Source organism: the organism of the source record quoted next, unplaced genomic scaffold (genome assembly GCF_019419815.1).
Source record: "Pyrus x bretschneideri cultivar Hongxiangsu unplaced genomic scaffold, Pyrus_bretschneideri_v1 Contig1, whole genome shotgun sequence".
NCBI classification, from domain to species: Eukaryota; Viridiplantae; Streptophyta; class Magnoliopsida; order Rosales; family Rosaceae; genus Pyrus; species Pyrus x bretschneideri.
Window position 1 is genome coordinate 7,920,713 of NW_025999390.1, and position 488,029 is coordinate 8,408,741.

General features: G+C 36.6%; 54 protein-coding genes, 2 long non-coding RNA genes and 1 pseudogene across 82 annotated transcripts in view; 26 read left to right on the forward strand and 31 right to left on the reverse strand.

Annotated features, from left to right (window-relative positions):
• The window catches only part of LOC103946754 (tetratricopeptide repeat protein 33), a 3,251-nt gene extending 2,852 nt beyond the window's left edge, over nt 1-399 (forward strand). Inside the window, exons 5-6 of one of the 2 annotated variants that reach the window (XR_667213.3) lie at nt 1-117; nt 221-399. The exon at nt 1-117 is cut by the window's left edge and continues 120 nt beyond it. Coding sequence is in view for 1 of the 2 variants with exons in the window: in XM_009357542.3 (XP_009355817.2) it covers nt 1-6 (6 nt within the window). In the remaining variant the exon portion in view is untranslated. The other variant, XM_009357542.3, reaches the window with a different exon arrangement.
• An 8,950-nt stretch (nt 400-9,349) lies between these two features.
• LOC103946755 (4-hydroxycoumarin synthase 2) lies at nt 9,350-11,314 on the reverse strand. Its single transcript, XM_009357543.2, has 2 exons — nt 11,063-11,314; nt 9,350-10,674 (listed from the first exon to the last, which is right to left on the reverse strand). Exons 1-2 carry the CDS (start codon nt 11,223-11,225, stop codon nt 9,671-9,673), a joined length of 1,167 nt encoding a protein of 388 aa, XP_009355818.1. The 5' UTR covers nt 11,226-11,314; the 3' UTR covers nt 9,350-9,670.
• A 7,462-nt stretch (nt 11,315-18,776) lies between these two features.
• LOC103946756 (3,5-dihydroxybiphenyl synthase) lies at nt 18,777-20,747 on the reverse strand. Its single transcript, XM_009357544.3, has 2 exons — nt 20,518-20,747; nt 18,777-20,123 (listed from the first exon to the last, which is right to left on the reverse strand). Exons 1-2 carry the CDS (start codon nt 20,684-20,686, stop codon nt 19,120-19,122), a joined length of 1,173 nt encoding a protein of 390 aa, XP_009355819.2. The 5' UTR covers nt 20,687-20,747; the 3' UTR covers nt 18,777-19,119.
• An 18,953-nt stretch (nt 20,748-39,700) lies between these two features.
• LOC103946757 (3,5-dihydroxybiphenyl synthase) lies at nt 39,701-41,595 on the reverse strand. The gene is made up of 2 exons (XM_009357545.3): nt 41,344-41,595; nt 39,701-40,936 (listed from the first exon to the last, which is right to left on the reverse strand). Exons 1-2 carry the CDS (start codon nt 41,510-41,512, stop codon nt 39,933-39,935), a joined length of 1,173 nt encoding a protein of 390 aa, XP_009355820.2. The 5' UTR covers nt 41,513-41,595; the 3' UTR covers nt 39,701-39,932.
• Nucleotides 41,596-47,250: 5,655 nt separating this feature from the next.
• LOC103946761 (4-hydroxycoumarin synthase 1) lies at nt 47,251-49,130 on the reverse strand. The gene is made up of 2 exons (XM_048583237.1): nt 48,884-49,130; nt 47,251-48,516 (listed from the first exon to the last, which is right to left on the reverse strand). The coding sequence occupies exons 1-2, from the start codon at nt 49,050-49,052 to the stop codon at nt 47,513-47,515; spliced, it is 1,173 nt and encodes a 390-aa protein (XP_048439194.1). The 5' UTR covers nt 49,053-49,130; the 3' UTR covers nt 47,251-47,512.
• Nucleotides 49,131-55,141: 6,011 nt separating this feature from the next.
• On the reverse strand, nt 55,142-57,145 carry LOC103946758 (4-hydroxycoumarin synthase 1-like). Its single transcript, XM_009357546.3, has 2 exons — nt 56,778-57,145; nt 55,142-56,410 (listed from the first exon to the last, which is right to left on the reverse strand). The coding sequence occupies exons 1-2, from the start codon at nt 56,944-56,946 to the stop codon at nt 55,407-55,409; spliced, it is 1,173 nt and encodes a 390-aa protein (XP_009355821.2). The 5' UTR covers nt 56,947-57,145; the 3' UTR covers nt 55,142-55,406.
• A 4,392-nt stretch (nt 57,146-61,537) lies between these two features.
• On the reverse strand, nt 61,538-66,724 carry LOC125476750 (annotated as a pseudogene).
• Nucleotides 66,725-94,312: 27,588 nt separating this feature from the next.
• LOC103945212 (3,5-dihydroxybiphenyl synthase-like) lies at nt 94,313-96,213 on the reverse strand. Its single transcript, XM_009355753.3, has 2 exons — nt 95,962-96,213; nt 94,313-95,553 (listed from the first exon to the last, which is right to left on the reverse strand). Exons 1-2 carry the CDS (start codon nt 96,128-96,130, stop codon nt 94,550-94,552), a joined length of 1,173 nt encoding a protein of 390 aa, XP_009354028.2. The 5' UTR covers nt 96,131-96,213; the 3' UTR covers nt 94,313-94,549.
• Nucleotides 96,214-102,995: 6,782 nt separating this feature from the next.
• LOC103946759 (4-hydroxycoumarin synthase 1) lies at nt 102,996-104,996 on the reverse strand. The gene is made up of 2 exons (XM_048583248.1): nt 104,629-104,996; nt 102,996-104,261 (listed from the first exon to the last, which is right to left on the reverse strand). The coding sequence occupies exons 1-2, from the start codon at nt 104,795-104,797 to the stop codon at nt 103,258-103,260; spliced, it is 1,173 nt and encodes a 390-aa protein (XP_048439205.1). The 5' UTR covers nt 104,798-104,996; the 3' UTR covers nt 102,996-103,257.
• A 5,826-nt stretch (nt 104,997-110,822) lies between these two features.
• On the reverse strand, nt 110,823-115,966 carry LOC103945210 (PHD finger protein EHD3). The gene is made up of 7 exons (XM_009355750.3): nt 115,806-115,966; nt 115,111-115,419; nt 114,140-114,358; nt 113,674-114,006; nt 112,794-112,883; nt 112,601-112,645; nt 110,823-112,117 (listed from the first exon to the last, which is right to left on the reverse strand). Exons 2-7 carry the CDS (start codon nt 115,354-115,356, stop codon nt 111,233-111,235), a joined length of 1,818 nt encoding a protein of 605 aa, XP_009354025.1. The 5' UTR covers nt 115,357-115,419; nt 115,806-115,966; the 3' UTR covers nt 110,823-111,232.
• A 995-nt stretch (nt 115,967-116,961) lies between these two features.
• On the forward strand, nt 116,962-118,563 carry LOC103945209 (BTB/POZ domain-containing protein At4g08455-like). Its single transcript, XM_009355749.3, has 2 exons — nt 116,962-117,300; nt 117,875-118,563. The coding sequence occupies exons 1-2, from the start codon at nt 117,055-117,057 to the stop codon at nt 118,340-118,342; spliced, it is 714 nt and encodes a 237-aa protein (XP_009354024.1). The 5' UTR covers nt 116,962-117,054; the 3' UTR covers nt 118,343-118,563.
• Nucleotides 118,564-118,768: 205 nt separating this feature from the next.
• LOC103945207 (BTB/POZ domain-containing protein At4g08455) lies at nt 118,769-121,592 on the forward strand. Its single transcript, XM_009355747.3, has 2 exons — nt 118,769-119,187; nt 120,735-121,592. Exons 1-2 carry the CDS (start codon nt 118,900-118,902, stop codon nt 121,248-121,250), a joined length of 804 nt encoding a protein of 267 aa, XP_009354022.1. The 5' UTR covers nt 118,769-118,899; the 3' UTR covers nt 121,251-121,592.
• Nucleotides 121,593-123,105: 1,513 nt separating this feature from the next.
• Nucleotides 123,106-127,650, reverse strand: LOC103946764 (probable methyltransferase PMT10). Its single transcript, XM_009357552.3, has 9 exons — nt 126,832-127,650; nt 126,018-126,167; nt 125,665-125,935; nt 125,296-125,406; nt 124,929-125,088; nt 124,133-124,390; nt 123,896-124,018; nt 123,583-123,660; nt 123,106-123,475 (listed from the first exon to the last, which is right to left on the reverse strand). The coding sequence occupies exons 1-9, from the start codon at nt 127,456-127,458 to the stop codon at nt 123,277-123,279; spliced, it is 1,977 nt and encodes a 658-aa protein (XP_009355827.2). The 5' UTR covers nt 127,459-127,650; the 3' UTR covers nt 123,106-123,276.
• A 5,834-nt stretch (nt 127,651-133,484) lies between these two features.
• Nucleotides 133,485-135,567, reverse strand: LOC103945205 (probable calcium-binding protein CML44). The gene has a single exon (XM_048583271.1). It carries the CDS (start codon nt 134,098-134,100, stop codon nt 133,588-133,590), a length of 513 nt encoding a protein of 170 aa, XP_048439228.1. The 5' UTR covers nt 134,101-135,567; the 3' UTR covers nt 133,485-133,587.
• Nucleotides 135,568-135,835: 268 nt separating this feature from the next.
• Nucleotides 135,836-143,977, reverse strand: LOC103945204 (UDP-sugar pyrophosphorylase). The gene is given in 18 exon segments (XM_048583274.1): nt 135,836-136,164; nt 136,658-136,897; nt 137,424-137,504; nt 137,690-137,749; nt 137,986-138,091; nt 138,902-138,978; nt 139,376-139,500; nt 140,072-140,189; nt 140,292-140,352; nt 140,779-140,843; nt 140,969-141,040; nt 141,119-141,150; nt 141,153-141,238; nt 141,620-141,735; nt 142,409-142,550; nt 142,774-142,889; nt 143,333-143,437; nt 143,535-143,977. Coding segments are annotated over 18 exon segments (1,842 nt in total). The 5' UTR covers nt 143,640-143,977; the 3' UTR covers nt 135,836-136,029.
• Nucleotides 143,978-145,793: 1,816 nt separating this feature from the next.
• Nucleotides 145,794-150,248, forward strand: LOC103945201 (germ cell nuclear acidic protein). Of its 3 annotated transcripts, XR_007258078.1 has the most exons (6): nt 145,794-145,951; nt 146,407-147,755; nt 147,960-148,191; nt 148,598-148,680; nt 149,106-149,279; nt 150,120-150,248. XR_007258078.1 is itself a non-coding variant. In XM_009355739.3 (5 exons), the coding sequence occupies exons 2-5, from the start codon at nt 146,493-146,495 to the stop codon at nt 149,223-149,225; spliced, it is 1,698 nt and encodes a 565-aa protein (XP_009354014.2). In that variant the 5' UTR covers nt 145,794-145,951; nt 146,407-146,492; the 3' UTR covers nt 149,226-149,513. The 3 variants fall into 3 exon arrangements, 2 of the variants coding, with proteins under 2 accessions (XP_009354014.2, XP_048439247.1); XM_009355739.3 differs by lacking the exon at nt 150,120-150,248 and having other exon boundaries at nt 149,106-149,513; XM_048583290.1 differs by lacking the exon at nt 150,120-150,248 and having other exon boundaries at nt 145,801-145,951; nt 146,414-147,755; nt 149,106-149,513.
• On the reverse strand, nt 149,462-150,710 carry LOC103945202 (NAD(P)H-quinone oxidoreductase subunit M, chloroplastic). The gene is made up of 2 exons (XM_009355742.3): nt 150,199-150,710; nt 149,462-149,719 (listed from the first exon to the last, which is right to left on the reverse strand). The coding sequence occupies exons 1-2, from the start codon at nt 150,622-150,624 to the stop codon at nt 149,531-149,533; spliced, it is 615 nt and encodes a 204-aa protein (XP_009354017.1). The 5' UTR covers nt 150,625-150,710; the 3' UTR covers nt 149,462-149,530.
• Nucleotides 150,711-151,068: 358 nt separating this feature from the next.
• On the reverse strand, nt 151,069-159,968 carry LOC103946826 (the record flags this gene model as incomplete). The annotated part of the gene is given in 12 exon segments (XM_009357618.2): nt 151,069-151,892; nt 152,503-152,606; nt 152,678-152,720; nt 152,831-153,101; nt 153,262-153,352; nt 153,965-154,039; nt 154,179-154,278; nt 154,420-154,570; nt 154,665-154,866; nt 155,202-155,791; nt 155,793-157,504; nt 157,506-159,968. Coding segments are annotated over 12 exon segments (6,222 nt in total), but the record flags the coding sequence as incomplete, so codon positions are not given.
• Nucleotides 159,969-162,993: 3,025 nt separating this feature from the next.
• On the reverse strand, nt 162,994-166,969 carry LOC103945200 (protein kinase STUNTED). The gene is made up of 10 exons (XM_009355738.3): nt 166,532-166,969; nt 166,327-166,424; nt 165,860-166,109; nt 165,043-165,765; nt 164,695-164,943; nt 164,410-164,573; nt 164,244-164,323; nt 163,928-164,075; nt 163,682-163,831; nt 162,994-163,573 (listed from the first exon to the last, which is right to left on the reverse strand). Exons 1-10 carry the CDS (start codon nt 166,704-166,706, stop codon nt 163,331-163,333), a joined length of 2,280 nt encoding a protein of 759 aa, XP_009354013.2. The 5' UTR covers nt 166,707-166,969; the 3' UTR covers nt 162,994-163,330.
• A 12,403-nt stretch (nt 166,970-179,372) lies between these two features.
• LOC103946771 (glutathione S-transferase TCHQD) lies at nt 179,373-180,577 on the forward strand. The gene is given in 3 exon segments (XM_009357561.3): nt 179,373-179,458; nt 179,461-179,608; nt 179,853-180,577. Coding segments are annotated over 3 exon segments (801 nt in total). The 5' UTR covers nt 179,373-179,400; the 3' UTR covers nt 180,448-180,577.
• A 666-nt stretch (nt 180,578-181,243) lies between these two features.
• LOC103946770 (histone-lysine N-methyltransferase ASHH2) lies at nt 181,244-193,010 on the reverse strand. Its single transcript, XM_009357558.3, is given in 23 exon segments — nt 181,244-182,669; nt 182,841-182,886; nt 183,221-183,300; nt 183,499-183,578; nt 183,702-183,784; nt 183,918-183,997; nt 184,282-184,320; nt 184,322-184,338; nt 184,426-184,468; nt 184,470-185,171; nt 185,934-185,990; nt 186,298-186,375; nt 186,516-186,608; nt 187,242-187,312; nt 187,315-187,357; nt 187,443-187,574; nt 188,030-188,106; nt 188,300-188,466; nt 188,884-189,091; nt 189,233-191,369; nt 191,371-192,325; nt 192,485-192,545; nt 192,694-193,010. Coding segments are annotated over 21 exon segments (6,402 nt in total). The 5' UTR covers nt 192,325; nt 192,485-192,545; nt 192,694-193,010; the 3' UTR covers nt 181,244-181,454.
• Nucleotides 193,011-193,811: 801 nt separating this feature from the next.
• Nucleotides 193,812-196,504, reverse strand: LOC103946827 (probable indole-3-pyruvate monooxygenase YUCCA10). The gene is made up of 4 exons (XM_009357619.2): nt 195,794-196,504; nt 195,446-195,679; nt 194,096-194,218; nt 193,812-193,985 (listed from the first exon to the last, which is right to left on the reverse strand). The coding sequence occupies exons 1-4, from the start codon at nt 196,502-196,504 to the stop codon at nt 193,812-193,814; spliced, it is 1,242 nt and encodes a 413-aa protein (XP_009355894.2).
• An 8,445-nt stretch (nt 196,505-204,949) lies between these two features.
• Nucleotides 204,950-208,260, reverse strand: LOC103946828 (2-oxoisovalerate dehydrogenase subunit alpha 2, mitochondrial). Of its 2 annotated transcripts, none has more exons than XM_048583340.1 (9): nt 207,909-208,260; nt 207,236-207,372; nt 206,931-207,113; nt 206,602-206,759; nt 206,387-206,486; nt 206,022-206,133; nt 205,786-205,925; nt 205,496-205,681; nt 204,950-205,358 (listed from the first exon to the last, which is right to left on the reverse strand). In XM_048583340.1, exons 1-9 carry the CDS (start codon nt 208,141-208,143, stop codon nt 205,191-205,193), a joined length of 1,419 nt encoding a protein of 472 aa, XP_048439297.1. In that variant the 5' UTR covers nt 208,144-208,260; the 3' UTR covers nt 204,950-205,190. The 2 variants fall into 2 exon arrangements, with proteins under 2 accessions (XP_048439297.1, XP_048439292.1); XM_048583335.1 differs by having other exon boundaries at nt 207,919-208,259.
• A 3,061-nt stretch (nt 208,261-211,321) lies between these two features.
• On the forward strand, nt 211,322-215,823 carry LOC103946772 (signal recognition particle receptor subunit beta). 2 transcript variants are annotated; one of them, XM_048583345.1, is made up of 8 exons: nt 211,322-211,549; nt 212,811-212,885; nt 213,260-213,531; nt 213,609-213,691; nt 214,123-214,209; nt 214,421-214,569; nt 214,791-214,922; nt 215,339-215,823. In XM_048583345.1, the coding sequence occupies exons 3-8, from the start codon at nt 213,372-213,374 to the stop codon at nt 215,526-215,528; spliced, it is 801 nt and encodes a 266-aa protein (XP_048439302.1). In that variant the 5' UTR covers nt 211,322-211,549; nt 212,811-212,885; nt 213,260-213,371; the 3' UTR covers nt 215,529-215,823. The 2 variants fall into 2 exon arrangements, with proteins under 2 accessions (XP_048439302.1, XP_048439307.1); XM_048583350.1 differs by lacking the exon at nt 212,811-212,885.
• Nucleotides 215,824-219,464: 3,641 nt separating this feature from the next.
• LOC103946773 (ABC transporter G family member 5) lies at nt 219,465-221,631 on the forward strand. The gene has a single exon (XM_009357564.3). It carries the CDS (start codon nt 219,565-219,567, stop codon nt 221,581-221,583), a length of 2,019 nt encoding a protein of 672 aa, XP_009355839.2. The 5' UTR covers nt 219,465-219,564; the 3' UTR covers nt 221,584-221,631.
• Nucleotides 221,632-222,118: 487 nt separating this feature from the next.
• On the reverse strand, nt 222,119-228,180 carry LOC103946774 (protein trichome birefringence-like 14). The gene is made up of 5 exons (XM_009357565.3): nt 227,864-228,180; nt 227,109-227,369; nt 225,244-225,441; nt 223,531-223,726; nt 222,119-223,266 (listed from the first exon to the last, which is right to left on the reverse strand). Exons 2-5 carry the CDS (start codon nt 227,263-227,265, stop codon nt 222,432-222,434), a joined length of 1,386 nt encoding a protein of 461 aa, XP_009355840.2. The 5' UTR covers nt 227,266-227,369; nt 227,864-228,180; the 3' UTR covers nt 222,119-222,431.
• Nucleotides 228,181-234,677: 6,497 nt separating this feature from the next.
• LOC125468154 (probable methyltransferase PMT26) lies at nt 234,678-239,648 on the forward strand. The gene is given in 10 exon segments (XM_048583360.1): nt 234,678-234,799; nt 235,015-235,380; nt 235,382-236,158; nt 236,244-236,393; nt 236,871-237,141; nt 237,587-237,697; nt 237,788-237,962; nt 238,321-238,593; nt 238,808-239,002; nt 239,112-239,648. Coding segments are annotated over 9 exon segments (2,463 nt in total). The 5' UTR covers nt 234,678-234,799; nt 235,015-235,098; the 3' UTR covers nt 239,341-239,648.
• A 767-nt stretch (nt 239,649-240,415) lies between these two features.
• LOC103946829 (nuclear transcription factor Y subunit B-7) lies at nt 240,416-241,665 on the forward strand. Its single transcript, XM_009357622.3, has one exon. The coding sequence runs from the start codon at nt 240,702-240,704 to the stop codon at nt 241,413-241,415; it is 714 nt and encodes a 237-aa protein (XP_009355897.2). The 5' UTR covers nt 240,416-240,701; the 3' UTR covers nt 241,416-241,665.
• A 1,393-nt stretch (nt 241,666-243,058) lies between these two features.
• Nucleotides 243,059-262,808, forward strand: LOC103946776 (DNA topoisomerase 3-alpha). 2 transcript variants are annotated; one of them, XM_009357568.3, is made up of 25 exons: nt 243,059-243,577; nt 243,882-244,060; nt 244,147-244,219; nt 244,472-244,594; nt 244,724-244,845; nt 244,923-244,995; nt 245,078-245,194; nt 245,796-245,879; nt 246,891-247,070; nt 247,193-247,321; nt 248,873-248,947; nt 249,769-249,858; nt 250,001-250,105; nt 252,203-252,237; nt 253,340-253,469; nt 254,558-254,610; nt 254,689-254,788; nt 255,577-255,615; nt 257,027-257,105; nt 259,031-259,102; nt 259,674-259,745; nt 260,822-260,986; nt 261,320-261,481; nt 261,984-262,104; nt 262,413-262,808. In XM_009357568.3, the coding sequence occupies exons 1-25, from the start codon at nt 243,275-243,277 to the stop codon at nt 262,648-262,650; spliced, it is 2,919 nt and encodes a 972-aa protein (XP_009355843.2). In that variant the 5' UTR covers nt 243,059-243,274; the 3' UTR covers nt 262,651-262,808. The 2 variants fall into 2 exon arrangements, with proteins under 2 accessions (XP_009355843.2, XP_048439328.1); XM_048583371.1 differs by lacking the exon at nt 248,873-248,947.
• Nucleotides 262,809-265,913: 3,105 nt separating this feature from the next.
• Nucleotides 265,914-269,793, forward strand: LOC103946777 (protein kinase STUNTED). Of its 2 annotated transcripts, XM_048583379.1 has the most exons (11): nt 265,916-266,056; nt 266,166-266,388; nt 266,506-266,588; nt 266,675-266,927; nt 267,075-267,761; nt 267,853-268,101; nt 268,201-268,364; nt 268,447-268,523; nt 268,596-268,743; nt 268,960-269,109; nt 269,222-269,793. In XM_048583379.1, exons 1-11 carry the CDS (start codon nt 265,931-265,933, stop codon nt 269,453-269,455), a joined length of 2,394 nt encoding a protein of 797 aa, XP_048439336.1. In that variant the 5' UTR covers nt 265,916-265,930; the 3' UTR covers nt 269,456-269,793. The 2 variants fall into 2 exon arrangements, with proteins under 2 accessions (XP_048439341.1, XP_048439336.1); XM_048583384.1 differs by lacking the exon at nt 267,853-268,101 and having other exon boundaries at nt 265,914-266,056.
• Nucleotides 269,794-270,565: 772 nt separating this feature from the next.
• Nucleotides 270,566-274,497, forward strand: LOC103946778 (F-box protein At5g39450). The gene is made up of 4 exons (XM_009357570.3): nt 270,566-270,868; nt 271,111-272,986; nt 273,098-273,167; nt 274,030-274,497. Exons 1-3 carry the CDS (start codon nt 270,838-270,840, stop codon nt 273,123-273,125), a joined length of 1,935 nt encoding a protein of 644 aa, XP_009355845.2. The 5' UTR covers nt 270,566-270,837; the 3' UTR covers nt 273,126-273,167; nt 274,030-274,497.
• Nucleotides 274,498-277,014: 2,517 nt separating this feature from the next.
• Nucleotides 277,015-281,018, forward strand: LOC103946782 (farnesylcysteine lyase). The gene is made up of 5 exons (XM_048583393.1): nt 277,015-277,569; nt 277,656-277,829; nt 279,434-279,793; nt 279,912-280,087; nt 280,559-281,018. The coding sequence occupies exons 1-5, from the start codon at nt 277,030-277,032 to the stop codon at nt 280,821-280,823; spliced, it is 1,515 nt and encodes a 504-aa protein (XP_048439350.1). The 5' UTR covers nt 277,015-277,029; the 3' UTR covers nt 280,824-281,018.
• Nucleotides 281,019-281,144: 126 nt separating this feature from the next.
• On the reverse strand, nt 281,145-283,813 carry LOC103946781 (vacuolar protein sorting-associated protein 20 homolog 2). Its single transcript, XM_009357575.3, has 6 exons — nt 283,561-283,813; nt 283,181-283,333; nt 282,910-283,062; nt 282,262-282,345; nt 281,593-281,734; nt 281,145-281,506 (listed from the first exon to the last, which is right to left on the reverse strand). Exons 1-6 carry the CDS (start codon nt 283,660-283,662, stop codon nt 281,481-281,483), a joined length of 660 nt encoding a protein of 219 aa, XP_009355850.1. The 5' UTR covers nt 283,663-283,813; the 3' UTR covers nt 281,145-281,480.
• A 1,676-nt stretch (nt 283,814-285,489) lies between these two features.
• On the forward strand, nt 285,490-287,317 carry LOC103946780 (RNA polymerase II transcriptional coactivator KIWI-like). The gene is made up of 4 exons (XM_009357574.3): nt 285,490-285,678; nt 285,820-285,925; nt 286,930-286,952; nt 287,044-287,317. The coding sequence occupies exons 1-4, from the start codon at nt 285,535-285,537 to the stop codon at nt 287,098-287,100; spliced, it is 330 nt and encodes a 109-aa protein (XP_009355849.2). The 5' UTR covers nt 285,490-285,534; the 3' UTR covers nt 287,101-287,317.
• A 312-nt stretch (nt 287,318-287,629) lies between these two features.
• LOC103946779 (protein CHROMATIN REMODELING 24) lies at nt 287,630-296,587 on the reverse strand. Its single transcript, XM_009357571.3, is given in 23 exon segments — nt 287,630-287,811; nt 288,030-288,162; nt 288,257-288,322; nt 288,465-288,490; nt 288,492-288,597; nt 288,825-288,919; nt 289,023-289,091; nt 289,613-289,724; nt 289,931-290,049; nt 290,134-290,214; nt 290,964-291,035; nt 291,145-291,357; nt 292,214-292,291; nt 292,389-292,526; nt 293,160-293,250; nt 293,327-293,382; nt 293,510-293,617; nt 294,268-294,393; nt 294,885-294,939; nt 295,029-295,159; nt 295,253-296,031; nt 296,155-296,259; nt 296,367-296,587. Coding segments are annotated over 23 exon segments (3,060 nt in total). The 5' UTR covers nt 296,494-296,587; the 3' UTR covers nt 287,630-287,637.
• Nucleotides 296,588-299,800: 3,213 nt separating this feature from the next.
• Nucleotides 299,801-300,807, reverse strand: LOC125476845. Its single transcript, XM_048583412.1, has 2 exons — nt 300,249-300,807; nt 299,801-300,139 (listed from the first exon to the last, which is right to left on the reverse strand). The coding sequence occupies exons 1-2, from the start codon at nt 300,298-300,300 to the stop codon at nt 299,805-299,807; spliced, it is 387 nt and encodes a 128-aa protein (XP_048439369.1). The 5' UTR covers nt 300,301-300,807; the 3' UTR covers nt 299,801-299,804.
• Nucleotides 300,808-301,494: 687 nt separating this feature from the next.
• Nucleotides 301,495-305,585, forward strand: LOC103946783. Of its 9 annotated transcripts, none has more exons than XR_007258089.1 (9): nt 301,495-301,817; nt 301,994-302,089; nt 302,218-302,490; nt 302,804-303,052; nt 303,129-303,227; nt 304,535-304,744; nt 304,823-304,932; nt 305,201-305,457; nt 305,534-305,585. It is a non-coding gene; the product is annotated as an uncharacterized LOC103946783 (long non-coding RNA). The 9 variants fall into 9 exon arrangements; XR_007258088.1 differs by having other exon boundaries at nt 302,239-302,490; XR_007258085.1 differs by having other exon boundaries at nt 301,496-301,891.
• LOC125476879 lies at nt 305,585-306,401 on the forward strand. The gene is made up of 2 exons (XR_007258092.1): nt 305,585-305,628; nt 306,059-306,401. It is a non-coding gene; the product is annotated as an uncharacterized LOC125476879 (long non-coding RNA).
• Nucleotides 306,402-306,425: 24 nt separating this feature from the next.
• Nucleotides 306,426-311,215, reverse strand: LOC103946830 (WAT1-related protein At2g39510-like). 2 transcript variants are annotated; one of them, XM_048583425.1, is made up of 8 exons: nt 310,924-311,215; nt 309,375-309,427; nt 307,727-307,975; nt 307,533-307,649; nt 307,204-307,433; nt 306,888-307,054; nt 306,650-306,801; nt 306,426-306,564 (listed from the first exon to the last, which is right to left on the reverse strand). In XM_048583425.1, the coding sequence occupies exons 2-6, from the start codon at nt 309,419-309,421 to the stop codon at nt 307,029-307,031; spliced, it is 669 nt and encodes a 222-aa protein (XP_048439382.1). In that variant the 5' UTR covers nt 309,422-309,427; nt 310,924-311,215; the 3' UTR covers nt 306,426-306,564; nt 306,650-306,801; nt 306,888-307,028. The 2 variants fall into 2 exon arrangements, with proteins under 2 accessions (XP_048439382.1, XP_048439387.1); XM_048583430.1 differs by lacking the exons at nt 309,375-309,427; nt 310,924-311,215 and adding an exon at nt 308,137-308,760.
• An 18,323-nt stretch (nt 311,216-329,538) lies between these two features.
• Nucleotides 329,539-339,803, forward strand: LOC103942235 (ultraviolet-B receptor UVR8). Its single transcript, XM_048583451.1, has 12 exons — nt 329,539-329,985; nt 330,177-330,363; nt 330,784-330,930; nt 331,167-331,248; nt 333,344-333,499; nt 335,738-335,911; nt 337,715-337,786; nt 337,970-338,041; nt 338,155-338,273; nt 338,673-338,758; nt 338,907-338,959; nt 339,425-339,803. The coding sequence occupies exons 1-12, from the start codon at nt 329,871-329,873 to the stop codon at nt 339,509-339,511; spliced, it is 1,350 nt and encodes a 449-aa protein (XP_048439408.1). The 5' UTR covers nt 329,539-329,870; the 3' UTR covers nt 339,512-339,803.
• A 1,695-nt stretch (nt 339,804-341,498) lies between these two features.
• LOC103946784 (auxilin-related protein 2) lies at nt 341,499-348,840 on the forward strand. The gene is made up of 8 exons (XM_009357577.3): nt 341,499-342,520; nt 343,773-345,471; nt 345,544-345,664; nt 345,769-345,869; nt 346,361-346,426; nt 347,278-347,367; nt 347,901-348,077; nt 348,272-348,840. The coding sequence occupies exons 1-8, from the start codon at nt 341,874-341,876 to the stop codon at nt 348,308-348,310; spliced, it is 2,940 nt and encodes a 979-aa protein (XP_009355852.2). The 5' UTR covers nt 341,499-341,873; the 3' UTR covers nt 348,311-348,840.
• An 851-nt stretch (nt 348,841-349,691) lies between these two features.
• On the reverse strand, nt 349,692-355,667 carry LOC103946785 (probable glucan 1,3-alpha-glucosidase). The gene is made up of 6 exons (XM_009357578.3): nt 354,042-355,667; nt 352,206-352,479; nt 351,994-352,129; nt 351,268-351,478; nt 350,953-351,159; nt 349,692-350,318 (listed from the first exon to the last, which is right to left on the reverse strand). Exons 1-6 carry the CDS (start codon nt 355,650-355,652, stop codon nt 349,950-349,952), a joined length of 2,808 nt encoding a protein of 935 aa, XP_009355853.2. The 5' UTR covers nt 355,653-355,667; the 3' UTR covers nt 349,692-349,949.
• A 14,113-nt stretch (nt 355,668-369,780) lies between these two features.
• LOC103946786 (X-linked retinitis pigmentosa GTPase regulator homolog) lies at nt 369,781-374,103 on the reverse strand. The gene is made up of 5 exons (XM_048592058.1): nt 373,670-374,103; nt 373,489-373,571; nt 372,984-373,139; nt 370,189-370,260; nt 369,781-370,074 (listed from the first exon to the last, which is right to left on the reverse strand). The coding sequence occupies exons 1-5, from the start codon at nt 373,851-373,853 to the stop codon at nt 369,931-369,933; spliced, it is 639 nt and encodes a 212-aa protein (XP_048448015.1). The 5' UTR covers nt 373,854-374,103; the 3' UTR covers nt 369,781-369,930.
• Nucleotides 374,104-380,640: 6,537 nt separating this feature from the next.
• On the forward strand, nt 380,641-388,809 carry LOC103946787 (lipase-like PAD4). Of its 3 annotated transcripts, none has more exons than XM_048583470.1 (5): nt 380,641-380,781; nt 380,907-381,255; nt 386,519-387,244; nt 387,329-388,078; nt 388,352-388,809. In XM_048583470.1, exons 1-5 carry the CDS (start codon nt 380,657-380,659, stop codon nt 388,358-388,360), a joined length of 1,959 nt encoding a protein of 652 aa, XP_048439427.1. In that variant the 5' UTR covers nt 380,641-380,656; the 3' UTR covers nt 388,361-388,809. The 3 variants fall into 3 exon arrangements, with proteins under 3 accessions (XP_048439427.1, XP_009355855.3, XP_009355854.3); XM_009357580.3 differs by having other exon boundaries at nt 388,392-388,809; XM_009357579.3 differs by lacking the exon at nt 388,352-388,809 and having other exon boundaries at nt 387,329-388,332.
• A 306-nt stretch (nt 388,810-389,115) lies between these two features.
• On the reverse strand, nt 389,116-399,046 carry GAL3 (beta-galactosidase 10). The gene is given in 18 exon segments (NM_001302281.1): nt 389,116-389,271; nt 389,754-390,087; nt 390,698-390,906; nt 391,022-391,132; nt 391,301-391,408; nt 392,091-392,200; nt 393,027-393,136; nt 393,254-393,462; nt 394,515-394,679; nt 395,082-395,288; nt 395,433-395,538; nt 395,775-395,863; nt 396,378-396,521; nt 397,494-397,586; nt 397,863-397,929; nt 398,096-398,208; nt 398,329-398,424; nt 398,767-399,046. Coding segments are annotated over 18 exon segments (2,556 nt in total). The 5' UTR covers nt 398,941-399,046; the 3' UTR covers nt 389,116-389,160.
• A 2,471-nt stretch (nt 399,047-401,517) lies between these two features.
• Nucleotides 401,518-410,483, reverse strand: LOC103946789 (beta-galactosidase 6). Its single transcript, XM_009357583.3, is given in 19 exon segments — nt 401,518-401,784; nt 401,885-402,030; nt 402,391-402,498; nt 402,740-402,847; nt 402,942-403,051; nt 403,286-403,377; nt 403,667-403,848; nt 404,599-404,618; nt 404,621-404,765; nt 405,306-405,424; nt 405,527-405,611; nt 406,595-406,700; nt 407,017-407,111; nt 407,231-407,374; nt 407,829-407,921; nt 408,220-408,286; nt 408,390-408,502; nt 408,777-408,872; nt 410,194-410,483. Coding segments are annotated over 19 exon segments (2,172 nt in total). The 5' UTR covers nt 410,377-410,483; the 3' UTR covers nt 401,518-401,624.
• Nucleotides 410,484-418,357: 7,874 nt separating this feature from the next.
• LOC103946790 (NAC domain-containing protein 2) lies at nt 418,358-420,377 on the forward strand. Its single transcript, XM_009357585.3, has 3 exons — nt 418,358-418,778; nt 418,948-419,231; nt 419,683-420,377. Exons 1-3 carry the CDS (start codon nt 418,592-418,594, stop codon nt 420,136-420,138), a joined length of 927 nt encoding a protein of 308 aa, XP_009355860.2. The 5' UTR covers nt 418,358-418,591; the 3' UTR covers nt 420,139-420,377.
• A 2,324-nt stretch (nt 420,378-422,701) lies between these two features.
• Nucleotides 422,702-425,465, forward strand: LOC103946791 (aspartic proteinase Asp1). Its single transcript, XM_009357586.3, has 8 exons — nt 422,702-423,131; nt 423,269-423,386; nt 423,583-423,806; nt 424,027-424,251; nt 424,371-424,509; nt 424,626-424,826; nt 424,935-425,007; nt 425,151-425,465. The coding sequence occupies exons 1-8, from the start codon at nt 422,935-422,937 to the stop codon at nt 425,264-425,266; spliced, it is 1,293 nt and encodes a 430-aa protein (XP_009355861.2). The 5' UTR covers nt 422,702-422,934; the 3' UTR covers nt 425,267-425,465.
• Nucleotides 425,466-428,543: 3,078 nt separating this feature from the next.
• On the reverse strand, nt 428,544-433,117 carry LOC103946793 (aldehyde dehydrogenase family 3 member H1). Its single transcript, XM_009357588.3, has 12 exons — nt 432,903-433,117; nt 432,675-432,815; nt 432,296-432,554; nt 431,430-431,498; nt 431,191-431,287; nt 430,839-431,045; nt 430,084-430,199; nt 429,886-429,990; nt 429,592-429,764; nt 429,371-429,461; nt 429,118-429,267; nt 428,544-428,902 (listed from the first exon to the last, which is right to left on the reverse strand). The coding sequence occupies exons 1-12, from the start codon at nt 432,938-432,940 to the stop codon at nt 428,666-428,668; spliced, it is 1,683 nt and encodes a 560-aa protein (XP_009355863.2). The 5' UTR covers nt 432,941-433,117; the 3' UTR covers nt 428,544-428,665.
• Nucleotides 433,118-438,960: 5,843 nt separating this feature from the next.
• Nucleotides 438,961-441,239, forward strand: LOC103946794. The gene is made up of 2 exons (XM_009357590.3): nt 438,961-439,897; nt 440,884-441,239. The coding sequence occupies exon 1, from the start codon at nt 439,014-439,016 to the stop codon at nt 439,884-439,886; it is 873 nt and encodes a 290-aa protein (XP_009355865.1). The 5' UTR covers nt 438,961-439,013; the 3' UTR covers nt 439,887-439,897; nt 440,884-441,239.
• A 675-nt stretch (nt 441,240-441,914) lies between these two features.
• Nucleotides 441,915-445,568, reverse strand: LOC103946835. 2 transcript variants are annotated; one of them, XM_048583498.1, is made up of 5 exons: nt 445,117-445,568; nt 444,512-445,019; nt 443,863-444,064; nt 442,701-443,201; nt 441,915-442,443 (listed from the first exon to the last, which is right to left on the reverse strand). In XM_048583498.1, the coding sequence occupies exons 1-5, from the start codon at nt 445,487-445,489 to the stop codon at nt 442,033-442,035; spliced, it is 1,995 nt and encodes a 664-aa protein (XP_048439455.1). In that variant the 5' UTR covers nt 445,490-445,568; the 3' UTR covers nt 441,915-442,032. The 2 variants fall into 2 exon arrangements, with proteins under 2 accessions (XP_048439455.1, XP_009355903.2); XM_009357628.3 differs by having other exon boundaries at nt 442,701-443,198; nt 445,117-445,565.
• Nucleotides 445,569-447,511: 1,943 nt separating this feature from the next.
• LOC125476892 lies at nt 447,512-452,270 on the forward strand. 3 transcript variants are annotated; one of them, XM_048583503.1, is made up of 4 exons: nt 447,512-447,843; nt 448,378-449,546; nt 451,577-451,651; nt 452,024-452,270. In XM_048583503.1, exons 2-4 carry the CDS (start codon nt 448,650-448,652, stop codon nt 452,138-452,140), a joined length of 1,089 nt encoding a protein of 362 aa, XP_048439460.1. In that variant the 5' UTR covers nt 447,512-447,843; nt 448,378-448,649; the 3' UTR covers nt 452,141-452,270. The 3 variants fall into 3 exon arrangements, with proteins under 3 accessions (XP_048439460.1, XP_048439464.1, XP_048439469.1); XM_048583507.1 differs by having other exon boundaries at nt 448,533-449,546; XM_048583512.1 differs by having other exon boundaries at nt 448,590-449,546.
• A 746-nt stretch (nt 452,271-453,016) lies between these two features.
• On the reverse strand, nt 453,017-454,284 carry LOC125476897. The gene is made up of 3 exons (XM_048583517.1): nt 453,709-454,284; nt 453,367-453,630; nt 453,017-453,243 (listed from the first exon to the last, which is right to left on the reverse strand). The coding sequence occupies exons 1-3, from the start codon at nt 454,165-454,167 to the stop codon at nt 453,052-453,054; spliced, it is 915 nt and encodes a 304-aa protein (XP_048439474.1). The 5' UTR covers nt 454,168-454,284; the 3' UTR covers nt 453,017-453,051.
• A 4,305-nt stretch (nt 454,285-458,589) lies between these two features.
• LOC103967939 (uncharacterized protein At1g10890) lies at nt 458,590-461,477 on the forward strand. Of its 2 annotated transcripts, XM_048583526.1 has the most exons (5): nt 458,590-458,749; nt 458,849-459,085; nt 459,303-459,522; nt 459,736-459,952; nt 460,566-461,477. In XM_048583526.1, the coding sequence occupies exons 1-5, from the start codon at nt 458,664-458,666 to the stop codon at nt 460,595-460,597; spliced, it is 792 nt and encodes a 263-aa protein (XP_048439483.1). In that variant the 5' UTR covers nt 458,590-458,663; the 3' UTR covers nt 460,598-461,477. The 2 variants fall into 2 exon arrangements, with proteins under 2 accessions (XP_048439483.1, XP_009379549.1); XM_009381274.3 differs by lacking the exon at nt 460,566-461,477 and having other exon boundaries at nt 459,736-460,105.
• A 1,659-nt stretch (nt 461,478-463,136) lies between these two features.
• LOC103967938 (cyclin-dependent kinase E-1) lies at nt 463,137-471,290 on the forward strand. Of its 2 annotated transcripts, XM_048583530.1 has the most exons (16): nt 463,138-463,477; nt 463,684-463,794; nt 463,903-464,006; nt 464,106-464,148; nt 464,268-464,366; nt 465,830-465,899; nt 466,136-466,230; nt 466,339-466,372; nt 466,453-466,537; nt 466,749-466,826; nt 468,123-468,170; nt 468,380-468,412; nt 468,646-468,751; nt 469,606-469,812; nt 469,909-470,032; nt 470,858-471,290. In XM_048583530.1, exons 1-15 carry the CDS (start codon nt 463,190-463,192, stop codon nt 469,975-469,977), a joined length of 1,470 nt encoding a protein of 489 aa, XP_048439487.1. In that variant the 5' UTR covers nt 463,138-463,189; the 3' UTR covers nt 469,978-470,032; nt 470,858-471,290. The 2 variants fall into 2 exon arrangements, with proteins under 2 accessions (XP_048439493.1, XP_048439487.1); XM_048583536.1 differs by lacking the exon at nt 463,684-463,794 and having other exon boundaries at nt 463,137-463,477; nt 463,843-464,006.
• Nucleotides 471,291-474,658: 3,368 nt separating this feature from the next.
• On the forward strand, nt 474,659-475,820 carry LOC103967944 (protein DOG1-like 4). The gene has a single exon (XM_009381278.2). It carries the CDS (start codon nt 474,721-474,723, stop codon nt 475,585-475,587), a length of 867 nt encoding a protein of 288 aa, XP_009379553.2. The 5' UTR covers nt 474,659-474,720; the 3' UTR covers nt 475,588-475,820.
• Nucleotides 475,821-477,504: 1,684 nt separating this feature from the next.
• On the reverse strand, nt 477,505-487,294 carry LOC103967937. Of its 4 annotated transcripts, none has more exons than XM_009381269.3 (12): nt 487,145-487,294; nt 486,433-486,662; nt 486,262-486,313; nt 484,218-484,732; nt 482,955-482,988; nt 481,787-482,487; nt 481,653-481,701; nt 481,471-481,581; nt 480,186-480,290; nt 479,962-480,053; nt 479,718-479,871; nt 477,505-478,002 (listed from the first exon to the last, which is right to left on the reverse strand). In XM_009381269.3, the coding sequence occupies exons 2-12, from the start codon at nt 486,561-486,563 to the stop codon at nt 477,736-477,738; spliced, it is 2,211 nt and encodes a 736-aa protein (XP_009379544.1). In that variant the 5' UTR covers nt 486,564-486,662; nt 487,145-487,294; the 3' UTR covers nt 477,505-477,735. The 4 variants fall into 4 exon arrangements, 2 of the variants coding, with proteins under 2 accessions (XP_009379544.1, XP_048439502.1); XM_048583545.1 differs by lacking the exon at nt 487,145-487,294 and adding an exon at nt 486,782-486,851; XR_670414.3 differs by having other exon boundaries at nt 477,864-478,002; nt 480,014-480,053.
• Between the last annotated feature and the right edge of the window lie 735 nt (nt 487,295-488,029).

The following is a 488,029-nucleotide window of genomic DNA, read 5'->3' on the forward strand; positions in this document are numbered from 1 at the left end:
GCATGAAACCTCCCGAGTCTGGAATGTGTATATAAAGAGGAAAAGTGAGACTTCAACTTCGTTTTGGTTCATGTGTGAATTTCTCCCCCTTCGTCTGCGTCTCTGGTTAGCAGGAATATATCCTTTATGCATTTTGTATCTTATGAAAGCGAATAGAAATAATTCTAAATTTTAGATTAATTACAAAATGTTAAACTATGTTGTTCTTAATAAACAACACAGCTCAGCATGTTTCAAAATTTTAAGAGAGGAAGCATTCACCAGTTGAAACAAAGTCATGACATGTTTCAATGTTTAGTTCCTGAGCCCGACCGTACTATTACCGGACTTTTGGAATTGGACTGTAATTGTTACTAGATTTGGTTAAACCGCCTCAATAAACTATTTTACTTCGGATTTTCTTTGGTTTTCGGTACCAAGACGAGGCTCCAGAGAGAGATGGTTGTGGTCGTAACATTACTGAATGGTGCCAACAAAGTGTGCGTTTGTGTGTATGTAGGTTGCGCATTTTTTAACTCGTAAATGAAATGATTGTGCTATGAGTGGGATATTAGTTCAGTTTAGTTTTTTCCTGTACGTCGAGTAAATACTGTGTGAAAATCACTTCTTTTTCTTGAAATGCTTGTCAATTCTTGCAAGTTGAAGCTTCCCACCGGCTTTGCTTCATCAGTTAAGTGAGCCTTTATGAATCCTAAGCGGGCTTGGAAGTTTAATCAACTTTTGCTAATCAAGCAAACCCATCAATAAACATTCAAAATTAGGAATCTATATTGCAAACAGCCGGTTAGACTCTCTTTCAACCTTGGGCTAAATGCCAAATTTCCCCACTATTCCCACCCCCCCCCCCCCCCCCCTTCCCCTCTCCCCCACCAAACCCAACCCAACCCAACCCAACCCAAATTTTTGGATTAAAAGCCAAATGCCAAATGAGGGCCAAATTCCCGCCAAGAAATAGCCCAGAAACGTGTGGACTTTTCCTTACCCAGCCCATTCTCGGCCTGGTCACTTGTGCCACTTGCCCCACGTGGGCGTTAGCCTTCAGCGCTCGACAAGGTGGGATCCACTGTTAGGGCCGCTGTTGGAAGCAATTATGAGCCCAATGGCTCTTTTGTTCATCGGACAGTTGGCATTATTGGACCGTTGGTTGATTCAATGGTCCAGATTCAAATTTTTTTTTTCTTTTAAAATGTTATTTTAAAGGGTTAATATTAGTTTACTAGTCTCAAGTTTCGTGGTTTTCAACATTTAGTACATGAAGTTTTTTTTGTCCCAGAGTCATACTTAAAGTGTTAATTTTGAGACAGTCTTATATATTCATTAGTTTGGCTGTTAAGTCTCCAGCTAACTGATGATGTGATGACTATGTGGACAATGACTGGGCACCACGTGTCATTAAGGGTCCACGTGGAAATTAAAATCATTTAATTAAATATTTAAAACTAAAAACATAAAATCATTTAATTAAATTTTTTTTTTGCATGGAGGACCCACCCTTGTATCCCTCGCCTTTTTTCTTCCTTGATCCCGTCTTCCCCCAACCCAGATTCCACCCTCCGGTCCTCTCTTTCACCCCCATCCGCACACTCCCCCGCCTCATCTGCTCCCTCGCAAAACCTGGAAAAACTAGCCAAAACCCGCCAGCGCCAAAACCACAACCCCGCCGAATGACGGCGTCGCCACCATCATCATCAGCACAGCAGATCGGAAAATTCAAATTTGAAAAGAAAAAGATGAACAAAATGAAAGTAGATCTGTAGACTTACCATTAATTACAAAGCAACGCATAAATTACAAGGTCGGATAGATGGTCCTCGTGGTGATAAGGTTATCGGAACATAACCCTCGTGGTAAAAAAATTAGGATTTAAACGTTGGTGTAGTCCGTTAGCAAATTTAGTCCACTAGTGATTTTTCTGTTAGTTGTTCGGTAAATGCGGGGTAAAAATGTACTTTTGACATGTTCTTCTTCCTTGTCTCCCTGCGTTTCCTCGTCGAGCTGGGTTTTGATTTTGTTGGGGGAGTAAGCGATGGTAAAGGAGGAACATCCAGCTGTGCTTTTTTGCAATGGCCACTTTGCCAGTGGATCATTGCGAATTTGGGCTTTTTAGGATTTTTAATCACAAAATTTTGAATCCCCAAAATTTGGCCCCCAAACCCCAAATCAAATCGCCGCCAAAATTTTAAGTAATACCAAAATCGCACATCGACTTGTGAAATCCGAAAGCAAAGAAGAAAATGCCGATCGTGTTCGTCGCAGTTCATCGCTCCCAATGCTCCACCATGCAGGTATGTACATGCGTGTGCATGTATATATGTATGTGTGTATGAACACTTGAATCTGAAACTTGATGATTTTGTTTGGCGATGAATTCCGATTAAATTTGCAGGTGAAGCAGAGGAACAAAAGCAACAAGTGGACATGCGTCATCTGCAATCAGAAGAAGTCCGTCCGCCAAGTGTTTGCTCAATGTCCCATGGCCAGAGACCTCTGCTTCTTCGTCCAATCCTCCAACATGTCTCGCCAGTTCGCCCAGCAAACCCATGATTAATAGCAACAGCGACAAGAACAAGATACTCTTATTTCTTCCGATTGCTCGTACAAGACCGAAAAGAGAAGATGAAACGACTGGACCCAGTACTTGGATCCTGAGGATAGTGATCCCTGCATATATATCCCTGCATTTAATAGACAATTAACAGAAAAATTGGTTTTGGACTAAATTTGCTAACGGATTATACCACGAGGTTTTAAATCTTAATTTTTCTTACCACAAGGGTTATCTTCTGATTGCCTCATTACTACGATGACCATTTATCCGATTAGGCCAAATTACAAACAACCATAATAATACAAGATCAGACAATTACATGTCGATAGAGACACACAGCAAATTGACAAACGCAAGTTGCACCCTTTCGAATCGTATCTAAAAAATATCTAAATCCACCCAAAAAATTTCTAAGCGCACGCACACGGATTATCAGTCTCCACCACCACACTGGCCACATCATCGTCCCCACTCCGAAACGCCAAGTAACCAATCGCCAGCCCCAAAACGATGGCCACGAATACTCCGCTGTTAAACATGATCGCTAGCATAATTATGTACCTGAGCATGGCGGCGAGCAGCTGGGTCCGAATCGGCTCGTCGTACTCCGATTTCGGGGAAGACGAGGAGGTTGCGCGCTTGATCCACACCCGCAGGTTCTCGAGGTACTGGTAGAAGGTCGGGGTTCAAGTTCACTGAAGTTTCGCTCGAACAGGTTTTGCGAGGGAGTAGGTGAGGCGGGGCAGTGTGCAGATGGGGATGAAAGAGAGGGGCCCGAGGGTGGAATCTATGTTGGGGGAAGACGGGATCGGGGAAGAAAAAAGGTGAGGGATGTAACGGTGGGTCTCCCATGCAAAATTTTTTTTTTTTTTTTTTTTATAGTTTTTAATATTTAATTAAATGATTTTAATTTCTACGTGGACTCTTAATGAAACGTGGCGCTCAATTATTGTCCATATAGACGTCACATCGTCAGTTAATTAGAAACTTAATAGCCAAACTAACGAATGTATGAAACTGTCCTAAAATTAACACTTTAGGTATGACTTTGTGTGACATCCCACATCGCCCAGGGGACTGATCCTTATATGTATATTCCATCTCTACCTAGCACGAGGCCTTTTGGGAGCTCACTGGCTTCGGGTTCCGTAGGAACTCCGAAGTTAAGTGAGAAGGGGGCTAGAGCAATCTCATGATGGGTGACCTACTGGGAAGTTGCTCGTGAGTTCCCAAAAACAAAACCGTGAGGGAATGGTAAACCCAAAGCGGACAATATCGTGCTACGGTGGTGGAGCAGGCCCGGGAAGTGTCCCGCCCCGGGTCGGGATGTGACATTGGTATCAGAGCCTATCCCTGGCCGGAAATGTGTCGACGAGGACGTCGGGCCCCTAAGGGGGGTGGATTGTGACATCCCACATCACCCAGGGGACTGATCCTTATATGTATATTCCATCTCTACCTAGCACGAGGCCTTTTGGGAGCTCACTGGCTTCGGGTTCCGTAGAAACTCCAAAGTTAAGCGAGAAGGGGGCTAGAGCAATCTCATGATGGGTGATCCACTGGGAAGTTGCTCGTGAGTTCCCAAAAACAAAACCGTGAGGGAATGGTAAGCCCAAAGCGGACAATATTGTGCTACGGTGGTGGAGCGGGCCCGGGAAGTGTCCTGCCCTGGGTCTGGATGTGACACTTGGCGACGAAAAAAACTTCATGTACTAAATGTTGAAAACCACGAAACTTGAGGGTAATAAATTGATATCTACCCTATTTTAAAATACATTGAATTCAACTGCTAAAATCGAATATAATCAAATCTAACGGTAAAAAAAAAGATCTAACTGCCCAAATTTAAATCCAATAGCTAAAATAATTAAAAAAAAAATTGAAGGCTTACTTTGTGGAAAGATTTAGTGATTTTTCAATATTTATCGAAATTTAAATATTTTTAGATTAAAATGTTCATAAAATTAATTTGCGATATTCTACATAATTTTTTTTAAAGTTAATTTAAGAGAAAAATTAGCCTAAGTTCATTCTTTAATAATTTAGACCAGAAAGGTTGGAACAGAAAAATTGTTTCTGGGCTAAAAGCTAAATTTTTCAGGCTAAAAAATTTAGCTTTTAGCCCAAGGGTTGGAGATGATCTTAGAACGTGTTTCGTAAACAAGTGAGAACTTATCTACAACTGCGGTGCCACTCTAAATCCATCGGTGCAATGAAGTTCATCTCATTATCTAGGCATCACATAGATGATTAGGTCAAAAACCAAACGGAAACCAACTGAAGAAGATATGAACAACTGCATTTTCATGTTTATAACACCAATATGTATATTTCTAATTAATTAGTATAAACGTGTGAGTTTGATTATACGTGTGTATTACAAATTACATTATTATATGTCTCAGCATAAATAAATAAGTTATTCAACAATTTCACACATCAAGAATCAAGAGAAATATTATATACAACCATAAACATAACTTAACTTGCAAATTAATTACAAGAGAAATGCTAAGGAGACTCTTAAAAGTGGAGATTCTCTGCCATCTTATTTTTTTAGTACAATATTTTATAATGTTGGCATGAGGATTAATGTTAAACTCTGAGATGATAGAGAGTCTATGAAAATTCCTACTTTGAAATAGTCTCCTTAGCATTTCTCTAATTACAAATATGCACACATGCCCACCGAAATTTATGAAAATTTAGTTTTAATCTACTAATTAGATTGGATCTATATGGACCTCTTCCATATATATAATAAGATAATGCTTAAGTACTCGCTAGTGAGTACTCTATTTACTACCCATCCAATATACCTCCTTATTGCTTATTTAGACAATCTCCAACAATGGGCTAAATGCCAAATTCACAACCCCCTACTTCCCCCCAAACCCACTCCAACCCAAACCAAATCTTTGGGCTCAAAGCCAAATGCCAAAGCTGGGCCAAATACACCCCCAAATTCCCCCCCCCCCATGCGAGTGGACTCGCGGGCAATTGGGCCAGTCTCGGCCTGGTCACTCTCCAACGCGCCCATGCGATGGGCTTGCAGACATTGCCTGACAGGGGTGGGCCCCTCTGTCATAGGCTGTCGGCCACCCAAAAAAAACCCCAACGGCTCTATTTTTAAACCAAGGGTTGAGATCTAAGGACCGTTGGTTGATCCAACGGTCCAGATTCAAATTTAATTTTTTTAGAATATGTTATTTTAAAATACATTGAATCCAATGACTGTCACATCTCGGCCCGGAGTGGATCACTTCCCGGGCCCGCTCCACCACCGTAGCACGATATTGCCTGCTTTGGGCTTAACATTCCCTCACGGTTTTGTTTTTTGGGAACTCACGAGCAACTTCCCAGTGGGTCACCCATCATGAGATTTCTCTAGGCCCCTTCTCGCTTAACTTTGGAGTTCCTACGGAACCCGAAGCCAATGAGCTCCCAAAAGGCCTCGTGCTAGGTAGAGATGAGAATATACATTTAAGGATCAGTCCCCTGGGCGATGTGAGATGTCACAATCCACCCCTCTTAGGGGCCCGACGTCCTCGTCGGCACACACGCGGCCAGGGTAAGTCTCTAATACCAAATTGTCACATCCTGGCCCGAGGCGGATCACTTCCCGGCCCCGGCTCCACCACCGTAACACGATATTGTCCGCTTTGGGTTTACCATTCCCTCACGGTTTTGTTTTTGGGAACTCACGAGCAACTTCCCAGTGGGTCACCCATCATGGGATTGCTCTAGCCCCCTTCTCGCTTAACTTCGGAGTTCCTACGGAACCCGAAGCCAGTGAGCTCCCAAAAGGCATCGTGCTAGGTAGAGATGGGAATATACATTTAAGGATCAGTCCCCTGGGCGATGTGGGATGTCACAATGGCTGAGATCGAATATAATCAAATCTAACCGTAAAAAAAAAAAGATCTAACGGCCCAAATTTAAATCCAACGGCTAAAATAATTAAAAAAAATTATTGAACTCAAAATTCATCCAAAAACTCTATAAATAACTATGAATTATCAGTATTAAGTTTATATAGTTTATTAATTATGTGGTTTAAGTAGTTTATGAATTATCGGTTGTATTAAGTTTATGTGGTTTATGTACTTTATTAAATTTATGTCTTGTTAATTATTGTTTTTATTAATCTAGATGCCTTCAATAATTATTATACTTATTATTCCACACTTTGATGTAGAAAATTTGGTGTTGAACGATTGGTGAATTGAAAGTTAGCCTAGGGTTGAAAGATTGATAAAAGTTGAAGGCTTGCTTTGTGGAAAATTTAGTGATTTTTCAATATTTACCGGGATTTAAATATTTTTAGATTAAAATTTTATAAAATTAATTTACGATAGTCTACATATTTTTTTTTAAAAAAAATTCAATTTAAGAAAAAAAAAGCCTAAGTTCATTCTTTAATAATTTCAGGTTAAAATTTTAGCCTAGAGTGGTTGGAGCAGAAAAATTATTTTTGAGCTAAAAGCTAAATTTTTCGGGCTAAAAAATTTGGCTTTTAGCCAAACCATTGAAGTTGGTCTTACAAGTTTACAACAACGGAGTTCAAACAAAACTTCTCATAAATTAACTAATATATATAAATATTATATACCTTGTTGCTGTCACTACAAGATGACAACGATGGAGTTCAAAAGTTTCTCACGAAATTAACTAATATATAATAACGTCGATCTCGTACGTTGCTGTGTTCATTACAAGATTACGACGACGGAGTTCAAACGTTGTTTCTCATGAATTAACTAACACACACACACACACACACACATATATATATATATATGCTGTTAAGAAGATTTTTTCAAACCCTGTAAATATTTTATTACGTTGTTTCAAACCCAGTAAATATTATATATATATGCTGTTAAGAAGATTGTATTTCCTTGATGGAATTGACGAGCAGCACCCACCAACCATGGCGTATTTCCCTTCGTCCTCCATGCTGATGTAATTTTGTTTAAGTTAATGAAGCTTTTCCGTTTGACAAAAACAATAAAAAAAGGTGGATTTTAAGGATCAACCTATGGAACTCTAGTCTATCTTGGCTCTTGAAATTCAAAGGGAACATGTTCGTCCCTGTAAATAATAAACAAGGCCAACTGGCAAGTTGTGATTTTGGTCTTTGTAGTTTTGGGAACTATGGTACTTGTTCAACTTCCGCAACTAATACTTTTTAGTTTACCAATTCCAGTTAGAAGATATTACATGCATAGTGTGCTAGTTTGGTAATATTTTTGGGTCAGTTGGATAACCTTATATATATATATATATATATTTATACTTTTACTATCTAGAAATGCATGAGAACCAAAAACAAAAATTGACAAAAAATTTCAGTTATTTTCACTTATTTTCATTTCATACTCATTCATTTCTCGCTCCATCTCTTTCAGCATTCTTTTGCCACTCCTTTTACCTCAAAGACAATAAAAACAAAAACTAAAAACAGACTAGTTATCAGAGCCACAATTTAAGTGGAAGAAGTGTATATGAAATGCAAACTAGAAACAATTTTAAGTAGGTTTTATGTTCTCAAGTTTTTGTTTCATTTGTGTCTACTTCCCCCCACATCCCTCCACCACCCTCCTTACATCGTTTAGTCACTCTTTATATATATTTTCTAGTTTCTTCAATGTGTTTCACCATAACACCAATCTAAACAAGCATCAGAACAGATGGTAGAGTAGATCGAATAACAAATGCAGACATAAAGTTGACAACAAATTTCATGCATAAGGGCCCGTAATACCATGTTTGAGCTTTTTAGTTTAAATTCTTTCGTCTGGGTTAAAACATAATATTAAGTTTTGAGTATAATCTAGAAATTTTATTACTTTAATGTTTTGTTTGCAATTAGAATTACTAGCAAGCCTACGGATTCAGGTAGTATATAAACCAGTTTATTCGGAGTTTGGGTTATCATCTTTCAGTTTATTCTATCATAAAGTTGGAGATTTTTCCATCCTCTAGTGGATTCTAATTTTCTAATCTTGAAGGTTATCATTTGTTTTAGAAACATTCTCTTAAATTTCTTACTTAATTACAAATGACCATCGGAAACATGTATTGAGAGTTAAAATCATACTTTCTGAATGTGTGAAACTCAATCGTTCACTCACATCTCTCGTGTACCCAATCACAAATAAAAAAAAAAAAAAAAAAGCGAAAAAACTGTGCATCATATGCATCAGATGCTCCCCTCACATAGAGAACTCCCAGTATATTAAAATGAGAGTTCATCTAAACTACAAAACCAAACCTCTTTATCTGCTAATAGAGTATTTCTTTACCGCCCAAAACAAAAAGCTCAAGCAAGAGGTTGATGTATTATCCTTTTTAGATGCCTTTTTTTATTTTTTTTATTTTTTTATCAATAAAGTATTTCTCTTATAAAAAATATTCGAGCCAGACTAGATCCCTTCTCAATGAGAAAATTTTCAGTGTTTTCAGAATATGAATTGATACACTACTTATCATGACATAATATGTACCAATCATATTTCAAGTACACTGGAGATTTTTTCGTTATTGGCCAAACAATCTAATCTATGTTTGACCCTCCCTTATTGAGACAATAAGCGCACCAGAAATAGATCGTAACCTTAACTTGTTTTCTGTTACTATAATACTCTAGGGACCAGCTGATAACTTTAATTGATATAGATTCCAATTTTCTCAGCTTAATAAGACAAACCCTTGCGACCTTATCAACCATTTTATTTCATAATAGTTTATTAATATGCTTCTTATGATCCCGGGTCTTGGAGCTTGCAACAAAACGGATACTTTAATATCTTTTGTTAATGTCTCAAAATCTTACAGTAATGCATGCATATTTGCATGTACTCCAAACCAAATACAACAGTCTTATTAATTATATGAAAAACAAAAGTCTATGGACTAGCCGTACATATCTGGGCCCTCTAATCCAAAGACTATTATTCTTATGTATATGTACTGAAATAATCACAATAACTGTGATCGTGAAATGCTTATTTGACTGGAAGAAAACTCGATCAGTTGCAGCAGGGGGTGTGTATACACCAGTCATGCACTCATCACATGAAATGCATAACCAATGTTTGAATCGTTTCATGCAGGTATTTAGCATCTAATGGATTCACTACGTAGCACGGCTGTCTCCACAGTGAGCCCCGGTCCGATTCCAATCACGACACCCCATTCCAAACCTTCACCAGTTGTGGTTTTGCCTTCCTCAATCGACTTATTTCTCATCTCATCCAAAATAAAGTGCACAGTTGGAGCTCCCATGTTGCCATACTCACTTAACACATGCCGTGTTGCCCTAAGCTTCCCTTCCTTCAAACCCAATTTCTCCTCCACTTGGTCTACAATGGCAGGTCCACCAGGGTGCACACTGAAAAACAAGGAGTTCCAATCCTTTTTCTTCCCATCTACCTTTTCAAAAGTTTTAGTCATAAAATCCACAACATTTCCACCAACGAATTTGGGGACATCTCCTGATAAATAATAATTAAACCCCATTTCACGAATGTTGGCCACCACACCATGCTCTGAGTTTGGTAGGATCGTTTGCCTACAAGCCACGATTTCAAACAATGGCCTCTCAATTTCAGGCTCTGGATTGGCCCCAACTATAACAGCAGATGCTCCGTCAGCAAAAAGAGCCTGACCCACCAATATGTCAAGGTGGGTATCAGTGAGTCCGTGGAAAAACACGGTCGTGATCTCGGCGCACACCACAAGGACTCGTGCGCCCTTATTGTTCTCTGCGAAGTCCTTGGCCATGCGGAGGACGGTTGCACCAGCATAGCAGCCAGCTTCATAGATCATGGTTCTGGTGACGGATGGATCAAGGCCGAGGAGCTTGATTAATTGGAAGTCACAACCTGGCATGTCAACGCAGGAAGCTGTGCAAAAGATAAGGTGGGTGATTTTTGAAATAGGCTGGCCCCACTCTTTGATGGCTTTCAATGATGCTTCTTGACCTAGCTTTGGGACCTCAATGTTACAAATGTCTTGGCGCACATCGAGTGATGGGGCTCCATAGGTGTATATGTTTGGGTTAGCTTTCAACATCTCTTCTGTTAGATGCAAGTAGCGCTTCTTTGTTCTTGATTTATCACCTATTAATTAGTAAATTAAGTTAGGATATGTTTTATATCCTTTTTTTATCGAATAATACAATGTAATCAGAAGAAAACCTACAACAAAAAAATGCACATATATATGTATATATGTTCCACATGTCCAAGATTACTATTTTCTTGTGCTAATAACAATATACTTTGAAATAAACACGCCCTGTGGCACCTTAGGTTTGGGATATGATCCATTTTAACCTCATGATATGATAGAGTTGGAGTTTACAACTCAAGATCAAAGTCAATTCATTGAGAGGTAAAAATCTTTCATATGATTTCATGCATAATATGTTTTATTAGTCATATAAATATAAGGTAACCTGGTGGATGCTCATTATATATGTGCACGAGTAGTAAAAATTACACTTACAAATGCGATCGAACTTCTCTCTTAAATCTGTTCTGTGCTCGTTTTTGGTGACTCGAAACAAGAAATCAGGATAATCCTTTTGGTGGTAGACATTGGGTGGATTTGCAGTGCCAATGGCTAGGATTTTGGCATGTTGAGGCTCATTCTTAACCAAAGGCGCCATTAAGCTAGTTAAAGAGCAGATATAAAGTAGGGATTTGTTGAAACTTGAAGAAAGGGGGAGTTGAAAGGTTGCGATAAAATGAATGGCACTACCCCATTCCTTATATAGCAATTAGAGAACCTGCTAACCTGTGGAATCTTCAAGGTTAGGATATTTTAAAATGCACACAAATACTATTCAATTCATTATTTCTCCTGGGAGGGTCCAACATGTCACAATTTGAAAGTTTCAAACTTTTGTATACACGTATGTAATTCAATATTTTTTTCTTTTAGTATATGTTGGCGTCTATTTATAATTAATTTTATAGTATTATAAAATATGTTTTGATTCTATCATATATATGTATGTGTTTGTATATGCGACAAAATAGTTGTACTCACATGTGATAGGGGTTGTGGGTTTTGGGGAGAGAGTGAAGTTAACATAGCGAAAATCTTGGAGGGTGTTGGTGGATATCTTTGGATTCAGACTCTCGGTGCTCCAGTGGAATCTTCAACGGATTTGAACGGAATATTTAATAGAGTTGATGAAAATGATTTGTTTTACTTTTTTACAAGTTCTATTGTCATTTCAAAACATCACTATCCACTCCTCCAGAGTGAAAAAAAAAAAAAATGAACAAGAGTTAGATGACTTTTTCTTATTACGACTAGCAACAATTCTTTTAAGTTATCATATGAATTATTTTGAGTGAGTGAGAAAATAAATTATGGTAAACAATAGGCCAAGGTTTTTTTTTTTGGGCAATAATAGGCCAAAGTTCAAAGGCTTTGCATTGTAATTAACAAAATGAATTACTTTCACACCAAAGGCTGCGGAACAAATATGAGACTTTGGAGAAATTTTGAGGAGTTCCCTGCACTTGTTTTAGGTGGTGTTTTCTACATGTGAGAATTTAACACCTAAATTTATTTAATTAAAAAAAAAATATTGAAGTATCAACTTTCTATTGGAGAGAACACCACATAACACAAGTGCCGGGAACTCTTAAGAATTTCTTGAGACTTTGAAAGGTTGATCAATGATAAGGAGAGCACTTTATTTTAACCACCGTATATTACATGATATGGCATATTATATGTAAATACTACTATAGTCTAGTGATATTCTTCTTCACTTGCAAGCAAGAGTTCCTAGGTTCGATTCTTGCCAAAAGCCAATTTGAGCCTTATTATTGTTAGTCCACTGTGAAGCTTAACTCATTCTCATATTCTCTTAGGGTAGATAATAACATTTGTTTAAAAATAAAATGTAACCTATTCTCATATTCTCTTAGTGTAGATAATAACGTTTGTTTAAAAATAAAATGTCACATCATTAAAATTAATGAGGCAATACTTTAATATGTATTTTTTTTTAAGTTAACATAGTTTATTCCAACAAGTCTTGCTTCTAGTTTCATCTCCAACCCCCGTTTGCCACCCACCCATCCCCATCGTAATCGATCTCCCGGGGACCACTTACTTTGGTGCCTTTCCGGATCATTTCCGTGGGGATCCTCCTGACCGATTAATCTCATCCGTTGATACTAATCCAATGGCCAAATGAGTTTCGCGCCTTTTCTCTTTTTCCGCTACCCTCTATTCCCCTTGTGCTCTTCTCCTTAACTCCTCTTTCTCCCTCAATTCGAAGCACCCACCCGGCGCCACCATGTTACGAACTGGATTTGAACCAGCATCCCAAACTTCCCTATAAAACTTCCATTTTTATTCTGATCGTGACTATGGTCTTCCACCGAGTGTTGGATCTTTCTACTAGCCCTTAAAGAAATAGTCATTTGAGTCAATTCTAAAGCTAATCTCCAATACATGTATAAATACTTCAAAATCTTTTCTCTGGACATCCACCCTCCCATTGCAGCTCCACATCTTACACGACCCTGCAACCCCCAACCTCCTCTACTGCAAATTGAATAAAGTCCGAATTCAAAGGACCTACAAAATTATCACTGAACATATTGCAAAAATTAAAGATTCAGAGATAAGAAATACAAAAGTTAACAAGGAATTTAATTGGGGTGGGCTGCGGCTGAAGAAGATTGAGAATATGCAGGTGTGGCGGTGGTGGGTGCTTCTAAGTGAGGAGAAAGAGGAAGAGTCGAGGGGAAGAGAGAGAGAACGAGGTGAAAATAATTTGGCCGTTGGATTTGTACCAATGGTTGATATCAATCGGTAGCCTGTAAGGGCTGACGCCTGCGATAGAGGGTAATAGGAAGGCAGCTGATGGGTTGGAACTTGGAACAAGGATTTTCTCCCTTTTTTTTCCTCTCCTTCCCTCTCCTCTTGTTTGAATGTTCATGATTTCATCTTGTAAAGAGAGAACAAAAAAAAAAAAAAGTAAAGAGAGAAGGAAGGGAAAAAAAAAAAACTATGAGAGAAGGGGAGGGAAAAAGAGAGGAACAAGTTCTCATTTGATGGATTGACCATGGTTGTTGGGAGACATCGTAAATGGCGGGAAGGTTGGTGCTAGGGTTTTCCATGCTTTGTTTAGAAATTGCGATTAAAAAATTAAAACAAATTTAATCACATAAAAATGACTTGCCATGCCACATAGATGATTTATAATTATGGTTTAAAAAGATGATAGTCCTGCTACTTTGCATTACGGTCTATATGTATTTCTCTTAACTTATAAATGAGAGGTCTTAGGTTCGATTCTTATCAAAGATGAATTTGAACCACATTATTACTAGCCTATTGTGAGACTTAGCCTACCGCCTTGCCCTTAATGTAGATAATATCTTTTGGTAAAAAAAAAAAAAAAAAAAATTTGTAGCCCTAGCATTTTTATCTTGAAAAAGGAACGCGGTCCTCTTTCAACTTGTAATGAAGCACATCTCTATTTGTTCTTATTTTTTCCTTTATGCAAACTTATTCAGGACAATAACTAATTGTGAGATGTTTTAGTATTAAATACTTAGAAGTATTGTAGCCAATTTCACACTTTCTCTCGTCTATTTCACTCCCAACGTTTCAACTACCTAATTTCGTACAAAAAAAAAAAAAATTTAAACTCAATATAGTGAAATAATTTCCTCCACCCACCCTTAAAGTGAATATATATCGTTGCATAAAAAAAATTGTATACTTTCTTCTATCCACCCCTTTAAGTAGATATGTCATTGCATCCAAAAAAATAATATAGTAAAATACTTGGCATTGTAATTAAATTTAAGATAAACGAGTACCTTCTTGATTTGTTTTTATTTATCTTATAAATAAATATGATAAGGTGACAAATACAAAATATAAAAACATGACAATACAATTACAATGTAATAAGGAAGTAGGAGGGCATCTTACTTATTCCATGTTAATGTAATATTTTAAGTTTAAACATACGATCTTGGAGAAGTTGAAGTTTTGGACTAAAACAGCAACCAATTGTCGATCCACATGAACACATTTTTCGCCTGGGGTACACATAAAAAATGAGTAGTCGTACTCCTAACCCTTCATAGGGTAAGCTGCATTGGTAAAGTGAAAGTTGTTGAAAAATGAGTTAATAATTATTAAACTAGGTTATTCTATTGTCAAAAGTGAATTTGAACCACATTATTGCTAGTCCTTGTGCGGTTTAGCTCACTTCTTCACCTCTTAATATAGATAATATTGTAAATTCAAAAAAAAAAAAACATAAATAATTTTAATTGGATAATAAATAATATTGACAAGTAAAAAATTGCATGTTAAACACATTAAGTATGGCTATGTGATGTCACTATTTCACTTGGTGTTATTATTTTGTTTAGTTCATAACATTTGGATTGGTGTTACTATTTTACTCAAATCATAACACGTAATTTTTTTTATCTTTAAGTTTAAAAGATATGTATATTAGTCATGAATATTGTTCATTCTTATTATGACATTTAAATTAATACGCCGCCTGATTTGACATTCCAATAACCATACAAATTTATCCACCAACTAAATATTAATCGCATGAAGCACCACGACACCACAAATTGCACTCCCGGCCTTACAATGTGTTTCCATATCCCGCCATCATATGTATAATATTACTTTTGACTCATTCAGCTACCGTTTGTACCACTACATGCATGCATATAAGATAACATCTCTTTTTATATCAGTATAGAATAACGTCGTTATGATAACGTAATGCATCTTACTAATGTTTTTTTTTTTTTTTTTTTGAGTACATTGATATTTTTACACTAAGGGGAGGGGGAGTTCAGCTAAGCCATGCAATGGGCAACCTAATTTGATATTGAATTCGCCATTCATGATATTCAAACCTAAGATCTCTTAGGTCCAAGTGAAGAGAAATACCATTAAATTGTAGTACTGAGTGACATCTTACTATTGTTTGTTAATTTTCTAATTTATATAAATATATAAGTGCTTGGCATTTTTGGAAGTTACCTTATTTTGAAATATATGACCATAATGAATATTAAAACCAATTGTAGTAGGTACAGTCCATATTGAAAACGGTAGGTTCAAGGTGCTGGCACTAAATTTCTCTCATCATATTGTTGTGGTCTTTAGTTTGAAATGTCTGATTTTGATTTTCTTTTTCAAAGGCCTTTCTCGGTGGCTTACTCTTTTTATTTTTTATTTTTTTATTTCTTCATTTCAGTCAAGCGGCGAAGCAATTTTTGGTTCTGATGCAAAAGTAGTGGCTGTACTAAAACTTCCAGCACGTTTTGAAATAATTAAACAAAGACTTTCATGTACATTTGACAAAAAAACATTCATATGTAATGTACACCAATTCTTCAAATTGTTAGCCAGATGAATGTACTGTGGACAACAACGGGCAAATATGGCTATCTCTCTTCTAGTCTGCTTAGTCAAAAGCATCATATTCTTTTCTTGTATGATACAAATTTAATAATTGATCAAACAAAACAAACAATTTGCTTCGCAAGTCATGACCACCAACCCCAATCTCATTGAAAGGCAGAGTCATGCATAAAGAAAAAATAAATAGAAGAGAACATATACGCAAAAGTTTAAGAAGAAAAATTGTTAAAATATTCCTTGTTAAATAGAGGCCCGGTCTTAGGATTTTTTTTTGACCTCGAGCAACACAAGAAAAAATTTACATATGTTGTGAAACTAATTAAAAAAGTGGGTGAGAGAGAGGGAATGATAGAAAGAGAGAATGTTTTATGTGTATGAGAATCGTATTCATCTCTTTGTTTTTTACCTTTATTTATATTAATCATGATGATTTTTCTTGCTTTGCAAATAATACAAATTTATGAGAATTTGATGTAAAAATCCTACTGAGATTCTACTTTACGTTTACACAATCACATTCCTAATTAATAATTATGTTCATAACACTCCCCCTTAAGTGTTTACAACTTAAAAAGTTTTAGTCAAGATGTCAACGTTTACATAGGGGGTGCATATCAAAAGAAAAGTCTCACAAAAATCTTGCTAGGTAATACAATGGTCTAGAGTTGAAAAAACCATTGTATTACATAGGGGGTGCATATCAAAAGAAAAGTCTCACAAAAATCTTGCTAGGTAATACAATGGTCTAGAGTTGAAAAAAATAAGTTAATGCAAGATGTCAACGTTTCACATCTTCAGGATGACCATTAACGCACACAACGGTATGGACAACCAAGTGTAAGTGCCTCATCAAAACCTCATCAGGTTAACAAATACCCAATGGAAAAAAGTGCTCTTAATTGTAGGAAAAGATTACATTAAGATCATGAGAGTATACTTCAGGATACTCTCATTGAGTTTGACAAAACTCCCTAAGATAACTACCAATGATGCGAATCTGAAAGTTTACACAATCTAATTTCGAGAGCAAATATCTAAAAAGTAGAATTTGGCAATGACTTCGTGAATAGGTCGGCAAGATTGTCTTGGCATCAGATCTACTTAACTTTGTTATTTAGATGTTGTTCCTGATGAGTGAAGAAAAAACTTCGGAGCAATATGCTTGGTATTGTCGTCTTTGATGTATCCTTTATGTAATTAGTTGATATATGCAGCGTTGTCTTCATAACTCGTTGTAGGATCATCAACAATGGAAGAAAAACCACATGAGGTTCTTATGTGGTTAGTCACGCCCCTCAACTAAAAGCATTCACGCGATGCTTTGTGCAGAGCATGAATCTCAATGTGATTTGAAGATGCAATAACTAACTCTTGTTCAGTTAATCTCCAAGATATTGTGGTATCTCCAATGGTAAAAACATAACCTGCTTGAGAATGTGTCTTATACGAGTCAGATAAATAACCAATGTCAGCATAGCCAACAAGGATGGCAAACATCATTTCAAGGATGAGGGAGGTTGGATGATCGGCGATGTGTGGGGATAGAATAAACACATATCCGTTGTACCCTTAAGGTAACACATAATGTATTTAACTCATGTCTAGTGTCTATGTATGGGTACATTGTTGTATCTTGTCAAAAGATTAACAACAAATGAGATGTTCGGTCTAATGCATTCAGTCAAGTACAATAAAGCATTGTTTGCACTTAGGTAAGGAAATTTAGCCCATGAGAGTACTTGAAGGCTTCACTTTAACTTCATTAATGCAGTGCAACACCTTTTGGTTGTAGCTCAATTAGTGGACCAATAAACCATTCGAATAATGCTTTATCTCCAAACCAAGAAAATATCGAGTTTACCTAAAATCTTTCATCTCAAATTTTGGCTTTAGGTGTGTGACAATTTTCTCAAATTCTTAAGGAGTCCCAATGAGATCCATATCATCGACATAGACTGCAACAACTGCAAATCCGAAATATGACTCCTTAATGAATACGCAAGAGCATAACTTGTTATTCACACATCCTGACTAATCAAAAACTCACCAAGACGGTTATACCACATCCTTTTGGATTGATTTAATCCGAAAAGCGAACGTCTCAATCTAATAGAGAGTGTTATGTGGTCAGAAACTATTTAAGCCAGTCAATACAAAGTCCTTGATTGTAAATTAAGGGTATAGATGGAAAGATAAATATAGTTTTTTAAACATTAATTATTTAATTAGCGGAGTCCACATGTTAAAATTTGAATTGGGAATATAAGTAGAGAATGGTAAATGGGGAATGTAGCTAGCATTCATCTTATGAATTTTTGTTTTTTGTTACAATAAGACTAAGGACCTGCAAATGGAAGGACCAACTATTAGATTGTAAAAAGTGATAGTGATACAAATATATTGAACTCCTAAATAATGACACTTCTACTGTGAAATGGAAAATTTAAGTGAGATTTATAACCTAGTGGGTTCTACATTTAGTAAAATAGCATGGCTCTTACAGTTATTGAACTCACATTAATAACTAATAGTGTTATAAGTATCAAACTCAAACTATCTGTTTTTTATAAACTAGTGTGAAAGACCTTAATAAGACAAACCCTCAGTTCAAACATTATTCTTACAATAATGTATGCATATTTCGCATGAAACTCGAAACAAATACAAAACCATCTCTTATTATTTACATGAAAGATAACTTATTTTGAGATTTAAAAAAAAAAAAAAAAAACCCCTAAGTCTATATGAGAAATGAGGTTCTCTGAAAAATAATCCATAAAGCAAAAAACCATCTCGTATTATTTGGGGTTAATATTACACTTTGGAAGGGACAAAACCCCCAAGCAAAGCTACAGACATACTATTGACAAAAAATAAAAATAAAATAAGCAACAGACATACAACATGGGAAAAAAAAGGAAATAACAAAGCCCTCCAACTTTTATTGTTATGCATATGAATTAATTTTTTATTTTCCAGATGCATATTAATTAATTAGTCCCAATATAGTCTAATCATCTGACAAGTAGGGGAGAAAACTCAGTCGGTGTATACACCCATTGTGTCATGCTCTCGCGCATACACAATTGGTGTATTCATAAATCGTTTCATGCAGGTTTTTAGCATGTAATAGATTCACTACGTAGTACAGCTGTCTCAACAGTGAGTCCTGGTCCGATTCCAATCACAACACCCCATTCCAAACCTTCACCAGTTGTGGATTTGCCTTCCTCAATCGACTTCTTTCTCATATCATCCAAAATAAAGTGCACAGATGGAGCTCCCATGTTACCATACTCACTCAACACATGCCTTGTTGCCCTAAGCTTCCCTTCCTTCAAACCCAATTGCTCCTCCACCTGGTCTACAATGGCCGGTCCACCAGGGTGCACACTGAAAAACAAGGAGTTCCAGTCCTTATTCTTTCCGTCAACTTTTTCAAAAGTTTTAGTCAGAAAATCCACAACATTTCCACCAACAAATTTGGGGACTTCTCCTGATAGATAATAAGTAAACCCCATTTCACGAATGTTGGCCACCACACCATGCTCTGAGTTAGGTATGATTGTCTGCCTGCATGCCACGATTTCAAACAGTGGCCTCTCAATTTTAGGCTCTGGATTGGCCCCAACTATCACAGCAGATGCTCCGTCAGCAAAAAGAGCTTGGCCCACCAGTATGTCCAAGTGGGTGTCAGTGAGTCCGTGGAAGAAAACGGTTGTGATCTCAGCGCACACCACAAGGACTCGTGCACCTTCGTTGTTCTCTGCGAAGTCCTTGGCTAGGCGGAGGACAGTTGCACCAGCATAGCAACCAGCTTCGTAGATCATGGTTCTAGTGACAGATGGGTTAAGGCCGAGGAGCTTGACCAATTGGAAGTCGGCACCTGGCATGTCAACACAGGAAGCTGTGCAAAAGATGAGGTGGGTGATCTTTGAGATAGGTTGGCCCCACTCTTTGATGGCTTTCAGTGCTGCTTGTTGCCCTAGCTTTGGGACCTCAGGGTTCAACATGTCTTGGCGCACATCGAGTGATGGGGCACCATAGGTATATATGCTTGGGTTAGCCTTTAGAATCTCCTCTGTTAGATGTAAGTAACGTTTTCTTGTTCTTGATTTCTCACCTGTTAATTAGTAAATAAGTTAGGATATATTTTATATCCTTATCCCTATGCATCAAATAATACAATGTCACTTGAAAAAAAAAAAACCTTATACATGGCATCGTATTATTGGATCAGAATGTCACAATTTCTTGTACAAAATACATATATATATATATATTTAGTTAAATATGTCTAGAATGACTATTTTCTTGTGATAATAACAATACATATTTTGAAATGAACAGGCACGTTGGGTTTGGGATGTGATTCACTCTAACCTCATAGTATGATAGAGTTAGAGTACTTACAACTCAAGATCAAAGTCAATTCATTGAGAGGTAAAATATCTTTCATATGATTTCATGCATGATATGTTTTATTAGTATGTATTACTTGTAAAAAAAATACTTACAAATGCGATCAAATTTCTCTCTTAAATCTGTCCTGTGCTCATTTTTGGTGACTCGAAACAAGAAATCAGGATAGTCTTTTTGGTAGTAGACGTTTGGTGGATTTGCAGTGCCAATGGCTAGGATTTTGGCATGTTGAGGCTCTCCATGATTCTTAACCAAGGGCGCCATTGGGCTAGTTGAAGAGCAGATATAGAGTAGGGATTTGCTGAAACTTGGAAGAGAGGGGGAGTCGAAAGGTTTCAATAAAATGAATGGCACTACCCCTTTCCTTTTATAGCAATCAGAGATGCTACTAACTTGTGGAATCTTCAAAGTTTAGGATATTTTAATGCACATATATTTTCACACCAAAGGCTGCGGAACATACATGAAATTTTGAAAGGTTGAATATATCTCCGCCAATTTTGTGCTAGATAAAATTTAAACTTTCTCAAAAGTGAGATTCTTCATATACTATATGTTATTTTATGTTTTTTGCATAATGTTTTATAGTGTGGCATGTGAATTAACATTCAATTTTAAGGTAATAGAGAGTTCATAAACAATCTCACCTTGAAAGAGTTTCATTTTGAAAGAGTCTCCTTATCATTTCGCTTTGCAATCTTTAAAGAGTACGGAGACCATTTTATTTTGATCACCTTTACATGATTTGGGAGATGACATGTAAATGCCACATCACTAAATTTAATGAGTTAACACTTTAGTTTATATTTTATTTTAATTAACATGATTTATTCTAAAAAATAATTTAGAGAGTCTTCTGCTTCTCATCCCCAACCCTTTAGCCACCAACCCCGATCCCACGAACCCAAGTACCAGGAAATGACATTGTGCCAAATCGAGGGATTGTAAGAGAGAGGGAGAGAGTCGTCGCCGGCAAGTGGTGACACCAGAGACAGAGGGGATGAGGAAGGCGGCTGATGGGTTGGTGTTGGCCAATGTGGTTGGGAGTACATCGTTGACCGCGGGAAGGTGGGTTGCTAGGGTTTTCTCCATGCTTTGTTTAGAAATTACAATTTAATTAAAAGATTAAAAAATTATATGTATATATATACACACACACAGAGAACAAACGATATTATCTACACTAAAAGAGTAAGAGCGTGGGTTAAATCTTATAATGGGCTAGCGAAATGTGGTTCAAACTAAAATAACTTGCCATGCCACATAATTATGGTCTAAAAAGATGGTATTCCTAGCATTTTCCATCTTGAAAAGAATGTAGTCCTCCATCAACTCATAATGAAGCACATCTCTATCTTTGAGCAAACTTATTCACGACAATAAGTAATTGCCTATTGATGATTGTACTAAATACTTATAAGTATTGTAGCCTCTCATCCTTTCTCTCCCCTATTTAACTCGCAACGTTTCAATTATCTAATTTCGTGCAAAAAAAAAAAAAAAAGTTTCAACTAAAATATAGTGAAATGCTTTCCTCCACCCACCCTTAAAGTAAACATATCATTGCATTTTTTTTTAAAAAAAGTAGTAAAATACTCTCTTCCATTCACCTCATAAGTAAATACATCGTTCCATCCAAAAAAATAATATAGTGAAATACATATTATTGTAATTGAATTTAAGATAAAAGAGTATCTTGTTGAATTGTATATGTTTATAAATAAATATGACAAATATATAAATATGATAATACAACTACAATGTACTAAGGAACTAGGAAGGCATCTTCTTACTTATTCCATTTTAATGTAATATTTTAATTTTAAACATACAATCTTAGAGAAGTTTAGGTTTTGGACTACAACAGCAACAAATTGTCGATCCACAATAACAATTTTTGGGTCTGGGATACATATAAAAAATGATTAGTGGTACTCCTAACCCTTCCCAGGGTAGCTGGATTGGTGAAGTGCATGTGGTTGGAAAAATGAGTTAAAAATTATTAAACTAGGTTAGTATTTTCTTCGGTGATGATAATCCTATGTACATATGGAAAATGAATAGTCGTACTCCTAACTCTTTCTAGGGTCAGCTGGATTGGTGAAGTGAAAACGGTTGGAAAATTGAGTTAAGAATGATTAAACGAGGTTAATGTTTTAATTCTATCGACAATGATAAAGCAATTAAACACACAAAATAGTTTTAATCGGATATTAAATTATATGGTACCCAAAATAACATTGACGAAGTAAAAAATAAGTACCAACATGTGACGTGACTATTTCACTTGATGTTATTATTTTGATCAATTCATAACTTGTAGATTGATGTTACTATTTTGCTTAAATCATCACACGCATTTTTTTTTAAAGCCTAGAAGTTGGATATATTAATCATGCCGTTTATTCTTACTATAACATGTAGGATTGATACACCGCTGATTTGTTATCTCAATAGCCACAAAAATTTCTCCGCCAACCAAATATTAAACACGTCAAGCAGTGGACAGTTTCTCTATACACACCACGACAGCACAAATTGCACTCTCCACCTCACAATATGATTTCATAGTCCGCTATCATATGTATCTTACTTTGACTTATTCATCCACCGTTTGTTTCACTACATGCATTGCATGCATATAAGATAACATCTCTTTTATGTCGGCATAAAATAACGTAGTTCTGATAACGTAAAGCATCTCACTAGGTTAATTTTATAATTTATATAAATAGTATACCTATCTAAGTGCTTGCCATTCTTGGAAGTTGCCATTTTTGAAAAACACGACAACAAAGAATATCAAAACCAATTGTAGGTACAGTGAATCCATATTGAAAATGGTAGAGTAAACGTGCTGCCACTATATTTCTCTTATCATATTGTTATGGTCTTTAGCTTAAAATGTCCCATTTTTATTTTCTTTTTCAACGGTCTTTCACGGTGGCTTACTCTTTTTTTTTTCTTTATTTCAGTCCATGTGAGACTTTAAAGAGTTTTCACGGTGGCTTACTGTTCTTCAGGTTCTTCAAAGTAGGTTTTAAGAATTATAATTTTTTTTAGTAGGGTACTAAACATGCTTTAAAAGTTTTACTAATCTTTTGTGTGAGTTTACAAATTAATTACTGTGCATTTTTGCTCACCACTTCAAGTGGTGGTAATGCTCATTACTCTATTTATCATTGTTGGATGAGTTTAAATTTTGAGAATTGTGTTAATTTATTCACTATACGGATCTCAAAATTTAAACTTTTCTAATGCTGGTAAATAAGGTGGTGAACAAAAATATTCCCCTTTTTTGTCACCACCCTAAAGTGGTGGTAATGCTCACCCCCTACTTATTACTATTAGATGAGTTTAAATTTTGAGATTTATGTCTATCTACTACACAAATCTTGATTTTTTTAGCACAACGATATATTTTACGCTAAAGGGAAGGGGAGTTCGGCTAAGCCACACAATGGGCAACCTAATATTGTATCAAATTCGTCATCCATGAGATCCGAACCTAAGACTTCTCAATTACAAGTGAAGAGGAATACACTAGTAGAAAAAACAGCTTGCGCGACGAAAAATATTTCGTCGCACAAGATGTACTTGCGCAACGGAAAAACAAATTTGTCATGCAAAAAAGAGAGGATAGGGAAAAAAAATTGTGCGACAAATATTTTTGTCGCGCAAAATTAGAAAGAAAACGTGAGGTAGTTTTTTTTGGCACGAAAAACTTGTCCGCCGAAAAGTGGGCCTTTGCGCGACCAATTATTCGTTGTGCAAGTTCCTGTCAATTTTGACCACAAAGGTCCAAATTTTCCTATAAATATGTGCTTCTGTTGCACTTTTTCTTCACAATTCTGTTCTTCTTTCGTGCTAGGATGGCGGATAAACGCAAGGATGAGAGTTTGTACGACGCCAACCCGCATGATTTAAGAGACCATTTTGAGTTTTCGCATGCGATTGTTGTAGCCATGCGGAATAATTATCCCACTGCTGAGTGACGTTCTTGGGAAGATGTGCCTAGGAATGTGAAGAAGGCTGTGATGGATGAACTATTAGTAAGTATATTGTTGATAGATCAATAATTAAGTTTGTGATATTTTTAGTTATATGTTGGAATTAATTACTTGCATATATGTGTAACAGTGTAAGTATACTCTTGATGATGATATGAATGAACAGTTGATGAAGTTGATGGACAATGCATTGGATGAATGTTACAATTGGTGGTGTTATGAAGTCTTGTAAAATGGACCAGGACCATACAAATAATAGTTTTAAATTTATGTTTTGTATGACAATTGACACACCCCGACCGAGATCAGGGCAAGCTGGCCGTCACGTGGAAGTGACGTAGCCATATGCACGGTGCGGAAGCTAATAAAATAGTAAAGTACATAGTACGAATGAATAAAAACTAGCATACAATAGGTAATAAAAACAAGTGCTAGCGTAAGTGAGACATAAGTTCAGAGCAATAAGCCTACAACAGTCTAAATGAAAAATGACGAGACAACAGTACACCCGAAGGTGGCCCTACGCAGGTGATCGTCTGTCAGAAATGCCGGGAAAGCCCTCTGGGAAACCACCGAACCTGCTAGACAACTAGAACCTGGAGGGGCGCAAAACAAAAGTGTGAGTGGGCAAAAACAAAGCTTTTCTAAAACCATTTTAACAAATAAGTTCTAACCCCTCGTTGTAAAACCTGTATACTTCCCAGAAAATAAACATATGTACATATATAGATATGCTAATCATGCTTAAGAATATGCCATGTCGGAACCTCAGAATGAAATGCAAGTGCTCAGGTATAAATCATATCAATAACATATAATCTAGCAACCGGAGTCACCCAACGTGACCTGTACGGCTACATCTAGAGCTCAAATCTCAATATCAATAACTAAACCTGCCCACGAGTCGGAACCACCTAAAGTGGTCTGTACGACAGGCCTGGGTGTAATACATATAAACGCTCTAGTGCTGCGATCACGTGAAGGCTATGCGAATGATTGCGGGTCACCTACGAGTCGGAACCACCTAAAGTGGTCTGTACGACAGGACTGTGCACCTAACTTGGATCCAACCTGAGCGTGTGGTGCGGGAGGTGAACAACACGTGAAGGACTGTGCCCTACTCTGGGCGGGAGCACTAACACCGGGGTGCAGGTTATGAGCTCTCTAAGCATCTCGAATCACTACTAAATGTAAACATAAATAACACTTACCTGGCACTTACCTGTGCGCCCGCAGCACCCAATATGCATATGTATATATATATATATATATATATATATACACCACTAATAATGCAACTAACGATGCATAAATAACGATAATCTAATGCATGGCATACGGCAAATGATAATTCAAATCAATTTCTGGGAAAATATAAGTATATAGGTATGTACGGAAAACCAAAAGCCCACTCACTGGTAAGTGGAAGAGTCGTAACCCCCCTGCCTCGAGCGACCACACTCGTCCTCTGGATATGTCTCACCTGAACATTCAACCTAACTCCGGCCAACTTCGAAACTAGTGTTCCCGACGTCCAAATCCTTCAAACGAACCACCCCGAGCCTCCTAGGGACCTCACCAAGCTACCTAAAAATGGTATAGTTGGACTCCTACAAGCCTCACGAGCTCGAATATGGTCTTAGTTTCTTCGATCTGTGGAGGTTTGATAGGTTTGTGGGCGTGTCCGTACGCTTTCAAAGGAAATGGAAGGAATGGGGACTCGGGACAGTGCAGGAAACGGGAGGAAAAAGGCTATGGGGTGTGGGAAGGTGTGTGTGGCTCCCTACATGCCAACCAAAATAAAAAACAACAAATAAACGTAAAGAAATCGAACTAGGGGCAATCTTGTCTTTTCACATGTACGTTATAATATTTCTAGGACGGGCCGTCACAACCTACCCACCTTATTAGAATTTCGTCCTAAAATTCAAAACAACCAAACAACAACCCCTAGCGATCAAAGAACAACCGAGGATACAAATCCCTCATCCGATCTTCCGTTTCCCACGTAGCTTCCTCCACGGAATGATTTCTCCACAAAACTTTCACCAACCCCACTGTCTTGTTTCTCAGAACTTTTTCCTTCCAATCTAGTATCGTCACTAGTTCCTCGTCATAAGTCAAATCTGGATTGATTTCCAAAGGTTGAGGAGGTATCACGTGAGACGGATCAGCAACATAATGTCGAAGCATGGACACGTGAAAAACGTTATGTACTCTAGCCAACTCCGGAGGCAACTCCAACCTGTAAGCTACCTCACCAACTAGTTCTGTGACCATGTATGGTCCAATGTACCTGGGACTCAACTTGCCTTTCTTTCCAAACCGCACAACACCTCTCCACGGTGAAAGCTTCAGAAATACCCAATCTCCGACCTCATACGCTATATCCGTAGCATGCCGATCTGCTAAACTCTTCTGCCTGTCCTGGGCTGCTTTCAGGTTAGACTTAATTACCTGAACATTCTGAGTAGTCTCCTCAACAATCTCCGGACCCACTAAGACTCTTTCTTCAACCTCTGAGCAACACAACGGCGTGCGACAAGCTCTACCATATAATGCCTCAAATGACGCCATGCCAATACTCGAATGAAAGCTGTTATTGTAGGCAAATTCCATCAAATCTAATCGCTGGTGCCAAGCATCACCAAACTGTAACACCGAAGTTCGCAACATATCCTCCAAAGTCTGAATAGTTCTCTTTGACTGTCCGTTTGTCTGAGGATGATACGTCGTACTATAAAGTAGCCTCGTACCCAAAGTTTCCTGAAATGCTACCCAAAACTTAGATGTAAATCGTGGATCACGATCCGAGACAACACTCATAGGGACCCCATGGTACTTCACAATCTTCGAGATGAACAACTCCGCTAATCGGCCCAAAGAATACTTCTCCCTCACTGGAATGAAATGTGCTGACTTGGTAAGCCGATCAACGATCACCCAAATGCCGTCAAAACCATTATGTGTACGCGGGAGCTTGTACACAAAATCCATGGTAATATTTTCCCATTTCCACTCTGGAACGGGAAGCAGCTGCAACAATCCAAACGACTTCTTCCTTTCCGCTTTAACCTGCTGACAAACAGCACACCTACTCATATACTCAGCTATCTCCCTATTCATACCCGGCCAATAATAAAATGGTCGAATGGTATGATACATTTTAGTAGCTCCTGGATGCATGGCATAAGCCGAGATATGTGCTTCATCGAGAATTTCTTTCTTTAAATCCAAATTATTAGGCACAAACATCCTACCCTCTTGCATTAGCATGCCATCCGAATCACGAACTCTGAGGTCTCTCTTCCTCCCTCGATCTCGAGCTTGAATTAATTCTTGAGTCTCCCTATTAGCTACCTGAGCTTCACGTACCTGATCAACTAAAATTGGCCTAACTTGAAAATTAGCAAGTAAAGCCATATCTCTCTCTTCTGCTTCTAACCTCACTCCCGTAGAATGCAAGTCCGCCAAAAGAGGAATACGACTCTCATACAACGCATTAATATGGCCCTGAGACTTCCTGCTAAGTGCATCAGCAACTACATTTGCACGACCAGGGTGATAATCAATCGTACAGTCATAATCGCTGAGCAACTCCATCCACCTTCGTTGACGAAGATTAAGTTCATTCTGAGTAAAAAGATATTGAAGACTCTTGTGATCTGTAAAGATCCTACATTTCTCTCCATAAAGGTAGTGTCTCCACAACTTCAACGCAAAGATAATAGCGGCCAACTCCAAATCATGTGTAGGGTAATTCAACTCATGAGGTTTCAACTGTCATGAAGCATAATCAATCACCCTACCATGCTGCATTAACACACATCCGAGACCATTCAAAGAAGCATCACTATAAACCTCGAAATCACCACTATCGTCCGGGAGTGCCAAAACAGGTGCATGAGTGAGACAATACTTCAACTGCTGGAAACTCCGCTCACACTTATCATCCCACTCAAATTTAACATCCTTCCTCGTTAACTTCGTCAGTGGTAAAGCAATCACAGAAAAATCCTTAACAAACCGTCGATAATACCCCTCTAAACCAAGGAAACTCCTCACCTCAGTGACGGTTCGCGGTTGCTCCCATTTCTCCACAGCTGCCACCTTCTGAGGGTCCACTAAAATACCTTGAGCAGAAATGACGTGCCCTAAAAACTCAACTTGGTCTAACCAAAACTGGCACTTGCTAAACTTAGCATACAATTGGTGTTCCCTCAACCTCTTCAACACCAAAGTAAGATGTCGAACATGCTTCGCTTTAGACTTAAAATACACTAGAATGTCGTCGATGAAAACAATAACAAACCTATCCAAATATGGCTGGAATACCCGGTTCATCAAATCTATAAAAGCAGCTGGTGCGTTCGTCAACCCAAATGGCATAACCAGAAACTCGTAATGACCATAATGAGTCCTGAACGCCGTCTTAGGAATGTCATCCCTACTAATCTTCTGCTGATAATATCCAGACCTCAAGTCAATCTTGGAGAATACACAAGCACCTCGAAGCTGATCAAATAAATAATTGATATGTGGCAACGGATAGCGGTTTTTAATCGTCACCCGATTCAATTGCCTGTAATCAATACATAGCCTCAAAGTTCCGTCTTTCTTTCTCACAAACAATATTGGAGCTCCCCACGGTGAAGTACTAGGCTGAATGAAACCCTTATGCACTAATTCCTGCAACTGAACTTTCAATTCCCTTAACTCAGCGGGTGCCATATGATAAGGAGTCAAGGAAATAGGATTAGTACCTGGAAGCAACTCAATGGTAAACTCCATGTCTCGATCTGGTGGTAGACCAGGTAAATCCTCAGGAAAAACATCGGGAAAGTGTTTGACTACTGTCACATCCTCAACTTTACTAGGAACGGCCTCATCCAACACCACATGAGCTAAGTACCCCTGACAACCTTTAGACAACAACCTTTTCGCTCGCACAGCCGAAATAACGCCATGTCTCACCCCACTCTGCTCACCCACAAAAGTAACCACAGGCAGTCTAGGACGATGAAACGTAACTATTTTCCCGTAATAATCAATATTGGCACGATAGAAATGCAACCAATCCGTGCCCAAAATCACATCAAAATCAACAATATCCAACAGGATAAGGTCAGCTGGCATGACAACATTCTCCACTATCACTGGACACCCTGGGTACACACGATCTACAATACATCTCTCCCCTCTAGGCATAGCGAACTCTAAATCATACCCTAGAGGTGTGGGGCGAGGTTGCGTCATTTGAGCAAATGTATGAGAAATCACAGAATGTGTAGCACCACAATCAATTAATACTCTAGCAAAATAACCAAGGATATTTAACGTACTCATGATCAAATCTGGATTGTTCTGAGCGTCCTATAGAGAAATATTATGAATACGCCCCTGGGTCTGCTGTCGTCCACCACGACCTCTGCTCGTCTGACCACCACGACTCTGAGTACCACGCCCCTAACTGGGCTGACCAGACTGCCTCGAAGACCTTGCACTGCTTGAAGCAATCTCTCCCTGCTGGAACTATCCTCTCTGAAACCACTGAGAACCGTCTGCTGAAACTGGAGGATACGGCATATAACCACCGGGGATACTGATACTGTCCCGGGGCATAAGGAATAGCATCACCCTGATAGTGATAGGCACCACCTCGACCTGCCTGCCCATAACTACCCAAACCCTGAATCTGCTGAATCGGCGCAGGTGGTGGCAAGAAAGTCTGCTACGGCTTCTGCTGCTGACTCTGGGGACAATTCGCAGCCCGATGTCCCATCTGCCCACAAGTAAAACAACCATTGCTGCCACGCCTACACTCACCAAAGTGTCGATTATTACACCTGCGGCAAAGTGGGGCCCTACCTCTGCCACTATCACCCTGTCTCTGGCCTCTAGCACCACCAGTAAACCTACCTCCACGTCCCTGACCAGTGGCGCTGAAACCACTACTAGAAGAGCTAGAACTAGTACCATCCCTCTTGAAATTCTGAGTCCGACGAGGCCCGAGCGACGCTTGACCTTTACCCTTATCATTTTTCTTCTGATTACCATCCTTCTCTTCCTCATCACTCTCGCTTGACATATTTTCTGAATCCTTAACCCTATGTAAAATCTCATAAAAGTCCTGGTAAGTATTACAATGAGTAGTGGTCGCCATCGAACGCTATTTCTTCTTAGTGCCTAAGCGAAAACGACGAAGCATCTCCGCCGGATTACCAGTAATCTCAGGATGATAACGAGACAAATCTGTGAACTTCCGATAGTACTCATTCGCTGTCAGCTTCCTCTGTCCCAACTCAGTAAATTCCTTCTTTTTACGATCAATGTACTCAGGGGGCACAAACTTTCTCTTGAACAAATCAATGAACACATCCCAATCAGTCTTCTCAGCTGGAGTCAAACGATGAAGTTCCTGCTCCCACCAGGCTGCAGACTCCGTACCCAGAAACCACGATGTCGTCTTAAGCCATCTCTCAACAGGAAGGTTCCCCTGATTGTGTAACACACGAAAAGTCTTCTCAATGTGTTCTAACCATCGCTCTGCACCCTCGTGACCCTCATTACCTTCAAACTTATCCAACTTCAAATTATACATAGTCTCCAGAGGAGTCCTTTGGGGAGGGCGGATCGCCGACTGAATAGCTGTGGCAATAGCTTCCCCCAGCTGAGCAATATTGGGGAAACTAGGCTCAGCAAAGCGACGTGGTTCCCGACGAGGCGGCATAGTTCTGACAGAAGACATCAAAACAATTAGAATACTCACAAAAATACAGGACTGCCAAACCTAGGCTCTGATACCAAACTGACACACCCCAACCGAGATCAGGGCATGCTGGCCGTTACATAGAAGTGACGTAGCCACGTGCACGGTGCGGAAGCTAATAAAATAGTAAAGTACATAGTACGAATGAATAAAAACTAGCATATAATAGGTAATAAAAACAAGTGCTAGCGTAAGTGAGACATAAGTTCAGAGCAATAAGCCTACAACAGTCCAAATGAAAAATGACGAGACAACAGTACACCCGAAGGTGGCTCTATGCAGGTGATCGTCTGTCAGAAATGCTGGGAAAGCCCTCTGGGAAACCACCGAACCTGCTAGACAACTAGAACTTGGAGGGGCGCAAAACAAAAGCGTGAATGGGCAAAAAAAAAGCTTTTCTAAAACCATTTTAACAAATAAGTTCTAACCCCTTGCCGTAAAACCTGTATACTTCCCAGAAAATAAACATATGTACATATATAGATATGCCAATCATGCTCAAGAATATGCCATGTCGGAACCTCAGAATGAAATGCAAGTGCTCAGGTATAAATCATATCAATAACATATAATCTAGCAGCCGGAGTCACCCAACGTGACCTGTACGGCTGCATCTAGAGCTCAAATCTCAATATCAATAACTAAACCTGCCCACGAGTCAGAACCACCTAAAGTGGTATGTACGACAGGCCTGGGTGTAATACATATAAACGCTCTAGTGCTGCGATCACATGAAGGCTGTGCGAATGATCGCGGGTCACCTACGAGTCGGAACCACCTAAAGTGGTATGTACGACAGGACTGTGCACCTAACTTGGATCCAACCTGAGCGTGTGGTGCGGGAGGTGAACAACACGTGAAGGACTGTGCCCTACTCTGGGCGGGAGCACTAACACTGGGGTGCAGGTTATGAGCTCTCTAAGCATCTCGAATCACTACTAAATGTAAACATAAATAACACTTACCTGACACTTACCTGTGCGCCCGCAGCACCCAATATGCATATGTGTGTGTATATATATATACCACTAATAATGCAACTAACGATGCATAAATAACGATAATCTAATGCATGGCATACGGCAAATGATAATTCAAATTAATTTCTGGGAAAATATAAGTACATAGGTATGTACGGAAAACCAAAAGCCCACTCACTGGTAAGTGGAAGGGTCGTAACCCCCCTGCCTCGAGTGACCACGCTCGTCCTCGGGATACGTCTCACCTGAACATTCAACCCAACTCTGGCCAACTTCGAAACTAGTGTTCCCGACGTCTAAATCCTTCAAACGAACCACCCCGAGCCTCCTACGGACCTCACCAAGCTACCTGAAAATGGTATAGTTGGACTCCTACAAGCCTCACAAGCTCGAATATGGCCTTAGTTTCTTCGATCTGTGGAGGTTTGATAGGTTTGTAGGTGTGTCCGTACGATTTCAAAGGAAATGGAAGGAATGGGGACTCGGGACAGTGCAGGAAACGGGAGGAAAAAGGTTGTGGGGTGTGGGAAGGTGTGTGTGGCTCCCCACATGCCAACCAAAATAAAAAACAACAAATAAACGTAAAGAAATCGAACTAGGGGCAATCTTGTCTTTTCACATGTACGTTATAATATTTCTGGGACGGGCCGTCACAACAATATTTAAATTTAAGGTTTTATTTATTTATTTATTTATAAGTTCTGTATTTGGTCTTAATTAGGTTTCAATTCCTTTTGGGTTTCTTCATTGAGACCTAATGTAAGCACCCTATCCTCAGTTTATATGTGTTTTCAATCTTCAATGAATATCGTACTTATGCTGAAAATAATTCTATAGATTAAGGCATTAATTATTTATAGAATAAATATTTAAAGTACTAATTATTTATAGAATAATATTTTAGGTATTAATTATTTATAGAATAATATTTCTATTTATTGAATAAATATTTAAGGTATTAAATATTTTCTGAATATTTGTTTGTAATTATAAAGTATATCTATGTTTACATAAACTTTATAATTACAATTATTTCATTCGTCGCACAATATATTGAGCGACGCTACGTTCGTTGCTTAAGACAACTTTGCGCGACGAGAACATTTGTTTGTCGTGCAAAGCACGGGCAGACTGCGTTCAAACCTTTCCATTTATTGCGCATTTATGACACATTTTGAACAATAAAATGTGAGATTTACGCAACAAATCCTTTTGTCTCACAAAGGTGTCCTAGTGCTATATAAATACAGTTTTAGATCCCGAGTTTTTAAATTTTTATTTTTTCAAAAAGAATGGCTGATTCTGGAGAAGGTTCTGGCAAAAAGAAACTTGTATTGCGATTAGAGAGCTATCTATTGAAGCAAGTCCTGTACTTTGAAGGCAAAAATATGGTTGAGGTGCACGCTGAATTTAAGTATGACATTGGGAATTTGGTACGGAGGGATTATTCTGCCGAGTTTGAGTCTTGGAAAAATGTCCTTGAGGAGTTGAAGAAGTCTATGCTGGGAGAGTTATCGGTATCTTTGTGGTAAATAATGAACAATTATTTTTGTTAAAACGTAATATTGTTTAAATTACCAATTTATTGTTATGGAATTAATGTAGGTTCATTGGGATGTTGATGAAACTGATGAGAAGTAAAGGATTTATGTGGATGGGCTTTCTAAGCAGAGTTTCTGGTAGTGGAAGTCTGATGAGTTATGGGTGAGGGAGGATTGAAGTTGATGATAGTTGTTTTTTTTATTTTTTTATTTTTTTTTTTAAAAAGAAGATTTTGTGGACTTTACATTTAATTTAATGAATAAATATATGTTATGTGGATGAGTATTAATATTTACATTAATTATAATTTCTATTTGGGATAGTAAATTGGTTTTGTTAATTAATTTAATGTTTAATTAGGTTTGAGTTTTTGATTTATAATAAAATAAAATTTTATACATACAAATAAAAAAGAAAAACATAAAAAAAAATTAAAAAATATGCATTGCGCGGCGATACATTCTTTTGTCGCACGAAATCTTTCGTCCAAAACATCACTTTTTTATCTGGATTCAGCCATGTGCAGAGGAAACTGTAAAAAAAATTGCAAATTGTGCCTCTGCACTCATCCCTCCAATTTTGCTCAATCCGGCATCCGTCATTTCCATTTTCTCTCAATTTCATCATCTAATACTCTCTCCATTTAAGGATTAAACAGTTATTATATATATATATATATATATATATATTGTTTATTGTTGTCATCGTTCTGAACCTATTATTAAACTGTTGTGATCATTCTGTTGGATACAAATATTGTTTATGTTATTTTCAGGTTTTTGGAAAATGTTTTAATTATAGGGAGGTTATGCCGAAATTTTAGTACGATTTCTTATTAGTTTAGGGTCAACGTTAATTTTATATTTCTTTGCAGCCAAGAAAAACACCTGGGGACCTTGTTGCCAGTTGAAGATGGTGAAAATCACCCAGGTGACCAACATACGTATCACTATCGGATACAACGAGCGGCATTGGGCTGCACCAACGGCAGAGCAACATAGCGCATTGGCCCACGACATTGGTCATGTCGTTCGGACCTATTGCCCTATGCAATGGAAGTCTTGGAAGGTGATGCCAGGCGAGGTGAGGAACAAGGTGCACGCACAGTTGTCGGTAAGTATCTTACCTTGTAATTGTTTTTCCTTTGAATTTTATATATTTATATTACTTAACGTATGTAATTAATTTGTTACATTGCAGATGACCTATAATTTCGAGGACATCAACGACGATATGTTGGCGTATGTCAACATACTCTTCTTTGAACGGTACAAGCAATGGAAGAGCAACATGCACCAATATTTTGAGACATTTGATGATCCCTAGGTCGCTCTTGAAAAGGGTTGCCCGAAGGAGTTTGAGGGTCGGGAGGATAATTGGGCGTGGCTCTGCAGTCATTTTCAGGAGCCCGACTATGTGGTATTTTTTTATATTAAGTTTAAAATTATTATACGTTTCTTACTAATATTTAAATTTGAACTAATACATTTATTTTTTGTATAATAGAAGAAGGCGAAAGCTAACAAGAGCAATAGGGACAAGAAGACTCTTCTCCACCTTTCCAGTTCGAGGCCCTTCTCTTATAGGATGGAGGTGCGGTGGCGGGTAATAATAAAGTTTTTCATATTCAATTTTTAATATGTCATTAATATTTTTTTTTTCATACTAACATTTTTCTTCTCTTGTTCTATTTAGGGGGGGGGGGGTTCAAAATTCCCAAAGATTGATGTCTTTAGTGACGTTTATGTTCGACCTGGGAATAAGTTAGCCGAGTCCCTTCATGTAAGTATTCTTCAATTTTAATTATTATCTTACGCATTCAAGTTTCATGGTTATTATATGAGTGTTATAATTAATATTTGATGTTATATTACATAGGTGACGATGATGGAGAAGAGGCAATTGGTTCTTTAGGAGTCCGCTTACCAGCTTCCTCTCAAGACTTTACTCAAGTTTGTGGATCCCCCAGAGGATGTGGGATTTTAGATCCTTGCGGAGATTTTGGATTAGGCTCTCGAGCATAGGCCGGGGACATATTGTAGGGGGATGAGGAATGCCCGGCAGCGAGAACTTAGAGTCCCTTTATCATCGCAGTCAAACATTCGAGTGACAGCTTTGACAGCAAAGGTGGCAGACCTTAGGACTGAGCTCGCCTCGTATAGGAGCCAGATGTAAAAGATTATATAGGCCCTCATTCAGTCCAGCATTTGTCTCCTGGATCTTCGTCACCCGTCAACCTTTGAGCCCTTCCAACTAGAGCATGGTCACACTTCTGCCCCTTCGACGTCTGAGCCCGTTGACAACCTCAAGACCTTCCAGTTGCCTCTGCAAGACAACCACATAGATTACATTGCATTATTTTCTTAGTTTTTTACTTCCTTACTTTTTAAACATTTTTCTTGTATATAGTACATACATTTGTATTGATTTAAATATATGAATTTTCTCTTCATTACATTTTTACTTAAAATTTAATTTTATTACCAAAAAAAAAATGCAATTTATTTTTATTATAAAATAAAAAAAATAGAACGTAAAATTAAATTTTAAAAAAAATATTTTTGCACGACGAAAGCCTTCGTCTTGCAAAACTCAAATGACAAACTAGGTTTGGTTGTGCAGTAATAAATTGTCGTCACGCAAAGTTTAGATAGACGAATAATATTCATCCCACGTATGTTTCCTGGTATTTTATGCGACGAAAACATTCGTTTCTAAAAATTTTGTGCAGCGAAGGGTAAATCGTCGTGCGGTGTTCCTACAACCAATGATGTTTTTCACGATCTTTGCGCGAAGGATTCTGCGTGACGACGTTTCTGTCTCGCTGAAGTTTGTGCGACAGAAATACACTTTGCGCGATCAACTTTGGTTCGTCACGCAAATCTTAGTAGTGATACTACCAGACTATAGTACTAAGTGGCAACAGATCTCGAAATTTAAATTCATAAAACAATAAACATTACCATCACTTAAGAGTGGGGAGCAAAAACATTCCCAAATTAATTAATAGTGAACAGTAATTTCACCCTATTATACCACTTTTTTTTTATCAAGTTTTTTTGCAAAAATATTCTCCATTAGGGTTTATTTATTATTATTTGTAACGATATTATCTATACTAAGAGGGAGTGAGCTAAGCCTCACAATGGGCTAGCAATAATGTAGTTCAAATTCACCTACTGTCTAGTGGTATTCCTCTTCATTTGTAAGTGAGAGGTCTTAGGTTCAATTCTAGCCAAAGGCGAGTTTGAACTACATCATTGTTAGCTTATTGTTAGGCTAAGTCCACCCTGTCCCCTTTAGACCTAACCAATTTTAGGTTTCAAACTTACTTCAACTTGCTCCAACCATTGGGACAAAATATGAGTTTTAACCCAAAACTTACTTCTGGGGCAAGTTTAGCCCTAGATTCCCCCCAGGTTAGTAGGGCTGGCCCACCATATATGTCTATCTTTTTTTAGTTTTATATTAATTAATTCATTAAATCCAACGACTAAAATCTAATATGATCAAATCTAATGGCAAAAAAAAAAAAAAAGATCTAACGTCCAAATTTAAATCCAACGGCTAAAGTAATTAAAAAAAATCTTTTGTGTTTCATATTTTTTCATAGTGTTTCCACGAGTTTCATGATGTCGGTTTAATTATTTTTTTAATATTTATCGGAATCTAAATATTTTTAGGTTAAAATGTTCATAAACTTAAATTAGGATAGTCTACATAATTTTTTTTTTTCAAAAAAAAAAAGTTACTTTAAGAAAAAAAAAAACTATCATAAATTTATTTTGGGTAAAGTACAAAAAACTACCTCAACTATTAGGGTCACGACAGTTTCATACCTCGTCTTTTAAAATTGACAATGTCATACCGCATCTTACGAATTTATGACAATGTCATACCTCTGTCAAAATTTCTGTTAAGTGCTGATGTGGCAAAAGACGGGGACCGCTCACTAATCCAGCTGGATTAAAAAATAATTAAATATATTTTTAATAATTAAATATTAAAAAAATTAAGAATAAAAAAACAAAAAAAAAATTCCTAAGGGTGCAACATCCCCTTTCCTTCACCCGCACCAATTTCAATATTTTTGTTCTTCTCTCTCCTCCTTCTTCTTCTTCATCATCTTCTTCTTTTCCTGGGTCGAAACTGGATTTGTCACTTTTTTTTTCTTTTTTTTTTTTCGTTATTCTTCTCTCTTCTTCTTCTTCTTCTTCTTCTTCTTCTTCTTCTTCTTCTTCTTCTTCTTCTTGGGCCGAAACTGGGTATGAATTTTTTTTCTTTTTGTTTTTTGTTTCTGGGTTGCAGGTAGAGGGAAAAAGGGACGAAGATGAAGATGGGGAGGAGACAAAGAGGGTTCTTCTTCTTCGGCCGAAACTGGGTTCGAAATTTCATTTATTTTTTTGTTTCTGAGTTGCAGGTAGAGGGAAAAGGGGAAGAAGATGAAGATGGGGGAGGAGAGATGAGTGCGCGATGGGTTGGGGGGGGATGAATTGGGTTGGGTTGGGTTTTTTTTTTTTTTTTTTTTTTTTTTGAACTTTTCTCCTTCTTCTTCTTCTTCTTCTTCTTCTTCTTCTTCTTCTGCAGAAGGGGGTGTTTTAATTTTTCTTCTTCTTCTTCCTTCTTCCTTCTTCTGGGTTGTAGTTTGGGTTTTCTTCTTCCTCTTCCTCATTCTCCTTCTTTTTCTTCTTCTTCTTCTTCTTCTTCTGGGTTTTTTTTTTCTTTTTTCTTCTGGGTTGCAGTTTCCATTTTTTTTTTCCTCCTCTTCTTCTTCCTCCTTCTCCTTTAGGGGGGGGGGACGGGTGGGGTTGGGCTTCATTATTATTATTATTTATTATTATTATTATTATTATTATTATTATTATTATTTGTGTTAAAGATTAAGCAGGAAGAAGATGAAGATGGGGAAGAGAAAGAGGGCGGGGGGAAGGGATGACTAAGATTTTTTTTTTTTTACTTTTTTTTATTATTTTAATATTTAAAAATATTAAATATTTTTTTTAGTTTTTAATAATTTTTTAATAGAAAGTGGGCTCCGAATCAAGCCACGTCAGTACTTAATAGAAAAATTAACAGAAAAACTGACGGAGGTCTGACATTGTCACAAATTCATAAGATGAGGTATGAAAGTGTTGTGATACCAATAGTTGAGGTAGTTTTTTGTACTTTACCCTTTATTTTTTAATAATCTCGGGCTGAAAATTTAACCTAGAAGGGTTGGAGGAGAAAAATAGTATCTGGGTTAAAACCTAAATTTTTTGGGTTAAAATTTTTAAATTTTAACTCAAGGTTTGGAGATGTTCTTAGTGTAGATAATATCGTTCATTCAAAAAAAATAATAAATAAAAACCTTAATTTTCTTTACATCATAACATATTTTTCTTGCGAATGCCTTATGACTAGGCTCTACCTAAGCAAATTACCTAATTGAGATTGTGTTTCATATTTAATATTTTTTGAGTTGATCCCTAAATTACACTAAATTATATCATTATAGCATTTATGTTGATATGGAAATTAAAATGTAAAGCTTTTTTATCTGCTTGTAACATGTATAGTGGCTTTGTAATTGTAACTAATGTCGGAATAAATTCAAAAAGTGTTTTGTGAGACCATAATTTTTTAGGGTTGAAGTAAGACTGATTGGAATACATACTTATATCTAAAAAATCTAGTCATGGACTCAACGGTTTTGGATTCTCACAGCTATTAAACTCACACGTATAACAATAGTGTTATAAGTATTAAACTCAGGTTGTTTAATTTTTATAAACTAGTGTGGAAGACCTTAATAAGACAAACTGTTGGTTGAAACATTGCCCTTACAATGATGTATGAATATTTCGCATGAAACTCAGTAATGACAAAACCATCTTTTATTATTTACATGAAAGATCAATTTTTTTAGAGACTTGGAAAAAAAAAAAAAAAAAACCAAAGTCTATATGAGAAATGAGGTTCTCTGGAGGATGATCCGTAAAACAAAAAAACCATCTCTTATTATTTGGGGTTAATAGTACACTTTGGATTATGAGGGACAAAACGCCCAGCGAAGAAACAGACATTTTTTTTTTTTTTTGAACAGACATAAACATAGACAGGAAAAGACAAAGCAACAGACTACATAGAAAAAAGAGGAACAAACAAAGCCCTCCAATTTATACTGTCTCGCATACACAGTGTATTCATACACCTTTCCCTGCAAGTATTTAGCATGTAATAGATTCACTACGCAGCACGGCTGTCTCAACAGTGAGTCCTGGTCCGATTCCAATCACGACACCCCATTCTAAACCTTCACCAGTTGTGGCTTTGCCTTCCCCAATCGACTTATTTCTCATCTCATCCAAAATAAAGTGCACCGATGGAGCTCCCATGTTGCCATACTCACTCAACACATGCCTTGTAGCCCTAAGCTTCCCTTCCTTCAAACCCAATTGCTCCTCCACCTGGTCTACAATGGCGGGCCCACCAGGGTGCACACTGAAAAACAAGGAATTCCAGTCCTTATTCTTTCCGTCAACCTTTTCAAAAGTTTTAGTTAGAAAATCCACAACACTTCCACCAACAAATTTGGGAACGTCTCCCGATAAATAATAATTAAACCCCATTTCACGAATGTTGGCCACCACGCCATGCTCTGAGTTAGGTATGATCGTCTGCCTGCATGCCACAATTTCAAACAGCGGCCTCTCAATTTTAGGCTTTGGATTAGCCCCAACTATCACAGCAGATGCTCCGTCAGCAAAAAGAGCCTGGCCCACCAGTATGTCAAGGTGGGTGTCAGTGAGTCCGTGGAAAAACACGGTTGTGATCTCAGCGCACACCACAAGGACGCGTGCACCCTCGTTGTTTTCTGCGAAGTCCTTGGCCAGGCGGAGGACAGTCGCACCAGCATAGCAACCAGCTTCGTAGATCATGGTTCTGGTGATAGATGGGTTAAGGCCGAGGAGCTTGACCAATTGGAAGTCGGCACCTGGCATGTCAACGCAAGAAGCTGTGCAAAAGATGAGGTGGGTGATCTTTGAGATGGGCTGGCCCCACTCTTTGATGGCTTTCAGAGCTGCTTGTTGCCCTAGCTTTGGGACCTCAGGGTTCAACATGTCTTGGCGCACATCGAGTGATGGGGCTCCATAGGTATATATGCTTGGGTTAGCATTTAGAATCTCTTCTGTTAGATACAAGTAACGCTTTCTTGTTCTTGATTTCTCACCTGTTAATTAGTAATTAAGTTAGGACATGTTTTATAACTTGTGCATCAACTAATACAATGTAATTTGAAGAAAAATTTACACATAACAATGTACTATTGGATCAAGATGCCATAATTTAATTAGTGTAACATGTCTAAAGTGATTATTTTCTTCTGTTAATAACAATGTATCTTTTGAAATGAACATGTCGTGTGGCACGTTGAGTTTGGGATGTGATTCATTTTACCTCATAATTTGGTACAGTTAGAGTTTGCAACTCAAGGTCAAAGTCAATTCATTGAAAGGTCAAAAATCTTTCCTATAATTTCTTGCATGATATGTTTTCTTCCTACATATAAATATAAGGTAATCTCATGCATGTGCAGTATAAATGTACACGAGTAGTGCTTGTAAAAATTATACTTACAAATGCGATCGAACTTCTCTCTTAAATCTGTTCTGTGCTCATTTTTGGTGACTCGAAATAAGAAATCAGGATAGTCTTTTTGGTAGTAGACGTTGGGTGGATTTGCAGTGCCAATGGCTAGGATTTTGGCATGTGGAGGCTCTACATGATTCTTAACCAAAGGCGCCATTAAGCAAGTTAAAGAGCAGATATAGAGTAGGGATTTGTTGAAACTTGAAAGAGAAGGGGAGTTGAAAGGTTGCGATAAAATGAATGGCACTGCCCCATTCCTTATATAGCAATCAGAGATCCTACTAACTTGTGGAATCTTCAATGTTAGGATATATCTTAATGCACACATAATATTCAACTCGTCATTTCTAATGGAGAGTCGGCTCTTAACCAGATTGAAAAAGTCAGCAAAGAGGCTTCCGGTGAGCAGCAGGCACTCCAAATTTTGAATCTTCAAGGTTCAGATATTTTCTCTTTCGACCCCAACGTACGTTTACAGTTTCCACTACCCAATTTCGTCCAAAAGAAAGTTTCAACTCAATATATAAAGTACATAAAATATATATGACAATATACGTGGAAGCCATCTTACGTACCAGCAAATGTTAATATATTATTTAAAGTTTTTATTAACATACTATGTTGGAAGTAGAAGTTGAAATTTTTGGCCACAAACAGTAACAAATTGTCCGTCCACATTAGGCTTCCTCTAACATCTCTTGGCCTGGGGAAGACAGAAAACATTCTCTGTTCTGTTATATACATGGAGGATCTAGTTCTACCCCAATCTGCTTACATAACAAGTTACTTTTTGTATCTCAGCTTGCTTTATTTACTCGGGACATAGCACGCACCTCACCTCACCCCAAAAGGTTACAAAATAAGTTAGGGAAAAAAAAAACCTAGCTACAACAGTTCTGGAATCAACTTCTTGATGTATTATTTTCTCTTTTGTCACAATTATTTCTCAATGGTATGCATAATTAGTGATACGTAAACTAAATGGATGGGCTTAAAAAAAAAATCTAACAATTATCAAAATCAAATTTAACAGCTAAAATACTCGTAATACTAAGATGCATAACATTGAAGACGGACCTCTTTTGTCATGTATTTTAGCTCATTTTCTGGAGGTGTACATACACGAATAGCCGTACTTGCAAACCTTCTCAAGGTCACCTTGAGTGGTGAAGTTAAGGTGGTTAGAAAAATGAGTTAGAATTAACATAGTTATTGCTTTTATTATATCACCACTTAGTATAACGGTATAGTAAGTGAAAACGAAAAATCGAACCAAACTATTATGATCTGTCAATTGTACGACTTAGTCCTCTCTCCTATCCTTTAGTGTAAATAATATCATATATATTGGACACTTTAGATACCCTTTGGAATTAGCGACCATGTGTTATGGTAGGTTTAAAAGTGCTGGCACTAAATATCTCTTATCATGATGTTACGGTTTCAATCTCAAAATTTTGTCCTGTCTTTCATCAAGGCCTACCACTTTCTTTTATTCTTTCTTTTTTCTTTCATTCCTTGTGATATTTTTAAGCAGAACTGCACAGATGGACCTTTTGATGGTTATATTTACATTGAGTTTTTGGATTGTGTTTTTTTTTTTGCTCATCCATTGTATTATGATAAATAATTCAATATTTTATAATTAAAAAATGCACGTTTTCAAGAAGAAAGACTTTTCATGTACATTTGACCAAAAGAATTGGAAACAAATTCCTTCATTAATTCTTCAAGTTATTATAAGCTAGAAAAATGTCCTACCGGGACAAGTAACGGTGGCTTACTCTCGGCCACCAGCAGACCTGCCTGCCCTTACTCTCTGCTTACTCCAAAACATCATACTTTTGTTTTAATTATATAATATTATGGCCGATAGTTGAATGTACTGCTGGGACAAGTGACGGTGGCTTACTCTCGGCCACCCGGGAGCCGTGCAGCCCTTGCCCTCTGATTAGTCCAAAACATCATACTTTTGTTTTATTTTTGATAATACGGTTGATATTTGATCCTACAAAACAAAAACAGGACATTGCCTCGCAAGTTCCTTCTCCATGACCAGTGCACCACCAACCGAAATCTCAATGAATCCGATTCATGTCAAGTTGTCTATTATGTTGATATACGTGTTGATTACAGGTCCAAAACACGTGAAAAAGTTAAAAAGGGAAATTGGTTCAAATATCCCTCGTAGAAAACAGGTCCGGTCGACGTTCCCGAGCCAAAAAAAAAAAAAAAAGCCTCGACTCTTGAGTCAAACATGCCGCGATTACAGATGTATTGGATACGCATGGATTTTTGGTCAAAATAATCCACTTGACTTCAGTAAAATGATGAAATTAAAATATGTAATTTAAGATCACTTTTATTTTATTTTTATAACAAGAGATATTCTCTATTCATCTATACTAATGTGAGAGGAAATTTAACATCGAGACACAGTGAGTTGAAGAATAAGACTTAAATCAATAGAGCATTATATAACAGGCACAACTCAAAACTAGTTGATAATGTATGTAGAGGGCCAAAATCTTAATTACTTTAAGTAAAACTATAGTTTCCTGGAGGTGGGTAAAATCTCTCCGTATATATTGCGAAAACATAATCCAAAATGTGAGGTTTTACTTTGAGATTTAGATGCATTCAATTTATTTCATCCATGATATGGATATATGGTAATTTAATGCAAGCATTAGAAAATAATAAACACACACCATTTTTCTCTTCATACGCACAATTTATTAACCTTATTTGTTTTTTTTGTTTAACTTATTCAATTTAATAGCAAAAAATAAATAAGAATATTGAGAGGCCAAAAATAGTGTTTAAATTGAGTTCTCTCTCTATGTGTATATATATACATACATCATTACATACGCATTATTGTAGAATTCCACTTAGATTGTGTTTGAACTTCTCTTTTAAATTTTTCATGTGTTTTGTTTTAGTGGCTACGTACGAAGAAGAAATCTTTCAATCTACTGTAAATTTCAAAAGAGGGTTTCTTTATTAGCACCTCAGATATATATTGTTAGATACATCCACATTAAAAGTTATTATTGAGTAACTTATATACGATAATATGCAATGACAATTTCGATCTCATAATTTTTTATTTCAAATAAGTAACAACCAGGATAACGTGAATATGAATATATTCCATTATTTCATGCCAAAACCTATTCCTCTTCATTAATTAACCTATCGAGACACTCTGTATCCTTCCCATTAGATGAACAACGTGGATTAGGCAATGTATACAGCTTCCCGAGTTCCTGTAAAACCATAATATTCCCTTAATGATCTCATCCATCCCGAATTTCGATATTCGAAAAAACTGCTAATCGTATTTTAACTGTGTAACCCACTCTGTTTCTCCCCTTGAATAACCTCTAAAACTATGCCATGTTTGAAAATTGGAGCTGAAGAAAGTGACAGGAAGTTTCAACTTGTAAGAAAAAATGTGCGCGCGCTAGAATGTAGGCGTAGTAGTAAACATACTTTTTCAAAATAAAAAAAAAGAACAAAAGTCGTAGGTATGAACCAAAAATTTGTAGCTTACTCATTAACAAAATTAAAATCGCTCTTTACAATAATAATTTTTGTAGTTTACTCATTTTAACTTATTCGTATATATAGTTTGTTGTATTTGTGTAGTTTCAGTCTGTTAGCACCACTGGTTTAATTTGTACAACTAACGTGATTTCTTGATCAAACATGCATGTATCTGAATTTTAAATTTATTATTATACACATTTTAATTCATTAATTTTATTTAACTTCTTCTAATTAGTGTACCTAAATGTCCATATCATAATATATTTGACTAAATTAGTGTACCGAAATATCCATACCTAAATATATTATAGTGAATTAGTGGCACATAAGAAAATATGTAAAATCATAAGTGTATCGAAAATTCCGTACCTAAATATATGATGTTAAAATAGTGTACTGAAATGTCGGTACCTAAATATATTATACTAAACTAGTGTACCGAAATGTCCATACCTAAACATATTATACTAATCTAGTGTACCGAAATGTTCGTACCTAGATATGTTGTAATAAATTAGTGGCACATAAGAAAATACGCAAAAACATAAATGTACCAAAAAATCTCTACGAAAATATTTTCTTATATAAGATACTTACCATAATGAGATTAAAATTTATAATATTTTCATAAAATTTAATTTATGAACACCATAAAATATAAATAAAAAAAGAGAGAAATTGAATACATATGCTTACATTAAATAGAGTTTAGGAACTAAAATCAATTTTTAATCTTATATAAGACATTTTTCTAAACTTCATCTTATTTAAGGATTAAAATCTAGTTTTTAATTTTTTTTTTTTTTTAACTATTTATATGTGCATGCATATAGTTCCAAGTAGTATCATAAATTAATGTGCATATTTTAAAATGTTCAATCTGCATCATTGGTGTACATTAGTATTTATGACAACAGAATATTAAAATCATGGTAAGTGGGCAGTCAGCCAGCCCTTGTAAGAGAACGAAAAACTAGAAAACAAAAAACCCTGTCCGCCGAAAAGAGACAGGAAAAACAGTTTTTTTTTTTTTTTTTTTTTTTTTTTAACAAAGGGAAAAGAGTTGAATACGAAACGGAAAAGGCACTTTATTAAGAATAGTGCTATAAATACGAAATTTGTAGAAATTTTTTTGAAAATTAAAGAACATAAAAATAGATGATTGGTTTATTGCTTAAACGTTGATAAACGTGCTTATTCCTATTAATGATACATCATTTAATTTGTAAATTTAATCTCCCTAGCTTTTCCCTTTCATTAATTGATAATAATAATCTAATACAAAGCACTGTTTAATTAAATAGTAAACTCTCACACAAACCCTAATAAGCAAAATATTAAAAATACCTTAAAATCTCAACACTCCTTATCAAACTTTCCACGGTATATGACTTGAGTTTGTCCACAAACATATGCGGATACAAATCTTGTCAACCAGCATACTGAGTAAATATGGCTAATACTTTCGGTGTCTTAGTCCTAACAACTGCAAGTTGTTTCTTATTATCGTTTAGCGTTATGATTTTTTTTTTCCTTTACTTTTCTTTTTCTCTCTCATCTCTTAGTTTATACCAATCACAAATAAAAAATTGTGCATTATATGCGTCAGTTTTTCCCCTCACATAGAGACCTCCCAATATATTAGAATGAGACTTCACCTAAACTACAAAAAACAAACCTAGTTATTTGCTAATAATGTATATTTTTTACCACCCGAAAACAAAAGGCTCAGGCAAGATTGATGTGATCCTTTTTCAGATGGTTTTCTTTAGGGTAAAGCTACGAAATCCACTAATTAAATAACATGTTATAAATTATATGATGTAGTTGTTTATAATTACATTATTACTGACATGTTGATTAATTATGCTTATTTCCTATTGTCATAAAATAACTACAAAATTTGTTTTTTTTTTTCAAAGTATTCCTCTACTTATACAATCATACCTTGAGTACCAATCCAAGTTTTGAGTATATTGAATATTTCTTCTTCTTAGCCAACCAAATATAATCCATGTTTGACCCTCCTTAATTAATTGAGTCAACAAATGCATCAGAATCAGATCGCAAACCTTTGTTTTCTGTTACAATAATAATCTTGGGACCAGCTAATTAATTAATTAATACAGAGTCCAGTTTTCTCAGCTTATTATTAAGACAAACCCTTGCGATTCTTCTCATGATCCCAGAGCTTAATTAGAGCTTGCAACAAAAAGCTGCTTTAATATTCTATTGTTTTTTTTTTTTTGTTTTTTTGGACGCGCGAAACTTTAATATTCTTTTGTTAATGTCTCAAAATCTTACAATAACGCATGCATAATTAGCAGGCACTCCAAACCAAATATAATGTGCACAATCTTATTAATTAAATGAAAAACCAAAGTCAATGGACTAGCCGTACATATGTGGATCCTCCGATCCAAAGACTTTTATTCTTATGTATGTGAAATGAAAAATAATCACAAAAACTGTGATCGTGAAATGATTATTTGACTAGGTAGAAAACTCAGCTGCAGCAGGGGTGTGTATACACCGGTTATCCAGTACTCGCTCACATCACGTGAAATGCATAACCAATGTATGAATCATTTTATGCAAGTATTTAGCATGTAATAGATTCACTACGCAGCACGGCTGTCTCGACTGTAAGTCCCGGTCCAATTCCAATTACGACACCCCATTCCAAACCTTCACCAGTTGTAGCTTTGCCTTCCTCAATCGACTTCTTTCTCATCTCATCCAAAATAAAGTGGACAGATGGAGCTCCCATGTTGCCATACTCACTCAACACATGCCTTGTTGCCCTAAGTTTCCCATCCTTCAAACCCAATTGCTCCTCCACCTGGTCTACAATAGCGGGCCCACCAGGGTGCACACTAAAAAACAAGGAGTTCCAATCCTTTTTCCTTCCGTCAACTTTTTCAAAAGTTTTAGTCAGAAAATCCACAACATTTCCACCAACAAATTTGGGGACTTCTCCTGATAAATAATAATTAAACCCCATTTCACGAATGTTGGCCACGACACCATGCTCTGAATTAGGTATGATCGTCTGTCTGCATGCCACGATTTCAAACAGTGGACTCTCAATTTCAGGCTCTGGATTGGCCCCAACAATCACAGCAGATGCTCCATCAGCAAAAAGTGCTTGGCCCACTAGTATGTCTAGGTGGGTGTCAGTGAGTCCGTGGAAAAACACGGTTGTGATCTCTGCGCACACCAAAAGGATGCGTGCACCCTCATTGTTCTCTGCAAAGTCCTTGGCCAGGCGGAGGACAGTTGCACCGGCATAGCAGCCAGCTTCGTAGATCATGGTTCTGGTGACGGATGGGTTAAGGCCGAGAAGCTTGACCAATTGGAAGTCGGCACCTGGCATGTCAACGCAAGAAGCTGTGCAAAAGATGAGGTGGGTGATCTTTGAGATAGGTTGGCCCCACTCTTTGATGGCTTTCAGTGCTGCTTGTTGCCCTAGCTTTGGGACCTCAGGGTTCAACATGTCTTGGCGCACATCAAGTGATGGGGCTCCATATGTATATATGCTTGGGTTAGCCTTTAGAATCTCTTCCGTTAGGTACAAGTAACGCTTCCTTGTTCTTGATTTCTCACCTGTTCAATAGTAAATTAAGATTTTTGTTCGGTTAGGTTCTATATCCTTAAACCACTAAAATAAGATTCTTGATCAAAATACAATGTCATTTGTAAGTTTCTCTCAGCATGATATAGTAGGAAAGTATCCTCATAACATAAATTAACATCATTTATTTCGACATGAACACGCCCGTTGGTATCGGGATGTTATTCAGTTTAACCTCATAACAAGAAAGAATCAGAGTATACAACCTAAGATCAATTGTTATTCCATAGAGAGGTCAAAAACCTTACATATTGTAAGATAATTTCATCCATGATATGTTTTTGTTACAATATAAAAATATGTGGTATCATGTATATCATGCATGTATTATACACTTACATATGCGATCGAATTTCTCTCTTAAATCCGTTCTGTGCTCATTTTTGGTGACTCGAAACAAGAAATTAGGATAGTCCTCTTGGTAGTAGACATTTGGTGGATTTGCAGTGCCAATGGCTAGGATTTTGGCATGTTGAGGCTCTACTTGATCCTTAACCAAAGGCGCCATTAAAGATATAGCGGATGGAATTGGGATTAGTTAAACCTTGGAAGAGAGGGGGAGTTCAAAGGTTGCAGTAAATTGAAAGCCACTACTCCGTTCCTTATATAGCAATCAGATCGTTAGTTGTGGAATCTTTCAATGTTAGTGGCTTCCATATTTTATGGGGATGGCTGCTCGTAAGGAAGGAAGATGATCCACAGGGGTTTTTTTGTGGAATATTAGAAGGATATTGGCTTCAATATTTTATGGGGATGGCTGCTGGAATTTAAGATGTTAAAGAGACTTTCTCAAAAGTGAGACTCTTCGTAGACTTTTTGACACTTCATATTTTTGACACAATGTTTTTATAATGTTTAATGCAATTTTTTAATCTATAAAGTTTTTTAACTTTAAATAATTAATTATAGGGGTAAATACGTTAGAGAGTAATATGAAAGTAAATTAGAACTTCAGGAAACATAAATTAAAAAATTTGAATAAATTTTGTGAAAAAATGATAAAGTATTGTCGAATAGTCATATGACTTTAGATGTGGGTGATTTTTTGTAGAGATGATATTTTAGGGAAGATATAAAAGATAAAGGGTTGAATTGTTAAAATAAATTACAAAGTAATCTTCCCAAAAACTTGTGTCATAATATGCATAAAAAATATGTCTGCGAAACACCCATAATATATATGGTAACAAAAGGACTTAAATCCAAAAGTGAGGGGAATCGAACGATAAAAAGGGTGAATTGATAGACGTAGAAAAATATGGTTACTCGAGTGCGTGCATGCACCTCGGACAATCTACCGTTTGAAAACATGACTTTAATTTGAGTCAAAGCGTGGGTGCCCGGCGCTTTAAGATAAGTAATGTACGCACATTTTTTCTTACTAGTTGAACTTCCGGTCACTTTCTTCTGCTAATAATAACTGTTTTTATTTTGTTATATTTTGGTAGTTTCGGTATGTTGGCATGTATCTGACTTTTTTGCCGTATATGAAAATGTGATGACCACGAAATATTAAAATCGTGGTAAGTGGGCAGCCAGCCAGTCCTGTGGACTTGTAAGAGTACGAAAAACCTAGAAAACAATAAAAACCCTGGCCGCCGAAAAAGAGAGGGAAAAGGAAAGGCATTTTTTTTTAAAGTTCTTTAGATATAAATCCTTGCAACTTTTATTTTTTGGACAAAAACTTACCTAGTTATAAACTTTCAAATAAAATTCAAATATAAAAATGACTGCTAAGTAGAAAAATAATTGACCTATTATTACAACTGGTAACTATTATTACCTAGTTATAAATTTCAAATAAAAGAAATGCTGAACGGAAAGGCTTTTTTTTTTTAGACTTCTTTAGATATAAACTCTTGCAACTTTTATTTTTTAGACAAAAACCTACCAAGTAGAAAAATAATTGACCTATTATTACAAGATATTTACAACTTGTACCACAATATTCAAAATAACTCAATAAATGTAATTACTCACCTTAATTACAATGAACAAATAGTTATTACACATATTATGTGACATCCCACATCGCCCAGGGGTGATCCTTATATGTATATCCCATCCCTACCTAGCACGAGGCCTTTTGGGAGCTCACTGGCTTCGGGTTCCATGGGAACTCCGAAGTTAAGCGAGGAGCGCGCGAGAGCATTCCCAAGATGGGTGACCCATCGGGAAGTTCTCGTGTGAGTTCCCAAAAACAAAACCGTGAGGGCGTGGTCGGGGTCCAAAGCGGACAATATCGTGCTACGGTGGTGGATCGGGCCCGGGAAGTGGTGCCCCCCGGGCCGGGATGTGACATTTGGTATCAGAGCCTAACCCTGGCCGCGTGTGTGCCAACGAGGACGTCGGGCCCCTAAGGGGGGTGGATTGTGACATCCCACATCCCCCAGGGGTGATCCTTATATGTATATCTCATCCCTACCTAGCACGAGGCCTTTTGGGAGCTCATTGGCTTCGTGTTCCATGGGAACTCTGAAGTTAAGCGAGTAGCGCGCGAGAGCATTCCCAGGATGGGTGACCTATCGGGAAGTTCTCGTGTGAGTTCCCAAAAACAAAACCGTGAGGGCGTGGTCGGGGCCCAAAGCGGACAATATCGTGCTAAGGTGGTGGATCGGGCCCGGGAAGTGGTGCCCCCCGGGCCGGGATGTGACATTAAATTTCATCCTCGAAATTTAAAATCATTAGTCGAATGTAGAATACTCAAAATTAAAGAGATATATGCATGTAAATACATATGTTATTCTAGAAACATATTGTGGATCGTTGGGAGTTACGGATTGGAAATCTGATATACGGATCTTCTGGGTCAAGTTATACAGGGTTGTAAACCCTACCATCGATCTTTGATCGACGGTTGACTTGTGGTCAATTGGTATCAAACTATTTTACAATGTCATTGAGGTTGTGTTTTATGTGAATTACGTATTCTACGGATAAGAGTTCTGAGATGTGATTTGATAATTGGCCACAGGGACCGATCATTCAGGACACCTCGATGCGTGTGCTAGAGAAGTATAGCGTGGACTCCAGGTGAATGGATCTTTTCCTTTTTATTGTGCATATTATTGAGAGTTATATCGACACTTTTAAATTGATTAGGTATATTACCTTCATATAATTATTGTGAATGCTTGAAGTACCTATATGAACTACGAATGGCTTGATCCCTATTTAGGGTACGTAGGCAGTCTAACGAGACGTTAGATGCAACCATAAAATATTTGAGAAATGTCACATCTAGGCCCAGGTGGGACCACTTCCCGGGCCCGCTCCACCACCGTAGCACGATATTGTCCGCTTTGGGCCCCGACCACGCCCTCACGGTTTTGTTTCTGGGAACTCACACGAGAACTTCCCAATGGGTCACCCATCCTGGGAGTGCTCTCGTGCGCTACTCGCTTAACTTCGGAGTTCCCATGGAACCCGAAGCCAGTGAGCTCCCAAAAGGCCTCGTGCTAGGTAGGGATGGGAATATACATATAAGGATCACTCCCCTGGGCGATGTGGGATGTCACAATCCACCCCCTTAGGGGCCCGACGTCCTCATCGGCACATTTCCGGCCAGGGATAGGCTCTAATACCAATGTCATATCTCGGCCCAGGTGGGACCACTTCCCGGGCCCGCTCCACCACCGTAGCACGATATTGTCCGCTTTGGGCCCCAACCACGCCCTCACGGTTTTGTTTCTGGGAACTCACACGAGAACTTCCCGATGGGTCACCCATCCTGGGAGTGCTCTCATGCGCTACTCGCTTAACTTCGGAGTTCCCATGGAACCCGAAGCCAGTGAGCTCCCAAAAGGCCTCGTGCTAGGTAGGGATGGGTATATACATATAAGGATCACTCCCCTGGGCGATGTGGGATGTCACATATTATTACCCAACATATATATATATATATATATATATATAGTACTACCATAAGCTCAATATATATATATATATATAAATTTATGATGAGCAACTAATATATATTTTGTAGGTAAATTAATGTTGAATCAAATAACATTCTTTTATTTAGTAGGTTATATATTTTCCATGTATTATTACATATATTTGGCACATTTTATTATTATAAGATATATGTACAAATAATATGTAAATTAATTTTGAATCAAATAAAATTTCTTTATTTTGTAAGTAAATTAATTTTGAATCAAATAACATTCTTCATTATGTCTACTTAAATGCTCCAATTTCTCATTAATGTTTCCTAGAAAAAAAAAATCAATACTCCAATTTCTCATTAATGTCTACTTAAAATATACAAACGTAGAACATAGGTTGTCAGATCCAAGTGTTTGTTTTTTTATTTTCTTACCAAGACTTCTATGTATTATGTAAGAAAAATTGTTAAAAAGACTTTCTCAAAATAGACTTTTTGCTACCTCGCACTCTGAAGTTAATTCCTTTTGAAGAGCATCTCCAAAACTATACAAAGCGCCAAACTATAAATAATTATACACTCAGTCTTTACAAGCAGATTAGCGGTGAATTTTTTATATCCAATAGTGTACCTAAACGTCTATATCATAATATATTTGACTAAATTAGTGTACCGAAATAGCCATACCTAAATATATTGTAGTAAATTAGTGGCACATAAGAAAATATGTAAAAGCATAATTGTACCGAAAATTCCGTACCTAAATATATGATATTAAACTAGTGTACTGAAATGTCGGTACCTAAATATATTATACTAAACTAGTATACCGAAATGTCCATACCTATACTAATCTAGTGTACCAAAATGTTTGTACTTAAATATATTGTAATAAATTAGTGGCACATAAGAAAATACGCAAAAACATAAGTGTACCGAAAAATCTCTACGAAAATATTTTTTTATATAAGATACTTACCATAATGAGATTAAAATTTATAATATTTTCATAAAATTTAATTTATGAACACCATAAAATATAAATAAAAAAGAGAGAAATTGAATACGTATGCTGACATTAAATAGAGTTTAGAAACTAAAATCAAATTTTAATCTTATATAATATATTTTTCTAAACTTCATCTTATTTAAGAATTAAAATCTAGTTTTTCATTATTTTTTTTTTACAATTTATATGTGCATATATATATAGTTCCAAGCAGTATCATAAATTAATGTGCATATTTTAAAATGTTCAATTTGCATTATTGGTGTACATTACTATTTATGACAACAGAATATTAAAATCATGGTTAAGAGAACGAAAAACTAGAAAACAAAAAACCCTGGCCGCCGAAAAGAGACAGGGAAAACATTTTTTTAATTTTTAATTTTTTTAATTTAATTTTTTTTACAAAGAGAAAAGAGTTGAATACTAAACGAAAAAGGCACTTCATTAAGAATAACGCTATAAAGATTAAATTTATAGAAAATATTTTGAAAACTAAAAGACATGGAAGTAAATGATTGGTTCATTACTTAAACGTTGATAAACGTGCTTAATCTTATTGGTGACACATCATTTAGTTTGTAAATTTAGTCTTCCTAGCATTACCCCTTCATTAATTGATAATAATAAACTAATACAAAGCATTGTTTAATTAAATAGTAAACTCTCAAACAAACCCTAATAAGCAAAATACTAAAAATACCTTAAAATCTCAACACTCCTTATCAAACTTTTGACGTTATATGACTTGAGTTTGTCCACAAACATATGCGGATACAAATCTTGTCAACCAGCATACTGAGTAAATATGGCCAATACTTTCGGTGTCTTAGTCCTAACAACTGCAAGTTGTTTCTTATTATCGTTTAGTGTTATGATTTTTTTTTTCTTTACTTTTCTTTTTCTCTCTCATCTCTTAGTTTATACCAATCACAAATAAAAAATATGCCACAAAAAATTGTGCATTATATGCATCAGTTTTGCCCCTTACATAGAGAACTCCCAATATATTAGAACGAGACTTCACCTAAACTACAAAAAAACAAACCAAGTTCTTTGCTAATAATGTATATTTTTTACCACCCGAAAAACAAAAGGCTCAGGCAAGATTGATGTGATCCTTTTGAGATGGTTTTCTTTAGGGTAAAGCTACGAGATCCACTATTTAAATAACATTTTATAAATTATATGATATAATTGTTGATGATTACATTATTACTTAAATATTGATTAGTTACGCTTAATTCCTATTGTCAAAAAATAACCATAAATTTGTTTTTTTTTTTCAAAGTATTCCTCTACTTATATTATCACACCTACCTTGAGTACCAATCCAAGTTTTGAGTATATTGAATATTTCTTCTTCTTAGCCAACCAAATATAATCCATGTTTGACCCTCCTTAATTAATTGAGTCAACAAATGCATCAGAACCAGATAGTAAACCTTTGTTTTCTGTTACTATAATAATCTTGGGACCAGCTAATTAATTAATTAATACAGAGTCCAGTTTTCTCAGCTTATTATTAAGACAAACCCTTGCGATTCTTCTCATGATCCCAGAGCTTAATTAGAGCTTGCAACAAAAAGCTGCTTTAATATTCTACTGTTTTTTTTTTTTTTGACGAAACTTTAATATTCTTTTGTTAATGTCTCAAAATCTTACAATAACGCATGCATAATTAGCAGGCACTCCAAACTAAATATAACGTGCACAATCTTATTAATTAAATGAAAAACCAAAGTCAAATGGACTAGCCGTACATATGTGGACCCTCCAATCCAAAGACTTTTATTCTTATATATGTGAAACGAAAAATAATCACAAAAACTGTGATCGTGAAATGATTATTTGACTAGGTAGAAAACTCAGCTGCAGCAGGGGTGTGTATACACCGGTTATCCAGTACTCGCTCGTATCACGTGAAATGCATAACCAATGTATGAATCATTTTATGCAAGTATTTAGCATGTAATAGATTCACTACGCAACACAGCTGTCTCGACTGTAAGTCCTGGTCCGATTCCAATTACGACACCCCATTCCAAACCTTCACCAGTTGTAGTTTTGCCTTCCTCAATCGACTTCTTTCTCATCTCATCCAAAATAAAATGGACAGATGGAGCTCCCATGTTGCCATACTCACTCAACACATGCCTTGTTGCCCTAAGTTTCCCTTCCTTCAAACCCAATTGCTCCTCCACCTGGTCTACAATAGCAGGCCCACCAGGGTGCACACTAAAAAACAAGGAGTTCCAATCCTTATTCTTTCCGTCAACTTTTTCGAAAGTTTTAGTCAGAATATCCACAACATTTCCACCAACAAATTTGGGGACTTCTCCTGATAAATAATAATTAAACCCCATTTCACGAATGTTGGCCACGACACCATGCTCTGAATTAGGTATGATCGTCTGTCTGCATGCCACGATTTCAAACAGTGGACTCTCAATTTCAGGCTCTGGATTGGCCCCAACAATCACAGCAGATGCTCCATCAGCAAAAAGTGCTTGGCCCACTAGTATGTCTAGGTGGGTGTCAGTGAGTCCGTGGAAAAACACGGTCGTGATCTCTGCGCACACCACAAGGACGCGTGCACCCTTATTGTTCTCTGCGAAGTCCTTGGCCAGGCGGAGGACAGTTGCACCAGCATAGCAACCAGCTTCGTAGATCATGGTTCTGGTGACGGATGGGTTAAGGCCGAGAAGCTTGACCAATTGGAAGTCGGCACCTGGCATGTCAACGCAAGAAGCTGTGCAAAAGATGAGGTGGGTGATCTTTGAGATAGGTTGGCCCCACTCTTTGATGGCTTTCAGTGCTGCTTGTTGCCCTAGCTTTGGGACCTCAGGGTTCAACATGTCTTGGCGCACATCAAGTGATGGAGCTCCATAGGTATATATGCTTGGGTTAGCCTTTAGAATCTCTTCTGTTAGGTACAAGTAACGTTTCCTTGTTCTTGATTTTTCACCTATTCAATAGTAAATTTAGATTTTTGTTAGATTAGGTTCTATATCCTTAAACCACTAAAATGAGATTCTTGATCAAAGTACAATGTTATTTGTAAGTTTCTCTCAGCATGACATAGTAGGAAAGTATCCTCATAATATAAATTAACATCATTTATTTTGACATGAACACACCCGTTGGTATCGGGATGTTATTCACTTTAACCTCATAACAAGATAGAATCAGAGTATACAACCTAAGATCAATTGGTATTCCATAGAGACGTCAAAAACCTTACAGATTGTAAGATAATTTCATCCATTATATGTTTTTGTTACAATATAAAAATATGTGGTATCATGGATATCATGCATGTATTGTACACTTACATATGCGATCGAACTTCTCTCTTAAATCCGTTCTGTGTTCGTTTTTGGTGACTCGAAACAAGAAATCAGGATAGTCCTCTTGGTAGTAGACATTTGGTGGATTTGCAGTGCCAATGGCTAGGATTTTGGCATGTTGAGGCTCTACTTGATCCTTAACCAAAGGCGCCATTAAAGATATAGCAGATGGAATTGGGATTTGTTAAACCTTGAAAGAGAGGGGGAGTTCAAAGGTTGCAGTAAAATGAAAGCCACTACTCCGATCTTATATAGCAATCAGATCGTTAGTTGTGGAATCTTTCAAGGTTAGTGGCTTCCATATTTTATGGGGATGGCTGCTTGTAAGGAAGGAAGACGATCCACAGGGGTTTTTTTTGTGGAATATTAGAAGGATAGTGGTTTCAATATTTTATGGGGATGGCTGCTGGAATTTAAGGGAGAGAAATGTTAATGAGACTTTCTCAAAAGCGAGACTCTTCGTGAACTTTTTGATACCTCATATTTTTGACATAATGTTTTTATAATGTTTAATGCAATTTTTTAATCTATAAAGTTTTTGAACTTTAAGTAATTAATTATAGGGGTAAATACGTTAGAGAGTAATATGAAAGTAAATTAGAACTTCAAGAAACATAAATTAAAAAATTTGAATAAATTTTGTGAAAAAATGATAAGGTATTGTCGAACGGTCATATGACTTTAGATGTGAGTGATTTTTTGTAGAGATGATATTTTAGGGAAGATATAAAAGATAAACGGTTGGATCATTAAAATAAATTACAAAGTAAGCCTCCCAAAAAACTTGTGTCAAAATATGCATAAAAAATATGTCTCCGAAAAACCCCATAATATATATGGTAACAAAAGGACTTAAATCCAAAAGTTAGGGGAATCAAACGATAAAAAGGGTGAAATGATAGACGTAGAAAAATATGGTTACTCGAGTGCCTGCATGCACCTTGGACAATCTACCGTTTGAAAACATGACTTCAATTTGTGTCAAAGCGTGGGTGCCCGGCGCTTTAAGATAAGTAATGTACACACTTTTTCTTACGAGTTGAAACTTCCAGTCACTTTCTTCTGCTAATAATAACTGTTTTTATTTTATTATATTTTGGTAGTTTCGGTCTGTTGGCATGTATCTGACTTTTTTGCCGTATATGAAAATGCGATGACCACGAAATATTAAAATCGTGGTAAGTGGGCAGCCAGCCAGTCCTGTGGACTTGTAAGAGTACGAAAAACCTAGAAAACAATAAAAACCCTTGCCTCCGAAAAAGAGAGGGAAAAGGAAAGGTTTTTTTTTTTAGAGTTCTTTATATATACACCTTTGCAATTTTTATTTTTTAGAGAAAAACCTACTTAGTAATAAACTTTCAAATAAAATCCAAATTTGAAAATGACTACCAAGTAGAAAAATAATTGACCTATTATTACAAGATATTTACAACTTGTACCACAATATTCAAAATAACTCAATAAATGTAATTACTCACCTTAATTACAATGAACAAATAGTTATTACACATACTATTACCCTAACATATATATACACGTTCGAATGTATAGTACTACCATAAGCTCAATATATATATATATATATATATATAAATTATGATGAGCAACTAATATATATTTTGTAGGTAAATTAATGTTGAATCAAATAACATTCTTTTATTTAGTAGGTAATATATTTTCCATGTATTATTACATATATTTGGCATAATTTATTATTATAAGATATATGTACAAATAATAGGTAAATTAATTTTGAATCAAATAAAATTTCTTTATTTTGTAAGTAAATTAATTTTGAATCAAATAACATTCTTCATTATGTAGGTATTTTATTCTGTATGTATCATATATTGGGCACATTTTATTATTATATGTATAAATAAATAATAGGTAAAGTAGTATTGAATTAAAAAAATATTATTTTCTATGTAGGTACATTACTTTGCATCTATAAAGTTTGCTTTATTATGTAGGTAAATTATTTTGCTTTTTTTAAGTATATGACAGTTTAAAATTTGAATAGTAGGTGCACTTAATCAAATAACATTTTTTTGTAGGTAAATTATTTCGCATGAATTTTTACGATATTAGACATGTTTTTTTTTGTTATATACATGTATGTTTGTGAAATAATTTACCTACATTTATTTGTAAAACATAATTTGATTGAGTAAATTGTATTATTACATATATTAGGCATGTTTTATTGTTATTATATATTAGGCAACAAATTTATTATTTTTTTATTTTTGTAAAATCATTAAATCTTCCTTACAATCCGTATAGAATTAATTGTGTGCATCAAACATTGAAATAGGGGTATTTTAGGCATCATCTTTTTTTTTAAACGTGTAAAGTCTAATATAATTAATGAATATGCTAATGTGGAATCTAATCAATGAGTTTTATTAGAGTAAAAAACTTATGTCGGGTTTTATATAGAGAAAATTCAACTTTAGAGGCTAAAGTCATATTTTCAATTTTTTTTTAATCGATAACAACAAACTAATATAAAGTACTGTTTAAATAAATAGTAAACTCCGAAGGAAACGCTAATAAGAAATACTAATAAATATTAAACTCCGTCAGGCAAGCAGACTAACGAACTGGACTGGACTAAATTGAAATTGGCAAATATTCAGATTTCAGAGTTAACATGGCCAATGCTTTTGATGGATTAACCTCATCAGCTGCAAATTGTTTCTTATTGTTGATGAGTGATTATGATTTTTCCTTTTCTTTTCTCGTTCTCTCTCTCCTCTTAGTTTATATCAATCTCAAATAAAAGATCTGCCACATAAATTGTGCGTTATATATGCATAGATTCCCCCCTTACATGAACTCCCAAGATATTAAAATGAGATTTCACATAAACTACAGAAACAAACCTCATTATTTGCTAATAAAGTATATTTTTCACCCCCGAAAACGAAATGCCTAAGCAAGATTGATGTCATCGTTTTCAGATGTTTTTTTAGGGTAAAGTTGTGGATATCAGCTATTTAAACAATATTTTGTAAATTATAAGACGTAATTGTTGATGATTAGATTATTACTTAAGTGTTGGTTAATCGTGTTTATTTTTTATTGGTGAAACATCACATGGTCTGTAAATTTAGTATCAATAGATGATCTACCTAGTATTATTCTTTTTTTTTTTTTTTGTTATCAATAAAGTATCTCTTAAAGCCAAACTAGACCCTTTCCTAGTGAGAAAATTTCAAAGATTTTTGGAACATGAATTGATACATTATGTAGTACGTGTTATAATATGTTGATAATAAGTCCTACATTGATGGGAGGAAGGACCTTGCATGAGCTTATAAGAGGTTGAGCTACTCCCTATATTGCCAATTGGTTTTATGGTGGAACCTCAACTTTCTTCATGGTATTAGAGCTAGTTGTCCCATGTGTGATGCCAAATGGCCACATGCGCTCCACATCACCCTGTTATGTTGTACACGTGTTAGACTTAAAAATTCATCACACGTAAGGGGTTTGTTGAGAATGAGTCCTACATTGATGGGTGGAAGGACCTTGTATAGGCTTATAAGAGATTAGCTACTCCCCATATTGTCAATTGATTTTATGGTGGAACCTCAACTTTCTTCATAATACAGTTGAAAGAGAGTTTTTTTTTTTTTTTTTCATCCTCTACTTATATCATCATACGTTGTATACCGGTCCATCATTTTGGTACACTGAAAAATCCCCTTCATAGCCTACCAATCTTTTCTATGTTTGACCCTCCCTCATTGAGGCAGTAGGCGCTTCAGAGTCATATTGTAAACCGTTGTTTTCTGTCACTATAATGCTCTGGGGACCAACTAATTATTTTAATTAGTATAGATTCCAGTTTTCTTAGCTTAATAAGACAAAGCCTTGGGACCTATCAACCATTTTACTCCATATTAGTGTGTTTATACCATACTTGACCAATCCCGAAATTACTAAGCACCGGTCAACAACATACCGTCAATGACCCACAAGACTTTTCCTCCAACTAGGAGGCTAATCACAACACGACATATGTCGATATCAGAAGCCAATCACAGTGCGACACGTGTCAATATCAGAGGCCAATCACAACACGACACATGTCAATGTCAGAACAAAGCTAGAAACTCTCTTCTATAAAAGGAGATCATTCTCCCCACAATAATCCCTAATGTCATTTGTACCAAACTATTCACTAGAACTCACTAAAAGAGAGCTTGAACCTATGTATTTGTGTAAACCCTTCACAACTAATGAGAACTCCTCTACTCCGTGGACGTAGCCAATCTAGGTGAACCACGTACATCTTGTGTTGATTGCTTCCCTGTCTCTATTCATTTACATACTTATCCACACTAATGACCAGAGCAACCTAACGAAGGTCATAAACTTAACACTTTCTGTTGTACCAAAGTCCCTACTGATTTTGTGCATCAACATAGTGCATTATTATTCTTCTCATGATTCGGGATCTTGGATCTTGTAACAAAGAAGATGCTTTAATTTCTTTTGTTAATGTCTCAAAATCTTACAATAATGCATGCATATTTGCGGCTACTCCAAACCAAATACAAAGTACACAATCTTATTAATTAAATGAAAAACTAAAGCCTATGGATCTAGCAGTACATTTGGACCCTCTAATCCAAAGAGACTTATTCTTATGTATGTGAACGGAACTAATCATAATAATTGTGATCGTGAAATGATTATCCGACCAGAAGGAAAACTTAGCTACAGCATGGGCGGGTATGTTGTATTCTCTCGCAACACGTGAGATGCATAACCAATGTACTCGTTGTTTCATGCAAGTTTTTCGCATGCAATAGATTCACTACGTAGCACGACTTTCTCAACAGTGAGTCCTAGTCTGATTTCAATCACGACACCCCATTCCAAACCTTCACCAGTTGTAGCTTTGCCTTCCTCGATCGATTTGTTTCTCATCTCATCCAAGATAAAGTGCACAGATGGAGCTCCCATGTTGCCATACTCACTCAACACATGCCTTGTTGCCCTAAGCTTCCCTTCCTTCAAACCCAATTGCTCCTCCACTTAATCTACAATGGCGGGCCCACCAGGGTGCACGCTATAAACAACAAGAAGTTCTAGTCCTTCTTCTTCCCATCAACCTTTTCAAAAGTTTTAGTTAGAAAATCCACAACATTTCCACCAACAAATTTAGGGACTTCTCCTGATAAATAATACTCAAATCCCATTTCACAAATGTGGGCCACCACACCATGCTCTAAGTTAGGTATGATCGTTTACCTGCATGCCACGATTTCAAACAGTGGCCTCTCAATTTCAGGCTCTGGATTAACCCCAACTATCACATCAGATGCTCCGTCAGCAAAAAAAACATGGCCCACCAGTTAGGCCTGGCAAACGGGTCGTGTCTGTCGTGTTCGTGTCGTTTTCATGTAACAACTGTTATCTTAACGGGTCGTGTCGTGTCACACCCGTTAAGAAAAAAAAATATTTTTTTAAAATTTGCACATACCACACATTGCGACATAAATATTACTTGAAAACATTAAAACATTTCTCGTTCAAGTACTATATCTACACTCGAAAATAAAAGCCTAATAAAAAAATAATACATACACTACTAATCTATTACAAATATTAAATGTGCAAGGATAAAGAGTTTTTGTTTTTAAGATTGTAAGTCTTTCTTAAAAGTTTACACCTCCATTTACAAAATCTTCAATTTACATCGAACATCATAAAATTGTATTGGAACTTTGGCTTGATCTATTGCCTTCAAGAGTTATGTTGAAGATGTTTTCAGTAAGATTTTCCACGTCAGAACTCTATTCCGCATAAACTAAGTATAGAAAAAGCAAACATTAAAAATCATTCAATTATGAAAAGTTAAACAAAATAATTATGAAAAGAAATAAAATAATAATACTATACCATATAAAAATATATTACCTCCTTTTCCAAATAGCCAATCTCGTGTGCACAACAAAGCTTCAACTGTTTCTGGTAATAATGAACTACGATACTGATCTAGTACTCTACCCCCAATACTAAATGCATATTCTGATGCAACAGTTGAAATGGGAATCGTTAACACATCTCGTGCTAACTGAGAAAGTATCGGATAATGAAAACGCTCCATTTTCCACCAAGAAAGAACATCTATGTCTACTTTTATATCTATTCTTTTATCCTCCAAATACTTCTGCAATTCATTTTTTTTAATCGAACTTGAACCATCATAATTATTATCAAAATCCTACATCATAAAAAAGCATGCATCATATAGGGTCAAGGAGTGTAGTTATAAAAAATCATCAAAATCGGAGTTAAAATAACCGTTAAATCGTGATTTTTCGTTTATAACCGTTGAAAAGCTTTGTCGCGTTACTTGATCTCTGAATGTTTTTTTTTTGTGATTTTTTGCTGATCTGATCTCCAAGCATATAAAAACAATTTTGACGGTTTGGATCGTTGAAATTAGTTTTGGAGAATTCGTAAAACGATAGATTGACTAACACTTAGAGTTTATTTATACTTTCATTAAGTATAACATAAGATTTTGTGGTATCCACTTGTGTAAATATTTTAAATTGAAGATCGAATTCATTCATTATATTCATATAGGGTCAAGGAGTGTAGTTATAAAAAATCATCAAAATCGGAGTTAAAATAACCGTTAAATCGTGATTTTTCGTTTATAACCGTTGAAAAGCTTTGTCCCTTTACTTGATCTCTGAATGTTTTTTTTTTTGTGATTTTTTGTTGATGTGATCTCCAAGCATATACAAACAATTTTGACGGTTTGGATCGTTGAAATTAGTTTTGGAGAATTCGTAAAACGATAAATTGACTAACACTTAGAGTTTATTTATACTTTCATTAAGTATAACATAAGATTTTGTGGTATCCACTTGTGTAAATATTTTAAATTGAAGATCGAATTCATTCATTGTATTCATATAGGGTTAAGGAGTGTAGTTATAAAAAATCATCAAAATCAAAGTTAAAATAACCGTTAAATCGTGATTTTTCATTTATAACCGTTGAAAAGTTTTGTCCTGTTACTTGATCTCTGAATGTTTTTTTTTTGTGATTTTTTGCTGATGTGATCTCCAAACATATACAAACAATTTTGATGGTTTGGATCGTTGAAATTAGTTTTGAAGAATTCGTAAAACGATAGATTGACTAACACTTAGAGTTTATTTATACTTTCATTAAGTATAACATAAGATTTTGTGGTATCCACTTGTGTAAATATTTTAAATTGAAGATCGAATTCATTCATTGTATTCATATAGGGTCAAGGAGTGTAGTTATAAAAAATCATCAAAATCAGAGTTAAAATAACCATTAAATCGTGATTTTTCGTTTATAACCGTTGAAAAGTTTTGTCCCGTTACTTGATCTCTGAATGTTTATTTTTTATGATTTTTTGTTGATGTGATCTCAAAGCATATACAAACAAGTTTGACGGTTGGGATCGTTGAAATTAGTTCTAGAGAATTCGTATGCCATCAATCAAGTTCCGTGTGTGTGTGTATATATATATGTATTTATTAAGTAGATTTAAATCTATTTATTTTGTACGTATAAATTATAATTGACTGGTACACGGAATAGTACATACATCACGTGTCACGTGTGTCATTATAAAAATAATGAGATATGTCATGACAGTCATGTGTGTGATAAAAAGTTAATAACTTAAAAAAAAAAAAAAATTTCTCTCCACTTCTATTAATTTTCATTTTTCCCTCTCTTTTTCGTTACCTTTTCAACTTTTTCTTATCATTTTCACTTTTCCCTCCAACATCTTTCCCTAATTCCCTCACTTTTTTGTTTTATTTTCAACTTTTCTTAACATTTTCATTTTTCCTCCATTTTTTTTTCAAAAAGGGCGGCAAGTTGGCAAATGGCAATGGCAAAAAATTGATTATTGAAATTTGAATGGAAACAAATCACATCTGACGCATCAAATTTCAATGGATGCAAAATCATGCAAATATGCAATGCATGATCATGCATATTAAATTATTAATTAATAATTATTATAGTTTTTTATAAAATTTAATATATATATATATATAATTATTATAGATAGACTTAATATTTTGGGGGTATAATTATTATAGTATATATAATTATTATAATTATTATAAATTTTATAGTTAATTTAATATATATATATATATATATATTTATTATAATTTTTAGGGATATAAAATTGTAAAATTAATGTATATAATTATTACAATATTTTTTAGGGTTATAAAATTATAAAAATAATATTCTGCTTATCGTGTATCGTGTTACCCACGTGTATACCCGAACCAACCCGTTATCTTAACAGGTGCTTATCGGGTTACCCGATAAGACCCGATTCGTTATCGTGTCGACCCAAACACCTGTTAATTTCGTGTCGTGTCGTGTCGGGTTATCGGGTCGTGTCAGAAATTGCCAGGCCTAGTATATATATATATATATATATATATATATATTTATTAAGTAGATTTAAATCTATTTATTTTGTACGTATAAATTATAATTGACTGGTACACGGAATAGTACATACATCACGTGTCACGTGTGTCATTATAAAAATAATGAGATATGTCATGACAGTCATGTGTGTGATAAAAAGTTAATAACTTAAAAAAAAAAGAATTTCTCACCACTTCTATTAATTTTCATTTTTCCCTCTCTTTTTCGTTACCTTTTCAACTTTTTCTTATCATTTTCACTTTTCCCTCCAACATCTTTCCCTAATTCCCTCACTTTTTTGTTTTTATTTTCAACTTTTCTTAACATTTTCATTTTTCCTTCATTTTTTTTTCAAAAAGGGCGGCAAGTTGGCAAATGGCAATGGCAAAAAATTGATTATTGAAATTTGAATGGAAACAAATCACATCTGACGCATCAAATTTCAATGGATGCAAAATCATGCAAATATGCAATGCATGATCATGCATATTAAATTATTAATTAATAATTATTATAGTTTTTATAAAATTTAATATATATATATATATATATAATTATTATAGATAGACTTAATATTTTGGGGGTATAATTATTATAGTATATATAATTATTATAATTATTATAAATTTTATAGTTAATTTAATATATATATATATATTTATTATAATTTTTAGGGATATAAAATTGTAAAATTAATGTATATAATTATTACAATATTTTTTAGGGTTATAAAATTATAAAAATAATATTCTGCTTATCGTGTATCGTGTTACCCACGTGTATACCCGAACCAACCCGTTATCTTAACAGGTGATTATCGGGTTACCCGATAAGACCCAATTTGCTATCGTGTCGACCCAAACACCTGTTAATTTCGTGTCGTGTCGTGTCGGGTTATCGGGTCGTGTCAGAAATTGCCAGGCCTACCACCAGTATGTCAAGGTGGGTGTCAGTGAGTCCGTGGAAAAAAATTGTCGTGATCTCAACACACACCACAAAGACACGTGCACCCTCGTTGTTCTCTGCGAAGTCCTTGGCTAGGCGGAGGATAGTCGCACCAGCATAGCAGCTAGCTTCATAGATCATGGTTCTGGTGACGGATTGGTTAAGGCCGAGGAGCTTGACCAATTGGAAGTCGGCACCTGGCATGTCAACGCAGGAAGCTGTGCAAAAGATGAGGTGGGTAATCTTTGAGATGGGTTGGCCCCACTCGTTGATGGCTTTCAGTGCTGCTTGTTGCCTTAGCTTTGGGACCTCAGGGTTCAACATGTCTTGGCGCACATCAAGTGATGGGGCTCCATAGGTATAATGCTTGGGGTTAGCCTATAAAATCTCTTCTGTTAGGTGCACGTAACGCTTCTTTGTTCTTGATTTCTCACCTGTTAATCAGTAAATTAAGACTTATGTTATGTTAAGTGATGCGAGAATTATACGCACACAAATTAAACCCTCTTTTTATCAATTGTAGTAAGTATGTAAGTAGGGATCGTTCTGGACCGGGGATTAGGAGGGATTGTTAATCATTTGGATTTGACTCAAAAACGTAAAAACAAGTTTAAAACACTATACTAGACTCAAAGAATGCAAAACTCAGAATAAGATAGATTAAGACTAAGACTAAACAAAATATGGGGGGGGGGGGATTGAGGTTTGGACGAATTTAAACTAAAATGGATAGATTGTAAAGAAAACAAATTGTAAATACGAATTTGACGGAAATGAATGGATGGGAAGCTAGCTAAGGGGTTCATCTCCACACATGTTATACTTGCATACAAAATGATTTTCGGTTGGTCTTTCGATGAATTATGAAGCTCAACACCCCGAGTTAATTAGGTCCGCTTAAATTAACTATCAAGTTTTCCTTAAGTTAATGAATTGGATGATTGCATACGACAACCCAAAGCATTCCCCACAAGTTCCCTACATGAATTGCATAATAGAGATACAAGCAAGAATCATTAAGTTCTTTGAAAACCATAAGTGTTGACAAGGCATTCGTTACTATGAATTGCATGAAACTTATGCCAAGAATTTACTTAACGCGGTTGTTTATAAGCAACCTCCACTACTTGTGAATATAAGTTCATAACTATTAGGTGAAACTTACTTATATTCTAGCGTCATATTCATGCATAAAAATTAAGCGTGCACTCTCAATAAACATACATAAATAGGTTATCAATCAAATAGTTAAACAAATTGAATCCACAACTTATGAAACGCAATTAGAAGTAATCAAATCATATTGCAAGCATAAACATGTATTTCGAATCCCCCCCTAGCCAAGGGGGGGTTTAGTTCCTCATACGTATAAGACAAAGAGAATTGAAATTAAACATTGTAATCGAGGAAAAGAAACACCTAAACATTCCAACAACTCAAACTTGAATTGTATGAACGTTTAGGCACTCTTCTCCTCCTCTTCGTTGTAGCATAAGGTCTAAGGATAATGTTTTGGAGGGATGGAAGTGTGGAATGGGTGGGGAGTTATGGAAATGGATGGAGATGGAGGAGAAAATGGTGCAGAAAATGGAGAGAACCCACGGCAAAGTGGAAGTGTTTGTGGAAGATGGTGTGTGTTTGTGTTGTGAATGGAGGCGTGGGAATTGAATGCTCAATGAATGAAGTGTGTGTGGTTTTTATAGGGAGAGAATGGATGGGAGAGCATGTGAATTGCAGCTAGGAATGATTAAAGGGGTGTTGCTAGGTTGGACATGCATGTGGAATTGCAAGGAGGAAAGCTGAAAATGCAAGGGAAGCTCACGACATGGACTTGTTTTGGGTGATGGGTGCATGTGTTGGCTGAATTCTTTGTTGGAAAAACATGTGAGGGACAACTAGGGTGAATGATGATGAATGCATGTGGAAGTGTGGCTGAATTGAAGGATACATGTGGCTGAAATGAAAGGGAAATGCAAAGGGAAAAGCTAGAATTGTAGTGAAGTGCACGGCAAGGTTGATTTCTTGATGGTTTTGGGGTTGTGATGCATGTAAATGCATGTGAATGGCAGCTAGGGTGTGTGATGATGAATGCATGTGGAATAAAGAGTGAATGGTGGCTGCAATAATGAAATGGAGTGGTTGGAAATGCAAGGGGAATGCATGTGGAATGACAACTAGGGTGTGTTGGTGTGTGTATGGGAATTTCTGGTTCTAAGGCTTTGTTTGATTGGGTTAGGCCCTTTGTTTTATGTCCTAAAGTGCATAAGTGGCCTTCAATTTCGTCCATCCTCTTGGCTCCATGGTTAAGCTATCCAATCCATGCCCAAAAATGCTCCAAATAGCCTCAAAATGCACTTTCTTGCTCCCTTTGCCATTAGGACCTAAAAACAAACGAAAATAGCTTAAACTACTAAAACAACTATGAATTAACAACATAAATGCACGAAAACAAGCTAAGTAAGTCGCCTAAATATGCTCCTATCATTAAGTTCTACATCCTTATGCATCTGAGGCAAACCATTAAAATGAGGTAACAGTCAAAATATAATGTTTTATTTGTTTCCGTTTATATAATGTTTAATGCAATTTTTTTTATCTGTAAACCTTTTTAATTTGAAGTAATTAATTATAGGAGTAAATATGTTATTAAAGGGTAATGTGAAAGTTCAGAAATTGTAAGTGTAATTTAATAAATCTGAAGGGATTTTGTGGGAAAAAAAAAATCAACTTTAAAGGGATATTAGTGATATTAATCTAATTGATATTTGATCAAACAGAACAAAACATTTGCCGTGCGGTAGCCTATGCATGAGCACCAAACAAAAACTCATTGAAAAGCAATTTCGTGCATAAAAAAAAATAATAATAATTTGAAACGAATCTGCAAAAGTTATTGGTAAATTGGATCAAAATATTTAAGAGAAAATTAAAAATTATCTTTTTTAATTATTTCTTCTTATTTCTTTTTCTTTTTGTTATTTTCCTGCTTCTTCTTCCTCCTTTAAACCTCATTCATATATTCTATTTTCAATTTTAATATTAATCTATATCACATATTCTTTTTTATAATCAACTAGTATTACATATTAGAGCAACTCCACCCCTAAAAAAATGTGCCAACATCCAGCCTATTTAATCCACTCAGTAAACAGTGATAGACCCCAATGAACAGTAATAGGCCAAATGCATCTCCACCCCTAAAAAATGGGCTGGCACAAAGTCTAAAAAATGCCCTGGCACCCAGCACATTAAAAATATTATTAATTTTTTTATCAATTTTAATTTAGGTAATTAATCTGGACCGTTGGATTTGAAAAATATTCAAATCCAATAGCCTATACCTTGACACATGGCCAACGGTCATAATTCTGACCGTTGTGCCTTTTTTTTTTTTTTTTTTTTAAATTTATGGCAAAAAAATATGAACCGTTGATCTCTGGATCAGACGATCCAGATCAATTTCAAATTCAAAACTTTTTGACCGTTGGGAATCTAACAGTCCAGAAATCTAGCTGTTGGAAATCCAACGGTCGAGGACTGGCCATATGGCCTCCCATCAGAAAGGTTTATTGCGCCTGTACAAGCAGGGCCGCCTCTGTTGTGTTGTCAGCGACATGTGCCCAGTTGCACGTGCTTCCTACGCACCTGATGCAAAAAAAATATTAAAGGCTATCTGACGTCACGTTGATGTCAGATATGCCGTCTCTTCCCTCTGTCAATTTTGGGCCAGCCTATGGCCTGGCTTGGGCTGGGTGCCAGCCTAAAGGGTTGGGGTGGAGCAAATAAACAAGATGCCGGTCCATTTTTTTGGACTGGGTGCCAACCTAAAGGCTCAGGTGGAGTTGCTCTTAATGTGTTTTGTTTGTAGGTATAATGTTTTTGTACTTTTTAGTTGGGTTTCATATTTCACCTATAGGTATATTATCCATTCATGTATTTGTTACTTGAAGTAGTTTGTATATTCTGCAGGTGGGTTTATGTTAGTATGTTTGTTTTTTGTTATAAGATATTAGATGGATTAAATAAACCAATTTTCAAATATTCAAAACTCAAAAATACAAACAAAAAGATGCATGAAATTAGAAGACTTTAATTATATAGCTAATGTTAAAAAAAATTATAAAATGAGTATAAAAAATAAAATAAAAAAAGATAATACTTAACCCAATAATATGTTGATTTTTTAGACCCATATATAAATATCCAAATAATTTAATCATTTGTTTTATTTGAAGTGTGCATATAGAATATAAAAAATAAAATAAAAAAAAAAAAGTGCTACGACTATTATGTTTTCATGTAATTATCAAGGGGGGAGAGTATCCATTCCGAATTCATTTTATGGGGATCCTGTGGATCTCCACATCTTAATCGTTTATCGTATATCGTGCGGTCAGATTTTGTTAGGTACTATTTGTGTTCAATTTTAAATAAAAAAGTCAAATTATTTATGATCGCATGATACACGATGAATGATTAAGATATAAAAATTCTTAAGATCTTCATAATTTAGATCCGGTTATGGTCCAAATCCTATCAAGGTAACATTTTGTCAGCTTAATAAGTTGAAAAGAGTATTATGTCATTTGCACGTATATCAGTAAGGAACCCCTTTGTCATCTCAAGAAATGCATTTAATAGTAGTTTCAGTAACCAAATATGAATTTGTACTTCACTAACCCACTTTCTCTGCCTTTTTTTCAACTCATCCCTATAACTTTCATTATCATATGCATATACAAGACCTGTAGAAGCAAAATGGTTTTCGCACACCATTTTTAATTACTTTTACAGTAGAATTTCAATAATTTAATATCCAATAAATTTATAACCTTGGCTAAATAATGGTTGATCAGTTCTGACTTGGGAATAACATGCTAAATTAATAATTCGCTAAATTTATAGTATAATGCACTATAAAAATTCATATAAGTCCCTCGTATACATAAATTAATAATTTCATTTTACTATGGGTTTGGCTTATTAAATAGAGTTTTTACGTGGTTAAATGTTAATAAAATAGAATAATGTATTACATTCAATAATGTACAGTCTATTTTTGAAAAGAAAAAGAAAATTCATGAATTTTAATTTGGTAAATAAATATGTAGAAATGTTAGTTTGTAAAACGAAAAACTAAATACAATGTATAATATTTAAGAAAATATGTGATACCTTGATAGATTAATAAGTTATGTAAGTGGCCCTTTCCCACAGTGATGGAAATGTATTGAGCCATTGCATGACGGTGTGGGTTCAAACCTCGTAGGTGGGTAATCTAATAAAATCTATTGTTTGACAAAAAAAAAAAAAAATATATATATATATAGATTAATAAGTTAGTAATTAATTAATTTATTTATTGATTATTTAACATTAGCTAAATTAATAAATTATCTTCAATCTCAAAGCTATTAATTTATAGAGGTTTTAACTGCTTATATAAACAATGATCAAAACAAAACAAAACAAATAAAAAAGAGAAAAACGAAGATTGAAAAGGAAATTTCACAATTTTTTAAAGTAAAAGAAACGTCCACGAAGCTTGGAATTGAACTCATGCTAGGACAACACTACACACTAGAATCATTAAAAAACAACTGCTGTCAAAGGTGGTGTCTTTCAATCGATGATGTTGGTTTTGTTGTTGTTGTTGTTGGGGTGGGTTGCCTCTTTTTGGGACTTCCTATTCGGTTCTTCTTTGTTGTAGTGTACTTTGGTTTTTTTTTGGATTGCTTTCTTGGCTTTTCTTATCTAATACAAGTTACTTTCTTTGACCAGAAAATAAAGAAACTTGCTTCCACAAATATATGTTCATCTGGCTTTGTTTGACCAAATTTCCCTTTACTTAAATGCACAACATCGATATTTCTATGTAGATATGTCCGTATTCTCTATTAGGGCAGGCCAAGGTCGATAGACTCGATGCATCAACATTTCCTTTACTTAAAAGCAGACATCAATTGTCCAGTTTTAAATCGAAATTGAACTGTTAGGATTCTAAACTTCTAATATCGATTAAAAGATTAACAGTTGGAATCGAAGTTTTTTTTTTTTTTTTTGGAGAGTTTCCTTTGCTCTTATTGATCTCTCAATATATATTTCTCTAATATTTATACATAAATAAAGACTAAACTAGAAGCTAAATAAGATTAGTGCTTATCACCTCATATTATTCTTGGGACATTATGGATATCCACATGTCCCCAACTCCTTGCTGTTTCTTTCTACCTCAATTCCACAAATATATGCAAATGTTCAAGTCTTTGCATCCATCCGATGGTCAGATTCGTCATCCGTACTACAATTTTGAATTTTCTCCCGTCGAATTGTTTTGTCTCTGTCTGTACAGTCTTGGGTACACGCAACTTCGCACGCACGTAGTTGCTTAAGGGATGATCTAATACCACTTGCATTTGGTCCAATGCAGGTGACATCAGGGACCGAGCTAGAACTTTCTTCTAGTGGGGGAAACCCGAAAATCAACAAAGAAAACCTTATTATAGTATGACTTATACCCAATATGACAATATGAATAATTTCAAATGATGATGTATCATAATTCCAATGTTACAAAAATTTCAGTGTAGTAGAAAGTGACAAAGTGATAAGAAATTAAAATATTAATACATGATTACACGGGAGAGGTTTTTCGGTTTGAATGATAGAATAAAAGCACTTTTGCTCATATAATATTTGATATGAAGTATATGCAGTATGAAAGTATGTTAAATATTAGATACATATATTTTCTTCGAAGATAGCGCGTGTGAATTATATAATTGTAGTATGCAACTTAACAAACGAATCACTTGAGTGGGGACATATGCCCCCAGTGAGCCTTCATTGGCTCTGTCCATGGGTGACATTGTACATCTCCTCACATTAATCAAATCCTAAATCCCTCCCTCCTACCGTCGGCAGAAGAATAATTTATATGAATCAGGACGTGATGTGGTGATGAATCAATTTCATGTTAGCTCTTTTTCGACAGAATTTGTAAGTGTATAAGTTGTGCAAGATGTATTTGAATTCTATATTAAAAATTGTTGAGAAGAATGATTCTTTAGAGAAAGGTGCTTGCAAATCCTATTTTCTAAACGACACTCACCTAATCTAAACGATGAAATAAAACTTAAATTTCAAATAAGCCGCCATATAAAAGGTAAGTGGTGTTATTACAAAATAGATGGAAGGTCTTACAGCACAACCCAAAAGGACAATTGGACTAATACTCCCGCTTTTTCAGTTCAATGTCTAAAGTTCTAGTAGGGCCAAAATTTAGAGAAACACAAATGAGTTCATTATAAACATGACATCTCAGCCTAATAATGTAATGTTATGAATTTTTTCTAAAAAAAAGTCTTAGTAATGGTGAATCTAGTCCACAAAAAACCTTTTCAACCTAAAAAAAAAAAAAAAGCAATGCTCCAATTTCTCATTAATATCTACTTAAAATATACAAACGTAGAACATAGGTTGTCAGATCCAAGTGTTTGTTTTTCTATTTTCTGACCAAAACTTCTATGTATTATGTAAGAAAAATGTTAAAAAGACTTTTTCAAAATAGAACTCTTTGTTACCTCGCACTATGAAGTTAATTCCTTTTGAAGAGCATCTCCAAAACTATACAAAGCGCCAAACTATAAATAATTATACACTCAGTCTTTACAAGCAGATTAGCAGTGAATTTTTTATATCCGAGAAAATGCAAAATGTTTAAAAATAAAAAAGTTTACTTTTTGGTTGGCCAAAAAGCTTTCTGTTCTGCAAGAAGTAAAATTCTTCGCCGCAAAATGTTAAAAAATGTGTGAATTTACATCCTACTTTCACATCGTAGGAGGTGGGCTTGCGAATTAAAGAGAGAAAAGTGAATGTAATTAATTCTAAGTTTAATCTTTTTCTTTATATAAATTAAGATGTAAATGGGAATGTACATCTCAAATTTATATTTTTTTAGGGGTGTTTTGATATAAGTGCCTCGTTTTTTAATTTTTTTTAGACTAAACATACACTCCTTTTGAAAATTTGATCAAACATTTTCCTAAAATTTTGGTTATTAATTTCAGTTTTTCACGTAAGTTCAATTTTGTTTAGAATTTTAGTTTTTCACGACTTCTCCTAGGCATTTCGTTTTCTTTTTTCTTTCTTTTCCTATTATCCCTATATTTATGCATTTATTATCCATTTCTATGCATTTTTTTATTGTTTATTATAATTATTACTTTTTTTTTGTGAATATAGTAGAATATTTATATAAAAAAATTGTCAAAATTTATTATTTAGAAGACCCAACACATAATAAAGATTTGTTTAATTATATAGCTACATACCTATAATATGGACACATTTAGTTTTATAGTGGATTTGATTTTTTGTATTTCTCGGTACATTTGAAATGGAAATGTACCAAAATGGTTATCTAATAGAGACATTTGGTTTTGTGGTAAATTTGGGATTTTTTGTTCATTTGGTCTTTTGGTACAACAGGAATCTAAACGTACCAAAAGGGTTACTTGACAATGGGCACATTTGGTTTTATGATACATTTGAAATTTTGGTACATTTGGTTTCTCTGTATATTTGAAATACCAAAAGGGTTACATAACAATCGGTACATTTGAATTTTTGGTGCATTTGATTTCTTAGTACATTTGAAATCTAAACATACCAAAAGTCGATACTTTTTTTCTCAAATGTACCATAAGTTTTAAGTATATTTTTTATATATCTATACATAAAAAAAATATGTATTGAAGACTTTTTATTGAGACAATTTTAATAGAAAGAGTTTTTTTAAATGAAGAATTAGTTAATTAATTTTTTATTTTATTTTATTAAAAAAATGTCATTTAATGCGTAGAAGGGGATTGACGAAATTAAATGTCATTAGTTGCTAAGCTTCCTTATGCCTCTATATAAATGCATTTAAATTAATGACATGGAAATTAAATAAATAAAAAATTATTGAGGTGGCAATTGATTGAAGCACCTCAATCAAATCTTTAAAGGGATGAATGTTTAATCTAACAACTATAAAAAAAATATGTAATTTTCCCTTTTTCAAAAAGATGCTCCAACTAATCCTATCCTTCTCACTAAATAGCCGGAGCATCTTTGATTAAAAAAAAAAAATTACGATGTAAGTTTTATGTAATTTTTAATGTGCTCGGGTTTCGGGCACATTGAAAAATCTTTCAAGACTTATGTCCACAATCCAGAATAATCTAACAGGATGATGACATATGTCTCATCAGATTAATCCAAATATTTCAAATGTCTCTCCACTTATATAATGACATATGATCTAGGTATTGTATTTCAAGCACATTGAAAAATATCTCCAAAAGCACCAACACCAATCCTTCCACTCCACTCTACCCATCTAAACGAAAGAACCAAATACAGTTTCTCCTTTCTGGGTTCTCTCTCTTTTGTACCACATTTGAATCTGAGCAACAGAGTTCGAAGGAACTTTGAAGTGAACTTCCAAAACTTTCGTAAGTGATATGTAAAAGCAATAGAGGCAGAGCATATTGAGGATCCTCAAATTGAAATACAAATATCAAATGAAAGGGTGGTATCAAAGTTCTGAAAGGTTATTTAATATTTCGTCTTAACGGGTGGAGTTGCTATAAGGGATAACATAAAACAAAAGTTCAGCTTGCAGTGCATTATTGGAAATATCAAACCTTAAACAAAAAGGAAAAAAAAAATGACCTCCAATGCATTATTGGAAGTAGCACGGCCTTTGCTAAAAGATAGAGCATGGACCAATAAAGTACAGATTTTTTTTTTTTTTCGTAACAAAAAGTTTAAGGGAGGGGAGCTATCCCATCCCAGCGTCAGGGCATATCATAGGCTTATTTGAGAACTTACAGAGAGGGTCTCAACCCTTTTTTTTTTTTTTTTAAAATTGCCACCATGAAAGATTGTTGGTAATAAGACTCGAACCTAGACCTTGGTTCAGCGTAGAGAACGATTCTTACCAACTTAACCAACCTCGTTGATAGAGGCTTTGAAATTATATAAAACAGTAACTCAAAAAACAAAAACAAAAATAAAAAAACGTCACAAGTTTATTTTATGATGAAGTACGCGTCCATGTCCACCGAACGGAATCTCAATGAAGAGCAGATTCGTGCATAAAGAAGCATTTGCAAAAATTAAATCAAGCATCATGTAACAAAATATAAGACGACAAGACAAGAAAGACCCGACAGGGAGCTTAAAATGTTCAAAAAAGTGTTCCATTAGTTATCGAAATTTGATCAGCTTTCATCGTCTTACAACATGAGCGCGGAGAATTACATTCTGATACCTTTCAAAAATAACTACTTACAAAAGTAGAAACCACCAGTATGTTCAATGGTGGCTGTTAAAATGGTCACTTTACCAATCTGCCGTCATGTTCGGTTGTGGAGATTTCGATGTCATCTCTATACGTTCTTTGGGTCGTACACCTGAAGAACTGTATCGAGATGCTGTCGAAATTCATCCACATCAAAATCTAATTTGATGTAGCCGTAAATTACGTGACATGACTATGCATTTCCAAATGGGATGGGGCCCTTACCGGAGGCATAAGGTGACATTATCATTTTGTATGAAGTTATTGTGACTGTTGTATTGTTATTGTGGTTCTAGGAATTATGGATAGGACGTGGATACAGAACCCGAATAGATGTGCGGACGAATACTTGGATGGAATCGAGGATTTTATTGACTTTGCACGTACATACAACCCAGGTGCAACTAGAATCCGGTGTCTTTGTAGGAGGTGCAACAACACGTTAAGGGAGATAATTGAAAATGTTCGATTTCATTTAGTAAGGAATTGAATGATTGAGACATATAATACTTGGAACCATCATGAGGAACAATTAGACAATGCTTCGTCTTCAAACACCACAAGAGTGGACAATGTCGAACCTATTGTGGATCCTAATGAACAAGTCATGGATATTATAAATGATGTTTTTTCATTTGCATCGACAAACACCAATCAGGAAGGGGAATATGACGTGCCTACACCAATGGACAGTGCAGAGTTCGAATAATATGAAAAACTATTAAAAAATACCAACCAAAAGTTACAGCCAAGGTGAGAGAGCTTTTCTGTTCTCATGGCCATTGTGGAACTAATGCACAGAAAAATAAAGTATCGTATGTCGAATCAGTGTTTCGATTACTTTTTGGGGATTTTCAAGAGATGTATTTTATTCTACAAAGAGAATAAAGCATCAAATAAATGCCCTACATGCAATGAGTCGAGGTTCAAAATGACATCTTAGAATAGAACGATTAAGATCCCACAAAAAGTCATGCATTATCTGCCCCTGAAACTTAGGTTGCAGCGATTGTATATGTCGACGCATACTGCCATAGACATGAGATGGCATAAGGAAAAACAGGTTGACGATGATGTGATGAGGCAGCTTACAGATGGGGAGGCATGGAAAGAGTTCGATCGAACCTTCCTTGAGTTTGTTGCTGATCCCCGAAATGTTACATTTGGACTTGCCACTGACAGATTCAATCCGTTCGGGGTTCTAAACTAACACCATAGCACTTGGCCGATTTTCGTATTCCTATATAATTTGCCGCCTTGCAAATGCATGAAAAAAGAATACATGATGATGACTCTTTTGATAACTAAGGATCCTGGCAGGTCAATCAATGTTTACTTAAGGTTGTTGGTTGATAAGCTGAAGGACTTATGGACAAACGGTGTGCGCACGTACGATAAGTCCACTGGGAAGATGTTCACTTTGCGAGTAGCATTTATGTGGACTGTGAATGATTTCCCCACATATGCAATGGTTTATGGGTGGAGCACTAAGGGTTATAAGGCATGCCCTATATGCAAGGATGTTGTAACATCTGGTTGGCAAGCCGGAAAAATTTGTTACCTTGGTCATTGGAAAAGGTTGCCATGGGACCACGAGTGGCAGGAAAAGGATAAAGAGTTCGACAGGAACACAAAGCATCGCCTCAAACCTAGAGAATAGTTCGGTGATCAAATTTTGGAACAACTTAACCGTTTGGTTTTTGCTCTGTTATGGAAAACAGTGAGTCGAACCAGACCTTCTACACATATGAACTGGACGCACAAGCCTATGTTTTTTGAGCTCCCGTATTGGTCGAAACTAAAATTGAGACACAACCTTGACGTTATGCATGTTGAGAAAAATGTCTTCGACACATTGATGGGCACCATTCTAGATATCGAAAACAAGACAAAGGACAAGATCAAAGATCATCTTGATTTGGAAAGAATGGGCATACAGAGGGGTTTATGGATGAATAGGGGCAGTGATAAAGCCATAAGGAATCTTGCGTTTTTTTCCATGAAACCGAATGACAAAAAAAAGTTTTTAAAGTTTCTATCGTCTGTAAAGTTTCTCGATAGGTATGCTTTTAATATCACACGTTGCGTGAATGTTGATGGGGGTAAATTTGCTAGACTAAAGATCCATAATTGCCATGTGTTTATGCAAAGCCTACTTGTTTTGGGTATTCGACACCTATTGTCGGAAGATGTAATGAAGCCAATCATGTTGTTGTCTAGATTTTTTTCCCAACTGACGATAAAAACGTTGAAAAAAACAGACATTAACCAGTTGCGCCATGACATTTTCCAAGTCCTATCCAAGTTTAAGATGATATTCCCTCCAGCTTTCTTCACAAGTATAATCCACATGATGGTTCACTTGCCTAAAGAGGCATTGCTTGCTGGTATTGTCAACTATCGTTGGGTGTATCCAATAAAAAGGTATATAATCCTCATAATTTGTTTATGCATCATTAGCCCACGCTTACTAATTTGTATCATATCGTTTTATTTTGGCAGGCTTCTCGGGGAGTTGAAAAAAAGTGTACGCAACAGGGCGAAGTCCAAATGATCAATTAAAAAGGCTTAGGTTCAATATAAGTCGCTTACTTTTTGTGGAATGTATTTAAAAGATGTGGAGACAGCTTTCAATCATCCTCAGTGCAATAATGACAAGGGTGTGAAAAAGGGGAAACTTTCTGTTTTTGGCCAAAGCGCACGGCCTGTTAGAGATCCTGTATAAGGAGAGTCGTTTTCCAGAAATGACATGGAGGTAGCGCAATGGTTTGTACTGAACAATTGTAATGAGGTAATGGCATACTTAGATGAGCATGAAAAGATGATGAAGCAAGAACATCCATCACATTTGTATGCCAAGAAACACTGAGAATTGTTTTCACAGTGGATTCTCGAATATGTAAGTTATAAGTGTTTTGTATTTGACATATATATTGTAGTATTTAATTTTCTTAAACTAAAATGTGTATGTTTTTGTATAATATTAGGTGAATAAATTGAAAGTATCGAATTCCTCCGCTTACAGTGAAGAGTTATATAACCTGGCATTCGGCCTAATTCGCGCTGAATTATTCTCGAGTTACCATGCTAACGGCATCAAGTTTTTAGGGACTGCACGAGATGAATATTTGTGTACACAAATTAGTGTTGTCCATGTCCTAGGTGGAGGCGAAAGTACAGACATTGATTTCTATGGCAAACTAACAACTGTTGTGCAATTGCTTTATAAAGACCGATACCAAGTGATCATGTTTAAGTGTCGATGGTTCGATACAAACCCAAACAGGCATAGAGGTGTTAAAATCGACCATGGCTTACTATCTGTGAACATTAACAGATCTTGGTATGATAACAACCATTACATTTTGACAAACAAGGAAAAACAGATTGTGTATCTAGATGACCCTAAAGTCGGGAGAGATTGGAAAGTTGTTCAGAAGATGGATCACATGAACGTGTATACTATACTAAAACAAGACCTAACTGACTACAACATTGACAACATCATTGACCAACGTTTGGAATCTTCAATGGAAAATGATGCGGAAACACTTCGAGATACAAATCTTATCCAATAACCGTTTCAGATACAAGAAGTGTCTTCAATCGAAATATTGATTCAATCAATTACAATTGACCTCGGTGATCTTCCGCGATACGATGTTGCAGTGGGCCCGAACGATGATGGTCACGTAGTTATGGAGGAGGAGGATTGGGAGACCGAAAGTGATGGTAGAGACGATAGCGACATTTATTATAGTTCAGATGATGAATAATGCAATTTATTTGCAACTTGCCATGTAAAACATAGTAAATGAAATTTTTTGTAATTTAATTATCTTATGTCATAAATAAATTGGTTTTACTTCAATAAATATAAAAAAATTTACCTGATTAAATTTTCAGCTCATTGCTCGACGAACAAACTATTATTCGTCGCACGAATGACATTTGGGCGACAATTAATTACTCTTCATCGCGCAATGAGATGAAAATTGGGCGTGCACAAAAATAATTTCATGAAAATTTGAATTTATTATGCAACGAATATCTTCTGGTCGTCGCGTAATAACCTCGGGATTAAACTGAAATCACAAACACTTTCCCATTTTCCCCTCAGCTCTCCTCTATGTAAACTCTCCATCCGACGGCCATCTCCCTCAGCTCTCCCTAGCACTATCTATTCCTCCTTCAGCAACCCTCTTTCTTCCTCCTCCAGCACCCCCTCTATTCTTCCACCAACAACCCTTTCTCTTCCTCCTTTGACAACCCTATCTTTTCCTCCTCTGACAACGCTCTCCCTTTGAGGTAAATTTCAATTTACTTAACTCTAGTCAAATTAGGAATTAGGGTTCTACAATTAGGGTTCTAATGTTTTGAATAATTGCTTTGATTTGATGACTACTTTGAATTAGGGTTCTAGAACTAGGGTTCTAATACGACCAGGAAGAATGGGTTTTAAATTTCACATCTATAACACACATACAAACACAAAGTGAAGTTTAAAACTCCAATATAGAAAGAAAAAAAAATAAAATCCTCAATTCGAGTCATAAAACCTTAACTTCTGGAAACCTTCAATTCAAAATTTGAAGCAATAACATAGAATTAAGGTTCTACAATTAGGGTTCTAATGTCTTGATGCTCGCTACTTCTACCTCAGGAAACCCTAACTTCAGGAAACCTTCAATTCAAAATCCTCAATTCGGGTGTCGCCCCTCTTAGAAGGTCAGCACCTTTAGCTCTCTCTCTCTCTCTCTCTCTCTATATATATATATATATATATGTGTGTGTGTGTGTGTGTGTGTGTGTGTGTGTGTTGTATATGACTAAACCTCTGTGTATAATTAAATGTATGTATGCCATGGCAGTTTTTTGTATATTTTTGTATATCTCTGTTGATTTCTTATATTGCATGGAATGCAAATTGCAATAATTGCTCTACAACTAGGGTTCTAATCTTATTTAGGGTGGTTTTTGGTTCGTGGGTTGGGAAATGGACAAAAGTATTTTTGCTAAGCATTGTTTATAGTTGATGAAGCTCACTGAAAAGATAGTAAGAAGTGGCACTGACTACAATTGTTAAGAAACAAAAGCTAACTTTAACAATTCTGAAGTTTCAGGTTTATGAATTCTAAGACAACTATTTCTCTGAAACTGAACCACAATCACAAATTACTGATTCATGGAATTCTTTATCTTATGAATTCTAGGACTCAAGTGAAATAACTTTCTTTTAACAAGGGAAAGGGGAATAAAATAGTAGATGGACAAATGTATTACTAAATCCCTCACACTAATATACCTACACTTTATAAGTGCTGATATTCACTTTTTTCACAAGAGATTACCATTGGAGAATATAGAAAACAGTAAACTACGGAGAACAAAAGTAATAGAGAATATTAAAGGAGCCAACATACTAAAGTAATGAGGACTGAACTGCTTCATCTATAGAAAAGCCTTTCGTCCACTTAATAAGCGTCCCTGAATTAATTGATGATTGTAGCACAAGGAATGAGAAGTTAAAACCTAGTTCTCCCTGCCTGCCATGAGGGGGTTGATGATCTTGGCCTTCTTTAGCAACAAACTTAGGAAGTTATGGCGCAATGTACTCAAAAAGTGCCTAAAATCACAATCATTCTTTAGATTTGAGAGGTGTTTTCACATAAAAACATTAATTTACATTGGCTTAGTTAGCAACAATCTACTTACGTCTGAAGTCCTAACCATAAGATTTTCAGGAATTAAGACTCAATAAATTCTTGACTAATAATTCCACAACCCTTTCCCACCAAATGCACCCTCAGCACACGAAAGTTTGTTCCTCCGAGATCCAATGCATAAAACAACCTTTTCTCATTCCTGAAATAGGAAATACATGCATATACATATTAAGAGGAGATGTCAAAATCTGATAGCAGAAAATTTCAATATAACACAAATGTCCAAGTACTATGAAACAAACACAATGCACATGTAGACATAAAAAATTTGGTGAAATAAATGTTAACCAATAATTAAAATTTCAACGTTCACGTATCATGTAACTCAACAAAAAATCGAACAAAATCAGAAAAGTCATCAAATAGGACATGTGTCAACACCTGGCAGAAATGATTTATTTCATCTGAATATTATATTCAAAATTAGGCCTTGAAAAATTCTATAAATGAAAGCCAATTTCATTCATTTCACTTCACCAATTCATATCACACCAAAACCTTAAAGCTTTGAAACTCTAAAGTTTTCAACAAAATCCCGAAGGATCAAGAAAGCCCTCTTCGTTATTCGTCAAATCCTTTTTCAAGATCAAGCCCTAACGACCCTTGAAGAAACTTTCCTTAACCTTCAAGATCAAGCCCCGACGGCCTTTGAAAAAAGTGTTCATCGTTCATCATCCGTTCATCCTAAGATCAAGTCCCAACGGCCCTTTGGATCAACAACATCAACAAATCCACACACCCGTTCTTCAATATCCAGCCCAAAAGACCTTGAAGATCTGTTTATCGTTCATCAAGATCAAGCCCTGAAGGCCCTTAAAGATCCGTTCATCCTTGTTCATCAAGATCAAGCCCAACCGCTTTTGAAGAAATCTACACAACTATTCATCAAGATCAAGCCCCAAAGGCCTTTGAAGATTCGTTTATCCTTGTTCATTCGAAGATTAAGCCCCGACGGCCCTTTAGATCAACAACATCAACAAATCTGCACCATTGCTCATCCCTAAACTAAGCCCCGGCGGTCTTTTGGATCAACAACTCATTCACAAATCTACACCTTACGAAGATAGAATCAGATGATCAAATTGTAAAAGAGATTGTAACCCTAAAATTAATACAAAATATATTTTGTACACACGTGTTCTTGTTTCAGAAATTTTCGTGTTTACAAATTTGGCACGCTCGGTGGGACAATCTCTACCTCTTATCTCTTTCTCTGTTAAGGAATCTGAACACACCTTAAAATCCATGGTATCAATAAAGGGACAAGCCATTCTAGCAACCACCAAGGGAAGGATCTTAAGCATTTTCGACGCGAACGGACAATCCATTGGTTCCACAACCGCTCCTCAACATGCCGCTTCAAAGTTGGTGCCACTAAGGGAGCAAGAGGAGCATTAAAGGCATGAGTATATCATCAACCTGACCTCGCTAGGGGCACCTAAGCATGCTGCTAAGGTGCACAAGATAACATCCCAAAACGGCAAACAGGGTTCTTTGTTAGCACCCTGGATATCTGAAGGAAAGTCACATCTATTAGTTGCACAAGTCATGACCATCGGCGTTACCTCTATTGAAGAACAACTAGCTCAAATAGGTGAAGCAATTGCAAAGCTCACAAAGACCGCAAAGGAGAAAGACTTGCAAATCACCACACTCATCAACCGATTGGAGGGGCAGCATGACAAAAAAGTTAACCGCGACCCAAAGGTTGATCCACTAAAGAGAGAAAACGACGAAGAAGAAGAACCTTTGGTAGAGAAAGTTGAGGAAAAGCCAGACCAAGCAACAACACTCATAAACTCTCTTTCCATACAGCATATCCAGGACATGATTGCCAACACCGTCAGAACACATGTGGGAGGCACTTCGCAAGATGCACTACTGTACTCAAAGCCATACACCAAAAGGATTGATAGCTTGCGAATGCCGACGGGGTACCAACCACCAAAGTTTATGCAGTTTGATGGAAAGGGAAACCCAAAGCAACACGTCGCCCATTTTGTTAAGACTTGCAACAACACGAGGACTAAAGGAGACTACCTCACAAAGTAGTTTGTCCGCTCTCTGAATGGGAATACGTTTGATTGGTACACAGACCTAGAGCCTAAGTCCATCAACAGCTGGGAGCAGTTAGAGCGGGAATTCCTTAACCGTTTTTATAACACCCGCCACACTGTAAGTATATTGAAGCTCACAAATACAAAGCAGTGGAAGGATGAGCCAGTCGTTGACTACATCAACTGATGGCGCACTCTAAGTCTCAATTGTAAAAACAGACTCTCGGAGACCTCTTCAATTGAGATGTGTATTCAATGCATGCAGTGGGGATCACACTACATCCTTCAAGGCATCAAACCACAGACCTTTGAGGAGTTAACCACCCGCGCCCATGACATGGAGTTAAGCATCACCCATTATGGGCAGAAATAATCGATCGCTGACTATAAGAACGACAAAGTTTTTGGGCTAAAGGTGGATAAGGCTGTTTGGAAACCCACCAAGGAAGCAATGATGGTTAACACAGCTCCCATCAAAATCTCTACATGAGGCAACACGATTCAAACCGAAGCTTTTCGTGATCAAGAGATGTGTAGATGCACTTTGAAGGAGCTTGAAGAGAAGACTTATCCATTCCCCGACTCTAATGTGGTCGCCATGTTGAAAGACTTGCTTGACAAAAAGGTGATTGACCTACCTGAGTGCAGACGACCGGAAAAGATGAATCGTACTGATAGTCCAAGATACTGTAAATTCCACTACTTCATCAGTCATCTGACGGAAAAGTGCTTCATGCTGAAAGATCTCATCATGAAGCTGGCTCAGAAAGGAATCATCGAGCTAGATCTTGATGATGTGGTAAAGTCAAACTATTCCACCATCACTTCTGGCTCTTTCGACTCAAAATCTTCACCTCAACCACTGTGGGCATGCTCCAAAACCATGTCAGTCAAGTCAAGTAAAGTTGAAGGATGAACTCATGTCACTCCAAAGAAAATGCACAAGAAGCTTACGTCTTGTCCATAAGTTCACCAATCGGAAAGGGGGTAAAGTAGCTCTCGTCAGCATCCAAAGCTACATGAAAGTCTTGAGGATGATGAAATTGCAACCCGAAGATCATCCGTTGCCATCACGATGCGCGATTTCTTCCCCAAAGACTTCTTCAATCATTAGGTCAAGACTCCTTGCTATAAAGATTGCAAAGAATGCCTTTCTAAGATAGTTTGACAATTTCACAAAACTCCTCGTTCGCACGAGCCTAAAAAGCGACAACTAAAGCTCCTTGTCTGCACTAGCATAAAAGGCGACAACAAACGCTCCTTGCCTACACGAGCTGAAACTGCAAACAGCACCAAATGCTCCTTGCCTGCACGAGTTGAAACTGCAAATGGCACCAAGACGCTCTTTGCCTACATGAGTTGAAACTGCAAACAACACCAAACGCTCCTTGCATGCATGAGCTGAAACTGCAAATGACACCAAATGCTTTTTGCCTGCACGAGCTGAAACTTCAAACAACACCAAACGCTCCTTACCAACACGAGCTAAAACTGCAAACGGCACCAAAATGCTCCTGGCCCGCAAGAGCATAAACTGCGTACGGCATAAAATAAATAAATACAATGTATTTGAACTACGTTATGACTTAATCTCTTCTTTGGAAGGGCATGTAGGTAGCTCGAGCATTCAATTTCAAATTTAGTCACATTAAAATAAAATAAAAATAAAGATTTTATTAAATGCTTGAATAATGAAAGTCAATTTTATTACAATTTCTTTATTAAAAAAAATTATTACAGTTTCTTCTTCTTCTTTAAAAAAAATATATATATATATATTTATATAAAATAAACAAAACAACAAACAAACAAAACAAAAACAAAAACAAAACAAAACAAAAAGAGCAGCAACAGCAGCAGAAGAAACTACAGACGAACAGGTTCGTCATCGAGCCCAAACCCATCAAGCAACAGTTCCCCATTCTCTCTTAAGCTGACTTTTATCAGTGGGCCGGTGTTGTTGCCGTTGAGATTATTGGTGGGCCTGATGTCCCATTCTACCCAGGAAAGTAAGAACCCCATCACAGCACCCTTACACTGAATCATCACTCGATCCCCTTCTCTGCTGTAGAAGCTCAAATCCATCAACCTCTTCCAGTACAGATCTTCGTCAACTCCAGACCAATGTGCAACCAGAACTTTAAATCGAACTGTCATCTGTTACGGAGAGACGACGAGTGTGCTGAAAAGCATGGGTTCTGTTTGGATTCGGATCGCGATTTGGACCACTCAAGCTTTTCTCATGGTAGCCTCGTCTGCCCCATTTATAACTCCACCTGGAAAGGTGTCCCTCTCCATGGCACCGCCACGTTTCTCACCATGTTCCTCATCACCGACGCCATTTGCTCCATTCGTATAATGTTTGGTTGGAATAAAGGGTAACAATTTCCTCTTTTCTTCGAGACCACCATCCGCTTCTCGCATTAGTTCCCAATTCGTCTCTAGAATGAGTGATCGATGCTGACGGCGTGAGATTGAAGCCATAGCTTTGATCTGCGTTTATGGTGATTGAATGCGTTGATCGTATGATGGATGATGATTGATAAGGCTGCACAGTTACTGCTCTTCCCGGACAAAGATTTAACGACGTCGTCGTTTCCTCCCGCGTCGTGGAGACCGCTAAATGAGTGAAACACCATTTCGTGAAGGGTTTGTTGCTTGTGGTGATGAAACACCATTATTGCGAGTTGAGTTGTGAGAAAAGAGAGAGAAAAGCTTAAAGCTTTTGGCTTTTCAATACAACCTCTTCACTCAAATTCAACTGCTCCTTGTTTATATGAAAGGTCCTCCTTTGATGCGGAATGAGGTTACGACAAGGTGAAGAAGATGAGCAGTGCAATCCCGAGTCCCCAACAGAGGTGGAGGCTTTTTCAGAGGTCATCTTTTACAATTTCGTCTCCCCCTTGCTGTGTTTTCTGCGCCACCAACTATTCTCACCGCTGCCAACAACCTCAAGCTCGTCACTCTGGCCACCATGATCAAAATTGGCAAAAAACTTTAGTGACCACTATCAAATGACTAGCCAGTCATGAAGCTCAATGCCTTGTAACAACCTCAAGCTTGTCATTATGGCCACCATGATCGAAATCAGTGAAGAGCTTCAGTGACTGCTGTCAAACGACTAGCCAGTCGTGAAGCTTGATGCCTTACACTCTGCCTCAAGCTCCAGCTGCTTCTGCACCTCCGCCATAGCTACTGCCTTTGAATGTGATTAACAAAACCAAAGTTTGTCAACTTGTATCTACTTGCCCATGTTGCTCTGTACTACCTCAAGCTGTCATGGCACTCCTCCTCGCCCAAGCTGCCATGCCCTCTGCAAGCTTCTCCTCTCCCTCTGCAGGTGGCTGCCTTTCATCCCATGCAGTGCGCGCGCGCACACACATATATATATATATATATATATATAAATCATAAAAAAAAATAAAAAAATAAAAAAACTATTGGTGCGGTGATTGTGCAAATAATGGTCTCCAGATAAGCAAATGAAAATGGTCCGCATGCGGAGAATACAGTACAGTGAGGAAGCCCATTGAGGAACAGCCATGCTCTTCAAGCCACTCACAATTGCATGCTACTATTGGAAAGTCAAAAAGAAAAAAAAAAGTGGGATGGTGGCGACAAAATCATTGAAAGATAGAAACAAAAAAAAAATGGGGAGGATGGTGCATTAGGCACCATCTAAAAAAAAAAAAAGGTTATGGGATGGTGCATGGCATCATTTTGAAAATAAAATTAGAATAAAAAAGAAAAAAGGAAGTATCACATCTTAGTGAAATATATGCTCTATGGTATTTAGCACAATATACTGAATGAAATAAAGCAGGTTTATTAATATCTCTAGAAATTACAAATATGTAAAAAATAAAAAATAAAAATAAAAATAAAGGAAAGAAAGGGAAGCCTTCACAAAGGTTGCTCACGTGCCGCCACACTACTTGGCGAAACTCCAGGAAGAAGAGGCACCAGAGGTTGATTATTCGGAGCCTCAATACTTGATCGAGCTCCAGATAACGAAGGCAAAAAGTGCCTCTGGAGTACAGCCACAAACCTCTGATGGTCACTTGAATCCGACATTCGGAGTCCTGCAGCTGATCAAGCTTCCTCTTCATGCTCGTCGAATAATTATTTGCAAGCATGTGCCAATCTTTATTCCCGCACTTAATCAAGAAGAGATCAACCTGCAAAAACAAGATTTGGTTCGTGTGGTATGGTTGCTCATATATTTTATGAAGTGCAACATAACCTAAACTGTCCTACACAAGTAGTCTTACCACGATGCTTTTATGGAGTTGGTGTTAGTGATATGCCACATAATTGGGCATGTTGAATGATATGTTTGTGTTTATGTTTCGAGGCCTACATAAGGCAGTTGCTACCCAAGTCAATTGGCTCTAAATATTGTATGTATTTTTGTTTTCTTGTTGTTTAATTGAATGGGGAAATGCATATAGGTAAGTGGATTGGTTTTGTGTTTCTCCTTTAATGAAATGCATATAGGTCTACATGGTTTTATGGTTTAATTGTTTGTTTTATGTTTAACGGTATATATATGTTTTAAATGTTTGATTTAGTTATGCATGGGGTTGGTATGAGTGATATGCCACATAATTTGGTATGTCATGGGAATTATGTATACTTACTAATTTTTTTTCTTCTAATTGTGTAGATGTCAAACCTTATTAGAAGTCGTAAGGTGGTAACGAATGCACCCTATTCGCCTCCCCTGGCTCATTCATCAACTGCCACTGCTCCTACACAAATGGACTACTTGCCGGTTGGTCTCGGGGTCTCCTAGGTGCCAGCGTCATCAGCATCATCAGTGGCACTACTTGTTAGCGCCAGGTGCGGTCACCGCCTCCCCCACACTCTCGACACATCACCATCATCCATTACTGTTGCCTCGGGGTCACAACAAGGTAAAGTTTAATAACATCCTGCACGTTGATAACCGTTTTTTTCCTATAGTGCCTTGGTGATTTCTCCATATAGACTGTTGTACGTGATATTGGATTGCCTAATGATGCTAGGAGGGTGGTCATTATTTCTTTGTAGAGAACGTGTCTCTAAAAATTTTTGTTCAATTTTCTACTTAATTCTGAGTTTTGCTAGTTTAATTTTGTTCAAAAATTTGAGCTCCGGTTGCTCTAAGTTCGATCTTTAGTTATTTAGGTAAGTAGAAAGAAAATGTGTAAAGCGGACATATCATTGTGCTTTCCAAATGCATATGCTTCCTTGAACTGAAACTAATTGTTGTTTACTTAGTTACCAATCCCATTTACATTGCATCACAAAGTAAAGTTTTAATTTTTTATTTGATTGAACTTGTTGATTAGTTTCTAGATTGAAAATTGATGATGTTGGTGCTGTGTATAACTTGTTTTTTGGTGTTTGTTGGAGTGTGGGACTTCCCCCCCCCCCCTTCTCTTAGCTTCATGTAGATAAATTTGTTACAGAAATTTCGGAGTTGCTCTTGTACGCTTATTCTTTTTTGTTTCCGTTTATCTTGAGCAAAAATAGTTCAAATTAGAGTTTTTTCAAAGGTACATTTATTATATATAATGCCCCATTGTTAGCAGTCATTCTAGCTTTTTAGATCCCTAAAATGCCAACTGTAGTTAAGATAAAGGCTAAAATAAGTTAATGGCTAAAATGGTATCCAAAAACGAATTCAAAATTCTCACATACTGTAAAAGTTCCAATGTATCTAGGAGAAATAAAACAAGCATAGATTATGTGCGGGACAAGGGCATGTTTTTGACTTTCTCCACATGTTTTAGGTAGCAAAACCAGCAAACTTAGATCCTAGCAAGCAATTTATTCTTTAAATAAATGGATAAATCATAAATCGCGGAGTAGGATTGCATTTACATTTTGTAATGGTGCATACAATGTTGGCAAAAGTACAAACCTTATAAGCAATACCAAGTATGAAATATGATAAGAATTTGGTTAACTTAGTTTTGTTATTTTAGGTTCAGTTTGTTAAGTTATGTCATTTAAGAATTAAATAGTTATTATATATATTGTTTACTATTGTCATCGTTCTGAACCTATTATTAAACAGTTGTGAACACTCTGTTGGATACAAATATTGTTTATGTTATTTTCAGGTTTTTGGGAAATGTTTTAATTATAGCGAGGTTATGCCGAAATTTTAGTACGATTTCTTATTAGTTTAGGGTCAACGTTAATTTTATATTTCTTTGCAGCCAAGAAAAACACCCGGGGACCTTGTCGCTAATTAAAGAGGGAGAAGATCACCCAGGTAACCAACGGACGTATCACTATCGAATACAACAAGCGGCGTCGGGCTGCACCAATGGTGGAGCAACATAATGCATTGACCCACGACATCGGTCATGTCGTTCAGACCTATTGCCCTATGCAATGGAAGTCTTGGAAGGTGATGCCAGACGAGGTGAGGAACAAGGTGCGCGCACAGTTGTCGATAAGTATCCTACCTTTGAATTGTTTTTCCTTCAAATTTTGTATATTTATATTACTTAATGTATGTAATTAATTTGTTGCATTGCAGACGAACTACAATTTTAAGGACATCAACGACGATATGCTGGCATATGTCAGCAGGCTCTTCTTTGAACAGTACAAGCAGTGGAAAAGTAACCTGTACCAATATTTTGAGACATTTGATAATCCGCAGGTCGCTCTTGAGGAAGGTTGCCCGAAGGAGTTTGAGGGTCGGGAGGATAATTGGGCATGGTTCTGCAGTCATTTTCAGGAGCCCGGCTATGTGGTATTTTTTTTTTTATATTAAGTTTAAAATTATTATACGTTTCTTACTAATGTTTATTGATTTTTTTATATTTCATTTAAATTTGAACTAATACGTTTATTTTTTGTCTAACAGAAGAAAGCGAAAGCCAACAAGAGCAATAGGGACAAGAAGACTCTTTTCCACCATTTCGGTTCAAGGCCCTTCTCATATAGGATGGAGGTGCGGCGATGGGTAATAATAAAGTTTTTCATATTCAATTTTTAATATTTCATTAATAATTTTTTTTTTCATACTAACATTTTTCTTCTCTTGTTCTATTTAAGGGGGGTTCAAAATTCCCAGATATTGATGTCTTTACCAACGTTTATGTTCGACCTAGGAATAAGGTGGTCGAGTTCCTTCATGTAAGTCTTCTTCAATTTTAATTATTATTTTACATTCAAGTTTCATGGTTATTATATGAATGTTATAATTAATATTTGATGTTATATTACATAGGTGACGATGATGGAGAAGAGGCAATTGGTTCTTCAGGAGTCCGCCTCAGCTTCCTCCCAAGACTCCACTCGAGTATGTGGATCCCCCAGAGGATGTGGGGTTTCATATCCTTACGGAGACCTTTGATCAAACGCTCAGGCGGAGGCCGGGGACATCTTGTAGAGGGATGGGGAATGCCTGGTGACGGGAACCTAGAGTCCATTCATCATCATAGTCAACAGTCGAGTGACAGCTTTGCCAGCAGAGGTAGCCGAACTTATGACTGAGCTCGTCTCGTATAGGAGCTAGATGTCACAGATTATACAGGCCCTCAGTTAGTCCAGCATTCATCTCCTGGATCTTCATCCCCCGTCTACCTCCAAGTCCTTCCAACCAGAGCATGGCCACACCTCCACTCCTTCGACATCTGAGCCTGTTAACAACCTTGAGACCTTCTAGCCACCTCTGCCAGACGACCACACAGATTACGCTACATTGTTTTCTTTGTTTTTTACTTACTTTTTAAACATTTTTCTTGTACATAGTACATACATTTATATTAATTTAAATATATTAATTTTCTCTTCATTACATTTTTTTTAATTGAAATTTAATTTTATTACTAAAAAAAAAAGCAATTTATTTTTATTACAAAATAAATAAATAAAACAGAATGTAAAATTAAATTTAAAAAAAAAAAATTATTTTGCACGACGAAAGCCTTCGTCTCGCAAAACTCAAGCGACAAACTAGGTTTCGTTGCGTAATAATAAATTGTCATCACGCAAAGTTTAGAGAGACGAATAATAGTCGTCTCACGTATGTATCCTAGTATTTTGTGTGATGAAAATATTCGTTCCTAAAAATTTTGTGCAACGAAGGGTAAACGGTCACGCAGTGTTCCTACAACCAATGATGTTTTTCGTCGTGCAAAGTCTTTCTTCATGATCTTTGCACGAAGGATTATGCGCGATGACGTTTTTGTCATGCTGAAGTTTGTGCGATAGAAATACACTTTGTGCGACCAACTTTGGTTCGTCGTGCAAATAGTAAAACATAGTAGCGATACTACTAAACTATAGTATTAAGTGGCAACAGATCTTGAAATTTAAATTCATATAACGATAAACATTACCATCACTTAAAAGTGGTGAGCAAAAACATTCCCAAATTAATTAATAGTTAACAGTAATTTCACCCTATTATACCACATTTTTTTATTTTTTATTTTTGCAAAAATATTCTCCATTAGGGATTATTTATTTATTTATTATTTTTTAACGATATTATCTATACTAAGAGGGAGTAAGCTAAACCTCACAATGAGCTAGCAATAATATAGTTCAAATTCACCTACTGTCTAGTGGTATTCCTTTTCATTTGTAAGTGAGAGGTCTTAGGTTCAATTCTTGTCAAAGGCAAGTTTGAACCACATCATTGATAACCTATTGTTAGGCTAAGTCCACCCCCTCCCCTTTAGACCTACTCCAATCCTTGGAATAAAATTTAAACTTACCCCAACTTGCTCCAACCATTTGGGCAAAATATGAGTTTTAACCCAAAACTCACTTCTGGGGCAAGTTTAGCCCAAGATTCCCCCCAGGTTAGTGGGGTTGGCCCATCATATATGTGTATTTTTTTTTTAGTTTTATATTTATTAATTCATTGAATCCAACAACTGAGATCTAATATGATCAAATCCAATGGCAAAAAAAAAAAAAAAAAAAAAAAAAGGTTCTATCGTCCAAATTTAAATCCAACGGCTAAAGTAATTAAAAAAAATCTTTTATGTGTTTCATATTTTTTCACAGTGTTCCACGAGTTTCATGATATCAGTTTAGTGATTTTTCAATATTTATTGGAATCTAAATATTTTTAGGTTAAAATGTTCATAAAATTAAATTAGGATAGTCTACATAATTTATTTTTTTTCAAAAAAAAAAAAGTTACTTTAAGAAAGAAAAACTATCCTAAATTTATTTTTTAATAATCTCGGGCTGAAAATTTAACCTAGAAGGGTTAGAGGAGAAAAATAGTATCTAGGTTAAAACCTAAATTTTTTGAGTTAAAAATTTTAAATTTTAACTCAAGGGTTGGAGATGGTCTTAGTGTAGATAATATCGTTCATTCAAAAAACTTCATTTTCTTTACATTGTAACATATTTTTCTTGCGAATGCCTTATGACTAGGCTCTACCTAAACAAATTCCCTAATTGAGATTGTGTTTCATATTTAATATTTTTCGAGTTGATCCCTAAATTATACCATTATAGCATTTATGTTGATATGAAAATTAAAATGTAGAGCTTTTTTATTTGCTTGTGACATGTATAGTGGCTTTGTAATTGTAACTAATGTCGGAATAAATTCAAAAAGTGTTTTGTGAGACCATAATTTTTTAGGGTTGAAGTAAGACTGATTGGGATACGTACTTATATCTAAAAAATCCGGTCATGGACTCAATGACTTTGGATTCTCACAGTTATTAAACTCACACTAGTATAACAACAGTGTTATAAGTATTAAACTCAGGTTGTTTAATTTTTATAAACTAGTGTGGAAGACCTTAATAAGACAAACTGTTGGTTGAAACATTGCCCTTACAATGATGTATGAATATTTCGCATGAAACTCGAAGTAATGACAAAACCATCTTTTATTATTTACATGAAAGATAAATTTTTTTAGAGATTTGAAAAAGAAAAAAAAAATACCAAAGTCTATATGAGAAATGAGGTTCTCTGGAGGATGATCCATAAAACAAAAAAAAAAAACCATCTCTTATTATTTGGGGTTAATACTACACTTTGGATTACGAGGGACAAAACGCCCAGCGAAGAAACAGACTTTTTTTTTTTTTTTTTTGAACAGACATAAACATAGACAGGAAAAGACAAAGCAACAGACTACATAGAAAAAAGAGGAACAAACAAAGCCCTCCAAATTATACTCTCTCGCATACAGTGTATTCATACACCGTTCCATGCAAGTATTTAGCATGTAATAGATTCACTACGCAACACAGCTGTCTCGACAGTGAGTCCTGGTCCGATTCCAATTACGACACCCCATTCTAAACCTTCACCAGTTGTGGCTTTGCCTTCCCCAATTGACTTATTTCTCATCTCATCCAAAATAAAGTGCACCGATGGAGCTCCCATGTTGCCGTACTCACTCAACACATGCCTTGTAGCCCTAAGCTTCCCTTCCTTCAAACCCAATTGCTCTTCCACCTGGTCTACAATGGCGGGCCCACCAGGGTGCACACTGAAAAATAAGGAATTCCAGTCCTTATTCTTTCCATCAACCTTTTCAAAAGTTTTAGTCAGAAAATCCACAACACTTCCACCAACAAATTTAGGGACGTCTCCCGATAAATAATAATTAAACCCCATTTCACGAATGTTAGCCACCACACCATGCTCTGAGTTAGGTATGATCGTCTGCCTGCAAGCCACAATTTCAAACAGTGGCCTCTCAATTTCAGGCTCTGGATTAGCCCCAACTATCACAGCAGATGCTCCATCAGCAAAAAGAGCCTGGCCTACCAGTATGTCAAGGTGGGTGTCAGTGAGTCCGTGGAAAAACACAGTCGTGATCTCAGCACACACCACAAGGACGCGTGCACCTTCATTGTTCTCTGCGAAGTCCTTGGCCAAGCGGAGGACAGTCGCACCAGCATAGCAACCAGCTTCGTAGATCATGGTTCTGGTGACAGATGGGTTAAGGCCGAGGAGCTTGACCAATTGGAAGTCGGCACCTGGCATGTCAACGCAAGAAGCTGTGCAAAAGATAAGGTGGGTGATCTTTGAGATGGGCTGGCCCCACTCTTTGATGGCTTTGAATGCTGCTTGTTGCCCTAGCTTTGGGACCTCAGGGTTCAACATGTCTTGGCGCACATTGAGTGATGGGGCTCCATAGGTATATATGCTTGGGTTAGCCTTTAGAATCTCTTCTGTTAGATACAAGTAACGCTTTCTTGTTCTTGATTTCTCACCTGTTAATTAGTAATTAAGTTAGGACATGTTTTATATCCTTGTGCATCAACTAATACAATGTCATTTGAAGAAAAACTTACACATAACAATGTATTATTGGATCAAGATGCCACAATTTAATTAATGTAACATGTCTAAAGTGACTATTGTCTTCTGTTAATAACAATGTATCTTTTGAAATGAACATGTCGTGTGGCACGTTGAGTTTGTGAAGTGATTCATTTTACCTCATAATTTGGTAGAGTTAGAGTTTGCAACTCAAGGTCAAAGTCAATTCATTGAGAGGTCAAAAATCTTTGGTATAATTTCTTGCATGATATGTTTTCTTCCTACATATAAATATAAGGTAATCTCATGCATGTGCAGTATAAATGTGCACGACTAGTGCTTGTAAAAATTATACTTACAAATACGATCGAACTTCTCTCTTAAATCTGTTCTGTGCTCATTGTTGGTGACTCGAAACAAGAAATCAGGATAGTCTTTTTGGTAGTAGACGTTGGGAGGATTTGCAGTGCCAATGGCTAGGATTTTGGCATGTGGAGGCTCTACATGATTCTTAACCAAAGGCGCCATGAAGCAAGTTAAAGAGCAGATATAGAGTAGGGATTTGTTGAAACTTGAAAGAGACGGGGAGTTGAAAGGTTGCGATAAAATGAATGGCACTACCCCATTCCTTATATAGCAATCAGAGATCCTACTAACTTGTGGAATCTTCAATGTTAGGATATATTTTAATGCACACATAATATTCAACTCGTCATTTCTAATGGACGGGATAGAAAAAGTCAGCAAAGAGGCTTCCGGTAAGCAGCAGGCACTCCAAATTTTGAATCTTCAAGGTTCGGATATTTTCTCTTTCGTCCTCAACGTACGTTTACAGTTTCCACTACCCAGTTTCGTCCAAAAGAAAGTTTCAACTCAATATATAAAGTACATAAAATATATATGACAATATACGAGGAAGCCATCTTACGCACCATCGCACATGTTAATATATTATTTAAAGTTTTTATTAACATACTATGTTGGAAGTGGAAGTTGAATTTTAGGCCACAAACAGTAACAAATTGTCCGTCCACATTAGGCTTCCTCTAACATCTCTTGGCCTGGGGAAAACAGAAAACATTCTCTGTTCTGTTATATACATGGATGATCTAGTTCTACCCCAATCTGCTTACATAACAAATTACTTTTTGTATCTCAGCTTGCTTGATTTACTCGGGACATAGCTCGCACCTCACCTCACCCCAAAAGGTTACAAAATAAGTTAGGGAAAAAAAAAAAAAAAACCTAGCTACAACAGTTCTGGAATCAACTTCTTGATGTATTATTTTCTCTTTTGTCACAATTATTTCTCAATGGTATGCATAATTAGTGATACATAAAATAAATGGATGGAATTAAAAAAAAAAATCTAACAGTTATCAAAATCAAATTTAACAGCTAAAATACTTGTAATACTAAGATGCATAACAATGAAGACGGACCTCTATTGTCATGTATTTTAGCTCATTTTCCGGAGGTGTACATGCACGAATAGTCGTACTTGCAAACCTTCTCAGGGTCACCTTGAGTGGTGAAGTTAAGGTGGTTAGAAAAATAAGTTAGAATTAACATAGTTATTGCTTTTATTATATCGTCACTTAGTATAACGGTCTAGTAAGTGAAAACGAAAAATCGAACCAAACTATTATGATCTGTCAATTGTACGACTTAGTCCTCTCTCCTATCTTTTAGTGTAAATAATATCATATATATTGGACATTTTAGGTCCCCTTTGGAATTAGAGGCCATGTGTTATGGTAGGTTTAGAAGTGCTGGCACTAAATATCTCTTATCATGATGTTACGGTTTCAATCTTGAAATTTTGTCCCGTGTAAATTTTTCTTTTTGAATGGTCTTTCATCAAGGCCTACTACTTTCTTTTATTCTTTCTTTTTTCTTTCATTCCTTGTGATATTTTTACGCAGAACTGCACAGATGGACCTTTTGATGGTTATATTTGCATTGAGTTTTTGGATTGTGATTTTTTTTTTTTTTTTTTTTTTTTTTTGGGTTCATCCATTGTATTATGATAAATAATTCAATATTTTATAATAAAAAATGCACGTTTTCAAGAAGAAGACTTTTCATGTACATTTGACCAAAAGAATTGGAAACAAGTTCCTCATTAATTCTTCAAGTTATTATAAACTAGAAAATGTACTACTGGGACAAGTAACGGTGGCTTACTCTCGGCCACCAGCAGACCTGCCCGCCCTTACTCTCTGCTTAGTCCAAAAAATCATACTTTTGTTTTAATTATATAATATTATGGCTGATAGTTGAATGTACTGATGGGACAAGTGACGTTGGCTTACTCTCGGCCGCCCGGGAGCCGTGCAACCCTTACCCTCTGCTTAGTCCAAAACATCATACTTTTGTTTTATTTTTTGATAATACGGTTGATATTTGATCCAACAAAACCAAAACAAGACATTGCCTCGCTAGTTCCTTCTCCATGACCAGTGCACCACCAACCGAAATCTCAATAAATCCGAAGGGCAGATTCATGTCAAGTTGTATATTATGTTAATATACATGTTGATTACAGGTCCAAAACACGTGAAAAAGTTAAAAAGGGAAATTGGTTCAAATATCCCTCGTAGAAAACAGGTCCGGTCGACGTTCCCGCGCAAAAAAAAAAAAAAAAAAAAAGAAGCCTCGACTCTTCAGTCAAACATGCCGCGATTACAGATGTATTAGATAGATTTTTGGTCAAAATAATCCACTTGACTTCAGTAAGATAATGGAATTAAAATATGTAATTTAAAATTAATTTTTTTTTTATTACAAGTGATATTCTCTATTAATCTATACTAAAACGAGAAGGAATTTGACATCGAGACACGTTGAGTTGAAGAATAAGACTCAAATCAATAAAGCATTATGCAACTGACACAACTCAAAACTAGTTGATAATGTATGTAGAGGGCCAAAATCTTAATTACTTTAAATAAAACTATATTTTCCGGGAGGTGGGTAAAATCTCTCCGTATATATTGCGAAAACATAATCCAAAATGTGAGGTTTTACTTTGAGATTTAGATGCATTCAATTTATTTCATCCATGATTTAATGCAAGCATTAGAAAATGATAAACACACATCATTTTTCTCTTCATACGCATAATTTATTAACCTTATTTGTTGTGTTTATTTAACTTATTCAATTTAATAGCAAAAAATAAATAAGAATATTGAGAGGCCAAAAATAGTGTTTAAATTGAGTTCTCTCTTTATGTGTGTGTGTGTGTGTGTGTGTGTGTGTATAAATTGAGTTCTCTCTTTATGTGTGTGTGTGTGTGTGTGTATACATACATCATTACATACACATTATTGTAGACAGGGTCGGTCCAGAGATTTTTGAGGCTCAGGGTGACGTAAAAAAATGTGCCCTCATTTCATATAAAAAAAATATTTGTTTTCATATGTAAAACATCGATAAAATTATATTTAGAAAAACACTTCAAACTCAATAATTTAGAAATATGGAATAATTAATTTATTTTGTATCAAGAGAAGGAAACTAAAAAACTTCAGGCTTTTAAGTAGATAGAATATGAGTTTTGTTTTCCATCTGAACTTTTAAAGTGTTTTTGTATAAATTGTGAGTTTTTTTTATTATTTACTAACCTCATCAATATAAGACTAAAAAAAGATTAATGCTTTTGAGTCTTTAAGGATATGTATAAGTAATGAATGAACACTAAATTAAACATTTTGATGACACGTAATATTATTTGCAAATTTGATCTAAAAATTTAGTCTACGCATTATTTTTTGCTGAAGATTAGACTTGAATTGGAACAGATATTTAAAAATAGCAACCCATGTAGCTACTAGCTAGTAAATAAATTAACAACCAAACAAAAATTTGTAAAAATTGAAAAAAATAAACATGCACATAGCATTTCAAATTTAGGACCTCTCGTTAATTTTAAACAACAAAAACCATTGCTTCTAATTAAACTTCTTGATCATTTAGCCAAATTTTATAAATTTATACTATTATGAAAAGAAATTTGTAAAAATTGAAATGTAAATAAGCACACATGGTATTTTGAACCTAAGACCTCTTCATTCATTTTAAACAACAAAACCACCATTTCTAGTTAAATTTCTTTGTCACTAAACCAAATTTTATAAATTTATACTCTTATAAAAACATATATAAATATAATACCCTAATAATTTTGATGCCCCCAATTTTTTTGGGCCCCAAACTGTCGCCATGCCCGCACATGGCTTGGGCCGGGCCTAATTGTAGAATTCCACTTAGATTGTATTTGAACTTCTCTTATAAATTTGTCATGTGTTCTGTTTTAGTGGCTACGAAGAAGAAAACTTTTAATCTACTGTAAATTTCAAAAGAGGGTTTCTTTATTTGCACCTCACATATATATTGTCGGATACATCCACATTAAAAGTAATTATTGAATAACTTATATACGATAATATGCCATGACAATTTCGATCTCATAAGCTTTTGTTTTAAATAAGTAACGACCAGAATAACGTGAATATGAATATATCTTAAACGAGAACATGTAAAGCAAAAGTATGATAGTATAAGTAACCATCATTCCTAAATCACATCCATCTAATTTGTAAGATTTTCGTAACGAAATCATCTTCACCCAAGAGCCTTACTTCCATTACTTCATGCCAAAACCTATTCCTCTTCATTAATTAGCCTATCGAGACACTCTGTATCCTTCCCATTAGATGAACAACATGGATTAGGCAATGTATACAGCTTCCTGAGTTCCTGTAAAACCATAATATTCCTTTAATAATCTCATCGATCCCGAATTTCGATATTCGAAAAAACTGCTAATCGTATTTTAACTATGTAACCCCCTCTGTTTCTCCCCTTGAATAACCTCTAAAACTACGCCATGTTTGAAAATTGGAGCTGTAGAAAGTGACTGGAAGTTTCAACTTGAAAGAAAAAATGTGTGTGCACTAGAATGTAGGCGTAGTAGTAAACATACTTTCTCAAAAAAAAAAAAAAAAACAACAAAAGTCGTAGGTATGAACCCAAAATTTGTAGCTTACTCATTAATAAAATTAAAATCTCTCTTTATATTAATAATTTTTGTAGTTTACTCATTTTAACTTATTCGTATATATAGTTTGTTGTATTTGTGTAGTTTCAGTCTGTTAGCACCACTGGTTTAATTTGTACAACTAACGCGATTTCTTGATCAAACACATGCATGTATCTGAATTTTAAATTTATTATTATACACATTTTAATTCATTAATTTTATTTAACTTCTTCTAATTAGTGTACCTAAATGTCCATATCATAATATATTTGACTAAATTAGTGTACCGAAATATCCATACCTAAATATATTATAGTGAATTAGTGGCACATAAGAAAGTGAATTAGTGGCACATAAGAAAGTATGTAAAATCATAAGTGTATCGAAAATTCCGTACCTAAATATATGATGTTAAAATAGTGTACTGAAATGTCGGTACCTAAATATATTATACTAAACTAGTGTACCGAAATGTCCATACCTAAACATATTATACTAATCTAGTGTACCGAAATGTTTGTACCTAGATATGTTGTAATAAATTAGTGGCACATAAGAAAATACGCAAAAACATAAATGTACCGAAAAATCTCTATGAAAATATTTTCTTATATAAGATACTTACCATAATGAGATTAAAATTTATAATATTTTCATAAAATTTAATTTATGAACACCATAAAATATAAATAAAAAAAGAGAGAAATTGAATACATATGCTTACATTAAATAGAGTTTAGGAACTAAAATCAATTTTTATTCTTATATAAGACATTTTTCTAAACTTCATCTTATTTAAGGATTAAAATCTAGTTTTTAATTTTTTTTTTTTTTTTTTTTTTACTATTTATATGTGCATGCATATAGTTCCAAGTAGTATCATAAATTAATGTGCATATTTTAAAATGTTCAATCTGCATCATTGGTGTACATTACTATTTATGACAACAGAATATTAAAATCATGGTAAGTGGCCAGCCAGCCAGCCCTTGTAAGAGAACGAAAAATAAGAAAACAAAAAACCCTGGCCGCCGAAAAGAGACAGGGAAAACAGGTTTTTTTTTTTTTTTTTTTTTAACAAAGGGAAAAGAGTTGAATACGAAACGGAAAAGGCACCTTATTAAGAATAATGCTATAACTACTAAATTTGTAAAAAGAATTCTGAAAATTAAAGAACATAAAAGTAGATGATTGGTTTATTACTTAGACGTTGATAAACGTGCTTATTCTTATTGATGAAACATCATTTAGTTTGTAAATTTAATCTCCCTAACTTTACCCTTTCATTAATTGATAATAATAATCTAATACAAAGCACTGTTTAATTAAATAGTAAACTCTCAAACAAACCCTAATAAGCAAAATATTAAAAATACCTTAAAATCTCAACACTCCTTATCAAACTTTCCACGGTATATGACTTGAGTTTGTCCACAAACATATGCGGATACAAATCTTGTCAACCAGCATACTGAGTAAATATGGCCAATACTTTCGGTGTCTTAGTCCTAACAACTGCAAGTTGTTTCTTATTATCGTTTAGTGTTATGATTTTTTTTCCTTTACTTTTCTTTTTCGCTCTCATCTCTTAGTTTATACCAATCACAAATAAAAAATATGTCACAAAAAATTGTGCATTATATGCGTCAGTTTTTCCCCTCACATAGAGACCTCCCAATATATTAGAATGAGACTTCACCTAAACTACAAAAAACAAACCTAGTTATTTGCTAATAATGTATATTTTTTACCACCCGAAAACAAAAGGCTCAGGCAAGATTTTAGGGTAAAGCTACGAAATCCACTATTTAAATAACATTTTATAAATTATATGATGTAGTTGTTTATAATTACATTATTACTGAAATGTTGATTAATTATGTTTATTTCCTATTGTCATAAAATAACTATAAAATTTGTTTTTTTTTTTCAAAGTATTCTTCTACTTATACAATCACACCATGAGTACCAATCCAAGTTTTGAGTATATTGAATATTTCTTCTTCTTAGCCAACCAAATATAATCCATGTTTGGCCCTCCTTAATTAATTGAGTCAACAAATGCATCAGAATCAGATAGCAAACCTTTGTTTTCTGTTACTATAATAATCTTGGGACCAGCTAATTAATTAATTAATACAGAGTCCAGTTTTCTCAGCTTATTATTAAGACAAACCCTTGCGATTCTTCTCATGATCCCAGAGCTTAATTAGAGCTTGCAACAAAAAGCTGCTTTAATATTCTATTGTTTTTTTTTTGTTTTTTTTGGACGAAACTTTAATATTCTTTTGTTAATGTCTCAAAATCTTACAATAACGCATGCATAATTAGCAGGCACTCCAAACGAAATATAATGTGCACAATCTTATTAATTAAATGAAAAACCAAAGTCAATGGACTAGCCGTACATATGTGGATCCTCCGATCCGAAGACTTTTATTCTTATGTATGTGAATGAAAAATAATCACAAAAACTGTGATCGTGAAATGATTATTTGACTAGGTAGAAAACTCAGCTGCAGCAGGGGTGTGTATACACCGGTTATCCAGTACTCGCTCACATCACGTGAAATGCATAACCAATGTATGAATCATTTTATGCAAGTATTTAGCATGTAATCGATTCACTACGCAGCACAGCTGTCTCGACTGTAAGTCCCGGTCCGATTCCAATTACGACACCCCATTCCAAACCTTCACCAGTTGTAGCTTTGCCTTCCTCAATCGACTTCTTTCTCATCTCATCCAAAATAAAGTGCACCGATGGAGCTCCCATGTTGCCATACTCACTCAACACATGCCTTGTTGCCCTAAGTTTCCCTTCCTTCAAACCCAATTGCTCCTCCACCTGGTCTACAATAGCGGGCCCACCAGGGTGCACACTAAAAAACAAGGAGTTCCAATCCTTATTCTTTCCGTCAACTTTTTCAAAAGTTTTAGTCAGAAAATCCACAACATTTCCACCAACAAATTTGGGGACTTCTCCTGACAAATAATAATTAAACCCCATTTCACGAATGTTGGCCACGACACCATGCTCTGAATTAGGTATGATCGTCTGTCTGCATGCCACGATTTCAAACAGTGGACTCTCAATTTCAGGCTCTGGATTGGCCCCAACAATCACAGCAGATGCTCCATCAGCAAAAAGTGCTTGGCCCACTAGTATGTCTAGGTGGGTGTCAGTGAGTCCGTGGAAAAACACAGTTGTGATCTCTGCGCACACCACAAGGATGCGTGCACCCTCATTGTTCTCTGCGAAGTCCTTGGCCAGGCGGAGGACAGTTGCACCGGCATAGCAGCCAGCTTCGTAGATCATGGTTCTGGTGACGGATGGGTTAAGGCCGAGAAGCTTGACCAATTGGAAGTCGGCACCTGGCATGTCAACGCAAGAAGCTGTGCAAAAGATGAGGTGGGTGATCTTTGAGATAGGTTGGCCCCACTCTTTGATGGCTTTTAGTGCTGCTTGTTGCCCTAACTTTGGGACCTCAGGGTTCAACATGTCTTGGCGCACATCAAGTGATGGGGCTCCATATGTATATATGCTTGGGTTAGCCCTTAGAATCTCTTCCGTTAGGTACAAGTAACGCTTCCTTGTTCTTGATTTCTCACCTGTTCAATAGTAAATTAAGATTTTTGTTAGGTTAGGTTCTATATCCTTAAACCACCTAAATAAGATTCTTGATCAAAATACAATGTCATTTGTAAGTTTCTCTCAGCATGATATAGTAGAAAAGTATCCTCATAACATAAATTAACATCATTTATTTTGACATGAACACGCCCGTTGGTATCGGGATGTTATTCACTTTAACCTCATAACAAGAAAGAATCAGAGTATACAACCTAAGATCAATTGGTATTCCATAGAGAGGTCAAAAACCTTACATATTGTAAGATAATTTCATCCATGATATGTTTTTGTTACAATATAAAAATATGTGGTATCATGTATATCATGCATGTATTATACACTTACATATGCGATCGAATTTCTCTCTTAAATCCGTTCTGTGCTCATTTTTGGTGACTCGAAACAAGAAATCAGGATAGTCCTCTTGGTAGTAGACATTTGGTGGATTTGCAGTGCCAATGGCTAGGATTTTGGCATGTTGAGGCTCTACTTGATCCTTAACCAAAGGCGCCATTAAAGATATAGCAAATGGAATTGGGATTAGTTAAACCTTGAAAGAGAGGGGGAGTTCAAAGGTTGCAGTAAATTGAAAGCCACTACTCCGTTCCTTATATAGCAATCAGATCGTTAGTTGTGGAATCTTTCAAGGTTAGTGGCTTCCATATTTTATGGGGATGGCTGCTTGTAAGGAAGGAAGATGATCCACAGGGGTTTTTTTTGTGGAATATTAGAAGGATATTGGCTTCAATATTTTATGGGGATGGCTGCTGGAATTTAAGATGTTAAGGAGACTTTCTCAAAAGTGAGACTCTTCGTGGACTTTTTGACACTTCATATTTTTGACACAATGTTTTTATAATGTTTAATGCAATTTTTTAATCTATAAGGTTTTTTAACTTTAATTAATTATAGGGGTAAATACGTTAGAGAGTAATATGAAAGTAAATTAGAACTTCAGGAAACATAAATTAAAAAATTTGAATAAATTTTGTGAAAAAATGATAAAGTATTGTCGAATAGTCATATGACTTTAGATGTGGATGATTTTTTGTAGAGATGATATTTTAGGGAAGATATAAAAGATAAACGGTTGGATCGTTAAAATAAATTACAAAGTAATCTTCCCAAAAACTTGTGTCAAAATATGCATAAAAAATATGTCTCCGAAACACCCATAATATATATGGTAACAAAAGGACTTAAATCCAAAAGTTAGGGGAATCGAACGATAAAAAGGGTGAAATGATAGAGGTAGACAAATATGGTTATTCGAGTGCGTGCATGCACCTTGGACAATCTACCGTTTGAAAACATGACTTCAATTTGAGTCAAAGCGTGGGTGCCCGGCGCTTTAAGATAAGTAATGTACGCACATTTTTTCTTACAAGTTGAAACTTCCGGCCACTTTCTTCTGCTAATAATAACTGTTTTTATTTTGTTATATTTTGGTAGTTTCGGTATGTTGGCATGTATCTGACTTTTTTGCCGTATATGAAAATGTGACGACCACGAAATATTAAAATCGTGGTAAGTGGGCAGCCAGCCAGTCCTGTGGACTTGTAAGAGTACGAAAAACCTAGAAAACAATCAAAACCCTGGCCGCCGAAAAAGAGAGGGAAAAGGAAAGGCATTTTTTTTTAAAGTTCTTTAGATATAAATCCTTGCAATTTTTATTTTTTGGACAAAAACTTACCTAGTTATAAATTTTCAAATAAAATCCAAATATAAAAATGACTGCTAAGTAGAAATGTGACAGCCCGTTCCGAAAATTTTAAAACATACGCGTGAAAAGACAATTTTGCCCCTAATGTGATTTTTTTTCATTGTGTGGTTGTTTTGAGTTGGTGTGACTGGTTGTGGACCACACACACTCCCATAATTTTCCTCACCCTTTCCCTCTATCCCTGCACCTGTCCCGTGCCATTTCCCTTCCCATTTCCCCCTCCATTGTACAGACACACACACAAACACACCAAATCTTCACAGATCAAAGAAACAAAGTACATATCCATGCTCGTGAGGTCCGTAGGAGTCCATCCATACCCATTTCAGGTAAGGTTACCTTCGTTTCACGTCGAACTCATGATGCCCGATTTTTGGCACTGTTCATGCACACGTAATTTCTTATGTTTTTGGGAATTTCAAGCTTGTAGGAAGCTTGATGAGGTCCCTAGGAGGATCGGGGTGGTGCGTTTAAAGGTTTTGGACGTCGGGATCGTGAGTTTCAAGGTTGGCCGGAGTTGGGGGTGTTTTCCCGGTGAGATTTCGTGGATTTTAGCACTTGAAAGTGGTATGAACTTGTTCCTCTCGTTGTAAGCTTCAATTTGGTACCAATTTTGTAAAATTTGGTTGAAAAACGAAGAAGATAGGACGATTTAAAGTTTTCCCGATTTTCCGACGCCGGCGACGACGCCGGAGCCTCGCCGGAGAAGACGACGGAATATTCCTAACGCCGTTGACGGATACCGTTAAAGATAATGGAATATTCCTGACAGCGTTAACTGATGCCGTTAGCATGCCTGCGCGTGGCCGGCGCGTGTGGCCGTGCCTTGGCCGGCGCATGCGGCGGTGAAAATTTTTTCTAAAAATATGGAGATATTCCTGAGGTTGAGTAGATCACATTGGTGTATTCATACACCCCATTTGAGCATTGTATGAGAAGTTATTTCATAAAGTTGGTTATATGCTTTAAAATTAACGTTTTTATAGTTGTTTCGCATATAGGTGAAACATATCCCGAGGACGATCGTGATCACTCGAGGCAAGGGGGTTAAGACCCTTCTACTTATCAGTGAGTGGGCTTTTGGTTTTCCGTATATACCTATATACTTATACTTTTCCCAGAAATTGGTTGGAAACATTTATTCGTTTATATGCCATGCTTTATATTGCCATTTGCTTATACATTATTAGTGCATATGTATATATATATATATATATATATATATATATGTATGTGAGTGCTGTGGACGCACAGGTAAGTGCCAGGTGAGTATGACTTATGTTATGTTTAGTAGTGTTTCGAGATGCTTAGATAGCTCATAACCTGCACCCCCGGTGTTAGTGCTCCCGCCCATAGTTGGGCACAGTCCTTCACGTGATGTTCACCTCCCGCACCACACGCTCATCTTGGATCCAAGTTAGGTGCACAGGCTTGTTGTACAGACCACTTTAGGTGGTTCCGACTCGTAGGTAACCCGCGATTATTCGCCCAGCCTTCACGTGATCGTAGCACTTGAGCGTATTTATATATTACACCCAGGCCTGTCGTACAGACCACTTTAGGTGGTTACGACTCGTGTGCAGGTCTAGCTAGTGAGATAGAGATTTGAGCTCTAGATTCAACCGTACAGGTCACGTTAGGTGACTCCGGTTGACAGATTATATGATATTGATATGACATTACCTGAGCACTTGCATTTCACTTTGAGGTTTTGGCATAGCATATTCCTAAGCATGACTTATATATATATATATATATATATATATATATATATATATATATATTCTATTTTCTGGGAAGTATACAGGTTTTACGGCGAGGGGTTAGAACTTATTTATTAAATTGGTTTTCGAAAAGCTTTGTTTTTGCCCACTCACGCTTTTGTTTTGCGCCCCTCCAGGTTCTAGTTGGCTAGCACGTTTTGTGACATCCCACATCGCCCAGGGGAGTGATCCTTAAATGTATATTCCCATCCCTACCTAGCACGAGGCCTTTTGGGAGCTCACTGGCTTCGGGTTCCATGGGAACTCCGAAGTTAAGCGAGTAGCGCACGAGAGCACTCTTAGGATGGGTGACCCATCGGGAAGTTCTTGTGTGAGTTCCCAGAAACAAAACCGTGAGGGCGTGGTCGGGGCCTAAAGCGGACAATATTGTGCTACGGTGGCGAAACGGACCCGGGAAGTGGTCCGCCCCAGGCCGGGATGTGACACGTTTGGTGGCTTCCCTAAGGATTTCCCCGGCATATCTGACAGACCACCACCAGTGTAGGACCACCTTCGGATGTGCTTTTATTGTGTCGTTTTCTCCTGGACTGCATTAGGCTTTCATGCTCTGAACTTAGTGTCGCACTTACGCTTGCACTTGTTTGTCATTACTTGTGTAAAGCTAGTTTTTATTTATTCGTACTATTTATATTACTATTTTATTAGTTTCCGCACTGTGCACATGGTTACGTCACTTCCACGTGACGGCCAGCACGCCCTGATCTTGATCGGGGCGTGTCGAGAAAAATAATTGACCTATTATTACAACTAGTAACTATTATTACCTAGTTATAAATTTCAAATAAAAGAAATGCTGAACGGAAAGGCTTTTTTTTTTTAGACTTCTTTAGATATAGACTCTTTCAACTTTTATTTTTTAGACAAAAACCTGCCAAGTAGAAAAACAATTGACCTATTATTACAAGATATTTACAACTTGTACCACAATATTCAAAATAACTCAATAAATGTAATTACTCACCTGAATTACAATGAACAAATAGTTATTACACATATTATTACCCCTAACATATATATATAGTACTACCATAAGCTCAATATATATATATATATATATATATATATATAAATTTATGATGAGCAACTAATATATATTTTGTAGGTAAATTAATGTTGAATCAAATAACATTCTTTTATTTAGTAGGTAATATATTTTCCATGTATTATTACATATATTTGGCACATTTTATTATTAAAAGATATATGTACAAATAATATGTAAATTAATTTTGAATCAAATAAAATTTATTTATTTTGTAAGTAAATTAATTTTGAATCAAATAACATTCTTCATTATGTCTACTTAAATGCTCCAATTTCTCATTAATGTCTACTTAAAATATACAAACGTAGAACATAGGTTGTCAGATCCAACTGTTTGTTTTTTTATTTTCTTACCAAGACTTCTATGTATTATGTAAGAAAAAATGTTAAAAAGACTTTCTCAAAATAGACTTTCTGCTACCTCGCACTCTGAAGTTAATTCCTTTTGAAGAGCATCTCCAAAACTATACAAAGCGCCAAACTATAAATAATTATACACTCAGTCTTTACAAGCAGATTAGCAGTGAATTTTTTATATCCAATAGAAAATGCAAAATGTTTAAAAATAAAAAAATTTGCTTTTTGGTTGGCCAAAAAGCTTTCTGTTCTGCAAGATGTAAAATTCTTCGCGGCAAAATGTAAATAAATATGTGAATTTACATCCTACTTTCACATCGTAGGAGGTGGGCTTGCGAATTAAAGAGAGAAAAGTGAATGTAATTCTGAGTTTAATTTTTTTTTTCTTTATATAAATTAAGATGTAAATGGGAATTTTCATCTCAAATTTATATATTTTTTTATTCAAAAAGATGCTCCAACTAACCCTATCCTTCTCACTAAATAGCCGGAGCATCTTTAATAAAAAAATTTAAAAAAAATTACAATGTAAGTTTTATGTAATTTTTAATGTGCTCGGGTTTCGGGCACATTGAAAAATCTTTCAAAACTTATGTCCACAACCCAGATTAATCTGATAGGATGATACGCTATGTGTTAGTATACAAATCGATTAAAGTTTTTTTTATTTCAAATGTCTCTCCACTTGTATAATGACATATGATGTATGTATTGTATTTCAAGAATATCTCCAAAAGCACCAACACCAATCCTTCCACCCCACTCTACCCATCCAAACGAAAGAACCAAATACAGTTTCTCCCTTCTGGGTTCTCTCTCTTTTGTGCCACATTTGAATCTGAGCAACAGAGTTTGAAGGAACTTTGAAGTGGACTTCCAAAACTTTCGCAAGTGATATGTAAAAGCAATAGAGGCAGAGCATATTGAGGGTCCTCAAATTGAAATACAAATTTAATCAAATGAAAGGGTGGTGTCAAAGTTCTGAAAGGTTATTTAATATTTCGTCTTAAAGGGTGGCGTTGCTATAAGGGATACATAAAACAAAAGTTCAGCTTGCAGTGCATTATTAGAAATATCGAACCTTAAACAAAAAGGAAAAAAAAAAAAAATCAACCTCCAATGCACTATTGGAAGTAGTATGACCTTTGCTAAAAGATAGAGCATGGATCAATAAAGTAGAGATTTTTTTTTTTTTTTTTTCTCGCAACAAAAAGTTGAAGGGAGGGGAGCTACCCCATCCTAGCGTCATAGCATACCATAGGCCTCTTTGAAAACTTACAGAAAAGGTCTCAGCCTATTTTTTTTTTTTTTTTAACAAATCGCCACCACAAGAGATTGTTGATAACGAAACTTGAACCTAAACCTTAGTTCAGCGTAGAGAACGATTCTTACTAACTTAACCAACCTCATTGATAGAGACTTTGAAATTATATAAAACAGTAACTCAAAAACAAAAATAGAAAAACATCACAAGTTTATTTTATGGACGAAGTACTCGTCCATGTCCACCAAACAGAATCTCAATGAAGAGCAGATTCGTGCATAAAGAAGCATTTGCAAAAGTTAAATCAAGCTTCATGTACCAAAATATAAGACCACAAGACAAGAAAGACCCGACAAGGAGCTTAAAATGTTCAAAAAAGTGTTCCATTAGTTATCGAAATTTGATCAGCTTTCATCGTCTTACAACATATGCGCGGAGAATTACATTCTGATACCTTTCAAAAATAACTACTTACAAAAGTAGAAACCACCAGTATGTTCAATGGTGGCTGTTAAAATGGTCACTTTACCAATCTGCCGTCCTGTTTTCTCAAACTGTGCACTTCTAGCAAGAACGAAACAACATTTACAGCCATTTCGGAATCCTTCCTTCGCTGAGTTAAGTATCCAAAAGTCAGCAGAATCTAACAGAGTTTACAACCTACCAAAATATCGCCTCCAACGCAGACTAACAGACTTGTTAGCCGTGAGATAGACCTACAAAAATCAAATCCGTTACTTAAAGACAACATGTCATTCCCTGAAAACCGTCTCATTCTTAATTACTCTTCATATCCTCTTCATTATCTAGAGTATGGACTGCACAGAGAAGGACCTCCATTCCCCCTCTACCTTGTTCTGATTCCCTGCCATCCCCTTTTTCATTCAACTTCTTTGAACCTTCACTTTTCGCTCTCTGTGTCTTTTCTTTCTTATCATAAGCCTTTCTTGCCTTGCGTATGGCCTTAATTCCGGTATCACATTTTTTGCAAAACCATTTTCCAGCTGGAATGGAAGTGCGTGGTGGTTCCATGCAATAGAGGTGGTACCCGTGATCACAACCGTCACAAAGCACAATCATATCATCATCTTTATCAATGAGACAATTTCTGCATAGGCAAGAATAGCAGTACCAACAGGGGCCGTACGATCTTAACTGGTTAGTTGTCAGACACCTCACATGGTAGTATTTTTTGGGGCAGTATGAATGACCACATGTCCTCAAACTATCATTGTTTTTTACCTCAAGTCCACAAGTTTTGCAAATTCTTTTGCTTTCTTCCGATAGCTGGATTCCATCATCTGCACTCCATTTTGAATTTTCACCTGTCTCATTGACTGTTTCTTCTTCTGTAGAAACACTTTCACCTCCAACTCCATCAACTACAGTCTTGCCCACATTCAACTTCTCACACACGACACAGTTCTCATGGGGTGATCCAATACCATTTGCAGTGCACCTAGTACAATACCAACTTGGAGGAATTTCTTTGACAGCAGGCTCAATGCAAGAGATATGGTACATCTCCTCACATGAATCACATACTAAACAATCCTTCCCATTTGCATGGCATCCGCAGCACCTGCAAGTGCATGCACTGTGCACACCACAATCCTCTGTTTGCTCCAGTTTAGCATGTGAGTCAGATCCCAAGTGGTAGAACTGTTTTAAAGTGGCAAACGTTAGTATACTACTAAAAACCAGCTGATCAATGCCTTGAAAATTTAAATAAAATTGTATGAATGATAACTGAGATGCATTTAGCCAGACATGAAGTAGATTGACAACGAAAACGACAAAAATTGTTTTCAGAATTCTTTAATTGTCAGGTGACTCCATTCTCATCACAATAATTAAACAAATCACTGTTTTCACATATCCCAAAAGACATGAAACTCTAAAAATGCTGAGAGGACAAAATCCTACAAGTGACAAGTATGCAAAAGGAAAATAGGCAATAGTTAGAAAAGTGAAAGTAACAACTACTTTAAAAGCGTAAACACATAAGAATATTAGGAGATTTCTGAAAGCGTTTCCTAAATTTATATTTCCAAGGCACCAAATGCACCATACAGTCTGGCAATTCATCAGATGTCTGTGATTCGGCAAACTCAATTCTATGTTAAAATTAGAAAACTCTTGTACCTCATTTTTTCCATATTTCAATGTATTGCGGACTGAACCTCCCACCTGAGATGACAGATAAAATAATTTGCGAGATCAAGCTTACAACACCACAGAGTGACCATACAATAAGTTATTTCTGGAAGTAATAGATTTCTTTAAACTAAATCTTCAGGTATTTGGACTAGACATCTCTTCAACTGAATCACCTAACCTGTTCATTGTAAGAAGCCCTAGACATGTCCGAGAGGTTTCTTGCAAGAGAAATCAAGTCGGTACCGATCATTTGAAGTTTTCTCCATACCTGTAAAATATTCAGGTTCGGAATATGTAATTGACACACCAAAAAAAGGCGGAATATGATGAGACAATTTAGACTTTAGGACATAATTAGTGAAACAGGTGGGAGACTTTCAAAGTGTATACCATTCACACATATACATCTCAAAAGAAAAGACAATTAGAATCATATGTCATGTATATCAAGCCTCAGAAAGATGGTCATTCAAAAGGAAAGCAACCAAAAATGTTCACATGTCTCCAGGTACCTATGCCTCACCATGACACATACATTAGCCAATAAAATTTAAGACCGCCAAAACATTGCAAAAAATTTAAAGCAGGGCTATAAAAATTACAAGCCATGAAGAACATTAGTACACTAAGACTTCAAACTAATATCCAAACCTCACTTGTATGCATAGTTTTCTGGTACTTTCTAACATTTACAGAATCTTTTTCACTCATAAATATGCCAAGTGATGGGATCAAAATTTTCATGTAGCAGATAGTTTCACTATCAAAATCACCTTTTAAAGAATTAGTCAAAGAGTGTTTTCACAAAGCAGGACTTTACCAACCAATACCTTCAACTTGAGCCAAATAATGAAGAGCATACTGAAAATACATCAATCATACGTTCATAATCATTCCCAAAATGGTAAACTTATAAAAGTATTACTTTTAAAGTTATCTGTTGTACACAAACATGCTTTGAATCATTAACCTCATATTATCACATTCACACCATGATATTAAGCAGAATATAAGAATGTATTATCATGACAGCTAAAACATAAGACCATCCAACTTACCTGTTGCATATCATTTGAGAAGAGCATTGGAGAATGCTCATAATCTCCCCTTTTCATCCTTGAGTTTATGAGACTAAAGTCGAAAACGCTGTCAGCCTTAATTCCTTGAAAATTTTGCAGCAGGACTTTACACAACGAGGTGAACGTTTCGGAAACTAAAACATTATAAAAAGCACGCTGACACATCGCTGTAACTGTATGATGGTTTGATTTATTTGAAAATCCATTCGATACAACACCAGCATTCATGCTGGCTGCCTTTTGAGATCCATTCAATATAGACTGTGTCAGAAAACAGCATCGGTGCCTATCCTCATTATAATCACCAGATTCCTGCAACACAATAAATATAACAGAATTTTAAAATCAAATTGTCTTGAAACTCAAAAGTATGAAAGCAATGGCCAATAGCCGATAAATCTGCTATTATATGTGGAACACATGGACTCTTGGTTGCTGCACAAACCTTAACTCGCGTTGTGTGATCAATCTCTCGAAAATGTGCAAGTGCTTCCCGGATGCACACTTGTACACCACCTTCACCATCGCCTAATGACCGATACATGTTCTCCAGCACAGCATCTGTACAGTACCTCTCTGAGCATGCATCTGAACTGTTCATTCGAACATGGACTTGCTCACAAGAGTTACTGTGTATATCTGTGCCCACTGGTTCCTTTAGAAGCTACAGAAATCAAACATGTTGAATGAGAAAAACAAGGACCAAATAGTCCCATTGGCTGGATTGAAGGAAATGTAACTGAAGACATTATATCTCTATGTGTGTACATAAAACTTTTTATTCGAGGACAACGTAGATTACATAACATTTGTAGCTCATTATAGCTAAATTAGCCATATTGTAAAGCACCACAATGAGGTATTCATGATCCAGGGAAGAATGCTCATACATTGCTCCCATTGTTTATCACAGTTTTCAAAGCTTCAAGTAAAATTAACCCATAATAAATCACAAAAATTCAACTTGCAATCGAGAAATTCGCTTTCACACTTACCCTGAAAAATAAACCTCTCTCATTTTCCTCCTATTAGCAGTGCCCCCTAAATAGCCTAATGAGTTCTCAAATGCATTAATGAGAAAAGTAATATGCGGTCCTCCCTAAGTCTTCATTGTTCTGAGTTAAAAACTAAACTTTAAAGTTTAAACTCATTGGGCGCTCAAAATTTATGAGCCTTGTTATAATTTTTACATAAGGATGTGATTCATAAGCTATTTTTTCTGTCTAAACTAAGTACAGCTTACCAGTGCTCAAGTCGAATTCCGTTAAAATTCAACACAAAAAAATTACAGGGGAGAAGGGAGATCAGCGAACATAATAGAATATTACAGTCCTGCTTTACAAATTGTCTAATTAATAAAGAATATTGTTTTTGTCAACATGAAATAATAGCGCAGAGCAATAGCTACAGGTATACCTGGTTTGCCAATTGACTCGATGATTCCACATCAGCTCCCCCATAATCCTGTGACTTGCTATCCCAACTGAACCTCGCCTGCCTCCGCCTCTTGTAAGTTCGAACACCCTCACTAGCGCCAGAGCTGCCTTTCGCAGCGTCAGTAGAATTCCCAAAACCAAATCCATTGGATTCACTCTTCAAGCATTCGACTTCCTTCTCGCATTCCATATTACCACCATTGCCTTTACCTTCTTCGACTCCCATTCCCAATCAAACCTACTTTTCTCACACTTCACAGTGCGAAAAATTGGGTTTCACAGCAGCAACCTAGGTTACAAATTCCAATGTTTTCAGCACTTGGAAAATTTCAGAAACCTAAAAAATGAAAATACCAGAAGACATACAAACCAAACCAGCCACAGTAAAATCCCCCATTGTTTGGTAGCCGAGAAAATACAAAACTTCAAAGTCTCTAGCTTTCATTCTCTTAAGAAATAAATCTAAAATTCAACTACGCTGAACCAACCCAAATCTTCGAATCCTTAGTAAAGCGCAATTTGTTGCTTACATCGAGCAAACTGAGAATTTAAAGTTCAAGACTTGGTTTTCCTTTTCCTTTCTGTTCACACATTTTCTCGGCCACAAAACAGAAATCAAAACTCACAAAAAATGGAAACAGCAAAGGAGAGAGAGTGAGAGAGAAGAAAGCTGACCTGAGGGAACAATTTGGAGCGCCCAAAAGAGAATCGAAACCCTAGAAATCTGAGGAGGAGCGGGATGTTATGACTTGTGGGAGACCTGGTACAGTAAGATGAGATTACTCTCTCTTATCTGGGAATTTTTAACACACTGACAACACACGGAAAGAGTTTGCGACTCGGACGGTAGAAAGAGGTTATTGAGTGTGGTTTTTTTTTTTTTTTTTTTTTCGGGTCAAAAAAGTTTATAGAGTTTTAAATAAAATCATATAAACGGTTAAAAGATCTCTAAATTGAATAGTTTTGTGCTTATAGAGTTTTTAGGTGATCATAAAGAAAATAAATAGTCTGATTATAATGTTCAGACAGTAAAAATTTGTTATTCGTAAGTCCCCTGTATGTGAGGAACACAAGCATTATCCTTACTTTTTTTCTTGCTCATTATATATTTATACTTTTAATCATTATTGGGTTTTTTTATGTCTGTTAAAACTTTACTTCGTCCTCTTCTTAAAACTTAATTTGGGCTACTTTATTCCGTAGAAGTCCATTTTCATCTAAATTTTGCTATATTTTGTGAGAATTAAATGTTTGACGTGGCATGAGTGAGGCTCACCTACATGTTAATATGTTTGTCACATTAGTGTTTCATCAACTTAAAATATTTTTATAAATTAAAAAAAAAACAAAAACAAAAAAAAAACCGAGAAAAGTGCATGACGGGTTTAATGAAAAATTAAAATGGATGTGTAAAATAATATTTCAAGGTGGCTATGGCAATTTCTTGTAGGTCAACGTTTGTTGGTTATTTACAACTTCTTGTTACATGTAACTTGTAAGATTGATCTATCAATAATTTGAAACTATTTATATAACTCGTAAAGTAATCAGGTCGTGGCACATTAGTTCAGAATAGATGAAAAAAAAAAAAACAATCGATTTAGATTTATTGATATTAAAATTTTCAAACATATACGTCATTAAAATTGGGATATCAATAAATCAAATTGTTTCGAAAACTCAATTCCTTAACTTTAATGACAAATTCGATACCAAATTAAGTTGCATATTATATGATTTAGCTGAACTTTCATTCCTCTTAATGAAAAATTATATCAATGTACTCAAAATAAAAAAGAAAAAAAGAATAATTATATAGATTATTTGACAATTATGGTTTGTAAGAGGTAAACTGGCGACAACATTAATCATTCGACTTCGCCACTCTCTCACTCACTTTCTTTAATTTCATCCGACGGAGACGATGAAATGCATATCGTGCCTGGAGGACTACGAATCCGACGACGCCGGCACCTGCAAGGAGTGCTACGAGGAGGCCAACGAGACCGAGGAGGAGCTCAAGCGCGAGATCGACGACCTCAAGGCCAAGGTCGCCTTCCTCCGCCTCACTCGCTCCCTCCCCGCCTCCTTCTCCGACGTCGTTTTGGTTGCCTCCGAGGATGCCTCCGCCGGCTCCGCCGTGCCTGTGCCGGCCCATAAGGCCGTTTTGGTCAGTCCTCATTCAGATTTACCTTGTTTTTGTTGTGAACTTGTTGGTAGCTGTGATTGTGGGTCTACGAGCTTGCGCACAAGTTGTTTGCTTTATTGCCTGAATGAAACGTAGGTACCGGGAAATGGTTAATTTGAGAAGAGAATTTAAATTCAAGTTCCTATTTACTAATTTCTTTTGGGAAAAGTAATCTCCTTTTCAACAATTCAATCATTTGGGTAAGTCTTGGGATTTTCATCAATTGGTAAATTTGGTTTTAACTATTTAGTTGCATTATATTATAGTCTGATTAGAAATATTGTTCTAATGACTCAGTTTGATTATATATAGGGTGTTATGAATCTATGACTCGGTTCATATATAATTCATTGAGAGGCATTAAACAAAACTTGTTTGATTATATATAGGGTGTTATGAATCTGTGAGCATTGTTATTCCATTTTTGTTTGATGTAGTTTATTGTTCATGTGGAAAGCTTTATGCTTTGAGTAGATCAAATGTTCGTGGGAAATATAGTTCTGTTTTAGCGTTTCCGTCTTTGAATTTCTTTCAAGCATTTGGTCGCTTTATCCAGGTGAGCCGTTCTCCGGTGTTCAAAGCCATGCTTGAGAATGAGATGGAAGAGAGCCTGAGTGGCACCATCAAGATCAGTGATGTGTCCTATGATGCCCTTCGTGCCTTCGTCAACTACCTCTACACAGCAGAGGTATGCCTTGACGAGGACATGGCGTGTAACCTCCTAGTACTGGCTGAAAAATACCAAGTGCAGCATCTCAAGGTCCATTGCGAGAAGTTCTTGGTGTCAAAACTGAACTGGGAAAATTCCGTTTTGAGCTACACCTTTGCGCACCAGCATAATGCGAAGCATATCATTGACTCGGCATTGACATTGATCACAGACAACATGGACAAGCTTACTACCCGGGAGGAGTACGTGGAGCTAGTGGAGAAAGATCCACGACTTGTAGTCGAAATCTATGAAGCTTATCTCTCCAAACAGGTGAATACAGCTGCCCAGAAGGATTCTTCCGTGAAGACATAGGTGCTCGTTGTCCCGACCTGAATCTAGGATTCTTTGTGAAGATATGATCATACGAGTTTCAAATTGGTCTTCTCTTTTTTTTTGTATAATTAAGTAGATGAACTAGCTAGTGAAGATACAAATATCAAGTGGTAAACTGTTTGTGGTAGCACATGGTGCATTTTAGCGTGGGTGGCATCACTTTACTTAATCTCCAAGGCCCATGGCATCTGCCTTTCTCGCTGTGTTTTCATTGGCTTCTCTCTCTTTTGAACTTTCTTTTTTCTGTTGGTGCAATGAGTCACATTCATTGGGTACGAATCCGGCATACGCAACACAATCGGTATTAATTATCAAACAAACCCTACCAAAAGAAATATTATTATACCGTAGTAACAATGACGCTTCCTCAATGCCATTAGCTAGGACGGGCCCACAACCTCATCCTTAAAACTTTCCACGAAGGTGCACAATAATTGAAGTGGCAAGACCAGTACTAGTAGAGAGTCTACGTTTCTCTTTTGGTCAATATAGTGGAGTTGAGGTTCACGTTCGTGTTTGATCACCCACTCGGAAGAATGCGAAGGCAACGATTCAATTGCAAATCTTGCGAAGGTGGTTTCGACGGATATGGCGGCGGCATGTACTGCAAGGGGTGCTACATGGAGGCCGACATGATCAAGGTGCAGTTGATGGGTGAGAACGAAGAGCTCAAGGATAAGATTGAATTTCTCAAGTTGTGCTCGCCGTCGCCGACCACTTCTACTACGTCACTGGCAGCTTCCTTCTCCGACGTCGTTCTGATTGCCTTGGACTCTGACAACTCCCCTTCTGAGCCGCCCGTTCAGGCTCATAAGGCCGTTCTGGTTAGTATCATTTTGCCAACCTTACGCTGCTTTACTGAATGAAGATGTAAGCATGTTTAGGGGACGTTTGCTGCTGCTTTTCTAGAAAGCACTTAGGCTCATAAGTGCTTTTAATAAAACCAGTGTTTCTCTTATAGCCTGTTTGGTATCTTATTTGAAAATTTTTATCATTTGTCAAAACATTTCTTAACAACATTTCTTGAAAACAATTTTATTTAAAACTTAAAAACTTGATTGGTTTACAATTTAAAATTTTTAAATCTTACGACTTAAACTAGACAAAAAGATTTAAAGAAAGGGAATCGCAGGAGAGGGAGAAAAAGAAGAAATGAGGAAAGAAAGTAAGAGATGATTGAAGGAAAGAGAAAGAAATGATACAATTAAACGAGATATAGAGGAAAAAGAGTGAGAGAAAGAATCGAAAGAATGAAGATAATTGAAAGAAAAACGAAAAAAGTAAAAAAAAAAAAAAAAAAAAAAAAAAAAAAAGGGGAAAGAGAAAGAAGAAAAGAGAGAGAGAGAGATTTGGAGTGAGAAGGGAGGAGGAGGAGAAAAGAAATGAGTGAGTTTAAGTTTAAAAACTCACTTTTTATGTTTTTAGAAAATATATATTTTTTAGCTAATCTTAAGTTCAGCTTTTGAATTAGTCTTAAATTCAGCTTTTGAAAATAGTCCTACCAAACAAGTTTTTAAAGCCTAAAACTTAAAAATTATTTTTAAATTTAAAAAGTTGGATTCAAGTAGAGTATCAAACAAACCCTTAAATTTTCAAGTGTTTTCTAGAAAAAGCAATTACTCGGACAAGTTGCTTTCCAAAGGGCATATTTGTCAATTTGCCCCTCAACTTGTATAGAGTTGTCAATTTTTTCTTTGAAATTTAATTTTAACCGATTAACCTCCTGAATTTTTATAATTAGTCAATTTTTCCTTTAAACTTTAATATTAGCCAGTAATCACCCCAGAACTTTTATAAACAGTCAATTTTATCCTTGATGCTAGATTTTAAAAAAAAATTCATCCAATTTTTCAATCTATTTTGATCACACAGACAACACTTGACAACTGTACGGGAGCAAAAAGAATGAAAAATTGAATGGATGAAAACATGATGAAATTTTTTAAAATCTAATGCTAGAAGAGAAATGGGCTATTTATAAGATTTTAGAGAGGTAATCAATTAAAGTTAAAATTCAGAGAGAAAATTAGGGGAAAATTGGTCAATTATAAAAGTTGAAGGCTGTAATAGGCTACAAGTTTAGGAAAAAGTTGGAACACTAGAGAGTTTTCATACCCAACGCGTTTAGGAGTGTTTTTATTGTCATAAAGCACTTTTAAGGCATTCTCAGCATGTTTAAGAATGCTAAAAGTGTTCTTACAATCAAAGATTCAAAAGCGCTTTTAACTAAGGTAAAAACATTTAGAAGCACTAGGAGGTGCTCTTAGGTGTAGAAATGGCTAAACAATTTCAGATTTAGCCGGTTTTTCGTGTGGATAATCTTTGAAAGAGAATTTAAAAACTGAACGGTTCTATTCGATCAACGAATCAGGTGAACCGCTCTCCGGTGTTCAGAGCCATGTTTGAGAATGAAGAGATGGAAGAAAGTCGGAGTGGTACCGTTAACATTGCCGATGTGCGCTACGATGCCCTACAAGCTTTTGTCAGCTACCTCTACACTGCTGAGACATGCCTTAACCAGAACTTGGCATGCGACCTCCTAATACTGGCTGAAAAATACCAAGTGCAGCATCTCAAGCACTACTGCCAGAAATTCTTGGTGTCCAAGCTCAACTGGGACAATGCGCTTACGACCTACACCTTCGCCTGGCGCCATAACGCGGAGGACGTCATGGACGCGGCCTTGGAAGTGATCACCGACAACATGGACAAGCTCACTGCCCGGTTGGAGTACGACGATTTGGTGAAGAATGATCCCCAACTCGTCATCAAAATCTACGAAACTTATCTCTCCAAACAGGTTAATACTGATAGGGAGGGAGATGGGGAGAGAGATTCTTCAAGTGGGGACGCGAGTGGCACGAAGGACTGGGAATGCGGGGAGTGAGGCTCGGGGTGGTGATCCCTGTTGATCGTGGAGGGAGGCGGACCGTTGTGCGGATTTCTGGTGGCCATCTGCAGCTTTAGGAGGTCTTTCTGTGTGGTTTGTTTGTGTGTGCTGGGCTCCAAGGTTGGGCTTCAGCCATTATCTTTATATGTTTGTGCCCCCTTTTTCTTTTTTTTTTCTTTTTTTTTTTGTGCTTAACTTGTTTAGGCCTTTGTTGTACTTGTGTTGATTGGTAATGAAATTTACCTTTTATCAGGAAAGGAAAAAAAAATAATAATGAAAAGAATTTGAAAACTTTGAGTTTTAATGATATGGATAAAATAAATAGTAAATTGAATAGTACCTAGATTGATTTCTTAGTGTAAAAATGTGGTTTTTCGTTAAAGTGAACAATACTGCAGCCTTTCGTTAAAACTCCCTTAAAAAAATAAAAAATAATAATAATAAAAAACTAGATGGCCATATTTTTTTTTTTTAAGATGACCGTAATTTCTCATTATTACTACAGTCTAATGATATTCTTCTTTACTTGTAAATGAGAGATCTTGTCAAAAATGAATTTGAACCACATTATTGCTAGCCAGATAGCCATAATTTGAAAAATCCATGATTAAAATTTGGATGTCAATAATGTTTCGAAAACTCAATTCCTAAGAGCACTTCCACCAGTGGTGGGATAGGCCAGCACACAGCCAAAAAAATGGCCCGACACTCTCTCCAACCCACGGGATTGCCTGACACCCAGCCCAAGCTGGTCTCCAGGCCAGCCCAAAATTGACAGACCTTGGGACCGGCCCGTATGACGCCGTGGTGATGTCAGGGATGGATGGAGCGGCGGAGGGAGAAGGAAAATGGCCTGAAAATGATGGCTTGAGTTCGATGGAAAATCTGAAAAAAAATGCACTGACAGCAAATTTGCATCAACACAAGGGTTTCCAACACGATTTATATGTTAGAAACCATAAGAATAGGATTGAGAACTTACCCAGGTGAAATGCAAGAGATTTCACCGAGATTGGATCTTGAACTCGTCGGAGTTGTTCGTTTTCCTTTGTCGGAATCACATGCAAGGAATTAAGCCCTCAAATTAACCACAAAAATTGCAACACAACAGGATTTAAAGCTTAAGAACACAATACAGTGATAGAAACATCACCTGGGTTCGAGATTGAGAGCTCAAGCTCTCAGCTTCAATGGTAGGATCTCGCACCATGCACCGATGCCGCATGCAAGGCCATGGTTGGGTTCCTTGAGCTCCAGGGATTACAAAAATAATATTTTGTGTTTGATTTGTTGAAGGTTTTGAAGAGGAATGAGAAGGAGAGCTCACGGGAATGAGCTGGAAAAGAGACAGAGAGAGAACCGGTTGGGGATTATGGGAAGAGTGCAGAGGGTTAGTAGAAAGATGACTTACCTTTTTTTTTTAATAATACAATTATTATTTTATTATTTTATAATAAATAATAATAATATTTTAATAAAATTGACTAGGCTATTTTTTTTAGGAGTGGAAATGCCCTTGGTTTATTACTGTTTATTGAAGTCTATCACTGTTTACTGAGTGGATAAATACGCTGAGTGCTGGCGCAAAGTCTTTATGGGTGAAGTTGCTCTAAACTTTGTAATCCGCAGCATTTCAATCCTTTTTACTGGGACGTTGATACTACTGCATCAGACTACACAGAAGCCTCCACTGATGACTATATCCGGGAACCACATTACCACACAGCCCCGCCCCTTCGCCGGCAGTAGATATTTTGCTGCCTAACTAGACGGCCGTAATACTTTACCGTAATCGAAACACTGAAGCTCATCTTCCTTTCTAGGTATATTTATGCAGGTCATGGGCAATAAATTAAAAAAAGGAAGCGAGATTGTTCGTTTGTTCTTGCTAATCTTACAAATTACACAGTATAAAACAATGGCAATAAGTTAGTTGCAGTGCTTTCTCTTCAATGGTGCGATTTCAGGTAGATTTCCACCCATTTACAGAAAAATACATCGACTTGTTTACACCCGAATCCGATCAAAAACGCTTGTCACCGATTAAGATCTTCCAGCTCGCATGGGGTCCTTCTCCGGTGTCATGTAGCGCAGGCACCCATCCAACGGCACTCGCGATTTCTTGAAGCTCAGCAATTACAGATACTGAGTCACGTATGTAAATACGTCCACCAGGCCTCAGCATTCGATCCATCTCGAGCATGATGGTTGAAATATTACACCTGTTCCCAACACAAGCAGGTTAATAGAAAATATATCTACTCTGCACTGCATGAAGGCGGACAAAGAAACAAATACAATAGGCTAAAACTAAAGCACAAAGTTATACCTCGTTTTCTCAATAGAGAAGAGACCGGCTGCATGTATCAAGTCGTATGTTCTCGGATAAGTATCAAACGGCTCGCACCTAAGAAACATAAATTTGAGCATCATGACCATGTCCGAAGGAATTAGTAAACAAATAAAGCATAACATCGTTTGCATAAATTAATATCACACTAACAGGTGACCCAAAAGGGGCGTTCACAGAAAATTGTGGCTAGTGTAGAGGCAACCACACCGTAAAACCAAGTTTTATGTGAAAATATGGTATAAAATCCAAGAAAAGAGTTAAAAACAGAAAGCAGGTGTGTTTCCCATACCAGTCATGCATAACTCCAATAAGTCCGCGGTCATATATGACTGGCAAAGTATTGAACCCAGAAACAGGAACAACGTTCATAACCCAGCAATCCATCTGGTGATCAATCAATCCTGCTGCAAACCTGCCAAGGCCAAAACAATTTTTACCGTTTCTCTCTGGATTCGAAAGACCACTGAAATAGAAAGCTTTAAGGTCTATGTAATGGAAAAAAAGAAACAATTATTTGAACGTATACCCTCCATATCCAGCCCTCATGTCCAATATGTTTCTAAAGTTTAACTCTCTCCAATGGAAAGCGCCAATATAACCAGATAATATTTCATGCCAGTACTTTGCCTCTGCCCTAAAGATTTCCTTTCTCGATATGTAGGCATCTAGCTTTATGCTCTGGAGCCTTTCTGGTGGATCTTGAAGGCGTGCAGGCCATGTGCTAACATTTGCTCCAAAACCATTCTCAGGTAATCGACTGATGCATGCCTTTAAACTAACATTCCTGCAAAAGGTATAACTAAGGGTTACTGTGGTTATAGAATACATATACTTTATTTATTACTCAGCAGCTAGGTAGGGCTCGTGATCTTTTTGTGAGATATCAAATTTGAATAGGACATAGAGTATACCCAATAATGAGACTAGAAGAACCACTAGTGCAAGGTTTTTGTTAAATTTATTAGCTATGTGTACATGGAAGGGGCCATTATATTCAAAGTGTTAACTTTAGATGAAAAACTCAAATTGAATTAGATTAATCACCATGTTTTCACATCTTTCCTTCCACAACCTTTATCATATATACCAAAAGCCTTTTGGTTCGAGCAAGTTTGATCAACACTCTCTCCTCAAGACACAAGATAAGGTTTGCACTGCCCCTCAGGAAATATGTTAGATTATCATTACCAAGTCTACAGGAGTCGGGATAAAGGTCCAACTGAACAACATACGCATTTTTGACAAAATGTATTGAACCAGGTATATGGATTGACATTTGAAGAATTCTACTAAACCAAAGTGAACCTTGAAGTAGGACTTACCAGACATTATCTGGATTGTCATTTGTATCACATAATGGAGGCTGCACACTGGCATCACGACTAAGATAACAGCTATTGTTCAAAGGCTTCCGCCATATAGCAACATATCCCTTCTTATTTACAAGCTCCCAACAAATGTGAGTAGTCAGGTTCTCCATTTCTGTTAATCGATAAAAACAAACATTAGTTTGAGAGCTCAAACAGAAAAAAACTTAATAATTCTACTTTCTTGTCAAATGGGAGAGAAGATGAACCAATGCAAATGAAAAAGAACGATATATAATAGAAAAATTCCGCTCAAGCTTTCAACGTGCATAGATACAGCAAGTAGGTATGAACCTAGAATATATATTACAAAATGAGCTACCTTTCCATTGTTCTTGTAGGGCATCTTCATGTTTATAAACGGGCTGTGCTGCCCAAACAAAGTATCCTCCTGCTCTTAGCAACCTGTCAGCCTCGAGAAGCAAAATTCCATCTTCATCACATAATCAAAAGAACAAAGGATTCTTTGAGTCAAATAGCTTTTGTGAACTAGTATCAAATGCATTACATATATATTCCATTCCAAATCAGATAGAAAAGCATAGAAACAACTAGCAAGTAGTGACTGATACGCAATTTAGAAAGACCCCTAAATCAATAAGACTGGATCATAATGAACCTTTAGCTTATGTTAAAGGTTTAAAGATCACGGATTATGCCATCAAATATCCATGAAAGAGAAAAGGATTACCATCTCGGGTCCAATTAATTCTACATCTTGAACAATGGATCAAGTCAAAAGCCTGGCTTGGATACAACAAGCGGTGAGTAGCAAATACTGCCACCATTGCAGGCACACCACGCTCTAGTGCAAACTGTATCTGATTCTCATGAACATCTTTTGGTGCTATTGACAGAGTGGTCACATTCCGCTGCATCAAAAAGGCACCAAAACTCGCTACTCCACAACCAATATCTAAGGCAACTCGAGTTTTGTGACCAAATGCAATGTCAGCAACCATCTGCGCATTCAATTAGAGAGGCAGCAATGAATATCATGTAAACAGATGCAAATACTAAATGAGAATTGTGCAAGAAACTAACATCTGAAATCTGATTCAAGTATTCATCTGCCCCATGAATGAACTGCGTTCCACCTCCTGGAAAAACGAATTTATCTTTTTCTACCCGTATCCAATTCTGACCACCTTTATCATCAACTAGTCGAGTATGGGGTACATTACTGAACCACACCTGTAATCATATCCTCATGTTAGCCAAAAAGAACACTCATTCTTAATCAAACCAGGTGAAAGAGTAATATGTTGCACATGAAGAGCTACAGAATGATGGAATTTTGTCTTCAGTTCTGGAGGAAGATGCAAGTCAATGCACCAATATTCAAGTCATTTCAATGCCAGAATTTATCATTCTCTACAAGGAATTACAAGTTCAGTTAATGTGTGCATATAAAGCTTAAAAAAAAAAAAAGAAAAAAAAAAAGAGATTACTTGGAATCAAAATCCAACGAAAAAAAAGAAAGAAATCAGAACTATTAGTTCATTACTACTGATTTGTTTCTAAAAGAGAAGCGAAAAGTGAACGGCAAATTGCTATCATCACTCCTCAAAGGCTTTCATCCAAATTTCCAGTGCGAATCCCAACAATCCATTTCATCTCATCCACATTTGTACATCATGAGTGCAAGAATTAAACCCTACTGAAATTTAGACTTACACTTCTTCCCCTTGTCGTTTACAATTGCAAATTAACAGTTGAAATCAATTGCCGTACTTTTCACTCACACAACCAAATTAAATGCAACAGCAACACTTAAACCCATTCAAATTTCAAACAAAGCAAGAAACATTACCAAAAACAGAAATCAAACTTTTGCGCACTTTGGAATCCAAATTACCTCATCTCGGCTCTGAGGCCACGGTATTCGAGTCTGATAGCCCTTCGGCCTCGGCACCACGCAATTCAACTCCTTGCCCTGCCCAGGACAATGCCTCTCGTACTTTTCCCCCCTCTCACTCGAATTCCACCTCTTAATCTCCTTCACATTGTCCAAACACGGTATATAATCCGTCATGCGCTCATTGCACAACTTATACTTCCCAACCCTAACCCTAACACCACCACCGTCCTCCAGTTTCTCCTCTCCTCCACTCACGTTCCTCAAATCCTCGATCAAACTCGGGTCGAACTCCCCGACCTTGAACTCCTCCGACATCGCGCCGTTCTCGTCGACTATCCCCATCCTCTCAACCTCCGGCGGCGGCGGAGGCGGCGGTGACGGCGGAGGAGGGGAAGGAGCTGCCGGAGGATTCGGAGGATGCGATTCCAGCGGAGGAGACGCAAGAGACGGAGTATGCGCTCCGGAAGACGCGGCGGTGGAGGAGAAGAAGGGGAGGGAAGGATAGGTAACAGAATAGTGGTTGGCGAGTAGGAAGAGCGAGACGGAGAGGAGGGCAACGGCTGTAATTTTGATGAATGTCGGGGTCTTTAGGATGTCGGTGGCGGTGGCCGCGAGGGCCTTCATGATCGGATATGAATTCGATTTTCTCGGGAAAATGATGGAAAGAGGAGGAAAATTTTGAAGGGAAAACAGAAGACGGACGTCAATGGAAATTTAATAATTAAATTAAATTAAAAATTAAATGGATAATGAAATGAATGCAGGTGGGTTTGCTTGTGAAGAAGTACAGTGAAGAGCTTCGCTTAAGACGTACTTAAACGTTGGGGAAAATTATTATTATTATTAAACTTTCATTATTTAATGATTCTATTTGTGGAAACTTTGGCGGTATCTGGTTGGTTACAGTTGTGAATCTGATTAGCGTACAGCTCATTCGGAGGGCTACTTGCTCGGTATACTTATACTGTCATCGAAGCGTCTCGTGTTAATAATTAAATTTGACGTGGATAAAAATGTACACACGCGTCTTTATATTATTAAGAAGATTGGAGCAATGACTTATAAAATTTTGTCTAGTTGGAGCTTTGAAGAATAAAATTCTGTGAGTATTAGTTTCCGAGTTTATTACAATACCGAGTAAATGTCTTTTTGACTAGGTCAGTTAAAAATTTTAACCAAAATAAAAGGTTTTAAATGAAAAAAAAAGAACGAAGCTTCATAAAGAGTTAATCATACTAGATCAAAGAATCAATGTGTTACCAAAAAAAAAGAAATCAATTAGTAGATCAAATTTCAACTACGTTTCTTCAATTATCTATGATATTATTAGAACGTGACACTCAATAATAGCATCCACACATCATATAATTTGTTTACACTGGGGTTTGTGCCACGTGGAATTCATGCAGTTGTCTCACTCATTGGATTATATTCCCATTGCTTTGTCTTTTGCGTTCTTTGACTGTTTTTTTTTTTTTTTTTTTTCTTTTTTTCTTTTAGTGGTGGTTGGATAATTGGATTGGTGGGGATTTAAAGGTTAATTTGTTTGTGTACTTTGTCTAACTGTTGCAATTAATTGGAAATCTAAATTATGTCTTTTTTCATAATGATGCCCCAATCTCATTCTTTTCCGTAGGTCGTAGCTATTAACTACTTATTCATTTCTCCGATGCTTAAAAAAGAAAATATTTATCAAAATTCACACAACTATTAATCCATTAGTTGCTTTAATTTTTTCTATCAAAGGTTGTTGTAAAATTTTGCTCAAAAAAACGTTGTTATAAATTTTTTGGAGCTTTAATAAAACACTTTCAGTATTATTTACTTTTAATAAAAAATCACATTTTTACCTTTTTCTGGTACTATTCACTACACCTTTATTTATCATTTTTCATTAAAACTAAAGTTTTTTTAGATTTTTTGCTAGTTTTTCTTAAATTTTTTTATAGTGGTTTTATTTTTATTTTTATTTTTTAAAGAAAAAGAAATGACCACATGCTCACCTGTGAGTTTCTTAAAATAAAAAATATTCGGATATTTTATACTTTAATATGTTCAAACAAATTCAAGTCAAGCCAAATTAATTTGCATCGCAATTAAACACTCAAAGAAAGCATCATTATGTATACTTTTTTTTGAGTACATCGATATTTTTACACTAAAAGGAGGGAGAGTTCGGCTAAACCACATAATAGGCAGTCTAACTTGATATTGAATTCGCCATTCACGAGATTCGAATCTAAAACCTCTCACTTCCAAGTGACGAGGAATATCTTTAGACTTGAGTACTGAGTGGCATCATCGTTATATACTTTAACTAAAGTAAAATATGTGGCCCTTTAAGAATCATTCTTTATCACATGCTAATTAGCTTATAATATGTGTGCAAAAACTTTTATTTTATAGTTTAAATGAGATATTTTAATATTTGTGTAAAGATGAATGACTCTATATATGTAAGGAGCCAAACAACACTCTTAGCTAGTTAGTACGATACGATTATTTTGTTTGCGAAACATAAGTAGTGAACATGTAAATACTTGCTAGTAAATTGACCATAGAGGACAGTCTCAGAAGAGTCCCCTAGGCTATGGCCCAGCTAAAAAGAGACCAATACTTCGGCCCATCTCATAAACCCAACGTCAAATTTTTGCCACAACCGGACCTCAATTCCATTGCCACGGGCATCACCACCATCTCCACGGCACAAAAGCAACCATCGAAGGGAAACACAGTTATACAATTATACAGTTCTTCAGGGCAAGTATTAAATAGTTTTACCAGTTGCCACCCAAATTACTTAGACAATATTTATTGGAATCATATGATAGTTTGTTTACGCAACACATCGTCTCTTTCAACGTTGTGTGGAGAGTTATAGTTTTAGTAATATAGAACTTACCTCCTCACATTCACGACAAAAATTGAACTCTTATTCTCTCATTTCCTAAAATATGAGAAGTGGCATACCTCAATATTCTTTCTCACACCTCATGTATCACGAACTTTGAGAGCATATTTATGTGATCGCGATTCATGCACACATTCTCCCCGGTTCTTATTTTATAAGACGGAATTTTTAATTTTTTCTACTTTAGGAAAAAATGAATCCTAACTTAAGTGCAAGATGGTAAACACATTGACTTGACTAATTGGCTCGGTCTTTCTCTAGTATATTTTCCTTTATAAATGCTTTGATTACAAGATGATCCCAATTACTGCCATTAAAGAACGTTAGAAATAATTGGTTGACTTGTGAAATAATTGGTTTACTTGTACGAGGTAAACAATCTTCTCATTGCCCTTTTTGAAATGTCCAAGTCTCCTCTTAAAACACAAACCCTTCCGTACGAGGCAAGCAAAGGGGCATGCACTTGTGGGGTTGCTTTCAAAAGATTATTCAAAAGAGTATTATGAATGCTAGGAATTTGAACAATTGTTTTTTTTTTTTTTTTGGTCAAAGATTTGATTAACAATAGTCGCAATTTCTAGGTCAATTATGCAACTTCCAAGAACCAATGCATGATGGTCGAGTTGGTTTTTGTACGAATGACGTAGCACTTTCTCAAAAAACTTAGGGTTACGTTTTGAACTTTGAGCAAATGAAATAATTAAACACCAAACAAGTCAATATAATATGTAATTAGTGAGCTTGGATTAATTTCCCTTAATATTGATCAGATAAAATTATTGTCATCATTAACTGCTATAGTTTTGATCAGAAAAATCGAACACATAACTATGAATTCATAGGTAAAAGCTTTAAAATAACTTGAGCTACAAATTCCTTGCCATTCTTATTATCTTAAGTGAACCCATAAAATATTAATAATACAATGTCGATAAGTGACCTAACCCATTTAATCATTTTAATATCTTAATAAAATTTGTTATCTATTAACACGATCAGGACACAATTTTATTCTGTATCTTATAATATACATGTCATAGTCCTATTGGCTATAGCTTGGTCGACATATCTACCTAAAATGATATGTTTCCTTAGTAAATCAGGCTGAAAAATGTATATTTGACGTGTTAATCATGTAACCCCAAACATTGATTAACGGATAAATTATTACATGCGCTAAGTCGTGCAATTGTTCAATAATCAAGTCCAATCATATATATGACTACCTTCGAGTTTAAACTACAAGATTAATATACATTTTAAGCTTATATACTTATATATTATATACAAATTTTTTAATAAAATATGGAGATACAGGGGACAGAGGGATCGTTCTATCAATAAATTCGTTTTTTTTACCGTTCTGAGTGGAAATAAAATAGTCTACTTTGTAATTGATGGCTAAACCCCAAGGTCTTCGTTCTTTCTTACTGCAAGATTAAGACTACTTTTATAGACGATGACCAAATTATTTATGTAGCTCGACTCACCTAATCTATTATCGTCTTTTATTGTGGTACATGAGTTTGCCACTATGCCAAAACTGACTTTTTAGTTTTTACAGATAAATTAGTTGTTTTCTTAAGTCCTCAACTTGTTATATTGGACCATACACGTGCAGTTGAATTTTAGTTGAAGTCAAAGTGGGAACTTCGTACTTCGTAGTAACCCGCCAAGGTCCAACCGTACAAGTCTTACCATGCAGAGTGAATGCATGGCAGTCTGTTTTTTCCACAAGGAACAGTTGTTGTTAACAGCATATAGCCGACTTTCTTGTTGTGAATTGTGATGGGGCTACATTCCTAGAAATATTATATGCAGTTGAAACTTGTGTATTTTTGTGTACTTTTAGTTAGGTGGAAAATATTGTTGATATATTTTATTTTTTAACGAATTATAGTATAAGTGAATGATATAAATAATATGATTGATATGTATCATTTTGAATGTATTTTAATAAAAAATAAATAAAGATGTATTATAATTTGAGCAAAATTGACAACAATATTTTAAGTATAACGAAAAATCTCTCCTAATTTTGAGGTAATCTGAAAAGATTTCAATGTATATTGATAGGTGGAATTGTCAAAGTACATTAGTCCTTTCATATACATCATTGAACTTTCTTAAAAGATCTTGCTTAAGACTATGGGAATTCTTGCTTTAGCTGTTGCGTTAATTTCTAAATATTAATTTGGTTGCTTGGTTTTCCTATGTATGCTCCCTTCCTAGTAGTTGTTAGTTGTTACGTTTAGATTAGGTGGGAAGATTGACGCGTAAAGGGCAATAAAAAGAAAAGAAATTTGATATGTTTCTTATATATATATGGCAGGTTCTTCTTCTAAAAATAATTTTTATGTACGATGAGCACACTGTATCGAAGTCTCACAAAATTGGCGGTTGGTTTATAAGATGCTTAAGAGCCTAGATTATTAAGTTTAATTGACAAAAGAAGTTAATAATGTATTAGCAGTCGTTCAGTCAAGTAATGAGAGGGCACCAATTAAGTGCCTTAGAATAATACAATTTTGGTGGATCCGGATTCGACTTGTTTTTGTAAACGACCCCGAGCCGGTTCATGTTTACATATTTTTATTAATGGAACCAGTTCCAATTACGAATCACACTAATCTGTTATCAATTATATGTCGTGTAACAAAATAACAATATAAAACAATCTCTATATGTTTTGTTAGAAAGAATTGCATCTATCTGTTATTAATTTTAATATATTAAAAAAAAAAAATTTTACTCGCGGACTTGCTCTCCCCTCACACAAACTGTTTATGAAACTTACTACATACACTGTTTATGAAATTTAATGGTACTATACTATTTATGATACTTAACAGTACGACACTGTTTATGAAACTTTCCACACTGTTTATGAAACTTAACAATACTACACTGTTTATGAAACCTAACAGTAGATGCTCTTCCCAGATTTTCAAGTTCTTTCACCAGAATGCAATAAAAATATTTAAAAATAAAAAATAAAAAAAACATGATAGAGATTAACTTCCACGCCATTAAAGTCATGCATGGCTAAAAAATGTGTGATGAGATGTTGTCAATGATGTTGCCCTACCCCTACCCCCAATCATCCCAACCCACACTTGACCGACTCCTTCTCAACCATACCGCCCCAAATGTGGTTCTAAATCAAACAGAACCCATTTCAATTTGAAATTTTAATTTTAGAGGTATAAAATATGCTTGGATTATGTCAAATAGTTATGCAACTGAAGGATTGATTGGGTGCTCTTTGCATGCACCTTTAGTTAGGTTTTTTTTGTTTTTTGTTTTCTTTTTCTCTTGTCTTTATCATTAAATAAAGTTATATGATGATTTTTTGTTAAAACTCAAAGTTTTGAAGTCATTTTCATTAATTTTCCTTATTTCAATATGTCCATGCAATTACTCTGGTACTAGGAGCCTTGCTAGGTACCATATATATGAGAACTTAGGGGTGACGTGCAGATTATATTGCATATTATTTTGATAAATGTAGATTATATTGTTTAGATGATTGAAATCACAAGCTGATGGATCCCATCCAACAACCAATGTATACTAGCACCAATTGCTAGAGGAAGAAGGATGATGCTGACCTATTAACCTATACCTTGCTCGAGAGAGTTTAACAAAACTCATCTTCAACCTATTGTGTTTCAAATTCAAACTCTTTCACTTCTCAAAATTTAACTTGCAATAAAGTAGTAATATCGCTTGGAAAAAGAAAAAAACAACCATTTGTCATTATAAAGAATTGCTGGGCAGGGGCTGCAAATACTTGCACTTTAAATTTCAAAAAAGTTGTAAATGGGGAGCATGGGAATTAATTAAGAAATAGTATTTTGGAACATCATGGTTTTGAATTCCTGAAAGTCGAGCAGGCCGTCCAAGTTGGTGTCGAACACGCGAATCATAGTTCTACAGTCCCGGCTGCTATTCTCCTCCAAAACCCCCAATCTCCTCAGCACGCTCTCAAGCTCCTCGCTAGAAATGAAGCCATCGCCGTTCAAGTCAAACACACCGAATGCCTTCGCAAGGTCCTTCTCATCTTCATCTTCATCTTCCTGGCCATCAACACCGACATCCTCACGAATGTCACCGCCTTCATTTTCGCCACTGGCGTCACCTTGCTGCATGGATATGGACTTGTAGAAGAACAAGAACTCGTTGATGTCAAGGCTCGGTTTTCCCACGAGGGACTCGAGCTCGTGCAAGCTGAATTGCACGCCGATTCTCTCGATGAGCCAATTGAGCTCCTCGAGACTCACTTGCCCGTCTCCATTCTTGTCGAGATTTTCGAAAATACGGTGCAAGTCGTTGGTGCTTAGAGGACACATCATGTAGATTGTTGTCAAGCAAAAAGACTAAAGAAATACAATACGAGTATTGAACTGAATGTTATGAAATATGAGAACCTCTTGGTAATGCCTATGTTTCAGGTCATTATATATATATATATAGGGTTGGAATATAGGAAGTTCTGTCTGTTGTACTTGACTTGTACGGCATGTAGAGCAACTTGGCACGAAGTTTCCTCATGAAAGCAACATGCATATATATATGGTACGCATATTCCATTACCTGTAGCTTGTCAACTATTCCAACAAGTGGAATTGTATTATGTATGAGTTCTTTTATTTAATCTTCAAAATTGGGCTTCAAGAGGATGTTAGTGCATTTAGGTTAAGATAATGCAAGTTACTTAATGGCATCAAATGCGCAAAAGGTCACTTGTTTGACATCAAGTTCAATGAGAAGTGAACTCGAGACATCCTCAATCAAATGAAGTTTATGCGTGATTACTCGTGTATATACACATTTGATTATTTGAACCAATTGGGATCCTATCCACATTTTTCTTACAAAGAAATGGGTGAAACTCATATCTACCATCTTTTTTATAAAACAAAACATTGGGACATAGAATTCAGGTTAAATCACATGATGAATAGATAATAATTAGGTATTAAACTCGTCGTCCATGAAAATCAATTCTCAAATCAACCATTAATTCATCTTTCAACATACCATTAGAGTCAAACCTACAAGTCAAGGAACATGTCCCAAATCATGGGTAGGGTTGTAGGGACCTTATTCATTTTGTTTTTGGTATGCAAATAGTGACCTTTTGTATTGTTTAATGTTTGTGTTATACTCGTGTATCAGGTTGCTTCACAATATATTATTTTCAAGATTTTTTTTTTCCGGTCAGAATTTGTTCTTTTATTTTTTGAAAATATTAAGGAGATTTTTCTGAAAAATGAGACTTGATGAAGAGGAGACACATGGTTTTTGTGGTAGTTAGAGGTGAGCTAATCCGATCAGGCCCGAACTAAAAACTTACTAAAATAAGTTTGGAAAAAAAAAAAAAAAAAAAAACCGACTTATGATTTAAGTAATTAAAAACATTTGTTGTAAACTCAAAGATTTAAGAGCAATTTCCTCTTTCTTAATATTGCTTGTATTTGTATAAAATGCAGAAAAAGGACGAATTTTACAGACAACACCAATATGGGGTTGGCAGAAAAACCTATGCAGAAAAAGGACGAATTTTACAGACAACACCAATATGGGGTTGGCAGAAAAACCTAACGAGGCATGACAATTGAGCTACAATCCATAACCGTCCAAAGAAATATTTGTTTAGAAAACAGAGGACTAAATGCCACCAATTGGTGAGCATTCTAGAAACTCCCAAAATCCACCATTCGTGCTCAATGCGGTTATCACATTGTTACATGATATTATCAATCATCATATTATACTACATATATTTATTTATTGTTATTATATTCTAAATTTATGACATATAAACCATACCACCCACACAATTATAAAATCTGAATCAATAACACAACAGGGCGGTGCGACTTTAGACTCAAATATATTTTCCCAAACAACCCAATTAAAAAGTTGGGTGACCATCAATTTTTCATTTCCATTTTTAATAACAAAGAGAATAAAAGAGGAGAGAAGACAAATTCTAGAACGGCACGAGGAGGTAGGTATGGAATTTAAAATTGGAAATCACGTAACAAACACAAAAACCTAATTCAGGTCTTGCCAAAAACCACATTTAAAAAGAAAATCAAATAATAATTTGAACCAAATTAAAAGAAAATACATTATTTGTGGCCCTAACACGAATAACATAAAGAGAGAAGCAAACGAAATAAAAAACAAAACAAAAGATAATCTAAAAACTTAGAAAATCCGTACCAAAGCTTTCACCTGAAAGACCCAACGAATTCAGCTTAGAAGACGTTTCTTCACTTCTTCTCCAGCTCTTCAATCTTGTTGATTCTGAAGCCCCTTGTTCTCAGTTCCTCCGGTACCGACGGATCTTTGTAATCGACGTGTTCGAGTACCCAACCCTTGTTTACGACCGAGCCCTCCACTTTTACCTGTCGAAAGGGTAAAACTGTTGTAACATAATACAGAATCACCCGCCCTTAAAGTATGCAACCTTCAACGTACTAAAACAACTTCCTTCTCTGTTAATTAAAATCCCCGTATTATGTTGAAAATGCTAATCCACCTATACGTACTGATGCCAAAAAGTGAAAATCCGCGAGATGACTAAGAATCGAAGGAAAGTCCGAGGATGTGAATAGGGGTCCATAGTGAGAGTTGTGCTTTAGACCATCACAAACTTGAGTTGCAGAAAACAATAAAATTTGCAGAGAGTAAATCTTATGATATGGGAAGTTTGGGAAACTAGCACGGACTAGGATATTTGCTAACAGTAATGATATTTTTGGCATGTTCGGATTAGATGAACTGGACGTGTTCATGATTTATCTATAGTTAGAACTTGCAAGTAATATGTATTCTGAAAAGAACTAAAGTTTGCCAATTTGCAACTCTCATATCAAAAATTATCCATTTTCGACATACCTCTGCGTCATCAACTGGGTCAATAACAAGAGCCCCATCCAAGGAGAGAGAATTGATGAAGACATTCCGGCCTTTGATAACCAATGTAGACCTCTGAGAAATTGAGCAGCTTCCACTGACTTTGCTTTTTATGTCTGTAAAAGTGATAGCCCATTTTGGCTTCCACGTGATACGAGGCCACACTTCTACTTCTTGGCCGCTGATCACCTGTTGTTCTGGATCAGCTACTTGGATTCCGGCCTGGGAAGCATAAAAGTAAAACACAAAAATTCAAACTGTGACAGAGGGAGAAGGATAGAGATAAGGGCAGCTCAACATCTCCAGACGGGGTTTTCAGAAATCACAAAACATCCCTAAACTTTCCCTAGGTCATCTTGCAGCGACTGAATAAAAAAGAAAAAATAACAAAAATTTCAGACGAATTGGTGATTTGAGAATTTATCTCATGGTTCAATTGGGGACGGTCCTCTGTTGTTGGGTTGTTGTGAAGGACAGGTTAAATGCCTAACTTCTGATTTGATAAATGTTTTATCTTCTAAGGTGATTATAATCATACACCGTGGATGATTATAAACAGCATATTGGGCCCTCGGATCCCTGGGGAAGAAGATCAAATTGATTCTTTTAAAAAATTAATGCACCATCCTCCGACTATTCCAGGCAATGTCAGGCATAATAATATTCAGAAACATGTGGGTGTGGTATAACAATAAAAGAAAGTTTAGCATCACGGTGTTGAATTAAAATACCATCTTAAAACAATTACCTTTCTGAGAATTAGGCTGTTTGCACGATAAACGAGCATTTCTCCAGAAGTTGCACTGTGATATGGATTTCCCTTTGGTACCTTCAGTTAAATTCCAGCATAAAATTAGTAAGAAAATCAAACCCGCAACCCCAAAGACCACAACCTGCTCTGATAAAAGGAGGATATAGCACCATACTTCAAATTTTTTATTAAATTTGGCTGATTTTGTCATATGACATAAATGAAACACTAGAAATAACTTAAAGGGCACTAATTATACGTACCTTAGCAGCATCCTCAGGGTTGTTCTTCACAGGTGCATAAGCAAGCCATGGTTCCATTACCTAAGCAGTAAGCAGTGACATGACAGCTTGTTATTTGACTCAATAACAGCAATACTTAAAAAAAATTGAAAATTTGTTACAATGCCACGGGGAGAAGCTATTCCCTTTTTCAGGCGAGAGAGAGGGCTGAAGCTATTCGTCTTAATAAAATAAAGGACCCATCTTGCACTAGGGAAAAAATGACCACGCATATAAAAAGGCTTAAAGGCATAATCTCAGGCCAAAAGGATAATTACCGTGAATCCCACCCTAGCAGATGGAGGCAAAGTTCTTGGATAGTCTTGCATCATACACTCTAAGCGAGTTGAGGACTTAAATGAAGTCTTACTAGCATCTTTATATCTACAGCAACAAGGGAAATACCAGATACGATATTAGTGGAAAACAATTCTCACTATTCTCTTGTACTAGCAATCTAGCAAGTACTTTTAGAGTAAGAGAAATGAAAAGTATATCACATATCTCAAGACGTAGATGGAAAAGGTATTTAGTTCTGGATTCTGGAGCAAAAGTTCCAAAGTGATGGAATTATAATGCTGAGTCTAACTTCTTATACAGCCCTATAATCCATAATCAAAAGGATCTCCTACTAAAAGTGCACATAAAACGTATAACTTTATTACCAAGGATAAATATCATCTCTTCTTGCATGGAAAATGAAGATTTGTTACTTAATCCAGGCTGTCCAAGGTGTGGGTTCCCCTTGAATTAGGGGCAGGCCACACACTACCCTGTGCAAAATTTATTATCCAGATTGTCATCCGCCTTCTCCACTGATACAGAAATGGAGATGAGCAAGATCCTAATAACTAGACATTCTATAGGCCAAGTAATTAAAGACCAAACAGTCCTTTTCGCACAAGTGGATAACAGTTTCCCACACATATCAAACTTCTAAGCTCTGACTTATTCGACTAAGCCAGGCAATCAATTTTCAAGGTGAAGTATAGCTACACTACATGCTCAGCAGAGCCACCCAGGCTAATATTTTAGACTACCATGCCCTAATGACTGAAAGAACTAAGAGAAAAGTTCAAGAAAGTTACGAGAAACTTATAATCTCTTGAAAACAAGATTTACGCACAAAAATAACAAACCACATACAGCTCCAGCAACAAAAAAAATTAGAAGTCTAATCAAGGGAAGATTTACTTTGGATTAACAAACTCCTTTATGGCACCACCTGTTTTTGTGAGCTCCTCAATGTACGAACCAAGTTCCAAAATTAACTGCAATGAATAAATAAGCACAGAAGTTTCATTTGTAAGACAAATTTGGTCAGTATCAGTCTTACTCCAATTGTGGTGATATAAAAAAATATGTTGAACTCAAGGAAACATCCATTAAAAACATTAGTTGATAATGACAACAATTTATCACATTAAAGTATATGGAAACTTCTATCCTTTATTAATTTATTGTTCATAATATCTTTTTCCCACTTCCCGTTTTACCAGTTCTTCATGCAATATATTCAACAGCAACACTATTTATGTTGAGCATTGAATTATGATACCTCTCTCTAAGCTAAAATCATGAACTTGATAAAACTACTGGTGGCTAGAAGGCATATTTATTTTTGGAAGGGGTCAAGGGGATGAATGAAAATCTGTGCCAGAAGATTACCTGGTTGATATTCCCTGGGAATGGAGAATAGCCGGTCTCATTATTGACATCACCATCAGGATATCCAGTTGCTCTAAGCAGAGGATCAAGCTGGTTGTACTCCACATTGATCACCATCGACCTCCCTGAAGCAAGTTTTGCAGTTGAAGACATTATGTGTCAGGTTTATAAAGAAACAAAGGACTGTGATATTAAAGTTTCAGAAAACATAACAGTGTAGATTAAAGATATCTAGAATGCCATACTGACATATCCACATCCGACAAATTCCTGCTACATGACATGTGATGTGAAAGACAAGTGACAAAAACCTTAATTTCTATTGTTTGGATATGGTAATGTCTCTATCATAAGAAGCAACAGGTGACCCAAGTCCTGATTTTCTATTTAGGTAGAACAAAACTAAGAAGTTTGTGTATCCAAAAAGAAAAGGGAATCCCACAGAAAAAAAGCAGCAACAATAGTTCATTCATCTTAAATATGGAAACAAGTTCATAAACCACTGGCTTAAATCCATAAGTAGGGAGTAAATTAAAAGTGAATTGGAATAGATTGACTCAGAATACAGTCAAAGTCACATGAAAAATCTTTCAGAGAATGACTGCCATCACAGGAGTTAAGCAATTCCAAACCTAAAAAGAGGTTATAATGATATATCTTATAGCATTTATAAGGACAAGGAACCGTGTTACATACCATCAGCATGAGTAAGTCGGGTAATTCCTCCAATCGCTTCTTTTGCTTTGCGCGGAACAGCTAGGGAATTAACATGGTATTCTCTGGTAGCACTGACACCCAAGGCCGCTGGGATTGCCTACAAAACAAGAGGCATAAGGAGATAGGCTTCTGACTGCACATCCGATAACAACCCCTCAAATTAGTAGAAAATGTAGACGAAACCCATAAAGCAACTAACATTGAATAGAAGTCCATTTGTATCTTGGAAGAACAAAACCCATCTCAAACCAGCATCATGCCTGTAAAATGATAAAACACAATTATATATCATGAAAGTGAAGATTGTCAAGGCATATATAGAAAGGTCATACATGCAGAACCTTTCTAGTTTCTAACAAGCAACTTCAGCCAAACTAAAGTTTGAAAAAGAAATGAATATTTTAGAAGTAATGTAGCATTATCTTTAATCATTATCTCATCAGGTGATCATCAGTCAGGGAATATTTAGCGGCTTAAAAGTACTAAAGAACAGAATGTTTGCAAGAGGCTCAACCACTCCCCAGCCATTCTTTGAGCACACATTGAAGATCAATTACCATATATGTCATACCTTACGAATCCAGTGGACCAATCAGCATTTACATTAAGTAAAACCATAGAGAGGAAGTTATACACACACAAACAGATTCCACAAATTAGGTAAATATTCAAGAGACATGACGTACCAAACTTTTAGAAGGCCACTTGAGTAGAGTAGCGAATGCACATCACCATGCCCATGAGGCTTGGTCTACCAAAAAGAGAAAGGAAAGAGAAACCAGACAAACTTAAAATTCATGGAAAAAGCGATTACAAAGTTTTTAGATCTTTATTCACCCAACATATGGTAATTAATTAAATATAAGTAATTGTTACCTGAATCCTGTACTTGTTACGTGGGTCAACTGCAAGCCTGGCATCATTATCATCTAAGCATGCAACTTTTTCCTGCAACATTCTAGATGAAATTCATACACCATCTTCAATGAGCTTTCTTCAGCAAAGCAGTAATGACCAGTTATGTACCTGCTTTAAAAGCTTGACTTGACTAGGTTCATTCCAAAATATGAATTTGACTCCAAAAGCTCTAGTGTACGAGAATGTGTGTCATCTGATGTCATTATAACAAAAGGAATTCGTGTTTGCCTTTTCACCTACAAATTTTGGAAGATATATTAGCTACGATTGAGAAGACGAAAAACTTAACGCAACAATTGCCTTCACAGTGAATTCTTAGACAAGGACCTAACGATAACTAACTGCCTTTCCTAATTAAAAGCCCAACCCCTCTGAACTCTATATCCTAAACCTTAACGCAAAGAGGGAAGGTTCAACTATAGAACCCTGTATCACTAGTCCAAGAATCCTGCTCTCAGCCTCTCATAAAAACTCTAGGTGGACATTGGATTTTGAAAAACTTGTATTTCATATTCAAAATATGCTAAAACATAGAAGAGGAAAAAGGACATCATAGCTTTTAAGGTAGCACTAGCATCCTACAAACTTTAACCACAAATCGTGTGATACTTAGCCAGTAACAAACCTGATGCAAGTTTAGAGCTAGCATCTTGAAGAGCCAGAATTGATTCAATATAATGCTGTAAAAAGCATGTTCCTGTGGTGGTCTCTCTGGGAAGAGCCACCTGCACAATGTAAAACAATAGGGTAAACAAGTTTAATCAATAGGGATTACACTATCATACACATCAATAATTTGAAGTTTTTTCGAATGAGCAAGAAGGTACGCTTTCACATTAAGGCACTTGCATGGATCCACCAAGTAAGAATAATTGCAGGATAATTTAGTAGATAAAATGCCTGATATAATCATAGAAAATGCTCTAGTGTGGCCATAGACCAACAATGGCTAATGTTATGGAAATATTTGGTTGAGAAATATGTCCCCAAGATTAACTTACCAAACCTCAAGAATCCCATTGCCAAAGATAGATGAGAAATATAACATTCAAGAACAGAATAAAATGCCTAGGCATCAATGAAAAGCTTAAAAGAGCACCAACGAGCATATGATTCAGATAGCTAATCTAACCATGTAAAAAAGGAGGGGCTGCTTGACTAAGAAGACATTTGGTTCAGGAGGAAGATACAGCATTTAAAAGATGCAAGTCAAGGAGAAGATACTTGAGGCTACAGAGGGGGGTAATGAAGACAGTAAGGAGAGAACAGGTAAAGCCGTCAGCAATTATTGGTTTAAAATTATGATAAGTTGTCTTGAATCTTGATAGATGATATGCACTTGAAAATTTTGAAATTCATAGAAAACTAAGTGACCATGAAGGGTAGTAAATTATAAACCTTAATTCCATTGTATCCCAAGCGTTCCCCAAGCCCACCAGCAACAAGAACAAATGCAGCTTTTCGAGCTTCTTTAACACCTGACTCCTCAAAACTGATAAAGCGATGATCGCCAAAATTCAAGGACTCACCTGTTGGAACCTGAAAAGTCATTTCTCAAGTATCACTGTTTCAAGCTTTATATCGGTGAAAATCATTAAATCATCAAATATTCTCTAAACAAAATTAATAGTACAGTGACATCAACTGAAGCCATATGGATGGATGGTTTTATACAAATTATCCAGAATTATAAACTTTATCCAATATAGTACATGTTAGTATGTTATCATATATTTTCTACACATTCACCAATATACACTTACGAAGGTGTGAAACCATCAAATGGATTCTTTCCAGCTTTCGATTCAGCTAGGAGTTCTCTAGCAGTTTTGATATATGATGCCAAACCCCCTGGATAACTTGAATTGAGCCGGCTCACCTGTAGCGAGTTTGCTGTCAGACAAAAAATAAAAAGGAAGGGAAAAAAGAAGGCTTTCCACATAGACCACCCTTCATAACATTACTTTAGAAAAGGATAAAAAACCAAAGGAATTTCGCAACTAATAATCATTTAGAACATGACAAGTGGCTAGCCGCGAGTTTAATTTCCCCAATTCAACTCTTAAAGCGTTTTTTTTTTTTCATAAAACTTATACTTGTCACGGTGTTTTTTCAAATTTACTGAAGAAATATTTCTCTAAGAACCCAATATCATAACAATATTATGCAGAAAATAATCCTTCAATGTTATTAAATTTCTCTTACGATATCTCTCACTCCAACTGATATTAAACAGTACCCAACTGTGACTTGGATCCAATCTCAGATCCGGGAAAGAAAAGAAAAAATCTTTAGCAAATTGATACCAAAAAACCACCAAACCTGATCGAAAAAAGCTTTCTTTTCCTCGTCGTCGACGCCAGGCTCCGCCCAATGCTCGAACAAATGACTCTGCCCCGTCTCCAACAGGATCTTCGCCAACTCAATCTGCAACTCCACCACCAGTTCCGATCAAACCCACATCACAAAATAAAATAAAATAAAGCCATCAAATTGTTCGCAGAAATCACAATTGCGTACTCACCTGTTCGGTGCTCAGAAGGTGGAGGTTCTTCTGCAGATTGGGCGCGGAACCGCCGATGTCGAGGCTGGCGAGCTTTTCGGTTGCGGAATCGAGCGCGGAGGCCATTGTTGGTAGAAGGTCGCTGTGTGTTCGACGAAAGTCCGCAGGGAGAGTGAGAGAGAGTGATGAACAGTGGGAGGAATATGGAGGGGAGGAAGGTGGTGGTTGCGTACAGAGAAACGGAGTCTGTGATATGAGTTAGGCGGTTAAATTGGTGATGCGGGTCGCGAAAAACGTTAGTTAATTTCGGGCCCGCCCACTGCTTGCGTGGCGTGTCTGGCTGTGTGTTTTGTGGACGCGCACGTCCGTTTCACGCCGTCGGTCTCGGCCGCCGGATTTGTTCGAAATTCGATGGTTTGTTTTGGAAAGCAAATTCTCGATGTGTCAGTACAAAAGTATAGTTAGTTGATAAAATCGTCTTACTTTCAAGCTTGCTCTTAAATTATTTTAGTTTGTTAGCCTGTTTGCAATCGGAGCATCAAACGATTTAAGCTTTTCACGATTAGAGATGTGCTAACGTACTTATTATCTAGATTACATAAGGTACTTTTAATCAAATGTAGGTGATTTGAATGGGTATGTACCAAAATTTCCTATGGTCGGAAACCAAACATTGAAGTTGACAATGACTTAGGTAAGTTGGTAACCTCGGACATGGAAACAACCACCATTTATTAAAGTTAAGTGGAAGGTTCAGCTCTCAACTCAACTTTGAAGATGGTTGATATTTGTCTCCATTACTTGCCAGTTGGTAATATTCTCCATCCATCCAATAAGCATATTCTAAAAGCATATCATCACCTAAGAATCTCTTCACTTCTCCATTAAATAAACTAAAATAAAAAAATTCATGAAAATCTTTTCAGCTCTCCTTGCATTGTTTCAACCGTTGTATTGTCTCCCGCTTGAAGTTGCGACAAAGAATAATTCATGGGTGTGTAATTCACAATTTATTTATTTTTTATCTCTCACACACCGTCTGTTAATTTATATGTTTGGTCTTCTTTAATTATATTCGGTCGACAATCAAGAATTAAAAGAAATTTGTGAAAGATAAAGAGAGGTGTGGATAATATTACTCTAATTCATTGGTTTTCAATCATCAGTTGTCTGTCTGAAATATGATAAGTGACGAATATCTATATACATAAATCTCCATGATTCTATGCTCACATAGGATAAAGAATTGTTCCACGCATATAATTGTACCTCTATATCTCATTCTCATCTTACATTTCTTTATTAACACAATTCTCCTCTAAATCGAGTTAAATATATGCTTTGATATCATGTTTTTTCGGTTTGATTGGTTCTATGTCCAGTTTGGACTCTTAACTCGTTTGATTTTTTGGTTGGTGTTGCCCCATCATTACTTGAGGCTTAAGCCTTAGAGTGCATGACGACATTGGTGCATATAGAAACTTTGAAAGTGAGAGCGAGGCTAAGAGTGACAATGAGGTTAAAATTTTAGTGCTAGAAAAAAATTAGTTTAATCATCAACTAGCATTTGCCTACACATTTTTTGTGTATGAACATATTTTTTTAGAAAATGAGAGAGAGAGAGAGAGAGGGATAGAGAGAGAGAGAATGTGGGGGAGTGGAAGGTTTTTGTTTTTGGTTGGTTGGTTGGTTTTTTATTTTTTATAATATAAGAGATATTTTAACATCACCTATAAGTGAGGCTTCAATAAAAAACAGTAAAATTTGGACCTGTAAAATTACAGTATTGGCATCATTTTTTTTTGTGTGATAAAAGATTAAGTTGTCTTTTTACCCTTTTTTGGTTGACAAAGAAGGTTTTATTAATTAATAGAGATATACGGTTGGCATCACATAATTCATTAAGTTTTGTATTCAATATTTGCTTCACTATGTACTTCTTCGTTTAGAGAAAGTGAATATACATTTTTCTGCTAAAAATTTGTAATTACTAGTGGAATTTAAAAAGAAAATAGGGATTCTTTAGTGAAAAACAAAAAGACATCATAAAATTGTGAGACATACATGTGTGTAATATTTTAGTAAGGACAAAGTGAAGGAATTAAATTTTATAAACTAAATTTGTAAATTAAATTTACAAATTAAATAATGTGACTATTAATTATTAAATTATGACTTAAACGTTAATTAAAATATTTATTTTTTATTAATGATATATTATTTGATTTGTAAATTTGGTAACCTAACGCATCTTTTTAGTAATAAAAAAAGTGCGCAGGGTCAGTGGAAGTGTTTTTGTTTGGTCAAGACTCAAGTGATCAGTCGAAGAGTCAGTCCCCAAAGCTCAGGACACAAGTCTTTGCATCTCTTTATGAGTTGTGTCGCCTCTTAGCCTTCTCTGTCTGTTCACTCTTCGGCTTTCAAATTTTTCCAACGAGGTAAGAACCAACACCCCAACGATTTTACGTTTTTATTGTTCTGCATTTTTTTTAAGGAATTATTCTGCCAATTTGAAAGTCTATTTTTATGTTTGTTTGAGTCTCACAGATGTTGGGTTTTCGTTAATTTTCTCAAAGAAAGTGTAAAAATTGGTTCTTGATTGGTTTTGCCTTTGTTTGGTTCCTGAGAAAACCCACGAAAATTCTGAAAGTCCTATACTTGCTTACCTAAGGTTTTTTGTTGGTGGTTTTTTGTTATTTTGTTCAAAGAAAGTAGGAATTGGGCTCTTTCAGTGTTTTTTCTTTTCCTGCATTTTCTCAGGAACCAAAAGGGGCTTCTCTCTTCCATTGACGTTAAAGAATTGTAGGTCACAGACTCACAATTCATGTTCTGGTTTCTGCTTGAATGATTTTGATTTTGTTTTGGTTTGTTCTTGTTTTTTCTGCGTTTTCAGAAAACAGAAGCTTGGTAATGCAGAAGTAGTGTGAGAGACAAAAGAGGGGTTTTTGTATTTGTGTGCTGGTAGCTGGTTGTTGCTAAATGGCGCCAACTACATTGATAAGAGAGCTCAACAGTTTAAAGAAGGATTTTGAGGATGGTATGGGTATGGGATCAGTTAGGCGGGGGAAGAGAGAGCGTGTGGCCGATAGGATATTTGAGCCCAATTCCTGCGGCAGTGCCACCAAGAAAAGAAGAAAGTGCAGTACTAAAGTTGAAGAACTGATACCGGATGAGGATTATGAGACATTCTTGAGTTCTTTAGCTGACCATGGCAGTGATGTTGATTATATTGACAATAGATGGGTGGATGATCGGAATGGTGGTGATGTCAATGTAAATGATAGGTCTGTGGATGATGGCGATCACAACGTTGAGGTTAGGCCTTTGGATGATGGTGTTGACGGTGGTGATGATGAGGATCCTGATTATAAGATACTCTTGGATAAATTGACGAAAGGTGGAAAGTCCTTCACAAACAATAGGTCTGTGGATGATGGTTATGATGATGATGATGATGATGATGATGTCCATGCAAACGGTAGGTATGCGGATGATGGTGGTGAAAACACTCAGTCTCTGGATGATAGTCTTGATGATGAGGATCCTCAGTATAAGATATTCTTGGAAAAGCTGAGGCAAGATGGAAAGTCTTATGTGTTGGAAGCTGTTGGAGATAATGGGAAATCAGAAGTGATCAAGTATGAACAAGAAAATGAGATACTTGACGGGCCCGATTTTGACACCCCTGAAACTTTGAAAAAATCTCAGGTGAAAGAGAAGCCTGATATTCAAAGCACTTTAAGGAGGAGTATGAAGAGAAAATGCACAAATTGCCTTAAAAATTCTGCTCTTCCTGTGAATAAAGAAGTGATTGCGAGCCCAAGAATTGTTAAGTATGATCTGAGGAAAGAAAACAGGGCAATTCTGGAAAACAGCTCAATGAAGAAGAAGAAGAAGAAGAATGTAAATGAGAAAGCTGCAAATGGTAGCACACGGGGGCGTCCTTTGAAAATACCCCCTGTGGAGGCTGTTCATTTTACCATGCAAGGATGTGCAAATGAGAAAGCTGCTAAAGGTAGCACAAAGGAGTGCCCTGTTAAAAGAACTCGTGTGGCGGATCTCCGGTTTGCCAAGCAAGGATGCAAGCGCGGATTAGAAGATGAGGACTACACAAAGCTTTTAAGTTGTCTACAGTTTGATGATGGTAAAATGGTGTATTCACCTCCAAATGGTAGACCGGTGATACTGGATGATGATGGAGAGAGTTCACCTCCAAATAGAAGTTTTACTTCATTTACAGCTGTATGTATCTTCCCCCGTTTCAGTTTTGGTTTGTTTTTTCTATTTTATGCTTTACATGCATACACATACACACGCACACAGAGACACATCACGGATGAGCATTTGTGCAAGTACATATACGTCTGTATATGAGTGATTTTATTGATTCGTAGTATCTGAAATTTGTCTTTTGCTGGTTGTTGTCAATGCTTTGCAAATTAATAGGTGGATGTAGACAGTGGGCGGTGCGTTAAAACTCGTGATGCAAGTCATTCGCAGTTTAGGAAGGGGCTTATGGATATTCTGACCAGGCCTTATGACTATGAAGAGTACAGAAGCCTCTTGAAAGAAGCGACTCACCGAAAGCCATTGGGGCACGACAGAAATCTGCGCAATAGAACAATAACCTGTCCAGTTGAGGGGAAACTCGCACCTTCATATCTAAAACAGCACATAGGTTGGTTTTCTTTATTATGCATGAGTAAAGGAGCATAGCATCAATTTACTGTTATTTGTCTTTCAACATTTTTTATTTCCTGTTTGTCTGAATTGAATTTTAAAACAAGATATACAACACTTAGAAGTTTTAAAGCTTAAATGCTCAATTTGTTGAATGAAAGTAGGTTGAGATAATGTTTTATTGAGATTTTGTGGCTGCCGGATTCTCTCATAATTAAGAAGGATTTTGTATGTGACACCACCTGTATTTGTGTTAGAACAGTTAGATGAACTGAAGCAAACATCGAGAATATAATTTGCTCCTTACCAAAAGTACAAGGATTTAGATCCTTTTCTTTATACTGTTTGTAACCTTTCAAGTTGATTGTATTTTATTTTAATTAATTTGTCTTCAAACCTTGCAGTTCTGAGAAGAAAGATTACGGCAGCTCGTGGTGACCGCCCTAGAGTTTTGAATCTCTTGCGGGGATTTTTCTACTGGCTGAAGGTTAGTTGTTTTTTGAGTTTTGTTGTATGTCTGTGCTTGATACTAGGGTTATCACTTATCTTATTGCTAGTTAACATTTAGTCGAGTGATATACTGATTTCATTTTTGTTGGGATTGATCAGTTTTCGATACCTATATTGAAATAGACTTCTGTTTTAAGACTGGAGGTATTTCATTTGGTATTATGTTCCCGCACATGGTAAAAGCACATGTTGACATGCCTTTGCATTGTTGTTTCTGTGTTGGTAAAATCACACGTTGCCATGCCTTTACATTGTTGTTTCTGTGATGGTGTATGACTTTTGCACGCGTTACTTTGCATGTGAGGGTCAGTGTTGCGTACATGTGCATCCCAGCTGATGGGTATTGGATTCACGTCTAGTAACGCTCTTCTAATTTGTGTAATTATTGTATATTTTTGCTAGAATGTGGCCCAAGATGAAAGCTTCTGTCCTTGGAATGACTCGTCTTGTTTGAAAGTGCTGCCACCATCTGATAAGAAGGCTGGACTTACAGAAAGGGGACTTGAAGGCAAACGTAAGTAAGAGTTCGTGCACCATCTTCAGATTCCGATGGAAACAAGTTTGACAAGTACATTGGTAAGATTTTAGTATGTAGATAATTAGGGTTTAAAATAGGCTCTGGTTCAGGAACCTTTCCCACTTTTGGAGTAGAAAATACTAACCATATGTTAAAATCGTATTCGACTCTGTCTCCCTCCCTCCCTCCCTCCCTCCCTCGCACCCCCCCATCCTCCTTCGCTCAGAGGTATGCAGGGGAAGAAATTAACATATCAGACTCTAATTAATATAAATATTCACCATCTTTTTACAGCCAGTGTGTTGAAATCTTATGACTGTTGTACATCTTGAGGTTGAATGTCATTGTTATTGAACATCATGCGAGGCTTGCCCATGCTGAAGTTGAGGACTCTGGCATCCATGTTGTACTTTATTTCCCCATCGTATAGCAGCTTCCTTATGTAGTGCTCGATGTCCGAACCGATCAGACGGAGAGTGTACTCTGTCAATGGAGCTCCCTGATTTTTCACATAGAAATGTTAATGTCTCAACAAGAAACAAGACATTGAAACCCTAGTTACAACTTCAAATGTAAGAAACGTGGTTTTTCTGTTAGGTTGAATTTAATGCAAAGGAAAGAGGGATACGGTCCAACCTAATGTTTGTGATCACATTTACAACCTGTAGCTATAAAAATTACAGAAATCTGCATTAGCTTGACATGCATTGTTGATCAATTTTTCTACGGTTTAAGGTTTTGTTGTTTACACGACTTGATATGTACATCATTAACATTATTTAAGCAATATTATACTAATAAAATTATGTGTTTCAAATTTTTGATGAATAATATAAGTTATTGTCGTGATATCGTTTTGTGGGTTGATTCACTTTTGCGTTAACACAAACACGATACAGGTATAAATGAGTAACCACACATACAATGAAAGAGCACCAAATGGTTTTTCAATGGACTCAAAATCAAAGCTTCTCTTACCTCATAGTGATCCACAAGCTCCTGGAAGTAAGAGTAGACCTTGTTGCAGGACTCAGAAGTCCACACAAACTCATTGGTGGGGTCCAGAATAATAGTAAGCTTATCCATCTGAGTCTGGTCGAAGGCGCAAGTCTCTGGGTCAATGTAAGCTGCGTAGATCCTGACGTGCCTCGTGGCACTACTCAGCCAATCCCCACCGTACTCCCTCCCCATGTTCTTGCTCTCCACATTCACCTGCTTCTCCACCGGCCTCAGTGGTGTGCCTCCCGTTCCCAGCACTTTCTCTGTCCTCACACTTTCTCTCTCCTCCTGCGACTCTTGGACTTCTGGCTGCTGAGCTGCTACGGAGAAATCCCTTCTCTTTTGGAGCTTTTTTTTGCCTCCAAAATAGCCCAAGAGTGGAAACTTTGCCATTGTTGCTGCCATGGCTGAATGCAAATAGGCTACAGGCCAAATTGTTCAATCTTTATATATGTGGTTTAAGTGAAGAAATGATGTTGCTTTTGGGTGCTCCAACTTTTGCGAAATTGTGGGAGGCCCCAACGAACATTGATCCACTTATTTGTGGGGATAAGATTTCTTGTTTTATACTTGGGAGCTTGAGTTGTGTGTGGTTAAAATAAACAGAAAATTAACAGCCATCAATTCGTAAGTTGTAGCTAAAATGTTGACTTGTTGTAACATAATTGCATATGATTTTATTGAGTTACATGAAAGATTTGACGTGTCGAAAAAGTGTCCGATAATTATTTTAAAATTACATCTAAAAAGTGTCCGATAACTATTTTAAAATTCCAATAACAGTTCCATCGGGCTAGAGCAGAGATCGAAAATAAATTCAGAAAACTCGGGTTGGAGGAAAACTTACACTGAAAACATGAATGCAATATTTTCTTATTAGAAACTTGATAGTGTTGCAAATGTACACTATACAATTTAGTAGGGAGGAAAAAGCTAAAAGAAAAAAGAAAAAAAAAATATCTCAATTCCCCGGCTAAGAAAAAAATAAAAACCTATAACAAGAGTGCAGGCCTCCGGTAAATCTGAGGACGATGGATTGGCTAGAAGAGCCCCGGGTTTCCGGTAAGAACAGCGGATTCTCCTGCACCTGCTCTTTTATTTCCAGTATAATACTCTCTGTATGTCTTCCTATGCGATGGCGGTCATACTCGCCATTGCAGAATCAAAGTTTGGGAAAACAAAATTTACTTACAACAGACTAATTACTGCATACCATAGCTAATTCCATGTTGTCCCCCCTTGAGCTGCGTCTGTCATGAAGCATTTGCCTTCAACCTTTCCAGTAAACGAATCGGTTTAATCAGTTCATCAAGATCATCTAATTCCAATTCCGACGAATCGCTGTCACAATATGCAGCTTGCTCCTGTATTGGATCATTAGTTTCTCCAACCTCCTCATCACTAACATCAATGCTAATGAAATCAGCGACTCCGTCAACAATTATGTCATCGCTGTTCTGTGCAGACTGCTTTCCAGACACTGTTCTCGGTTTGGAAACAGTTATATCCTTGGAAACAAAGTAACGGCCCCAAGCATTTCTGTGTTCTCTTGATCGTTTTCTTTTCTTTTCCTTTGCTCGGTTTCTGGGGTGGTGAAGCTTGCATTTAGGCCCTTGCGGACAGGTTCCGGTTGCTTCAAAGGACAGGCAAACATAGCTGTGCTTCTTCCGGCACTGTGAGGGAGATATATTTTCTATTTTACTTGCTCCGAAACTAGTGTATCTTTGTTTGCTCAGATAAGAGTTATCAAGCCTTACATATAAAATCTAGTATAACTGTATGACAAACAGAAATTCTATTTGCACCCAGATTATTACTCAACAGCCCGAACTATTTTCCACATTCCCCTAATTCAACAAATAATACTTTTACTCACCACACCCCCTTTCCATAAATATGTTAATTAAATCTTTTGTTCACTATGTTCTTGAGTGCAGGCAGATCTCAATAATAATATTATCAACGAAACTCTCTTTCTTGTTCGACATATTCAATGTCTACTTTATTGAAGGATAGGTTCAACTATAGTTAACTTTCTAGTCCCCTTTTCATCTCAACCATTCCCCTTCCCATAATACACCAAACCTGAGCAGTTTTTCATCTGGTATGTCCAAATTCATTGCCTACAAAATCAACATGCATGCCCACACACCACATACACAACTGAACTAAACAATTGGGCTCCGTACTAGCAAGTAAAACGAGTCCCAGACTTCCGGATTCAAACCAGCATAAAAAAAACACAAACACAAGCAAAAAAGCGTATATATGATAAGACAGTACCTCATTCCCGTCAGCACAATAGCCCTTAAGAAATCCTTCACAAGTAGATGCCTTTGGATTCACATTCACATGTCTGTAAGGGCAATTTTGATTGGAGCATAAACCTGCCAGGAAACATGTCAGAATTTTCTAATTCTATTAGTAGCTTCACTAGAACAATGTTACTAGAAAGCACCTTGCAAATAGTAAGAACAGTCCGGCATTCTTTCAGGAATGACCTGCATGAAGATAAAATATAAATAAAGAAATAAAAAGAAAAGGATAACATGTCCAAAAAGAAGTACAAAGTTCTGTTGTAGATCACATGAAGTCCTGTCACACAGTAAACCTGATGAGTCAATTTGCAATTGGGATTGGAACATAAACCCTTCAGAAACTTTGTGCAGACTGCAACTTTAGAGGAGTCATGGATATAGGGACATTTTCCATCATCCTTATTGCACTTCCCAAATCTTGTAAAAAACTGACAGTACTTCCGCTTTTTTGCCAGCCGCAGTCTGGCCGTGTGCAAACTCCATCGGACTCTTTCACTAGCCAATATGCGAGTTCTCTTCTTCGGATTTCTAATAAGCTGGTTACCATTGCCAATCCGCAAATATCTGCCAATATGGAAATGCATTTATATCCAAGAATTTTAAAACTTAAGAAGAATGCAACCATAATTTGGAGGTTCGTGTGTCAACACCATCAATTGGCATTCACATTTGCTTGTATTAATTTCAGGAATCTATCTTTAAGGCATAAACAACAGCAACTTACTCATCATTGCCAATCACCAATCTCTTTGGAACATAAGATCTCTTGGGATCCTTTTCAGGATTGAGCACACCAGAGCTTGACGATTCGTCATCTACACAGAACATGAATGAATACTGTACGATCAATTTGCTGATAAGATGTACCCCCACATATGCTAAAATATTTATAAAAAAAAATCCTCCAAAACTGAAAAACACTTCGTTAATCACCTTATAATACTTCTTTGGAATTGGAACATACGGCTATATGTGATTCAAACATGAATAGAAAAGACACTGTCCAGTGTGAGGGCAACTGTTCATTAACTATATAATTAATATGCTAAAAGAATGTCCAAAACGATATTGACAGAAATCAGCAATTCTGTTTCTATCGTATGGACCTTTCGTCCCCTTTGTTTACCAAAATACAAATCAGCAGTTCTGTAATTAGTCAGAAATCAGAGGCACATCCTGAGCCAAAGATAATGGTTCCAAATCACGAAGATATAAAAAAACTCTCTTCCCAATCACTCCAAAACTAGATATGACCATCTACTCATAAGAGAAAGAAAGGTTGAAACTTAAGAACATGTGGTGACCACATCCAATGGCCAGAAGAAATTGAAAATCAAGCTCCTAATGTATAAGTATTAAAAAAGTATACACTAAAGCTCATATTGAAAAGGACATTTGATATGTGGAGCAAATAAAAAGCAGCTCACCTGAAATCCTTTTTAGTGTTCGCCTTGAAGGATCCATTTTGTACCGGACAGAACCAATGCGAAATATACGTTTTCCTGCCATATCATCAGACACTTAATAATCAAGCAACACTACTATGTGGAAACATATTGAAGGTATACCACAAGCAAGAAATGTCATGCATCTGACACATCAGATGGCTCTACATTTTCACTACACTATCAACTGACTTACCTGACAAATTATTTCTAAACTTAGACCCCAAACTAATGCATGCAGCACCATTGTGTTCTCTTTTCTTCTTCTCCACTGCAGCAACAGCACGTGTAGCTTCCTAGACATTGTTAATAGAAACAATTGAGGTGGATAGGGGACAGAGCAGTTTCTGATTTGGAAACCATTACTTCACTTTAAATAAAAAAGGGATTATCTTTGAAGAAGAAATAATAGCCTGACTGGGTACCAGCCAACAAACCTCATTAGCTTCCTTTGATTGCCTTTCAAGGGATTTTGACCATTTTAAACTGGCCCCACCAACACTTAATACCTTGTACATTTTAAGCGAAAAGCCGTGGGTTGACTTAGTGTACAAAGTATCCCGCCTTCTTGACAACAGCAATTTCTTACTGAAAAATGAGATAATATTTGATTTTCTTAAGTAACATACACAAATGTGTTCAAATCTAATTGCATTTTCAAAACAAGAAAAGAATCAAATACCTGATTGTGGGTGCGGAACTATATTTGAAACTGGAAGCCTGACTTTGCATGAAAGTCCTCCAGTGTCTTGCTCTTTTCCATGGAAACAGGTAAGGCACTACCTTCTGATGGTTAAGTGAACCACCATCATTGTTTGATGACTGTGTAGCATGCGGTGTCCACACCAAAGAGTTTTTTCCAGTTTTACTTGTTTTTGCAACAGCTGTACGAGAAAACCAAGGTAATAAGATTCTAAAACAGTGAAGAGTTTCAACCAAAAAAGGGTCAAATCTGTACAATGATATCATCATTGAAATATGAAAAGAGCTTAAGTTGGAAAAGGTTACAGATCAGAGGTCCAATACGTCTAAAAGATGAAGAAAAGGACAACATCCAGGAAATAGAAGAACCCTGATGCTAACAGTTAGCAGTAATCAATAAATGGAACTGAACAAATCCACTTTTGCCTTGATCCAGAAAATGCATTTCAGAATTTAGGTGTAAGTGTAAAAAATACTGCTTAGAGACCACATAACAGAATAAGTTCTAACAGCATACCCTTGTGTGATCGTTTCTTGCCATATGTTCTTCTGGGGACAATCTTAGGAACCCTTTGCAGCTGTAAGTTTAAATTGTCATCAGGCATGATAGCATGACATTCCAAAGATGTCCTGATTAGCTGATTTTTGCGCCTCTTGTAGTAGCCATCAGAAGATGAGTGCTGGATCTTATCAGCACTGTGGACCGGAAGGTCACAAGGACTTGAAGTTGCAACCAACTGATTTAACGTGCACTTTCCATTTACAATCTTCTTGGTATTTGGAGGTGCCAAATTCTCATCATGCAGTACATTCTGGTTTTCCAAATTATTGAGCGAACCACTCTGATTTTCCTGAGTTTCAGAAATTGTCAGTGAGTCCTTGGCAAATGTTTGTGCATCTTTGGTGTCCAAAGAATTCATAGGATCTAACTTGGTTTCACCACTAAGAGGCTCAGACACCGGGGATGATGCACGAACCCCGAAAGAGATTGCAGGACAAGTAGATAATATGGGTGCAATAGGTAGTTGGGGTGTCGGCCTATCAAAAGGAGCATTCATTTCTCCAGTTCTCATGAGACTTGGAGGCATTTTCACATCAATCCTACTGTCAGATCCTGCATTCTTCTTCAAACCATCTATTCCATGAAGAGTTCAACTGATAAATAGCTGAACTAAACCCATGGGAGCTTTGCGGAGCAGCAACTGGAGGTTTTCTAACAAGGCTGTTACCTTTACGCACATACGAATTACTTTGAAATTTTCCATTCCTTTGTGGCAACTGCCTTTGGGGTGGAACAGTACTAGATAAAGGCATGCTTACAGGAAGAGGAGATGAAGATGAATTACCATTTCGATGCCAAGTCCGAGGCTTTGCAATATGAGTTGAAGAGGCAGTCTTCATTGAGGTAGAAGAGACCGAATATGAACGACCTGGCACAATCCCACGAGTAGCTTGACCCAGCTGGTTCTTCAAACCAGATTCCGTGCTTACGAGATTCGAACCATGAGTTGTCTTTTTGATATTTTGCAAAGGTAAAGCTACTGACTTCCCCATCACTGAATTGGTACCACCTGATGATGAATTTTTAGCCAATGCATTGGAACCACCTTCAACCACTGACTTCAAATCCAATTGCTGGTCAACCCCACCAGCTTTTTCATCAGAAATTTTGATAACTGATGGACTACAAGGTAGCATCTGCATGTAAAGGACATCAGTTGAAGTTTCTGGAGAACCCTTATCTGATACTGTATCATGCACAAACTCCGTTCCTTCATCATTAGAGTTAGTAGTAGATACTGCATTGTTATTGGCACATAACAACAGACAATTTGACTCAACGGGCAATTTCTCCTTCACAGAGACATAATTTGATTCCATGTCTGTGCAGGAAAATTTATTGCTTGAGTCTGGAGGCTGGACTTCTGAAGAAACGCTGCATAGAGCAGTCTCACCTTGCATCATAACTTGCTCATCTGTTGAAAATATACCAAAATTTTCTTCTAGGTTACTTTCTACGTCCATAATGTCAAGCTGATGGCTATTTACAACCAGAGCTTGAGTGCTAGCCTCTTTTTGTTCATTCCTCAATGGTGAGGGACAAAGGAATGATGTATCCGGAACTGATTCTTCATAAAGTGTACATGATTCAACACCTTGGTGCTCAAAGTTCATACCATCATTAGTAAGGGCATCCCTAGCTGCAGATACAGCTGCTAAATCATCCACAAATAATACAGTGCTTCCCTCTTGAGAAGGAATTAAATTAGCAGTAGCAGAGAGAAAACCTATGCTGGAAGCAGTAACTTCGTCTTCTTGTGTTGGATCATCATTAGTCCAAGGTGCTTCTGCATAAGATGTAGAGTTATCTGCAGGTCCGTCATTGGTTTGAGAGGTAGTCCCTACCAGATGAGAGGTGGATACTTTTCTCCTCTTTATATACTTCAGTGAAGTCTCATCAGGATCAGAGTTAACATCACTTCTAGCTGATAACTTAGCCTCAGAAATCCCATCTAGTGAGCTGTTCCCACGCAGAACACTGACCCCGTCATTATCAGGTTGAGAGCCCGTATCTAACTTTTCAACACCAGAAACAGCAACTTCTGCACAACTAGCATCCTTCAGGGATGAACTTACTGCCATATCCACAGAATTTTCATGGGCAGAAACATTTCTAGGCTCTACAATAGTGTTGGAAGCTCTTGAAGAGTCTAACAGAGTCCTAAATTTTCTCTTCTTTTTAATCTTGAATGTAACACTCTTACGATCTCCAGCTGAATTTGCAATCTTTGAAGATCCTTCGGTGTCCACAACTAACAAATGATCTGGAGGCACCATCTGCAGATGCTTGCGTGCCGACAAAATTGGCATTCCCACCATTAGGAACAATAATATTCTCATTACTAACTTTATCAGAGTTCCGTGCAGTACCTCTACCATCATCGGAGCAGACAGCAAAGGTCTTCCCCGAACTTGATAAACCAACAGTCATGCTGCTTTCTGCTGAAGATATAGCCTTTGGAAGTTCTTCCACAGAACCAATTTGTAGTGATGTTGGGAGCTGATGTGTACAAGGTTGCTCGCTGATGGCATCCACATTGCCAATGTCATGAACCATGACTTCTTGATAAGATACTTTTATACCACCGTCAATATCCAAGTTGGTTTCTGCACCATGGCCAGAGCCATTTACATTCATAATGTCTCCATGCGTCGTAGTTTTCTCTGAACTTAAAAGCCCAGAATTGGCATTGCCTTCTACAGACAATCTGGACTCTGATGACTCTGTTCGTATGACATTATCAAGCGATAAACTGTCTCCACTCTGACATATCTGTTTGCTGACATCTACAACGCAACCAGTTTCTGGACAAGTAGCTACCCTAAGTGAATCAGTTACATTGTTGGTAAAATTTGAACTCTTAAGCAAGCCCTGGACAGAAGCATCTACAGTTGGACAAGCCTGATCAATATTAATTTCTTCACAACTTGAAGAACCCAAATTACAAGTTGAAGTTTTCCCAGTACTCTTACTACAAGAGTTGGCATCAGTGCCATGTTCATCCGATACCATGCTCAGTGAAGAGGTTTCACCCTTTTCAGTCCCAAAGGCTGTAGATGGACTACAAATATAGCTATCTGCTGCCTGTGGTTCATCAATCTTCTTTTTTGGCTGTGGACGAGGGTTTACAACCTTTTTCACTACTTTCTTCACCACTTTTTTCTTCTTAGTAACCTTAAGAGAAGACATTTGAGCAGAACCAGCCTTTTTACCATCTCTTTGTAAAACCTTACCCTTTGTGTTACCCTCTGTAGCCCTTTCCACTTCACTCTTTCCAGAAGAATCACCGGTCGCATTAGAACCGGGCTGTTCGATATCACACCTATTCTCCATACCAGATATGTTCACTTCCTCTTCCAACTGTCGTGGGTCCTTGTCTGAACTGGATGTCTTATTTGCAACAACTATGGAGCTTCGCAAACGTACAGGTGCAGCATTCTCACTGTCTCTACTGAGTTTCAAATTTGACAAATCCCTGCTGTACACTGAATCTATCTTAGCATCCCTATTTCCAACTGCCTTCGCCACTAGTGAATTCGATTTAAAAGAAACATCAAGTTCCAAAGAATTCGCACCTCTCTCAACTTCACCCATCTCGCGACCCGAATACTCATAGTATCCTTTCCCCTTGTGGGAACTAGAGCCAGAATTATCAAAATAAGCAGAACCATTCCGGTGACTAGGTTTCGCCGTTTGAAGCCTGAGTAAAACACTCTTCTTTTGTATCTGCTTCCTCCTATTACTAGTACTACTCCCTCTTTCAGATTCTGAACCATAATAATCCCGCTTCGCCGAAACATTCCGGCCCCTGTTACCCTCATCGAACACGAATGGATCATATAACTCTCTAGTAGCTTCTCTATCATTACGAACCCATCTCTGATTATTCTCATGCACCTCATCTCTCCTACCACCACTCCTCAACTCATCATACCGGCCATCATAGCCACCCGAATTCGAATCTAAAAGACTCTTCAAATTCTGGCTTGACGCAAACCCCAATTCGCGATACTTTCCATCGGAACTGGGTTCTGCACGAGCACGGCGGCGACTGATATAATCGTCGTCCACGGGGGCCCGATGGTCCCGGAGCAGCTGTTCATTGTAGTCAGCCCTAAACCTAGCACTACCATTACCCTCTGATTCAACCCTAAATTGGGGTTTATGCAATTCACGATCGTAATCGTGAAAAGCCCTAGAAGAATCCCAAGAAACGGGATTGGATTCGACGTAAGGCGATTCAAATTGGAGCAATCGGTGGTGGCGAGGGCGCTCCGAATGGGCGACCGCGACCGAGGGGAGGAGACGGGGTAGTCGTGAAGGGGGAGGAAGGTTCTGGAGCGTTCGGTCTCGAAGGTGAGATGTGGCGGGGGAGGGGGCGGGGGCAGGGGCGGTGGGGGAAGAGAGTGATACGGCGACGTTTGGGGTGGTGGTGGAGGGGGCGGAGGTTGGAGGAATTGCTGTGGTGGTGGCGGTTGTTGTGAGTGGTGGTGGTGTGTGTAGTTGTGGTTGGTGTTGTGGTGGCGGTGAGGGTAGTTTGGCAAATTTGGATGGTTGTCGGAAGGGTAGGGATTGGAAGAAGGAGCGTACCTTGTGAGGTGGTGGGGATACTGCGGGGGATCCATCGACGGCGTATCTTTCGTTTCTTCGGTTTCTTCTCTGATCGTCTTCTTCTTGTTTCTTATGCGACTTTGTGCTTCGCGTTTCGTTTGAAAATCCAATTCAATCCAATCCAATCCAGTCAAATCGCGTTTTTCTTTATTTTTTTTATTTTTTGGTGGGCAGTTTCTTGCGTTCACACTTTGAAACCGATAGAGTGTGTTATATCTTTGACAGTTTCCAAAGCAACACGACACGTCACACCATTCAACCCAATCGAATTGGTTTTCTGCGCCACGTAAGCAAAACGTGGCTCCAATGCCTAGGGAAGTTTCATGAGGCAAAATAGTCTTTGTGTGGAATATAAGGCAATTTGGGATCCCCTAATCTAAACTCCTTTTTTTTTTTTTTTTTTTTTTTGTCAAACAATATATTTTGTTAAATTAGATGTCAATTTAGCCACTAACAGAATTCAAACTCACGTCATCATGCAAGAGCTTACTCTACTATAATCATGTTTGTCAACTAAAACTTTATAAAATTATTATTCTAACCCCTAATTAAAATTAAACAAAAGTATTTTAAAAGGATAAATTAGTAATTACATGCAACATAAATTTTGTTGTTTTTTAAGCCACCCGCACAACTATATAAAGCATAGCATGTCCTAATTCAAAATCTAAAAATTAAATAAACAAAAAAATTTTTAAAAAAAATGTCCACTTAAGAAAGCGCCTCATCATTGTCCTATTTTTCATGTTTAATTTTAAAAATTATTCACACTCCATAATAAAAGCAAAAAACTACACCATCGGCTAGTAATTTGGTAATAAAATATTTTTCTTAACACACGTTGGACCATATTTTAAGAGAAGTTCTAACGAAAAGTCTACGGTACTGTTCACTTTAACGAAAAACCACATTTTTACACTAAAAATTAATCCTGGTACTATTCACTTTACCCTTTATTTTGTCCTTATAGTTAAAACTCAAAATTTTCAAACCATTTTCATTAGTTTTCCTTATTTTAAGGGTAGTGTTATCTACGCATTTCATTTTCCTTTCTATTGATCCTTTCAATTCATTCGATTTGTAACTAAAATTTGAGAGAGCCGTGAGAATAGCATCGTTATTTTATAAAGGAAATTGTTATTAGCACTCCAAAAATTTCATTCTACACTCTAAACTTTCTATATTAGTAAAGAAAAATACATTTGTGAGGAGTGTAGAATAAGATTTTTAGAGCGCTAATAACACTTCCCTTTATAAAAATGAAAAAGTATTAGATATACCTTTACCTATTTTGCCTTGTCCATTAGACATCTTAATTAGGCAAATGGGAACCGGATCCTCTCCGAGCTTAGGAGCCTAAACCTCGTGAGCAAAGGATAATTTGATCAAACGGCTACAAACCTCTCTTTAAAAATTATAATAATTATAATAGTTGGATTAAATTTCAACGACTCATATGATTTGCTCTGGAAGCTCTGCCTTCTAAGCTCAGGAGAGCATCCAATTCCAGACAAAATGCCACATCTGCAAAGTACAATTTTGCCTCAACCAATTGCCTAATTCTTTAGAGATGCTCTGCAACCATGCGAACTCCATGATTTATAACCGTCAGATTAATCTCTCTACCCTACCCATGTTTAGAATTTGGAACGCTCCCCGTTATGGAGAGCAACCCTAAAACACTTCTTCCCCAGCTACTGAAAGAAAGGAGGGCTAGGAGTCACGAAAGAGTGGAAGTCAGGCTACCCACCTACCTCAAGCCGGAACCAATGACCGACGGCCAGGAGGCTTTCAGAATTAGGGTTTTTGGGAAAGAAGAGATGGGCACGGGCCTCTAGAGAGAGGGTATAAATTGCCACCAACCAGTACTTTCTATCAGTCGAAAGTTTTTCCTAGCTACCTGCCAAATCTTTTAGAGTACAGTAACTGTGAAATAACAAACATAAATACTGTAACACCGTCACGTTACATAACTTTTCACTCATCTTTTAACATATATTTTACTTATCATAAGATACTTGAAAGTCACATTTGATACCTATGATTTGCTTGAATTTTTTGTTGTCGCATTTGGTGCCTATAATTTGATTGGAATTTCTCAGCTAGCCAAATGGTTACTGAGGTGGTGGTGTGGTAAAACTATTTGCCAATGACATTTCTCTCTACTTTAGCTTAGGAATAGTACTCTCATCCAGCTACATTTGGTACTCACAACCCTAAAGGGTCAACCATGGTACATTCATCCTTTATTTCACCCGTAAAATCTTGCTGCGAAAGTTACGGATGCTGTGGAAATGACCAAAATGGGTTTTGAGGTGTCGGTGACTTGTTAATTTGGCCACCAGAATTTTGGTCCATAGAAGTGGCGGTGGTTCTTCTGTTGTAGCTTTTGAGGTGTTGGGAGACCCTCATGACTTTAGAGGCATGAAGAAAGATTTAGAGCCATGTGATTTGTGGTCCTGTGGAAAATAATCTAACAACACAGTATGGTCCACTAATTTTATTACAAGTTGGAGGGAGGATAATGACTTCCATTTGCATTTGCCCTTTTTTTTTTAAGAGAAGTGTTATTGGCACTTCAAAAATTTCATTATAAACTCCTCATAAATGTATTTTTCTTTCCAAATATAGAAAATTTGAAATATATAATGAGATTTTTGAAGTGCTAATAACAATTCTCTTTTTTAGATCTGAGCACATTGTGTACCGAGTACTCAAAACGAGAAAAACTAAAGTATCTTCCATTGCATTCCGCTTCTCTCTCTTTATCTTTTGGTGATGAAAGAAACAGAATAGAGAATCTGATTTATTATTAGTTGTATAAAATCATGTGTTTATCTTTCTCGGCAGGCGATGAGAAAGATGAAAACACAATCTTAAAGATCACTCGAGAAAGAGAAAAAGGGCATGCAACGGTTTCATTTTTCTCCTTTGGCCGTATGCTTAGACTTGTACATAGTGGAAATGAAAATCAACGTTATCTTTGAAGACAAGACATAAAGAAAATCTATGACAATCTTTCTCATCACATAATGACACATGATAACAGAAATGGAAAGATTTACGTAAAAAATAGGGTATGCAACAGTTTCATGTAAGTTTTCCTCGTATGGACTTAAGCTCACTCGGAGGAAAATGAAAATCAACCAGAATTACAACATATTCATCTTTGAACATTACAACAGTCCCAACTCTTGGTCTGATTGAGACCAACAAGTAAGCTGAAAAAAAACCAACCAGGAAAACCAGTCCAACAAATAAGGACTAGTTTACGACTGCTAGGGAAGGAGGAGGGCACAAACACAAACAACCTCTCATCCTAAACCCATCCATAACTATAACCCAAACACTCACACAACATGTCAAAGCCATTGTTTTCTTACCTTTCTTATTTTCACGGTGGGGATTAATATACAAATGAATCACACAAACGGGAAGGTGCAATTACTAGCATTGTTGTGCTTGTGAATTTGTTAGTCGAAGCTTGATGAGCGGCTCCACCGCCCCTTCAGGTAGTCCTCTAAGGAGACAGTTTGCTCAATGCTGCTCATGGAGAGTGAGTCATCCTCCACATCAAGCAGTGCAAGGTTAAGGTGAGACTGCAGATTTGAACGTGGACATGTTTCGTTTTCGAGCACTTCAGATTCCTCCATGGCATGAACTTGCAGCCTGGACCACTTAGTCACATCTGCATCGCCTTGAAGAAGCTTCACGATCTGTTCTCAAAAGGACAGATACAATCTTGTCAAATATTAATTCAGAGATTTTTGTTTCATGCTATAAACTGATGGGAGGATACTCAAGAGGGATCGGATCCAGCTTACAAAGCTCATCTGGGGCCTAGCTCGTGAAGCATGTCTGATACAAAGAGTGGCTGCTAAAACCATTCTCTCTATCTGGCCCTGGTCATAGTTATCGCCCAAACGCGGATCTAATAGTTGGGACACCTTCCCACTGTTTAGAATTGGCTTGGCCTGTACAAGACGTTTCAATAATTCAATTTCTTTCAAGAGACAAACATCAAGAGGTGCATGGAGTACTGCTAAACATTAGGGGAGAAGAGGACATACCCACATGACTAGGCTCTCATGGCCTTTTGGATGGTCACTGCTTATAGGCTTTCTTCCTGAAAGAAGCTCGAGGAGTACAACACCAAATGCATACACGTCAATTTTGTCGTTTACTTTGCCATACATGAAGTATTCAGGAGCCAAATAGCTGCAGAAAAATGCAATAGTGTTATTAATTAATCAACATCTCATATTTCCATGTTTTGCTTAAAAAAGAATTTCATTTTGGAAATTTTATTCATCTTTATAGAAAAATGGAAGTCTTGACTCTTTAGAAAGACAATGAAAGGTAAAGCAATGAGATTAAGTAACGAACCCAAAGGTGCCTGCAACATCAGTGCATGTTATATGTGAAGATGAGGTTGATGCCCATTTTGCTAGTCCAAAATCAGAGAGCTGAAAACCCATTTCAAGATACTATTAAAACTGACAATTCGATAAACAAATGCATCTTTAAAAGCAACAACCAACCAGATGTATACCTGCGGCTCAAAATCATCAGATAGTAGAATATTAGATGATTTGACATCCCTGTGGATTACAGGTTGTGCACTGCCGGTGTGCAGATAATCCAAGGCCTCAGCTACCCCCACGGCCACCTTAAATCTCTCGTTCCAACCAAATGCAAGGGGATCCTTCTTAGTTCCTGATTTGGAAAAAATAGAAAAAGTTGTAATCACGTTAGAATTCAAACAAAAATGCAGGGTAAGTAGACATTTATTGTTCTTCGTTGTAATGTTTAAAACCCAGAGAAATATAGTATATACCATGGAGATTCTCTTCAAGGCTTCCTCTTGACAAGAAATCATAAACCAAGAGGAGATTGTTATCCTCAAAACAAAACCCCAGAAGGGAAATAATGTTCTTGTGATTTAAGGTAGTAATGATCTCTATTTCCAAAACAAACTCCTTCAACACATCTTCAGATGGTTTTAAGATTTTAACAGCAAGTTCCTTGCCGTCTGGAAGGCAGCCTCTATAAACTTGACTGCTACCGCCTCTCCCAATGAAGTTTTCTGGGATTACAAAGGAAAATATATTTTTTGAAAAAAAAAATCAATACAAATCGGGAAATGAATAGGATGTCTCACATATGAACTTCGTGAACAACATACCGGCCAAGAAGTATGATGTAGCTGACTGAAGTTCCTGGTAGTTGAACAATCTGCAAGTAGCAGAGTACTTTTCATGCAGTCCCTCCAATTCTTTGGGCAGGCTTTTTGAATTGTAGTCCGGTGAAGGTGGGGTAGTCATTGCCTCACCACCCACTGCAACAATTGCGCCACTTTCACCATTCAAACAGGAAGGTTGATCTGAATCACAACTATTTTTCCCTTCATCGAAATTGCTGGCAGTTGAATGCTGTCTACTGGGCAACTGCATTGCCCACTGAACTACTGAGATCTTCCGGACCCAAGACCTCTCTGGAGATTGTCGGTCTGGTAATACAGCCCGTCGAAGCAGTGGCCAACCAGGTCTCACTTCCGGTAATTCTTTGATCAACGTAGAAATTGAGCTCGCTGCTAGTGCCTCTTCTTTCTGCACTGGCACTATAGCCATATATTTATTATCACCGTCATCCGAGGACTCTTCTGCAGATTGGTGACAAGAACTATCTACCGAGGGCCGGGAACAAACTGAGCATTTCTGTCTCTCAACACTCTCCGAGCATTCCAGAAAGACTTTAGCTAATCCCTGCTCCAAGTTTTGACAATTAACCTGACCGTATGTGTCCTTTAAGGTCACACTGTCACTGCCTTCATTTAGTACTTTGGAAGACTTATACACTGATCGGTGAAATGCGCTGAGCAAACTGTTCCGGCGATGCTCTTCACTTCCTGCAAACAAGTCCTCAACTCAGAATCCCACCTTAAACAATTTACAGACTCGAAAATCATCAAAAGCAACGTAAAATTAGAAAAATCTAAATACCTTGGGGGTCACAGTAAGTTGTTTGAGAGCCTTCTCGGTTAAACAAAACCTTCCCATTATTTACAGCAAGAACCCCACAATCCTTAGACAGTTTCTTGGCACAGTACTTGGCCACGGTGGTCGATGACCGGATTTTATGGTGGTTCTGGGCAGTTCCCACTATAACCTTACTTGCAGTATATGAATTCGCTTCCCGAACTAAAATTTTCTTGACTGATGTTCCTCTGCAGATTTTAAGCTTGAGATCCACCTGTAAAAGTTTTCATAAAAAATCTGAACATTTTTAACATTCTGCCAGGCAACTGAAAAAATGATTAAACTCTCCAATTGGTTTTAACTCAAATTTTCACTCAAAGGTCACAACATTTTTCATTTTCTCAGGAAACGAACAGAGGATATGACAAAATTATACAAAAGGACAACAAAATTCTAGCATAAAAACAACAAAAAAATAGCGAGAAATTAACCTGCTTCAAGTTGCAGAAACCATCATAGACTGCAAGAACAGAGTCAAACGCTTTGACAAGAGAAAGAAGCGACGACTTCCCATCTCGATCAACAATTTCTGCAATTACCCAATCCACCAAAACAAGTAAATTTCCACTCCAGCCCACCAAAACCCAAAATCCCAAACGAAAAAAAGCCTTAATCTTCCACCCAAGTTTCACTCACCATTTTTACCGAGCACATGGAGGGCAATCACGCGATCACCAGGCTGAGCAACCTTAACCAGAGCCCATGTCAGCAGCTCTCTACTCTTCGAGTCCAGCTTCACCCCCACCACAACCGAGCGGCCTCCGCAGCTGTCCGCCTCTGCATGTCCTCCGCCACAGCCGTCTTGCACCATTTTCAAGCAGTGCAATGTAGGGGAGTCCAAACGGGGTAGTTTTGGTATCTGGGTCAGCTTCTGGCAGCTCTGCTGTTCCGTTGCCGGTGCTCGAAATTCATGTCAAATAGGATTATAAAGGCTTACAAAGCAGAGAGAGATGGGTTGGTTTGCTTTGCTTTGGTTTTCCGTTTCAGGGTCGCAAACTCAAAAGCAGTCACAGAGCAGCGGAAGAAAAGGAAAGCGCAGCAAATTTAAGAGACGGGGGCGGACCTACTTTTACTGCTAATTCAACGCACTCTGATGGAGCTGTTTTAACCATGTGTTATTATTGTTTAATGGCTTTTTCAGCAAGAGACTACGGTTTTGGAGAGATTTTTCAGCAGCACTTAGCCATGAAATTGTACATTGCGTGTTATTATATAAGAAATTAAGTAATTATATTATAAATTAATAATTTAAAAATAAAATTTACCTATATAGAATGACACAGAATATACCATCCGAACACAATAAAAAACTCCACCCAAGATTTAGTTATAGATGGCATCGGTGGTCTGTGGGGTGGGGCCACCTTCAACTCACATGTATGGATGAACTTCGTTATAACTCTGTGACAAAAAAGTGGTCTAGTCTCTGGATGTGATATAAAATCTAAATTCGGTGAACATGGGAGGTAAATGGGCATAATAAATGTATATAGGATGCACATTATACTGTATGAGAATTTTTTTAGTATGATTGGAACACATTAACCGTACGTCATATGTAATCCTATGCAATTATAGGAATACTTAAAAAAACAAAATTTCCACCATTTATATGATTACGTATGAAATAACTCTCTGTATTTTAAATATATTAAAAAAATATCAAAGCATATGGGGTGTGTAACATTGGCGGGTACCACAAGTTCAAAGTTTTTGACTTATTTGTACAGTGAAGGTGATGGTATTGGATGCACTAAAATTTTGTTATTCACTTTTCAATATTCCTTTTGGTTCGATTTTGTATGACCGACGAATCTATCAACCTTTTCCTTTTGCCAAGTATGACTAATCAATTAGCTACTCTATCTTACGAAATACTAATTTACTTTTAAGGGTTTGTAATTCAAATGATTAAGAATATTTTCTTAATGCTCAAGTTAAGTATTTTGTTTTATTTGTAATCTTGATATCAAATTTATAAAATTAAAAAAACATATAATATTTTGAGGGTATTTTTGTATGACATTAAGATAAGCTTGTGATAAGAGAAGTTGACTCTATGCACGAAAAGTTTAAATTAGTATCAGTGCACATGGCATGAATGTTTTGGAAATATATACATACAGGAAACAGAGGTTATAGAAGTTAGATTTATATACATACGTTTATATTTATCAAAAGATTGCGAAAGTTAAACTGTTCATTGTTCAAAAGATATTGATGCTATAAAAGTTAGACTTATGTACATAGGTTCATAATTATCAAAAAATTGGCAATGTTTAACCACTCATTGTTCAAAAGATAGATATACTACGAACACTAAATTTAGATACATACGTCCATAGTTATCAGAAAGTATGCACGTACACCTCTCTAGTCAACGATGGCGTTTGTTCTAAGCTCCATGAAGAGATGGTAGATTATCCAAGTCGTAATTTTAATCAAGCATTCTTAGTTTCAGTAAGTCTACAACCATGGTCGTAATTAGCCTCAAACTAATAGTAATCAACAACCAAGACTAAACTTCTGACAAAAAAAAAAAACTAAGACTAATTTAAACCAAAATTAATATAACAACAATATAAAATAGCAATCAACAATATTAGTTGGTGTTTTATTAATTAGTTATCTTACTAAATCTCAAGCTCCCTAAACAAAGTGTCTATATGTTTCCTCGGGTAGGGGCATACATGAAATAACAGAAATTAAGCGGAGGCATTGAAACGAAATTATACTTTAGAAACAGTAAGCCAATTCATTTTGAGATCTAATTTAGATTGAATTGAAAAGCTTAGTTTGAAATTATGATGGCGTTGTTTGTATTAAAAAAATTTAGATTAATATTAATTTAATTTATATACAGATAGTGGCATTATTCTTCTGGTTTAATAAAACTAGTTTTCATAAACAAAGTGAACTAACACATTGTCTTCATATTTCTTTTTTTGTTTTCTTATTATAAAACCACTAACCTTTCGCTATACGCTTATGCGTGTGACAATTTGCTATTTTATATTTTATTTTTTATTTGTACTTTTTAGTATATTTTTTTTGTTTAAAATATTTTTTATATTTTATAGTTTAAAAAGTTAAAGAAACAAAAGAAGAAAAACTACCAACGTGGGTAGTTTGGTTTTGTTAGTTCGGAATTTTATTTAAAATAATTGTTTTATTTTAAAATCTTATTAAGGACAGTCAATTTCAAAATTACGAATTATTCACCTTTTTTGCCTTCTGGCTTCATACATCTATATTGTAAACAAAAAAAGCGATATGATATTTGCAAATATGATTTACAAAACTTCGTCAACTTACCCACAATAAGTTACAATAGGTCACAACTTAATATCGAATGGCCGGTTAACATACATCATTTTTTTCATCCATATAAGTCGAATTTCAAATTATTTTACTAAATAAAGAAACCATGCAATGCTAGACCAACTAGTAATAATTTATGTTTTTAAGTTCTCTTTACAAAATACGACGAAGTGTTCAATGAAATGTTCTAAACTTTTTTTTTTTTTTTGGACAAACTTTATCACAACCAATAACGACAAATTTTTGACTCCTCATTACTATTGAATAACATGTACATCACCGATCTAATTTAACAGAATTTTACAATTAAACCACGAGCATGCATGAATTATGTTGAACTAATTCCCACTCACACTTTTAGACAAATCATACATACTGTCCTTCTCCAGCTCAAACTTTCCTTTTTCATTTAACATCAATAATTTATGTGCCAATTTGTTTTCTGCAAATCACAATATCTAGAGTTAGGTTAAATACTTTCCTCTTTTCAATTTAGTATTGGTCGGTGCCGGAAATTAAATATGCCCGTGACAACTAAGAAATCACACTTGGCAGCGGTACTTAAAGTAAGTAGTAAGCCAAATGGAGCTGACCTAACACGTGAGCCAAAGGGTAGCTGCCACGTTTGCCCTATTTCCACCAATATAATATTGTATCCTTGTTTTCTTAATAATGTGATATCATTGTTTTCACAAGTGAGGGACCATCTCCATTTTTTTTTTGAAATTTTTTATTTTGATCCAGATTTAATCTTTACACCCAGTATTCCAATTATACCGTAAAGCAAACCAATGGAGGATGGGTCGCCGGAAATCGAAAAAAAAAAAAAAGATCCGAGAGGGCGGAGGAGAGCGGTAGAAAAAGGCCGGTGGAGATGGCCTTCGACAGCGTCTGAGAGGAAGTGTGCTCAGAGTTGGATTGAGTTCGTCGAAGAAGATAAAGGGCCTATGATCTTTCTACGATAAATGATTTCACATTCGTGGGGATAAAGGAAACGTCTCCTTCCTGGAAGGAAGTTTATCCATAAATAACTAGAATTAGGTTAAGGAGGAAAATGCAGTGACACACTGTTTAACAGCAGAGAAGGTGGAAAAAAAATTATTCTGCAGACGATACGTCCAAATATTAAGGAACAACAAGGACAAGTAGGTCTGTATTTTATCAAAATATAAGTAATTTAACTTTAATTAGATCCCAACTGTGTCCTCCACTAAAATCTGGGTCCTAATCGGAGGGGTCCAGATCCACACCTTCATCTGCATTGTAGTCTTTAGTGCTGGAATTATGTTTACGTTTGTGCTTCACTGCTTTTAGTCACTGTTTGTATTGTTATCATGTGTGAGTAAAGAAAAGATGGACTGGGGCTACATTTCTAACAATCATAGAAGGCAATGTGTTCCAGCAACTTCTTCTGTCGGTGGATTAGTGTTTGGTTTCTTTCACGTGATGAAATGACAAGCAATATCCCAATAACTTGTCCACGTGATCTTGGAAAAATTGAATATAATTGATTAAATCTCATGTACTATCGGCAATTACGTATAGGTCTTAAAAACATGTTTACTTACTAAAAATATGTATTATTCTCGCTCATATCATATATTTAAAAATTAAAATGTAAATAAAACAATAACGTGTCCCAGATTGATTTTGAGAAAGAAAAATAAGGCGTATATATTACAATAAAACCTAGCTACCTGCACCTCCACACCCACAATATACTTTTGAAACACTATTCGAGTCAAAACCCAACAACCTAAAATGTTTCTAAAATTATATTCAACAAATATAAATACCAACCAAAATTAAATATAAATATGTAACACCTGACCTGTATATAGATAAATTAAGTTCTTTTATAACTAATATATATTTAAGTTTTAATTCTATGCGCGCATGCAGCTAATAAATACTATTTTAACCTAAATACCGCAAGTTGTGGTGTATATAGATAATTAAGTTCGTTGAAAACATATATGATGATCTCATTTCATCATGAAATCCTACCATTTCTAATCACTGGGATTCGTTAAGATATGCTTCTGGAATAGTTTGATGGTAGGGATCACTTGCACCATATTTATTAAATATATATATATATGACGTTACTTGTATTCCAAAAAATAAAATGATGACATTTTTGAATAAGATATATAAACAAAAGAAACATGGACATATTTTGAATGGAATAATTAAGCATATTTTCATCATGGCTACTGGTCCAGCCAAAAGTGTGGGTGCATGTATGTGGAGAAATTTTTCAGAGTGACGAAAACATGGTCGGATATACCAAAATGTCATGAAATAAATGGTTGGAAATTTTTTTCAAGTATTTAACCACTTGTATTAAGACACTTGATGTACCAGATCGTGTTCCAACCACACTGAAAAATCTCTCATGTATGTGGAAATGTGGGAAGAAGTCTCCTTATGATGTGATAAAGTGTGTCATGTCAAACTCTAAATACTAACTTGGATTTATTTTGGTAAACTCAAATTAACACAGTTAAACAAAATGTGGGTCGACCCTAGCTAGAAAGAAGAAAATAAGTAATGGAAAGGTGAGAAACAATCATACTTGACACACCGATTCTTTTCTTAACTTTAATAGATGTGAGATCCTTAGTTGCATCATGTACAGTCTATTCTATTTGAAAGAATTGACAGAGACCAAAAAATAATTGATCTTAGTGTATATTATTATTAATTTAAAAATATAATATATGTAAGATCTTATAAGTGCAACCAAATCTCTATAATATATATATATATCACTGTTCTAAAAATCTCCGCCTAGGCCCTAGGTTGCTGGTTACCACCCCAATTAATGTCTAGGAGTTTAAAAATTAAGAAAGGGCACCTAAAGCTACTGAGGCGCCCGCCTAGCCCGCCAAGTCCCACCTAAGCACTCGCCTAGGTTGCAACTCACTTAGACAGAAAATAGATAACTTTCATTTTGCATTTTATTTTATTTTTCAATAAATTGTAATAGCTCGTAATATATATGTCATTTTATTTTGTAGTTTATGATCAAATTATATATATTTTAAGTATAAGTAGACACTTATTTACATAAAATATAATAGATTTAATTAAATCCGACTAGTCTACCTAAGCGCAGGCCTAAACCTCTAGGTGCTAGGCCCCAACCTACGGTCCAACTACCGCCTAGCATCTTATAGAACCTTGATATATATATATATATATATATGAGATTAGATAACCATATATTGACAAGTTGAAATTTAAAAAAAAAAAAAAGAGCAATATATATATATATATATATATATGAGATTAGATAACCATATATTGACAAGTTGAAATTAAAAAAAAAAAAAAAAGAGCAAAAATGTAAGGGGCCTAGCTACATTGAATAAGAATCTCACTTTCTTCTCTCTTTTTTTTATTTTTATTTTTTTTTTAAAAAAAATCTCACTTTCATATAAATATCGCTTTCCTAGGCTAAAACGAGAGGCAATGATGCTTGAAAACCCTACTGCCGCTAAGCCATCCCCCAACTTCTGCAAGTTGCAACATGCATGACACAGCCATACATACCAATACCATCACAAACCCTCATAACCGAACGAATATTTTTTTCTCACCGTTCTTAATTGTTGATAATCTTTATTACTTTATTATTATTATTATTAAATAAATTTAAATTTTAAAACATGTATGATAAATAGATACAAATTTTAAAATTAAAATTTATTTTTTAATAATAAATAAAATGACGAACATAGCATCCGGCAACTAACACATCTGTCACTATCTGTGAACGTTTTCCCATGTTAATACATTTTCACTCTCACGTTACCACCTGACTTGACCTTTCATGGCAATTGATCAGTTTAACTACGTACATTGTATTGCGTGTAGGACAGACCTATTATTTTACCTTTTCCCCCTCCAACAAGTCAATCTTGGGGTTTCTGAAAAATGTTTGACACCAAGAAAATGTAGTTGTTTTACTTGCTTTATGCCTTGAAAGATGGCCGTTGTTATAGAATCTAGACAATTTTGCTTGTTAAATACTCGTCACACTGCCCATAAAACCCGCAAAATGGATTTAAATTGGGGTTGTGCATGCTTACTTAACAAATACCGAATGACTATGAATTTTTAATCTCAGTTTCACAGAGAAGGACTTTTATACCATGTTTTTGTGTTAATAATATAATATTATGTTTTAACTTTTATTCACATGATTATGTAGTATTGATAGGGAGCAGATCCACTCCGAAGCCAGTTCCACCGGAGCCTCCATATCCTCGTCCTACCTCTTCTTTCTCTTCACTTTTTTAGCCCCCGAAGTTGGCGTTGTACTCCCCCAAAGTGGGCGTCGGCCAAAGTCGGCGTCGTGGCCTTCCCGGAGCTATTATCGGCAACGTCGTAGTAGTCGTCGTCGACTGTGTGGTTTTGAAGTTTTCCGATAACTAGCTCCAGGGAGGCCACGACCCCAACTTCAACTGACGCCTGCTCAGGGACCAAAAACCTACAAAGAAAGAAGAGGAAAGAGGAGGAACCGGAGGCTCTGGTGGAACCAGCTCCGGAGAGGATCCTCTTCTTTATTTATATACGACGCTGCAATAGTAATATATTGTGTCATGTAAATTGTTGTTCATTCTAATATCTAAAATGAGAGGTCTTAGATACGAATCTCGTGGATAACGAATTCAATACCAAATTAGGTTGCTCATGTGGCTTAGCTAAACTCTCCCTCTCCTAATGTAAAAATATCAATGTAAAAAAACAAAAAAAAAAGAAAAAAGAAAAAGAAAAAAAAAAGCAACAAAAAACTCAGATTTTACGATATAGTTTATGGTTCGGCGGTTACTTGAAATAATAATTGCTTAGAGTTGTGATGTTTCCATACCTTAATTAATTAATTGAGTTGAGTTTTACCAAAACGACACCTTAACCAAAGGATTGATAAAGCAATGCAAGCAATAGCGCAGCAACCAACTTATAATTTCCCGCCCTTGATACAATATTCGACCTAACCCTAAACTCAAACATTTTTTAACTACTTGAAAAGGAAATGTAATTTGAACCATTACAGGATGGTTCAATGATTGAAGCGAATTTTTAGCTTTTATTGACACGGCATATCTTGAGTTTGATTCCTGATACATGTGAGTCACACTATGGTGGTCAATGAGAGACTGAAATGTTTTTGTAATTTTTCTCACCTCCAAAAGAATGATTGTCGTGGCAAAATCACCAGTTAGTTCTTTTTTATGAAAAAAAGAAGAAGAAAGGAAACGTAACTTGTCAGTTGGTAGGCTTACTTTCAATGACAAATTGATTATATGAAGAATAAACTGAGTTTATTAAAGATATATACATGTATGTAACAATAGATACTCAAACTAACTTGTACTCCATCATAAGAACGATGAAATAAGATCCTTTACTCGTATTTTGGTCTATATACAGTGCTTGATGTCGATAATTACTTCATTTTTAGGTTTAGGGACGGCTCAATGCCTTGAGTTTAGGGTTAGGTATCTATGAATCTATGATTTATATTACAAAACAATAATGCAAAATTTTAAAACAACGTTGATTTTGAAAATGACATAGATTTAGACATAAGCACAAGATCAACACCGAATGGATGAGGACTTTGGCTCCCATTGAAAAGCAAAAGGTTAGGCACCCATGTAGAAGTGTTTCTAAAAGAACCCAAAATCACTTATGAATAGAAACACATATAGAACGGAGGTACTTCTCCATAAAATTACTTCAAGTGATGTTATTCATAAGAAAATAGTACGTATTTCTGCTTTCTACGTATGTCATTTCAAATAATTGCTTCTCTCCATAAGTGATTATAGCTCGTAATCACTTGTAATTAAACAAACTCTAATTAGTAAAAAGTAATATTCATACTAATTCTCCAAGCTCCAAACAATTAACCCATCAAGTCACGAAAAGACATGTCGCCCACAGTGGGATCACGTAAAGGAAGCCAGGCATGTTTGCTTGTCGTCTAGATTGTGATATAATGTAATGTAACCGGCATTTATTTGGAGTTAAGAATTTCATAGTACTTTCGATTGGAAATTTTGTAGAGTAGCCTTTTGTTTGTAGTGTTTTTGGTTTGGGTCTCAGTCATAGCCGCATGCACAAGTCTGTGGGTTTGAAGAGCAATTTATAAGTTTCAGTAATGCAACACATAGTTTTACGATATTGGTGTATTAATTCATGTGACAAATGATACATACAATTAATATTTAATGGGTTAAATTCTTTAATTAACGTGATGTGTACAAATTACTAGCTATGTCATATGGCCAGTCTTTAGAATATTGGTATTAGTGGAAGTATCGATAAGTAAATTTGTGGAAATGTCGATGGATATATAGATGTCAATTACCTTCTATGAAAATTTGTTGAAAAGACGTGGAAACTCAAAATGGAACTTTAGAGAATGTCAAACACTAGTTTAAACAAAATATAAGTTTTTATATTTAACTGGTCGTATGTCGGATAATATCGACTAAATATGTTCATTTTAGCTGAAATTTTAGAGTTTCTTCAATATGGATGAAGTCTAAACTTCACCTCCTTTCCATATCTTTATTTGATTTTTCCGATAAATCCAGGGAAATACCAGAGAAATTTCAAACGCTATATATGGTATATCAATAAGGTACAAAAAAATATAGCATATATTGTATTCTATTCCTATTGAACAAATGAAGATATATCTAAGATGTAGTTTCATTTAGATGTGGTTTCGTTTCATTTGGTTGGAAGAATATGACAAATGAAGATATATCTGAAGATATTGTTTCGTTTGGTTGGAAGAATGGATTTGGACATGGGATGGGAGGTGAGTGACGGTGACATTATAAATTTGGGACCAGAACTTAGTTAAGGGTCACTTAAATTTATATATCCTCTCAATTTATTGTCGGGCATCGACGAGTAGGCACATGATATCTCTCTTAGTCTTTCCCTTCACGTGAAAGGTTTTTAATTATTTATTTTTTTATTTTTTAACAAACGATATTATCTACACTAAGAAGAGGGGGTAGGCTAAGTCTCATAATGAGCTAGCAATAATGTAGTTCAAATTCGCCTTAAGCGAAAATCGAACCTAAGAACTTTCACTTGCAAGTGAAGAAAAATGCTACTCGACCGTAAGTTCTGCTTCACTTGTAAGTGATAGGTCTTAGGATTGATTCTCACCAAAAGAGAGTTTGAACCAGGTTACTATGGCTAGCCAATTGCAGGACTTAACACACTTTCTCACTCTCTTAGTGTAGATAATATCGTTTGTTAAAAAAAAAAAAATTAACTTAAGCGAGATATTAGTTGATAGAGCCAAGCTTTAATTTTGGGTAGAAACTTGAAGCCCAAAGAAGATTTGAACTAATATAGGCCATAAAATGCAAGATGGCATTGTGGGAAGTGCGAAAAAAGTTCTAAACTAATTAAGGGCCCAGGCGAGCTGAAATAATCTCGATGTGTACAAATTGGGCCCAAGAAAGAACGACACATGGCCCATGATTGAAGAGGCATGTTAGGCAGTCCGGCCCACAAAAAGCAGTAAAATAAAAAGGGAAAACAAATCTTCACCAATAAATAATGCTTTTACTAAATTGACACTAAACAAAAACTAAAGAGGCATTGCAGGACACTAAAACATGTTTTATTGTTTGTTTTAGTTTTAATTGAAGATTTGTTTCTATTTAGTTTACTAATTATTTTTCCGATATTAGGAGGATACTTGTTTTCGGACATCCCAAATTGGTTTCCTCTTAACCTCAAGGGGTATGTTATATTTAAAGTTTTAAACCCTCAGGCCTTTTAGGATCTTTATTTTTTTTCTTTTCAAAAAAAAAAAAAGAGATTAGGTGCAGGGCCCATTCCATATCGAACTTCAAACGATCCGAACCATCTATTTTATAAGTCTCGACTCATAGATCATTTTTGCAAAAATTCAATTCAATCCGAAATCATTTGCCTATTTAATTATCAAGATAAAAACTGCTTTGTTTTTTAGATAACAAAGTATTCATTAAGTTTTTTGAACCCAATTAGATATCATAAATATTTTTGATTTGGCTAATATTTTACAAGGATGGTTTATGAGGTGCAACTTGAAGCATAAATGGTTCAGATCGTTAAAGTTCGATATGGTGTGGACCCCACAACTAATTCCCATTTTTATAAAAAAAAAATAGAATCCTTTCCCTTAAAGCCTTATTTTAAACCCCAAGCCTACTTCTTTACGTCAACTTACAAAATTTTACTAACTTGATCGTCGAAGTATCTTTATTTGATAACCGATAACAAATCAATGCTCTTCACAGGGACAATCCCCAAATATCTGTTAAACTTTGCAGGTAAGTGTTGGTATCCACTACTTCAAAAAGGTGTTAAAGATGATAATATTAAATACACCTTGTGATGAGTTCGAGTGTTCCACACCTGAACTCTAATTTTGACTATTGGCATTGTGACTATTTAATTTATCATCACACTTTCATATTGTTTATAGAAAATTTTAAAATATTCTTTTATGATCATGATTATATATTTTTATATTCTGATACCTCATGTTTTAAGTGTGTTTTTTTTTTACGAAAGAAAAAAAATATATAAAAGTAGGATGACTCCCGCATGGAAAATAAGAGTGTAAGCGCCCGAAATGAGCAAGCCATTATGGCGCGACTAGAACTCTTGAAATAAAGTCTGTTTTTCCTCCATTGGACACTACCGTAATGTCCTGAGCAATGAGCTCCAAAGCACTCTCCGAGGGCATGGAATGTCTAATTTTTCGGTCAGAATCTCGACAGTAATGTCTAATTATGTTAAAAACATGAGGTATCAGAATATAAAAATATATAATCATGATCATAAAAGAATATTTTAAAATTTTCTATAAACAATATGAAAGTGTGATGATAAATTAAATAGTCACAATGCCAATAGTCAAAATTAGAGTTCAGGTGTGGAACACTCGAACTCATCACAAGGTGTATTTAATATTATCATCTTTAACACCTTTTTGAAGTAGTGGATACCAACACTTACCTGCAAAGTTTAACAAACATAATATTTTATAATAAAATATAAAAATTAACTTTAAACTATTAAGTGAAAAAAAATCGTTTAATAGGGTCGTAACATTCCTCGTTCAATAATAGAGAAAAGGAAAGGAGGTGCCGACCAAAAAGTTGGACAAGTTGACCGCGGGAAGTGTCGTGGTAAGTAATCTGGGAAATTGTGCAGGTGGACGCGTGTGCGGTACGTGAGAGCGAGCACACCAATCCTTCCTACTCGAGCGAGTAAGAATCCAAAAAGTTGCGTTCCACTTTCCAATTGGAACTTTTGGAAGCATGGATTATTATAGTACCTCACAGTTGCGAATGTTCCCCCATTCCAGCTTTTTATCCATCTGGAGAGAGGAGAGGTCAAGTTTCTCCTTCTGGTTCCTACAAACTTGTCAAATTCCCAACCCAAATAGTAATTTCTAATCAATCTTCTGCTTTTCTGGGTAAGTTCTGAATCACTACTTTTACTGTCGATTCATTGTTTTTGTTGCTAATCTTGTGATATTCTTGCTTGTTTTTGTTGACAATGTTTTTATTTTTTGGGTGCGGAAGTTGATTATGTTATGAATTTGACTGTGTTTTTATTTTTTTAATTAAGTTTTGAATTTCCAGTTGGTTTTTTGAGAATTTTCAATTTTCTGAAGTGTATAGTTTTTCCATTGAATGTGTTCCATTGGGGTTTTAGAAAGCTTCAACTTTGAATTTTGGGAAGTTTGAGCTTTTAATTCTCTAATTTTTGAGTTGCCATAGACAATCAGACATGGTCTGGTTAAAATCTGAATTGCTGGCTGTTGTTGCAATCGATATGTTTTTGTCTTTTGAATTGATTAAGGTGGTGTTTTTGATGTACTTTGATCCGTCGGGCTCAGTTCGTTAGTAGGGTTTGGAATCAAAGTTCGCATGTGAAATCCAAGCTTGGTTTTTTTGTTTGTAAAATTCAGTAGCCATTTGCAGAACTCGTTTACCAGTCTGATGAGAAAACAGGTGTAAAATATCATCTACTTATATGCACACTTTGTTTAAAGTTTCGCCTTTGATTGACATGTTAGTTGAATTTGCAGAGCCCAGCATTTGAAAGACGAAACAGAAGAGAGGCCCGGTTTCTCAACCATGCAGTTATATCACCATCCTTACTCATTGGATAGCCAAAGAGTGAGACTTGCTTTGGAGGAAAAGGCATTGATTACACATCATTCCATGTCAATCCCGTGACGGTCAAGAACATGGATGCCTCATTCTTCAGGAGGAATCCGAGTGCAAAACTCCCGGTTTTCCAGAACGGGCACCATATCATTTACAACACCATTGAGATCATTCAGTATGTTACACACTTCACTAACACAGTCTGATAATATTGTATTATATAAGTTATATGCTATCGATTTTAGAATTCACTTCAGATTTGTGTCGTAAAAGCGAAACATAATAATGAATGTTGAATAGCATACGAGTATGTTGGCCTTGACAGTTTTCTCTTTCAATTTTCAAGCAATGTGTTAGTGTTTCCAAAACATGTTGACTTTGAAACGAGGAAGATTTTAAACTGCTATTTGTGTATCCAGGTATGTGGAAAGAATTGCACTAGTCTCATCAGGGAAAGAGAACATCCCTTCAAGTGGCGGAGAAGTGACTGCATGGATGCACAGAATAAAACAATGGAACCCCAAGTTCTTTACGCTTTCTCACATCCCAAAGAAGCACCGCGATTATGTCTCTAAGTTCATAAGGCAGGTGATTATTGCTCGAATGGCGGAAGCTACTGATCTAGCTGCTGCTTATCACGCCAAGTTAGTCCAAGTGTACGAGACAGAAGACAAGTTAAAAGACCCTGCGGTTTTGAAACAGAGCAAGGAACAGTTAATAAGACTTCTTGATCAAGTCGAAAAAAAGCTGAATGAATCGGCTTATTTGGCCGGGGAAGAGTTTAGCATGGCGGATGTGATGCTCGTTCCTGTGCTGGCACGGCTAGTGATGTTGAATTTGAAGGAAGAGTATATAGATAGCCGGCCGAACACGGCTAAATACTGGATTATGGTGCAGCAGAGGCCTAGTTATAAGAAGGTGATTGGGAAGTACTTCAGTGGGTGGAGGAAGCACAAAACATTTATTAGAACTTGGTGTTTTGTTCACATCAGAACCATTCTAAGGAGATTTTGATGCTGTAAAAACCACGCAGTTGCATTACAAGCAAAATAAATGTTAATTCAAATGTATGTATATTTTCGGGTTGGAAGCCTGCTCGGAATAATTTATGTACATATACAAGCATAAAATTTTATTTGTGTTATTTATTGTGTGTTTAAAGTCCTCAGCTAGTTTGATGAATTTTTTATTTTTTTATTTTTTATATAACAGTAATGGGGATTAGAGTTGAGCAAAATAACACAATTAGTCAGCAATAATTTGATATCAAACATCCGTTAAAGTAACTTTGTCATTATCAATGGTTGAGCGAGCGTCACGCTGCGTGGCCCGACAGCGCAGCTGTGACATAAAATACTACTTAAGACTGATAAATACCACATTTGGAAAATGGAGAAAAACGTCGATCAATGATTCACCAGAGTTGCAGTATTTGCATTCATCAAGCAGTGAAGATTGATAAGTGATGAACAGCATGATTTGATTAGGAATACCGCCACCTCAAGAATTAATCATTCGATGTTCGACAAATAAAAGCTGAACACAATTCACCTAACCAGATAAATGAATCAAAAACTCAAAATTTTGACTCTACTCTATAAGTCCCCACAGAGACAGACTTGTAATAAGATCACAGCTCATGATTAGAGACAAACTTGATGGACAACATTAATAAAGTCTTCATAATCTTAAAACGTTATTCAGAAATCATATCAGTATTGTTCTGGTAACACCAGAAAACGCTAAGATCGAAAGCCATGAAGCTCAGCTTGGCGGCCTAAAACAACGAGGCCGAGTACAAAGAAAGCAATAAATCACAATGAGAATGTTACATAAATTAAAATTATCAGTATCTGTAAGAGCACATGACCATACGGGAGCAATTTTTCTCATTCGAAGACTTGAATATCGAATAAAATTTCAATTAAATAAACCCGAAAAGGGAAAGTAAAGAATTGTGGAAAACATTTGAGGTATAAAGCAAATAAGCTAAGCAGCCTCATCCTATGAAAGAATGTTGATCAATGGTGGTGTGAATGCAGACTGGCAGTATTTCCAGCTCTCTCAACCCTATGGCTTAAATCCTCTGCATAAAATGAACTTGTATGCTCATTTGCTACATTTCCTACGCCTATGCTGCTGTTCGCTCCACCCTGGGAGTTGTTTCCGTTGCACCCCCACCCGTTTCTGTCGCCGAAGGATGGGGGTCCAAATTTTGTATTAATATTATTATCATTATTATGATTCCAGTACTTCTGCTGCTTGAAGTATCTCCTTCCCAAATCATTCGAGAATTCTCTCGGCCGCTTAGATGCACATTGGTTGTTTACGCATGGAATGTTAAACTCTGCCTGATTGGCACCAGTTGTGCTAGGAATGCTATCATTAGAGTGAGAAATTGCAGGAACACACCTGTCATGTTGTCCTTCTGCAGGCTGACTAACTGCCATATGATTGATGGGATGAGAAGGTGAAGGGCCTTTCTTGTGACGGGGCACCGAGGGTAATGGTGGGAAAGGAAGAAAAGGTATCCCAGGAGCAAGATGGGGTGTCCCATATTGCTGCATGACACACAGTGGAATTCCGTACGAGATGGGTAAGCGAGAAACAAATTTCTCCTGTGGATGCCCTATCACTGGAGCAGCAGGACACTTCAAAGGACAAAATGATGACGAAGCAAAAGATGAAATTGCAGGGGCATCAAACCCAGGAGGAAGATCGTCGAGGTTCATCTCTGTTCCATCATTTTGCTGACAGTTGCCATGCACACTGCTGGAACAAGTTCCATCTTCTCCACTCACCCTCTGGATATGCAATGATATTTCACCTATCCCAGGCAATGGACTAGGTGCTAACTGTCTACGCAATCCAGACTCGCTCTTCTGTTCTTTGTTCTGAAGTAAACTTGAATCTGGGTCTGCTGGTTGATCCCATCGGCTTTTACGCTTGCGTACTTTTGTCTCACTGGTAGGGCAACCACCCGTACAAGGTGCAGAAGAGACCTCCTGGAAGCCAGTACTCACAGAAGTTGTTGAAACCATTGATTGTTTGGAACTATCTATAGCTTCAGTAGACCTTCCACCTTGATCACGCCAATCATCATGTGATGGGGAAAGTCTGTTGGAGTTTGAACCTCTGTTAAATTCCATCTTGCTATCAACCCTGTCTACGTAGCTATGTCTTCTGAAAGGTCTAGGAATCCACTTGTCTCGAAAATTCCGTGCTATTTGGTGGACCTGTAGAATCCTCAACTGATTCAGACTCAGAGGTTATATTCATTCGTCGATGTATCATGCACCAACATATGACAGAGAACATCAAATGAAGCCCGCCTAAGCAACTATTTCGATAAAGAGGATAACAAAATAGGTGATCAAGTAATCTACACAGATTTTTCAAAACTAGACCTGTCTGTCTTCGTGTTCTGTCAGTGACAGCATTGACTCCATAAAGCTGCAGAGAAACACAATTATCAGGAAATAAGCAAGATTTTTAAATTTGAGGACTGATATCAATTTGCAGGAAAAAAAATTGAACAGCTGGAAGTGTTCAACTGAGTGAAGGTCTTGGGACCAAATATATTCCCAAACATGTAATAATATCAGAATTGCTTCTCTACATAAACAGCAAAGCAACTAGAAAACCTTTTCGAAACGATGCCATCAGTTAAATCTAAAACCAACTTCCAGTGTCAAACTCAAACAGTGCACCCCAACAAAGGAGAAGAAAGGAGCAACGTGATTATAACAAATCAATAACCAAATTTAACGACGAAACAAATAATTACCTCTCCATTCCAGCGCAGGGAGGACCTCCAGTAATATGCTCTGATGTAAGTATCTGCCTCATAGCTAAATACTCTAGGACCTGCGAAAATAATATTAGTCAGCTGAATACCAAAATATTGACAAAGAAATGTTCTCTTTATCACATTTTTCTTGAATCCCTGAAGGCACTCTCTCTCTCACACACACACACACAGAGCTAATACTTGAAACACGGGCAATTTTACAGCTGGAGTTAAAAAACACAGTACATAACTAAAACAGTTTCCAGTGCACACACCTTCAGAAGCTTCCGAAGGATTGGTATCTTTTTGAAGTCTTCTCTGTATTTTTTCATTATGTTGTGTAGCATTCTCAAACCTAACCAAAAAAAAAAAATATTCAACTATTGGAAGCAAATGGGGGCGCAATAAATTAATTCATTTGATACCGACAAAAGGGGAAACAGTTAGCATGCTATGCGACAAAAAGGAGGGTACACACCATTTTTATTTATTACATCAATCAAAACCATCCGTGACTTTGTTTTCAAAAGCGCATCAAGGATCATAGAAAGATCTCGATTGCTGCAAAAAAGAAAAAAGACTTTAATGGAGAACTGTTATCTACAAACTTCACCTCAACAACAATAAATGAAGCTTGAAAAGTGGCTAACATTACAACAAAGGCAACAATATGAAGTAAAAAGTTTCAATATACCTCTGAATTACTTCACCACTGCCACTATCACCAGATACAGCAGTAAGGATAAGAAGCTTCAAGTAGCCCTTAGTGGAATCCTGTAAGAAAATAACATGCATATATAAACTACCAATATAAGAAAAATTATATAGTAGACAAAGGAGAAAAAGCTGTCAATGGTAAATGCTTCAAAATTGACATTGAAAAGAAAATGGGATGCAGCGTGTTCAGTAGCAGAGACAGAACAACACACATGATTTGAGTAATATAGCCAAACAATGAAAGGTGTATTATGATAAAATACAGGCCCATAAGAGAATGGAATAAATGTGATAAGGAATCCACAAAATGAAGCACATTAGCTTCCATTGCTACTACTTACTTTCCGTTTATTTATCCCTCCATCGCCATCCAACAGCTCAGTTAAGCTTCTCCTCAACTGCAACCATTTGCATCAAGCCTCAATCAATCAACGAATCCCTTAATTCTAACTCTAAGTAAAACAAGATGAAAAAAAATCCCTAACCTGAACCTTCTGTTAATCGTTTGGGCTTGATAGATAGCACAGTGAGATTTGGTGGCTGCCACTTGAATTTTGTTACCACTTGGGGTAATCTTCACTTTGCTTTTCTTCACAAAACTGGTTGATTTGGAAGTTTTCACATTAGAACCCACTTTGGAAGGAACCTGTCCAACTTCAATAGTACCAGACTTGGACTTCCTGTTACTGTCAGTGCCATCAGATAATGATTTGCCAAGCACTTTTATTGGAGTAGTCTCTAGTGCTTCAGAGGAGTTTGAGGATTTTTCTGTAGTCTCCTTTTCCCCCAAAATTTCCTGCTCAATAGCAGGTATGGGTACACTAGTTACATCTTCTCTTTGTTGGAAAGCTTCAACTGGTTGGACAGAAGATGGGTTCTGTCTTGAGTGATTCAATTCCAATGAATCGTGTATGTGAGAAACAAGTGAATCAGATTGATTCACGGACTCCTCTCTTTGTGTGGTAAACTCCAATTCCCCAATAGAAACTGTTGTATTATCAATTACTTTATTTGCAGGCAACGTATTGTCAGACCTATCTTCAGATACACCATCTTCTGGGATCATCACGGGCTCCATATATTCTTCATCTGAATCATCTTGAACAATGACTTCGGTATCAAGAGGATCACCACCTATGTAACCCCGACATTGAGATGAACCACAGTGACATTTTTTGGCAGCAGCTCCGAAAACCCTTACATAGTTGTAGTCAAATGTAACCTCTTCACCCTGAAATATAATAATATGGGCCAATATATACAGAACGACAATTATCAACACACAGCAATGAAAAAGAAAAAATATAGCTAAAAATAACAGCTTCAAAAGCAAATGCAGGGAAACAGGCTGCTAGACATAACTCAAAAATTCAAGGCTATTTTGTTTTCCCTTTGGATTATTTTAATTCTAGATCCTTTTTTTCACTTAAATTATATCTAGAGAACACTAGTAATGGGACACTTGCAAGTTCCAAGTCCATCGAAAAGGTGGATCAGTCTCCAACGGTAAAGGGATAACTACATGATTTGGCATATGGCCACCATAAAATATACTCTTTCCAGACAACTGGATTACACTCAGGACAAGCAATAAAACTGTCAATTGTGTAAGAGCCATTAATGGGTCGACAAGGGTGCTGAAATAATAAATTCTCCAAGAGGTGACCAGTAAAAACCTTTAACCTAAAATTACATACCAGTGTAGATCTGGATTACTTTCATGAATAGCATGTTTATGAGTAGAAATGATAGTAAAGTCCTTAAAATGTACAGCATATACACTACCCTGACCTAGGTCTTCTATGTAATACAGATCCAAAACAGAAATGTCAGGATATGCCTGTCCTATAGATGAATAAATCAGAAACTCAAAACTGATTTTTCCAGCTCATAAAGGGCCGTAAGCCATGTGACTTGCAGTTATGACTAATGGCGCAATTCAAGCATTCAAAACATTAAAGAGATGAAAGTAATTCTTGAAGGTGCAAGCTACCTTCTTTATATCTCTCAATGCAAATAGTCCTATACAAATCTCTCCATTCACCATCCACTGTTGACAACAGAAATAAAAAAAAAAGTTAAAGATTATGAAGAAACGAGTAAAAGTAAATCAAAAGCAAGCAGCTTCCCAAGGATTACACTTAAGCAGCCCGCACGTGAAGGAGGTTGTGTAATACATTACAAAAACAAGAAAACAAAAAATGAAAGCCAAATTTTAGATATAAGTGCCCATGTCAATAGGATAATCGAAGGGTGCTTCCAAATTTCATGTACAAACCCCTGCCCCTAAACTTTACAGTCCTTACAATAGCTTGTACATGCACAAAATGAATGTAATTGCAGAAAAGCGACTACACCTTTTCTGTGCGACAATTAGGATCACAACTATGGTTAATGAAACGCCCCAAATTTCCCTTTGCACATGCATCTATTACCTGAAATAAAAGAGCACTCATGAATATCAATATAAAATGCAACATTTTAGCAAGTTAAACTTCCACGCTGATTGCAAGTTTGCTGATAAAATATCAGAAGGAAAAGGTAAATGTGAGGATAAATCAGGAAAAACACAAACCTCACTGCCATTCAATGTCATGAAGTAGAAATGTCGGTGACCCTTCACAGCATACTCTTTTTGTCGTGCCTCGTAAGAATTTGTATCAAGCACCTGCTTGGACGATGTAGTCAGAGATCTTAGATACATATAAACATGCATAACACAAGCATGCCATATAAACATACATAAGACAAGCATGCAAACACACACAATCAAAGTTCAAACACTGAAACCAACAATTAGAGCAGAAAAATTAAAACCACCGTGGAATGTTTTAATGCTTTTGCCATAATCCAATTTCACTTTGTTTTTCTTTGCATTACAATTACATAAGCCCTCACAGGACTCCACCAATCCTCATAGATATGTATTAGAATTTCTTCTTATACATCACTTCAAGATCAGCACTCTGCTTAACTGAGGTAAAAAAAATAAGCTTTGTGCCTTATTTTGTCTTTTTTTTCTTTCTTCACATTATCTCATAACTTAGTGAGTTTTCTTATACTCTAGAATCCTGCACAAGCAATGCATCTATATACCACAGAAGAGTAATGGAGAAAAAAAAAAAAAAAACCTTGAGAGAGATTCAAGTGAGAAGCATACCAAAATGGGTAAAAACTTAAAACATAAACTTAGCTTTGATTACCAACCAAAGTACCTAAGATTTTAAATACCTACACAAGATTCACAATTGCATAAACTAACCAATACTGAAAAAAAAGAATATAAAGTTTGTTGATTTACCTCTCCAACATATTCAATAAGAAATTGCCCTTTACATATATCCTCAAGCAACCTGAGGCCAAAACCCTTCTTCCACTTCGAAACTTTTCTAGTTTGGCGTATCGGCGTTTTTGGAACTGTAAGCAAATATATTAACAAAAACATTCCATATATACAACAAGGCAACAACACAAATTTTTCTGTAAGAAAAATAAAAAATACCTGCTGATTTGAACAGAGGTCTCTACATGGACAGGCTCCTCGAACACATTCAATATTAAGAATTCGATTCAGGCAATCATCTCCACAACCCAACTGCCCATCTGAAGGCGGTTTGCAATGGCAAACCATTATCTGAAAATAGAGAAACATAAACAGATTAGGAAAACTATATACGCTGGTTTGAAAATCCATAACTCTTCTCAGATTTTTGCAGCAAACATTACTGATGAAGTCAAATTTATGACAACTAGCCTTGTAGACATCATGTACTTTTTCAGATAACTGATGAAAAGCTTTCAAAATATAGGGTATGTTCAGCGGAATTCAAGTATAATTAGGGGGCAGTGAGACCCAGGTCAATTTCATATGATAGTTTCTATTCAATCAAGGCTTTGACCAGCAATGTATATGATATTTATCCAAGTGTGAGCCATCCCATACAAAATGAGTCCACTTCTTTCTTAATGTCACAAGGGACATCAGAGGGTTACTCTTTTCCCCTCAAATCTACTCGAACTGACAGCACGACAACAGACATAAAACACAAAAATAATCAGGTTATGAAAAAAATTAAGTCGTGTATAAACCTCGTCAATATTCTGAGTTTTACGGCTACGGTGATGGAACTGATTAATTTTTATGCTTGCAACATTCTGTTGGGAAACTGCAAGGCATTGAAAGCAAAAAAAGCATCAGAACTATAACTCAAGTATATGTAAATTTTTTATGTGTGTGAGCGTGAACAAGCAAGTGTGTGTGTGTGTGTGAGTAAGAGAGAAAGAGAGAGAGAGAGAGAGAGAGAGCAAGAGAGTAAAAGCTGAACCCAATTTATTATATCATAAATAGACAGCACATACCCGTTGGACGCCGACATTCCAATTCTTTGTACTTTGATCGGGTGACAGATGCATCTTCATCACCTGAGGCATCTGATATATCCAACTCTGCATTAATCTCTGAATTTGACTTCTCTTGAGGGATTGAGCAATCAGCAAAGGCTTCATCCTTGTTATCTTTACAGATCCTTCAAATTGAAATCAAACATTAATAAAATGAGGATAATATTAGACTTAAAGTCCATGAAATAATCTTAAGAACAGGAATCCAATATAATATATTAGAGATTATAACTGTAATAGGAACAAACCACATATTTCTCTACACAACTTGTTAGTTGATAAAGTTTAATTACGTACAAGGCACAAAGTAAGGATAGAAAATAAATCGATAAGCATTGCAATCAACAAGAGATATCATAAAGTGTCAAATACCCCTTTTTATAAGCAGAGCCAAAGCCACTTAGCCTAATATATTAAACCACTGTTATAAATATAATGTCATCAGCTAAATTCTAATGATCCTACACAAACATTGGAAACTAATAACGAAATATGTATCCTTAAACGGCTTCTACATGATTAAATAAAAATGAATGGCTTACCATGTGCACTTTTGTTCGTCTATAATATCTGCAAGTTCAGCTGGTATATGCCTCCATTTATGACAATCATCACAGAGCACCCAAGCATTACGCGGTGGTAAATACTGCTTATCTATGTCAACAGGTACCATGTCCGACTTAGGAACGCCTACACATTCAGCATCATTAACAGAGTTGGTTTTTCTATTGTTGTCCACTACGTGATTGCCTACACCATACATGCATGTAAAATCAGCTCAAGCGTGAATATAATAAATATCAAAAATAAAAAAAAGTTGTATGATGAAGAGGATGACATATTAATATATAGAATAGGATAGACATAAACATTTTGTTAACAAACAAGTACCTGATTCTGGGAGATTTGCCACTGTGCATGAAACCTGATCACCATCAGCCTTTTCCATGACTTTCTTCTTGTTAGCAGACTTTTTCTGGTTTTCCGTCAGTCTATGAGCATTACCCTTCTTGCTCGCTGAGCCACAGGCTCTGGACCTGCCCTTGGGAGGCTTCAGTCCCTTAGATTTTGAGGATTGTGATTTTGATAATCCTAAGCCCACGTCAAGATTGTCTGCACCCACTTCCACCTTAAGAACATCTCCAGAAATTCCATGGTCAGTTTCTCCTGACAAGCGCAGTGCCTCCAAAGATGATTCCTTGTCACTTGATGAGTTGCTCAAAGCATTTGCACAGGTGGATGAAATGTGCATCTCACTAAAAGAAAAATCCAGACTTTGCCTGCATCCATCTCGTTCTGATTGCATTTCTTTATTCAAGCTTGCTGGACACAGTTTACCACCTTCCCAAACACAATTTTTTGCATGAGGGACTTTACGCTTCTCATTCCCTCTATTAGTGCTAATAAAGTCTCCAGAAGCAGCCAAAACCTTGTCAGAAGTTAAAACATCACCATGAGAATCTTCTTGCTGTCTTGCCTCAACATCTGCATCTGGAACGATATTGATAATTTCAGAATCAGGTGAAGTTCCAGGATCTGTAAAGCTAGTCCCAAATGATCCTCCTGAAGATACAGCAACTGTATGAGATGAAACCCCACGATAGTTATCAATCACATTGTCAGCTGAATTCTCTGTGAGAACAACACTCTCCAAGTCCTTATTAGCCAGATCAACATCCAGAACAGGAGCATTCAGATAAGTTCTAGCCTTCCCAACAGTCGCTTCTTTTCTCCAATTGCCCTCATTTCCATCCCCTTTTTCAACAGAATTTGCAGATGCAGAGGTATCAACAACCTCAGGTACTGTGATGTAGAGAGAACTATTACAAAATTCTTTCCCCACTCTAACCTTCAAACGAACATGGTTAGTTGAAGCATTGCCCTTGCCCCTTGACCTTTGTGAATTTCCACCAGCACCACTCTGATTCCGTTGTCCACTTCTTTGTCCACTCCTTCGTTTCTGCGATACTTGACTCTTACCTTGACTGAGCTCAAGCCTGTTACTCTCTTCAAAAGATTGTGTTACACTCCCTAATAATCCCCATATAGAAGAACGAGCTGGCTTGGAAAGGCAGCTTCTCTTCCTTCCAGCAGCCTTGAAGACAGTTTCAAGGCTTCCAAGTGGTTGCAACTCTTTAGATGTGCTTCTGCCTTTCCTTGGAGCCTTTTTCGTGTTAGTCTTGCGGCTTCGGCCACTCCTTCGAGAAGACAATGCTACAATGTCAGGAAATTTGGTTTTAGAAACACAATCAACTTTGACATTATCAATTCCTTCATGATATTTCTCCCCAGAACAGTCCAATGAAATGCTAGAATCAATATTACCAGGGGAATCATTATCTGGCACATCCACGCTCTCAGAAGAGCCATTTTTGACAATATCAAAACATTGAAACAGTTTCAAAGAAACGGACTTCTCATGAACATTGTTGGGGGATAGTCCACCAGAACCTTCCTTCAGATTGGAAACTTTTTCCTCCATTACTGATATCTGGGTGCCAATTTCAACCTTCGTGTCGGTTGTAGCATCACTTTTCTGTTCCAAAATGTCTGATACCCTTTCAGCAGACGCAAAATCAATAACCTTCTCGTTCCTCTGACCATTCTCTTGGGTGCAAACCCTCAGTGAATCTGACACATCTGAACCTTCAAAGGTCCTCTGGCAACCCTCTGGAGGCCATATTTGATTAATATTGCTTTTCATATCAACAACCATATCAGTACAGAGCCCATTGACGCTGTTATTGGCAACCCCAAAGGTTTGACATGACTGCATAGAAACAGAGTTCTCAATATTGCAGTTGGAAGCTATTTCGGAGGAACCTTCCTTAGAATAGTACACATTAACTTTCACAGGAGACATCTGGGTGAGAATGACAGCCTCTAAATCTGTCATAGAATGACTGTTTTTTTCCAGAATATCCATAGACCTCTCTACCAAGGAACCGTCAGCAATTTTATCACTACTTTGATCATTCTGTTGGGCACAACTACTCGGTAAATCAAGTATACGTAAATCTTCCAAGGCCTCTCTCCAAACCTTGCGAAGGAAATATTTGAGTGCATGTATCAACATTACTTTTCATCTCAACAACCTCTGCAGTCCCTTCAGGAGAGAGGCTGCTCGGACCATTAACACCATTATCATCCATCTGTTCATTCTTATTGTCACAATTAGTCACCAAACCACATGCGTATGATACTTCTGAATGCATCCCAACATCCCGTACAGGTGATGTCTTGCTGCACAAATCAGCTTCTATCCCACCAGAAACAACACTCTCCTCATATGCAGCTTCCAAAGAGGGACTACTGCAAGCTTCCATCTCTGCTAGTTCTGAAGGAATTTCACCACCCTGCAAAGGAGATACTGGTTCACGATTATCATTCTTTATCTCAAGAGAAATGTCACCTTTCTCTTCCGTAACTTCCATAACCTCTTTAGAATAAAGACCACTAACACTCTTATCATCTCTCTGCTCATCCTGTGGGACACCGTCTCCTGATGAACCAGTCTGACATATGACTTCCAAAGGGATTTCACAGTCCCCAACTGAAGCTGCAGATACATCCTCAAGTTCAGGCCCACCTTCCTTCAAGCATGTCCCATCAGTTTCCCTATTGGAACCATCAACATTACTCTGACTCTCAGTCGAGCAACACCTATTGAGCCTCCACTCTCTGCTCAACCTACTTCGCAGATCCAAATCATTGGCATTCTCACTCTCACCAACCAAACCATCTATATCAACCTTGCATGACTCTGTAACCTCACCAGAGCTCACAAAACCAGCATTATCATTCCTAGACAATCCCAGAGCCCCATCTGGCACACTGGCATGGTCAACATCAGAATCAAGTAAAGGCTCCGAGCAGGATGGCTGCTCAGAAACAGATTGCACCAAGATCTCCGAGCCCATCTGCTGCTCGGTGACAGGCTCAGGCAAAAGTCCCTCGACCAAAACCGAATTTCCACAAGCCATCCTATGTTAAGCAAATTTACCCATTAACTCAAACACTGCAGTAAGCACATATGATCAACAACAAAAAAAATTTAACCCCACCAAAAATTACTCCCGACCCAATACAATGCACTTCAAAATCAAACCCTAACTCTGCCTTCATTCCCAATTAAAAAATTACCTTCGCCAAAGCAGTCCGGACACAGAGAGAAAACCCTAAAATCGCATTCCCTTGACTTCCTCTGCTCAATTAAACCCCAAATCTCAAAATTGGCGAAGTAATGCAACACACTCAATACAAATGCTTAAACAAATCCACATATATACAAACACAAAAATTAACACACATTAATAAAAACAAATTACAGCAAAAAAAGGATAATCACAAACCTGTGCAGGAAGAAGAGACTGATACACGAAAGAGGCCTATTTTCTTCAATTACTGCAAAATTCGGATTTTCTTTTTTTTTTTTCTGAAATTTTTGTATCTTCGTTTTCGTTTGGGAGAGAAGAGAGAGAGGGGTCGGTTGGTGGTGGAGATACGGAGGAAGAAAACGGTTTACAGGGTAAAAAGGAAAACCAGATAAAACAGGAGAGGAGAGGGAGGCTCCGACCTGGAGGACGGCTTTTTATCAATTTTGATGGACGGTTTTGCCCCCTATACGGAAAATCCCTTCTCGTTTTATTGTTTTTCTTCTCCAAGGGTTTCCTTTTCCAATTGGTAAAGAATTTTTGGGATTGGAAAATGTATATATAGACGGAGAAGGAAAGAAGGCTTTTATAATATCCGAATTATTCTTCAATCATTATGATTTTACAGAATATATTTTAATACAACTAACACAATCCGACCTGAATATTTACGTGAACGTCGAAGTCAAAATGTGTTAAACGACACCCAAAGAGCGATGAAGATTTAATGTAAGAGTGAAGTGTAAAAACTAAAAAGTACGAATAAATTAAAGTAAGAGTATAAAAATAGAGTAAAGAGAAGAATATAAAATAAAGCAGTTAGAGTAGAGTGCGTAAAGAGTGTAGTAAATTATTAAATAAATGTATATAATGGAAACTAGAGATGTCCAATTGACGTTAAAGCATCAAGATTTATAGCGGAACAATACTACTGTAACAATCCGAAGATATTAATTACAATTTACTAAAAATAATTCCTACACTAATAAGAGAAGATTATACTACCAAGTCTCGACGTTTATCTTACTAAATCCTAGGGAAGCATAATACAAAATGTATGATTGTGCGAAAATAAAGATTTTAAGCCGTCTTGTCAACCTTTTTACAAAGTCTCAGTTATAACCCTACTTAAATTAAATTAAAGAAAAACAAAATTAATTAAAAAGGGAAAATGCATACATTTTTATCATTAAACAACTACAACATAAGCAAAGATTACCCAACGTTTCAACACAGCAGAGACCCTTCTGGCTTCTAGTACTTAAGCACTAAGAAAACTACAGACTCAAACATTTTACTAGGGATTTTAGCACACATTATTTCTGTGCCATTAGGCTATAGATATCCTCGGCCACAGCCGTTGAATCCTTGAAAATCCCAGGCAGTCCATTCCCTGCTAATCCAACACAGTAAACTCCCTTCTCGCCCTTCCAGTGGTTTGGATAATTTCCTTTAGGCTTTCCATCGTCATTAAGGAGGTACTTATAGTCCTACGTCCACAATTAGAAAATCTTCATGTTATATATATACACACGCACGTATGACTATCTAACTACGAATTAATGAAAAGTAATTAGCACTAATGTCGACTACTAATCACCTTGAGCCACTTATGTGCTACACTTTTATAACCAGTTGCCAACAGAATGGCATCAAAACTCTGTCGGGCCCCGTTGTTGAATTCAACAGAGTTGGAGTTTATCCTCACTATTCCTGGAAAAACCTGTCAAATATTAAGACCAAATTAGATTAGGGATTAATCGTAAGAACTAACTTGCCATGGTTAGTAACGCTTAGGTAACAGTAACACTGGTAAAGTAACGTAAACAAGTAAAAAGGCAAGAGCTAATTTGGATCGATAAAGCTATACATATAATATAGAATTTGTGGTGTAGTTTAGTTTTTATTTTCCGTTTTTAGGGTTTACAAATACAAAATTAAAAATTCCTTCAACCCTACTTTCATCTTAACTTGTCAACACATCCATAGGCGTGCATGTGTGCAGTTACAAGTAAAACTTAAATTTGTCTTTGAACAACAGTTATAAAAATTTAAATACACACTGTTTTAAAAATCTCTAGCTATAGCTGCCTAGATGCTAGGTGGCTCGCTATCATCCTCTAAGTTTTTGAAAATTAAGAAATGGCACCTAAACCTGTCTAAGCATTGGCATAGGCGTACCTAGCTTGCAATTCTCACTTAAACAAAAATAGAAAACTTATATTTTGCATTTTATTTTTTCAATAAAAATTGTAAGAAACTTGTTGAATATTTGGATACTTTATCATTTATATATTATATCCCAAATTCTCAGTACAATTATGTATTTTTTAAATATAAGTAGACATTTATTTATATGGTATATAATCAATTTAACTCAAATAAAATAAAATAAACCGCCTAGGCCCCCACCTAGACACTTAGGCGCTAGACCCCTGCATGCCGCCTGACTAGCACCTAGCACCTTATAGAGTCTTGTAAAATATAAGTGTGCATAAATGATTGTACCGAAATATATTCAATTGACTTGTTTGCATAGAAATGCATGTAGCTAAATGTTTGTCCTAAAATGTTTGTATCTAAATATTTGTACCAAAATATATTATAATGAATTAATGTACCTAAATGTTTGTACCGAAATGTCTTTACCAACTATATTATAATTGATTTGTGTACCTAAATGTTTGTACCGAAATATATTTTAATGAGTTAGTGTACCTAAAACTCTAAATATATTATAATGAATTAGTGCAAAACATAGAAAAAGAAAAATTATAAAAATTAAATAAATAAAATGACATGGAATATAAACTTTGGCATTTAAATAGAACCAAGCGTCTAAACTCACTTTTGAATCTTTACTAGGCATTAATCTAAACTTCTTCTTATTTAGAGATTGAAATATAGATTTCTATAATATAAAATAAAAATAAAACAAAAAACTGAAAACCTTGATCTGTTTGGATCGAATTTTGTTGATGGTTCCACGATCAATCACTGGAGTCTTTCCAGTAAGTGCTTTAAAGAGAAAAGGGCCTTGGTCGGGGTGATGAATGCCATAGCTGGACAAATCCTGATACCTAAACTTGGCAAGGAATAAGACAAACTTGTCCACTATTTTCACTGGCAAGTAATCCAAAAGAAGCATTCCTATAGCTACCATCTCTTTGCTGAGGACATGCATCTGCATGCAACATCACCCAACACATAATTACAATTATATATATATATATGTATATGTATGTATGTATGCATGTATGTATGCGGACACACACACAAGAGATATATGTGTTCTTACTTGGCTTCTAATAACAAGGGATGCATGCGCTCCATTGTCGGCAAGGTCGTTGCTGATTTCCATACCAGAGTTTCCACAGCCAATGACCAAAACTTGTTTGTCTTTAAAACTTTCCCCGTTCTTATAGTCACATGCATGAACAACTTTTCCTGTGAATGACTCAAGTCCAGGCAAGTCCGCCGGAATAATAGCCTGGCTATTTTCTCCTGTTGCGACAACCAAGAAATCTGAAGAGTAGTACTCGTACTGGTCCGGACCAGTCACTTTCACCTTCCATATCTCCTCATCTTCATCGTAAACAGCAGAATCCACATGACGACAGTAACGAGGGTTCACGTTAAACCGTGAGACATACTCATCTATGTAGGCGATGAAATCGTCTTTGGACATGAAGGTGGAAGTCCTGAAGGAGTGTGGCATGAGAGGCAAAGAGCAGTACCCCTTTGCTAAGTGAAGATTGAGACGATCGTAGGACCGTTTCTTCCAAAGGGAAGCGCAACAGTCTTCCCTTTCAAACACAAGGTTTGGTACTGAGTAGGAGTTGAGCAATGCGGACGTCGCAATGCCAGACGGACCAGCACCTACTATCACAACCGACACATGATGATGATCACTCACAATATCATTATTTTCACTACTATTAGAGTTACCGTTGGATGAGGCAGAGATGGGAGCAGTGTTTGGACCGTGAAGAGAAGAAGAAGACGACATTTTTGGCACAGCACGAGCTCGAGAAGGAGAAGAAAGACGCAACTAAGAGAAACCCAAGGGACCGAAATACAGCTGACAGTATGCCTGGAATAGGAAAATTTGGAGCGATTACATGCAATAGTGAAAGAATTAAGCTAAGTAATCAAATGAGGCAAGAGAGATCTTAGGAGTTTTGGCCTGAGAAATCATCTTCTCTGAAACTATCCAATATTGTATCCAGATCACTATCCAATATTGGAGTGAAGAACTGGACTCAACTGAGCGTACTATATAAGGACCAAGAAGCTGGCTAGGGTTCCGATATGAAGCTGAAATTAAGCAGATTAAATTATTAATATATTAAACAAATTAATGCCACCGTTACACCGTCCGCATGTTGAAGCAAGGTGTCTTCTCAACGCTCATGGTGACGAAATCTTCATTTGACTATTCACTGGTTACAAGGATTTGTTGCCAACGCTTAGATTAGATTGTTTATTTTATTTTCTTTCCATATATCTTATATTTGTTTCTTCAATTAATCAGTTTGCCAATTAGTTAATTGGTCGCATATTAAGGAAGGGATATTAGGGTTAATTAATTGGTTGCCTTACATAGATGTTTTGGCACACCTGAGATTTTACACTATGTACAAAAAAAAAAAAAAAAAAAGTTGTAATAACCGCGTATATATCGTGACCAATATTGCTGCCTATCAAATAGAGTTACTCACAGAAAAATCATGCTTACCAGTCAAACAGTGTCAACTTTGAGCCTAATATGTAGGAGAAAATTATAAAATAAGGAAGTATGAGAATATGTCTAGGTTTGGAGAAAAAAACTATACACCGTAACTATAAATGCATCGAAACTAAAAATACGAAATACATAATTTTAAATAGTAAAATCTAGGGACGGGATTTCACACTTTATCACCGCCATCCTCAAATGGTTGCCCGCCAAATCCCTTGTCCGTGCGTCTGCAAATCCTGGTGCTCACTAATTAAAACCCGAGTTTCTTTCAAGCCCATCTCAAGAAAAATCGATCCCTATTCTGATCTAACCTCAGAACGAGCACCAGCGTGATTCTGTCTTGTTGTTGCGACACCCTTTGTCGATGCCCACTTCGCCACTCCACCACCAAAGGTCCAAAACCAACAAAAAAAAAAAAAACAGAACCCCAACCGACGGCGCCACCACAACCAAACCCAACAAGAAAAATACAGAAGCCCAACCACCCCTTCAGATCACACCATGCGTGGAAATCCGCTCCCTCCTCTTGCAAAGATCGTTGTCGCCTTTCAAATCTTCAGGCTCGCCCTTCAAACCATAGTTTTACTCCTCCACTTTCTCTCTCCCGCACCCTACTTTTCACTTTTTAATTTTGATTCATTTCTTTTTTAAGCTGTCATATATTTAAACGCACATGGTGTGCGACTTTTATTTAGTATTATTTTAATGTTTGTGTCTTTTTTTCCAGGAAAGAATGTTACCGGAAAGTCTGGCCACGTGTGCGAATCATAAGTAGTTACATTTAAAGTTGAAATGGACGCCGACAAATTCCAACAATATCAGACAAGATACTTTTCTCTCGTGGAAACGGTTACCCTAGTGCCCTAGTGAGATGAATTGACTTCAAAGAGGACACAAAATGTATTCTAAACTACATATTAATAAAATTTTGTTTATCAACCAAAAACCGAGGAAATTACAATTATTCTCTTTTATACATAAATTAAATTACAAGTTTTTCTATTTTTTTTCCTTCCTCACACACATGTAACCATTTATATGATGATTCGTCCCTAATTTTCTATGTAATTTCCTTCCCCGAGTATGTGAATTGACATTTATGCCTTTGTTGGCAAGTGACGTGGACATATTTATTTGCTCTTAAATTATTATTCTCACTATCGTAATTAAATTGTACTCGTTGTTACGAGTGTACGTTAATTTTATCAGTGTTAGATTTTCTGTTTTGCTTTTACTTTATGAAATCTGAAAATCCTGTCCTTTCTTCTTTAAAACCGAACCCGTGCCATTTCCTTTCATCCACCAATCAATTTTCTTCCCACTTTCCTGCACCCAATCAAATCAATCACTCTCTCATCTCTCTCTTCCTCACTGAGCTCTCTCCTCTCTGTAGCAACAAAGGCCTTCATTAGTCTTCGCAGATCAAGCTCGCAAGCACCATAACCATACTTTTCTTGACTTCATGAGCACAACCATACCACTGGATCACGAGTTGATCGAGTTTTGGACGTCGAACTCGGAAGGTTCGAACTCAGTGAGTTTGAGTTCAACATTTTCAGACCGAGTCGAGGAGTTTTGAAGGTCGGAGAAGCTCTCTTACAACTCCCTGAGACTCCTATACTAGTTTTGGTGAGGAGTTGACGTCAAAAACACGAGGTTTCAAAGAGTTAAGTTTTGGTCGTACCTTTCGAGGCATTTTCAGGCCACCTCCGTCTACTTTTTGGACTCTAAAAAGGTATAACGATTTCTACTCTTCATAAGCTTCCTTTCCATATAAATTTTGTGAAAAATGGTGGAGAAATTAGCAAGTTATGAAGGTTTGAAATTTTACCCAGAAACCGACGAAAATTTCCAGAATCTGACGAGTTCAGACGACGGCGACCAGCGAAGACCATTGAAGAAGACGACGGAATATTCTAACGACGTCAAGTAACATCGTTAAACTCTATTAGTTATTTAACGGAATATTCCTGATGGACGTCAGGGATCTGCCTGCGCATGGTGGCGAGTATAGTTGTGTCTTAACCGACGTGTAAGGGTACGTCCGGCCTCCGATTTGCTTTCTGTAAATTTGTGTAGGTCCGTGACATCGAGTAGATCAATTTCATATATTTAAACCCTAGGTTTTAGCAAACTATGGGGGTTTCATTTAAGTTTCCATGTATGTGTTTTAATTAATTTAAAAATAGTTATTTCACATATAGGGGAAACGTATCCCGAGGACTTGAGGGGTCATGCAAGGCTCGGAGGCTACGATCCGACAACGTATTTGTGAGTGGGCAGATTGTTTTATACCTATATATAGTTATAGTTTCCATAAATGTGTATTTACTTCATTTTTACGCTTATATTGCCAAGTATCGTTATTGTGATATTAATTGTGATAAATGCTGCTGTATGGGTGGGATATTACTGTCATGACATTCATACATATTTGTACATGCTCATCTTGCTGCACCCCGGTGTTAGTACTCTGCCCAAGGCCAGGGCCAATCCTTCAAGTGTATGTTCACATCAACACCATTCGTTGGCCTTGGATCCAAGTTAGGTGTCAGTCCTGTCGTACAAATTGCATTAGGCAATTCCGACTCATATGTGATCGCGCCTCAACGCCAGTCATTACGTGGTCGTAGTACTAGAGCGTATTGATTACACTCAATCCTGTCGTGCATGTTGCATTATGAAACTCCGACTCGTCTGCTAGCATAGATATATGAGCAATTGATTATACTTGATTATCACATGATTATATTACTGTGGCATTTGATATATCATGACTTGGCATATGTCTAGTTATATTGCTGTTGTACTGTTGTTTACATACTTACATAGTATGTTTTAAGGAAACTATACTTGTTTTACAGCGAGGGGTTACTATATTCAAAAATAAAGGTTTTCTTACAAACATTGTTTTGTTGACCCACTCAAATTTGTTTTTCGCCTCTCCATGACCTAGATAGTTGTGCTCTTTGTAGCATTCGAGGAACCTCCAGCAGTTCTGACATTATCTCTATTTAGAAGTATAAACTTATCCACTGTTGTGTAATAAGTGTACTTTAGCTATTTTGACTACTTTACTGTAGTCGTACTGTCTATTATGCTCTGAATAATTGTAGTGGGTTCTTCCCACGACTGCGCACTCTTTCACTATTTAGTTTAAATTAGTTCTAGTTTGGTTTTAATTTATTCACTTTTTCACATCACTTACCCTTATGGTTACGTCACCTCACGATGACGGCCAGCATGCTTGGACAGTTGGACCTCCTAATTAAGGTCAGGGTGTGTCAATTTACTCCTCTACTTTCTTTCTTCTTACCTTTTCTTTTGTTAATTGTGATTCCAAATTCTTTTTAAACTGTCATACATTTAACACACACACACACATAGTGTGCGACCTTTATCTAGTATTTTTGTAATGTTTATGTGTTTTTTTGGGAAAGAAGGTTACCAGAAAGTCTGGCCACCTATACAAATTATAAGTAGTTATCAAACAAAGTTGTAATAGACGCTGACAAAATTCCCAACAATATCGGACAAGATATTTTTCTCTTGTGGAAACGAATTGGCTCCAGAGATGACACAAAATATAATCTACTACCTATTAATAAAACTCTCTTTGTCAACAAAATAAATTATAAAGAGGCAATTTGATATTCTATTACGAAATACACATTCTGCCTTTCTTGGAGTTTAAAACAGGTCACAATTAATATATTGATTAAAATTGCAACAGTTCTACTAAAGTTTTAGTGTAATTTAAGGTTTTATATGAGAAGTAAAATAAAAATCATTAGTGGGCCAACCTCCAGAAAAAGCTGAGAGCAAAAGTTGTCATAAGGGAGAGGGGGAAAGAGAAACCATTTGGTTTTTCTTCCTCCCAATCTCTCCACTCCCTCGTTTTTCTTTTTCTAGTTATTGCTGTCAATTCCAATTATGAAATACGCTCACGACGACGAGTTTACATAATTAGGATGAGTTGTACCACAAGAATATTAAACAAGGGTACATTGAGAATCCAGGGAAAAAACACCTTACAGTAAAATCTAGTCCAACAATTTTTAGTCCCAAAATAACTAAATATAACTTGCAGGGTACTAAACCTCCGTCTACTTTTTGGACTCTAAAAAAGTATAACGCGATTCTACTCTTCATAAGCTTCCTTTCCATATAAATTTTGTGAAAAATGGTGGAGAAATTATCAAGTTATGAAGGTTTGAAATTTTACCCAGAAACCGATGAAAATTTCCAAAATCCGGCGAGTTCAGACGACGGCGACCGGCGAAGACCATTGAAGAAGACGACGGAATATTCTAACGACGTCAAGTAACGTCGTTAAACTCTGTTAGTTATTTAACGGAATATTCCTGATGGACGTCAGGGATCTGCCTGCGCATGGTGGCGAGTATAGCTGTGTCTTAACCGACATGTAAGGGTACATCCGACCTCCGATTTGCTTTCTGTAAATTTATGTAGGTCCGTGACATCGAGTAGATCAATTTCATATATTTAAACCCTAGGTTTTAGCAAACTATGGGGGTTTTATTTAAGTTTCCATGTATGTATTTTAATTAATTTAAAAATAGTTATTTCACATATAGGGGAAACGTATCCCGAGGACTTGAGGGGTCATGCAAGGCTCGGAGGCTATGATCCGACAACGTATTTGTGAGTGGGCAGATTGTTTTTATACCTATATATAGTTATAGTTTCCATAAATGTGTATTTACTTCATTTTTACGCTTATATTGCCAAGTATCGTTATTGTGATATTAATTGTGATAAATGCTGCTATATGGGTGGGATATTACTGTCATGACATTCATACATATTTTGTACATGCTCATCTTGCTGCACCCCGGTGTTAGTACTCCGCCCAAGACCAGGGTCAGTCCTTCAAGTGTATGTTCACATCAACATCATTCGTTCGCCTTGGATCCAAGTTAGGTGCCAGTCCTGTCGTACAAATTGCATTAGGCAATTCCGACTCATATGTGACCGCACCTCAACGCCAGTCGTTACGTGGTTGTAGTACTAGAGCGTATTGATTACACTCAATCCTGTCGTGCATGTTGCATTATGAAACTCCGACTCGTTTGCTAGCATAGATAGATGAGCAATTGATTATACTTGATTATATTACTGTGGCATTTGATATATCATGACTTGGCATATGTCTAGTTATATTGTTGTTGTACTGTTGTTTACATACTTACGTAGTATGTTTTAAGGAAACTATACTTGTTTTACAGCGAGGGGTTACTATATTCAAAAATAAAGGTTTTCTTACAAACATTGTTTTGTTGACCCACTCAAATTTGTTTTTCGCCTCTCCATGACCTAGATAGTTGTGCTCTTTGTGGCATTCGAGGAACCTCCAGCAGTTCTGACATTATCTCTATTTAGAAGCATAAACTTATCCACTGTTGTGTAATAAGTGTACTTTAGCTATTTTGACTACTTTACTGTAGTCGTACTGTCTATTATGCTCTAAATAATTGTAGTGGGTTCTTCCCACGACTGCGCACTCTTTCACTATTTAGTTTAAATTAGTTCTAGTTTGGTTTTAATTTATTCACTTTTTCACATCACTTACCCTTATGGTTACGTCACCTCACGATGACGGCCAGCATGCTTGGACAGTTGGACCTCCTAATTAAGGTCGGGGTGTGTCAATTTACTCCTCTACTTTCTTTCTTCTAACCTTTTCTTTTGTTAATTTTGATTCCAATTTCTTTTTAAACTGTCATACATTTAACACACACACACACACACATGGTGTGCGACCTTTATCTAGTATTTTTGTAATGTTTATGTGTTTTTTTGGGAAAGAAGGTTACCAGAAAGTCTGGCCACCTATACAAATTATAAGTAGTTATCAAACAAAGTTGTAATAGACGCTGACAAAATTCCCAACAATATCGGACAAGATATTTTTCTCTTGTGGAAACGAATTGGCTCCAGAGATGACACAAAATATAATCTACTACCTATTAATAAAACTCTTTTGTCAACAAAATAAATTATAAAGAGGCAATTTGATATTCTATTACGAAATACACATTCTGCCTTTCTTGGAGTTTAAAAACAGGTCACAATTAATATATTGATTAAAATGCAACAGTTTTACTAAAGTTTTAGTGTAATTTAAGGTTTTATATGAGAAGTAAAATAAAAATCATTATTGGGCCAACCTCCAGAAAAAGCTGAGAGCAAAAGTTGTCATAAGGAGAGGGGGAAAGAGAAACACATTTGTTTTTCTTCCTCCCATCTCCTCCACTCCCTCGTTTTCTTTTTCTAGTCTATTGCTGTCACATTCCAATTATGAAATACGCTCAAGATCGACGAGTTACATAATTAGGATGTAGTTGTACAAGAAATATATAAACAATGGGTACATGAGATATCCAGGGAAAAACACCTTACAATAAAATCTAGTCCACAATTTATGTCCAAAATAACTAAATATAACTTGAAGGGTACTAACCTTACTCTCAATTACATTGTCCACCACAATTACATCACTTGAATCCCAACATCGTGAACAGATGTACTAGGTTTATGACAAAACCCGTAAGCAGTGAAACTCGTGCGGTAGACAAATAACACAAAACATTTGTGATTGTCAAACAATCTCATATTTCATGATTCACTATTATGATTCTCATCACACGTCATTAGAGATTTCAATCAATCATTACACAACCCATTATAGTGCTGGAATGACACACCTTCATAATACTCATGCGCTCATGTGGGAATGAGATCAATATTTATTTCATCATTGCATCTATTTTGCGTTAATTAGGAATGAGTCACATCCAAATCTGCTTCTTGCTTGGATAGCACTCTCGGAAACTCGATTGACCTACATAGGTGTTCAATCATCTCTTCTATGTATGTTTATTATATATTATGGGCTGGTTTGGTATTGCTGTGTTTTGAAAAAAAAACTACTTCTGCTGTGTTGTGAAAATAAACTCATTTTTGCTGCTTCACATTTTCAGCTTTTTTTTCACCAAAAATTGTGAAAATAAACTGTTTTTAAGTGTTTACCAAACACCTTTTTGAGCTCAACTTTTTTTATATCAATTTTTTATAAAAGCACTTCAGTACCAAACCAATACTATATTAGAGGTATTGTGTGTGTGTGTGTGTAATAACATTATCGGCATTCAATCATCTCTTCTAAATGGTAACTTATACCTTGGATTCAGTTAGTTTCATTCTGTATTTAGTTCTGGAAAGAAAAAGACGTTGCATGAAATTACTTTATTGATTGTATATTTGTCCAGACACTTCAATATTGCAGGAGTGAGCTTCTGAAATTATTCCTTATTTAGGAATCTTTCAGGACACCTCTATTTTTGTCCTTGTAATAGCAAAAGCTAATAATTCAAGAACAAGTTGTTATTTAATTAATTTCTTGTTTTTGAGACGCAGTCTTGGAGTTTCTATCTGGAAAATATTTTCTGCAATTCTGACACCGGTTTTTCAATGAAAAATTTCAGAAGCTGGGGGTGTGGTCGCAGTTGCTGCATGCAGGGAACCCATGGATTTCTCAAAAGGGAAATATCTTGATCTTGATTAAGATCCACCATGGATGAAGTTGTCTTCCTAACAAATGTTTTCGGAAGCAGCAACGTTCTGCGTTAGTATTTTGATACAGTGTCTTCTGTGTCTAGGATATTTGTTCTCTTCGGCCATTTTTGCATATATCGGTAACTATATCTTAGTTTTACAGTTTGCATTTTTAACAATTTAGTCTACAGTTTGTATTTTGAAAGTTACTTATCCAAACATACGGTAATGAACAAGTGATGAAGGACTTACTTATTTTAATTCTACTGTTTTGTGCAGATGCATAAGTTTTCTTCATCACTAATCTATCTTCTACCTTCAACTTAACGAAATTTCTTCCCATATTTCTTCACCGTGCCTTGAATCTAATCAGAAGTTAGAGAGGAAAGTTGGACGGGTAATCGCGGGGGTGTCTTTGAATTGTGTCTCTGAGCAGTTTCTCCTGCTCGCGGAGATCGGAAGAGGGAGAGTCATATACATCTGTGAAAATGTCAGCAATTGGAGGTTTGTCAACTTTTTCTGCTTCTTGGATTGCATGTAATATCTGCATTGCAACAAAACCGCATAAACAATTATTCAGAAAACACGATTCTCATATTTGGATCTTACACCTTCCATCTGTTCTGTTCAACAACATGTTCTGAAGCGTTTCTTCCAAAAAGAAGTAATAGTACGTCTTACCTGCTTTCTCGCACTGTTTCTGGCCTCTAACTCTTGCTTATCACTCCACCAACTATTGTTTTCCATCCACTTTCTAAATCGAGATACAGGGTCTCGTTCCATTTTCCACCATTCAATCTCTTCGACTGGACGATACTTCGTCGAATCATCTGAAGTGGAATGGTGTCCTACTCGATATGTTAATGCCTGTCAATGGAAAAGATCGAAACCAAACATCAAAAGTTGAAGAATATGAGTTTCAACAATGTGGCTCACAAGGCCAGGAAACCAAAAAAAATCCTTTTCTTTACCTCAATTAAGATTGGTCTCTGTTCTCTGATTGCCATGTCACGGGCAGCATGAACTGCACCGTACACAGCAAGTGCATCATTACCATCTACTCGGATGCTTCGAATTCCATAAGCCCGGCCTTTGACGACAACGCCATCACCTGCCCAAAGAAGAGGAATAAATTATTACTTTGCTTCTATGCATCAGCACTACGTTTGATAGAAATTGTAAAAATACAAGCAGAGAGATGGAATACTCCGAAACTGGTCTGATGTAGGTGTACTGATAGCCCATCCATTGTTCCGACAAAAGAATATAACCGGAGCCTCCTTAACAGCCGCAAAATTCAAAGCAGCATGGAAATCACCCTAACATAATTTGATTCATCAGAAAGGAACAACCAAAACCAATGCCCTCTAACTTATAGGGACGCCCCTCCACAAAAACAGTGAAATGCTGGGCGTCAATGGGATAAATGCAGAGGCTATAACAAGATTTTGAATCAACAGAAACATGAGGTACTTAATAATCTTGTTCGCCGCTTTTAATTATATTCGCCCAAGGCTATTAAAAACGTTGGAGGTGTGAGCACTTTTAGGATAAAATTCAGTGGTAGTTTACCTCGCTTGTGCCACCATCACCAACATACGCGACCACACATGCATCTTTCCTGTCCATCTTTAAAGAATATGCAGCACCAACAGCCTGTGGAAGTTGTGTGCTGCAAAGCAATATAAATTATTTGTGGTGTGACCTTAATCATTTTAGTGAAGCATTTGAAAATGGTGTACATATCAGCCAAAAATAATCTCCGACATAAAAAATTTATATCTTACGCCACGGTTGATGCTATAGTTACATAATTGAGCTTGTTAGATCCATAATGGATCGGCATCTGCCTGCCTTTCCCATAATCAGCTTTGTTACTGAAACACTGGTTTGCAAATTCTTGTAGAGTGAAACCGCGCCACAATAGCACTCCTGCCTCCCTGTACTGCATACATGTCAAAGAAAACTTCTCTCAGCACCTCTCATGATAAACTATTGAATCAACTGATGAGGAAAAAGGAACTGAAATCTTAATGAGTAGGAATGCAGGTGTGGCGTATTGAACTAGAAAGGATATTATAGAAAGTTCTTATATATGCGTATATGTGGTGGAAACCTGAGGAAAGACAATGTCGTCAATGGTGAGTGCTGCCGCAGATGCAATATTGGTGGCCTCTTCACCAACTGTGGTCAAATAGAACGAAATCCTTCCTTGCCTTTGTGCTTCATAGAAAATGGTGTCCATGGTCTGAAGAGTAACCATGTTGGTATACATTTTCACAGCAACTTCCTTATTGACCTGTTTAAATTGGTAATATATAAGTCGCAAGGTTACTTCCTACGGGTTATATTATATTCGTGTTCGTAGAAAAGAAAATGGAAACTCATTATTGGAAGCGAGACAGACGGAATTTGCAGTACCTCTACATAGTTGCTGGACAAAATTTGGCTCCCATTGTCGTCAAGGACGCGATAACAGCATTCCCGCTCCTCAGCAGTCTCGGATATGAACCTCATTTCAGGAGTGAACTTGACCTTTCCTTCGGGAACACTAAAGCCTGTAGTGAAGAAGCGATATTCTTCAGCGATTATATGTGTATATATGCAATGTGCAAGCTCACGGGGCCTCTCGGAAGCAAATTTATGAAATTACGCAAGAATGTCTCATCTTGTAATTCATCCAAGATATTAAACACCACCTCAATGGTGCCTTACTTGGTTCCTAAAGTGCAGTACTAAATCTCTCGGAAGTAATAACCGCAAGAGTGTTTTAGCAAGAAGGTAAAAGTGCAAACTCTTTCACGGCTGAACATAACAGATCACGTGGCCCATCGGAGTCATTCTTTTAGGTAATGATCCATCAATTCAATGTTGGATCACTCATCACGGAGCAAAATTTGACAAGAACATCTTTCGCTTCTAGTTTGCTATATTTTTGCTTCCGCTAAACTAGTCTAAATTCCGCCGCCTGACTCTGTCCTAAATCAGTGCTGCATCTCAACATAATCTAGTTCTTGTATAGAAAGAACAGGAAATGAATGCAAGCCAGACGCAATCAAACTGGAAATTGAAGAGTAAACTCATAATTTACAACAGTAAGCTACCTGATTGTGATTGCGATCAGTCGTATCCGAATCCGGCATCTTTTCCGCATTGACGGATTCAAAACGGCGAGAGCAGAAGTTACTGAAATCTCCGGCTGCCGGGATTCGGAAAATTTGAGGAAATGAAGCAGTAAGTGGAAGTGGAGATTTTGGAGTCCAAGAGGCGCGACCGAACGATGATGATTTGAAATGCTTGATAATGGTGCTACCTGATTTCCTCATCATCTTCTTCTTCTGAAAATGTCCAACTTCACAGGGAGAGAGGTAGGGTTTGTTTAGCTGTCAGTGCATGGACTGTCGTGGGAGAACCAGTGCTCCACTTTGTACTACATGGAATTGAAGATAAGAGTGCCAAATCAGTAGGACATATAAAACAGCCGTTTCGGAACCAAACTTGTTTGATTACTATGGACCCATTGCCCACTACCAAAAGGGATCGATACCCATCTTACAACTCAGATCCCACGTGTCTCTTCTTCGTGTTTAACAATAAATTATTATGCGACGTATCCCTTCTTTTCAATCCATCAAATCAAATAATTGCGTCATTGAAATTTGATTCAACGGTTATAAACAGAAATCCATTTTAAATGTTATAATAACTTTAGTTGTTAGATAAAATTTTAATAACACAAATTCATTGATTTGGTGAATTAGGAAAAAGAAATCCGAATATTATTATTTTCTATTATTAAGTGATACAGTAATACCACCTGACATTGCCGAGTGGTAGTATATCTCGACTCATAATTAGCCATCCGTACTGCTAATACAAATCGTCAACAAACTTAAAATTCTGCCGTTTAACAGCCAACACCACGTTAAAGGGTTTTCCTTTTGTTCGGGGGGTTAATTAATCTTTATGGCTACTCCGTCGCTGTCGCCGTCTCGAGATTTGACCACTTCCTTGCGGTCGCATGCTTTTGAATAAAATTGAAATTGCAGATGTTTGATAGAAATAAGAACTTTCTTTATTTTTGCCGTCGTAGATTATGATCAAGCATAAAATTGATGACTTATTTCTCAAAATTAAGAATTTCTTAAAGAGGATTGAAGAGGATTTGATAGTAACCGAAGCAATTGAAGAAATAGTCAAGAGTTGAGGCGCATCGAATCATCGATGGCTGTTTGTTTTCAATTCAAACAGTGGGCTGGCTTCCACCATCTTCTCCGATTAACTGGATTTGGGATTTATCCCATCTTCTTGATGTCTTTCATAATTATACACTTATAGAAAATATTATTGCAGAGAAATTGCAGATGCAAACGTAAGGCACTTGCTACCAGTCTCGCCACCGTCAGTTCGTTAGTCAAGCTTTTGGGTAGCGTCGGCAATATGGTGGTTAACCACCTTGTCTAGGGTCTGTTACTTCATAATTAACTGCAGAAGTTTGTGTATTAATGTCCACATGGCAAAATTTGAGTGGAGACTATAGTACCACTCAGCCATATGCCAGCTGGTGGTACCATATCATAGTATAATTTCTTGTGTTTAACAATGAAAAATAATAACCAATTATACTACGATTTTTTAGATTAATATAACTCTTTATTTTGGTTTTTAAAATTTAAAGTTAATGAAAATGATCCTGATTTGTTCATCATCAATAATTTGTTAAAAAATCTCTTTTAAAAAAAATAAAATGACATAAATACCTTTAGTTTTGTCAATAATTTTAGGCATTGAATAGATTAACATTGTTCTTTAATACTCTGGCTAAATTTCAAGGATGGAAGAAGGTTAGAACCTCAAATTTTTAGACAAAATTTGGGTTTCAATTCCAACCATTACAGTTGGTCTGAATAGTAGTTGTTGGGATAGGAGATCAGTACAAATCTAACTCGTGCGCATAAATATGATTATTATCTGCAACTTTAGAGCCAATTTTTCTTTTTCTTGGAGAATAGATTTGTCTTGTGATGAACTTAAAAAATCTGGAGTATCATGTGTTCTCCGTGAGCACCTGAGCATCAAGGTTTTAAAAACATTAGGCGCTAGTCAGAAGGCAGATTGGGGGGCAAGCACTTAGGCGGATTTATGTAAATTTATAGTATATCTTGTAAATAAGTGATTATTTACACTTAAAAAAAAATACTTGTATGAATAATAAAAGACTGATAAAATGCAAAAATAGAAGTATAAGAATACACAAAATATATACATCTAACAAGTTCAATATGTAAAAAATAGTAAGCACGTAATCATGATGAGGAGTATTCTTGGATGATAGACTAATTGTTCTTGTTCATGATCCTTGCATTGGATTGGTATCTAGTTTGTTCATGATCCATTTCCATAAGTATACCACCATGAAACTAAAAATGAAAAAAAAATACACAATTAATAATAATAATAATAATAAATCTAACCGCCTAGGACCACCTAGCTCCAGACCGATTTTTCAAAACGATTTGCACTAAATTGCGGCAAGCCTTCACCGCCTAGGCCAACTTTTTAGAACACTAGTGAGCACACTAGAAAGTCCATGCATTGGTTTCAATAGGGAGTATCTCCATTTTTTTCCTAAAATCAAATTGATTGATAAGAGAATTGTTTAAGACTATCTTCAATCCTTAGGTTAAAACCTACAATTTTAAGCCCATAAAATTTAGATTTTAACTAGAAACAACTTTTGTACTCCAACCTTTATGGGTTAAAATTTTAGCCCTAGATCATTAAATAATGAATTTAGGCTTTTTTTTAAGTAACCTTTTAAAAGAAAAAATTATGTAGATTATCATAATTTTTTATGAACTAAAAATATTTAGATTCTGATAAATATTGAAAAATCACTAACCGACACCATGAAACTTGTGAAACACTATGAAAGAATATGAAACACATAAAAGAATTTTTTTTTTAATTACTTTAGCTGTTGGATTTAAATTTGGACCCTTACATGTTTTTTTTACCGTTGGATTTCATCAAATTAGATTTTAACCGTTGGATTCAATAAATTTATAAATATAAAACTAAAAAATATATACATATATGGTGGACCAGCCCCACTAACCAAGGGAATCTTAGGCTAAATTTGGCCTAGAAATAAGTTTTGGATTTTAACTCATATTTGACCTAAAGGTTGGAGCAAATTAAGATAAGTTTAGAATCTAAAATTTGATTTTTACTCCATTTTAAAAGAAGCATTTTAAAAAAGACTTTTAAATAATTAAAAACGCTTTTTAAAATATTTTAAAATAATTGTACACATTTATACTAGGGTTGGGCAAACGGATCCTGGACCCACGGGTAGGGGCGGGTAAGGGCCGGGTCCAAAATTTCTAAACACAAAACGGGGCGGAGCGGTTCGGATATACCATATTAGCGGGGCGGGGCGGATCTTGAAATAGAAGTGGACGGGCCCCCGGCCCGGCCCTGTTTCTAGAACGAATAATAGAAGAAAATCAAGAAATTATTTCCTCCTGGTCCTCCCGACTCCTCTCATTTCACAGTTCACTCAGACCTCTCTCCTCCTAACTCTCTCCGATCGTCCTAGCTCCATACATCGCTACCCTCCGTCCGTTGCCATCATCATCAGGCTTCGATCTTCTTTTCCTGACTCACTCTCTGGAAATCAGTTTCTCTCCCTCCGACGAACAACGAAGTCGAACAACTCGTGTACCCAGCAAGGTAAATATTTTCTTCTGCTTCCTTTCATTTGCTGCGATTTTCACATGGACCTTGCTTGTTTTTTGGTTGTGATTTGATTGAAATGGTCATCTGGGTCTGTTTTTATTTGATTTTTGGAGCTGGGTTTTTGTTCTTTTGGGATTTAGTTTGGTTTCTCTTGTGAAATGTGTTGGGGGTGAGCTGGATTTGCGATGAGTGAGTTCTCTGGGGTGAAGGTTGATTGAATAGGGCAATGTTATTGGTGTGCTGGGTTTACATTTTTATTTTCAAAATGAAATTAGGGTTTTCTAGATTTAGGGGTTTTGTTGAGTTCTTAAATTAGGGTGCTCATAGTCCTCTGATTCCAGGTCCCAGACCATCATCGATTCACCATCGAGAACACTGCTACCAACATCATGCTAAAATTTAGGAAATTCTGAATTAGGGTATTTTTATTTATGTGAATTTTTGGTTTAGGAATTTAGGATTTTTTAATTAGATTTGTAGATGCTATTCTGGGTTCTCAAAGTGAGCAAGACCCCAATTGAAAATTCATGTGGGTTCTGTGACTGTGTGCTTTTCCCAGTCTGCGTTTTGACCCCAATTGAAAATTCATGCTAAAATTCGTTTTTTCTTGTCCATTTTTGTATGATTGTTAGGTTGATATGGATGGTTTTGGGATTTTTGGTTGATTGTTTGAAATATTGGAGTTTTGGGGATTTTTTGGTGTTGATTAGGGGTAGGGGTTTTTGATTGTTGATAGGGATTGTAAGTTTCGGGGTTTGGGAATTGTTTTTGAGGTTAGGATATGTTTTATTTCCCGAGAAAACTTGTGAAGAAGATGGAAGGAGTTCTAGTTTGGGATTTTTTTTTTTTTTTTTTTGTTCATTTTTATGGCCCTGCGTAAAGATTCACAGCCACTTGACTGAATTACTCCGCTGCTGTGCTCGTTGGGTTAGTGTTAAGGGATTGTGTTATGCATGCTGTGGTTGCTTTCCCACTACAATTACTGCCACCCAGTTGCCTACTTTTTATCTCTCATTTATCTTTACCTGGTAAGAATGTTACCATTCACTTATGCCCTTACATTTTGTTTTCATTCATCTTTCATATATATACATTTGAAACTCGCAGCATTAGGGTCTTTCGCCTTCGATACGTTTTATCAGTGTTATTTAATGATTATTTCTGTTAAGGGAAACATGGTATGTAATATAATTTGGTAAATTGGTATGTGCTAAAAAGGATGTGATTGAAGTGAACTTTTCTTGCACTTGTGAAGGTTCATGATAGGTACATTACGAGATTGCGGAAGAAATTACAGTTTGAGGAAAGAAAACAGGCTAATAAGAGACGGGTAGTTTCTTACTTTTCCCATTCTGCATTTTCAGTTGTTATTAATTGCTTTATTGGTTAAAAATTATGCAACCTGAAATGTAACCTGAAATGTAACTCGGTTTGTGATTCGGGATACTAGTTTAGGTTCGGTATCCCATACCGAACCAGCCCTAGGTATTCCTGTTTTCGTTCATCAATAAGAGATTCTGAATGCTTAAGACTTAAAGGTTACAAGTGACAAATGAATTTGAGATTCTTTAGTGTTTAGACTTGAATTTTTACAAGTGATGAATTTGAGATTCTTTTTAAGAGTCAAATGTCCCGCTCATATTGTTTCTTCCATAAGTTTTCTTGCTATAAGCTCCTAATACCCGTGTCTTGGTGTTCCCTTAGGGTACTTTCTCCCAAGCTGAGCTCCATTCCTTCTTTAGACATTCCCAAGGGCTGAAGAAGCCAAGAATCACTGCTACTGAAACTGAAAGTTTCCTAAAATCCCAAAAAAAGTATGGAAGGATTAGAACTATTGAAGGAACTGGCAGAACAATGGAAGAAACAGGCAGAGCAATGGTCATCTCACGCCCTTCAATACTTTCATCAGGTTCCGCCCGAGCAGATTTATGCTGCTATAGCGGTCTTGCTATTCACCTCATTCTTACTCTTGTTGGGTACGTACTCTTGTAATTTATTTATTTTCAAAAGAGTCCACAGTAATCTATATATTTTCTTTATCTCTGTGTTGTAGTAAGGTTGTTTAAACGCCCAAAAGCTAATACCATACTGCTGAGTGGGCTTAGTGGCAGTGGGAAGACTGTTCTTTTCTATCAAGTAAGCGCTGAGATTATTGGATTTTGTTCTTCTAAACATTATATGAATCACTGCTTTGTAGACTCAATAGTTGATCCAATTTTCTAAATCGTTCATTAGAGTGACTAATGTCATACTTAGTCTTTAATATGTAATGCAAACAAAATTTATCTAGACCATATGACTGGTTATTTGCTCTATGTCAATTAGAAACTTGATTGGGTTGGTCCTGTGCTGATGTTGTATCCCTATCTTTTTTCTGATATAATTTGGAAGTCTACGTCTGTTTGAGATAATTTGTTGTTTAATGCTTGGAAAGTAATATATATAGAAATTCTAAATGCCTTTTATTAATATGTCCATCTTTCCCTGTTTCAAGTTACTTTGGTGATCTATTTATGCCTTAGAAATGTTCATCTAACTTTTATGCCATGAGTTGATGCACATGCCAGCTTCGGGATGGCTCTTCACATCAAGGTACTGTCACTTCCATGGAACCGAATGATGGATATTTTGTGCTCCATTCGGAAAAATCAAAGGTATATTTCAGCCTCTTGTGCTCGTATGCAAATAACTATGTTCAAGCTATATTCCTTGTCTGTTTAAATGAGGGCAGAGTTTAACTTATCTGTTTGCTTTTGATATGTAGAAGACATTAGCTACATCATTTTCTTCCCTTTCTTTTGTACTGTTGTTCTGGTTGACTGTCAACTTGATCATGCTCACCCGTCTATTGGTTTTTAATGACAGGGTGGAAAGGCAAATCCTGTTCATCTTATCGATGTTCCTGGGCATTCTCGCCTTAGAGCCCAACTAGATGATTTTCTGCCTCAAGCAGCTGGGATAGTATTTGTGGTTGATGCTTTGGAGTTCTTACCTAATTGCCGTGCTGCTTCTGAGTGAGATTTCCTCTTTTCAGTAAAAAAGCTATAATATGATATTGAGCAATGGCTACTCTGTTTCTATGTGCTTACATCCATTCTAGAGTAATAAAAATGCTAGTAACAAATGGAGGACCCTGAATTTGGGATGTATGCATAATTGCATATAGATGGATGATTTGCATGCAACCTAAGGTTTTCACCTGTAAGGCTGACCCGTGGCACTTTATTTGCTAAAGGTACCTATATGATATTTTGACTAAGGCGACTGTGGTGAGGAAGAAAATTCCAGTTCTTATTCTCTGCAACAAGACAGACAAAGTAACAGCACATAGCAAGGAATTTATTCGGAAACAACTGGAGAAAGAAATGTAAGATTTGAACTCTTGTAATTATAGGTTTCTTTTCTCTGATTGATTATAATGTTTTACTCAAACTTTTCAATTCTGTATGGGACTAAATTAACTGGTAGTTATATGCACTCGTAAATCATTTCCTGCATCTTCATTTTTTTTATGAGAAATATCCACTGTCTTCATGGTTTCCAAGGAAGATAATTTCTTCTGATCAACATGTTTTGCTGTGATTTTCTAACTTTCATCCATGATGCATTCAAGACAAAATTTTCCATACAATTCTCTGTTGGTTTTGTTTTGTAAAGTGTTCATTCGCCGACAGGGCTCTATGATATGGTGATTTGCATTCATTATTCTGTTTCTGTTTCATAAATCTATTTCATTGTTCATTGTTCATTGTTCTGATACATTTGACATTTAACACCATACAGTGAGAAGTTACGGGCATCAAGAAGTGCAATATCAGCAGCTGATATTGCAAACGACTTTACCCTTGGAGTACCTGGCGAAGTATTTTCGTTCTCTCATTGCCAGAACAAAGTTACAGTTGCAGAAGCGTCTGGTCTAACGGGTGAAATATCTCAGGTGGAGCAGTTTGTGAGGGAGCATGTGAAATCTTAGGATGTGTCGTCTCCTCCATTTGATGAATTTGTGATACTTTTTCTTTGAGGTTGGGTTGAACATTGTCTATTGATGATTGAAAAAACTGACTAGATGTGCAAAATGGGTTCAACTTTTTTTCCAAGGGAAGTGAAGGGAGGATGGAAGGAATTCAACAGAAAGGAAGAGAGAGCAAGGAACAAATAGATTCATGAGACGTAATACCGACGACTGTTTATGGTTGATTTATTGTGCTTAAATTGATTGATTATGATGCACGGCTCAACTTGTGCTTAAATTGTTTCGTTGATTTTCATACTGTATTTGCACGTTGTCGAAATCAGCTCAGCTCGTCGGAAATCCAGCATAGTTTTGCCTTTGCTGTTGTTTCCGACTACCATTTCACGGTTTCGGATTTCAAAAGAGCCGTTGATATGTTATGCGTTCATTTTAAACCATACATGAGTGAGTATACTAGGGATCTTAGCTGGTGAACCACTTTGAAGAATGAACAGAAAGAACTCCTAAAGTGTCGATAAACTCTTACGGTATTTTCTCCGGTCCTTCAACTTCACCCCATGTTGCATGAGTGAAGTTTGCCTTATTTTCTATCGAATCCCTCACTCTTATGGAAAGGACCACTCGTGCAACGCCAAATCCCTCACCCTCCTGGAATTTAAATACCTCGTCCATCTAAGGAGTCCAATTCAGGAGTTGGATTTCTTATTTCGCGTGGGCACCGCCACTCTCTTGATTTCTTCAAAGTTAATAATCGCTTTACTACTCTGTAATCAAAATTTAACTCCTTGTCTCAATTTTTTTACTTAAACTCATCATAAAAGGTTTAGGGACGAAAACTAAACTCGGGTAAACTTTAGAAACATTTGTGACAATTTTTTTTTTAGTACAACGATATATTTTACACTAAGGGGAGGGAGAGTTTGGCTAACCACACAATGGGTAGCCTAATTTGGTATAGAGTTCGTCATCTACGAGATTCAAACTTGAAACTTTTTACTTACTAGTAAAGAGGAATACCACCCGCCGTTGTACAAAGTGACTTTCTCACAATTTAAGCTACAAACAAATAACTAAAAGAAAAAGGCAAAACGACCTATTTGTAAGTTGGTTTGAGGACTTGAGGAGAAGAAGTGGGTAAGAGGATGATGGATGGATGGGGCCAGTCAGTCACGGGCCTAGTTAAATTGCGTTTGCGTGTGTTTGTGTGTGTGTGTAGACATAGTCAACGGATGTAAAGTAAAAGGAGTGAATGAATCCGATTGGCCACTGGGCATTGGTGGGGCCCACGTCGCGGCAGCCGGTGGTGGGTTCGCTTCGGGATGGGGCCGTCCCTGACCACAGACCACCATGTAGTAATATAATATTATATATAGAATTCACGGGCGCTACAACCCTTCATGCTTGCATGCATGACATGTTGATTCTTTCTTGATCCAGACAAAAGCAAGTCTGTAACAGCAAGAAGTAGAATTAGATGAAACGAGAGCCACGAATTAAGAAACCTAATCATTCACAAGCTTGAATTAATTAAGATCCAACGCCAAGGAACATCATCTTACCTCTCTTTCTGTCTGTTTGTCCTGCTCTCTCGATCGTTCTCCTCCACAGAAAATATTCACCCGTCCCATGCCATCATTTTCATTTCTTTTCTTCTTCTTTTCCCCTTCAAATTTCAATGGACGGGGAAATGTGGAGGAAGGGCAACTTTCCACTTGCGCTATTGCATATGAAGAGGTATCAAATTAATTCATTGGGTTATTAACGAGTACTTATTACGATCTGTTTAATTTGATATCACCATAATATTTATGTGAGGTTGGTAGTGATGATGATGGTGCAATGTGAAATCAAACTAAATAAATTTTAACATGTACCCATTAACAACGTAATAGGTTGATTTGCTATCTTTATGCATATGTATATGTCTATTTTGTTGAAATGAAAACTCTTTAAATTCGTAGTATTTTGAAAGTAGACGAGAAGGACTTTTTGTTTTGTGAAAATTAGAAGAGGATTATCTCATTTGAAAATGATTGGAATGATCATAACGTTTCTTTTTAAGTAATTTATCTCCTACTTTCAAATTAATTACAAAATTTTCATTTCAAAACGAAGCCGTAGGGATAAATCCTACCAGTACATAGGGTATAACATGATTTCATCTCAGCCACAAATTGAAGGCCCAACGGGGCCCCTGGTTTATGCCCTTGCTCAAGTCCCTAGCTGAGCTAGGGGACCTGCACTCCTACTCCTACACATAATTCCAAATTGATGATGTGGGCACTTACTCTAATCTCCCTTACTTAATTACCTAATTAAACATGAATTTCATCAATTAGCAGCAGGGTTCTTAGAGTAACAAAACAAAACAAAAAACAGAATAGTAGATAGCAATCATCTTTAATTTTAACCACCTCGAAAGCCATTTTTGTTTTGTTTTAGTTAATTAATTAGCATTTCAAGTTTAAGAAAATTATTAACAATATTTCTCCAGAAATAAAGGCTTTGATAATTAGGTTCCAGCTGGATGTAAAGTGTTAACACAGCATTATCGCATGGTCCCAAGGATAAGCGATCGCTAGCATACAAATACGATGTCGTATAATGTAGAAACAAAACAAACTTTCATATATATATATATGATATACACACACTTGTATTGACAATTGTGGAAGAGCAAAAGTTGATTGTGTAAAAGAACAAAGTTTACACCGAGAAACTGAGAGATGCCACTTACCAAGGCCACGTGAACTTTCTGCAATTCTGCATATGCAACTTTCCAGGACAAAAATCAAAACAGAAACATAAAGCTTATGTTGGAGAGATTTTTCTCAATGCATGGAACACCGGCATATCTCATTTGTCATTATATAATTGGAACGACGTTCAAAAGAAAAATTTATCTCTATTTAAATAATGATATATAGTGTATTACTGTATTATCATATATTTCGAGCACTTTGAAAACCTCTCTTTATAATGAGCACATGTAAGTGAATCTTATAGAAATAACTTCTAAGATGTCCAATCAATTGAGGTTCAAATGAGATAAAGCTTATCTTAAGTTATATGATTATGATAACTCTCACACTAAATACGATCCATATTTTATTGAACCACAAGAATAAGTACATGAAGTTTCATAGTTTTGTGATATATACCTTGCCAATGACGTGTTTGCCCGCATATGTTTTTTCTACTCTCATATATACAATTAATAGGAATGTTAATAGTCTTTTTATTTTACCTTTTCGGCTTTATTTCTCATGTTCCAATATTGCATGATAATAAACTGTCTAATTTTTTTTATACATTGCCCTTGAAAGATAATCTCTACAAATATTAACTGATATTTGAAACTATTTAGTCATATAACAATATTTAGTAAATAAATAAATTATGTTTCTCACTTAAAATTACCGATAATCAAACGGTTCAATAATTTATATTTTGGTTGAATTTTTTAGAGTTGATATTTAAATTGTGATTTAAAAATTAGACAGCTCCAAGCTACAAAAATATTAAAAGAATAACTAAGAATGTCAAGTGAAAAGTTTGCTAGCATCCTATTTAATTAAGGGTAATGCTAAGGAGATTAAATTTGTAAACAAAATTTTGGAAAATAAATGACATGAAAGTTGATGATTGATTTATTACTTAAGCGTTGATAAATGTGCTCATTCCTATTGGTGACACATCATTTAATTTGCAAATTTATCTCCGAATTTAGTCTCCTTAGCATTATCCTCTAATTAATCACTTTGCAATACTCATATCCTATCCATGTATTTTACAGGTTAGAAGAGAAGATTAAAAAATTAGAGGAAAAATTAGAAAACATAAATTAGGAAAAAGAAACAACAAGGCAATGTAGTAGCTAGCTGGAACCCTTGTTTACCCAAAAAAAGAAAAAAAAAAGAAAAAAAAAAAAAAACTGGAACCTTATATTTAGCACTGAGCTGAGCTTTGCAGAGACAAACAGGAAGTAAAGAAAAAACAGAGAGGCAAACAAGAGAGAGAGCTCTTGAAATCTTCAATGAAGAAACAAGGCAGTGAGATTGAGGCAGTAGGCATCTCCTACAAGATTAATCACACACCCCACCGCAACTTCTTCAACATCTTCAGCCAAAACAAACAACCTGCTTCTGCTTCTGCTTGTGCTGCAAAAGTGGCTGTAGTAGCAGTTGAGGATGATAGAAGATCATCGAGAGGAAGAGCAGGAGGAGTTGGTGGGCAAGAAGTCCTCAAGGACGTCAACTTGCGAGCAAGGCCATGGGAGATCCTCGCCATTGTTGGTCCCAGTGGAGCTGGTAAATCTTCCCTCCTTGAGATTCTCGCCGGCAAACTCACCCCGCACGGCGGTTCTGTTTTCGTCAACCAAAAGCCTCTCCGCCAACCCTACTTCAACAAGGTCTCCGGCTACGTCACCCAAAAGGACACCTTGTTTCCTTTGCTTACAGTCGAAGAAACCCTAATGTTCAGCGCCAAGCTCAGGCTCAGGGTTTCTCCCCTTGAGCTCAGCTCCCGCGTCAAGGCCTTAATCAACGAGCTCGGCCTCGCCCATGTCGCCGCCGCCAGAGTCGGAGACGACAGAGTTCGGGGGATCTCCGGCGGAGAGAGGCGGCGTGTCTCCATCGGAGTCGACGTCATCCACGACCCCGAAGTGCTCATCCTCGACGAGCCCACTTCCGGGCTTGACAGCACCTCCGCCCTTCAGATCATTGACATGCTCAAGACCATGGCTGAGACCAGGGGCAGAACCGTCATTCTGAGCATTCATCAGCCGGGATTCAGAATTGTGAAGCTCTTCAACTCAATCCTTTTGCTGGCCAACGGCTCCGTCCTCCACCACGGCACCGTCGATCATCTCGGCCTCAACTTAAGGCTCATGGGGTTGGAGCTCCCTCTTCATGTCAACGTCGTCGAGTTTGCAATCGACTCCATCGAAACCATTCAACAACAACACCATTCCGCACCACACAATAATATTCTTGTTCTTGATCGTCAAAGTCGAACTGGTAAGCTGACTCTGCAGCAGCTGTTTCAACAATCGAAGACCAATAATAGTAATGCCGGTGGCGGAGGCGGAGGAGGAGTAGTGCCACTTGAAGTTGACGACGATAAAATCACCAGTAATGAAGTTTTTCCCGATTTGGATTTTACTAATTCGAGACTGCGAGAGACGATGATCCTGAGTCATAGGTTCTCGAAGAACATATTCCGAACAAAGGAGCTGTTCGCGTGCCGGACAATTCAGATGCTCGTCTCCGGACTAGTTCTAGGCTCCATCTTTTACGACCTCAAAGACGATCGCACCGGAGCCGAGGAAAGGGTAGGTCTATTCGCATTCATTTTAACGTTTTTGCTGTCGTGCACGACGGAAGCACTGCCGATATTTCTTCAAGAGAGGGAGATTCTGATGAAGGAGACTTGTTGCGGAAGCTACAGGGTCTCGTCTTACGCCATCGCCAACGGATTGGTTTACCTGCCCTTTCTACTAATCCTGGCCGTCCTTTTCACTCTGCCGCTGTACTGGCTGGTCGGACTCAACCCTAACTTCACGGCCTTCTTCCATTTCTTGTTGTTGATATGGTTGATACTATACACTGCGAATTCCGTGGTGGTGTGTTTCAGTGCACTCGTGCCTAATTTCATCGTGGGAAACTCGGTCATTGCCGGCGTCATGGGGTCTTTCTTTCTCTTCTCCGGTTACTTCATCTCCAAGCATGAGATTCCCGGGTACTGGATTTTCATGCACTACATATCGCTGTTCAAGTATCCATTCGAAGGGTTTCTGATAAACGAGTTCTCAGGGTCGGACAAGTGCTTGGAGTATTTCTTTGGGAGGTGTATGGTGACGGGAGAAGAAGTTCTCAGAGATGAAGGGTATGGGGAGGAGAGCCGGTGGAGGAATGTGGCGGTCATGGTCTGCTTCGTCTTGTTTTACAGGTTTATTTCTTATGTCATTCTTAGATGTAGATGTCGATGCTCCCAGTCCCAAAGGGGCTTCAAACCTACTCCTCCTCCTACGCTCACTGCACCTCCTTTTCTTTAACTAGTAATTGTATGATTATATATATATGATTGTATTATTTTGTGCTCACTCATCCATCTCTCTCTCTCTCTCTCTCACTCTCTCTCTCTCTCTCTCTCTCTCTCTCTCTAGATTTCTTTTTCTCTCTGATCACGAGTGTGATATGGATGATGGTTCACAATTCACATGTCCTTGGAATTTAGTAGTTTGAGATGAGATAGCATCCCAAGAAGAAAATATCGCTTCATAAGAAACAAAAATGAAGGAGCGACCTCAAGCTAACATGGCTCCTTGTTCTACAAGGATCAAGAGATGGACGTCTATCGTATACAATCTTACTTTAGCTTTGCAAAGAGACTGTTTCCACGACTCGAACCAGTAACGTTTTGCCCACAAAGGAGCAACAAAAATTAAGAAGCAAAATATGCATAACATCCTCTAACAATTGTAATAACATCCATTTGAAAAGTTGCCACTAAAATGCAACAAGGTGCCAATAGCATAAGCTGCATAGTCAACAAAATATGCACGACTAGTTCCAACTTGCTACGAATCGAAAAAAAAATCCTCATTATATTAGCAGCAACTCGTACTGTAATGGTACAATACACGGTACAACAGGCAGAGTCCGAGCGTACAATTCTTGCTCTCCCTCTGTATATTTTTCGTCATATGAATAACACCTATATGAACAACTAGAATTCGATTCAGCGGGAAATGGATTCGCAATTGGTGCTTCACCTTATATTCTATCAAACGCTGAAACTTACAAAACAAAGGAATTTCATACCAGATAAAACAATTGGCCTTCTTATCAGGCCATGAAGAATATCGGATTTGGTTATACGACGTGGCAAGGCCGCCGCCTCCTATATCTGCGCAACAAGGAGTTCATTCCATGCATCTGGAATTCCAGGTAAGCACCAGTGTAAGCAATCATTTGTGCCTGCATTTCCTTTTCCTCTAATGGTATAGTGGGATATGTGACCTTCGTCTCTCAATTGAGAAATGGCAGTTATATCCAGTAACTTTACTTTTGTACCTTTCAAAGCACCCTCGATCACTGAATCACTGGATCCTTCCTGGACTACTTCACTTCCTCCTACCAACGGAGTAGTATTGTCGCAGGTACCCCCAGTATTCCAGTCACCATTGAAGAAATGCCTCGGTGAAATAGTCCGAAAGAAAGCTTTTAGGCGGGGATGTGATGGTAGTTGTGAATCAACCCACCTGGCAATACTGTACACGGTAAAATTCTTAGCATTCCCAATTTCTGCACGCTTCTTGTCTTGATTGGGCTTTCCGTTTACATACATTACCCACCTGTTACCATTAATCTTTCCCCTATTCCAATGATGCCCTGTATTAAGAACCAGCACATCAAACCGGTGAAGGTATTGTCTCAAGAAAGCTGGGGGACGATCCAAATGCATGGCAATATCACTGGCTCGGTCTGAGATGTTAAGGGGCACCAGATCACACAGGCTTGCTGACCAATAATATAAGATAGTGGTATTGGTGTTAGAGAATCGATAAGCCCAGCCATCGGGACGAATGGCTCCCCGACGTTTGACAAGGCCATATTCCTTTCCGACATTCTCAACTTCGGGGCTTTCTTCTCCGCCAGTTGTCATACACATCAAAGACTGGAACTGCTGTCTACCCAATGAATCTCCTATGAAAGCAATCGTTTTGTCCTGCATCCTGAAGGGCACATTCACATTTAGAAGACAGACCACAGCATGATAAGCCATTTCTCTGTATTGCACCAAATCTCAAATTCGGGAGAACAATGGTCCATATTGTTGAAAGGATTTAGAAGTAAGATCGTATGAAATGATTCATTCACGACTCAGGGAATATTCTAGACTTCTAGTTGAAAATTTTAGGTGTGCTTGAAGTGGAAACCAAGGGAAATTATATGGTTTCAGTCCAAAATTCAAATAAGTTCAGACAGAAAAGAATTACCTTCTCAAGAATGCAGAGCGTTCAAAATCTGGTATTTCACAATTTGCTGGCTTCCATTGGTAACCCTCAAAAGAAAAATCTGTTCGTTGTGTCAATCTACACGCCCACATTTCTGATAACCACTGCTTACATTTAAACCCAGAATATAAGGGGTGCCTGCTGTCTGCAACCCATCTACCCTTGGCATAATCACACACTGCATAGGTGAAAACTCCACAAGCTTAGGAAACATTGAACCATGAAGCACGAGATGATAAATCTGAGAAATGGAAACCTTTCAACATAGCAGAGAAACAGCGTAAACAACAACTCTACAGATGGATAAGGACTTTCCGGTGAAAAAATACATGCATAATGTATTTATATTTATGTGAACTTCAACATAGTTTAATTGAACAACTCTGCCATTACTATTGTAGTGTATTATTCAACAGGAGTCAAAATTTACAAGAGTCAACGACTCAAGTGAAACAAAACGAGAGCAAACCACTGAAGTGATGAAAACAAGAGCAAACCACTCAAGTGATGCAAAACAAGAGTAAATGACTCAAGTGATGCATAGCAAGAGTAAATGACTCAAGTGACATAAAACTGAGAATTCTGATGTTCAAGAAAGTGCTAGGTTAAAATTTGGTTCAGAACACTTTCACCCAAGTGTTTCTTAGATCCTTCATATCAAACAAATTCTTCAATCTTCTCTTCAATAGAAACAATCCAATAAGCAACAGGTATTATGCAATTGATGGCTTGACACAACTTTATGTCGTTCTAAACCATAACATGATATGTTAAGAGTGAAATCATTTTTTCACTTGACCGTGAAATACATGGTACTGTCTTTTAACTATTTATTTGATTTTCGTTTTTCCTTTCTAAATTAGGGAATGCAGCAGATTTTGTCTCCATTCATAATATCTCCAAGACCTCCTTCCGCTGAAGTTGATTTGGTTAAAATTAAATGTAGCAGCCTTTTCCATACCATTGTAGAGAGAGAGAGAGAGAGAGAGAGACAGGTTTTAGGGCATCTTTTAATTATGCAGTACCAAACCTCAAATCAGATCTCATACTGTGGTAACATAGGGCCTCATCAGATTACCACTATAAAAGTAAAGCCAGTTTATATTTTGAAGAATTAGTTGCCACTAAGCCCAGAAAAGTTTGCTCTCAACTTTGTGCACAAAGAAAAAAGAATATGAAAGGAGAAATTACTATTTCACTTTTGGGGGATCATCAATCCATAAAACTGATTCACACACTGGTAAGGAATAGGGTTGGCATGTATCCATCCAGTAAGACAATCAAACAAGGCAAAGAATATATATCTTCAAGGAAATTAGCTGCAGCAGGACAAGGTATATAATAATATGTAAATGTTATGTGCCTAACCAGAATTAGGTTCAGCCTGACCGGTTTCCATAGACACCACTTAGAAATATAATTTTCAACAAACATCAACAAGAATACAATCATTCCATGTCAAATGAGCTATTGGCGTGAAATCATCATGGTAAACTGACCGCCAATCAATACTGTCTACAATTTTTTTTTAATAAGAAATACAATTCAGAGAGACAAATTTAATGTACTATTCTATTCTATGGGACCCCTCAATTGCATAGTAGTCCATGAGCAATAAAACAATAAGATAACCGTAATTACCTACAAAAGTTAACAATAATGAAGCTTACAGCCCTATGAGAAAGGAAGCTATACCTTTAGTTTGGAAAGATGTCGCATTCCCATTACTTTCTTGCATTCCAGGAGAGAATGCATACATAGAATCTATTGGGGCAGTGCCAAACTTTTCTACTACTTTTGTATCTTCTGCTGTATGCAAATGTAAATCCTTCCCTTTAATATTTCCATTTGTCTTCATAGGTTTGGAGGAATTATTTAAGTCTCCAAAAAAATCTGAATAAAAAATGAATAAAAAATCATCAGCTGGCAGACAAAGAAGCAGGTATAAGATGAGGTCAGTCCTTGCAGCATTGAAGACGACTAGTTCATTTCAAAAGACAGTAAAACAACAAGGGAAGAACATGAGTGGTCAAGAACAACACTATAAAAGAAAACACAAAAAAGTTACCAAAAAACTAAAAGTAGACACAGCCATCCAGACTAAAGAACTCCAGCCTGCCAGTCACGCCAATATACTAGAAAAGGAGATGTGCTTAAACTCCTTAGAAACAGAAGCCCAAAAGGCTGACCAAAACTGACCTCCTTTCAGCGCTGACTGAAGAGGCAGGCAAAACTAGTGATAAATAGCTGAAACAGCAGTCTTCAATCACTTAGCAGACATTTTAGCATTTACTAATGAGGTCAACTAGTGAGCCTTAGATCCTAATTACTTTGACAGATAAGAAAGTTAGCATTTACTATAGCTTTCAAGAGTCGTTTAGTAAACAAATAACCACGAATCATGTCATTCTCATATCTTCATTTGGCCTTTCCTTCAGCACTGACCAACTAGACAGGAAAAACATTATTTAATCTCACCCTAATTTGTGATATTTTCATGCAAGCAATAGTTATCTACATATCCCGCATAGCCACCAAAGTTCACCCATCATCCTATCCTAATTCTAACTTTTTTCTATAATAAACAAGCATTTTGACATTTATTTTATCCTTATGTCAATTTCACTTGTACAGAAAATAAGTTTCTAAAAACCTGTGAGTTTCTCCAAAGAATAGTCACTAGAGTACTATAACAATCATGTCATGTGCAGTCCAGCCATTCATTATTATCTATCACAGATGAATCATGGATGAAATAAAATAAAAACCGCACTCAGGTACTTCATGGCCATCACTTTTCTTGTGTAATTTTATTGTCATATGCAATAAAATATTGTTTCCTCCATAAAAGATGCTAGTATGGGGAGTTACAAGGATTATCAAAATTTAATAGGCAATATAAATAGGTAATGTTTTGGTACAGTTGCCTTCTCATTTCTTATAACTACTTTATAAGCTTTCTGCAGACAAGGAATCTTGTTTTCTTAGTGTTGTGGTATTATTAAAGGTGCGATCGCTGAAAATCATCACTAGATGATAGATCACATTAATTTTTCATTGCCTTCTCACATTATCTGGAAAGTACAGGATTTGAAAGACTGGACTAGGCAAGTAGATTCAATTCTTAAGAGCAGCTGTGCTGTACAAAAATGAAGTTATAAGTTTCTATGCTACTATAGTTTGGCAAATAGGCCGTGGCACATGGGACTCATGTTCAAATTAAAGAAGAGAACCCAAGTCCATGTTGCGAACAAAGTGTAGGCATAGCAGGCACAATACCAACAGTATTAACATAATACGGCAGGCAATCTTTGTCTCAAACATTAAACCAGATATTGGTCCAATTAAAAGATCAGGGTAATATACATCTTAAACTATTTACAAATCGCAAGAACATTGTTCACCATTTTCTCTAAGGCTAATCTCTAACGAATTTTCATGCACATTTTAACCCTTAATCGTCTCTTGTTATTTTGTTGCATAAATGTAGAAGAAAATATAAAAAGCTTGATTGGTAACAAAAAAGAGAAAAGATAACATGTATTGATGGGGAAACAAACCTATGGAAGGCATTGGAAATCGCTGGCGCGGCAATACTAGAGTATCAGCAAATGGATTTTTCTCCCACGCCCAAAGTAATATTGTTGTCAATACAAGGGCAGCCAGAGTGAAAGAGATTGGTTTCCCAATCAATTTGTAGTTATATCCCCCTTTCATCTCCCAAGCAAAAGGCAATTGCTCGAAGTTTTGATAGCGGAACGCGATCAGCAAAACTCCATCAACCTTAAGCGTCTGATTGTTTAATTACTGGAGAGTTTCAGCTGCACGCAATACAGAAAATGCAAAAAAATGAAATAAATAAATAATTGGAGGGAAGGGGAATTAAAGTCACAGGAAGAAATAAAACCCAGAAAAAGAATCAATTCACCAAGTTTTTTTTTATTAATTTTGGAGGGAATGAATTAACAATGTAATTAGCTAATTAGCATATATTTGGTAAAAAAATCCTGTATAAAACAGTCCAAAAAAAGAAAGATAGATGCAGATACAGAGAGGCACAGCATTCACACTATGAAACCCAAAGGTAACGGCAATAAACGAAATATGAGATGAACAGATGGAAAATTCAAACCCTAATTAGAGGAACGGAAGCCAAATCGAACCCTTAATTTCCCAGATTAAGGTAACGATCCACTGGCACAGGTAATTAACAGAAAACCAAAAACAAAAGGAATTGAACCTGATAGAGAAGTCCTGCAGTACTCGGTTTTAGAAAAATGGAAACAAAAAGAGAAGGAAATAGGTGAATCAGTACCTCCTCGTTGCGCTGGTTGAGGCCATTTTTGCAGGCAATGTGAGTCGGCGAAGCATCTCTACCGACTACCATTCAACAGAGATCGCCACCGCAGACCACCACCGACCTTTTCCTTCCGATTGAAAAGCTCGGCTGTCACTCTCTCATACTCTCACTCACCCTACCGTCAACGGAAATTCGAATTGTGGTTAGAGAGAGTGTGAATTAATTAATTGAGACAATTTGCAGGGAAGGGAAGATGTAAGAGCAAAGCAATCAAAGAGAGAGATGACCGAAAGAAAAGGAAAGGGGTCGCAGCACATAGATGGGCACATGGATCCTCTTCGGATCCATTCGTTCTAATTTATCATATTCGTGATCCGAATTATTAAAATTTAATCTAATAATTATAAATATAATATACTTTAAAAATTATAATAATTTTAATTGTTAAATTAAATTTCAATAACTTGAATTACAAGATTTGTTGAATTATGATCAAAAGATCCGGAGAGGATCCATGTCCCATGATGGAGACACTTCGGGATACTTTTTTAATAAATTGATACGGATTATTTGTCCATAATTCCAAATAGCAGCCACGTTAGGTGTAATGTAATAATACATATCCTTTAGTTACGCGTTAGGTTTGATTTTTCACGAGTGATATATTTTTATTCCAATCACTTATTTATTTTTCGTGTAATTGATAATTTAATGCTACAGATCTTTAAAGAAAAATCTCGCTATATTTGCTTGTTTGATTTTTGTTTGGCTATATAGTCATGGCGATGTTTGAACCAGGATTAATGGACATAATTATCCAATTTAAGTCAATGATAATACAAATAAATAAATAATTAGTTTTCGGTCCCTAATTTCTAATATTTATTGATTAAGACCTTATCTTTTTTTTTTTTTTTTCGTTTTTTTGAATTGGAAGCGACGTATTCATTAATCAAACTCATAAATAGTTACAAATATCTTGGAATAGAAGCTCCTGAATAAGAATAGGAGGCTCCTCAAACCAAACTAAATTATTGCTACTAGACAAAGCAAATTTCGCAAGCCGGTGTGCAACACCATTACATAAGCGAGAGACATGAATAAACCTCACCATAGGGAAGTGGAAGCCAGATGCAGTACATCGTCCGCTATCATACCAATCGCCGATGAGTCTGACTGAGTCTGACTAAGAGAATTTTGAAAAAGTCCCCAGTATTAATATATTAATGAATTACATGTAAGTTACATAATTTTTATAAAAAAATTAGTAATTGATTTAAAGTTTTAATACTCGCACTTTTTTACCATTTATTTGTGTATACGTCTAATTAATTTATAGTATATAAGTAAGTTTACGAGTATATATAACATAAAATCACATTAAACAATATAAAATAGTATGTATGTACTCCTCTTTTTTAGTACAGAGTGCTAAAAATCTAAGTCCAATTTACGCTCATGAAGTCTTGAAAATTTCACTTTCTTTTGTTACAAAAGTTTGGAAGAATTTTTTTTTTATGTCTAGAACAAGACTTGGTATACATGTTGTAATACAAATAGAGGGACATTGAAATTATTTCTTCTTATATCTTATAACATGTAACATACAGTAAAAACCTCTCTAAAGTAGCGCTCAGACTTGTGGCTAGGGGAAGGTTGAAATGCATCTGTAAGTTTTTCTGATCCCATAAATGGGTGGATAACCGTAGCTTGCTACCAGTTGTCCCTCTTTTTAAAAAAAAAAAATTATAAAAAATTCTGGTCTCAACTTGAGACTAGTAATACATAAGAATAAACTCTACATTGTGTACATCATAACTTTTCTTGGTCCCCTCTTAAAAAATACACCTCTAAATAGTAATAATTATCAATGAGTATAAAAATATATTACAAATAAAAGTTTAAGATGAACGGAAATATTTTTAGTTGTTTGAGACAATGCTTTAGTTTATAAAGCTATTTTCATGTCTTTAAACTTGCGGTACATATGTGTAAGAAATAAAATATTTAATACTTAAGGAAATGTATTTAAACAATACAACATTCATTAATAATAAAGGTGTTCATAAATAATATTTTTAACTACAACCATATTAAATAACAGCTCCCTAAAATAATAAAATTGTTTGGTCGCAATGACTATATAATAATGTTACTATATTGGCTTGTACGTCGGTCACAGATGAGAAATAGTATACAAAATCAAATACTATTTGTCGGTGCACGTAGCACGTCGTATTCTTCATTAGAACAATTTTTTTTTTTTTTACACCGACACATTAGGGGAATCCCACTCATCTCCTCCTCAGTCATCATTCATCGATTGGGAATTACAACTTTCAGACTTGGACAGTTGGACCAATCTGTCGTTTTAAATTGTTAGGAGAACTACCATATGTATCATTTTCTTAAGGTTTTTTTTATCATAAATAGTCTTTAAAATTGATCTTCACCATCAAGATAGTATCTAAAATTAAAAATCAATTAATGTAGTCCCTGAAAATAGATGTCGCAGATCAATGTGGTCCATCCGTCACAATTCTATTAAAATTCCGTTAAGTGCAGATGTGTCACATAAATGGATCCAATAAGATTTATATGGTTTTATCGCAAATGGTCATTGAAATTGAGTCACACCATTAAGATGGTATCTGAAATTGACCCACACCATTAATATGGTTCCTAAAATTGAAAATCAATTAATGTAGTTCTTGAAAATATGTGTTTCAAATCAATATAAATATTCCGCCATAATTTTGTAAAAAAAAAAAAATGTTATGTGCTTATGTGGGTTTAATAATTAATTTTAAAAAAAATTCTAAATACCTTTTTGCACAGTGAAATTTTTTTCTTCTTATAGTAGGGCATACTCTGAAAAAAGTTTTCTTCCATAAATTTTCAAAAGCACAAGGCTTAACCAAGGCCTAAAAAGAGGTGTGGAAATAATTTTCAACCAACAATGGACACACCTGGGTTATAATCTCATTATCTTAAGGCAAACCTCGTTGTTCTTTGCATCCACCAGTGAAGCGCCAGACAAGCTCTCCAAAAATGAAAAAATGACCAAATTGAAAATTTTCGTCCCTTTGACTAAGAACTTGTTTAATTTGTTTCCTTGTTGCTTTTTGTTTTCTTAATTAGTTTTGTTTACCCTAAAAAAAAAAAAACAATCCGTGAAATGTTCCAGAAAATAGACATCCGCAGCTTTCCAACCATATAAGGTTCATTCTCTAATTCATTCTGAGATGTCCGAAACTTGTTTCCAAAGTTAGCTAACGTGCACAGGCAGTTTTGACGAATTTGTTACTTAAAATCCCACTTGTAGTATTTTTCTTTTCTTTGCTTGACAAATCCTACAAAACACAAAAACAAAGTACATAACTCAAAACTATAAGGAACAAACTAAGAAAAGACAAGTGAATTTGATATAAAATATATATAAATATAAGCTTATCATTAACCAAGGCCTAAAAGGAGGTGTGGAAATAATTTTCAACCAACAATGGAAGCACCTGGGTTATAACCTCATTATCTCAAGGCAAACCTCGTCGTTCTTTGCATCCACCAATGAAGCGCCGAACAAGCTCTCCAAAATTAAAGTTGCGAGGACCTTAATCCCAAAATGTTAACAGTAATATCCCATAAGTCGTTGCAATGGGTCAAGCTGTCACCAAAGGTGATCTCGATTCAGGTTCAATTCGGTAAAGGGTGTCGAAGTATGTAAAGATAGATATATTGAGATTTTTTTTAGATAACCGAAAATGAATGAGGTATAGAAATATGGATTGGGATTTGAGGTGATTGCATGACTGGGTTTTTGGGTTGACAATTTTTTATTAACTATTCAATTATTAAGCCTATTTGTAATTTTTAAAATTTAATTAGACTTGTGTGACTCATTTATGTGTCACATTAGCACATAACATAATTTTTTGACAGAATGACTACATTGATTTAATACACTTACTTGAGGGACTACATTGATCAATTTTTAATTTCAAAGACTATTTTGATGTCGCATGTCAATTTTAAGAACCATTTGTGAGAAAAAATTATTTATGAGACCCATTTATGTGCCACATTAGTACTTAACAAATTTTTTAACATAATCGTGACATAATAACCATATTGATTTGCGACACATATTTTCAGGGACTACATTGATTGATTTTCAATTTCAGAGACCATCTTGATAGTAAGAGTCAATTTCGGGAATCATTTGTTATAAAAACATTTTTCTTAATATATATGCCATTATTTAAATTAAAAGGTGAGACTGGCTTCATAATAGACAAACCACAATAATTTGATTTGTAATTGTTTTTGCTGATAATCGAACTATGATCTCTTATAATGGGCTAGCCACAACCTAAAACCTATAAGTTACAAATGAAAAAAAAATTACTAAATCGTAGTACTAAGTGTGACAATACATCAGTTTTTATATTCGAACTATAAAGTGACAACTCTCAAAGCTTGTTAACCTTTGTTAAAATTGGTTTAATCATTAATCATAGGGGTGTGCTATCCACACACCCCATTTTACTTCTCACACACTTCTTGATAATTTATATCCGTTGATCTTCTTCAATTCATCCGATCCAATGCTCGAAAATTAAAAAAGTGTGTGAGAAGTAAAATGGCGTGTGTGGATATCACATCCCTAATCATATAGCTCAAATTTTTTATATTACGAAAACAGTAAATTGCACTAATAAAACAAATCATGACAACAATGCAAAGCAAACATAATTTGCAAATTTGAGTTTAACCAAGTTGTATAGAATAATGTGTTTTGTTTTATGTATTGTAGTTTAAATAAGGTTTAGATAAATTTAATATCTTTATTGTAAAATTCCACATTGCTCAGATGAGTGATCCTTATATGTATATTCTCATCTCTACCTAGCACGAGACATTTTGAGAGCTCACTGACTTCGGGTTCCATCGGAACTCCGAAGTTAAGCAAGTAGCGCGCGAGAGCAATCCTATGATGAGTGATCTAGTGGGAAGTTCTCGTGTGAGTTCCCAGAAACAAAACCATGTGGGCGTGATCATGGCCCAAAGCGGACAATATCGTGCTACGGTGGTGGAGCAGGCCAGGGATGTGGTGGACCCCGAGCGGGGATGTGACAATTTGGTATCAGAGTTTAAAGTAATCCCATGATGAGTGACCCACTGGGAAGTTCTCATGTAAATTCCCAGAAACAAAATCATGTGGGCGTGATTGGGGCCCAAAGCGGACAATATCGTGCTATGGTGGTGGAGCGGGCCCGGGATGTGGTGGACCTCAGGCGGGAATGTGACAAATTTGGTATAAGAGCCTAACCCTGATCGTGGTGTGCCGACGAGGATGTCGGACCCTTAAGGGGGGTGGATTGTAAGATCCCACATCGCACAGGGGAGTGATCCTTATATGTATATTCCCATCTCTACCTAGCACGATGTCTTTTGGGGGCTCACTGACTTTGGGTTCCATCGGAACTTCGAAGTTAAGCGAGTAGTGTGCGAGAGCAATCCCATGATGGGTGATCCACTAGGAAGTTCTTGTATGAGTTTACAAAAACAAAACCGTGAAGACATATGGTCGGAGCCCAAAGCAGACAATATCGTGCTACGGTGGTGGAGCGGCCCCGGGATGTGACATTTATACTCAAAATTCTGATTACGAGTCATTTTTTTTCGTGATTACGTAAGAGGAAATCAAATATTTTGGACTATCTTAAAATTATTAGTTAACAAACGCTGTCTCTCTCTAGAAATCTCTCCCTTGATCTTGGATTTTGGACTAACTCTGATGGCTTAGACTTTCATATTCATATATTCAGATCGCATTAAAAAAACAGTGTACGTTGATTATATGACAACCACTTTGGGTTTAGTTTAACGGTTTTCTACCCAATAAGCCACCAAGGTTCCATTTGCATCCTTTTCCTTGCATTGACCGCGATATTGATAATCCACCAAACCAATTGATATCTGTCATTAGTCCGTAATTTAAGCACTAAGTTGAGTAAACCCCAAGCCGCAATAAAATTTCAAATTTCAATTTAATAAATCATTTCAATTTGAAGTAAATTTGACAATTAAATTAAAAAAACTGTTATTGGCACTTCAAAAAAATCTTATTTGGCACTCATTGCAACTGTATTTTTCTTTCTATTATGAAAAATTTAGAGTGAAAAATGAAAAATTTTGAAATGTCAATAACAATTTCCTTAAATAATTGTCCATTTAAATTTATACATAGACATTTCATGATATTCTAAATTCCAAGGGGCAAAAGCCAAGAAAACCCAAACCGTCTACATCAAAAACCAAAAAGAAAAAAAATTATCTGACGTTGGCTTTGCCTTGGCTTTGAGATTGACGACAATTATCGAGTCTCGTAGCATGATCTTATAACTAAACAGGGCATTAAAATTTTGACAATCATTCATGATCTATTTTCTCTCTTTATTTTTATTTATTTATTAGTGTAAAATAGTCGCCACAAAACGATGTCATCGCCGTAATGATCGTCATATTTTTGCCGACGCACACTGTAAACAAATTTTGTTGAATCTAATTACTTTGTTTTGGCCCACCTTCTTTGTTTTGTTGCAGAGTACTAGAATTCTCTCCATTTTTCCAATAGAAAAACTAAAATAATCGGGCCAAAAATTGATAGAATTTAGAAAGATCTCTCTCTCTCTCTCTCCCTCGGGGTTGGAGTTCTTCCGCGTTCTCCACCCTCTCTCGCCTACAACTACCCCCTCCTCTTTACTCGTCACGCACTACTGCCAAAACCTTCAGCTTTTCTTTCCTCTTGGTTTCTTGTCTTTTCTTTTCCTTTCTTTTTCTTTCTTCTCTAATTGGAGGTGTTTGGAGATTGGAGAATGCTGGATAATCCTCAACAGCAACACAGAGATATCAGATCTGCCCAGGCAACCAAGCAAAGAAACAAACAAGGTACCTACTTACCTCCAATCCAAGATATTTGAAAATCGTCAGCTTAGATTTCAGCATTTCGGATCCGGGTTCGGATCTACTCTGTCATTGCTGGTTTGTTTGTCGTTCTCAACCGATATTAGGTTATTTTGGGTTATTGGGTCTTTTCCGTTTTTAGTAATCTGTTTCCCTTCCTTGTTTTCCATTTTTAGTTCGTTCCCTGTTAATTGTTACAGATCCTTTGCCGGATCTGTTGTTTCAGTTTTCAGGCGTGGATTATTTGAGAACAATCGGGTCTGTGATCTGCTCCGGGGTCGAACATGGCGACAGGGGGAAAATATACTAGAGTAGATAATAGGAGGCCGTCCTCCGGGAGTGGTTGCTGCTCCACCGTCACCGTTGTGGTGTTTGTGGCGTTGTGCTTGGTCGGGGTTTGGATGATGACCTCCTCCTCTGTAGTTCCCATTCAGAATGTGGATGTGCCCACGGAGGAGAATAAGAGTGAACTCAAGGAGCAGAGCAGCAATAACGTCGGCGTCAAGGAACAAGCGAGTGACACCAATGCCAGGCAATTTGAAGATAACCCGGGTGACTTACCCGACTGACGCAACCAAAGGAGACAGCAGCGATGGTGCTGCTCAGGGTGGAGACCAGCTACAAGGGAAGTCCGAAGAGAAGAGTGAGGAGAAGTTTGTGGAAAAGACTCAAGAGACACCTGAGGAGAAAACCCAAGACAAGATCGAGGAGAAAAGTGAGGAAAAGATTGAGGAGAAATCTGAAGATGGCGACTCTAAGGTGGAGAATGGAGAATTGAATTCCGAAAATGGAGAAAAAAAGAGCGATGGCGGTGAAAAGGACAAGTCTGATTCCGGTGATAACGAGAAACAATCGGATCATGACAGTGATAAAAAATTAGACAAGTCTGAAGAAACAAACGATACAGTTAAGGCGAATGGTGAGACAGAGGAGAAAGTGGAGGTAACTGATACCAAGGAGTCAAATGGGGAGAAAAAGGAAAATGAGCAGGCCAAAAACCAGAGTTCAAATGAGGTATTTCCTTCCGTTGCTCAGTCGGAGCTATTGAACGAGACTACAACTCAAAATAGTTCGTGGTCAACTCAGTCGGCAGAGTCAAAGAATGAGAAGGAAGCTCAGCGTGCTTCTGATCAGAAGACCAGTTACAACTGGAAAGTCTGCAATTCCACTGCCGGGCCGGATTTCATCCCCTGCCTTGACAATTTGCAAGCCATCAAGAGTCTTCGAAGTACCAAGCATTACGAGCACCGGGAGAGGCATTGTCCCGAGGAGGCCCCAACCTGCCTTGTTCCTCTTCCAGAAGGTTATAGACGCCCAATTGAGTGGCCAACAAGCAGGGAAAAGGTATATAACTTAAATCGATGTATAAATTCATTTCCACATTGTCTCTGTCCTTTCTGAGATAGATTGATAAGGTGCATTCTTGCAGGTATGGTACTACAATGTACCCCATACAAAGCTTGTTCAAATTAAGGGGCATCAGAATTGGGTCAAAGTTACCGGTGAATACCTTACTTTTCCCGGTGGTGGAACACAATTCAAGCATGGTGCTCTTCATTATATTGATTTCATACAACAGGTGAATACTTTTAAGCATTTGGTTTTTTCAAATACATTCCACTTCCACTTGTATTACTTTGCATGTTGGTTTGTTCTCTCCGTAAATATGTACATTTTTCTTCAGATGTCTCAGTGTGTGCATTCAATCCTTGTCTTCTCCCTCTCCCTAATATTTTTAATCAGCTCATGCTTTGGAGAATATGTCAGTCTTTCTGCATCTATATCTTATTAATACCTATGCATTTATGATGAAGTATATGGATTTCTGTGTTTCTTGTTACAGTATATATGATGCTACAGTTAGATATGCAGAGTTCTAAAGAATATCTTTTTGAGACCTAGGCAGGAATTTCATCTGCGGGGTGACATCTTGGCAACATATGAATTTCACGAGTTTTGGATGTGATTTACCAGTAGGAAAAAAAACTAGAAAAGACACATCTTTCGTGTTACTGCTCATCAAAATTACGCTAACTTGGGTTCTCTTCTCTTGCAGTCTGTTCCTGATATTGCCTGGGGAAAACGTTCACGTGTCATATTAGATGTTGGATGTGGAGTTGCAAGCTTTGGAGGCTTTCTTTTTGACAGAGATGTCCTTGCAATGTCATTGGCCCCAAAAGATGAGCATGAAGCTCAAGTACAGTTTGCACTTGAAAGAGGAATTCCTGCCATATCTGCTGTGATGGGCACAAAGAGACTTCCCTTCCCCGGCCAAGTTTTTGATGTTGTCCACTGTGCCCGCTGCAGGGTTCCTTGGCATATAGAAGGTAGTCCTTGTGAATTGATTTACAGTGTGATATGAGATCAAGCTGAGATTGTTGTTTAAAAATGCAGTTTCCTTATGTGTGAAATCAGGGGGTTGTTTGGCTGAGTTTTCGATAACTGTCACACCTAGTTTAGGGTTTAGGTTGATAACTGGAAAACAATAATTTTCAGTTTTCTATATTATAATATCTAAGTTGATAACTGGAAAGGGATTTTCAGTTTATGGTGCATTTTTTTTTCAAGCTTGTTTTCTTCTTTGAGCAGTTTTCAAATTGTGCTGCATATTTTGCACTCTTTCACGATTTTATTGATAGAATGCTGTTTCTGAATTGACACACCAAAGAAGTCCCTAGATCTTGAGCCAGTCTTTTCTGACAGAGTAAACATAGGAAACTTATTTGGTTATTTCTTTTCGTTTGGATATTCACCAATAAACATGATATGCAGGTGGTAAGCTTCTATTGGAGCTGAACCGAGTGTTGAGACCTGGTGGTTTCTTTGTATGGTCTGCTACTCCAGTGTATAAGAAGCTGGGTGAAGATGTTGAAATATGGAATGGTACATAATTTGAAACCATTTTGGAACTTTTGAATTGGAGTTGTTTGATTAATGCTAACAAGTCTAAAAATTTATGGGAATCACCTGCAGCCATGAAGGAACTAACCAAATCAATATGCTGGGAACTGGTGTCAATTAGTAAGGATACAGTAAATGGAGTTGGTATTGCTATATACAAAAAGCCTACTTCGAATGAGTGCTATGAGAAAAGATCACAGAACGAGCCTCCTATCTGTGCTAAGTCTGATGATCCAAATGCTGCCTGGTACACATTATATTCAGCTGAACCTTTTCATTCTCTTTTAGTTTAATGAATCTAGTGAAACAATTTTTCTCTCCAGACCTTTGATTTAGTTGCCTAAAGTATTTCTGGTTGAATTACCAAGTTTGTTTCTGGCTTAATGAGATTGCTGAACTTGGAGGAGAATGGACATTGTCTCTGTAGACTGTAGTTCTAAAACCATGTGAAAATAACATATTATGATGCATTTGGAAAAGCAAAACTAAACCCTCTTAGAAATGGCAATTGTGTTACTCTTGCCAAAATTTGTTTGATGCGAACCCAAAGATAAGTATAATCTAAGGTCAATAGCTACCCTAATCTTAATTTTTGTTGTGTACAGGAATGTGCCATTACAAGCATGCATCCACAAAGTGCCTGTAAATGCAACAAAACGTGGGTCTGAATGGCCTGAGCAATGGCCGGCGAGGTTGGACAAGGCACCTTACTGGTTGTTAAGGTCCCAAGTTGGTGTTTATGGAAAACCTGCTCCCGAGGATTTCACTTCAGACAATGAGCACTGGAAACGTGTGGTGACAAAGTCATATCTGAATGGAATGGGGATTAACTGGAAATCTGTTCGGAATGTTATGGACATGAGAGCTGTGTACGGAGGGTAAGAAAAATCGTTCCTTGATTGTCATGAATAGTGTGTTTTGATGTGTTTGTTTGATGCATGGAAAACCACCATCTTCGTTATAATTTGTGCTTTACTGTTTATCTTTATTATTGTTCTTGACCTTGCCAAAGAATGTGTACAAGTGAAATGTTGAGTTAGAGGCGGCTGCTTCTTAACTTCTTTTACCTGTGACTTCTGGTTGTGCTTGCAGATTTGCTGCCGCTTTGAAAGATTTGAAAATTTGGGTCATGAATGTGGTCTCAGTAGACTCTCCAGACACACTACCCATAATTTACGAGCGAGGTCTGTTTGGTATGTATCATGATTGGTGTGAGTCATTTAACACCTATCCAAGGTCTTATGATCTTCTCCATGCCGACCATCTGTTTTCCAAGCTTAAGAAGAGGTATGCATACTATTCCATTTCTCAGATTCTCCTTCCGCAGCAAAGCATTTGTTATTTCATTCACCAATTCATTTCGCTGTCTAACTTTGGAATGGCTTATGAACGACAGGTGCAATTTAGTGGCTGTAGTTGCGGAGGTTGATCGAATCCTTCGACCAGAGGGAAAGCTTATCGTGCGAGACGATGTTGAGACTATTTACGAGCTGGAGAACATGGCGAGGTCGATGCAGTGGGAGGTTAGCCTGACGTATTCAAAGGACAAGGAGGGATTGCTTTGTGTGCAGAAGTCCATGTGGCGGCCTGAAGAGTCGGAGTCACTCAAGTATGCAATTGCTTAAGCTTGGTGGTCGGAAGTGTGGTCGGAAGTGGCTGCTGGCGTTGCTGAGGATATAATAGTTACACATTCATTTTTTGTTTTGGTTGCTAATTGAAATTCATGGTTACTGTACTTTATGATGTATTGGCCTTTTGTTTCGTTTTAGTTAGGGCTTGTAGTCTGTTATTTTTTTTTTTTTTTTGTTTACAATATTTTGTTTTCGTTGTCGGGAGATCGGTGTTTGGAATTCCACTGTAATATTACCGTACTGGTTATTGACGGAAGAAAAACCAAACTATTGGTTGATATAATATCTGAGCATTTCGATTCTATGTATTGTGAAATGCTTTTGCTCTACTTAGAGGAGGGATTTTTCAGTGCCGGGAACACGGTCAGTAGATTGAGTATATTAATACAACTGGTTAAAAATTTAAATTTTTTTATAACCCATTGTGTTGCGACACTTGATGTACCGAGCGGCGTTTTCGACTTGTTGAAAAATTTCTATACCCAGGTGTACTCTCTGTGTCATTGTTATTTGGTGACTCGGGTGTAGAATTAGTAATTTATCCTCGGCATGTTTTCCCATAATTTGACTAGCTCAATCTATTTTATGAAAATAAAAAATGAAAATTTTAAGTTCGATTTTACTTTTCATTTTATTTATAAAAATAAATAAATGCAAGAGCATGACTTGCAAGGAGCTAGCATTTTAAGCTTGATGTCCAGCGTGATCGATGCCCGGGTGTCGGAAATTGAATTAGAGTCTTATTTGCAAGACAAAACTAGATGGTGGTCGAGTGTGAGGGTCATTTTATAGTGTTGAATAAAATCGGGAGTGAAACCTTCTAGCAATGGGAAATGCCTCGTAACATAAATATTTTTATGGTCACTGTTGCTAATGCCTCGTAGCATAAATGTTTTTATGGTCACCTGTTAACTAGTCACTCACCTGATGATCGAAAATTGTTTATAAGTTTTAATTTCGATCTCCGATATCAATTTCAATCAAATTCAAGGACGAATGATTACAAATCTTTAATCACCGAGTGACCAAGAGAACGAGGTTATGCCACGCAATTAGGGAGTGAAATTTATCGAGGGGAAAGGGTTGCTTAGATTAGGTGAAGACAGTTAATTAGCAGGTGTTGACTCCGGGGAGATAGAGCGAGTCCCTGGGATTTTTAATTGCTGAAAATCAACCAAAGCTAACACTCCCTCTTCACCTGCCTATTTTTCTGCTCTCTTTTTTCCTTTGTTTTGTTTCTCCTTTTTTCTTTCTATTTTTCTGCGCTCTTTTTTTCCTTTGTTTTGTTTTAGCCCATTCAAAAACCAAAATCCTCCAAAAGCTCTCTCTCTCTCTCTCACCGATCAATCAATAATATGCAAAGAGAAACGGATGATGAGCGGCTATATGTGCCAAGTGGAGGAGGAGGAAGCCCAGAAACCCCATGCAGTTTAAAGAGCAGTACTACTGCTACTGCATGTGCAAGTGCTAGTAACAACAACAACAACAATCACCATCACAACAACCACCACAACAAAGAACAAGATAGGTTCCTTCCCATCGCCAACGTCGGTCGCATTATGAAGAAAGTGATTCCGGGCAACGGAAAAATCTCGAAAGATGCAAAGGAAACTGTCCAAGAATGCGTCTCCGAGTTCATCAGCTTCGTTACAGGAGAAGCATCCGACAAATGCCAAAGAGAAAAGCGCAAGACCATCAACGGCGAGGACATTATTTGGGCTATCACAACGCTCGGGTTCGAGGATTATGTACATCCATTAAAATCGTACCTCCATAGATATAGAGATCTCGAAGGAGAAAAGCTAAACGTTCCAAAGCAACAAAGATCGGAGCAAAGGCTGCACCAGCAACAACAACAACCAGATCAACAGGATCATCACAACCAAACTTTACTACCTTACGATAATAATAGTAGTAGCAGTGTATATTCTTCGACGACGAATGTCTTGTCTCAGCCGTCATTCATGGCTGATCATCATCAGGCATTTTCTTTGCCTTTCTCCCCAAGTTCAATTCAAAAACAGTTTCAGCCACAACAGGATCAGATTGATTCAGTGGGGCATTGGTAAGAAGATAATCAATCGGGCCTTTTCTCTTCGTTGTTGCTTGAGTTTCCCCGGCCTGCCTACCCTCCTTATACATACACATATACATACATACATACATACATATATATATATATATATATATATCTACATCGTGCTAATCAATACAAATGTAATTTAATTAATGTTGTTGACAATATATATAAACACTTACGTATGAGCTCGACTCAACCTTGATTGTTTGGATCATAATGAAGTAAAAGCGTGTATTTAATTGGTAAGAGTTTATATCTTAGGGTTTTCTTGTAGATAGGATTTGGTTTCTGTCCTATGAGGATTAATTAGGGTTTGTTTGCACCATATTATATCAACCACAAAACCATCAAGTACCTGTCAATTATGAAGCACCATGAATGCACCGAAATGTCTCCTACTAAGGCATTTTTGCCGAAGCACATGAACCAACCCCGCAACAAGTGGGAGCCAGCCATAACACCAACAGTCATGTACCCTTTAACTGTCCCCATAACTAATCATAACGCGACAAGTGACAACACCATATTAGCTACATTCAAACCCATATTGGCAAAGTCAAAAAGTTCCTCCAACTTGCCTTTTTAAAACGGTAATCTCTACTTCCTTCTAAAGGTAATTGTTGTTACTATTCAACACTATATTTACCATTAAACTCGGCCACATGGTGTTTTAAACACATAATGCTAACTCAAGCATCGAAGGCTCTTAGGTTGGTACCACACTGATGCCCTTCGATACTTATTCTACCTTCCATGCAAGTTGCTTCTCCCTCCTACCCTTGACAAGTCGATTTTGTGCATCAACATAATTAGTTCTTTATAAGCATAACGTTTTGAAAAGTAAGTTTAATAACATGTATTCTTTTAGAAGTATGGTGTTTTTGACCAATACTGTAGTGTTCTTTATTTTTGTTTGATTGTTGGATTGTGTTTGTTTGAATTGCAAGTAAATGATTGAACTGATAATTACGATGTCTTCAATTTTGTTTTATCTTGGACCCATTTCTTTACATGTTTGTATTGCAATTAATCGATCTATTTGGTGCTAGTGATGTATGCAGTCCAAGTGTTTAAGTTTTGGTTCCTCGAAATTAATTTGCTTTTTCATTTTTTACTTGACTGATATCATTTATTTCATAGTGGCACTAAAATTCAATCTATGTGACCTAAACCATACGATGATTTACTATCATTTCATATTTCTAAATCGACTCAGCATTTGGTGTTGTCGACACAATATACTTGTTAGAAACAACTGTGCCCGGTTTAGTTCTTTGACCAAAGTTGATAGTTTTTATTACAGTTTATTCGTTGTGATTCAGTTTGGTTTTTCGGTTCACGAATTTTTATGCTCACTCCAAAATACAACTAGATAAAAGTCACACATTATGTTTGTGTTTAAATACATGCTAATTTAGAAAAGAAAACAAAATTAAAATTAAAAAAAAGAGAAAAACACGAAACGGGAGAGAAAAAATAGAAGAGTAAAACTATGGTTATATGTGAGTGACAAAGAAAAAGAGGCAAAAATTTGTGGCTGATGTCCTACAAATGGATCAAGATCTACGATTAAAGCCCATCCCAAAAATACAAAAGCAATAACCCGGCCATGTGCTTTGATCTTTAGAGTTAGAGGTCCTTTCTGTGTCCAGCGGTTAGGTTAGGCGGGTCGGGTCAGAATCAGAAATGAAAAGGCCCAAAATGAAGACAAAGGCGCCCTGCAAAATCTGTCCGAACAATTGGAGTTGGCGCAAGCGGGAAAATCTAGGAAGTAGAGTTCAATTCGAAGGCGAAATCAAATGGAGGAGGGGCGAGTAGAGTTTTGAGTCGTCGAGTGGAGTGGTGAAAATGTCAGGGAGTGGGGGTAGTATTAGGGTGCTGAACGTGGCGGAGAAGCCGTCGGTGGCCAAGTCGGTGGCGACATTACTGTCAGGGAACCAAGGACAAGGGCTGAGAGTGAGGGAAGGCCGATCCCGCTACAACAAAATCTACGAGTTCAACTACTCCATCAATGGCCGCCCCTGCCACATGCTCGTCACCTCCGTCACCGGCCACCTCATGGAGCTCGAATTTGAGGACCGCTTTCGAAAATGGCACGCCTGCGACCCCGCCCTTCTCTTTACCGCTCCCGTCCATAAAAAAGTCCCTGAGGTCAGCTCCTCTCTCTCTCTCTCTCTCTCTCTCTCTCCGTCAAGGATTCTGATATGTTAGGGCTATTTGATTTCTTTACCGTATTCTTACTGGTATGTTAGAGCAGGAGCAAGATTAGTATGTTAATCTGCAATTGAATATGCAGCAGTGTTGGCCTTTTATTTTTGTTTTTGTTTGTGTGGATTATGAATATAAATCATGTAAATAATGTAAATAATATACTGCAATTGAATATTACCGTATTCTTACTGGTATGTTGGCCTTTTATTTTTGTTTGTGTGGATTATGAATATAAATAATGTAGGACAAGTTGGATATCAAGAGGACGTTAGAGGAGGAAGCAAGGAGGTGCCAGTGGCTTGTCTTGTGGCTCGATTGTGATAGAGAAGGAGAAAACATTGCGTTTGAAGTGATAGAAGTATGCACGGCCGTGAATCGTCATCTTACCATAAGGAGGGCTCGTTTCTCAGCTTTGACTGAAAGGTTCTAGACCTAATTAAATTCCAAATTTTCATTCCTCTTGGTTTCAAGTAGTCGAACCACACTGTTTAATTTTATTGTCGTTTCAGGGATATCTATAATGCGGTTCAGAATCTTGTCAACGCAAACAAATTCTTTGCTGATGCAGTGGATGCTAGGCAAGTGAGTACCTTTCATTAGCCGACTCTCTTTTTGTTGGTGGTAACTTCCAAGTTAGTTTGTTAGGTTATATAAAACCCTATAGACTTTTGGGAACTACAAATTATGCTCTAGGACACCTACGTTTCTCACCACCCACTGTCAAGGGATCACTGTTAGTCATATCTTCATACTAACATTATTGGTCTATCATTCTTTGGTAACACTGTTTTCCTGTGTCAGATAAAGTTTAATCTTCTTTTCTTTTTTCTGCAGGAAATAGATCTTCGGATTGGTGCTTCGTTTACTAGGTTTCAGACTATGCTGCTGAGAGATGCATTTGTTATTGATTCCACTGCAAGTGACAGAAATCTTGTTCTAAGTTATGGTCCTTGCCAGGTATGTAATTGATTACAAGTTTACATCCATAACATATACTGATTTAAACGTCAGAATATTCAATCTGCCTCCCCTTTCAGTACAGTGCCCTACAATTATCTATGCTTTATAATTTCCCTTTGTTTGTAGTTCCCTACACTTGGATTTGTTGTGGAGAGATATTGGGAAATACAGTCGCACGAGCCAGAGGAGTTTTGGACCATAAACTGTTCACACAAATCAGATGAAGGCACTGCTACATTCCATTGGATGTAAATTGTGAAGACTTTGTGTTTCCTTTTCAGCTTCAGCAACCATTTGAAGTTTAATGATTTTAATACTTTTGCAGGCGTGGGCATTTATTCGACTATGCTTGTGCTGTTGTTATTTATGAAATGTGTGTTGAGGAACCTACTGCTACTGTAAGTCATGTTGAGTTTGTGTAACGTTGCTAATTTTTGTATAACCATTTGCACTCTCCGCTTTAAAATTTCCAAAACACAGGTGACAAAGGTTAGACAACAGGAGAAGCTGAAAAAGCCTCCAAATCCTCTGAATACAATTCAGCTTGAACAGCGTGCCTCAATATACTTTCGGATGAGTTCTGAACACACAATGAAGGTGAGCACGTGGGCCACAATGTTGTCTTGATGTATATCTGTTTCTGGGTTACAGGTAAATTGATAAAAAAATCAATGCCAAATGCTTCATAGTTCTCCTAAAGATTTGACTGTCCTTGTAATTGTATTGAAGCTACTAGGGAAAAAAACTAATAGACTTATCCATAGCATTGAACTTAAGTTACAGGCACTGCCATTCCTGGTTTTCTACTAAGGTTTGATTTGTGATTCAGATGTATAGTTTATGATTAGAATTTTCAATGGTTGTCTCATAATTTATAATTTTCTATGAATCTTCTAGTTGTGACTGAAGCTATTTAGGTCTTAGAGTTTGATGAAATGGGCTGGTTCCATTGTATGTCAGTAAATGTTTCAGATGGGTTATATGCCATTATAATATGTTCACTTTTCTTCTTCTCCAGAGGGGAGGATAAAAATAAATATAAAAGGAAAATGGGTATATATTTCTTGTGCAGTAAAGGGGCAACATCCATTTTCTTAAATTCTATTTCATATTCATTTAATATACATTTGACATGTTTTTGTGGCTGTGGATTTCATCACATTTTACCCCTGCACTCATTCACCCTTACTGATTGTAGGTGGCAGAAGAGCTGTACCAAGCTGGTTTCATCAGTTATCCTCGTACGGAGACTGATGGCTTCTCTGAAAGGACGGATTTGCATGTTAGTAACCTTTTCTTTTATTGAGAATCACAAACTATGTTACTGGTTCTGGCAGTAGTAACTGTTGAAAAGCATTGAGATTTTGTACAATTTAGGATTTTGATATAGGCAGGGTAAAAGAATTAGAAAATAACTAATTCAGGAATTGAGGTCAAGCAGATACAATGTGACTCTGCGAGAGCAATGAAGAATTTGGAACAAAGATGGTTAGAGAATAGAGAATGACAGAATTCACAATGAAACTAGTTCTCATGTAGGTGGATGCAATAATAAAATGTATGCGTATATTCGTGCATACGGCGTACGCACATAGAATCTGTTTATGGCATGAGATCTAATGTTCTCATAACGTGAGTAAGGAGATTGTGGACGCGCAAGAATGGCGCAGGGTATGGTTTCGTAGCTTAGGGTTTTATTATATTTATGGTTGACTTTATTTAAGTATTTTGATTCCATTTAAGATCAAAGTTTTTCGTCTCGATAGCATGACCAAGAAAGTCCACGCTATATGATCAAGTTACTCTTTTTTTCTCCCACTTGCCACTTTGTGAAAAAATTTAGTGTTGTTGTCCCTTCCTAAGCCTATCAAATTTTTCTGTCTCGAGTGCCTTCCTTCTTGAAAAGCAGATCTTCGAGACTAAATCTCAGTCGATCCCTCTCGATTATAGATGCATGGGCAACTCCCCCCTTTCCTCCTTTCAATCTAGTTTTTATGAACTCTGACTGGATGGGAGGTTGAACAATAAATTACCAAAATGAGTAGTACTTCTGGAAGTGTCATTTTAACTCGTGGAACATGAAATGATTTCTATTTTGAAGCCTTTAAAGTTCCCCTCTGTATGCTGTTTATCATACATTAGCATAATTTGTCATTTTTATTGTCTTTTCACTCTTCGGGTTTTTAGCCTCATAGAACGCTGTATTGTGTTCCTCTCTAGGTCCTTGCAGCTCTATTTTGGTAATATTTTATCACCTTTCGCTGCATGACTGATTAGGTGGATCGTAATGTAGGCAATTGTGGAAGAACAACAAAGGCATCCTGGATGGGGATCATATGCTCAACGATTGTTGGACCCAGCATCTGGGCTTTGGAAAAACCCTAGCAATGGTGGACATGATGACAAGGCCCATCCACCTATCCACCCCACTAAATTTTCTTCTGGAGAATCAGGATGGAGTCAAGATCACCATGTAAGTAGTCTAAGGCATGCACAGGTGATAATTTGTTCAGTGCATGTTCTTCAATTGCTCTTTTATTTGATCCAATCTGAGATATATACTTTATCTTGTATTATCTTTTTTTCTGTTTTCAGAGATTGTATGAGCTGGTTGTTCGCCATTTCCTGGCATGTGTCTCACAGCCAGCTGTAGGGGCAGAAACTACTGTTGAGATTGATATTGCTGGTGAATTGTTCTCTGCTTCAGGGAGAGTTATACTAGCAGTGAGTTTTCTGTTCCAGTGTTGATTTTTCTTTACTCTTTGGAGTCAAATTTTGGTCTTGGTGGTTAATATATGTTTTTTATATTTTTGCTTTTTGTTTTTGTTCAAATGTTGGAAACTCTGTAACCATTAAGCTGTGTGTTGTCTTTCACGAGAGAGGTGTTGTCAAGAGTCAAGACTAGGGTTGCCTTGAAAAAATTTGGGTGGGTTTTTTTTTTGGCCTACAATGGTCTTAGTGCCATTTCTTACTAGCTACTTACACTGGGAATTCTTTAGATGTGTACTTTCTTGTGTTTTGGCTGGCTGAAAATGGGTGATGGTAGGAGATCTGGTAGCGCATAAATATAAGAAATGATTAAAACTACTTACATCCCTCCAGTAGAGTTCCGGAAATCACTCGTAGTGTTCTTTGGAGTGAGTCCTAGACTTTTAAAGACTAGGAAAATATAGTTTGACTAGGACAATACATGAAAATCCTAGACTTTAATAGACTAAAGTTTGTTTCAAAACATGAATTATCAATTTTGTAGTCCTTTGGAGTGATCCAAAAATACTTGGTTATGTTTGTAAACCTGTTTATATAAATATATGTAGAAGTATTGATATCAGCGGAAGTATCTGCGGAAAATAGCAAAAGTTGGTTTCCTGACCAATTTCTTGAACCCCGTTTATAAAAGTTTGGCGAAACACTGTATGAGAGTGAGCAATATTTTCATGATCTGCATGTGTATGTAAATGTGTTTAATACGGTGGCCCCAGTGGTGGGAGGAGGAAGACTGGCATTGGAGGGTCACAGTGTCGTTGAAAAGAGATGTTTTATCTGGATTTCTGGGGAAAGGTTTAAAGTAGGGTACTGCCAGCATTTGGTAGGGTAAATCCTAAAAATGTATTAACTAAGGGGAATTGAAGTGGGGAAATTGCGAAACAATGAATGCTGATGTTCATTGTAGGAGCTTCATGTTCCCATGTTTCTCAAGCTGTACAAATACTTTCTACTCCGTGCAGTGGACCCTCTTGTATAGCTTTATGGGTGACTTAGGGTTTGAGTTTGAGCGTTTATTTCTTATTACTAGTATGTGATGTTTTGCTAACATAAATGAGATGGACCCCATGTCCAGGACCTTAGACCCTTTACCTCTAACTCAGTACCAAAATATGGGTCCCAACACTATGAATTTGGGACTTGGTTTGGGGAACCTGAAATCCATACCAAACCTCGGACCTGTAACCTTAGACTCCAGATCCATTTTCTGTTCTACTTTCTTCCTAGTAAGTCTCTTTCTTGGTCCTGCATCAGCTCTAGACTTAGAACTTGAACAGTATCCTTGGGCCTTGCAGTTTTATCTTTCCTTCAGTGGGTTTGATATGCTTTCAATGTGTTCATACATCTTGCATGCTTTTTGAATTGTCCCTAAGTGATGGTTTGGCACTACATAATCAATAGTTTTTATATGTTTGGAAAATAAGCAGTACTACATAATCAAGTCTTTATAAGTAAATAAGAATGAGTTTTTAAATTTTTTATTTGACTCAATTACTTTTTATTTTCCAGAAAAATTACTTAGATGTTTATCGATTTGAATCATGGGGAGGTTCGTTGCTACCAACATATGAATTTGGACAACAGGTGTGTTTATTAATCATTAAGCGATGCATCTAAATTTTCAATTGGTGTTCAGTTATTGTTTTATTTCATTCCTGTATATATGATCTCTCTGTCACCATTTCACCAGCCTTTTCTCATATCCTATCAGCGAGCTGAAAGCCATAATCTAGCATATGACTCTAAATATACATCCTACTTAATATGAAATGATTTCAAGAGAATATGTGTGGCCGAACTGTTAGATCAAGTGATAAAACATGACTGAGTTACCCAAATTATCATGTAAGTCATCAAGTTGCAGAGACTAGAAATTTGGCTAATGTTATTGGTGATTTATGATGTATGTTTGACCCTTAATTAGGTGAGCATTAACAAAATTGGCCATTGATATGGCTTTAAAATTTCAAGTTTATTTCTAGGATCGCTTATTAATTAAATGTTTTTTTGTTCTTAAAGATTGAGTATTATTTCGTTGAATCAATTTTGTACTTTGAATTCTTGTTTTTAAAAGTACTGTTGAAATTACATTTTTATTAAGAGCGATGATGGCATAACGGTTCAATGGGTGTGCAAAATTTGTGATTGAAACACAGATCATGTTTTTAATCCTTTTAAACACACACATACACACTGCAGGCAAAAGAAGGAAAAAAAAATGGGAAGACAAAGATTCTAACAAATTCGCAGTACAGATTTCTATGTTATTGAGCTTGTGGTTAACCCTCTGCTTTATGACTGGCCAACAGAAAAGAAAAAGAAATGAAACTGTGACTTATGTTGTAAATTGCATTGTAAACCGTAGGATCTGTTATACATTAAAACAATAATCATTTATCTTGCAGTTTGTCCCAACAACATTAACTCTTGATTCAGGAGTCACTAGGCCTCCACCACTTTTAAGTGAAGCTGATTTGCTGAGCTGTATGGACAAGGTATCGACTCTATGAATTTATCTCTTTAGTAATTTTCTTATGCAGCTATATTGATTTTTATTACTTTGTTCATGTGTGTACCTTGTATGTATTATTACATATTTTAAATATAGTTTTCTAACCTTTTTGTTTGATTTATTAGGAGGGCATTGGCACAGATGCAACGATGCATGATCACATAAAAAAGCTGCTGGATCGATTTTATGCAACCAAGGACTCAAGCATGCGTTTCTCACCGACCAATCTTGTAACTTTTCTCTGGCTATAACAATATGATATATTCTTTCTCCCTCATGTTTTATCTTTGTATGGTTTTCCTGAATATTGTTGTTGTTTTTTTTTATTTGGGAGGGAGGGGCTTGCCTACTGTTTGCTTCTTGTTGAGAGGGAAACAATTAGTTAATATTAGAAAAAAAGAAGTGGGGAACAAAATGAATTGGAAGGTTATTTGTAGTTCTCAAAAGGTCTTCTCAGTAAAATGTCGTGTTGCTCCCATCTAGGCATGATAGCAGAATTTTGGAGTTGGAATAGTCATGAGTTTTTTTTTTTTTTTTTTTTTGCACTACTTTCTCGTTTTTTGTTTATCTCACGAAATTTGAAAGGCTAAATGTTGGGCTTTTTGCTTGGACAACTGCTCATAGTAGGTGAATAAATATGACATGGTATAGAGGAGGAAACCCTGTTGGTATCATTCTCCTGAATGGTGTGTAATGTGCAAAAGTGATGCTGAATGCTTGAACTTCTTTTTATTAGAAGGAGAAATTTCTTTTTATTAGAAATTCTTTACAGTAGAGTGGACAAGTAATCCACCAGGAGCAGAAAGAAAAAGAACATTGGTACAGAAAGCTACATCGATATGAAGAAACCAAGACTAAGTTAAGACACCACAGCCTTCCTGTCTAGCATAATGCTCGACGAAAATATATTTCTAATAACAGTTACAGTATATACAGAAGCCCAGAGCACTGCCCAACACATGACCTTTTCCTGCATCTCCGTACGTCCTACCCCTCTTCAGAACCCCGTTGAACTTTGAACCACTTACTGATTGTTCTAAGCATATTAAGATTTGTCAGCAGACTCAGCACTTTATTAAGTCAAAACTGACCGAAGGGTTTATCAGCATTTCCTATTTTAAGTCTTAGGATCAACTGATAGATATCCTAACTAAGGCTACTGGTAGCATTATGTTCTGTTTTCTTTAGATAAGTTGGGCATTAAAGATATTACTATGCACCAAAGTTTTAGGGTGATTGCCTTGTACTTCTATAAGGCTAGGTGACTTTTGCAAATTATTAGGCTGATTATACTGAACTGTTTTATATACCCTTGCACGGTATGTATCCTTAAATTTAATGGAGAAGAATATGATTGAGTTAGTCCTAAAAATACTCTTCTCTACAGATCTACTATGCAACTTAAGCGTGTTATTGTATTTTCAGCATAATATAAAACCACAAAAAAAAAACACTAACTCTTAGGACACCTAAGATACCAAAGGTGTTTAAAACCTTACCCTAGGTTGTAGACGGACTCTTGGTATTAGCCTAGGTACCTGTAGAGGACACGTTTGGTGTAGATAGGTGATGCTTGTGTAGTGACTCCAGCCTTAAGCATTTAATCTCTATGAACTTCTCAGATAACCTCACACAACTTTCCTTGAAGTAGGCGTGCCAAAAAACCATACGAGTCGTAAAAATGCAAATACTGAATTTATTTATCTTTGTAATTAAGTCCTTTCTGCTTCCTATTTGGTCTTCTTGGGAGCCACCTCATCCACTTGTTTTCAACCTCTGTATCAGAGGCATTGTAAGATTCAAATCAGGTAGCTGACACAGAATGTGAGATAGATGTTCTGGAGAAACGACATGACTTGGGAGTTTTTACTATACCTATGGAGAAAATACTTCAGTAAATACAGTTGACGTCTAAAATTCCTGTTGCTAAGTTCACTGCCGCTTTTTCACCTGTTGCAAAGTTGAAGTTCATACAAAGCATCTTTATTTCACAACAATAGAAACCCATGTCACATTGCATGCACACATCATAAAATGAGTATTGACTTCTACATAGCCTCCTTATCCCCACTAGGTTAAAGATTGTACTTTTATATTTATAATATTTCAAAATCTTCTTCAGGTAGAACAATATTATGTAACATTATTTTCTTTAATAGAACTGTATAAAACAAAGATGTCTTATGTGATCTCTTCTTTGCTCTTTAAATGTTGTATAGGTGTACTTGATATTTGTAACAGAAAAATGGATGCCATTATACTATTTCTTTGTTGTATCCTAGTGGAAAGCTACTGGAGTTTGTATTGATAATTTGGCATAATTGCAGGGCGAAGCGTTGGTGATGGGATATGATGACATGGGGTAAGAAATTCAAATTCATCTTCATTTCTGAAAAATAATATTTGAGTCTTAAACTACTGTTAAGAATCAGCTGCATTTTTTTCTTTCTTGATACAAGCGATAGAGTGAGAGGGGGTAATCGAGCCTAGGACCTTTAGTGTAGGGGTAAATGCTCTTAACCATTTGAGCTACAAGCAAGCCCGTTGTGATTCAGTTTCTATTAAACTAGTTTGCTATGGAATCATAATTTCTTGTTGGGTGGCATGTTAATGTTTTAGTTTATCCACAGAAACTAACTAAAGGAATTATATGAAGATTGATTTTGAATTTTCTTATCATACCTGGAAATCTGTAAAACATGTTTTATGATCAATAAGAGATATTTTATAAATGAATGAACCATCGAATGCTAGTAAGAAGGGATATTGTATGGTTCGGCAGTGATCCATTTTAGATTCTGTTAGCAAATGCTGACTAGATTCCGGGGATATCAATAAAAAAGTAAAGGATTTATACATCATGAAAAATATGATAAAACATTGTGTACCGTTCAAAATGAAGACTGCCAAAAAAATTAAAAAGGACACAAGGTGTTGACCGTTGAGGTGTAAGTCATTTGGGACTTAAACTACTACAATTTAAAGTATATATGAAACTATTTCCGATAAAAGTCCTCTTCTCTTTTGGAATTTTTTATGAGAGTTGTATCATATAGATTGTGGATCTTTTGTTCACTTCACCTAGTCTTTGTACTGTGTTGTATGATTACTGCCAAGAGTTTTTTATTGCTCAGAAAATAAATATATCCAAGATCAGCAAGTCTGTTGAGTGAACTCTTGAGGTTACCTATATTCTATCTATGATAAAAAAACCTCATATTTGAAGTTTCAGTTTCTAGTTTACAATGTATGACATGTCATATGCTTACAAAGCTGTCCAATAGTTATTATTATATGGTTAGAAGTCTGAAGCTTCAAAGCTCCACATGAAGCTTACTTGCAGATATTTTTTGTTTCACATGATTTTTAATGACTTCATATCTAGAAAGAACAATATTTGTTAACTGATGTATGTCTTTTCAAATTCAAGGGGAATCAAATTTATGGGAATCTTTACTTACTAGGTATAAACTGTGGAAACCATACCTTAGAGCTGTTATGGAGCGTGACATGAAAGCTGTTAGTGAAGGTGCTAAGAGCAAAGCTGAAGTTTTGGAAACTTGCTTGCAGCAAATGAAAGCTTGCTTCCTAGATGTAAGTTTGTAGTTTGATTTTTTCAGTTACTATTTATAGCTTAATTTTCTTTTCTATTCTGATTCCAGTCTTATGCACATAGTCAACCATATCGTACTAATTAGAATTTAGAACATATATCACCTAAGATGAAACTGTCAGGCTACATTTTGTATGCGGGAAAGAGAACTTGAGAATGGAAAAGTGCTGACTTTCCCATGTTTGGTAAGTCCAACCTTGAGAAATGATTTCCTGGGTCATGGGAAAATAGGGGGGGAGGGGGGGGGGGGGGCGTGTTGTGGGTGGTGGTGGTGGAAGTGAATCCCTCCACCCCCTTGGTATTCACTTTCCTTCCCCATGGGAAACCAAAAAAATGTATTGATTGCCATATTTCCTATTTTTCTATGACAAATTTCTCCTCATTAAAATTGCCCTTTATATCCCAAAAAAAAAAAAATTTCTACCTTCTTTCCCATTGTTACCAAGCTTGGGAAAGAAATTTTGCATTTCCCTTCCTCTAGGAAAAGAAATGGGAAATAATTTCCCATGAATTCCATTCCGCATACCAAGGCAACCTTAGTGTCCACTGATATACTGGTAGTTTTGTTTTATGAAAATATCAGTGGAAATATGAACTATTAAATGAAATATCATGTAGTTGAAAAAATGACAAAAATTTTATTAAAACATATTGGAGATTTTATGAAAATTTGGGAAAGCTACAAACACATCAATTAGACATGTAACATAGATTGGCATATCCATTGAAATATACAATGCATAATTGCATATGATGAAAGCCGAGCATGGGACTCATACATAAGTGGTCTTGAAACTTTAATTTTGTAACGGGCAAGATATTTTCTTTTTCTTTTTCTTTTTCCACATGTATAAGCATTCTAAGTTCCTGTAAAAAAAAATTCTTCAAGCTGCTTCCTTACACTATGAAAATCAGTTTTTAATTGTGTAACATGGAATAATATCCATCCCAAAGACCTTTGGCTTTGAAAACAACTTGGCAGTTTTGGATCGAAGCCAAGAAAAAATAGAAATTTCATTATATTGTAGGATTTAAACCTTGACGATCACAAAATCTGGAAATTTTGCAGGCAAGGTTGAACAAAGTAAAACTCTTTGAAGCCATGTCAGTATTCTTTGAGAGGTAATTTTACTTTCCTCTTGTTTCTCCACTGTATATATTTTTCTATGATAGCAATGGCAGTCGTTCAACTTGATGCAGATCTAGCAGGCCTAGTGGGGATGATCAGCACGCATCTGGAGAGTTTGTTCGGCAATGTGGGCTGTGCCACGAAGCAGATATGGTACTTAGACAAAACCGGGTAATTATTCACTTGAGCCTCGTTATATTTATGCTTTGCAAAGTTTCTTGCCTAAAATTATTCACTTAAGCCTCATTATCTTAAGTGTGTAAGGCCTTCAAGAAAACATGAAGTTTTTGTTTAGTGAACATGTGTCTCTGGGAAGCAAGCTGGTTGCTTTGTTGATATGAAGTCATATAAGCAGGTTTCTTTGTAGTTGTCATCTTTAGTGCTCTCAAAAAGTATAGTTAGCCATAACAACCAGCATATAAAATATATATCATTAAAATTAGAGATTAAACTCAACAAACTCCTGTAGCAAGGAACCTTCAAAAAGAGAATAAAGCATGTTAACTTTAGAATGAAAAAGGTGTGATTAGTGAAATTAAAATGTTGTAAATTTCATTATATCGTTAAGCCATTATTTGATTCATTTTGATGTCTTTTCCTCTTAGAATATAGACCATTGATTAAGGGGATTTGAGTATGTGAGGAATCCTAATCCAAATAAGTGGAAACTTAATTGTTTTACTGAGCTTCCCTTTTTGGATGCTTGGTTTTATTATATTGCTTTCGAGTTCATGTAGTATGTAAATAGAGTATTGTTCAGATCTAAGTCTGTACATAGTTGTACTTTCTTGTAAATTATTTTTCAGGGGTCTGGCTTTTGTTCTCCAGTTTCCTTTATGGCTGACAGTTATAACTTTGTCATAAGTTTATGACTGTTTTATGGAAGTCTACAACCATTTGTACATTGTAATCATCTCCACCTTTTGTTCTTTTGTAATTGTTACATGTCTTTTGTACAGGATGGAAATTTCATGGTTGGATGCTTGGGTTATCCTCAGGTTGGTCCTTGTCTAAGATATACTTATTCTAGTCTAAATTGCATGTTTGTAAGAAGTTTTATCTGCATTACTTTTAACAATTTGTTAACAAGGAAGAAAATCTATTGGTTGTATCTAATATTGTTCTGACCTGACTGATTAGTATGCCTCCTCATGTCCCCTTTTGTTTCTCATTTGTTAGTGTATATTTTATATGGAGATCAAGATTAAGATTAAATCTTGATCAGAGGAAGAAGCAACATAACTGGCATCCCTCAAATTGTTCTCTTCATGGGGCATTATTGGGTAAACCTATCATGTGTTGCGTTAATTCTACTAGTAGGCTACAAGTTTCCATTTAGAATATTCACTTATATGAAGTTTCATTTATTATATTGGTATTAGTAGCCTTAATTTTTCTTTATGTTATTCGTAGTCTTTCTATGTTGGCCGTAATATCTAAAGACTAGAGAAGGATACCCATTGCTCTTTGCAGTCTAACTTAATGATTCAAACATTGTCTTGTGGGCTACTTATGCGTATAGTAGGGGACTTAGATGTCCGGAGAAATTTGAATGAAGCATTGGTGGAGGAGCTATCTGCTGTTAGAAAGTGTGCGCCTTTCTCAAAGTAAACCAGATTCTAGGAATGATTTTTAGATCCCCAAGGAGAATTTTCATGCAATCCCGTTCTCAGATTTCTTTGTGACAGGCTAGAAGTTCCTTCCTTTCAACCTTAAAGGGAAAATTTGGAATGGTAGTGGCTTGCTAATGGTGCATGGGAAAGTCAATATTTGTGATATGGTTCAAATGGGAGAAGCTATTTTTTTTTGTTTTTAGTTTTTCTTCCCAGTGGTGTTCTCTTTCTAAATGAGATAGGGAAAGTGTGAATCTCATGTTTCTTTGCTGTTCGTTTTAAGTCTATGGCGGAGGCAGTTGAGGAAGCAAGTTTGAGTCGTTTGTCCAAAATATTGTTGTTGACTGTTGGAAAGGCATTAGGTGGCTGGAAGGGGTAAGAAAGCTAAAGTGGTGTTTAGTAGATGGACTGGGAGCAAATCTTTCGGTTGTAGTGGTATTCAAGGAGATTACGTTGTATTCTATTTACTAGGCTGCGTGTTGATGGTTAGAGTTCTTTATTTCTTGGGTCTATGGTTTACTTGTATTTGTTTCCACGTTGTAGCTTATCCTTGATTATTTTTGTAGAATAGGAGTTTTTTAGACAAGAAAAGTGTGTGAGAGACCAAGCCATCAAGTCTCCTCTTACTGGTCTTCTTTTTTCTCTTTTTTATTTAGGGCTTCTTGAGTCTTTCTCAAGTTGGAACTGTTTATTTCTGTTGAAATATGATGTTTGAAATTTTATGAGACTATCATATTTCATTTACTTGGCATCATTTTGGTCAAATAGTTGTAACACCTATTTGCTACACATTTAGTGTAGGAATGCTGTCTGGCTCCCTGGATCTGTATCAGAAGCAGCTGTAACAACTAACGTTTGCAACTCATGCACTCCAGGTTTCTCTCTGTTATTTTTTTTCCTTAAGGCTGCCTAAATAAATGATACAAATGCAATTTAAGATGTCCTTAAATATGAGGATTCATATATACATATAGTATATAATAATATATCAGTCCCTTCCGTTGAGGGATCCATCAACAAAAGGGGGCTGCATATATGCATGTATGTAGAATCGATGGAAACTTCAAATATCATCTGGATGTTGAAGGGTAAAAGTCGTCAAGTTATTCCATCTACAACCTGAACTTTGTTTATGCCGTTGCATGTTTCGGTTTTTGTTTTTGCAAAATGAACCAATTTTTAATATTCGTATGATGAGGAAATTACTTAAAGAATCATCTCTTTCGTTACTATGATAGTTATGTGTTCCAAAGTGGGAGAAACCTGGTTCTAATCTCCGACTGATCTTTTCAAATGCATCAACTGAAAGGCGTGGTTCTGTCAAGGATTCCCCTTTTTACATGCATCCACTGTACCATACAGAACAAGGGGAGTTGTATTATGATGGAAGACATGCACACATATTTTAGGATCCATTTTATAAACATTTCAGGCCCATTCGATGCCATTTCATTTTCGTTTCAGTTTTTATATTTTGTTTGTGAGAGGGGAAATACATGGGGGAACAAAGGGATGAAGAAGAGCGGATGAAGGATGGTGGGAGGGATGTAGAAGAAATGTACAAAGAAAGAAGCTCAAAATGAAAATTCGAAACCAAAAAATTAGTTTAAGTTCTTTTTCACTTTCAATAGTATTCTTCTGTTCCTCATCCCCTCTCTTCCATCACCCACATCCCTTCTTTCCCCCATATACTTTTCTTCATATCTCAATCAAAACAGTGAAAACTCGAAACAAAAGACGAAATGGTTATCAATTGGACTTTTCGTTATTGGTTTTAAGTTTCTATATTTTTGTTTGGGATGGAGAGGAAATATGTGGGAGAAAGAAGCGATGAAGCAGGGTAGAGGGAGGGTGGTGGGGAGGATGGAGAAATGGAGGAGAATATATGAAACAAAAACTTGAAAGTGAACAACCAAAAGATGTTTTCAGTTTATATATATCTTCTTTCCACATCTACTTCAGCTCCCTTTCTGGATCATTCATTTTCTCTTATATTTCCCCTTCATAGGAAATAAAAACTAAAACAAAATGTTTACAAACATGGCATTAGCTTACCGAACCTAAAACAACAGACAAAGCATAAAATCCATTGAAAAAACTGAAAGCAACAGACAAACCAATCCAGAAAGCACTCAGTGCAGAACCCCTTTCCCTAACTCTAGAAAAATTCTTGAATTGTTGGAAGAGATTCCGAAAGAGAAGAAAAATGGTCTTACTCTATACCCAGTTGCTCCCAGCCCCTCACATTGTCACATATCCTTCTTTCAGTCCATTCAAATTCTCACATTGCTCCCAGCCCCCACAGAAAAACATGCCTCTGGCAAAATAAAGCCACACTCTGCTGACTTGGCGCAACACGGATTGGCCTCCTTGAACTTTAACATGAGGGAAAGGCAATCAGCAACTCAACCAAACCGTAAAACAGGTCTTTCCAGGCGACAATAATTCCGTCTCAAATGAAGCGGACATGCAATCATCCATACATGATACTTCTCAGCGTCTAAAATCAATGAGTACTAAAATTGTATGGGTCTAACTAGGGTATATTAACTGAGTACAAAAAACAAAAGGCGAGCCCATAAATACAATTAGTGGTGTTGCAGTACTGTATTATTTTTAACTTTGGTGCTCACATGCACCCACTCCTAAACTGTTCCCATTTTTTGTCACTGAAATTACGGAGGTCGTGTAATTCACCTTCTTTAAAGCATCATATGGTAGAGGTTGTCCACTAGTTCTGTGTGTTACTGCTCGTATTATTTTGGATCTGATTTTTTCAATATATTTATTTATTTTTCAGGTCCTGTTTACTTGATTCAATTTACATTTCGGCGGCTAGAAATACCACCAAACTATAGTGCCAACCATTTGGGTAAGTGCAGCATAAAGTAAGATTAGCTTGTTTAGGCACATACTATTTCCCAGCATCTTACAATCATCCCATTGTTTTATTTAATTGTCATATTTCACATTAACCCTACAAACTATGCTTTTACAATCACAGCAACTAACAAACATTGAGTTTTTCGGGGTGCTTGAGCATGTCTTCAATAGATTGTTCTCTAGCTTTTGAATGGAAGTCCTTTCCTTTTCCATTTTGCTCCTCGTCTTCATTAATCCATCAAATGATTCAGAGAATTCCATCATGCGTATGTTTGCATACTAAATATTAAGCCATTGCACCATACATTGTTGGTCTAGTATTGTTCATTGAATGAAGTTGGATTGGGGTGCTGAAAAAGGCCTCTTTACTGAGAGGATGGGCCTCAAATCTGACTTGGAGTCTATCTGAGTAGAGTAATCGGACATGATGATTCTTAAATTGTTTCTCAGTTCTATATTCATTTAAAACTTAACAGTCATTCTCTCTAGGCTTCTAGTGTCTGGAAGTTTATGATTCCCTAGTTGGTCTAACATGAAAATTCATGCATATGTGCAATCAGGTTGCATTGGCGGCTGTGATGAGACTCTTAGACAGTTAACAGAAATCTGTGGAACTGGTTCTCGGTTATCAGGTTTGTGTTGTGAGTAATTGTTTGAAATTAATTGAACCAATTTACCTTTTCAAATATAACCAATTTTTATATGAATTTTATTATTGAGTATTTAAGATTTGAGTTATCTTCATGAATTATATTAGTCTCATAATTTCATATTTTCTTTCACCCACCACTGTGACCTCCATGTACTATTTGAGGTTTGTGCATCATTATGCAAACAATTTATCATACCCTGAAAAGTGGGATACATTATGATCTTTGGATTTGTGGAATTCTTTTTATGTATTTTTATATGGTTATAAAAATATACTTGTAAGTTGTCCACTGAAGGTTTCAATTATTTTTTACTTGTAAAGTAATAACTTTTGAGTGCTCTTGAAAATTGTACTGTCTTTGTAAAACATGCTATAAAGCTTGTTTACGTTAATAATTCACCTTTCTTTCTGGTCATTATTAGTTGAAGACCAAATTGATCAAAGTTAACTAAGATGATAAATGACATAAGAAATGAAAAGCTGGAACAACTTTATAGAAAAAGTGCTCGGTGTATGTTTTTAATTAATTTTGTATGCGAATTACACAATCTTGGTGAAATATATTTGTCCCATACGATTCAAAATACTACACTTTTTGTGTGAAATTTTATCCAATACAATCAGAAGTTCGAATTCATATTAGAAAATGTTGTTGCTTTGAGTGCTGTTTATTACATTCCAACAAAACAGAATTTGCTCATTCGTATGGTAGCTAGCTTGGATTCCATGGTAAGATAAGGTCAGATGAACAAGATTAGTTCTTAGAATCATGAATGGGAAAATACATTTTAACCATAATAGTGGTGCATATCTAGACAATAGAAGCTGTGCTTTTAAAATTAAAAAAACATGTAATATATCTAATTGATATTTGTCCTATATTCATCATTGGACAGCATATAAATCTGTAAAAAATTGACCATTCAAGCTTTTTCTAGACAAAATTTGAGATTAATTGTAGAGTGTTGACTATTAGTCCAACTAAAGGTAACTTACATTCTTATGGTTATATGCGACGCCAAACAGTCAAACGCTGATGTTTCATATGTTTTTCAGCAAGAGGGCGTGGGCCAGTGACGTCCAACAATAATGTCCCACGAAGTAATACCAGGCAGGGTCCTTGCATATATTGTCATCAAGCAGGGCATTCTTCAGGCGATTGCCCTTCCCAATCTTCAGGTCCTCGAAGTGTGAGGCCTCAATCTATGAATGTTCAAAGTGGTATGACTGCTAAACTTCTGTATATTTTCTTAATGAGAAGCTATGGCCTGGATTAATTGCCGAGGCATGCACAATCATTTAGGATGAGAGCAGACTGATATAATGTTAGAAGTATTGTATTGTTAGTCGTATGGAAATGGAGTATGCTATCAAAATGAGAGTTTCATAAGGTTAGAGAGATGAATTTCGGATAGTTCTGTTTTAGAGAAATATAATCATGATCCTTTTAAGAACTATTAATTTAATGTTTATTAGAATTTCACTCTTGTCGTTATATGCAACGCCAAACAGTGGAACACCAATTTTTGACATTAAGTTTCATATGACATTCAGCAAGAGGGCGTGGACCAGCAATGTCCAACAATGTCCAACAAAGTAATACTAGGCAGGGTGCTTGCATATACTGTCATCAAATGGGTCATTCTTCCGGCGATTGCCCATCCCAATCTTCAGGTCCTCAAAGTGCAAGGCCTCGACCTATGAATGTACAAAGTGGTAAGACTGCTGACTTTTGGTTTGTATTTGTTTAATTTTTAATTAGAATATTGAATGGATTAATTCCCGATGCATGTACAATGAGGATGAGAGGAGACAATAATATACTGCTATTATCAGTGCTTCGGAACTAGATAGTGTATTAAAATAATCGTTATGGTGGTGATAAATACGAATTATCCCAAAAGCTTAAAGCTTAAGCCTCCAGGATATGATATATTCTAAACAGTAAACACCATGACCATACCCTAAAATGTAGATTTATCACCTATATGAGCATAGCATGTGAAGTTAAAAAATTTGTTTTTAAATTTGTGAGTTGTAAACATTCCAACAAAATATTTCATATTCTGGATTATTGGAACTTAATTAGTAAAGCATGTTGTCAGATGATTATCTTGTCAACAGTTTCTTACCTTTTGATCCCCCTTGGTTGTTCGTATACCATTTATGTTTGTGCCCCTTTTGGTCGAACTAATGTGCTTTTGTAATGTGTTTACAGGACAAGTATCGACCTCATGTTCTACATGTGGTGCCCCATGTGCTTTACGAACAGCTAATACAACAGCTAACAGAGGAAGAAAATTCTACTCTTGTCAATCGCAGGCGTGCAACTTTTTTGTGTACGTAAAGATAAAAAGTTGGTTTTCTTAATTAATTGCTTTTTGTTTAAGATGCCAAATGGGACCTTATGAATCTGTTACTTTCATTTCCTGCAAAGGTTTTTGCCCTTTTTTTCTTCAGTCTTTCTCATATAAGCATTCGATACTTCAGCCGTTGGATTGCATCTAAATTGAACAAAGTAATTTTATTGAATCTTTATTTTATCGTAACTGCAACACACATCTGGGGGTGTTTGTGTTTATACATGTCCGTACACGCGTTGTTACCTTATCTAATTCCCGGTCTATGCTTCTTTCTCCTTGTGCAGATGGGAGGATAGCCTTAACAATGATAATGGAGGAAGAGGTTTTCAGCGTGCAAATGTTAGTGCCTCAGCATCTAACCCGACTCGGAGTGGTGGCAACGGTAGAGGTGGCCGGGGTGCAGGAGATGCTGCTGGTGTGAGTTTTGTATCAGCGACTGGTGATCCCGTCTCTGGTAGAAGGTGTTTTGCTTGCGGAGATCCATCACACTTCGCAAATGTTTGCCCGAACCGTGGTAACTGATGCACCTCCACCTCGTAGATTACATCTCTAGTGACTACTTTTGCTTAAAGATTGATGTCACTGTTCAGCGTTGATATATCAGGTTAGGTTCCTAGTGTTCTACAGTGATGTTGATTTGAAAGGATAATTTTCTAATGAAAATCAAAGGATTATCTTCATTGCCTTCACGCCCATTATTTACATCATCCCAAATCAACAATGGCTTGCAATTACATACGTTTATCCATAAAATAAAACTTTAGTGCCGATAACAGCACCCAATGAATACGAATGGTTAAAATGACTGCTTATACTCGTCCAAAATTGTTCATATTATAAATCACTTTGTAAAATCATCTCTATAAAAAAAAAAAAAAATCATTTAAAATCAAGGTCGTTTAATCAATCAACTGTAAGAGTAGATAAATAGTTTCTCAAACTTTTACTAATTTTGATCATCTGTTTTTATACAGTTTGATGAATAAAATTTTATTCATTTTTTACGGAGATAAATTGTACGTGGTAATTTATATTATGAAACTGTTAATCTACATTTTTAATCCATCTTTTTGCGGTCTGCTCGAAATTTCAATTTGGTTTCATAGCTTTTTGGGATGGATTTCGTACGTGTAGTTTCATTACGTTACGAGCATTAGATGAACTTGTCAAATTCGTTGAAATTCCTCCAAATGTAGGTTGTCAAAAGGGAAGACGTACTGTTACCATACCACATGGTATTGGTAAGACAAAATTAATTTAACACGTGATATACCATCTCGTGTGCCAATCATATTGAAAAATTTCTCGATCTAAAGGGAGAATCTAATGGTATGCATTAATTAACTTGTCTCCATTACCAAACAACCAAATGTCCCACCACCAATACTACACATGTTTGCACACAGACACAGCTTAACCTAATTAAATCAAGGATCAGGATCCTCTCCTGACCTTAAAAAACTGAACCTGCTTAGAAGGCAATCACGACTGTTGAAATTTGATCCAACAGTTATAAATAAGAGATCTTCTAAAAGTTATAATAATTGTAACCGTTGGATCAAATTTCAAATATTACGATTGCTTGCTCAGCAAACTCAGTTTTTAAAAGGATTTTGATCCTTAAATCAAAACCTGTTCCTTGTTTTGTTGCCTTGTGATCTGTGGCGTCATTTGATTTTTTATTTGTTTATTTATTTATTTATGTTTTTATTTGTACTTTGAATAGTTTTAACTTTAATGTCCCATTGACTCGATTCTCGTTGTCACAACGATTGATGCTACTTTTTTTATTATTTTTTTGGAAACCGATTGACGCTACTTTTGTCTTGGCATTGTGAACGGTGAATGGTTGGCCGAATAATTGTAGGAAACCCTGCTTTGAATACATAGTTACTCAAATCCCGTGCTTGACAAAATCATGCTTTTTTTACCTACTTTAATGAAAGTGTAAAATATTTTTGGTATTGTTCTTTTTTAATGAAAATGATATTTTTACTGTAAAAAATTACTTATAGTACTATTTATGCATCGAAGTGTGTGAATATTCTTTTATTTTTTATTTTAAAAATAAAATAAGAGAGTAAAAAAATGAGAATCAACGTGGAAATCGGAAGAGAAAGGAAAAAGGTTTATTTTTTATTTTTTAATTAGAAATATGTTGGAATCACATATAAATGAGGTTTTAAAATAATAAAATTTCAGTTGTATGAAATTACATTACTGCTCATGTTTTATTTATGTTCATTTTTAATTAGAGAGTTATAATGATAATTTTATAAAATTTTGGTTGACATAAGGGTTATATTAATATGTAGTTTAGATATAGAACCCTTGTTTACCTTAGAGATACACAACGGGTTGGCTCGACCCAAACTTAAAACGATCACAATCAATTAAAAGTTAGTTTGTTGGTTTTATTATTATAGCACGTAATAGTGTTTTTATATTTATATGTATTTAATACAATTATCATCTAGCGACGAGCTATAATTTATGTGAAATATATGTAGTACAATCACCATTTCATCATTCTAATGGAGATAATGGAGATTGTATTAAATACATAAAATATGGTACCAAATGTAGAAATTCAAACCAAAAAATAAAATTAGACTATCTCTTGTTAATTTGGAGTAAATATGGATGTTAGCAACATATGTCGCATCCCAGTCCAGACCCCCACCACATCTCGAGTTCGACTCCAACGTAACACGATATTGTCTGCTTTGGGTCCCGACCATGCCCTTACGGTTTTGTTTCTGATAACTCAGACAAGAACTTCCCAGTGGGTCACCCATCCTAGGATTGCTCTTGCACGAACTCGCTTAACTTTAGAGTTCCTACGGAACCTGAAGTCAATGAGCTTCAAAAGGCATCGTGCTAGGTAGATATAATAATATACATATAAGACTTACAGGATCCATTTCTTTGTGCGATGTGAGATATTACAACATACATATAGGGCTTGTTTAGAAGTACACTTAAAATGACTGAAAATGCTTTTGATAAAATTGATTTTGACTTCCAAAAGTATTTAAGTGTTTTTTGAAAATAGCACCATTCTTAAAAAAATTACTTAAAAGTATCTTTCTATGATATATTTGAGATGTTTATTAAAAATTAATTGTAAAAATATTTTTACAAAATACGCTATTAATTATTTGAAAGTACTTCAACCAAACTTTAAATGTAAAAAGAATAGGATGTTATCTAAGGACGGAGATAATAAATTCTAGAAGACGAGATTCGTTTGTAGATAGCACATGGGTTTGTGCGCGCACATGATAATAGCTTGTGAGCATTCTACATTCTTTGGCCAAAACTTTTTCCTACATATAAACAATGGGCCTGGATTGTCTGCCCTCCTTATCCTATACCATTTCTATCATTTTTTATATTTTGTGATCACGGTTAAATCACATTAATATTTTATTTTGATTTTTTTATAAAAATAATAAGACAAAAAGTAATGAGAATATAAAATATTAACGTGGCTTAATCGTAACCATAGAAATAGTAGGGGATAGGAAAGGTATGGAATGAGGAGGGCAAACAATCCAGATCTATAAACAACACTAATTATACCTTATAATTAAAGTTTTCAATTAATATATATTATTTATTTCTTTTTTTATGATGGGATTCCAGCACTTGTACTATTTTAATTTATATTATATTCTTACCTTCTTTTTTTTTCAGAAGAAAGGAAGAAGGAGAAACTCTGTCCGAAAAAGAAAAAAGTAAAAAGAAAAAAAGAAATTATGTTCCCTTATTCCTGCGGTTAATTAATTGCAAGACCGAAATGGCCGGACACTCATATCGTGGGCATAAGATTTCCCACCCTGTCTCCGTCCCCACCGTTCTCCATTCTCCATTCTTCAACAACAACCGACCACGATTCGTTTTCTCAATTCGCAATTCGCAATTCGTAATTCCATCTGAATTTCCATTGGATTTTGGATTCGTTTCCTTCGCTGGAATCATCTTCCTACATACGCATCGGCATCCCAAGAATATAACTGATTTTTGTCTGACAGCTGGCAAGTGGGACACAATCGGCGTCGGAGGCAGATGAGATGAAGTTGTTGAGTGGAACAGACGGTGCAGGCTGTGGTGGTGGGGGGAAGACGGTGGTGGTGGGAGTGAAGTTAGACTCACACAGCAAGGAACTGCTGACGTGGGCACTCGTTAAAGTGGCGGAGACTGGTGACAATGTCGTTGCCATTCATGTTCTTGAGGACCACCTTCTCGCCACCTCTGGTCTGTGCTCTAATTCTCTCTCTGGATTTTGATTTTCTTTCGTGATTGGATTTGGGTTTTTTGGGTTTTTGTTGAATTTGGGTTTTGGGTTTTTGTTGAATTTGGTTTGTGTTGCAGAGGGGACTTCGTCATTGCTCTCACTCGTGAAGACATTCGACTCTGTGCTCTCTGCCTATGAAGGTTTCTGCAACTTGAAGCAGGTTCCCATTTCACACTGCGATTCTCTCTATCTTCTTATTCTAATTGTTTCGTTTGGAGGCTGAGACTGCACTTCAATTGTGAACAGGTTGATCTGAAGCTTAAGGTCTGTAGAGGCGATTCGGTCCGAAAGCTGCTCGTTCGGGAAGCAAAAGCATTTCATGCGGCTACTACCATTGTTGGAACATCTAAAACCCACCACAGAATTGGATCATCATCGACTTCCGTTGCCAAGTACTGTGCGAGAAAATTGTCTAAAAATTTCTCTGTTTTTGCTGTTGATAATGGAAAAATTGTGTTCAAGAGGGTCGGAACTGATAGGACTGCAGATCAATTTCAAGGTTTTTGTAACTTTCTTCTTCTGGATTTTGTTGATTTTAGTCTGATGCTGCCTAGAGGTTGTTTTTTTTGTTAATTGCGGTATAAATTTGGTTTTGATTCAAGTAATAGGCTTAACTATTTTGCTTATTTCCCATGTCGTTGAACAGGTAATGGTCAGAACCGGAGCTATGTTCATACTAGCTTGGTTGGTGAGTCGCTGAGCAAGGATGCAAAAGCACCTAATGATTCTGAACTAAATCAATGTCGACATTTCGTAAGAAAATCCTGTTCCAGGTGTGGAAAGAAAACCCTTCAGATAAATTGTGAGACTTGTGTTGGAGATCCAGTTTTGCTGGACAATTCTGGGACTAAATTGGCAGATGAGTTGCCAGCGGAAGGTGTTGAAGACAATTCATTGGCTTTGGTACCAATCCAAAGACTAGACATCGCTTCAAACTCTTTCAAGCTTCAAGATTCACAGTGTTTGAAACCTGGTTGGTCGCTTATACGTCAGGCCTTTTTGCCAAAGCGGCAACACGTGGAGAAATCTGGGAAAAAGACATCTGTTTTTCGATGGGTCCTGAGACCATTGAGCTGGCATACTTCATCTGTAATCTATCCTGATCAGAAACAGAATAATTCTTGCCATGGTGAAGATTCTTCTTCCGTGCTGGATGGAATAAGTGGAGCAATTGTGCCGTTTGAGCCGGATGCAATCTACTCTCCTCTATTCCCTAACCATGGCAATGACCCCCTTCCTGAAGAATTTGTGGATTCATGTAAGAAATTATCATCCAGTTGTAGATTGTTTAGCTACGAGGAGCTTTTGTCAGCAACATCCAACTTCATTCCTGGTTTGTTTCCTTTCCCTAATTTTATGTTCCTGGTTTTAAGTGTACTTCAAGCGGGATGTTATTCTCACAAATTTTAACTCGCATGTTTCAGAGAACATGGTTGGTAAAGGTGGCAGTAGTTATGTTTATAGAGGGTGTCCTTTAGATGGAAAGGAGTGGGCAGTGAAAATCCTGAAGCCATCTGGAGATATATTAAAAGAGTTTGTTCATGAGATTGAGATAATCAAATCTTTAAACCACAAGAACATAATCTCCCTAGTTGGATTTTGTTTCGAGGAGAACCATTTACTTTTAGTCTATGATTTTATTTCAAGAGGAAGCTTAGAAGAGAACCTCCATGGTAAATAATTGTTCAAGGTCTATCTCATTAGTATTGACAAATGTTTTGCTTCTCTGTTGTCAATTTTCTTAACTCATGAAGCACAATTTTCTGGTCAAGGTAATAAGAAGGATGCAAATGCATTTGGTTGGAAGCAGAGATATAATGTGGCGATAGGTGTCGCGGAGGCACTTGATTATCTACACAATGGTTGTGAAGAACCTGTAATTCACAGGGATGTGAAGTCTTCCAATATCCTTCTTTCTGATGATTTCGAGCCGCAGGTTCTGTGCTGTAACCTTAGTATTTCTTGTTTATCATTTGAAGCTTCCTCTGCTGATCAACTTTTATATATTGGTTCTTCAGCTCTCAGATTTTGGACTTGCTTGTTCGGCATCAGTGTCAACCGATATTAGCTGCACAGATGTGGCAGGAACATTTGGGTGAGTAGTGGTCTTTTAGTATATAGTTTCACCATTTGGTATTCTTGCTAACGCTCTTCTTTACTGTGACAGTTACTTGGCTCCAGAATACTTCATGCATGGCAAAGTGAGTGATAAAATTGATGTCTATGCATTTGGAGTCGTAGTCCTTGAGATTCTTTCTGGGAGAAAACCAATCTTCAGTAAGGACCCAAAGGGCCAGGAAAGTCTGGTGATGTGGGTAAGTCCTCACCTCTGTGCAAACTTGGGACATGGAAATATTTGTGTGCGTAATCTTCTAATATTTTAGTCGTTTCGGATATGTAATATTAAATGGAATGGTACATTTCCTTCAAGAAAGAAAGTGGATTTTCTGTTTCAGAGTCCAGCAAATGTTTCTTTACAATCAAGTGTGTTGTGGTTCTGTAAAATAAAACTTGAATGAATTTAATTCCAGGCAAAGCCAATTTTGAAGAGCGGGAACGTCGCACAACTGCTAGATCCAAGCCTGGGTATTGCCTATGATCATGATCAAATTGAGAGAATGATTTTGGCTGCTAACCTTTGTATTAGACATGCACCTGGCCTTCGGCCTAATATCAGCGTAGTAAGTCTTGTACTTTTTTCTTTCGTTTTCAACTTTGAATTTTACTTAATTATTTGGTTTTTAATTTATCTGCAAATTTATTTAATTGTTGGTGATTTGCATTTTTTGCCAGGTTTTGAAGCTTCTGCAAGGAGATGAAGAAGTGACAAGGTGGGCAAGACAAGTGAGTGTATCAGAAGATGAAGCCGTGGATGGAGAAGCACCTTCTTGTAGCATTCAATCCCATCTTAACCTTGCACTGCGAGATTTGGAAGATGATTCCGTTTCTGTTAGCAGTGGCGAGCAAAGCATCGCTTTAGAGGATTACTTGCAAGGCAGATGGAGCCGCTCATCAAGCTTTAACTAGTCACGTTTTTGGACACGCATTGTACCGTATCAGTAGGTTCTGTTGTAAATTCCTTTTGTGATTGTCCATCCAAAGTCAGTGCCTGCTGGTTGAGTCACTTGAACTAGGTCCTGGAAGAGAGGTTGTTTGCAAGATTCGAGTCCTGACTTCCTCCTTGACCTAGTAGTTGTTGTATGGCAGTCTGACCGCCCCTCGAGTCCTCTGAGTCTCTCTGTTATACTTGTCGAGGCGAATGACGAGAGAAAATATGGCAGGAGACTCAGAATAACGCATAATAACCGCAGTTTTCCATATGGTGTATATAAACTTTGGAACTTTATGAACTTTTCCTCACACTACTTGTAATAGTAATGCTCTGAACAATTAACATCCTTGAGGATTGTGGCCGGAAGGCCAAACGTACATGAATGCACCGAGTCTGATCAGACATTGGTGAATACTTGGGAAGAAATCAACCGCCATATCTACTACCCCGACCACCATGTCGACGACCATATCAGCTATGAAACGTGTAAGATGCATGTATCTTTAGAAAATTAAAGCTTTGGATCTTACTGTTGATACATTGAATAGACTTAAACTGACCGAAATTACAATAATTTTGTTTGACTCGATTTCAATGACAATGTTAGTTAAAACTAAATTATTAAATGCTAATTGATTTGGTTATATTTTTGAAATAAGATTCTCTCTCTTTATATTCTTATCTTTTTCCTCCCGTCCTCTTATATCTTGTTTTTTGTTTTATTATTTCTATAAAAAAATTAATATAAAATTTTAACTTCGTAACCGGCTAAGTATAAAGAAAAAGATAATAAGAGAAAGAAAAAAATTCATCCTTTCTGTATTTTTTGCTCGAACCGAATCAAAAGTAACCACGTCCACCCACGGTCCCACAGCAAGGGCGTGGGCATGGCCCATCTGCCCAACACGATGGTTGTAGGAATCAGACTGTTATTCCACACTGGGACACGGGAGGGGTCAATCAGTCAAGAATCATTGGAGTCTACTACCTACATCACCCCCGTCACCAGTCCTTGTGGAAATTGTGGAATATTATTTCTCTCTCTCTCTGTCTCTCTCTCTCTCTCTCTCTTCTCTCTGTCTGTCTCTCTCTTCTCTCTCTCATACGCGCACTGGTGTGGTGCGCGCATGGACTTTTGGGCTTTAGGCTTGAAGCTCGCTCACCACCATTCAAATTCAGTATTGGGTGGCTGACTCGATCGGCTTTGATTCCACGAGATATTTGACCTCATCCTATTCCGATTGTTCGATGCAGATTTGGAAGCTCTGAAAATTACCCCCATTTTTTTAATTTTGTTCCTTCCTAGTTCCTACTCTCTCTCTCTCTCTCTCTCTCTCAATTCAGAGATGGCGCTTCAATGAGTGAAGGCAAACCCACTTCAGCTTCAGGTCTGATCCGTGAACTTGTCTTCTTTTTTCTTCTTAATTGGTGAGAAAGGGAGTGTCTTGAAGGAATTTGTTACTGATTGTTTCACAATTTTGCTTCTTAGTTTTTTGAATTTTGTGAATCGTGAATTGCGCAGACTATGCATATATATATATGTGTGTGTGTGTGTGTGTAAATCATGTATGTTAGATGTAAAGATAGATTGATTGTAGCTGTGCCTGTGTGTTGAATTTGTTGTTGACAGTGAATGGTCCGTCGGTGACGGTCATGTCGTCGGAATCCTGTAGCTCCAGCTGGCTTCTGCGTCTGCCAGATGATGTGTTTTCCATTGTCATCTGCTCCCTTTCACCTCGGGACATTTGTAATCTCGGTCTTTGCTGCCGGAGTTTTTCTGAACTCGTTTACTCCGATAAGGTCTGGCTCACCCAATGCCAGATGCTTGGAATTGTACCTCTCCAAGACCTTCTTGTCTGGCGTCAAGCCGTCTCATCTTTCAAGGCGCTTTGCCGCTTTCTCTGTAGTGTTCAGCCTCTCATGGGAATTTGGGTTCACCAGAATCCAGAGCTTGGCAATGTAGTCTATGTCATGCCAGGTTTTGTTTCCGTTGTTGGCTGCCGCATTATACCTCAAGAACTCGGCCCGTTAGGCATTGAGGATGGCCCTCTTCTCTGGGCTCCTGTATTTGAAATTATTGGTGATTCTGATGGTTCCTCGTCCTTTTTTCTACATGGAAGGGACAAGGGACAGGACTATGTCTATCCTGGTTTTGTGAAACCTGTTGGCAGGTCATGCAATGTTCTGTTGCTTGAGATCGAGCCTAGACCCCATAAAAATGGGGTTGAATTGTTGCACGGCAAGAGTTTTGTTAATGACTCAGATAAGGAGCTGTCAAGGAAGATTTGTAGGTCGAATAGTGAACTTTCAAGGTCACAGAGGGTGTTTCAGCAGAGTGAGACTTCAGTGCCCTTCAGTCGTTTGGCTTTCAGTGACAGGAGAAAATTGCTTGAGGTTTTCATGAACCAAATCCGTCTAAAGGTTCCCGATGCAGCAATTGGGCCACTCTTTCCAAGGTTGAGGGGTAGTGGGGAGAACTCTCAGATTGGTACAGCGCTCTTATTGGAACGAAGATCATTGCTTTTTCAAATGCGTAAACTTGGTGGATATCAGATGGATTTGAAGGAAAGTAATCTGCTTCCTCCGAATCCCACTCAACTGCGGTTAAGTGAGATCAGATCTTGTCTTGATCAGTCAAGTGGTTCGCAAAGTTCTATCAATGAGGATGATGGCCACAGACAATGCAACAGGAGGAGAAGTCTTGGCAGGTACTTTAGGGATAGCATCAATCAGATGCTGGGAAAGTCAATCTCTGTCAATGGTAATTCAAAGAATAGTTCTTCCAGCAGTGAGAGTAAGTATGCATCCCTTCAGGATTTTCTGAAATCAGGTGATACAATAGAACTGACTTTACATGCTTCCACTGTGAAGTTATCTTCTTATCGAGCATGGCCAAACATGCATGAAAGTCGATTTGCCCTATACAAATTGCCTTTGCGGATCCCAACTGCTGAGCAAGAGTATGCTGGTTTATGGGGAGGCACTTTTGGGTGGCCTCCCGGGAGGCCGACCAAAGACAAGCCTGGAAAGGCTCTCTTCTTCCTTTTGCTTTCTTATGAAGAGTGCGAGGGGCAACAGTTTCTAATTGCAACCAAAATATTAGAGGGTACCCACTATGTTCTACACCCTAATGGCTCAGCCATGTTTATAGTAAATATCGATGAACCTTCATTGGATCCATTCCCTTGGGATACTGATGCTGATTCCCATCCCGTGAATGTTAATCATGCTTTTAAAGGTGAGGGTATTGCCAACGGGTATGGTTTTAGATACCCTGGCTCGAAACCCGGTTCCCTCTTTGTGTTTGAAGATGGTCAACTTGCCTTCATTTGGAAGGAGTCCAGGGCTGTCTTGACTTTGCAGAGGTTGGACTTGCAAGAGCTTTTGAAAAAAGGCGAAAGGGTGCCTGCACTACCTCCAATTGCTAACTTTTCATACTTAACCAAGTCTTACTCAAATGTGTTTGCTGAGTTCCCAAGCATCTCAACTTCGTGGGCGTCAACAAGGTATGCCTTGCCTCCTCTGGATGTGCTCATGATGCTTTTGTCTTCCCCATGCACCTAAATAATCAATTTCATCACCATGCTTATATAGTTTCTTGAACTCTATGCAAACAGGCAGGAGCCGTCTGACACCCCTAGGTGAACTCTGATCACTATAGATGAGGCTTTTGCGTAAGCAGGACGGGTAAGTAGTAAAAGCAAAAATATAAAAAACAATCTTTAAACTGACAATTGTATCTATTACTATATTACACCAGGATTTATTAGTCATCGCTAAGAAACCAAGACTACAAACTTGGGCTTTGTGTGTGTGTGTTTCCCTTTTTTTGGTACTTAAGGAGGAAACCATTTCAGATTTCAGATACAACATTTTTGTATTGAAGTTTTCAATTATGAGTTAACTTTCAATTTATTTATAGGTTTTTTTTTCACTTATACTGTATGAAGACTTGAATTGTGCATAACTGTTTTTGTTGTATAATTGTAAAAACACATTTTCAAGAAAGCATGTATTCCTCAACCTTAATTGTGTAAGGAAAAGAGGAGTATTTTCCAAGGGTGCTTACCTAGGAGTATAATACGGGTTAGAATTGTATAATAACAGAATGTCACTAGGTTCGGACCTTTTTTTCTTGGATTGTTGTGTGAATAGAAATTAGGGGAAAAAGGTTGAAAAGGTTTAGGTTGACTTTTGGAACCTTGTTGGTTTGGGAGCTTTGCCTTTGCTCTGTGGAACTTGTTCCTGCGGCTGCCTCATGTAAAAACTTAGCGTCTCTTCTCCTAGTTGGAGATGTTTGCATCCGTTTCTTTCTTTTGCCTTTTGCGTTTATAAATGCACCTTTTGACCAAAAAAAGAAACTGTCTCATGCATTAGGCTCCTGATGCGTGGCATAGTTATTTCGAAGCCTTAACAATCTTGTAATAGACCAATCTCTATCTGTCATGAAATGGTTTTCTATGACTTGAGACTAGGCAAAGTTTGTTTCATTGTAAAGTACTGATTTAATGTTCTTCTGAGGTGAGGGTTACGTGTTTCTTTTTGACAGGCGACGCATGATGTAGAGACTGAACAGATATTGTACCTGCATTGCTTGATTACTTGATACACACGCGAGGCTAAGAATTTCTCAGCTGCTAATAATGGCCGGAATATGCAAATTCGATGTCCTTAATTTCGTCTTCAAGTCTTTTCTCTTGGATGACATAGAGGTGATGTTTACTATTTTTCTTTTATGTTTAAAACAGTACATGTCTATGGACAATAGTTTGCCCATGTAAATGATTCTGCCACTATACCCCCTCCATCTTGCTTTTTACAACTTTGAAAGGAGCTTAAAGTTGATGGTGGGTACTGGGTAGGTAGGTAGGTACTTGTGTTTTCTACATATATGAATAACAATACAAGGGAAGGGGTGCAAGTGAGATTGAAAATTTCGTTTTCGACCGTAACGAATTGTATTAAATTTGTTTGTGTTGGATCAATTGTAAGGAGGTCGAAGGTTTGCTTTGCTTTACTTTTGTATGGTTAAATGCTAAATTACAAATTGAAAAGTTATGATTGAAAATTTTGAATGATTTTTTTAAATTCGGTGCATTCAATCAGAATTTTGAAGGAATTTTTAACGTTCTAAATGTATTCAATTAAAAACTGAAGTTTAAAGGATTTTAAATAGTTGGGAAATTCGAGGGAATTAAAGAGATTTCGTACTATATTGTAGCATTCTCAAATCTCATCTCTCCTCTTGAGAACTTGAGAGAATTCACTCAAAGTTTTGTGTAGAATCTCCAGAAATCTATTAAACTTCATAATTATATATATATATATATATATATATATATATTAAAATCTCTAAAAATCTTAGTTGAATACACTCTTTAGATAAGACGACAAACTATTCTCATTAGCCACGTCATGAAGTTAGTAAATTGAATACTTTCAACGAGTGCTCAAATACCATCCAACATATAAATACAAGTTTTCAAGAAGAGGACCCTCATTTCCTTTACCATGGCTCTGGTTTCATTTCGTTCACATTCCTTATGCCCCCCTTTTTCAACTCTTTTACGCTAGATATACAACCTAGTCTTTAAACTCGTCTTTAAATTCCTAATTAATACGTAGTGCAACACATGACACACCCCGATCGAAATCAAGGCGTACTGACCCTCACGTGAGGGTGACGTAGTCATGTGCACAGTATGGAAGCAAAAGATAATAATAAAAATACAAATAAATAAAAACCAAACTACTAAATAAACTAATTAAAGTAACACACTAGTGTGAGACTAAGTGGGATAAACATAATCAGAGCACAGAAAGCCTTAGTGCAGTCCAAAAGAAAGAATATTAATTACACAACACTCAAAGGTGATCCTACATTTGTGATGCTCTATCAGATCACCGTCAAGTCCTCGTGAACCACCAAAGCTGTGCTTCTAACTAGAACCTGGAGGGGCGCAAAATAGAAAGTGTGAGTGGGCAAAAACAAAGTTTTTCAAAATCATTTCATTACCAAAAGTTCTAACACCTCGCCGTAAACCTATATAGTTTCCCAGAAAATAGAATATACACATATATCAAAAACATGTTCAGAAATATGCTATGTCGAATGCCTCCACATAAAATGTAAGTAACTCAGGTAATGTCAATCAATGCAAGTAACATGTCAGCCGGAGTCACCTACCATGACTTGTACGGCTGAATCTAGAGCTCAAATCCCCAACTTACTAACTATACCTGCACATGAGTCGGAACCACCTAAAGTGGTCTGTACAACAGGACTGGGTGTAAATAAATATGCTCAAGTGCTATGATCACGTGAAGACTGTGCGAATAATTACGGGTCACCTACGAGTCGGAACCATCTAAAGTGGTTTATACGACAGGACTGTGCACCTAACTTGGATTCAAGATACTTGTGTTTTCTACATATATGAATAACAATACAAGGGAAGGGGTGCAGGTGAGATTGAAATTTTCGTTTTCGACCGTAACGAATTGTATTAAATTTGTTTGTGTTGGATCAATTGTAAGGAGGTCGAAGGTTTGCTTTGCTTTACTTTTGTATGGTTAAATGCTAAATTACAAATTGAAAACTTTATGATTGAAATTTTTGAATGATTTTTTAAAATTTAGGCGCATTCAATCAGAATTTTGAACGAATTTTTAACGTTCTAAATGTATTCAATTAGAAATTGAAGTTTAAAGGATTTTAAATAGTTGGGGAATTCGAGAGAATTAGAGAGATTTCGTACTATATTGTAGCATTCTTAAATCTCACATCTTCTCCTGAGAATTTGAGAGAATTTACTCAAAGTTTTGTATAAAATCCCTAGAAATCTATTAAACTTCATAATTTTTTTTATAAATATATTAAAATCTCTAAAAATCTCAATTGAATACACACTCTTTAAATAAGACGACAAACTATTCTCATTAGCCACATCATGAAGTTAGTAAATTGAATACTTTCAACGAGTACTCAAATATTATCCAACATATAAATACAAGTTTTCAAGAAGAGGACCCTCATTTCCTTTACCATGGCTCTAGTTTCATTTCGTTCGCATTCCTTTTGCCCCCCTTTTTCAACTCTTTTACGCTAGATATACAACTTAGTCTTAAAACTCGTCTTTAAATTCCTAATTAATACGTAGTGCAACACGAACGGCACTTGAAGCTTTTTCTCGAGGAAAATGATCATCTTCGGATCCTTTCGATCAAATACTCTCAATCTATCAATATACACCTTTGAAATTTAATCCAACGGCTATAAACAAAAGATCTTTTAAAACTTACAATAACTTTAACCAATGAATCAAATTTTAAGGATCCGAATTAGTGGATTGAGAGGATTTGGTGGATCCTCTTTCTCGGTCATGTCCCGTAGCATGCAAGTTGTGATATTTGACGCTTGGGTTAGATAGACCTTTTGGACTATGTTTTGTACTGTGGTTTTGTACAGTACAAATATGTAACTATTTAGTTATTAACTAGAGAAAGAAGAAGAAACTTTCATAAATCTCATCCTCCCGGACCCTCAGTCATGTCGTTGTCGTCGGCGTCAACTCCCACAACCACCTTCATTTTCTCACTCCTCCCTCTCTTCCTCCTCCTCCTCCTATCAGATGCAAATGCAAATGCTGTTGACTCGGCTTCTACTGTCTGCATCATCGGCAGCGGCATCGGTGGCTCCTCCGTGGCCCACTTCCTCCGCCGCTACTCCCCCCCTCATCTCAACTTCACGGTCCGGATCTTCGAGCGCAACCCCATCGTCGGTGGTCGCATGGCCACCGTCAACGTGTCCGGCCACATTTTCGAGGCTGGCGCTTCCATTCTCCACCCCAGGAACCTGCACGCTTTGAACTACTCCAAGCTCCTCAACCTCGCCGTCAATAGCCCCTCCTCCTCCGACGAATCCTCCTCTTCTGCTTTTGGAATTTGGGACGGCCATAAGTTTGTGTTCAAGACTCTGAGCTTCAAATCAGAGCTTCCCTTTGTCGATAAGATAGTTTCGCTTGCCAATTCACTCCTCATGCTCTTCAGATACGGCTACTCCCTTATCAGGATGGACAAATTTGTTGAGGTATAAAACTAAATAAATGGTTTATTTATTGAGTTTTAACTTAGGGTTTTGTTGTTGAATTTGGTGAATTTCTTTGTGTGGTGCAGACTGCTGTAAACAAGTTCTGCAAGTATTATGAAAGCTTTGAGACGAGACCCGTTTTCGAGACGGTGGATGAGATGCTCAAATGGGCTGGTTTGTACAATCTCACCACCACCACTTTGGCTGTCGAACTGGCCGATGCCAGACTGTCTCCCCTCTTGATACAAGAGCTTGTCACTGTAAGAACCAAAGTCCCCAGCTTTCTTTAATGGATTGCAATTATCAATAGTTTCACTTCTGTTAACTTCGGATTCTATGCTTTCAACTTAACATGATTGATAATTTGATTTTAATAAACATATTGGTACTTCTCCGCAAGTTCGTTGACTGTTTAGAATTTAAATTCATGTTACACAAGTGTATTGGAGCTTCTGTAGCTTGTAGATACTATAGTATAAAGAAGAAACGTCAGCCAAATATTTCATTTTTTCTCATATGCTTATTTCGAACATGGTTACTGGGGTGGGGTTTCTAAATCCAGAAGTGTTGTCTGTTTCATATAAACAAAACAAAACAAAAAATAGTAAATGGAAGAAACATCACCAAAATATTTCAGTTAAAAATTTCACTGCTTATAACTACATAAGAGTGGGGAAGAAATCTACTTCAATGTCAGCTTGCTTCTGCTAAGCATATCTTTTGTTTACAATAGTTAGTACGATATCTTGTGCAAAAAGTAAATAAAAAACTTTTTATTTGAGGTGTATGGTCGGCAAGTGGGAAAGAGGTCTCATCCTCACCCCTAAACAACTACCATTGAAGTGATCTACTTCAATGATAGCGAGCTTCTGTGATCTTGTCTTCTGTTTGTAATATATAGTATGATATCTTGTGCAAAAAGTAGATATAGGAAGGAGTAGAAAAGGTTCTTTCTTTTTTGGCGCCCCTGTTATCTTACGTCCATGCATAAAGTCTCATTAATATAAAGATTTTTCATGCCCTTAATTTGAATTGATTTCATTGGGCGCTCATTAATGCCCAGTTGAAGTATTATATAGGAATAGAGAGACCTGCGAGATCTTGTAATCGAAAAAAGAAGGTGCTACCAAGCTGTGCTGCATGTTTTCCACATTGTTATCAAATCTAGATATTAAAAACTTGCCAAAAGAGGATTTTTGTGCTCTGTTATGAGTGGTTTTAGATCCATGCATCTTCAAATTTCACAGAATCGGCACAAATTGTTTCAATGTTTTATTAAAACGTTGTCATCATGGATGGGATCATAACTTTGAAGCATACTCAGATTAGAACTGTAAATGTCATTTTGGTGGTTTATGATGATATCTTGTGGATTTTGGTGGGATAAAGTTTTGCAAGACAAGCAATTAAGAACAATGGATGTATAGCCTCAAGTTTCAAAAGTACTTTATTTGATTCTGATTTTTTCCCCCTCATTTGTGTATAATATACCGTATCCTGGATGAGGATTAGATAAACTGGATATAGGGCATGCCATTTATTTTCCCTAGTCTAAAATTGTTATTGTTGTTCTTATACGTTAGTTTTCTTAGCATATAGGGCTTCTCGTTTTTTTTCTTCTGGTTATCTTTATATCAGTGTATATGGAAACAAAAGCATGTGTCATGGGTGCCTGGAGAGGTTCTACTTCATTTCAACTTAAGGAAACTCTTGGTTTGTTGAAATTTTGGTATGCTGAACTATGGAGTTGGCTTATAAGTGCAGCAGTCTTCTGCTAAAAAACAACAAAATTAAATAAAGTGCAGCAGTCTTTTGAGTTTTTCAAAAGTCCCATTATAACTTAGCACTCTGCTGAATTCTTCAGGTCATCACAAGAATCAATTATGGCCAAAGTGTCAGTATGAGTGGACTTGCTGGTGCAGTTTCATTGGCTGGATCAGGCGGAGGATTGTGGGCCATCAAAGGAGGGAACTGGCAGATGGCTGCCGGACTGATTGATCGTTCTAATGTTGAATTGCACCTTCAAGAAGAGATAGAGTCCATTTCATCAAATGGAGAATATTATGAGCTTAATTCCACCCTGCGGAACAGTTATACATGTGACATAGCAGTGGTTGCTTCACCTCTAGATGAGTTGAGTCTCAAGTTTAATCCTCCAATCTCCATCCCTAAGAGAGAATTGCAACACACGCATGCAACTTTTGTTAGGGGCCTCTTAAATCCTGTAAGTAACCAGCATTGCTAAAAATCATGTGTGTATGCTTATTTTTTTCAGTTACGTATGATTTTGGGTTTAATCTTTATGCTATCCCTAATTATTATTCTTTGTTTTTTGGGGCAAGGTATATTTTGGCCTGAATTCTGTGGCAGAAATCCCGGAATTGGTTGGCACTATTGAGATTCCTGATCTTCCATTCTCAAGTATATCAGTTCTGAAGCAACATGATGAGAAAGATTTCACTTACAAGATATTCTCTCGTAAACCAATGGCAGATGCAATCCTAGATAGTATCTTCAGGTAACAGTCTAGTTTTCTAAATAGTGAGCACTCGTTTTCTGGATACAGCAAAAGAGAATAGGGTGCTTGACATACTGACATACATATTCCACCCTCAGAGTTTCCTCAGTTTTCCTCTTCTGTGATTGAACCAAGATTCAACTAGCAAATGGAATTAAAACTGATTAACCTTAGACGTGCCTTGTTTGTGTACTGCATTAAAATTGAGCCTAGGGTCAAGCAAACTCAAGGGTGTGTACTGCACTAAAATCTTTATGCTCGTCTAGTCTATTTGTTTTTAGAGTCAAGTAGTAATACGGGTAACATTTGTTCTGTATTTTTATCTTTTTGTTTTGCTTGGATACAAGCAGAATGTTTGAGTGACCTTTCTCTAACAACTGTCAAATTTTCCTTTGGAATCGTCATCTTGTTCATGAGGCCCTTGATCCTTTAAATAAATACTGATTATTGGTTTTCTTGTGCAACTACTAGCGTGAGGACGGAGACAATTCGAATAAATTGGGGTGCATACCCTCATTATACAGCTCCTGAAGTATTTGCACCGTTTATTTTGGATGGTCAGCATTTGTACTACGTGAATGCTTTGGAGAATGCAGCAAGTACAATGGAGACGAGTGCTGTTGCAGCTGAGAATGTTGCAAGACTCATCCTATCAAGATTTTCTAGCGTTGTACCTTTAAGTTTGCCAAGCTTGAGCTCCAAAGGCGATGGAGGGGATGTTCATGTAGATCTGTGAATTCTGTTTGTGATCTCCAGTCCAGTCCTTGGTTTCGGATGTAATTAAGATCGGGTGGCACTGTCATATGTGTAATAATATGTTAGGCCAAAATAAGCCTGTACCATAACTTGGAGCAAGTTTCAACTGAGTTTATGGAGACATGGGACATTGATCTGTAAATTTCGTTAATCAGAAAACTGAAGAATTGTCCAATTTTTTCTTGCTTTTTTGTTGGCAAAACTAATGTCTAATGTTGAAATTTGGATTGTTAGTTTAGGCAGGGATGTTGCTCTTTGGGTTGAACAGTTGGAATCTATTTCTTCAAAACACAAATAAGACTGAAATAATTTGCCATGGGCAGCACAATTAACAAACAAGTTTCATCCCAGAGTATTCACATTCTTGTTTCCCATTGTTTGTTCAATGAAGAAAGACCGACGTCGGTCAGGGGGAGGCAAAATATAATACACGTTGGACCAATGCTCTGTTTGGACTGGGTCCTGAAAAACACATATTTGTACAAACCAATTCGGGTAATCAAGAACGAGCACAATCAAAGTTATCCCAACTACATAATTTTTACTGGTACATGAATCGTTGCGGAAGGGAGGAGGATCGATTGACGTTTGAAAACAGTTTGACCAGACGGCAACCTAATTCAACTGTTCAATCCAATCAAGCCACCAACGGTTCCTCCATCACTGCATATCCCCAAAATATTGTCAGGCATTTGCAACTGAGTTAACGAGCAATTAGCAGTTAACGAGCAAGAGAGAGAGAGAGAGACCTTTTGTCTTGGTGGAAACTTCATCAGTCGTAACCACATCAGGTGCAACTGGTACTTTGGTTGGTACATCAGGAAGGTCCAACTTCTCATTTTCTTGAGGAAGCACTGAAGCAGGAGCTGTAGGCAGATCTTGAACGGTGATCTGACAAAGGAGCGGAGTTTCACTTTTAGATGAGATGAAATCATGTGATACCAGAATAGTAAAACTAACAAGACAAGAAACAATCAAAAGAACGTTCATGCTATGATTTGATATGCAGTTTGTTCATTAATGATTTAATTGGTAATACAAAATCTGCTTGATCCAATTTCAACATAAATGACGATCCGGTGAAAGACCTCAAATATATGGCATTGCATGAAAACTAGATGGGTAGTAACAATATTGGTAATCGGATAAATGAAGAGCACCTAAGAGAAAAGGACTTACTTTCACCATGTTAATAAGTATGAAAAAATGATTTTTACACAACAATCCTAGATACAACATGAGGATTTCTAATAATCTCAGAAAGCAGCAATGAATTGTATGTTAATTACTACATAAAGTATTGAAACAGGAACAGATTGGCTACATAAAAAAGACTTAGAAGGGAAAACATGACAAACAGGAAGCAAAATAATCGTTAGGGTTTTGTGGACCCATTATTAGAATAGAAATGTCATTACCTGAGCTTCCAAGTTCTCTAATTCTGCTAAAATATCCTCTTCATCTTCCGCTGATAATTTCTCGCCCAAGATTCCATTAATTTCCTAACAAAAAGAAAATCATGAGAGAAACGGCAGAATTTATTAAAAAGAAAAAACTGAGGAGAAGATGATAAGCAAAGAAGAAGACAAAGTTTAGATGTTAACTCAATTGTTTACAAAGACATGAAAAATATATGGGACAGAATACACGCAAATGATGTTAAAAAACAGAGGCATAATTTTTATGAGATCACAGCAGATATAGTATCAACAAGGGGGATGGGTGGGGGTTGAAAAGTAGACTTGTCAATAGGAAAAGAACATGTATAAACCTTACAAAACCGCCGATCTTTACAAACTCAACTTAGAGTAAACATTTTCTCGCTCTTGATTTATAATAAAAACAACAACAGAAATCCAAGATGAGGGAGGGGAAGGGGAAGAGGGAGAGCCTTGCACATAAGGAGCATCATAAATTTCAAAACTTGGTGGACAAATAAAAATCTTCCCAAATTGCCAAAATGCGTTTGATAGAGATCCTCATTCTAAGAATGCAACCCAAGGAAACTTTGGTGCAATACCAAATAAATAAAACCAAAAAAAATAAATACGAGAAGTGAAGCTCACATCTTGGTATGCTTTAGCTTCATCAGTATCATCCATTAGCTTTTGCACGTCCTCGAGATTGATCTCACTTTGTAACGCTTTAATCGCATTATTACCAGCCTTCAAACTCTCGAATACCGCTTTCTGCTTGCTTGTCAGTTCGATATCTTGCAACTGAACCAAAGTATTTAGTGTCAACATGTTGTTTGCTTTCTCTGAAGGTAGACCAGGTCTTAAAGGAAATCGAAAGAAAGAAAATGGACATGTAGGGTAGGGTTGTGCAATTACATACTTGTTGCTCAACATTAATAACCCAGGTATCAACTTGCTTCAACAATTCTTCCTGTGCCTTCTTCTTCTTTAACGCTAACAAAGCTCTTTCCTTTTTCTTGTCACGAATCAAATCCCTTGCGGCTTGCTTTTCGGCTTCGATTACAGCTTCGAGCTGGGCAAAGTGGGATACAAGTGAACTCGATCAATGGGCAAATATTAAAAATTCCAAAAGTATATGCAAATTCAAAACCCCATTAAAAAAAAAAAATGGGAATTCTTCAGTCGACAAAAAATGAATTAAATTCTTCGTTTTCTGTTACCCATTTGAGATGAGAAGGAGAATTTATTTCTATTTGACAGGATTATCCACATGTAGATATTAAGAATTAAGATTAAGACCTGTTGTTGGTACTGAGCAAGCTTGCGTCTCTGGGTCTTGAGAGAAAGAATCGCTCGATCAACCTCCGTGATCTTAGGCTTCTTCACGAACAAATTCCCCATCTATCAATCTTCTTCTAATCCGATAACTTCTTAAACCATTTCGTGTTCGTTGAGAATTAATTACAATTCACTCACAATTATCTTCCACGATGATTTGATTGGGTTTGCTTTGCTCCCTCCTAATTTCCCCACAGTAAATCTTCTTTCTCGCTCCGGAGTTCTCCGAGTGCTCGAGGGTTTTCGTAGGAAAGGCAGCTGTGATGTTCGACTCGTGACCGACCATACAGGAAAAAATTCTTTTTTTGGCCAATTACAAGCCGAAAGGTGAGCATCCTCCTGACCAAGCTAATTGGATTGTTGAAATTTTATTCAACAGTTACAAACGGAAGGTCTTTCTAAAGTTATAATAATTGTAACCGTTGAATAAAATTTCAACGATTCGATGGGCTTGATCAAGATGATCCCTATCCTTTGCTCAAGAGAGTATCATGATCCCAAAAGACGCACGACAAAACAAGTTGCGAATTCACATAACAGTCTGCCAGGTGGGCCAATATTATGCAACGGATATCAAATTTTTTAAACTAAATTATGTAGTGGTAGATGATTGGATTATTAATTAAGTATCGATTAACGTGTTTGTTTTTTATTAGTGACACATTATTTGTTTGCAATTTAGTTTAAAAATTTTGATCTTCTTTAATATTATTCTTCTATTTTTATATGTTTTAAGTTGGGCTCAAGTGTACACTTTTCTAATTTTATTTGGGCTGTTGTGCTGCGTTAAGGCCCAAGTAGGGTACTGGCAGGCCACGAGCCAAGAAGCGCACAAGCGAAAACCAACCCTAATTGGGCCTGGTTTGAACAAATCGGAGTGTTGACCCAGCATAATAAGGCCCAACATGTTTCGTTCGGCACACCCCAGCTGAAGCTGGCTGTACTTTTTTTATTGAAAAAAGGTGACATGTCATTGCACGAGGCATCTAAGGTCGGGAACGAAGCTCAGGGCTCATGGTATCATTACCATCCTCGATTGTCGTCAAGGGGGTATTATAAGAACTCTAAGCGGCACGGCAGATATAATCTCGACGTTTGCGAGTTGATTAGGGCCTTGTATGAACTACGTTCGTACCACGTTGTTTTTTGGAGTTATTTATTTTGATTATTTGGTTTTGACTTTTGAATTTGTCTTGTTTTTTTTCCATTTTTAACTGCGATAATCACACAATTTATACTGATTATAGATAGGGACTTACTTAACCCCTAAGTGATAATAGGATTAGGTCTCCTAAATCTTATTGAATTCTCTCCTTAATTTATACATTCACACTCATAGAATAGCTTTATTCGTAACACTTTGTAATCACAATTCCCTATATGGTCCTCTAATGTAGCATCAGCAAAAAATGAAAAATTGAGGGTGTTTCTCTAATCCTTTTAGCTTGATTTCTTAGTCACATATCGTATCACTAATAGTTTATAAAAGAGAAAATGCCTATCCTTTTATTGACAATGGACACAAGACAAAAAAAGAAAAAAACTAACGAAAAATCCTCAAAAACTTTGGTTTTAATCAAAATGACAAATAAAGGTGTAAATGAATAGTACCAGGAATGACTTTTTAGGAAAAAAATTTCTTTAACGTTAAAAGTGAACAATACAAAGAATATTTCGTTAAAACTCCAAAAAAAAAAAAAAAAAAGCTATGTAGACTATATGCTCCAAAATTCACAAGGGATTACAATGGAGTTTAAAAACTTAAGTTGTAGAGGTGGAGAAGACTGGGCTTTGGGCTTTGGGCTTTGGAGTGTTTGTTGGGAAAGGATGACGGCCCGGCCCATGTTATTCCTTCTATTCTTCCTCTCGTTGAAGTGACAAAGAAGAGTAGAAGAAAGAGTGGAAGTGGCGAGGGCGAAAGAAGCTAAAACAGCAATGAAGGGAATGTCGGGGAGAGGGAAGAGAAAAGATGAGGACGATCACGCCTCCGACGGGGACTCTGAAGGCCACCCGCCACCCAAGAAGGCCTCCAAGAAAAACTCTTCCGACGACTCCTCTGACGACATCACTGTCTGCGAGGTCACCACCCTCACCCTCTCTCTCTTGTTCTTCCTCTTTTCCATGCATTGGCGCAATTTGCCATTCTATCTTTGATTAGGGTTAGGGTTTATCAGTGTGACTGGTACTGCTGTCTAATTTTAGGGTTTTGGGGATTTGTAGATATCCAAGAATAGAAGGGTAAGCGTGAGGAACTGGAATGGCAAGGTTGTGGTCGACATTCGCGAGTTCTATGTCAAGGATGGCAAGCAAATGCCTGGAAAAAAAGGTAACCTTTACTTTCATTTCTTTTTACTGTCTAATTTGCTATATTGGGTTTTTTGCATTTCGATCATATTTGGAGAATTTATGATTTGTTCTTATGGTTTTGGGAGTCTGTGTCACATTTCAAGTGGAAAAACGAAGGTGGGCTCTATTTTAATCGTAAATCTAATCGATCTTAGTTAAGAGAAATTCGAATCAGGAACGGAGAAATATAGTTTTCTCCTGTGTGTTATATATCTTAGAAATATAGTTGCCTCCACTAGTGCTCATGGGGTTCCATATAGTACTGAGACCAGTCCAATAAAGCAAGAGTCAGGACAAAGTAGAGGAGGTTGGGAAACACATGAAGTGTGTTCTAGAACGTTCATTGAGAGCGAATCTACGAAATTGGAATCCTCAATCTAATGTTACCAGACACAACATCTTGTTTGAAGGGATTGGAGACTGCCACTTATTCTATGGAAGAGAGAAATCCTTTAACAAATTGGACTATGGGAGGTGGCAGATAGTGGGGTTGCCCGTTATGCACCCGAAGACAGATGCTGGTTTGACAAATTCAAAGATTCTTCTTGTAAGCGTAATTGTGAGTTGATTTAAGAGAGCCATATTTTGGAGAAGGAAACAAAAGTTATCTAGAAGGGCAAGGCAGGGAGGAAGGTCCAGTGACCCAGGGTGTCAAGATTTTCCTTTATGCCCAAGTTTTGGTATGAGGTGGGCTAGTGACAATGCTCTAGAAGGAATGGAAGGCCGACGGAAATGGTTTTCAGAATCGAGGGTTTACTAGAGCCCTGAAAATTCTAACCTGGCAATATCTTAAGTTGCCATCAGGTTTGTGTCCGTTGGGGACAAATAGAGAACTTAAATTCTGCTAAGGCACGACTTAATTAAAAATCAGAGCAATAACTATTAGTTTAATGATAAAGCAATATTTATTTTCTTTTAGCCTTAAGCATGCCTTCTGATGGATAAGCGGTGCGTAGTTTCTGACTTGGTCGCTCTTGTTTTCAGGAATCTCACTGACGATGGATCAGGTTGGTGCCTGTCTTGATTGTTTCATTATTTTTACATTTCAGTAGCTGGCTGCTGAGAGAATTCTCACCTAGTAGAGGTTTTCATGTGCAGTGGGATGTGCTACGGAATCACGTTGAAGAAATTGACAAGGCTGTTAACGAGACTTGATAGCTTAAAGCTTTGGTTTATGTTACTAGATTATGTTGTAGCTTGATTCGGACGGCCGAAATTTTGTTTTGGGTGTTGGAAAGTGAAATCAGGTGCCGGTGTTTTGTATTTACCTAGAAGTGATAACTGGAAATTTGGAACAGTGCATGTAATGTAATGACTTTAACCATCAACTATGGCAAGGAAAGGAATGGTTTATGGGGGCTTATGATCGATCTATAATTTATCTCATCTTAATTAAAGAGGAAAGTTGCTTCTGTTACATTTGTTTAAAAATAAAATGTCAAACAACTTATACCGAAATATAAAATTGTTTGTTAATCTATGTTTTTGCATAAGCATAGGAGACTTGTTGCAACCCAATACAAATAAGGACCAGTCAGTATCCAAGTATTAATGGAAAAATAAGAAGAGCAAGTAATTACAATGATAAAAGTTTCCCCGTTACAACGCTCAGATCTGTCAAATTATCTGATATCAGCGTCCCTTCGGAAACATCCGATAAAATTCGAACGACGTCGTATCTTACATCTTGTCTTATATCACCACTCTTTGGAACTCCCCAATTATATCATCATTCAGTTCCAAGTCGATGACATTTCTCTCATTTCCTTGCGCTTCCACTTTTCCAAGTCTATAAAGCTCCGCATTCAGTTCACCAATTTGCTTTTGTATTTTCTCCCCCTTATCTGGTAATCTTGAAACCATTGCCTGAATGCGTTGTTAATCACAATGGCAAATCAATTGGTAAGAATTGCGACTATCATGCACTACTGAAAAAAGAAAGAAATCTAAATTCAGAATTACACTCTTTAACTGATTTTACATCCCTTTCTATCTGATTATTTAGACTAAACTGAACAGATTCTGAACATCTTCACCGGAAACCGGGCATAAATTGCTAACCAAAGAAGACTGTGTAACAGTACCTTATTTGCAAGAGTTTGTGACAGCCTGTTGATTCTCTGTTTAATCTCTGATTCTGTCAATTTATCCGCGTCAATCGGTGAAGAAGGCTTCTTGTTTATGTTTACATCCTTTGGCTTGAAAGCATATTCAGCCCTGTCAATGATGCAAACCAGAAATTTCATCACATGAAAAATAACTTACCCTTTTTTCTCAAATTACATAAAAGCCATGATTCGTAGAGCTCTACCCATTCACAGTGCGTTCTTGTAAAGAACTTGAAAATGAACTTCCTGCAGTTGAAGATCCTCTGATTCTGTGCCCAGAATAGTAAAGTAAACCGGTGAAGATTTCAAAATTCAAAGAAACAGACATATAAAAAAGAAAAACCAATCTGTTGTTACGATCCATCAATCATTGAACCTAAATAAAAAGATAACGAAATAAATGGGTTTCACCTTTCAACTTCCTCTTCTACCCCTACAGGCGACAGGTAGAGGTGCTGTCTTGGAGAAGAGTAAACTGTGATGACTGACTCCTCCTATACCTTGAGTTTCCAAGAACTCGATATGGGACTTGAAGTACTTGTCCCTACAGTAAATAGTAGAATGACAAGTAAACGATGAATGTAGTTTCTACTTTCAAAGTCGCGTCCAAAAAGGAAATGCTTTTGAACACATTTGAGATACAAACATCCTTGCTAGTACTTGAAGGCTTACTGTTTAGTTATACTAACACTATAGCATCAGGTCACAGTCACAGAAATACAATTACAACTGTTATTATCAACACTACTGCATACAAGTAATATTCCGTACATTGTGTGCTGGCGATCGTGCTCCTCATAAAGTTGCTGCTGCGTAAGGGATACATCAAAACCTTCTTTTGGGAGACTGAAAAGTTCACGAAGATCCTAAAACAATAAAAGAACTTCAGTATAGAATGTCGCATTCTACTAAGGTTAAGAATCTGAAATTTCTCATTATAGCAACAATTACAACAACTTTAGAATTCACCTGCTGACTAAAGTACCGAATCTGTTCTTTATGCTCGGTTGCAGTTTTAAACAATCCGCCCTTGTATATCTAAACAAAATGTTAGAGAAATTAATATGAAGATGTTATACAACATTAATCAAATAATGAAGTAGAAGTGAACCACATGCAATAAATATCCCAACAGGCAGATAAAGGAAATGCTATCACACCACAGCAAATGAGGTCCTGATGACATCGTTGTGTCAAACACATAGGTACTTAATCATATAAATAACTATGCTTAATGTCCTGAAAAACCTACAGAAACCCTACTACAGGACCCAGTAACACTTATCTGAGCGTTGTCAAATAATGAAGTAGAAGTGAACCACATGCAATAAAAATATCCAAACAGGCAGGTAAAGGACATGCTATCACACCATAGCAAATGAGGTCCAATGACATTGTTGTGTCAAACGCATAGATATTATCATCATTTAAACAACTATGCTTAATGTCCTGCAAAATCTACCTAAGTGCTCATACAGGACCCAGTACACTTATCTAAGCATTGTTAAATCCTGCATTCATACTGTTGAATATAAATAGCTTGGAAAGCAATCTCTAACCTGTTTTCTGTATATCTTTTCTTCAACAGTCCCACAAGTCATTAATCTGTATACAATGACATCCTTATTTTGTCCAATTCGATATGCACGATCCACGCTTTGGTTATCTGTACTGCAAACATAAGAACCATAACAACAAATTAGGTACCACCGCTTACACAATTAACATCCTTGTTAAGTTAAAATAAAGATACAACTAAAAGAGTGCAAATAAATGCAAAGGATATATTGCTCACACATGAATCAAAACTTAGAGAAGAAAAAAAAAAAAGCATCTTTGTAGAAAACCATCAAGAAAAAAAGAGTATAAGAGAACACCTTGGGTTCCAAGCAGGATCAACCACTATCACACGATCTGCTCTTGTAAGCGTGAGGCCCAAACCACCTACTTGAGATGTCAGGAGAAATATGGGAGCTCCATTACCCTCTTGGAAATCCTACTCATAAAACCAACATGAATTCAGGAACAATTTGAATATTATCCTTACCACTTTTGCTGATTTAGATGATTTAACACTTACATTAACAACCGTCATTCTGTCAATAGCTTTTGTGGTTCCATCAATGCGTATGAACTTGTAACCATGGGATACTAGTGATTCCTGTAAACAAACAGTTATCCATGAATAATTAACTTCACTAATTTGAGTCTCAAAAAATATACTTTGAGATATATTTTTAAATAATCGAACTAGACTATTCATCCATTAAAATGCTTTTTAATTCAGGAAAGTATGCCCTCAATTTCATATTGCTTCTGCATCAAACTCCCTGCTTGTAAAAAATGTCATCAAGTCAAAATCACAGGCATGGAATTCTCCATGAGAAGCTTGGAACTGAAATTATCTTATCCAAGTCAAGAGAGGTTGAATATTTGACCATTCTTGAACATTTATATGCCACTGCATCACTAACAAGTAACCACACAGAAACCTAATGATTCCAAACCTTGAATATTTTCTCAAACAATTTCACCCTCTTCATGAAGTACTTCACAACAATTTAACTTGTTTAATAGTATAAGTTATGTACCAAGCATTTGCTTATAAATTTTTTTAAAAAAAAAGTAGTTGAAATTTAACATAGTGATAGCTGCTCGAATAAGTGTTTTCAAACAAATTCTTTTTTTCTATTAAAATTAACAACTTTTGGGAAGCTAAGCCCTATACGATTAAACTTGGTGAGCAACTAGTTGGCATCCAAAAAGTCATCCAGAATTGCACAAATTTCAAGAAATTAATCAGTTTTCTAGCAAGGAAAACATTGAAATGTCCCATGAAAGACCATGTAATTAAATACCCCAAAAATTCATATCATTAGTTTACTAGTAACATTATTTTAAATGGCTAACCTGAATAAGATTAAGCATCTTTCGAGTTTGAGAGAAGATAAGAACATTATGCCCCTGAGGAATTAAGTTTTCCTGTATAAAAGATCATTGAACACCATTCCATTTAAAATAATGTCAGCAAACACATGAAAACATTAAAAACATCAAATCTATAAAGACATCAGTCACATCACACAATTACCAGTAGAGACAATATAAAAGATATTTTGCATGACAGGTTGGCATGCTTTTCATCAAAGTCCTCCTCTCTCTCAGCAACATCGGCAATGTACATTGCCAATTTTTCTGCCATGCAAGTTTCATCTGGCTTTAACATTGAATCCATCTCTTCTAGTACATCTTCAGCTGCTCGCTTTGTCAATAGAAGTGGATGATCACATATTTTCTTCAGGATCTAGTTCATATCAAACAGTCCTTGACAATTAGTATGATCAAAAGAGAACTGACAACCTAAAGTATTATCTTCTTTAACTATGGCTAAAGACCATAACAGGTTTAAAACATGGAGAGCGACAACCATGTTTGTCCTGGACTCCTGATCCAAAATCATCAAAGGACGGACTGGCTTAAAAAAAAAACTAACATGAAGCAAAATTTGAATTTCTTCTACAAAGAAAGATACTTATTTTTCCAGTAGTTAATTATAGCTTACTTTCACATTTAAACCCTACCTTCACAAAAGTTTATTCATTGTGTATGTATTTTATTATACAAAAACCACAATCTATTTTCATCCCAACATATCCAACTACCCCAAGCAGAGTATACGAAACAACAGCATGAAACCTAGAAATGTGACCCCGCCTACCAAAATAGATAGATAAAGAAAAATTCTGACACTGTTAAAAAAAATTGAAAACAAGTTCTTGCACAATTCCTTTGCGGCACACCATTAAATTACTTAGTGTGATACAGTACTTTAACTTCAGATACACAAATCAAGCTCCAAAAAAGAAATTAAAGATAATTCAAACAATCATTATTAAATATTCATATTCTCTCAAAATAATTCAAAAAATCAATTAATAAATGCCAACAAAACCAATAAAACAGACCGATTCTTCTATTTTCATTAAACTATATGAAAAGCAATGGGGAATTTTTAAAGAAAGATACCATTCTAATAGTTTCAACTACACGGAAAAAACTCATAAAATAAATTTGTCATTTAACTGGATTTGGCTCTCCTCAGAACAAGTTACTTTAGGGATAAGCAGTAAAAAGAACTAGGAACTATAAACAATTTGTACCGTAAGTGCAGCCAACGGAGAGCCATCAAAAGCAGAAAGAACCAGCTCACTCTTTAGAAAAGCTTCATAAAGTTTCCGCTACACCACATAAATGATCAACTTGATAAACATTCAAATAATACCTGAATCTACTTTGAAGGATTAAAAGAATAGCATGGAGCATAGCAAATCAAACCTGACAGCCGGTTAATCTCAACCAAACAATGATTTCATTCTTTTTAGAAAGTTTGGCACTTGTTTGGTCACTGTCTTCATTAAATACCTCATTCTTTAAGCGACGCAGAAAAAAAGGTTTAATACGTTCTCTTAGTTCCTGTAGTAAAATGTACGGATATTTATTGTTAATGTCAGACATCATAGAAACATAGTTTGTAGCAATATATAACAAGTAATATTATCAGACAACTAAAATAGTCACGAATTTAGAATAAGTAAACAATCACGAGTAAAACTGCATTCAAAGGGTCAGCGTATAAAGACTTCCCATTTACAAACACAGAAAATCTTGTATGCTTGCAACGTCACCAATGAATACTGCCTATTTCTACAATGCATCGGTTACGGTCAATGAAAACATGATTAGATTTATAAATTTAAATTTAAACCATTGTTGGTAAAACATTAAGATTCAAACATTAGAATGTTTGATTCTATAATTTGTCTGCTAAACTAGCAGAAAAGGACACCCGAAATGTTCGACATAGGTTGTCATCAAACAATTAGAAACCTTTAAGAGTGAGACTGAGGCCAAAATAACACCGTATCATACACTGATTCCTATTGGTTCAGTGTCACTATAACTACATTCAATAACTTGATGCAGGAGATACAACATAGACAAACGACTGAAACAATTTGGTCCATAACATCGTAATATGGACACCAAAAAGAAATTACATGATATCAGGTCACACAAAGCATAAAAAAACATTTATGGTGTCACTACCTTCGCAACCGTTGAACCAATATGCTTTTCCCTATCCGAAGCATTTTTCTCATTTCCACGAAGAATGAGAGACTCAAACTGTTCCTTAAAACTGAAAAAAATTCAATAGTTTTATACGGAAACAGATAAATAACTCAAGGCAACCAGAATGTGGAGGAAATTATTACCATTTCTTATCACCCAGTAGCTCAGGGCAACAGAAGTTGAATAAGGCCCACAGCTCCTATTTTGAAAGTGAAAAGTACAAATTATGTCTAGGTTTTTGTTTAAAACATAAACAAAAACCAAAAAAAAAAAAAAAAAAAAAAAAAAAAAAGAAGAAGGAATAATATGGCACATCCGAATCTGACCTTCAGATTATTTTGCAATGGCGTGCCGCTAACAATAATGCGATGGGCACAAGGTATCTCAAGCAAACTTTTGGCTCTTTGTGTACTAGGGTTCTTTATGAGATGCCCCTGAGATGTAAATAGGTCCATCAAACTAAAAGTTATCATTATGCAAGGAAATAAAATTCTTACACAAATAAATTAGGTTGTCTCATGCACTTTTCAGATAAAGAAATCTGGTTTCCCTCACAGGCAACTTAGTACTTTACAAGTATAATTTGGTGTGTTGGATGCGTTTGAGTACAGGAGTGAACATTCAATTGATATAAGCAAGGAAATTGATTGGGTGAAACACCAGGGTATGAAATTCTTCAAATGTACAAACTAACACAAGGTCATTTTGTTAATAATTTCAAAGATATCTATATATCTGAAAGAACAATTGTTCTAAAGTATCAGTAAAAGCAATAAAATTTCTTGAAAGATGACACTTCTAGAAAAAAAAACGGAAATACTAAACAATCAATAATTCACCAATTAAATATGCATGTTTTATCAAAGTTCATCCCCGATCAATATGTGACGTATACAAGGAAACAAGCCTTCTCTTAGACGGGGGACCCTGCACTATGGTATGTGAGAGGCTGTTGAGTAATTGAGATGACTAATAAGCTTCTTTGGCATGATGATAATTAACAGAAACTATAATGTTCCCTTAGGAAAAAAAAAACAGTAGCAGTCAATCACTCAAAGAAAGTACCAACCATAAGCAATCTCACCTCATCAAGTATCATATAATCCCATATGATATCTTCCCTTCCATCATCATGAACATAGTCATCCCCTCTTAAAGATTTTGAGTTAACCCGCACAATATCATAAGTTGTGAGAAGAATGCCTTTGTCCTATGAGAAAAACAATGAAAAGTGATAACAGAATCATATGGAGTTTAAGCATAGTTCTTATTACAATAGAAAAAAAGTGCAGCCAAAGTCGTACTACAAGTTTACTCAAACTACATTAGTTAAATAACGTGGATCACATCATGATGCTTCATTCTGTGGTCATTAAAGATTTTAATGATTGCATCAGCTTCTCTCCATTCCTATATTCATGTTGAATTCAAAAGAAAAAATGGCATGTGCATAGTTAAACATGTTGTTTGCTAATAAATATATTGCATCTCGGATGAAGTTCATGAAATTTGTTTATGGTTTCTGAGTTTTTTTCTGTGTTTTGGCCCTTTTGGGTTGGTCTTCTTGACCAACCTCTTTGTTGTTTTTCTCTACTCTTAATTAATTCTTTATGAAAAAAGAAACAAAAATGTTGACTGTGACTTTGATTGGACAAAAAGACACATCAATCACCTGATGTATTTATATTGTAGAGGAATTACCTGAAGTACATACTGAAGCTCATATTTTCGTGCTTTAGCGCAAGTCCCATAGTATCTACATAGAAGCACAAGCAAATGATTACTATTTGGCTTTCTTACATACATGATAAATTAATCATATAAAACAAGACCAGCCAGCCTCACTCTCTTATCTTGTCAGTGAGACCCACAGATGATAATTCTTTAATCCAATGGGAAAGCAGTGTTTTAGGGGCCACAAGCATAACTCTTTTAGTCAACCGTGAATGAAATAATCCTGCTAAGAAGCTGCAAATCTGCAATAAGATAGAACCAGTACCTATAAATTATACAAAAGAAGAAAAAGGGCACCAAAATAACATATCTGTTAAAGTATCCTCTTTCTGTACCTGCATTGTTTTTCCCAAGCCCATGTCATCACCTAAGATTCCACCCTTTCCCTGACAATGCAAAGACCATAGCCACTTTAAGCCATCACGCTGATGGGGAAACAACATTGTCGCAATCTTCCCAGGCAACTTGTAAGTAGATGTGAGACCATTCAGAGTAATAGAACTATCAGTCGCCAGAGCACAATCATCAGTAGAATCATCGATCACAATACGCTCGTCAGATTCATAGCGCTCTTTAACATTACCACTCTGCCTCCCTGATTCTTTAACTATCTTATTGTCACTCAAAAAAACACACCCATCCTCATCACCAACCTCTCTTTTTCCCACTTTAGGAACAAGGGGACGGGCCACAGTTTTTGGTTTTTGATCCACCCATAAAGTTTCTCTTTTCTTTTGACCATCATGTTTCGTAGGCAGGCTGCCTCCTTGAGGTTCACTCGGCAAATAAGCATCTGCCTCCTTGCCTTTGGTTTTAGACACATTAGAACCTTCAACCATGTCCACTTTTCTGGCACCCCTCCTCTCAATTGACAGAAACTCAAGCCTCGAGCTCAAGTCATCAAGAATATCCCTAATCTCACTCCCACCAGCACTGGCACTAGTCCTACTCGGATTTCTTTTCGGCACTGCCGGTGATTCATAACCAGCAATGCCAAAAACGTTGGGCTCATCAAGCACTGGTTGTTTGTCAGCATGATCACTGTCGGCCCCATAAGAAACTTTACAGAGACGGCGTCTACCTTCAATCTTAACCTTTGAAGGTTTTTCTTCTTCTAAAATTGATTCCGTAAACGAACACAAAAACGCAATGTAAGAAAAAAAATAAAACAATTCGGGGTTTTGCAGTCACACAAGCATTTAATCAAACAGATAGTGGGCAAGAGAAGAGCGCTTACCAGGAGAAGAATCAAAATCAGCGAGTGAGAAATGAGGAAGGTTGTGAACCCATTGGCCTTCGATCGGTGGCTTCACCTCCTCCATTTCCACTTTATCGCCCTCTGCTGATTACCCAACAATAAAATAACAAAATAAAATTAACAAAAAATAAATATAATAAAGAAAAATTAAGGAGCGAAGAGGGTAAAGTGCTTAATAGGGTTAATAATACCGGCGGGTGTGGAAGAAGGATGGGCAGCAGCAGCAGCAGCAGCAGCAGGAGAGAGGAGGTCTTGAAGGAGGCGATAGTGGCTGTCGTTTAGACTCTCTGGTTTTTTGCCGCCTTTCCTCTCCGCCATTTCGAAAGTAAATAGGACAACTTTTTAAATTTTACTTTTCGTTTTTAAAGGCGGTCTTTCCATACATGGAGCTTTTCATTCCTGCCTTTGAGTGCCGCTTTGCACAATTTTTAATGTGGGATTCATCCATATTTTGTTTTTTACAAACATATCGTTAGTTTTTAACCCAAAAAAATAAAAATAAAAAAAAAAAAACCATATCGTTAGTTTTGCATTTACATGGTAAAACCTTAATAATTTAATGTTTAATAAATTAATAACCTTCATTAAATAACGTACTTAATTAATAATTTGCTAATTATAATATAATTCATTATACATTGAAACAATATCGTATAATTTTACTGTACATTTTATTTTAAAAAATATAATATAAATTTTACTTAATTAAATAAATACATCAATGAGTTCATAAAACAAAAATCTGAATACAATAACAAGCTACATTTACCAAAGTTTATGAAAAGACCCAATTTGTTGTTTGGTAAAAAAAAATCCTTTTATACGCTGTTGATCGAATAGAATCCAGATCCGCTTTGTGAGAGTTCCGGAGATTCGTGAGTCATATCTATTTATCGTATATCGTACGGTCAGAAATTATTTTAAATATGTTTATTTAAAATTAATTACAAAAAATACTTGACAAAAACTGACCGTACGATATACAATGAACATACGCGATTTACAAATCCCTATAATCCTCACCAAAAGAATCCGAAAAGGATCCTAGTGGGGTCGAATGAACATATATATTTAGGGAAAATTATCCTTGCCGGATCCTTTTCCTATAGATTCTAGGGATCCCATGATCGTGATTGTTCATCATATATCGTAAGGTCAGCTTTCATTAGGTACTATTTATATTTAATTTTAAATTTTGAAATGATTTCTGACCATACAATATACGATAAACGGTCACAATCATGAGATTCCTAGGATCCCTAGGAATAGAATCCAGCAATTTAGGAGAAATTTTCAAAAAGATTGGTTAAAAATTTGATTTTGAATTCCAATGCAAAAATGTTTCAAAATGAATATCAATCGAAAGAAATTTCAAGCCGGTTTCAGAGTTTTTTTTTTTTTTAAACGCTAAATTTTATTATATGAGATGTTAAATTAATATCAATGAGATTTAAACTTATGCAGTCATATGTAAATAGTTATTTGCTGAGCTGGTTTTAGAGTTAAGATGGCAGATTCTCTTGGGTCTTTTTAGCTTCTTCTTCTTCTTCTTTTTTTTTTTTTTTTTGAAAAATGGATGATAAATAAGATGGTAAGCATATACCATAGTTTATGATGATGAGCAAAAATGCTCCCATATGGGTTTAATCGTCTTGGAGAGATTTTTCGATATTCTCAAAATATAAGGTAGAATTGCGTCATTATATAAGGGGAGTTTTAACGAAACACTCCCGATACTGTTCATTTTAACGAAAAATGATATTTTTACTCTAAAAGTCACTTATAATACTATTCACTTACAATATTTTTTTGTCATTTTAATTAAAATTCAAAGTTTTCAAATTATTTTCATTAGTTTTCCTTTATATAAGTGGTGAGACTCTTCTAAAAGAGAGGAATAGAGAATGAAGTGGGTTCCACTTGTCACCTATAATTAATACCATTATATTTGCCAACTATTGCATGGCTGCAATTGCCTTAATTAATTTTGAATTCGGTTGCCATTTATTTGAATTTGCTTCTGCTAATTGAATTATTTTGAGGTGCTCCTGCTGATTAAATTGTGAGAGCTTTTTTAATGCAAGATAAAAACCAAGCCCACAATTCTTTTATTTATGACAAAATAATGCCCAGTAATGATTTAAAATGATTACGTCTAGCTACGTTTGAAACATTGGTTATAAAATTATCTCTCTTGGAGAGAAGCAAAATGTGAAATGTAAAAATCATATTGAAAATTGAATTACAATCGAAACACACATAACATCTCATTTGCATATTTGAGAGATGTGAATACTGAATGCGGATTATAATCAAATGGACGAGCATACATTTGAGATCTTATGTAACAGAAAAAAGAAAAAAAAGAAAAAAAAAAGATATTTAAGTAATAAAAGTTTCAACTAGAGAAAAAGAAATAAGATGAAGCCTCCTTTTCAATTATTTATTCATGCAAACACTTATTCATACAACTTTTTTTTCCCAATCACTTCTGCCAAATGTACATAAGATCCCATCGATCCTTAGACTCGTCGAAAGAAAACGCTCCGGTTTGTTTGATTCTCCACCAACACTTGTCTCCGCATCGCTCATCATCTCGTTGAGCTTTGTACACATCAAAGCTTCCATAGACATCTTGCCACCACATGTAGCAATAGAACAGTGTGTTTGGGAAGAGAGCATTGGACTTGAATTCCCAATGGAAGGAGTTCTCAAACGAGAGGTCGTGTTTGCCAAGATCATCGTCGTTGGATTTGCAATGAAGAGTCAGGACAATATTTGGTCCCAGATAATTAGTTATGTTCACGACTCGTTTTGGACGTCAAAACCCAAAGTATCAAAAGTTAAACTGCATTCTGATAACAACAAGAGCAATGATAAGATCACAAGCAATGCTACTGATGCTTTGGCCATTGCTTTTGGACGTGTGTACGTCCTAATGATTCACCCTTTATATATTTTATCAAGGAAACGCTAATTACCAAAAAGAATAACTTAAACAGAAATGAATTTGTCTAGAAAATCAAATGTATACATCATCGATTTTTCTCTAATTAACTGATAAATCCTAATTAATTGCAAAGATTAATTTCTTTCTCGTCCTGGTCCATTATCCAATTTCAAATGACTGGATAGAATAACAACAATAATTATTATTTATTACGCAATTAAGGACAACTTTACCAGGCTTAATATTTTCCACCAATTCAGGGTAATGTGCTATATGAAGCACAGAGGCCTCATAACCAAACATATTGAGCGGCATTGCCAAATGTGCCTCATGCTCCTCGTGGCCCAAAGTTTTCTTGGCCCACGCCCCCATATGGTCCTCATGGCCCAAACTCTGTTCCAGTTCTAGCCAATCACACTGGCGCAAACTTTGTTCAAGTTCCAGCCAATCACACGGCGGTCACGATTCTACGGTTGTGGTGTTTAATCTAGGGCTTACGCTACCGGATCAAATATGCTAACTACATATCCTTAAACTTTGCTATTCACTTTCATGAGTGCGTTTTTTTATTTTTTAAAGTATATAGATAATATTAGGAAGAGCGGGAGTTTGATTAAACCACACAATGAGCAACTCAATTTGATATCAAATTTGCCTTTGAACTTAAAACCTCACACTTTCAAGTTAAAAAGAATATCATCAGATCATAGTATATAAACACATTAGAACCTTCAACCATGTCCGCTTTTCTGGCACCCCTCCTCTCAATTGACAGAATCTCAAGCCTCGAGCTCAAGTCATCAAGAATATCCCTAATCTCATTCCCGCCAGCATTGGCACTAGTCCTACTTGGATTTCTTTTCGGCACTGTCGGTGATTCATAACCAGCAATGCCAAAAACGTTGGGCTCATCAAGCACTGGTTGTTTGTCAGCATGATCACTGTCGGCTCCATAAGAAACTTTACAGAGACGGCGTCTACCTTCAATCTTAACCTTTAAAGGTTTTTCCTCTTCTAAAATTGATTCCATAAATTTACGCAAAAACGCAATGTAAGTAAACAAATCAAACAATTCGGGGTTTTGCAGTCACACAAGCATTTAATCAAACAGAAGAGCCCTTACCAGGAGAAGAATCAACATCAGCGAGTGAGAAATGAGGAAGGTTGTGAACCATTGGCCTTCGATCGGTGGCTTCACCTCCTCCATTTCCACTTTATCTTCCTCTGCTGATTTACCCTCTAACGAAAAATAAATAAAGAAAAATTAAAGAGGGAAGAGAGTGAAGTGTTTATTAGGGTTAATAGTACCGGCGGGTGAGGAAGAAGGATTGGGTGGAGGAGGAGGAAGGAGGTCTTGAAGGAGGCGATAGTGGCTGTCGTTTAGACTCTGGCTTTTTGCTGCTTTTCCACTCCGCCATTTCCAAAGTAAATACGACAACTTTTTAATTTTATTTTTCGTTTTTAATGTTTGCGGTGTTTCCATGCCAGCCCAGGAGCTTGTCATTCCCGCTTTCGAGTGCTAACTTTCAAACTTTCAATTTTTTCTTTCTTTTAATATTCGATAAATTAGTAACTTTAGTTAAATAATACTAGCATATGGACACATACAAAGTATGTGTTTTATTTTTATTTTTGAACTAGAAGGAGACAGGAAAAGAGTGATAGAGAATGTGGTAATAGGAATTTTTTATTTTTTAATTTTTTTAATTAGAGATATGTTAGGATTACACGTAGATGAGGTTTTGAAAAAACAGCAAAATTTGGTGTATGAAATTACATTTCTGCACCATATTTCTTATTCATGTTCTGTTTTAATTAGATGGTTAAACTGGTAATTTCATAGAATTTTAATTGACAATTAGTCGATCACGATTTGAGGATAACGTTCCAAATTAGTAAGAGTGTTATTGAACGCACTGTATTGTCTTAATTTTTCACCTATATTATAATTTCACTCAAACCAATTATCATATAGAAATCCAAAGAAATTTTTTAATTTGATCTTTGATCTTATGTGTATTAGATGAAAATATTGATATGATATAGTTTATGATTTTTTTTTATTAATTTCATTAAGTGTTGGATAAATCATATATATATATATATATATATATGTCTCCATTAGTTTATATAATTTTATATTTTGAATAACGCAATTTTGCGTCATAGTTAAAATTCTAAATTCACATCAACGTCATACAATTAAATAAGTAAGATATATTTGTCTACCATATTAGCACACTAACATAAAATTTAACGAAAAGACAACAAAAAGGCCCAATTGATATGAAAATGATGAAAATTTTATTTCAAAACACCACTTTGATTGGAAGGCCATAATTTGAGGCCATAATATTCCGTGTAAGGGAAAATAAAGGGCACACTAATTGGCGGGAAATAGACGCTTCACACATTGCTCGCGAAACCCTTGGTGAACCCCGAAGGCAAAATCAAAGGAGACGAACAAGGGCACAGAAAAAAGGGCCAGCGCGGCCACACCCGGCGGCGAATCCAGACAAGCAGCAGGCCACATCCCCAGAAGAAGAATTCGTCGACGAGGAAGTCTTCGGTCTTCCTTGACGAAACCCTATTCGAGAACGAGGACGACCTCTTTCTCCGCGACATAGCGCAACGCCAGTCCCTTACGTCCCGGCTCTCTCCCATGCCTACACTTCCGCCTCCCGAAGCATCGGTGACATAGAGCAGCGCCAGTCCCTCGCATCCCGCCTCTCTCCCATGCCTACACTTCCGCCTCCCGAAGCATCGGTCTGTCAGCCTTTTCCAATTTTGCTCGATTCTCTATTTTTATTTTGGGTGTATTTATTTAAAATTGTTAAAATCTCTTTCTTTCCTGGTTGTGGGTTGTAGCTCTTCAGTAATTGGAGATTGATTATGTAATTGGAGAGAGCCATAGATGTTCCGGGTCCGCTTCCATTATCCAAATTATTGGGGTTACAAAGGAAGGTTAGCTTGTGCTCCTATTTCTTTTATGTTTATTATTCTGCTGTGAAAATGTTTGGTTGGTGACTGAGAAACCTGAATATAACTGTAATTTTGTAACACTAAAGCATCGGTGTTGTTGTTTCGTCAAGCATGTTGGTTATTTGTCTCAGAAATGCAACTTCTACCGAGTATTCTATGTTGCTGCACGGGAATAAATTATGCTACCAAACTAAACAAAGATAATGTCTTTCTTTGGTAATTCAATAGGGGAGGATGGGGGAGGTCAACAGGAACAGCAAGGTACAAAAATTCATTCGCCATAGTGAAATGGTGCAGAAGAGGAGTGTATTACCAGCAGCAAGATTCTGAACCTTCTCTCAAAATTGTTGTTGCTTTGCCAACAATGGTGGCCAGCTGCCGGGGTAAAATTTCAGTTTCATTAACATTCGATAACATGCAGGATCTGAATTACTTTCTTGAATGAAACACCTACATTGCATTTTATGGTTGATTATCACATAACTTCTTAGACGGCAAATGTTCTCCCCCTTCTTTCATGTCTTTCTTTGTGTACCATTGTACTGATCTAATTTACTCGTTGGAAGGACTATATTTGGAGAGCAGTCCTCATATTGTGTCTTGCACCTTGCATATCAATATGTACTGCAATGTTTCCAGCTGTGGCTTATGCCTAAAACTGTTTTATTACTCTTCTATGCTTCCCCAATCTGCCAGGCATTCTTGAAAAAGGCATACAAATCGATGGCCTTGGTATGAAGAAATTCATGACATATGATATGACAACAATGTTCCTTATGCTCTTCTTTCCATGATTGATTGCGTCATAGTTGGTGGAAATTGGATTGAGGTCCCTGCGGGACCCTGCTGGACAATATAAGACAACTAAGCCTTTGTCGTACTGCCACTAAGAGTTGCATTGCCTATATCCTTACGCATTCAAGGCACTATTTGGAGTTTGGCGAAGTATGTAATGAATGCCATTTACATTTTGAGCTATTTCCTACTTGATTTATCTGTCCTTGACTAACCATTTTCTTAGATATTCAGACTTTATCAGCCATACTCCAGAAGGGAAATTTTTTGAAGATGGCTCCATTTCGCATATTGAGCTTTGATATTGAGTGTGCTGGCTGTAAAGGTCATTTTCATGAGCCTATCCTGTTCTTTTCATTCCGAGTGTCTTAAATAAAATATTTAAGTGATGTGCACAAACTAGGATGACAAAAATGACAAGACAGTAGGTACCACATGGATGACAAATATGCACAAACTGGAATTTGTTGTTATGGTTCTTTATGTCTTAAATAAATAACATGGATGACAAAAATGACAAGACAGTAGAATTTTGAAACATGTCATATCATCTTCCAGCGTGGTCGGTTAGCATACTGCCAGACTGCAAGAATGTAGTGTTTAATACAGCAACGGTAACTATTAAGTTTCTGATGCCTGCATTCTATTAATGTCAGTTTTAAATGTTTGAATGTTTAGCTTATCTTGTATACAAAATGCACGTACCACGTATATCTCTATATATATATATATAGAGAGAGAGAGAGAGAGAGAGAGAGAGATAGAGAGAGAGACTATTTAGATCTTACAACATGCAGGATGCTGTTCAAACTACAAGTCAGATGATGCAGGCCACCTTAATTATTACATTTAGATCTTAGTGTTTATGCTGTCCTGTATGACGAACTTGGCATCCTAGTAAAATGATCCGAACTGTCTAATTTTTAAATCTCAATTCACGATTCATCCTTGTCAAGAAATCAGCCAACTATGGAGATACTGAATCATTTTATGACCATCATGATGACCCTTAAACAGAGGTTTAAAAAACAGACAGTTCGGATCATTCAACTATAATGCAGAGGTATTTCTGTGTTTTCCCTAAAATGGGGACCCCTCTTGAGATGCTCGCTTTATATGTATACATGTGTGTGCTCCCATTCATGAGGAAACAGTGAAACAATGAAACGGTGTGTGTGTGTCCACATGTGAGCGCATACAAAGAGAATATATAGAAAGGAAACAATAGAACAATGAAATAATATGCATATGGAAATGATATGAAAATGATATATTGTCGTTCTTGGGAGAGGCCCTGAACATTGCAAATTGTTCTCTAACTGGTCTGGTTTACATGATTGACTAGTAAGCTGGCAAAACTCTCTTGTACTAAGATCTACAATCTACATTACCTTATCAAGAAATATTCCATTGATTTATGAGTCCCCAACAAGTGATATGGGAATAATTGCTGATGAATTGGCGATGACATTGTACTAAGATCAACGATTGAAATATGCCCTTGATTTCTGTGCTCTTTGCAAGTGATTCACAAATAAATACTGATGCCATATGCCCCTGCTTGTCCTGAATTTTTTTTGTATCACTTTAGCTTTGAATTAGGGTTTACGTTCAACATTGATTTTCCAACAGGTTGGATCCCAAAGCTCTGCTGTTGAATGGTTACCTGAGAGTTTGTAGCAATCAGTGGGATCAGCAGATAAAAGCTTGAAGTTCTGAAATGGGATGTGTTTTTGGAGAAAGCTGGGATTTGAGGGTGAAGCTGACTTCGTAAAAAAGTGGCTTGGTAGATCACGTTAACACTACAAAATTTACCAGTGAATACCTTTTGTATACAACAAGGTTTGTCTCTGCTCGTTCCAAAAAAAAAAAATAACGGCATAGGATTCTTTATGTGACTCATAGGATTCTTTAATGCAGCTTATTGGTCGGTGAAAATGAAGAGTTCTTAAAGAAAGGAAGCTCAACAGTTCTTTTAATGGAATCAAAGGGTCATTCTCTGCATTCTTTTGTGAATCAAGAACTCCAAGGTTATTTTTCTTGTCTAAACTATTTATGGTCAGTATTCAAAATGCAAACTTCTATGGATTTACTTCTTTTTCTGTTTAAGTCATACCTGATCTGCAGGACTAGGTATTTTGAGGATACACTTATGTTTGTAAAGATAATTTGTGGTTGAATTGATACAGAAGTTTGTGACTTTTTCTTATTTCATGAAAATGTCTCATAAATTGAGACAGAAGTCGATGTTGAGAATATAATAATCTTACATAGGGTATTCTTGGCGTTTCATGTCAGTAAATAAGCTCTTGGTTCTCCACCTTTGGCAGTTGGCTCTGGGTTAGATGCCTATGGGTACTACTTTGGCGACAGCAGATGGGCTTGTGAAGCAAGGTGATGGAAGGGATATACCTTTTGTTTTGTTGAGAGCAGTATTTGCTGGAAGTCAAAGGTATGGAGCAGTATGGACAGGAGATAATTTAGCTGATTCGGATCACCTTAGGGTTCAGTTCCAATAGTTTTGACGCTTGGTCTTACTGGGATCTCATTGTCAGGTATCAAAAGCAATATATTCTTATTAACGCAAAGTGTCTTTTTCAACTGGTGCTCATGGCTGTAATGTTGTTACAGGTGCTGATGGTGGGTTCTTTGACAATCCAGAATGTGAGTTGTTAGTTCGTTATCGGAGCATGCTATCCATTTAGGCGAGCACCATGGTAATTTGGGTAGGAGTTGCTCCCTATGATGGTTTTGCACACATTTGTTTTGCACACATTTTAAACCTCTGGATGGTTCACCATCTGGAGATTGAAGATGCACTTGGACATTTGCGTATCCATTTCGTATAGGACCTAGAATCAATGTTTTGTATTGCCTAAGCATTTTGATGATGCGGTGGATAGATATATTTATTGGAATTTAAAATTTACTACCTATGCCAAATTGTTTACACGTTTAACGTTTTAACTGAAATATGATTGTAGATTGAAATACTTACACTTTAGACCAACACTTACATACCATTTAACTGTGAAGTTGGAACACTATTCTAGTTTCTTTTTCTAGTACCTTTTTGAAGTGAATTATTCTTTGTAGCATGAAAAGTGTATGTTGTAGTAGAGTGGATGGTTGTGAATTTTTTGTTGAAGTGTTAAGGTGATAGCACTTAATAGTTCACAAGCAGCCGAAGGTGAACTCTGTGTTGACGATGGTGGAAGGTTTGAATTTCAGGAAGGGGCATGCATCCATGATCGTTTTGTATTCTCAGATTGGAAGCTCACATCTCTTAATATGGCACCCGCTGCGCCTGGCCAAACCCAGTTTTCTTCTGAATGTGTTGTTGAGAGGATTATTTTGTTATATGTGTGTGTGTGTGTGTGTGTGTGTGTATTACATCGTGAATAACAAAATTCAATGGAAGTGAATCTTTCTCCGTACAGTCTTCTTTGAAGAGATGTGTTCAAATTATCTGAGTGTATAAACAAACGCCTATATTCCATTTGTGAAATTACACACCACCAATACTTTGTATCTATATATTTATATATTTACAGCATCTAAACTTTTATTTGAAGTCAAACTGCTACGCGTCGAGTGCTGGCTGCCTCCTGCCCCAGTGGAAAACGAGAAGGCCTATCACTATAACACCACCTCCAGCAATGCTGAAACATAAAACGAACTTTTAAGTTTTCACGATATGTTATGATTAAACAAAATTTTGTATAAAAAGATGTTTTTTTTTTTTACCTCCCACTGTCAAGTTCCTCCTTTAGTATTGTAAACCCTAATACCATTACAACAACGGTGGCTAGGGGACTAAAGGAGGTCAAAAAGACCGCGTCTCTCATCCGGATCACCCGGCTCTGTAGCCATGCCGTGAATGCAGAAATCACCACACCCTACACGAACAAGCCAAGAATTAGAATTATGTACATATTACACAGACAAAAGATCATTTCAAAATTCAAATTACAAAAAAGCTCACCGAGTATAGGTAGCATGCAAGCTTCACGTTCAAACCCAGCATCCATGCATACGTAGTCCTCCCAGTAAGCGCGACAGCCACTATAGTGTCCATCAGCGCTCCAATGGCGACAACGTAGCATTAAGCCAAACTAATGGGAAGTCAGCGTACTTCGTAGTAGTCTCTTGCTGAAATAACACAAAAACAAACGCAAATTGTAAGATAAAGATAAATGTCATTTTGAATGCAAATGTGTTTGTGTTTTCATTCGACTGCGCACAATGTGTTTGTGTGTTTTAAGTCAACCCAAAAACAAACAAAACGTAAGCACGCTTACCATCAACAAGTTGTAGCATACTGAAAGAATCACCTGAAATCCCGACTAACAGTGGACCTCTAACCCAATTATTAGATAGCTTGTAAGGGTGGCCACTGCTAGTGGAGGCGTACGCAATGGTAATGGTGGGGCCATCAATAAGACTCACAGCTACGGCTCCACCGATCACCATCAACACCCCCAGCAATTTTGCTTGACTAGGTCTCTCATGGATGTGGACCGTCTCCGACCTGTAACACAAAAAATGACAATCAAATTTAAATACTTTAATTTATTAACAAAAATTAAATGAGTTGTAAATGACAATTAGCCGATAGTTTAGGATATACCCGCGATACCACGAGACGATGAATGTCAAGGCCGGGCCAACTGCGATAATACAACTAGAGAAACTGGCCGGCGTGAACCGTAGTCCAGCAAACACAGCAAGTTGCCCCAAAAATGGCCTGTTAAATGAAAAATAATTAATCCTTGAAATATAAATTATTTGTTTTTCAATTTTTATTTAAGATAGGGTACTTACTCAAAAACAGCCAAGCAAATGATCCAAGCTAAAAGACAACCCTTGGGAACTGGAGGTCTTTGTCTGCTGTAGAGCGCCGCTATAAGTAGAGCACACAAAGCTACTATGTTTTTATAACATAAAAACACAGTGAACTTCATATTAGCTCTGAACGCGCTCTTGATCATGATAGAGTTGCACCCGATAAGCACTTGGATTGTAAACCCAAGAACATACGGGATAGCTCCCTTCACTCTTCCCACCGATGAACTATACCAAAAAAAAAAAAAAAAATTAGAATAATATTTAAATTTTAGAAGGAGTTATAATCACGTGGCAGAGAAACGAATCCAAGTTGATGAATTCTTGAACATTCTAGTTTAGAAGTAATATGTTGGAATTTTGAGAAGAAAATATTTTCTGACCTATACTTTTAAAAGTGCTGGTCTTTGTCTTCTGAACTCTCTTCCGCTCAAAAATGGAGGGTTCAGCAAGCCCTTTTCCAGAACACTTTGCACTCTTGGTGCTCATGTCACAAGCTTTTATTTTAGCTTGAACATATCTTGTTCTTCAGAGTCGGCTAGGGAGAAACAAAAACGTTTTTCTCCACTTTGATGCCTTTTTTCATGTTGCTTTCTTGCTGCCATCTTTTGGTTGAAGAATGAAAAGACACAACATGGTTTTCTTGACTGCAGATGTTGAGGGCAGTGAGCAATGACTTTCTGCTCTATTTTCACCAGCACCTTGCAAAGTTTCTCTCTAACAAACGCCGTTCTTCTAGAGGGAAACAAACACCTTCCTTGACTGCAGCCTTCCATCTTTTCTGCTCCTTTTTTTCTCGTTCTTCTTGTTGGATTCGGCAGAGGTTGAACACTTTGTGCTCCAAACTTGTTCCTCTCCAATCTTTTTCTTCTTCTCTTCTCTTTGAACCGAAGTTTTGATACCATATTGGAATTTTGAAGTGGAAAAGACGAAGAAAATATTTTGACAACTTTGGTAAAGGGGCTCTTCGGCTCTCCCTCAATCTTGTGTTGTATTTTCACATTAGAGAGACATTGTTCTCTCTCATTGCTCTCTCTCTCTCTCTGGGTTCACACGGTTAGCTTTTCGTTTATAGGAAAAGTCTACCCAGTTACTTCTCTCATACGCCACACATTTACATGGTGGAGAATGGAGATTAGCTCACTTGAAGTACATATTATGCACACAAGCACTTGACACTAACTGCATAACTAAACAATGCACAAGTTTGAAGATATTTCTTCCAACTCTTTTCACACTTCCACTAGCTTTGGATCCTATGGTCTCTTGTACACCAAGCATGTATTGGTGTAGTAATATTGATATCAAAACAAATTACCGTTAATATTTCAACATATAATATATATATACACGTTATGTAATGAATCAAGAAGTGAACAACTATTGGCATTCATACATAAGAATAATTGAAATATAACCATCGGCATTCCATTTATACGACGTCAATCTTTATTCTTACTTTCCTAAGATGGTTTCTACTTACTGCAGGTTTGCTTAAATAAGAACCAATGCGATATAGAATTAACATAAGAAAAATTAAATAAAGCTTGTGTGTGGGTGAAACAAAAAACACATGGACACATTAAAGTAAAAAAATGGATGGATGTGAGCGGAGGGACAAACTTACGTAAGGTGCGGGAACATCCAAAGCGGCAACTGCTGTAGAGTCAGCATCTCAAGCTGCAATTAACAAATAAATATTGAGTTTATACTTTATAACAAGATATCTTAAAAGTCTTACACATAACAAACAATGAAACAAGCAACAGAAATCGGTGGGGCATTACAGCTTTGGTGAAAAAGGGCATTAACCTCACCCCTCCCCTTTTGCCCTCCTTTTCAAAACAAACAAATACAATTGACAACAACTAGTTTACTTAATAAGGTTTGAGCTTAGTCATCCCCATTATTTCAGTGTTGGCACGACAAGTTCAGTTGGGGAGACAGGATCATTGATCGCAGAGAGTTGATCAGCCAAGCTTTTGACATGAGAGAGATATCGGGGATCGTCTTCGATCCTTTTTGAACGGAGAGAAGTTGGAATTTCAACTGTGCGGCATTAGCACCAAGTCGGTGAGGGTACCGCGAAGAATACTAACAACAAACTGATCAGTTTGAATTTTGAAACCATGTGAGGTAATCCGGATTAGGAACGGAAGCAGGAGGGAGGAAAATGGTTGGTGGGGTGGAACCGTGGAAGAGAGCAATCAATGATATATTTTTAACACTAGCACATGGCTGAAGATATGTTATGCCATGAATTCCATCTTGCTAACCTTAGGGTCATGGATAATTGCTTGAAGGTTACTAAGAATGTTGACCATGTGTTCAAACTCGCAGCTGATATGGGCAGAATGGGCTTCATTCAATCTAACCATTCCGTCATCTTTTATAACAATACCATGATTAGCTTCAACATGGTTGAAGCTTATCAGATCAATGATGTGAAGAGGCAACATGAAAAGAATATGTATAGTACCAGCGTAAAAATTATGAGTCTCTATTTTCCGGAAGTAGGCTTCCATACATGTCGACATACTTTGTATGTGGATATGTATAATGAACTCAGAGTCAAACACTAGCTAAATAGGAGCTTTGATACTGTATAAAACTTAGCCATTTCGAAGTACTGAAATACAAGCAAACAATAGGTTACTTTTAACTAGTTTACATGTAGCAAAGTTACAAAAGCCAATTTGCAGTAGTAATGAACAGCTTCTCTTCCAGATATAACTTCGTTCAACAAGGTTTACTGGGCACAACTTTCTTCCTTCTCTCTGCATTAGTTATCCTCCTACGGTATGTCCTACAAAGTTGTATAAGGGCAAGCCTATAGTTGCTCAAACAGCGATCAAAACCCTAACACAACCTGGGATATCACAATTCACTCTAAACAGTTACTAGAAACGGTGCCATGCCTTACAATAAGCACTAGATTCAAAGTTCAGGACAAGAACAGGACCTAAATAATCCGATAACCAAATGCATCATATATTCTTTGCAAACTGAAATCAATATCATTAATGTTTCACAAAATCTGAGGTGCACATCATACCAAAGATCACATTTTTTGGGATTAAAAAAGCACAAATCTTTCACAAAACCCAGTTGCACAAATCTTAACAAAACAACAAATCAAAGCTGATGACAAATATATATTGCAGAAATTACTGTACATATTTTGCGACAGAAGTGCCTGCTGGCTGGGTGCAGTCGGCGGCTACGGGAGAGGATGAGGATGAGGAGGAAGCTACGGGAAAAGAAAGGCAGCGGCAGAGAATGGATTAGGGTTTGTTTTATGATTTAGATGGTTAATTATTGAAAAAATGAGGGAAGAAGCGTAAACAGGGCAAGGGAAACTGAGTTGCTGGAATTGGCAAGCAGAGCATAAACAGGGCAAGGGAAGGAGCGGGAAAGTCCTACTTTTGTAAATATATTACTCCATAAAAAGTAAAAAAAAAAAAAAAAAAAAAAAAAAAAAAACTAGCGGGATTAATTTACTGCCATTAAATAATGACCGTTGATTTGTCATCTTATAAATGAATATTATTGATCACACATGGCTGTCATTGACTTTATGGCATCAAATTTCCAAAACCGTACTTCACATTTGTTTTTTTCTTTTCCAAATCCGTACATCACGTCAAGCAGAACGTTGCATATCCATGCTAGAAAATTTCTAATTTTCACTCTCACTGCATTATTATGATACGCTAAAAGCTATGTTGGTAATATTTTTACTTATTTTTTCTATTAGAATAATGCGTTTTAAAGCATCTCCAATTTACACTAAAAGTTTTATTTTGTATTTACTTTTCTATAAGAGCATTGTGTTGTGTGTTAAAACACCTCCAATTTAAACCCCAATTTTGAGTTGCAAAAGTTGTAAAACCCAGGACAAGGATCTTCTTCGGATCAACGTTGTGAGGATCCGATGATCAATTAATCATGTTCGTTTATCGTACATTATACGGTCAATTTTTGTTTGGTACTATTTATATTTAATTTTAAAATAGTTTACAACCGCACGATGTAATATATTTAGAATATTGTTTAGAATATTCTGAACTGATGATCAACGCCGAAAATTTGGAACTAGAATTCTATTTTATATTGTTGATGCCCTCTTTGTTTCGTCGGACCAAAATAAGAGAGAACAATAATGCTGTTGTAAATAAAAGTTTCATCTACTGTTTACTCATTTGTCATTCTTTTCGTTAAATTGTATTATTCTGAAGTAGTCATGGATAGGTCGATCCTACCAATAATTTCCCTCTAGAGTGTGTTATAAGGAGAGTATTCAGAAGCTCGCGAGGAGATGCACAGGAAGTTGGCTGCTAAGAGTAGGCATATGGTTACCATTGTGGATCCTCATATTAAGCGGGATGATTCCAACTTTTTGCACAAAAATGCCACAGAAAAGCGGTATTATGTTAGGATTCAATTTATGCGGCCTAGATAAATTGATCCTTAGGGTCCGGATTGGAAAGGATTATGACGGGTGGTGCTGACTTGGTTCACCATCTTATTTGGATATGATGAGGCCAGAGGTTAGGTCCAAAAGTTCACAATTGAGAATTATGTTGGTTCAACATATGACTAGGAAAATGTGGGAGATCAGAATGTCAAGACACGTTTATTAAGTTCAGTCACAATGAAAAAAAATTGTTGCAGTAGCATCATGAACAAATATATGATTACGCTAAGAAATCACTCACTTTTTGATTGTGTAAGGAATCAGTTTTCGTTGTCACGTCGACATTTTATGTCTTTCATATTCACTTGGACTCTCTCACTGCATTCTTGATCTCTAGTTCTTATATATTCTGTTTGTTGCAGCGTTAATATCTTTTGTGGAATTTCCTTGTGGTTAATATTTTCCAATCGAATGTACTATGTTCTCTTATAGACTAGCTAGTTTGATGATATATAATATTAGAATAGAAAAAAATTTAGTATTCAAATTATTCGAGCAAGTTTGATGAGATATAATGTTGCGACTTCTTTGGTTAGCCCCCTTTTTTTCGTTGATTTTAATATCTATCTGATTCTCGAGCGTTGTTTTATGTTTGTGTTTGGACCCAAAATTACATCATTGGCCCGTGAAATCAAAGCTGTTGAATGCGTATAGTTCCCAACCGTTGGACGAAAAAGTAAAGATATTTTTGTTATTATTAAAGAATAATATTATGGTTTTTATCATAATTATCTTTTAATAATAATTTATCTTGACATTTTCTTATGAAAGATGAAAATATATCTCCAAGCTGGAAATAGATGGTACAATTCAAATTGATATGGATGTTTGTCGTGGGGATGTGTGGTTTGGATCAGTTTTTGGTTGACAAATATGCATGCATACGATAAGGGTGGAGTAAAAATGGTGATGTGCTTGAAAGATAATTCTACACGTGGTGGTGATAGGATGGCAACAATTATCTTGTTGATTATGCTAAATGATTTAGCATATTGGTATAAGCTTTTGCATCGTTAGGCCAGCATGTGGTTGTTCAAGGAGCCTGATTCACTCAACATGATGTTTGGAATAATTTGCAATAAGAACTCTAAGTAGGCTTAGGCTTTTGAGAGTTTGAGTCTCGGTTGGTTTCTATGAAATCATCAAGGCCACGCCAAGCGGGATCGTGCATATTTGAGAGAATATTCCTATTATTTAGTAACTTACGATGGCAATCCTAGAGCTACTGGTTAATTATAAATACAGAGACAGTGGCAACATTCAAGACTCTCTCAAATTCAACACACAAACTGTCCTACGCAAACTCTTGTTCTATGCGAAATCTCTCAACAACGTTGAGATTTTTATTTTCTTTTTTCTCGCCAACACATCTTCAGTTTGGATAAATAACGCTGGAGTTGTAGAATCAGCAGATCAAGGAGCACACATTTAGTTTGAATAAACAGCACTACATCAAGACCGACTAATTATTTATCTAAGTCTCGGTCGACAAGGATTTTCAAGTTCTTGTTGGTAGAGGTCATCTCATTAGCATTCTTGGCGAAGTGAGGTGTTACAGGGTACTACGTTTGGCACATTGAAAGCCGAATTTGATATTGAACTTCACAGAACTAGCAGCCTTGTCTTCATGCTCCAGAACTTAAAGGCAGGATGTGTTCCTTCCTCGGCCGCAGTCGCAAGATCAAGAAGTCAGCAGCGCACCCAACGCCACATCAACATATTTTACTCTCTGACCAAGCTTGGCTGACGAGTTGGCACGCCCCGCACACAACCAAAAATGGTAAATCCAAACCTGTTAACGGAGTAGTTGAAAGATAGCAGCTGTCTTCAGTGTCTACGGCTCTGTTGTTAGCAGTTGGGAATTGAATCTTTGGGAACTGGGTTGTTTCTAACCTAACACCAAACTTTATAAATTCAAGTTTTCATAAACTGATTAAAATACTAAAAAGCACTAAAAATTAAAGAAAATAAGAACCATACACCATCACTCGATAGCTTAACACTTCTCTATAACTCAACACCAAACTTAACGCATTCAACTTTCCGTAACTAATTAAAATACTAAAAATTAAAGAAATAAAGATAACCATCGACTGCAACTACACAACCCCATCGCCGCTGACTGCAGCAACCACACAACCCTATTGCCGCCAACCATTGCAACCACACCAGTGACACCACCCCATAGGAGATGCCGCTCCTCACAGTCAGCGTAGCTTTCTTCCCTTTTATTTCTCTCTCGATAACTTAGCACTTCTCTATTAACTTAACCTTTTTATGTATGCTTAATCTCTACACCATGAATTTTATGATTTGTGGAGCAACTTCCTTGCGTTGGGGTTGAAATGAATTTATACATTATTTTTGAGAGCAACTTCGTGGATCATGGTTAAAGTTAAAGTTAACTTTTAAGTTCACTTTCAGATTCAAATAAGTGTTTTTTTTTTTTTTTTTTTTTGGTTCAAATGGTTCAAATAAATTGACGTTGTACTCGTTGTACATCGATGCGGGCAAATTATTGAATTGACCACAACTATGGTGAATCCGTAATATCAATGTTGAATTTAATAACATCAAATTCATTTGGGCTTAAAGCTTATTTCTAATAACTGATATAACATTATGTCAAGTGTCACTACAAGGAGGAATGGGTTAGTTGAGGATTGTAGACTGTAGTTAGTTAGAAGGGTATACTAGGAATTGTCATAAGTAATGAGCTGTTATAAATAGCATTGTGAAGAATCATTTAGTACGGTTTTTGTAATAGCATCTACTCTGAGAAATACATTCAGCTTCATTTCTCCCTCTCTCTCTCTAGATTCATACTTGAAGCATTTTCTTAGTTTCATTTCACAATGTTATGAATTTCAACGTCGACTAAATTCGATCTCGAATCTCGGCCTAAACCTCCAACCCAAATGATCACATACATCTGTAGGCGGGTACCGTATCTCTTTTATTATCTTGATTCAACTAACATTATAATCTTGGGTCAATCTGAGATCTTATGTGACGAAAAAAAAAAAAAAAAAAAAAAAAAAGAGAGAAGTAGTAAAAGTTTCAACTAGATAAATGGAAATAGGAGGAAGCCCCTTTTCAATTTATTCATCCAAAGTGTTGGAGCAATATTAGAAAATATGAAAAATAATAATATAATTCCAATGATAATAATCACAAAGAAATTCACAACATTAATTATGTATGAGATTAATATAAACAACTAAAGAAAAAGTTAGAATAACTGACAAACTTGGAGATTGAGGCTTGCATAAATGCAATGTCCTAAAGATAGAATTTCGCCCCTACTCTTGTGCTTGTAGTTCGGTAGGCGTCCATCTCCCAGGATTCAACAATCTATAATCCGAAGTCAAAGCACTTCAATCTTCGGACTCTGGCGAACTTTATATATTCCATACTCTCAAGACACGACTCGGAATTTGACTCACGAAACATGAGAGAAACAAAGTGGGGAAACCCTATTTCTCAAGAGTAAAAATTAACTCCAATTTTGTATATTTAATACCAATGGTTTCATGAGTTTATATAGAATCCAATGTCTACTTATTAAAGAGATGTAACATTTTATCTATAAGTATACATCACTTATTAAGAAATACACCTAAACAACATAACCTTTCCAAGAAATTGGTTAACAATATTTTTCATTCAATTATTAAAATTATATATTACAATATATAATTTCCAACACAAAGTCTTATTGTTTCAATCACTTCTGCCAAATGTACACAAGATCCCATCGATCCTTGGTCTCATCGTAAGAAAATGCTCCGGTTTGTTTAATTCTCCACCAACACTTCGATGCGCATCGATCATCATCTCGTTGAGCTTTGTACACCTCAAAGCTTCCGTAGACATCTTGCCACCACATGTAGCAATAGAATAGTGTGTTTGGGAAGAGAGCGACTTGAATTCCCAATGGAAGTTGCTCTGAAACGAGAGATCGTGTTTGCCAAGATCGTCGTCATTGGATTTGCAATGAAGGGTGAGGACGATCCCTGGTCCCAAATTATTAGTTATGTTCACGACTCGTGTTTCACCAGTGTCGATAGCTAAACTGCATTTTGATAGCAGCGAGAGCAGTGATAAGATCGTAATCAATGCTACTGATACTTTAGCCATTGCTTTTGGACGTATATATCCTGATGATTCATCCTTTATATATTCTATCAAGGAAACGTTAATTAGCAAAAAGAATAAATCATGCAGAAATGAATTTTTCTAGAAAATCAGATGTATACATCACGCATACTCTTTTTTTCTAATTTATTGAATCAATTGCAAGGGTTAGTTCCTTTCTCGTTGTAGTCCATGCTCGAATTTCAAATGACTAGATAGAATTATTATTTATTAACCGTAATTAAAATATTTACAAGATTGTCCATATCTATTATCAGTGAATTTTTCTTGAAAAGTAGATGTATACATATTTTTTTTTTCTTTCCAATTTATTGAATTAATTTCAAAGATTAATTCCTTTCTAGTTGTGGCACGTGCTGAATTTCAAATGGTTGGATAGAATAAACAACAATAATTATTATTTATTATTAGTGATTAAAATATTTACGAGATTGTCGATATTTAGGTTGAAATATCTAGAAAATCAAGAATCTATATGGAATTGGGGAGAGAAATGCAAACCTTACTACATACCAGTGAATATAGGAAAATCAATAAATATCAACAATATATATATATATATATACACACATCGATTCGCTAATTGCATATCTGAATGCGTATACCCTCTAATTCCAAATATCCATAATTTTCTTCAAAGCTAACCAATATCAATATCGATATATATATTTATATTCCATAAATTTGTATATCGATATTTCCAGTTATATCGATGTTATTACCTGAAAATGTATTACTACCTAAAACTTTACTATTCATTTTATGATTGTTATTTCCATCTATATTCTTAAAACTTTACTATTCATTTTCCCGATATCATTTGATATACTTGACCACTCTAGTCTTGTTCAAAGGACAAGTTCAAATTCAAGTTAAAAACCTAAGTCCTACTACTCAGCTACTTTTGAATCACGGTGTGCTATTCATGATTTACACGTTTTTAATGTAATTATATGCGTAAATTGACAAAAGGAAAGTCAAATATTTGAAGTAAATGAATAATTTTAGATCATGCTAGAAGAAACCCCTAATAAACCAATTAAAGCAACTGAATTCATATAATAAAATCGATCTCTATAGAATTTACATTAAGAATAGAGAAAATAATATTTAATAAACAATTGATTGAATCATATTATTACTAGCATATTGTGAAGCTAAATCCACCCTCTTCTCCCTTAGTGTAGATAATATCGTTTATTTAAAAAAAAATTATATATATATATATCATTTGACAATTAATTTAATCACATTATTATCTGTGTGCGAAATATCTTTTTTTATAACCGGCATTACACTGCTCTTAAGATGTTTTGAACATGTTTAAAAATAAAGAAAATAATATTTAATAAATAATAGATTGAATCACATTATTGTTAGTCTATTGTGAGGCTAAACCCACCCCCTTTCCCTTAGTATAGATAATATCGTTTATTAAAAAAAAAACAAACAATCATTTGACAACTTATTTAATCACATTGTTATCCACGCGCGAAGAACCTTTTTTATAACCGGCATTACACACCTCTTAAGATGTTTTGAACGTGTGTAAAAATAAAAAAAATTGAATCACATTATTACTAACCTATTGTGAGGTACAATTTAAAAAAAAAAACACAAAAAAGTAAATTATTAAAAAAATACTGTTGAAATAACAAAAATGCCCTTGCCTTATTTGATGCATTATTTTGGCATGCTTTTGAAGTTTTTTGTTTTAGGATCATTTTTGTCCAAATATTTTTGTTGAAGTATGATGACACAGTGTCACTATTCACTGTCGCCAAATCACTATTCACCTTTTCAATTCTCTTTATATATAATAGATAATATTCGAAAGATCACTTATAAATTTCCAATCCAAGAAAGATATCGTATTATGCATGATTCTTCACCTCACCTCAATCTTGATGTGGATGGTCTGCTATGCGTCTGCTGCCAAATCCCTTCGTTTAGTTTTGTTTCGTCTCACCTCTCGGATTTAAAGGTAAAAGCTTCGATCTTTTCATGCCAATTTTCGTTCTTCTTTGATTATCCTGTGTCTATTGCAACGTAGAAGTGGTTCTCAATTTCCACATATTAGCCTTTAGCTATGCTTAGTGGCATTGTGTATTTATTCTGGCTACGTCCCTGAATCATCCCATGGTGTATTTATTCTAGCTGACACCGGTTTGACGATCATGTCGTATTTATGCCTTGACAAAGGAAAACAATGTTTGAGTGGACGGGTCCAAGTTCAACCCCATCTGTTGCTTCGTTCTTTGCTTATTTTGTACTATCATTGTGGTGCCTGATGAGCTAAGAAACTTCAGCTCGGGCCTCACCATTTACTTGTGTCAGTCCGGTGAATTCTGCATCTCTTTGAGTAAATTTATTGCGGAAGTTTGTTCAGCAATTCCCTGATGAAAGTTGACCTGGTGAGGCTGGTCTGTTCAAACTTCAAACACAATTTCGCAGGGCCTTGCAAAGGGATGATTATCGAGTAAAGGCAGCTCATATGGAGCTTAATTATTATATATGCAGAGTATATGTGTTGACTTTAAGGTTTCAATATTTGTATTGATTCATCGTGCTGAGAACAAAACACACGACACAAATATATAGAGGAGTTTGAGTGAGTTGCAAACTACACTCAACACTCAAGACCCTAACCTAGGACTTCCTTGAATCACGCTGAGAAGCCGGCATAGGGAACATAACTAAGCTTCTTGGATTAAGGAGATGACAACCAGATAAGACCCTTATACAAGTTGAGAACAACAAGAAGAAAACAAACGGCTATTAACTAGGTAAAACACTACTAGGGTTGACACAAACCCTATTACACAGATAATACCGAGAAACCCTAATCCAGTGAGAGCCTAAATACCCAGAGGACTTTCAATAATATGTGTATTTATAAAGTTTCTACTCGGAATTCTTCCATTTTTTTAACACTAACAGAAGGGGCAGAGAGCAGAACGCACAGCAGACAATAAAAAACAACATAACATTACAAGTTAAAAACCTTGAGTCTACTACTCGGCTACTTTAGAAAATAAATGACCTTCTGATTAAGTGTTGAGTGATGGCTTTGCACATCTGTGATTTCTCTACCCTCCCAAACCCTCCAATGCCCTCTCAGAGCAGCTTCTTTGCTTCTTCAATCTCATCATCCTCTAAAACGCCATTTGAGCAGGAGTTTCTCGCCATTTTCTTAAATGCCTTTTTGCCCAACCTCCAAAACGCGATTTGAGTATCATATGCTATGCATGTTCCACAGTCTTGGCTCAAGCAATCTGGAAACGTAGTGTCAATGCAGGCTGGCTCTGCTGGCTTTTATAGGTAACAGAAACACGAGTTGCCCCTCGAACTCAAAAGCCTATATGATTAGGCTGGCAGACAATCGTTAACTTCCTTTGGTTGGGCAGGCTTTTTTCTGTTTTCTCTTTGCTGAAGTCTATCGCATTTCACTGTTTGCACACGAAGTCCCGAATTCGATCCCCCTTCCACACTTGCATGTATTAAAAAAAATTGTTAGCAGTAGATTTTCTAGTTAAACATATGGATTAATGCTACTATTGATTGTCATAAGATTCTCTAATTCTTCCACCCACCTAAATAAGAGCCATCTCTAAGACTTGGAATTTGAACCTAGAAGAGACGGAGCTGCGATCTGCCAACTCTTGATGGTTAATGAAGTAAACTGCTACCTGTCAAGAATAACAGAAAGACGACATGTTTCATCTCGATCACCAAGCCCTGTAGGCTTGCCGTCAATCCAGAAACTACCATACCATACAAGAACAATGACGAAAAATAGGATCATTTTCATATTACACAGTAAAAAAGATCACCTTAAAGTTCAACCTACTCCAAAACTTATTCGGTAGCATGTCAGCTTCACGTTCAAAGCCACCATCCATGCATAAGTTGTCATCCCCGTAAGCGCGACAGCCATTATAGTGTTCATTAGCGCTCCAAATGGGGACAACATATTGTTGAGAATCAATGTCATTTGTAGGTGAAGTAAGTGTGTGAGGTTGGTGAAGTAAGTGGAGGTTGTAGGTGAAGTAGGTGGATGTTGTAGGTGAAGTAAGTGTGTGATGTAGCTTTCATTTGGTTTGCTATAAATACCCAAGTCCCCAAGCATTGTATATCATCCAAGGAAAAACAAAGCCTAGAGCTAAATAAGAAAAGCTTTGCTAATTAGTTTGTTTTGTGAGTTTTCTTTAAGAGTGTGCTCTATTTTCTTCTTCTTGGGATCATTAGAGTTATCTTGGATACTCTTCTTATTCAACACATATGTATTCAAAACCAATGGGAAGTCACGGTACTCCTCAGTGGTCCCTTACTAACATCACACAAAAACAAAAGTAAGTTGTAAGATAATGACATAAAATCATTTTGAAATTTAATTGTCTAATGTGTTTGTGTTTTCATTCGGGTGTGCACCATGTGTTTGAGTCAAAAAAAAAAAATGCAAAAAGTCAGCACGCTTACCATTTATAAGTTGTAGTACACTGATAGGAACACTGAAAATTGGACTAACACTAGACCTCTCACCCAGTATTTGGAGTAGTTCAATGGGTCGCCATGGCTAGTAAAGGCATAGTGGGGCTATCAATCAGTATGACAACTACACCTTCACTGATCATCATCAACAACAAGCAGTTTTGCTTGGCTACACTTCTTACGAATATTGACATTCGCTGACATGTTAGACGAAAAAAGAGAAAAAACTAAGTTTAAATACTTTATTAAAAAATTTGAATAAGTTGTAAATTACACTCAGCAGATAGTTTGGACCATACCAGCCACACCGCGAGAAAAAGAATGTAAGGCTAGCTAGCTACTACGAGACAATTGGAGAAACTCGTCAGCGTCAACCATGGTCTCACAAATACAACCAGTTGCCCCAAAAATGACACATTCAACGAAATGAATTTAATTATTGAAATACAATTTCTTTATTCTTCAATTTTAATTTCAGTAGGATACTTAATCGAATATAACCAAACAGATTATCAAAGCTAAAAGATAACCCTTTGGAACGGGATGTCTTCGTTTGCTAGGGAGTGCGGCCATAAACAGAATAAAGAAAGCTATTTTGTTTTTATAACATAAAAACATAGTGAACTACATATCAACTCTGAACGCTTTCTTAATATTAATTGAGTTGTCCCCGATAAGCACTTGTATCATAGATCCAATTATCGAGGACAAATCTATTACTATCAAGAAGGTGTTCAAAGTTGACATGAAGTTCACTGGGTTTTTATGTTATAAAAAGAAAATAGCTTTCTTTGCTCTGCTTATAGCCGCACTCTCCAACAAATGAAAACCTCCTAAGGTCATTGTTTAGCTTCGATGATCTGTTTGGTCATACTCGAGTAAGTACCGTAATAAAATTAAAATTGAAGAACAAATAAGTTATATTTCAATAATTAATTAATTTTCATTGAACGTGCCATTTTCAGGGCAACTTGCTTTTTTGCACACCTACGGTTCACGCTGGCCAGTTTCTCTAGTTATCCCATCATAGCCGACTCAACCTTGACATTTGTTTTTCGTGGTGTGTCAGTTATGTTCCAAATTACTTGCTAAGTGTAATTTAAAACTCATTCTATTTTTTTTTTAATGAATTATTTAAACTTGATTCGTTTTTTCTCATTTTTCGTGTGACAGATAAGAGAAAGTCAATATTCGTCAGATGTGTTGCCAAGCAAAATTGCTCGGTGTGTTGATGGTGATCAATGGATGCATAGTTGTTAACCTAATTGGTGACCCCATTATCACCATTAGGCACACCTCTATTAGGCATGTCGACTCATTGAAGTATTCCAAAAATTGGGTGAGAGGCCCAGTGTTAGTCAAATTTTCACTGTTTCTATCCGTGTACTACAACTTATTCATGGTGAGTGAGTTGACTTTTTGTTTTGTTTTGGGTTGTCTCAAACAAATGGTACACGCTCGAATAAAAACACAAACACTTCGGACAATTAAATTTGAAAATGAAGTTTTATCTTTATCTTACAATTTTGGTTTTGTTTTTTGTGTGATTTTAACAAGTGACCACTAGGGAGTACCTTGACTTCCCTTTGGTTTGGCTGAATACATATGTTGTCTGTATTGGAGGATTGATAAACAGTATATTAGTCATCGCAAGTATGAGGTAGACGATGTATGATGCTAGGTTTGAACGTGAAGCTGGCATCCTACCTATATTCGGTGAGTTTTGGAGTACTTTGAGCTTTAGAGTGATCTTTTGACAGTGTAATATAGACATAATTCTAATTTTCCCATTTTTTCTAGAGGATATGGTAGTTTTTGAATGACAAAATAACTATAGAGTCTAGTGATCAAGATGAAAGGTGTCACCTTTCTATCCTTCTTAGCCTCCAGCCACCGTTATTGTCATGGTACTAGGGTTTACATACTAAAGCAGGATGTTGACAATAAGAGGTAAAAAGCTGCACAATTTCTTTCATAATATTTTGTTACTACTTTTAAAGTATTATAGAAACTTGAAGTTGTTTTATCTTTTAGCATGACGGGAGGTCTAACTGTAACGACGCATGACGACCATCCGTATCAAAAGTTGGCAAATCTAAGATTGCAGTTATGTCGCTTCCAACTTCAAATATATGTCTTAAAAGATGGTCTTATTTAGGTAAGGATGCAAGAATCAAAGAATTTTAAAACAATCAATAATAACATTAATATATATATATATATATATTTAATTATAAAATCATATATGATTTCACTTAAAATTAAAAGATGAGTTATGAATTTTGTGGAAAAAAAAAACTTTGACCAATAATTTTTTTTTTTATACTAGTAACAATTTTTTTGTTTTGCTTTTTAGTTAAAATAATCTATAAGATTTGCGTAATTTTTCACTTTGATCCCTGAGATTTAAAATCGATATATTTTGTCACTGAATTTATTCACCATCAATTACATTGGTCATAGAGTAAAACCTCTGTAAATAAGAAATAAAATGACAAAAACACCTTTAAATTTTGTATTTTGACTCATTATTTATTAGATCTAGAATATTTTTATCATTTTAGTTCTTATTTATTTTCACGGAATAGCCAAAACGATTAATAGTACAAATAAGATCATTTCTATCAATTTCAAATCTATTAAACAAAACTGAGGAATTATGTTTTGAAGTGGAAAAAGCAGATCAAATTCAGGATATCGTGGGGAAAACAGCCACAAGTATCTTGATTTTAGTAAAAGAAAAAAGAAAAGCTGAATTGGAAACTGAGTAAAATTAGGACAACTAAAGTAAAAAATATTAAAATTTTGACAGTCAAAAATTAAAATTGGAACCTGTTACTGGCAGCACAAGGACCGTGAATGTGAGCGAGATCAGAGGACAGGGAAGCAAAGTGATCACAAGATGTTCGCGTTTCGACCTACTCTACAGTTGGTTCCTCCTGATTCACATAATTGACAAAAACGCTTTGTTTTAAAATTCAAAATAATCAAGATTTTGTGTTCAACCAAAGCGTAAAGTGATAGATTTTACCTAAATCTCAGGGGCACCGGTTTCGGCTGGGAACCGGGTATCTTACAAGAGCGAGCCACTTATTTAACAATAAAGTTTTTGGTTTACGGGGATGGTGGTGGTTGTTCATGCACTCAAGATTTATTAACTATAAGAAAAGACTATGAGAGATTTTGATTTTGTTCTCTGATTTTTAAAGATGGATGATGAGTTATATAGAACAAAAAAATGGACGAGATTGCAGATAATGCCACATGGCACGTTTGATTGGTTAAAAATCTTATTGAAATCTATCATCAATAATTCTAAATAGATAATGATACGTAGCGCGACTAGATTCATTAAAAATCTTATCAGAAATTTATCATTAACGATTCAAAATAGTTAGTAACATGTGATGTGATGAAATTGGTTAAAAATTTATTCGAAAATCTATACACAACAATTGTACTTTCAGAAAATGATAAATGGCGTGACGATATCGATTAAAAATTATATTTGAAATTAAAAATAAAATTAATTTTTAGTATTTATAAAGTAAAAAATACTAATACTTTGATATAAATTTCCTGAACTATTTAATTTAGAGGTGGATGCACTTAAATAATTATTGTTCCTTTAAGGATATTGAGTTGCCTTTTGTCCAAATAGGTCTTACAACAGTGGAAGTGTTGTTATTAGAAAGAGTTGAAAACCTAAGAGCAAGTCCACCCTAACAAATAAGCTGGGCAATAGCCCATTTTTCCCTTTAGCCACCCAAAAATCCACTCCACCCTATCCAATTAGCTGGCCCAAAGTGGAGGCCAATTTTGAGCCCCGCCTATAATGGATTGACCTAGAAATCAGCCTACATGACGTTAGCCTGACTTCAACCATGTGAATTAAATTTTTTTTTTTTTTTTTTGCGATTGGCGAATGGTAAACACGCACTCGTGGGCGCGCGTTCCCGACAACACGCAAAGGGGGCCCTCGCTACAGGCGCACTAACGGGATGCGGGACTTGGGCTAGCGATGGCCGTTGAATTTTCAACGACTAGTTTTCTGGACTGCTAGATTTCCAATTGTAAACAAAATTTAAATTTAAAATCTAACGGCTAGTGATGTGGCAAATTTAGACTGTTCGATTTCCAAATCAAAGGTCCAGGTTTTTCGACCAAAAAAAAAAAGAGCAACATGTCAGAAATCTTATCGTTTGCCACGTGTCCAATTTTGGGTTGTTGGATTAATTAACAGTCCAGATTAATTAACTTAATAAAAATTATTAAAAATGGTTTAAAAATACAAAAAAAAAAACGAAAATCCTATCCAAAATAAAAAATAAAAATATTTTTTATTACTTTATAAAAATATAATATTTTAATACGAATTGACTAGGCAATTCAAGTAGGTACCTTTTAGTACGTGGGACGGGACAGAACGCACTGGGATGAGGCATTTCGTCCCACGTTTGGTGCGCCCAAAAACTGTGGAACGCGTTGTCCCACAGGACGAAATTTGGCTGAATTTTCATTCCGCCTCCCTTCCCTGTAATGACTTGTTCCACATCCGTGGAACACAAAATTAAAACTTTTTAGGACAAAAATGCCCCTTATCTTTTTTAATATTTACTATCCAAATCGTAAAACAAACCTTAACCATTCTCTGTCGCTGCCTTTCTTCTCGTAACCTTCCTCCTCATCCTCATCCTCTCCCATAGCCGCTGACTACACCCAGCTAGCACGCAGCAGCACGGAGCCACTATTGTTGTGCTGCAGATTGACCCAGGTATGCAATTGATAGCTTGTTAAATCTCAGTTTTTTACTTTAATCGATGAATCTTTTCTGATTCAATTTTTTTCGTGCTCGTTTTGTTTCTTTGTTTTGTGTTTTAGTGGAAAGTTTTATGGGTTTTAATTAATTAGGTATTGTCAATCTTCCAGCTGTCTCACATTTCGTATAATAGAAGAATCTCATTTCTAGCTAACAGTGAAGCTTGTGTTATATGTTAATCTATTTATTATCTATATATTGGTGCAAATAACTGAATTTGTTAACTTTCATGCCTACAAGTTAGCATGCTGATTCTTGTATTGGAATCCCAGACTTGAAGGAGATGGCAAACAACCAAGAATTCGATTGCCAGTCAAAGTCCATTTTGTTTCGTTGTTGTTTTCATCCTCACCATCGTTGCGAGAAATCACAGCTCTGTCTGTCAAGCCACAGTCGAACTCGAACGCTTCAATTGTAGCCCACATCAATACTAGCAAACCATTTTTTAGCAACTCCAACAAGTGTGTAGTGTTTGGGTTTAACTTCAGTAATGAAGGAGCCAAAGCTTCAAGCCCTTTTCAATGGTCACTATATGACGCCAGTGATAACATCAACATTAAGGGCTATAGAGTCCACATGAGCGTCGAATTACAGATTCTTTGCCTCTGCAAGCAGCCGTCAACGAATACAAACACCACCAAATGTAGACATGAGGTATTGAGATCTTTGATTTACAAGTTTAAAAATCGGAAGGCCATGTGGCATTGGTTTTTCCATAATTTCTTTGCATGTTATACTGATGGCAAGGTGATCATGAATGATGCTTATTTAAATGAGATAAATGGTTGGGTCAGCATGTATAAGGTTGACAAGTTTGTGATGGTTTTAAATGTGGACAAAGTGTTCGATGAAATAGCTAAGAGACAAAATGAGGTTGGCAAATTTGCGATGGTTGGTAGCTGATGAGTGAAGCAAAGAATACTTGTATAAATAATAAACACCTCTCTCTTTCTGTAATTCATTCATTGTTCAAGGAATACAATCTTTAGTCATTCACTTTCTCTTTCTAAATTCTCTGCCATTGTTTTTCGTTTTGGTTATTCTGCAATCTCCAAAAGCTAATCATGGTATTGTTATAAAAGATGACGGAATTCATGGCATAACATATCTTCAGTCATGTGCTAGTGTAAAAAATATGTCATAGATAAGCATATATGTGTTTAAATATGAAATTCAAAAAAAAAAAAATAAATAAATTGTCCCATCTCATCCCATGCATAAACATTGTACTAAACAATAGACGGAACATGAGTAAGTTAGTCATTTAATTCTTTGGTTCTGTTCTGTCCAGCGCATACCACACGCAGAACGGAACAATCGTCCCCGTTTTGTGTTGCACGTAACAAACATAACATGAAACCTCCGTTCCGTCCTGTCCTATCTCGTCCTGTACCATCCTATCCCGTTTCGTCCCGTCTACGTATCAAACGGTACCTTAAGAATGAAGATTGACTTGGACAAGTATTATTCATTATGGTCAATTACTATTTATTTGAGTGGGTTGAATTGACTCTTGATTATTTGACAAAAAAAAATTGACTCTTGACTAGGGGATTTTAAAGGGAAACATATCATCTCCAGATCTCTTCCTCCAAAGTCCATGAATCTAGTGATTCGAGTTATTGAAATTTGATCAAACGGTTAAAAACAGAGAAGTTAGTAAAAAAATTTAAAAATTATAATAATTTTTTACCATTTGATCAAATTTCAAGAATCGAGATTACTTGATCCGTGAGTTTTGAAAAAAGAGATTCGGAAATGATCTATTTCCAAAATCTTGCTAGAGCCACTCCTTTTCTCTGAAACTGTACCACACTCTATTAGAATGCGACAAAATATTTCTTCTTTATTTAGTCCAGATACGGACTGTTAAAATGTCAAAACTACCCCACCCATAGCCAACTTCTCTTAACAAGTACTGATGTCTTAGAAGGTAATCTCCATTTGCAATAACTACCAAGTAACTAAAAAGAAAAGAAAAATAATGAACATAAAAAAGAAATACAGAACGACGAGTAATTTTTCGGTGTACCCGGCACACCAAATTTTTTTGGTGTACCCTCACTCATAATGGTGAGGGTGCACCAAAAAAATTTGGTGCACCCTCACTTTTTGTACACCAAAAAAATTCTAATGAGTGAGGGTACACCAAAAAAATTTGGTGTACCCGGTACACCTAAAAATTTTCCCAGAACGACGACGGATAAATAGAACAATCATGAACAGATTTAAGACTTAAAATCTAACCACATAACAATGGTTAATTACAGTCAAACCGCTGATGATTCAATCGAAGTCATGGAATCAGATGGCCAAGAAGGGATCTAAGTATTGGATTAAAAATAGGGAAATGTTATTGGCACTTCAAAAATTTCATTCTACACTTCTTATAAGTGTATTTTTCTTTCTAAATATAAAAAGTTTTGAGTGTAGAATGAGAAATTTGAAATGTCAATAACAATTTTCTAAAAATATTGCTCTTTTTCTCTCAAACCCCTCTTAAATATACTCGTCTATTTTCGCAAATGGAGGGCGTATGCACTTGTAGTGGCCGCTTCTCACTATTCAATTTAATTATTAAAATTATTCAATTTAATTATTAAAATTGGTGTCTCATACTTTGGGAAATATTCTGGAGTTTAGATTTCATCAAATGGGCATGAGTTAGTTAGATTAGATGGTTTTATGAGAAAATAAGGAACCCCCATATAGTAGTCGGTAACTTAATACGAGGTTAAAAAAAATAAAGCATGTCACAACTTGCTTTAATTTGATTTAGTTTAAGTAATAAGTTAATAATTAACTTTTATGTCATTTAGTTCATAAAAAATTATCTATAAATTTAATCTCATATATATAGTTTTGGGTATTGCTTGGAAGATTAAAGTTGGAGACAAAACCTGTAAATTAATGATGTGCGCCATTAAAAATGAACACGTTTATTAATGTTTAAAATTCAATCATAATTTCTACATATTTACAAAATTTTACCAATAAATTTAATCTTTACAGCTTTACCTCTGTTTTTTTAACTCTTTCAAAATATCTGGTCAAAGAAGGTGGAGTTTTATTGATTGGCAATTTGTTGGGAAACCGGCAGTGGGAAAGCAATCAAGATATAAAAGGCTAAAGCTTTATGGAGTCAACACCTGTCTTGTAAAAGGTTAAATCTGCTTTCTCTACTTTTTTGGTCAGAAAAATCTGCTTTCTCTACTGAACTTACGTACAAAAATGACGAGGACGACATGCAAAAATACTGCAAATGATAATGCAAGTATTGTGTTGCAGCAAACAACCAGCTATATGCCCCGACGTATGGGATCGATCGATCGAGGATTGTTTGGTTTGAGTTTCTGAAGCTCCAACTACAATTCAATAGTCCAAAAAATATGTAGTGTTTGTTTGGCAGCCATGCCATTTCACTTATTTCTTTTTATTTTTTATTTAATCAGTCAAATCCGCTCCCCACAAGTAACAGATCTAAATGATTCGGTTTCAAGCATTAAATTTTACGTATTTCATGGTTATAGGTAACCGTCGTGTAAATTTTCGATTTGGGGTTTAATTATAGTTATTGGAGTGGAGTTGCCAACTTGTATCGCACGTCTAACGCCTCGTGATCATATGTGAAAGCGGATGAAGGAAGACGGTAAACGAGTGGACAGAGAGACAGACATGTGGTTGAGAAGGCAAATAGATGGGCCCCGCCGCAATGAATGCCGATGCATCCGTTCCGCACCATTATTTACGATTTCCTCCTCTTCTCTCCTCTTCTCCCCTTGCATTCTCCGTTTGGTTCAAAATTCAATCATCCCGTACAGGTTAGGAGGAGCAACTCAAAATAGTACTGCGTACTACTAGCCCCCGGATTAAGCTCGCTGATTGAAGGGCACATGTCCTATCCCTTCCACTGTAATTATTCAGTCGGGACTATTCTGGGTGGAGGACTAGTTAGTATTTACCACCCCACCATCCCACCACCTCCTTCTTTGCTTCACAGAGTTAATTAATTTTCACTTTTTTCTGGACAAGCAATTCATCATTCCTAACCACTCCACCCACCTCATTACAGTTAAACTCCCACAGGCCCAACTCTCTCTTTAGATTACATAATTACATAGATATTTATTATTTTGTGGGAATTTGGAAGTCCGTCGTCCGCCCGAGAGATTGCGAAAATGGCAGAGGAGGAGGTAGCGGGAGGGAGCGAAGTAGTAGTCTCTGCTCCTCCAACTCCAATTCGCCGCGTTCTTCTCATCTCCGCCGGTGCCAGTCACTCTGTTGCTCTTCTCTGTAAGATTTTATTACTAGTTGTTTGTTTGTTTCATAAATCCGAATTCTAATCCCCACCACCAAAAACCAATCCTTCTGGTTGATTTGATTGCTTAATTTATATCCTAGCTAATTGCCGTTACTTCTTAACTTGTTCGGTGTCATCCTCCTGCAAATCATGGACAAGTAATGGTTTTGTCGGTAATGTGCAGCTGAAAATGTGTTTTGCTCCTGGGGACGAGGAGAGGATGGGCAGTTAGGCCATGGTGATGCCGAGGACCGACTTTTACCTACGCATTTGAGCGCACTGGACGGCCATGAAATAGCGTCTGTTACTTGTGGAGCTGATCATACAATTGCTTACTCCAACTCTCGTTCGGAAGTTTATAGTTGGGGATGGTTTGTTCTATATCTTCCAAGTTTGTGTTTTTTTTTTCCAGTGCGTTCTTTTTGTGTTTGCCTGTTTTTAAAAACTTGGTATATAATATATTGCTCGCTATCTTCTGAAGATTACAATCATAACCGCAACGTTCTATAGGCGCCAGTGCTCATGCTTCCATTCCTGTTTGGTTTCACACTTTTATTTTATTGATGTCGTTATTATTGATGTAAATATAAGAATATATTGTGTTAAGGTTTGAATAATTCTCATAGAGCAGTGAGATATGTCATGCGTCAATGAGAAAGATTATCGTTGTTTGGTTGTATTTGTAATAAGGGCATCATTCAGTTGAGTTATGTTATTGTTCGGTTTTTGTTTCCTTGCATTCTTATAGCTTCATAAGAAGTTAAGAATGAAGTCTTTTTACTATTTTACAGGGGTGACTTTGGGAGATTGGGTCATGGTAATTCTAGTGACTTGTTTACACCTCAGCCAATAAAAGCATTACATGGTATTAAGATAAGGCAAATTGCTTGCGGGGATAGTCATTGTTTGGCAGTGACGATGGAAGGTGAGGTGCAAAGGTTAGTTGTGCTTTCTAAAACCCTTTCTCGCTCTCCACCCTCTCTCAATTCTATTTTTAAAATTGTAACTTGCTTTCTAAGTTACAATGTCGCGTACAATAGTTTTCTGTCATGGTATATCTCCTTTACGATATTCTTTTTTGTCCCGACGCCCTTGTCTTTCCCACACCTGTGATTCATGCGGGTTATACAAATATTGATCTAATGATTTGTTTTTGGTGCACATTTTGTTCAAGTTGGGGGCGGAATCAAAATGGTCAACTTGGTCTTGGTACCACAGAAGACTCTCTTGTGCCACAGAAAATTCAAGCGTTTCAGGTATTTTAGTTACATTGTTTCTGATTTCCTGTTAGGTCTTAATCTCTTACACTTAAAATTAAGTAAATTTAGGAGACACAGAACTTGGGCCCTTAGGTGTTCGTGTGCTTCAACTTTGAAGAAAGAATTGGGGTTCCCCTATTAGGGGTAACCCTTATTCTTAAGTTTTTTTTTTTTGGGAACTAGAGGTAGAAAAAGTGAGAAAAGATTGGATGGGTGGAAGGAAACTTTGATGTCAAGTAGGGGATATGATCTTAGAGAAAGGGCAGTGCTTTTGTACTCCTACTTTGTACTCTATTTCATGTCCTTGGTTCTGTTGAATTATCAAAGCATAAAATTAAGGAGGAGGATCGCTAGTTTACAAAATAGAAGTGTGAAAATCGCCACTTTAGATAAATTGATGAGAGAGTTCTTATGAGAAGGGAGGAGATACCGTCTAATTAATTGTGACGTTGGGCAGAAAACAAAGTAAAATGGTACATAGCTTTACTGAGCCAAGCGTGTGTGGAGATTCCACTGTTGACAGTGGGATATGTGATGCTTGATGGGTGACATTCAAAAGTGGAAGAGGCCTTTTTCTCGCTCTCCTAAATTCATGTCAGTAATGACACCAAAAAATTTGATTCGAGGACAACATTTTGTATGGTTAATATGCTTCTAATTTTTGTTTTCCCCTTTTTACTTTTTGCAACTTTACACAAAATTTAAACAACAAACTTTAGAAGTTATAGATTTAATGTCTCAGGGTCGTCATATTTTCTTCAGTCCAATCCTTCAAAAAAAGATGCTGCATTCATCCTGATAATGCTTACAATTCCACTTTCCATTCGGGCTAGAAATCAGTGTGACCCTATTTTTGAGCTTTATAAAACGGTTTAGAAGATTGGTGTGCTTGTAAAATGCAGATTTTTTCATAGCTTCGTCACTTAGAGGAGACTCAATAATTATTATTTTCTTTAAAACCCACCGTAAGCTTATTTTTCTAACAAAAGTAAAGCGGAGAGAATCAACAATATTTTTCTCCATTTTATTTTCTCTGTGTTGGTCGAATTTTTTATGCGGGCAGCAAACTGAGTAGTTCATGCAACTTACTCCAATTGCTGGAAGGATCATTTTTTCCAAGGCTTGAGTTTTCTAGACACTAATTTTTGTTTTCCCCTTTTTACTTCATTCAGCTTTCAAGATCTTTAATAACCAGATCCATCCAGCATGTTGCTTCATTATTTTCTTTGATGACTCCCTTTATAACACTAATATTGGAATTATGCTGATCAAGATATATCAAGCCTTTGGGCTGAAGATGCCAATTGATCTGATTTGACATTATCTTCTTGAGAGATATGCTGAATCTCTTTTCAAACTTTTGATTGGCATCCGTTTTCTCATCCCATGTCACGCATCCGTTATTTGTTAACTGACAATTAGTAGGCAATCACTTTAGACTTTCAATTTTTTCACTTTTAAATGTTAATCAAACCTCAGTCTGACCATCACTGCCTCATAGTCTGGAGTATTCTTAAAAGCCCAAATGTCTAGTCGGGTTGCATATCGTAGTTTTGTTACTTTCAGGTTTAGGATCAGTGTTCTTGCACATTTTACTCTTAGATTGGTGACTTGTCAATATTGAGCTCCCATTGCTTTACTTTTTATAGCACAAGTTGGAACCTTGGGTTAGGTACTGTTTGGATCCAAGTTCATTTTGCATAGAAATTGGTATTTTTTTATGGTTGTGGATGACATGGGTGTTGGGGTTTTTAAGAATGCAAATACTCTTCTGAGCGTGACATTTGACTAATTTTTGGATGTAAACAATAAAAAAAAAAATTTAAGACAAGGTGGAGAAGTAACTTTTGTAGGGGCAAGAATAAGATTTTCACTTTCTTATGTGATTCACTGTTAAATAAATTTAGGGATGTTCCTTTCTTTCTTGTAATCGTCCTTCAGTAATTGGGAGCTTTGATTGGATACCTCTGTCACCAATCTGTTGTAATTCAAGTTTATGTCATTTCGGTTTATTTTATCTTCCTGCAAATTACTGTTTTGGCCTACCTCCCTGAAATGGTTATCCAATGAGTTTTTTCATATCTTGTTGCAGGGGTTATCTGTCAAAATGGTTGCTGCTGGTGCTGAACATACTGCAGCTGTCACAGAAGATGGGTCGCTCTATGGATGGGGCTGGGGCCGATATGGAAACTTGGGCCTAGGCGATAGGAACGATCGCATGGTTCCGGAGAGGGTTTCTATGGTTAATGTAAGTCTTAAGATCTGGTGCTGTTTATTTTATTCTGATTTTGGCCATCATTTATGATATCAAGTAAATGTGATCTGAAACCGAATATTGTTAACAGAAGCGTAAACTTCCATCTACCCCTTGAACCCCAACATCTCTAAGTAGGGTTTATGCTGTCTAAAATTAAGCAAAAGTGAAGGGAAGAAAAAGATGGAATTTGGAGATTTTGGGGGTTGGGCAAGTTCGTGAATGGTCAAAATTTGCCTCAAAAGTGAGACGAGCGCCCATCATGTGATTATCTAACGGAATATTGGATTGCTTTGTTAGAAATCTGACGGTAAGCCCTGCGTTGGGGTATTTTAGTATAGTTTATGACCTTAAGGTACAAATAGAATTTGCACAATTTTGGGGACAATTTACCATCAGACAATGTAATAGCCCCCCCAACAATGCATATTGTGTTCATTAGATTGTTTTCCTTTCTTTCTGCATCTGTACTACGTTGAAATTACAGATGAGAATTGGATCTTTCAAAGTGGCGTTGTCTTGAAACTAAGTAATCGGGGAGGTTCATAAAGGATTAGAGATTAGGCTTTGGAAGAGAGATAATGTGGTGCTTCAGCATCCGTGCCAGGGCTCCATCTAATGGATGTGCTTTGTTGTCTAGTATTGTCAAAGCAGGCTCTGCTTTTATAGGCAACAGAAACACAAGTTGCCCCTTTAGCTGGAAAGCTATATGATTAGGGATGGTGTCAACGGGAAGTATTGTTCCAGACAGATTTCAACTGGAAATCGTGTTTTGGAAGGTGACAGCCTGCCCTTAGAATATACCTGATCACTGTACTCTATGGTTCCATCAATGTTTTAAAAAGAGAAGGCGAAGCCAAGGCAATCCATGGATAGCCTCGCCTCACGGTACTTGAAATTATTATAATACTTTAATATACATAAGTATATAAAAAATACAATAAACTAATAGAAACCAAGTTAGAAACATAAAATTAGCATGAATTCTCAATTTTTCATAAACCTCAATGGTGAGAAACCCTAACCTTAAATTTAAAACTAAACATTTGTTGTAAACTTGTGGGAAATTGACGGGTGAGATTGGAGATTAGCAGCGTCGGCTTGAGTCTGGGAATTTTGAAGTAAAGAAAGGTGGGAGAAGACAAAAGAGTTTCGAGTTTTATAAAAACCCTGCCCCAAAATAACGTCGTTTTGGGTTTGGGCTGTTTAAAAAAGAAGAATTAAAGCGCGTAGGTGGCGCCTCGGCAATGCCTCAGGCTCACCTCCCAAACCCTTAGGCTAGTCTATCTCACTCTCGCTTGGCAGAGGCATTTTCTTCATATCCCCGCCCAAAATAAATGCATAGGCTAGTCTCAATATAGTTTTTTTAAAACGTTGGGTTCCATATAGCATCCTTAAGTGAATGGCTTACCCAAGAATAGTTTACTGATATAACTATTATTATTAAGGGATCTGCTTATCAAAAAGAATAGAACCTTGAGGGTTTATGAGGTTTATTTTGAATTTATGCTACAATAGAGGAACCAAAAGATATGCTTGAGCCTATCACTTATATGAGGTGGCAGACTATTGGTGAAATCTATGTGAATTGAAAATATGAGAGAGGAGCTCAGTTTTTTGGTACAAAGTAAACAATTTAGACAGTTAATGGCCTCATTATAAAATGTTTGGGTTTTTGGTTTTTGGTTTTCCCTTTCTAATTTAACAAGGGGAAACATTCAGGAGAAAGGGAATCTGATGGTGGGGAAAATAGAAACGAGGGAGAATAGATGGAACTAAATTAAAAAAAAAAAAAAAAACTATTTAAATTGTGTATTAATCTCACGGCTGTTTAGGTCACAGACGTTTTATCTTTCCCATTCACATCCATCATCCTTATCTCTCTCCCCTCATTTTCTTCTCTATCTTTAAGCAAAACCAAAACGAAAATATTACCAAGTATACCCTAATAATTCATTTTTAGGTGTTATGGGATGTGATGATATATATCTGCACCCTCACAGGTTGTAGTTGGAGGCTTTTATTTAGTATTTTTTACAAAACTCTAATAACGCGACACGTGAAAACTCCTCTCATCAAACCATAGGGGTATATTTATGCTAGATTCTTATATTATAAGGTTGATATTTGCAAATGTCCTATTTTCATTCAAATCTACTTGGTTAAAATCCCTCTATTGCCTTTGCTTTCTCAATTGCTTAACAGATCAATTTGTGACTTCTAAAAATGCAGAGTGAGAAGATGGTTATGGTTGCGTGTGGGTGGAGGCACACGATATCTATTTCCTCATCGGGTCGATTGTACACATATGGTTGGAGCAAATATGGTCAGCTAGGGCATGGGGATTTTGAGGACCACCTTGTTCCTCACAAGCTAGAAGCCTTGAGTGACAAATTTATTTGTGAGGTGATCTCTTAGCTTTTAGACTCTGATATAATGCTTCATTGATTTGTATAAAGATATAAGCAACTTTGGTGCTAGTTTTGAGTTAAGTTTCCTGCCTTGTCTTTTGTTAATTTGGTATTATTGTTTTCTCATTCCTTTGTGGCATCTGCCGTTGTCACGTATGGTATCAGAGCTCTTATATCATGAGATCTTGAGCTTGAAATCTATCTTCTCTACACCTGTATTATTTGTTAAATTGCAACTACATGGGATTGATCTGTCTTTGTTGGCCCATTCCCTAACTGCTCAAGATTTTTAGGGTCCAAAGATTGTCTAATAGTCAATCTAACAAATCCGGTATTACTAAAAGCTATCCCGTAATACTTTAACGAAAAACAAAAAACCTACTGGAAGATGTGTCCAGATGATTTCCAGCTCATTCAGACGAGTCGAATTGTCTTGCGGACAATTTTTTTCAGACTGGTTGGCATGGACATGTACTAATTTGAGATGACATCTTTGCCCAATCACAGATTTAGAGACAACTCATTAGAAAGCAGGACAATTTTATCATATATGTTGATCTGTCACCATTCTAAAATCAATTTTGGCCGGTGTTGAATGATGCCCATGCCATAATTTTTAACAATTTCAGTTCTATATTATTTGATCACATTGGATGGAGCTTACTGAACAAATATAGAATGGAGAGTAGTGAAATGGTTTGGGCAGCGAGAGTTAGAATGGGTGAAAGTTAATTCTGCAGGATGCTGCTCTAAAATTAGACAATTCTTCAATATTCTAGTTTCTCCAGAAATAGATATTTAGTCCATTTCCCACAAGAAGATACGTTTGTTTTATGGTTTTTGAAGGTCCATAGGTCTATGAGCTACTGACGGGAAGTATAAACCATTCGGTCCATTTCCCACAAGAACATACTTTGCAGCTGGTTTAGCTGGCATCTTCATTAAAGATATTCCTTAATGAGACTTCTTGCTGGTTTGTATCACAATCTAGCAGTACATCGTGTTGTTTTCAGATCAAGAGATCTGAACCTGCCATTCAACATTATGAACCGTTTATAAGTTAGAAAGTTGAAACATTTCCAAGGTCCTTGTAGGGAATAGGCTATTGGGTGCATTGCCAAACATTATTCTCTTACTGATTGTTATCTTTTTGGTAGGGTCGAGCCTGTACACGAGTCAAAAACCCTTCTTGTTTTAGATTTATCACTAACTGATGAACTGGATAACATAAACCCATTACTGTGACATATATAGATGATTGAGGAGTTTCTATTCAATAATGTCAATACCTACCTTGGAGGTGGATAGATAGACACAAATACGATGATGGAACAATCAAATGTATGAGTAAGTTAATGATACAATCGAATACGCTCCACATTAACAGTAACCTCTTCTTTGGGGACCTGACCACTCCACAATAGTGCCCAACACATGCATCTCAAACTATATCTGTCCCTTGTGCATCTGCAGGGGATGAGGGTCACAATGTTTAGGTTCTACAACCATTGGCCACCTATTGTTCCTTGCTACCTAAAGAAAAACAAAGGCTAAAGCGGTATACTTTGTGTGTGTGTGTGTCTCTGTTTGCACATAATTCTGAATGTGGATTAATTTCATTGAACTTACTTCAGGAAATATATTTCCTCTGCTAGATTATGCACTGACTCATGCTAATAGACATATGAAGCATTGTTAAGAGTAATTGGCGTTGGATAGGAATTCACTTGGATATGATAGAAGCAACTGTTGATTTCAGTCCTTTGTGTTAAAACTTTTTTGGCTTGTATCTTACCAGACATCTGGCGGTTGGAGGCATACCATGGCACTCACATCTGACGGAATACTCTATGGCTGGGGTTGGAATAAGGTTTCTGGTTTCTGTTCCCTTAATTTCACTTATAAATAATTTTTCCTGGTTCATGAATAATTTTTCTTTTCCTTTCCCTTTGAAGCTTTTACTTTTCTGTCACTTCATCTTATTATCAAATAGCAAGTCAGTTCCCCATTTCCCTTCTGGTTCGTTACTTACCTTTTTCTATTTTGTGGACAGTTTGGACAAGTTGGAGCGGGTGACAACATTGATCACTGTTTTCCTGTGCAAGTTAAATTTCCTCATGAGCAGGTACCTTCTCATTTCTGTAATATTCTGTTCAGTGGAGATTATCTTCTTTCGACTTGTCATCTGGTAGAATTTTTTTGGTAATGAATCTAATGATCCATCTTGCATTGTGGCAGAAAGTAGTTCAAATATCTTGTGGATGGAGACACACACTTGCTGTTACTGAAAGACAAAATGTGTTCTCCTGGGGGAGAGGTACAAATGGACAGCTTGGGCATGGGGAATCTGTTGATCGGTAATTTTGATCTATTTATTTGAATTCCTATACCATATATCTGTTTAATATATGTTAGAATTTGGGACTTAAGCTCTTGGGAACATTAGTAAAGCAACAATACATGGTGCTTATAGATTTCTGAATCACCACATATAGCATCCAAAATTGGTTTACGAAATCATGAATATCTTGACCAAATTATACTCATTTAGCTTATTGATATTGTCGTTAATATAGGCCTGGTTATGCGCAGTTTTAGCTTAATTAAGGCTGTTAGCTATTTAGGGGAATTTATTTCTTGGAATCATATGTAACTGGTGCACTCTCAATAAGATTGCTCTGTGTGTCTATAAAAAGAAAAAAAAAATCATTTATGGAATCCCAAAACTGATGATGTACAAACATTTTGTACTGAAGGAATGTTCCAAAGATTATAGAGTCTTTGAGTGTTGATGGATCTACCGGGCAACAAATAGAATCTTCAAAAGTTGATCCATCTACAGGTGCGGATACTCCCTTCCTTGTGTGTCACATCCTCACTTGCAACCTCTCCTGTATAATATATTATGTATAAATATATTATGGTGACTTGAAGAGTTCGTTATTGATAGCTTTGGATTTTGTGTTTATTGTTCTGCTTCTTTTGAACAGGGAAAACTTGGGTATCACCATCGGAGAGATATGCAGTTGTTCCTGATGAAACTGTAAGTTCGCGTCTCATAAATGTTCAACATCCAAGTGGATTAGATAGATACATAGTTGTTGGCATATGGAGATTCAGATTACTTAGGCAATTAGGGAAAAAAACGTGTTTTCATCAGATTCTAATAGAATCAGATTCCTTAATCAACTGCGAAAGTTGGGCACTTGAAGACGATCAAATTATAGAGGTTCACCTCGTGGAAGTTTCTTAACTCAGAAACATATAGAAAATCAAGAAGGTTGCTTTTTGCTAACCAAAGCCAGAAAGCTAAGGATACGACCTGCAGCAGCTGAACCACTTTCCAACAAAACCGAAAATATCAAATTCTGTTAGTTTTCAATTTTGGAAATGTGCTTAAGAAGTATACTATTAGAACATTTGATAAAGGAGTTATAACATTTTATGTAATTGCAAAGATAGGTTAACAACAAAGAAGTAACTGACAATGGCGTGATTGTTTATGCAGGTTCGAGGGCAAGCATCTACTTCAGTCGGGGGGAATGGTAATGATGCAAGTGTTCCTGAAACCGACGTCAAACGCATACGGGTTTGACCGTCTTAGAGAACGTACGTGAGTCTGTGAAATGAATGAAGACACATGGATGACCTGCCCTACTGGCTTATAAATTCCCGAAATGCTGTAAGCGATCAAACCAGTCGACCGCATTAGTAACATGTACCCTCATCTCCTCTGGTTATAAATTACTGCACCTTTGGAAAGACAATGCATGTACTCCTCCTGTCTGATGTGTTATCTAGGCAGAATACCAAAATACCCTGGTGGGTTTAACAGTTTTTGTTTGAGAAGGGCATCGGCATCCTAATCTTATGGTCATTTTCTTCCACTCTCATATTGCTTTCCACTGTCGTATTGTTTGACGAGGGCATCGACATCCTAATCTTCGGCTGCTCTCACAAAGCGGTGGGATTAGTGAGGTCGGCTGGGGACGCCAAAATACAGGTGTGTTTTGTTGAGAGCACACGGTTGCCCGACTTTATATGCTATGCGTGTGGCTATTAAAATTTTCGTAAAGTGAAACTATAACACTATGTTTGGACGATGGAAATAAACTTAAAAAATTGAATAAAGTCAGAATTTATAAATTGACATGCACCAATTCTCTTATTTGGATTCATAAACATAGGAATTTAGAATGGAAAAAAAAACTTGGAATTTGGGACTCTAATTCTCAAGTTTAAATTTCATGTAAATATGTGTCATTATCCAATTTCTATGATTGAGAGCGTAAAAATAACAAATTCTTTATTCAATTTTATTGTTCTTTTAGATTAACCAAACAAGAAAATTCACAAATGCTAGAAAATAAAATCATGTCATTTCAATTTTTGTCATTTTAAAATTTCTTAGTAATCTTAAACTTCTTCATCTAAATATGGTGTAAATGGTTTGATCGTTGAACTTTTTCTTGGTGACAACGTTCAAATGGTTTTTGATTGTTGAAGACATTCTTCATATTTTTAGTTTTCAAATGATTTTTTATCGTTGAAGATATTTTTCATATTTTGAGTGACTGTTTTTGGTACATATTTGGTCAATAAATGTTTATTTTATTTGGAAGAAATATTTTAAAAAGAGACAGGTGGGGGAAAAAAAATGAGAAAGACTGATATGGTTCATTGGCTGTAAAGGAGAAAATGTTTATTTTATTATATTGCTCATAATTTTTATTTTCGCCATTTTTTTCTTTAATTTTGTTGATAGAGTTGGATGATTTTTTTCATCATCTTTTAGTTAACAAAGATGATTTTACTATTTTATTTTAATTTTGTTGAAACAAAGAAAATTCTATTAAATAGTTTAGATGAAAAATATAATAAAATCTATGTCACACGTCCATCTTCATAAACTTAACGTGAAATTGTAAACAAGAGCATATACCCATGTTGAGGAGTTCCAAAGTCCACAATATTAGATGCTAGTTCTAAAATATAATTCAACTAACTAGTATTCAATGATTCGACTTGATTCGGTCATGTTAATTTTAATTTTTGATTATTGTGTTATAAGTCAACATTTATTTTGATCATTCCCTTGTTAAAATATTAAAATATCCATGAAGTGAATAAATTAATAAAACTTTTAATTCAAGAAAAACTCGAAATTTATCTTAAAGTGATTTTCATGGTAAATCTCGCTTGTGAATAAATTAGGCTTAGCTACAAAAATAAAAACATAAAAATTAATAATTCGTTATGATTAAGGGATGTTGTTAGTATTATTCTTACCAAAGACAAAAAAATTCAGTACACAAACAGACCAAATACCATAGATTTCATTCCTTTAGAGGCATTCACCAACTCAGATATCTTTTTATTATAAGAAAACTAATGAAAAGAGTTGGAAAACTTTGAGTTTTAATAATAATGATAAAATAAAAGGTAAAGTAAATAGTACCAGAATTAACTTTTTAATGTTAAAATATAATTCCTTGTTAAAATGAACAGTATCAGAAGTTTTTTGTTAAAGTTCCTTATTATTATCTCACCAACTAGAAATAGCCACCCAAGTCGTCCTTATATCTCATCCTGTTAACACCATCTCCACCACCACCCAAGGCGGAGGAGGAAGGAAAGAAAAATTCAAATAAAGAAAGAGAAAGATTCAAAACTCAAAAAGAAAAAAGAAAAACAAATAAACATGTAAAAAATGCAGATCAGATACCTGTTCTACCCTCCTCCCTCACCTCATCTCTCTCTCAAAATTTTACACCCTCAGATCCCCAACACCCCCCTTCCTCTTCTGCAACGAGATCACCTCCTTTAACTTTTCATATAATTCCACATCTACCCTTTGAGAGAATTCAGAGATCGTTCCATTTGTTTTCGTACAGCCAAAAACCAATAATACAAGGGGGAGGAAGGAGAGAGAGGGAGACCCAGAAAGCCCAATCGCCATGAACGACTTCGAGGGTCTCTTGGCCTCCGATTTCGGCTTCAAGCCCTCCGGCAAATCGGCGCCAATGTCTGCTTCTTCTGCTAATTCTTCTTCAAAGCCCTCAAATTTTGATCTCGGATCTACTGGGACCTCCCGATCAGCTCGCGCCAGCAATTCCTTTAGTGGGTCAATCGCTGACGATCGCGATTCGATCTTCGGATCCTCTAAAGGTCAAGACTTTGGCGATATCTTAGGCGGGTCGGCGCGGTATTCCGGTAAATTGGAGAGCCGCGGCGAGGACGCGGCTTTCAACTTCGATTCAATGTTTGGTGGGTCTGCTGATTCGGTTCCAAAGTCATCGTCGACGAATTCGGGGCCCGTTTATGATAAACCCGTTTACGACGACGACATTTTCGTTGGCGTTCCGGGGCTGAAGAGCACGGCTGCAAAAGTTAAGTACGAGGACATTTTCTCGTCGGTGACGTCGCCGCCGTCCAAAGGGAGTAGTAGAACCAGTGGGTTTGATGACATTCTCGGCGGGTTTGGCAAGGCCGAGCCCCAATTGAAAAGCTCAGGCACCAGAGGATCGGATAAAGTGGAGAAGGGCCTGCCCGGCTTCGATGATTTGCTACCTGGGTTTGGAGGTGGTAATGCTCCTAGTGAAAGGTATTGGTGTTTGCCATCACTAATGTATATGTATGTGTTGTGCTTTTATGCTTAGGGAACACGTTATTTTCTTGTTTGATCAGGCATAAGTAGTTCAAATTAGATCAATTGTGTGAGACGATTTATGCATTGTCTAAAACTTTGGTAAATTGTCTATTGGATATGTACCCGAAAACTGGTTAAGCACAGAATATTGTATGATGAACAATTTGGATCGATTTGCATTACCCACATTAGGATCAACATGCACGTTGAGTTTGAAAGTTTGTACTCATATAATATGGACGGTGATTGATAAAATGCTAAATTTTCTGTATTAGGCTTGCACTGTATTTTGTGTCGAATGGGCATTCTTTTCCAAGTCCTGATGAATGATAGTGATAGATCAAGCTATGCTTCACTTTTAGTGGGTGACATTGGATTGGTTGAATGGAGATATGGACATTGGAAGATCATTTATGGTCTGATACTCATGCTGTACATTCATTTTTCATAAGCTAAGGTTTCAGATTTTGGTTCCGCAATGTTGTGTTTTGGTTGCCTTGAACTGTGTAGAGTGAAAATAAGGCACAAACTCAGCAGCATAAAGAGAAAAAGAAACTCTATAGATGAAAGTGCAATCCTATTTCTTTAAATTCATTGTCATATTGTACTATGAAGGGAAATGATGCATGATCCCCTTTGATTTACAAAAAAAATTGGGTATAGTTTTGTCAAACAAGAGATAAGGAGAAGGCTCAGTTATTTGTGACCCGTTATTCTTTTTCCCGTCACAACTGTGGCCAGTTATTTAAACAATAATCAACCTTATGAATTGATAAGATTAACAATCTGGAAAGACAAAATTTCCTTATATATGCGAATTGATTCATATAGTATTTGAGCTTATGCATATATTATTTCATAGGGAAGAGCACTGATTAACATTCAGTTAATTAAAAAAAAATTTAAATTAAAAGTTTCAGGCAAGCTTGACCTTATATTAGCATGAATGCATCATGCACTTTTTAACTGACTAATTTTGGGTAATTTCATGATCTTTCACTGTTGATTTTTTTCTTGGGTAGACGAGATGTATGCAGTTAAATTGATGTTGATTCATTTTTTACTTTCAGTGGTGTGATTTATATTTAAATTTATCAACCACTTTTAGCTGTGTTGCTTCCTGTGTTAATGCAATGGCATGTTCATGTTCATTTCAAGTAAAAATCTTGTTACATTTATGCATCTGTGCTGTCTTTTCTTGAATCAGGTCAACCTCAGAGGCCAGTTGGCCCCATGAAAGGACTGCCAATGATGTGTCTAAAACAAACTCCAATGTGATGGAAGATCCTTTTGTAGTAACAGGGCAGTATAGTGACCCCTTGGAAGAAATAAGTAGACTTTCGAAATCAGGAAGCTCGAAGGTTGATAGTCCATCTGTTGATACTGGGCGAGCATTTGACGATATTGATCCCTTTGATGGCCTTGGAAAGTCAGTCCCAACATCTTTATCGGGAAGAAATTACAGGGGACATGATAGTGTCAATTTAAGGGCAGATACAAGCACAAATAACAGCAGAACTTCAACTGGTAAAGAATCAACTGAGAAGCCTTCTGTGAGAAGTCCAGATAACCAGTCTCAAAAGAAGGCCCCTGTTGGAAATCATTGGGATTCTCATCAGACCTTGTTTGATATGCCTACAGTTTCAAGTGATTCTCACAGATCATCTGGTCAAAATATGCCTCCACCTTCCTATGTAAATGCTAGTCCTAAGGAAACAAATGTACAAGTGGATAGGTCTCCAAGATCTGAAGAAAACATGGATTCATTGGATAATGTATGGCTCACTGTATCAGAGATCCCTCTAATGACTCAGCCCACTAGTGCTCCACCACCGTCAAGACCTCCTCCTCCAAGACCAGTGCAAGTTTCAAAGGCAAGAATGGGTTCCCCTGCTTCCACAAATGCAAGAAAGAAGGCTACCGAATCTTCTACACAGTTCTTTCAGGTTCCAAAGTCAGCCCCTGCTGCAGCGAGAGGCTTGGGTGACTCTCCAATTGATGAACTTGAGGATTTTGCCAGGGGTAAGAACCAAACTAACTTTTCTGAACACGCTAATGGCCTTGCTGGTGAAGAATTGGAGATGAATTCAGTTGCTGCTGCCATGAAAGAGGCTATGGATAAAGCTGAGGCTAAATTCAGACATGCGAAGGAAGTGAGAGAGAGGGGAAGTACAAAGGCTGCTAGGAGTAAAGAAGCACAGATGGAAAGGGATGAGAAAGTTATGCAAGAAAAACAGGAGAGGTTTGACAGCGAACATCTGCAGAGGGAAGGTGAAGAGGAAGATATGGAACAGAGTAGAGTGGAGAAAGAGAAGGAAATTGAGAGGGCGTGGGAAGAGAAAGAGAGAGAACAAAGGAGGCTTGAAAAGGAAAGGGAGAGAACCAGAGAAATGGAGAGGGAAAGGGGTATGGCCAGACAAGCTGTGGAAAGGGCTACTAGGGAAGCACGAGAGAGAGCAGCTAATGAAGCTCGCATGAAAGCTGAAAGGGCTAAAGCAGAGAGAGCTGCTGTAGACAAGGCAACTGCTGAAGCTAGAGAACGGGCTGAAAGGGCTGCTGTTCAGAGAGCTCAAAGTGAAGCTCGAGAAAGAGCTGCAGCAGAGGCAAAGGAAAGAGCAGAAAAGGCTGCTGCAGAAGCCAGAGAAAGAGCAAATGCAGAAGCAAAGGAGAGGGAAGCAAAAGAAAGAGCTGCTGTAGCTAGGGCTGGAGCTGAAGCACGAACTAGAGCTGAACGTGCTGCAGTAGAAAGGGCTGCTGCAGAGGCTCGAGAAAGGGCTGCTGCAGAGGCTCGCGAAAGAGCTGCTGCTGCAGCAAGGGCGAACCAGCAAAGGAGTGATAATGATCTCGAGCACTTTTTCAGCATGGGGCGAGCTAGCAGTGCACCACGACCTAGGGCTAACTCATCGGTACAATATTGCAAAATTCTTTTTCATTTGCATTTGAAAATCATGTTTTGACTAGTGGCTGTATATTTTCAGGATCCATTTCAGAATAGGCAAGAACCTGAAGTGCCAAAGGCATCAACCACTACTTCCTCAAACATAAGGAAAGCAAATTCAACCACAAATATTGTTGATGATCTTTCAGCAATTTTTGGAGGTAATTTGGAACTCGTAGTTCAGTTCAGTTAGTTGATTGTAAATACTCTTGTGTTTCTTTGTAAAATGTTGCTTCTGCTTAACTTTCCTAATTTTTGTGAAAAGGTGCTCCATCTTCTGGAGGAGAGTTCCAGGAAGTTGAAGGAGAGACTGAAGAAAGGCGAAGAGCCAGGTTGGAACGACACCAAAGGACCCAGGAGCGTACGGTATGTGGTTTCTTCATTAGATTTAGATATTTTTTGTTCCCTTAAATAAATTTGGAAAAGATACATGTTCCTCCAGGCCCCTTATGTTGAGGTTAGCCTATCCGAAATATATTTCAGTGATTCAAACCATCTATTTCTTAGTTCATTATTTGAAGATCATCCTTGCAAAAACTTGAACACAGTGGAAACAAATAAGACATCCAATTGTAGACTTGTAGTGAAGAATAGAGGAACACGGTATTTTCAAGAAAATACTAAAATAACAAACATTTAACTGAGTGGTAAATAGTTTTGGATTTGGAGTGATTTTGCAAGGATGATCTTTGGGAAAAGACCTAAAAGCTTGACGGTTTGGATTGTTGAATATATTGTGAATGTCACTTTATGTTCCTCAGATCTGAACTAATTTATATAATGCACACACATGTCTCTGCTATGTTTAACTTTATTATCATTTTTGAGAAGTTTGGATTGTTGTCTTTGATTTTCAGTTGAAAGCACTTGCTGAAAAGAATGAGAGGGACCTTCAAGCCCAAAGAGACCAAGCGGAGAGAACTGTAATTCTATCTTCCATTTTTCCAATGTGTTCTATGTGTTGAATCTTTCTGTTAAATTGGATGTATAGACTAAGGTTTGCACGTAATATGGGTTTAGGCATGTTGTTATTGACCTAGAGTTGATCCAATCTAAGGTTGTGCTAGGTTGTCTTTCCTGTCTTTTACCTTCTAATACTGAGTTGAATGACCAAAAACAATGAACAAAAAGAAAAAAATTCAGTTATTCTCTTTAGTCTAGAATTCTGCAGTATTACTAAGATAATCTTCTTTGTCAATTTAGAAGCAATAATAAGACTAATATATTGTTAAAACTTCCAAACAAATCTTAAACAACTTTAATAAATAGGGATGATTGTGGTAAGAAGCATAAAGGGGAAAAGACTATTAACAAATCTTAAACCAACTCAGTTCTTCTCCTACATGCACATGCTCATAAACTATTACCGTCTTATATAAAGAACTATATTCACATGCGATTTGTGTACATATAATTATGTGTGTTAGTTTACCAACCAAAGATCTAAATATTTTGGCATTGTTTTCATAAGATGTCAACGTAAAGTTGTTCTCATTTTGTAGATATAGAACTCAATTTCTTGCTTCTAATTTTGTGTGCCACAAAGTTACATCTGTGATTAATATTGCCTAGGAAGCTAGTGTTATCACTTATAAGTGTGATTTTATAATTCTTGAATTGGCATAGTACTTTTGCTTGTCATCAATTTTTGTATGTATGTGTATGTTTACTTTTATTTGCACGCTGTTTATTTCTCTTCATCCCTTAGCTGTACTGAAGCTCATATGAAGTTGTAGAGTTGTCGCTGATGGTTTATTCTTGTATATGTCTTCAGAGGATTGCTGAAACACTAGATGTTGAGATCAAGCGTTGGGCTGCAGGGAAAGAGGGGAACTTGCGTGCTCTGCTATCGACCATGCAATATGTATGTTGGAATAATATTTTGCCATCCTTATGCTCCACATTATGACAATTCTTTTTTTTTTTTTTTTCTTTCTTTTAAACGTGTTGAGGTTTAGAGTGCATCGGGGTTTGGAGTTGTGAAATCATTCTTTATGGAACAATGGTTTCTGTGGTGGGTTATGACTTATGAGGAGGCTTGTAGGTTAATCGATGGCCAAATCGGTGAAGTCCTACTAGAGAGTGTTCAAGAGGTTTCGCAGCATGTGCTTGGAGGTTTGAGAGAACACTCATTAGATTTTTGTTTGTTTATTTGCATGTTGGTGTTCTTGTCTGCGTATGGCAGTTAGAGAGGGAGGCTTAGCAGAATGCCGAATCAGTTTTAAGTTTAATTGTCAATTTTAGTCCCATGAGCATGTATAAAACCTGGTTTTTTTTTTTTTTTTTTTAATTGTGCTAAATTACTTGATAGCGTTGGATGTACTTTGAATATTGAATAGTTCCACAGTTTGTAACTTGTGCTGCTTATACTGACTCGAATTATTGAATGACCATCAGGTGCTCTGGCCTGAGTGTGGTTGGCAGCCAGTTTCTTTAACGGATATGATTACTGCTGCCTCAGTTAAGAAAGTATATAGGAAGGCAACTTTGTGCATTCATCCTGATAAGGTACAACAGAAGGGTGCGAATCTTCAACAGAAGTATGTAGCCGAGAAAGTGTTCGATCTTCTTAAGGTATATGACGTTTCTATAAATGAAGCTGTATTCTAGAAAATCTGTTTGTCGTTCTCCCATCACAGTTGGTTTTATTTCTGATTCGGTTACTTGATTTAACATTAGTATTATTATACAAGCCTATTTTGGTGTGGCACTAGTATTATTGTACAAGCTTTCTGAAATTGCACGTCTGGAATTATGGCACCATGTAGGAAGCTTGGAACAAGTTCAATTCGGAGGAGCTTTTTTGAAATCTTCAAGTGATTCTTCTGCTTCGAGTTACGTAATTTGGCAACCAAATCATTTGTCACATGGGAAGAAGAATATCCGCTTATTTTCCAGAAGAAAGACTTATCATCGCTGGTGGTGGAATTTTGATTGAATTTGAAAATATATCGAGAGAGGCTTCCGTTGGCCGCCAAGATGCCTGGTCTGTATTCTCTTATATTTCCCTTTTCTTTATTCCCCTTGGCCTCTTGTAATTGTTTGTGTGGGTATTCAGGGGTTAAAGGGTTTTCGAAAGATCGGTTTCTGGGAAAGGCTGGTTGATGTACAATACCATATTGTGGTATTGCACTCATCTTTATTCAGGGGTTCGTTTGATATTTTTAGGTGGGTGGGTGGGTGGGGTGGGGGGTGAGAGATTTTGCCCTTTATATTTTTGTATTTGTTTGTGATATGGCACATTCTGTTGAATATATATATATACCATTATTTGTATTGACAACAAAGCTATTCGTATGTGAATGCATGATTGAGCTCTGAGTTTGATTTTTCGAAATAGCTTTCTTTCGGTATTAACAGATAATTCGGAAAAGCTCAAGTAGCAAAACTTGCTTTCCCTTGGGAATTTATTTGAGAAAAACTTGTGGTTAATTTACTTTTATCTAGGTTTTCATTCCAACCCTAGATAAAAAGGCGTTCATGTCCCTCAATATTTTCATCAAACCTAAATTTTCTAATTAGTTCATCAGGATGGCAGAAGAGCATCGAAGCCCTTCATCTGAGGCCTCCGACGTCTCAGCCGTCTCGGATGCTTGTACTCCACCACCGAAACAATATAGTCCTCATGATCACCTTGTTCAACCCTCCAAACTCGGTTTCATCATCGAACTCTAACTTAGAGCCATCTCTACTCACTCAGGGAGACGGGAGACGAGAGACGAGAACCCCGGGGGGGGTGGTGGTGGTGGTGGTGATGGCAAAAAAAATCCAAACCTAGGGCTTTCACATGCAAATTTTGCAAGGGAGACTCCTCTACTTCCCAAGCATTGAGATTTGAGAGGGCATTTGTGGGGGTGTTCTGGACATTACATCTCTCGGGGTTAGGGTGGAATCCGCGATTCACAAGCTTCTTTTCCTGGTCCCCCTCATCCTCCGGTGGAATATGCTCGCAGGAACCGGAACCAGCAGTGCAAATTTGGTGGTTCTAATTTCTAATCGACAGGTGAACCATTGGTGACCTGCCCCGCCAGAGCCTCCGAAATCCGATATTGATATTGGTGCTGCTGCCTGCTGGAATCAATTGGTCTCTTACGCTTTGAATTAGTTTTTCGCTTGTTGTTCTATTTTATTTGTGCAGTATAGTGTTGTATCAAGTTCGATTACTCGACACTCATCTGAAGACCGATGAGATGAAATTCATATCAATTCCAATTCCACTCTCGCCATTTAGGTCGAGTTATTAAGGTGTCCAATCACCACTTACGGAGGAACCACAACAAAAACTCACCTAAACGGAAGCGTACATCTGACGGATATAGTGTTTTCCTGCAGTATTACTAATCTAAGAAATATCCCTCCTTAACCCCAAAAAAAGGAAGAAAAAAACGTCCTACCAGACAGGTTTATCACTTCACCGCATGGGAATGCAAGGAAAATTTTAAATTTCTAAAACAGTTTTATCACCCAATCATCGGCGATGCGGACATTCGGCTTGCGGATGGTTGTTGCAGTTGGGCCTTTCTTTGAATGAAGGAGAAGCGGGCCCAGTTCAATTTCGGCCTTCTGGTTTGCGGGTTCAATTAGGGCACTTTTCTGCCCAGTGGAGAGTCCTTGCAGAATAATCCTCTCAATAACACATTCAGAAGAAAACTGGTTTTGGCCAGGGGCAGCGGGTGCCATATTAACAGATGTGAGCTTCCCATCTGAGAATACAAAACGACGATGGATGTAGGCCCCTTCCTGAAATCCAAAGCTTCTACCATCGTCGACATAAAGTTCACCTTCAGCTGCTTGTGAACTATTAAGTGCTATCACCTGCACCGTGTACAAAAAAATTACAACCATCCACTCTACTGCATTCGCTTTTCATGCTACAAAGAAAAGTTCACTTAAAAAGGTAATACAAAACCAAAAAGTACTACAGAAAGAGACTACAACAGTGTTCAACTTCACAGTTAAATGGTATGCAAGTGTTGATCTAAAGTGTGCGTATTTCAATCTACAATCGTATTTCAATTAAAACATGTAAACAAATTGGCACAGGCTGGAAATGTGTGCAAAAATGTGCATTTCTATTGACCATGACTAGGACCCATACATGAAATAACCCCCAATCTTAAAAGCCACACCCTCTAGATTTTCTTGCTAAATTGTTCATCACAGACGTATGGGTAGGAACTATTTCATCAACATGATGAAGTTCAACTATGTTCTCAACATGATGAAGTTTGCAGAAACACTAAAAAGTGAGGATCTTCTTTGATGTTTACCTAAGAGACCGGGATTCAAGCAAGGATAGGAAATAGACAACCATTGAGCCCTCAAATGGATTTACATCTTTCATTACTGGATATTTTTATATCAAAGATGCAGAAATCCTTGTTCTAACTTCATACAAAAGCTTATCTATTCTAATCAAATATCCTTAACTTTAAAGTCAAAAACATACCAGAGTGTATGGATCATTCACCATCTGTGTGGAACTTCGACGAAACCGGTCTTTCCTTGGTATGATGGTTCCAGCCCTTTGGAAAGCAGGAATACTTTCTTCATTAACGTCCAACTTATAGGTTTTACCACCCTTGTATGCGACTCCAGTTTTTGTGTCATACCATAATTCCTTCCCAGGCAAATACACTGAAGCATGTCTTGCATGCTAGTACAACAGAGTAAAATAATGCCAACAGTATCAAAAGTGGAGAACGCAAAAACAGATAGACGGGAAGAAAGCTAAATGAATGAGTAATATCAGCCTCTATACTACCTCTGTATAAATCCCTTGCACCAGAAGACTGCTTCCAATCATGAAAGCCTCATCATTGCTGAAAGTAGCTTCTTCAGAAGGGAACTCCATCCATAATGGACGAATAACTGGAACACCAGTTGTGTTTGCCTCTCTAAATAATGTGTAGAAATATGGAAGCAACATGTAACGAGTGTGTATGGCCTCCCTAATACGTTCAGTATTTTTTTCCCTGTAATCAAGGTAAAGACCATCGGGTGATTAAGTGATGACATGGTAATATCCTATACCGGCAATGTTCCTATCAAATTTTCAATCAGATAGAAACACGTTCAGTTTTTCATTGAGCAGGTTATGATTCCTGTGACATTTCAAGCAATAATAATATTATATTTCTAGAAATTAAAATGTTCACAAGGAACATGACCAAGCAAGCAATCTGATAATATAAAATGATGACAATCATGTCTACTCCAAAGTCCAAACTTTACGCTATGTTGTTTAATATCCCTCATGCAGCATCAACAGGTCATATTGCATAAGTATCATGGCACTGTTCATTTAAAGGCACTTAACCATCATAGAATTCTTGCCCACCAAAAGTACTACAAATATTCCATTTCATTTCTTTCAAAGAGAAATTAAATCACTATAAGTTGGCCTATGTCTGAATTAGATAGTACGATATTCACTTGATAGAGAACATTCAAAAATGGCAAAAATCATCTTATAGAGGGGAACTCCTACCCAAATAACCATGGTTCTCGCCTTTTGGTGTCATGATGGGCATGGGCTCTGAAAAATGGATAGTATGCTCCTAACTGATACCAACGAACTAACAACTCAGGTTCTGGATTGCCAAAGAAACCACCAACATCAGCACCTGTAACAACATTACAGCCATGAGCACCAGTTGAAAAAGAAACTGTGTGTTAATATGAAAATATTGCTTTTGATACCTGAGAATGAGATCCCTGTAAGACCAAGCGTCAAAACCATTGGAACTGAAACCCTAAGGTGATCCCAATCAGCTGAATTATCTCCTGTCCATATTGCTCCATGCCTTTGACTTCCAGCAAATACTGCTCTCGATAAAACAAAAGGTCTATCCCTTCCATCACCTCGCTTCACAAGCCCATCTGCTGTAGCCATGTGAAAGTAGTACCCATAGGCATTATGTAACTCTCGATGTTCTACACCTTCGACATGTAAAGCATCTCTAGGCATTGTAACCTGGTCATGGTCAACAATCATGAGATGGTTAGATGGTATACTAGAAATTAAAATTAATGAAAAACAGGGGCTAACCAAACAAGTCATAAACACTCAGTAATCACAATTTCCTATGGTCCTCTAATGCAGCATCAGCAAAAAATGAAAAATTGAGAGTGTTTCTCTAATCCTTTCAGGTTGATTTCATTCTTAGTCAGTCACATATTGTATCACTAATAGTTCATAAACGAGCTAAAGCCCATCCTTTTATTGACAATGAACCAAGACATAAAATAAGCAATACAGGACTATAAACTCCAAAATCCACAGTAAGTGATTCCCAGGGAGTTTAAGAACTTAAGTTGTACTGGCGTCTGACTCGGAAAAATTATTCAGCTGATTTCAAGCTTTAAAGACTGCATTTAGGCTAGTCTAACAAGGAGTTTAGTACGCTTGTTTGTTTTCAACCAATAGACCAAAGTTAATTCGACGAGTTAGACATACAGTTATCAGTTCCAAACCAGTCAAAGAAGCCACAAGTTAATCCTAAATCCATTGCAAATTTAGAAATCATAACTAATATAGAAGACAGTATTGGTAAGAAATCTTGAGTGTAATTCACCTAAATTAAGCATACATTTGAATAGAAGGTTTACAAGTAAAGAAAAGAAATCAAAGTTAAATTCATTTGTATGTTCCGGATTTTCAGTTTGTGCTACGACCAACTTAAAAATTCCATCTTCTCAGCACCTCAAATTTGACCAACTTCCCCCTATTATTCTCAAGCAGCAGTATTATTAAAGTATTTGCCTGCTCAAACTAGGCTAGTACAGGGATATGGTTGACTCATAACTATAGAACTTGATGCCTGTAAACCAAAATGCCCACCTCATCCTTGCTCGAATAATTTGAATACTAAAAAGTTTTCTATTCTAATATTATATTTCAATAAACCAGTCTATAAGGAAACATTGTACATTCGATGGGAAATATTAACCACAAAGAAATTCCACAAAAGATATCAATGCTGCAACAAACATAATATGTAAGAACTAGAGACCAAGAATGCAGTGAGAGATTCCAAGCGAATACAAAAGACACAAAATGTCGCTATGGCAATAAACCTGATTCCTTACACAATTCCACTTCCTTAATGTAATCATATATTTGTTCATGATGCTACTGCAACAATTTTTTTTTTTTTTTTTTTTTTTATTGTGACTGAACTTAATAAAGGTGCCTTATCATTCTGATCTTCCACATTTTCCTACTCATAGGTTAGAGATGATACATGTTTGTACAAACAAATGATGATTATCTGTACATAAAATCAACCTACTATACTTGGACAAAACTGAACTAATTCACTCATGAAAAAAATACGTAATAAGTAATTGGATGTGTCTTAACCACCTTTCCTCACTGAAATAATAATAAAATCGTAAATACAAAAGAAAAGTTCTTGGCTCAAATTTCTCCTTGAATAACAATAAAGAATATTAAATAATAAGGCATAAATATATAATTAAAAAGAAATCAAATCTCAATAAAAAGCATGGTACAGTGGCAATTAAGTAACTTACCTCGGGACCATTGAAGACAGAAGGCTCATTCATGTCATTCCAGATGTACAGTGAAGGAGTTGAGCCAACATAATTCTCAAAAGAGAGCTTTTCAGCCCACCAGGACCTGATCTCTGGCCTCAACATATCCAAATACGATGATGAACCAGACCAGCACCACCCATCATAATCCTTTCCAGTGGCATCCCTAACATAATACTGCTTTTCGGTGGCCTCTTTGTGCAAAAAGTAGGAATCATCCCGCTTAATATGAGGATCCACAATAGTAACCATGTGCCTACCCTTAGCAGCCAACTTCCTCTGCATCTCCTCTGGATGCGGAAAAAGCATTCTGTCCCATGTAAAATATCTCTTCCCATCTGTGTGCTCAATATCAAGCCACAAAACATCATACGGAATATCGTGTTCATCAAACTTAGAATCAACTTGCTCAACATCCTCCTCATCACGATAATTCCACCTACATTGGTGATAGGCCACAGCAAACAACTGTGGCATTGCAGGTGTTCCAGTTACACTCGTGTACTGGCGGACTACATCCTTAGGTCCAGGTCCTACGAAAAAGAAGGCATCGACGATACCCGCCTCACTCATCCAATGTGTATCGATCCTAGATTGTGACGTAGGGAGAGAAATGCCAGACTCTGCATCCCAGCCGGTTCCAAGAACATCAATCTGCATCTCAGCAGCATTCAACCAAAAGAAACCAGAAGTCCCGCGTGACTTGCCGTGGGAAATCATCAAGGGTATGGAACCATAAAGTCCAAATGGGGAATCATGAATGTACTCAAACACATCTAAGTTAAACAATCTATAGGGTTCAGATTCCTCAACCCCAGGACCTCTAGTGGGCTTCAGAGCTAAGCTTGTAGCACGCTCAGGAATCCCATACACATGGTCAGCATCGTAAAAGGACACATCGAAACTAATCGATTGCGGGCCGAAAGGCCTCGTATCTGTATGCCCTTTGAACCTCTCCTCCCAATCCTCACCATCCTTTTTCACCCTCAATTGCTCAAAATCAAATAAACCATGAGAATTCATAGAAACTACGCGATTACCTCCCCTTTTGCGCACGTACACCTCGAAGGGATCGTGCCGGAGCACCGCCTCGTAGCCATCCAACAAGTAGACGATCGATGAAGGACTTGCATCGCCGCCGATGGTCTCCGTTGAAAGCCTCTGCAACCACAGCTTCTTGCTCAAAAACTCCGGCATAACCACATCGGGAACCTCGAAACGCTTCTTGGGTGGATCGAGTTTGGGGTCCTCGTCGATCCTGAGCCGCAAGATCCCATCTTGGTAAACAGAAAGAGTGAGAATCAATTGCTTGATTTGGATTTGGTCTTGATCTTCCAGGGTTTTGTCGGAGGGGACAAGCCTGGCTGTGAGGTCACCGTCGGAGATAGATACGTCATGGGCGGCGAAGGAGGAGCTGGGTTTGCGGCCACGGGCTCGTTTGCAGAATGGGGTTTGGTTACAGTTCCTGAACTCATCTTTCTTCCAGGAGACGACGGAGCAGAGCTGACAACTGACAAGGAGCAGGAGGAAAACGAAGACCGTCGGATTTCGATTGGGGATTCTGATCTGCCTTTCCATTTCCATCTTCATGGATTCTCGCTGTTCATACCTCTCTCAGTCGGACTAGTAGCAAGGGAAATGAGCAAGAAGGACTTTTTCTCCTCTGATCTTCTCAGTTCTCAGTCAGTCTCTCACTGATGGTGTTTCGGGTATTGACCCGGGTGACCCAAGAACCAACTAATTGGGCCTCCATATACTTATGTTTCTTACTCTTTCAGCCCAATAACTTTTTTCACACAAATAACATTTTAGAAAGATAAATTTTGGACAAGAAGGTAATTCTCCCATTCGATTCTTTCTACGTTTGGTCAGTGTTCAGTGAACTCGCTTTCCAAAAGTGAGCACATATCTATCTCGTGTCCAACACATTATGACTCGTTATAAGTGTTTTTAAAATAATAAAAAAATGTTTCTAGAACAAATATTTGTTTGTTTGTCTTTTTAATATTCTTATTTTAGTTTTGTTATAGAATAGTGTTTTATATATTAAGTGTGATTGTATAAAGTAGACCGAAAGAATGCAAGGGATGCAAGTAATCTCTACCCTAAATTAGTATAAATAAAGGCATAAGACAAAAGAAAAAAACATATATAAAAAACACTGAACCCTTCTTCCTCTCAGTTGTTCCTTTTTTCACTCTCTATAATTATTTTACTACAAATTTCCAATTTAATCTATTGTTTGTTTAATTAAGTCTACAAACTGCAATAAATAATCGGTTAAATAGGTATTTAAGCAATCCTTGTGAAATCGACATCATATTTACATTTATCATAATTAATTTGTGTGCTTACACAATTTCTTTTAAATTAATTAATTATTTAGGGGTGCAAAATATATATGTAGACAGATATTACTAGTGTGAGGTGCGGTGCGTACACGGTGCAGAGTCCTTCTCTTATACTTGACTTGAAACCTCTTCAAGCAAACCCTAGACTTTTGAGACTTGACGAACGACTATAACAAATAATTGAACAAAAGGTTAATCAATCCTCAAAACTGATCATGTTTTGATTGGTGAGAGCCGTGGGACTCAAACTGATCAGTGGTTTAAGTTCAAATGGAGATCAATACCACCATACCCATCCACGACATAAGTACGACGGATCGACAACAGACAAAAATCCCATTTCTATACGAATCGTATACACTCATGCACATCATTTTCACATAACTACATGTATTTCAAGCATTTATTCAGAACAAACACAATAAGCCCTTAATTCCCAGCACTTTATGCGTTAAAGGTGGGTCTTGATTTTGGCATTGATGCGGTTTGGCTTCCCCTTACTGTTAGAACCCGACTCGCAGAATGTTATCCTCCTAATTAATCAGGATGATACATGCCTAGCGCCGAAAGGAAACTATGTTGACAAGGTTAGACAGCTAACTCTGGATTGTCATTTGGTTCTGCACGCAATCTCCAGGAATGCATATGGGGCTGAAAGAGGAATTGGCCATTTCTGGATTCAGTGGAATTGCTGGAATCGGCAACCTCAATTTCACCTTGCTTGCTTTTACAACATAAACAGAGCAAGGGAAGGAGCGAGAAACTCCTACTTTTACAGTTTGCACACCCTACATATTCACAACAAAATTCTAAAAATATTACTCTATGAAAAAAGCTAGCGGGATTAATTTACTGCCATTAACTAATGACGTTGATTTGTCATCTTATATATGAGTATTATTGATTACACATGGCTGTCAGTGACTTTGTGGCATCAAATTTCCAAATCCGTTACCTGTATACAAATATTTGTTTGTTTGAAAATGCTTTTAAAATAAAAGATAGTGTTTTTAGAACAAATATTTGTTTATTTGTCTTTTTAATATTCTTATTTTAGTTTTGTTATAAAATATTTTATATATTAAGTGTGTGTGATTGTATAAAGTAGAAGAATGAATGTAATAAGATTATTCTTGTATGATTGTATCACCTGAGCTAGCAATCCACATATAAACCAACATATCCCCTGATCATAGGCCAACAAAGAAACGCCACAAACCAACCTTAATCCAAAGGTTAGTCTTGTGCAGTTTATATATTCAGTATGAGTCAGCGAGTGGAACTCAATTTGCTTAGAGAATTGGTGTAAATGATTTGTATGAAATGCATATTGGGTTTCTGATTTTAGTTTCTTTAAATATTATAAATGTACAATGGGTTGACCCAACCAAAACATAAAATGAGCACGAAGATACTAGCAAAATGAGACAAATCAATGGGTTAGAGAATTTGTGTAAATAGTTAATATGAAATGCACATTGGGTTTCTAATTTTTTTTCTTTGAATATATACTTCTACATTCTAGATGTACAACGAATTGGCCCGACACAAACATAAAACAAGTACAATCTATTAAAAATACTACTCTAATTTGGAATTTCTTTCAAATGGAAACACACATAAAACTTAATAATGGGAGGTCAAAAGCTGCATCAATTTCTTACATAACATTTTGTTTACTTTTAACGTATCATAAAACTTAAAGTTTGGTTTATCTTTCAGCGATACGAGAGGCCTTATTACAGTGATTGGCCTTTTAGTGTTTCAGTTGGGCAAGCAGCAAATAGCAACCAAAGCGTAGCAGTTGACCTCAATAACCATCCACATCAATTTTTTGTCTTTAAAGATCGAAATGGGCTCATCTGATCCAAGTCATAATGTGTCTTAATATCATAAATTAGGATGGTCATCTAGTTCAAATTGAGTGTGGAATAAGTAAAACTTCAGCCATCAATTACAGGCTTGTCCAGAATTTGTCTACTTACATAAAATTCCATAACCTTTTTTTTTTCTTTTCAGAAAACGATGTAAACCAACATATCCACTGATCATACGCCAATAAAGACACGATATAAATCAACCTTAATCCAAAGGTTAATCTTGTGTGGTTTATATATTCAGTATGAGTAGGTGAGTAGAACTAAATTTGCTTAGAGAATTGGTGTCAATGATTTGTATGAAATGCATATTGGATTTTTTATTTTAGTTTATTTAAATACTATTAATTTACAATGGGTTGACCCGACTCAAACATAAAATGAGCACGAATGTACTAACAAAATGAGACAAATCAATGGGTTCGAGATTGGGGTAAATAGTTAATATGAAATGCAAATTGGGCTCCTAATTTTTGTTTCTTTAAATATATACTGCTAGATATACAACAGGTTAGCCCGACACGAACATAAAACGAGCACGATCTATTAAAAATACTACTCTTATTTGGGATTTCTTTCAAATAGAAACACAGATAAAACTTATTAGCTTTTGCCTTTCTCAGGTTGTGCTATCGTTGATTAAGAATTTGAGTTTTTGGTGACTACAAATTTCTTGTTCGTTTAATTTATACTAACAATACATAAATGAACACTTTGCTTTGAGCTTAGTAAATAGGTCAGACCAACTTTTTGACCACATTATGTGGAAGATGATGTATGTATTAACGCATAAGTAACATAGGTCATGATAACTACTCCTTGTCTGTTACATAATGTGGTATGGATATGTGGTGGTTTGTCTTGGGCCTTGTTTGGTATAGAGGATTGGATTACTCTCAAACTCTTATGACAACTTGAAGGTGGAAGTGAATGTTTCTTCATTTGCCACTTTTGATGTTCCCGCATCTTACGTAAGTTTCTCCACCTATAAAAATTCAATTCTTGGAGTTGGATTATGACTTCTAGAATTTACAATATTGTTCCAACTAAGGTTTATTTTTATTCTATTTTTTATTTTTTTTATCGATATAGCCCATTGTGCGGAAGAATGAAAGGAGTTGTACTATTCTTGGATTTTTTATCCAACTACTCATCAGGGACAACTCCATTATCATCAAGATGGCATTCAGAGCTAACATGAAGTTCACTGTGTTTTTATGCCATAAAAACATAGTGGCTTGTAGCCACACTCTACAGCAAATGAAGACCTCCCATTCCAAAGGGTTGGCTTTTAGCCTACATCATCTGTTTGGGCATTCTTAAGTAAGTACCCTATATCAAATTAAATTTGAAGAATAAAGAGGTTACATCTGAATAATTAATTATTTTTCATTAAACATGCCATTTTTGCGACAGCTTGTAGTTTTTGGGGGATTGCGTGAAACTACCAGCTATGTGCAACAATTCATTATATTTTTTAATAAAGCATTTAAACTTGTTTTTTTTTTTCTCATTTTTTTCGTATGATAAGTCAAAAAAAGTCAATATCCGTGAAAGGCCTAGCCAAGCAAAATTGCTTAGTGTGTTGATGGTGATCGCTGACGGCATAGTTGTCAGCCAGATTGATGGCCCCATTACCACCATTGTGCACTCCTGTACTAGCCATGCCGACTCGTTGAAGTACACCAAAAATTGGGTGAAAAGTCTAGTGCTAGTCGGAGCTACAGTGGTCCTATCGGTGTGCTACAACTTACAAATGGCAACCGCGTTGACTTTTTGTTTTCTTTTGGGTTGATTCAAACACTCATAAACACATGGTGCACATTCGAATGAAAACACAAACACATCTGCTAATTAGATTTCAAAATAACTTCTTGTCTTTATGTTTATTTTACATCTTGCTTTTCTTTTTGTGTGATTTTAGCAACGGACCACTAATGAGTACCCTGACTTTCCGTTGATTTGGATAATGCGTATGTTGTCCCCATTGAAACGCTAATGGACACCATAGTGGCCGTCGCGCTTACCGAGAGTACAACGTATGCATGGATACTGGGGTTGAACATGAAGTTGGCATGCTACCTGTATTCGGTGAGTTTTGGGGTAGTTTGAACTTTGAAGTGATCTTTTAATTGCGTAACATAGACACAATTATGATTTTTGCATTGTTCTTGTAGGGTCTGGAAGTTTCTGCATTGACAGCATGGCTACAGAGCCTAGTGATCAAGATGAGAGGTGCCTTCTTTCTGTCATTTTTTAGCCCCCTAGCCACGGTTATTTTAATGGTACAAGGGGCTATAGTACTGAATGAGGATATTGACACTGGGAGGTAAGAAACTGTACCATTTCTTACATATAATAATGTTAAAGTTTTGTTAACTCTTAATCTTGTATAAAAACTTAAAAGTTTGTTTTATGTTTCAACATTGTGGCAGGCTGCGTTATTATGATTGGCCTGCTTGTCTTTCAATGGGCCAAGTGGCGGCAGACGCGTAGTGAGTTGCCTCAATGACCATTCACCTCTCAACCAGCATAGCTCCAAAATCTCAAACTTTTTTCTTGTACTCGACTTTGAACTTGTTGTACCGAGGGAACATGTCTAGTGTTTGAATCATAGTGTCCATCTTTGTACATAGAGCGTTGGAAGGGTTTTTTGAAGATTTAAAAAACTTATACACACTTCCTAGGTCGGCCAATCTATGATCACTCAACTGCTATCATAAAATCGTTGCTACAAGTATCACCTTGCAGTTAATTGTATCTACCCTTAAAACTTTGTTCATGGCATAAAAAGTATTTTAATCTTGTACTATCGACTTCATACTCGAACTCACTTGAAGGCTACCCTGGCCTAGTCTCTTGTTGCAAAGAGACTTGTAAAAGATTAAACAGTGCATGGAAATAAAATAGTGAACACACACATGTTTTTGGTTTAATTTGGATGATTTCCATTGATCTCAGTATATGGCACTATTTATACAAGTTTACAGAGGCTATACAAGCTTTGACAATTTGCACAAGGAATCAATATTTACATAAAATCAGGGAGCTTAATAACGTAAATGAATGTGATCACGAAATCATCTTTCTGACAGGTTGGCTCGACCCAAACATAAAATGTACAACAAGTTGGCCCAACCCAATATAAAAGGTACAACAGGTTGGCCCGACTCAAACATAAAATGCATATTGGGTTTCTGATTTGCACAAATGTGCTAACAAAATGAGACAAATCAATGAGTTAGAGATTGGTGTAAAAAGTTAATATGAAATGCAAATTGGGTTCCTAACTTTTGTTTCTTTAAATATATACTTCTAGATATAAAACAGGTTAGCCCGACACAGACACAAAACAAGCACAATCTATTAAAAATACTACTCTAATTTGGGATTTCTTTCAAACAGAAACACACATAAAACTTATTAGCTTTTGCCTTTCTCAAGTGGTGCTGCCGTTGATTAAGAATTTAAGTTTTTGGTGACAACAAATGTCTTGTTCATTTCATTTAAACTAACAATACATAAATGAACACTTTGCTTTGAGTTTAGTAAATAGGCCCCACCAACTTTTTCACCACATTATGTGGAAGATGATGTATGTATTAACGCATAAGTAACATATTTCATGATAACTACTCTATGCCTGTTACATAATTTGGTATGGATATGTGGTGGTTTGTCTTAGGGCTCGTTTGGTACAGAGGATTCAATTACTCTCAAACTTTTACGGCAAGTTGAAGATGGAAGTGAATGTTTCTTCATTTGCCACTTTAGATGTTCCCGCATCTTACATAAGTTTCTCTGCCTATAAAAATTAAATTCTTGGAGTTGGATTATGACTTCTAGAATTTACAATAATGTTCTAACTAAATTTTTTTTTTTTTTTGTCGGTATAGTCTATTGTGCGAAAGAATGAAAGTAGTTGTACCGTTTATTCTTGGCTTTTTTTTTATCCAACTGCTCATCGGGGGCAACTCCATTATCATCAAGATGGCATTCAGAGCTGACATGAAGTTCACTGTGTTTTTATGATATAAAAACACAGTGGCTTTCTGTGCTTTGCTTGTAGCCGCACTCTACAGCAAACAAAGACCTCATATTCCAAAGGGTTGGCTTTTAGCCTACATCATCTGTTTGGGCATTCTTGAGTAAGTACCCTATATCAAATTAAATTTGAAGAATAAAGAGGTTACATCTGAATAATTAATTATTTTTCATTGAACATGTCATTTTTGGGAAAGCTTGCTAATTTTGCGAGACTGCGGTTCGCGTGAGCCAGTTTATTTAGTTGCATCATTGCAGCTGGCCCGGCCTTAACCTTTTTTCTCTCGTGGTGGTTCAAGTATGTCCAAACTACCAGCTATGTGCAATTTACAACTCATTATATATTTTTAATAAAGCATTTAAACTTTTTTTTTTTTTTTTTTGTGACAAGTCAGAAAAAGTCAATATTCGTGAGAAGCCTAGCCAAGCAAAACTGCTTAGTGTGTTGATGGTGATCACTGGTGGCATAGTTGTCAGCCAGATTTACAGCCCAATTATCACCATTGCGCACTCCTCTACTAACCATGGTGACTTGTTGAAGTACACCAAAAAATGGGTGAGAGGTCCAATGCTAGTCAAAGCTGCAGTGGTCCTATCAGTGTGCTACAACTTACAAATGGTAACCGCATGGGCTTTTTGTTTCTTTTGGGTTGATTCAAACACACACAAACACATGGTGCGCATTCGAATGAAAACACAAGCACATCTGCTAATTAGATTTCAAAATAACTTTTTGTCTTTATGTTTATTTTACATCTTGCTTTTCTTTTTGTGTGATTTTAGCAACGGACCACTAATAAGTACCTTGACTTTCCATTGATTTGGATGAATGCGTATGCTATCTCCATTTGAGCATTGATGGACACCATAATGGCTGTCGCGCTTACTGAGAGTGTTGGAAATGTGCCCTAAAACCAATCATATGATGATACTTTATGAACATTTCACATGTTAAACTAATCTAGTTTAATATTAAGGGCAAACATTATTGTTTGAGCCGTCTCATATAAATGTTATATGCTTAAACGATAAGTCCAAGGAATATGTGATTGGAAGAATGTGATCTAAAGAAGTTAGATTCATGAGACCATTCTTTCGTTGACACATCCTAAACGTTCCTGATCATAGGATTGTCAATTGGGCATTGACAGTCCGTTAAGATCAGTACGTGCTATGTCTTCTCTCAGGGAGAGTGACTAGTCTCGAGTCATTGGTGTGTGTGACATCAAGACAAGTACGTAGGTGCTCAATAGAGAATGAGTTCACTGAACACGATCAACGAAGAGTTCTCATATTCATGTCACATGAGAACTCATGGTTGGGATAATGCAAATTAGTCTTTTGACCTGAGGCATCACAGTTGTCTTGTGGTTAGGTCCTTAATCTTTGATTATGTCAAAGTCACTCCATCATGAGGGTGTCCATGGCATCGTTGGGGTTAAGCCACTTAGCCATGGAGGCAAGTGAATGCGTAACAAGGGATCTCTAACCTTCAAACTGTTTGAGGGAGAATACTCTATGATATGATTTTGAATCTTTGGCCAAAGTATGAATGAGATTTAGGAATGTGTTCCAAATCACGTTCAAGGTAATCATATAAGCACAAGACTCACATTGGATAGTAGACATGAATAAACTATCAATCCAAACAATGTGGTCGAGAGTATTGTATTAGAGAAAGACCGTATTGCATTTGTAATCCTAAAACTGAATAGGTTCTCCACCTCTTCTGATTAGCTTGGGTAACCATGACATGCTGCTAGGCGTCAACCATGGTTTGTGGAAGCCCTAAAAGTGTATTATCACTAACGGGAGAATTGAAAGTAAGTTTCAATTCACAATCGATTAGAAAGAGTTTTAATCGCCCACTGCCTCGCTAAAAGGAACCTAATGGATCGTTCACCGAGTAAGGTAGAGTTTGAAGAAACAACGGAGATGAGTAAGAATAATTAAATGGTTTAATTATTTATCTAAGGCTAGGATTAATTAATATGTTAATTAATCAAACGAATAAGTTCGTTAAAGACCTCGGGTTAGTTTTGGGCCGCAAGGCCCAATGGGATTTGAATGTCAAGCCCATTAACTCAAGTTGTATGACAACTTGAATAAACAAAGGGCTTGAAAGCCCAATAAACCCTATAGGCTTGCCATGTTAGAAGAATAGGGCTTTTGGTCCATTAGGTCACTTATTTGAAGGGACTATATAAAGGACTTTATAGCATAAAATTTACATATGGTAATTTTTGGGGAAAGGATGAGAACACAAGCTCTCATTTCTCTCTAAAATTTAGGCCACCTTGGAGGGATCATCTAGCAATCAAACTCCTCCAAGGTCACTCATTTCTTCTTCATTATGCCTTGGTGATGAATCATTAGAGGTTCTCAATTTTGGGAACTTGGAGAAACCTTTTCATCCATCCAAATCCATGGATCTAAGATGCAAGGAATGAAGGCCCTCTCTTTGGGTGATTAGCCTTTGCTTATACAAAGAGGAATCTACAAAGGTATTGATTTCTCAACTCACTTTGTTTTGAGTTGAGTCTTGGTTCACCTATCTACTAGGCTTTGAATTTCATGGGTAAATGTTTTGTTTTAAGTGCATACAAGCATGATTCCGCCTTTAATTGTTAATTGCATGCTATTGATGTTGCTTAAATGAACATGTTTTTCACAAATCTTCCTTCAGAGAGTACAACAGATGCATGGGTACTGGGGTTAAACGTGATGTTGGCATGCTACCTGTATTCGGTGAGTTTTGGGGTAGTTTGAACTTTGAAGTGATCTTTTAATTGCGTAACATAGACATAATTTTGATTTTTGCATTGTTCTTGTAGGGTCCAGTAGTCTCTGCATCGATGGCATGGCTACAGAGCCTAGTGATTAAGATGAGAGGTGTCATTTTTCTGTCATTTTTTAGCCCCCTAGCCATGGTTATTTTCATGGTACTAGGGGCTACAGTACTGAAGGAGAATGTTGACACTGGGAAGTAAGAAACTGCATCATTGCTTACATATAATAATGTTAAAGTTTTGTTAACTCTTAATCTTGTATAAAAACTTAAAGTTTATTTTATGTTTCAGCATTGTGGGAGGTTGCGTTATTGTGATTGGCCTCTTTGTCTTTCAATAGGACAAGTGGCAGCAGACGCGCATCGAGTTGCCTCAATGATCGTTCACTTCCTAACCAGCATAGCTCCAAAATCTCAAACTTCTTTCTTGTACTCAACGTTGAACTTGTTGTACCAAGGGAACATGTATATCGTTTGAATCATAGCGTCCATCTTTGTACATTAAGGCATTGGTAAGGTTTTCTAAAGATTTAAAAACTTATACACACTTCCTAGGACAGACATTGTATGATCACTTAACTACTATCAAAAAATCATTGCTACAAGTATCACCTTGCAATTGATTGTATCTACCCTTAACTTTGCTCATGGCAAAAAAAAGTATTTTATTCTTGTACTATCGACTTCATACCTGAACTTGTATACTTGAAGGCCACTCTGGCCTAGCCTCTTGTTGCAGAGAGACTTGTAAAAGATTAAACAGTGCAGGGAAATAAAATAGAGAACACACACACGTTTTTGGTTGATTTTGGATGATTTCAATTGATCTTAGTATATGACAATACTTTTTTAGGTTTGCAAAGGCTATACAAGCTTTGACAATTTGCACAAGGAATCAATATTTACATAAAATCAAGGAGCTTAATAACATAAACGAATGTGATCACAAAATCTTCTTTCCAACAGGTTGGCCTGACCCAAACATAAAATGTACAATGGGTTGGCTCGACCCAAACATAAAATGCATGTTGGGTTTCTAATTTTAGTTTACTTAAATATTATTAATGTACAATGGGTTGGCCTGACCCAAACATAAAATGAGCACAAATGTGCTAACAAAATGAGACAAATCAATGGGTTAGAGATTGGTGTAAAAAGTTAATATGAAATGCAAATTGGGTTCCTAATTTTTGTTTCTTTAAATATATACTTCTAGATATACAACAGGTTAGCCCGACACAAACACAAAACAAGCACAATCTATTAAAATTACTACTCTAATTTAGGATTTCTTTCAAATACAAACACACATAAAACTTATTAGCTTATGCCTTTCTCAGGTGGTGCTGCCGTTGATTAAGATTTTGAGTTTTTGGTGACAACAAATTTCTTGTTCATTTCATTTAAACTAACAATACATAAATGAACACTTTGCTTTGAGTTTAGTAAATAGGCCAGACCAACGTTTTCACCACATTATGTGGAAGATGATGTATGTATTAACGCATAAGTAACATATGTCATGATAACTACTCCCTGCCTGTTACATAATGTGGTCTGGATATGTGTTAGTTTGTCTTGGGGCTCGTTTGGTACAGAGGATTGAATTACTCTCAAACTTTTACGGCAAGTTGAAGATGGAAGTGAATGTTTCTTCATTTGCCACTTTGGATGTTCCTGCATCTTACGTAAGTTTCTATGCCTATAAAAATTCAATTCTTGGAGTTGGATTATGACTTCTAGAATTTACAATACAGTTCTAACTAAATTTTTTTTTTTTTTTTTTGTAGGTATAGTCCATTGTGCGGAAGAATGAAAGGAGATGTACCTTTTATTCTTGGCTTTTTGATCCAACTACTCATCGGGGGCAACTCCATTATCATCAAGATGGCATTCAAAGCTGACACGAAGTTCACCGTGTTTTTATAGCATAAAAAACACAGTGGCTTTCTGCACCTTGCTTGTAGCTGCACTCTATAGCAAACGAAGACCTCCCATTCCAAAGGGTTGGCTTTTAGCCTACATCACCTGTTTGGGCATTCTTGAGTAAGTACCCTATATCAAATTAAATTTGAAGAATAAAGAGGTTACATCTGAATAATTAATTATTTTTCATTGTAGGCCATTTTTGGGACAGCTAGCTGTTTTTGCAGTTTCACGGTTCACGCCGGCCAATTTCTCTAGTTGCATCATTGCAGCCGGCCTGGCCTTGACCTTCTTATACAAACTTTGACAATTTGCACAAGGAATTAATATTTACATAAAATCAAGGAGCTTAATTAACATAAATGAATGTGATCACAAAATCTTCTTTCCGATAGGTTGGCCCAACCCAAACATAAAATGTACAATGGGTTGGCCCGACCCAAACATAAAATGCATATTAGGTTTCCGATTTTAGTATATTTAAATATTATTAATGTACAATGAGTTGGCCAGACGCAAACGTAAAATGAGCACCAATGTACTAACAAAATGAGACAAATCAATGGGTTAGAGATTGGTGTAAATAGTTAATATGAAATGCAAATTGGGTTCCTAATTTTTGTTTCTTTAAATATATACTTCTAGATGTACAACAAGTTAGCCTGACACAAACATAAAACGAGCACAATCTATTAAATATACTACTCTAATTTGGGATTTCTTTCACATAGAAACACACATAAAACTTATTAGCTTTTGCCTTTCTCAGGTGGTGCTGCCGTTGATTAAGAATTTGAGTTTTTGGTGACTACATAGTTCTTGTTCATTTCATTTATACTAACAATACATAAATGAACACTTCGCTTTGAGTTCAGTAAATAGGCCAGACCAACTTTTTCACTAGATTATGTGGAAGATGACATATGTATTAACGCATAAGTAACACATGTCATGGTAACTACTCCCTGCATGTTACATAATGTGGTCTGGATATGTGGTGGTTTGTCTTAGAGCTCGTTTGGTACAGTGGATTGGATTACTCTCAAACTTTTATGGCAAGTTGAAGGGGGAAGTGAATGTTTGTTCATTTGCCACTTTGGATGTTCCCACATCTTACATAAGTTTCTCTGCTTATAAAAATTCAATTCTTGGAGTTGGATTATGACTTCTAGAATTTACAATACTATTCTAACTAAGGTTTTTTTTTTTGTTGGTATAGTCTATTGTGTGGAAGAATGAAATGAGTTATACCGTTTATTCTTGGCTTTTTGATCCAACTGCTCATCAGGGGTAACTCCATTATCATTAAGATGACATTCAGAGCTGACATGAAGCTCACTGTGTTTTTATACTATAAAAACACAGTGGCTTTCTACGCTTTGCTTGTAGCCGCACTTTACAACAAACAAAGACCTCCCATTCCAAAGGGTTGGCTTTTAGCCTACATCATCTATTTGGGCATTATTGAGTAAGTACCCTATATCAAATTAAATTTGAAGAATAAAGAGGTTACATCTGAATAATTAATTATTTTTCATTGAACATGCCATTTTTGGGATAGCTTGCTATTTTTGCGGAATTGCGATTCATGTCGACCTATTTCTCCAGTTGCATCAATGCAGCTGGCCTAACCTTGACCTTCTTTATACAAGCTTTGACAATTTGCACAAGAAATCAATATTTACATAAAATCAGGGAGCTTAATAACATAAATGAATGTGATCACGAAATCATCTTTCCGATAGGTTGGCCCGACCCAAACATAAAATTACAACGGGTTAGCCCGACCCAAACATAAAATGCATATTGGGTTTCTAATTTTAGTTTATTTAAATATTATTAATGTACAATGGGTTGGCCCGACGCAAACATAAAATGAGCACAAATGTACTATCAAAATGAGACAAATCAATGGGTTAGATATTGGTGTAAATAGTTAATATGAAATGCAATTTGGGTTCCTAAATTTTTGTTTCTTTAAATATATACTTCTAGATATACAACAGGTTAGCCCGACACAAACATAAAACGATCACAATCTATTAAAAATACTACTCTAATTTGGGATTTCTTTCAAATAGAAATACACATAAAACTTATTAGCTTTTGCCCTTCTCAGGTGGTGCTGCCGTTGATTAAGAATTTGAGTTTTTGGTGACTACATATTTCTTGTTCATTTCATCTATACAAAAAAATACATAAATGAACACCTTGCTTTGATTTCAGCATTGTGGGAGGCTGCGTTAGTGTGATTGGCCTGTTTGTCTTTCTATGGGCCAAGTGGCGGCAGACGCACAACGAGTTGCCTTAGTAACCATCCACCTCTCAACCAGCACAACTCCAAAAGCTCAAACTTCTTTCGTGTACTCGAATATGAACTTCTTGTACCGAGGGAACATGTCTAGCGTTTGAATCATAGTGTCCATCTTTGTATATTGAGGCATTGGAAGGGTTTTCTGAAGATTTAAAAACTTATACACACTTTGTAGGTCGGACAATGTGTGATCACTCAATTGCTATCATAAAATCATTGCTACAAGTATCACCTTGCAGTTAATTGTATCTACCCTTAAAACTTTGCTCATGGCATAAAAAGTATTTTAATCTTGTACTATCGACTTCATACTCAAACTCGTATACTTGAAGGCCACCCTGGCCTGGTCTCTGGTTGCAGAGAGACTTGTAAAAGGTTAAACAGTGCAGGGAAATAAAATAGAGAACACACATTTTTTGTTGAATTTGGATGATTTCCATTTATCTCAGTATATGGCACTATTTATACAGGTATACAAAGGCTATACAAGCTTTGACAATTTGCACAAGGAATCAATATTTACATAAAATCAGGGAGCTTAATAACTTAAATGAAGGTGATCACGAAATCATCTTTCCGACACATGATTTCGTGGCCTGATGAGCACGATTCTCTCCATCTTGTCTATCGCCTTGCCACTATTGGAGAACACATTTTGTCTTTCAGTAACAGCAAAAGTGTGTCTCCATCCACAAGATATTTGAACTACTTTCTGCCAATGCAAGATGGATCATTAGATTCATCATTACCAAAATAATTCTCCCAGATGACAAGTCAAAAGAAGATAATCTCCACCGAACTGAATATTACAGAAATGAGAATGTACCTGCTCATGGAGAAATTTAACTTGCACAGGAGAACAGGGATCGATGTTGTCACCCACTCCAACTTGTCCAAACTGTCCATGAAATAGAAAAACGTAAGTAACGAACCAGAAGGGAAATGAGGAATTGACTCGCTAATAGGATGGAAGTGACAGAAAAGTAAAAGCTTAGAAGGGAAAGGAAAAGAAAAATGATTCATGAACCAGGAAAAATTATTTATAAGTGAAAATAAGGGAACAGAAACCAGAAACCATATTCCAACCCCAGCCGTATAGTATTCTGTCAGATGTGAGTTTTTATATTCTGTCAGATGTGAGTTTCTATAAGTGAAATTAAGGACTGCAAATAAACAGTTGCATCTGTCATATCCAAGTGAATTTCTATCCAACGCCAATTACTCTAACAATGCTTCATATGTCAATTAGCATGAATCAGTGCATAATCTAGCAGATGAAATATATTTCCCGAAATAAGTTCAATGATCCACATTCAGAATTATGTGCAAACAGACACACACACACACACACACACACGCACAGACAGTGTACTGCTTTAGTCTTTGTTTTTTTCAGGTAGCAAGGAACAAGAGACAGATATAGTTTGAGATGCATGTGTTGGGCACTACTGTGGAGTGGTCAGGTCTCCAAACATCCTAAAAGAGAGGGTTACTGTCTGAATGTGGAGCGTATTCAGTTGTACATTAACTTATACAATTGACACCTCTTTACTAAATACCTATTTCTGAAGAAACTAGAATATTGAAGAATTGTCCAAGCCTACAGCACCATCCTGCAGATTTAACTTTCACCCATTCAACTCTTGCTGCCCAAACCATTTCATTACTCTCCATTCTATATTTGTCCGGTAAGCTCCATGCAGTATGATTAGATAACACATAATTGGAATTCGTTAAAAACAATGGCATGGACATCATTCAGCACCAGCCAAATTTTATTTTTTTCAATTATCTCAATATTTTCCAGGAAAAATATTCAAACATATAATTGCACATCCAATACAAATTTAGGAATACAATCAAAGAACGTGAACACCAAACTTTGTATGTGGTTTGACTACTTGCCTGCACCTATATCAACACTCAAAGTTTACTCTAAAGCACAACACTAAATCAAACTAAAGTTTTACCGTGCTAAAGCTGCAAACAGTGTAATTCATATAGATTTCAGCAGAGAGAAAACACAGAAATGCCCAAACAAAGGAAGTTCACCGATTGTCTTCCACCTCATATAAGTGATAGGCTCATGCATACCTTTTGGTCCCACTGTTGTAGCATAAATTCAAAATAAACCCTTAATGTTCTATACTTTATTATAAGCAGATCCCTTAAGAATAATAGTTATAATAAACTATTCTTGGGTAAGCCATTCACTTAAGGATGCTATATGGAACCCAACGTTTTAAAAAACTAGTATTAAGACTAGCCTGGTCGGGGATATGAAGAAAACGCCTCTGCCAAGCAAGAATGGGCTATAGACGAGCCTAGGCGTTGGGAAGCGAGCCTGAGGCGTTGTCCAGGCGTCACCTAGGTGCTTGAATTCTTTTGTTTTTTTTTTTAAACAGCCCAAACCCAAAACAACGTCGTTTTGGGCAGGGTTTTTATAAAACTCAAAACTCTTTTGTCTTCTCCCACCTTTCTTTACTTCAAAATTCCCAGTCTCAAGCCAACGCTGCCAATCTCCAATCTAACCTGTCAATTTCCCACAAGTTCCCAACAAACATATAATTTTAAATTTAAGGTTAGGGTTTCTCACCGTTGGGGTTTATGAAAAATTAAAAATTCATGCTAATTTTATGTTTCTAACTTAGTATCTATTAGTTTATTATATTTTTTTATATACAATTATATATTAAGTATTACAATAATTTTAGGTACCCTCACACCTCGAGACTATCCATGGAATGCCTTGGCTTCGCCTTCTCCTTTTAAAACATTGATGGAACCATAGAGTACAGTGATCAGGTATATTCTACGGCGGGCTGCCACCTTCCAAAACAAGATTTCCACTTGAAATCTGTCTGGGACAATACTCCCCATTGACATCATGCCTAATCATATAGCTTTCCAGCTAAAGGGGCAATTTGTGTTTCTGTTGCCTATAAAAAAAGAGCCTGCTTTGACAATCCTAGACAACAAAGCACATCCATTAGGTGGAGCCCTGGCACAGATGCTGAAGCACCATATTATCTCTCTTCCAAAGCCTAATGTCTAACCCTTTAGGAACCTCCCTGACTACTTTCAAGACAACGCCACTTTGAAAGATCCAATTCTCTTCTGTGATTTCAACTTAGTACAGAATTTACAGATGCAGAAAGAAAGGAAAACAATCTAATGAACACAATATGCATTGGTGCGGGATATTACATTGTCAGCTGGTAAATTGTCCCTAAATTATGCAAATTGTATTTGTACCTTAAGGTCATAAAATATGTTAAGATACCACAACGTAGGGCTTACCATCAGATTTCTAACAATGTTCCAGTATTCCGTTAGATACTGTCACATGATGGGCACGTGGCTCACTTTTGAGGCAAAATTTGACTATTTATTCACCAACTTGCCCAACCACCAAAATCTCCAAATTCCATCTTTTTCTTCCCGTCATTTTTGCCTAAGTTTAGACAGCTTAAGCCCTACTTCGAGATATTGGGGGTTCAAGGGGTAGATGGAAGTTTACCCTTCTGTTAACATTATGTGGTTTCAGATCACAGTTACTTAATATCATAAATGATGGCCCAAATCAGAATAAAATTAACAGCACCAGATCTCAAGACTTACATTAACCATAGAAACCCTCTCCAGAAGCATGCAATCGTTCCTATCACCAAGGCCCAAGTTTCCATATCGGCCCCAGCCCCATCCATAGAGGGACCCATCTTCTGTGACAGCTGCAGTATGTTCAGCACCAGCAGCAACCATTTTGACAGATACCCCCTGCAACAAGATATGAAAAAACTCATTGCATAACCATCTCAGGGAGGTAGGCAAAAACAGCAGTTCGTCGGAAAGATAAAAACAGTAGCGAACTATGTCCTAGGATAATGCGACAACTTATAAGACTCAGAAAAAGGCATATCTTAGTTCAGTTTAGTTTGGTAGCATATATGATTCCCGTGCAGCACATAGAATACTTGGGAAAAGTTGCATTTCTGAGAACAAATAACCAACATGATTGACCAAAACTACAACGCGGATGCTTTCGTAATACAAAATTCCAGATTTATTCAGGTTTTCAGTCAACAACCAAACATTGTCACAGCAAAAATTAGGAGCACAAGCTAACCTTCCTTTGTAACCCCAAAAATCCGGATAATGACAGCGACCCGGACCAATTAGGCAGAAATTCTCTATGGCTCTCTCCAATTGCTGAAAACTCACGACCAATAAAGAAAGAGATTTTAAAAATTAAAACAATAAATAAATAAAAATAGGGAATCGAGCAAAATTGGAAAAGACTGACAGACCGATGCTTCGGGAGGCGGAAGTGTAGGACATGGGAGAGTGGCGGGCCTCTGTCTCGAAAAGGGTTTCGTCGAGGAAGACGTCATCGCGGCCGAATTCTTCTTCTGCGGACGTGGCCCGCTGCTTGGCTGGGTTCGCGGCCGGTTGTGGCGGCGCTGGCTGTTTTCTGCTCATGCCTTTGTTCATCGCCTTCGATTTTGCTTTCGGGGTTCTCCAATTGTTTCGAGAGCAATGTGTGAACTCGCCCAATAAGACCCGTGTGATTATTTTCCCGCCAATTTTTGTGTGTTCCCCTTTATTTTCCCTTACACGGAATATTCCATAAAATTTAAAAGAGTTCCTCAAACTGGAAAACTGGAACCCTCCAATTGAAATGGTCTTTTAAAATAAAATACAAAAATCATCAATTTAATCTCTGAAAATGAACTTCCCATACCAATTTGGTCTTTCTGTTGTTTTTTCGTTAAATTTATGTCAGTGTGCTAATATGACAAACAAATATATTCCATTTATCAATCATATGTTACTAGTGGCGGATTTAAAATTTCAACTATGAAAAAAAAAATACATTATTCACTTAAATAGATGCAACAGATAAAATCGAAACTATTCAGAATTTAGAGCGAAACTATTTAGGATTAAATTGTTTGTTCTATTCAAACTAAAAAGTTATATAAACTAATGAAGATATATATATATATATATATTAACCAACACATAAATATAAAAAACACAAACTATCATAATAATCATATCAATATTTTCACTTTTCATGTAATAGATAGAAACTAGAAAGGTTGATTTCATTTCTCATCATCCATGGACCATGAACATGGAATAAACCCTTTGGTGTTGGGCTGATCAACCCTGAACTCTGGGATCGGCCCATTTGTTGATTTGGTCCTCACAACACACAAACAATTTGAAATCTAAAGTTAATTTCAAACTAAGTGCGTAATGTACGTACGAAATATAAACATCAAGGTGCTCTCAAGTCCACTAAGTATTGATCAAACGTAGAAGTGTACGAATAAACCTTACTTGATTGCAATTCATTTATATGTTTGCATTGCCACTCACTATTACGGCCTTCTGATATTTCTCTTCATTTAAAAGTGAGAGGTTTTAGGTTCAAATCTTGTGAATGACGAATTTGATATCAAATTAAGCTGCTCATTGTGTGGTTTAGCCGAACTCCTCCTCACCTTAGTGTAAAAATATCGATGTACTCAAAAAAACACTTTTCAAAATTTATACGTTTGCGTTATAGATGTAAAATAGTTTTTTTTTTCATCAAAGGCATCATTGGTTATCTCCTATTCATGGGCATCATGTTTTCCCTTGGTAGTGTTAGCAATAATATCATGTACATAAGTATGAAGAAATGTCAATAAAATAAAATAAAAGTCTTACTCGTTCATGAGTTTTTCACATTACGTTTAAGGGAATGTGAGTTTAGTAGGTGTCCGGTTTTAAAGGAATATGATTGGCATAGTATGATATATTTCATTGTTTCACATGTCACGAGAATTAAACTTATCCAAACGTTTGCTAAACTATTATTTTTGCCAATAAATTTAAGAAAAAATAATGAAAAATGCTTAAAAATTTTGATTTTTAATCAAAAGTACAAAAATGTGTTGTAAGTGAATAGTATCATGAGTGACTTTTTAGAGTAAATATGTCTTTTTCATTCAAAATGAACAGTTCCGAAAATATTTCGTTAAAACTCTCTTAAATTTATGCAATATAATCGAGATTTGCAAGAGGCAATAAGACCGGTTAATCAATAATGAACTAGCCCCAACACAGGTTAATCAATAATGAACTAGCCCAAATATGTAAACAGAAAGAGCTAATAACAAAGTAAATAACTTGAAAAATCAAATTCCACACAATTGCAATAGCAAGGAAATATGAGACAAGCACAATCAACAAAGACGACTCAGGGCTTGTTTGGTATTGTTATGCTTTGAAAAAAAATTGTTTTTGCTATGCTGTGAGAATAAACAGATGTGAAATAAAGCAGCAGAGTGTTTGGTAAACCTTTTTGTAAATGTGCCTTTGGAAGAAAAAAAAAAAAGCAGTATGATAGTGTTTGGTAAACTTTTATGTAAAACAGTTGTGACTGTGTAAAATGACCAAAAAGGGTATAATACTAGATGTGCCATTAATTTAATTTTCTTAATAAATAAATGTGAATTACTAAATATACTTTATTTTTAAAAGATAAATCTTTATAAACTTTATCTTAAATATTAATTAGTACGACAAAGTTATCCCTTTGTTTGTAGTTATTTCAACTTTTAAAATTTTAATTAGTTATGAAAATGTATTTGTTGATATGCCCAAAGTTATCCCTTTCTCAAACTCTTCTCTCTCAAGAACCCAAAATCAAGCAGCTTTTTTTTTTTTTTTTTTTTGAAGAAGAAGAAGAACTGGAAATAACAATAAACCAGGGCTGGAGCCAAACGAACAAGGAAGCCCACAGAAGGCAAGCAACAAAGAAAGCAGCAAACATAGGGCAGAGGAGGAGGGTACATATGACGCTACACTAGGTGCTAAAACGTCGCCGCCTCCACTGCCAAAACAAAAGTTAAGGTGGACAGGGTAACCCATCCTTGTTGAGAATACCAACCAACGAAAATAGAGGATGATGAACACAAGTTATATCGCACATCTCCGTATTACGTCTTGACGCCAACCGATGCGCCGCCATGTTGGCTGATCTTGGAACCCAAGACCAGCGGCAGTCCTAGAAGGAGTCCCTCAGCTGCAAAATTTTTGCTAGGATAGGGAAGGCCTCCCAACTGCCAGACGAAGAAACATTTACCAAGTTGGAGATATTCTCCTTGGAGTCAGACTCTACAATAATGATATCCAATCCCAAAGAGACAGCAAACTCACACCCAAACAAGATCGATGTAGCCTCCGCCGCTGTAACATTCGGAGCTTTAATCTGCACTCTTTTAGCAGCCACAAAATGTCCCTCATGATTCCTAACCACAATACCTGCAAAGCCATATTTAAAAGCCTCAACCCAGCTAGCATCGACATTCAACTTCGTGAAGGGAAGACAAGGGGGGGACCTACGAGCCGAAGAGACAAGAGCCGACTGAGTGTTCAGAGAACTACCCTCAGGAATTCTAAGGGCCTTCAGAAAGCCTTCAACAGAATTAAATATGGACAGAAGGATTTGTTGAGGTGAGATAATGTGGTGATTGAAAACATAGTTACACTTAGCCTTCCAGATGTGCCAGCATGTAAAGGCTACAAAGGACATAATCTGAAGAAAATCATCCTTAGAACCCAAGTTGGACCCAAGAAGAGAGGAAAGCCATGCAGCCAGAGTTGTAACGCTTGCCCGATTCACTCGATAGTTTAGAGGGCCGCCAAACCAGATAGGTTCAGCCCACGGGCATGAGAGAAGTAAGTGTTCCACAGATTCCACTTGAGCATGGCAAATCGGACATAAAGGGGAGGGGGAGCAATGACGCCTAAACAAATCCTCTATGGTAGCCAGAGCACAAGATAAAGCCCTCCACATAAAATTTCGAATCTTCCCGCAGAGGGCGAGGGGGGAGGAGGGGTGGTCCTCGATTTCCAAATAATCCTCCAAACACGGGTTGGAATCAAGGAAGAGGGGGAAGATACCCTACTAACCAGAGGCGTCGAAACCGCATGCTTCTAGTGGTAGCCAGAACGCACAGTATAAAGCCCATTCCTATTTTTGGCTTTGGTGGTCAAGAAAAAGGAAGTGCAGGCTTTAGGTTCTGGCGTTGGCTTCTTTGGCGAGCTTCAATCCCACTCCACCGTCTTTCCCATTCAACCACTTTTTACTCGACAAAAACTCCACATCTAATCCCTCTAGTTCCAATCCATAAACCTTTTTGCCCCATCATGTTAGATACCAAAAGATGCCTTTCTAAAACCCAAATCCAAATTCAGATGAACTCCAAATCTTCCGAACAAGAAGTTATGGGTTCATGCGTCGGATGATGGAGACAGATCCATCGGGTCTCGCAAGAGAAAGAAATCAATTTAAAGAAAAAAAGGGTTGGGTTCGAGGGACGATAGAGATCAGCGAAGCCGTTTCTGGTTTGGTGATTAGAGAAGGTGGCATAGTTGTTTCAATTTGACGCATGCTTCAAAAATGGTTTCTCAAAAAGATTGAATATTTTTCTTATTTGTGTATTTGGAAGATCTGGAAGGAGAATAGGGATGAATGTTGGTGCAGTGGTGTTGGTCGGTGTTGAGTGAGAATGGGCAGGACAGCTGCGGTCCTACTTTGATGCGAAGGGGTGAACGAGGGTGAGAGATTCCAGTTTGAGTACTAAGGACAGGGCCTGTCATTTTGTAAAAATGACGAGGGTTTTATTGGATTTTAGAAAATTTCATTAAAGATGCACTGTAGCTCCACGTGCTTTGAAAAAAAACCAATTTTCCAAAGCAGCATTGAGCTGCTTCGGCTTTTTTGATAATTTCAGTTGTCAATCACCACAGCTTCCAAAATAATCCTTTTTTTTTCAGTTTACCAAACACCTTAAACATAAAAACTTAAAAAATAAGCAGCTTTTTTTTTTTAAGCACCTCAACGCCAAACTAGGGCTCACAAACATAACTTATAAGAATTCTAATAGTAATTTAATATATGTATATAATCAAGTTGTGTTCAAATCTGAGAATAACTGTTATACCCTAGAAAATTTAAAATACATGAAAATGTAGAAAATTTACCGATAAGTGGAAAACGCTCATCGTTAATTAAACGTAATTTTACGAGGATGTATTTTATCCTCGTATATTTTATCATATTTCTTGACATATATGGATGAAGTTCGATCCTACAAGCGTCTAGGCAAAAACCGTTTGTGAAATGGAGTTACAACGAAGAAATTGGAGATGTTTTCGTTATTGGAAAAAATAAATAAATAAAAGAAATGGGGTTGGAAGCTGCCATGTGGCAGCAAGAGAGAGGGGAAATGAGGGATGCAGGAGAGAAAATGAGGAGGGAAGAGAACCAATGGGCATAGGAAGAAGGGGGAGAAAGCAAGGAGGTGAATGAGCACTGGATCCTTTTGGATCCGTACAACTCGACCCGATCCTGTTCCTTGACCCGGCTCTAACTCCTCCGTTCGACATCCATTCGAGGTGATTCCAGTGTCTATGGAAAGCTCTCATCGAGCCCAACATCCCTGTGGTGTTAGAACTCTAGGTTTCAAACCCAAATTCACAAATCGAAGCCACAAACCCACGGGTGCATTCGACGGCTTTAACCTTTTTTCGATGGCTCCGGTGAGCTTCATCGTCGATGACCACCACCAAAAGACTGCTCTCAACCCCAAGGGAAAGGTCCAAGCCTTGGATGAGGCGGCGGAGTTCGTTTTGGTGGCGAATCGACAACTACCCAAATTGAGGGTTCCGGCAGTTCGAGGGATTTTCTGGCCACTTCCCTGCCGAATTAGACTTCAGCCCAGGTATGAAAGTTGTTCCTCTCATTGAAATCTACAACCCTATAAAATTTGGTAATTTTTGGAGTTCATAGGAATTTGGGTTTTCCGTTCGCCGGAAACCGCCATGCGCAGCGGCACGTGGACAGTGAGCCGACGCTGCGTTTCTAACTAATTTCGATATTCTGAATCTATATTTGATATGCAATTGGTGTGAATTGCTTGTTTGAACTTAGTGATTGTTAGTCACTTGAATGATTTTGGAAATGAGTTAGATATTGAATTTGTGAATTACGAATGACTTGATCCCTTAGTAAGGTACATAGGCAGTCTAACGAGACGGTTAGATGCAACCATAAACTAACCTTAATTTAATATTGTGCTGGATTTCTTTTAAGGAAAGAAATTTATTACGATTAATAGCATAGAGATTAACCATGATTTTATTTTAGCCTATCACTGAATTTAGCTTCTCATTTAGAATTTTTTGGTTGTTACAATAACAATACCATCACCGCTCCATATCCGACTTAAGTGGTTTTAGTAAAATACCCAAACTCACCCAATAGCCTCCATAACCGCCCCCATTAAGGACAGATATCCGGGTACGCAAACTCATGGCATTTTGCAATCCCTACACCCATTATTAATACACCCTGTTGTGTTTGACCGTAGTGACGATGAGGTGGCCGCGTGCTCATCACTCAAGAGTCACTGTAGTACAATAACGCGTTACCCCACCCAGTCAAAACGCAACCTGCCCGGGCTTGCCTTGCCTATTGAAATGACCCAATTGAAAAATTAATTCAGCAAAAAAATGATCATGCGGTGTTAGAAATTGGCTACTCTACTCCAAGTCTCCAATGACTCCGTCAACACGAATAAAATAAGCATAACCAATTAAGTAAACTTAATTAATTAGTTGTTATTATAATATCGTTTGTGAGTGCTCACACTAGGCCGAACAAATTTTTTCACGATTGACCCGACATGAAAAATAACAGGTTTTGAGTCAATCCATTAACGATTCTGATCTTGTTGAGCCACCCATTAAGAATTCATTAACGAGTTGGATTATTATCGGATCACACGATAAGAACCCGAACATATCATTTTTCAAATCTAGACATTACACATAGTAATTTTTGCATGATCGGTTAACCCGACACGAAATGACACGACCCATTAATGAATTGAGTCATTATCGGATCATTCATTAGGAACTTGTTAAGATAACAAATTTGATACGACACAACCCATTAAAATAACGGGTATAACACGAAAACGACATAATCACGACAAACACAACATACCCACTCCACACCAACCCCCCACAAAATAATTGAGATTAGAGTAATTCCTTACCACTTTATATCCCATTGGTTAATTATAAAATTAAGCATCAATATTTGATATGTATATACTAATGAACAAGTATGGTTTGGTTAAGATATATAACCTGAGTTAGATATATGGTTTTTAAAAAACGACCCATATATAAGTAACAAAAAAAAAATATATATATATATATATATATGTATGTATGTATATATGTATTCAAATTCCATTCAAACTCTGGCCGGTCACTTTAAAGACCCCAAAAGAAGAAAAATAAGAAAAGAAGAACTTCTTGCTAGTCAGTCCATGGATGCCGAAGCTTCACCGTAAGTTACTCGATTGCTTTTTTTTCATCGATCACCTCTATTTTCCGAACTGTATGATGAATATATAATATACACGCAAATATATGTATCCATATATATATATAACAGTATAATTAATTGTGCAGGTTTGAGAGCAGTGAGACAGTTGCGAGTTTCTTGGCATCGACTCCCTTGCTGATTGAGTCATGGAGGCTATGCAGCGTAGCAAACACCACTCCCGGCGCTGCTTTCGTATCCCATCAAATCGGAGACGTCGGATATTTTGCTTTATCCGGAGAAGAAGATCAATGTTTGAGTTTCAGAAATTTGGTAGCGTTGGAGAACGCCGGCCACGGCCTTTTTCCACCATTATCCAACAACAACAATAATAATCATAATAATATTATTAATGGAGAGGAAGAGGCCGTCATGGTGCATGCAGGGCTGCTCAAGCTCTTCGTGTCTCTGCGCTGCTCCCAAACTTTCCAAGACCAGGTCAGATATATCATCCATTCATCCGTATATTCTTTTCCTTTTAATTATTTTACTCTTATTTATTTATTTTTGGTGTTGATGCTAAGGTAATGTGACTGAATCCTCTTGTTTTGTCATCTTACATATATGGATGACATTGTGTTGTTGCATGCATATCCCTACCTAGGGGTGGAATTTTTTGCCAAATTAAATTGATGTCTAAGAAATCATGAGTTTTAACCAAATTGAATAAGGGTCATTGGTTTAACCGCATGTGTTTATATATATATATATATATATAAACTACGTATTAATAGAATTCTCTCGCCAACCAAAAATAATAAAAATACTATTTAGTTTTCTATCACAACAAAAAAGTTACAGGCAGTAACGTAATTTCACAAAACAAAATTTTGTTGTTTTTTGTTTGATCCTCACATACAGATGATTTTAACATCTCTAATTTTTTTTAAAATAAACAATAAATAAATAAATAAAACTCTCTCCCTCCCTCACATTCTCTCTCACTCTTTTCCTCTTTCTCCTTCAATTTAAAAAACAAAAATAAAAAATTTCACACACATACTTGAAACTAGTGAAAAAGACTTCAAAATTTTAAATTTTAACTAAAAATCATCTATTAAATTTATTTAATAGTTTTAATAGTAAGGATATGAGAGAGAGAGAAAAAAAAAAAAAAAAAAACCCAAACTAAAAGCACGTGAGCACACCAACCCTTTTACTTCTCTCTCCCCGTCATCTCCAACATTTGCTGCACACCACTAGAGGAAATTGCAGCCAGCTTGAAAACGAACGCGAAAAGCATACAATGACTGGGCAAGTCAATCCTATGAAGTTTGCTGCTGAATCATGATCCATCTTTTTCTCCTTGTGTGGTTTCCACCATTTTGGAATATTATAATTTAGTTATGATCATTTTGCAAGTATATTGGAATCGACAAATGTCAGTTGTGATCATTTTGCAAGAAATTGATAATTTAGTTGTTCTTGTCTGTGTCTTGGAGGAGGGAAAAATGGGTGGAAAGGTTTGGGAATTCCAATAGTTAATGAAATTAAAAATAGTTGCTTATGAAAACGAACGAGCCAATATTTATAAAACTAGACCAAGAAAGAGATACTATTTATAAAACTGTATCGATTATTATATAGTATTTATGAAACTGGACAAGAACTAGACGCTATTTATAAAACATGAAATAACATGACCAAGAACTAGGCACTACATATGAAAGTGGACCAAGAACTAGGCATTATTTATGAAGCTCGACCAAGAACTAGGCACTATTTATGAACTATACCAATTTGTATACACTATTTATGAAATAGGACCCAATAACTAGGCATTATTTATGAAAGTGAACAAAAAACTAGATACTATTTATGAATCTGGACCAATAAATAGTGTAGTACCATTGAATTTGAATTTCATAAATAGTATAGTATTGTTCAGTTTCATAAATAGTGAAGTATTGTTAAGTTTCATAAACAATATAGTACTGTTCAGGCGCAGATCCCATGCGTCAATTTTCTTATATATTAAAATTGTGTCATTTTCATTAAAATTTAAGTTCTTTTGTTCTCTTTATTAAAATTTAAAGATTTTTCATTAAAATTTAAGTTTTTTTAATTAAATAAAGTTATAGCATGATTTTTGGTTAAAATAAATTTCACCAAACCCTTTTCAAGCTCCCGTATATATATGAGATTGAACAAGGTTTTGTTTTAACCAAATCAAATTAATTTGAGGCAACTGTGACTAGTTGTAAGAGTTTTTTAGCGTCATATTAAGCTACCAATTACTATATCTATATAATATAATGAAATTGAATAAGGGTCTTGGTTTAACCAAATTAAGTTAATTTCAAGCCAATTGTGACAAGTTGTAAAAGTTTTTTTAGCGTCTATTAAATTAGCACTACTGTACAGTAGTTCACTCTTTCCTCATTAAACCATCTGATCTAGTTAGATCATGCCAATTTGGCCCCTGCAAGTGCTTCTGGAAGCGTATAATATAATCAAACCGTTGACTTGGATTATGCAGATGACCTTGACTTAATCCCTAAAAAACGTTTTTTGACCAAGCCCTAAAGCCATCATAAGTGCATGTTAGGTAGCTTAAACCGAGTAAACGGTTTAGGTTAGTTTAAAGGAGTCTTAGATGCTAATTAATTTGTAGGGACAAAGAAGTGTTATTTGGGTGACAAATTAATAGAACGTTTGGGACTTGCAGATCAGTATGAAAGGGTGATTTCTAACTGTCGAAGACTTTGCTTTTTGCTTGGTCATGATCGAGTACAAAAGGGTTTGTATAGCTTTTGAGAAAACATTTCGGGAGTACAAAGGGGGTGTGAAAAGGAGGAAGTTAAGGAAAGGAAGCTATGATCATATTTGCAGTCATAGAAAGTGAAGAAACTTTAATTTCTCTTTCCCTCTGGATCTTTTGAAACAAATCAAGAACGCTGAATCCTTGATAAAATTTAAAAAATAGAAATCTAGACAATTTTAGAGCATCTATGTTGGTATAGGCAAATTAAGTAGACAAAATTGCACCATACGGACTTCTGTGACATGTTAACTACTCAATCTTCATACAAAAATTGATTGCTCCAATAGGCTAGGTAAACTAAATAAGCTTTAGAGTGAGTTCTTAATCCGTTGTTTTGTTGCTTTCGAGTCCAAACCTACGTTTGCTTAGTAAGTAAGATTGAGTTGTGCGAAAGGTTAGAAGCCAAAGCTTTCGGTAATAATAAATAGTATAACACACTTATTTCTTTATCTTACCCATAAGCTAAGGCATGTTCTTCATGTTACAACTGATAGAAAGCTGATGAATCATCCTGATAATTAGGATTACTTACGCAAAATTTGGTGGTTACTTGTCTACACCATTAGAACAAGATTTTACTTATATATAGCCCCTGCTCACCAATATTTAACAATTCTACCTTTACCAGTGCCCCACTCCAACCCACTGATGTCGATATAATTTTAGGCTTTTTCGCTATGGCCGTGAAGATATATTGATTATATTCCCTCTGCATGACAACCACTAGACAAGTTAAAAAATGAGGATCCTTTTCAGATTTTTTTTGTGTGGATGTTTTTTTTGGATTCTCTTTGTGAGGGTCTTAAGGATTTTCAAATCGTGTATGTTTATCGTACATCGTGCAGTTAGAAATTATTTTAAATATTTTTGTTTACAATTAAACATGAACAATACCTGACGAAAGCTAATCCCACGATGTACGATGAATGAACACGATGTGAGGATCCAAAGAGGATCCTCATTCAAGTTAAAATTCGATTCAGTTGTCTACATCAAAACTTCTCTTTTAATTAACACATTTTTCGAGTGTGAAAAGATAATTAAGTTCCAACTCGGTAATTAACATTTTGACTTTGGATGGTGTTTGGGATGCTAGATTTTTTAAATCAAATTTGCAAACTAAATGATATAGTTGTTGATGATTGAATTATTAGTTAAGCGTCGATTAACGTGCTTATTTCCTATTAATGACACAAATATTTGCAAATTTAATGTAAGATTTTGATCTACCTAGTATTACTCTTTCACTTTTTGTTTTGGTTATGAATTGAGAGGGTAATAAATGAAAAATCAGAGATCGAGGAGAGAAAATATGTAGAAATCACAACCCAAACAATTTAAGTTTAAAACAAAAATAAAATAGAAATTAGTGAAATGACATGGCTGCCAAACAAACAATATACATTTTTGGACTCTGAATTGCAGTTGGAGCTTCAGAAACTCAAACCAAACAGTCGTCGAACTTCTGGGCATACGGCTGGTTGTTTGTTGCAACACAACACTTGCATCATTATATTATAAGAAAACTAACGGAATGTTCAAAAAAACTTTTCTTTTAATGAAAATTCCTTGTTCAAGGTATAATAAATAGTATCAGAAAAATATATACATATAATTTTCCATTAAAAATGAACAGTACCAAAAGTATTTTGTTAAATCTTTTTATTATTATTTGCGTGTCGCCAGCGCATTTTTGTACGTAAGCTAAGTACCTTTGTCAGCACATTTAAACTTTTGCGCAAGAGACGTGTTGACTGCCTAAGGCTTACTGGCTTAGCTTTCGCATAATATATTGCTTTCCCACTTCCACGTCTCTTCCGTCAACAAATTGCCAATCAAACAAACTCCATCTTTCTTCAATTTGATGTTTAAGTTCTTTTTGTTCGCTTAAATTAGAATTTGAAGACTTTTGACAACAACAAAAAAATTAGAGTTTGAAGACTCACTTCTTAGCTCCCTCTCATGTTAACACATATAAATTTGGAAAAGTCTGAATTTCTCTTTAAAATCCGTAATCTAATACTAAAAATTCAAGAATAATATCAACTCTAGTTGATTTGAAATTTATTTCTTACTCTATTTTTAAGTTCTCCAGACTCCTTCATTTTCCTATTTTATTAAGCAAAAACGCCCTTAGTGTTGCTGTGATTCTACTGCTAATATTGGGGACAATAAGAGTTTGACCAACCAAATTCAATCTTTCTTTTGTAATTAAGGTAATGATTTGGAGTATGAAAGCATAGAAAAAACCTTAAGTGTGGTAGGCGTTATCGGGTAATCAACACTTAAGGATGTGCACACAACTAGATATCGTATGGCTTTCTTTTGTTTTTTAGTGTTTAAAACAATCAAATAAAATATTTTTTTTATTTTTTATTTTTTTGGGAATCATTTAAAGCTTGTAAAAAAAAAACATAGGAAAAAGATTACTTTAGTTCAATAAGTCAATGAACATTTCATGTCTTAGCTTAGTCCATCTAGTTATTAAGGCCTTTTCTAAAGAGCAAAGAGAACAAAAGCAAGAGCAGCTTTCCTCCTCGAGGGTAAGATTAGACCAAGTATTTTAAAATTAGTAGCAAAAACCCTTAAAATTACAAATTGTTAGTCCATTCCATTCGTCAAACTATTAAGTTAACTACTAATGTTTTATGGGCACTCAATATCTAAATCTTCATTTCTTTATATCCATAAATGTTCAACTTGCCAAGTGAGTTACAAAACGTTCTGCTTGTGCCAGATACCCTTAATAATAATACCTGCCAATTGATCTTTGGTCTTCACCAACGGAACGTCAAATGAATCAAATATTATCCATTCTATGTTAAATTTTAACTGCAAATTTGATTAGTAGGGTATATTGATTAATGTACCATATTGGTCCGCTCACTACAAGTTATAGAATCAAGTGACATACAAATGCTGCTGATGGTGGTGCAGATGTCGGCCCTAACAGAGAAAAGCAAGTCCATTGTGATCACAGGCCATTCTATAGGAGGAACAACTGCCTCACTCTGTGCTCTCTGGCTCCTTTCTTCCCTCCAATCTGTCTCTTCCACCCCTTCAGTCCTTTGCATTACCTTTGGATCACCATTGCTCGGCAATGCCTCCCTTTCGCGAGCAATCCTCCGAGAAAGATGGGGTGGCAATTTTTTCCACGTAGTTTCCAAGTACGACATCATGCCAAGACTACTCCTTGCTCCAATTGAATCATGCAGCGCTCAAGTACTGCATTTCTTACTACAATGCTTTCAGCACTTTCGAAATCTTGGTGTTCATGTTCAACTGCGCGACGAAGAGAAAGCTGCACTATCCAGCTTCGTGTCAGCTTATTTGCGTGCGTCATCATTGCAAGAAGGAGAAGAGAGAGAAAGCAGCAGCAACATGTCGTATTGTCCATTTGGGAGCTACTTGTTTTGCTCACAAGAGGGCGCTGTGTGTGTGGAGAATGCAGTGTCTGTGATGACAATGATGCATTTGATGTTTATGCCAGCTGAAGCTAATCCAATGTGCTGTATCCAGGATCATCTCAACTACGGAGATTATGTTGACAAGATTTCTTCACAGTTTCTGAAGACAAGCTTCATGCAGCAGGATGAGCTTCCAGAATCAAGCTACGAAGCAGGGGTTGCATTGGCATTACAGTCCTTAGGAATAAATAGCCACGTATGTGTGTTTCGTTTGGGAAATGAACCGAACCTTTTTTCATCCGTTCATCTCATGTGTATATGTTGAATTAATGAATTTCAGGAACCAGCTGCCGCACCTGCGAAAGAGTGCCTAAAGATAGCAAGGCGATTAGGACGTACCCCAAGTTTGAATTGTGCTAATTTAGCTGTTCGGCTCTCCAAGTACACGCCTCACAGAGCTGAAATCGAGTGGTACATGGCATCCTGCGACGAGTCTGGTGAGCAACTGGGGTACTATGACGCCTTCAAGCATAGGGGCTCCTCAAAAAAGGGTAACAGGGTCAACATGAACCGCCTCATGCTTGCTGCATTTTGGGATGGGGTGATAAAAATGATGGAGACAAATGAGCTGCCTCACGATTTTCACAGGCGAGCAAAATGGGTAAATGCATCCCAGTTTTACATGCTCCTCGTTGAGCCATTGGACATCGCAGAGTACTATAGAACTGGAATGCACCATGTCAAGGGTCATTACTTGGCGCATGGAAGAGAGAGGAGGTTTGAAATATTCGACAGATGGTGGAAGGAGAGAAGCATCAACGATCAGAAGCAAAGTAGAAGCAGAAGCAAGTTTGCAGGTTTGACTCAGGATTCGTGCTTCTGGGCAAAGGTGGAGGAAGCTAGGGAATGGCTTACTAATTTTAGAAGTGAGACTGATACAAGGAAGCTACATTCTCTGTGGGAAAGTATCAATAACTTCGACAGCTATGCAGCCGGTTTGGTCCAGAGAAAGGAGGTCTCTAAAGACGTTATGGCAAAGAACTCAAGCTACATGAAATGGCTGCAAGAGTTGGCAGATCTGAGATCGCAGGTACGTCACGTCCAGCTTCAAATTCCAAAGTCTTAGAGATGGGTCTTATTTACTTCCCTAGTTTGCATACTGGAAGGCTATGCAATGCATACGCATAGATGTTTAAACTTTAAAATTTTTACTTTAAGTCTTTAATTTTGTACTAGACTTTGTCAACTTCGTCTTAATTATGGCATAAATTTGTCTGATATGTATATACAATCTGTGCGCAAGTGTTCGTGTGCGCGCGCGTGTAAATTACCTTTCCGTTATCAGTTTCAATGTTTCTAACAGGTCCTTTGAACCATTTCCTTGCATCCAACATCCACCAAAGCATTATTAGCCCCAATCCCACACTCAAACCAGCAGGTGCATAGTCGAATGTATTCCAAATAACTGGGTAGAAGTCGGGAGGAGGAGAAGAAGGGAAGACCGAACAGATATTACAAATCCACAGGAAGGCAACCAAGCAAATTGGCCTTCTTGCTTTCTCCAAATAAAATCGTCCATTTTCAAGTTGCTTGCCAGCATTACCAATCTTGCAAAGATTGGAACTGCATATCCTCCTACCCATCTAATTCCATGTACATGTCGAAGTTTTGGCAGTGACGACTAGATTGACTCTCAAAATTGGAAGTCCGAGGAGAATGCAGATATTCAGTCTCTGTAGCTAAAAGTTGCAGTTTGGATGTTCACCGATTAGTCATACCGATTCAAACAGATGATATATTTGTTAAGAAGTTTTTCTTTTCCCTCGTGCTCAACCATTCAAATTCGGGCTATCGGCTATGAAGAGCCACACCAAACAGTTTTGCTTCCCCTGAAAGAACAAATCAAATCCACTTTACAAAAGTTGGTAGTACAATGAAACAGTCGAGCAATATCGTTCGATTCGTTCTCGTTTTCACTGTCAAGCAAACAAATCAATAAGCACACAGCAGATGCCTCTTTCAAATTCTCAATAAAATTGGATATATCGGTTGTGTTTCCTGCTACATTCTTGTATAGCAATTAGCAATGAAAATATAATAAAACTGTAATATGACAAAGTAGCAAGTTCTCTCCTCTTTCTTTCCAAAGTTGAAATATAAAAATTCAAAATTTCAGTTGCACTGTACTTCAACTGCAAGCTTCTTTGGTTCACTCAGACACGAACCCTTATTAAAATTTTCTCCTGTTAATTCTATGTCGCATCGGTTCTTATTCAAGCAGACCTGCAATAAGTAGAAAGCAGGTTAGGAAACTGTCTGTAAAGACTCAAGTCGTATAAATGCCGATAATTATATTACATGAGATTATGTAAGGTAATGGTTGATCCAGTAATGTTCAAAAGGAACTAAAAAAACCGAACAATTTATGGACAACGAAGAACACCTAAATTTAAGGTCCAAATGACTTGAATTGATTTAAAGAAATACGACTTTTGTGTACTAGGTAAGGTTAAAGTTGAAGAAACACTGTATCTAAAGCTGGTTGGGGTGGGCTAACTGTCAAAAACCTCTAAATTATATGCTATCAAAATGTAATCAAACTTGATGACAAGTTTTGAATTAAAGATGGTTTGTAAAAATGTTAGCGAGCGTGCTGACAAGCTTACTGGAATAGGAAATCCTCCCCAACAATGACAACAAATACTCAATTGGACACATCTATAATTCCAGTTGAACTCACATAAAGGGGAGTTGGATGTGCTTACCTTTTCGACCACAGAAATGGAGTTAGGGTCATGGCAGTTGCCCTGTGTATAGGACCCACAGGCGCCTGTAGGATTCCCGAAGCTGGCAAATTTTACACTTGAAATATGTGTATCCTCGGGGCAACCTAAATGGACGGTTGCAACGGTTTTGTTACTTCCACTTCCATCATTCCAAGATTCAAGGTCAATAGAGGGGTAATTCTCTGCTACAAGAGCGCACACACCAGTGATTTTCCGCCTTGAGAACTCAATTTTGGATGGATCTCCACCTTTCTCCTCGAATATCACCAGTACGTTTCCAGATTGCTTGAACCAAGACCGTGGAACATGGTACCTGGTCCAGAAACAGTAAGAGGTGAGTTTTTCATGGTGACAAACAATAGAGATGTCAGTTTGCATCATGCAGTTTCGTCTCATTAATTTTAGAAGAAAAGAACTGAGAACACCATGAAGATCGAAGTTCATTACTGTAAAATATTTCGTGAATTGAGCACATAAAAAAGTACAAACTTGTTGACAAGGGGAAACAAAGCATGATACTTGTATTTTGTGGGTTCGTATCCACACATCGAAGTGAAGTCTCTAAACCATAAACACCATAGTTATGTTTTTTTTGGAAAGAAAAATGGCATTGAAAATTTGCGAAAGGATTCCAAAGCCTATGTTCTGATACATACACATGTACGTATATACAATCTTGCTTATGTGTGTGTATTCATGCCTGTGCTTGATGGTCATCGTATCCTGGTAACATTAGTTCAAATACATAATTCTCGAGTTCTGAGCTTCTCCTTTTTCTCATTTTAAGATCTGATAAAGGTCACGGAACATTTATGTACATCTGTCTGGTGTAAAAATATTTTGGCAGCAATTGAAACAGATTCAAAAAATAATTGTCTTCCAAAAACAAAAGGTGTAATGATTTTTTTCCGATGTTATATTACCATCTTTGCGTTGGTTCTCCACACCCTGTATTGCATTTGTCTGGATCGAATTTGCCTCTGTAATTGCATTCTTTAACACATCCATGTAAAGGGCCCTTCCTAGGCCAGTATCTTCCAATCTCTTCTCCATTTAACCAAGCTAGACCTTTTCCCATGTGAATCATATCCAAACCAACGGGATCATCACCCGGTGGAGGGTCCACAATAACCTGCAATATTTCGAGTAATCAATTATTCTCCATTACCTCTAGTAAACAGCTGTGTTCAAACCAAGTAATTGGTTATTGTCATACATAAGAGATGTCGGGTAATCCAAGTGCTCACCTTATACCATGTCAAAGGCTGTTCCTTTGGAGGTTCTGAGGCTGAAATCCAATTTACATTACCGAAACCTTCTTCCTTGTAAAGACCTTGATGCTCCCCTTCCAATCCGATCTGGAAATGGAAGAAAGAAATTAAGGTGAGTCAGTTAAAAATTTAAAATGGGCTGCAACCACATTTTAGACCCTTGTAAGATATTAACAGGTTGCAGTTTATGCTGTGTTCGCTCCAATTAAAGCAGTAAAAAGACAATAACACAAGATATAAAAAGGGAGAAAATACCTTGTAGGTCCAATTATACGCTGACAAATCTATTGTCCCATTGTTGAATCCCTGAATCTTGACACTAGTTAGCCCTGCCCCGACCCATTCATAAAATGATCCTGCGTTCTAAAAGCATGGAGAAAAGATCAATAAGCTGTTGAAAATGTTGGAAACAAGGTACATAGATGGTTGGTAAGGAGCCAACTAGTTTCAACCAGTACACTCAATACGGAAACCTGTATTGATGTTCATTCGGTGAAAAAAGATCATATTATGGAGGCCCATCCATCAATGTGGTCCAATGTATGAAATGTCTTTTTTCCCTTTAGGTTTTCCATGTAAGATAGCAGTACATGAAAAAATCATTTATCCATGTGATTACCATCACGATCATATCAATGTTTATCAACACCATGTGTCTGTATATTTGACAACAATTAGACGAATAAATAGTTGCGGATTTTGTAGGGATGACTCTTGAAGAAAATCCTACAAAATGTTCTCCAATTTGAAAGATATTTTGTTAGATTGATTTTTGAAAGGGACCTAAAAAGGAGATGCCCTGGACTATTGAACCGCATTATAAGCGAGCTCCTCAAAGAGGACTCCTCGTCAGAAGCTCCAATTCAAAAATTATTAAGTTAACAAAATAACCGGAGTTGCAGTCATGTATTCAAATAATACACCTGTGTATACTCGTAGTTGTTTTCCGTGGTGCACCAGATGAAAGTGGTTTACACTACAGTCTCAACTGACAGTTAACATTGAATAAATCATGGAAATTAGACACGACAGAAGACAACTATACCTGCAGACCAACTGTCATGCTTAGTAGAGCAATATCATTCTTCCCCTCCTTAAGAGAGATGGGAGCTTTTAATTTGAAGGGGAAGTGCGTGCCATTTCCAGCTGCACTAGCTGAACATCAAGCATATAAGACATTTATTAGCAAGAGGTAGTCCAAAAAGGATTTAGAATTAAATGACTCCGGCTGTGGGATTTAGTAAATTAACACTGTCAACAAATAACAAAATTAACTAGAACGTCAACTAATCATGGAGGTAACCAGAACAATGCACCAGAATATGTAGAATACTGGATGGCAGTAATGTAGCACCCACAAATGAGATAGACATGCACCAAAAACTGCTTCATAAATCTAATCGCACAGATCTGTTTTCAACAGTCTATACTTTGTAAGCGTGTAGTTAAAGATGGAGCATCTAATTAAACATGAATTGGTAAATGGATGGAGATGCTTAGGGTTCTTTGAAATGCAATGGTTTTAATATCAGAGGTGGGAGTTTCATATTCCCACCATGAATATCCCACCCCACTCCCAAAATGTGATAGACTAGGCCAAACACGGGGCTCAGACATGTGGCCAAATGGGGCCTGACCTCTTAATAACCGTTTATAGTTGGAGCATCCAACCCAGAACCAACTGCCAAAGGCGGGAGACCCAGGAGCTTATTTACTGAAATGAAACACTTAGAATAACCTATGTAAGATTGTTATATCCTCAACAATAACTTCTGTCTCAATTTATGAGACGTCTGCATGAAATAAGAAAAAGTCACAAACTTCTGCCTCAATTCAGCCACAAATTATTTTTACAAGCATAAGCGTACCATCAAAATACCTAGTCCTGCAGATCAGGTATGACTTAAACAGAAAAAGAAGCAAGTCCATAGAAGCTTTCATTTTGAAATTGACCATAAGTCATTTAGACAAGAAAAATAACCTTGGAGCTCTTGATTCACAAAAGCATGGACAGCATGACCCTTTGATTCAATTAGAAGAACTGGCGAGCTTCCCTTCTTTAAGAACTCTTCATTTTCACCGACCAATATGCTGCCATTAAAAGAATCATATGAGTCAAAGAAATTACTTGATTCAGAAAATCCTAGAGAAAATGACTTTAGATGGTAAACTATGCCGTTATTTTTTTCCGAATGAGCAGAGACAAACCTTGTTGTATACCAAAGATAGTCCGTCGTAAATTTTGTTGTGTTAATGTGATCTACCAAGCCACTTTTTACAAAGTCCGCTTCACCCCAAATCCCAGCTTTCTCCACAAATATATCCCATTTCAGATCTTTCAAGCTTTTATCCGCTGATCCCACTGATAGCTGCAAACTCTCAGGTAACATTTCAACTACAGAGCTCTGGGATCCAACCTATTGGAAAATTTCAAGTTGAATTGTAAACCCTAATTCAAAGCTAAAGTGATAAAAAAAATTCAGGAAAGTTAGAGGGGCATATGTCATGACTATTTATTTGTGAATCACTTGTAAAGAGCGCAGAAATCAAGGGAATATTTCTTGATAAGGTAATGTAGATCGTTGGTCTAGTACAATATGTCATCACCATTCCATCAGCAGTTATTCGCATATCATTTCTCGAGGACTCATAAATCAATGGAAAATTTCTTGATAAGGTAGATATCAGTACAAGAGAGTTTTATTTCAAACTCTCTACCATCATTTATGCCATAAATTGTAGAGCATGCCAGCTTACTAGTCTATCATGTAAACAGTAAACCAGACCAGTTAGAGAACAATTTGCAATGTTTAGGGCCACTCCCAAGAACGACAATATATCATTTTCATATCATTTCCATCTGCATACTGTTTCATTGTTCTATTGTTTCCTTTCTATATATTCTCTATGTATGCGCTCGTGCGTGGACACACACATACTGCTTCATTGTTTCAGTGTTTCCTCTCCATGAATGGGAGCACACATATGTAGACATATAAAGCGAGCATCTAGGGAGGGGTCTCCATTTTCTAGAAAAGCAGAAATATCTTTGCATTATATTTGAATGATCTGAACTGTCTGTTTTTCAAATCTCTGTTTAAGGGTCATCATGATGGTAATAAAATGATTATATATCTTCATATTTGGTTGATTTCTTGACAAGGATGAACCTTGAATGGAGATTTAATAGTTAGACGGTTTGGATCATTTTACTAGGATGATAGGTTCGTGATACAGGACAGCATAAACACTAAGATCTAAATGTAAAAATTAAAGTGACCTGCCATTTAAACCACCTGACTTGAAGTTTGAACAACATCCTGTATGTCTAAGATCTAAATTGTATCTCTACATATAGAGATACATGTGATACATGCATGTATCATTGAATACAAGATGAGCTAAACATACAAACTTTTAAAACTAAGTTACCTTGATAGAATGCAGGCATCAGAAACTTAGAAGTTACCTTTGCTGTATTAAACACTACATTCTTGCAGTCTGGCAGTATGCTAACCGACCATGCTGGAAGATGATATGACATGTTTCGAAATTCTACCGTCTTGTCATTTTTGTCATCCATGTTTGCTATAAAGGCAGCACATGCTCCAGAAGAGTTGGTGAAGACATCAGCCTACAACATAGCATACTGTTCAGTAATGGTTCCCCACAGTCAAGCAGAAGCATAAACAGGCGGAACTAGAGATTAAAACTTCCAGTAAAAAATTATATGCAGCAATGAGATGGTACTGCATATATTTAGGTTTAACAGATCCACTTACAAGAACCATATAGCAATTCTTGCATATGTCAGTATCAGAATATCAAATTAATTCGAACATATCTTATGATCTTGAAGATGAAGTCGGTCAAATACTAAGCTTTAAACATGTTTTAGTGCCGAGGACAATAACCTGAATTACATACACCGAGCTTATAACTAGTTTTAACTTTCATTTGATAACTAAATTTATATACAAAAAAAAAATGATTAATATCTAGCAAAGATGTAGTCAAATACTACGATAAAATATACCTCTAGGGAAGGACCCAGTGATACATTAGTTGGCTGACTGTTGAGCATAATATGCTCACATAACTTGATGGCTCTGTGAAGTTGCTTAAGGTGCCCCCATTTTGGAAGCCTAGGTAATCCATATTCATCAATTGGTGCCTCATAATCATAACTTGTGGTAATGAATGGCCCACCTGAAGTTCGACCAAAATTTGTTCCTCCATGATACTAAACCACGAAAAGAAGAGAAATGATAAAGCCAAAATTAACACCATTGATAATTATGTCAAAAACCGTAATGCCAACAACAAGATGGTAATTAAGTACAAAACTGACATGGAATGTGATATTAGATGCAACAAAATGAAGTACCATATAGTAATTGTGTACGCTTCCGCCTTTTTGGAAAAAGCGAGCTACAGAAAAAGCAATATCTTCAGCTGGCCGGTGAGGATTCCAGCCCCCAAATGTTTTAAACCTGAAATGGATAGAGATTGATCCAAGCACATAAGATGAAATTTTGATTCCCAAAGAAAGAATATTAGAAGCATCATTGATTCATTGGCCTTTTGGGATGGGAGCTGACTTGTATTTGGTTTTCAAAGCGCCATAGTTTCATGAAGACAACTTATGATGAGGAAACCGTAACAGAAAAACTACGCAGTATAGTAATAGAAACACAAACAGAGAGACAGAGGTGAAATACTACATTACCAGCCAGGCCAATTCTCTGTCCAAATTTTAGGTTTGTTCTGATAGATAGGCGTAAACTGGTCACAGTAGAAGGAGTTACAAGTATTTATCTGGAAAAGAAACATGGGATTGGTAATCAGTTATAGTCTATAACAATGTAGACCGGTCACAAACAAGTAACCATTTAATTCTGCCTGGGATCATAATGGGTTTTATTTTGCGATACAAAACATGGCTAAGTAGATTTGCCAAATAAAACTTGTACATGTAATAGATAAGGTGAACAAATGAGCATTTTCAGGTTTTATATCGTTTTGACATAAAAAGAATACTTCATTTGAGAAATTGCAGTACAAAACTTTGATGAAAAATGTCAGAAATAGACCTTAAATCTCACAAACACATTTAAGGAAAACATCATTTGTTTGCACGTGCAGGACGTATACTGTCCCGATTCCATAAGTAAAAACAAAAACTTTTTAATCTCACAAAATCATTTTTACTTTATTTCAAACATAATACACAGAATGTGGATTCTGTTAATTGTATATTTACATTTGATAATTGTAAATAAACAGAAATTCTCTATGGTATGATAAGTAATAAACCGTTCAAGACCCTTACCACAGACTCTGGAGCATCAAATTGTTGGCACATTATCCAAGGGACACCTATATTCTGAGAAACAGCCATACTAGCAGCCCACATAGCATATTGTTTACCCCCTTCTCCATAATCCTTTTCATAGTATCCATATTCATTTTCTACCTGCAACCCACAATGCACCATTCTATGAATCTTAACATCTGCTCGACGACATACATAAATGAGATTTGAAGCAAATTCCCAACAAACAAGATGCAAAACTAAAGCTGGAGCAAAATCCCAAACCCTGCAATTGATTTACTTGATCAAAAAAATTAGTTGTAGGTTCTGAAAGACTAAAAATTCATGACTGAAACGAAGGTTAACAATGAATAGCTAACCAAATAGTGTAACTCTACGTAATCATACTCTACGGGGATTTCTCATATCAAATCTACTAGACACGAGAGATGTGTCTCGGAAAGCTACTTTCAAGCACCCATATCCTTTAACTCTGGGAAATTACTTTCAAATACTAGTATCCCTTAACATAAGACACAATCACATACACAAACAATAGTCAAGAACTTCAATCTGTTTGGGATAATGCATACCATACTAGTAAGAAAACCAAAAATGTAGTCATGTTCCCTCATCAATTCATGTTCCCTCATCCTCATATTATTTAATAAAATTATGTTTCCAATCACAGAAGTGAAATGTTGAAATCGAGAACCACTTCCAATCACACGATGTGATGATTCAGGGAACTAGAATGAATACACAATGTCACCAAGCTTAGTTAAAGGCTAATCTAGGAAAAAAAACAAATCAGAACAAATAAGATCGATATCACCAGGGTTTTGAAATTTGGACCTAGAGGACCCATTTTAATAGAAGGGAACAAAGTTCATGAAACATATATTTCTTTCCTCCTCCTTTCGACATCTCCGGTGCATTTTATAGAGTAGAAATGTAAGATTCTGGCATTGAAATATTTTCTCCACTGTTCTTATCTCTCAAGGAGGATAAATATACAGATATAAAGTATTGGTGCTGTGTAATTTCACAAAATCAGGACAGTTAATTGACTATCACCAGATGGTTCGGGAAGAAAAAAGCTTGACTAGCACTCTCAAAGTCAAAGATGCTTGCCTGGGCCAAGATAATAGGACCCCCTTGCGATGCAAAAAACTTCTCCTGTTTCATTAGGTCAACTATGAATGTTGTGAACTTCTGCATGTGATACTGAAACCCCAGCAAGTTTAAAAAAGAAAATGAATCAGTTAGAGACATGTAATTAATTAATTAATCAAGTAAGCGTAAACTGAAAAATAATGGCAACACAATGGCCTAGTCATCGAGGCGAACAAGAAAGTAATAACAAAATGAATTCACTATCAAAGTTTATCACAAGATGACATGGAAGTATGAATATTCTTTTCAACCAAAAGAGAATGAATATTCTTGGAACATCATCTGCAAAGATATGTAACCTAGGGTTTACCAATTTGACTCCCATACCTTAAAAGGCTTATTTTCAGTCCGAAACACAGTGCCAGGCACATAATGCAGCCAAACAGGTATCCCTCTGTATTTACAAACGTGTTTTAGGAGTTGTCAGACAATAATTCAAGTCAGTAAAAGAAAAAAAGAACAATCAACGACTACGATATTAAATGGAGATATGCAGCAAGAGCCAATATTAACCTAGCCTCCGGTAGAAACTATATTACAACGAAAATAGAATGGCATACCCAAAGAACCATTCTGCCGCAACAAATGGGCCAATTCGAAGAATCAAATGCATCCCAGCCTGCTCGACGATTTTGACAAACTTTACCAGATCATATCGTCCCCCAAAATAATACTGAAAATCCCAAATAGAAAAAGGAAAAAGTGCAAATCAGTTTACTGTATACACAATCATAAGTAGCACTTAAGCACAATGTCCACAATCAAAAAGCCATTGATTTGAAAGTGGACTCACATTGCCTGGAGATGGTTCATGGCCATTCCAAAACACATACGTCTCAATCACATCCACCCCACCTTCTTTCGCCGTTTGAACTAGCTTCGGCCACATCTGCAAACAGGCACACAAACCGCAATCATGATTTAAACCAAATAACAATGCAGCTAGTGTTAAAGTTTCAGAGAGACGGGCCACGGCCCACCACTATCGCATCAACAGATCGAAAGTAACCAACAACAAAAAATCACAAGCATCCAAAATTCTAAATCAAATAACCAAACAAAATTAAAACGATATGGCTCAAAGTCAGAGGTCTACAATCGAACACTAAACTGCCAAGTAAAATGCAAAAGCTACCAACTTTTCAGCGTGACTATGATTTGAAAGGAAAGAGTAAAGTGGGTTTTGAATTAAATTTGAGAAATGAGAAGTGAAGTGGATTGGTTTAGTTACCTCAGGGACGCTGCGAGGGTAGTGAATGGCAGCAGAGATGAGGAGCTTCCGCTGGCCATCAATGATCAGAGACCGGCTGTCGTAGCTCACATTGCGCGCCGCAGCCGTTGCCAATAGCGCGATTGCCCAACACGGTAACAGCAAAAGCAGCAGCAATGGCGGCAGCAGCTTCATCTTCTCCTTAGTTCTTGGTTCTTAGTTCTTGCTCAGCGCAACGCTAGCTTAATAATGATAGCTTGATACGAGCTCACTCATTGGCCTTTGGGAACATGGTTGGTTGGCAGAGAGAGAGAGAGAGAGAGAGAGAGAGAACAGAGCATGTGAACTTGTGTAATCTATTTATGGCGAATAGTTGAGGGTTTTCGAGCTCAGCAATCTGAGTGGGACAGAAACTGCCGAATACTGTCCAATGGGTAGTGAGAGAAAGAAGACAGGGGTTTGAACGTGACGGTACATTACGTGTTATTATATAAATAATAAGATATGTGTGCTAAAAAGTTAATAACTTAAAAAATAAAAATTTTCACCACTCTTATTAACGCACGTGATGGAGCATTTTTGGGGTTTTAGGTAAAGGAAGTCGGTGGATCTCACGACTTTCCCGTACAAGATTTTGCCTACAAAGATTTTCAAGCGATGTCGGAGTCATGAGTCATCCTATTCCTATCTCTCTCCTTAAGCATCGCATATGCCAATCATAGGAAATAATTTAATAGAATTTAATATTACAAGTTAAGACAGGTGTACACAGCTACACTTAAATAGTAAATACTTGGGTTTAATAGGAATTAATCTTACTAGATAAGACACGTGTACATGCTAAATACTTAAGTTTATATATGTTAAATACTTTGGTTTAATAGGAATTAATATTACAAGGTAAGACACGTGTATATGTTAAATAATTGGGTTTAATAGGAATTAATATTAATAAATAAGACACGTGTAGATGATAAATTCTTGGGTTTAATATGAATTAACCTTACAAGATAAGACATGCATACATGTTAAATACTTGGGTTTATTCAAAATTAATCTTACTAGGTAAAACACATGTAAACGATAAATACTGAGGTTTAATAGGAATTAATCTTACTATGTAAGTCTGGTAAGACATGTGTACACGATAAATACTTGGGTTTAATAGGAACTAATCTTACTAGGTAAGACACGTGTACATGTTAAATACTTGGGTTTAATAGGAATTAATCTTACTAAATAAGACACGTGTAGATGATAAATTCTTGGGTTACAAGGTAAGACATGCATACATGCTAAATACTTGGGTTTATTCAGAATTAATCTTACTAGGTAAAACACGTGTACACGATAAATACTGAGGTTTAATAGGAATTAATCTTACTTGGTAAGTCTAGTAAGACACTACACAATAAATACTTGGGTCTAATAGGAATTAATCTTGCTAGGTAAGACACGTGTACATGTTAAATACTTGGGTTTAATAGGAATTAATATTACAAGATAAGAAACGTATACAAGGTAAGAAATGTATACACATGTACATGTTTTCAAACGAGCGTTATTTTGTGTAATTAATCACTCGAAATCAAGTGGTATAAACACAAAATAAAACGTACAAAAATCTAATTACACGAATCAACGAAAATGAATAAATATTCTCAATGCATTTAATTAAGTAGGTGTTCATAACTTTAGTTAACGCAAAGGAACAAAATCCTACTTCTTTCTCAATTTCATTTTGCACTTGTCTAACTCACAGCGTCCCGTCAAACTCACTCTTTCTCATGCTTCCCAATCGTGTCCTCCAATCAACCTCCACCGATTCCACATCTGTCTCCAACTCGCACGTTAATTAATTTTTGATGTAATTTCTTTTCATAAGATTATCGGTTGATTCCTTTTTTCGAATCCGGATTCTCTTTGTGAGGGTGAATTCGTGTTCCTTCATCAGAAATCATTTTAAGTATTTTTATTTAAAATTAAATAGAAACACTATTTGACAAAAACTGATTTCATGATGTACGATAAACAGACACGATTCATAGATTCTCAAGATCCTCACCAAAAGGATCCTGATCTTGTTGGCTTATTTCTACCCTCTTCTGGTCAAACTGCAACTTTGTAATTTCAAAGGCAATTACCCGGAAATGGATCCGACGATCCAAGAGATTCAGAAATCATGTCTGTTCATTGTACATCGTACAGTTAGAAATTATTTAAAATTAAAAATTAAAAATTAAATTAAATAGTACCTAACAAAAACTGATCACACGATATACAATAAATAAACATAATTTCTGAATCTTTCTGATCCCCAAAAAAAAAATCTGATGAGAATCCTTTTTCCAATTGCCCAACCAAACTGTACGTTGGGCTACTAAAACCTCACTTCATAAAAGAAAGGAAAAAAAAAACGCGTTGAATTGAACAAGTCGGTCCATTTTTTTTGGTTTTTGTCAAAATACCCACCTTTAGGATTTCTTAAATCGTAACCGATAATTTTTGGGAAAAATTATATATCCTATCATATTCTCTGGTTAAAGGCGGTAAATCTTTAGTTTTATGATTTTTTAAACAATTTTATTTTGTATTCAAAATTTTAAATAGTATTATCAGCGTAAAATATTAGTGGAAACACGCTCACACTTAAATTTCTTAGAAACAAACTCAAAAGTTTAAAGTTCATTTTATCAAAATTGAAACTATGGATTCACTTTATTTATATGAGGCAAAAACTAAAGGTTGTACAGTGTGATTGACTGGAAGAAATACTTGTAAATATCCTTGGATGTTATAAAGAATACAGATTTGTATTGGATGGTTATACAATCACTATATTATATAGGTGTTAATGAAATAAATTAACGACCAACTACTTAGTAATTTTTGTAACGAAGCTCGTTGTGAGAAATAGGTTCATACATAGTGGAAAGTGAAATGGTGCTTAAGGAAGTGTGAAGAGGGTTTCCACCATATTCTTCAAGCAAAACTAAAAGGTTTCCAGAGTTTTTGAGGAATGATCGAGGAATATGGTACCTGTAAAACATAAAAAACCAAATAAAATAAAATTTGTAGCAACTATGTGAGTCAATATATGTAGTGATTTATATGAATTTGGTATTGAAAACTAACTTACATTGTTTGGGAAGGTTTTCCTTTAGAAGTAAGAAATGAAACCCAATAACGACCAATACTTTGGTCATTAACCCAAGCTTCACCCTTCCCCATTGAGCTTAGGTTTAAGATGACTGGATCATTTCCTACCGGCGGCTCGAAAACAATCTGCAATTCATAAAGACATAAATAATATGATTTCACATCTTTAACACAAAATGCTGAGTAGCCCTATGAAGATAATTCTTACAAAATTGTATTTCATTAGGGAAGTATTATTGGCACTTTAAAAATCTCATTCTACACTCCTCACAAGTGTATTTTTCTTTCCTAATATAAAAAGTTTGGAGTGTAGAATGAGATTTTTAGAATGCTAATAACAATTCCCTTTATTATATAGTTATTCATAATTTTAGAGTTCATAGGTACTTGTCCGAGTATTTGTACTTCTTCTCGTAAAACATTTGACGTTTCAAGTGTATTCATTTTATTTTTTTTATGTAGTTATTCATAATATTTTGCCCATACCTTGTACCAAGTAAGTGGTTGATTTGAAGAGCCTCCAACGTCACTCCATTCGACGTTGTCTATATTTTCTTCTTTGTATATTTGCATTTTCTCTCCAAGTAGTCCAACCTGTAAAGATCTCATTCAAATATATTAACAATTCATTTCTGTGGGTTATCCGTCAATAATTAAAAGTTTTTTTTTCATTTTTTCTATAAGAGACCAGCTAGTTTTGCTTCATCCTTTCGGGGTCTGGAAGACTAACGTGGGCATTTCAGTTTTTCTCTAACCACTATCGTGTGATTTACCAACGTTACAAATCTATAATTAAAAGTTTTGAATTATTGAATATTGGTAATTAAGGTTTTACCTGATATCCCCAATCGTAATTAGTAAAATTGTACAATTCTTTTTTACTGCATTGAATTTCCACTCTTCTTAAGCCAGCAAATCTTCTTTCTAGAAAAGCTCCTGAATCCTTTGCAATTGCAGAGAAGAAAAAAATTTGTTGAGTCGAGAGGAGAAACTGGATGACAAATAAATATATATAAATACAATTATCGTAGTCCTACCGGAAGTCCAACCATTACGCTTAGCAAAGAAATATTGTTTGTGCCGTTGTTTAAACCAATTGGTTTCTCCATGACGAATTGCTTCGTATCATGACTGCCATGGCCATTTCCTGTAAGAAACGAATCCAATTACATAAATTAAAACAAATAAATAATTCAATTGACTTGTTTTCAAATAATGATTGGGATGTTCTAATAAAAATATGCAGCATGAGAATTGCTAACGAGACTCTCAAAAAAATTAAGCTCTTCATGAACTCTTTGTACTAAAGTAATCATCTTTAAATCTAGACGACACAAAATTGTTTTGATATTTATATGTTTATATATTGTTATTGCGTTACCTATATACATGTTGTTTATGAAAGCATGTGTTACATGTCCGAGAGACTCTACAACAAGTACCGGTTCAGCGCAAGAAATGTTGTGTTGAAAACTGTTCAAAAAAAAAAAAAAAAAAAGATTAAAGGCTCCATTAGTTATTGAACCATGATTCGCTACTGATAAAAGAGCAGTAAGTACTACTGAAAAATTAATCATAAATGAATACGTATTTAAATAATTGAAATTGGAAATTGTGATTGGGCACTTGTCCATTTGTGATTGTATTTCAGCAACACTTACTATTATTCTTTTAGCAGCGAAGTATGGTTCTCAGTTATTTCTATAAATAAGAGGTTGTATACGTGGAAAAAGTAGTATTTGGTAAGAGATGAAGAATGTACCTCAAAGTATACCAAAGATAATCCGATACATCTTTTGTCACGTTCATATGCTCGAGTAATGTGTCTGATTGTAGTGAAGTATTTTCAAAGTTTGGGATGATATCTGTGAACTTTTGCCATTTGTCCATTGTATCAAATATTTTTGTTGATCTTATGATTCTTTTGTTTTGCTTTGTATTAACCTATTAATAATAAGTAAGAACAAAACAAACCATTACTTTTCCTTGTGTGCCAATGTTCTACCATTACATGACAAGAAACTAATTTAGAAAAAAAGGTAAGTACCAATATCTATCAAACATGTAAAGTTGATTTAAATTGGTCTCAACCTTCTAAGGGTTTTAAATAACTAACTGTTACATTTAGAAAACTTGATTATACGTTAGGTCTAATGTTAAGTGATTACACCAACAAGGTTTAGTGATGATGTGGTCTAATAATTGAGGGATATGGTTGAGTTTTCACTAACACGTTATCTATGGAACTTTGAATTTCCATATCGACCTCTTTTAACCAAGTGAATATAGTGTTTAAGTTCGCAAAATAGGTTGAACTTAAGGGTTTGGAGCTCCTCTATAGATGTGTATCACTGAAAATTCAAATTTGTCTACATCATCACTTAACAATGATGACATCATCAGTTAATGCTAGTGATCTAACAGCCAATTTTCATAACATTAATGAATGTTTTAAAAATTTAAAACAAATTTGCAATCATTCTAAATTATTTTAAAACAATACCTTAAAATTTGAGTGATTATCCATACTTAAACTAAAATAATGGACAATGATTTGGAAATGTAGGTGTTAAGAAAAATGGATAGCTTTTTTTCTTCATATATGACAAGATTAGATAACTTGCTTTGTTTTAAACCCAAAACGAAAAAAAAAAATATTAATCATTTAAAAAATTAAAAAATTAGATAACTTACCCTTGCAGTATTGAAAATTTCTTTTCACAGTCAGATAAAATGGCGACTGACTTTGGCATCAGCTCATGAGAAGCATTTCTGAACTGAACCGTAGCGTTACTTTTTTCATCGTTATTTATTAAAAATGCAACACATCTTCCTGCACTTTCTTCGCTAAAGACATAGGCCTAGACAAATAATATTCATTAATAATCAACTATGAATAATTGGTGTTTAATAAATCAGCTGAAGTAATAAAATGAAATAGGTACTCGTCGATTTTCTCCTGAACTTGTAAGGAGCTGTTAGTTTTCTTCTTAAATTTTAATTTTAGCCGATTACCGCTTGAACTTTTATAATTACCAATTTTTCTCTTGAATTTTAATTTTAACTAATTACCACCTAAATTTTATAATTGGCAAATTTTTCCCCGAACTTTAATTAATTCCCCCTTCTAAACCCCTAAAATTGAAACTAAAAAAAGGGTACGAGTGAATTAGCAAAAGAGGAGAAGAAGAAAAAAACAATATTTTGTCCATATTAGGGAATCATCTTTTTACAATTATAAAGTATAGCTTAGGGAAAATTTGGCTAATAATAAAAGTTCCGAGGTGTACTTAGTTAAAATTAAAGTTTCATAAAGAAAATTGACAGCTCTCAAGAAGGAGGAAAATCGACAAATACCTCAAAGGCTGTTTAATGAATCAGATAAATTTGTATTATCTTACCTCTTGAAGTTGACCTAAAGAAAAATTAGTTTGTGTTCCGTTTAGTAAAGTTGTAGAGCAACTTTTAATTGCAGCATGCAACTCCTTTAGGTGACCCCACTTGGGTTGCCTTAATAAACCTAATTTGAGAGAACAATTTATAATTAGCGGTTACTTAATTAACCATGAATTAAATCGAGGATTAACTACCTAATAAATAAATATGATGCAGAAGAACTCACCATATTCATCGAGAGGAGCTTGATCATAGTAACCTGTTATGACATATGCCGAGCCTGTTCTTCCGAAATTAGTTCCCCCGTGATACTAGGTTACGATAAGTGCAATACCAATTAATCAATTATTTGATTAATATATACTAAATGGGACCCACATAGTAGATAGGATCCTCCCCGGATCCTCTTTGTGAGGATCCCGGATCCCGGGGATCCTTTAATCTTATTCTTTCATCGCACATTTTGCGATCATAAATTATTTTAAATTATATTATTTAAAATTGAAAACAAACAGTACATGACAAAAATTAACCGCATGATGTACGATGAATGAATAGGATTAAAGAATTCCCATAATCCTCACAAAGAGGATCCGGCGAAGATCGTATCTCGTGTGTAAATATAAAAAACTTGAAAAAAAATTGTAATATGAAAGAGAAAGAATTTGAAGAGGAATGGAAGAGAGCGAGACAGAAAACGCGTGTTATTTTTATTTTTTAATTAGACTATTAGGAATATGCTTTGCTAACATATGGGTGAGGAAAGAAAAAAAAAGTTAAGTTTTATTTTTTCTACACAGAGTGTTTTATTAATAATAGTATAGATATTTACATATATATTGATATAGAGAATAATGTTAGAATACGAGCATAAGTTTAGATGTATTTCGCCTAGTTTATAAAGGATTACAACTGGGAATGAATCTTAAATTACTCGTTTATATTAAAATTAGGAGACAATGTAGGTTTCCAACAATGATTCTAATAGGAGAATGGTAGGAATTGTTTGTCTATATAAATATGACCTCTACTCTCACAGAAATAGACTCACTCATTATTGAACTACAACCGATTGTTAGTTGAGCATTAAGAATTTGATAAAGATAGGAGAAGGTCAGCTGTGAAGATCATGGCTTCTTCATCAAGTATTTCTTACAAATAACTCTAAATATATATGATTAGGTTTAAGAGAGGTTTCAAAGGAGAAAAATTAAAGTATTTATTCTAAAACAAAGATTTATAAAAGGTAAGGAATGTTTTTAAAGGAGCTATGTTTGTAGAAACTCAAACATACCATGTAATAGTTGATGTAGCTTCCATTTCTAGCTATAAAGAGAGCCACATGAAACGCAATGTCTTCAGCAGACCTTATGTACGGTTCTCCACCATACACTTGATAGCTTGAAAAATAAGATGAAACACAGAAAAATTCGTGAAGAAATGTATTAACCACAGAAAAAGAAAAAAAAAAAAGAATCTCGTGAAAGGAACCATAAGAACAATTCAAGACATCGTGATTTAAAAATCATGAACTTAAAACAAAAGATTATGATTTATGAATTTACTATTGATGACACAGATAGATTCTAAAGGGCACGTCCGAATATATAGACTACTATTGAATAAGATTATGTGAGTGCTAAATTTAAATGTGTCGTGGATTAAAATGTCATTAGACGAAAACATTATGTATATATATAAACTAGGAAAACATACAATGACGTCCAATTCTCTGTCCACATAGTGGGCTTATTGGGTGAGTTTGGTCCTCCAAAAGTTTGCCCACATTTCATGCCATTGCATGTATTAATCTGCATGCATGCCCGCATATTAGAGCGCATAATTAATTATAATATTAATACCATAGATAATTAAAATAACAAAACTAGTACGTTTTTGTCCTAATTAAAATGGATTAGTGAGTACTGACCACTGGATCAGGAGCATCGGTTTGCTTGCACATGACCCATGGTGCACCAGTCTGGAGGTCAACTGCCATTTTTGCAGCCCAACGAACGTAGGAGGGTCCTTTTTCATGGAATGCTGCCTCTATGTTTTGATATTCATTCTCAATCTGTTTTTAACACACACACACACACACATATAGGGATTACATGTGCAGTTACGTGTGGGTACCAATTGGCACTAAAATATTTTTCTAATACAACGATAAATTCACATTAAGGGGTATGAGAGAATAAATTAGTTGCAAACTCATTATTTTCGAGATTCAAATTTAAAACCTCGCACTTATAAGTTATAAGTGAAAATGAATATCACTTAACTGAATTTCTAAGTGGCAATTGATATTCCACTCAGTACTACGGTCTGCTGATGTTTCTCTTTACTTGGAAGTAAGAGGTCTTAGGTTCGAATATCGTGGATGGCGAATTCGATACCAAATTAGGTTGCCCATTGTGTGGCTTAGCCAAATTTCCCCTCCCATAAGCCATAGTGTAAAAATATATTGATGTACTAAAAAAAATGGCAATTGACACTGAATATTGAATTCAAATTACTGACGATACCTGCGACAGTATGATTGGGCCTCCTTGTGATGCATATAAACCCTCTGACTTCATCAAGTTCACTATTTTTGTAGTGAAGTTTTGCATATAAAACTACAAAGAAAAAATAAAATAAAATAAAAAATACAGCAGGCAAGCAACATGATCATAACGCTATATTACATAGTAGATAATGTTACGAGTGTTTTAACCATAAATTTTGATTTGCATAATTGATAAATATTTTATTTTCAATTTCAACCATCAGTTATCATATCACTTAATGCTATGCACAATTGAAGAAAATTGTGAACTTAGGTATCGAAGAGCTAGATAATATACAATTATACATGCATTGTGTACATGCATATGCATGGGTACGTGAGTGAGGAAGGGGACATCAAAGACATGCCTTGAATGGTTCGTTATCTGAGCGGTAAACTATGCCTGGGACGTCATGCAGCCAAAACGGAAGTCCCCTGCAAATATATATAAATTAAAGGATTTTAAAAAGTTAACCTAGAAATTAATTCCCTAATTGCAGCAAATTAATTAATATATAAAATATAAGGGTTAATTTACCCGTATGTCCATTCACTCTCAATGAAGGGTCCGATCCTGAGGCAAGCATAAAGCCCTTGTGCCTGGATTTCTTTTATAAATTTTACTAGATCATTTCTTCCACTGAAATCGTACTGCATATAATATGCCCATATTCAAAGTAAATATTAATCAACCAATATTATGCCAACGAGAGGAGAGATATTCATTTTTCAGTATATCGTGAATACGATTCGGTACATCAAGTGTTATAAGATAAATAGTTGGATACTTGAAAAATAAATTTCAATTACTTGTGTTGTGGCACTTATTGTGTCGAATCGTATTTTCGACATCCTGAAATATTTCTCTAACGAGAGAGAGAGAGAGAGAGAGAGAGAGAGAGAGAGAGATATCAAATTAACCAACCTGGCCCGGCTGGGGCTCGTGACGGTTCCAAAATACATAGGTTTGAATTACATCAAGTCCTCCTTCCTTGGCTTTCCCAATCAAAGATCCCCACATCTACAGTACATACCCAATAATTCATTTGAATTTGATAAACACACACGCACATGCATACAATTACATACGTTGAACTTTCTGAATTCTTCGATAAATTTTACTTTTGCTTTGTTCGCTTCTGTTTTGTTATTTTATTATTGAGTAATAAAATGAAGAATGTTACTTGATTAAAATTGTGTGTTTTGTAGATCACTCTATAAAAATAAACTTTGCAAAAAAAAAAAAAAATCAACCAAGTATCAGTGTTGTTATAATTTTATTGTTTAACTAAAGAACTTGGTTCATCCATTATTGGATAACAAGTACATGACTAAGCAAATTCGCATTTAACTAAATAAATGATTTGAATCATCAAGTAATATCATAGCATTTTTTTTTTTTATCATTTATCTTATATTTAATCAAAATCAACAACTACCTTGAGTCGTTAATCTTTCCACTCCTCCAAACCCAATGAATTTAATAGGCAATATCAATATACATAATCATTCTGCATGCATCCAGGGTTCACATTCTTTACAGTTACTGATCTCTAGCATCATACAAAATAGACATAAATTGCATATTTCCAAAATGCTATGTGAATAAAGTCAGAAAAGGTCGAATACCTCCTGCTACCCGTGACATATGTTTATAAACAGACATTTAGTGTTTGCAACCTAATATAAGTTGTTTCTAGTCCCACTCCTCCTTTGACTGATACTATAGACAGTTTGATAAAGTAACGTGATATATGCACATCACTTGTCACATGAGATGGTACACCAATGCGGTATCTCTAGCATTTTCCTTAAAACATATACTAATTTCTATATATATTTATGATTAATGTTTAGACGACCATTTAATTCTCAGTTTTCACTATTTGAAAAAATTAAAAATTGAAAACCAAAAACTACGTTCTTGAGTTTTTACAACTTGGCTTGAGTTTACATTTTCTAAAAAATTGAAAAATTGAAGTAGTTATTACCAAACAAGATTTCAGTTTTTAGTTTTTCAAAAACTAAAAATTAAAAGCCAAAAACTAAAAACGAAATTGTTATCAAACAACCCCTTAGTTGCCTTGAGCATATGTATGTATTTGACAGAAACTTTGACAGCTCGTGTGTGTGTATATATATATATATATATATATATATATATATTCTACATAAGAGAACTGTGGGTGGGGTATAAGAAGATATTATAAGAAACTCAATATGTTAACTGATTCTGTGTGATCATGAACTGCTTAATTTGTAGTGACTTCTAATTTCAAGTACTGATGAAATGAACGGCTTAAAATGTTGGGGGGTTGCATACATATACACAACATAATTACCTCAGGTGTACTCCGAGGATAGTGAATAGAACCTGAAAACAGAAGTCTTCTTTCCCCATCAATGATGAGCGATCTGCCGTCGTACGTGACATCTTCTCCGAGAACACAACCTTCTTGTGTTGTAACTACCACCACCGCTGCCACAACAAAAGCACGTCGCAGCTGCCACCACCACAGCTCCATTCTCTCTCTCTCTCTCTCTCTCTCTCTCTCTGTGGACTACTTATGCATAAGAAGGTGGGGATGGATGGACTTTAACGTAAACGAAATTAAGCTTTTAACATTCTTGTTACACTCACTCGCATATATATATAGAGCTAGCTAGGTTCAACTCCCCAATAAACAGATGACAGGGCATGCAGGTAGAATGAGTTAGGTTTAAAACATGCAGGGCACGTGACATGCACCAATTGGCTTTACACATAACACAGAGGCAAAATGGTAATTCAAGTACATGAGAAATGAGAAGAAGATGATGGGTCACGACTCACATGCACCGTCCGTGTATGCGTACGTCATAACGTGGCTGGGATGGCAAGGTTGATTAGGCCCCCAACCACTGCCACGCCTAAGCGTATGGACGCACAACAAGAGATAGCTTAAAGCATTAAAAAGCACTTTATTCCCCAATGAAAAGGCCAATGCACCAAACCTAGTGCTCAAACTATTGCCAAAGTTTTACCTTAATGTATGGAATGAGTTTACCGGAATATAGCGTTCTAATTCAATATCATAAGCATGTTTTAAAAAGCTTACACTATTTTTTTTTTATTAAACAGAACTTCACGATAGTAATGAATTCATTCTATATTAGTCAATCTTGATGTTTTGGGTCATGTTTTGCACCAGCCCATGTAAGACCGTAAAATTGAAGTTATAAACGGGCCGCAATATTTGGTAATGGACAGCCCAAGGATTAGAATGCATGGGCCCTTTTTTTCTTTTTCATACACACACTAGTGAGTCAGCAAAGTTGAAAAAATCAAGAGGCAAAATGTTTGGATTTAGGCCTAAACCGCTCAGGCCTAACCGGTTTGCAAAGTTGAGAAAATTAGAGAGTTTTAACGGAAACACTTATGGCACTGTTTATTTTTAACGAAAATATTATTTTTACTCTAAAAAGTCACTTCTTGTACTATTCACTTACAACGCCTTTTTGTCATTTTGATTAAAACTCAAAGTTTTCAATTCTTTTTCATTAGTTTTTCTTTTAGATTTTTTTCTGAAAATTATTTTTACTAAAAATCGAAAATAATATAACCATTGCACAAATGGTGATCAATTTAGTATTTCTTTGAAGGGGCATTAAGATATAGGTCCAAAAATTTGAGGCACTATTGATTTTAGTCTAATTTTTTAAAATTTCTGATTTAGGTCCACTTAACTATTTTTTAAGCCTATTTTACCCTTGTTTTCAAATTTTGAATATTTAAACATCTGCAATCTACTAAACATTTAAAAAAAAACGTTTCAATTCTTTACCTTTTAATAAAATAAAATATTTTTGTCATAGATTAAGTTGCAAAAATATACAACCTAATTAAAAGGTACTAATACATAAATGTACATATACATATAAGTAATGTCACATCCCGGCCCGGGGCAGATCACTCCCCTGGGCGATGTGGGATGTCACAATCCACCCCCCTTAAGGGCTCGAAGTCCTCGTCGGCACACCACGACCAGGGTTAGGCTTTGATACCAAATTGTCACATCCCGGCCCAGGGCGGACCGCTTCCCGGGCCTGATTCCACCGTAGCACGATATTGTCCGCTTTGGGCCCCAGCACACCCTCACGGTTTTGTTTCTGGGAACTCACACGAGAACTTCCCGATGGGTCACCCATCCTGGGATGTTCTCGCGCGCTACTCGCTTAACTTCGGAGTTCCCATGGAACCCAAAGCCAGTGAGCTCCCAAAAGGCCTTGTACTAGGTAGAGATAGGAATATACATTTAAGGATCACTCCCCTGGGTGATGTGGGATGTCACAAGTAAGATATCAAAAGAAGAAAATATATCTAATCAATAGGTATACACAATTTACCTACCTATAAGCAAGATAAATTACTATGTAATATAGGAAAACATATAGAAGCAATTTGTGATAGAGATAGATAATAAAAATAGAAAAATATAATATGCCTATAATAGAGGTAGGTTATATAACAAAATCTAGTGATACAGGTAGATTAATATCGGCCATGAAATCAATTAATTTGAGTAAAAATACAACTCAAATGAAGATCCAACTTTGACCACGAAATTAACTAATTTGAACATAACAAGCAATTTGATGAAAGAAGCCAACCAACCTCCATTCTTTGATCAAACATAATCAAATTTCATATACAGTGGAAGCCTAAGAAGAGAAGAGGAAAACTGAACCATGATAAAGAAGAAAAAGATTCGCAAGGCAAATGATAAATCCTAACTAAGAAAAAGGTTTTAGATAACAAACTAAAAAGAAAGAATAGATAAATGAAGAACAAATGAAGAGGTGTATCATCACTTGGAGATATATATGAAGTAATTTTATTCCAACAATTATAAAGAAGAAGAAGAAGATATAGTGGAAGCCTAAGAAGAGAAGAGGAAAACTGAACAATGATAAAGAAAAGAAGATTTGCAAGGCAAATGATAAATCCTAACTAAGAAAAAGGTTTTAGATAATAAACTAAAAAGAAAGAATAGATAAATGAAGAACAAATGAAGAGGCGTATCATCACTTGGAGATATATAGGAAGTAATTTTATTTCAACAATTATCCTATCATTAAGGGAATTTTATTCTTTAAACCTCAAATAGGTAAAACTTATCAAAAATACTAATCCTAAAATCAAGGGATAATATTGATCACTTATAAGTAATTTTAGGGGTAAATTGGTATGAAAATGACAAAAAAAAACTAACATAGAATATAATTGGACTCATCTAAAAAATAACTCACAGAATTGGATTCATAACAAGTTTCTCCTTCTTTGAAACACTGTATTTATTTTCTACACTACAATTGAATATCTTAATAGATTTGAATTTGTTTACTTTTTTATAAAAATAATTTATACATAATAAATTAAAATATAAATGATTTAAAATGTTAAAAAATTGAGATTCCATTGACATTTTCAATTTTAATTGGACGAGGATTTGTAGTAAACATTATCATTGCAATATTATTAATATGCACCTTGAAATTGGGATGGACCGGGAGCACGGGCCGTTTGACCGTACCCCAACAACTACCGTGAAGTATGACCATGACCTATGTCTCAACTAGATGCAATTCTACTACGGCTTGCCCAAAATTACCCTCCCCTACATATGAATAATTTTTCTTTTGATAAGACAATATGTATCGTAACTAAAGAGTAAGAGAATATATTCGAAATCGTCAATCATAAAATTTCAACCTACAACCTTTCATTTTTTTTTTCTAAGCAAACAATATTATATACACCAAGAGAGAGGAGGTGGTTCAGCCTCAAAATGAGTTTGCTATAATGTGATTCAAGTTCGCTTTTGGCGAGAATATAACCTAATACCTCTCACTTACAAGTGAAGAGGAATATCACTGGACCGTAGTACTAAGTAGCAAAACCTCTCAATTATAAGTAAAAAAGAATACTACTATAATGTATTACCAACTACCAAGTGACATAATTTTTTTTTGTTTTGAAACAATATATATTCTAAAAGATAAGGAAATAAATTAGTTACAAACACGTCATCTACGATGTTCTTCTTTATCCATTATGGTTATTTTTAAAAGGACGTTAGGGTCAAGATTGGCAGCCAATTTATGAAAAATGAAGAAGCTTCCGAGCAATTAACAAGGTGAGAAGCACTAGATGGAATACGACAAGAAAACATGGGTTCATTTCACTTGGACACAGCATTTGGTGGTCGTGATGGTGATGTTCTATTGTTTTGAAGCAACATTCACACACAATCACTAGAAACATATAGAGCTGATTGGAGTAGGGGTTACTGTTAGACACACACTGTATCAGTATGGAACACAAAACGGCGGCCATTTTATGTATTAAAATGCAACATTTTCATCATTCGGGGCCGCCTCATAAAACGATCACTGTAAATGGCAATTCGATCAAGTTGAAAGAATACAATAATAGAAGGCAGATGATTTTCACATACCGTTGTTTGTTTTTTATGATTTATTTGTATTTCTAACAATTAAATTGAAAAAAGTCAAATGAAAACAACAGTAATAATTAAATAAGATTGTGTTGAGAGGGTAAAAATGGTGTTTGCTTATCATTTCCGTATTAAAAATAAAATAGTGTTATTCAAAAACCTCTTTTTAATTTTTACATACTCTTCTCAATTTTCAGTTGTCAGATCGGATAAATTAAAGAATATTAATAGACAAAAATTAACAAGTGTGTGGTGGAGAGAAATAGGTTTATGAATAGCACTATCCTAATAATATTACGCTGGTCCTTAGCTGAATGACAAGTATACTCTATGGATTAAGGCTGTGTTTATGCACCTGTAATCGGAATGAAAATAAGGAATCCGATTTTAATTACGGATAACTCTTGTGTTTACTACAATTTAAAGGAATCAATAGTGTGTGGGATCCACACGAAAAATGGAATTCAATTCCTGAAATTGGAAGAATTGGACTCCCTCTATGGGTGAGGTATTTGGATTCCGGGATGGTGAAGGAATCGGGAATGCATTTCTTCTTTCCTATTATGCCCTCTTATCAAGAGGCTTTGCAAATGCTTCGACAGACGCTTCGACCGTCGACACAGCCGGCTCATCCTCGTGTGATGTTGGTTTGACGATTGGGACCTCGAAGTTCAGGGCCAAATTGCTCGTGCCGTTGGCGATGTTGATGCTTGTCTGATCCTTGGCTCCAATTGCTTTCCGAAATATTTTCTGCAGGGTGGGATTTGGGAGGATGCATAGGCTAGGTTCTTAAAATGTTAAATTTTTTTTTTTTCTGCAGGGTGGGAACTGGGAAGATGAATTTGACTAGGTTCTTAAAATAGTATTTTCTTATGCGGGATGGAAACTGGGAAGATGATATGGGAGAGTGGTGTTGGAGGATTAGGGTATGGTGGTGCTAAGGAAGTGAAGTGAATGAGGGCATTTTAAAATAACTAATGAAAAGATGATTAAAAATAAATATAGATGAAAAATAAAAATAAAGAACTAAAGGGCATTTTAGTAATGAAAATGTGATTAAAAATAACTAATGAAAATGTGATTAAAAATATTTGATTTGAGACAAGGACATTTTAGTAATCATACTGGTTTATATTCCGATTCTACTGAATTAGTAAACAGTTTTATGGAATTGTATTCCGATTTTGGACAGTTTTAGTAAACAACTTCAACCTGATTATGATTCCACCTCATTTCAATTCCTCCTCAATCAAATTCCTCTTCAATTCAATTCCTCTCAATTTGATTACGGATTAGTAGACGTGCTATAAGAGTTCAATAATACTACATGGATCGCCACTTAGTACTACTGGCTAATGGTATTCATCTTCACTTGTAAGCAAGAGGTTTTAGATTTGATTATCTCAAAAGACGAATTTAAATCATATTATTATGGATAGCCCATTGTGAGGCTTGACCCACCTCATCCTCATAGTGTAGATAATATTATTTGTTTAAAAATAAATACTACAAGGACCCACCTCCTCCTCCTTATAGTCTAAACTTTGAAAAATAATACAAAGATTCTCAAAAGTAAGAATTTTTATGAACGGTACATAACGAGATACAAACACAACATCAATTAAGCAGCAAAATTAATAATAAGTAATTAAAATTATAAAACGTGACTTATGTTTGAGGCAAAAGTTGATGAGAAGTAGATGGGGGGATTAAGGGTTTGGATTAGGTATATTCGAAAATTTGCTTGAGCACAACGTGGAAGAGACTACAAAAGTCATAGCCAGCTTGACAAGTAATGCAATCTGGTTTGACCCAACCCAACTTGTACCAGTTGAAAGAAAAGAACATGGTATAGTGATGTGATCCAGGAGGGTTTTATTGTCCATAAAAAGTATTTAATTAATTTACTTTTTGATGTTTGGGTCACAACTGGAGTCTGCTACAAGCTCCGAGCAGCTTCCAGCATGCTTCCATATGTGTACTTGTTGTTTATTCTTATCCATACATATGTCACGCACCGCGTCACGCATATTATGAAATGATGTAAGAGGATCCTTGTATCTTAACAGTCCATCTTATATCTTATATCGGACGATCAGTTTTTGTTAAATACTATTTTTATTTATTTTAAATAAAAAAATTAAATAATTTATAATCACACGATACATAATAAATAATTAAACTGTGAAAATCCCTAAGACCCTTGTAATTTAAATCATGATAGAATCCAAATTCTGATATGATATCAGATGCGATTCCTACCGATGAACCCGGACACCTTTTTTTTCTATTTAATTTACTATTTTGTGGACTAATGAATCCAGACAAAAGTCAATTCTTGCTCCCCAAGAAACCTGTTCACCAAAAAGAAATAAAGTTTCCTATTAAACTTTTTTTTTCTTTTTTTTTTTCGTTTTTTGGTCTTATCTTTTGACTCATTTTCACTTCTCAATAGTATGGGACTTTTTTTTTGGTGCTTCGAAGTATCGAGTGTGTTTGCACAGTTAAATTCTTATTTAAAAGTACAAAAGTTAAGATTTAAGATCTAATAATTGAAACATTCAAAGCACGGGATAACTTAGAGCATCCAAAACTATTTTTTGTTTTACATTAAACATTTCCCTATTATAAATATCATTGTATTAAAAAAAAAAATTATACAGTAGCGTTTGGCCCCTTTAACATTTGAACTTTTTACTGCATCATTAGAATTTTCGATCCAAAAATTTGAAATTTTTGAATACGAACATATTAAAAAAGATTAGAGTGCGTTTTAGGGTTTGAAATATTTGAATTTTGAAAAGATTAGATAGCATATTACGATAACTTCCATCAATGTGTCGGTTTTAACACCGTTGCCTATGAGAGGTAGTTTCCCACTGGTTTCCTTTCTTTAGTGGCTGAAATTCGATTTTTGTGGTGTTTGATTGAGGACGATGCAGTCCCCTTTTTATTTTGATTTTTTTGGGGCTTCGTTGGGTTTCATCTCTAGCATATGCAGGGGCTGGTCCGTGGTTGACGGTAAAGGAACCAGGCAATTAGGGTTTCTTTGTGTGTTTTTTTGTTTTGGGCTAAACTCTCGGGTTGAGCTCTTTTTCTTTTTGGCATCCATCTTTTGTTTTATATTTTATGTCTAATTAAGTCTCCGTTTGCATGCATATGTTGTGTTGGTAATAAAATTTAGGTTCTATACAAAAAAAGGGTTAATTAGAAAACATAAGTAAGGAGAAATAGTTAGCATGGACAGGTTGGACTTTCTAATTCTTTTTTATTTTATTTAATCTGCAATTAAGGATGGATGCGGCAAATCGAACGTTCAAAATTCAAAGAGAGGGAGAGAATTTTCCAATAATTTATTTTGTCAATTTGTCGATCCAGCACAGCAATGACGTTCATTCCCACCGGATCATTTTCCTAAAGATCGTAGGAATTTCGTGATCTTATCTGTTCATCTTATATTATGCGGTTAATTTTCATTAAATACTATTCATATTTAATTTTAAATTTTAAAATAATTTTTTACTACATGATGTATGATGAACAAATGAGATCACGGGATCATTAAGAGCATCCTTTTCCATTCCCATGCGACACGTGTGGGGGGCAAGCAACCTCACTGGACATCGTGTCTATCGACCCAACCCACACACTTGTTGTAATCCCCGGACAAAATAGTCCCTTCACACGTATGACGTGGCCAACACTCAGTGGTCGCACAACGAAAGCAAACACGATGGCGGAACACCGGATTCTTTCGCGGAGTGAGACCGACCGTCAACGATTCAGAAGAGGCAGAATTATAAAAAGGGCAAATATTTGGGGAAAATAAAAGAAAAAGGATTAAGAACGTCCAAAGTTGGTGACGAAAGCAGTGACAAAACAATCGAAAGTGGGCTCGTGCACACGTGTCACCTTCATTTTAAACCGTCGACTGGTGTAACGTGACCCATCTGGCTGCGGTCAGCCCAGCGCTCTATCTCTATCTCTTTGTCTCTCCTCTTTGTTTCTCTCTCTAGGACTGGGTGGCACTCTCTCGGACCACGTGTGAGAATTAAAAAGTGGAAACATGTGCTGTGCCGTCTCTGTTGGGCTGGTGGGTATATATAACGCCTCTTGGGTGTCTTAAGCTTCATTATTCTGGTTCGAAATCTGAGAAGAAGCAAATTAGCCGGAGCAAGAGCAAGAGGAAAGAGAAGAAGAAAGGAAAAGGGAAGGAGTAAAGCGAAACAGGTAAAAAGTAATCATGAGCAGAGGAGGAGACGAGCAGCAGCAGCAGCAGCAGCTGGAGTTACCGCCGGGGTTCAGATTTCACCCGACGGATGAGGAGCTGGTGAACCATTACTTGTGCAGGAAATGCGCTTCACAGCCTCTCGCTGTTCCAATCATCAGAGAAATTGATCTTTACAAATTCGATCCGTGGCAGCTCCCTGGTATGTCAATTTATTCCCAATTTCAATTAATCAATTTTGCTTTCTTCTTTCTCCCCCAACCCAACCCAAATTTCATTTCTGAAAATTATGGTCTGGGTCGAACTCAATTTTCTTGAATTTTTGGATTTTTTTGTCTAACTTTTTATTTTTATTTTGGTGTGGTATGCAGAAATGGCACTTTACGGAGAGAAGGAATGGTACTTCTTTTCGCCAAGGGACAGAAAATATCCAAACGGTTCAAGACCGAACCGGGCAGCCGGAACCGGGTACTGGAAGGCGACCGGGGCTGACAAGCACATTGGAAAGCCCAAGGCACTCGGGATTAAAAAGGCACTCGTTTTCTACGCTGGTAAAGCCCCCAAGGGAATCAAAACCAATTGGATCATGCACGAGTACCGCCTCGCCAATGTCGACCGGTCCGCCGCCACTGCCAAGAAAAATCAAAACTTGAGGGTACGTCCGTCTTTCCATTACCTTTTTTTCTCTTTTACCATTATACCCTTGGACCCTCACACGTCATTCAACCTGTATCAAATTTTGTAATTTGACTAAGATATATATATATATATATATATATATATGCATTTATTTAATGCATTCATTATTTCAACGGTCAGCTCAGCTGTGCAATCTGAAAGAAAGAATATCGTATCTAATTATATTTGACCATCGAAAGATGAATGTATTAAGTAAATTCATGCACATTACTCGGTCTCAAAAATTTTGATCATGTCATTGCATTTGCATCAATGCCTCTTTAAGAATGCGCGTTGTAACTTCTGGTTGATTAAATTAGAATATCGCTCTCGAAAAATAAATGAATCCGGCTTAAAATATTTTAATCTTAATTTTGTTTAATTACTCAGAGTGCTTATCTTTCTAAATTGATGTTTATGTAATGCAGCTTGATGATTGGGTACTATGCCGCATATACAACAAGAAGGGCAGCATAGAGAAATACAATGTTACAACCAAAATGACCAAATACCCAGAAATATCGGACGAGCAAAAACCTGACATGACTTTGATGCCCCCACCACCACAAGCGGCATCAAACACGCATCACATGATGGATTCGTCGATGGATTCAGTACCGAGGCTGCCACAGACGACGACGGACTACTCAAGCTGCTCGGAGCACGTGCTGTCACCGGAGGTCGCGTGGGAGAAGGAGGTCCAAAGTGAACTGAAATGGAACAATGAATTGGAGAATTCCTTTAATACCCTCGACAATCAGTTCCTGAATTACATGGATGGCTTCTCCGATATTATGGACCCTTTTGGGGGGCAATTGCAAATGGAGCAGCAGCCGCCCTACCAGTTGCAGGACATGTTCTCCTACCTCCACGCCCAATTGTAAGACAACTTACAAGGGCACAATTGGAAAATGGCAAGACGGACAGAAGGGGAAAAAAAAAAAAAAACAGAGGCCCATGATTATTTGATTTAGTACTAGTTAATATTCTTTTGAATTTGGTTACATGATCAATTTAATTTGGATGTCTGGAAAAAAGAAAAAAAGGGGTACGTTTAGATAATGTTAATATGTAATGAGATTCCTGTAGAAAATTTTCATAAGTTGTTCCAAGTTATGCACCACAGAGAATTGTTTTATATTTCTTTTAGAACGTACGATATAAATGAGAATTTTTTACTCGATAATCATTTTTTAAATAGAACGGCTTAAATCTAATTTAACAAATTTTAATGGTCAAAGAAAATCCTAATAACTCAAATTTATATCCAATGGTCAAAATAATGATATTAATTAATTCAAATCAGATCAAACATCAAAACTCCTTCGAAACACTCTTAGAAAATTATGGAGAACATCTACTCCAATATACTCCAAGAAAGAGGAGGTATTGTCAAGCTAAAGAAGGTGCAATGCATTTATTCTACAAAACTCGGTACTCGTATTCGGACATCGAATTCTATCGTCCATAGATCTCGAAAAGTGATTAGTGTCATTGATTATCGTTTTTAATTTTTTAATTTGTGTAACATGCTTTAAGTATCTTTGTGTAATCCTTTTGTTATCATGTAATGTTATTAGTTTTATGTAATGTCAAGGAATTGTTTGTGTTCACCATCACATTCATCTACGATATCCAACTCAAAAATATCTCAACAGTATTTTATTTGGAAATTTGAAATTTTTACGTCAAAATGTTCGTAAAAGTAAACAAGATAGGTTATACAAAATATAATTTCAAAATTATTAGCAAAAAAAATAAAAATCACAAAGTACAAAAGTTTAACAAATTATAAAGTTGGAGGTTGGAATTATACGTCCTTTGCCCCTTGGAGAAAAAAACTAACTAACCTCATATGTGTGGATGAATAGTCGAAAATAAGGGGCTCAATTTTGAGATTTCCCACTCTTAAGTTGAAGATAGCCTTAGAGCATGACGCATGACTTTTAGCCTAGGCTCGAAGAAGATCTAGCCCCAAGTTGTGAAGAAAAGCTTTCTAACACACTCCATCAACCCATGCTAGTTGGAGCCCGAGGCTCCTTGTGTGACCAAATGGGCCTCGGTTCTTGCCCAAGACTATATAAGAGGGCAGTTTAGGACAAAACTAGTAGTCAATGAAAATCAACCGCCTAACATTTTTTAGCATCTAGCCTATATCACTATTAGGGATGTACAACGATTATGGCGGGCGAGTAATCGCAGTTATTTACCCATAACAGTTTATGTTCATACCCGCATAACCGTTTACCCGTTAGGTAATTGCATAAACGGTTATGCCCATACCAATAACCGTTTAAAAACAGTTAACCATACTCATAATTGTGTACCTATTTAACCATAACCGTTTACCATTTACCCGTTTATCCTTTTTTTTTTAATTTTTTTATTTTTATCCATTTACCCCTTTTTTCACCGTCTACATGTTTTTTTTTATTTATTTTAAATCACTTGAAAATTATAAAAGAAAAATTTGTCATAATTTTCGTTTTATGACAATTAAACACCATTATAGGTACATTTTAGTATGCATTTCCTTATTTTAATCATTTAAGTCCTCATACAATTACAATAATTGAAATAATAGTTTATGAACGATATTTTTCTACCACACCCAAGCAAGTCTTTAATTATAATCCATATGATTACAAAGTAAAGCTTCTAAAAACAAAAACCAAATCAATTGAGTTAGAATCACCATTCATCAATATGCATAAACACAAGGTTTACATTCCATGATTTTTCACACACCCATATGCAGAGATGAGTGAGGGCGGCAATGACAGATAGATGAGCGGCGGAGATAAGAGAGAGGGCAGCGAGGAGGGAGATATGAGCGGGGGACGGGGAGTTTGAGATAGATTTTGTTAGATTAAATATTAAATTAATCACTGATGAGGTTTGAACCCACACCATTATTTGCAAGAGCTCAACACTTTTTCACCACTGTGATAAAGAGCCACTTGCGGTTGCCGGTCGAGTTAATTAGCCTAAAAATAACGAGCATTCTTGACAAGTGACTAATCATGATAATATAAGAGAGCAGAGAGAGACCGAATTAGCAAGAGCAGAACCAGCTTTATATTGTTTTGAAGAGGAATAATGTAAGTTATTTAATTCTTTTTGGACATCTAGGAACAAGAAACACATAAGAATTTTTTATTGAACCACGTCAAAAGTCATTGTATTAGTCGGTAGCCGAATACTATCGGGCAAGAAATTGCATCTGCCAAAGTAATAACTGTCAGGCGAGGAATTGCCAAAGGACATTTGATACTATCCTTGCGTTGTATGTTGTATGTTGCATGTTGTAACTTGTATTGGAAGTTTGGAAGTTCGGAAGCTTGTAAGAAATTGCCGTAAAACTGTGTTTTTTGGCGTATGAATATGGCGGTATCTTGTGATTAATTTTGTTCCTAAATCAAACCCGAAGGAATGCAAAACTACGCAGCAAGTGAAGAAAAGCATAAACCAACCTGGAGAGGAAGAGAAGAAGAAGAAATCGAAGCAAACAAGCAAAGCCATGAATCCACCTTAATGTCACGTTATCCTTTGAATAAATACCGTGTATTTCCTTCAGACATTTTATCAAACACCTGGGGCACTAGGCGACAAACTATCATTTTTTTAATTTCGTTTAGATATTTGTTCGTCCAATCATTGGGTAAAAAGCGGATTGGGAAATGGAGGGCAAGTCTGGGTCGTGGTTGCTGTTGACGATGGTGGTGATGGGTTGGTGTGTAACTTTGTCATCAGCTTCTTTCGGCGACCAGTACTATCGGGGCTCTAGGAAAACTGATGCGACGTCGTCTTTGGGGTTCAGTCGCGCAGCACCCTCCTCCATAGTATTTCCAGTTCATGGCAACGTTTATCCAACAGGGTACGCTCTTAAACTCTTTTAATTATATCATTCATTTACCTGCAAAAATAATAGTTTTCGATGCTTATAGCTCATTTGGTTAAGAGCATTTGCCCCGCAGCCGAGGTCCCAAAAATGGGTTTGTTTTGGTTTTGCAGGTCCTATAATGTGACCCTAAACATTGGACAGCCTCCAAAGCCCTACTTTCTGGATCCAGACACTGGTAGTGATCTCACATGGCTCCAATGTGATGCTCCTTGTGTCAGATGCACTCAGGTATAATTATCTTATAATTAATTTAATTATCATATGTTAATTAGTAATTTCATAAAAAAGTTGCAAACTTTTCTTGTTAGCATGCATAAGTTTGTTACTTGTTCTGTCTATGAATGTTAAACCGTGTTATCACTATAAACTGATCGTCATCGGAGAAGGGTCCTAAGAAATATTCATCTTCCGTCTCTGTTTGCAGGCTCCTCATCCATATTACCGTCCAAGCAATGACCTAGTGGCCTGTAAGGACCCCCTCTGTGAAGCCCTGCACTCGCCGGGTTCTCACAAATGCGATGCTCCGGAGCAATGTGACTACGAGGTTGAGTATGCTGATGGTGGTTCATCCCTTGGTGTGCTTGTGAGGGATTCCTTTTCCCTCAACTTTACAAGTGGACTCCAGCTACGACCTAAACTGGCCCTCGGGTTGGTAACTTTTCATTGTTCTTTTTTGTTTAAGGAAGCTACGAACTTAAACTAACAGAACCTTGTGTCCCACTAGGCACTTGAGGAAAACATAACCTAAAGTTTCAGAATTTGGTGTAAAGTAGAAACAAGCATTAGATTAGACTGAGTCGCCACAAATCTGTATTCGCTTATGTGCTCCATCTTGGCCGTTGAATCGTTTACTGTTCCTTGTCTACAGGTGTGGATATGATCAACTTCCTGGATCATCTTATCATCCCATTGATGGAGTCCTCGGCCTTGGCAGGGGAAAAACCAGCATCATATCACAACTTAGTAGTCAGGGTTTGGTGCGAAATGTCATTGGTCACTGTTTAAGTGGCCGAGGTGGGGGGTATTTTGTTTTCGGGGATGACATTTATGATTATTCACGCATAGTTTGGACACCAATGTCACTTGATTACTCGTAATGAACCCTTCTTGAACTCTGTTTTTCATCTGAATCTTTTTTGTTGATATATCCTTAGTAGTTCAATCATAACCGTATTTTCCTTCCCCATTTATTCTCCTTATGGTTTATCTCAGAAAACACTACTCGCCTGGCCCAGCGGAACTCATGGTTGACGGGAAATCTACCGGGTTTGGAAACCTACACATGGTTTTTGACAGTGGGAGTTCCTACACTTATCTCAGTTCTCAGGTTTATCAATTTTTGACTTCATGGGTAAGTTAGAGCTTTATCAAAAAGTAGCTGGCATTTGGATTACCCGGATTGGCAAAGATTTTTCCGACCATAATTTGACATGTTAATCCTTTTCCATTGCGCTTGTCTTATTGCAGTTGAAAAGAGAACTAACTGGAAAGCCTTTAAAAGAAGCTCCAGATGACGGAACTCTCCCGCTCTGTTGGAAAGGTCGCAAGCCATTTAAAAGCATACGAGATGTTAAGAAATACTTCAAGCCCTTAGCACTAAGGTTCGGCAGTGGTAGAAAAGACACAGCTCAGTATGAATTGCCCCCTGAAGCATACCTAATACTATCGGTGAGTGAATTTCGCCTTCCATGATCTCCGCATCCTTCTTCATTTTGCTTTCCGTTACAAGGAGAAGAAATTTGTGTTTGGAAACTAATGATATATATGTGCCGGCAGTCCAAGGGAAATGTTTGCTTGGGAATTCTAAATGGTACTGAAGTTGGACTGCAAGATAATAACATCATTGGAGGTAAGAGTTTCCATGTGTATGTCTTATGAAGCGTGACCTCTAATTTTAACGGCAAACACAACGCCCCTTTAATTTTTACGCGGGATTCAAACTCCCAACACAATATTGATCGTTTTCTTTCTGTTTTGGGTTATTTTTTACAGACATTTCAATGCAAGATAAGATGGTGATTTATGACAATGAGAAGCAGATGATTGGATGGGCTCCTGGAAACTGTGATCATCTACCCAAGCGTAGAAGTAGTTTCAGCTTCTGGTGATGCTTTCTCAGGCACCAGGGCAACAAATGTCGAGCACACGAGGATGCTGCCCGTTTCCCAGGCACCAGAGCATTCTCTTGCACAAAGAAATGTAACACATATATAGGGTTTAGGGTAAATAATTTATATGTATATACTACACATTCTGTATATTTCTCCCATTTCCTCATTTATATCTAAGTCGATGACATCTCTCTCATTTCCTTCCACTTCCCCTGTTCCAAGTACACCAATTTGCTTTTGTATTTTCTCCGCCTTGTCTGGTAATCTTGAAACCATTGCCTGCAGACATGGTTAATCACAACGGAAAATCTATTAATAATGAGAAATTTTATTTGAACCTATTTAACTTCTTTCTACACCAAACTTATTCTCTACACCCATATTATTTTTAATTAAAGAATTAATATCTCTATAAATCAAAATTTATTACCTAAACTACCCTCCCAAATCCAATTCAAACTATAAAGTCATCTTTACACCCATTTAAAAAATAAGTTCTCAAATTGAATAGTTTTGTTTTCAAAGAGACTCAAAAGTCAAAAAACATTATGGGCCATTTGTCCTCCTCCCACCGTGATCTGTTCAACTAACTAGTCCCAATTCCAATCCATGTCCAAATTCTTCAATTGTTTTCGTGGCAAGTGTCCATATATCTAACAAAGCCTTGAGTTGTAAACAACGATACTCTTTGTATATATACTAGTGACTAGTAAGGTTGTTGTTATTAACATTGGAGAAAAAATAGTTGTTTAAAACTAATATTCATCTTCACATGTTACAATTTTTGTAATATATACTCGTATTTTTTAATCAAAACCTTGAGTTTTGAACATACTTGAATCTTCTGAGGGTTAAAGTTTTTGTGAGCATATTCAAGTACAGTAGCTGTTATTTTGGGCCATAAATCAAATTGTTTTGTCTGCAATCTAATTGATGTGGAGATCTCCATTAAACAAAGGTCAAAAAACTTATATTCATAGAAAGGGTTTCATATATAGGAAAGAGATCCTCTTCGGATCTTTCCCTCCAAAGCCCAGGAATCAAGTGATCTGTGCCTTTAAAATTTGATCAAACGACTACAAACATAGAAGTTAGTATAAACTTTTAAAAGCTATAATAATTTTTGACCGTTGGATCAAATTTTAAAGGTTCGGATCACTTGATTCCTGGGTTTTGGAGAGAAAGATCCAGAGAGGATCTCTTTAGTCATATATATCCTAGAAATTTGGTGTGTGCAACAATTTTTTAATACTTTCACTTCGGCGGTGTAAAAAGTTTAAACTATGAGCAGCCTGGGATTGACAAAAAAAAATTGAAAATCAAATACTCATCTTCTAACTCTAAAAAAAATTGAAACCAAACGAACAAAAAATTTCCATAAGTCAAGTCATAACTTAGTTGGAGGATTGATCAAAACTTTCTCACCATCTATCAATAAAAAAAAAAAACTTGTTTTTTCTCTATAAGAGCTTGTAGAGTTTTAACCGGAATGTACATAGGATAAATAAGGAGTGATGGTAGGATTTATTATAGAGTGTGGGTTTATTGATAAATTTAAGTTTTATTATTAATTTCATATTGTATTTGATGGTAATTATGCAATAAGATAAAAAAGACAATTAATATTTAAAATTTAAGTTGAGTGTAGAAATAGATTACATGAGTTTAAATAAAATTTCTCATTAATAATTCGGACTATATCATGCACTACTGAAAAAGAAAGAAAACTATATTCAGAATGACACTCAACTGATTTTTACATCCCTTTCTATATGATTATTTAGACTAAATTGAATAGATTTTGAACATCTTCGCCGGAAACCTGGCCTAAATTGCTAACCAAAGAAGATAGTGTGTAAGAATACCTTATTTGCAAGAGTTTGCGACTGTATTTTGTAAACCGAAGGCGAGGAGAGGAGGAAAGTCTTAACTATTAAGGAAGGAGGAGAGGAGGAAAGGAGGAGGGATGAGGGAGGAGGAAGAGAAATTAAAATCCATGGGGTTTGGGAGCTGTTTGTGTTTAGGGGTTGCGTTTTCATTTGAAGGAAATCCAAATGTTCGGGTTGAGTTAACTCATTGTGCATCCATAACAAATAATATCTTTGTCTACGTTTTTCATTTGAAAAATAATAATACCAAATTAGAGATAATATTTTTTTAATTGATCGTGCTCATTTTATGTTCGGGCTTGGCCAATCCATTGTGCATCTATAAGTACATATTTAAAGAAACAGGGTTTAGGTCGTGTTCGTTTTATGTTTGGGTCGGACCAACTCATTGCGCATCTATGACATGTAGTACCAATGTCTCGTTTTCCATTTGAAAAAAAATAATGATACCAATTAGAGATTGTACTTTTAATTGATCGTGCTCATTTTATGTTCGGGCCGGGCCAACTGCATCTATAAATACATATTTGTAGAAACAGGGTTTAGGTTGTATTCGTTTATTGTTTGAGTAGGGCCAACTAATTGTGCATCTATAACAGATAGTACACTTGTATACATTTTCCATTTGAAAAAAGAATACCAAATTAGAGATAGTACTTTTAATTGATCGTGCTCGTTTTATGTTCGAGTCGGGCCAACCTGACCCTCAAAGCACAGATGAAAAATAGCAAAAAATGAGAATGGAAATAAGAATTTACGTATCATGTGGAAATATAAAAAGACACTAACACGAAAGTAAAGATAGAAGAATAATACCTGATACATATAAGTATATGAAGCAAATTCAATAAAATTATCCATATTTAAAAGAATATTTTCTAACAAAGAACATATATATTTTAAAATACGGATCTTTACCAGTCATAAGTTCAAATGTCGTGGATTGTAGTTGAATAAAGATTAGGACATCAAGATTATAACAGGGGAGATTGTGTGGACACTCAAGAGGGTGTCGATGTGAAACCGTAATTTGTCAAAAGTTCTGAATATTAACGTGCAGCTGTCTAAGAAGCAAAATTCTTGGCCAAAGAAACAAAAAAGAAATAGTCAGAGTTCATGCAAGAGTGTGTGCGTGCTCTCGAGTCGGTCATCCTCCAAAGCTTCACATCGGAGGATTTTTTCCCACAAAAGTTCTGGTGTCATGTTCTCTTTTAATTTCAGTTTAGCTGTGTTCTGCTTTCTATGATTTACACCAGCAGCAAGCTGCTGTTTCCTCCGGATCAATTGGTAAAATTTGGGTTTACAAACATTTCAAGTTACAAATTGGTCACGGCGTTTTGGATTTCGGTTTTGACTAGTGAAAACTGAAATGCGAAAGAGAGAACTGAAGAGCAATTAAAGATACATATTTTGCAATGCATTGCATGCAAAGTACAAGCAAAGGAAAAAGAACTAACGCTCTCTACTGAGGACAGTTCGTCCTCTCTACACCTGCCTAATTTGATCATCATTTAGACCATCCAATCAGAGATAAGATTATGGTTAATATGTCGCGATTAATCACGGCCTTGAATAATCTTTGCTTTTCCGGTGTGTAGGGTGGATACCTCAAATCGGAATCTCCACCGAAACCTCGATAAAGAACTGCTTTCTTGTGGCTAAAACCATCAAAGGAGAATTTTCCGTGGTATGAACCCATTCCACTCTCCCCAACTCCTCCAAATGGTAAACCGCTTATGCTAACCTGCGCGCGTATATAATGCAGTAATAATTTGTTACATAACATGTTGAGAATCAATTCAATTCTCTCCGACAGAAAATCAAGAGAATGATATAAATTCTACCATTGATTTTTATTTCAGGATGTTGATGATAAGGTCGTCATTTTGGTTTGTTAAGATGCAGAAATGTGAAGATGTATATATATGCATAGAAATTGAAGAGAACAAAGAATCTCACATGAAGGACGGTGTCATTGATGAGCATTCCTCCAGATGATACGTTATCCACGAAGCCCTTCTTCAGCTGCTCATTGTTTGTAAAGGCATATACTGCAAGAGGCTTTGGCTTTGAATTTATCACACTGAAACTGTCTTCAATCTTCTCAACCTATACGGAACATAATCATAAGATACGATAATGATTACAACGACTTGAGAACTACCCCAGATTCCAGGCTTTTGATGATATTGAAAGTAATTTGATTACTCACAGTGACGATCGGCATTAATGGCCCAAATATCTCCTCCTGCATAATTTGAGCGTCTTCTGGAACATCCAACAAGATAGTTGGAGCTATTTTTCTGCATTGGATCGGATGATGTATATGAGTAAATCGTTTTAGAAACATTGTACGCATATGCATTTTATTCAGACAGTGTTGTTGCTTTCCTTAAAAGATATACAATCACAAAAAGTCATCGTTGTACTTACAATTGCTTCTCATCCATTTGGCCACCGAGGACAATCTTATTAGAGACCTTATCCTCATCCAGCAGCTTCGCCAACCGTGTAAACTGGGTAGAGCTCACTATCCGTGATATATCCTTTGAGTTCATCGGATCTTTCCCAAAGAACTGCTCGAGACCATACTTTAGAGCTTCTATCTGTCAAGTAGACATGCTTTCAGAAAAATATCCTGAATTAAAAAAACATATATACTCAAGTATATATGCTATGCCAAACATATTTGTTCCAAAGTTTTTCAACAAGAGCATCCTATCGTACCAACTTCGGAGCAAAGTCTTTCGTAGTGATAATGTAATCAACACCGATGCAAGCTTGTCCATTGTTCAATGCCCATTTGCCTGCTATTATCCTCCTAACAGCCACCTTTAAATTTATAAACAGAAACAGTTAAACCAGCCACGCCAGAATATTTATTAGAAACATTGACCGATCGCTTTAAGAGAACCTAGCTATTACCTCTAAGTTAACATCTGAGTCGACAACAGCTGGGGACTTTCCACCGAGTTCCAGAATTACAGGTGTAAGGTGTTTTGCAGCAGCAGCCATCACAATGCGCCCTACTCTTGCACTACCTGTACGATGTGCAAATACTTGGTCAATTATGTTGCTATCTCCCTAGGAGTCAAAGAACGCACGAAGCAGAACAACTATGTAAGAAAAATGCGTAATATGTATACAAATGGAGTACCGTTCTCTTGATAAACTTACGTTTGTGTATCTGAACCACACATTTCCTTGAAGAAAGTTAGAATTAAACCGTAAAGACTAAATACTTAAATATGTATTGGAAAAAGAACTGATGCATCGTAGATTTCACTGATACACAATTAGGTATGAATTATGGACAAATTCATGTATGAATTACGAACACCTCCACCTCAATATAGAGAATACATCAGTTAGCAATGCAAAGGCTAATTGCACAGAAAATCATTTTTGTAAAAAAAAAAAAAAAGATTATGCAGAGTGTATAATCGTTGATTATATGCAGGGGAATGTCTTTACTTTGAGTAATGTTGTATATGTGTTGAGAATGAGTCCCACATTGATGAGAGGAGGGACCTTGCATGGGCTTATAAGAGGTTGGGCTACTCCCCATATTGCCAACTAGTTTTATGGTGGAACCCAAACGCGTACTACTAACGCATTCAAAAGAGGCTCTCATAGAAATCTGAGGAAGTTCATAATTAGAGAGAACAGTATAAATTAACCTGTATAGAGTATCTTATCCCACTTCTGCTCTAACAATGCAGTTGTTTCTGGAACAGCGCCCTCAACAACTTTTACAGCTGAGTTATCTAAGTACTCCTCTACTAAATTTGCAAGTAGTGAAGATGTAGCTGGAGCAATTTCTGAGGGTTTTAGCACAACCGCATTGCCGGCTGAAATAGCTCCAATGACTGGATCAAGAGATAACACTGGAATGTAAAACAGCACGTGTTACTAACAAATATATCAGTCATGGCATGGTTTAGTAGGAAAGCTTCAACAAGGTGAGACGTATGTAACTTATGTATCGCCTAACTAGTAAAGTGTGAACTGTGCAGCAATATATTAACGTACAGAAAGGGAAGTTCCATGTTGAGATGACCAACACAACTCCTAGAGGTTCTGACACAATTTCTGCTGATGATGGATATGTTGTGATTGGAGTGCTGACCTGAAACAAACATTGAAAGTTCCACGTTATATATACTATTAGCATTATAGTAAATATTGGAGGATATGGTGGTCAGGAACAAGAATGGACGACGGGAATTTTCATCCTTGTATCTGACCAAAAGGGTATTTACTCTAATCACCTTCTGTGGAACCATCCAATGCTTCAATTCTTTCAATGCCTCGTTACATGACGATTTTGCCTGAACAATCTGCAGTAATCAAAAGTTAATATTTATTTTTACAATGCCGAAGAACATACACAAGAACATGTTCCATATTAACAAAGCAAAACCATTAAAACTTGAGAATACAACAGAATATTCACTATGAGAAAAAAAGATATCAAGGGACTTTGCAAACAGATCGAATTCTGACCAAACAGCGTCAGAGTTTTAACCATTGCAATTTTCCCCGAAGGACTGCTTTCTGATCGATAACACTCCTTATGAAACACATGGTTGCTCGCCAGGAACCATATGTCTATGATGGTTAGTCTTAGTCCAGCATACTGTTCAATTTGCTCAATTTGCAACTCAATATCAAGAAAATGGCGAGCTGAACTGGGGGTACAGGCGGCTCAAGTGGACGGAGAGTATATTTTTTGTGATACCTATGTGACTCAAGCGTCAGATGCTGCAACTAGGAGAAGGAAATGGATACCAAAAGGTAGTAAAGAAAAACATGTCAAATAGAAGAAGAAAGTAAAACCTGCGTAGAACAAGTAAGCCCATGAATGCTACCTATCGAGTTAATAGTGACTATATTTCATGACAAGGTTGTCACTTGTCACTAGTGAAGCTCCGTGTACATTGCGCTCGCTCGTGTAGTTGGCATACAACTGAATTGGGGTATCACACTGCAAATACTATTTCAGTTTTTGTTTTGCAGGTTGACAATTGTAGCCATCTTCATGCACCATTGTATAATATGAACACGCACTGATAACATGCTAATTAAGACTCTTGTAGTTATGTAATCAGCGTAAACCGAAGGTAAAGAGGGAGACCTCGGATATAAATGCTTCGATTTCAGGCTTTGAAAGGTCCTTGTAAAGAGCTTCAGCGATCTCCTTCTCTTTTTCTTCAAGCATCTTTGCAATATTCTCCAACTGCGACCTTCTCCACTCATAGCTTTTCGTCCTTCCCGAATTAAAACTCTTTCGCAGCTCCTTAACTAGAAGACCGGCTTTTTCCGGATTGAATGTTTGCTTTGCTTCTTCAACCTCCGCAGTTACAGCCGACAGAGTTGCAGAACAAGGTTTAGTGCTAAAAACAGAACAAACAAGAATCAGATACTACACATACATACAATTTCGACGAAACTAATGAATGCATGTTCCCTTGATTTTTATGGAAGGAAAAAGGGAAAAAGAGAAGTCGACTTACGAGTAGGAAGAGCATCTAAGTTTGGAGGAAGAGAAATGCTTCTGGTTTTGATAGTTGCATCTTCTTCTCTGAGACGGGTGAGTGAAAGCTCTGCTGCTCCGAGTACCAGCCCCTATCCCAGCAGTACCCGCTAAACCCAAACTGGTTTGGTTCCATTCCATTATAATTAGTTAAATAAACAGAGTATATATGTTGACATAAAAAGAGTAGAAGAAGGGCAGGGAGTACCTGTAATTCTTAAAAAGATCAATGCAGAGGCCTTTCATGGTTGATCACAGAGAGAGAGAGAGAGAGAGAGAGAGAGAGAGAGAGAGATTGAAGGCACTTCTGCTAACTACTGCAGTCTGCAGATGGAAGTGTTGAAAGCATCCAGTTGCATTTACATTGGCATATAGAAATAGGAGGAGGACCGCTCCGGTGGTAGGTACCAAGTACAAGGGACCAGCCAGGTGGGTTTTGAAATAGAAACCTACGAGATTAAAACTAGAGATACTTTCTCTGCCGCTCATCTTAAAAGACAAGGCGATAAGGTTTAACAAACATTATTGGTGGGGTGCGACCTGTAGACTCACAGGCGCAATCCGGCTCCAAAATATGTATTTACTAACTTTCTGTTTGAACAAGAAAAATAAATTCGAAATTTAAATAAAAGTCAGCATTTATAAATTAATATATACCAATTATCTTGCTTTGGTTCATAAACATATAAATTTAAAATTTTTGTGTAAAATAAAACTCATAATTTAAGACCTCTAATTCTTAAATTAAATAGTTGTCATTTTTAAATTTTCATAAGTAAAACGTGGTAACCAAATTTCACAGGACCGAACCAAAGCGGACCTAGTTGAATGCGAGAGTACTCCTGGGCCTTTGCCAATACTTAACACTCACGTGGATTGAGTGTTAAATGCGAGATGGGATGTCTCCGTGTAAATCACGTCTAATAGAGGTGACAACTGCGATTGTGCGCACCACACTTCATGAGATGGACTCACGTAAATCGATACGACGGACCACTCCCACTTTTAGCATAGTTGGTGAGCTCGTCGGGCCAGGAAGACTTAGCAAGCCTAGAAGGGCTCGCATATGAGATCAACCCCGAAATGCCTGATAAGGTAATATTCAACAGGATCTTTAAGAGATAGTAGTTAATCATGGCTCATACATAGCCATGTCAGCGGTGCTGTTAAGAGTCACTCCTAAACATGACTCTTGATTGGTGCCTGTTTGTATCTGATGTTATATTATCGGCCAGTGGAATCGAAGCTATTGAATGAGTAGAGTTCTAAATCGTTGGATGAAAAGTTAAAATAATTTTAATATTGTTGAGAGATAATATTAAGGTTTTTAATCATATAATTATCTTTTCATAATGAATTATCTTGTCATTTTCTTGTACAAGATAAATGGAATTCATATTATATCTCCAATTTGAAAGCATAATTGGTTTGGGATGTTTGCAAGTGGCGCATGGCTGAGTCTCGGTTTTATCCTATGGGAATGATGTGACAAGTGATTTTTTTGTTTTGTTTTAGCAATCGAGATTATTTATACTAAAAAGGTGGGAGAATAGGCTATGTCTCATAATACATTAACAATAATATGGTTCAAATTTATTTTTTTAGCGAGAATTTAACATAAGATATTTCACTTATAAATGAAAAAAATATTACTAGATCGTAGTACTGAATGGCTGAATGTGACAAGTGATTGGATGGGATAATATCATGCAATTACCGCATGCATGGGGTAAAGCCTTAAGGGTGCGTTTGTTTGAGCTCCTTAACCCTCACTGGACTAGATTGGACTACACATTAGTGTAGTCCTGTGTTTGTTACTTACACAGACTAAGTTTAATGGGATAAAGCCGGACTCGCGTGGACTATATCCGTCACTAGGAGGTCTTAGCGAGACCCCCCAAATAACATGGGATTGCTAAGACCTCGTCTGCTCGCTTCGCCAACATCACCTACACCCACCAACCAAGAACTGCAGAGAACCTAGAATCCAGAATCAAGTCATCTCGTTTCGAATCGTGGAGAACCCAGAATTGCCAGTTCTTCGTCTGCTCGTTTCGAATCGCGGAGAACCCAAAGCCCAGAACCCAGATCTTTGTCTGATGAGCTTGGCTATTCCCTTCTCTCTCTAGAAATGGACGGTTTCTCTCTCTCCCTCACCATCAACACTACCCTTTTCTTTCTCACTCGCACTCATCTTCTTCCTTCACTTTCTTGCACAACCCAAAACTTCCCTCTAAGGCTCAAGAAATGGGTTGTTTTCAGTTCCAGGGAGGAGCCAAAGCTCGACCCTTTGGACCAAATGGAGCTCAAGTTCGTCGATTTGCAGATCCGATGATCGACGAAGCTTCTGCAAATTGAAAAAAAAATTTGGGGATTTTTCTGGGTTTGATTTGAGGAGAAAAGTAAATTAAAAGAAGATAAATATGGGTTTGAATTCAAGAGAAAGTAAATGAAAAGAAGAGAAGATATGGGTTTTATTTTTTCTGGTTTGAGTTTAGCAAATCTGGGCGTGAAGAACCAGAGCAAATGAACAAAGAAAAAGAGAGACAGGGTAGAGAGAGTCAAATAAAAATAGGTGTAATTTGTTTATTTTTTTAAGATAAAAAAATGTATTAATAATAGTAAAATATTTTAGTCTGTGATTTAGTCCGATAGTACACCAAACACTTCATTATTCTTATCCAGCTTAGTCCAAGCCAAGACAGTCTAGCTTAGTCCCGGAAGTTAGTCCAGTCCGAAATAGTCCGATGCAACAAACGCACCCTAAAGGTCATCAAAGAGGTTAGCATGGGATTGTGATCTAGTTTGGTTAGGAGTATTGGCATGTGGTGGTAAAGATAGGCTTTAGCTTGGGAAAAGCAAGTCCGAAAGATTGAAACGCAAAAAAAAAAAAAAAAAAACCATCACTTAATTAAATTACTACATAAATAAATATATATAGCCCGAAAGATATAGCTCTTCATTGAGAGAGATTTTTTTATAAAGCCTCAAAAATTCCTCAAAACTCTAAAATGGGTTATATCTACCATTTTTTTCAGTCTCATATAGAACTCCTCCCTGAAAATGCTTTAATAGAGGTAACAACTTCTAGTGTGCACACCACACCTCATGTGATGGACTCAAGTAAGGGTCTGTTTGGGATTGAGGTGATTAAAAAAAAAGCTACTATGAAAAAAAGCTATGAAAATTTTTGGTGTTTGGTAAACTTTGAAAAGCAGCTTTGTTTCAAAGTTGAGGGTGAAAAAAAGCCCAAAACTAGGAGATGACAAGAAGCTGCAATTTGCAGCTTCCAAAAGCAGCTTATTTTCACCCACACACGGGTGAACAGTATACACGTTTAATGAAATATGAATAACCCAAAACCCAATTCAGAAATTTGAGATTCCAGTTCAATACCTTGTTCTTATCAATCCTCTTGACCGCAACTCGATCCCCATTTGCCCTATCGGTTGCAACGTACGTGTACCCAAATTGCCCGTGACCCAACAACTTCCCGATCGTGTACCGCTTATCGAAATTCTTATCGTACCCGAAATCGGTCCGCGTTCCGCAGGGAATGACCCTCGTCCGGCTCCTGGAGTTGAGCTTGTTTTTGGGTTTATGAACAACCTGCTTCTTGGGCGGTTCATTGGGTCCGTGGGAGGGTCTCTGTTCTTGCTTCCCGGCCGTTGTGCTCTGTTTTCGGTTGTGATTGGAGCCAGGGGTGGCGGGCGCGGTGTTGTTACTATTTGAGCCACTGACTTTGATGGTGGAGAAGCACCCTCCCATGGTTGACCCAGAAGATAAAAAAATAGAGAAGGGAAGAGAGGTTTACTTTTCAGAGGTTTTGATCGAAAACCATTGCTGGCGGAGAAGGAAATGGATCATTTATGGAAAGGATCAGAGAAACATTGGAGCAGATAGGAGGAAAGATTGGAGCAGAGGTTTCCTTATGTCTTTGAGTGAAATAAACTATTTAACATCTCAGTACTATATTTATTATTTGTTAAATTAATAGCACATCTAGTAATATATCCTTTTTGGTCATTTCACACAGTCACAGCTGTTTTACAAAAAAAGTTTACCAAACACTATGATACTGCTTTTTTTTTCCAAAAGCACTTTTACAAAAAAGTTTACCAAACACTTTGCTGCTTTATTTCACAACCGCTTATTCTCACAGCACAGCCACTTATTCTCACAGCAGCTTTTTTTCAAAGCACAGCAATACCAAACCAGCCCTAAATCGATACGGTGGATCACTCCTACTTTGCATAGTTTGTGGGCTCATTGGGCCATGGAAGACTTTGCAAGCCTAGAAGGGCTCACAAATGAGATCAACCCAGAAATGCCTGATAAGGCAAATATTCAATAAGATTTTTAAGAGATCATGGTTATTACAATCCTGACTCATACATTGCCATGACCACTGCTACTGTTAAGAGTCATTCCTAAACATGACTTTTGATTGGAGCCTGTTTGTACTCGATTTTATATCATAAGCCGTGCAATTGAGGCCGTTCAATGAGTAGAGTTCTAAACCGTTGGACGAAAAGTTAAAATCGGAAAGAAAACACTTATTCTCAACGTAAAACCTACTTATTTATTCATTTCTTGTGTTTTAGTAAACGAAGAATCTGTCAAACATTTGTATGATATCCCCTACTTTGCATTCCCATTCTTTGTAAGTGAACAATCCATAACTAAGAACATTCAGCTTGTGTTTTGTTGTTTTGATCATGTCTCATTCCACCATGTTTTTCATCTTTGTGGCGAACGCTTTGGAGTTTTACAAATTCTCTATTTGATCGGAATAGAGGGGGAAAAAAAAACCTACTGTATACATTCTCACCCACCTTATATTGATTTGTCATTTATGAAGTAAGATCTCCCCTTCAAATTTCTTCTCTTCATTCATTTCCTATTTGAACAATCACGTTAACGTTTTGTATTGATATTTAGAAAATTTTATTTAAACCCATATAACCTCTTTCTACACTCAACTTAAAATTTTAAATGTGAATTATCTTTTCTACCATATTACATAATTACTATCAAATACAATATGAAATTAACAATAAAATTAAAATTTATTAATAAACCCACTCAATAATCAAACCCTATCATCACATCAAACCTTGCGATCACGTAATATTTATTATACATTCATTCTAGTTAAACCCTTAAAACGCTCTCATAGAGAAAAATATGCTCTTCTTGACCAATGGATGATGATTTTAAAGTTGTGAATCCTCCAACTAAGGTATGAGTCAATTTATGCAAGTTTTTTCATTTGATTTCAAATTTTTTAGGATTTAGAAACAAAATTAACGCCTTTTCTATTACACTTGCCCATAAACTAAATATAAGTTTAAGTCCATAACAATAAATGTTCAATTTATAGCCTACACTAGAGATGTAATTTTCTTGGCTTTTGGCTGACAACTACAACATAGATTAGTATTATCCAAGTCCTTCTGCTTGTTTATGTGAAAGCAGTTAATCTTCTGGGCAAGTAAGAAGCGAAAATTGACTAAAACATTGACACACAACAAACAATTTTTATGATTTCTAAACTACACGTTGTCTATTTTATATAACTTAACCATTGAATACAATTTATACCTAGTTCTAATTAATTAAGCTTGAACTCGACAAATGCAGGAGCAAAGATCAAACATTAGCACCGAAATGATACAATTATTTAAACTTGACTTAATTGTATATCAAAATGACGAGAACTGCACCATTTTCAGTATCTACTAGGTCCTTACCTTTATATATTAGAGTGGCAAATATGAAACAGAGATTAAGTATGGGACAAATAGCTAAGAGACGTTACTCTCTTTACGCCTTGAACGAGTTCTAGAATATTGATTTCAGGTTTTTATTTTCTAAATGGGTGTAAAAATAAATTTATATATTGAAGTGGGTTTATGAGGGTAATTTAGGTAGTAAAGTTGGGTTTAGTTTGATTAAAAGTAATATGAGTTTAAAGAATAAGTTGAGTGTAGAAAAAAGTTACCTGAGTTCAAATAAGATGATGTAAAAAAAGGTTACATAGATTCAAATAAAATGAGAAAAAAGGGATTGAAGATAAGATAATTTAGAAAAAAGAGAATTTTACATCTTTTATAAGGTGGTGTGTGGAAATAAGATATAATGCAAGTAGATGAGGACAGAGACATCACATTATTCTTTAGAAAAAAAAAAAAAAAAAAACATTAATTTGATTTTTTTATTTTTACAAATTACTAAATTTGCCGTGGTAAAAAGTAACCCGGTTTGTGGAAGATAAAAGAGTTAAGACGGAAAGAGTGGGACAAAAGGTGAAGGCAAGATGCTGCCGCTAAAGCTGGTACGCTCTCTTGTGTTTGGGGAAACCATCAACAACAACCCTCTCCTTCTTCCCCAACATCAAGACGACGACGACGACAATGGCAGTCACAAACAAACGGGCGGCGGAGGAAGAAGCAGAAGCAGCAGCAAATCGAGAACCCCATTTCTCCTATTCCTCCCAACCAAAGAGATTGTCACTGACACTTACAGACTTGCCACCATAGCCAGAGATATGGGCATGGACTTGCATCCAACCCCATCTCTCTCCCACATCATTCTCTCCTTCCCGCCTCCGCCGCCGTCCTCCTCCTCATCTCCCTCTACAGCATCGCCGTCCTCATTTCCATCGTTTAGGTCCTCATCGTCGCTGTCGTCAACGTCTTTACCCGACGACGCGGTTCCCCTCCCCTTCCCCTGTCTCTCCGCCGCCCCAATTTCCCATCTTCGCGCATTTGTCAAGCTCTCCAAAGGCCTTTTCAAGCTGGTTTTTGTGCGCTCCGATTGCAAACCCAGTGAGGCAAATAACGTTGGCAGTCAAAGCAATTGGAATTGCAGCTCAATGTCGCTGTTTTCGCGGCTCACCGGTGACAGAATTGATACAATGGAAGGGTTTTCCCGGGCTTTAGCGGGACTGGGATGGACCCTTTTCAAGACCAAGGAAAACCCAACAACGGATTCGAGGGACAGGAGGGTTTTCGGTGGCAGACCGGTGTATCTATTTAGAAAGGTGGATACAAACAGGGTTAGAGCTTGCGCGGTCGGGGAGTGTAGGATTCGGGAGTTGAGGTTGCCCCCACTGGATTTTAGGAATGCCCCTTTGAGAATTTTGCACTACATTCTTCTTATGACTGATGATATCTTCTATCTTGCATAAACGATAAAAAGGTGTGTCCTGCCACCTCTCACTGTTTTGTGTTTTGTTTCTTCATTTCGACGTCGCTTGTAATCTCCTTATACTTTGTATGTAGTGATTCTATGCTAAGATATTATCAGTGAATCATATATCTTTTTGGAGTTTTCTAGCCAATGTGTGCCAACCGTTGCCTTGAATTGGATTGTTTTGGTGTTTTCAACGTATAAGTGTCGAGGAAGGATGAGCCATCCTTGGCTTGCCCCCGAATCGAAACGAAAATTAAGTTTGTTTTTGTGTTATTGGAATCGGGAGTTCAAGGATTACACCATTTGAAACTGACAAGCATCCGAACAGTGGTTTAAAATTTATCATCATGTTTTTGGAAGGCAGATTGACTTGACACTAGTTTAAGCCTGAGGGTGACGGTGCAGCGGTTTAAAATTTCTCATGCATTGTGTTTGGAAGGAAGATTGACTTGATTCTAGTTCATAGTTTAAGGGTGACAATGGTTAAATCATAGTTTTGGGAACAAATTGACATGAGACTAAAGCTGAAGGGGGTTATTTTATAATTTTCTATATTCGTTTATCCTGAGATTTGAAATATCATGAGTGTACTTACTGTTTCTAGTACCATGGCTCTTGAGATGACTCTTGAGCCTGTGGATGCACAGTAATTAAAAAAAAAAAAAGAACTATGGAAAAGGAAGATGAAGAAAAACGTATGCTTGCTTACCCGATGTCTCTGGGGTGAACTGATTGCAGCCATAATCAGTCCAACAATTGTAACTAGTTTACAACTTGAAGAACTAAACCGAATGAAAATGTAAACCCATGAGAGTTGTTTAGGAAAATGGCCATGTTTGGCAAAAGAATACAAAAAGAACCCATCAGAGAAGTTCTTTCTTTTTCATTTTTCTTGTTTTTCTCTCTTTGCTGCACTGGATTGGCTAAATTTTCATAGCTATCTCCTTCCCTCATCTTACTTTCTCTCACTAACTCTTTATCTCTCTTTCTAGGGATGTTCATGGCAGCTTGACCCTTCATCTCTATGAAGGGTTACCAAAATTGACCCGTCTATTCCTTCAAAGATATGATTTTCTTCAAAGGTACCTATTTAACTTTTCTTGAATCATCGGAAAATATGTTATGGAGTTTTTTATAATTTTCCTTGCCATTTGTAATTATGAATTGGTGAGGGGTCACTGAATTGAGTTGTTTATTTTTCAATTTTGTTTTAGTAAACCTCACCATTTTTAAATGATAGTTGTGATTGGGCGAGGTTTCAGTTATATGTATTTATCTTCTTGTAGACCTCACCATTCGTAAACTACTTATGCCATCATGTGGGTATCAAATTCTCTTGTTTCTGTTAGTAAAGGTTTTTAAGGATCTTTAAAATGTGGGATCTGTTTCTTAAAAAGTAGGACAAGAAGTTTGAAAATGGACTGAAATGAGAGGAAAACTGGGGCCAAAATATTAGAACTCTCACTCTATGTGCCACAACAAATCTAAAATATTGTGGTACAATCATGTGGATTTGGGTATTCCAAACATGATGACATGTTATTGCTCATTAACCTAGGATTCAAGTTGACAAATTTAGTATTGTAAAGATAAGGTGGTTAGGATAGGCCTGCGTTTTTCACTTCAATCGTAATGAAGTGCGTTTGCTGGTTTGGCTTTGTGGTTTTGTTTCAAGTGTGATTTAGTAAGTGGATGACATTTTGGAACCTGGAAGTTCCATGAGTAGGTATTACAAACTTTCCTTCTTATTTTAATTTAAGAACATGTGACATTGGAACCATCCAAAGGGGAAAATGTGGGAAGAGTCGTTGATGAGAACGGGTAGGACTAGGAGGGGGTTGTTGAGAAAATAGCCTGAAATAAGGAGGAACCGTAAGTGGATAAGAGGGGTGGGTAAATAATGGGTTAGCAAGTGACCACATTAGTAAAGTTAATAGAAGTCAGAATTTTTACTCTCTTTGGACATTGGGATAAAATTTTCTGGATGAACACAACTTTAGATTGTATGGATCAAATACAGTAGTGTTCAAAATTCAAGGTCTATAAATGTAATTTAGATAAACGAATATGAAGTTCATATTTTATATTGCGAAGAAACCCTATGTATCATAAAAATTAACAAATATATGAAAGAATTGTTGTTAGACTCTGAAGTACAACATGTCGATGTCTATGTCTTCCAGAAGCCTACGCTGAGGAGGAAACTTGGGCAAGCAATTCGCAATGTTTGTAGCAGTTTCTAGATATAAAGAAAATCTAGTGAGCAGCTTGTTGTTTCCGTCTTTAGATGACTTTCCCTGTGTAGCATTGTCCCCATGGATGGGCAAACTATTGACATCGAAGTTGAAGTTGGTCTTCCCAATTAGGTCTTGAAGTGCCTTCTTCTTGTAAGTCCAACTTCCACTTCTCAAACTGAAGTTATATAAAGGAAGAAAACGTTGTCCATACATAGCTATGAACTCCAGCGCAGCTAAAATGAACTCCAGTTCATCGTTTGGCATGTAGTAGGGAAAGCTGATTCTAGTCCACCCTGGTTTCACTCCGAGATAGCCCTGTACATAATTTTTTTAGAACCCATAGTAATCTTAAACTCTCTGTTAAACGTTGAACTTTGTAAGAACATGTTTCGTTTTGGACTGTATGACATCATAAGTAAATCTTATGTTTGCCGAATTGGGTATTTTGACCATACATCAGGATTTGCAATTTAGATTTACAGTCTGTCGCCATAAGTGTGGCAAGAGAACATTACCTGAGCATTGAAAACTTAGTGTGGTAGAAGTTGAAGATGAATGGGATTAGGAATTACCTTCTGAATGGCAGATCTATAGGCATGTGAAAGAGTTTGATCAATTTTGAGGAGATTGTGACCATAGGGTGCAGCACAATCGCAGCCACCTCGAGCCTGAATACCAAATAGATCATTGAGCAGAGCTGCGACGAAGCCCCCATGAAGGGGCTTGCCTCTGCTGTTTCCTGTCTCTCCCCACATGTAGAGCCCTTGGTCAGCTCCCTCTCTGCCAATATCTGTTTTTGTGGCAGCCGTTGAGGAGCAATTGGTCGTAGAATAAACGAGGAAGGACAAAATGGCTAGTCTTTTGGTGCTCGTATTTCCCAAAATCCATAAGTTTTGGTTAGGGAGAAGCCTCTCTAGTGCCCTTTTAACATGGAGTTGCTCTTTCTTTTCAATGACTTGATAACCAATGTATTCCTTCACCCAGAAAGCCAAGGCTGCCCTGATTGTTTGGATGATTTGAGGAGTACCCCCATTTTCCCTCTCTTCTATGTCCTCGCAGTACACTGTGTCCTGCATTTGTCACATAATATATGAACTTTCATATATGATAAAACTACAATATATGTGATATTAGTTGCCATTAAACCGCTTTGTTAGAGAAAGTCTCGAGTTCAAATTTGATGCCCGATAATTTGAATGGTCACATAAATGATAGAATTGATTTAATAAATGCCTGAAAACAACATTTCTTTTTTAATTTTTGTTAATAATGATTGTCATTGATAATGTATGAATGTAATATTAAGAGAAAATTGGGTGGTCTCTGAATTTTAACCCAATTGGACTGAATTAAAAATTTGTGAGTATTTAGTATTTGAAGTTGTCACAATGTGGAGCAATGATCTTTTTCGGTAATTCTGTTCGAAATCATGTTCTTAGTTTTCCGTTTTAACCTTTTATTTTGGATGAAAGTTCTAACGATGTTACCTAGTAGGATTGTTGCTCTAGGTTGTGACAAGTTCAGGCCATCAACATGTTACGTGAATCAATGCTCCAATTATCAGAAACATTAATTAACGACATATCTGTAAATTAAACAATCGTGAAGCAGCAGAAGGACATTACCTTGTTTGCGTGGTCAATCAATTACCAGATCACATGATTTTCGTTATTGATTGACAATTAATCCTAACTTTTGGCAAAACCAAAAATTAGTACTTGGATTAGGGAATACCTCAGGATTGAAGCCATTGACGTAAGCAACAGTCCCACCCCCACAAGTTGACGGGGGAAAAGACCTGAGCTGATACAGTGCCTTGCTCATCACAAGTATGCCTGGGGTTCCGGGCCCACCTACAAATTTGTGTGGGCTCAGGAAAATACCATCGTACCCGTCCATCTGTCCACTCCTCATCTCAATTTCCACGTACGGCCCACTGTATTTATTTGTCACACACCAAATCAATACCAACACGAGAAAAATTCAGTTTAATTACATAACAACATGTGGCAGTATACGACATCGCTTGTATACGAACAAAATTAATTTAATTAATTTTACCAATTTTTTGTTCAATTTAATTTAACCAATTTTTATTTTGAATTTAATTAATTAAGAACAAAATTCATTCAATTAATTTGACCAATTTTTTGTTCAATTTAATCAAATAAGAACAAGTAGCAGTATACCAAACTAGTTGATAAAAAATCATAAAAATAAAAAAATTTAGCAGTAGTTGTATGTCCAAAGGTTCTACTTGAATTGACTTTATGTATTTAACAAAGGCATAGAGGTTCTTCTGCGATCGATTCATGTCTCCTGATATCGCTTGTATGCAAAAACAAGATGAAAGAAAAGGACTAGTGGGGTGTAGTCGGTTTACCTTGCTGCGAAATCAAAGCATGCTAAGCCGCCATATTGATGAAGAAGACGAGCGATTGCTCGTGTATCCGAATAAATTCCGGTGACATTGCTACAAGCCGAGAAGGAACCCAAAATGGGGCGGTTGGCGTACTTGTACGACTCGAGTTGTAGTCTAAGAGCCTCCATGTCCAACAAGCCATCCTCGTCTAGACCGATCTCGATCACTTGAGCTAAGCTTTGCCGCCACGAGAGGAGGTTCGAGTGGTGCTCGTAAGGGCCGACGAAAACCAACCACCTCTCTTCCATGCCTATCAAATCACTGCTCAGTATTCTATCTCTTAGGGTTGACGGCACTGCAATGCCCATCACCTCTTGGAGCCTTTTGATTGCTGAGGTAGTGCCTTGGCCGCACAGCAAGAGTGCATCATCTGCTCCAACCCCTAAGCATTTCTTCAAGTACTTGACTGCTTCTCCCACCATTTTCGTCGTCCGGTTTCCGACGAAGCTGTCACAGGTGTGAGTATTCCCTTTAACATGTTAACACACACGTTCATTAGTTGGTTTGTTCTTGAGATCAACCAACTACTCGTAACATTTGATATAATACAGAGTTGATATACGTACCGTAAAAGGGAAGGACATTTTTGACGATGAAGTTTTCGATGTAGAGAAGAGAGCGTCCGGAGGCAGTGTGATCCGCGTAGGTGAGTCCTCGTCTCCCGAAAGGAGAATCGAATTCTGCAGCGGCACCGATGACTTGAGAGCGTAGCCAAGACAGCCTTAGCTGCTCGGACTCGCTCTTTGGCACCTCCTCCATCTCAAGTGTTGCACAGAATGACGATTCTCCGCCGCGGTTGCAGTCATCATAAGGTGATGAATCTGATGATTGATGATCAGGAGAAGCTGATGTCGTACCAGTGCTGCTGATGATTGCTGTAGGGGAAGGGGAGTATTGGATTTCTCTTAAGATTGGTTGCTCCAAATATTCAAATTCCATATGTTAATTAGCAAAGATTAACGAAAGGAAGAATTTATGAACAAGAAGAACAATGAGTTGGAAGGAACATGTCATACATATATATATATATATATATACACACACGTATATATTAATATAGTATAAAGAATTATGAGTGTTCCGGTGGGTTTGTAATTGTATTGATAAAGTATATAGATAATGCGGCACCCGCATTGCATTAAACCAATGGGACCTATTAAATTCGATTCAAATATGGTGCCTTTTTCTTGCAACCGCTGTCTTTATGGAAAGTTCAACGCATTTGGATTGGATTTTACGCGGCTCTCATGCCAACAGTAAGTAAAATCCGAGTCTTTGACATCATTTTGGTTCCATACGAAACCACGGCTTACCCTTTCATTTTTTATTTATAAACAATATTTTACACTAAATTCATTTCAACTGCAGAAAAAGAGTTAGGCGTAGAAGAAGAGTACATTGCGCGCTCTGGCCAACCTGACTAAGTCTACTTCCGCAACTTTTTCAAGAAATAAAAAAAATCTAACCGTTTGAACTAAAAAATGAGGTTGCCACTTAGTATTATGGTTTAGTAATATTCCTTTTCACTTGTAAGTGAGAGGTCTTAGGTTCAATTCTCACCAAAGACGAATTCGAACCACATCATTGCTAGTCTATTATGAGGTTAAGTCCACCCTCCCCCATTAATGTTGGTAGTATCGTGTGTTTGAAAAAAAATGATGTTGGGCATTTTATGTTGGGCCAATATCCACTTACCAACCTGAACAAATTTGGGCCTTCGTTTAAAGAAAAAATAAACAGTACCTCGGTCCGAACAGCTTTTGCTTTTTTATTTGCATTATTGAGCATGCTTTCACAAGGGGAAATACTTTGGACGATGCTCTGGTGAAAATTTTGATTCTGACTAGAGATATTTAATTAAATTTAATTGTTGAATTTAAATATAAGGATGATCGTAGATTATGTAATTTGAGTTATGTGAATTGGTTGATATTAAAATGAGGATATGATTTGACGCTTGTATATGTTTTGTTTTCGGTTTTAATTTTTTTTTTCAGATTTAATTAAATGGGGCTTGCATGCCCCCTTCCTCTTATTATTCTTGGAGTTGTAATCTTCTATTACCCTGTTTTTGTAACTCTCATAATTCTTTAATATTTTATTTTTTGAATAAACGATATTATTTACGCTAAGGATAATCCTTTAGTATTTTATTTTTTGAACATACGATATTATTTACGTTAAAAATAAATACTACTAGACCGTAATACCAAGTGGCTAATCCTTTAGTATTAGGTTTCTATTATGATGTATATATTTAGGATAGTTTATGAAGAAAAAAAAAATTAAGATTATCCCAAAAAGACTCCCACTTGTCTCGACCTTTCGACTAAATTGTGTGACTCGTAATTTAATCAATTAAGTCCATGATTAACTCTTTAATCTATATGATGTGATATCATTGAATTATTGTTTTTAATTTATGTTTAAGAATGCATAAAACTTGTAATAAAATCCTCGCTAAATAATTATTTAATTGAAAAGGAAATCAAGAAATGATTTGTGCTACGTTAGCACATTAATAACATAATTGACGAAATCTAGACAAAAGAACCAAATTGATCGAAGTCGAAATTGATGGACCAACGGAGGAGGCCAATTTGAGGGAACAGGATTCTCTTCGTATTTATTTTGTAGGAATTCTAGAGATTTTCATATTCTAGTTATTTATTGTACATCGTTCAGTCAGTTTTCGTCATGTAATACTTGTGTTTAATTTTAAATTAAAAAATTAAACGATTTTTGACTACAGACTATGTAGAGGATCCCTAAAATCCTCACAATTTAAATTCGGATGGAATCCAAATCCCAATTTGAGAAACCTCCCGTTAACTATTTTATCTTTGTATTCTACAAGGCAGACTTGAAGTAGACGGTGTTGAATACTATCTGATGTGGGGACAGGTGGCAGTAAATATAATGAAGGGGACACTGAAACTTCTGAACAATCACAACCAATCCCTTCCCTTCACTGTCCAGTCCTGCGATCTCAGGTCGGCTCTCTTTTCCGACGGTTTTGCACTCAGCTCTTGCATTTCGCTTTACCAATCCGAAACCCTAAAGCCCTCCCACTATTTCGTTTTCAACCATCAATCCAATCCAATCCCCTTCGCCTTCAGGCTTCCGGTGCCGTACACCTCAATTCCAATTCCAATTCCAATCCTATCCTATCCCCCTCTTGTTTGCCCGCTCTTTCTTCAACAATCGAACACACAAACACTTAATATCTGTGCTCTGATTCTTCAGTCTAGTGCGGCGGCGGCGGCGGCGGCAACAAAATTGAAAGGAGCAATGTAAGCACCCCTCATCGATTTTGCTTGTCAAGTTCTTTCTGCATCTACTTGATTTTCTGAATTATACATTGTTATAGGGTTTTGATTTTCTATTAATAGGGGTTTGATTTTTCAATGCATTGCTATTGAGGCTCTGTGAATTGAAATTTAGTTTAACAAAATTGTAGCTTATCCATTCAAATCAATCCAATCCAATCCAATCCAATCCTCTATACCAAACGAGGCCTTAATACGGGTGTGGGATGTCATGTTAGCGGTTGTCCTGCAGTAATAGTTTCTTTTTCTATTATTTGGTTTATAATTCTTAAACTATTTCCTGTTTACTTTTTAGGTTTGTGGTTTCTTCACATTGTATATGTTCATATAACAACTTAGGTTTGTGATTTTACGGTTAATATCTTAGCATGCTTTTATCTTATGTTGTTAATTATAAATTGGTCGTGGACATGCCTCTCTGACATATTTCCCATGCACTGCTGTTTTTGCTTGTCTGTGGATCTAACCGTAATGACTCTACGTGGGAGCAATGTTTAGATTAAGTCTCATTAGAAGCTACAAGGAGATGCAGAGTTCATGTTTCCGGCTTTTTTAGTCTCTTTACCGGCCCTTGTATTATGCTTGGAGGGTTAACTTCTGTTTACAGCTGGAACTGAATTTTTGTTACCTGCCATTATTCTATGGAATGACAGTTCTTGCCTTATGTTTCTTATGATTGTACACTGGATGTCGGAATTATACCAAAATAGAGAGGTGCAATAACTCAATAGCACAAATTGCGCTCTTGAAATTAAACCTCAACTGACTTGATGGGCAAGGAAAGCTTATCAGAAGCTAGCATTGTAGCCTGTGAGGACGATAGCTCACCTGGACATAGTGATGATATTGGTACTCAAGCATGCCATAGTCTTGACAACGAGGCCGGCTTGCCAACTTGTCGCGTGTGCCATTGTGCTGAATCGGACAAAAGGGGAGATGCAGCGTTAGGGTTCTTGGGTATTGTTCCTCCTTTACAAGAAGCATGTATAAGCAACGGGGAAGTAAAACCTCATAGCACGGTAGTCCCTAAATGTGATATATCCGCCCAGAAAAATGTTGGAAAAGAATCTGGTTTTTTGGAGTTTATAAGCCCTGATGGAGAGGTTTTCATATGTAGTGCTGATTTAGAGACTGGTTCATGTCACCATGAAGACATGTTAGTTGAGCTTGGTTGCTCTTGCAAAAATGACCTTGCTCTGGTACACTACGCTTGTGCACTCAAATGGTTTGTCAACCATGGATCCACTGTTTGTGAAATCTGCGGACATGTTGCAAAAAATATCAGACCTTCAGACTTCAATAAGGTTATGGTCTCCTTAAAGGAGTATGAAACATTGAGGGAAAGAACTGCTAGGGGGGAAGCCAATGCCACACAGGTCAATACATGTACAGGTATAGATCCTGATGCTGTAGCTGCTATCAGAAGGCAACGACTGAGTGAAATTTCACTGTGGTTTACTCCATATGGTAATAGCAGTAGTAACAATAATACAGATAGCAATTCTGTTGCAATTTCACAAGTTGTATCGGAACAACCTTTGAATCCTGTCATTGTTCCTGCTGAAAATCCTGCAACCAAATGGGCTGTGGAAGGTACTGGAATTCTGCTTGCTACAGGGCTTCTTACTGTTACTCTTGCATGGCTTATAGCTCCTCGTGTTGGGAAGGTACGTTAGATTTGGTGTCATTCAATTATTAAAAGAATGGTGCAGATAGGAATTTTTATCCTTTAAATTCTGCAAGCTTTGTGTTAATTGGACCATTGACTGATCTTTACATGCTAGTCAAATTTGAATTTTTTCACAGACATTAAGAATTTTTTTTTGTCCTGAGAAGAAACGATAGAATTTTATTAAAACACTGGAAGGAATTACAACAAGTGGATAAGAAATCCACTAACTAGCAAAACTAGCTGATTGATCAAGGTGATTGATTAGTATTGGGGAAGAACTCTGTTTTCATTTCTTTTTTTTCTTCTATGGTGAACCATAATTGTAAGTGTTGTGATTGGTTTGCAAGACCTATCTTCTCTGGTATTCCTAGGTGGTCTAGGAGTAGAATTAGTAAAGAAAGAGTACCATCCTAGTTTTACTAGGTTTAACCACCTAGTCTTCTTTTTGAAAAATGAAAAGATATGTAACCCCACGGCCTATGTGATATAATTAGGCTGTTTCTGAGAGCACATTATCATGCAAAATACGTATTGAGAGGTATGGTGTGAGAGAGGGATTGTCAGCACAGCTTTGGGGTTTTAGCTAGGGTTCAACTAGTTCCTGTAATCTGTGCTATTCGTCTTCTCAAGGGATCACATGGGGAAGTAGGCAAAGTTAGCCGAACCTCAACAACAATGATTTGTGTGTTGTGAGTGCTTGTTTTGTTTGAGTTCATATTATTCTGCAATATCGCATATTTAGCTTCCTAGGGTTTGTGTTTCATCACAGTACAACATTACCAAGATCTTAGAGGTTAAGAGAAATTATGGGTCACCTTCACAATTTTTAGAATATATGTGATCTTTGGGACAAAATTTTTTTTTTTGAGGTATGGCTTCGGTGTTCAAAGATTGAGTTTCAGCTTGAGACTGAGGAAGGAATGGTATGTAATCAATCAGTTAAACTCTTTGAAAGTAAGAATCAGAAGAAAGAGAGCGAGATTCAACAATGACAGGACTATGTATGGTTAAGGTTCATGTATGTCGTGGTTGAAGCTTGATAGGGAGAACCCTGTAAGTTGGGTGATTCCTGCAGGCTGTTATTCTATCATATGTGAAAAGCGTAATGATGGACTGGAAGGAGCTGTGTACTAGGATTTATTCAGACTTTGGTTTATACCAAGTTTCTAAAAGATGCTAGGCACTAGTTGGACTGCTGGCTAGGGATGCCTAGGCGGACTAGGCAAATTTAAGTAAATTTATTATATATAATATCGTATAAATAAGTGCATTCTTATACTTAAACAGTACACAATTGCATTGGGATACATCAATTGAAAAATAGAATGATATATAGATAATAAAGTATTAGAACATAATGAAAACTTCAGGAACAAGCATATAATGTGTGTTCATCATCTAAGTGTTCAACAAATCTCTTACAATTTTGTGAAAAAATTAAATGCAAAATGAAGGTTATCTATTTTCGGTCTAAGTGAGAGTCGCGACGTAGGTGGGTGCCTAGGCGGATTTGGGCGGGCTAGATGGGGATTTTTAGAACAGTGGTTTATATTGCTTAGGCTGTGGTAGTGTCTATTGTACAGATCGAATTATGATTTGTAATCTTTTTCTAGTTACTTGCAGTCTTAAGTAGAATTATTGGATCTCGGTTTCTCCTGAGTTCAAGAGAATCTCCCTCTCCCTAATTTGGCTTGATTGGAAGGGGGCAGCCTTAAAGTTTTTATTAGGGTGTTTCCTTCTCTTTTGGAGCTGTTTGTGTTTATTCTGTTTTGTGTTCGGGGGTGGACCATTCTCTTTGTTCCTCGTCTTCCTTCTTTTTAATTATACAGTCTTTCTTTTTTCAAATAAAACAAGTGCTTCCTAGGATAAAGTTCTCTTCATATCAAGTCAAAAGGGCCTTTAATCAACTTCCTCGCCTTTTCCTATTAAGGCATTCTTAGAAATAAATCATGTATTACACCATATAGTTTCCTTTAATCACCATCATTTATTTCATTATTTGATAAACTCTAGTTTTTTGTGCAGAAAACTGCCAGAAGCGGTCTTCATATTCTCCTTGGAGGAATTTGTGCTTTGACAGTTGTGGTTTTCTTTCGCTTTGTAAGTAATTATACCTTTCTCGTTTTTGCTCTGTCTATGTGTGGATTTCATTAGACATTATTAAAATGGACAAACTCTTATGGTTTGCCTTCCTTCCCACCACCCTTCTTCCTCCCTCTTTTCCCCCCATATACTTTCCCGTTATCTCAAGCACAAAAAGTGAAAACTAAAAACGAACCATAAGTTGTGATTTCCTTGCCTTCCACCTTGTACTTAGATTTGAATTGATATTCATAGGTTGAAGAAAGTTGTGTTATGCTTTGTTTTCAACCAATCGTAGATTTGAGGGAATTTTGATTCTATGCAACAACTACTGGAATCATTATGGACCGAATGAGACCGTAATAATCATTTTGGTTTTATATGTTGCAGTTTGTGCTCACCAGGATCAAGTATGGACCTGCACGCTACTGGGCAATATTATTCGTTTTCTGGTTTCTAGTTTTTGGTATCTGGGCGTCACGGACACATGGTTCCCATACAACATAATTTTCTTGGATTTTTTTTTGTTTGTGTTTGTGTTTGTGTTTGTTTAACCATTGTCTTCCAAAGAAACTCAACACAACAGAATTTATATATATTTCAGGGTTTATTTGTTAGCCTGTCTTTGATGGGTGCATTTTCTCTACTTCAATTTTTCCTTTTTGAAGAACAAGACATCTGCAATTACATTACAAGATATGGCCAACAACAAAAGAAAATGGAACATCATGTGACGTATAACATGGTCTCATGAACCCCATCGGATCTAATACAAAACTCCGGCGCCACAACAGTCATGCAAAGGCAGTGGTGCTTCTGGATCATTTTACTAGTGTGTGATATACGGTCGTAGCTGCTGTTGTGCGACTCAGGCAGACAGAAGTGAGAGGTTTAAGATTCGAATGAAAACTGAGAAACGTCACGACTACCATGAAAGTAATGAAAATTGGTCGTGTGTGCCGTTTGTGGATGGGCTTTCATGTCTTTTTACTTAAGTCTGTATGAGCTCCGCATGCCCAAAACAAAAAATGAATGCCGAGAGTGAGGGAGAGCGATTGAGGCGTCGCAATTTTGTGAATCGCATGACGTGATGGTTGAAGGTTGGATTCTATTTTTATTTAGAGAATGAATCCAACCATCATCGACCATACCATGTGATCTACGGAGTGATTTAAAATAAGTCTTCTAGCAACACCCTTTTTAGGTCGATTCGAAAGACACTAACCAAACCAACCAAACCAACCAACATTCAACAATTTAACAGGAAATTGCAGTCATGTGATAACAAATAATATGGAAACTAAGAAAGCATCCAAACTGAGAAGAACAAGTGGCAAAACCTATATGTGTGTGTGTGTGTGTGTGTGTATTTCATGCCGGGAATTGGAAGAAACATTTTATTTAACATTTGGAAACGTTTACTGCAAAGCATTAGAAACAGAGTAAATAAAGTCCAAGAAGCCTGTCCCCTTAAGAAGACCTTTCCCAGTCAAGAGTTCAAAATCTAACAACAACAGGAACCCGATCACTGCCGCCTTCCCGTTTATTATTTCATTCCTCCCCGTGAAGCCGAACGCCGCGTCCAGATCCTCATCCACCACCATTTTCACCTGACATCACACACCATACGCGAACACGTTAAATTCAGACTAGACCACTGTGATTTGTCTGTAAGAAGGAATGGCTCGTTGCACTTGCACCGCAAGTTATCAATAAGAAGAAAAACAAAGTACCTCATCCACATTGACATCAGCGGCTGTAAAACCAGGTTGAGCCTTGCCACTGAAGACAATCTCGGCAGCGGCGGCAGCATCAACGGAAGCAGGGCCGAGGCTGATGTAAATGTTCTCTTCATCAGTTTTGACGGGGTAAACGAAAAGCGTCCGCAAAGCGGGTGTAAGAACTCTCAGCACGGGGTTTTTCGGATACCACTCCTTGATGCCGCCGGTGAGCAGGTCAAATGTGCTATCAGTTGATGGGCAAACTATACACCCATCCTGCACCCACAATAGTTAACTCTTAATTCGTTATTCAATCAACTACAAAAATGTGCTAAGTGTATAATTGCTACCTACCTGGGTGAGCTTGGCATTGAGAAGGCCTTCGCTGTAAGCCCCTTCGGCAGGGGACCGATTCTCTATAGCATACACCTGATCCTTGTACCACAGCAACAGTATGGCCTCCCCATCCTGAATTATCACCCGCCGCTCCCCCCTTGGCAGCGCCGCCAGTGGCACCACCGGCACCCAGTTGTCTCCTCCTCCTCCCCCTGACGCCGACCCTTCCTCCACGGACACCTCCATCGCCTTGCACCTCGTCGTCAGGATTACCCGAGAGGTAGAATGGTAACTCCCCACAGTAACGGATGATGATACGGGAATTGGATTAGCAGGAGCATGAGCATGGTAAAAGCTGTGCGGCGGTTTCTGGGAAGTGAGGAGGGGGCGGGCAGATGCAGATGCAGCAGGTGTAGGACGAGCACTAGGGTGGTAACTTCGGGGCAATGCCCGGGCAAAGGGTGAGGCAGTGGCCATGGAAGGAGGACTGGTAATGTTTGGGTAGAGGAAAGAGGGAAGAGCGAGTAGCAGGAGAGGAGAGGAGAGGTGTGGAGGGGAGGGAGAGAAAGTGAACGGTCAGCATCCTTCCGGACCCACGGCAAGTAGATATTGGATAATTCAAAGGTTGAGCAAAGGAATGGTCCTTGAGCGAGCCACAACCCCTATTATTTGGCCTTTGGATTTTTTTTTTTTTTTTTTTTTTTTTTTTTAACAAGTGATTTTTTCTTTAACAAATGATATCATCTACATTAAATGAAGGGCGTGTGTTTAGCTTCACAATAAGTTAGTAATAATATTGTTCAAATTCACTTTTGGCGAGAATCGAACCTAAGCACTTACAAGTGAAGAGGAGTATTACCGCCCCAATTAATGTCTAGGCGTTTGAAAATTTAGACATGGCGCTTAGACATCCGCCTAAGTTGCGACTCACTTAGACATAAAATAGATAACTTTCATTTTTCATTATTTTTTTTAATAAATAGTAAGAAACTTGTTGAATATTAAAATGAACACAAATGATATGCTTGTTCCCTATGTTTTCATTATGTTTCAATACTTCATAATAAATATGTCATTCTATTTTGTAATTTATGAAGTAATCATATATATTTTAAGTATAAACATATACTTATTTACACGAAATATAACTGTTGACTACAAAAATTACAAAACCTACGTGGCGCGCAGGCCGAGTAACTAATGAGCTAACTACGTCCTTCGGTTGAATGCGGGGCGTGCCAACTCGTCGGCCGAGCTCGGCCGAGGAGTAAACTGTGATGTTGTCGCGTTGGGTGCGCTGTTGACTTCTGTATCTTGCGATTGCGACTGAGGAAGGAACGCTCTCGGCCTCTGGGTTCTATAGCCTGAAGACAAGGCTACTAATTCTACGGAGTTCACAAGTCGTTGGTCCCTGATTCGGTCACTGTGATTATATTCGTAAGAGTATAAGCACGCCGAATCGAGACCAAACTATATGGGCACAAGTACTCGAATGTGATGTATGTCTTAATGGTAAACGTAGTTCGGCCGTCGGAATGCCGAACCCTGAAGCTTACTTGCGAGTATCCAATCATAAAACCACTCGGCGTCCAATGCGCCGAGCAATGCAATTCGTAACACCCAACTATGCCGGAAAGGCTTAGTAGGATGACCTCTACCAACAAAAGTTCGAAAACCTTTCTCGGCCGAGACTTGGATAGATAATCGGTCGACCTCGACGCAGTGCTGTTTATCCAAACTGAAGGTGCTCCTCGGTCGGCTGATTCTGCGGCAGCAGTGCTGTTTATCCAAACTGAAGATGCTCGCCGGGTGCCTCCACAGTGCTGTTTATCCAAACTGAAGATGTGTTAGCAGGAAAGGAAAAGGAAAAATTCTCAAGATGTTTGAGAGGTTTTGCGCAGGGCAATTGTGTGCTGATTCTGAAGGTCCTTTCTATTGCGCAATTTCTTGTATTTATAGCACCTCGCTCCTTGAATCCCATTCTGATTTGGATTGGGAGTCCTTGTCCCATCTCACCTTTAACTCGAACAATCCTAGTCCTACTGGGATTCTGAATTCTCCTCCTTTTGAGGCTTTATCCCTTACCGGTCGAGAATCCTGGTCGCACCAGGATTTCCTCGACCTTTCCTCATTCATCTGGACTACTTAGGATAGGATCTGGCCGACCCTGCCAGTTGGTCCGGGTTTCATTATTTGGCCCATAGCCTGTGTCATTACCTTGGGCCGAGCACATCTTGCTGCTCGGCCCAATCATAATATTTTGGGCCCAAACAATAACATATTTACTTAAATCCGCCTTGTCCGCCTAGGCGTCTAGGCACTAAGTCCCAGCCCACTGCCCGATTAGCACCTAACGTCTTTTAAGGGGAGAGAGTGGGCTTAGTCTCACAATGAGCTAGCAATAATGTGGTTCAAACTTGCATAAGGAGTAAATACGGGGTAACTCGGTGTCTCTTATACCAACTTTATAAAATCATTAATTTATCATCTCAACTCCAACTCCGTTAAGTTTTCCATCCAACATAAGTCATGTGCATGTGTCTTGCACATGACTTGTGTTTAGGGTTATTTCGATCATTCTAATACCTTACTTCCCTTTTATTAAGTTGTATTCAACAAAAAACTGTAGGGTTTCTCAGGTAACGGAACAATACTTTATATACGATAGCAATGAAATGATCATGCAATGCACTTTCTTCTGGTTATTCCAAATATGTAATGATACACGAGTGAGAGTTTGCATTTTAGCATGTCATGATGACATAATTTCATAGGGCTCTATAAATGAGAAACAGGATGACGTTTTGTGTCATAAATTGAGTTGTAGATACATATGTGCTAAAGAAAAGTAAAAAAAAAAATTAAGGGTTTGTACTAAATAAAAGTAAAAAACTTGTAAAAAGATGTTAAAAATGACCTAAATAACTTTGAACACAAGTCATGTGCCTCGCACATAACTTGTATTGGATGAAAAACTTAACAGAGTTAAGATAAGATGACAAATTAATGATTTTATAAAAATGGTACGACAAATTGCTAAAAATTTTAATTTATATAATAAATTGAAAAATATGAGCTAATTCTTATGGCATTTCAAAAAATTTCTCTTTTAGGAAATTCATCAATTTTATATACTTAGACCAACTCCAATGGTGGGCTAAAAGCCAAATTAGCCCCCAAAATTTCCCCCCAAACCCACTCCAACCCAAGGAAAAAATTGGGGCTAAATGCTAAATGCTAAACCAAGGCCAAATTCCCCCCAAAATTTAGCACAGAAATCAGAGTGGATTCCACCCAATATTTATCGGAATTTAAATTTTTTTAGATTAAAATGTTTATAAAATTAATTTACGATAGTCTACATATTTATTTATTTTTTAAATTTAATTTAACCAAAAAAAATAGCCTAAATTCATTCTTTAATAATCCCGGGCTAAAATTTTAGGCTAGAATGGTTGGAGCAGAAAAGCTGTTTTTGGGCTAAAAGCTAAATTTTCCGGGCTAAAATATTTGGCTTTTAGCCTAACCATTGGAGATGGTCTTAAGAGATAAATTGGATGAAAAAAAAAATAGTTTAGGGGTAAATCAGTAAGACCATCTCCAACAATGGGCTAAATGCCAAATTTCCCCCCAAATTTCCCCCCCAAACCATCTCCAACCCATGCTAAAACATTGGGCTAAATGCCAAATGTTAAAGTTGGGCCAAATTCCCCCCAAAATTCCCCCCCCCGCGCGACTGGACTCACTGGCCCAAAGGCCAGTCTCGGCCCGTTCACTCGCGTACGCGCCCCACGCGGTGCGCTTGCAGACGTTGCCCGACAGGGTGGGCCCCGCTGTCAGCGGGTTGTCGGCCACCCAGCTGAAGTCCAACGGCTATTTTTGCAATCCAACGGATGTGTTTCAAGGACCGTTGGTTGATCCAACGGTCCAAATTCAAATTTGATTTTTTAAAATATGTTATTTTAAAATACATTGAATCCAACGGCTGAGATCAAATATAATCAAATCTAACGGTAAAAAAAAAGATCTAACGGCCCAAATTTAAATCTAACGGTTAAAATAATTAAAAAAAAATATTTAACTCAAAATTCACCTAAAAACTCTATAAATACCTATGTATTTGTTCAAACATCCACACAAAACTCAAATTTCTCTTACAATTCTTCCAATTTATCTTTCCACCATTTCTTTCCATTTCCAAATTGTTCAACATGGCAAGAGAGCATATTAGAGGTCGTAATTGGACTTGTGAGGAAGATGTTGCTCTATGCTTGGCATGGGTTTCTGTTAGCGAAGATGGTGCAGTTGGCACTAATCAAAATAAGAAGGTTTTGTGGGATAAAATCATTGCAAAGTTTCAAGAAAACTGCAATGGTAGCAGGCGGGAAGGTGGTGGTGTTTATATAGAGGATGATTTCTGAAAGTTTGGTGGTGAATGGTTGGTTGAAAGTTTGGTGTTTATATAGTTGGTGAAAGTTGAAAGTTTGGTGTTTATATAGTTGGTGAAAGTTGAAAGTGTGGTGTTCAACGGTTGGTGAATTGAAAATTTGGTGTTCAAAGTTTGGTGAATTGAAAGTTAGCCTAGGGTTGAAAGATTGGTAAAAGTTGACGGCTTGCTTTGTGGGAAATTTAGTGATTTTTCAATATTTATCGGAATTTAAATTTTTTTAGATTAAAATGTTCATAAAATTAATTTACGATAGTCTACATATTTATTTTTTTAAAAAAAATTAATTTAACAAAAAAAATAGCATAAGTTCATTCTTTAATAATCCCGGGCTAAAATTTTAGGCCAGAACGGTTGGAGCAGAAAAGTTGTTTCTGGGCTAAAAGCTAAATTTTCCGGGCTAAAAAATTTGACTTTTAGCCCAACCATTGGAGATGGTCTAAGGAGATGATAGTTCATGCGGTAAATGATTGTTTAAAGAAATAAGGTGAGAGAGATCAGAAAGGAAAAAAAGGAAAAAGAGAAGATGGGACGGAGCATATCGAAGTCGCCGTCGTACAGCAGAGGTCGAAGCCGGAGAGATCGAAGCCGCTCACCCTACTCCACCTCCAGGTCACTTCTTAACTCTCATTATCCCATATTTTGCAACTTAAACTCTCCAATTTTCAAATATTTACAAGTTTCTGATTAATTGGTTATCGGGAAACACAGAAGAAATCGTTCGAGTGCCTCCCCGCGCCGCCGTAGGAGTCGGTCGGCAAGTTACAGGCGACGCAAGAGTCGGTCTCCGACACCCAGACGACCTAATAGACGACATAGAAGCAGGAGCAGAAGCAGAAGCAGCTCTTTGTCTCCTCCTTTGCCCAAATCTCACAGTCCACGCCTGACCTCAAACGAACGCAAAAATGCTGCTGACAAACTCAAGAAAGAGGAGGAAGAAAAAATCAGGTCTATTTTCTTGATTGTATAAACGATTCTTAATGTGTTGGTAGTTGGTATATGTGAATTAGATAATGTTTGGTATATGTGAATTAGATAATGTTACAAGAATCGGATGAAATGTGCTATTTTGCATAGCATTTCGGTTTGGATAGTTTGCGGATTTTACTTTTGCGGACCGTGTTGTGTTTGTTGCTTCTGTTGAATATGCCGGTTTCTCTAATAGGCGGCAGCAGGAGGCCGAACTCAAACAGTTGGAAGAAGAGACTGCAAGGAGACTTGAGGAAGCGATTCGGAAAAATGTGGAGGAGAGGCTGGCTTCAGATGAAGTTAAGTTAGAGATTGAGAGGCGTATAGAAGAAGGTCGGAAGAAATTGTTTGAGGATGTTAAAGCTCAACTTGATATGGAAAAGGAAGCTGCTCTTGTTGAAGCAAGGCGGAAAGAAGTAAGCAGCTTGGCTTCTGGCCTTAATTTTATCTCCTTTCATTTGCGTTGCCACGTGAACGCAAATATGACATTCCGTCTTAGCTTTGGGAATTTTGGCCCTAAAATAGTGCTGTTGAATGAATAAACTTGATCAAATAGCGCCATTATCGTCAATGTTTTCACATTCTATCATCTAATGTTTTTATTGATTGTGGTTCCATACATTGCTCAGGAACAAGCTCGGAAAGAGAGAGAAGAGCTTGATAAGATGCTGGAGGAGAACCGGAGGAGGGTGGAAGAGGCTCAGAGAAGAGAAGCTTTGGAACTGCAGACCAAAGAAGAGGAACGGTATCGAGAGTTGGAGCTGATTCAGAGACAAAAAGAAGAGGCTGCGAGGAGAAAAAAACTGGAAGAGGAAGAAGAACACGCAAATCTGATGAAGTTGTCAAGTAAGAGTAAATCTCGGTCGAAGTCTTTTGGTGGTGGTTTTTAACGGTGGCATGTGCTGATCATTTTGTACTGCTATCTGCTACCATCAAATACTATTGACTGCAAGTCTAATATTTGCCAAATATTAGTGAGATATCTTGTTTTATCCTACACATAGTTGTTTCTCTCTTTGATTGCCTCCGGATTTGAAGGTCCTCAAATTGTCACTTGTTGACATGTGTTTATTCGGTTAAGGTACTAGCCTACTAGCTCAAAAAATGAAAGCTGAAACTGGAAATGAAATCGAACAGCCCAAAATCTCCTTACCTTATCGTAATTATTGATCCTCCTCCTGTTTACCTTGTCATCTGGCAAATTCCCACTCTATTCCAATCTAAATGCAGAATACCAACACCTCCTTACAGTATCAGTTCAAATGTATAAAACTTAAAGAGTTGCGCTTGACGTAAACCTACTCAGCAGTCCTGTGCTTACTATGTATAGGATGATCTCTTAACAATGACAGGGAGAGTTGTTGAAGCTTTCTTCCCATAAGAAAAACTACACAAGTTATGTTATCAGAAACATTCAATAACACAGGATGCCAAATATTTTGCTTGTTTTGGAGTGCAGAAAGTAGTGAAACTTGGAATATCTCAGAGTAAATCTCCTCTCTGTTAGCATCTACCATTTGACCTAAGTTTGGGATTGAGCTAGGGGAAGAACTTGACGCGGGCGTTTTAATTCCAAATGTGGGACTTGGATCATCTTCTTCTGGATTGGCAGCTTTCTTCAAACTTGGTTTGCCATTGTCTTCTGGTGCTGGAAGGGAACTCTATTGTATTTGAGCGGTGATCGGTAGATTTCCTGCTCTTGAACATATTCATGTAGCCAACCATGAAAATCTCCTATTTTCTTAGTTGTGGAATTAGTTTGTTAAGCAGGCTTGAGTGTTTAGTTAATTTATCCATATCAGGAAGGCAGATAGATCCTATGCGACTCGGTTCCGAAACTTTGAAGATCCACCACCAGAAGAGGAGCCATGTAGCTTATTTTCGTCTCTTGATGTTTCAGTTTGTAATCAGAGGATCTGTAAAAATCCCAAAACGATTTAGACAAATCTAAAGTGAACTCCAACATTCACCCATATCAGAGCCAAAGAAAATCCACACCCATAGGAAACAAAATCCGGTCACAAAGACCGGTACCTAAACAACCAGGGGTTCGACAAAACCCGGCCACAAACTGGGGGAAAACAAAACTCTCTACAACGAAATGGGGGAGAGAGGCGCCCGGCCTTATTACCGGATGCCAGAAAAGAGAAGTTTGACGGTGGTGTTCCGCGCTGTGTGTTTTTAGATGATGAAACTTTCTGTGTGGCTTCATTATTTGATTTGAATTTTTATTACTCGTTGATCATGCTATCGGTTATTTCAGTAGCACGTTGTGGATCACCCCGAGTTCTGTGTGGCTTCATTATTTGATTTGCATTTTTATTACTTGTTGATCATGCTATCAGTTATTTCAGTAGCACGTTGTGGATCACCCCGATAGACTCTACAATTTTGTAGCTTCATTTTATCAAATGAAAATGGATCATAGACGGTGTAGTTGAATAAATTGTTTTGATGGCAGATGCTTTAAAAGAAGGGAACTTAACGAAAAGCTCTTGATACTGTTCATTTTAACAAAAAACCACATTTTTACACTAAAAAGTCAATCATGATACTATTCACTTTACCCTTTAGTTTGTCGTTATCGTTAAAACTTAAAGTTTTCAAATCATTTTCATTAGTTTTCCTTTAAAAGAAAGGTTTTCTCTCAAATTGGAAAACATTGGAATTGATTATTGCATTTGATGTTTTGAGTTCGGTTTTTTTATGGACTCGTTTGGATGTACTTTTAAAATAATTGAAAGCCGCTTTTAGAGAAAATGTTTTTGGATTTCAAAAGTACTTTAAGTGCTTTCTGCAAGAAGTACCAATTATATGCTTCTTCCAGAAATCATTTAAGTGTTTTTTCAGGATTTACTTGCATTTTTACTAAGGATTGGTTCTAAAAATATTTTCATCAAAAACGCTTTCAATCATTTTAAAAGCACATGTATATGTCACATCACATTTTTTTTATAATTAAATTTAAGGCTTAATTATAATAAGTATTTATGAATCTTATCCCTAATTTAATTTCAGTCGCAACTTTCTATTAGTTTCTTTAGCGCTTGAACTCAACAATGTGTTGTATTATTGGTCATTTTCACTCAGGTTGTCTATACTTTTATTAAATTTAAAGGTATTTTAAGAACTTTTAAGACAAATTTGTGAAAAGTAAAAATGTAGAACAAACCAATATTTGTAAAATATAGTTAACCCAAAATATAACATATAGAAGAGTGGCTTGGGTTGCACCTCTCATTTTGTTTGGATCTTTTACCTTATTTTTTGTTTGTTTATTGGGTTTCTTTTAAGCCTTGTATTATTGTACTAGTTTTTTAATATATTGGATTTTTTTTTTAGTACATCGATATTTTTACATTAAAGGAGAAAAAGTTCGGCAAAGCCACATAAGGGACAGCCGGAGAAGGATTCTCTTCTCTCTTTTTTTTCCATTCCCTTCCTATTTGAATGGTTACGGTTAAGCCACGTCAACATTTTATATTAATTTTTTTTATAGAAAGAAAAAGACAAAATAGAGAGTAAGAGGAGGGGATGAAAAGATAAGGAGAGAGAATTCTAGTTTATGGGCAGCTTAATTTGGTATCAAATTATCCATCTACGAGATTCGAACTTGAGACCTCTAGTTTTTTAATATATTGAAAGTTTTTTATTTTTATTTTTTAGTACATCGATATTTTTATACTAAAGAGAGTCAGAGTTAAGCAAAGCCACACAATAGGTAGCCTAATTTAGTATCGAATTTACCATCCACAAGATTCAAATATGAAACCTCTCACTTAAGTAAAGATGAATATCACCAGAGTATAGTATTGATTGAGATATTGAAAGTTGTATTGATAAAAAAAAAAAAAAAAAAAAAAGGAGCGGAAGAAAATCGAAGAAAAGACTAAAGCTGTGGGTCCCGCCGAAATCAAAGACTGGAAAAATTAGATCAAATCCCAAATAATAATAATAATAATTTGGAAAGGGCGGCGGCCGGGAGGGGGAAGGAGGTAGAGAGCACAGAAAGAGATATTTGCCTATCTTCTCTACTACTGCACGTACAGATTCAGGTGAAGTGGCAGTGGAAGTCCAACCAGCATGGGTGACGGCAGCGCAAGCGGCAACAGAGACCATAACAACAATCACAACCACCACAACAACCACAGCCATGGCCACGGCCACAACCACGGCGGTGGTTATAGTAACAAGCCGGAGTGGCTGCAACAGTACGATCTGATAGGGAAGATCGGGGAGGGCACGTACGGCCTGGTGTTCCTCGTGAGGATCAAGTCTCCTTCCAACCGCGGAAAGTCCATCGCCATCAAGAAATTCAAGCAGTCCAAGGACGGCGATGGCGTCTCCCCCACCGCCATCCGCGAAATCATGGTCTTCTTCTTCCCTTTTTTTCCCTTCAATTTATTTACTTTTGAATTGCAGACCCTAACGTTCGAAATTTCGTTTGGGAATTTTGTTCAAACATTAAGAAAAATGATTGAGAGTTTTTTCCTTTCCTAATTTTTCCTGGTTTCCCATGAATATTACTTTTAAAAGAAAATAAATTTGAAAAATGGTGATGTTTTTGGATTGTTCAGTTGCTGCGGGAAATATCGCACGAGAATGTGGTGAAGCTTGTGAATGTTCACATCAATCACACAGACATGTCCCTCTATCTGGCTTTCGATTACGCAGAACATGACCTTTATGTGAGTATCTGATGTTTTCTCCTTTTCTTCTTTCGTTCATTTGAAATGGGATTCTCGAGTTCCGCTGATCGAAGAAAATGTGGTGGGTTGCGTTCATTTGCTTCACAGGAAATCATTAGACATCACAGAGACAAAGTTAATCAAGCTATCAGTCATTACACTATTAAGACATTGCTCTGGCAGCTGCTCAATGGACTCAATTATCTCCATAGGTATGGCTTTGTTTGTTTGACATTTGCCGCTGCTGATGTTTCGTTCTGTTGCTGTATCTACATTATTGTTTGACTACTTGTGTGCAACCTTCCTTGCAGTAATTGGATCATTCATCGTGATTTAAAGCCATCTAATATCTTGGTATGATTTGCATAACCTTTCCACTCTCTTCTTGATGCAACTTTGTTTGACTTTGTGTTGCTTACAAAGGGTGAACAATCATAAATTTTTGCTACGTTTACTCGATTTTTTGTTCATAGGTTATGGGCGATGCAGAGGAACAAGGAGTTGTGAAAATTGCGGATTTTGGACTTGCAAGGATATATCAAGCTCCTTTGAAGTCGTTGTCTGACAATGGGGTAAGGAGGCATGTTTGTATCACATAACTGCATTGTCAATGTCTGCAGTACCGTGAATTATAGTTTATACATTCCCTAACTGTATTAAACTTTTGGTTTTTAGTGGTTTATGTATCAGCATCCCCTTTTATTCCCTTTTTATTCTCCTTTTCTTCATTTTTTTTGTTTGTTTTTGTTTTGGTTTAAGAAACACTCCTGTTTGTTACCATTGGCAGTAATGCATTCATATCTTCACAACTACCATAACTTCCACAAGGAAAGCAATTTCTATTCCATGTGGAATTTTTTAAAGGTTGGCATCCACTTGCTGTGGAAGTATGTGATCCTGTATGTATTCATTATATGTGATAAAGTGGGATAGAAAAACGTATGTGACTGAGCTTTTAGTTTCCATAAAAGGCTGCTTTGGTTGGGGCAATAATTGGGTTATCTCAATATGATTATATTAGTTACCACTGTCTACAAACTCGCCTTGAGGTGTGGGTCGAGTGAGGTACAGAAAATCACCTTAGGTGTACTGTCCTTAGCGAAAGCCAGTAAAAATGCATGCCTTGATGACAAGTCGGCGAGAGGCGCATACCATCTTCCATGAGGTGGCTCAAGGTGTTGGCTGAAAGAAGAGATGAACTCCCCCACAAGAAATAAGTGAAACTGTATCGTCCTGCAGTTGGGGGTCTTCCTTTGCTGAATCACCGTGCTTCATTTTGCTTCGTTTTGGGTTTTCTGGTCTTGGGCTTGTGGTGTTTTAGTATAAGAATTAAAAGATGTGGTCCCATGTAGCGACTGGCAAAGTAATGTTACGTATGTGTGCAGCACACTTCCACTTGAAGATAATTTTAGTTATGAAAAAATTTCTGTGTGATTCATAACTAAACTTTTGAGACCCGAATATCAAAATTGAAAGACTACTAATACTATAAAGCAAGATGCTTAACTTGTAATTTTACTCTTTCTATGAGAAGAGTTGAACAAAAGTGTAACAGTAGAATACAGCGAGGGTATCTATATCATATATAAAACTTATACATACATACTTACAGATTATTTTTATTAATTAAAATGATTGATTCAGAAAGCTAATGCCTAAATGCCACAAGGCTTACACCTTGCCCTTTAAATTATTATTAGAGACAGAGTGATGCACCTGAGAGTGGGGTGAATTGCAAGGATTTTCAAAGTCACTGAGCATTCAGTGGTTGAATTGAAGATGATCTGTTTGTTGATCTTTTTACCATTATATGTTTTTCTGTAATTTGCTTCTCATTTTTTTTCCATTATTGGTTTGTTAGATCTTTTAAATTTTTGGAGCTTCTTTTTCCTGTTACATCTACTGTACTTGGTCAATGCCCTTTTCTTATTGTTTTGAGTAATTAAACCTTTTTGCAGCCCCTAATTGATTGCTATTTTCCATTTGCATTGAAACAATAATTCAGACTCTAACCCGTTAGATATATTACTTGCAGGTTGTGGTAACCATTTGGTACCGTGCGCCGGAGTTGCTCCTTGGGGCTAAGCACTACACAAGTGCTGTTGGTATCCTCCTACACCAAGTTATTTATCCTATTTGTATTAAGTTCATGTGGTTAACATGTGATTACAACCATGAGCGCACATTCGTAGATTACCTAAATGCTAAATAGTTTCTAAAGGCCTGCCTCTTTGTTGTTTGAATATTTTTATTTTCAGTTGATGTAATTATGTTCTCTGGTGTATTGAATTATATGAGCAGATTAATTTTAAAGACAATGTTTTCTTAATATGAAATTTAGATATGTGGGCTGTTGGATGCATCTTTGCCGAGCTTTTGACTTTGAAGCCATTATTTCAAGGTGCAGAAGTCAAAGCTATACCAAATCCTTTTCAGGTTGTGAAACGTTGAATGTATTTACATTTTTGTACACTTTTATTACCAGTACTGTTTTAAGTTTTGTAATTGTATCACATCTTCTAATAATAGAGTTCACATGTGCAGCTTGATCAACTTGACAAGATATTCAAGGTCTTAGGTAATATGTTTTACCTTTTAGGCCATTTATCTTTTATAAGTTCCATGGAGCTACCTTACAGTCAACAATTATCACATCAGGTCACCCGACACTAGAAAAGTGGCCAGCACTTGCAAACCTTCCACACTGGCAACAAGATGTGCAACATATTCAAAGCCATAAATAGTAAGCGTTCTCATATCTAATGCATGTAAAACTTGTTTAGTTAAACATATAAAAAAGAATATAAACCTTGTGCCAGGAATCTGAAGAAATTATTTTTGTCTAATTTGTCATTCTCTAGTAACTCCCATGTTCGGCTTCATTTTTTTTTTTTTTTCTCCCTTTCCTTGATCAAACTAACCAGTTCTTTTTTCCTGCTGTATGCTTTCGACAGTGATAATACTGCATTGCATAGTGTAGTTCACCTCTCTCCAAAAAGTCCTGCATATGACCTCCTATCTAGGATGCTCGAGTAAGTGGTGCCTTTTAAGTTTACAAGAATCTCATTTTGTTATTGTTGAGCACATGGAGAGGATGAGACTCATAACTGTACCCAAAAAATTGTAATTCTCATTTTACCAATTTTTCTAGTTTTTTTCTAATTTTGTAGGATTCTAATTACAAAGTACAGAAAGTTATTCTTACAAATTTGGAGTGATGATACATCATGAATTGTTTTAATAAGATTTATGAATTGAGTGCCCTATTAATTGCTAATAGAGTATTGTCATACGGAATCCTTGAACATGGTCTCTTGACTGTAGAAGTGTAGATATTTGCTGATAATTCAAGATTCAAGGATTAGATATGAGTACAATATAGTTAGAGGCCTAAAATGAATGATTTCTGTGGACTATAGTAAGGTTCTTAATCCCTATCTTTTCATCCAAGTTTCAGAGAAAGGTTCTCTCTCTCTCCACTCCAGAGAGTAGTTTCTTCTGATTACAACAGCAGATAAAGTATTTTAAGACCTTGACTGGATTGTCTTTACTACCATGCAAGTACCAGGATAAATGACAATTAGAAGGGTACTAAAGGAACATTCTCTTCCTTGGGATTTCACTGACCAATTATATAACAGTTTGAGGCTGATCGATCATGTTAGTCCCCATATTTTCCTTGTTTGGCTGGTGACTTGGAATTGGATTTTTCGATGAGATGGCTAGTTTGTACTTTAGTAAATCATTTGAAGGAACTGTTAGCAACTATAGATGTATAATGGAGATGATGGATGTAAGATGAGGATACCATGTCTACTGTTGTTCGGTTTTTCACATTGGTGAATCAGTGGTGAACTGGTTTGGACATGCTTTTTTGTTCACAAGTTGTAAACCAGAAGCTACAAGTAAATTCAGATATTTCAAGCTAATTTGTATATGAATTATGAATAGCAGTTAAAGGTGTCAATTTGGATCTACAAATTTAAACGCCAATTCTTGGTATTGGTTGCCTTTCTTGTCCATGTGCTTGCTAATTTTTGTACTAATTTTTTGTCAAGATTCGGGAAGGTCGGAGCTTCTGACTCAAAATAAATTTTTATTTGATTTGTTTTTGTCTCTTCATGTCTATCATACAATGCCGAAATTTTGATAAAATTTACAGTTGTTTGACTTAAAAAAGTGTTGAACTATAACTTACAATATGTTTCTGTAGTAATTAGTTACAGTGGCATATAATTTGTAAGGTTTTGCAGGTTGATCTTGCATTACTTTTTTCTTAATGAAGATAAATTAATTGTCTGTTTCTTTCCCCAAACAACTGTGTGCAGATATGATCCTCGAAAGCGTATAACAGCTGCACAAGCATTAGAGCATGAGTAAAGCTTCTTGGTTTTTTTATCTCTCATATTATGCTTATTATTCTTCCTCCATCCTTCCCTTTCCCTCACCCTCATGATCACCTGTGAATGAATTATTTTTACAAATTAATTAATACAGGATTCAGGATTTTAATATTCTTAAATAAAAATTGTTATACGCAAAAATATAATTGCTTTCTAAAAATATTCATATTTTTTGCTTTCAGGTATTTTCGTATTGAGCCTCTACCAGGTCGCAAGTAAGGTTTTCTTCTTCATTAACTTTTACTTCCCCTGTTGGACTTGGGCCTTTTCTGTTGTGATATGCCCAACCGTTTTGAGCTTCTTTATTTTCCAATATGTTGACCACCTTTTCATGAATACCACCTAAAAGTTTGAAAAAGAAAAGACTCTAATGGAGATACTAGATGCTATTGTAAGCATATAGTGCGCCCATATATCTTATATTGACAGGTATATTATTAATGATCAGTGCTTTGGTGCCTACCCAAGGAGAGAAAGTAGTGAATTATCCTACTCGTCCGGTAGACACAACCACAGATTTTGAAGGGACAACTAGCATTCAACCTTCACAACCGGTATGTTTCATGGTTTTACAACTAAATGAGTAGACTTCTGTTCCAAAGCTGCAGCTGTTTAAATGAAGTGCTAACCATGGTTTGTACAAAATTTAGTTGGAATTTTAGAAATAGCAGTGAAAGCCAGAGTAAAGAAACATAATGGAGCACTACTCAATTGTGTACTCTACTGTTTCAGGGGTTATACGTATACTTTAAAAGAATACATTCTTGAAAACATTATAATCACAAATTTTGATTTGTGTTACATGTTGGATGTAGAACAGGAAATCACGATAGTGTTGCTATTATTAGATAAATATTGTTCACTGAGTTGAATTCGTCCACACGTTTAGTTTTGTAAGAAGCATCATCTTTTATGATACTGTTGAGGGGAGATGCTTTTAGTTTAGTTCAAGGTCCGTCTGTCAGAACCTGGAATCCCCTTCCACCCTTTTTTGCATTTTCTTCTCTTTCAGTTCCTGGTTGATTATCATAATTTTATTGCTCAGTGAAACTGGTCATATCCATTGTTGCAAGATGTATCAATGTGGTTGGACATGTATCAATACTAATGACATTAATTTTGTTTCCATCTTGATATACTCATTATGAATAATTGTATCACATCTGGTTTCCTCCTCTTTAATTGTTAATCAGAGGACACAGAATTAATTTACGTTAGAATTTATTCAACTATTTATATGCTTTATATCCCATAGAACAAGTTCATCTCTGAGTGATTTCCTACATAGAAGAATGTTAAGGTATGAAAATAACTTGTTTGCATATAGTAAACGTAGGAAGTCTTAACATCTCAATCTTTGTTCACTATGGTATGTGTGCATTGCTCATCGTACAATTATCTGGACCAGGTATCGTCTGGAAATGCAGTATCTGGAAACATGTCAGGTGCTCATGTGGGGAGATCCGTACCCAGGCCTATGGTTAACATGCAACGAATGCAGCCTCAGGGCATGGCTGCTTATAATCTTGCATCTCAAGCAGGGATCGGTGGTGCAATGAATCCTGGTGGCATGCCAATGCAGCGTGGTGTAGCACAGGCCCATCACCAACAACAGGTATATTGTGATGAGTATAGATTGTTTTGACCTTTAGAATAATTCTTTCTCTTAATTCATGCTGGTTTTATATTTTATTTTATTTTTCAAATACAGTTGAGAAGGAAAGATAATGGAATGGGGATGCCGGGATACCCTCCACAGCAGAAATCCAGACGTTTCTGAGGAATACTGCACGTATTGTACTTTAATTGCCATGGATGATCTGAAATTCATGAAGGTTAGTTTTTTTATTGAAGCTTTGCTTCATAGGCTCCTAGTACTTTAAAACTGTTCTTTATCTCTTCATCATTAAAAATGAAAAGAAGGTAAACTCCTTTGACTTTTCCTACTGGTCTTACTGACGAGGGGTTGAGATTTCAAACTCTCATCTTCCGCTGCCTGTCCCAAGAATCACTAGTTTTCCTAAATAGTTCAGAATCCTGTAAACTAAAAGGGGGAGAATCTATTACAATCTATCAACCATAACCAATAATCTTATCACTATCGTTTTTATTTATTGGACTGCATTTTTGTTAGTCTTCTCACTGTTGCATACAAATAAGGCTTTGTTGTTTTGAAGATAAAGAAATATACTTTTTAAGCTTTGTCTTGAGGGATTTCTGAACTGGAAGTCTGGAACTCATACTAGCGTACATTTTCCGTTAGCAAAACACTGCAAGTTCCATCTTTTCATCCCCACAAGCTCCTCTTGTTATCAATAATTCTCTTGGTACCTTTGATGTCCCTCTGCATCTGAGGCTCTGTTGGATTTATTAGTATGAGGCTTACCTTTCTACCGGCTCCGTTAGCCAACTGGTCTTATTGACCCATAACATACATTATCTGCTCGAATGGACCTGTACCCATCACCACTTCCTTAAGTATACCTGTTTTATTTGACCATCTTTTAATCGAGAATACTAAATCATGTGCATGATGCTTTGTGAAAAAGGTTGATGCACAAGCTTGATTCGTGAAGAAACTTGCAGCCTAACTTGTTTTATTCTATCTTCAAATTCCTTCATTCTTTCTTATCTTACCCATGCATTTCATGTTTTTCCAGGTCTAAATATTGAGGACACAAAATTTCTTGTTATTCTGTCAGAGGTAGAATGCTGTAGAGGAAATTCGGTTATTCTTAAAATGCTGGTCGGTGCAGTGGGACGAAGATTTCAGTTACCGCAGTCTTAACTGGTGCTCCTGTAGGTCACAACGTGCACACTTGCAAATTGTGACTCGATTTCTGTAAAAATTAGCTGTTAAGCCAGAAAAACAGTAATTTGACAAGTTGTATGAAGGCCGCATCGATGAGCTTTAAGTACTTGATCATCCATTCCTCACTAACAGAGAAAACAGGGGAAGGAAGGATGGTAGGGGATTAGAAAGAAACGCATTTGTTTGGATGAGATCCCCACCAACTTTTAACTGGGACTCTCACACTCCGTTACGTATGTATGTGTATAATATTTCTTGTAATTTATGTTTCAATTAGTCAACTTTTAATTCACAAATAGGCATTGGGTTGCACTTGCATGTGATCGTTTGAACAGCGGACCTCAAATTGATTCACCAGCACCAGCAGCCTATCCAAAAGAAAGTGGTAGTTGGTGCCGTAACCCTTTTTAAACACCTCCGACTTCCGGCTTCCGCCCGCCCTCAATCCCCTTTTCACAGCACCAACTACGGCGATGGTTTCACTCATCCGTCCCGTTCTCCCGCCGTCCCTCCTAACGAAGTATCACTGTGAATGCAAAATGCCACACTAGCCATCAAAGTGCAATTGTGAATGCAAAATGGTTTCACTAATCGTCTTTTGGAGATGATCTAAATAGGCTCTGGCTGAATGCTCTATAGTTATGCGAGTACTTTGATCCGACTTATGTTAAATCTTTATTAGCTTTTGTTGACTATGGAGGTTATGGAAGTTTAGTAATTGAATGCTACTTGAACACACAAAGCCGACGCACTTGCTAACATCATAAAATTGCGCAGTATGGAAAGTGACATACCTCCTTGTAAGTCCTTGCAAGGTTTGCTTCTTCTTTGATGTGGGACTTTATTCTAACATATGGATAAGATAAATTGGGTGACGTGAAACACTTGTGGGCCAATTTGTTTCTTTACTATAAAAGAAGTTGAAATTCCACTATAAAACTAATTGACAATATATAGAGTAACTCAACTTCTTATGAATCTTTCAAGGTTTATGATGCGGTACTTTGTATTTCACATAGACTATTCAGGATAATGCTTTCCTCGCTCCTAGTATGTAGGAACATCCTTCTCTTTGCCATCATCATCTAAATATCATTTTGGAAAGAAAAAAAAACATTCGAACTTGAGACCATTTAGTCATCTATATTAATTTGTTGAACAAGTCGATAGTTATGATAGAAAATAGTATTTTCTTGATGAACCGTCAATTTCCTCGATTCATTTGGATGACTAAGCGGTCTTCAAATCAAATGATTTTCTACATTGATGATTTTTAGTTTAAACACTGCATCAAACGTTTGACTTTGTTAATTAAAATTATTTGATGGATAGATTAGTACAATTCGACTAATATGTGCATCAGATAGTACTATACAGACTATTTTAGCACGTCAAACTGTAGTCATCCGCGGAGCCACTAAGGGACCAGAGTGGTTTCGAGCCCGTCCTGATCACTATGTAAGAAATTTCCAACAGCCTCAAGCCTGTTATTGCAGAACTGTGAGACATGAGGAAGAAGATGAATTTTCCACGAGAAGAAGTTGAGTCAAACGATGTCATGTCATATTTTTCTAACTATTTTGTTTGTTTTGCCCTTGTAGTTTAGTGAAACTCAAGGATAGGTTTTCAAAATTGACTTTAATATTATTTCTAATGCAACCTAATCAACCTCCTCTTTGCCCTCATTTTCTGTCAACAGTTGGAACTAGATTTCTTTGTATTTTCTTTCTATGATTTCAAATTTATTACTCGGTACGTTGCTCTCTACCTCCCACTTAATTGTATTATACATTTCTTTTGATTTTCTCTATTAAATTTAATGGGTCTTTTAGTTTTATGAACATTACTTCAATTGCTCATGCTATGTTTCAAAAAAAATTTCTTAATATATATATGAAAAGATCCTCGCTCACAAAAAATTCTGACTCTACCACTAACTATAATGACTATTATAATAAGTCAAACTCAAGTAGTCAATACAATTCCATGTACTAATTCACGTTGCGCTTGCAATTAACCGTACTACGAGGCAACGCGTGTGGATTTTCCGTGCATTCGGTGGCTAATACGGCAATGCATGGAATGCAATCCATTGAATATGGAAAAAAGGTCAAACTTAACTGTATTACAGTCCATTAAATTTAAGAAACATTAATAAAAAGGGTTTGAAAACTTTAAGTTTTAACCATAAGGACAAAATAAAGGATAAAGTAAATAGTACCATGATTGATTTTTTAATGTAAAAATGTGGTTTTTCGTTAAAATGAACAGTACCGAGAACTTTTCGTTAAAGTTCCTTAAATTTAATGACAATTGCAATAATATAAGCAATCCAGTTGCATCACAGTTGTACTTGATATATATACATATATGTGTGTGTGTGTGGGGGGGGGGGGAGGATCATATCACATCGAACTTTACGATTCAACCTATTTGTCTATTTAATTATCAATATAAAATTTTATTATTTTTTATATAACAAAGTATTCGTTAATTTCTTTGAACTCAATTAAATTTCTTAAATATTTTCGATTTGGCTAGTATTTTGCAAAAATGATATATGAGGTGCAATTTGAAAAATAGACATTCGGATTGTTAAAGTTCTTATCGTAAAACAGGGGCCCCGGGAACTTGTTTCTTGTTTGTGAAGGCGCCCACAGGAAATAGCTAGTAGTTTACGTTTCAGTTTCAGCGCATGCCGATGCATTGCATTTTGCATATATGGCTGGCTATCCGAGTCTCTGAGCTTCTCGTTTGCCGCACTGAACTGAATTATTCTTTATTGGCTTTCTTTGAAGCAAAGGGACAAAGACCGCCAATCCACAAATATCTTTCCCTTCATTTAATGTTGACTGTTCAATCTTTTCTCATATGGTACCGAGAAGTGTAAGTAGGTTTCTATCCTTTTCAAAGGACCAAGGATTTTATTCTCTCTAGTTTACATTTTCTGATTGTTTGTTTCAGGAATTTCATCCATCTATCTCAAGAGACGCAGGCGCAATTATATTGGCATGTCAATATATACTCGAGCTCCTAAATTCGAATCACATTCCTCACTATTTAAATTGATTTTATTGATGCACAACATCGGATCAATGTGTATAGTAGTGAAGTGATCTTCACAATGATGCTTTGTCAAGGATAGACGTACGAAGTGACCTACAAGGAAGATAGAGTGAGTATCGAAGGGCACCGTGTGCTACCAATCTTAGAGACTTCGATATTGTTTACGATGAAAAAGATAACTGATAAACCCTTCCCGTCCCAGATTTGGGAAGAAACAAGAAATATCGATGAGTTGTAATTAATACAAGGCAACCTAATTCTTTTTATCCCATCTCATTGTTCTGGCATGTATGTATGTATGAATAAAATCAACCAGACTTGGGAATCTGGGTTTTGTCCATTTGTATGATAAACCAGACCTGGGAATCTGGGTTTTGTCCACCAGACCTGGGAATCTGGGTTTTGTCCATTTGTATAATAAACCAGACCTGGGAGTCTGGGTTTTGTCCATTTGTATAATAAACCAGACCTGGGATTTATTAGTTTTCCTTTTATATAAACACTAACTAATATGTATTATATTCATTTACTTTTATTTTATCTTTATTAATAAAACTCAAAATTTTTAAGTTTTTTTATTAATTTTTCTTTTATATAAGCACTAGCAATGTGTATCGTATTAGTTAGTAATAGTAGTAGTCAGCCATGGCAAACACGAACATTCTAGACGCTGAGCGCGAGAGCTTCCACAGGTTCTTTGAGTGCTGGCTTGATGAACAAAACCAGCGCCTCCACGACCTCACTTTTGCCGCAAAAAATAACACCACCGCCACCACTACCGCCGCTACTATTCCTGCAACAACCACTGCCGCTATTAACACAAGCAGTACAAGTTTAGGAAAACTGGTGGAGCGCGTGGTGAAACATTACGAGCATTACTACGAGGTCAAGTCGAGATGGGCTAAGCAGGACGTCCTCGGAATGCTGTCGCCTTCTTGGCTGAGCTCCCTCGAGGACGCCTTCCTTTGGATTGGCGGCTGGAGACCAAGCATGGCTTTTCACCTCTTCCTTTCAAAGTCGGGGTTGCAACTCGAGGCTCGCGTATCCGAGTTCATGCGAGGCTTTTGTAGTAGTAGTAGTAAGGGTAACTTGGCGGATTTGTCGTCGCATCAGCTGACGCAGATGGACCAGATGCAGCAGAGGACTGTTAAGGAAGAGAGGGACATCAGCGAGAAGATGGCCAAACGGCAGGAGGCCGTCGCTGACTCCTCCATGGTCGGCTTGTCCCACGTCATTACGGAGTTGATGGATGCCGGTAACGGTGGTGATGATCCGGTTGCGGAGGAGGACCCCCGAGTGGAATCCGCTCTGGCATCCAAGGAGCAAGGTTTGGAGGAGGTTCTGCATAGGGCTGATAATCTACGGCTGAGGACGCTGAAAGCTATCACTCACATTCTGACTCCAATCCAGGCCGTCCATTTCTTGATTGCCGCTGCTGAGTTGCACTTGAGGCTTCATGACTGGGGAAAAAAGAAAGACGCCACTACCCGTGCCCAATCTTCTGAAACATGATCATTTCATCTCATGCATCGATCCCGTCGGTCTAAATTATTGACGAGTTTTTAGGAGAGGCCTAAGTACCTACGTATGTTGTCGCGCGTAATTGTGTACTAGACTATGAATTTGGTGTGAGACTATACTATACGCTCGAGGTCTTCCCCACTCGGTTTACTCCGGGCAAGGTTTTAATGACGCCACTTTAAGCAAGTGTATCTTGTTATAAAGCTTATTTTTATTTTGTCAAACAAGATAACTTACATTAAAAACTAGTACAATGTTCAAAAATAGCCAGCTAAACAGTAAAAGGCCCAAGCAAGAAGAGAAGTGCAACCAGAAGCCCACACATACTTAGATTTGAAGACTACAAAAACAAACAACAAAAAAAACCATAATCTCAAGCAGCATAAACCAAACTGCCGCCACCGTTGCATCCTTGGAGGAAGCTAATCTTTGAACCGAGAAAGTAGACACATGATCTAAGCTCCCGCACGAAACCCTGCAAATATACACAAACAAAGCATCTTACGGATAAAAAGTGAGGCTAAGGGGTATGCAAAATACTCTTAATGTGGCAGATGCCCTAGGACACTTGGCCTTGATGGGAATCCGGCATGCCGGTTAGGGAGGGGAGGTGAGGGATGTGGATCTAAAATTCAATTTCTGATCGGAACCCACATATCTGAGCATGCGATGAGGTGGGCATGGAATATCACGACTAAGGAGGAGGGAGGAAGGAAAGTTAAATGACAAAAAGCAGGTGAAAAATGTCGGATAAAGAGCATGAAGCCCAAAACTGAAACAAGCTTAGGGAGGTAATCGAGACCAAAGAGGGGGTGGGATGCTGTGAGGAGAAAGGGGCAGAGGAGATGAGAGGGGAGTAAAAGTGGGAAAGGGTAAAGAAGGGAGGGAGTAGCAGGCTGTTGCCTACCCCGAGCAAGAGCAAGAGGTGGTGGTTCAAACTTCGATAAATGTTGGGTTTCTGCAGCAACACAGAGAGAGGAAGCCATTATTATAAATCAATAGTAATTTTTGTTGAATATAAATCCTACATCGGGGAGCTAAGAAAATAAAATACAATATATAAGTGTTTCATTTTAACAACACCGAGACCTTTTCTGTAAAACACAACACCTAGAAATAGGCAGTAAGTTAAAACAATATCCGGATGGTTAAGAGTGAGATAGTGGCCCGTTACTATGAATATCTAACAATTTCCGGGCACATTCATGACCTGAAATCATTTGGAAGTCCAACCGACACCATAAAGGCACCATTCCACAGACAGCAGCACAATTTCAAATAATCGAAACGCTTTATAGCCTTTTCCTTTGAACCCAAAAGGCGGGCAACACAGGATCAGCTCTAAAATCTGTGTTACTTACAAATCGTTAGGATATTTTTGACATTTTGATCCATTCTAAAAACTCTGTCGCGTACTGATCACTCAAAATTTAAGCACCCATCCAGCACCAGAAAAATTTTGAGGATTTCCAGAACAATGATAACTCAAAAGCTTCTCTGTGAAGCTCGTAGCAGCCTGCGCCGGGGATTGAGAAACCGGAACATTGGACAACAGACTGGGTTCAGTAGTGTAAAGGCTTTCCAGATCCACCAGGGCTCCTCTGCATGCTGGCTCTGCCATCCAAAGCACAGCACATAAGAAGGAACAATCCGGATTCTCCACCTAAACTGGATCAGATCAAAGTAGGAATTCGGGAAACAGTTACCAAATCAGGGCACTGCAAAGGTGTGTAAAAAGGTCAAGAAACGAGAAACCGAGCTTTCTCAAATCATCGCCTCACCTGTGCACTCTTTTAAATACAAAGAAATGCCTTTGTATTACACCAACAAGCCAATTAAAGTTCATTCCCGATAGATACAAAAAGGATAGGAAATAGCACACCTCTAAGAATCAGTGAAAGCTCTATCAAAGCAACGAAGTTGGCCTCACCATATATCAAAAAGTATCACTGAACAGAAATAAAAATAATCTGGTCTTTCTTTTCTAATAAACCATGTCTATATAGCTGCTAGGACATAAAATCTAATTTCCAGACCCAAAAAAAAAAAGACGAGAAAAAAGACATAACCTAACTTTAACGACCTTGGCAGGACCTTGAGAAAGAGGAAAATATTTCTACAAGTTTAGCATAATTCAGTTTAGAGCTCTAACTTGATTTCTGGTCCTTGAGCATCTCTGTATTCTAGAACCTTCTTTGGGATGTTGTTTGTAATCAGAGTCCCACCATTATAGCCATCGATTAGCAACTTCCCTATTTTTGATCTCCACTCCGAGCTATCAGTTTCATTTCTTCTGTCATGAACAACTCTGCCACGGTACTTGAGCATGGTTCCCAAACCAGTATTGGGTTCCCAACCATATTCCACTAGCACCTGGGCCTCGCCTTCGGTCAAGTCTTCTCCAACCTTAACCGGTCAATCCAGGAAAAAGATACGGTTAGAACCAAATCAGATATATTACCCTCTAGAATGATAATACAAAATGCCCAAACTGTCTATTCATCCAGATAAGCCATGCTTAAAGCTGAATCCAACTGATTACAAATTGCCCACAAAAAATGGTAACAAAAGACAGAATACAAACTTGGCCAAAAAGCACGTGTGTGTATAACACATCACTACAATACAGAGGCCTGCCAATTTGGCTATCTCAACAATAGCACGTTATTCTTAAGCATAAAAATCTATAAATATATAAAATGGGAACTGTTCTTGGCACTCCAAAAAAGTCCTCCTGCACTCCTTTATGAAAGCACACGGGAGAAAATAAACACAAAGTGCAAGATAACATTTTTGGAGTGCCAATAACAGCTCCCTCGAATATTTCTCAGATAAAAAGAAACTATTAAAGTAAAATAAAAGTTCCGAGTCATAACACAGCCCGACCATTAGACATTTGGACTCAAATTCCAGTCTAAGACCACAAACACTAATTTGAGAGTGAAGATGCAGATAAAACAATTAATCAACATAACTTTATTAACATGGTTCCACTCCAAACTGGGTTATGTTCATGGGGAGGAATCACGATCCACCAGTAAAGAAACAAGATCACAATGATTAGGAAATAGCCTCTTCCAACCCCATAAAACTCGCAAACATTCAAACTCACTCAGATTTCCCTCTCAAAAGTTGAACCCTAGAGTGAGAAAACTATCAAAATCTGACTAATGATCACATAAGGAGGCTAAAAAACTTGAAGAACCCTATTTAAGGCTCATAATAACCCTTTGACCAATTTGTCAACGTCTTAGATTCCTACTCCAACCAGGAGATTGGTGCAAAAGGGACACAGCAAATGTGTCAAACAACAGCAGTCTGAAAACCAACAACACACTAAAGCCTGCACTACAGTATCTCAAAAAACCACTCTGAACGCTTGAGTGTAAAATGATTTCCCTTTGGACACTTGAGCTTTATCCCCGATGTTCGAGCAGCAATTCCAAATCCTACATTTCCACAGCTAGTTTTGAGCTGTTACTCCAACACAAACCACAGGCTGGATGTAGGTTTCCAGCACAGCAGGAACAATGATTATGGTTTGAACCACTCCCTACCCAGAAAACCCAAACCAAGTTGGCATTCTCCGACAAATAATCCATCCCTCATCCGTTGCATCACAGCTATGCCTAACAAAGATTGGCCCCCTGACAGGGCAAGAACAATTGGTTCACGCTCTCTAATCCATATATGCGCATCACGCGCCATTAGGAAGAAAACAAAGAGAAGGCTTTCCCCTCTGAACCAAATCGCATGCTAACCCTCCCAAGAGCAAAATCTAAGGTAATTATCGAAAACTGAAGATACTTCCTTTCACCAAATTGCACATGCAGGGATGAAAGGATAACGGAATAACCTACAGAAACCCATCACATATTGAACCGTTTTGACTTGGAATCCCTAACCCTCTGAAACCAGAGGTAGTTATTATGATCATGGTGGATAAAAAATGTGACCTACAAATTTAGGTAAACTGAAGTGATCTACAAATCTAGGGGGTAGTTTGGCAGTCTACTCATAAATTAATGATAGATCAAAGTTGTGAGTTCATTAAACAACTGTCTCCATTGTTTGACACATTTATACCAGCAATCATCTCATAAATGTTTTAAAATCATTACCGATAATGCTTTGTCCTCAATTAGTGAAATCCTGCTACAGCTGGTAAGCTTCATTGCAGTCACTAGGCGCTTGATTTGCCATTCAATAGGTAAAGAATCTAATAGCTCAAAGAAGTATGTTGCATATCCATATTCGGGTCGTTCCAGCACAATTCTGCAGTCAAGTGATAATCAAATGTCAAATCCTCCACTTCAAGTTGAAAGGATAAACCAACCTTAAGAAAAATATGCAACTCATGCACACCTATTATGTTTAGGAAAGACAAATATAAACGACTGAAGGTCTCGGCACCAACCCCATTCAACCGGCCAATTTCTGAACTGCAGATAACGGCTCTGTATAATAAAATGAAATGGGATTTATTGTAAACAAAAAGATAAAAGTCTTGCAGGCAGATATAGGGAAACGTTAACTGAAATAATTAGCCTGTTATCATGCTGACGAACTAATCATAAGAAACCTATTACCTGCTCCACAAGTGAAATTAGACAAGCCAAGCAATAAGTAGCTCTTGAGCCCTTGGTGCATCGTATCGGAGCAAACTTAAAAAACGGCTGACGCTGTGAGAAAAGCTGTCCAAAATGAATATGCTAACATTAGAAAGACATTAATGCAATGGTGTACCACATTTAACTGTGCAAGGCAATTCAAATACAGATGGTTAACTACCAAAAGTTGGCCGATAATATGTTATCCAAAACAGAACTCATACAGAATATTCCCTATCTATAATTTTAAGAAGAAACGAACAATTATTACTCAATAAGATTTCATAGCAGTAGGACCACAAATGCACTAAAATAGCAAACAACAAACAGGAAGCAAATATAAAACAATATCCACTACCCACATGAACCCCACTCCCAATTATTTGGCATACTGCAGCTTCCCAATCTTACAAAAATTGAGGGGAGCTATCCCTTAACTCTGTTGACACGGAGGCCAATAATGAAGACCAAAATCTGAGCTTATCTTCAGAAATTTTCCTATTCCTGTGCACCCAAACAACCCAAGAAAATGGCCAAGAACATGCAAACCTTTCACACAAAAAGAACCCATCCAAATTCCCTTCCACCAACAGTGGAGAAAAACATGATCTGTCAAATTCCCCCACTCTTTACAGACAGTACAACAGAGAAGGGAAAGCCTACCCACTGCCCTCTTTTCTGAAGCATCTCTTCTACAAGACAATCGCTTCATAACAACCAAACAAGGAGGAGAAGTTCTTAAAAAGTGTAACAAGATGGTTTAAAAAAAATTCTCATCATTCTCACAAGCAGCCACAAGTTTTCTTTTCAATTGCTTTATAGAACAATGTGTCCAAATGAACCTTTTTCATACGTTAAAATTATTAAATATGCCCTCACTTCGTCATCAGTTGATTAAGAATTAACTATTGTTTTTCAAAAAATGTACCCTGGCAGTTTCCTTATAGGTAATTCACAATTGCAGTAGCACATCTGCTGTGTACTAAATAAAAGCAGCAATATTGGCCAATAGGAGGTTCGCACTAGATCCTATGGGGAACTCTAGGAACTTGAAAAGAATTCCAAAATACAACCACCCCCAACCCCTCCCCCCGCGAACAAAATCACAAACCATGATGGGGTAAATGTTTTTAATATTAATCTTAACAATGAGCCCGGAATGATTGAAGGCTATGCTACAAGGAAGCTGCAAGAACAATACATAAAATTGTTGTAACAAGGCTAAGACAAGAGGGAAACCTCATAGTACAAGAATTGTGCCAACCTTTGATATTACAGCTTCAAGCTCCGCAAAGTTGTCTTCACATAAGGATTCACTCTCAATCTCGCCGTAAAGCCTGATTTCATTAACCAGCACCCCCTTTTCAACTAATACCTGCCATTTATCATTTTAGGAGGCTTCATCCAAATGGTACTGAAAATGCAACTGTGAGAAACATGGAGTACCTGCAGTAGTCCTGGAGCATCTTCCTCCAACGCCGTTTCAACGGAATCCCTGCAGTTAATTTCACACCTATATCCTTAAGAAAGGTGGACATAAAACTAAGTGGAAAATGACCTACATAAACATAACAACATACGTGGCAGTCTTTTTCCGTTTTCGTGGACGAATGACGTTTATTGGCTTAGCAGATTCTGAGGCAATAGGGCTATACTTGGCAGAAGGCACAACTTTAACAAAACATCCATGACTCCTAGATATGTTCAATTCACAGCCATAACCAGATGCCAACAGATTCAACCGATCACGCAGCCGTATATGATCAACCTCATCTTCATTAATTTCATTGAAAACTCTTGGTTCATTCTTTACAGACAGTATGTCAAAGGAGAACTTACCCCCAGCATTTCTGTCCGGATTTTGGAAGACACCGTCATCCCAAGGTTCATCCTTTACTTTAACAGATGTTGACGGGGTTGAACAATGCCTTCTACTTGTGCATGTAGGCACATAGTCCTGTCCCCCACATGAACTTAACTCCATGGCATTAGGAGGCATTCTCTCAGATGAGCATTTCTTATCACTTTCAGAACCTTTTCCACCATAATTAGACTTATTGGAATTAACTGAATATTGATAGGCTGTAGAAAATGCTTCAACAATGACATTATGAGGTGAACTAATCATTGAAGTTCTACAAACAACTGAACTATTTCTTCCAGAATTGTCATGAAGTGAACTGGTAGCCACTAAGGCTTCTCCACCGGCACTACTAGTATCTGCCTGTCCTTTACAAGCAAGCTGTTGCATAAGGTCTTTTGACAGTGGCCCTGGAATATCCTGTATCATACAATGTTAGAAGATACTTCCATAATCAGAAGAAATTCAAGTATATTATATCCAATTTTTATTTCAAAGTAATATTTGTTTTTTATGAGTTACGCCATATTAATTGTGGACCTCGAGTTCACCGAGTCTTGTGCTGTGTTTTTATTATTTTTTAACAAAATTTTGTTTCTCGTGAAAAAAGGAAAACCCCACCGGTCAACTTTAAGAAATAGAAAGCAAAGCAACAAGTTCTGATTGTCAATGGAACAATTCCGACTTTATCTCACTTGTCATTCGTTCCCGTCCAGGTACCATTTTGTAAGCCATTGAGGAACACAGTATAGTAAGATATGACATTGTCTATTAACATGAATTTTTTTTCATAAACCCTACTTCTGAGCTCAACAGTAGCCACAAGCTTCTCAATAATTAATGCACACATATAATTCTAAAAATAAACATAAGGATAAAAATATTACCTCAATAAGTGCTTTTTCAAACCCGAAAAGTTTCCTGCAAAATGCCATAAATAAAATAACTAAAAAAACCTAAGAATTTATCCCTTTACAGCAATATGAATTACATAAACACATTCAGGCATGTTTATAAATTTCACAAACTGAAATTCAATATACAAAAAAAACCTGAACAAATAAAATTTGTACTTAGATCGTATACTTTTTTACGAGAATAAATTTTTTATAAGACCTCCAAAGTTGAGTTTCAATCAAGGGTGGAGAACACATTCTTTCAACGGTGAAGGTGAAAGAATTGGCACTTGGGTGTGAGGCTTTGCCATTGATTTTAATGATGTTCAATTTGATTTGACTCAATTGATTAAAAGAATTTATGATAATTTGGCCACTCAGTTCTACACACAAATAATTTTGATGAGGCATGTGGCACGTGTATTTTCTGTCGGACCCATTACTTGCATAAATCAAAATGTCCAACTCTTGAACTGGTGACTATTTATTCTAACAAAATATTTCACTAAATTGTTGATGCATGCATATCTCCCAATTTGATGCACGACATACACACATACTTGTCACATGCAGCAGTTTTTGCCTGTTGAATTGGAATTCCGTTTTCCTTCAACAGTCATTGTACCCGCATTTGCCACAATTTTTGCTCCTTTGACTTGCTAGCTTGTTTCTTCATTTAACAAGCTTTAAATTTCTAGTTACATTAATGAAATAATGCTTCTTTCCATCAAGAAAATTCTCTCCTTTAAAATTAGTCGACTGCATGACCACTAGCCATGGAAAAAAAATCACAAATAACATTTATAATGTCGCTGAACTTTAAAATTAAATTCTCAAATCTTCCCACATACCCTCATGATGCAAGATCACAACAGAACACAGTTGAAGGGTTTGGTTTTGCCCAACCTTTGGTTGAACAAAACATTTCAGGTTTCAGCTCAATGGACTATGCCTCCATTTTTCTTCCTTGATTTGATTCTCTTCAATTTAATTTGATTTGATTAAAAGAAGACTTAATTTACTTATTTGGCCTCTCAGGTGTTGGCACGTGTCATTTCCTAAGACCCGTAACTTGCAGAAGTCAACTTTTACTAGTCAAAGACTCAAAAGTTGAAATTTTTTATTGTTCATCAAAATGCAGTGAATTTTGTAAGAAGTTTTGAGGTCTGTAACTTGTGTGTGATTGTGTGAGGAAATTAATTTTGAAAAGAAAAATTGTGCCAAGTCATAAAATCATCAAGGAGGAAATGGCACCTTGATTGCAGCATCTTTTGTCGCTCTTTGAGGGAAATGTGGTCCAGGTGATCATAAGTAGAGTGATCAGAGATCTCACTTTTCACTTGAACTGCTAACACAGAAGAACCAGCAAAGCCATTCATACCACCTCCAGATGAACAAAAGAAGCCGCTAGAGTAAGCAACCTTTCCTTTGGCATGAACTTCTAATGGTGATGGACTTTCAGGTAGACTGGAAATATTGACATCAGTTTTTTCTAGTTGAGCAACATTAATATTAGAATCAGTACAGACGATCTGCTCTGAAGAAACAAAAGTATTTACTTTTGTCCCAGTGTAGTCACTATCCCCAGGCATTTCCACATTTTGGCTGCAAGAGTCATGTTGTAAATGCTGATCAAGTGAGGGATCTGCCACAGTTTTACAGCCTAAGAGTTCAGATGTAGCTCCGCTAGAAATTATAGAATACTGATTTTTTTCTTCTTCCAATAATTCAACTCTGACTTCTCTGACAGAAGGAAAAGACGAAACATCCTACAAAACAAGCACATTCTATTAACCATGCCAAAAAAGAAAAGAAAACGGCAGAGGTAAGAGGTAAGAACAAAAATCAGGTAAGACAAAAAATAGGTGCCAACTCAAACTGCTTGCACTGAAATTATTTCCAATCATCTTTTCCAGGCAAACTGCTTCCTATTTCAGCCAGTCTCATCGATATTCAAGCTGTAATTTGACCCTATCTTCAGCCTAAAGCACATTGCTAAAACGTCAAATAAATATACAAGTAAAATATACAAAAACTCTTCCAAGGAAAATGCCTCACAAAGTTATGTCAGTTGAGTTTTTCTCTTCAAACATTTAAGCATAGTTTTCATAAACATGAGAATGGTCCACTTTGATTTGTGGACCATCTATAGTGTCTCACCCATACTTCCAGTGTTTTAGGTACATTCTAATTTCAAATCACTTATCTTCTCATGTCAAATCGACAAAAACTCTTATTTTCATGAATCTATCCAGTGTCTTGCGTATACTTCTAGCTACATTCAAATCTTTACAAGACAAATAACATTGCTATGTTACACGACATTCTAACTGGATTCTCATCCTGTTCGTACATAGGCAATGAAATGAAATATATGGAAAAGGTGGATAAACAAACATAACAATAACTAAACCTCTACCCCATCCAATCAAGCAATTTTCTAAAATCTAGTACCTCCTCTATGTTATTTAAATGCAAATATACTTTTCTCCACACGTGCAGAGACTTTGTAAACTTTGCCAGTGAAGACAATTTGTTAAATCCAGTAGCCCATACTTTGCATATAAGCAATACCTTCTCAATATTGGCCTTGCACTCACAAAGAGTTTGTGATTTTTGACCAAATAATTTCGCACATACGCATGACAACTCCATAACTTCTATGACCTAACATTACATCCTAAGACCCTTCAAATAAAATTCAATACTTTTCTTAATTTCAGATGCCCAAATAGACTTCCAAATCCATATTCTTCAATGTTAAAACGATAATTAAATTGTCAGAAATTCAATATTGAATCCATAGATTCTTCAAGTATATGTCCTTCATTTGTTTCCTTATATGGATCATTAGTTTCAGCTGCAAGATACAACTTTCATAAGAAGAAAATATCATGCATCAACCCATCATCTCTATTATTCGAAGATGACACAAATGGGCACAAGCAATCTATATCTTCATGGATCAAAGACAATAATCAATCAAACACTAAATTAACAACTAAAAGGATAATCAACTACAAACTGTTTACTCCAATGATTATAGACCAGTTCAATGTCAAGAGCAGGGCCATTTGTTATTGCCTAGCTATATCTTATCATTAAATGCTTATGATACTACTGTAAATTTCAAAAGAGAACGAATTTGGAATCATATTACTCAGCGTTATAAGACAAGGCTTGAAGCATTCACCTCTTCAATGCTTTGAGCTCAAATCAATCATCACAATAAAATACCACTAACTGTGATAATAAGAAAATAAATAGTGGAACTAAAATGTAGAGATTAACAAATTACTTGTGACTTGGAGAGCTCATCTTCTTCTTTAACCGTAACACCAATGAGGGACCTGTAAACCCCAAAGACGAAGCTTCCATCACTAACTTTAGAATATTACTGACATTTTATGCATGTGATAATATGTACATATATATATATATATATATTAAATGGAAACAAGGAGCTCACTTCAAATTTTGCTTTCCAACAAGTAACAAATTGCGCCGTTGTATCAATGGAAGATAGTCAAGCTCATCAGACGAACCAGCACCATCAATTTTAATATGCTTCCCATTTGAACCACAAGAAGTAATAGCCATTTTTGGGTGCACCTTCTCTCCACTTCAGTTCAGGTAGTTAATTCCCATAAGTTACTGGTTGAATAACGCTTGTGGCGCATCGGAACAGCTCTACAGCTCCTAAATATCAACACACAAATCAAACACAAGAAAAGTTTCAAATTTTTGAGTTTAATGGCAAAAGCAAACTATGCTAGGGTTTGAGATGTGAGAGAGAAAAAAGAATAACAACATATCACCATATCACGCAGAGGGATTCAAGCGCTTCAACCGCCCAGATACTGGTGCGTCAGTGTGTCACCGCAGTTTCTAATTCGTGCAACACATTTGCTTATTATTAATCTCTTGGGCTAATTAGCTTGCCACATTTGCTTATTGTTAATCTTTTGGGCTAATTAGTTCACCACATTTGCTTATTGTTAATCTCTTGGGCTAATTAGTTCACCGTATATGCTAATTACACCAAAAAGAATCAGAAATCAACCATACTTAGGAAACAAACATCCAGAAGTTAACTTAAACAGGTACCACTACAAACAGAACTTCAAACCAAAATTAAAAAAAATAAATAAAGAAAGAGCGGGAGGGTTTGGTATTCTCACAGCTTTGCCTTCTCCCCTAATCTTCCGGTAGCAGCACAACCATCAGACAAAGCACAAGTAGGCGGAGCGAGGGAGGGGAGGGAGGCAGCGAGCGGCCGATAAATTGGGAAAACGGAGGGTGGAATGGGCTGAGCGGCTGAGACAGGAGGTGACAAGTGGAGTCGGGGGTGGCTGCGGTACGGGTGCAGTTGGGAGAGGGACCGAATTAATTTTTCCTTTTTGCCAATTTAATTTAGAAATTGTTGCTACCAAATCCAGTAAAGTTATTATGCACCCTCCAGTTAATTCCAACAAGGACCCCTAAATTTGTCATCATATTTCATTTTAGTCCCCGTATTTTTATTTTTGTTACTGAATTCTTTTAAATTTTCTCTTGAATTTTTTGTAAGAGTTTGTGGTGTAATTCGTTAAAAGTATTCACTTTTGCATGTCAGGTTCCTAGCTTGTCTCACAAATCTTTTTTTTTTATTTTTTTTATTTTGAGTTCACAACATTGTCTTGCTTAATTTTCGTTTGGCTGATGATTTTTTATTAAAAGATATTGTTCGCACTCTAAAATAATTATTGTGCAATCTTTATAAATATGTTTTATTTCTAAATATATAAAGTTTAGAGTGCACAATAACTTTTTTCGAGTGTGAATAACAACACAATTTCTATTTTCATAAATTTATAAAACTAAATGCCTTAAATTTAATCAAATTGTGGATTTACTAAAATGACACCTTTGAAGGTGAATCTAGATTTTTGCTCTTGTGGAGCATGAAGGAAAATAGAGTATTGGAGCATTAGACTCTTAATTATGATGGATTGTAGTTTTGGGCCTTGAGTAATAAATTCCTTAAATTTATTAATTGATTTGATAAAATGTGTAACATTGGCCTA

Excerpts from the sequence above, each read along its gene's own strand:
- LOC103946759 (XM_048583248.1), bottom strand. The coding sequence starts at position 104,797 with ATGGCGCCTTTGGTTAAGGATCAAGTAGAGCCTCAACATGCCAAAATC. Across the intron at positions 104,262-104,628 it reads AGAGAAATTCGATCGCATAT|GTGAGAAATCAAGAACAAGG; the intron begins GTAAGTGTATAA and ends ACTATTGAACAG.
- LOC103946761 (XM_048583237.1), bottom strand. The coding sequence starts at position 49,052 with ATGGCGCCTTTGGTTAAGGATCAAGTAGAGCCTCAACATGCCAAAATC. Across the intron at positions 48,517-48,883 it reads AGAGAAATTCGATCGCATAT|GTGAGAAATCAAGAACAAGG; the intron begins GTAAGTGTATAA and ends ACTATTGAACAG.
- LOC103946791 (XM_009357586.3), top strand. The coding sequence starts at position 422,935 with ATGGAGGGCAAGTCTGGGTCGTGGTTGCTGTTGACGATGGTGGTGATG. Across the intron at positions 423,387-423,582 it reads CTTGTGTCAGATGCACTCAG|GCTCCTCATCCATATTACCG; the intron begins GTATAATTATCT and ends CTCTGTTTGCAG. Across the intron at positions 424,510-424,625 it reads ATCAATTTTTGACTTCATGG|TTGAAAAGAGAACTAACTGG; the intron begins GTAAGTTAGAGC and ends GTCTTATTGCAG.
- LOC103945207 (XM_009355747.3), top strand. The coding sequence starts at position 118,900 with ATGCGAAGGCAACGATTCAATTGCAAATCTTGCGAAGGTGGTTTCGAC. Across the intron at positions 119,188-120,734 it reads AGGCTCATAAGGCCGTTCTG|GTGAACCGCTCTCCGGTGTT; the intron begins GTTAGTATCATT and ends TCAACGAATCAG.
- LOC103946776 (XM_009357568.3), top strand. The coding sequence starts at position 243,275 with ATGTCAGGGAGTGGGGGTAGTATTAGGGTGCTGAACGTGGCGGAGAAG. Across the intron at positions 244,846-244,922 it reads ACTGCTACATTCCATTGGAT|GCGTGGGCATTTATTCGACT; the intron begins GTAAATTGTGAA and ends ATACTTTTGCAG. Across the intron at positions 244,996-245,077 it reads TTGAGGAACCTACTGCTACT|GTGACAAAGGTTAGACAACA; the intron begins GTAAGTCATGTT and ends TCCAAAACACAG.
- LOC103946777 (XM_048583379.1), top strand. The coding sequence starts at position 265,931 with ATGGCCGGACACTCATATCGTGGGCATAAGATTTCCCACCCTGTCTCC. Across the intron at positions 268,365-268,446 it reads CTGATGATTTCGAGCCGCAG|CTCTCAGATTTTGGACTTGC; the intron begins GTTCTGTGCTGT and ends TTGGTTCTTCAG. Across the intron at positions 268,744-268,959 it reads AGGAAAGTCTGGTGATGTGG|GCAAAGCCAATTTTGAAGAG; the intron begins GTAAGTCCTCAC and ends ATTTAATTCCAG.
- LOC103945201 (XM_009355739.3), top strand. The coding sequence starts at position 146,493 with ATGGCGCCAACTACATTGATAAGAGAGCTCAACAGTTTAAAGAAGGAT. Across the intron at positions 147,756-147,959 it reads GTTTTACTTCATTTACAGCT|GTGGATGTAGACAGTGGGCG; the intron begins GTATGTATCTTC and ends GCAAATTAATAG. Across the intron at positions 148,192-148,597 it reads ATATCTAAAACAGCACATAG|TTCTGAGAAGAAAGATTACG; the intron begins GTTGGTTTTCTT and ends CAAACCTTGCAG.
- LOC103946835 (XM_048583498.1), bottom strand. The coding sequence starts at position 445,489 with ATGGAATTTGAATATTTGGAGCAACCAATCTTAAGAGAAATCCAATAC. Across the intron at positions 445,020-445,116 it reads AAATGTCCTTCCCTTTTACG|GGAATACTCACACCTGTGAC; the intron begins GTACGTATATCA and ends AACATGTTAAAG. Across the intron at positions 442,444-442,700 it reads ATAGATCTGCCATTCAGAAG|GGCTATCTCGGAGTGAAACC; the intron begins GTAATTCCTAAT and ends AATTATGTACAG.
- LOC103946780 (XM_009357574.3), top strand. The coding sequence starts at position 285,535 with ATGAAGGGAATGTCGGGGAGAGGGAAGAGAAAAGATGAGGACGATCAC. Across the intron at positions 285,679-285,819 it reads ACGACATCACTGTCTGCGAG|ATATCCAAGAATAGAAGGGT; the intron begins GTCACCACCCTC and ends GGGGATTTGTAG. Across the intron at positions 286,953-287,043 it reads TCTCACTGACGATGGATCAG|TGGGATGTGCTACGGAATCA; the intron begins GTTGGTGCCTGT and ends TTTCATGTGCAG.
- LOC103946828 (XM_048583340.1), bottom strand. The coding sequence starts at position 208,143 with ATGATGAGGAAATCAGGTAGCACCATTATCAAGCATTTCAAATCATCA. Across the intron at positions 206,134-206,386 it reads GTGATGGTGGCACAAGCGAG|GGTGATTTCCATGCTGCTTT; the intron begins GTAAACTACCAC and ends AAATTATGTTAG. Across the intron at positions 205,359-205,495 it reads GAAACAGTGCGAGAAAGCAG|ATATTACATGCAATCCAAGA; the intron begins GTAAGACGTACT and ends GTTGCAATGCAG.
- LOC103967944 (XM_009381278.2), top strand. The coding sequence starts at position 474,721 with ATGGCAAACACGAACATTCTAGACGCTGAGCGCGAGAGCTTCCACAGG.
- LOC103946784 (XM_009357577.3), top strand. The coding sequence starts at position 341,874 with ATGAACGACTTCGAGGGTCTCTTGGCCTCCGATTTCGGCTTCAAGCCC. Across the intron at positions 346,427-347,277 it reads GAGACCAAGCGGAGAGAACT|AGGATTGCTGAAACACTAGA; the intron begins GTAATTCTATCT and ends ATATGTCTTCAG. Across the intron at positions 347,368-347,900 it reads TGCTATCGACCATGCAATAT|GTGCTCTGGCCTGAGTGTGG; the intron begins GTATGTTGGAAT and ends AATGACCATCAG.
- LOC103946827 (XM_009357619.2), bottom strand. The coding sequence starts at position 196,504 with ATGTCGTCTTCTTCTTCTCTTCACGGTCCAAACACTGCTCCCATCTCT. Across the intron at positions 195,680-195,793 it reads CCCTTGTTATTAGAAGCCAA|ATGCATGTCCTCAGCAAAGA; the intron begins GTAAGAACACAT and ends TGTTGCATGCAG. Across the intron at positions 193,986-194,095 it reads TAGCACATAAGTGGCTCAAG|GACTATAAGTACCTCCTTAA; the intron begins GTGATTAGTAGT and ends TTGTGGACGTAG.
- LOC103946755 (XM_009357543.2), bottom strand. The coding sequence starts at position 11,225 with ATGGCGCCTTTGGTTAAGAATGAGCCTCAACATGCCAAAATCCTAGCC. Across the intron at positions 10,675-11,062 it reads AGAGAAGTTCGATCGCATTT|GTGATAAATCAAGAACAAAG; the intron begins GTAAGTGTAATT and ends ACTAATTAATAG.
- LOC103945210 (XM_009355750.3), bottom strand. The coding sequence starts at position 115,356 with ATGGGAGTCGAAGAAGGTAAAGGCAATGGTGGTAATATGGAATGCGAG. Across the intron at positions 112,884-113,673 it reads TCTCAAATGATATGCAACAG|GTATGGAGAAAACTTCAAAT; the intron begins GTAAGTTGGATG and ends AATATTTTACAG. Across the intron at positions 112,118-112,600 it reads TGAAATATGGAAAAAATGAG|TTCTACCACTTGGGATCTGA; the intron begins GTACAAGAGTTT and ends ACTTTAAAACAG.
- LOC103946786 (XM_048592058.1), bottom strand. The coding sequence starts at position 373,853 with ATGAACAAAGGCATGAGCAGAAAACAGCCAGCGCCGCCACAACCGGCC. Across the intron at positions 373,140-373,488 it reads TTTTGGGGTTACAAAGGAAG|GGGGTATCTGTCAAAATGGT; the intron begins GTTAGCTTGTGC and ends ATCTTGTTGCAG. Across the intron at positions 370,261-372,983 it reads AGAGGGTTTCTATGGTTAAT|TTTGGACAAGTTGGAGTGGG; the intron begins GTAAGTCTTGAG and ends TTTCATGGACAG.
- LOC103945212 (XM_009355753.3), bottom strand. The coding sequence starts at position 96,130 with ATGGCGCCTTTGGTTAAGAATCATGTAGAGCCTCCACATGCCAAAATC. Across the intron at positions 95,554-95,961 it reads AGAGAAGTTCGATCGTATTT|GTGAGAAATCAAGAACAAGA; the intron begins GTAAGTATAATT and ends ACTAATTAACAG.
- LOC103967938 (XM_048583530.1), top strand. The coding sequence starts at position 463,190 with ATGGGTGACGGCAGCGCAAGCGGCAACAGAGACCATAACAACAATCAC. Across the intron at positions 464,367-465,829 it reads AGTCGTTGTCTGACAATGGG|GTTGTGGTAACCATTTGGTA; the intron begins GTAAGGAGGCAT and ends TATTACTTGCAG. Across the intron at positions 469,813-469,908 it reads AGGCCCATCACCAACAACAG|TTGAGAAGGAAAGATAATGG; the intron begins GTATATTGTGAT and ends TTTCAAATACAG.
- LOC103946829 (XM_009357622.3), top strand. The coding sequence starts at position 240,702 with ATGCAAAGAGAAACGGATGATGAGCGGCTATATGTGCCAAGTGGAGGA.
- LOC103946781 (XM_009357575.3), bottom strand. The coding sequence starts at position 283,662 with ATGGGGAATTTGTTCGTGAAGAAGCCTAAGATCACGGAGGTTGATCGA. Across the intron at positions 283,334-283,560 it reads TTGCTCAGTACCAACAACAG|CTCGAAGCTGTAATCGAAGC; the intron begins GTCTTAATCTTA and ends CACTTTGCCCAG. Across the intron at positions 281,507-281,592 it reads AGTTTCCACCAAGACAAAAG|TGATGGAGGAACCGTTGGTG; the intron begins GTCTCTCTCTCT and ends GGGGATATGCAG.
- LOC103945205 (XM_048583271.1), bottom strand. The coding sequence starts at position 134,100 with ATGATGTGTCCTCTAAGCACCAACGACTTGCACCGTATTTTCGAAAAT.
- LOC103946782 (XM_048583393.1), top strand. The coding sequence starts at position 277,030 with ATGTCGTTGTCGTCGGCGTCAACTCCCACAACCACCTTCATTTTCTCA. Across the intron at positions 277,830-279,433 it reads TGATACAAGAGCTTGTCACT|GTCATCACAAGAATCAATTA; the intron begins GTAAGAACCAAA and ends TGAATTCTTCAG. Across the intron at positions 280,088-280,558 it reads ATCCTAGATAGTATCTTCAG|CGTGAGGACGGAGACAATTC; the intron begins GTAACAGTCTAG and ends TGCAACTACTAG.
- LOC103946757 (XM_009357545.3), bottom strand. The coding sequence starts at position 41,512 with ATGGCGCCTTTGGTTAAGAATCATGTAGAGCCTCCACATGCCAAAATC. Across the intron at positions 40,937-41,343 it reads AGAGAAGTTCGATCGCATTT|GTGAGAAATCAAGAACAAGA; the intron begins GTAAGTATAATT and ends ACTAATTAACAG.
- LOC103967937 (XM_009381269.3), bottom strand. The coding sequence starts at position 486,563 with ATGGCTATTACTTCTTGTGGTTCAAATGGGAAGCATATTAAAATTGAT. Across the intron at positions 482,488-482,954 it reads TTGAAAAAGCACTTATTGAG|GATATTCCAGGGCCACTGTC; the intron begins GTAATATTTTTA and ends TGTATGATACAG. Across the intron at positions 480,054-480,185 it reads TAATTTCACTTGTGGAGCAG|AGCCGTTATCTGCAGTTCAG; the intron begins GTAATAGGTTTC and ends TTTATTATACAG.
- LOC103946773 (XM_009357564.3), top strand. The coding sequence starts at position 219,565 with ATGAAGAAACAAGGCAGTGAGATTGAGGCAGTAGGCATCTCCTACAAG.
- LOC103946794 (XM_009357590.3), top strand. The coding sequence starts at position 439,014 with ATGCTGCCGCTAAAGCTGGTACGCTCTCTTGTGTTTGGGGAAACCATC.
- LOC103946790 (XM_009357585.3), top strand. The coding sequence starts at position 418,592 with ATGAGCAGAGGAGGAGACGAGCAGCAGCAGCAGCAGCAGCTGGAGTTA. Across the intron at positions 418,779-418,947 it reads CGATCCGTGGCAGCTCCCTG|AAATGGCACTTTACGGAGAG; the intron begins GTATGTCAATTT and ends TGTGGTATGCAG. Across the intron at positions 419,232-419,682 it reads AGAAAAATCAAAACTTGAGG|CTTGATGATTGGGTACTATG; the intron begins GTACGTCCGTCT and ends TATGTAATGCAG.
- LOC103942235 (XM_048583451.1), top strand. The coding sequence starts at position 329,871 with ATGGCAGAGGAGGAGGTAGCGGGAGGGAGCGAAGTAGTAGTCTCTGCT. Across the intron at positions 338,759-338,906 it reads AAAAGTTGATCCATCTACAG|GGAAAACTTGGGTATCACCA; the intron begins GTGCGGATACTC and ends TCTTTTGAACAG. Across the intron at positions 338,960-339,424 it reads CAGTTGTTCCTGATGAAACT|GTTCGAGGGCAAGCATCTAC; the intron begins GTAAGTTCGCGT and ends TTGTTTATGCAG.
- LOC103945202 (XM_009355742.3), bottom strand. The coding sequence starts at position 150,624 with ATGGCAGCAACAATGGCAAAGTTTCCACTCTTGGGCTATTTTGGAGGC. Across the intron at positions 149,720-150,198 it reads AGCTTGTGGATCACTATGAG|GGAGCTCCATTGACAGAGTA; the intron begins GTAAGAGAAGCT and ends GTGAAAAATCAG.
- LOC125476892 (XM_048583503.1), top strand. The coding sequence starts at position 448,650 with ATGGGCAAGGAAAGCTTATCAGAAGCTAGCATTGTAGCCTGTGAGGAC. Across the intron at positions 449,547-451,576 it reads TAGCTCCTCGTGTTGGGAAG|AAAACTGCCAGAAGCGGTCT; the intron begins GTACGTTAGATT and ends TTTTTTGTGCAG. Across the intron at positions 451,652-452,023 it reads TTGTGGTTTTCTTTCGCTTT|TTTGTGCTCACCAGGATCAA; the intron begins GTAAGTAATTAT and ends TATATGTTGCAG.
- LOC125476897 (XM_048583517.1), bottom strand. The coding sequence starts at position 454,167 with ATGGCCACTGCCTCACCCTTTGCCCGGGCATTGCCCCGAAGTTACCAC. Across the intron at positions 453,631-453,708 it reads TCAATGCCAAGCTCACCCAG|GATGGGTGTATAGTTTGCCC; the intron begins GTAGGTAGCAAT and ends TTGTGGGTGCAG. Across the intron at positions 453,244-453,366 it reads CTGATGTCAATGTGGATGAG|GTGAAAATGGTGGTGGATGA; the intron begins GTACTTTGTTTT and ends GTGTGATGTCAG.
- LOC103946778 (XM_009357570.3), top strand. The coding sequence starts at position 270,838 with ATGAGTGAAGGCAAACCCACTTCAGCTTCAG. Across the intron at positions 270,869-271,110 it reads CAAACCCACTTCAGCTTCAG|TGAATGGTCCGTCGGTGACG; the intron begins GTCTGATCCGTG and ends TGTTGTTGACAG. Across the intron at positions 272,987-273,097 it reads ACTTCGTGGGCGTCAACAAG|GCAGGAGCCGTCTGACACCC; the intron begins GTATGCCTTGCC and ends CTATGCAAACAG.
- LOC103946774 (XM_009357565.3), bottom strand. The coding sequence starts at position 227,265 with ATGAAAGGGGGATATAACTACAAATTGATTGGGAAACCAATCTCTTTC. Across the intron at positions 225,442-227,108 it reads ATTTCCAATGCCTTCCATAG|ATTTTTTTGGAGACTTAAAT; the intron begins GTTTGTTTCCCC and ends TTTTTTATTCAG. Across the intron at positions 223,727-225,243 it reads GACATCTTTCCAAACTAAAG|TGTGTGATTATGCCAAGGGT; the intron begins GTATAGCTTCCT and ends TCACCTATGCAG.
- LOC103945200 (XM_009355738.3), bottom strand. The coding sequence starts at position 166,706 with ATGGTGCAAGACGGCTGTGGCGGAGGACATGCAGAGGCGGACAGCTGC. Across the intron at positions 166,425-166,531 it reads CCATGTGCTCGGTAAAAATG|AAATTGTTGATCGAGATGGG; the intron begins GTGAGTGAAACT and ends GGGTAATTGCAG. Across the intron at positions 164,574-164,694 it reads CCTTGAAGAGAATCTCCATG|GAACTAAGAAGGATCCCCTT; the intron begins GTATATACTATA and ends TTTCCAAATCAG.
- LOC103946787 (XM_009357579.3), top strand. The coding sequence starts at position 380,657 with ATGTATGTATATATGTATTCAAATTCCATTCAAACTCTGGCCGGTCAC. Across the intron at positions 380,782-380,906 it reads ATGGATGCCGAAGCTTCACC|GTTTGAGAGCAGTGAGACAG; the intron begins GTAAGTTACTCG and ends TTAATTGTGCAG. Across the intron at positions 381,256-386,518 it reads CCCAAACTTTCCAAGACCAG|ATGTCGGCCCTAACAGAGAA; the intron begins GTCAGATATATC and ends ATGGTGGTGCAG.
- LOC103946830 (XM_048583425.1), bottom strand. The coding sequence starts at position 309,421 with ATGCTGACTCTACAGCAGTTGCCGCTTTGGATGTTCCCGCACCTTAC. Across the intron at positions 307,650-307,726 it reads ATTTGCTTGGCTGTTTTTGA|GCCATTTTTGGGGCAACTTG; the intron begins GTAAGTACCCTA and ends TTCATTTAACAG. Across the intron at positions 307,434-307,532 it reads ATCGTCTCGTGGTATCGCGG|GTCGGAGACGGTCCACATCC; the intron begins GTATATCCTAAA and ends TTTGTGTTACAG.
- LOC103946785 (XM_009357578.3), bottom strand. The coding sequence starts at position 355,652 with ATGAAGATGGAAATGGAAAGGCAGATCAGAATCCCCAATCGAAATCCG. Across the intron at positions 352,480-354,041 it reads CTGTCTTCAATGGTCCCGAG|GTTACAATGCCTAGAGATGC; the intron begins GTAAGTTACTTA and ends GACCATGACCAG. Across the intron at positions 351,479-351,993 it reads CGAGAACCATGGTTATTTGG|GGAAAAAAATACTGAACGTA; the intron begins GTAGGAGTTCCC and ends CCTTGATTACAG.
- LOC103946758 (XM_009357546.3), bottom strand. The coding sequence starts at position 56,946 with ATGGCGCCTTTGGTTAAGGATCAAGTAGAGCCTCAACATGCCAAAATC. Across the intron at positions 56,411-56,777 it reads AGAGAAGTTCGATCGCATAT|GTGAAAAATCAAGAACAAGG; the intron begins GTAAGTGTACAA and ends ACTATTGAATAG.
- LOC125476845 (XM_048583412.1), bottom strand. The coding sequence starts at position 300,300 with ATGGTTCACAACCTTCCTCATTTCTCACTCGCTGATGTTGATTCTTCT. Across the intron at positions 300,140-300,248 it reads TGATGTTGATTCTTCTCCTG|AAGAGGAAAAACCTTTAAAG; the intron begins GTAAGGGCTCTT and ends AATCAATTTTAG.
- LOC103946772 (XM_048583345.1), top strand. The coding sequence starts at position 213,372 with ATGGAAGGATTAGAACTATTGAAGGAACTGGCAGAACAATGGAAGAAA. Across the intron at positions 213,532-213,608 it reads CTCATTCTTACTCTTGTTGG|TAAGGTTGTTTAAACGCCCA; the intron begins GTACGTACTCTT and ends TCTGTGTTGTAG. Across the intron at positions 213,692-214,122 it reads AGACTGTTCTTTTCTATCAA|CTTCGGGATGGCTCTTCACA; the intron begins GTAAGCGCTGAG and ends TGCACATGCCAG.
- LOC103945209 (XM_009355749.3), top strand. The coding sequence starts at position 117,055 with ATGAAATGCATATCGTGCCTGGAGGACTACGAATCCGACGACGCCGGC. Across the intron at positions 117,301-117,874 it reads CGGCCCATAAGGCCGTTTTG|GTGAGCCGTTCTCCGGTGTT; the intron begins GTCAGTCCTCAT and ends CGCTTTATCCAG.
- LOC103946793 (XM_009357588.3), bottom strand. The coding sequence starts at position 432,940 with ATGAAAGGCCTCTGCATTGATCTTTTTAAGAATTACAG. Across the intron at positions 431,046-431,190 it reads AACATGGAACTTCCCTTTCT|TGTTATCTCTTGATCCAGTC; the intron begins GTACGTTAATAT and ends TTTACATTCCAG. Across the intron at positions 429,462-429,591 it reads CAAATGGATGAGAAGCAATT|AAAAATAGCTCCAACTATCT; the intron begins GTAAGTACAACG and ends GATCCAATGCAG.
- LOC103946756 (XM_009357544.3), bottom strand. The coding sequence starts at position 20,686 with ATGGCGCCCTTGGTTAAGAATCATGGAGAGCCTCAACATGCCAAAATC. Across the intron at positions 20,124-20,517 it reads AGAGAAATTTGATCGCATTT|GTGAGAAATCAAGAACAAGA; the intron begins GTAAGTATTTTT and ends ACTAATTAACAG.
- LOC103967939 (XM_009381274.3), top strand. The coding sequence starts at position 458,664 with ATGGGACGGAGCATATCGAAGTCGCCGTCGTACAGCAGAGGTCGAAGC. Across the intron at positions 459,086-459,302 it reads GAGGAGGAAGAAAAAATCAG|GCGGCAGCAGGAGGCCGAAC; the intron begins GTCTATTTTCTT and ends TTTCTCTAATAG. Across the intron at positions 459,523-459,735 it reads TTGAAGCAAGGCGGAAAGAA|GAACAAGCTCGGAAAGAGAG; the intron begins GTAAGCAGCTTG and ends TACATTGCTCAG.
- LOC103946764 (XM_009357552.3), bottom strand. The coding sequence starts at position 127,458 with ATGAAGGCCCTCGCGGCCACCGCCACCGACATCCTAAAGACCCCGACA. Across the intron at positions 124,019-124,132 it reads ATGAGGGCTGGATATGGAGG|GTTTGCAGCAGGATTGATTG; the intron begins GTATACGTTCAA and ends TGGCCTTGGCAG. Across the intron at positions 123,476-123,582 it reads TTCTCTATTGAGAAAACGAG|GTGTAATATTTCAACCATCA; the intron begins GTATAACTTTGT and ends TGTTGGGAACAG.